General features: G+C 45.2%; 25 protein-coding genes across 52 annotated transcripts; 12 read left to right on the top strand and 13 right to left on the bottom strand.

Moving 5' to 3' along the window:
* Positions 1–18,721: 18,721 nt before the first annotated feature.
* LOC118502706 (matrix metalloproteinase-2-like) lies at positions 18,722–24,035 on the top strand. Its single transcript, XM_036035250.1, has 8 exons — positions 18,722–18,991; positions 19,063–19,215; positions 20,597–20,712; positions 22,132–22,293; positions 22,371–22,657; positions 22,728–23,369; positions 23,473–23,622; positions 23,773–24,035. Exons 1-8 carry the CDS (start codon positions 18,866–18,868, stop codon positions 23,883–23,885), a joined length of 1,749 nt encoding a protein of 582 aa, XP_035891143.1. The 5' UTR covers positions 18,722–18,865; the 3' UTR covers positions 23,886–24,035.
* A 485-nt stretch (positions 24,036–24,520) lies between these two features.
* LOC118502709 (probable dolichyl pyrophosphate Glc1Man9GlcNAc2 alpha-1,3-glucosyltransferase) lies at positions 24,521–26,393 on the top strand. The gene is made up of 3 exons (XM_036035253.1): positions 24,521–24,731; positions 24,796–25,459; positions 25,547–26,393. Exons 1-3 carry the CDS (start codon positions 24,673–24,675, stop codon positions 26,336–26,338), a joined length of 1,515 nt encoding a protein of 504 aa, XP_035891146.1. The 5' UTR covers positions 24,521–24,672; the 3' UTR covers positions 26,339–26,393.
* A 66-nt stretch (positions 26,394–26,459) lies between these two features.
* Positions 26,460–27,798, bottom strand: LOC118502741 (probable insulin-like peptide 7). The gene has a single exon (XM_036035306.1). It carries the CDS (start codon positions 27,163–27,165, stop codon positions 26,671–26,673), a length of 495 nt encoding a protein of 164 aa, XP_035891199.1. The 5' UTR covers positions 27,166–27,798; the 3' UTR covers positions 26,460–26,670.
* Positions 27,799–27,923: 125 nt separating this feature from the next.
* On the bottom strand, positions 27,924–30,804 carry LOC118502692 (glutamyl aminopeptidase-like). Its single transcript, XM_036035208.1, has one exon. It carries the CDS (start codon positions 30,798–30,800, stop codon positions 28,125–28,127), a length of 2,676 nt encoding a protein of 891 aa, XP_035891101.1. The 5' UTR covers positions 30,801–30,804; the 3' UTR covers positions 27,924–28,124.
* Positions 30,805–30,922: 118 nt separating this feature from the next.
* On the bottom strand, positions 30,923–35,431 carry LOC118502693 (putative mediator of RNA polymerase II transcription subunit 12). The gene is made up of 4 exons (XM_036035209.1): positions 34,926–35,431; positions 33,609–33,877; positions 33,310–33,535; positions 30,923–33,231 (listed from the first exon to the last, which is right to left on the bottom strand). The coding sequence occupies exons 2-4, from the start codon at positions 33,722–33,724 to the stop codon at positions 31,003–31,005; spliced, it is 2,571 nt and encodes an 856-aa protein (XP_035891102.1). The 5' UTR covers positions 33,725–33,877; positions 34,926–35,431; the 3' UTR covers positions 30,923–31,002.
* Positions 35,432–36,968: 1,537 nt separating this feature from the next.
* Positions 36,969–59,483, bottom strand: LOC118502678 (kinesin-like protein Klp98A). Of its 2 annotated transcripts, none has more exons than XM_036035182.1 (9): positions 59,389–59,483; positions 57,318–57,946; positions 41,244–43,335; positions 40,926–41,048; positions 40,632–40,754; positions 40,360–40,538; positions 39,002–40,293; positions 38,202–38,374; positions 36,969–38,127 (listed from the first exon to the last, which is right to left on the bottom strand). In XM_036035182.1, exons 2-9 carry the CDS (start codon positions 57,362–57,364, stop codon positions 37,885–37,887), a joined length of 4,272 nt encoding a protein of 1,423 aa, XP_035891075.1. In that variant the 5' UTR covers positions 57,365–57,946; positions 59,389–59,483; the 3' UTR covers positions 36,969–37,884. The 2 variants fall into 2 exon arrangements, with proteins under 2 accessions (XP_035891075.1, XP_035891076.1); XM_036035183.1 differs by lacking the exon at positions 59,389–59,483 and adding an exon at positions 59,090–59,163.
* Positions 59,484–60,218: 735 nt separating this feature from the next.
* On the top strand, positions 60,219–91,532 carry LOC118502676 (TBC1 domain family member 4). 9 transcript variants are annotated; one of them, XM_036035165.1, is made up of 11 exons: positions 60,219–60,363; positions 61,471–62,101; positions 66,863–66,960; positions 67,109–67,313; positions 83,732–84,289; positions 84,365–84,531; positions 84,852–85,070; positions 86,274–87,185; positions 87,253–87,845; positions 87,912–88,063; positions 88,140–91,532. In XM_036035165.1, exons 2-11 carry the CDS (start codon positions 61,982–61,984, stop codon positions 89,511–89,513), a joined length of 4,398 nt encoding a protein of 1,465 aa, XP_035891058.1. In that variant the 5' UTR covers positions 60,219–60,363; positions 61,471–61,981; the 3' UTR covers positions 89,514–91,532. The 9 variants fall into 9 exon arrangements, with proteins under 9 accessions (XP_035891058.1, XP_035891064.1, XP_035891059.1 ...); XM_036035166.1 differs by having other exon boundaries at positions 60,233–60,388; XM_036035167.1 differs by having other exon boundaries at positions 60,237–60,379.
* Positions 91,533–93,869: 2,337 nt separating this feature from the next.
* LOC118502704 (histone-arginine methyltransferase CARMER) lies at positions 93,870–100,956 on the bottom strand. Of its 3 annotated transcripts, XR_004905070.1 has the most exons (4): positions 99,544–100,955; positions 98,126–99,468; positions 95,937–96,151; positions 93,870–95,128 (listed from the first exon to the last, which is right to left on the bottom strand). XR_004905070.1 is itself a non-coding variant. In XM_036035248.1 (3 exons), the coding sequence occupies exons 2-3, from the start codon at positions 100,064–100,066 to the stop codon at positions 98,126–98,128; spliced, it is 1,866 nt and encodes a 621-aa protein (XP_035891141.1). In that variant the 5' UTR covers positions 100,067–100,658; positions 100,871–100,956; the 3' UTR covers positions 96,386–98,125. The 3 variants fall into 3 exon arrangements, 2 of the variants coding, with proteins under 2 accessions (XP_035891141.1, XP_035891139.1); XM_036035248.1 differs by lacking the exons at positions 93,870–95,128; positions 95,937–96,151 and having other exon boundaries at positions 96,386–99,468; positions 99,544–100,658; positions 100,871–100,956; XM_036035246.1 differs by lacking the exons at positions 93,870–95,128; positions 95,937–96,151 and having other exon boundaries at positions 96,386–99,468.
* A 135-nt stretch (positions 100,957–101,091) lies between these two features.
* On the top strand, positions 101,092–103,434 carry LOC118502712 (zinc finger protein 394-like). Its single transcript, XM_036035263.1, has 3 exons — positions 101,092–101,343; positions 101,419–101,537; positions 101,604–103,434. The coding sequence occupies exons 1-3, from the start codon at positions 101,221–101,223 to the stop codon at positions 102,769–102,771; spliced, it is 1,410 nt and encodes a 469-aa protein (XP_035891156.1). The 5' UTR covers positions 101,092–101,220; the 3' UTR covers positions 102,772–103,434.
* Positions 103,435–104,201: 767 nt separating this feature from the next.
* LOC118502671 (sodium leak channel non-selective protein) lies at positions 104,202–120,931 on the top strand. The gene is made up of 11 exons (XM_036035149.1): positions 104,202–105,131; positions 107,111–107,296; positions 107,385–108,854; positions 108,929–109,827; positions 109,902–110,952; positions 111,024–111,218; positions 111,320–111,537; positions 116,072–116,295; positions 116,433–116,706; positions 116,782–116,944; positions 118,319–120,931. Exons 1-11 carry the CDS (start codon positions 105,030–105,032, stop codon positions 119,195–119,197), a joined length of 5,661 nt encoding a protein of 1,886 aa, XP_035891042.1. The 5' UTR covers positions 104,202–105,029; the 3' UTR covers positions 119,198–120,931.
* LOC118502719 (zinc finger protein 70-like) lies at positions 119,324–122,296 on the bottom strand. Its single transcript, XM_036035274.1, has 2 exons — positions 122,045–122,296; positions 119,324–121,976 (listed from the first exon to the last, which is right to left on the bottom strand). The coding sequence occupies exons 1-2, from the start codon at positions 122,177–122,179 to the stop codon at positions 120,909–120,911; spliced, it is 1,203 nt and encodes a 400-aa protein (XP_035891167.1). The 5' UTR covers positions 122,180–122,296; the 3' UTR covers positions 119,324–120,908.
* Positions 122,297–122,373: 77 nt separating this feature from the next.
* Positions 122,374–123,162, top strand: LOC118502742 (UPF0587 protein CG4646). Its single transcript, XM_036035307.1, has 2 exons — positions 122,374–122,781; positions 122,862–123,162. Exons 1-2 carry the CDS (start codon positions 122,529–122,531, stop codon positions 123,098–123,100), a joined length of 492 nt encoding a protein of 163 aa, XP_035891200.1. The 5' UTR covers positions 122,374–122,528; the 3' UTR covers positions 123,101–123,162.
* Positions 123,163–123,760: 598 nt separating this feature from the next.
* Positions 123,761–129,021, top strand: LOC118502691 (protein pygopus-like). Its single transcript, XM_036035207.1, has 2 exons — positions 123,761–124,895; positions 124,969–129,021. Exons 1-2 carry the CDS (start codon positions 124,650–124,652, stop codon positions 127,429–127,431), a joined length of 2,709 nt encoding a protein of 902 aa, XP_035891100.1. The 5' UTR covers positions 123,761–124,649; the 3' UTR covers positions 127,432–129,021.
* A 574-nt stretch (positions 129,022–129,595) lies between these two features.
* Positions 129,596–132,899, bottom strand: LOC118502717 (N-alpha-acetyltransferase 30A-like). The gene is made up of 3 exons (XM_036035271.1): positions 132,412–132,899; positions 131,086–132,339; positions 129,596–131,020 (listed from the first exon to the last, which is right to left on the bottom strand). The coding sequence occupies exons 2-3, from the start codon at positions 132,166–132,168 to the stop codon at positions 130,856–130,858; spliced, it is 1,248 nt and encodes a 415-aa protein (XP_035891164.1). The 5' UTR covers positions 132,169–132,339; positions 132,412–132,899; the 3' UTR covers positions 129,596–130,855.
* Positions 132,900–133,286: 387 nt separating this feature from the next.
* Positions 133,287–290,061, top strand: LOC118502679 (maternal protein pumilio). 4 transcript variants are annotated; one of them, XM_036035186.1, is made up of 15 exons: positions 133,287–133,720; positions 135,595–135,638; positions 136,751–138,017; positions 146,494–146,843; positions 149,127–149,750; positions 158,703–158,932; positions 159,004–159,139; positions 159,220–159,344; positions 159,426–159,777; positions 159,870–159,959; positions 269,121–269,471; positions 275,716–275,926; positions 279,442–280,602; positions 280,672–280,840; positions 280,917–283,061. In XM_036035186.1, the coding sequence occupies exons 4-15, from the start codon at positions 146,670–146,672 to the stop codon at positions 281,458–281,460; spliced, it is 4,167 nt and encodes a 1,388-aa protein (XP_035891079.1). In that variant the 5' UTR covers positions 133,287–133,720; positions 135,595–135,638; positions 136,751–138,017; positions 146,494–146,669; the 3' UTR covers positions 281,461–283,061. The 4 variants fall into 4 exon arrangements, with proteins under 4 accessions (XP_035891079.1, XP_035891077.1, XP_035891080.1 ...); XM_036035184.1 differs by having other exon boundaries at positions 135,595–138,017; positions 280,917–290,061; XM_036035187.1 differs by having other exon boundaries at positions 135,595–138,017; positions 159,444–159,777.
* A 2,607-nt stretch (positions 290,062–292,668) lies between these two features.
* Positions 292,669–337,508, bottom strand: LOC118502669 (myosin-I heavy chain). 2 transcript variants are annotated; one of them, XM_036035141.1, is made up of 15 exons: positions 337,192–337,508; positions 335,988–336,755; positions 319,210–319,325; positions 315,006–315,068; positions 305,266–306,360; positions 304,014–305,182; positions 302,559–303,095; positions 301,176–302,478; positions 300,872–301,101; positions 299,262–299,439; positions 298,239–299,187; positions 297,622–298,128; positions 296,638–296,939; positions 296,119–296,562; positions 292,669–296,046 (listed from the first exon to the last, which is right to left on the bottom strand). In XM_036035141.1, exons 2-15 carry the CDS (start codon positions 336,010–336,012, stop codon positions 295,744–295,746), a joined length of 7,221 nt encoding a protein of 2,406 aa, XP_035891034.1. In that variant the 5' UTR covers positions 336,013–336,755; positions 337,192–337,508; the 3' UTR covers positions 292,669–295,743. The 2 variants fall into 2 exon arrangements, with proteins under 2 accessions (XP_035891034.1, XP_035891033.1); XM_036035140.1 differs by having other exon boundaries at positions 337,275–337,508.
* Positions 337,509–339,412: 1,904 nt separating this feature from the next.
* LOC118502751 (cytochrome c oxidase subunit NDUFA4) lies at positions 339,413–340,593 on the bottom strand. The gene is made up of 3 exons (XM_036035317.1): positions 340,393–340,593; positions 340,057–340,203; positions 339,413–339,854 (listed from the first exon to the last, which is right to left on the bottom strand). The coding sequence occupies exons 1-3, from the start codon at positions 340,432–340,434 to the stop codon at positions 339,792–339,794; spliced, it is 252 nt and encodes an 83-aa protein (XP_035891210.1). The 5' UTR covers positions 340,435–340,593; the 3' UTR covers positions 339,413–339,791.
* A 596-nt stretch (positions 340,594–341,189) lies between these two features.
* LOC118502716 (NAD(P)H-hydrate epimerase-like) lies at positions 341,190–350,204 on the top strand. 3 transcript variants are annotated; one of them, XM_036035267.1, is made up of 5 exons: positions 341,220–341,299; positions 341,365–341,412; positions 348,660–349,482; positions 349,550–349,903; positions 349,971–350,204. In XM_036035267.1, exons 3-5 carry the CDS (start codon positions 348,662–348,664, stop codon positions 350,074–350,076), a joined length of 1,281 nt encoding a protein of 426 aa, XP_035891160.1. In that variant the 5' UTR covers positions 341,220–341,299; positions 341,365–341,412; positions 348,660–348,661; the 3' UTR covers positions 350,077–350,204. The 3 variants fall into 3 exon arrangements, with proteins under 3 accessions (XP_035891163.1, XP_035891160.1, XP_035891162.1); XM_036035269.1 differs by lacking the exons at positions 341,220–341,299; positions 341,365–341,412 and adding an exon at positions 348,267–348,381; XM_036035270.1 differs by lacking the exons at positions 348,660–349,482; positions 349,550–349,903; positions 349,971–350,204 and adding an exon at positions 341,642–342,286 and having other exon boundaries at positions 341,190–341,299; positions 341,365–341,567.
* On the bottom strand, positions 342,230–346,666 carry LOC118502700 (kinesin-like protein KIF17). Its single transcript, XM_036035234.1, has 3 exons — positions 345,903–346,666; positions 344,380–344,529; positions 342,230–344,306 (listed from the first exon to the last, which is right to left on the bottom strand). The coding sequence occupies exons 1-3, from the start codon at positions 345,972–345,974 to the stop codon at positions 342,300–342,302; spliced, it is 2,229 nt and encodes a 742-aa protein (XP_035891127.1). The 5' UTR covers positions 345,975–346,666; the 3' UTR covers positions 342,230–342,299.
* Positions 350,205–350,287: 83 nt separating the features above from the next.
* Positions 350,288–352,166, top strand: LOC118502714 (ruvB-like helicase 1). 2 transcript variants are annotated; one of them, XM_036035264.1, is made up of 2 exons: positions 350,288–350,462; positions 350,542–352,166. In XM_036035264.1, exon 2 carries the CDS (start codon positions 350,675–350,677, stop codon positions 352,043–352,045), a length of 1,371 nt encoding a protein of 456 aa, XP_035891157.1. In that variant the 5' UTR covers positions 350,288–350,462; positions 350,542–350,674; the 3' UTR covers positions 352,046–352,166. The 2 variants fall into 2 exon arrangements, with proteins under 2 accessions (XP_035891157.1, XP_035891158.1); XM_036035265.1 differs by having other exon boundaries at positions 350,299–350,462; positions 350,545–352,166.
* LOC118502685 (glycine dehydrogenase (decarboxylating), mitochondrial) lies at positions 352,150–357,366 on the bottom strand. Its single transcript, XM_036035198.1, has 4 exons — positions 356,777–357,366; positions 356,616–356,694; positions 353,471–356,061; positions 352,150–352,349 (listed from the first exon to the last, which is right to left on the bottom strand). Exons 1-4 carry the CDS (start codon positions 357,017–357,019, stop codon positions 352,236–352,238), a joined length of 3,027 nt encoding a protein of 1,008 aa, XP_035891091.1. The 5' UTR covers positions 357,020–357,366; the 3' UTR covers positions 352,150–352,235.
* Positions 357,367–357,864: 498 nt separating this feature from the next.
* On the bottom strand, positions 357,865–385,242 carry LOC118502672. Of its 7 annotated transcripts, XM_036035153.1 has the most exons (7): positions 384,678–385,242; positions 383,247–384,053; positions 370,208–370,887; positions 364,224–364,423; positions 363,524–364,158; positions 363,263–363,463; positions 357,865–363,195 (listed from the first exon to the last, which is right to left on the bottom strand). In XM_036035153.1, exons 3-7 carry the CDS (start codon positions 370,362–370,364, stop codon positions 359,124–359,126), a joined length of 5,265 nt encoding a protein of 1,754 aa, XP_035891046.1. In that variant the 5' UTR covers positions 370,365–370,887; positions 383,247–384,053; positions 384,678–385,242; the 3' UTR covers positions 357,865–359,123. The 7 variants fall into 7 exon arrangements, with proteins under 7 accessions (XP_035891046.1, XP_035891044.1, XP_035891045.1 ...); XM_036035151.1 differs by having other exon boundaries at positions 383,247–385,242; XM_036035152.1 differs by having other exon boundaries at positions 370,208–370,786; positions 383,247–385,242.
* An 831-nt stretch (positions 385,243–386,073) lies between these two features.
* On the top strand, positions 386,074–386,935 carry LOC118502750 (UPF0691 protein C9orf116 homolog). Its single transcript, XM_036035316.1, has 3 exons — positions 386,074–386,347; positions 386,418–386,526; positions 386,595–386,935. The coding sequence occupies exons 1-3, from the start codon at positions 386,242–386,244 to the stop codon at positions 386,704–386,706; spliced, it is 327 nt and encodes a 108-aa protein (XP_035891209.1). The 5' UTR covers positions 386,074–386,241; the 3' UTR covers positions 386,707–386,935.
* A 1,136-nt stretch (positions 386,936–388,071) lies between these two features.
* On the bottom strand, positions 388,072–438,746 carry LOC118502666 (synapsin). Of its 2 annotated transcripts, XM_036035132.1 has the most exons (12): positions 438,231–438,746; positions 426,293–426,405; positions 425,590–426,016; positions 421,925–422,004; positions 419,730–420,094; positions 419,291–419,661; positions 417,052–417,156; positions 396,496–396,716; positions 396,323–396,419; positions 394,512–394,679; positions 394,168–394,441; positions 388,072–392,910 (listed from the first exon to the last, which is right to left on the bottom strand). In XM_036035132.1, the coding sequence occupies exons 5-12, from the start codon at positions 419,980–419,982 to the stop codon at positions 392,741–392,743; spliced, it is 1,659 nt and encodes a 552-aa protein (XP_035891025.1). In that variant the 5' UTR covers positions 419,983–420,094; positions 421,925–422,004; positions 425,590–426,016; positions 426,293–426,405; positions 438,231–438,746; the 3' UTR covers positions 388,072–392,740. The 2 variants fall into 2 exon arrangements, with proteins under 2 accessions (XP_035891025.1, XP_035891026.1); XM_036035133.1 differs by lacking the exons at positions 426,293–426,405; positions 438,231–438,746 and having other exon boundaries at positions 419,730–420,079; positions 425,590–425,657.
* Positions 399,546–417,024, top strand: LOC118502667 (tissue inhibitor of metalloproteinase). Of its 3 annotated transcripts, none has more exons than XM_036035137.1 (4): positions 399,546–400,178; positions 415,456–415,604; positions 415,980–416,065; positions 416,161–417,024. In XM_036035137.1, exons 2-4 carry the CDS (start codon positions 415,472–415,474, stop codon positions 416,572–416,574), a joined length of 633 nt encoding a protein of 210 aa, XP_035891030.1. In that variant the 5' UTR covers positions 399,546–400,178; positions 415,456–415,471; the 3' UTR covers positions 416,575–417,024. The 3 variants fall into 3 exon arrangements, with proteins under 3 accessions (XP_035891030.1, XP_035891029.1, XP_035891027.1); XM_036035136.1 differs by lacking the exon at positions 399,546–400,178 and adding an exon at positions 410,814–410,872; XM_036035134.1 differs by lacking the exon at positions 399,546–400,178 and adding an exon at positions 410,824–410,957.
* Positions 438,747–440,918: the final 2,172 nt, after the last annotated feature.

Here is a 440,918-nt window from a genome sequence, read left to right as displayed (position 1 = left end):
TCTTAAAATGCTTTCAAACGGCAGGCTTGTGTTTAAAAAGTCTATCCAATTCCTCTTAAGCAACTTACTGTTAGCAAAGAACTTAGCCAGGCTCCATAAATGTATGGAGATCTCTCTTCCTCTTTTTGGCCTAACGATCTCTTATAGGTCATGCCTGCTCTTTCTGGCTTACTATACTTAATGATACCTCGTACTTGGATAGTCATGCCTCATTATGAAGGAACAGTCCGGATGGAATTTGAACCCTGGTCCTGCCGTATCGGCGCCGTTGTCGCCTCTAACACTGGGGCGTCCCAAATGTATGGAGATATCATCAGCATTTTTATTTTGATTTTCTTTTCCTTTTTTTGCAGATACTTCTTTAGGCCCTTTAGGCTTTCTTATAGGCCCTGTATAGCCAAGCCTTCAAGATAATCTGATTCAACTAGAGAAGTTGAGTATTTGAGTACATTTGGGCAATGTCTGTTAATGATAATACCAATGATTCTTTAGCTTCAATGATTTATATAAATCGAGACGCAATAAGCAAAGATCTACTCTATCTCTATCTATGATATTAATATACATGACTCGCATCAAAACTGATTGACGATGATTTTGGAAAGCATGAAAATGTTAGAGAAGTTATGTGAAGAGAAATATTATTAAGGTGCTTTAAAAAAACATCATCAAAAAAAGTCATCGTCATCTTTTTGCCACTTCACCATTTCTGGACGTTCTTTTGTTCTTCACAGCTCCTCTTGCGGCTATTCACCCATTTCGCGAACTTCACAAAACTCATCCACCAGGCACCATAACCGGTTCGCAGTGCAAAACCGTACTTCAGCTGCCGGCAGTCGAAAAGCAGCTGATTTGCTCTTGTCCCCTCCCATTTAGCGCACACACGCGCATTCAACCAACTTCAAGCCCATTTTTGTACATTGCTGGGGAGACTCTTCCGAGCTCTTCTCGATGCGCCATTAGATCACAACTTCCTCCCATGCCGGCCGTGGGTGAGTGTTTTTTTTGGATGAGCTAAAACCGCTCAGTCAGCTTAAAATGCCCAAAAAATTTAATTTGAGGTCATTGTTATTATATTTCGCTTGTGGTTTTTGCTTGAAGAAATTTGCTTAACCCATTCAACCACGGATTTGGATTTGGTCTATTAAGTCGAGAGAAAGAGCGAAAGAGAGATTTGTGTCCATTGTGCTGTGTTCTTTTTTGGACAACTAATGAATACATTGAATCCATTCTAGCATACAATAGAGCTGACAGCATCCGGTAATTACACCATTCCTGGTGTACATAAAAATAACAGTTTTTGGAGTCATCAATGGATTCAAAGGGGGGTGGGGGGAGATTCAATATTTGAATAGATAAAACATCTTCCCCATCCCAAAACCGTCAACCACGCCAATCACGGACAGAATTGATATTGGACATCAGGGTAAACGTGCGTCTTTCGTTGGGGTTTAAGTACGTGCATAAATATTTTATCTCACCCATCTTGGTAAAGTAGACTACAGCAGAACAGGATGGCCCATACCCACCTCACAGAACATTGATGCATTAACTATAGCCCCTAGTCCCTCGGCGATGGTTTAACTTTACAGCGCCGTCAAAATTGAAGATCGGTAAACGACATCCAGCGATGGAAGGATGTATGCGGTGTCATCCTGAAGTGTCTTCAAAGCGACCCTTTTTTTCGGATGTACGTAAAAACCTTGCACCCGAAGAAAGCTCTGCGCAATCTGCCCCGGCGGATGGTCTAATAAGCGTCCCGGAACATGATACTTTCCTGACACCGCAAGGACGTCGGAGGCGTATTACGCGCGCATACGCTTTGCCCCGGGACGTTTGACGTTTATCGTGTCCCAGATGAATGGTGATGCGCCACGAGTCCCTCAGCCCTGTTTTACGAGCCACGGCAAACGTTAAACCCTCCACACCAGGATGGGATGGTGTGAGTTTTCCATCATGCTCCAACTCATTCCAGCCAAAAAAAGCCTTCCCCGGAGCTCGTTTGGACGTCTCGCTTTTAGTGAAATCGAATCCATCCATCTTCGTACGGCACAGCAAACTTAACGACACGGTTCGAACCCGGAGAACGCGCGCGATTCGAATTACAGCGTCGTCAGGTTGTCAACGGTGTTTATTTACGGCACTTTAACACAATCGAACCACCAACCAGCACCATTCCCAGCGCAGAAGGCATCAGCCAGCGGTGGCAACGTGGTGGAAGACAAACGGAACTGGAACTTGGAAAACTGGAAAAGCTTGTTGAATGACGTTCGAGAGGATGTACAACGGTTGCGATCCTGCGCGTACGCCACTCAGTCCCGCCGGTAAGGGCTTTCCGTGGTCTCACACAGATGTGTGTGGGTGTGTGTGTGCGAGCACTTGTTCTCCGGTACGGTTGAAAAAGGAAATTCGATAGGCCAAGGTGCGGACTCGGTTTCCGTCCCCATCGCCGGTGGGACGGGTCACGAACCCGAATGGGAAGAACATTTTATCAGCCCGACAACTCGAGCCACCAACCGGCTTTCATTCAACGCCAATAGAACTGTCCGCGACAAGACAGGCCAACACGATAGACATATTAATTATGATTTAGACGCACTATTACAGCCGTCGACGGAACGGAATCGCGCTGCGTTTGATGAATGATGACCACACGCACGGCGGCTGATGGAGTTAGCCGCGTACCAGGAATCTTCGTCGCCATCGCATCTGGTGGCCATACACTTCCCCCGCTTTGACTTCTCAAGTTTAGCGAGTTTAGCAAACCGCTTGCCCGTCTGGATGATGTGTTTATGATGAATGGAAATTAACTTTTCATCCTAACCACCTTCGACCCTTGGCCGGGTCCGGCTTGTTTCCCCTTTGGAGCGGTGGTCGGGGTGAGACTTGATTGATGCGAAGAAAACCGCCCGCACCGAGAACCCGAGGTCGCCAGGTCACCACTGAAAAACTCTTCAAGCTTGAATAAGCTTTCATTCTCTGTTTCCTCTTTTTAATCTTTATTCACGGGTCCTCCACACAAAAGCTTTACCAGCCACATTAGACCGCGTCAGTTCTGGACATGGGGCGAAATTCCTTTGCAGCCAAACCAAACGAACCGCTCGTTCGCCGTTTATTCTTGCCGAACTTTAAACGTTCGAACGAAATTCTGCGGTCAGTGCTGGAATGCGAAGCACCCACCAACACACACACACACATACACCGAAAACTTTGGCCCAAAATGGTCACGCATGGTCTTTTGGTACGCTGATGGCAACGCAACTGGTGGAACTGGGGGATTGGATCAGGATTTAGGACGAATGATTGCCTGAATACCTTTGTCGACCGTTCAAAGTGTTTTGGAGCAGTGCCGAATAGTTGGGGCCGACAAGTTTGAAGTTGAGGATTTTCCGGGGGGCGGGGGGGCGAACGGTATCCAGAGGGGTGAGCTGGATGGTACGCAATAACATGCACGTTTAGATTCGTAGAATTTTCGGACAGGGCGTAAGGCTAACAAATACTTCCTGAACCGGTGGAATGTGCTCTACGCAAATCGGGGACAGGTATCGATCTAGTGCTTTGATAGTGTGGGTGAACTGTGGATAAATATCTTGCTCTTCAAACTTTTTCGGTTCTTAATTTTAACCTCAAAAATGAGATATTAGGTTTGGGCAAAGGTGCTCTAACCTAGGAACCGAGAAGCAACAATGTCTAAGATTAGTTCCCAAGTCCGGCTATTGGGAATGATCATGCTTAAGGCCAGTTAAGAGCTAGATCAAGATTATTCCTAATGTAAGCTGATGAACAAAGTCATGATTTTAACGCCCCTTAGCCTTATACTATACATGTCGTAATACACTGCGTTGGAAAATGTTGTAACACGTCCCATGGCAAACTGTACTACGGGATTGCGTATCACAAAGCACCACGAACACCCCAGGCCAGTAAATGATTGGCCTTCGGATCCATAACATCAAAATCGCACCAAGAGCAATGCATTTACCATCGGTTTGCACCATTTGCCGGGCGCTCTTGGAGCCGAGAAGCAGACACAGAACTGAAGAGCTTCAGGGCGTCCATCACGCAGTAGTCGAAACCGATCGCACCAAATTGGCAGCCGACAAGCGCCCTCGAGCACCATCAACCATCGATCAAGAACCTTTTGCATGCCCAAACCCAACCCGTACTGCCAGTGTGCGGTGTGGTCATTATCGTAGGCACGCAATATCTCCAGAACTCGCGAGAACCTGGGGTTTTGCACTCGCGGAAAAGGGCATCGCAATCACGCGTTAAAAGCACGCTGGATTCGGCACGATGGATGTTTGCCCCCGGGATGGATGAAAGCGTTCCGTAATTACCACACACACACACACATTGGCGCAAACGAACCGGGGCGGAGGGGTTTTGAAGTTAACTTTTTAGCGCCAGCCATCGGGTACGGGTTTTTGGCACAGTGGTCCCGAGTGGTTTTTCGCTGCCTGCATTTGCTGATGCTGCACCGCAGTGAAGTTGAACTGTTCCATTGTGCGGTGGATGCTTTCTAGGGTTCGGTTCGATCAAGAGAGGCTGCACTCGTGCTGTTGGAATGCGCGCACACACGATGTATGATTATCAGCTGCATCACCAGCGGTGTGCAGTGTGCGAGCCGTTTTTTTCGAAAGCTTAAAATAAGAAGGGCGAACCTGAATGTTTGGTCTCTTCCAGGATCCAAACGCACCAACTTTAAACTGCGCGTTCTGGTGGATGTTGTTGGGTAAAATTATTAATTATGTTTAATTTATATTCTCGCGCAAACCGGTTTCAGCACACCGAGCCGGGCAGAATGCGATGCCGGTGAAACAATGCACAAATTGGTGGTTCCTTGCGTTCCTTGGTCGAATGGATCTTACGAGGGACCATTAACGTTGATGGTATGATTGAAGGGCCAGGGTTGCAGGTGACATCTTTCCGTTGGGCGTTTTTTTTTAATGCCAGGCGCTTTCTCCACTGCTTGGGGATAATTGGGGCTCGTTGTACAGCTGCCTGTGTCACACTTTTGGTATGTCGTCTAGAGCTGGCACGGAAAAAATGTAACTTTTTTGTAAATAAAGGTAAAGGGTCATCGCTCTAGATTTTTTTTTTCATAATTTTGCCACCAAACTATTCTTTAAAACGGGGTGACCTAATCCCATCCAGATCGCCTCAACATGCGTGGGACTGTCAATCCAGCTAGCTTCATGTCAAATCTAGTCACAGGAAGTTAGAAATTGCAGAGCCATACCTTTCGAGGTTGTAGTGTCAAAGAAGACTTCAAAACATCAGCAATAAACATATACGAACTTCATGACTCAAATGGAAAGGACTTTCTAGGGTTCTATCCAACAACTCCGGATTTTTTTACAAAATTCAAGAATTTTTACTCCATCCGATTAAAACAGAGATCCTACAAATAGCACATTAGCCATTTTCTGAATGAAACCAACATTCTTATCGCTAGTTGCAGACATCATACCTTCATCAGTAAATCTACTTCTTCCCTTTCCCTAACGACGGCTAAGGTCATGCCTACCACTTCTGGCTTACTGGACTTACTGATGCCACGTAGTTGGATAGGCAGTCCTCACTACGGGGGAACGGCCCGGATGGGTCCTGCCGTATGAAGACCGGCACCGTTGTCACCTCTTCCATTGGGCCGTCGCTCACAATCACCCATAACTCTTAATTTTAAGATGACAAACTCTTAATCGGAAGATGAAAAATATCTATTAATACATCAAAAGCTAACTGACTCGAAGATGTCAGCCAGACCGAACACTGTGTAATCGTCGTCGATTCATCTCAGCTCAACCTATAATTAAATTAAAAATGATGTGCCTTTAAGAGTTTGTAGCAAACCGTTTCTCAAATCCTTCTTAATATTCTCGAGTGTTTCAACATATTGACAGCAATATCAACCTTTTATGTTCGAGGCATTACCCGGCACTGGTTCATTGGATCGTATTTGAAAGCGTATCAACTTCGACATCATCCCGAACGACATTAGGTCTACTGCTTCACCCAGGTATCGACCCGCAAGCAGTCTTCCAGCTTAATTCTTTGTTGCAGCTTCAAGCATAATTCGATTACGATAAAGTAATCTCTCAACCGATTAAAGTTTGCTGCACATCATCATCCCAACTTTCCCCCTTTTTTACGGGCACCAAACACCCAGAGCCATCCAGCTTCAGTCTTTCAGTTCAGCGTGTGCGTGCGTGTGTGTGCGTAATCCTGCCAGCCTTGCCGCAGATTAATGATGAGCAGCAGCAGCGACGGCAGCATCATCATCATCATCACGGACAACATCAACTGCGTCCATAATGACCGGGCAGAAATGTGGTCTACCGCAAGACATAAGCCAGCGGAATAATCAGTCGCTTTGGGGCACCCAGCCGTGGTCCAATGGGGTCCGGGTCCCGAACTCCAGACCACTCCACCAGACTCGTACACGCGGCATGTTACACGGCGAATTAAAAGGTAATTCATCTTAACGTTCTGACGTACGTGAGCGCACACACATACGTGTTCGGTGTTCCCCGCACGGCACGTCCAGATACCCGGGAAACCACGGGAAGGTGTTCTTAGAACTCGTTTAAATGGCTTCTTAGACCCTAGAGAGAGAGAGAGAGAGAGAGAGGGAGAAAGAGAGCTGGCTGTAGGAGCCCAATGCCGTCCTGCTGCGATTAACTTTTGTAGAAGAATTCTATTCCTATTCACGACGACGCACGCACAGCCGTCGCTTCTACGTTCCAAAACAGCTGTCAGTGAACTTTTTCTCTGAAGCTGAAGACCCGCGAAAGGATTGCCGCTTAATGTATTCCGTGTCCGAGCGTTTCGGAAAAGCGTCCATACATTTTATGCCACCCTCGATCGCTCTCCTCCCTAATTAGATGCCACTGGGGGAGCCTTCGCTGGTTCGTTCACGCAATCGACTGCCAATCGTGTGCCATTAATCGATGCCTAAGCCTTTGATTGTCGGTGCGCGAACTTGCCGTCGAACAGAGCGTCGGGTAAACAGCCATTTTGTTCGTTTATTTTAAGTCTATTTAAAAAGCCTATCCTTCCTGCTGCGAAACGGGCTGCCTGAATGCCGATAATCTTTGATGCCAGGGGGAATTCTTGGTAAACGTTTATTATTCTAACGTGATGCCGAGCGGGCGAGCAAGCAAACGAGTTTGTGCCGTGCCCCGGAAGCTTATCATTTTGGCGAATTATTAGCAAAAGGATGATGAGTTTTTGTACTACCCTTTTTGGCCAATCATTTTGTCGAATCTTTTCTGCGTGTGTATTCATTAGTGATATAAAAAGTGATGAGTGTGATCTGCTTTACACCAAATGTCTACTTATTTTTAATATAATCAAGCTTAGCTCTAGAACCGTCTTCTCTGGGGCGTTAGGGAGGTCTACACTCAGCAGGGTTCAAATCACATTCAGACCGCTTACCCGTACGCCAGACCATCTATACAGCTACGAATTAAATCAATTAACAGAAAGCTAGAAATGGCAGACGGAGATCTTTCGAGGTTGTAGTGCCAAGGAAATAGAAGAATTTATCTAATTAACATTAAGAAACTAATAATCGATTTCTTGAATAGTTCAATAATAGCATTTTATCATGCAATTCTAAACCAAATTTTATGAAATCGGTAGTAAGTCGGTTCGTTGAAACTCATAACCTCAACACACCCCAAAAAGATTTCCCAAATCCCATGAATAAGTTCCACCAGTGGCGGATCAACCTAGGAGCGGAAGGGGCGGCCGCTCGGGGCCTCACCGGCCAGACAAATCCTGTTGTTTTCCACTAATATCACAATTTGAGGGGCTGCTATTCCGCTCGGTGCCTCCAAATATCTTGACCCACCACTGAGTTCCACGCAAAAAATAAAACGCATTTAAATAAAAATATAAGGTCCCTCAATTTTTGCCATAACGTACTTAATAATATTGCCATAACACAGTGGTGGATCAATCTAGGAGTGGAAGGGGAAATTCTGTTGTTTTCCTCTAGTGTAACAATCAGATGGTCCTCAACTGCCATTACGCTTCCGTTCAAATATCTTGACCCACCACTGGCATAACAGACTGTTGGCAACACGATTTGCATCATTCGAAGCTTGGAGCTCGATCTCGTTAGCTCTCATGAGAACGAGTTGGACCTAAAATTTGGATTTTTTTAAGGTTAGGTTTATTTAGAATGAATTTATTTATTTATTTATTTATAATTCCAGTATTACGGCATGACGCCGTATTGTCAACACCGCATGTGTTGATGATTACAAATTCACAAATATTAACAAGGCATTTCCTCCCTGTTATTCTGCCTTATCCCGGGCATGCTCGGTTGTCGGTGTGAGGAGATTGCAGTGTGGTTGTTCATGTCTATTGTGGAGGTTGTGTTGATGGTTTGGTCCGGGTCTATTGCTTTCTGTTGCTGTGTTGGTGGTAGTGTGGTGTGTGGAACGGAACATCCTTCCGTGTAGCGGATCTAGACTGTTACAAAAACAAAAAGAAAACAGTAATTGGGACATTACAAACATTTGCCTGCGTACAGTGTTCCTCAAACTGCCCAGCAGTGATAGCCCAAGCTCGATCAAGCCAGCACCGAACTCAGAAGCTATCGGCGAGTTCCATCCCGTAACAGCAGGGTCTCTGCTAATTACGGGGTTGAACCCGCCGACCACCTCCGAACCCAACGCCAGCCAGGCCGGGCTCGCCCCATCAAGGCTAGACAGAGATGAAGAACACTGTTACAGAAAATTCTGCCTCCCTTCTTACGACAGTGCCGACTTTGACCCCGGATGCTGTTGCTTTGTCAACGGATCACCCGTGGCCCTACAAAAAAAAAAAAAACACTTAACACTTACGACAAAGACAACACAACGAATAACAAAAAAGGAATCGCGGATATGGTTTGGTAGGATAATGGGGATGCGGAATCAAAGGATAAGGCCGTTGTCTCTGGCGAATTGGAAGATGAGCCTCATGTATGCGAGGTCTCTGGTCGCCAATACTTCTCTAATTTCTACACCCGGTCGTCTGCCGATGCTCTCGACTGCGCCCAACAAGGAGGGTCTTGCGGTTTCAAACTCCACGCAGGACCACAGAAGGTGATCCACATCGTGAAATCCGTCACCGCAGCCACACACCTTTGTCTGGGCCAGAGTTATACGCTGTAGATGAGCATTCAACGCGAAATGATTCGACATAAGTCGAGACATCATGCGTATGAACGCCCGGTCTACAGAGAGCACACCGAACCAAGGCCGCAGAGACACTTGCGGAGAGATCGAGAAAAGGAATCGCCCGAGATCATCCGCCTCCCACATGCTCTGCCAGCGAGACAGGAAAAGCTGCTGTGGTAGACGAAGAAACTCTCGGGCCGAGATCGGACGGTCGTAAAATGCGCCTTGTTGGACGCCTGTTTTGGCCAGTGAGTCTGCCTTCTCGTTGCCGGGAATTCCACAATGAGAAGGTACCCAAATTAGCGAAATCCTGAACGCCTTGTCGAACATGGAGCCAAGCAATTCTATGATTTTAATGACAAGAAAATCCTGGCTCTTAACAGCCTTCGGGGATCTTAGTGCTTCAATAGTGCTAAGGCTATCTGTAAAGATGAAGTACTGATCCGAAGGTCTCGCTGCTATAATCAATAGTGCGTACAAGATTGCGGCTAGTTCTGCGGTGTAGACACTACACGGCTCCCGCAATTTGAAAAATGCTTCGGCGGACTCACTAAAAACGCCGAAGCCGGTGCCTTCCTTAGAGGATGATAGAATGAATTTAGGTATTATAAAAATTTATATTAAATTTATAATAACTAAATTCATAAATACCTATCATAAATATTTATATTAAATTTAGTTATGATAAGGTAACAAACTTAAATTCTTACTTAAAAAACTAAAAATGTATGCAGCATCAGCAAAATTCTAATCGACTGGATGAAGTACATCATGTAAGTTTTTTTCATAATAAAAATTCATATTGTTTAACAAGCTTGTTCTGCTAGGAGAAACCTATGCAAAAATTTCTTCAAACACTGTTTATTACAAAATTTCGTAGAACTCACATAAACCTCGTAAGTCGTAAATAGAATTAGAAATGCATACGAGACCTATTTGCCAAGTATCAGTCAATGATGCAGAAATGAAGTGGATGATGATAACTACTTAAAACCAACTTCAATAATATCATGTTTATCAGTTTTTTTTTCATTTTTTTATTATTTTTATTACTATACGTCTTTCTAGCCGAGCAGAGAAATACAGAACATACAATTGGTGCTGTAAATTGGTTAGATCGTACGTAATACCTGGCTGGAAACCAGGATAGAAGTAAAGTTCCTGTAGGATATGTAACTAGAGCTTACTATACTTACTTACTCACTTACTTACTTACTTACTTACTTACTTAAGAGGCGCTACAACCGCTTTGCGGTCTTGGCCTGCTGCAACAATCCTCGATACCGCTCACGGTTTAGCGCCGTTGTCTGCCAATTCGTTATCGCGGCCGTTCTGGCGGACGCATCAACGCCATCACTCCATCTCAAGTTGGGCCTACCACGCCTCCTCTGTCCGTGTGGTTGGCCTAAAAGGACTTTACGGGCTGGGTCGTCCGGTGTCTTTCTCATGACGTGACTTTAACTGTTGATATTACATATCAATCTTCAGCCAGTCTTAGTGAAACAAGAACAATTAAAATCACTTATAAATATTATTAGTAAAAGGTATCAATATTTTTATAGATTCTGCCTTGAAGTTGTTCGCTACCACTACCACCATACCTTTGGACTGGATCCTTGATTGTTGAGCATTATTTTCTAAGCATAAATCTATCTTGTGACATTATGCTAAAATTGGTGGTAGCGACTTACCAGCATGATGCCGATATCAGATCCCATCCGGACCCCAAAGAAAGCAAGATATTGTAGATCAAGTCCTTTGAAGGGTATAGTGTCTATAGAAGTGTATAGGCTCTAATATTTAATGTAAGATAATTCTAAATGTTGTCAATACGGCGCCAAGCCGTCTAACTAGAAATAAATAAATAAATAAATAAATAATTCTAAATTTAGAAAATATAGAATATTAGGATTGCCAAATGTTGTACTCGATCGGATACAACCAATATTTTAGGAGCAAAAACTTAGGAACATTAAATGTTGTACGTTGGAACATAGACAATTAATATTTTCTTACCCATCGTTACAAGTCTTATACTTCCAAAGGTTTGATATTTTGAGATGCTTTTATACACTACAAGAAATCATCGTCACATGCTTTGATGTACTCTAGAGCAAGTGTCTTGGCGTACAATATTTCTGCAACTGCAAAAGTCAAATGACATTTGCAATTGTGTGCTAACTACAACAACGAAAAAAAAACCGCTATGTCAAAGAAAATTCCACTCCATCCTGTAAGAACAGCATGACTGAACTTTGCACGGTTCGCAACGATGCACTTTTCGTACCGAGAAATTGACTGTTGACTAAAAAGCTAACAATAAAAAGAGGACGAAAAACAAGCTTCCATTTCACGGCTATTGTTCTGGCCGAGGACTTGCTTTTCTCCAAACACGTAAATCGTAAACATTTACCGCACGCTAATGGCACACTTTTCCAGTTAACCTTAAAGGTTGCCATTTAAGTACTCCGAACACAGGGAAGTACCCTGCCCTACTCAGTCTCTCAGTTCCGCCATCCGGTTCCGCTTCACCAGGACAAATGTCAAATTGTCGTCTATTCCACTCCCGTCGATTCGTCGTCGCAGAGCGTGTAAAGTAAATGATAAAGATCCTTTTTTAAAGAACCAGACGAGCAGAAGCGGCAGCATTTCAAAGACAAACAATGGGGCGCGTCAAACGCGTGCAGCCCCAGACTTGAAATGCGCTCCCGAGAATCCAAGGGTGAGTTTTGAAGGGCGTACTGATGCCGAAAGTTTGTCAATGTGGTGCGCTTGTCATCTTAAGGCTGACGTAAGCGGTTTCGGAAATAAAGTGTCCCGGTTTTTCTTTTCGGCGGTGGAATCTTGAGTCTCGCCACCCCAGCAGGAAGTATACGCCCGATTGAATCTGCCATTTCCCGGTGGCTTTTGTCATTTTCCCCCAAGGTGACTGTCTATTTGGCTGTTTGTGAAGAAGTTAGAATGAGCTAAAGTTCGCATTCGACACTCGAAAATGGAATGCAAATGCGCTGCTCGCTGGAAAAATCGAAGGTTTACCATCTCAGCCTTACCTTCCATGGTATACCGCCGATGGGCCCCCAAGACTCCAAGGATGTAACCTGGGACCACTAAACAACCGAAGTGATCGTGGAGTTTCTATCGGCACTTTCGAAGCCGCCACGCAATCGGTGGCCCACATCCTTCGTTTCGGTTTTGCTTACACCAGCAGGCACACAGAAACCCACAGTCACAAATATAAAAATAAAAGGAATATCAACCCACCGGGAGCAATGAGAAAAGTTTTCAACTCTATTTCGGCGACTGAGGCCGGAAGCGAGCGCGCGCGCGAGATGTGCTAAATCGATGTCGGCTGCATACTCCCCTAAGGGGGAAGAACAACCGAAATATTCCGGTTCGACCGGTGTATGCTGTGGTTGGGTATACACCCGACAGCTATATTGCTTTCTTGGGATAGAACATATTCCAAGGATGGTTAAATTTAAAATTGGTATAATCTTTTACCTGATGCAAGCCAACCTAACCGGTTTTGCAATTAAAAATATTAATGCTAACGAAATTTCAATGTGGGTTTTTAATTACTTCATTCGAATATCGCAACGCAGGTTGGAATTTTTACATTTCTGAAGTGGTTTTTGCGATTTTTATAGCAAATGAAACCCAACCCGCTCATGAATTAAATCCTTTTCCGATGCTTTAAATAGCAAAACTACTGCAATTTTCAACATCAACGAAATTTTCAGTTGTCATAGAATATTTAGAGTTCGAACACTCGGATGCGGCTCATATACTTTATCACAAATTTACTGAGAAGGACAGGATCAAAAGGATTTTTGGTCCCATATTTTTTGAAGGACAATAGAACCACAACAACGAGCCCTACAAGATCCGTGACAATCTTCTGCTAAAAAGACTCGTCAGGCTCCTGTACGAGCAGGTGATGGCATGTGAATGACACCGATCTAACCAACAGCACCTAGAGGCTTTTAAGGTCGTCTCCATAGATAAAGGAAGGATACAGGGCTAGGTAGACCAAAGCTGAGTGAGTGTGAAGTATGTTTCAATTAGCGGTAGCGTTTGATTTTCCTATAACAGCAGTTACTACTCAGCAATTTATGTCTCCTTCCTTTGCAAAAGCAAATCTAGAATCTATAAGCAAAAACAAACTAACTGTTTATCTACTTATTTAACTTTATGTGGTCCAATAGTATTTATGTTTTTTCTTAATAGGTTTACAAGCAACTTCAATATAAAAAGAATTTTTTTAGGGTATTTAAAGACATTTAAAGGGTGCCTTTAAATAGAAAAAAAGAAAGCTCAAGGATCTCTTTTCAGCCAAATTGTTAGAACCAGGCCAGGTAAGATGTTGCCTTGGAAGTCCAAACCGTGTGAAGTAAATTCAGTTGCATAGTAGAAAAGCTCATAAGATTTCACTTCAAAAAGCCGTTGGGCAAAAAAAAAATAAAATCACATCTGCAGCCAGGACATAAGAACACCACAAGATCTGACTCATTAAACTTCCTGGAACCTTCAAACAATATTTCTGAACCAACCGTGCGAAATCCATAATGTATCGATCTGGTGGAAGCAGCTAAAGATCTTTTATTAAAAGCTATCTTGGTTCAGAGCTAGGGGGACTTTGCGGCTCAAAAACAGTTCACGGAGTAAAATAGGGTAATTCTCCTGGAACTCAAAGATTCTATTTGACAGATTAATTCTAATATTTATATCAACTTAAAACTCTTCTGATATTCTTCTTGGCCGGACGAGCTGCCTGGTGGTATCGATCATCTTATGGTATATTAGATTTATTGATATCACGCAATTCACCAGGTGTTACCTCACTACCATGGAAAGTATTTTTCGGGGTTGAAAAGTTGATTGAAAATAGTACAGTTTTCTAAGGGCGCTTTCCAGTGAAATGGAGAGTATAGTAACACGATAGAAACCCAGGAACAACATACAGTGAAGCGAGAAGAAAAGGAGTTGTGATTGTAAAGTATATTCACCCGTTTTAGGAGCTTCATTCGATTTTGGGTGGATCGCCGATACTCCAATCGAACGTATCGCGTTTGGCCAACATTCGTACCAAGAACACACAGGACATAGGACAATTTAGCTCTGCCATGAAACCTATCCGAATGCTTTCTTTGTCCCCGACGACGACCTGCATCATGTTGACGTAATTGTTGGCCGTAATTAAATTACGTCGGAGTCGATGTGACGCGAAGTTTCCCACAGCCCAGCAACCGTCGAGGAAGCAGCCGAAAGAAGCGTTGATAATTCTGCATACATTCCGGTGTACGGTGTTCTCACGAAAGCGCCCTACAGGTACAGGCTGAAAATGACCATCAAATGGATAAGCATTAACACCGCTGGTACATCGCGATAACAATAAAGCATGTTTTCTTTTATGTATCGTCCTGTTAAACAGCTCTTCTTTCTTCTCGAATGTAAAAGTGTCCCATGAGCTGAAGGTAGCTGAGCTCACCCAAAATTTGTAACCAAAGAGGGGCCTCTGAGATTTCTTTTTTTTCCCGCCCATTCCAATTTAGCATTTTCACCGCCAGAAACTGAAAGCGTGGAAAAATCGGTGGCCTCTTGCAACTCAGCACAACAACAAAAAAACAACCTTTCCCAAGGTGATTGGCCTTTGCATAATTCGGTGTCGATTGTCGTCACAACCGTCAAGCCCACCGCAAACGCCCGGACTCGCTTTAAACTGGCATTTTCACCGGGAAAATTCGGCTATTGAAGCGGTGAAAAAAAAACGGTGGTGGGAAATCGTAACACCATCTCGTTGGCGCCGCTTATCGTTGGACGGTGAGAAACTGTGCGTTCAATGTTTATTGTGAAGACGAAGCGGCACTCCGATTGTATGCCAATTGCTTCACTTTAAATGTAACAAAATAAGCAAAAAAAACATTACAATAAACTTCTGCTTCGCTTGCAATTACACGCAGCAGATAAGTGATGAGGTGCCAAAAGCTGCTGCTACCGTTAAATAAAGGTGAAAGAAAATTCGCCATTTGCGATGTGAAAACAAAGGAAAATGTGGTGGCACTTATCGGTAGTAGTTAATTGTGGCGAGAAAGGTAGGAACAGAGCAATGCCGTCATTGCTTCATTTAAGACGGCTCTTCATTTTTCACCTGTTTCCCTATTGACAGTGCCGGGAAATGTGTAGTGCGTTTGATCTTCCGCTACTGGAAAGTTGCATACTTACACGACGTTGCACTGGCGGAATGTAATTAGTACCCTTTTGCATTGTTTGTCTTTGGAAGCGAAGTCGTCCGAATGGCTTAATTATCTGAGAAGCTTTTATAGAACTCGGACTGCGTGTTTTCTTTGCATTACTTATTAGGGCTTATTTGGTCTAGTGGGAAAAAGTGGCCTAAACGTTTGCTTCTACCGTTTCCCAATAGATGTCACTGCAGCTAGTGCAGTTTAGTGATTGGCATAAATCAAATTTAAATGCTTGCTAACATTATCGAACTGTAAGTCAGTTTATCCTCGATGGAAAATCCTTGTTAGCCATACGGTCAAGCCGTCCTATTTGAATAAAAAAAATTGTTTTTCAATAGAACATATAGGAAGAACACAGTATCTTGAACTTAACTTAACCGCACAAGTCGTCATAAAAGTCCAAGCATACACTTTTTTGATTTCCGAGGAGTAGATCTTTGTAGAGACCCATGGGACCACCGATTGGGTACGGTCGGATTCTTACCAACTAAAACCTCCTCGAGCCTATCGCTAAACATTCCCAAACTACCAAAGGTGTGACATTGGATATGAATGGTATAGACGATTGTTACATGAACAATCTGGTGAGATTTGTCGGACTTCTTCGCTTCACGATCACCGTTGGTCACCGAAGATCTAATAAGACTTTTTCAACGGTAGTCTACTACCTATCGCGGCTGCATGTTCCTCTAGGAAGATCATTACCACCTTACAGTACATTATGAAGCCAGGATCACCAATAACGACAAGATTTTCCCGACTAACATCCTGCTGGGCTCCTGGACCGGTCTCTACTGTACCTCTTTCGATACGAATGCGTCCCTGCTGCAGCGGGTAAGGATCACCCTAATGATCTCTGCTATAGCGCACGGGTTATTTCGGCTAGAGCATATCAGAGGGATGATATTCAGCATAGACACTTCTTCTTCGAACTGAGTATTCATACGGCGTCTCACAGCGATGAAGCGAGATCACTCGAACATTACATGCTCAGGTGTCCCTCTTAACTCCGGGCATTCCGGACATTGTGCATTGTGTGGTGAAGAATTCAACTTCACCAAAATGACGAGATGGTATCTAGGTCGTCACTTCTAGGATAAGCAGACCATCCTTTCTGTCACAGTTTGATGGTTGCAGTCAGTGTCTCGGCACTGGATGTAGCACCAAGTGTCTTCTGCGATAGTGATGTGCAGCGGTATCATCCCTGGAACCACACAACAGGAGTCATGAGACACTATACGGAAACCCAAACAGACACTTATGTTAGCAAAACTGAACATTCATTATGTCGAGGCCATACTTTACAATTTGATGGGACCAACAGGAAGTCATATACTATGAGCTGCCGAACCCAATTAAAATTGTAGCATCTTAAGTATCTTAAGGCAATAATATTTTGAAGCAGTGATAAAATTTCAAAAATCCAATGAGATTTTAGATTACTAAGAATTCAAGGATAAAAGTTTGATTTCTCTTCACTGCATTAAATTATGATCGTTTACATAATTTGGGACCTCAGCCCAAACTTTAACATTTTCATATATATTGAACTCTATCGAGTTCTATCCGTTGTACCTTTGTCTTGGCCACAGGATGATTGGATAAGATTCTCCATTGCAGAAATAAATTACATGAGAGACTTTAATCACCCTTCTCAAATGATTACCTTCTATTTAATTCTCAGCTCTACTTAAACATAGCCAATCTTATTCAGATGTTGGGACAAAAGTCATCACAAATAACAACATTAGTGTTGAGTTATGCGCAAGTGAACAGATTGCCAACCGGTCATACTTAGAACTTCTTCACTCAAAACACCTGTCGCGACGGACGAAGTTTGGATTGAATAGAACATTCATAGTCCCAGTACTCACATACGCCTCTAAGACTTGGACTCTGTCTAAATTCTGACGATACCCTCTTAGTCTAGATTAGGAGGATTTTTGCCTTCGTATGTTTGGGAGGACAATGGATGAGTTGTTCCAGTGACGAGCTCTGTGAAATTTAAAATTATGTAGCACAGTGGAGCGGTGCAGCAAATTAGTCTCTCCAGGCTCTGATGAGCTGGTCACATCATGTGAATAGCCTTTAAAACCCTTTCAGGTCGTAGTCATACAGGCAGAAGCGGTGCAGTAGACCCGAACTGATATGGAGTGATGACATCGATACGTCCGCCAGAACGGCCGGGAAAATGGCTAGGCAGATGACGGCACTAGACCGTGAGCGGTTTCAAGAATTTTAGCAGAACACCAAGATAAATAAGTAAGTAATATTTTCCTGAACCTTCTTGGTTATTAAGGCGGATTCTCTTAGACTTGGGTCCCATCCGAAGATCTCGCTTTTTCATGAAGTATCTCGCGATGTTCAACCTTTTCTATCGGGGATACTGACCTCGGATTTGGATATAGAGGGGTATTTTGAAGAACTTTAATGTTATAATGGTTATCAGAGTTGGATAGCTTCATGGGACTAAAATGGTAAAAAATTAAAACCTTTATGCAAAAAAGGACTGTAACAAGCCGGTGGAGTGTAATTGTCCAGTGTCCAATTGAAAGCAAAAGTTGGCAACATTGTTAAACACGCAGGACGTAAATGGTATTAATTAATCATTCAAAAAGAAACGAACCAAAAAACTTATAAAAATCAATTTGCATTCCACCATCGCTCGATCGTCCAATCGTGCCGTAGCCTGAAGCGAATTTCAATTGCAATAAAACGCAACTGTCACTACAGCCGCATTCAGTCCGGCGGCTCAACCCATTCCCCAACATGCTGTATGGTGACACAAATTAACGAAACAAACAAAAGGCACACACGCACACACACACATGAGTTCCCTTGATGCAATTTTTGCAAATTTTGCTTCGAAACCGCCGCGGGAGAGACAATGAAAATAGTACGCGACCTCCCGGTGAGCCTCCGTAGCCCTCTGACCTTCGGTGGGAAGCGAAGAAGACAGCCGCCACAGCGTGCGAAGCATTAATCATTCATTTATTTACTTACTGATGCTAGTCGCTCTTTCTCTTCGGTTGCTGCCGATCGTAAGCAATAATTGGCTGTCGCTAATTGGATTTAGCGTCGACAGTGCGTCGGGTGACGACGCGCCGAACTCGAGCGTTGGGTTGCGATACGACTGATGATGGCGATGAGGGCGATGGGGAGAGCAATTGCATGTCATGTGCACAGAACGCTCATCTAGAGCCTCCGATGTGTGTGTGCCTAAGCATGAGAACAGCATCGGCTGGTGAAATGGACCAGCGAGATCGCGTCTTGATCGTGACAGTAATTAGCATCCAGCAGCCGGCTCGACAGTCTAATTATGCTGCTGGAAGGAACAGCATCGATAAGCACCACGCTGCTGCAGTCGGTTTAGTGTCCTGTGAAACGCGCCGTTTTAGGTCGGACCCTACTCAATTGTTCTGTGCTTAGAAGGGTGGGCGAAGAATCATGAAACCAATTCCTACGCCCAAGGTTCAATGCGCAAGGAATCTTGTAGCTTCCAGTATCGTTGTGCTGTGCTGTTGTCTGTGCTTAAGTGTGAATGGTGCACCGGCAGTCCCCACGAAAGAAATGGTGCGTAGTGGATAATCGTTTGATCATCAAATCGGTTTCGGTTCATTGCTTCTCTGGCACGTACTTCGTAGATCGATTTTATGCGACGATTTGGCTATCTGGAGAAGGGACCATCGCAAGCGGAAGCCCTGTACAGTGGTGAAGCGATCGTGGATGCTATCAATCACGTGCAGAAGTTTGGTGCTTTACCACAGACCGGTGTGCTAGATCGACGAACGATCGAGGTGAGCTAAAGACTTATACGTGTATGTGAAATAGGAAGAACGAATATTTAGACAATATTCTTGTAGAATGCTTTTTGGGCGGAGGATTCGAGCGCAATTGAATTCAGACACTAATTTTGCGTATTGGGTTATTTTATCATGTTCCAAGATTACTATATTTTTTAATAAATTCGTTAGAGCACTAGATACAAAATGAAGAAAAACTCCTCTTCCTGTTTGATTGTTTATACTTTATTATTATCGGCTAATGTCATATCCAGTGATTGACTTACTTAGATTTTGAAATTAATAATATTCCGATTAATGGGAAACATTACGGAAAAGAAAAAGAGACCCTTTAAAGAATCTTTCTTCTCCCCCACTCTCTCTTCATAGCCTAACGACCTCTTAGTTCAAGCCTACAATTTTGGTTTGATGACACTACGTACTTCAGGCGTCAGGCGTCTCCACAGAGGTCTGACATCAAGAGAGATAAAAAAATGTTCAAGATAGGAGGCCAATAATATACCGAGCCATAATTGAAGTCAATAATAAAATTAAAAATAAATAAGAAGCCAATAGTTTATTAAAAATTCAAATAGTGCGACATTTAAGGGCCCTCTATCCGTAGCCACACTTGCTTTATATTTAGGTTTTTCAGACTCATGACTCAGACTCCGATGGCCGATGCGGCAGTGGCGCTTTTTTAGCTTAAGCGGATCGGGTATCAAATCCCGTCCGGTCCCGCCTATCCGTACGCAGGATTGACTATCCAACTCCCTCTCTCGCTCTCTTCTTGGGCTAACGACCTCTAAGGTCATGCCTGCCATTTCTGGCTCGCTAGACTTAAGGATACCGTGACGTTGGACAGTCAGTACAGTCCTGACTCTTTAACTATGGGTTAATCAAGTGAAGGGAAGAACGTAGACCTGTAGAGGTTTTATGGCCAAATTATAATTATCGGAAGAAAACTTATAATAACTCTCCTAACAGATCAAGTTCAGTCGATAAGTTTTTGGCAAGATTTATAGTTAGCTTGGTGATCTACTCATACATGCCGCCCATGTAAGGATTACTTTACTTTATCTTTACAGTTTAATCTAGATAATAAATCTTTTCTATTAGAGGATAGTCTTATCAACATTTTTCCAACGTTAGTGATATAGCACCCTTCGACCACCCTGTTCAGCTATATTACATGAAAAAAGACAACTCTTGGATAAAATCAACATACACATACAAAAATATCCTTAAATAATGCTCCAATCAAATCCAATTTCTCTCACTCTCTCTCTTTCTCTCTCTCCCTCTCTACCCTACCACACACCCCGCACGGTGACGACGGCGCCTAACCTTCTGCACCTGTTCCGGTACGGTGTTCGATTACGGGACGGTTGTGCAGCTAATGTCAGCGCCCCGATGTGGCGTGGTCGACGTGATGCAGCACGATCAATCATTGCGCCACCGGCGGTACGTGATCGGTTCGGAGAGTTGGCGGAAGCGGCGCATAACATACTTGTAAGTAGCCAACAACAACAAAAAACCAGGTAAAAAAACAACCCTCGTCCGGACGCATGTAGCCAAAAAGTCCGTTGTCTCAGCTTAAAAGGCTCCAAACAAACTTTGAATTGATCTCCAAAAGCAAAATCCCATCCCTCCAAAGGATGAAAAACGAGCACAAAACAAAAAGACACCCCAACCAAATGCCCTACCTTAACCCCGATTCCGTACACACAATACGGCCCAAAACATACAATCCCTTCCCGGTTGTGAGGGGAGCGGGGAGGGGGAGGGGAGTTCCAGCCAGGGTGGCTTTTTATGGTGCGAGGTCGATTTTTCGTTGCTTCGCTTCCTCGTTGCGTACGCCGTCGTTCGATTTCCCGATCGCTTTCGTACCGTCCACCGATAATCTATGATCGATGATCGGTCAAAACGAGCGAGGTCGATCGGTGGTTTAACCCTTGGGTGCTTCAGGAGTTGTTTGTCCAAGAGATAGAAGGTCTTCAAAAATATATTCCCAGAGGTAGCTTTTTAAATTTTTACTTCAATAGTCCGGAACCTAAACAAACCAATAAAATCATACCAATCTTCGGTAAATTCCATAACCTCCAATCCAATCACCTGTTCCAATCGCTGGACTGAATCGAACAAAAACACACACACACTTTTATGGGCATACCGTTCCATTCACATGTGGACCGGCTGCTCCGACTGGATACTCCTGATCGGCCATTAGCTTTCGCTTCGATAGCCATTTTCGTTTAATTGGTACGGCCATTCATTATCCCGGCACCGAACAAACGCTGCACCGGGACCTCAACACGAGCCAAACGAGCCAATACAGCAGCACCACCAACAACGGCGACGAAGACGAAGAAAAAAACAGCCAAAACACCGTGCAAAAATGGAAAGGAAAACTTTCACTTTAATTGAAACTGATCATGCGTACGCCATCTTTGGAACTGTGCGCGAGGGGCCATGGTGAGCCGAGAACGGGGCTTGTGGTGCCAGAGCCGGTCACATCCCCCTCCTCTGGCGGACAGGTGCCATTTTAGACATTAGCATTTTCATCGATTCATCAACCGGTGAAGTTGATGGAGTTTTTCGCCGATCATCGGGCTCGGCGTTCTTCACATTCCACGCAGGGATTAGATAGTGTGGATGGAGCAGGGATTGCATATTATCCCGTGATCGTGACGCTGATTACGACCATTAAGCGACAGGAGACCACATCAAACCACATCCCCCCCCACACACACACACACACACACACAACTGTTGGGGGATGTTGATTCGTACCCTGCCAAATTCTTACTTTCATCTCCCGGGTGATCCCTCTGGCTAATGATCGCTGGTGTTCGGCCCTCGAAACCTTGTGCGCTGTAGGAGGTCCGCTTTTGAAAACCGTTTCCCCCTTTTTTTCTTCTCCACCACCAGCATTGCGAACTGGTCCAGCAAGGTTGGTGAGGACGCGGTGGCCAAGTTTATGGCCAAAGCGTTCGGCGAATGGAGCAAGTACAGCAAGTTGCGCTTTGTGCGCGTGTACGACCCGTCGGCGGACATTATAGTCGGGTTCGGGAGCGGACATCACGGGGACAAGTGAGTAGTGGGGTTGGTGGGCGCTGGCGGGAGTTTGAATATGATCGATTAATACATTCTGCTGCCAATCCGCTCAGCTATCCGTTCGATGGGCCGGGCAACGTGCTGGCCCATGCGTTCTATCCGTACGAGATGAATGCCTACGGAGGTGATGTACACTTCGACGAGGACGAAAACTGGAAGGAGAACTCGACGCACCTTAGCGAAGGGGTAGACTTTTACTCGGTCGCCATACACGAGCTGGGCCATTCGTTGGGGTTGGCCCATTCGCCGGTCTATTCTTCGCTGATGTTCCCGTACTACAAGGGCATTGAGCAGGGAACGCTCGATTACGATGACATCTTGGCGATGTATCAGCTGTACAGTACGTAGAACTTTTGGGCCGGAAACCGAACGAGGTGGGCCAGATATTACCCAAATTGCTTTTGTTCTAGTTCAAAACCCTCACATCACCGATGACCCGGATTGGATGTACACTACCGAGTCGGCGACAACGGTGGACGAGTTCTTCACCGTTACACCTGCCCCGAGACTGCCCGATTTGGACAGCGAACCACATCCCGGTCTACAGGAACCGGTCTACACCAGCACCACGACGACGCCCTCCACGACGGAAGTGTACGACATCCCGATCACCTTCGTCGGTGACTACGAAACCGTGGACGACCATATTAGCCGGCACCATTCGCAGTCACCGGTCGGTGTCACCACACCACACATGCCCGCGGACTACGTACCGGTGCCGGACATATGTAGCGGCAGTTTCGATGCGATCGGTCTTCTTCGGGGTGAAATATTCATCTTCAAGGGTGCCTATCTATGGCGGTTGACGGCGAAGTACCGTATCAAGGAGGGTTATCCCGTGCGCATTTGGCAGGTGTTTCGGGGATTCCCCAAAACCGTCACCCACATCGATGCCGTGTACGAGCGGTTGGACGATAATGCGATCGTACTGTTTTCCGGGCGCGTCTACTGGGTGTTCGATGCGCTCAACTTCCTGCACCCGGAAGTCCGACCACTGACGGACTATGGTCTACCGGAAGACTTGAAGCGCATCGATGCGGCGCTCGTTTGGCGTGAGTAGGATGGAAACCGGGCCGGATAAAGTGGTGATTTAATTGCATGTCTCTGTCTCCCTCTCTCTCCCTCTTCTTTGCTTTCACACGATCAAACTTTTAGCGAAAAACAATAAAACATACCTGTTTGCGGGTGATCATTTCTGGCGCTACAACGATACGGCGGCCGAGATGGACGAAGGCTATCCGTCATCCATGGACCGTTGGTTTGGCATACCGAAAAATATTGACGCTGCCACGGCAGTTGCGAGCGGTGAGTAGTTGTAGTTGGCGCTTAGCCGGAAACACTAGCCATAACCTTTCTAATCGTGCCATTACTTCCTGGTACTGCCACTGGTAACCTTGACATTCGGTGCACTATCGCTCGGTGCGCCGGGGCCACCATCTGCCATCTGCTTTGCAGGCAAGACATACTTCTTCAAGGGAAACTATTACTGGCTGTACAATAACGAGCGGGTACGGCCGGAACGTGGATACCCTCGGCGAACGGGAAATATATGGCTCGGATGCCGATAAGATGCGAAGTGATGCGTTACAGTCACCCTGAGGTCTGCAGATTACACTGGAGGACAGGGAAGGAAAAAAAGCCGCATGCAATAAGTAGCTTCATTTCTACCATAGTATTTAAATGCTTCCTTCTGCAACATAAAAATAATTAAAACAATAGTCAACGTGTTTTAATAATTCTCTACTGTGCTGAGATAAAATAGTAAATAAAAATCATCCCTGAAATTGGTATTGGCATTAGTTTTAACATATTTGTAGCTTAAATGAAAGATGTTTTGATGCAATCAGCTCCAACGATGAGGGGAAATACGAATTATCTTTTACGTTAGGTAGGCGAATCAATAATAAAACAAATCTCTCCTCTTCCAATTGCGCTTAAATTAACGGACCATAGTGCAAAATTCAAATATTTGGCGTTTCGAGCGTTTCAAGCGTTTGTCAATCGAATTTGAGAATCGAACAAATCGTATCATAAATCTAAACGAAATACAGTACAATTTATCGGATATTTTTTGCAGTATCAAATCGTAGAGTTTTCCAGCTTTAATAATACAAATATTCTCATTTTTTCTTGAAACAAAAATACATTTCGAAGTCAAAACAAACGAAACGCTCAGCCATAGTCCATTTCACTGAGCTGACGTAGCGTTTGACAGTTCCTCCTAGCGTTTGTTGTTGTTTTGAGGAGTTGGCAACTGCAACGAAACCGGTGTCGGTGATTAAATGTTCCCCATTCCAACGCATCGCATTATTAGTTCGTTATTATTAGGTTAAATACAGTAAAGAGTCGTTTACAATGTTTTGGCACATATTTTTACTCGTTTCCGGTGTAAAGCTGCTGTTTATCCCCGCCTAGTAAGCACAACCAACACAACCCTTCTTCGGTGACGAATAAACAAATGCATTTCTTTCCCAACAGCCGTTCCACAGACTTTGAGGTGCATCGAAACTGGCTAGCCATCACGCACAGCTTACCTCTCTCCCGCTGGTATTATGAGAAAACGAGCGAATGGACACTCGATTATCCACCATTCTTCGCGTACTTTGAATGGCTTCTGTCGCTGGTGGCTAAATCGTTCGATCCCCGCATGCTGGACGTAAAGAATCTCAATTACGCTTCCGAGCAGACGATTGTCTTCCAGCGGTTTTCCGTCATCGTAACCGACGTAATCTACGCACTGGGCGTTCGCCGCTGCCTGCGTGCATTAACCACAGGAACCCCAAATACAGCATCCCGCTCGATCCTTATCGGTGGTGCACTGCTCCTCGGCAATGCCGGTCTGCTCATGGTGGACCATATCCACTTCCAGTACAATGGATTCCTGTTCGGCGTATTGCTCCTTAGCATCGGTGCACTGATGGAAAATCGCCCCCTTCAGGCGGCCCTATTGTTTGCCGCGCTGCTAAACTTAAAACACATCTTCATGTACGTGGCCCCCGTTTATATGGTTTATTTGCTACGATTTTATTGCCTGCGCGATTTCACCATCGGACAAGCGGTGGGGCGATTAATCAAACTCGGCACCATCGTGCTGGGCATTTGTTTACTATCGTTCGGTCCATTCTACGAACACATTCCGCAGGTAAGGTACTCGATTACGGCTGCTTTAATTGCTTCACCGGTACTAATGTGAATTTATTACACGGACCCCCTCCCACCATTGTTGCAGGTCCTTTCCCGGCTGTTTCCCTTCACGCGTGGCCTCACGCATGCTTACTGGGCACCGAATTTTTGGGCGCTGTACAACACGGCCGATAAAGCGCTAGCTGTAGCGCTCGGGAAGGTGGCTAAAGGATCGAGCACCGGTGGGCTGGTGCAAACATTCGAGCACACCGTTCTGCCATCGATAACGCCCGCAGTAACATTCGCCCTGACGGGAGTGTTTATGGTTCCGATTCTTCTAAAGCTTTGGACACTGAAATCAACCGCCTCGCACGTCGCTCTCGGGCGTAGCTTCGTGCGAGCGATTGTCCTGTGCGGTTGCACTTCCTTCCTGTTCGGTTGGCATGTGCACGAGAAAGCCATCCTGATGGTGCTGATCCCACTGACGCTGCTCGCCATCGGCAACCAAAACGACGCGCGTTGGACCATTTTTCTTGGGGTCGTAGCACATTACTCACTGTTTCCGTTGTTGTTTAAACCCGAGCTGACGCTGGTAAAAATAAGTTTGCATGCAGTTTACACCGGCCTCAGTGTGGTGCTGCTAAAGCTGCTTCATCGTGGACAATTCTTTCGTACGGTGGAGTTCCTGTACTTGGCCGGATTCCCTGTGCTTTGTGCGTACGAAAACGTTGTCCACGATGCAATAGGACTGGGGGAACGATTGCCCTTTTTGCCGCTGCTCCTTACCAGTGTGTACTGTGCCGTTGGGGTATTGTACTTCTGGGTGTCCTACCAGCTGGCCTTCCTTCGTACGAACGGTGGTGAAACGAGTGTCACGGAGAAGAAAAAGACCAAATAATCATGAGCGTGTAGAAATAAAGCCAATGACTGATAAATGTACATGAACAACCGAACTCCATATGGTTTCTCAAACATTCAAAGAACAGGTAGTCCACAGGCGCGCGCCCAAAGTGCTTCCGTTTTTTAGGTAGTTGCGGATTCCTTTATTTCACATTATACATACAAAAACCAAAGTGCTGCTGCAATGCACAACCCCATTTATGCTGCGTCTTTTTACCGATGATCAAGAATACCGAGAAGAAAAAAAATACTCCCAGTCCTACCTCCACCATGCCATCCCCCACGTGACCACTTTCCGCGTAACCCGGGAACCATGTTGCAACGCACGCCTTACTTCCTTCGCCGGTACTGATTCAATCGCTTGTTCGATGGACAGTACTCGGCGTACTCCTCCCAGGTACACCCAGTACGTGTGCAACACTCGGCCGTAATCGAGCCGCCCGATCGTCGCTTCCCGTTGCGTCGGGTTCGCAGAAACGCGTAGGCCACTTCACGATCAATCGCCCACGGGAACTGGATGGCCGTATCCTCGAGCAGATTTTGTCCCGCCGACTGCGGACGCTTTTCCGTGCCCAGCCCGACCATGCTGTCATCCCCGCGGCCGCCACGCTTCGAAATCCGATAGATATCCTTCTCGCAGGCCCAATAAAGATGGCGTATCAGTTTCTCGCGGCACCGTGAATGGCTCTCCTGGTGCCAGACCTTTTCCCAGTCGGCCCGGGTCCGCTCGCTGAACGTAACCTCGAGCGCATCGTCCAGCCCGCCCGACGCACTAACGATTTCGGCAAACTCTAGCAGCACACACAGCGCCAACGGTAGCCACATCTTGGACCGGCGTGTTCCGGCCAGCTTGTCCCCTTTGTTACACTGGTTTCGTGGTAGACAAGCTGCAGGTACACCGGAACCTATTACACCAAACACCTAGCCAACATGCACTAGCCCGATCATCTCCTGGCTAGGCCAGGATTCTAGTTCCAAAATCCCAAAAGATGTTACCCAAATCACACACACACGCTAGACAGCCAGGATTCACTTTCGGCACGAGCTGCGGTTCACCGACGAATGAGGATGTCCACTGGCTAGCCGAACACTTTTTATACCGTACCCGAACACGATCCCCGTGGCAGATGCATCATGTCACTGCTTCCCAGAAAACAACAGGACGATGACGACAACGGGACGAAACACCGTCGACATCCACCGCATCCAATATGACCGTTTGACCATTGATATTGACTAATGTAATGATCATTCGCCAACATCATTCCCTTTTCTGGGGAAGGTGAGCTCGCCAGCAAATCTCCGTTCGCCGCAAACAATCACCGAGACACACATGTTGCACACAACACCCACACGGTCCGGGGTGTCGGTCGGGGGACAAATGTCGGTGTGACCTATGCCGGGACGAACCATACACACGGCTAATCGAAACGGTACACATAAATTGGTCGTTTGGAATTGGAGGTGGCGAACCGGAGCACGAAGTAGCAGAGAAATGTACAGTGACCACCAGGCAGAAAAACAATGGCCGCTCTGCCGTCGAGGATTTGGAGGACGAAAGCAACGCACTATGCCACGGGTACATTTTTGCCAACTTTCTTAAGTAACTTTATTATAATTCAAAATAGCAAGAAAACTTAACCTAACAAAAACGCGACGGTGACAAACATTTTCATCCCACTGTAATGGCGCCCAGCTCCATAAAACCTCCTACCTACAAAAGGACATCCTCCATACACACACACACACACGTTAAAGAACACCGGAACTCCCCCTTCATTAATTCATCGGCCTCCTTCTCGCACCACCGCTGGGTCGTCTTGCTTCCCGTAATAGCTGGCCATCCGTGATTCGGCCACAAATTCCCTTAGCTTCGGTACCTGCTTCATCCGCCAGCTGATAGTTGACGTCATGACGGTGTTCGCATGGGCCGGGAAGTTTACCCCCAGGACGGAAGCATTTTTGACAATCAGCTTCTGAACTTCCGCTGCCTCGCCCGGGTCAGTGACCTCGTGTATGATTATATTTAGCAGCTGCTGCAACCGTTGTCCATCGCGGCCCATCTCGACCGGGTCTACGGTGCCGAGGAAACGTACGATTGGGTGTAGCAAGTGTCCCGGGTAGGACTTAATCATGCTCTCCAGCACGGCCAATAGCTTGCCGAAGGGAAGGAGCTTGCTTTCGCTCACCCGTTCTAACGCTAGCAGGAGTGGTCCATTCGCTTGCCTTGGCTGACATTTTAAACGGGCGAATAACCGATCCCGTACGGCCTCATCGGGTGATAGTAAGCCTTCCACTATTTTCTCCACACTTAGCGGTGGACAAGCTGATCGTTGGCTGTTACCAGATGATCCAGATTTGCTCTCGCCGCGACCTGTGGAATCTCCTAACCGAGCCCACCAATCGAAGGCACGCTCAAGTGCTTGCGACTGGAAGAGAGACCGGGTAAAGGTTTCGGCCAGACCAAACATTTCCCCGACGAACCCAGCCACAAACCGATCAAACTGGTCCGACTGAAGGACCCGCTGCAAGAACCCGACGTTCTCTTCCGCCATCGCAATTAACCACGGGACGGGATTCGGGTTGGCCGCCAGCTCCTGCAGTATCTCGAGACATATCTCGTACCCGACCTGTCCGACACGCGCCAGCACGAACGCATCATCCACCAGCTTAGCCTGCACAACGGGCGGCAGCAAAGATAGAATGTCCACGATACTGTTCCAACCACGATCGTCGTACTCCACACGGTAGAAACCTATCTGCCGCGGGTTCACAATCAACACATCTTGCCAGTCCATCTCCAGCTGGACCACTAGCTCCTGATCACTTTCGCTCATCCAAAACGCTGGCCTGTACTCGAACTTTCCCGCACTACTGTTCGTGTAGTACGTGATGGGAATGTACCACCGTGAGACAGTGTCCCGGGTGGCCTCCTCCTCCTGCTGATACCGCTGCTGACGAAACCGTGCATGGGAACTGTTAAGCCGCTCGACCGCCACCACCGGATAGCCCGGTTTATCTGTCCAGCTGCGAAAGATTTGCTCCACCGTTGGACCTTCCGGTAGCTCCTGCCTGAAACTGCCATACAGATCATCCGGCGACACGATCCCATCTCGGTACGTCTCGAGGTATCGCCGGACTCCGCGCTTGAACTCCCGCTCGCCGATCGAACAGTTAATCATCCGCAGTATGCATCCCGCCTTGCTGTACGTGATCGTATCGAACAGCATCTCGATCCGTACCGAGTCAGCTGCCAGCGGTTCTACCGTGAGCGGATGGGCACCCTCGTACGCATCCGCCAACAGGGCGGGCCGCATGTGCCGTACGGCGAAAGATTCCTCCAGCGGCAGTAGCTCCGGGTACGCTTCACTTCCCAACAGTATCTCGAAGTACGTCGCAAACCCTTCGCTTAGCCACAGATAGGACCACCACGCCGGTCCAACCCGATTGCCGAACAGTTGATGGGCCGTTTCGTGAGCGATTGTCAGTACCGCCTGGGAACGCTGTAACCGATGAGCGTTTGCCGACAGCACCAGGAACTGTTCGTCGTACGATACCAGGCCCCAGTTCTCCATAGCGTTCCCGAACGCTGGTATAGCGGCGTGGTCTAGCTTCTTCAAGCCCAACTTCTGTCCGGTGTACTGTTCCAAGCTGGTTAGCAGCGTAGTTGCCGCCTGTAAGCTGTACTGTAACATTTTCTCATCTTTCGGTGGTGCGAGAACTCCAACCTTTACGCCGGAAGGACTCATGGCGTGCACGGAGGTAAAGTTGGCGACCAGAAACGATACCAGATACGTTTGCATTGGTGGTGTTCGCTCGAACCGTACCACCTTGTACCCATCCAGCAGCCAGGAGATCGTCTCGATCGGTGTATTAGAAGCAACCAGATAGCTAGCATTACTGACGATCGTTATCTGGAACGTACTCTTCAGCCCTGGTTCATCGAAACACGGAAACGCCATACGGGCGTAGCTCGGTTGGAAGTGTGTCGTAGCCACGACCATCGGGACTCGCTTATGACCACGGTACTGTGTGCGGTAAAATCCCATATGGTCCTCACCAAGCGTGTTGTTGAACTCAATCACTAGCTGGATCGTCTGATCGTGCACTCGATCCAACACTCGATCGGTACGTATGCGCAGCTGCTCACTAGCTTCATCCGTTTCGAGCAGCTGGTGAGGTATCGGCACACCATCCCGACATCGTCGCACCCTAATCGACCTCAGCGTATTGCCCAAGTTGTGCAGGACAATCTGATCCGTATCACGAACGATTGCGATCCGTATCGAAACATTTCCCCGGTAGCTGTAATCATTCAACCCAAGTCCGGTCACCTCCAGATGTAGATCGTAGTGTAACGGGAGCGTATCGTTCGGCAACCGGCCATCAGCCGTCACCACCGGAACGACCACCAAACACAGCACTAACCACCGCATGACTAAAACAACCCGGCACACCATCCGGCCATAATAAAGCCTCCCGCCGCAACAGCTTGTGCCGCAAAGTGCATTAAAGGTTGAAGTGGTTTATCTATGGCGCACGTTTTTAATTGAAAACTTGCTAGCGAGTATTAGGACATAGGCGAGACTCTACGGAACAATGCGCGAGACATAGAGTAGGTCTCGCGCATTGAACGTGCGATCAGCAAACAGTGTGCGCTTATCACTGGGAGGAGAAATCGAAATCACTCTCATCGTTCACGGTGCTTAGCGTTGGCACATCCGATCCCGGATCCCCTTCCTTCTTGGCCAGCCTCTGCTCATCGGTGGTCTGGGCCGGTGGTGAAACGTCGGTAGCTTTCTGCTCTTGTTTATCTTGCACCATCGTGGGCTCGATAACGGCCGCAGGCTCAACTGGCTTCTTTTGTTCCGCAACTAATTGAGTGTCGCCAGGAATACTGGCAGCAGTACTAGCTGGTGCTGGTTCCATGTGCTCGGGATTAGCAAGTGTCGATTGTTCGTACTGTCCATCGGGAGGATAGTACGCCGTTTGATCACCGTTCGGTTCTGTGGTCGTGGGATATTGTTCGGCTGGCTGCTCTTGCGGTTGCTCATACTGTCCTTCCACCTGTTGATTGGACTCATCCATGTAGTACTGCTGCTGCTGCTGCTGCTGCTGTGGATCTTGACTGTAGTACTGTGCGTCGTAAGCTTGCTGATCGTTGTAGTACTGCGCGTTCTCATCATACTGATACTGCTGGTTCGGGTCCGCCTGATATCCTTCCTGAGTCGCATAGGAGCTTGCCGTCGGATCGGTAGCTTCCTGGTACTGATACTGCGCTTGTTCACCGTCCGTCCCGTCGGCGTACTGTCCCTCCTGATTGGTCACGTACTGATAGGCTACCGATTGTTGCCCATCATGCTGTTGATATTCTACCGGTTGACCCATCGCATCATTATGATATCCTTGGTCTGAGGTGGTTTGAGCTGTTTGCATTTGTTCTGCAGATTGATCGGTTTGGTAGTAAGGATCGTTCGACTCTGTAGAATACATAGGATACTCAGTGTTTGGTGGATCACTTTCTGGAACAGCACTCTGCACGGCAGTTTGATCCTCGTTGGCGGGTTCTTCGATCTCAGTAGCTTCGTTCTGTATACCCTCTGCATACCCTTGCTCAGCTTGATCCGTTTCAGGGGACGGTGGCTTAGACGATACTCCAGGGAATGCTTTCGATCGTAACGCCTGTCGTGCAGTGGTCCAGTGTTGGTTTCTTCCTTCAAATTGCTGTATCGGTTGCTGCTGCTGCTCACTAGTCACTTCTGGAGTAAGAGCTGACTGCATTGCTTCACTCGAAGCACCATACTGTTGGTTGTTATATGGCGGGTCTTCTGATTGTACCGGGTTGTACACATTTTGGTCCATCTGAGGAGCTCCTTCAAGATAATTCAGATTGGCGTCAGATGGTTCGTACGTCACTTCATCATTTGTAATTTGCTCTTCTTGTGGGATTGCAGCGTGTAAATCACGTGGACTTTCCTTGTCAGGCTGATACTCTTCTACGTCGTAAGGAATCTTCGTTTCCTGAGCTACCACATTATCCTGGACCTTCGGATCAAATTGATCATCTTGCTTTTCCCTTTGATTGTAATGATATTCTTTGGAGTTAGTCGTAACATCTGTCACGCGATCATCTTCAAATGTTTCATCCACTGATGCTGCTTCGAAGCGTCGATCCTCTTTTTCTTCTTGAGCTTCTTGAGCATCCAGCTTCTTATCACTTTCCATCACCTCATCCAACTGTTGGATGTCGTCTTGTGCCTGCGCCTTTGTAGAATTCTTATTCTCAGCATCAGCAACCATCATGCTAAACTCCTGCAGCTTGCTCGCTAGTTCTCCGACCGGTTCATCCTCACTCATCGTTGCATCCTCAAGGTAAGCTCCACCAGTCTGTTTCACTTCAGCCACCTCAGCCACCGGCGAAGGAGCAACAATGCTAACCTTCGGTATCGGCTCCTTCAGTACCTCACTGTCAATATACCGGATAAAGTCTTCGTTTGACATTTCAAACTTGCTGGCCCTTGTACCACCCATCGGCGTTGAACTAGCCCCGTAGTTGATCGTTGCTATATCGTCCTGTAAGCTAGCGTTACTATTAAGCGCTCTTGAATATGGACGTTCTAAGGGAGCACCATGGGAAGGTGTCAATGCGAATGGTTTCTGCTGAGAGGCAAGATAGTTACTTAAAGCTGTCGGAGGTGGAATGGCACTAAGGCTGGCCGTTTGTTGATGCGTCAAATCGGTAAGATATTGAACGAATTCGGACCGCGGAGGACTCTGGGGAGGTGGTTTCGGAACCGGAACCGGTGGTGCGGTTAGCATCGGAACACTGTACGCTGGCAGGGCTTGGGATGCTGTCGACCAGGTACGCATCAGATACATCTCGTACTGAGTCTGTTATTGGGATGAATTGTGGAGTGTCTTCCATTAAAAATTGAACTTAGAATTAAATCACTAATGTCCAACAAATACCTTCAACATCTTCAGACGATCCGTTTTGGCCGCCAACGATGCCGCCTGCAAATCGATTTTGTTCAGCATCCGAAGAATGCTCTCGTTACGCTCGGCCCGTTGCCTTTCTGCCTCCATCTGGCGTCGTTGCCGTTGTCTCATTGCCCGCACGGCAGCCTTTTCGCAGTCCGCTCGTTCACGCATTAAATCCTCAAACTGTCGCTCCAGCTCGGCACGCTGTCGTTCACTAGCAGGAAATGATAGCGACGTATCAGATGCAGTGATGCACTGTATTATCATAAAGCCTTGCTGCTACCTACCATCGGCGTATGCGATTTTCCATCTCCTCAAACTCTCGCCGATAGCTGGCACGTGGATTATGATCGACAGTGAACAATGCTCCACCGTCGTCCGGTATTCCGGTGCTAGAATACATTGTCCAGGGACGGTTCGGCTTATCACTGTGTATTTGCCGTGCACGAGCAAAGAATGTAATGGCCAATCAATTTCAAATCACCGATGTTAGCAGTGCACGGCACAGCACCTCAGTCGCGTTAGTGCTAAACGTGGGAAGTAACAGGACCAGCTGCTGCGGTCGAAAAAGGACAGAAAAAAGAAAACCACTCACAATGTTAGAGAAAATCAATAACAGTTTTCCCCGAACCCTCGATGCCGATAAACAAAGTTATAAACAGGACACCACATTCGATGCCGCAAAACCGTCGTGGTCGTCGTCTGTTTGTGTAGTGTATGCAACGGACCAAACAATTGAACCGGAACGATGGAAACCGGGTGGGGGAGGCCCGGAAGGGTCGTTACGAAGTTCCGGACCAAACATAAAATGCAAGAATTTATCCTTGAAAAATGATAATTCGAAAGCAAAGGGGGAAAGGGCAAACAACACGCAACACCACTCTCGCTGAACGACGAGGACACGCATCCAACCCCCTCCACATAACTATCTACTGAGCTGGGCAAGTTCACCGGACCGAAGAACCGGTGAAGATGTTGTTGCCTTCGCGCGACAGGTCAGTCACGCAAACCATGACCCTATTATATGACCGACTGAAGCAGGACCTGGATGGAGCGATGGGAGCGGAAATCTATTTTCAGTCTTGGACTTTATTCAATTCGGGGCTCTTGTGTGTGTGTGTGTGTTTTTTCCCCGAGTAACGACGCCTCGTGTTGCCATTCACAGACTGTCCACATGTTCATGTACGCAGTCAATTGGGTTGTTGGGACAGTCTCTTGTTTGTGTTTGACTCACTCTTTTCTAGCAGAATCATATGAGCGTTCTTAAAGGTGGAAGGTTTTGGTGGATGTTTTGTCAATGAATTTCATCATAGATGTCATTAAAATACGTTAGTGACGTTTAATTTCAAAATGTCCTCAAGAAATCCTGGTAGCACGACACACGCGCTGTAAATCGTTTGTTCAATTCATAGCGCCTCAAGGTATGCAATATCTTTTTTTCAAATTCACCACAAATCTGATGCGAATACAATAGATTGCATACCCTGCAGGCGTACATAGCTAAATCACCATCAAACAAAGGGCAGCAAAGGATGCTCGTGATACAACTGAATCACAAGAAGAATAGAACCCCAATCGAGGATATAAATTGCACCAAATCCTACCTGTAGGATTGCTTTAAGCATCCAAAATCACTTGACCACTTTTCACAGTAACCTTCACTTAATGAATCACTTTCCAATCCAACCACACTGTTTCTGCACAGTTTTGCCGACGCCGACCTTACCTACTTCACTTCAATCACTAGAATGACAAAAAGGATTGACACTGAATCCGGTTGAGTAAGGATCCTGTCCCGGTGCACACCGTATGGCCTATATCGACTGACTACTGTCTACTGTGCTGTATCGCCCGAATGTCGTTTGCATGCGACCGTCCTGGTAGCTTTTTGGTCACGCATCGGTAACTTTCGTAACCCATGGCAACAAATGAAACAACCAGCATGTTTGTTAGATATCAGGAGCCCTGTGTTCGTGCCGGGGATGAGACATGCTCCTGGTACGTGAAATGCGTTGTGTCTGCTGATGCATCCAAAGGCAATGAAGTAAGTTTTTATTTCTTTCGAATGTTTTCCAAGTTTTGCCATTTTGTATTTGCTCTCAGGAGGTCGTAGCACAACTAAGTATCGCTGTTTACATTCAAACTGCTTCTGTTTGAGAGTTAAATCATTTCGTCCGTCCATCGCCGACAAATGTTTGGAGTGGAGAAGTAACGGAGGATCCTCTCGAAAGCAACATCATCTCCCTTGGGGCGTGCCATTCGGAGCAATGCAGAGCTGGTGGGAATGAAGCTATCACACTGCCATCTTCTTCAAGCTAGCTAATCCATTGTAGACTGCTATCTGTGCAACGACTGGAACAAGTCGTTCTTGTACTATAAGGGAGCAAAAATGTTGTAAACATACCGCAAGATTCAAGAATATGTTCCTTCTTGCGCTTGAGGATAGAATTCAAAATAGCAAGATCTTCACCGCCATTTTTTTAACCACTTGAAGCCTTGTACCAACACCATAATAAATGCTTTATCCCTTTCTTCCACTTCGAATGATCCACAAAACATTCCCTTTGTGCGTTTTATTGCTTTTCTTCGCATGATTTATTTGTAATTTCAATTTTTCTAGCTTTACTGGCCGAAATGTTGTTCCAGCATTACGCAAACCCATCAGTCAATCAGTTGTTTCTTCCTTTTTTTTGTTATTACACTTAAAGTTAACTTACTATCTCTTCTTTCTCTCCGGCGCGTCTTTCTCATCTGCATATTGCAAACTACAATACGGAGAGAAAAAGAGATCAGCTTTCGTTATATGGTGTTACAACTTTTTTATTTCATCAAACAATTTTCTTTTTTTTTTCTTCTAGCTCACATACAATCGTTATTTGATGTGTTTTTCTTTTGTTGTTGTTTCATCCTCCTAATTACATTGTTGTTGTTTTTGTTTAACGTTAAACTAATTGGCTGTTGTGGTTCGGGTTTCCTATTTCTTCAGCTAAACATCAACCATTTTTTTCTTCTCTTACATTTCTTATATTACAGGCCTCTGTTGTAAACAAGCTCCTGAGTTACTTAATTACTATGCTGCTATTCCGAAACGGTGTGAAGCAACGTTCAAAAAACAAATAGATATAACTTCAAAGAACCCAGCTAGAACCATGCCGGATGTGCCCGGGCAGCACACTGTCTCCGTTCTATTTGCCTGCGATACGTATCGTTCTGCCTATCAGGTGTTTAAAGCTAACGGTAGCCTTTTTTCTTTTTCCCTTTTTTTCATATAAAAAACACATTTCTTACACACTTAATAACTTGGAACTATACCGAAACGGCCATCAATGCACACAGGTTCAAACGAAAACACAGCGTAAATTTCGGAGCTGAAAAAATTTGTCCTAAACACAGTTGAAACAAGCACTCGATGATAGTACGGCCTGGGAACGGCTTGCCAGCCATGCTGTAACAGTGTGTAACAGGGAACAACTAGAACAACTTTGGAAAAGGGGGGGGGGGGGGGGGGTTAGCACTTCAACTAGAACAGCACGCAATGAGGGGATGAGAATAATCACAGTTAGTTACAATTGATGAACATTTCTGCCGGAACCGGAACACGGAAGTTTTACACACAGAGGGGTTGCACGCGTTGGTACGTGATGTCCTTTGATATGATGCGATTATGATTTGTGATGATCGTTTGTTGTGGGATTTTAGTAACAATAGTACGATTAATATGAGTTTCCACTCTCGGTCAAAAATAAGCAAACATTAGCTAAACTAGTGTTAGATACTTGATGACAGTTATATGCTTCAGATTGCTTTCTTTTTAATAACTAATGGCGCACTAAGGCTAAATGAGGCGGGTATTATTTACATGTATCCGTTCCCTTTCTCTGTTCCGTCTACCTTAGCCCCACTGTCTCGTTCTCTCTCTCTCTCTCTTTCTTTCCTTCTCTTCGCTCGATAAGCTTTCAACCAGGCAACAACTTTATCCACTGCACGATAAAGTCCGGTGAAGCTGGGCATCGGTGAGGACGGTATCCGTAGAAAGGGAAAATGGAAGCGGAAGTAACACCGTTTTTAACGTATCAGCACACACTTGCAACGTTGCAGGATGAGCTATTATTGTCATTGGTTTTTTTGTCATTTCTGCTTTGAGCCTATAACTGCCGAGTGCTGCTATTCGATTCGCGATTCGGGGGAGGGGGTAAGACACCTTGGATCGATTGGAAGGCCACAACAACAAAAAAAAACCCCTCTTATCGAAAGGAAGCAAAGGTAGCGACACAGAGAGTTAAAAATAATTACAGCACTACATTGCATAGAAACCAAACCGACCGACAGCCGATTGCACCACCGTAAAGGGGTTGATAATGGGCGTCAAACAGACGACAATTTCCTATCCGAACCTGATCTGCTTTGCTTCCTAGCTAGCGTAACCTATCCTAAGACATCCTTAAAAACAAACAACCTAACACGCTTGGGTCTAGAAATCCTAAAAGTCTTTTACATCACAAAAATAAAACGTCCCAGCTAAACGTAGCCGCTAGCTCTAGCAGCACTGGCCGACTCGCTCTACTATCCGGTACCATGTTTGCCCGTTTCGAACAGCCCCTTCTTGAAGAACGTGTGAAACTCGATGAGCGTTTGCTTGGTTAGCCCGGGCCGTCCTTCACCCTCGTAGATGGGACAGTGTGGAATTTTGGCACACACGACCAGCAGGCGGCGCAGGTACGTTTCCAGCTGACGGCGGCGCGTTTTCGCCACCGACTCCGTGTTGGATGCAAACAGTTCCCGCCGCGGGAACGGTATGGTTGCAATCTGCAATGCAAAGAGGGGGGGGGGGGTTAGAGAAACGAGCGCCAATCGCGTCCTGCACCGGGCGCACCGCTTACCTTATCACCGTACAGTTTCTTCATCGTTAGATGTAGCTCGCGAAAGCGGCTGTACCGTCGAAGCAATGTCCACCGCTCATCCGGTAGATTGATCTTCACCTCGTACTCGTAGTGGGTTTGTTTGCCGGCACCCCGTATAATGTACGTTGGTATGTTAATAACATGATCCGAACCTGCCAAACGCGATGACGAAAGGAGAAGGAAATTGGTATGCTTTCGTAGCGTTGTAACGGCTTGCTTGTTAAATGGTAACCCCATTTTTCATTACTGTAAAGGACTATTTCCACATCGAATGGGCATTTCGTTGCCGTGGCGTTATATTTCAACATTTCAACAGTCAGTCCTTCAAGTGATTGTGAGACCTGTTGAAATTCATAACCGCTACGATCTTTTCCTGACACAGCCTGAGAACTTGGCTGAGAAAACGATGGGAGCAAAGTCATTTATAATATAGGAACATCAAGAAATCACTATCATCGGCTACAATTACAATATCATCTGGTTACGTCAAGGTACTCAATGAAAGGTAATTGATTCTCCTGCCGTCTGAAGCCCTTCCAAAGCCATCAAGCCTTGTTTACCATTTTATGTAAAGAGTTTACAAAAAGGATCGATGCTTTTACATTATCAACTGCAAAACCCTGTGAAATATAAAGCCATAGCTTTTAGGCCAAAGCGTTACAGGCGATGGAAATCTTCACAGGACTGTTGAAATATCACTTCGCGGAAACGAAACGTCCATCCGGATGATGAAATAAGTCCCATACCGAGAAAGGAAATGGTCGTCACAGCAAACTTACGGTACGTTCCCTCCATGGACGGTAACGAGCGCGTAACGCTCGGCGCGTAAATGCTACCCTGATCCCGCGCACGCATATACCCCGGATAGATGCACGAATTGCCCACCCGGCTATCGTCGCTATCGGTGAAGCTTTCCGGGATATCTCGCATCGAATCGAGCTGCAGCTCCCCATCCGACAGGCAACTCTTCTCCACATCCTGTATCTTAATCTCCAGCTGCACGATACGCTTCTGCAGATCCTGCAGCTCCCCTATCTTCCCGTCCAGCATCTTCTTATCGCCGTTCGTTTCGAGAATTTTCATAATTTCCGCCTTCTTGCTGGCGATACTTTCCCGCAGATGATTCATTTCGCACAGTATCAGATTCGCGGTGGACGAGGTGATCGAGCTATTATCGATGGACGAACCACGCGACCGTTGCTCTTCCTCGTCGTCCTCATGCCGGCGGCGCCGCCCGTTTTCTTCCTCATCATCTTCCTCCTCCTCCTCCTCCTCCTCGTGGCTTCCGTCCGTCCCACTGCTAACACTGCTCACCCGCAGCGGATGGATCCCGTGACGGATGTCAAAAATTTCCGTACGCATGCTACTGCTTTTGCTGCCGTTGCTGTTACGGTTCCGATTCGGCAGCGACAGCCGATTCAACCGATTCGAGCCGGGCGTGCCTCCCGTCGATGACACGGTCGTTAGCGTGGTGCGTTCCTCGTCCGAATCGGACGATTGCTGGTTCGCTTTCAGCACCGCATTGCCATCCGTCACGATCACGGTCGTCGTTGTGGTGGGCATCGCTTTGCCACCGTACTTTGGGTTGGGCGTGGACGAGGTAGCTAGCAGAAGACAGTGATCGTCCGACTGAAAGAGCAACTTTGCCGTACCGTTAACCGCCGGTTCGCTCTGCCTGTCCACGCTGCCCGTTTCACTTTCGTTTTCATCCGCTCCCGTCTGCAGCGGGGCAGCCGTATCGGTGGCCTTGTTCGTTTCGAAGCTAACGCCACTGTCGCTCATACCACCCTGCAGCAGCGTACCAACACCGTTCGATGTGGCTTCCTCGTAATCTCGATCGCCCGGATCGGATTCGGTACCGTCCTCTGTCGAGCTGGGCGTCGGTATGAGCTGATTCAGCGAACTTAATGCGGGTGTGTTGAGTGCGGACACAAAGGAACAGTCCGAGTTGGCCGTGTGGAACGTGTCACACGTTTCCAGCGTTCCGCGATTAACGCCCAACAGCAGCAGATCGGTGCGTGCGTCCGGCCCTTCACCATCTCCGTTTGTGTGCGTAAGATTTAGCGTCATCCTAGAACCAACGACAGAACGGATGAGCAATTGAAAGGCTTAAACCGATTCCTTGGTAGCCACTTACGAAAGCTTCTTCTGTTGAATTTGTTCCAGCTCTTGCTGCGTTCGCTGTTGCAGCAAATCCCTGTTTTGCTGCTCCAGCTCCTGTATCTTTTGGTCCAGATCGGCAATCTTCTGCGTGCTCTCGGCCAACTGTTGCTCCTTCTCCGACAACTCCGTCTCGTACTTATTGATCTCCTCGCGCTGTAAAAGTAATGAGTAATATCACCAGAATTAGTAATGATATGACCCGGTGGGTCGTAACAGTTGCCCGTTATCGATTGTCAAAAGACTTACATTTCGCCGAACAAACTCCCGAATGTACTGCTGCGAATAGTTGTCCAGTGAGCGAGATATTTGAAGCAATATTTCCGAATAATCCTCCGTCTGGGGAGCATTTCGTATTAGCTCACTGCTTGCCTGTGGGACACCGAAATAGGAGATAGTTTTAACGTTTGAACATAAGAGCTCTCTCTCCACCGCTCCACGACAATGTTAGAGTACAAATAATTAAAGAAGGATATTGCAAGTTCAAAAGGAACTAAATACACTACACTAAAACGAAAGGAAAAAAAGCTAGCGTTTCTCTACCTCGTCCAGACGGCCACAGTCCTGCAGCTCTTGGAGCTCTTTCGCGACGTACTCATAGAAATCGCGCTTCTTCGTATCCAGCTGCGTTTGCAGGGCGGACAGCTGGCGCACTAGTATGTCCACCTGGACATATCACGGAGCACGAAACCATACCGATGTAAGGAAGCGATACACAACATAAAAAAGGAACAAATCGATGTAGAAAATAAATAAAACAAATGAAAATAAAATGAATTAAGAGCGAATAAATAACACAAGCACAACTAACCAAGGACCAATAAAATCTGCTTTTGAATCAACAAAAACCCCATCTCATACCTGTGTCTTCTCATTGCTTTTCTCCCACAGCACCATCTCCTTGCGTGCCATTAGCTCCCCGATCCGGCAGTCCAATATCGTCAACCGGTCGCGCTTGGTGCTTTCCAACCGGTCCAGCTCTTCGGTGCAGAGTCGTATCTTATGCTTGAACTGTTCGTGCATACGCGTACGCTCCAGATTAAGCTGCCGCAGCGCATTTTCGATCGTTTGCAGAATCTTGCGGTGCTCGTCCTGCAGCTCGGCATCCTCCCTGCTGGGTGTGTACTGCCGAAAGCGAAGGGCGCTCTGAGGCGAAGCCAACCCGCCGGCTGTTGCTGCACCGCCAAACAGGCTGAGCGAGGACCCACCACCAACACCGTCATCGTCGCTCAGAAAGCTGGCGCATAGGTTTTCGCGCGAGGCAGCAATTAACGAGAGGCGCGACAGATCGAGCCGAGACGATCGCTGCTGGTGACCGTTCTCTTGACGCATTTTAGCCGCCTCCGCCGGATTGTTGTAGCGAAACATGTTCGTCCGGCCGAGCAGCAGTATGTCACCCTGACTGATCGCCGTCGGTACCTCGATGATGCTCGCGTTCAACAGACAGGTCGCGTTCGGATTGGGATAAATCGTTGCATTTCCGTTCGAAATCACAATGCGACAATGTTCCGGCGCGATACCGATCCCGTTGAGCGAAATGTCCTGCGGATATGGCGCCTCATCCGTCCCGATCGTCGTTTCACCCTCCTTCAAGCTGTACAACGTTACGCCCGTACTGATATCATCGTGAATGCCGATCAGATGAGGCATCTCCGAGTCGAGCACCACACCTACGCCCGATTTGCGCAGCCCGAGGGAACGCTGCTCGCGTAAAATTGTTTGCGCCTCGCGCCACTTCTCCGCCCACTCCTCGGTCAGCACCTTCTCCTGGGCTTCCTTTTTGTGCAGATCTTCCAGCACCTTGAGCTGAGGCTCCAGCTCGGCCCCACTGTCGCTCGATAGCATCAGCTTTAGCTTGTAGATTTCGTCACGCAGCTCGCGTATCAACTTCACGTTCGGATCCTCGTTGATCGTCGGTTTGTTGATGATGTTCTTCGCCCGGTTGGCGTAGCGTAGCGTACTAAGCGTTTCGCTGTAGTTTACATCGGCCGGCGAGATAGCCGCGATCATGATCGTTTTACTGTTTCCACCTAAACTGTCCTTCAGAAGCCACGTTAGGATAGAGTCCCGGTACGGGATGTACAGCACCCGCTTGTTGTTGGTCGGATTGGTTTGTTCGGCCAGGGCGGAGATAACACTGCCCAGCGTCACCAGCGATTTGTTGATGTGGGCGCCCTCCTTCAACCGTTGCCCGGTCGCACCGGTTGCATTGGCCCGCTCGCTACCGGCCAAATCGACCAGATGGATCTTGGACACGGTTTCGCTCGGCAGATCGTTGAGGTAGCGTGCCTGGACGAAGGTGATGGTGAAGATCGCATGGCTTCGGCTGCTCGTATCGTTCATGTTTGTGCTCGCCGTCGTTCGCTGAATGTTGCCCTGGATCATACAGTTCTGTATCTCCGAGTAATCGGACACCGGATGCTGGGACAGGCTTTCCACGTACGGGCCAAGCGTGCGGTGCTCGCGCACGCGCAACCCGTGTCCGGCACTGCTCGGCCCAAGCAGATCCTTTACCCGCTCGTTGTAAATTTCCAGATAGGAACACTGCGTCTTGTAGCCTGTACCCTCCTCCTGGCCCAGTTTCATGCGGGCAAACAGTGACCGACATATCCGCGGGATCAGCCCTTGCGCTTCCGGTGTGCCCATCATCGTGAACGTTTTGCCACTGCCGGTCTGGCCGTACGCGAATACGCACGCATTGTAACCCTGGAAGGCGCAGTCCACGATCTCCGTACCGAGATCGTCGAAAACGGTTTCCTGATGCGTAAAGTGTGGATCGTGCTCGTCCACTGACCAGTACGAGTGATCGAACGTGAAGTCGTTGAACGGGTCCTGGGCGGCACGGGAGGCGAGATCGCCCCGTATGCCATTGCCGGTGCCATGTTTCGGTTTCAGCAAACGCGTCTTCTTGCCATCCATCTGCACGATGAGCTTTGCGCCGAGTTCATGCTCCCTGCGGAATGCGATAAGATAATATAACATTAAAAAATTGACATCTTTCAGATAGTTTATTTTAATAAATAATTTTAAGTATCTTCTTCTTCTTTGCTTCGACAACGTCAAGAGACTTTGGCCTAGCATTACAGGGTTTCTTCACTTGCTTTACTCGTTCTAGATAGTCAGTTCTGCGTTTGAGAAGACTAAAAAGATCATTGCCATACGATAAAAATTGGAGAAGGTGCTAAAGCACGAGTGATCTATAATTTCGATCAAGCTTTTCAGGCTCGTTAGAATGTTAATGTCCAGTATCATATACCGGGTTATGATACTGGTCATTGGGAGAGCTAGCGTGAGACATTGAGGCGCCAGGGAGACGCTGATATACATCTATGACATAGACCTAACTGGAGGTCTCCTATAAAGCAGAAGCATACCTCGCAAATCCTCGGGATGGAGAAAGACTAGGGAAAAAATCTAAATTGTGAAGATACTACCAGAAGCCCTACTTTCAAACAGGAAGTCGTCGACACCTATCTTGGGTCAAAAGTCAGCACCGACAACAACACAAATGACCTGTCCAAAATTGACGAAAATCTCTTTCTCGCGTTCGAAAGGAAGATGCTTTGAAGGCTTTATGGCCCCAAACGAGTTGAAGTACAATGACAAAGTCGCTACAAAGACTTCAATGATGTATAGTATGTAAAAGCAGGTCATATCATGAGAATAGGACTACAAGACTAAATCCTTGAAATATTACTTGCCATCCATATGGACACATGAGACGTGGTAGATTTCAAATGTAGTCATGTCGTTCAAATTCAAATTCAAATGTAGTCATGTCGATCATGTTCAAATTCAAATGTAGTCATGTCGATTAAGTGTCCACCAGAAAAGCAAAGATAACGGATTGGCAGCAATGACGTAGGCAGACCGTGGGCTCTCTAGAGATCTAACACATAAGGCAAAGACTGTAAAGAGGCTTCAGATCTGGTTAAGTAAGTTCGTCCCTTATATCGGTTCGATTAATTACATCATGCTCTTTCCATAAACAGACTTTCAATTTGAGTCCCGCAAAAAAAATCCATCCATAACTAGCAAAATTTGAGCAACCCAAGGGGCGTTGCTGATCTTTCACATCTATCAACAATTCAGCTGCGAGCCAACAAATCTCAACTCAGGCAGACAATTGAAAAGGGAGCAAAAAATCCATCCATCCTGCATTCAATCAGCACTCTAACGAAGCATGAGGGAGCGTAGCGTGATTTAGCGATAATTCATTACTGTATCATATTTCTTCTATTTTTTGCCGCAGCCCAAGCATGATTCACTTCCGCCGCCATTTGGGAAAGAAAAATACACACTTTCGACAGCCGAAAACCGCCCCTTGCGGGACTGATTGGAGTTGAAGGGAGAACCTCACCAATCATGCTCATAAGTCGAACACCGATAATGATGCTGCTGCGATTTCTGTTATTTTTACACTTTGGTTGATAATGGACAGCAGACAGTTGGGCAGCGTTGACCATTGCCGAACGAGGCTTGCTCAAACAGTGCTGATCTCATACATTCTTGGCGAGTAATGTATAGCTAATTAGGTGGACGAAATTGTTCCGGTTACGAACAACGAGCAGCAGATCATATTTTTCACTTAAATCTACACCTTCACATTTCCTTCAAGTAGCTTTTTCAATCAACTATCTTTGTTTGTTTCTCTCTTTACAATTGCGGATGACACATGAAATTCCAACTGTTGCTGCAGCCAACAGCAAAAAACCCGCTAAACTGCGATAAGCAAACAAATCGTCCGACTACCGAAAGCGAGTGACATAAGCGTTCGTTAATGGCGAAGGCCCACTATCAGGCTGAATTGGAGTTCGGAGGAGGCCATCCTGCCATCGATAAACGGCAACGAAAATTATTGAAATTATAACCAATAATCGGCAAACCCCGGAAGCGACGATGGCGTACCGCATCCGTTAAATGGGTGATTTTGCTAAACGCAAACGACGTTACGTTACGCCGTGGACGTAAGTTTGCAACTATATCCACCACCAACCATGCTTCCATCCATGCTGGCTCTGTCTATAGGGGTTGCACGGGGGAGACCAAAGCGAGTTGCATCATCGTCTGGCGGGGTCTTTTGCCGACTGTCGGTACGATTGTCCGAAAACCGCAACTCTCATTACCAGGCGGCTATGACCGGGGGGGTTCATATAATCCTCATAAAAATTGACCTATCGATAGTGCGCTAGGCAATGCCAATGCCCGGGAAAGATTGATTCATATTCCGAAAGTGAATGTGAAACTGAGAAGTATATTAATTAAGGAAGTTGATTGCTGTGTTAGCTCTGTGTACGTATGCTTATCTTTAAGCAAGGCTCATATATGTATAGCTATTAATAATAACAGTAAATCTTGATCCGAAATCGATTCAAAAAAGAGAAAGGAGATAATTTTTTAGCGATTTCTTATCCACAAGTTTTTTTCCTTTACAACTAAAATACAACCAAAATTTATCAAAGATTTGGTGATGCTGATTTTACTTAATTTTTAATCGAACTTCACAATACGTTCTAAAAATTGTATATCAATCAATTTACCAAGGATTTGAACAAGACCTCGAACCTTAAAGCTGAAGTAAGCTTTAATCATATAGCAAATATTAACTGTACGATTCAATACCCTACAGTCCTTAACATAAATATAACCTGTTAAACATTCAGAAAAACATTATGAGTTTGTAAAACAACTATGCTTAAATAAAATGTTTTTTGCTTTAGGAACAGTCTGGCTGAAGGACTGAATGAATGAAGTTATCAAACATATATCTAGTGTTCAAGCAACAGATTAATTTAAGCCCATTCCTAATCTTTATTCTTTATTTGTAAATCATAACAATTAAAATGCAGTTGATGTTATATCAATGCAAGACGTTCTCCTTCCAGTTACAGATTAAAGTTACGTTCGTGAGTAACACACGTACCCAATGTTCGCTAGCTGATGAAGACAAGGCAATAAACTAACATTGAGCAATGGCGGTTTGCGTCCAAGTGTTATATCATTTATTGTTCGCCAAATTGTACACGGTATATAATAGGTGACGAACATTATAAACATAAATGTTTTTTTTTTGCTCCTGCGATTGCGTTTAATGGACGACCGAGTGCGCTAGACAAGAATCACCGCGCTAAAAACGTAGCATATAATCCACCATGTTCCAGTTCCATGATTCCCTCCCTTCCAGCGCGATGAAACAGTAGTAGCTCTCCGGTTCCAATCTTTGCAGCACTCTGGTTGCAATACAATCGACGTTGCATAAAGTAATCGCAACAAAAGACGGACAGAAGCAAACAAAAAAAAGGGCGCATTGGAATCGAGAACGATCGAAGAATGGAAGCACGAGACCGGGGAACGGCTGGTACAGTACCACTCAACTGACCGACAAACCGAACGAAACAACGTTGACCAGCCGACCGGACGATGTTGGCAGAGGGAGGCACACCGAGCGAAAGAAAAAGAAAGCGTGCAAAAAACGTCCTCGCCAAGAGGTACACGATCGGACAAAGAAATTCAACACCGTCTGGTTTGTCGGTCACACTAAGCTATGGAGGAGGAGCAGAAGGAGGAGGCAGTAGTGACAAGAGGGTACCATCAACCGGTACGACACGCAGCCATTTCCTCCCCGACTTACAACAGTTTCGTACAGTATGCTGCCTCAAGTAACCGTTCCGGGAGCATAGTTGAAGCCTACTGTCTGCCACCATATTGCATTTCCGCATGTTGGGAAGGGAGCTTGGGGAAGTTAAGAAATCAGTGAACTGAAACCATTGGCCACAAGCCTCGGCCGGCCACCAGCGTTTCACCGGAGCCATGCTAGCCTACGTGCAACATTAATTATTGAAGAAAGGAGAAAAATTTTTTTTCACTCCCCGATCGTTACGGCGATTGATTCTCTGCCGGTACGATTGCACTATGAAATTTAAATCAACAACCACAGGGCACAGCAACAGGCTTTTGGTTGGTTCTGTTGGTTTACGATGTTTGTTGATCAAGGGTGATGCAATTGCAATAAAAGAAACTACACCTTGAAAGCGCGGATTGATTTAGACCTTAACTTAATTGTTGAATAAACGGTTCCGATTTAAAACATTGAGCGATTTTCTCGCTTCAGGTTTGCAGTTGACTTAATGTCTCTGTTTTGTTGCCTTTTCCTTGCTGATCACTACATTGTGTCTTGTGTGGGTAGTGAGCGCGAGTGCTACATTGAGGCCTCACCGCAATTAACCGAGGGCTCTAAGCGCATTCCTTTCTTTCAGAAACAAAGCCCCATACTCCTTAAGTTGCTCTGCCCTCACTAGGTTGGGATAGGCCCTTTTTTCACTGAGTAGCTCTATCCTTTAAACTAGTTTCGCATACACTTAAAAGCGCACTTTGACGCTCTGCTCTCACTCAGTAGTTTTGCCATCACTATCTAGGTCTGTTCTGAGAAACAGTTTTTTACCCACTTTAAAACCGTGTGCTCACTGAATAGCTCTGTGCTGTATCTTTACTGAGTAGTACTGAGTAGTAGGAGTTTACTGTCCTCACAAGGTTAGATAAGAGCTCAATAGGCTCAATCGTCACTGAGTAGCTCTGTTCTCACAGAGTAGCTCAACTTGCCCAAAGAATTTTGCCCAAAGTAAGAAGCTCTGTTTTCATTTTGATGCCTCACAATCAATAGGCAATTCTATATGGTTCTATCCTCAGTACGAAGTTTTTTGCTCACATTGAAACCCTACCCTCAGTAGGTAGCTGTGTCCTCACTGAATAGCACTGTCTTCACTATGTTGCACTGTCCTTACTATGTAGCTCTGGCCGTGCTTGGTTAGGTTTTCGTGCAATAGGCTCAATCGTCACTTGGTAGCTCTCCCCTTTAGAGTAGTTATTTGCCCACGCTAAGTAGCTCTGTTGTCGCTTTGATGCTCTACTCTCACTAGGTAGCTCTGTCCTCACTAGATAGCACTGCCCTCACTAGGTTAGGTTGAAGCGCAATAGGCTCTGTCCTTACAGAGTAGCAGTAGCTTTTAGAGTAGCTTCACCTAAAAGGAGAATCTCTGTTTTAACTCTGCACTGCCCTCACTATGTAGTTCTTTCCTCACTAAGTCCTCACTAGGTAACTTTGCCATATAAAGTAGCTCTACTTTCACTAGGTAGTATGAGATAATCTTCCAGCTCTTCGTCTTCAGTGAGCGCAGAGCTACCGCAAAGCCGTCTTAGATAAGTCAAAAGATTCAGTTGATATATTAGCACATTTTATATACAATTCAGTTTGGTGCACATTTGTGTTAAAATTGGTTGCAATTTCTCAGATTCTGATTAGCTGTCTATCATACAGATACTGCTTTTGTCAGCATATCAGCTGATTGATTTGACCTAAAATCGTCCGCAATTGCTACAATCGTTGATGTTTTTGCCTTATCAACCGAAAACTCCCGTCTGTACACTCCTGTAGGTACAGCTGTTGTAAGGCTCTATAAAACATTGAATTTAAGCTGGTCATTTTTGTAAAAAGATACTCTCAAGCGAATCATTTAAATCAGTCCTAGAAACATAAAAATAATCAACAAATTTAAATTCCTTTTCACTCGCTATCACCACAGTAATCAGCGGAGTTGAGGAGCGTCGGGTAGCCAAAGCCGAAGTAGTAGAAATAAAAGCTGCCTGCTAATCTCCTTTATTTGATCGTACATATTCACTGCACGGTTAAAATTCGCTTTCAACTCAGTTAGCTTCCCGCTTAACTGCCCAGTGTGCAGCGCCATTTGCCGTGCCTAGCGGTCTGTGTCTGTGTGGTGAAAAGTGAAAATTTATATTCATAAAAACAGCAGCACCAGCACGTTCATTTCATGACTCGTGCCACTGTTGCACCGCGCAACAATACATAGCTTATGCTCCGTTTCAGCCACGAAAGTTACAAATAAATGATTTACTTCCACATATTGTACTTCCAGCAGCGCGTTTCTAGGGGGAGAGGTGGCCAAAGGCAAGGAACGCAACACTACACATAAACGCCCACTAATCGGCCCCACCAGTTATGCTTCTCAAATGTTCACAAGCATGAAAGTGTTTTTTCGACTTGTTGGTTCCACAGCAGGCAAAAGGCTTTTGTTGAGACCGCCGCTAGGAAATAACGACCGTCCAAAAACAGTGATGTCCGTTTCCAATTTCGCGCCTTATCTTGTCAAAACTGTTTCACACTCGAGAGATGAGCTGCCGGCGGAAATAGATCTCCCCGCCCCTGGTTGGACAACCGATCGTCTCGCCGTGATGCTGGGTAGGTATGCTTATCGTTAGGAAAATAAACATTCCATCAGTACGGTAAACATTCAATCAAATTGCTTTACCGCTAAACGATGATAATTGGAAAGGTATAGGAATTCGATTATGTTCAAATTTTGATTTTCGCTCTGGTCTGGTGATTTATTTACGCACGCAACAAGCACTTGAGTTACCAAGGGGTGTAGCCATATTAGAAAGATTATCATTATTAATTGTTAAACCATTTTCATTTAACATTCATGTTTACATGTTCAATGACATGTTCATTGTAATTAATTCCAACAAGAACTAGAGCAATGGCTGACCACAGTACTGGATGAAATGAAAGAGTTTGAGCGAACCCCGTATGACTTCCAAAGTTAAAAACGTCATTGAATCGTTTAATTACATGATCACTCCCTACCATGCACATTCGAACGGGTCTGCTGTGAAAATTGGTCGAAATTTTGGTTTGAATACTAATTCCTAAATCCACTTGCCTAATTCCTAAAGGACTTGCAATATTCCTGTTTATTTGAAACAATCCTCTTAGAGATTCAACGAACTCATACTGCAAGACTTGCAGCAAAATCCTCGATGTTGCACACGTTCTAACGTCAGTCGGCCAACTCTCTGCTAGTCCAATAACTAGACCGATACGGTATCTTAAATACCGTACCATATGCTGCCTTAGTAGTTTGTCACATTGCGGCACCGACAACAACATTGATGTAAGTTTACCCACAAGAGTGTTTGTCGCCAACCCGTCATAATACAACCAGAAGAAATACTCTACTACAAATACTTGTCGCGACGGACGAAGCTGGAACTGTATAGAACACTTAGAGTCCCAGTACACACATACACCTCTGAGACATTGACTGCATTCAAAACTCACCCCTCCCTCTTGGCCGCATTCGAGGGAAAGATGCTCAGAAGGATGTTTGGTCTAGTTTGTGAAAAGGGATAATGGGGGAGACGTTACAAAGACTCTACGAGCTGTACGATGATCTCACCATCGCTGCTCGCGGTGGGCTGATCATGTCATGAGAATTGCACCGGACAACCCAGCCCATAAAATACTTTCAAGCCGTGGTCAAATGAACAAAGGAGGTGTGGCAGGCTAAAATTGGTGCTAAATCGATGTTATAAAGAATAAGTACGCTAGTGAATGATAACTGGGCAAAGGAACGACGATCTTCAAAAAGTAAAAGATCAAACCAACCGATTAACATGCTTAGTGCGCTGATTTTTATGACGATACGTACCGTAGTAAATGGTTCTGTTTCTTAAGCTTATTTCTATTTGACACTACAACCTCGAAAGGTCTTAGACAGCCATTTATGGCTTCTCTGACTTTATTGTACTCATAGCTGGCTCGATTCCAGTTCTGCGGACATGGAAGGGTGGACGTGGTGCGGGTGTGATTTGAAATCGTGTTAGCAACTAGATTTTGAGTTAGCACCATAAATAGTCATAAGTTTACAAATCTTTCGCTATAAAAAAGGGGGGTTATTAAATAAATCTTCTTCTTTTGCCTGACGATTTCTTAGGCCATGCCTGCCATTTCTGGAATACTAGAATTATTGTTACCGCATTTTTGGATAGACAGTCCTCACTATGGGGGAACTCCAAAAAGTCCAAGAAGAAAAATCAAACTTCCTTGTTTCACTCAAGTCTAGGGCTCATGTTTAACTTTTCATCGACTTTATTTCAAATCAAGCTACTCTTCCTTTTTACAGTACCATATGCTACATTCCCTAGACAGACCAAATGAATCAATGATTAACCAACATCATTAACGAAGATCAATCACCATTCAATGTCGATGGTTCATGGGTTTGAAAGAGAAAAAGAACCATCCGTTTACCAACGGAGTGAAATCGCAACCTTCAGCACAACACATCTCATTGCCAGACGAACACACATATACATACACGGGCAGGCATCGAAAACTCATCTTTCCGTTACAAACCGCCAATCGTCTTCGCGGGTGACCTGGTTTTCGGAAGATGCCGCTTACATGTAAAACTAACCTTGATCGGCACCGGTCCGTGTAGCCGGATGAACTTTGCACCGAAATTGTGCATGCGAAACGCATGGACAAAAAAAAACATTTCCGAACTCTACCTAACTAAACCCGTTACACTTCCAACCGTGGACGGACGGTTCGGGTGACGGTAATGACAAAAGCCCACCATCGAAACCACCTTCGCTTCTATCTAACTAACCGTTACGATGCCGGAAAGCAGGGAAATCAAAATTCAAATCCAAAGTCAGAAAGCAGAAAACGGAAGGAAATAGCACCTTGCTTCTTCGCCTTCAATATCACGTCCATCTTCTAGGTAACATGAAGCAAGAAGAAATAATCCAACGCCATCCAAACACCTGTGCCTGTTTAAAGCGAACGCAAACCGAACCGAATGCATAAATTATTGTGGCAATAGTTAATTATCGCAAAGCACCAATAATGCAATCCATCAAGTACGCTACACTTGCAGTCACATTTCATGCGATCATTTATTGGACCATTTTTTGTTTGGTGCAAAATTAATAAAACAGATTGCATTTGCAACCGCAACGGAACGCTGCCATCATGCACACGGTCCACTTCCGATGGCATTATGAAGGACTCAAAACAAAAAGTTAAAATCCTTTGCTGTGGTTTTTTTTGCCATCAAATGTGCATCTGACTGACGTGACCATTGCATTTGACATGAAACCGTATCCCTTGGCTGTGGTTTTGTCACGTCGAACGACGTCGGTTGTCGTACCGTTTGATGTGCCTCCGACGAAATATCCGACCCGATGGTGTCAAATGTATATCGCTGAGCTGCTTTTATTTAATGTCAGCAATCAAGCGATGTCTAACAGACAAAATCAACGTCCACTTTCGGTGTCGAAATTGTGACGACCCTTTGAGTCTTGGACACCAAACACATCCAAAGTGAAAGTCATGTTCGATCGAACCTAAGACCTTGTCGGGTGCCGGGGATCATTATGATCTGAACCGATCGGTTATTTCTTGCACCCCGGAAACGGTCAATGTAATGACAAGTTTTACACAAAACATTCTCACCACCGTGACACACGACAGTGCCAAGAAAGAAAGGAAACTCGACAATAATATCCGGAAATGGGCAACAATACGGAACTTTCTCATTCTGGGCGAGCGTATGCCGTGGTTCAAACAAGGAATCAACGCCGCCATACGTTGTTGGGTGGATAAGAATTATGAATAAATTTTGCCCCCCCCATCAAGACATCTAGGTTCCCCTTGTAGGATGGGAAAGTGTCAACGAACGTCTGAGCTCACGATGAGTCATCTTAGGAAAGCATCAAACAACCATTGATAGAGAAGCAGCACAGTGTTTGCTGTTGCTGTGTGTGTGTGTCTCTCTCTCTCTCCCTCGGACAGGCGACAAAAGACTCGTCCGAAGGGACAGAAATCTGAGCAATAGCTGAGAACTTGATAGGAAGTTGTTATCAGCATCGGTTTGTGAAGTCATCAGAAACGCAATACACCGAGTTGCGGCCAAGATGCTGGTAATGAAAGTTCTAAACTACCGGCCAAGAACATCTACGATTGCTGGAGGATTGATGTCTTGTTGGAGGATGCAACATGTCAAGAACGTTCCAGAATTCACAAGGAATGCTATCATTAGCTGCACATATTTGCAAGTTACGATTGTCTTAGCATCTCGAGCGTAACTAAGCGAGAAAAGACACTCCAAGGCATGAATTCTGTCCCTTGAAAGGGGGGACTTGCGTCAAACACTGTGCCATACTCATTGAAGGAAAGTGGTAAACGCTTGTCCGAAGTGTTGACCATTCATGTCCAGTTATTGTTCTTGGCGTACCTTTGCTCCCAAGCACGCGCAAGTTCACATTCATGGTTCGCAAATCAAGGCCAGCCGTAAATTGCATTAAGTCACAACAGCACCACGGAACCGAAATGCTTACTGCCGATACACCTGTTTTCTTGTTAAATGAGTTGCACGAAACCGGGTAAAGGAAGTAACCACTTTCTTAACTGTGTTTTGCCTCTGCGAAACTAGCATAGACACAGCAAGAGGAACCTTGCCCAGTTGTATAAGATGATTATACGCTGATAAGCTCGTACCACGCTGTCGTCTTACGAATGTCAACTATGTGGCACAACCTTCTCTGACGCACCGGATCCAAGCGAATGAGGTCATTTCGTTACTAAGTTTATAATGAAAATACTTGGACAGTTTAGAATGTTCGGTAAAATCGGTACGAGCTAGCAAAGAGATATTAAAGCAAATAATATTAAAGGCTTTCATTAGACTTCCATTTACCGGAAAACAAAGCAAACACCTGATTGCTATCGCTTTGTTTTAGTTACCAATGTTGGTAAACAACATTTCGATGCTAAGTGCTCACACAAAAAAAAAGCATAAACAACCGCCAACTCCATGGGAATTTTAACGTGAGAAATAGGTTGTCTAGTCTGGGCCTACGGTGGAGGAACAAGACGAACAACAATCGAAACCTCGTAAACCATTTTCGTTGGTCGAAAATGGCATCGAAAAACTCCCATCAACAAGGTGCCTTTTCTAAGCATCGTTCTATGCGCAGTGCATTTTGCAGTTTGCATGTGGAAGAACAATTAAATGGAACTGCGCCAGACACGGAGGGTTTATTTATGACCTTCAACTGTGTGCACAGGTGATGATTTAAGTACTCGTAAGCACCGCAAGCAGTATGCATTGTTGAAGAGGTTTCCGCAACGTTGGTACAGCTTGGTTGATGTTTAGCTTTATGTTTATCTTTTTATATCGCAATCGACTATCTGAAGCGTCTCAGCCTTCATTTACACCTAATACATTGGCTTGAAACTGAGGGTTATTTAAGTAAAAAAGTAGGTACAAATGACTTCCTTAAATAAATTACAATGCATACAGTATGTTCCAGTGTTCCATTCAGGTGTATCCAAAATTGTTCTTTTATATTTTGTAGTAATTGGAGTCCCCCACATATGTGAGCAATTTTTTTTTCTTGAAGATATCGTCCAACAGTTCGCACTCAGATGTCTTCAAAATTCTCCACTTTTACAGCATTTTTAATCATATTTCTAGAAATCTAGGTTAAATAGAACCAAGTCCTCTGCAAATATAAAACTCTGTTTGTCGGGATCCGGCATTCCTGTTCGGGTCTCCGTATCACATCCCGGATCTTAGAGGCAGATCGCTCTAAGACCACAGTTAACAAAAAATCCATGATTCTGTCCTCACTTCTGCCACCGTCTTGTCCGAAGACATTTTTGGACTTTTTTCCATAGGTATACTGTACTCTTGAACGATCGTTTCAGAATTATCAGTGCTCTAAAACCGGTTGATTGTCATTTTAACGAAGACATTCTTTCTTCCTTGGTACTGTAACCACGAGAGGCCAATTATTTCTGATTAAGTTGAGTTAGTTTTTCTCTTCGAGCTGACTACCTTGACTTAATATTACTTATAGCTGAATAATAAGTCGTGCATCATGATGATGTTTCTTGCACTAAGCGTTTCTTAGCTATCGAAAAGAAGGACGATCTCATCCACAGGATTCAATGTTCTGCTTCTAAGAACATTGGGCACTACAATCTCCAGAGCCTGCCTTTTTTGGCTTCATTGGATGGTAGCTGGATAGTCACTCTGACGAATGAGGAAACGATCAGGATAAGTTTAAATATCCGGTCCTACCGAAACTCGTATAATTTCCTGGAACTTTGCTGTGCCAAGATTTTATTGGAAGCAATCCTATGATTTGTATTCTCTGATTTACTAACAAGGATTTCAGCTAAATTGATTGATTATATTTATTATGCGATGTATAACATTTTGGGAACAATTTTCGAATCCTTGCAAGACCATGTGCACATGTTTACAGTAATACTCTGTATTACAGAGTAAAGAGTATGTACATAACTTATGACGTTACAAACCCAACAGAAGAAGCCCTGCTAGAATCGGTGCAAAATGCATAACGAAGCTCACCAGCGAAAAAAAGGGGCAAACAAACAAAAATACACGTGCCACCGGCTCTGCTGTTGAAAACATGGGCGAAAGCGTAAGCGTGTGCCCAGAGAGCCACCATGAGCCACACGCCTGACTTCCACAAATGAACAGAGGGGATCCTTCAACAATCAAACGGTGGAAACGCATGATCATCATCATCATCACGATTTTCGTGACCTACTGGCATGCCGACCAATCAAATTGGATGGGAGAAGCCAACTACGCCGGGCTGTCCTGTGGCTGCAATTTTCACGCCGTCATTAGATGATGCTCCTCCAATCAATAGAAAACTTCAAACTCGCGGCATAACTTTAAACGGCCGCACCGGTCCGCACACTATTGTACCACAACCTCCCAGCCAGTCAGCTCACCCTCCGCCTGCGTTTGCTGTTTGCGTTTGCGTTTTGCCGTGCCGTAATCCTATGTAATGGAATAATTTGGATAATTCCACCTGCTTTACGTATTGGGCTCGGGGTTTTTTTGGTGTTGCTCTCCTGCCACAAACTAGCATGGAAAATAGGCCACCGAAAACGAACTCCACACATCCACTCGACGAAGTCGTTTCATCTTTTGGGTTTTTTTTTGGGCCGTGTAATAAACATGTGACGCAACGCATATTTAAATGAAGTTGACCAAGTACCTTGAACTAATAATTATATGTAAAACATCAACCTTTCAAGACGTACGTCAACAAAATATCCGTGTGAGGAATTCTATATGATTGATAAGGGTTTAATTTTGTCTTTGAATCCTCTTTTGTTGCTTTTTAGTGTAGTTATGTCAAATAGAAAAATAGACTAACTTTGGCGGCGGTTAAAAATCAACGCTCAAGATATATTACTCCTTGCAACAATTGTGAGTACTTTGGTAAGTTCTTCGGGTGCCTGGACGTTCAGTTGTTGCATCACCTTGGGTACAGAATAATTGGACACAGTCCTTCTAAGCAGATCAGAACAAAAATAATGTTGGTCACTACTTGAAATTCTGCGACCAATATAGAAATTCTTTGATCATATTGATTCGGATTATCTCTTGGTTGACTTCGTTTCAGAATAGGACAAATAATTGTGTATGTAAATGTCCGATTTCTGCAGGATATTTTTCATCGGACAGATACCCTGTCCAATGTACCAGACAATATAACCTTCATCGTAAATATTGAAATGATGTTGTAATGATGCTGCAAGTGAGCATATATAGACCTCTGGCACTGCCCCACATTTTCCAACTTCTGAAGAGCTCAGATCTGAAACTCATAGTACGAATGAATCTTCAATTTTAGTTTCTCGACTATTATGACCATAAGTTGTCCGAATCAAATGATGATGCTGTAATATATTTTCCATACTTCAAGGACATAAATCAACACGAGGTATGGTTGGAGATGGGTTGCCATCCCGAATTGTAGGATTGACGGAATGCCTCGTAAGCAACCTCTTTGGCGAGAGATTCAAGAAGTGTATTATGGAACGATAATGTTGCGAAATGTGTGATAAAGCATTTAAAAGGCCTTAAATTCCATCTTTTTGCTTGCATTGCTCGTTGCATGTTTTTAACGACCTCGTCCTTTACAGATTACAGATATGCGATCGAAATTTATGTTTCTGTCTTCTACGTGTGGTAGGTCAAGTCCGTTACTATAAACACAACAAGCTCTCACACACACACTTACCTTTGATTGAAGGGACGAACCCGTACAGCAACCTTCAACGATGCCATGGTTGATTATCAAGACGGTTGCTTTACACACACGTTACAACACTGCGTCTGCCCCGCACTTTATAGCCACAACCTCGGAACCGAAGAGTTTCCTGCCGGATGGCCTTGCATGCGTGGTTTACAGTGCACCAAAAAGCACCGTACTATAAAATCTGTTCCGGAACACACTCCCAACCACCTTTTTAGCACAATTTCATTTGTTGTTGTCGGGCACTGCATCGAGTGTGCAGTGACATCTTTTCTGTCAGCCGGATCGCGATGATCTCACACACTCTCACACGCGCTCTCTACGCAAAACAAAGCAGCATGCAGCAATGCACTTGTGGGGTGATCCGTCATCACATGATGCAGCAGCTGGGACAGCCATAATTTCCACACCGAAACGGGGGGCCACCACACACAGTTTTCCACGACCACATTTTAAAGATTCACGTACAGTTTTTCACTTTTCACGTCGTCACTACAGAAGCATAAAACACACACGTACTTTGAAGAATACGCACACAGGTACACACACACTTACTGCACACACAGAATTAGGCTATAAACAGAATAGCGCTTGCTGAAGAAAAATAGAACACACTAGAACGAGAAAAACCCAATATGAAAATGTGCGCACCGGAACGCAAATGATTATCACACTTGGGGGATTCCATTGCGGCTAGATGGAACCATAAGCACTAACATTATGTTATTCCAACATCCCCCACTCAACAACCCTACCATTATGCACCTCGCACCCCCTTAAGCACACACGCAAACACACAGAGATACACATATGATGGGAAAGATTCTTGAAACAAAACCAAAAATCATCACACTTTTCAAGCGTTGTTTTTCTCCATTTTCAGTTGGATTTCTTAACTCTCTTCTGATGGGATCGGTGGAGCTTCTTAACCGCGGCGAATCACAATGTGAAAACAGGAAAATGTGAAGAAGATGCGAGCTCCCCTCTACACTACCTAGCACGATGCTACCGCCTGCTATGTTTTTTGTTTGTTCGTACGATAATGTTGTTGCTGCCTGCTGTTGCTGGCGATGATGATGATGATGATAATATAGGTGAGTAACAACAGAAGGTACGGCCAGCAGCCGATGGTTCTTCAATTGTACTCGCTCACTCAAGTACCACGGATTTTTTTTCCCCTATTTCCTCGTTCGCATTTTCACCGTGGTCAATTCGGGGGGAAAAACAGCGTCGTATATCCTACTGGAACTAGTTACTGGTTCATTATTTAGGCCGCGGAGCTACCGCCGCCCCGCAGAAAGGAGGACACGGAGAGCCTACAACGACTTTTGCCCAATATTTTCTTTTCTTTTCGCATACAGGCGTGCGCACACACGCACACTACTGGGACACACGACGCACTAGCACAGCTGTGTTGTTGTTTTGCGTGCTGGTCGCTTGTGCATTGTGGATGCCGTCACCATCTGGCCGAACTTGCGACTGCATCGGATCTCCATCGGACATGCAGCCATTCGCTTTCGCTTGCACGGGTCGCCTTTCCTGCATACTGGGGGAGGCCCGAAAAGCATTCCCTCTTTTATTTCGTTCCTTCGGTATGGTTTCGGTGTAAGCGTTTGGGTGCATATGTAGGCACGCACCAAAGAACGAGGTACCGAGTGGTAAACAGATACCAGCCACAACCGTTTCACTCGGCACGTACGGTGAGAAGGGAACCCTTTCCGATTCACAAGGCCAACATACACACACACGGAGCTTACAATCGCTTGCGAAGGGTGATAAACATTCGCTAATTTTGTCGCTATTCACTGGCAAGGTACCATAAACTGCTTGATGCACTGGATGGTATTTGCCCGTGGCTCCTAGACACCAAGTACAAAAAGGTTGAAAAATCTGCTTTTTTCCTTCACTGCAACTGACATCATCATCCAAACGGCCCCCGCAAAACTCACAAACGCTTCTCTTTTCACACAACCTCAACACGATATCGTAAAGTGAACGTTTTACAGGCGAATTTTACTTCTTTGCGAATCCCTTAATCTTAATGATAACGGTTTACCAATGCAATAAAATTATGCTAGTCCGCAGTAGCACCACCGACCATTGCGATAGAAAAACAACAATGAACTGAACCCCAAAACATCAAGGTCCGCTGACGAGCGGGTCTCGTGAAGCGAACCGTTTTTGACAGCTCCTGTCAACCAAACGGATTGACAGTTGATTGTCCGCGGGTGAGCAATAATTTTGCTGAATTTCGATTCAGGTGATTTTTATTTGTATTTATGTGTTTATGGGTTTTGTAAATCTTTTACCATTTTGATGATTTGTTTATAATTCCTGTAATCCATCGTATATGATTTGTATGCAGATTTGTAGAAGATTTTTTGCAGCCACTTTCCATGTTCATAACGCTACATACAAAAATCTCGCTGTAATTATCAAAAAGACTTTAATTTGTCAATGGACAAGAACTTAATGATTTATTGAACAACAATGCAGGAATATTATTCTAACCAGGATTTAGAAACACCTTTTGCAAATAAATAACTGTCGTATTCAAACAGCAACACGTAGTGTCCTCCAGCGGAAAAAAGGTAAAACACACAGCACAGCAAACGCATAGGGTGCTTCAAATAAATGCATCGAAATTAAAATGGAGGCCACGAACATATAAAGAATGCGATAAAAATACACTAATAAAGCCTCTTTAAGGCACTATTGAACTCATTCCTATCTTAATTATTTCATTGCAACAACAAAGTTTTGAAAACTCACCGCCCAAAACCAACCGCCAACGGTGGGCTTCAAGTTTCGAACCGACAGATAAAAACGTGGTCCCCCGCATAGCAGCATAGAAGAGCATAAAAGCCCCGAGCATAAACTTCGGTAGGCTCGGGTTTTGTTTTGCACACCGAAGCAGCGGAGAACACACACAACCCGCGAGGCGTCAACAACGGTAGCCAAATAGTCGCTGAAATACAATCGGCTGTGAAACCGTGTGAAAAGAAAAACCGTGTGTGTGTCCGGGAATAAGGTACCGACAAAGAAAGGTAGAAGGGGTTGGTGTTGCATTGCCCTCCACCAAGTGTAGTGAAATTCCGTTTAGCTCAGGTCTCCGACGAACGGAATTCGCAAAAGTGCATCGTCGCAGTCTGGAATAAGTGAGCAGATGAAAGAAAATCGCACTAATCGCATCGGGCAAAGTGTTGCGAGCCAGTGGTTGCTGTTACGGTGTGAACCTCCGTGCGCATTATTACGAATGGAGAAGAAAAAAAGAAACACACACACCCATACGCGCACGCCACCCCTCTAGGGTCGTTCTTCTACTGCTGGCTGCACAGAACGCACGAGAGGGATTGATTTTTCTTTACCCTTGTGAATGTGCTGAAAACTTCATCTTGCAGCCTTTCTTGTACCTCGCTGACGGCGTGACGGTCCGTGTGTCCGTCGGCCTCTGCTCCCTCGGTCCAGAACTATCATCTTCCGCTGTTACGTACGTGCGGTGTGCTGTAGGGCTAGAAAGAAGATTGCAAGTTTTTCAAGGGTGGCCGAGGAAAGCAAACATTTCCCTCAAGCTAATGCTGGCAGCGAAAGCGGGAAGGCTTTGGCAATTGCGTTTACCCTCGCTGCTGGAGCCATTGCGAAAACGCTGCTGCTGCTGCTGCTGCTGTAGCCCCTTTTTCTTTGATCGATTCGCTTACCACCTTGGAGGGTTGTTAAGGCGGAAATCAGCGGTACATCCACTTTTCTTTGGAAAAGCTTCACTTTGCAAGTGGAAAGGAATTCGCTTTCCCATTACAGCTTGAAAAATGTAAAACCAAACTTGATGCTTTTTAAATAACCAAAATCCATCATTATTTAGCTGCTCATCACCATCGTCGTCGCTACGGATGGTTGAAATATTAATGACGCCTACTTTGATCGTTAACGCGAGCCCACAGACAGGTGATTGTTTTGAATTTCAATTTTTTCAAAATTGAACACGATATTGCCTACATTCCGGCGCAGTTCGAATTCGTTCAATCATAATTTCATAAACACATTAGGAAGGATTACTGTTGTTGTTAGCATTTCTACGGCGTTCATTTGCATGTGATTTATCAAAATGTATGCTCATGTTAAAGTTAATGTATTATTGCAGTACAGTGTAGTGTAACAGTGCGTGCCAGCCAGTGAAGCGACACTATCCGTTGTGTTTTGCACGTGCTGTGTTAGTGAAGCAAAAGTGGCAAATATATAATATTTCACAAGTTTAAAGTGAGCGCAAGCGTGTAAAAGCATTGAAAAAGCAAAACGTAAATTTTGTGCATTATTATCACGTACTAGTGTTGTGCATTTACATCCACAGTACTGCAGTACGTATCGCTTTCGGAGTGTGTGCGGTACGAACCAGCTGTGAATGTAACTTTGTGTGGTAAAGAAGCGGCTCCAGCCATTTCCTTTCTCTCTCTGTCTCTACGCCGTGCTCGTGCCGTTTCGTCTCACGTTCTCTCTCGCTCTGGTAACGATCCTGCTGCAAAGGCTGCTTTGGCGGTTGCTGCTAGCTTCTGCGCCCCACAAACCAAACAGGCCATCCCAGCACAGGTTAAAAGCACGCACCCAGCAGCAACGGCCCCACAGTAAAGCTGGACCGGAACGCAACGGCCGCGACGATGAAGACTCGCCTGACGACGCTTACATGGCGTGGATCCGCATCGGTCGATCCACGGTTTTCGGCCGCAATGCTACCGTGGTCCATCGCCGACATTAGAAACCACGAAAGTTATGTAACGGTAAGTGAACCACCATTACCAACGGTCAACCTCTCCGGTGTGGTGGTGATGGACACACCATCACAGACACGGGGAAAAAAATCTCGACTGAACAAGACCAACCGACCACTCTGTTCACTCACTGTTCGCCGAAAGCTTTAAAACGTGAATCACATTCGGTGTCCTTCTCCCTGGACAGCAGTAGTATGCTGCATGGTAGTGCTAGGGGATTCATGCTAGGATTTTCAGTTTTGCCAACCCCCCAGGCAGCTTGGTCCCAATGGGGAGGAAATAAAACTACCCTCAAGCACACACACACCCTAAAACCGGAACACCGCCTTGGGTATGGCTTTGGGCAGTCACACACTCCAAACGGACCGAAAGCTCAGCCAACCGTCAACATCTGAACATCCTTGCCCCGTCATTGTCCGTTACAGAATCGTGCTCCCACATCGGGCGGTGCATACCATCAGGCGCAAACCCGTTTCTACCCATCGCTGACGTCCTTACCGTCGTGACGCCTAACCATCAACATCCGCAAATCCTTCACCCGATTTGAGCGTGGAAAATATCGATTTTCCATCGGAAATGCGTTCGCAACACGGGTACGCATTTTCGCGATTGAATTGTTTGACGGGTTTGTGCTCCCCCCCGTTGTGTGTGCGTGTGTGTGTGTACATTAGAAACAACAGTCGAAGATGGCGGAGTCAACCAAAAACCCATCCATCCGCCTAACGAGATTACGTTCTCATCAATTATTAACAAGTCAAACAGGTCCGCTAAATCCGCCTCGAATGGTAAGGTGGACGTGGATGTATAGAGCTCGGAGAAACTTTTCATTGGGGGAGAAAATTGGATGGAGGGATTTGTTTTTATGATAGTGCTGGTAAAGGATGTGTTGTGGTTATACGAGTGAAACGATTACTTTGGACATTTCACGACACGACATTTATCTGTGATGTGGGAACAATTTGGCATTTATGTCTATTCTTTGGTTGCTCTCTTTGGTTGGTGAAGAAGGAGTGCTTCAGGTTATTTACACCTCCCGTGAAGAATATTCTTCTACTGCTCTTTATTTGGGATCACAACCTTAAGAAGTCTTGGTCTGCCATTTCTCAGTCCTACAGAATATTTACCACAAGTTCTATCTAATGAACTTTAATACTTGTTGATAATGTTGATGATCTGCTCAGTCATTCCTCGTACGCCCAAGTACATTCGTTTGTTGGTTGGTTAGTTTACAAAGACCTTGAGACTTCATTCGTCATTTTTATCCATGTCACATCGATGAATAGTTGGTTTTAACCCTGATGGAAGTGCCTAAGATATAGCAACGCCCCTTCAAATCTAATTGATCTTACTTAATATGCTTCACACTAGTCTAAGCTAGTACTAGACTATTCATATTCCATATAAGAGGCATCTCTTTTGTAACATCTCCAGGACTTTAACATACGAGGAGAAAGTATTGTTGTACTTATAAAGCATCGCAAAAAAGGCTTGCGATTTCCGGTCTTAAAAACAAATCACAACACTTTGAGCTTTAAGTTATTGTTTTAATCACATCACAGGAAAAAAAAAACCCAATCCAACCCTATAAATATTCAACATCAAAGATTAAAAACCTCCATCCCCTACTTTACGTTAGTTTTCAAAGCAATTAATGTTGCTCTTTGTCAGCTCCGCAAGTCCCCCCCGGAGGGTGTGACATAAAAAAGTGCACGCAGACAATTATAAATTCGGTAAATAAAATTTGCATTAATTAAACACGCGGCGTAAACTGATTTATCAGTGCGGCACGCAGCATGTTGATTATGGCGTAGTAATTGTAAGCTTTACTACGACGTTTCCCAATATGCTTCGGCTTTGTCCCAAACCAAGCGTTACCAGATTGGCTTTGACTTTGTTTACTGTTCAAGTTTTGCCGACACTGATGTAAGTACGTTAACGGAAGGCAAAAGTTGCACAACTCGTTCTCAAGATGTAATTAGTGGTAAATCTTGTAGTTCCCGGTTGTGAGAAAGAAGGCCCACGATAGCCCAACGCATGTAATACACTTACACTTGGTAATGTGGTTAAGTGTCTGCCCGCTGAAAAGACAATCAGTAGTTGGTGACTTTTCTTGGCTAACGAAGTACGCCTAACATGATTAGACACTGGAAATGATCTCTGAGATACCGAAGCAGATCTGTTTTGAAGTACACAGAACGGACGACACAGAGCGATGCACATTTCTTTGCATACTCATCTTCTTACAAGCATGCATCGGCACGTAGAACTTAAAATGCATCTTCCTGATGGCCAAAATTTCCACTTTCAACGGAATAAACGTTTGGTGGAGGCTCTCTCGTCACCACTAAACAGAAGCGAAATTAATTACCGACAGGAAAGTGCTTTCATTTGCGTCAAATGCCATTAAAACTGTGAAAACACGTAATAAGATGAGGTATAAAGACTGCATGTAAAAACTTCAATTGAGAACGTCTATACATTAGTTTCAACGTGTAATGGAAGAACCTAACGTGTAATGGGGCGGCCCGGTAGTAGATGCGAGAGCGTCGCCGGTCTTCACTCGGCAGGACCGGGGCTCAAATCCTATCCAACTATGCGGAATCAATAAGTCTAGTAAGCCCGAAATGGCCGACATGACCTAAGAGAAGACGTCTAACGAAGAAAGAAAACCCATTATAATTCCTGACAGCATCAGGAGGTGCCCAAGAGATATCCGAGGTCAACTACTAGTTTTGAAGGTAAATTTGAAAAAAGTTGGTAAAAATGAACGTTGGAATAGGTCCTAGGCTTGAAGAATCCTTGAGGATATATAAAATGCTTTCGATTGGATACAAGAAATTCTTAATGCATCTAATAGCCTGATCGCGTAAAATCCAGATTTTTCAATTCCATTCCAACTTGTTTCACTTAGGACAATCCTCATCTCCAGCCCCGTGCCTGAGGCTATTTTAGTACAATACGTGCATTATAGAACGCTCTTCCGATGGATCAAAAAAATAAAAATCTGCTAGTTATGGCTTCTTTCCCCTACCAGAAGAAAAACTTTAGAAGGCATACGGGGCCTCCCAGCTCAGCTGCCTCCTAAACCCTTTCCTTTTTTTTTCTCTCGGTCTTGGCTGTTGCCACCCATCTATCTAGCACAGCTCTCGTTCCACTTTCAAGCGCGTTGCCTTTTGAAGTGAGTGGATTTATTGTCCTCGTGGGAGCCACCTATTTCAGAATGGGCCGTCACACCGAAAGCAATCCAAAAAGCTGTCCTGCCGAGAAGCTTCGTGATGGGATTTCACAGCGAGAAGGTTGAAGCCCGGCCGGAGGCTTTGCCTCGTCTCAGAGTACAACCCTCCGGACTTCCAATTAGTGCCGGAGGAGAGTTTTGTGCGTTGGTGTTGTTAAATTGGACCACGTCCGGATGTTGTCGCTTCTTCTGGCGCGTAATTCTGTCCACTTCCACCGGTGAGTGGTGCGAGGCTTTTTTCTGCATCATCTGAAGAAACTCCGAGCGGGCTTCCGGAATGGTACGAACGGGACCGAGCAAAAGACATTTTCCTCACTGTAAATGTCTTCGTTATCGACCGGTTAGTGCCGGGGTAACCGGGTGCATTACTGTCGAGCCACATTAAGTGATATCTTGCCGACTCCAAAAAGACTCCAACCAAACACACGCAAAAAGAGAAGCGAGAGCGATGATGACGTTGAATGAGGGAAGGGAGGGCTGTGCTTTGGAACAGTTATTTGAAGAGTGTCCCAAAAAATGAGACATCCCTTGGATACAACTTGCCCCTAACCTTTGACAGCTTAACTGCACCAGGCACACACTTTATCGTTGCTCGTATCCATAAAGTTTTCCGCCGGATTAGCTTCGACAGGCTGCCGTTTTGGATGGCTGGGATGAGCACACGTTTGCTTCTTTGCTGTAGATCTGGGAGGCGAAAAAGGAGGCCCAAGAGCACAAGAAGTAGGAGTTTTTCAGAGTCAGACACTTTAAATTAAACTTTTCACCGGGACATCCGGGTAGTGTACGGTGTACGCAATGGAACCAGGCCATGCCGAGAACTTTATGGACCATATACCTCCACCCGTTGTAAGGCTTCTCGTTATAAGCGCAAAAGGATATCCTGCGAGCTACTACAATATGGCTCAGGATTTGATGGAGTTTATTGTACAGATGTTAACAATTCCGTTGACATGTGTTTCGCAAATTAAAATATGATGTTCATAATTTATTGTAGGGTAAAATGAAAATTTTTGTAGGAAGGAGAGGGAGTGAGTGCTTGATGGGTTATCCGTTGTTTGAGGTGAGGCACGTAAAAGTATTCATTTGTTATATTAAAGCCTTAGGATTTAACAAGCAAAAAACTTGAAATCATTCAGAATGCTTTATTCAAATTGATAGCAAGACATCAGGAGATATAAAACGTTAAGCTTTAACCGACGAGCATCATAAGAATCCTTTGTACAACGGAGTTAAAGCTCTAACAGTCACCCAACTCCCAACGAAGCCACAAGGTTTTTCTCACTAAGAACTAAGGACCTACTCTACTGCACACTTCCACAACGGCTAGACCAAAACTGACGATCAAACCAATCATTTTCACACTCCCCCGGACATAGTTTGTTCGTTTCCGGTGATCCAGACGAGATTGTCCTTTGGGAGTTTATCATGATTTATCGTTTCCAGCACTGTTCGTACCGAACGCATACAATACGGTGATTCGATTTCATGTGCTCCGTACGCTTACCAATGTCTCGTTTCGGTCGGTGTTTTTCCAGCTATCGGTCGGTGTTGAGGATGGAGTGCTGGCAGCATACAACACGGACTTTGAGCTACAGTTTGAGCACAAGTTGAAGTACATTCTCGGATATTGCAGGTAAGAAGGAGAGGGAGGGCACACAGGCCATTTCCCCGGAGCTGGTGTTGAGAGAAATGAATGGCATGATAGCAATTTCTTTAATTTTTCTATTCCCTCTCTCTCTCTCTCTTCATTTTCCATTCTTTTTCTTACCTTTGCGCGGCAGAGTGATTGTGAAGCAGGAAAAGGGCAAAAAGAACTCGGACTTCCTGATACCGAAAGCGGCCAGCACACGACCACAGCCAATCACGATCGCCAATGACAGTGTGGCGGAAATCTTTGGGCCCGAGTTTGGGCTGGTGTATCTGCTGAAAAATCCACAGGATCCACTGCTGCACATACACTTTTACGAGTGCGAAAAGTATGAACAGGTAAGTGTTGTTGTCAAGACTAGTCACCATTCTCGGTTAGGTTACGTTGATTTGTCTATGTAGTAAAAGAGTCTTCCACTTCCCAAGTACATCAGTAAAACTATACCACCTTGCCCTACGCAAGGGCAATAAAAGAAGAGGTCAGTGTTTGGTTGCCCTGTTGCGCCCTTGCCCTTCACAAGGCTTTAAAACACGCACCGAACGCGAACCAAACATCAGTATTCCCGGGAAGGTCCCGGGCTTCAAATTTATCTACGCAAAGACACGCACATAAATACCACGGTTTTGATAGCCTCTGCCAGCCTTTTACCTGGTTTTAGGTAACCACGAAAGAGGGTGCGTTACCAGGGCTAGACCTATCGAACCCATGGCCGCCCGCAACACGTGCTTTCCCAACAATTATCATCGTTAACCGTGGTTATTTCAGGTGGAATGCAAAGCTTAACCGGTCAGGTGCTAATGATACATAGCGCACAACATTCTCGGGACGTGCAATGTTCATTAAGGTACTATTCGTATGTTAATTATCTCATTAGGTGAGCTTGTGAGCTGTCCCTCTCTCTCTCTCTCGCTCTCACCCTCGATGGGTGGAAGCTTGTTGAGCCGTCTGTCAGTACACCATAAACACCATATTGACCATGGTGTGAGATAATATAGCGTCCCTGCTGGTAAATTGCTTTATTAAGCGCTCGAAGTATCGAAAGGTCGCCACTGTGTACAGATCAATTTCGGCATCAGAAATCCTGGATCAGCCATTTTTCTTGTGGTTTACCATTCACCGCACGTTCGCCCTTTCCCTTTGTGTGTATTAAGAGTACACAAAGTGGTGTGGTAAAATCAACAGAGTCAAACATCTCCTGGGATGAGCTTTGAGCTTGCAGTTGCTTATTTGCTGGCCCCAATATTTAGAATGGCAGTCACGACAAAAAGGTGGATTATAAGCACGCCATATTGTTGATTATGGTTCATGCTATCGCCCACCAGAGGGCGTTCGCAATCAACAAAACGGCAGCAGGTAGATTGTTGTATCAACAGCAAGAAAGATTTGACTCAACAAAGTCAACAGTGCTGATGATGCTCCATTCGTCTTTCTTGGACGGAGAAAGACTTGTTTTTTTTTTTCTATCGTTCCGGTGATAATGAATAATGATCTACCGTTTACGAAATGGTGCTTCGAACAGCGACGGTCATCGAACGGCGACGGTGGGCCGTTTTTATCTATATCCCATTCCTCTTACCTTCCGAGTCTACAAAAGAAAAATCCACAGGCCTACTCCTGGGCCCAAATCACCAAAAATGCCAATCGGCACGAAATCCAGCTTTGCTTTGCGTGACTACCGTTTGACGTAGTCAACTTCAGTAGACTACACCACCGCCCTGAACGTTGCTTTCGTTTCTGCCCGGAGCTGGTAGTAAGCGAGACACCCTCAGTAAAACAGAGTGAACGAGACACAGCGACGAATGGCGAAGAGATGGAGCGATACGCTTTAGCCACAAACGCGCCTGAAGTGGTTCCACAGAACCGTGATTTGTGATATCGTGTGAAGCTTCTGACGGGGGGACGCCGACGGCGAGCTAATTCACCTCTGCGTGACTAGAACTTTTTCCCGTGTTTCCCGCGCCAGGTTCAAACCCAGTGACGGACGCTTTTCGGAGGGCTGACGGACGTTGGGATGTTTCGCAAAACTGGACAATAAAGCGGACGCTCAGTGCTCTGCGGGAGGTGCCATCGTTGCTGCTGTTGGTGAGTGAATGTCACTGTCCGAAGCAGCTGGTAACAAGTTAGCCAATGCCGGACACGCAGCAGCGGTGGTGAACAGATTGAAAACTATCCCGATTGTTCGCGACAATTGATGCCATAAAGTGGTGATGGCTTTCGTGCACCGAATGTATTGTGCCGACTGTGTCCTTGGAGATTGGGCATGGTGGGCCAACTTTAAAGCGGAACGAAATTACAGCATTACAGGTGTAATTGGAACATGGTCACCGCATGCAACAGCGCTGCTAACGATCTCTCTCCGGTCTATCGTTCATCAAATCTGTTGTGACCTTATTTCTTACGTACGCTGGTAGGAGTTGTGAGATTATGATCGAAAAAGAGAAATTATAAGCGCATTACAAATTTAAGGATTTAAGGAGATTAAGCAACAATTATAAATTATTTAGGCTACGAATGTGACATTCGTTAACCGAGATCATGGCAGTCTTTCGCAAGGCAGGACCTTCTCCATACTCAGGACTTACTATTTTCTAGCAAATAAAATCAAGGTATTCGACTCAAAAATACCTGTGGCGACGGAGGAAGCTGGGACTGCACATATAGTCCCATCTATAGTCCCAGTACTCCCATACTCCTCTGAGACATGAACTCTGTCAAAAACTAACGAAACCTTCTTAGCCGCGTTCGAGAGGAAGATGCTCAGAAGGATGTTTGGCCTAGTATGTGTGGAACCTACGAACTGTACGGTGATCTCAATATCGTGCAGCAAATAAGACACGCCATGCTCTGGTGGGCTGGTCATGTCATGAGAATGATACCGAACGACCCAGCCCGTAAAGTCTTTTTGGGCGGTGCTACATCGACAAGTTCAGATGGAGTGATGATGTTGATGCGTCCTCCAGTACAGACGGGTTTTTGGATAAGCAGACGACGATGCTAACAAGTTAGTAAGTAAATAAAATCAAGCCCAGTCCATCGGTTTTGCAAAGAAGGTTTGCTGACAAAGAAGAAAAAGAAAAGGAAACTCTTCCTAGATTATAGTGGCAAACAGAGAAAAGAAAATGAAGCCTAATATCCCGAGGTGCATGACCTCATTATTAAGCGAAGAAAAAATAAGATCGATCTCCGTCAGCTCATTCCCTTGATTCTTCCCACCAAAACACACGTGCTACGTTCGTTGCATTGTATTCTCACCATATTTTGTGTGTTCACTGCCATCTTCTCACGCAATTTCCCTCACGCCTACCAAGAAAACAGTTCGCTCCGTCTGACAGTAAGAAACAGTATGGCACGATACATACAACAACACGAGTAAACGTAGGCCGACCGCCACCGTTCCGAAGTTTCATCCATCGATCGTCGCCACTAGACACACACACATACAAGCGATTCCTGCAATACAACACGCAGTTAGCGCATGATGACGGTTGTGGGATGTCTGTGCCCCTATGGCCTCCCATGTGCATCGCACCTTTGTACGTGTGTGGTGTTGTGCCATTTCGTCATCGTCACAGGCACACACACACACACGCGGACAACAGAGGCGTATTTTGACAGCTGCTCAACGGTCGCGATCGTGTCCCATGTCGTCGACTGATCGTGTTGCGCTTCGGTACGCCTGACTTCCGGCTGAACGATACGAGTGAGTCGAAATTTTCCACCCGATCCTAACGCATTGAACGCGTGTCGTCGACGGTTCCCGAATCATTACGGTCGCGCAAGGTGTGGAAAAACAAGTGGCAAGCAAGCAAACAAAATACAAATCACCAACGTTCGAGTGCGAAGAACGCAACGTTCGAGAGTGTTCTTCGATTGGATTGGTTTCCGGCCACAGTTTGCCGTAAAGCGCTTGAATTGAGTGAAAAACAAGCTAATCGTTGTGCAGAGCGGAGTTTTTTCTCGAAAAGAAAGAAAACAAAGTTGCGACAACTTTCGACGACAGGAAGAAGTGTTATGATAATGAGCTACTAGCAGTCGGGTATCTGTCTCCGAATGCTTACGTTAACGAGGCTAAAAGCTAATCACACTAAGTGCGTTTTGGGGTGCATGGTGCTGGCTGTCGCCGTCCTTGAGAGTTGTTTTCTTTTTCGGGTGTCACCTGTTACGAAACCGGAATGTGTTGAGGTGTTGTTATACGGTCATGGTCCTTCCGGTCGGAATGCGGGTACACCAGCTCTGGTGAGCTGATTTCGCTCACTTAATCCTTGCAACCGTCCGGTGTAGGCTGTCGAGCATAATTTATACAGCTTATGTCTAGTGCCTTCATCGCTGTGACACGTTTTTTCGCTGAGATGTTAGCTTGTTAAGATAATTTACCACCACTAAAAACATAATCGCTTTCTAAATGTGTTTATTGTTTTGTTTTGCCGGTTATTTGAAAGACGTGTTCAAGTATTCTCTGCTAGGAGCAAATTATTCGTTCCTTCAACAACCCAAACAATGTAACGGCGGCGGCTCCAACCGTACTACAGCGTTGATCTTCGCTCGGTGGTTGTAGATGTGAGCGTTAGCTACGCTCGGTTGTGCGAGTGTCTATTTTTCGTTTCCCCTTTTTTCTTTCCCACGGTGCAGAGACTTATTTTTAAACAAAGTCAATTAAATCAGGCCAAACACTCCGCACCGTGGGCTGCCGACTTTGGTTCGTATTTACTGCACACGGTTGAAGCTGAGCTTGATATGTGATTTGACCTGCGTAGTTTTCTTTAAGGAAGGTTTGGTTTTGTGCTTCATTTAAATATTACTTCATTATTTCGTTTACTGATATTTGCAAGCGAATTTATTACAAGTATGCTTGGCATGGTACGTGACTTTATTGATTATTCGTTGGGTTTCACCGAACGCAGCAAATTTTGTTTACTTTCCCCCAAGAAACCAATCCATCACACTGCTCTGACATTATCTGACGAGCGAGAGCTAATTTGTCCAGGTTCTTTCAGTGAACTTGCTTCCAACATATTCCTGTAGAACGTTGTACGCCCATACAATACAGAACCAACTCTTAGTCTTAGTCAAGCAAGTTCGCTGTGCCAACCATTGCGCCAACATTCGCTTCAGGCGTCAGCCTTTGTTCAATCGACAAATTGTATGAAAGCTATCGTCCGTGCGCACCGTACAAAACCCCTCCCGCCGTAAGGGAAGCCGTAACAAATCAAGTGCAATAGAAACGCGACCCGAACCGGGGGTCGCCCGCCCGAAAACGATTGTGCACGGGGTAAACAAATCAATAAAATTGGCATCAGTGCGGCAGCGAGCAGAGCCGACCACCATCATCACGGTGGGTGGCTCGCAAGAAGCGCCCAGTGAAAGAGTGTTGCTCTTAATTGGAAGCAATTGGTGCTGATAGAGTTCCGGGACGGGTTTCCGTGGCGTTTGTGCGAAGCGTGTGTGTGTGTGCGGAGTGAATACACTTCACCTTACGAAGGTGTGTTTGTGTGGATGTGGTGGCGTCAGTTTGTCCCTTCTCGAAACAGCTGTTGAACCGGGTGCAAGAAGAAACACGACAAAGTAGAACAATGTTTACCCTGCCACTGTACAAGGACAACGTCATGGTCACCTCCTGGAGTGATGCTTCGTCCTACCGGATGAAGAAGAACGTAAGTAGCACTCGTGTGTGTTTTTGTGTGTGCTGTCACGTGTCACCTTACTGGGCGCCTCGATCGTCAGCCACCAGGCGCCTCCTTCACCAATCACCGGGCGCCTCCATCATCATCATCAACCACCAGGCGGCTCCATCAAAACACGGGTAGACAACATCTTTCCCCTTGCAAAGGTTAATGCTGATGGAAGCAGCAAATCGAACAAACTGATATTGGGAGGCCACAATCGATGAGCATAATAACGCTGCGGTACTACCCGCTGACTGCCATTCTGGGGGCAATAAAGCTCATCTGCCTGGGTCGGACGCAAACCACCCAACCGACGTTCACCATTTTCATACACATCTGCATTCTCCTTTCTTCTTCTCCCTCATCTCCCCCCTTCTAAGGCTACCTGTATCATTTCGTGAAACGTTTGGCTTCGTCCATTTCGCTATTATAGAACTCGGCTCCCTCTAATTCTTCGCCAAATTTTGGTTAGCAATTTTGGAAAGGTTTCCCAGTAGAGCGTTGCGAAGGTGGCAGCTAAAGCCGCTTCGAAAAAAAACGTGTATAATTTATTCATGACCAACGCTCGGTAACAGAAGCCTCGGGCGTGTGAAACCCGGTCCCTGATGTGTGTGTGTCTGTGGTTTTCTGCTTCCTTTTTCGCGCGTATGTGTGTGTGTTGAGGTTTTCCTTTTTTTCTATGCCTTTCTTATTATGTTACCTTTTCCCGTTGGGTAGCTTTAGCTGTTCATCGGTCGGCTATAATCGTGCCTTATCCCGACGTATGATAAAAAGAGATTGCTATCTCGCTTCTATTTAGTGATGCTGGTCGTACAACCGCAAGAAAACCGCTTGTTAAACTCGGCAAGTGTGTACATGCGTTGTGAGTGAGAGTTGAACACATTTGCAATGAGCGGTTTTGCGGGGCAGCAATCATGCATCTGGGCTCATGTTTATCGTAACCAATTTATCTTTCACCGGCAACGGCTTACTGCTGCCGGTAGGTCAGCATCAGCTGAGCACGAACTTTAGGCATCAAAATATTATTTCTACAGCCCACAGCACCGCACGAAGTGATGTGATTGACCCTGATGGGTTAATCAGTGACTTACCTGGAAAGTTAATGAATCCATCCATGGTATCCCAACGATGACGTGAAAGCCATTTCGTATTAAATATTATTTCGTTGGAAAACAAACGAACCAGTCGGGATCATAATGAAACGAATCACTCAACGATATTATTGAGCACTAATTGCTGATGCAATTAAATGCTGACGAAGCACCAAGAAAAATAGTTTCGCTATTTTCAGCCATTTTGGGGATACTCTACGCCCAGCAACAAATCTCTATGTTTAATAGGAGAATCTGTTTGCGAATCAGTTTTGTTCCATACAGCCAAATAAGCAATTGTGCAGGTTAGTTTATTGCCCCGAAACAATTTACGCTCTCTCTCGCTCTCCCTTAAGTCTTCAAGGTGGGTCACAGCACTTCAGCTAGACGGAAACCATCGTCTTCATTACGAGCTTGTCAGTCAAAATGTCAGCCCCGAAAAGGAATACCGGGAGGGGTAAAATTATCTCTACACCCAACCACGCCAAGTCGCCGTTTATGATTAAGCACTGGTGCTAATGGATTTGCACGAGTCTTGGAATGTCTTTATAATTTGCTGCTTTGGATAATGCTCCCGCCCGGGTACTGTTCATTCCTTTGATGGTTTTCTACCACGCAGCTCATACACTCTCCACTCACATCACTCTCTCTTTCGTGCTGGTGGTGTCGTTCACACATCACTGCACTCGTTTTCTTCCGAAGCAATTATGCTTCACAATATACGAAATTCCTGTCACCGGTATGGAGTGTGAAAGCAGCGAGCTGGAAATTCTCTTAATCCTAGGCTTTCGGTTGAAATGGACAATGTGGACGCATGTGGACGCCACATATAGGCACTTCGTGCGAATTACACGCAGACCAGTGCAGAGGTGTGTACTTGGTCGCCGCCGGGCAACAGACGAACAGGGACAAACGAACGAACGTACGGACCGTTGTTAGGGATTATCGCGTTCCACGACTACTCACCCGTCGATGGTGCCTAGTTGTCTCAGCACGAGTAGGAATACAGCAGACACGTTTCACACTATTACGCTAAAACGGTTAGCCCACCAACACATACACCAACACACACTATCGTAGGCAGAACTATCGTGCATAATGGCCGTACGCTCCTTTTTGCTATGTTGGAAGCGAGACAATTAATTCACAATTTTATTGCTTTCGTTACCTCATATGGTACTTGCTTGCATTTACAAAGTTTTATTGGAGTCATAACTTTTTCTTGTTTTGTAATTTGAAAATTATTTAAAAATGTTTAATAATAATATTTAAACTTGGAGATTAGCTTTATTTAAACATTTGCTTCAACTTTTCATTCTCTTCAAGAGACGAAAACGATTGAGCCTAAGATTGTGTGTACTGCAGAAACAGGTTCAGATGAGATTCGAAGTAACGTATCAATTATTAATGGTGGAGGTTCAGTGTGCTTTGAACACTTAGTTTAAAACTATGGGAGTTTCCTTTGAGGAACTTTGCGGAATTAAATTCAGGTCTAGGTCTTAGCCGCCCACTGTTCGGTGTCGTCGTCTCCATATCCAATATCCTGGCTTTTATGGCGGATGCGTTTACCACTTCACTCTATCTCTATTGCTTCCCTTTTCTGTTCGGCTCGGACGGCCTTAAAAATCTCTTAGAGCTGGGCTGTCCGGTGTTATACTCATGACATGACTAGCCCACCGGAGCCTGGAGAGTCTAGGTCGCTTGATGGTGATGAGGTCATTGTACATCTTATAGAGTTCGTCATAGAAGCAGCTTTTCTATTATACTTCCATCCCTCTGACCGATTTATAGTCCATGTCCAGTAGGTCCTGTACCCAAGGAGCTACTGAAGCGGTCGGATCGCCAAGGCGATAGAGCGAAGATCAAAGCTCATCCAGATCGAGTCGAGAATAAAGTCACCGAAAGCCAAAAACGTCATGCCTGGCACCTCTCGAGGTTATAATTCCAAGGAGGAAGAAGTATCTTGAGGCCTTAATATGATCGATTCATGTCTAAATATCTTTGTTGTTGTCGGTACTGCATTTTAACCCTCGATAGATGAACTTTTGGGAGACTTCATCTTGATAGGTCTTGAAAATCTATCGTTACATCAAATCATTTTAGGTTAAATTTGTTTGCGATCTCCTTATATTATACTTGTATGGCTTGTCTATGTTATAATTTGTTAGAACTATTTCTATTGCTTAGACCATTTTATCAACCCTTGCTTCTGAGTCTGAATGGGATTTTACACTTGGTCCTGCCGTGTGAAAGAACTCTCCGCAGGTCCTCGGAATTAGGGAATTCGAGAATCTTCGTTTCTTATCGTATTTAGCGTTTTCTTTTGGTATAAAATTACTTTCTATAAAATCTTTGAAGATAATATTATACATAGAAAAGCAATACGGTCAGGCTGTTCCGCATGATTAAATAAAAACCCTATCCAGGAAAAAGTTAAGAATTTAAAACATTTAAAACAACAATTTATGCCGTACAAACTTATCCCTAAGACAAGAGTATCTTGAAGATTATCTTTTAAAAAAAAATCCCAATAAGCGATAAGCTCTCTTTTATTGATTCTCGTTGACCATAAAAGCGTACAGCAAATAAACCTGTCAACGTTGCGCTTTTCTTATTTTTGCCTCTACGAGCACTTCGAATCGAATGGCTGTGTCCTCTCGCTCCATTGCATTAAGGAATCGTTTTGCTTTGGGGCATTACGGCAGTTTGGAAAACATTTCCGATCTAAAAATAATGATCTCACCTGCTCGGTATAAGCTTTCACATCCGTGCCTCTATCCGTGAAGTGTTTCGGTGCTTTTATCGGAACCACATCGGGCAGCACCGTTCTCATTCCGATCGCTTGCATTTCTCGAGTCGCAAATCTCGTTTTAATGGCTATCGAAGATAAGCGTGGAAGATCATATTTGACCCGCGGGAAATCGTTAGCAATGATAATAATTGTGTGAGGTGGGTCGGTTGGGTGGATCAGAATACACGGTGTGCCTGGAGCAGCTATTTAAACGGTGCTTTTTAAAACAAACTAGCAAAGTTGTTTAGCTTGGTATAACGATTCGATGGACTTCTGTGCTAAACTGCTAACTGCTTGTTATATGTTAATATCTACATCCTACACACACTCATTATTCCTACCTTTTAACTATAATAAAACTAAATGAAACTCCACCAAGCACGCACGCAACGATTATGCGAACTTAAACCCAGATTTATAATTATAAACCTTTCACGCCTTTTTCCCTCATAATGTTTTGAAGCTTGTAAAGAAATGATTTACATAAAACCGTCAAAATGAGCTACATTTGGTCAAATAAACCTTGCTACCTGTGATACTCATTTTTTTCCTCGATTAATAATTAAAAAGTTGCCATTAATTAATGGTGATTTTTTTCCTCGCAGTCGTATAAAAAGAGGCGAAAAATGTTGGCAAGTTCAGCATCGCTAGAAGATAATGGGAAAAGTTCAAAATCCTTCCGAAGTTTATCCCGCCTCTTCCAGATCCTGAGATCGATTTTGAATCTATTGAAAGCGTTGGTTTTTTTGGGGTGGAAATGGTTTAAAGCTACCGTGACACTTTTGTGAGGTGTTTATGTCTGGTCTGTATTGGATGGAAATAAAATAATAAAGTCTGCTGTTTAAAGCTTCAAGCTGGACATACTTTGTTCATGGATACCATAATATCCCAGCTCGGAAAAAAATCAGTTTTAATCCCTTATTTAATTTGGTCGTCAATTTGTCCCTTCCTAGCGTACTAGTCTCCAAAATTTACACCAACGTTACATTTCCCATATTACCGTCAAAAAATGACCTCATCGTTCTATACACTAATGTGACCCTTTTTCCAATAAGCTGACGGTGGTGCTCCATTAAAAGCGAATCTAAATTTCATTCCGTACCCTCACGGGCTCTACTCCAGACGGCAACGAGAACAGTTTTTTCTTTGCTTCTTAGGATTTTGCTTCCCCCATCATGTGTAATTTTACCACTCATCATAACGTCACCCGAGGACCAGTAATTGAGGTCATAGACGATGTTTGCGGAATGGGGAGGGCGCGTGGGAAAGCAAGCTAAAAACACTATTTACAGCACTTTGATCGACACCAGCGGTTAAACATACGGTGTCACGTGGGCAACGTGGTACAGCAGTAATCCTGGCAATATTAAATATTGACTGGCGGCCTGACCAATGCATTGCTGGCTCCAAATCTGCCCCCAAATTCGCCCGGATCTAACACATGTGCACTGCAGCTGGCATTGATCAAGCTATTAGGAACGGCACAACGCTCCAAACCGTTCTACTGGCAACGTTCTCATAATATCTCTCAGGCACACGGTGTCCCATCACACTTCCGGTGTGTGTGTGTCCTGCCCGCCCAGGACACGAACGTCCATTTGGCGAATGATGAAAGCTTCCAGAATTGAACCAGTGTCTATAAATAAACGGACCGATATACTTTTTTTCTGTTGCTGCCCTCTCGGGTTCTTTTGCTCCACAAATGGACCTTTACCTCCGCAAACGCTTGGTACCAAACTCCCGGTAATGGTAGTCTCGTGCATGATTGATTCTTTCGAGGGATGTAGGGATCGGGACGGGTGCGAGATGTGAAGGTGATTTCCTGAACGCAGAGCAAAATCCAGATGGAGCTGGTGGCTGGGACTGGGTTAAAAAGGTGGGAGCTTTCCAGTGTGTGTGTGTGTGCCTCCCATATGACGACACACAAGCAGGGAAATGGTAAATCGAATGAACGATATCAACACAAACCGGAATTTAATTTCGCATCAGCCGTACGAAATGGGTTATCCCCAACAAGCAAACAACAGTGTGGTGAGTAGTGTAAGCAACGCAAAGGATTGAACCACACGTGGACCGTGCCCGTGGCTGTTGGTGAACTGTGTGGTGGAAAAAGTTTGCCAAAGAGATATGATGGAAAGCAAATGAAGCCCAGGGTTTTTGGTGGAATTTGTTACCCTGTGGCGAAACTTTCAACCCTGTTTGTCCGACGTAAACGGACACCTAATCTTGAACCACCTTGCGTTTGTGGTTTCTTTTAAGATGCGAATGATCCGATTGTGGTTTTTTTGCTTTGTAGCTTGGAACCTCGGAAGGGAAGAATTAACAAGACCATGGTTGAAGTAAACGAAGATTTTAAAAAGTTTCTTCATTCCTTCATGCACTTTGTTGGGCAGCTGAGTACTGGCCGTAAGAACTCTTTGGTGAATAATGTTCAGGAACGGTAGGCTTGAATAGTAACCATGTCTCTTGGGGTTTAGAAAGGATTTGCTTCTTTCTTGTTGTTATGAAGTGGAGCTTGAGTGAAGTTTCAACTTAAGGAATTAAATAACTATTCAATAAACTTTGTTGACTACTACTTTACACCGCAAAGCTCTTTTAAACTCGTATCTCTCGTTATGTCCGTGTTTATGGACATGTTTGAAGGCCGTTATGTGGATACTAACTTTAAGGCAGTATTCCGGTTGAAATTTTGCTTGTGAAACTTGATCGACTGGGCTTGGAGAATTCTATCCTTTCTCAACTTATCAAGTTAGAATTCAGGATTTCTGTTCTATAATTGGCGTATTGAGTCACGTGCTTGCCATGTGTTTATGTTATTCTAAAAAAATTCTTCCTACGGAACTGCCTGGACTATCTCCGTGTAAGCGGGCTTGACAGCGACGGTTACACTAAGTCAACGAAGTCAGTATTAGCAGACCTCTTGAGGTTGAAGAGCCAAAGAAGAACTTCGCTTGCTGATAGTTTTCGTCCTCAAAATGTTCACGATTCCCCTCTGTTTAGAGTTGTTCAAATAGACTTTGCTTGTCCGCATAAATCCTTATCTTATTCGGTCGCTTCGTTACTTGCAATAGAATTCCTTGGAAATATTCATCATATGGCATCGACATTTCCTTCAAGAATCTCTAGACATAAAGCTCAAATTTAATGATAACATTCTCAGGAAATGTAACCTCACTTTGAGCCTTATCAATCATTTTACGTGATACGATTGCGATCCTGTATGTGAGGAGGTCACAGTACTGTAGATAGATGCAATCGGTCTTCGAATATGCTGGTGTAGTTTGCCACTCGTTAGATCCTTCCAGGTTACTCCAATATCTTATACTTATTATTCCTTAAAGCACCACACTGCTAACTCGCCATTTTCATTTCCAATGTTCCTTCTTCGTTTGTCCGTATGCCCAACACCCTTGATGCTCCCTGTCTCCGTGTTTTCTGCGTGGTAGTTAACTCCTCTATATCCCTAATAAGCGTACCTTTTACGGCTAGAATACTGATCATTTCCCTAGAGTGCTATTTGCATCCAACAATTCCTGGTACATTTTGGGCTTTCATGTCGTTCCCGTTTTTTAGCCTATTCTAATTTTAATTCTACCGTAATATAAATTCTAAAGCAACAATTTCAAGAAGGCAACACCATAGTTTTGTTAATCAATTCAATAAATAAAATCTTGGCTATCCATTCAAACGACTGCTAATATTCTTTAAACATGGACGATATACTCATTCATAGCATCCGCTCTATTGTCATAAACCCGCTTGCTGAACAACTTGCCACAAACATTATTTACAATTTGAAAGCGCCAGAAAAGAAATTTAACAAAATGTTCCAATTTTGTATCAAAATTGATAATACCACTCGCACGGCACGGCACCATATATGCCTCTCCACCATATGAAGCAATGGAAATTCAATTTGCTCTAATTAAATCACAAGCATCTCGCGCTCATCCTCGAGAGCACCTTGCCACACAAAACCCGCCCATTGTTGTTGGGCGATCCAATTTTCGCTCCATTTCTTCAACGGCTAAAGATTTTCTTTTGCACTTTTACACCACCTAGCTACCCACGGGCGCCTCTGACGGCTTCGAGCATATCGAGGTGTCACCTTTCCAGCAATAAAAGTACGGGAACGTTTAGCGGTTCCCACGACGCGGAACCATCGCAGGGCACATCCAGCTCTGCCAAGCGAGAGGCGACTTTAAACACGTCACCCTCGATTGTCGTTGGGTGTTACGAAAATAATCCCGCCAGAGTGTCGTACGACGATGTTTCGACCGGAGATGATGGTTCAGAACCGCACGCGCCACAGGGATAGTAGAAGGTACTTTTTTCTCCAGAAGCGGCAAGGATATTGCCACATCTTTTGGGCAGAGGTTTTACCTTCGTACCTTTGTTTTAGCAACCGTCACAAAGTGAAATCGTCTTATTGTCCGTAGTGAACGACCGGATGAGCGTTTTGGGAGAAAATCTATTTCGGTTTAAACACGTATGCGAATATGTACAAATCAGCAAGCAGAACGTGAGTTTTAGTGAACGCAAATTGGGCATATTATTTTTGGATTAATCATTCGTCACGTTTGACGGTGTCCTGGTTCGCGTTTTGTGATGGCAACGAATTTGCAAATGTTTGATTGTTTTTAATTAAGATATGTGCATTTGTATTATACACTGACTGGTTATATGGTAATATGGTCATTAGGATGACAAAATGGAAGCTATCTATCCTGGAACCTGGTTCGTTGTAGTTGGCTGGTTAAAACGGGCCTGCCAATCATGGTGGATGATCAATTGAAGTTCAACCCTTACAATGCTTTCGGTGATTGTGCCTATATTCCTGGTGCTTGGTTCATATATTTCTCATAACAGTGACTTCATTTCGAGACCTCGATGTTATGTTAGCTCCACTTTAATGTTAAAAATACTACACTGGATTCCTGAAGTATAAGTAAATATCTCTACAAGTCTACATGTGGATTGTCTGATAACTTTGTTCTCTACTGTTTATTTATTGGTCAGTATATCCCTCAGCAGAAACAATTCTTGATTTACGGCGCATCTCTAAACAACAGAAGTGCTAGCGATTCAACAAGACGGGCTTAGTCTAATAACAGTTTTTTTCCTGTTGCTACTGCTTCTTCAAAACGTCTTGCGCTACCATTTATTTAATTTTTTTGTCTTCATTGGGGCGCTAGGATGACCGAGGCGACAGCAGCGCTGGCCTTCACACGGCAGGATCGGGGTTTAAATTCAATCCAGACCGTCTCCCCAACAGCAGATGGTAGACTGAGACCTCTCGAGGTTGTAGTGCCAAGGGAGAGGTCTGCTTCGTTGTGCCCGAAGCAGAATATCCCAGAACCTGTAACGTGGCTGGTCCGGTACCGCTATCATATTTACACAAGACCTTGAAATCTCAATAAGATGGTTTCATCGCTCGAAAACCATAGACTGGAGGAACTACCTACTGTATCTTTGTTCTATATTCCAATAATAACATTGTGATCTGATCTGATTTTGTTTGATCAATATATCTTATTAATCTCAATAATGACCTTGAGAGGATAGAGGGATAGATTTTTTCATCAGTATCGTACAATATCTAGGGATAGCTCATATGACTCAAAAAAAAAAAGATCCAAACCAGGTTTAGATTCAGTGGCGAATTTGGAGGCCCTAAGCAGAATGAAAGTTGGAGGTTTCTAATACGTCGAATATGCTGATTGGACCATGGGTCAGAGTCAGAGGTAAAGCGGAGACATTATACGATTCCCTTATGGAGTTTGGGGCCCTCTAAATGATCGAAGTTTTCAGGACCTCATAACCAGTTTAAAGGAAGATACATTTGTGACGATAGGAACGGGGTCCCTTGATAAGTTCACCTATATTATGATACACACCTGGGTTAAGCGCTGTTTAGAGCTCGTATAACATACGGAAAAAACAGCAAAATCATATGGCGATCCAGCTACTCTCACCAAGACACAGACAAAAAGGAAACTAAATCAATTCCTATCTTCTTGGACAACAACATTTTACCCCCCGCCAAGTGTTGCTGACAGTGACTGTTGTTGTCTCCGCTCCTTCCGCTTTTCTGTCACAAGCCTACAGTAAACTGTTTGGCGCCCATACTAGCTGCCAAGATCGCACCATCAACCCACTTCCGTAGGAGGAAAGTAAACATCGCTAATGTGTAGCTTTGCCGCGGCAACTTACAATTACGTGTCATCATCATGATGTGCTTCCGTGCCGGTGGGCCAAAAATAAACACACAACAACACCTTGCCAATCGAATATGAACATCGATTTACTTGATCTGTGAGTGGAAGTGTGCGTTTGCGCGAGAGAGAGAGAAAGAAGTGAGCTAAAAGGCAGTCTGTATCGAATGCAAATAAACACCGAGATGAGGTGCTAAATGCGTTTGATTTACGACTAGAGTTCGTACGAATGTAAACACTGTCCCGAATTCTATCCAAACTCACGTGTCAGCAAATCGGTGCAACGCATCTCGACGCCCATTCATCGCTTCGATTCCCCCGAACAAAAGCCGCCTATGGCGTGTATGGAGTGCAAGCTGCACTACGATTCCCGTATTGTGTGCATGCTTCTTCTAACGTACACATACACAGCACACATACATTTAGGACACCTAATGCCTTACGACGACAGACGCTTTGCGCAGATGGACTTTATCCGCGAAGCGTGAAGTGAAGGGCGGCGTAGAGGCGTATAGGTTGGGAGGAAGCAGGGTGTACAGAAGTTGGTATGGAGCTGTATGGGGACGTTAATTAAACAGCAAACCTGTGTTTCGCAGTCAACAGTCAACATGTGCAGTATCGTTGCAGCGGTCCGACTGTAGTAACGATCGCCAACAGAGCAGTGCCTGGCGAACAATTTTATCAAATTTTTTAGAGTTGTTTAGGGGTGTTTTAGTTTTGGTGACATTCATCATTGTGTAAGTGTGTCAATTATCACAACAGAAACAAGTGTGCCGTTCGGTTAGACATCTCAGATCAGTAGAAGCTATAAAATACGAGTTTGGGGAAGGCATGAACCTGATCCGAATAATCTATTGAATAAGATCACGATATAAAGTACAGATGAGGTCACGTTAAGTCCAAGTACAAATCCAGAAAGATTAAGTCCACGAGTCATATAAGAGTCAGAAATACTTCGAAATTCAAATGAGGCTTGGTGCTCTTGTTTCGTTCCAGATGGCCGAACTGATGCAGCAGATGCGTGATCCGGCCACGATCGGGGGCGGCTCGGTTGGCAGCATACCGCAGAGCATCGTTTCCTCCAGCGCGAATCCAAACGATCTGCAGAAGGCCCTCCGCAACCAAGGCATCCATTCGACGCCCGCCTCCAACCTGAAGCTTGCGGAACAGATGCGTCACGCACAGCATGACAGTAGCCCCACAATAGCCTATCACCAGCCACAGCAAACCCAGCCGTCCCATCCTCACTCGCAGCAGCAGTACCAAAATGGGAGTACGAATCGTTTGGCCACCTCGAAAAGTTATTCCGGTGGTTTGAATAATTCGGCCGGCGGTGTGAACGGTGGCGCAACCGGTAACAGCAGTATCTCGTCCAGCCTATCCTCCCTGCCGGACATATCGGCCAACAATTCACAGTTCTTCGAGGTGCTGTACATCGGCAAGATCAAGGTGTCGCACAAGCGCGTCCCGATCACCTTCATCGATGATGCGCTGCCCAAGTTCAAGGCGTATGACGCGGAGAAGCTGCGCCAGCAGCAGGAATTAACGCGAAAGGTGAGTAGCGGGTCAATTTTATCACCTTTCGCGATCTTACTAACATCACGCATCAATCTCACGTTGTCTTAACAGCAAAGCACACCTGTCAGTGAGGAATCGTCTACGGAAGGTGAAGCAAGTCCCGGGCGCAATGAGTCCGAGACTAGAGGCACGGAGTCAACACCACCGGCACCGGACGATCCGCCCGAAGTCTTCCAGGGCCGCCGTGTCAGTACGTTCGATATTCCGACGAGGAAGATGTAAGTAGAGGGAAATTAAACATCGCCACGATCATGATCTCCGCTAGTGGAGTGGCTCGCTCATGATCAGGGTTGATTTGGGATCGTATAGTTAACGAGAGGTCACGGCAGATCATGGTCACTTCTACCCACGCGGGGTGGTACACACACGTGTGTGTGTGTTACAATGTGTGATGCAAGGCACAGAGTATTAGTATCCCTCAGTACTTCGCGGGACATACACACAAACACACTGATCAATTGCACATTCACCACCACACACGATAACTCATCCACCTTACCTAACCCATCCACATCGTCCAATTTACGTTCATCTCCAGTGAGAATGATACCGCGGGTGATAGCAATGCGTCCGGCAGTGGTAAAGAAGAACCGAAGCGGGTAGAGGAGAACTGTTCCGCAAACGTACAGCAAGGGCAGGAACAGCAGCAACCACACCAGCAGCAGCAGCAACAGCAGCCCCCATCGGCAGCAGCTCCCATTGCAGAGCGTGTAGTAGTCACCAAACAAACTAAGTCAGCATCACCCCAGGAGGAGGAGTAAGTGTGGCCCGACGTTGGTTTCACCGTTGGTTAGACATGTTTTCGATTAGCGCTTCCCGGAGCTACGGAGTTCCGAGTTCCGGTGCTTTGCATGTGTGAACCATATAAGGTAGTCCTCCTCGCTGAAGGGGCTGTGCGAAGAGGATGTGCTGTAAACAAAACTGCTTCTAGTGCTGCTGAATTACAAGTTATCTTCGTTAAACTTCATCAATGATTATGATTTACCAGTATTTACTGTGTTTCATGTCACATGTTCAGCTTTGATGTGCTGTGTCTTGTTTATTTACGTTTGCATGCCATCAGGTCTCGACCACTGCGTCCTTACTCCAACTAGCAGACATCCTGGTCATGTGTATCTCTCAATATCTATGTCTATCTTACCTTCGTCTTTCTTAGTTCTTCTGATTCCATTCCATTCCATTGATTCCAGATTCCAGAATTGTGGATATGTTGAGACTGTTGAGACTATTCTTCATAATTTATTTAGACAGCTGTTCTTTCTCCTAGGTATAAGATGCACCTCTGGATAAATTCTGAATCAGAGTTTGAAAGATTTTGCCTGTCACATAACACTGTAAAAGTCTAAACTCTTTATGTCGATCATTATTCAATTTTTTCATTATTCCCAAACTCATTGCTCAGGGATACAACTCATAGAACGAACCACTCTTTAATAACAGTCCCTCGACTGTTTTTACCTGGCATGATCACAAGGACGCCTTCGAGCCGTTGAATGAAAAAAAATCTTACTACAACCTCGACAGGGTTCGGCCTGCCATTTCAGCTCTCTGAGGCTTCATTTTACCCGTAAGAAAGTAGTCAGCCCTGCGTACGGGGAAGAGGTCTGGATGGGAATTGAACCCCGGTCGTGCCATATGACCGCACATCTTTTTAACAGCTTTTAAATTTACTTGTCAAATCGTTTAAATTGTTATTGTATCCAATGTTTATCATATCTCGTTCGTATTTTTAAATTAACACTCGTTTAAGATCCTGCGACACTAACCTAACATTTGTTTTAGTTACTAAAGTAAATGTTATCCTCACACTAGCACGACTCGTAGCAACAACTTTCAAATTGTATACACTATACTCAAATGTTTGCATGTTGATCCAAGCTTCTAGTCCATGAATGCCGCTTTTCAACGCACTAATCAATACTTTTTTATGTACTTCTTCACCCCCTTCTTCTGACCCCAGTGCCCCAGTTAAACGAGATCGTTCCGCTTCCATTGGATCGATACCGGTGGTCGAGCAGAACCGGACGATGGTATTCCTGATCGGCCAGTCCGATCTGCGTCTGATCAGCCCGGACCGTAAGCAGGTGCTGCTGCACAAAGCGTTCCGCGATGTAGCGAGCTGTGCCCATGGGCACAAAAATTCGGACCACTTCGGCATCATCTGCCGCGATATGAACAACGACGGGTACATCGGGTACGTGTTCAAATGCCAGTCGGAACAGGTGGCGGAAGATGTCGTATTTTCCATCTCGCAAGCCTTCACCGCATGTTCGGAGCAAACGAAGCAGAAGGAACGGGCAGCGGCACAGATATTCTCCTGCGAGCACTGCCCGATGCTGTGGTACCACAAGCTGTGCACCGATACCGAGGGCCAGAGCGACAAGAAGACACAGTACATGATTTTCAAGCGCATCGATACCACGCTCACCGACGACGAGCAGCGATTGCTGATGGAGAAGTATCGCGGGGCGGAAGAGGCGGCCGGCAGCAGCCTTGGGGAGCAGAACCAATTTCTGATGATGTTGCTGCGTGCGCACTGTGAGTCGAAGCAGCAGCGGCACGTGCACGATACGGTGGAGCATAGGACCGAATTTTTGAACCAGTATCTCGGCGGCAGTGGCATCTTTATGAAGGCGAAACGTTCGCTTACCAGCTCGTTCGATCATCTGCTGAAAAGGCGTACCAGCCGGGATGATTTTGTGGCCGGTAGTCTCAAGGATTCGAGCTCGACCGGTGAGCTGAAGGACGGTGGCTTTGAACCGGTAACGCGAGCGCGTGCCTCCACGATCGGATCAAGCCCGTCGATGGGACGGAAGAATTCGGACGCCGGCAATGGGACAACACCACAGCTCAAGTCACCGATGATGGATATGTAAGTGGAGCGAATCCGGCAGTCAGCACAAGAGTGTGTGTTTCTCAATTCTATCATCCTCTTTCAGCTTCATCAAGGTTGGCAACAGCCCCAGAGATCATGGCCATGCCGGATCCTGGCGGCAGGCGATGCTGCACCGCGTTGTAACACCGTCGAAAAATATGAAAAGTGGCCCAGAAGAGTACATGTCGCCACTGCGTGCGGCTGGCGCACCGGCTAAGAAGCGTACGCGGGAAGAGCTCCGGGAGCTGTGGCGCGTCGGCATCAAGCAAACAATCATCCTGAACCGCATGGAGAAGGAGAACGCCCATCTGCAGGCACGCCAGCACGAAATCAAATCGAACGAGATACGTCGCGTCAAGCTGGAGTACGACGAGATCGCGGTGTGCGATAAACGGGCGGCCGAGCAGTGGGACACGCTGCTGGACAATTGCGCTGCGTCGGTTGCAATCCCGACCAAACAGGCACTGCTGTACCAGGCGATGAAGAACGGTGTACCACGCTCGAAGCGGGGTGAAATCTGGATGTATCTGGCCGAGCAGCATGCGCATCGCTATCCGGCCCCGATCGATACGACCAACTTTCCGAACTTTAACACACCGTACCACGTGCTGCTGAAGAACCTGACCGAACATCAGCACGCCATCTTTATCGATTTAGGTTAGTGTGTGGTGAAGGCGTCGAAAGCGAATGGCCCTATTCATTGATGTAAATTGATGCTTGCAGGTCGTACATTCCCGGATCATAAGTACTACAAGGACGCACTCGGCGTCGGACAACTGTCACTGTTTAACCTGCTGAAGGCGTACTCCATTCTCGATCCGGAGCTAGGCTACTGTCAGGGACTGGGATTCATCTGTGCCGTCCTGTTGCTGCACGTGAGTACAGCAGCCAGTGTTTCCACTGTGCATGACTTCTTGCTTAATCTCACTTCCTCTTTTTTTTTCTCTCCAGCTCGAAGAAGCCGACGCATTCGAGCTGCTCAAGCACCTCATGTTCCGGCGGCAGATGCGCGCCAAATATCTGCCCGACATGAAACAGTTTCAGCTGCAGCTGTACCAACTGTCCCGGTTGCTGAAGGACCACATACCGGAGCTGTACGAGTGGTTCGATCAGCACGACATCTCGCCGACGCTGTACGCCGCCCCCTGGATACTGACCGTCTTCAGCTCCCACTTTCCGCTCGGGTTTGTGGTGCGCGTGTTCGATCTGCTGTTTCTCGAATCGTTCGACGTCATCTTTCGGTGTGCGATCGCGCTGCTGGAAGCGCACAAGGAACCGCTGCTGCAGCGTGACAACTTCGAGGACATTATGGATTACCTGAAGAACGTCATTCCCAAGATCGATGCCGAGGTGATGGAGAAGGTTTTTCGGAATGTGTTCCGGTCCGATTTCTCGCGTCAGCTGATCGAATCCCAGGTCGAATATAATGTGCTGCAGGAGGAGATGACGTCGCAGAACCATCACCGGGAAAGCTACAACCGGCTGAAGGAGGAATACCAGCAACTTAACGCGCAGCTTCAATTTTCCCAGTCGAACATGATGCAGCTCGAGAAGCAGCGCCTGTGCCAGCAGGACCAGATACAGTCGCTACAGACACAGGTGCAAACGCTGGAAAACACCGTCCACACGCTGGTGAGGTTTATCGAGCAAACGGTCGATGCACGGTCGGACGCTGTGCTGCCGAACGATGTGTGTCGCATTGTGCAGCAGGTACAGGAACTGCAGCAGCAGCAGCAGCAGCAGCAAAAGAAACGCTCACCAATATTTGTCGACCGTAAGATTGGCAAATCGATCTCGTTCAACAGCAACCTGGGCCTGGCGCTGAACGTGCTGGAGGAAGCGACCGAACCGGACGGTCCCGGAACGCCAACGAAGAAGAAGCAACCCTACTTCCAAAACTCCTTCACCCAGATCCGGCAGCAGCAGCAGCGGACCAGCCTGTGGCTGCACAAGCTCGACGAGTGTAACAGCACCACCAGCCCGGAGCATGGGGTCGGTAGCAGCGTGACGGGCAGCACCGGTGGCCTATCGTCGGCCAGCATGAAAGCACTGTCCGGCAACAGTGACGACAGTGGTATAGCGACCCCGATCAGTCCCCAGCTGCATGCACCCTCCACCACACCGATGGTGGCCGAAAGTCGACCGCTGGTACCGTTCGAGAACCATCCGCTCAGCAGCTGCGGTGATGTGGCCGTACAGTACAACGGTACGACGCAGCTAAAGTCGCTGAAACCACGCTCCCAATCGCGACACGGTTCCGTCTCCTCGATCGTGAGCGAAACGAGCACGGAGCCAAGGCCGCAAATAGCGACGGATCGAAGTTAACGGGCTTTTGGCGGACGGTGAACACCAATCGACTCGATCGGACATAACATCACGCGTAGCATAAGTAGCCGAACGGGAGGACGGATAGGGACGGATTCAGTGTGCTTTCACATACCAGGAAAGGCCACACATGCCAGTGCAACAGATGTGTTCAACGTGTTCTGATACGTTCTTCCATCACCCGGGAATGTTTCCGTCGTGCACTCAGCGCATCGCACACCGCACACCGGACAGCGCCAATACGCGGCTGAACCGCGTATCGTCTGGGCTCTCGTTCCGTAATCGTGATTAGTGCCTGCTTACTCCCTGGATGGAGCAGCAGCAGCAACTCTTTATAGAATCAAAAGCTATTCCTTCATCATGTGTGGAATGGAATTTCCTCGTTCGAATACCAGGGGATAAACATATTTATAGGCAAAGAAAATACGAAGAAAGAATGCGCAACATGGTGGAACATTGCGAACGCCATCTTGCTCGAGAAGGAGAGATCAGCTTCGCTCGGTTTATCTACGGCAGAGGAGATTAGAATAAGTGAAAGGACGGCAAACATTACTGCTATTGATCGCTTTTTGCAGCAAAACGGCAACGCCACTTCAAAATGGAGAACTCAAAACACAAAACTACAAAACTCAGAAACCAAACCCAACGCCAGTAAATGCTTCGTACAATTAGTGTGTGTGTGTAAGAGTGTGAACGTAGTAGTTTGTAGTGTTTAGTGTGAGTGTGTATGTGTGTGTAGCGATGATCTTAGGACCTTTACTGTGCAGCTATATAGCCTGACGACCCCTTGTTGTTGATATTTTATTTTTTAACCCAACTTTTTTGCGCTAGAATGCAACCAAATCTTGTCGAGTTCTTGGCAGCTGGATGTGCTGAGAGGCAATTGTACTTACTTAGAGGGTAGGGGAATAGTAGCTGCACCAAAGCTGTATATTTTGGTATCCAAGAATTTTGAGAATCCTAGCTTCCTAGCGACCGTTAAGTTTCTGAGGCAAGAACTGGCTGGACGCTTCTAGCAATCGATGTAGAATCCCTCCCAAAAAAAAAACAGGCAAAAGCAAAAATTCGCGAAAGACAACACCAAAAGAAACCTGCCACACCGTAACGCCATGTTATTCTTCTCAATATTGGTTCGCGTCCTGTGTGGTCCTTCGGCACGTCAACAACTCTTGTGGAGGCTTGTGAGTTGAACGGTTACAGTCAAGTCCAGGGAATACACACTATTCGAGTTATTCGAGGAAATGAATGATATAGTAGTTCAAAAAGCTTGGCACGCGGCCAATATAAGGTACTCACACACGGAGAGTCCCAACACTTGACTCTTGCACGCTTCCACATTTCGCTTACATTAGGAACCTGGGCACTGCTGGGCTGGATTTGGTCGCTCCAGGGATATATAATGTTGTAGGCTTAAGCTGTGTAAAAACCCAACTACTCGCGGTTGAAGCTAGACAACCGCCGTTTTTTTTTTTTTTGCCCCCCACTATCAGGTTCAGGTATTACTTATTACGTTTAGTATTGATTACAACACACGTTCACGAGCTTTTCGGAGGCCTTTCTATCGGTAATTTACGGCTCCGCCAAAGCCTTACTAAAGCGCGTTGCTAGTGTACATAAAGGTATCGTTTCGTTGAGAGCGACGAGAGCAGGGGAGTTCGTCTGTTGCTTTGCGTTTTGTTGTGTTGTTTAGTTGTTTAGTTGTTACACTTGCTAGTTTAACCATTTTGTTTCGTTGGCGTTTTTGCTTTCTTTTTGTTTTAGCTTTTTGCTCATTTTCGTACCAAGGGATAGGAGGACAACAAGAAATAGCTAATATATGTATACAGCTCACTATCTCTACTAGCGCTTCGGTGATACATTAACGGGCAGGCAAATGAGCAATGAGAAAATTTTACATAATATATGCATATGTATAACACCACTACCTACCACCATCACCACACACGGCTGCAAATAATTAAGCATCTAAGGTTATGACAAATCGCGAACAGGAAATAAAGCCCAATATATAGCTAAATAGCTGCTGGTCTAGCTGGTTGTTCTTTCGTTAGAATCGAGCTTATCGTTGTTCCGAAAGAAAGAAAAAATAATAATTGCCGGCCGAATGAAGCAAATTCGATCGGTGTCTCCAGTGTAACTTTAAAATAGCAGAGCGAGAAAATTTTGTTTTTAATACGCCTTGCCCAGCTCAGGGTTGAGCACGTCTATTAGACAAAGCCTGGTCGCCATTCGCTTCCAGGACACTCGGTCCATTCCGCTGTACTACTCCCACTATGGCTGCATTCGATCGCCGACTGGTTAGATTCCACCAGAGCATCTTCCTGGTGGAGCATGAGTCCGGCATCCTCATCACGTTCCCCAACCATTTCTAACGGATAGATCCTTTGCAGGATATAAGGACACTAGGGCGTAGCAAAGGGACCATCCATCGGGAACTGTCCGATTATCACCGGCTAAAACCACTCCGCACCTGCACCAATACTCCAAGATCGGCAACGTGGGTATAACATTTGAAGCAACGGTATAGATGTCTAAGAGACACGGGACAACCCTATTAGGGCATTGCTTTACAGTCACCAAGCTCCAGCTCTTTCTGAAGCTTACTAATGGATGGAGCTATAGCTGAGATTCATCGCAATGTTCATATGGCGTGTCCTCACTCATGACATTGCGACTCTCTGATAAGCTTCAAATCCACAAGGTGAGCCTGGAAAAAGGGGTTGTTCCTGTTTCCTTGACTGTTTTGTATGGAATTCAACCGCTCGAAAATTGTTTAACACACAACTGGACACAGTAGGAATGAGCACCATGCAAAGCAGCATCTTACTCCTGCTGCCTTGAACACGTAAAGGATACCACAATACACTTCATCAAGTTCACATTTTCCATCTGACTGCTGCAGTCCGGTTAATTGTCTTGACCGGTATTTTTGGCTCGACAACCTCGGAAGGTCCGCTGGATAATCAGTCCGGAGCGGTGCCGAGTGGCCGAGGCGACAGCGGCAAGACAAGGGTTCAAATTCCATCAGAGACAGCCTCCCCGTACGCAAGGCTGACTACCTTGCTTAGAGTAAAAACAAGTCACAGGAAGACAGCATTGGCAGGCCAAGACCTTTCGAGCTTGTAGTGTCAAGGAAGAAGAAGAAGCATAATCAGTCCTGCGTACGGACAGCCGGTCTGGGTGGGATTTAATCTTGACTAGCTCTGCTTATTTTAACTTAAAGTTATACTTAAGTTGCTGTTAAGCTCGGATCTCGCCTGCTGATTCCCGAGATCTTTGCCTGGTCTTTGCGCCGTTTCGGGGAAGTCGATTTGTACACAACGCAGTTGTTGACGGGACACGGTTTCTTCCACATGGATGATCTCACGTATTAATGGCATCGTCAAAGACCGTCCTCCGTAAGATAGTATGCAGTCGCTGAACCAGCGAAAACGCAACGCCCAGAGACTATTTGTTACGGGACTTTTGGACTACCGGATCGACTCCCCAAAACTACTCTTTGGGCTCAACTTTTACGTCCCAACCAGGCCGAGGATCACCGAACCCGTTATGGCGCATTTGACCTTTTTCGTATGTGCTGTGAACAAAACTGTATCAGTAATCGTCACCAACCGGACATGCCACGCGCTGTGCTTTTAAATTGTATTCGAACCGCCCGTCCTTATAACTGTTAAGTGTCTTTGCAATTAGGCTTCAAGGCATGGCCCGTTGAATTAGAATAACAATAAATGGTTGGTTGTAGCTTAAAGATCTGCCATCTCGAAATTCGATTGCAGGAGGTCCCATTTTTATTCCACCTAAGGCCAAGTTGCCTGATCCGCCAGTTATCGAATCTCTCCGAGGACCGTTCCCCTTGTAGCAAAGTCTTACTTTCCAGCTGTATGGTATTAGCAAGCCTAGACCCCAGAGCTTCTACCGACCCGGCTAGATAAACATAGCCCAAACTTAACGCAATATGTCCGATCAATGAAGTGGAATGAATGGAGCCACCGCAGAATTAAGTTTGGCAAACCGATTCAAAACACAAGTAAGCGCTTCATCGTGACCTCCTTAAAGCAGGGAGATGGAACTGGGCTCGTCGAGAACATTCATTCTAATCCTTATTAACTTGCAACAACAAAAGATCCGTATAGAAGGAGTCTTCGCGAAATATTGAGTCAGCCGAGCGAGCCCTCACATTAGCGGAATCTGTGGATTCACACAATAGTATTGGCCATTTCCAATTGATCGCATAGCGGTTCCTCCAACCCATATAGATCGTCGTCAGGCATTCATTTCTTTTAAATTTCAGAACCGTTTCTGTCTTTCGTTTTCGGATGCAATTCGAAGGAGTACACCTGGTTCACCATAACCTCATTTCCACGCCGTAACTGTCGTGTTTCGTGTTCTTGCACTGTTGTGATGATTGTGCGACAAACACTAGCAGATGTCGCAATGATGAGTAGAAGCGTGTACCGGTTTTGCGGTACGCCCTAAACGCCCTAATTTTTGAGCGGTAGTAAAACGTTTTGGTAGAGTCTCGAAAATGTTACTGTTCGAATTATCATCGGTAAGGACATGTTGCAGGAATTACTCCTGGTAGTAGGACAAACTAAAGAAACGTTCCGATTATGCCGCCCGGGTTGCAGTAAATTAGCTGTAATTCAATCGGTGGTTTTCCAATACCCAATTGTTCCTCGCTTCGGTCTCTTAATATGACTGACCTTAAGTGTTACCCTCTTCGCATATCCTTCGTCCCCTTACTAAACAAAGCGGATCTTTTGTGCGGATGAAATGGTTGCCGACTGACTCGTATTATTCTCACTCGTTAGCTTTCCCTTTTATCTTCCCTTCGATTCTTATTGCTTTCTCTTACACTCGTACTCCCTACTGAGGCGGATCCTTCGGGAGATTCTGTCCCATACTTCGGAGTGCCTAACCACCGGCAGTTAGACTGCCCGTTACAGTGATCACACCAGGAACTGAAATTGAAATGCAAAGAGCCTGCTGCCGTAAATGCATTTGTGTCATATCTAGCCTTCCTGCCCGAACCGCATTATGCACAGTTCTTCAGCTACTATTGCTCGCTCGCTACACTTACCCCCGGCCGACGCGTTCGCTCTACGACGTTCTCTACACTCTATTCCCGATAATTGGTAAAATTGCTTACTTTTAGTGCTTTAGTCTTTCCTCGTTATGCTCGGTATCGGTTTGGATGATTCGGCATTACGCATGGCCGTGCCACTGTGCGCTATGCGCCGGTTGCTGCCCTCCTGGCCTGGCCACTCTCCATTCGGGTTTCCCTTACTTATACTGGAAGATCTCTGTTGTTTCGTAACGAGCATGTAGCAAAAACAAAAAGTGGTGCGCTGTCCCCGCTCTACCGAGCCGTCCGTACGCAGCACCGGAATTGTAGATACAGTGGCGTCCGTTAAGCAGTGGCAACCCACTAGAGAGCGTTCCTTGCGAAAACAACACACGGTCGATGTATTAACAACAACCCTATTGTATTGGTTATTTGAGTGGTTGTGATTTGTTGTTTTAGTTGAGAACAGAGAAACGTGTCCTGGCGTGTCCTCCCGCTGGCATGGTTAGTAGTAGTACAACCCCGTGTAAACTGAACGTTAATCCAATACCTTAGCGTGAGAGAAAGAAAGAGAGACACACACAAAAACACAGGTAAGAGGTTAATTTAGAAATTTAGAATATGTCCTGACAACGTATGCATTAAAAAATAGTCTAATTGTACGCATGCTAAACAGATGATCAAGGTTCGAACATTCAACACACCTCAAGAGCTGGATGTGAGGTCCTTGGAGCCTCGATCATGTATAAGGCTCCGAATTCCATAAGGTGTGTCGCTCCAATAATATCTCCACCTAGCCTCTGATTGGGCATCCGAACCTCCGTAGTAACGACTAACTATCCAACAACGTGATATCATTAAGTCTAGTAAGCCAGAAATAGCAAGCATGACTTATAAAAGGTCGTAAGACCAAAGAAGACAGAGTCTCTGATCTGTGGTTGACTGTGGTTCGAACGTGTCTGGGACCTGTCCTTAATACGGGGGAACGTCCCAGGTGGGATGTCAGCCCCAGTCCTGTCATGTGAAGACCGGCGCCGTTATCGCATCTTCCACCAGTCCGCCCTGGGTCGTGATCGTCTAGTGGTTAGGACACTGCGTTGTGAAGAGTGCAAGAGCATCCGTCAAAGCAAATTGTGATGAATAACCTGGACAGGATGGGCAGTTGGATCGATACAGGAATCTCCTAACTGAACTCTATCGAAGGACCCTTATCCATTTGTTTAACTGCTTCTTGCATCCAGGAAGCCAATAAAGTTAACGGATGTAGTTACTTCTGCTTTGTATCAGAAATTAGTCTAATGATTTTTTTAATGCATACGTTAGGGGTATAGGAAACAAGCTGCTTGTTCTGTGCTTACTCCACTAGTTTTTCGGTGCCGAACGCTCGTTATGTCTCGTTGTCCAAAACCGTTTGTAAAGGATGATGATTTAGCTCTATGTTACGTAGATTAAGGTTTTTTTCTTCTTCTAGTCTTCTCCGACCGACCGGTGATTGTATCGCTCGTCCACAGGGCTTCGTTTCGTCTTTTGGTTAGACAAATATCTCACTCCTGCCCTGGGCACGAATGTACTCCTGAAACAGCGTGAACAGAGGCGTTAAGAGAGAAATTACTTTACCAGCGCATTGAAGCACTTTTCTAGCTACTCAACGGTTTACGAAGCACCAGCTGAATGGTTTTGACTACCAAATGCACTGAAAACGGAAATGAACTGAACAAAGAGCAAAAGCAAAACAGACACACACATATGCGAACGGAAGTTGTAATACGGAGAGAAATAAAACAAAAAAAGAAACAAACACAAGCGCTTAAATGCCATAACTTAAAATAACGTCTATTTCCTCGCGTTTTCGCGTTGAGAAGATTGGGAATTGCGCCGGGATTTGGTTTATTGTACGTCGTATAGGTAAAGGGAAAGCGAAAACCTTTCATTCCTACTTCATTCGTACGACGATCATTTTTGCTAGGTAATAAGTAGTAATTCTAATCATAGTAATAATGTTATTAAATGTAGCAATAATTATACTTAAAGTAAAACAAAAATGCCTCCATTTGCAGTTGCTTTGCTATAGTTTTTTTTTTGTCAAATTGGGAGTGTTTTTTTGAGAACTAAAGCAATACAAGTGCGATCGAAAAGCGCACGGATCGTTTTTTTCCCCTATCTTTAACTCGACCGCTCTTACCTCACTAGTGTCTTTAGCGAATACCTGACTGCAAAATTTTAAAACATAGCATAAAACGCATCGAACCTTTCTATTAATCTCACTAACTGGACAGCAACCACGGTGCAAACCTTCTTTTATTGGGAGTAACTGCGCCTTATCTAGGTCATGCGTGCCACGTATATTGTTTCTAAAGCTAATGCTAAAGCTAATGTTTCGCTGCGTAGCGCTGGATAATCTCCAAGTCGTCCATCCAGCTCAAACGCGATCAATATGTTCAATTGATATCGGAATGCTACAGGCAAGGCCCTTTTGTAACAACCAAAAGTAAAAAAAAAAGCTGCCCTACGCTACTACACGCTGGCTCGTACAACGCATTCACGACTAAGCTTATTGTCCCTCGTTCCTAACGGGTATGCACGCACGTGCGTACGCGCGCCTCAGTTTCACGGCTGGATGGAATCATTTGACAGGTATCTGTGGACACATTCGCACACACAGACATTACTAAAGCGGGAAGGTGCGGGACTAATTAATTAGAATAAAATATACAGCTTCTTGCAGAACACACAAAATAGTTAAAAAAGAAAAACGAAGCGTTAACCAACGTCCGGTGCTGATTTGAAATGATTTGGCGCTAATCTCAATTTGAATTAAAAGCAATGTTTGTGCGTTTACATAGTTTTGCAAACGCAGATAAAAAACAGAACACAAAATACTCTGTATCGGACACCTTAATATACTAAACACATTAAAATAGGACAAGGGCTTCTCTTGTAAAGCATCGTTCCATCGTGGGAAAGGGAAAAACCCCCCTAATTCCGTTTGATTAAGGGAAAGGGATAGGATCGTTTCATTTTGGCTATAGTAGGCTGTGTAGTTCAGGTGTAAATGTGAGAGCGGGTGCATGTGTATGGGTGTGTGTGTGTGTGTTTGTGTATGGATGAGAATGTTTGTTTGAGAAGGATGTTTACGTGGGCAAATCGTAGGCCACACACACAAACACACACAAACGAAACAAGCCGAACGAAACACTAAATTACAGCTAAAAGTAACGCGTTGCTAGGATTAAAATGATTGTTTCTTGCTGCTATATTATTATATTCACCTTACATTTGCTCACTCTTTCGCGTCCTTTTTTTCTTGACTCCACTCGTTTGACCGTTCAAGAAGCGTTACGAAACGTTACGAAGCGTTACTTTTATCTGTTTCGTTTGGACTGTTTTGATTGTGTATGTGTGTGTGTGCCCGAGGATCCTTAATTTGCGTTTCCTAGTACACGTGCCTGTCGCGATCATCGGTTGCCTACTGCGAGCGCAATGAAAATACAATCAAAGCAGCAATAGTAACACGGCTTCGTGTAAAACCCGATCGATCCCCCCGTACCTAGTAGAACTGATTGCCGTGAATCGGCTGACCCGGATGGTGATGATGACTGTTGAGGATGGGTTGAGCCGGCGAGGTGAACAGCGATGGTGAGATGGCGCCACCGATCAGCTGGTGCTGTGCGACGTTCTGCGTTGAGGTGGCCGCACACCCGATCGGTGGCGTCATTGCAAGCTGCTGAGCCGTTGTCGATTGTTGCTGCTGATGCTGTTGTTGCTGTTGCTGCTGCTGTTGCTGCTGTTGCTGCTGCTGTCTTCCAGTGCTCGAGATAAGTCCGGGATGAATGTTGGGCTGATTACCGCCACCGCCGTTCGCCCCGATTGCCATCAGGTTAGTGTTGATGATCGTCGATGACATGTCCACCTCACCCAACCCATTCACCGTAATACCGTTCACGAGGTTAACCGCATTGCGGGCGCCCTGCGCATCCAGCTGGCTCCAGAACGCTTCACTCGGCGAGGTTGTGTTGGAACCGGGCGGTGCCGGTACCGGTGCGCCAGTATACCGGAAGTAGGGATTTTTCAGATCGAGCGTGTTGGATGAGCTGATCATCGTACCCTCGAGCTTGAGGTCGATTTCCACGTCGTAGCTTTGGCGCTGGTTGGCCGCCAGCACCACCTTTCCCGACAGGACCTGTCCCTGCTTCACAAAGATGGGCGTCTGCAGGAGGCACCGCACCTGGTACCAGTGGGTCAGCGGTTCGGTCGGCGATGTCGATAGCCAAATTTGGGAGCACGTGCCGGCAAACTCGACATCGAACCAGAACGCCAGCCCGTGGCACGTGCCCGTCTCGAGGATGTGAAACTCGACGTCGATCTGGATGCGGTGCAGATCCTTCTCGTCCGCGGTTAGAAAATTCGTCGTGTGCCGGATCGATTTCGCCATGCAGATGCGTATGTCGAACGTGTCGACGATCGGCTGCCGGAAGTATTCCTTCATGGCGGCATCGCGCAACGCCACCAGATTCACCCCGTGGAACTCAGTCTGCATCCAGAAGTTGGCTTTGTTGTACTGCTCCATATACAGCGCTTCGTCGGTGAACGGGGCAACGTGCAGATCGCCCCTCGAGGGGTACATCTTGCCGTCCGGCTTCAGCCACTTCTTGCCGTGCAGATACGTTTCGAGCATGCGCTCGTTGTACAGCATGTAGCCCATCGGTTCGGAGATGATAACGTCCACATGTTCGGGCAGTTCGATCTCCTCTATCTTGCCGGCAATCACGATTATCTTATCGGTGAGATTGTTCGAGCTAACGAGCTGCTGAGCGTACTGGGCCATGTTGCTTGCCTCGACCGCGTAAACCTTCGCCGCACCGGCCTGGACGGCAAAGAAGGATAGAATACCTGCAACCAGAAAACGATCAAAATCAAACACGAATTAGCACGGTCACAACACGATTCCGTGTCCGTGCGGCTTACCGGACCCAGCGCCAACGTCCAGCACGACCTTGTTCTGGAAATCCTGCGCATTGTTGTAGATCGCCCGCTGGTACGTGCTCGTCCGCACAAAGTCCTGCATCATGTTCTGCTGCTGCGAGAGGTAGCCATAGAACTGGAAATACTGCGACGCGGACGAATCCTCCGTGCGGAGGTTAAATACTGAGTTCACCTTGCCGGACAGTTTGTGCAGCAGGCCGCGGAACTGTTGGCAGTCGGTCCGTGACGCGAACCGGAACAGTATCAGTTCGCCCCCGACGAGCAGCATGTGTGACGTGTGGCCCCGGCTAAGATGCGTCGTGCTAGCGCCGCTTACCAGGTACTCCTCCAGCTGCTTCGGTGGCGTGGCACTGCCTTCCTGCAGCAACCTCACTGCCATGCCCTGTGGATCGTAGCTGCAAACGACCGTCACCTTGTGGTCGTACTTGGGCACCAGCTTGTCGCCACCGTCGTTGTCGAGCACGAGTACGCTGCAACCCGGCAGCCGAGCCATTTGTTCACTCATCGCGTTTTTCTTTCTTGTTGTTGCTACTGCTGTCGGTTGCTTGGGGCTGTTACTTTTCACAGGTAGCAGCAAGCCTTGGCTTATTGTGGATCACTGATACCGGGAGAGGACACGTACCGCACACACAACTGCACTACCTAAAACGGTAATGCAACGGGGCAAAGCACAATGCGGCGAAAAGATACCGCCGCTGGGAAAGTGGTTCCGCCACACGCACGATATACGCCACGATAATGGCCACGGTCACGGTCACAATATGATGGCGCCGTCACACACACGTACACTCGCACAAACACACACACACACGCGCGCGCGGATGCGTCTCTTTCTCTGCCAATTTCGTGCAGGTTAATGGCCTGACCAGGGTTCACGGAGCACAAAGCGCCCGGGGGCCGTACGAAGGGCGAGAAAAAAAAAAACCGCACAGCAAAGCTCGACCAAGACTTGAACAACGGACTCGAGGCTCGAGGTTCTCTTTCTCTCTCTCTGACAGTCTCGGATGCACTGATTAAGGATGCAGCTCGCAAAAAGGTTTGCGTGGCGGTGGCGCTTGCGAAGGGATGCTGATGCTGCTGCTGCTGCTGCTGCTGACCTATCGTCAATTGAACTTAATAGATTAACGCTTCTTTCTCTTCTTCCCTGGCGGGCAGGTTATAGCATCCTATGGACAGCCAGCCACTATCAGAGAGATCACAACAAGCTGTGGCGTTTGTTGGCGCTTTTTCAACTCCACAACGAACCGTATCACTTAACCTGCCAGCGTTTGCAAGCAACAAATTGGGCTTTCTACTTGAATGCGCTTACTTTCTTAAGATATTCGTAAAATTATTCCCTTTGCCATGCACCCTGCAATAGCCACAAACGCACACACGCACGGTCACACGCCGTTTGGGTACCGTTTTTTCGTACAGATCACGCACACTCCTGCAGCTACGGCTTGTCAAACGTTTTACCGAATCTGACAGCTTGTCGGTTGTTTGTGCTGCATGGGCACGCGTTGTCTTGGCTGCTGCATGGACCGACGTGCCGCGGACAGCATAAATTGTTTACTGTGCAGTGTACTCACCACAAACATAAACAACCGCTCGTTTTCTCGTTAGCCAAGGGAAAATAACAATTAATTGCACGTGAAACGGCGATTTCTTCTCCACAAAATGCTTACTGTTTACTGTAGGATATGTTTGAGTTCTGCGCAGTTCAACGAAATGGTATCCCTGTTTGATAAATACAAAGGATTTTGCATACGTGATGCGTTGCTGGATTTGTTTCAAATTAAGGTACGAAAGGCGACCTTTTGCTGTGTTTGAACGAGTTTCTTAATACATCTTCTCCTCGATTATGCTTCGTTCTAGATTCTCCCCACGGAGATGATATCAACTATCTGCAAGAAATGTGTGGTAAAGGTGTGTACTGCTCGCGAGATCCGCGAAGAATTTATCGCACAGGATCGCAAATATCGACAAATGATCAGGTAGGATTGATTTGATTGATCACAATCGGATGTTTCAGCTGCTAAAGCAAGCACTTTCTTTTGTAGCACTTCAACCGAAGAAGAATCACCCTCTACGGAGCAGATAAACGTTACCGAACCTTCGCACGTTAATGCTGAACCCGCCGCCTCCGTTGAAAGCACTACCGACGAACGGGATGAGCGTGAGGATGCTACTAAAAAGGTCGAAACGCCAGACGATGTTACAGCGAAACACTCCATCACATTGGAAAATGGGGACAGTAATTCCATTATCTATTACGTGGATCAGTCAAACGAAACGGAACGACAGAACACATCATCGTCAGAGTATGAAGTGACAATGGCTCAAAGTCCCGGGAAGTGTCTGGTACGAGTCCATATTTCTAACTGCATGGAGGAAGGCGATAAAAACACTGAAGACGACAATGCCAGTGTTAAAGAATATTTTGAATATTCAGAGGTCGAACCTACGGACGAGAACAGTGGTGAGGACGAGCCGGTTGTACCTTGCGAGAGTACGTTTGTTTGCGAATGGTGTGAGTGCTTCTTTGATACAAAAGATGCGTACATGACGCACGCATGTCCGAACCAGACGGAAAGTATCCAGAAGGAATTTAAAGGCGAAAGCAGGATGGGACACTTTAAGGACAGCAGAAATAAGAGAGCACGCTTGAAAGATAAAAAGCAACCAGTTGTTGGTTTCGCAAGCAACATAATCTGCCCGCACTGTTCGGATGTGTTCGATGAGGAGAAACAGCTACTCGAGCACGGTAAGCTGAAACACCCCGAAGAGTTTGAAGCTATCGAATGCACCCAGTACGCGGAAGAGTTGGCTAAGCATGATGCACTGCACAAGCATGATGCAGTGCAACACCGAAAGAGCTACAGTTGTAGGTACTGCGGAAAGAAGCTGCGAAATTTGAATGCATTGCAAAGCCACGAAAATGTACACACCAAGCGGCAGACGTTCAGTTGCCCGGTGTGCAGCAAAATGTTTGCCCAGTACACCAGCATGTGGCGCCATATGCGGATCCATAACGATATTAAGGCGTACGAGTGTGATATCTGCCAGCAACGCTTTCGGCAGCGAACGGTGATGTTAGCGCACCGGCTGATACACACCGGCGAAAAACCGTACGTGTGCGAAGTTTGTGAAAAGAGCTTCCGAGATCGTAGCACACTGGCCCGGCATAGGCAGGTGCATACAAAGCCAAAAACGAAGAAAGAAAAGTAGGGCTGGCCATGAATTATGTATAGGTGTCATTGCCTCACAGCAGCTTCGTTTCATTCTAGTTTCATATAGAAATTTCTCTCTTCTTGCGCTAACGACCCCTTAAGCTCATGCCTACCATTTCTTGAATAAGTCCTCACTAAGAGGGAAAGGGCTGGATGGGATTTGAACTTCGGTCCCCGTGCATAATCGCAGACATTGAAAGTGAATAGGCTCGATCTCGAATGCGAGAAACCTCCCAACAATTTGAAACCAGGAACTCGACACTCGATTGGGGCCATCCGGTGGGTGAGAAATCCGTAGACCCAGACCACCTTCCCGTACGCAGGGCTGACTACACTAGCTATGGGTAAAATCAAGGCACAGATAGCCAGAGAGATCTTCACACGGAAGCTCCGGGGTTCAAGTCGCGTGTGGGCCGTTCCTTCATAGTGTGAGGGCTGACTATCCAACTATGCGGTATCAATAATTTAGTCTAGTAAGCCAGAAATGGCAGGCATGAGCGAGGAGGTTGTTAGGCAAAGAAGAAGAAGAGGAAAACCAGACCTGTGGTAGGCCGCGAGTCCTTGCGAGGTTGTTAATGCCCAAAGGTAGAAGAAGAAGTTACTTTAAAAATTGCGTACTTAAAAATGTCAATAAATTTAAGCGTTCTCTAACCGGATGGTATTTGGTCGTGCTGCTTAAAATTAATTTAACAAAAACAAAAACAAATTTCCCATTGGTTGGGACACACGGGATAAAGTCACGCGCTGGATAGGCTAGAACATTTCGATAGGAGAGGACATAGCTAGCTCCTTACTCTCGTGCAGACTGAAACCATAGTAACGGGACCATAGCAACCGTGTGCCTCTCCGATGCATCTCCAGCTGCGGGTTGCAAGTATGCTACACCTTTGTTTACACCAAAACAGCTGACCCTACACCCCCTGGTAAGGATCACAAAGTCTCCCGTGAGCAATCGAGTTTGTCCGCGTTCGTGAGGACATCGGACGTAAACAAACCTGTTGCATAAAAGTGAAGACGGTGGGAGTCACAACTCTCTTTCCCCACATTTACTCACCTTCTGTGTCCATCTCTTTCCATCTAATCGTGGAAAGGGCTACGCACTACGTATGCAAACAACATTCAACAGGTTGTATAAATTTCCAGCTTAATAAAGTACATCTCGTATCATGTTGAAGAATAGCTTTGTATTATCGTTCCAACACTTTATCTGAACGCTAGATAAAACAAAATGCAACAGAATCTCGGATCTACCGGAACACAGTTTTCCACCAGTGCCCACGTTTTGTAAATAATAAATTCCGCACAAGCGCACTAGACTTCCGCCATCGAGTTTTTCCAGACACGCTCCCCTTTCGGTTAGTTCCTCAGGGGTTTTCGCACGCATTTGCGCTCATCAAATCTCTCCGCCAAGCTGTGGATCTGGGAGCGTACTGGTAGATTCGTGTCAAGTGCACAGGCACCGTGTCAGTGCAGAATCTGGCATCGTCGAGAGTGCGTGTGCTAGGCCTAGGGTCGTTCTTCTCTTGCTTGTTGTTCTTGTTGTTATTGCTGTTACCTTGCCTGTGTTAGCATCTCTGTTGCAAGCTTATCGTTGTTTAAGATTCTTCCATTCCGGAAGAAATGTTTCCTTGAAGCCTTCCGCACTCAAATACGTTTGAAACGAAAGGTGACCGTTTTGTGAGCCAGTGAAAACCAAAAAGAGGTTGCGAAAGTGTCCCAACGATGTGAGATGGTGCTCGAATTCAAGATGGCAGCCATTGTTGCAAAAATCTTCATCAGCTTACGGATCGATAATAATGGTCCAGCGGAGCGTGTGAGATGTGCTTGAACGGTGCAACGAGATGAAAGCGGTTGTGAAAATGAAAATGTGTAAATTAATGAAAGAAATAATGTTTTTCAACACATAAAAGGTGTAAACGGTTATGGTGGTGATGGTGGAAGTGGGTGTGTTAGCCAGCTGTGGAAGCTGTACCACACACTAGTATGGTCGCCATCTTGAACTGAGTTTGGAGAAAAAAAATCCACCAAACCCCGCGAGTGGAAAAGATAAAAAGAGAGCGAAAGAGAGAGAGAGAGAGAGAGAGATAGAGGGAGAGAAAAAGAGAACAGAAGCAGCAGTTGATCGAGGTTACCTACTGAGCAGCAGTAATCGCAGCAACCACGACGACAACAGCAACGACGACGTCGGCGGCCGCGACGACCGCGGCAACGGGCCTTAGCGCGTCCGCGTCGAAGAAGAAAAAGAAAACCAGCAACATGTTGGGCCGGAAGCAGAGCATCAAGGGCGAACCGGTGCTGGCCGATTACGGGCCGGAAGAATCGCTCAACGAAAGTGCCGACATCGAATGGGTCAACAAGGTATCAGACTTATTTCCGCCCTTTCTCTCTCTCTTTCTAGCCCCATTCCGTGATTAGTGTTGACACGTGTGAACTGAGCACACGTGTACCCCCCTAGAACAAATCCCTTGATCCTTTCCGTCACATTGTACATTGTCACAGGGAGTTAAGCTGTATTTGGGGCAGTTATGGGATCTGTTTGTCGTGGTTGTATTTTGTTTTTATTTCGCAGCGTGTGTATGTTTGATGAGTTAAAACTAACTAAATGTTGTGTAGCTGTAATGTTGCATTGTGTGTGCGCGTGGTGTGTTGTTAATAATATGTATGTGTGTTTTTGTGTCTTTCTTTTGTATTATTATCCGTTGGTTTTTCTATTGCCCCACATTGTTTTGTGCGTTGTTGTGGACCACCATCATCATCATCGAGAATTCTAGCGTACTAGTGCCCTGCCGAGTTCCCCAAAAACCGTACCGTAGAAGACTGTGTACATGCCATACATCAACATCATTCGCATCATCTGATTCATCAATTAAAGCAATAGCAAACTAAATATTAAAAACTACAACTAAAAACTGACTACTCAAAAAAATCCCCATAAACTAATGCAGACCATGCGTAGTAGTGAAGGTATTTGTTTGTTGGAATTCACCTCCTTTTTCATTCCACTTTTCTTTTCATTTTTTCCTTGTCTTTTTTAACAAAAACAAAAAACATCTTCCATTTGCTTTTCTTTGCTGGCATGTTTGTGCTTTTGCGGCGACCGCTCGCCTTACGAAATGACGCCTTTCGCTAGCCATAAACAGTTGCTTCCGATTCGCATTCCACCCGGTCGAATCGATTAATCAGTTCGATTCGGGCACACCCAGTAAAATAATGTTCTCGCCTTGCCTATCGCGCGCTTACCGTAATCGAAGGTGCTTTCACCCTGCCGGTGGCGACTCGAGTCGAGTGTCACCAAGCACTTTGAATGGAATGGTTTCTGGGAAGGAGAGCGACCTGGACCACGTAACGGACCCAAACCCGGGTGGTATTTATAAACCGCGCTACCATTAATTAGGCCACCGGCGTTCCGATAGGCGTTCCGCTCCAGTAGCTGGGTGATAACCCGCGGGTGAAATGACCGTGGCGTTGAACTTTGTTGAAGGGTGTCTGGAATGGGCGGTGTTTTGCGTTAACGATGAGAAGTCGGTGGAGGCGCCCGGTGTTTTGAATTACAAAGTACTAGGCGCCTCCATCAGAGCTTGAATGTCATCCACGTGGCGTTGATCACATGTTTCGTTTCTTTTTTTTAACATTCACATACTTTAAAATTATTTTTGATTACTAAATTAAATAATTCCATTAGTTTTTTTTAAATATATTTTTAAATAGTCATGAAAGTTCTCTAAACAAGAAACGCATGATGCTTGAATGCTTCGATTACTATTCCTTCTTAATACAATTCATGCATGCTAATTAATGTGCTAACGATTATTCCTAATAACTCGTTATGATTGTACTGCTTCTTTGTCACGTCTTAACTTCACTTCATCCCTACACTTCAACGCAAGTACATTTTTCTTTTCTCGCCAAATAAAATACCCCAAGGAATGTAAATACGCATTGCACGGCCCCGTTTTTGGCACCGTGTCTTTGCATGCAAATAGTATACGAACCGGACTAAAAATACAACCCTTAAACCGAACGCACACAAACACATCGAAATGTAAAGCCAATTGGTCACTCGATCGAAGGCATGCTCGATGTTTGACGGCACCATAAACACATTGATGCATGATGGCATGGTATGAAGTCACCATAAATCCGTGCAAAATCAATACCCACCGCCTGCTACTACACCATTCGCCATTGGTTGGGCGAAAGGCCCAGCCGAACTCCCCACCCCCGCTATGGCTGCGAGAACTAATCCTTCCTGTTCTGTCTCAATTCGTTCCACAACTCGGCGCTGCGTGTGATTTGCCAACAAACGCACACACAACACAACACAAACAAAAACACAGCTATGGGTCCGCCGGTTGATGCGACTGTGTGCCTTGATATCGCTGACGTCCGTGTCGCTCAACACGCCCAAAACGTTCGAGCGCTATCCCTTCCTGCAGTACTGTACCTTCTGCTGTGACACGGTCGCCACGCTACTGTTCACGTCCGAAATGATAGCCAAGATCCATATCCGTGGAGCATTGCGGGTGAGTTCCCAAACGTTCGCCGGCTTCTTTGCCGCTTGCTGCTCACCATAACTCACGCTTCTTATCTCTTTTCTTCCCCTTGCAACAGGGCGAGGCACCCTACTTTAAGGACCATTGGTGCCAGTTCGATGCTTCGATGGTGCTGTTTCTGTGGCTCTCCGTCACGCTGCAGGTGTTCGAGATGCTTCGGCTGGTGCCCAAGTTTTCGTACCTCAGCACGGTACGGGCACCGCGACCGCTGATCATGATACGGTTTCTGCGCGTCTTCCTAAAGTTCTCCATGCCCAAGAGCCGCATCAATCAAATCTTCAAACGCTCCAGCCAACAGATCTACAACGTGACGCTGTTCTTTCTGTTCTTTATGTCGCTGTACGGTTTGCTCGGTGTGCAGTTTTTCGGCGAGCTCAAGAACCACTGCGTGCTGAACACGACCGAACCGAAGAGCTTAACGATCAACTCGCTCGCCATACCGGACACGTTCTGTTCGCTCGATCCGAACTCGGGCTACCAGTGTCCGATCGGTATGAAGTGCATGAAGATGGACTTTCTCACCAACTATGCGATGGGCTTCACCGGGTTCGAGGACATTGCGACCAGCATCTTCACCGTGTACCAGGCGGCATCGCAGGAGGGCTGGGTGTTTATCATGTACCGTGCGATCGATTCACTGCCGGCGTGGCGTGCCGCATTCTACTTCAGCACCATGATCTTCTTTCTCGCGTGGTTGGTGAAGAATGTTTTCATCGCCGTCATTACGGAAACGTTCAACGAGATTCGGGTGCAGTTCCAGCAGATGTGGGGTGTACGGGGCCACATTCAGAACAGTACGGCGTCGCAGATCATTACCGGTGACGATAGCGGTTGGAAGTTGGTAACGATCGACGACAACAAGCACGGTGGTATTGCGCCGGAAATATGCCACACCATCCTACGATCGCCCTACTTCCGGATGCTGGTCATGACGGTGATACTGGCGAACGGGATCGTGACGGCGACGATGCAGTTCAAGCACGACGGACGCCAACGGCACGTGTTTTACGAGAAGTACTACTACATCGAGGTTACGTTTACGCTGCTGCTGGATCTGGAGACGCTGTTCAAGATCTACTGTCTCGGGTGGCGCAGCTACTTCAAGCACTCGATACACAAGTTTGAGCTGCTGCTAGCGATTGGCACGACGCTACACATCATCCCGGCCCTTTATCTGAGCGGATTCACCTACTTCCAGGTGTTGCGAGTCGTGCGCCTGATCAAAGCGTCGCCCATGCTGGAGGGCTTTGTGTACAAAATCTTCGGCCCGGGCAAGAAGCTCGGTTCGCTGATCATCTTTACCATGTGCTTGCTGATCATCAGCTCAAGCATTTCGATGCAGCTGTTCTGCTTTCTGTGTGATTACACCAAGTTCGAAAGCTTCCCGGACGCGTTCATGTCCATGTTTCAGATCCTGACGCAGGAGGCGTGGGTCGAGGTGATGGACGAGACGATGATCAGGACGAGCAAAACGCTCACGCCGCTCGTTGCGGTGTACTTCATCCTGTACCACCTGTTCGTGACGCTGGTAAGTTGTAACGTCCTGCCTGTGTGGGCGTCCTCTTCGCAACCCATTGACACACCTACCTTCCTGTTCCGCAGATTGTGTTAAGCTTGTTCGTGGCCGTCATTCTGGACAATCTCGAGCTGGACGAAGACATCAAGAAGCTGAAGCAGCTCAAGTTCCGCGAGCAGAGTGCGGAGATCAAGGAAACGCTCCCGTTCCGGTTGCGGATCTTCGAAAAGTTTCCCGACTCACCGCAGATGGCGATCCTGCACAAGATCCCGAACGATTTCACCCTGCCGAAGGTGCGCGAATCGTTCATGAAGCAGTTTGTGCTCGAGATGGAACCGGAAGATCTGGAGGGCTACCAGCGACCCATGCCGGAGTGTTGGGATTCGCGGATCGCCTACAAAAAGCATCGCCCGATCAATGTGATGAACAAAACGGCCAAGGTGTGTATGGTGGGCAGTGATCTGCGCAAGCTCGCGATCACACACATCATCAACGATTCCAACAATCAGCGACTGATGTTGGGCGATTCATCGATGTTGCCGGTGGCGGGCACGAAGGCAGGACTGAAGCCTCAGGGCACGATCACGCAAACGAAACCATGGCGTGTCGATCAGAAGAAGTTTGGTTCACGATCGATCCGACGCTCGGTACGCAGTGGGTCAATTAAGCTGAAGCAGACGTACGAACATCTGATGGAGAACGGGGATATTGGTGCGGCCAGCCGAGTCACATCGTCCCGGGCCCGTCCACACGATCTGGACATAAAGATTCTCCAGGCTAAGCGGCAACAGGCGGAGATGCGTCGCAACCAGCGGGAGGAAGATCTGCGCGAAAATCACCCATTCTTCGATACGCCCCTGTTTGCGGTACCGCGGGAGAGTCGGTTTCGGAAGATTTGCCAGCGTATCGTGCACGGCCGGTATGATGCGCGGTTGAAGGATCCGCTCACCGGCAAGGAGCGCAAGGTGCAGTACAAAAGTCTTCAGTAAGTATCACCGATCCGCCATGATGGGTCGCCGATTAATCGCCATTATTTTCCCCCTTTTCTTCCTTCTGCAGCAACTTTCTTGGCCTCGTCACGTACCTCGACTGGGTAATGATCTTCGTAACGACCCTGTCCTGCATCTCGATGATGTTCGAAACGCCCCAGTACCGCGTGATGGAGCACGTCGCACTCCAGGTTGCCGAGTACACGTTCGTGATCTTCATGAGTCTCGAGCTGGCGCTCAAAATTCTTGCCGACGGTCTGTTCTTCACACCCAAAGCGTACATCAAAGACGTCGCCTCGGTGCTGGACGTGTTTATCTACATCGTGTCCACCACCTTTCTCATCTGGATGCCGCGCCAGGTGCCGAGCAACTCTTCCGCCCAACTGCTCATGATACTGCGCTGTCTGCGACCGCTGCGAATCTTCACACTGGTGCCGCATATGCGCAAGGTGGTGTACGAACTGTGCCGTGGCTTCAAGGAGATTCTGCTCGTATCGACACTGCTCATCCTGCTGATGTTTATCTTCGCCAGCTACGGTGTGCAGCTGTACGGTGGCCGGTTGGCCCGCTGTAACGATCCAACGATACTGAAGCGCGAAGACTGTGTCGGTGTGTTTATGAGGCGTGTGTTCGTGACCAAGATGAAGCTAACGCCCGGCGAGAATGAATCGTACCCATCGATGTTGGTACCGCGCGTTTGGGCTAATCCACGGCGGTTTAACTTTGACAATATCGGGGACGCCATGTTGGCACTGTTTGAGGTGCTGTCGTACAAGGGTTGGATCGATGTGCGGGATGTGTTGATTAAGGCGCTGGGCCCGGTACATGCGATCTACATCCACGTGTACATCTTTTTGGGCTGCATGATCGGGCTAACGCTGTTCGTCGGTGTAGTTATTGCGAACTATTCGGAGAACAAGGGTACCGCACTGCTAACCGTCGATCAGCGCCGTTGGTGTGATTTGAAGAAGCGGCTAAAGATCGCCCAACCGCTCCATTTGCCACCCCGACCGGATGGCCGTAAGTTCCGTGCGTTCGTGTACGACATTACGCAGCACATTGCGTTCAAGCGGTGCATCGCCGTGGTGGTGCTGGTGAACAGTATGCTGCTGTCAATTACCGTAAGTTGGTTGCAAGCGATTAGCGAGCTTGATCGATTCTCATTCCACCAACGATGTCCTCCTCTTTCTAGTGGACTAAAGATGAAATACACACCGAGCGGCTGGTAATCGTCAGCACCTTTCTCACGTTCGTGTTCGTCATCGAGGTCGTCATGAAGAATATCGCCTTTACACCGCGCGGCTACTGGCAGTCGAGACGGAACCGGTACGATCTGCTAGTCACCGTGGCGGGCGTCGTCTGGATCTTTCTGCAAACCACACTGCGAGTAAGTTAAGGCAGCTCACGCCCTCATGAACCGAAGCGATATTAATCCAAAACCCTTCCAACAAACATTTCTTCTGCTCCCCGACGACGAAACGTCAACAGAGCGATTTATCATATTTCATTGGTTTTATGGTTGTCATATTGCGATTTTTCACAATAACTGGCAAGCATACGACCTTGAAAATGTTAATGCTTACCGTCGGTGTGTCGGTGTGCAAATCGTTCTTCATCATCTTCGGCATGTTTTTGCTGGTGTTCTTCTACGCCCTCGCCGGTACGATACTGTTCGGCACGGTCAAGTACGGCGAAGGCATCGGACGGTAAGTACACGCGCGCCGCATTCTGTATCTTCTCCCGGGACGGGGCCAGTTGTGTTCCGTAGAATCGTGCGTGTGTGTGTGTGTCTCCCCCTTCTTCCCCCATGCTACCTTGTGCTTCCCTTAATCCTATCACCGGATCTCGTTCCTTTCGGGAAGGAGTGCGGGATAATAGGGATGGTGGTGGAGCATTAGCGTTATTTGCCGAGTTAGTGACGGCTTGTTCCAGATTCCCCACCTTCCCCATCTCACCTTACACCTCTGGTGGCCGCTTTGTTAAAAGTATTTTGTTTTCTTAAGTTTGAAAGGTCCTTACAAATTCGGTTCCCCCTCGTGAAAGTCCTCGTCCCTCTAAACAGATCCTCAACTAAATTAGAGACAAAAACAAAACCGACTAAACCGGCCAACCGATGGCCTCCGGTACTAAATTCCATGTATCGTCTTTGTCGTCTAGTATTATCACAATTATCGCCCATCATTTGTCGTCCATTTTACACCACATCAAACAATGTTCCCGCCACCATGTTGTGTCCTTAATATCCCCGAACGTAAGCTTGCCGCACACTGAGCAAACCGGGTACGGGTTCCGGTTGGCGCCGAACCGGGAACCGAAGCAGAACTGAATTCCCTCAAGCTGCTGCTTCCAACTGCTTCCACCGACCAATGCTGAACGATAGCGCAAGGGAACTGTCCTAGGCACTTTTTCTGCGGGAACGGTGGGTGTAAGCTATGCCCTAGCTCCACTCCCCCCCAACATACGGAGTCCTGGTCGTCGAACGGCGTGTTGGTTTTGATTTTGGTGCAGCTTTCCTTACTCACCGTCCGTCCGTGCAAGGACAGCTCCCTTCGCTTGCCCGGTGATCGAGATTCAGGCACAAAATTTGTTCTTTTGGCGCATCACCCCACATGATCCGATGGAAAAGCTGGTTTTGAGTAACAGGAAACGGAATCAGAAGCAGGAGAATAACATCACCGGAAGAAGACATTGTAAGACCTGCTCGTTCAGCATTTGCCGGCTATTGGGCAGTGCGGTTTTGTTTCTAGCTAGTGCGGCCAGCTAACGTTGGACGATCACCGATCTTGGTTCACTGACTTGGTTGCCTTCGCGTATTGGATCATCCCACGATCACGTTCGCTCATCCATGTGTGTGTGTGTTTGTTTGTGTTTCTTTGGTTACGGTCCACAATGTTACAGTGTTTTGTTTTGCGCAATTCGTACCACATAATGCTTTACATCGAGGGAATCCAAGACTCCCGCGGAGAGGAGGGGGGGTTCGATGGATCCTTCTTGTATTATACTACCGACAGCAAAGCAGGGTCCGTAAAGTACTTCAAACAAGCGAGAAAAACAAACAAATCCCGATGACGTTAAGGTGATAGTATAAATGGTGAAGAGACTATGAATGACTCTCGAAGTCTCTGCTAACTGCTAACCAACTAACCCTAGCACACATCAGTATTGTAGTCGACGACAGTGTATATCCGAGAATAGCGCATTACCCTTCCAGCTTTCAAACGTGTCTAGCAGATTTCTCGAACTTCCTGTTTAGAGCTTTCCGCTTGTTTAGATAGATTACACGATCGTGCTCGGCCATCTTGGTCCGGGTGGTTCAAGTGGTCCCAATGTTCAAGGTAAATGTCGAACTGCTGTAAGTGCTTCCGACCGATATTTGTGTCCTGTTTTTTTTCCTAATATGTTACCTACTACTACTACTACATCTTGAATGCTCTATCTTTTCTCCCTGAACTTCTGTTTTACCTCTCTCTCTCTCTCTCTCTCTCTCTCTCTCTCTCTCTCACTCTCTGTCTGTCTTTGTTCTAATCTTGTGAGTTTTTCTTCATTTTGGTTTGTTCATGTGTCCAAGCAACAAAAAACACCTTATCGTGCAATCGCTCTCGTCGCTCTGTGGTGTATTGCGTCCACTCTCAGTTCTATTACTATCAGCATTTTTATCCCCATTTCTTTGTCCCTAGTTGTTGTGCTGTGCAGGTGCAGTAGTAGTTCGATGTTGTTTCTTGTTTGCCGCTATTCCATGATTCCAATTCTTCACGCCAGCTCGGTAATCCTTGGCGCGACTATCCTGATTACGGAAAGTCTGTCCTCACTATGAATCTTCTTTGGATGTTATGTCTATAATAAAGAGACGAATGAAGTCAAATGACCCAAAGCCTTAGCTATTGGAAATGTAACGCCAACAGAGAGTGATCACTAGTACTATCCAATGATTCGTTTTGCTATGCTAGAACGATGAAATTCTTGGAAGGATCGACGTTATTGGATTATATGATCTTTTATCAATATATCAATATATATTCTGAATATGTCAGCTTATCTTTCTTTTTTAATTAAAATATCATTTTCTCTTTCTTGGTACTACAACCTCGTAAGTTCTCGGCCTACTATATCTGGCTTTCCTTTACTTGATTTTCCCATATTTGTATAGACAGTCAAGGGCATTCCGGTGGCAGCGGCGACAGCGACGCCGGTCTTCACAAGGCAGAACCGAGGTTCAAATTTCATCGCCACGCAGGGCTGACTACCCTGCTCCGGGTAAATTCAAGTCCCAGAAAGCTAGAAATGACAGTCTCAGACCTCTCGAGGTTGGAGTAACTATGAAGAAGAAGAAGGATAATGAGTCCACATCACTTCGAACAGGCAGTCACTGAAAGGCATTTGGAGATCCCCGGTACTACCGTGTGATGACCGGCGCCGGTATCGCCTCGATGATCGGGGTCGGCCATATTTGGGATAACTTGTATATTCTGATTTGACAATACGGCATCTGTCCGTAATAATCAATAAATAAATAAATGCCCAATTACTTCTGGAGAACAGCCTGTAAAGCCATCAGAGACTGATCAGAAAGCCCGGGGACCATAGCATTGTACGCTTTGAATGAACCCAGGTTTCGGAGATCCCATCCATACGGCGTAAAAGACCATGGACGAGATAAACATATATATTGTGGCAAAAGAACCACAGTAGAATTTAGTCGGCTCTTTATGGCTTCTTTGACTTGACTTTCTTTTTTTTCTCAATAGATCATAAGGACAAATTAAGATTTTACAAAATTCAAAGCTTTTATGTTCTGAGCAATCGATAATTTAACAGAATGAGCGGCTTGGAAGAGTCTGGTGAGTAGACTTTGATAGAAAAGACTCCCAACTCCCTTCTCCAGCGATCAATCGAGTTTTCAAGATGTCAAGACGTATGATCAACCTCTTCATTGATCGATTATAGCGTGCCATACCTGAAATGGCCCAGGCTTTAGAGAAATCGCCCATCCGGTACAGAAGACCCTAGACTGATTGGTATCAAAATTTGATACCTCTTGATCGATCGATGGCCCAGAAATCAGCAATACTTTCTGTACATCTCTATACACAAAAAAAAAACCTTAAAGATCGCCCTGAAGAAACGGGCTCGTGATGGTCTACAAGCCTGAAATATGTTTTTAAGCTCAGTTCCACATTTGCAGAACCACGTCTCAAATCAGTCGACAAGGACACAACATCACATCATTTTCAGTAATCTTTTATACCATTTACTTATCTACCGACGTGTGTAGTTCTAGGACCGTTGAATTCATATTTCGATGCCATTCGCTTTCATTGTACTCAACGCAACAGACAGCTCTGTGCTTTTCGTATGCTTTAAACTGCCGACACACCCGACATCCCAACCCAACAACAGCAGCAGCTCATTGTTCATCTGGCACTGATCTTCATCGATTAGCGAGTGTCGTATCCTCCCAGTTTCTTCCAGTTTTCTAGCTGTCTAGCCTATACAACCGTACTGTACCCGATTTTCATTTATCTTCTTTTGCCGTAGAGTTCTGTCCTTATTTGAATATAGCTCTCCTGGTTAGAACATGTAGCATATCCTCTGTCTATGTCTATCCTTCCGTAGCTTGCTTTTGGTAGAACTGGCACGAAGTATACTATGTCTCTATCCGGTTTGTTCGCCCATTTGCATTCGTGCGTGTATTAGTAAATCGAACCAAAAAAACAAACCCCATTTTATAAAAAAACTAAAGTGTGTTCCATCATTAACTAAAACTTTGAACTCCTTCTTGCTACCGTTCTTCTTATTGGCTTTACTTTGCTCCTCTTCTTATCCACTGTCAATAGTTTGTAGTGTTTGGTTATGCCCAATTTGTACTAATTTGTCTACCTTTTCTTCTCTTCTCCCGTTCGTCACCAAACAAAAAAAACACCACGTGGTCCTGCTCCAACTCATTCTCATAACGCGTGCTCGCGTTCGCTCTGTGTGTCTCGCTCGATATGCATTTCGTCCATTTTGTTCTCATCTCTGTTTGTTTTCCTTGCTTAATGTATTTACATACCACGATTGCTCACGATTTGCTCACCTTCACACGCACACACCTCCATTGCCTCCGCACACGTGCGCACCGCCTCGCATTTCCCCATGCACACCACCGATCACCGGTCCAAACAACACTTCCCTGGCACTTTCGCGACATTCGCCTGTTCCTGTTCTCTTTTCCCACCCCGCTCGATCTGACCGTCAATGCAGCCGGGCCAATTTCGGTTCACCGGTGACCGGCGTGGCGATGCTGTTCCGCATCGTCACCGGTGAGGATTGGAACAAGATCATGCATGACTGCATGGTACAGCCACCGTACTGTACGCCGGCCGCCAACTATTGGGAGACGGACTGTGGCAACTTCACCGCCAGCCTGATCTACTTCTGCACCTTCTACGTCATCATCACGTACATCGTGCTGAACCTGCTTGTCGGTAATGTGTCACGCTGTGTGGTGCTAGCTGTGTCGGAAAGGAGAGGGCACGAACCACAAACCCCTTTTCGCACCCACTTGCCTGATGCTAATACTGTTTCCTGTTTTTTTCTTGTATGGCGCATCACCATCCGGTAGCTATTATCATGGAGAACTTTTCCCTGTTCTACTCGAACGAGGAGGACGCGCTGCTATCGTACGCCGACATACGCAACTTCCAGAACACGTGGAACATTGTGGACATACATCAGCGCGGTGTGATACCGGTGCGGCGTGTGAAGTTTATACTGCGCCTGCTAAAGGGCCGGCTGGAGTGTGACCCGCAGAAGGATCGGCTGCTGTTCAAGTACATGTGCTACGAGCTGGACAAGCTGCACAATGGCGAGGACGTTACGTTCCATGACGTTATAAAGCAAGTGTCGATGCGTGCAGTTCGTCCACGGCCAAGCTCGATATAAATGTATGTTATGTTTAACTCTATTTACAGCATGCTTTCGTATCGGTCGGTCGATATACGGAAAGCTTTACAGCTGGAGGAACTGTTGGCACGGGAGGAGTTTGAGTACATCATCGAGGAGGAGGTGGCCAAGCAGACGATTCGCACCTGGCTGGAAGGCTGTTTGAAAAAGATACGGGCAAACAATGTGGCGGTAAGTGGCATCAGCTAGCTCGATCTTCGACATTGGAGATCAAGAGGGTCTTCAACATTATATGCCTTCAAGAGAAGGATGAATACGTTTAATGGAGATCAGGTTTCAATCACCCTTAGCTATTAACCGGGCAAGGAAGAAAATCCTGGACGACATAGACATTGCAGTGTGAAAGCCGTAAACGTGGTTGTCAAAAATGAGCAACCAAGCTAAAATGGCTGCTGATTGTCTGTAATATTTGGAAAGATCCAAGCAGTGTCACGTAGGGAAAAGAATGATCTTCTGGTCAGGCTACAAGCCTACAACAAAAGAGAAAGAGATGACATTTCTGAATAGAATTTCTCTTTCTTAAACTTCCTATTCGTTTAACGTTTCTCATGAGAACTTTATAGGAAAACCTTCATCAGAGGATCATCCTGCATTATTTGGTGTATCAACGAAAGATCACCAAGTTTTGCTTCAGTGATTTCTCGGTGTATATTAACCTATTAGGAGTGGAGTTGCTTATTGAGCTCAAACCTTGACGTTAAGGTAACATCTTTCGAAATTTTTCTTTTTTGTAAATACCAATCAATCCAGAACATGGCGCAGCATACATTCATTTTAAAATTAGATCTGTGTGGTAGACTCAAACGTCTACGACATATACTTTTAACGTTTCATACTTCATAACGTTTTATACTTTTCCAAGGGCTTCAAACAGTATGGAGTTGGTGTTCCAGATTTTAATAACTACTGTCTTGAACTGGTCCAATGTTCCGTTTTCTAATCTCTCTATGAAGAGTTTACCAGTGTGGTGGACTTTCTAATCAACACCGACGTTGCTCTATTCATCCGACGGAAGGATATTGAATTCAGGAATGTCAGTGAGTTTAACCACGTGATAAGGGGTCTGCCTCAAGGGCTTAACCCATTTTCAAGAATCCTTATCATCTGAAGCATCGCCTGTAAAGTGTCCTCTCATTGTCTAAGGTACTTAGCCGTTCATGGGATCAGGTCTACCTGGTTTTAAGTGATCTTGACTTCCGATTGTGGGGTTTTATCTACTAAAAACCTTATCGTATTTGGGGGCTTTACCGACCAACAAGACTCTTCTTGTGAGGTACATTGTCTACCAAGAGACATTATAGTCCAAAGGACCTCACCGATCACAGACCACATTCGAGGTTAAATTACCAAGTAGTAGTATGCTGATGATCTGATGGCTCATTATCAATAAAGTCGTGATGCCTCATTGATAAATTGTTGTACATGGTTCTATGAACATAGGAGTCAAGGAATATCAGATTTCGCCATTTTTGGTTTGGTTTACTAAAGTCTATTTTTAAATCCATACGTTACACTAATCTGTCCATGATCTTTTCTTTCTTCCAGAAACAACAAAACTCTCTCATCGCTGGACTACGCGCAACGAACGATCAGAAACAGCAGCAGCAACAGCAACAGCAACAGCAGCAGCAACAGCAACAGCAGCAGCAGCAACAACAACAACAGCAACAGCAACAACCTGGACCCACCAGAAGCACCCAACAGGCGCAACAACTCCAGCAACAACTCCCAGCCTCCCAGCAGCAACAACCCACCCAACAGCAGCAAGCCACCCAAACGCAATCCCAGGTAACGTCCCCGCTTCAATCCTCCACCACCTCCCAAGCCGCCTCATCAGTTACCAGCCCTGGCCAGCTGTCGAAGCAACCGGAAGAATCACCGACCGGCGGTAAGGACGGGACCAGCCTCGAACTACCCGACACCGATCAAACGGCGAAAGACATCGAAAATAATGCGAAAAACCGAAAGAAAACGGCCACCGTACTGAACCGTTCCGATTCGACCGGTTCCAGCAGTGGGCGCAAATTTCTCGCACCCACCCTATCCGATCCGCAGGCCAAAAATGAAAAGGATCGTTACATGAGCAAGAAGAAGCAGCAACGAGCACCACCGTCGATCAATGTGGGCGGTGGTGCCGTTGGTAAGGGGTCGCATCTGAGCGAGATCGGGACGCACAGTCTGCATTTGCACTATCACCACGGTAGCTTTAGCCATGGGTACGGTGGTGAACATTCGCCCCATTCGCAGCCGCTTCACCATCACCATTCGCACCAGCAGCAGCTGCACTATCAGCAGGCCCAGCAACAGCAGCAGCAGGCGAACATGAGCAAATTTGGTCACGCACATACCAACATGATCTACGAGGTGCACGACTGGTGGCAGGAGCAGGTGCTAAGCACGCACAGCGAGGAGGAGGACAATTGAGGAGAGTGAAGGCTAGTTGGATGTTGTTGGATGTAAGCGATCGCCATACTAAATTGCCAGTATTAGCGCTCGTTTGTCGGGCACCACCGGACATGTTTTGCTAGATATACCGTGAGTCACGGAATGTTTTTTACTTTTTTAGCTTCATTTTTACTCGATATTGAATGTATTGTTATCGTTGATGGGCCGAGGGCGCGTAGAGTGTGAGGTACTTGTTAGGTAGAGTGTTTACTAAGCAAGCGCGTTGTAATATTGCCGGGTGTGGCAGGAAAAAAGGAGCGAAAATGTATGTTTATGTTATCCCTCTATGTTTGTTACGGACAAAATTCTCAAAATGGCGCCGAAGGCTGGAACAGGCCTTTCGAATTCAGTCTCCGGAAGTTAGATACCACGCGCCGTGTTATAATAGACTTCAAGGTTTTCATGGACTCCAATGTGCCCTGATCAAACGTATTGAGGTTCAGACTGCTGTGGGAATGAATTAGGTAGGACAGATCTTTGGACCAAATCTTCATTTTCTCCCTAAGCCATCCTGTTGTGGGATACTGTTTTGAAGTTCATAATAGTTGGTCCGCAGCCAGGGAAGCACTTGATCCTTAAATATCCCAATAGGCACCTTCGGAATTCAGTTTAACATCAGCGACAATGATAACTGTCGTCATTTTTAAAACACTGTACGCCTCCTCTAAGCCGGACTGACTATCCAGCTACTTGTGGCTAGCTTGTAGTGCCAAGGCAGATAAGAGAAGGCCATCTCTAAGCTTAAACTTCTCGAGAACATCCTAAACTCTACCTGTCCAGGCTGTGAGGCAATTACTGGCAGTTTTTCCACACTGAGTACAGGGTTATAAGTTCAAAGAAAGGTATTTCTTTGAAGGAGATATCGAGTGAAGTACGAAGTCTCCGATTTCCGTTTCTCACGAGTTGGCGTTAGGAAAGTTATATTCGTTTATTTATAGAGCCTACGGGTCTCCGAGACCTCATTCGCCTCTCGTAGGAAAGTTAACACTCTCGCACTTCCTTTCCTGTCGCACCCATCTAGAGCAATAAGCACAGTATTTGATGTAGGCAAGAATGAATGCAGAACGAGACTGTTTGTTAATGGGACGTGAGAGACGCCAAAGTTATGTAGTAAATGGAGTAGAAAAAGGATTGCAAATCTTCCGATGCGTGCGGCCATGTGCCGACTTTCGCCAACAACGCTGTTAACGTTAAGCGCGCCAAACCATGGCGACTGGAGTTTGGATGTGGATGCTTTTTGTTATGCCTGTTTACGATACGTTAAGTTTGCACAGTCAACCCCCTTATAACGTGTGGTTTCCTACTAATCGCGAGAAATTTTAAATAAGTGATTGGCATTTCCGGCAGCCAAGAGGCGAGCCCTGTTCCAAAGATTCTTGTCTTCCGAGTAACCTGAGTCTTCTGAAGAGGCCCGATCATTTGATTAGTCCTCCCGGTCTTATTGCGCCTCACACGTTAGTTCCAAATGCTTTTTCGTGTAAGCAGATTTGTTGTCCTAGCGTCCTCAAATGAAATTCGTTATACGAGGGTTGACTGTATCTGTTAGGCGAAGGTACTTACGTCGGTAGGAGCGTCAATGTGTGTACTACTTACCTCCGTAGTTCTCCCGTGGTGTCCGCGTAGAACAAAATGCCAAATTGCATTCGTTAGTGATAATAAATCTACTTGGAGCGATACGATGCCCGATATTTTAGCATGAAACCATACACTTTACGCTGCTTCTTTTATTCGTACACTTCGAATCCGTGTCACCGGGAGACGATTTGATGGTCGGTCGCTGTTCGGTGCTTTCGCGCTTCGTCGGGTGTAGACACAGATGCTTCTTTATCTCGCCTGCTTGTCGAAACGATCGGTCACATCGATCACACTTGAACGGTTTTTCGCCGGTGTGAATCATCAGATGGCGGGTAAGATTTTTCTTCGCGGTAAACCTTTTATCACATATTTCGCACACGTGCTGGGCGATGGGATGCTTGGGCGACGACGAGCTGGATTTGGTGATGTGTTGCTTCTTTTGCGCCGTACTACGCCGCCCGGACGTTCGTTGTTTGCTGGCGGGCCCTTTCCCCTTGGTTGCTTCCATCCGTTTCAGCTTAAAGCGATGTATCTTCCGTTCGTGGGTTAAACTGTTAACGCGCGTCGGAAAGCGTAGCGTGCAGATGCGACACTTGAACGGACGTTCGTTTGCGTCGTGGTAGGAGATGTGTTTGCTTGCTTCGCGGACCGTTTTAAACACCAGCCCATCGCATTCCAGACAGGTGTAGGGTACATCGTCAAAGTGGCTCGGTAGATGGTGGATAAATTGTATCTGGCTTTCGAATATTACTCCACAAAAGTAGCATTTGTTTTGTGGCAGCTGAGTGGGTTGAGCAACAGCAGCGAGTGATGTCGGACTGCTGTGTGCTGGCTCATCTTTTGCGTCCAAGTAAAGGTCCGCAGGGGTACCATCGTTTGTTACCTCGTCGATGGACGCTTGGGATGGAGAAGGTGCTGCTGCTTTACTACTTTCCTGTGTTGCAATCTCGTGGACAACGGAGGAACCTTCACCGGGCGTGCCTGTACTGTCCGCATTGCCGACAGAAAATACATCATACACTAACTCTTCCACAAAGGAGGGATCGCTGGAGGGCGGGTCATTTGGTTGTAATTCGTGCAGCTTGCGATCATTTTCTACGAACAGCTGCTTGATCTTGTGTACCGTATTTATACGGTTTACACACTCCAAACATAGCGAACGAAGGCGATCCTCTTCCAATACCTGTTCCGGAGCAGTAGAAAGCATCGGTATAAACAGTAATGTGCTTCCAGATTCAAGATCCAACCCACCTTTATGGCAAACAGCTCCTCGATCAGCTGCGACAGAACTTTACCCTGGAAGGTATCGAAGATGGAAAAAACAAGCGAATCGGACGGAGGACTATTCAGGCACAGTCGGCAGCAGGTTGACGCTAGGAAAGCCATAACTTTGAGTTGAGTTTTTCACAATTGCTTGGAACCATCAGCGGTATCGGTATTGTATATAAACAAATTGGCGGTGTAAGCAGCAGCTCCCTTCAGTAACGTATAGCGAGTAAACAGCAATGGCGATCGCTCAACTATGCCTAATAAACGCAAACCAGCCTGTCAAATGCAATATTTTCAAAACATGCCATTGGATAAAAGTTAAAAGAAATAAACAAAATACTCTACAGAGTAGCCGGTCGTGTACACTGGGAGATAATCTATTGCCGCTCTTTTCCGTTTTCACCGCTTCGCATTAGTGTAGAAGGAGACTTAAACCAACTCTGCACTCGTAAAGCTTCCGGCGAACATGGGCAAAATCGGTTTGCAGATAAAGGCGACGCTGGAAAACATCGAGGAGCTGAAAACAAACCATCCAAACTACGCGTTTTTCCTGAAAATCAAATGCACCAACTGTGGTGAATTGTCGGACAAGTGGCACGATCTGACCGAGAGCGACCACGTCAACGAGGATTCACGCAATCCGAAAGGATTCAACTTTTACATGAAATGTCGCATGTGTTCCCGAGAAAACAGTATCGACATTATCGAAGGTTCCAATGGTAAAACACGCGCGGAATCTACAAGATCATCCAGAAGATGCCATAATGTCCCACACTTTATCATCTGCTTTTCGTTGCAGCTAGCTACACCGAGCAGGATTCGGGCAAAAAGAAGACGATCGTTATGTTCGACTGCCGTGGTGTGGAACCGACCGAATTCAGTCCACGGTCGGGGTGGATTGCCAAGGCGACGGAAAATGGACCGACGTTTGAGGATATAGATTTGTCGGACGACGATTGGGTGGAGTACGATCAGAAAAATAACAATTCGGTCGGTGTGTATGAGTTTGAGTCGGATTTCATAAAGCTGAAAAAGTGAGCTAGTTCTGTTGGATAGGTTTCCATTCTGGGCAATAAATGATACGTGCGGTTTACAATGTGGCTATGTTCTATTATGTGATATTCGGAACTTTATAATTTATTTTTGTATAGTTATGAATATTGTTTTTCATCAAATAAAGCGGAAAATGCACAGAGAAGCGATAGTAGAAGGTCCTCCTACATGGTCATATATCACGCTGGCAAATATCCCGAGCTGGAGTAGCCTACTGTGCAATAAGATGAAAACAGAGCGTTGTTTACACGCACTAGTTCTATCCTTCAAAAGTTGTTCGCAAACACAATGGCTGAGACAACGGTCTGATTAAGGTTTATTTTTAATATGTTTATACCAAAGTTTTTGTCCTTAATTTTTATTTGATGCAACAAAAACTTTTTCTTGTGATATTGTTCAGCTCTAGGTATTTTTAGGAGTAAAAAACTCAGAAAACATCTAGTTCGGACTTTTCAAACTTCGTTGTTTTACTGCATTTTCATAGGAATCATGTGTAAACGTCCATAAAATTTTAATATTTTAGCTAAATGATTTTAAAAATGATCAGTTTTTGCATATTTAATTCAAATTAAGCTTTTATTCTACAACTTTTCATCGTCAGCTGTCATCGTAAACAATCGCGACGCCAACCCACAGTGGTGCAGTGGACGCCGTGGTGCTTAATCGAAGCTGTCAATCAGCAAATCACCAACATTACCTAGGGCCAACACAAAAAAGCAGCAGCAGCAGCATCAATAATAGGCGACAACCTGCAGCCGTGGTACGCAACCAGGAATATATTCGATCTCGTTGCGCCGCACGACAGTGCCCTAGCGGCCACTCGACCGCTTCGTGGCCAACGTTCGCTCGCCAAAAGAGCCACACAGCCACAGCGCACCGTGTGTGCGTGTGTGTTGCTCGGGGTATAGAAGGCGTACGAGCGAGGGGTAGTGCAAACAGTGTGAAGTGCGCGCGCGGTACCCGTGGACCCCGTACGAAAGTTCCGTAATTCCGCGATTCCGGTCGTTCCGTGCTTTCCGGCCGTCAACAGACGAGTCGATTGTACGCCAAGATCCAGCACCCATCAGTGTGAGTTGGTAGAGCGCGAAAGTGTGTCCCGTTTGTGTGTGGTAGCAGAAGTTGTTTACCTTCGCCACAACGCACAAGTCCGCGCTGTTCCGGAAAAAAGTGTGTGTTTGAGAGAGTGTGTACCGCGTGGGTTTACGTGTTTTGTTGTTCCGATCCGATCGTCCTGTGGCCAGTGCGAAAAGATCCCGCGAAAAAGGTGACACCAACGCGAGGGTGGTGTTTTCCGTGCGCGTCTGGCAACGTTTTATTTTGATCCAAGTGATCTGTGCTTTCGATACCTGTCATTCGAAGTTTGTGCGCGGGTGCCTCGGTCAAAGAACGTTTTGCAGTATGGTGCGGTGAAGGGTTGGATGCACCCGGATTTGCAGACACAAAAGGTAGTCTTTTGTAGTTTACGGCCGCCGCCAGTTTGAATTCCTCGCCGCGTGCCCTCAGATGGTCATACCCTGAGTGCCGGGGGAGTGGAATGCTGTACGATTATCAACCGCAGCCTTATCAGCAGCAGCACCTGCCGCAAGGAGGAGGAGGACGACGAGGAGGGCGAGGAGGAAGAGCAGGCACAGGACTTGGCGGTGGTACCGGAACCTCTGCCGTGATGCCGAAGAAGGACTCAAAATCCGATGAAGGCGGCCGCAAGAACAAGATGAGTCAGGCGGCTGCCGCCAAACTGGAGCAACAACAGCAACAGCAGCAGCAACAACAGCAACAACAGGTAAGCAAAGTTTACGCAAAGTTGCTAAGTAACGATCCAAGTAACCGTTGCCACCCGCCATTCTCTATTGTAGGACGACGGAACGGGCATGAAAGGGGGCGGTCCCGGTACGGGCCGACCCGGTTCCGTCGGGCCGGGAGGTATGAAGCCGTCCGACGGTTGCAGTATTAATGCTGGCGGTGGTCCAGGCCCGAACAGCGGAGTCATGGATGCGTTAGGCAAAGCGGGCGGCGGTGGTGGTGGTCCCGTGATGGGAGGCGGTGGCGGTCCGCTCGATGGTGTCGGTGTTCATCCGATGGATGGCAAGATGAATCCGGGCCTGGCCGGTATGATGGCGGGCAACAAACCGTCGAACAAGCTGGAGTACACGCAGCAGCAGAGCCAGATATTCGTGTTCTCGACCGCGCTCGCCAACAAGGGCGCCGAGGCGGTGCTGAGCGGGCAGTTCAACTCGATCATCGCATATCACTGTGCCCAGATGCAGAAACAGAACCGGCTCGGTGGCCCCGGTCCGGACGAGATGAGCGGGAACAGTGTGGGGCCGGGCGCGATGTCCCCCTGGATGGATCACGGGCACGGGCACGGTTCACCGGATCACCATCCGATGGGACCGCGGGGTATGGGAGGACCACCGGGAGGAGGCCCCCCAGACGGGATGAAAAAGTCAGCCACTATCCATCACACGGCCAACGCGGGATCCTGTCTGGAGAACGACGGTTCTATGCCGATGTTTGGAGGGGGAGGAGGTGGTGGTGGTGGCGGCCCAGATGGTCATATGCCACCGCACATGCGCATGGGACCTGGTGGCGGTCCGCTCGATCCATCAATGGTGGTGATGGGGAAGAAATCGGCCACTATTCACCACACGCCGAACGCTTGCATGGATCAGGATGGTAGCGGATTGCCGATGTACCCGTCCGATGGACACGGTGGGCCACACATGCGCATGAACCCGGACGGTATGTCGAAACCGTCCACGATCCATCACACGCCCAGCTCGTGCATGGAGGGCGACGGTGGTGGCGATCCGACGGTAGGAGGCCACCCGGGCGTTAAGATGGAGAATCCTTCCCCGGTAGGGTCGCACATTTCGCCCAGCGGTGGTGGCGGCGGTGGTGTGCCCGGTGGCGGTCCGGGTGGTGGACATGGAGGCGGTGGTCCCGGCAGCATGGGTCCAGGAGGCGCCGGAGGAGTGGGAGGCGGCGGACCGGGCGGAAGTCATTCGAGTTCGACGATTATCGACCAGATGAACTCGCTGGTGGCATCGCTCCCGCTAATGAAGGGTGGCAATGTGCTGTCGCAATCGCGCGGCCATCCCCAACCGTCGCTGCAGGGTGTGAAGGTGCCGGACGAAAACTTAACGCCCCAGCAGCGGCAACACCGCGAACAGCAGCTCGCCACACTGCGCCAGATGCAGAAAATGTTCTTTCCCGAGCAGAGAGGGATGGGTATGGATCCGCACGGTATGGGCATGAGGCCACAGTTCCGTGGGCCCGCTGCCGGCATGCCGCCGGACTTTGGTGGTCCGCCGAATCGGCCGCTCAATCCTGCCTTCATGAACACTCCGCTCGGTAGTGGGGGCGGTGGCGGCCCCGGGATGGGTGGCCCGGTGGTGGATGGAGGACCGGGCCCGGGCGTACCCGGCATGATCAACGAGCAGATACCGCCGATGCAATACAACAAACCGAACATGATGAACCCGGGCATGTACGGTGGCGGTGGTATGGGCGGTGGTGGTGGAGGCGGCGGCCCAATGGGAGGTCCGATGGGAGGTGGCCCGATGGGTGGACCCGGTGGACCGATGGGAGGTGGCCCGATGGGCGGTGGCCCGATGGGTGGCCCGATGAATCGTATGTACAAAGCAGACCCCGACCCAATCTTCCCGCCCATGACGGAGATGGGTGGGTACGGGGGTGGTGGAGGAGTAGGTGGTGGCGGTGTGATGAACAATCATCCCGGTCCCGGTATGTATAATCCCGGCATGCAGCAACGAATGGGTATGCCACCGGGCGGCGGAGGCGGTCCCGGGCCGGGCGGTGGTCCGATGGGCGGTGTGCCCGGTGGGGGCCACATGATGGGCGGCGGACCGAAGATGGGTGGAGGACCGGATCCGTCGATGCTCGGTGGGCCCGGCGGTGGTCCCATTCCGCAGTCACCCCTGATGGATGATGACCTCGGCCAGAAGGGCTCAATGCAGCAGCAGCAGCAGCAACAGCAAATGATGCTTCCCGCAAATCCACCTCTTCCGCAGCAACCGGGAACACCGACGGGCAGTAATGGTGGGCCCATGTCGGTCGGCATGAACCCGGGCCTCAACCCGAACGGTGCCAACGGGACCGTGAACAATAATGGCAAAACGAAAGAACCTTCCGTTTCGCCGGAACAGCAGCAACAGCAAGGTGGGCCTGGCTCGAACCAGCAACAGCAGCAGGGACCCGGCAGTCAACAGGGGCCATTGACACCACAAACGCCCCAGGGCGGGCAGCAAACGCCCGGGCAACCGCTCACCCCACAGACATCGATGGCTGGTTCGTAGAGCAGCCCCAATTCCCAACCCGGAACAGCAACACCACCACCATCACCATCCCCAATAGAACCTGTGGAATGTTTGTTTTTTTGTTTGCCTGAATGAAAGATAAGAAGAGAGAGAGAGAGAGAGAGAGAGAGAGAGAGAGAAAGAGAAAAGTTAGGGAAGTAGCAAAACGTATTGCCAAGCGTTTTCTTCTGCTGGTGCCCTTAAAAGCGCCTCCTTCCCTTGGTTTTGTTTTTTGTAAGGATATATATACACACACACAAACACTCATAGTCCCACACAAACACACACACATACGAGCAACAAATCTGCCTTATCAAATACCGATGAATACGAGCAAGAAAAAAAAACGGAAAAGAAAAAAAGAAACAAGCTAAAAGGATACGAAAAGTTAAGAGAAAAACGATACAAATAGGGGAAGAAAAAATGGCACAGGAGGAAGCACATTTGCTGCTGCAGGATAGAGAAAATTGAGATAGGATAAGGAAAAAGTGTAAATGTGCTCAGCAGCAATTAGCGGACTGGACGAGCGAACACGCGTCGCAAATCGCTAAAACTGCAGGGAGGAACAGAAAGGACTAAGGCCACGAACATCCCCTCCCGTGGTTCTGTTCACTAAGTTCTGGTGCTCGGTTGTGTTGTGTAGTATGTTTCTTATTCGTCCCATTTCCATTGTCCAGGTCCGCTACAGTTTAGTTCAGGCGGGGCAAATATCCTCCTCAAGGTACACTTGCGCCATTATTTGCGAGCATTTTTTTTCTACCTCTTAACTCTCCAGGAATTAGGTCGATTTTCATTGCTGGACTAGTCTTTCCGTTTTTCTTTTAGTTCATTTAATTTTTTTTCTCCTCGTCAAAGTAACTGTTTAACCTCCTCATTAGTCGAGAATTTCTTGTACACAACCACCAACAACGAATGCCTCTGTAAAGGGTTCGAGCCAGGATGAAATATGACTGACCTTCTTCTTAACCGTATGCCACTAGCAGCGCATGAACTCTTGTCCATGGCAAGCGATCAGGCAGGCATCGAAGTTGCTTTTCTTATCAGCCGGGTGCCGTGTTTATATAGACAAATTGCGCAAACTGAAAGTCAACAAAACCGATTGTGTTAATGTGTAAAACCGATAGCAATACTAAATATAAAATATAACACACGACGTCACGACGACCATCATCGAGCAGCAGTGCGCCGTTTCTTTTACTGATTCTCCCCTTTTCGATTTCCTTCTTTTTAAGACTATTGCATTTTTCTCCTTCTCTTCCTTCTTCTCCTTTTACTTCTCGTCCCCTTTTTGCCACAAATCCCTTCCTCTTTTTATTCGGTGGTTAGCAGTCAGTAAAGTCGGGGGTGTGCAGCAAAGCGAATTCTGTGTATCGTATAAAAGAAAATCAACCCATTGGAAAGTGGTAAAATGGAAAAGAACTTAACAAAAAATCCAATCACAAAACACACACACACACACACAACAGTACGATGAAATGGAAAAATAACAGCAACAACAAAAAAGCCCAGATCGAAACGGAATGATTTAGCGAATAAGTATTAACAAAGAAGATCTTTAAAGTGTTGATGAATAAAAGAAGAAACAAAACAGTGTAATAAGCTTTTGTTTTCACAATCGCATATCGTGATGCGATGATCGCGGGTCGATATTGCCAACGAAGTGAATTAAATCAGAGTGAATGAGTTAGAAGGACAATGGAGGAGCCGCTACAATGACGAGCTCTACGGGCTGTACGATGATCTCACTATCGTACAGCGCATTAGACTCGCCAGGCTCCGGTGGGCTGGTCACGTCATGAGAATGACACCGGACGACCCAGCCCGTAAAGTCCTTTTAGGCCGTCCACACGGACAGAGGAGGCGTGGTAGAGATGGCGTGAGATTGAGATGGAGTGATGGCGTTGATGCGTCCGGCAGAACGGCCGAGATAACGGATTGGCAGACGACGGCGCTGAACCGTGAGCGGTATCGAGGACTGTTGCAGCAGGCCAAGACCGAAAACCGGTTGTAGCGCCTGATAAGAAGAAGATGGAATGAGTTAGAACAGTGAGTTAAATCTTACACTTACTCTTTAAGAGTTAAATCTCGACGAATGATTTAACTCTCTGTGTCGACTAGCCACCAACCCACTACTTTTATTACCAACCTCGTGGACGGAGATATATTCTCTTTTTTCTGTATTTTGTATGCTTTATTTACTCGTCCCGTATTTACAAAATCGGTTGCACAAACTGTTTTGTTTTCGGTTTTGTTTATTTTTTGTTTTGCTATCAATTGTTGCGCACACCCTTTGCTTACCCCAAGAAACAAGTCCGTCCGCTTCGAACATTTCAAAACTCCCACTTTAGTATGCTACGCATTCCCATTAGTATCCTTTCTAACCAAACCAGCAGGCAGATTGAAATCTGTGAATCCTGTACATTTTACCATTGAACCCGAGCGTTTTCCGTGAACCGACAACGTCGATCCACGTTGGACACTTAACACTTGGAAGAACACGATACACCGCGCCAAAAACCGATCACTCAAGCACGCGCACACACACACAGACACACTAGATGGACAAATACTAGATATATTATATTACAAAACAAAGATTACACAACTGTGCCGTGTCCCTGCTGGCTACAGCGTTTCGAAAATAAATTATTTGTGCTGCGTTTGGTTCACAGTTTTCGTTAGGGAAGTTTCGCACCACTACACGCAAAGGACAAACGGATGGCGCTGTTATTTACTACACTGTGCAGTGTTCAGTCAGTAGTAGTGTAAATAGAACAATCCACATCCTTTGATCGTTGCCACGCAATATGCATGCATTTTTGGGGGGATGATCGACACACACACACATACACACATGTTTTAAAATCGGTCGTGTGGGATTGAGAGTCGACTCGACTCGGGACCGTTGCGAAGAACCGGAATTTGAACTGATCGCGTCCTACTCTGTTTTCCATAAATAATGTAACTGTTTGGTATAGCAATCCGAATCCGAAGGTTAGGAAACCGATCGAAATGACTGATTTGGGTCCAATCGTATTGCATCCGGTTTAGGAAATCTAGCCTGACCGACCTGACCGAAATTATCAACATTCAAAAATATCAAGCGCCTAAACGAGCAAAACAAATCCGTGAGTATCCGTGTTGCGGGGGGGGTGATTTTCGCCCTGTTTTCTCAGTGTGGCCCATTTGTTCGACAATATAGGTCCCTTTCCTTTTGAACTTGGAAGTTAAGAAATAAATCCCTTTTCCTTCGTAGGTTCTTTTTTTTACGGACCTGTCTTCGATCGTGCATAGCCTGCTTAGCTCGCCTACTGCTAACCTACTCTCAAGAGTTTGCCTGATCCTTTCCGCCACTTCCGATCGCTTCGCGGGAAGGTTGGTGGTGGTGGTGGTGTGCTGGTCAAGGATACAGGGTGCGGTGCATTCATCTAAACCAAAGCTTAAGCCGTAACGCATCGACACCGTTTAGGTAATAGTGAAAGAGCCGTTTGTCACGCACGAAGCCTAAATTTTCGTACAACCGCAGTGCCGGTTGGTTCGTAATTTCCGTCTCGAGCACCACCTCGTCGGCGTTATCTTCTAGCATAGCCTACAAACAAATCACAGTGAAGTGTTAGCTAAATTCGATCGGAAAAAATGACTCCTCCTACTCACCTGTATCGCTTTCTGTACGAGCGTGGTACCGATTTTTAGCTTACGGTAATCTTTGTCCACCGCCAGCATCGCTATGTAGCCGCGGCGCGTCTCCTGCCGGTGTATGTCCAGCTTGCAGACGATCGCCCCGACGCACGTATCCTGGTGCAGCGCGAGAAAGCACAGCTTTGGCCAATTGTGTATGAAGTAACGATAGGTGTAGATCGAGTACGGTTCCGACAGATCCTTCTGAATCAGGGCCATTATCGCCGGCATCTGGCGTTCCGATTCGTACACCTGGTAAGTGATTTCCATCGGTGTCAGGGCCGGTTTGCTTTCCACTGCCGCCGCCAGTGCGGCATCGGTTGCAGGCGGCTCTTCCGGCACGTTCTGGCCATCGGTTGACTCGTTCTTTTCGCTAGTAGCTCCCACACCCAGCAAGGCAGTAGTTGTAGACGTTGTTGGCTGAGATTTGCCTTCATCTTCTTCATTCTCGTCTGTACAGGTTGTGTTAGCTGGCAGCGGACCCTTTTTCGTTTGCCTACTGCGATGCTTTTTCTTACCGGACTTTCTTTCTACGGTGCTAGCTATGTCTTCCCCGGCCGGCTGTTCCGTATCGCCAGTATCCGCACCATGATTCGGCAAACCATTATGCGTTAAGCCGTTACGGCCGAGTTGAACACACTGCTCCAGCTTCTTGCTGATTGCATCTACGGACGACGGGTCTGGTGCTGGCTTCTCCGGTAGCCCGTTACTATGACTACTGCTGGTACTATGTTTACTGCTATTACTATTACAATTACTATTTACAGTCACCGCGCTCTGTTCCACCTGCTTCGCTAGCACAGCCTCTGGTGGCGGCTTCATCGTCGCCGTGTCGAACGCGCCGGAGATAGTCATATTCGTTTCGCCCGTCATCTCCGACTCGGTCTGACTATTTTTAGCTTTATTTTTCCTCTTAGCCTTTTTGCGCTTTCCGGCACCGCCACCCGCTACCGCGGCCGCGGCGCTTTCTTCCGCCGGCGTTGCGTTTCCATTGGTGAGCTGCTTACCGTTTGTTGTTCCCGTTTCCTGCGGACGATCGTCCGGACCGATAACATCCATTCGGATGGAGGCGGGTTTTGCGCGTGAGATTGGTGATGGTGGTAGTACTGCTGCTGCTGGTTTGTCTTCTGCCGGAAGGCAAAATCCAACGATCGACGACGTGTGCAAGGAAAGCTTTCAGAGGGTATTTGATTTCGAGGGAAATGGAAAATTCACTGGTGGCCGCACACTCTGTGTGAGTAGAGAGAAGGTTGATTTGTCACTCAAAGGCGTTTCTGTCGATTTGTTTGACGGTGGCCGTACCTGTGAGCCCCCACTGCACAAGTGTGTCTGTCGATCCGCGATCTATCATACGGTTTTCGTAATCAATATCATTTTTCTCCTTCCTGGCCTTTTCCAATCGAGGGAGTTGAACCCGTGTCTCGTTCGATAGGACGGGATTGTCCGGTGGGAGTGGACCACAATGGACTGGGACTGTTCTCGTGTTCGTACGAAAGGTCCCGGCCAAGGGCAGCTGTTCAGCACGGACCTTCCCTCAAGGTTAGCGGTGCGATGCGATAAAAGACGGCACGGATCCAAATACTGGTGCACTTTTCCTCCGGACGACTTCTTGTGTGTGCAGTCTTTCCTTTTTTTCTCTTTATTTTGCTACTACCACAACCCAGTGCTGTTGCAGCTCCCCACTACTGCTGCGCTTCCCTCTCGCTCTTGCACGTATTCTTTCGCAAGCAACTGTCAACATGACCGAAAGTCAAGTGCACGCTTCTATTATGTAAGATCGGAAGGCTTTGCTTGTGTAATGGGGGTTATCCGTGCTGAGTTGGAAACGTTGGGGAACGGAGTTGTTACGGTCAATAATGTACTAAGAACAGACACATTGAATGCAATCGCAAGGTAAGTCAAGGTTCGAATATGGTGTTCGTTTGTGCATGGCGTGTTGATAAAAACAGATGCTTCGTGAAATCGGGAACACAATTTGGTTCGCACTATATTAAGAAGCCTCCACGCACGCAAATAAATAAAAAATACCGCTAATTAAGAACACCAAACTGTTGTTTTCCCTGTTTCGCTAGCTGTCAAAACGCTCCTAACTTTGATGTATAAACCTTGTGCATCTTTCTCGCTGCTCAGCTGACTCTCTCAACAAAACTCGCACCAAGAGCAAACGCGAGCGAGACAGAGAGAAAACCGGGTCTGCTGGTGCTACACACACAAACGCCGACAAGAACAAGACGACGGCGACGACGACGACGGTGAAGCTAAAACGCCAGAACCTCCAATATCTTGTCGGATACAGAAGAACCGGACCGCATTAGACTCCACTGGGACGGCGTTTTTTACTATCGGTGAACGTACGTGTGAACGAAGCGAACGCGCGTGTTTTGTGTGTCCAGGCGCCGCGGAACCACATCCGGCCTAGTATACCGCGTTCTAGCATCCAGTGGTGGTGATTGCCCGGAGTTTGGCCAATCGCCGGAGGTAGTGCGGCATTCCGTGAGATACTAGAAGACGTCCCCAGGGCGGACAAGGAAGTGACAAATACCGCATCCTGCATAAAGCCACCAGTGTGGATGTTCCATACAGTGAACCGGAAAGCGTCTGGCTGCATAGTGTAAGTTACGATAAACGTCCGTTTTATGTTTGCGTATGTGTCTGGGGCTGGTAGTATGCATGCAAGGCGTGCGCGAGTGGGTGTATGCAAGTGTGTGTGTGTGGCGGAGCGATTCTGTGCATCAACCATGATGAGACGTTCCGTGCGTGCATAATGCGAATGCTGCTGCAGACAATGATGCACTTGTTGGGTGCAAGGGGTGTGGGGGTAACGGTGGTGATGGACAGGGCAATGTAGATGAAGTTATGCATTGCCTTTTTTCTGTTTATTCTCGGCTGTTCTGGATCAGGAGCAGCAACCCTTGAACCCTTGGCAAGCCTTCCTAAAGAAGCCTCCTTCGACTAGTTTTCTTTCAGTTTTTCATAATGCTCTTCTACGACGGGAGTTCTTTCTGGGAGGCAGCAGCCGGGACCGAAAACTCGATCCGGTCGGCGCTGCGGTTTTAGGTTCTTCCGATATTGGGTGTGCAGCGGCGCCGTTTCGGGTCGGTGGACGGCTTTGAAGGGGTGAGAAAGAAAGAGAGCGAACGAGAGCGCGATAGAAAAGATTCCGCAAAATGCGCGAGAGCAACGGCGCGCGCTCTCTCTCGCTCTATCTCTCTGATTGTTCCGTTCACGGGATATTCTTATGCGCCCTTCCTGGTCGCGGCGGCCAGAGTACGGCCAGTGTCAGAAGTATTCAGCGCGTCTCACCGTGTGCACGGAAGAAAACCGAGTGTGTGTGTACATATAGTTTTTAGTAGACGGGCCATTTGAAATGCTCTGGATGGCGGCAGGCAAGTACACTAGATGCTCCTCTTTCCGTGTGCGTGTGTATGTATCTGGGTTTTGTGCGTAAAAAGCAGCAGCAGCGCTTCTCCCTTCGGTGCGATGTGTGTTTTGTCCGTTTTTTTTGCGAAAAAACAAATGGCGTAACAAAGGCTTCCCGTGCTCCCCCGGGTGCACAGGTTTTCGGTGTGTGTCAGCTTTTCCGAGCTTTAAGCGAAAAATCAGCATAAGTACATCGTTCCACAGTTTCTGTGCGTTCTGCTACTGCTGCTGCCACTACTACTGGCTGGTCGACCATTGCTGCTTCGCCTTTTTTTTGTCTTCTTCTCACGGGGTGAATGGTCGTGTGTCCGGTTGAAGCACGTTCAGGCAAAGTTTGGTTCAATTCCTTGGAAAATGTCGCACCGCACACCGGTTGTGGGGGAACGAATTGAGGAAAGGTCCCGTTTTTTCTCTAAAGGACAATGCGTTTTTTGACCATCTTTTTTTTCACCCCATCCAATCGGAGTATCTTTATTCTAGGTAGAGAGGTGTTGGTGTGTTTGTTCCGGTCGCAGCGCAGCGCACCATTCTTACTCACCGCGGTGAGCACAACCACACACATACAAAGACACGCGTAGTTGCTGGCGCTGCTGCTGCTACTGCTGCTGGCTGTCAGAATATGAAGGAAATATGGAACGGCGATGTTTTGTTATAGGTCGATAGACAATCGAGCTAGTTTCTGAAGCGCTTTTAGTTGAATTGTATAAAAATATAAGCTATCTTTTCGTACTCCGCCTGTTAATGGGAGACAACACCTACAATCTGCATGCTGACAGATGTACATTGATGGTGGGAATGGTTTGCTTCCAGAAGTTATTCTCAGTGCGCTTTAGATTCTTCCTCCCGTTGGTACCGTTCTTCTTCGTTCAGCAAGTGCTCCCATTCAGAGTCTCAGCAGCCTTTTTTTATCACATTGCAGGCGCTTGAATGGATATTCTGTGCCCTCGGTTGTTGCTATTGGATACGAGAAGCATTCGGCAGAACTGTTCTCCAGTGGCAAATGTCATCTTACCTTTCACCACTGCACTTGCTCGCTTTTATCTTCTTTCTCATTCTCCATTGCAGGCTTGAACCCGTGCATTTCCAACCCGTGTACAGTTAGTGATAAAGTGAGCAACAAAATTATCCAGTAAATAGTGCATTCATCAACCGAGCAAACCATCAGCAATACCAACACCTTCCACAGTACGAATCAGTGCGTCGATCATTGCGTTCTGGATCTCTTTGCGTCGTGTTTTTCTTGTGGCGTGAATCAAAATCAGCAATTACCGGTTAACTTTTCCACTCCGAATTCATCATCTTCATCACCACCCGTCTTTGTCTCTAGACGGCCACATTTTTTCCGTTTCGTTGCTGTATACGTGTATGTGTATGTATAAAAGTGTAAAAAAAGCTGAAGAAAACCAAGCAGACTTTGACCGTGTGTGAATCAAAACTTTGTGTATAAAGAAAAAAGGTGGACGAGAAAAGGAACATTTTGTGACAATTACGAAAGTTTTCCGTGTAAAAATATTGAACATTGTGCAGTTGTGTAGTGCGTGTACGTGTGTTTGTGCGTGTATGTGTACATATACTTGAAGGCAAGGATCAAGATTTTCCTTCCGATGGATGCGTACGTTTAGTACGAATAGAACTAGAGCGAGCGAGATAGAAAGAGATAGAGAAAGAGATCACACACAATCATCAGCAACGTTCGAAGACACAAAAATAGCGCCCAATAGCGCCAATATTTGCTAGAGAAAAGCGTGCAAAAGTGTCGCGTGCATTTTTTGCAGACTGCGAAAAAAACATCATTTCGCATGCGGTTCTGGAAAATCGCTCGCATATTATCGGAGACCAACACCGTAGGAGCAACGCGCTAGGTGAGAAGCGTTTCTCATCACGGGTGAGATTTTTGTTGCTCACGGTGCCTCGTGTGGTGAACTGGTTGTTCGCCGGCAGCGCATACACAGCATTTCGGCTGGGCTGCTAGCATTGTTGTTGTCGTTCCAGTGCGTGTGCGTCTGGTTGCGCAAATAATTGCAACAAGAACCGGCCACCCGGTACGCTACGGCTACGGGGTCATCATCAGTTTGACTCAAGCGGGCTTCACTTTACCCGGCCAGTTCGTCTGTGCGTGTGTGTACATAGCAATAGAGAAACGATAGTTTTTCGGCTGCGAGGCTTTTCTACCCAATTTTCTACCCCATTGTTGTACCGTCGTACCGCGTCGTACCACCAGGCTAGAGATCACTGCATTTTCGAGTCAAGTGAACCGAATTCTGGGTTCCCCGATTCCCGATCCTATCAACCCATTGGAGCATGCGTCGTTGTGTGGTGCGTGAATAGAATCCGTGTGAAGGTGGTGTAGTGAGCATTATATGCTGCGTTCGCGAGTGTAGTGTGAGAAATAAGGAAGCTGCCAAAAGGCAAACATCAAAAAGGTGTATAATAAAAGTGTAACGTGCGTGTGTGTGTGTATGTTTGGAAAAGCTGTAGCTGCACATGTGTGGTTGTGTGTATGTGCGCGTCGAGATAAAGTTCAATTGAATGATTGCAATTGCCCGTGGCCGCGTGTTTGCGAATTGATCACCGCAAAGGAAGAAAATATAAGCAGAACGGTGTGTTGTGTTATCATCAACTCCGTTTGATCGTGCCAGCCAGTGTTGTGTGTGTTCGTATCGTGTCGGTGCAATTTTATGAATGGTGTTGCAGCAAGCGTTGTGTGCCGTTGATAATTGAAAAAATCCACTTAAACGAGTGGCGCTCTTCGGGTGTGTGTGGACGACGCGCGCGCGATCTAGAAAAGTTGCAGTGCGTATTGCAGTGTGGCTTGTGTAGGTGTGTGCGTACCGCTCGATCGATGCAATTGTTGTCCAACAAGAAGTCTCCTGCAAAGCACGTTGTTTAAAGCACGGCTCGTGTTGTGAAAAATCGTGATTCGTTTGTAGTGAAAACCGCATAACAAATCGATTCAGGTCCTGACGGACGAAGCCAACAACAACACAACAACAGGCTTATTGCATTCCGAGCGGTGTTGCCAGTGTGCTGGTTTTGAGCATTGCTGAAACACACATCAAAGCAGGCGCGTATCTTCCTCTGTGTGTGCGTGTGTTGCCGCGATATTGCACGACGAACGGCGGCGACTGTTAGCCATCAATCTAGAAGGCCTAGACACACACGCATACCAACGCGGGCTCCTGGGGGTTGGTCGGACTCACGGCTCAACAAACAACGGCGCGGGTCCCCAAAAAACCGCAGCGAACGCGCCCCAAGCGCAGTGTGTGTGCGCGCGAGAGAGAGAGAAAGAGCGAGGGAGTTGTTTTCAAACAAAAACCACACATTTCTCAGCGAGCATCGAGATTCGTACGGCGCCCGTGCTGCGGCTCATCTTTCCCCGTTGCGTTTGTTTTCGGTGTGTGCGTGCGTGAAGCAACTCGCAACCCAACAACGTCTTGGATCGGCAGCGAATCCTCTAGTGCGGAACGGTGAACTTTGAATATCTGAAGGTATGTACATAATATGTGCTGGGTTTTGGGAGAATATGTTCCGATGCTTTTACCTCCCGAATAGGTTGATTGGTGGAAAAAGTAGATGACCCTTTATTTGAAACACATTTACTAGTATCGACTTTTCTTCTATGTTGTAACGCCAATCGACGTTTCGCACGTCGAAGTTGTAATCGTAATTTGTTCATAGTAGAACTCTTACTTCTCTTCGAGTTCTTTCTCTTAACTCCTCTGAAAGCTATAGAAAAAAATGATTTGAAAAAATAATCATGATTGTCCAACCCTAGGCTAAAAAATTCGTCTTCGAATTTAACTCACAAGGATTAACAAAGTTCTATGTATTCGCGCGTTTTCACTTAGTAGCCATTTAAAGTCAGTCTACAGTCAAATCTACAAAAATACAGACACCGTTTTCTGGGTGATCTTACGAAAGAAAGCTGTACCAAGGGTTTCACGAACTACTGCTCCCCCTTTTTGACCAAAGAATTATTTTAAAAGTCCTCTGGTTTTCAATAATTCTATTAGCTGCTCTTGATAAGAGTGTGGAGTCTCTTCCGTAGGAGACTCAACTACCGTAAACGTAGTTTAGGTGGTCACTCCGAACGTTATCTACTGCTAAGACTTGATCGATTTCGGTTTTGAATATGTTATAAAAAGAAATCTCATTTTGTTCAGGATTTGTTCAGGATTCACTATTCGTACTCTGATCCCTGGGTCCCAAGGTGCAAAAGGAAACACTCACCTGGTTTCAACGGGGGGGTATGATTATCTCTTCTTCTTTTTTGGATTTACAATTTCTGATGACTTGATTTTGCTCGTAGCAAAGACAGTCAGACCTGCGAATGGGGGGACAGTTCTGATGGGATTTGAACCTCAGTTAGATGGTCGTTAAATATTCTGGAATTACTTGATAGCCGAGACAATCGGTCCTTGCTACAGGAGTTCAGTTTAGCCTATGGTTATGTTGACCATATAAAGGCTTGCTAAACTAATTTCCAACTCCATGCAACAACTCTTGTATTATCCAGCGAAATGCATTGTTTCATCAAATACGTTTAATGTTAATTGTCCTTGCGATCATCTTGTTCTAAACACCAGCCTACGATTCACCCTGAAAACGTATACATTGTATTGGAGAATAAGCTTTGCATAATACACGTTCATATCTGGTGTGTTCGGATTAGCAAATCGTTTAATATTTTATGGAAGCGGCGAACACTCCTAGCACACGCTCCTTGGTCTAGGGCAAATATTATCTGGTAAATACATCGGAAACGACGACAGTTTTTAAATATGCACAATCGTGTGGCAGTCTTTTACCCTCGCACGCTAACGCAAATATGTGTGGGCCTTTTTTGTGCAATTGGCACGATCGCTAATAATAATGTGCTAACACACTTGCCAGTCGCGTCCCGTGTGCCCCGCGCGTCACAGTTGCTGATGCTGATGATGATATTGGTTTTTGCATGCTTGATTGAGTTGAAACGAAGATAAGCAATTTCACGTTACCCAGTGTCACTCGGGCTCAGCACATTGCATTTAAGTCCGGGCACTGCAAGTGTGAAACTGACACGAAATTGCTCGACATACACGCCAAAGCCGAATTGTCAACGGGAGGAGCAGGAACATTTGAATAGATTGCACAATAATTAGAATTCTAGCCATGGGATGTAATTGAAGGCTGTAACATTAAAGTCTGGACAATGAAACTGTGAACAACACGCACAAGCTTTGAATTACAATTCGGGAACGGTTTCTCGTTAGCTTGAATTTCATTTAAAGTTTTAAACAAATCACCTCCACAAACCAAGCACCATTCTGCCATTATAAAGCCACAACATTATCATGATAGCCGTGGGAATGCATCCTTTGGGAATTTTGATCGTACACCGGCGGTCGCCTAGCCCTTTTTCCGCTGTCCGAGATGCATTTAGGATTATTTATGACACGTTGTTAAACCCCCGTTGGGGTACGGAATGGTGTTGGGAGTTTGGTAAAAACATTCTACCCAAATAGCTTGCTCTCACTCTGCCGGGTTTGATGATGTGTTTATTCGATTATCTGCGTCTGTTGGCACATGGGGTACTGCTTTGCATTAACGCACACGCCGCGCACTGCAACGTGGTGTTGCGGTGAAAGAGTTGAATGGGACTGTGGGGATATTATAGATTGTCCGGAAGTAAGCATGATTTACACGTGTGTTGGTTTTTGTCGGAGCGAACCATTCAGTATGAAGCCACAGTGGAACATCGCCGTCGGTCTGTCTATATGTTGGCAGTCAATGATGGGTTCATCATTTGTTGGATTCAGTTGAAGTAGTTTAAAATGCATTCTGTAATGCAACAGGAAGATTAAATTCCTGAAAATCACTTAAAATGTTACTAACTCATACAGTCATACAGTCTAACGCTCTGTCATCTGACACATCAACGCCAAAACTGCATAACAGTTTGGGGCTATCAAGCCACTCCTGTGAGCGGCATTTATAAGTCTTTATAAGCTAGGACATACGCTTAAGCATATGCAGGTCTAACTATCCAGCTCCGGACTCGGCATTGCATTGCTGGAAAGTTAGTTGCTTCTCGTAGTTGTATTGCTAAAGAATAAAAAACAGTAGCTGAAACGTTAGGTGACTTACTCATGACATGACTAGGGTACTGTTGAGACTATTTTGCAATACAATATCTAAGAAATTGGAGGAGATCTTAAAAAATCTGTCACAGGATCAGTTTATGGTCAGAGTTCATGTGTTAGAGACGTATGTGATCAGTAGGACGATAAATGCTCCATACAGCTCCATCTATAGCCATCACGACGTGTGTTGTGAGTAAAGATTTTCCTTAGATTGTTGTATGACTTGTTGGCAGCCAGCTTTCTCTAGCTTCTCTTCTTCTTCTTCTTCTTCTTTGACCTAGCAACCTCTTAGGTCATGCCTGCCATTTCTGGCTTACTAGAAACCACGTAGCTGGATAGTCAATCCTCACTACGGGGGAACGGTCCGGATGAGATTTGAACCCCGGCTGAAGACCGGCGCCGTTGTCGCTGCCAGCAGCTGACCGCCCAAGCTTCTCAACATCTCCTTTGTAGTAGTTGCTAACTTTCGCCCTATAGGTTTTCGGATGGGGCGGTCTGGTGGCCGAGGCGATTACGGCGACAGTCTTCACACGGCAGGGCCGGGGTTCAGATCCCATCCAGACCGCCTCCCCGTACGCAGGGCAAACTACTTTGCAATGGGTGAAAACCAAGCACCGAAAGCCAGAAATGGCAGGCTGAGACCTCTCGAGGTTGTAGTGCCAAGGAAGAAGAAGGTTTTCAGAGAACTTGAATATGCGATCATCTATCTTTAAACATCTCTGCATTAACCAGTGTTTGACAGATGTTTTGCTATTGGTATTATCACTATTTTGGAGTTTGCCTCGTTGATCTATATCTCGAGATTTTGTGTTACTAGTTTTATCCTTTGTTGAGCTTCAGCTTCATAAAGGAACCAAAAAAACTGTGATGCCTATGTTATCAGTGTATGCCAGGACTTGGATTGACTTAAAGAAGATCGACCCCGAAGATTCCACCTCCGAAATCTCGATTGGTACTCTCTACCATCAAATTGAAGAGTAGAAACGCAAGCAAACCTGTCTCCGAGGTGCAGGCCGTTGCTATTGAGTCCGATCCTGAAGCCTCAGTCACAATTTCGTGTGAATTTCATATACAACTGATGCACTGCCATTTTCATCACCTAATATTTCTTAGGTGCCTGGGATGCCCCCCCAGTTCTTATTGCATGTATAAATATCACCTTGAGAATCTCTTCCACTTCCAAATTTCATTCCAAAAGCGATAGAGATTCGAAACATTCCCGCAAGCATATTCCCTTTCCGGGTAGTCAACGTGCTGTGGTATCGGTGCGCTATGTTTGTTATTGCTTATTATTGCTTCACGTCCTCGCTGTGACTGCGTTTGACATTTCTCGTTGCGCTGTCAATGTCCTGTCATGATGGGGGATAGCACGATTTGATGGTGCGTTGCAAATCACTGCCTCCCAGATCGACGGAAACGATCCCCTACATACCGTGGTATGGGGAGTTTGGGTGTATGGGAGGCAGATTGAACCACGGTGAATGCATGCGAAATTCCATGTTCCTGAAGCGTCTGGATGTGTTTGCTTGCTTGCGGGTCAATGATTGTGGGTGGACGTGGTTTGTGCGCTTCGTTATGTTCTCGTCGGAATGGAATGGAGCAAGAAGAATAACAAAACCGCCCGAAGAAAAAAACAACTTCTCGCATTTTGGGTTGACGTCTCTATTGAAGCTGTATGACAGTTGCCGGCATAAGAACACCGGTGTGTGTGTGTGTAGAGCTCTTTGGCAAGCGCTGAGCAACAAGAAGAAATACTAATGTCGAGAGAGAAAGTGAATCCAGCCGGCTTCACACTTGAATTGGCGCCCGTTCGAGTGAGGAAGATACACACCCCAATGGCTTAACTTCCCTTCTTTGGCACACACTAAGTCACACACACACACGCGCGCATAGGCTCGTGCGGAGTGGCTTCGCCCGTTCGTTCACCTGTGCGGCGAATGTGCTGCCTCGGGCCCCCGGGCGGTGTGGAGAAGCATAAAAAGAAACAACATCAGAAATCCGCGTAGCATTAAATTTGCCTATCGCGTTCTCGCGTTCGTCGTTCGCTGCTGTGCCTTGCGCCTTTCGGTAAGAATGTCTTTTTTCTCCTTGCCGTTGTTCATTTGTTGTCTTTTCTTGCGCTGCTTCACCACATTCTAAGGCGCATTCCCTTTAGCTTCACCAGCCAATCTGTTTGAGTGTATGGCTCGCTCTGTACGGTGTGGTTCTCCACCGCCATCATCATCGTATCACGGTAGATTCTTCCATCGATCCGCGAGAAGCAATGACCGTACGGTGCGGGCACCGATTGGCGTGCGTGTGTGTGGTTGCTTTTATGAGTCTCTTTTTGTTGCTACGGTTGGGAGTACTAAATTTGAAACTTCCTCGGTTCAATCTGTATTCTCCATCACGAGGCAGTTTGGCTGGGTTCTCTGCACCTGAGCTGCGGGATTTTTTTTGGTTGTTGGTACGAATGCCAAATTGGATCAGAATCACGCCTGCCAGCAGCAGCAGTAGCAGTAGCAGCAGCCGCACGCCTTGATTTTTTCCTTAATCCATCATCTGCATCGCGCGATTCTCCTCTTGTGGCTGCCTCTTGGATTGGAAGCAAGTTTGACGATGATTTGGTTCGATATTTTCCATTTCCGAAACACGTGGAGTCGGATGCGCCACACATGAAATACCACGATGGATGGATCGGTTGTTTTCTTGCTTTATGTTGTATGTTGTTTCCCTTTCATTTCGCACAGTTCTTCCTCGTAAACCAAACTAGTCTGCTTGTTGGTTTTGGTCTTGCGGCTTCCGAAGTTTGGTCAAGTGTTTCCTTTCGTTGCACTGTTGCTTTTCATGTTGGTGTGGAGCACGAGCAAATATTCGTTCGTTGTTGGTTTCACTTATTTGTGTTGGACGTACGTTCTTTAATGAACTTTACTTTTCGAAAGAGCAAGTTTTTACTTTCAGTTTTTTTTAATTCTTTTCTGCCATAAATGACTACAATGCACTTTGTGGTGGGAAAGTTAGAATTACGGTTATGCATAAGCAACCGATTCACTACCGGGTTATTGAGTACTTTTTGAACTTGATTATAGTATTTCAATTTTTTTCTTAACCGTTGGTTACTCATTTTAACCCAAAAGTAATGAGAACTCAGTTGAGACTATTTCGTTTTGATTGGCTCGTATCTATCAAATTTGTAATGATAAATATTGCCATGTTCGTTGGAAGCTGTATAATATTAGCTAGGTAGCTATATAGTCCAGTTGAAACGTTTTTTAAACGTAGTTTTCGTTTCGTAAAGATTTGATTTTGTTTTACAATGATTTTAGTATGATTTTATGAGTGCAAACACTTTGTTTAGTTGTACATTGTACTCCGCTATTTAACGTACAACAAAACATAATAGCCTAAGACATTCCTCTTATATATGACAACTCGTCGTCTGTTAAGTATTGCCTACCAAGCGACCTAGTAGTTAAAGAAGAATTGGTTTTCGTGGGACAAGAGATCGTGTAGTCCAAGTATCCTCATCTACCAAGAGACCTTGTTGTCGAATGTAGCCGTCTTCATCGTACAATGGCCTTTTTCGTCTAGGAGATTGTACAAGAGGCTTAAAAGTATCTAAAGCGTAAGCAAAGAGACACTTTCAAAGTTATTCTCCTCGAATAGGTCTCCTCGAATTATTTGCTGCTGCTGGATCACTAGCCAACTTGTATAATATCTAATTTGTAAACCTGACCTAGACAAAATTCTTCGAGCCATCTGGACAGAGGCGAATAGTTGCCTGTTTTACACCTAGTAGATCCACCATAGAATGGCAAATCGTCCCAAAATTCCCAATATTTCTATCAATATTTTCTCGCGGAAAGGCCTTTGCCGGTCCCTAATTTAAAGTACTGGTAGTATAGTACAATTGATGATCGCTAATTGTGATGAAATATATTAAATGCACTTCAACTTATTTATGTTAGGTTCATATACCATCAGATTCTTATTTTAATCCTTATCATATTGCTGTGTCACATCGAACCTGACCCCATGTTATCATAAATTTAACGAGGTTCAAACTGAGGACTCAAGTGTCATTCTTTCTAACTCTAAATCTAAACTTTAAGCCAAGTTGGTTTAGTTTAAGTTAACAAAAACAATAACTTGGCTAGGTTAGTCGTGTAGCAGCGCCGATATTTTAAAACGAGAACAGGTTTCGATTCCAATTCAAATAGTCGTCTGTACGCAGGACTGATTATCCTTCTATATCACGTCAAGGAATTCAGTGCAACTGCGTGCACGAATCAAGCTGAATGATCCGGTTAATTATCTCTGAGAGTTAATGCACTGGAGATGTCTACTGCATCATTACCAAATATTATACATTGTAGAGCATTTGACTCGAGTAACCCATAATGTACTCACTCATTCAACAATACGACAAGGCTGCCTCTTTTGCAAAAAAAAACACTCGACATAGCTAATAAAATAATTGTTGTATTTAGCACATTTAATAACCGTTAAACACCATAATAAGCGTCATAATAAAATAACAAAATATATTTTCACTTTCATTCGTGCAATGACCTAGGTCACCCAGCAGCAGCAGCACCCTATAAATAAATGAGTTCCATAGAATGGTGCTTCTATTCTGAGAATTTCCATTCCTGAAATTCTGACCTGAACTCTGTATCGAACGTACCGAGTTTCAATTCTGAGAACTAGAATGTCATTCACAACTGCACAGCGGTTTGCAAATTCATTCATCAAATTGAATGTACCTGCTTGCGGTCATGTCTATGACCATAAATGAAAGATGTGTTAAGTTAAAATTCTACGTAATGAATGTGAAATATGTATTGTAGCATGTGAAATAGGCAATAATGTTAAATAGGACTTACTTATCTACCTAACGAGCATTACTGTAATCCTTCAAGTTCAAAAGGTCACGCTTAAAATGGCGTCAGAATAGGGTTGTATTACCTTTTTAATGTGTGTTCCATATAATCCTACTGCAGATACCTGTGCTTGTACGCCTTAGGCCAACAATTGCCAGCCTAATGCACCTAACATAATCATTGCTTCCGAGCTGGTACTTGCACTGACCTATAACTTGTTTGTCCAGTAGGTGCCATTTAAGAATCGGTACACAACTAATAGTGTCCTTCTGTCGTACCTTCACCCAACCTTTTTCTTCCGCACTTTACCTTGCACTGCACCACACGACCCCCGCCGCTTGAGTGCGACTTGATCCTCTTGTACGGAAATGGTCTTTTTGCAGCGGGAGGGAAATATCTCCTTCCGGAAGGTTCAGTCTCCATTTCCTTCGTACAAAGAAAAGCTGTAAAACACACTGCATAGAGCAACATCTGTGCTAGCCAGTAATGTACACAACGACGACAGGATTTAGGATGCATTATGTTATGCACTTTGTGCAACCGAGTTCTTTATGTCTTTTCCTACTGCGTTGTGGTGTGTAGTTGGTGAGTGTGTGTGTGTTGCGACTGTCAGTTGACCTGGTGGCTGTTGCTAGGAATGCCTCCATCTGAAGAGTCCTTGAGGCAAGCATCCGCAGATTGCATAAGTTATTGTGTACGTTATTCAGTTGCTTTGGTCCTTCGTGGATATGTTCCGTTTTGTGTAATTCCCATACATTATATTCTCTTGTACGAAGTTGATACGCAAGTAAATGTGTTTCGAAAGGTGCCTGAGAGGACCTGACGTTATCCTGGGTCTTCTGCGTCTCCTGTAAGATATCGAGCCATTCACGCTTCATTTTCATTCAACCTTGGGTTTTGTAGCATTCAGATAATATTCATACACCACTCATTAATGTAATGGCTTTCGTCTTTTTTTTTTATTCCTCCCCCCACAATAGCTCCCCGAACGCATTACTGTCGATAGAGAGACAAAGAGAGAGAGAGAGAGAGCGGGCAGTTAGTAGGAGCGACATACGCAACAGCGCACAGTAAAAGGGCATCGGCCAAGACGACGACGACAGTCGACGGGACAGCGACAACGGCTACGATCGTACCGGAAGCGGTTGCCGCCAGTATGAAGCTGCTGGGTGGTCACGACGATGGAGGCGGACGAAATGCGGCCCCGATCCGTACGCAGGACGATGCCGCCGTCGGTTACGTGTTTCAGCGGCATCCGAACGATACCGAGTTCCACCAGTTCGCACAGAAGCAGTCCCGGTGGGCTTCCGGGGATGACACCATTATCGATGTGAGTATCGCTACCAATTCTGCTAGGGTATTTGGACCGCCATTCCATTAAGGATGGCGGAAGCCATGTGTGTGTGCATGTGTATGTGGTTGGCACGTAAATGCTTTCGCCTGTATATTACAACATTGAACGTATCGAGGTGTATGTCTTTATGTATGCAAGGATTTTATGTATACCTATATGAACATGTTGGGGCGCTCCGGTGGCCGAGGAGATAGCGTTACCGGTCTTCACACGGCTGGACCGGGGTTCAAACCCCATCCAGACCGCCTCCCCGTACGCAGGGCTGACTACTTTGCTGAGGGTACAATAATGTCTCAGAAAGCTAGAAATGGCAGGTCGAGACCTCTTGAGGTTGTAGTGCCAAGGAAGAAGAAGATATTAAAATGTTTGTTTGGAATAGAACCAAATATTGAAGAACTTGGTAGTCTCTACAGATGATTCGAAAACATTGCCGAACGTTATTTTTTCATAGTTTTAAAAACAAGAGCTATGGTATATCATTATTCTGAGGAACAATTCCTTGGCGGGTAAAATCGTCAAGATAATATTAGCAAAAATATGCTCTATAAAGACACGCGAGGACTACAGTTGATTCTGCCCAGGATAACAAGGAAAACTTAGGAATAACATTTGATTCTTATACACTTACCCTCGGCACTTTCTAAGTTAAATATGAATTTGTTGTGACGTTTGTAGGCAGCTATTTTTCGGTTCTGTCAATGGAGAAACATCAACCTTTTAAATTAGTTGCTATCCAGGAAAATCTGAACAAATTCTTCTGAACCTTATCTCGAAAAGAGTCGGGAATATGTGCAACAGGTTCCAGTGCTTCTTCTTGTTCTTTCTTGGCTTAACGACCTTTTAACTTCCCCATAGTGAGGACTGACTCTACCCACTATAGATGATACGCATCTAACATCAGGAAACTAATTTGATTACGGAAATGTTTTTGCACCTTGGAATGCTGAATCTTTGGCTGTCCCCATGTGGTTTTGAGTCCGTTTAGTCTTAGCGTAGTACCAAAAACTTACAATGCTACTTGCATTTAATTTTTTATGGATCTGAACCATTGAATCATTGCTTTTATAGAATCAGGGCGTTTAACTTAAAAAATAGATATCGATCTATATACAACATAGTTTAAAGCATTTGATCAGCACCTTGCCATTCGTGCGGCTGATTACTTGGACTTGGACAAGAATGTCCTAAATCGTCGCCAGGGTTGTAGAGAGAAATGAGACTAAGACTTTTGACATCTCGTGTTCAAAAATTGTTTATTAATTTTTATGTGGTTCTACTATAATTTAACTAACACTATCAATTACTTCGAGGCACAATCCCACCCAAACTTTGGTGGATTTATGTTCCTTTTGCACTCTAGTCATGTCTGTGGTGAGCTGAGCTAAACTCCCAAAGCGAACAAAACTGTTTGCGTGCTGCTGTGCAACTTGCTCATAGCCGCAGTGCTTAGACAAAAAAAAAAAAATAACTGGGAGAACTTAATTCATGCTTTTATTCCTACTTTTCCAACAAAATGGCCGTTAATTTGTGGCCCCACTGTTGTTGTGGCGAGTGCATAGCGCTACAAAGAGGTAGAATAGGGGAGCTCTTTTTTCTCTAGCTCCCGATTCGATTGAGACTCAACTTTTGGGCTTTTGTGTCTAAACCGACACAAGATGGACGTAGCAGGGTGATTTAACGGTCCCGTGGCATGCAAATTAAGGAGAGTGAGAGTACAGCGTTATCCTGTGTGTCGGAGGGATGTGGGAAAGAACAGTATAATCGTGAGCGAGCGAGAGAGAGAGAGAGAGAGAGAGAGCGGCGATAAAGCTGCTGATGTTCAGTTTTTGTTAACGACATGCAAGACATGTCTTTCACCGGTAGTAGAAATAGCGCACGGCTGCAGGTGCTGCTGCAGCGCACATGCAAATACAGCTTTTTCGTGCATTCCATAAAAATTTCTCCCATTGGCGGTTTTTATCCAGACAGAACTATTTTCGTCGTATTATTTTTGAACGCGTCTGTTTGCGTGCGTTTTTTTTTGTATACATACAAATGTGGTAGTGGTCCTCGATGATATGCCGGTGCTCTGTTTCTGTCAACGGATAAAATCGAGACGATTTCAAATAAATAGATACATGGGAACGATAACATAAAAAGAACTAAAATCTCCGCAAAAGTAGATATGTAGAGTTGTTAATTAATTAAAAAATCACCAAAAAGGTTGTCTAAATTTTAATGCATTTATTAAAACTTTATTTCTCTTCTTTCTGTTTTTAGAATCAAGACAAGTGGAAGTATAACCCCGCGATACCGAATAACGCCCCCGGTGGTCTGCTGCCACCGCCGATCGTATCTGGCGTAAAGCAACAGCAGCAGCAAGTAGCCCAACAGCAGCAGCAGCAACAGCAGCAATCGCTACAACAGCAGCCACCCATGCAGCTGCCCCATCAGCCGCACCAGCATCAGGTGCAGCAGCAAGTTCAGCAGCAGCAGCAACAAGCGCAACAGGCGCAACAGCAGCAACAACAACAGGCACATCAGCAACTACAGCAGCAGCAACAGCAGCAGCAACAGATGCAACATCAGCAGCATCAACAGCAACAGCAGATGCCGATGATTAACCATCCATCCCAAATGGCTAACCATCTAAACCATCAGAACCATCTGAACCAGACGATGCTGAATCATGCGACGATGAACAGCGGTGGCCTGCCGACGATGCAGATGGCCATGCAGGGTGGCATGTACGATCACATCCATCCGCCGAACGTGAATGTGAATGGGGTTGGTGTGCCGAAACCACCCGGACCGGAGCAGCAGCTCGTGTATCTGAGCGGCGGTCAGCAGTACGGGACGGTTCTGGCACCCCAGAGCCAGTACATTCCGCGGAATAACTCAGCGGTACGTAGCAAATAACTCAATAGACTCAATTCCTACCGAATCGTGCATGCAAGAAGCATTTTCCAACAATATTGTCACACTGTCGTGAGCTCTTTCTGGGTCTTGAAGATCTGTTGCTTCTCCTTCTTGTCTATAGAATGATCGGATGAGGTCCTCCGATAGAGGATTGACGATAACATTATATTGATCGCTGTTGGGATCAGCTGGGACCTCCTCGATCGCTTCGTTTTAGACATGGATCACTTTTGTATAGCAGTGGCCATTTTGTCCAGAATTTTACGATTTTTCGCTATTTGGACAAATTCTTTGGTCCTACGACCTTTTTGGTCATACCTGTCATTTCTGGCTTACTAGACTTATTGCTGGGGCGGTCCGATGGTCGAGGTGACAACCGCGCCGTTGGCAGGACCGGATTCAAATCTCATCAAGACCGCCTCCCCGTACTCAGGACTGACTCTGCAGATATGGGTGAAACCTAGTCACAGAGAACCAGCAATGGCAGGCCAAGACCTTTCGAGGATGTAGTGCCAAGGAAGAAGACGAAGACTTACTGATACCATATAGTTAGAGAGTCAGTCCTCACTTTTGGAGAACGGCCCGGATGGAATTTACAAGATGAATGCTACTGGGCACGAAAAGCTCGACTCTCATCATCAGTCTCTGCTACATTTTAAGAGTCGGAAAATACTGTCAAGTTGTCACAATCTGCCCCCTTTTAGACTTTTTTGTATCTCTTCAAAAGAGAAAAGATGTTGGAAAACTCTGAGACCGCATCAGGTCTTACCGAATCGATCATCAGGATTTGCCATACTATCTTCAACGTTTTGTTTTGTCGAAGCATAAGCCTCAAAATGCGAACAAAATTATAGTTGCTTCAAATCCACTACTATCACTGTAAAATTTGGTCTCCACATAAAGGAGCTATTACAAAAAGGGAGATAAATAGTTGTGTGTTGGTCACTGCGACACATAGCCCTCGCAGGGAAAATCCTTAAAATTAGTCTTTCTAAATGCATCCACATACCACCATCGTTTCGGGGGCATCTTTTTTCATAGTGACTGTCTTAAAAAACCCTAATGAATCTTGAAAGCTGTTTGTGGGAAACGTTATAATCGTAAACGAAGAGACGAGGGCATTAAAATTTCGCAAAAAGCAATCAAAATGGTGCTCGGCGTTACTGTTCCCACGCACGATAAAAAGCTGCCTGCTGCCCGTGCGGTCGAAGATTGTTCTAATGGTTTTCGTTTACTCTCCCAGAACGGAATGGAGCTCTGGTTGTGGAGTTTAAAGCTGCTGAAGGCATAATTTAAACACAAGTGGGGTAGCCATTTTATCAACGCCCTTAATGAATGACTTCATTACATCAATCCTGCAGGCATTAGGCAGAAGTGTATCAGATGGGAATGGTGTTTTATTTTAATTTGAGACGCACGAATGTTTAGTATGTGGTTGCATTTGTTCCTCAAAGGATTCAGTACATAAAAGGGGAGCCCTTGCGTTTGTGTGTGAGTGTGCCGATTGGCGTATCTGCGGTACCTTCACTTCTTCACGCGCTGCTGGTAAAACGAACGCATTGTCAGGATACGTACCAGCTCCGGCTTCGACGTGTTCATATTGACCCTTCGACTTGTGTGTGTGTGTGTGTGTGTGTGTAGCCAGCCAGCAGCACATTCAACTCACCGGTGAAAATCCGATCGATTCCCGATTTGTCGCGCGGGTCCTGAGGGATGGTGGCGGGAAAGCAAGAGAGAGAAGGGCGCGCAAAGAAGCGCATAGTGACAGTATAATAATTCAATTAATGCTGACACCAAAAGCTACTACTCCACCACACTGATCTTCCACCCTCCCCCATATCTCTCGGACCGTGCTGCTCGTGTGTGAGTGTGTGTGAGGGTGCTCTAACGAAATGAGGCCATGCTGTTCTGCGTTTTATGCTGCTCGATTGGGTCGGGGCGGGCTTTTGAGGGGGATGCACCATCATATCCTACCAAGGTTTGCATGCTGTGCAAAAAGTGGTGGGAGAGAAGGTTCCGATGTTGGGACGAATGCGCAACGTGAACCGGAAATGAGGAAAGCAGCAGCAGGAAGAGAGAATGAGCAAAAAAGCACCTTGTACATGAGTGTGCAAAATAATCTATGTCAACTCTGGCGCAATTTATCGTCGTCCTTTTTGCTGCCGGCGCAGGCTGATGCTGCCTGTTGGTGAAGTAGTGTGGAAATGTTTGCTTTGTTGTGGGTGAATAACAGAGAGATAGAGGGATAGAGAGAGAGAGAGAGAGAGAGAAAGTGAGAGGTCCGATGGATTGGGTCTGAAATCGGAAACAGATTTATTTAAGCTTCGTTCTTTCAAGTATTATTGATGAAGCCGTTTTGTTTGTGTCGTGTCCCGCTGTTCAATGACTGGGATGCTGGTTCGGAATAATATGCAGTGAGGTTGTTCCACAAGCAAAAAGGGGGCAAAACGGTGTTTTCAAACTGTGCTGTGTTTTGCTGCATTATTTACCACGATTTGCCTATGAACAGGCAGTTGAAAGATCAACAGAAGCTTTCGATAGTAAAGAGATAAATTGCACTTCAGCAGCAGAAAATCAAGAATGTGGGGAAGTTCAAAATATCGTAGAATTCCTTCAAAATGTTTATGTTCTAATTGGGATTTAAAAACCCAAAGAAAAAGGACAACGAAACGATCGCTGGCACACCCGCCAATCTGTGCGTTGTCACGTTGCGGTGCTAAGCTTTAGAAGAAGAAGAGAAGATAAATCGGTCAAGGATTTATCTAATTTGGACGCAAATCCTGCTCCTCTGGTTCCAACCGAAATGATCGTTTAATTGCTTAAGCTTGCAAAATACACGTTCTCTTCTATGCTTGTTTTGTGTAGCATCCAATCGTTCTACTTTGCTGGAAATTCGCCCCAAATTCCGAACTCCCACCGTTTTTTTGTAGGGTTCTTTGCTTTTAACTCAAATCATCATCAGAGCCGATGCTTCTTGGTGCCTGGGAGATAGGCATCCAAAACACAAAAGAACCTCCAACAACACACAAGTGGTTCAAAAATCTGAAGCAATCTGAGGTAAAACAAAAAATCCGCTCAAAAAATCACAACCAACAAAAAGCTAAAGACCGACCGGCATCATGTATCCGGGTTTTTGCACCAAACGGCTGGCAAACCCCTAACGAGGACAATGACAGTGTCCGGGGTGTCGCGCGCGCGTCCGTCCGCATTTTGGTTGATTGTGGAACGCGCCAGCGAAAACGGAGGAACGCGTTGAAGCGTAACGATTTTTCTTTTTCGCATGGATCTCTCGCGGACCCGTGCGGACCAGCCGGGTACACGGAAGAAGCTATATCATGCTTCTGCTTTCCGCGTTGTGAAAATTTGATTTAGGCAGCTATGGTATTGATCCAATTAAGTTTTACTACAAAAATATGCTTTATTTTCTAGTTCGCTTTTGCGTGATGATGTATGGAATTTCTTAACCATCTATGGATGTTGGAAGGTGGATCTAACCGATGAGCAGGAGAAGAAATTTTTCTTAAAGGTGATAAGACGTTTGTGTGCGTGCTTGAATGATGTGCTTATGGGGTTGTGGAGAAGTAAAGGGCAATATTCCTGACGGTCAACCTCGTTACCCACATTTTAATTGATGTAATGAAATGAAAATCTGGGAAATGCTGAACCTTTCTTGTGTATAGAAGTGTTGTTATAAACACTAATTTAAGCAAGACAGAACGTCTTGATCAGGGTTATAATGGAATTGGTGCATCAGATATTCCGCTTAACTTTGTCATGATTTTCTCTGGAACGTCTTTGGCAACATATTCGACTGACCAAATAACTGCGAAATAGAATAAAATCAAGGGCTGCTGTGGTAAAATAAATCTTTTAACTCTTTTTATCGAAAGACAATATACATAATAAGCCCAAGAAATTGGGCCAGTCCGGTTGCCTAGGCAACACCAGCGTCGGTCTTCAAGAGGTAGGACCGGGGTTCAAATCCCACCTGGACCGTTCCGCCAGTTGGGGACTGACTATCCAACTATTCGGTTTCAATAAGTCTAGTAAGCCAGAAATGGCAGGCATGATCTAAGAGGTCGTTAGGCCAAGAAAGAAGAAGAAAGAGCCCATGAAAAGTGCAAGTGTCACAACACTCTGTACCTTTCAGGATTATTATACTGTGGATGAGTTCCGAATGCATGCAGACTATTTAAATAACCCTACTTTGTACTGATTTTTTTTGGACGGATTCAGAAATTTCTCTTTTTGCGTAAGGGATCTAGCTCTATCTGGCTCAAAGATTTTCTCACAAATTGGTCGGTTGCATGGGACAGGTATTTTGTTGAGGATGCATAGATAAGACATTAAGCACAAGCTTACTTCTTTATGCCTTATTTGATATAGTTAATTCTGGAGCTGGAGGGGAACTGTCAAACAAGTTTCTTGGTTATCTAAAGATATCCTCGGAACATATGGCTAAAGCTGCAGGTCCTCAAATATGGAGGTTTTTGTGATTACAAACCCCACGAGGTAGTTCAGGAAGGCCCAGGAAGCTGGATTCTTGTACCGAATCGTGGACACCTCGATAAAAGAAGAAGGAAAAGAAAGCTATCCTCTTAATCTCAGGTGTTTATACACGGTACCTATAAGACTGATAACTGGGCTATATATCTACACCAGATTAACACAAAAATAATAAATCAAAAATAAGCTTTTATGAGCCAGGTGAAAAAGTATACCAGATTGGTGGCAATGGAAGTTCAGAATTGCAAGCGTACAGAAATAAGGCCGCATCATCTCCTTCAAAAGAAAAGCACCTTCCACTGCAAAAAGCCGACTCGCTCTGCCCCGACGTGTGTGAGCCTGTGATTGTGCAACAGCAGTAGCAGCAGCAAACATGGCCGTTTGGAGAAGCGTGCCGTCGTCGCCATCCTCATTGGAAAACCGTGAAAATGACAGCTCTGGCGGCCGTCTTTTTAATGTACCTTCGTGTAGACCTCGTCTCGTGTACGGCGCTAAAAGTTCTTTCCCCCCGTTGTCGTGTGTGGACGGCGTGTGGTGCGTGTGTGCGCCTTGCTCGCCAGGTGCGCTTGTTGGGTGCAGGTGGCGGGTGTGGTGTGATGGAAGCTGCAAACACACCCCGGCCGCATGAGAGGATGCGGCGTGCGAATGTACGGGCTGGTGCTATTTGCTGCTGTAGCTCGCTGACCGGTATGGAGAGACTTCTACTGTAGCGCAGTAGTGTACACTCTTTGACAAAAGGTTTTTGGCTTCGGCCAGCTCCAGTCAAGGCCGGACAAACTCGCGCGCTGCCGGGTGCTCCAAAAGACTCGGATACGCGTACGCGGGTACGAGTGAAACAGCACCACAAAACACCGATCCCCGCATTATTGGTGTGAGCGAAAGACGCAGCGAGCAAACTGTGTAATGCTTCGAGAGAGTCGCCTCAGCTCGAATGAGAAAATGGACGTGAGATAGAGCGTGAGACAGCGTGAACAAAATGGTTCACCCTCGGTGTACCGGGTGAGCCGGTTCATCATCCTCATCCTCATCATTACACCACTACCAAACGTCGTGGTCGTTGTATTTCCACTTCCCGGCGTTAGTTAAGCGATCGGTTTGGTAATGAAGCGCGCCTTAACCGATTGCCGATTGCATGTTCTTCCTTCTGTTGTTCTATGCTAGAGCCGGTTGATTGTACACCTATCTGCCAACAATTGCTAAAGATGGTGGATATCGACGCCATGTTGCTTCTCTCGTTTTGAAGTTCAGTTCGGCCGTCAAACCATCTACTGGTATAATGATTTTGAAGTTAATCATCAAGAACAATTCACCAAGAAAGCTTATTGTATGAGCTAAATTTAACACGTGGTCTTAAATTATGTATCCAATCTACCTATCGACCACTTCCTCTCATTCGCACCGTACCCATGCAAGACATCGTTAAGAGTTGTATTTGTTTAGCGTACTCCTTCCAATCATCACCGGCACACAGCACACAACGTCTAGAAGTCGCTTTTCGTGTCATTTCCCAATATTATGATACCACCTCAGACCAAGAAAACGCGCGAGGCGTTCGTGACGTTCGTGACTAATTTGAAGCTGCTCGTCGCTGTGCTACCTGCAGATCTCACTATCATCTTCCCCCACAGGTTGAAGGTCTATCGCTGTTTATTATTTTTCCAACAAAATTCGAGCCAGCTTAACGGGGAGGGTTAACCTTCCCAAAAGAGCCCCGGCAACCCTATCCAGTTGACTGGTAAAGGATCAATGTGCCTGCTATTACCGTCACCTGCGCGTGCCATCCGGATAGCCGAAGAAGATGAATTGTTAATGCGTTACAGGGGTCTCTTAACCTTCCTGGTAGGGGGAGAACGAATGGCTTGAGATTTTCATCCATTCTCACGCAACCAACCCCTCCACTCCTTACTTCACGATGTTCCACACCTTCCAATCGATATGTGTGTTTGTGTGTCCTCTTTTGCTCAGACATCGGCGAGTTTTGTACTGCGAGTCCTTGCATTGTCTAAGCAGAGCACCGAGCCGCAGGATCGAGTTATCAGATCTCTCCAGGCCAAACAAGACGATATCAACCATTTTGCATTTTAGATGCGATATCCTAATTGAGTAAAATCGATAATTTTGGGGCCAGACTCGAAGTATGGGCTGAAAATACGGTGTAGCCGGCTACCGATGTGAATGATAAAACGTGCAAACAACGAAAACACGTGTAATAAGGCACAAAACGTCATTAGGGATGTCCCACAGTATGACAGGTGCTGGGAAATGTGAGAAATGTCAGGCGGGGGCGGTATTTGAAAGATTGGAAATGCTAATTTGGATAATGTAATTTGTGTTTCGTTCTCCCTGGGTTGGGTAGGGCAGAAGATTGGAATTCTAGGCTGAACGTGATTGTGACAGTTGATATCAGTAAGACTGTAGCAGATTTACATCGAATGTTTAAATATCTAAATAGGAATTGTAATTCTAATGTATCTCTATCTCCAAACACCTCTATTAGGTGGAGCGGTCAGTAAAGTCTGCTTAATTGACCCAGGTCGGGTTCGCTTATTTAAGAAAATAACGATCGTGACATTTTTGTGTCTACCGTGGCTAGAGAAGATCTTTCGCGCTCCGTTTACACAAATACATCGACCAACGGCACATAACATGTCGTGCGCGCGATGAGGGCTCGCGTTCTGAAAGTGCCGAGTCCATGGTAAAGACCTTCGCGGGGTTTTTATTAGTTTGTTCCTCTCACCCACACCGAATGCAAGCTGCTATGTGCAGCAATGCAATGATGCCGCGAGCTGCTTGTGGTCGTCGTGGTCGTCGTCTGTTGTTGCACCGTCCGGAGAAGGTTGCAGCGTGCCCGCAAGCAGCAATCTCTTCCCTTCTCGAATCGAAACATCAGAGGTCTCAAAACCAGGAGGGAGCATAGGGAAAACAGGAGGGTCGGGTCTCTGTTTTGTACTACAAGGAAAGTAAAAATGGCGGCTTGGTGTACTTCACTATGCGCCTTGGGCGAGAGTTCTTAATAGAAGTCTGAAGGATAGTTTCTTCTTCGTGGCAGAAGCCTGCACGCTTCTGCCATAGTACATCATCATGGCACAGATTGTTCCATAAGAAGAAAACACTATCCGACAGTGAAACAGAGCCTGGTTTATGCTGTTGTTAACAAAAAACCGGTTAACGTACAATCTCCCTTAACTGTGCACTCTACGCTGGTCGTCGCTGTTGGCAGCTCACCAAACAAGGGAAGTGCAAGACGAGTGCAATGTTTGGTGTGACGATCCGACTGTACTTGGTGGATAGCGGACAGGCAGACAACATGACGGGGGGGGGGGGGGGGGGGGGACAGATTGTTGCGTACGAATGAAAGTATATGTGTGGTGCTTGCGCCGAGCGTCTCGACTATGCGCTGAACTTGAACTCGTTGTTACTTATAGTCACCGCGCAAATGACCCACCATGGACACGACGCTGCCGCCCTGTCTCGCTCTCATGCGCGCTCTTGTGGTGTAAGGGGCAGTTGTGTGGATATCTTCTTTGCTGAAGCGAAGTTTTTGAAGGCGACGCGCGCTGTGTGTTATACTGAAGAGTCTCATATGGTAAGCCCCAATTTCTAGCTTGCTTGACCCTGGTGTAATTGCAATTACTTCAGTTTTGAACAATTAATCCGGACTCACACATCTGTGCATATGCTTTCTTTTTGTCTGATTTAAGGAATTTATATTAAATTTTCCGATGAGAAAACGATATCAGAAATATGTTTCCTACTGTGATTGCTCAATGTAGAGAAGAGTTAGTATGATATGCAAATAGAGTAACAGCAGATATTGCAGAGCTCTACGCCACCCTGAAGAATTACCTTTTTCTTCGTCCATTTTCCATTGTATGAGCACATCAGTTTGACGTATGTAAGATGGAGTCTGCTGCCTCGATTGCACTGTAATGAGTAATTGCAAAACTCTGGGCAATTATCCTTTCGAATCGATACGCACCTATTTCGGCGTATGTTTGGGGAGGCTTAAGCCTCGAAGAATCGACATTAAATGCGTTCTCCATCCAAGCGCGAGGGGATGGTATTCAGTGTTGCAGAAGTAAGGTGGGGGTGGGGCAATAAATTGATTTCGCGCAAAGATGAACACGATGCGGTTCGTCGCATTCAAAATGGGTGGATTTTTGTTTTGGATTCCGCTGGTGCTGCTGCCTGTTGCTGATTTGCACATGGTGATGTGAAAATTGTTCAACGAGCTCAAATTAATTCTGCTTGTTTACATGTGATCGGGTGGCGAGTTGGAGTGTAGTGTGATGATTCAATGTTTATATAGCATATCAGCCCTTCAAAAACTTTAATTATGCTCAAATCGGTTTGATATCTGTTAATGATGTCGGTATAAATTACAACAAATTAAAACGATTTCGATTTTGTTTTATTCTCTTATCTCCGTAGATCAACACGTCAACGGCGAAGAAGCTGTGGGAAAAGGGTGGCACCAATGATGTTAAGGTGGCTGCCGCAGCAACTGGTCCATTGCCACCGTTACAGCTGCACGGTACTACCGACCATCAGGTATGGCGCGATTCCACCTGGTCGTCCCAGGGTGACGCCATCTTGGCCCCGCGCCGCATTTTCCAACACGCGCCAGAGACAAATCCGACGGGTTCGACCGGAATTTTGAGGTAAGTTTTGACTTCAGTATCACTTTTGTGAGCACCCATTTTAATGGTATATTTTCGTCTGTATGTTTTAGCCCTCGCGACTCGACGGGAGGATTGGGCGTAAAGATGGTGGAGTACGTGCTGGGAGGTTCTCCGACAAACAAGGAAAGTCCACTCGCCAGCTTGGACGCTCGCTTCAAGGGATTGAAGTTTGATGATGGAGACAAGGTGAGGCCAATCTTTTGCTGGTAGTGTGCCGTAACGCCATGATCTTAACACTTGAATGCTTGTTTTGTACATCGTTTTAGGCATCCGATGATAAGGACAAAGCAAACTCACCGTTTGAAACGAACGGTGTGAAGAAAGAGGAGGTCGTGCCCGGCACAAACGGTGTCGTGATGGTGAACGGTATCGACGACGACAAGGGATTCAAGTAAGTATTTCCATATGGCGCTTGGATGGACGAAAAGAATTTGCGCGCCCGATTAGCACAACGAACCATAATCCTCGATAGTCACCTTTCGTTCCAAAGCCGTACGCCGGGTTCGCGCCAGCCGTCCCCAGCCGAAGAACAGTTGCCCCGTCCAAACATGCTTGATCCGACGGGCGTACATGGATCCGGCTTTCCGCAGCATCCGTCGCTGCACAACATGCTCGGTTCTGCGGCACCCGGTGGTAACGACGTAACGCAACAGGCGGCCGCCGCAGCTCTTGGCTCCTATCATCCGCAGATGATTAATCAGATGGGCCAGATGGGACAGCTCGGACAGATGAACCCGATGAATCAGTTGAACCAGCTCAATCAACTGAACCAGATGCAGAGCCACGTGATGAATGGTGTTGGGGGCATACCGCAGATTGCACAGGTACCGTTAATTGCATATGCCACTTCCACCGATTGGTGATCTGTCTTTTGATCAATTAATATTGACATTGGATTAATATTGTATCATTTTAGAGCCCGATGGTGAACCAGCACGGACAGGGTCCGAATCAAATCGACTCGCCGGCGAATCTTTTGCAGCAACCGCATAACTACGAACTACAGGTATGTTTCGGATTTTATCGACACTAAATTTCAATCAATGGGGATTTGTAATGTAATTCAATTTGAAAAAGAATCGGCAATGTTTGATATATTGACAGAGCCGTGCACAGAATTCATATATGATAATATGAGCATTTGTCTTGTAAGCAGCGCTATTTTCCTCTGATCAAGGAATTTCGCTTCATATAGTTTTACCATATGATTGTAGGATATAAAAAACTCAATCTGTAGGGCAAAAGTTTCAAAACAATGACCATATGGCAGGAAGCATTGTGATTGTTTACTGGTAATGCGCACGCGTACTGTAGAAGGGCATGCAGTTGTTTGCGTAACCTGACACATAGATGGCGCTAGTGTCGCGAAGATGATTTGTTCTTGTGTAATGAAGGGATTTGATTTTTCGGTTGAATTCGGTTGAAATGGCTGAATGTTCGTTACTGATTTTGTATTATAATATTTATTTCACTATATATAAGCTTTTATATTGATTTATTCCTGTTCTATGGTGTTTTTCCAACCACACCATGACAATATTCACATTTGTTTGTCCTGGGTATATGCAATTGTTACGTTGCAACATAATGTTAAGTTTCAAACTCAAACCGTAAAATTACTATTGCTTTTAATGTAACGAATGATTATATTGTGTCCATGAGCTCTACCATGAACAGGGCACGAATTATTTTGATTTAAGTCGTGTCACAGAGTATGTTTTAACAGATAGATATAAATATCGAAAGAGAAAACAATTTACTTAGATTCGACTCAATTGACGATTAGACTATCGATTAAGCAATGTAACTAATTTTGCATACCGTATGCAAGCTTGACCAGCTATCCTGCTTAGATTTTTCTGTTTTCGCTGATATGGCTCACCAAGCCCGTCGACGATCATGGACCCAAACTTCAAAAGGAAGTCACTGAAATGAAGTCGATGGTGAAATGAATGTCGGCGAATGTTTCACTTACTGAATTGCAGTTCACATTTCTCCGGGTCTTTCTCATATCTTTTAAAATAAGTCATGCAATGGGTGAGAAAATTGCAGTAGCTCTTATCGTTTGGACCTTCACACTTATCCCCCAGCGGTTAACAGCTTTCTTATGTACTGTTTTGCCAGTATAGTGTGGTGGTTCTGCCACGATTGTTTGTCATCCAAACCCTCTATCGCCTAGCGCTAGCGCATTTGTCAAGCTTTTCTACCCCGAACAAAATGTCCTGGACAATATCGTTGATTTCCCCTGACCGTGGGCTATATTGCGCCAATCAATAAATTTCTTATCCCGCCCGACTTTTTATATCCCCGCCACGTACTGAGTTAGCCGGCCGCATATAGCGAACCCAAGTCTCGATGGACCGTGCAACCGGCAATGGTTTCGAATGACAAGGGTTCAAGGTTTAACTGGGGCTGTCGGCGATTTTTTTTTCTTCCATTACCCGAATTGAATGGTCCACTTTCTTCGTGGTGTCTCGTTAAGCGACATGTAGTGCGCCGTAGTTTGTTAGGAAAGCTTCGTTGTCCCCCGATTGGAGAAATGGTTTAAGGATACATTAAGCTGAAAACAAGAAAGGTTTATTTGGTACACATGTTTGGCGCGCGTGTGTGTGTGCTGGTCAGCTGCTTCTACGACAATGTGAAAGGGTTAAGAAACCGGAAGTGGATGGCATACAATGGGGTGGTAGGGTGGCGGTCAGACGGTCAGTCAACAGAGTTTTTCGTTTTCTCTACTGTCGCTACTACCCACCACATTGTACATAAATTGTGTGTGTGTGTGGGGAGAAAGCGACCCGTTTTGCAATATGGCCGTAATATGCGTTCCGTTGACACACATAGCGTAGCAGTTCCTTTGCGCCCTCACTAGTGTGGGTGTGACACTGCTCCATTTGTGGAAGGTGGTTAGTTTTGTTTAGCACAGGCAAAAATCGTTACGGCACGCTATAAATGTGCGGTCATTTTTTTAAGCGGAACAGTGCTCTCGATACAAGGGACTTTGTGAGTAGGCGTAAAACTGTCGTTTGGGGACCCCGGATACAGATGTATTCAGCAGACCCATTCCATTGTTGATAGCGTGTGCAGCTATCAATTTGGTGACATCAACAGAGGCAGCAGCTTCAAGCCGTGCATAGTGCGCTTCGTCCAGTCGACTATCTGATTATGATAATCTGAAGAAGCTTTTCTGGAGTGTCCGCCGGACACGGTGGTAACTATCTTTGGCTGAAACAATGCCAAACATCAGTCAGCTCTGAGACGGACAATTGTAAGAAGCAAAAAAATAATAAAACATATGACAACGAAATTTGTTCCTTTCGAGAGAGGATAACAAAAAATGGTCTCTTCTAGTGAACCCACATTTTGTCGTAAGACCTTTGCATTCTTCTCCCCATCAATCACGATTAGATGCACTTAGTTAGTCAAATTGTACGCTGTACGATTTGATTATGGAAATGTCCTGTTGTCGCACCTCCCTTCGTGGGGTGGTAGGACGTGTCGGTCCTGTTGGTAAATAATGTTCAAAATGTACTGGTCATGGTCAAAGTTCTGAGTGCGGTGCAATTGTAACTAGAGCATTCGACATTTAGAAAAGCACGTTGGGTTTTCTCTTTGTTTTTTTTTTTATTCTTCAATTATTTCACTTCGGATTCAAAACTGGTTACAAAACATTAAGGATTTACGTGGTTGTGCAAATTTTGTCCTCTTCAACGTTGGCGATACGAATGTCCATAACGATGGCTTTTTACAATACGCAGAATTGGATAACATAATTCATCCGTAGATGGTGTCCCATCACAAAATCTGTTTCATTCGGGTGGTTTCGCAAAGTAGAATTCAATTGATGAGTCATCTCTTCAGCAACACAAAATAGCTGCTGTCTTTGGAAGCAACAAGGGGGATGGCTCTGTGCAGCAGTAGCAACAATATACCTTCTCTCGGGAGCAGCACAGGAATGATGAGGTCCAATCAATCCATTTTCATTTGAAGACTTAAGGACAAATAGGACGCGTTGGAGACGTGGTGGGACATTCGGCAAGGCCACTCAGCTGGCGTTGATTCTACCAGCATGTGAGAGGAGGATTGTCTCTTCCCTCTCATCGGCTACGGTGTCGGTGGAGCCAAGGAAGATTGATTGTAGAATAGAATTTGATACCCAGGTCGAGAATAATGCGTCCAGTCCAGTGATGGATCATTACAGGCCAACTCAGCAGTGTAATGACGTAATAGTGTTTATTTAGGACAGTACGCTGGGAGAGAAAGAGCTTTCGCGTGGATATCGAATCCCCTTGCTCTGAGGATTAATTTTTGATATTGGATATAATATTTTTGAAGAATAATCCTACGACATGGACGAACAGATTACATTTAACAGCTAAAAGAACATTAAGGAAAATTGAGCGGCGTATGACTAAAATGGGACCAGGATGAAAGCATTTAAAAGCTTCTCAAAATTGGACTAATTTAATTAAAAGTTATTCGTACAGTCCGAAGCAAAGCAACCAACTCCGCGTGGCCATATGTGTGAATTAGGCAGGAGTGAAATGTATCATTAATCAAAGACCATGCATGCTCGTAGTCACGAGGTACGCTACACTCTATAACGCTCTTTGCAATCGATCGTCGATTGCGTGCTTCCAGTGTGAATCATTTGTTTTAGGAACGGAAAGTGGTATTCCGCGTTAGAATTGAAAGTGTTGTAGTGAAAGCTGTTTTGTTTTTTATTGTATCATTGTGTGTGCATACGGGGAGGATACATCGGTGTTTCCACTCCATTAGGAGCAGAAGAGAAATGCTAATGATGATGATATTTACGACACTTTTCGATCGATCCGTCGCAATATTGTGCGCCTTTTGTTTTAGTAGGGGCGGGCGATGCAGACATAGTACAGACAGACTACGATAATGACTTTATCAAACATATTCGAAAATGTTTTTAGTAATCTATTTGAAAATATTGAACTTTTTGGATTTATTTAATATTGTTGTATTAATATTTTTAATATTGTATTAACATACACTTATAAAATATTAAGCTTTAAGACACTTCCTGAGATCGGAATACGAGTTAGTTGGGTTGATTCTGTTTTGAAAACAGTGGACTAACAAGCAAGGGACGGTTTGAGGTGATTAACGCCTCACTGAGTTGGACAACATAATAGCGTCGGGCAATCAGTTTGCTGCCACACCCTAGCCAAATGACATTCCGTCCCGAAAACCCGTATGCGCTTCTGGTACCGTGTGCTATGCCGCATCATGCACGTTACCACGTCCGAGCTTCTCCACGTTCCAGCTCGAATACAAAACCCCGGCTGCAATGGGGAGGGGTGGTATATGTGGGTTACGCTTCAAACGAAAACGACCAGGCGCCTCCGTCGTTACCGGCCATTCGAATGCAACTCACATACACTCACACACTTACGCACGCACCTTTAATCTCGGGAAAGGGTAGGAGTACCACCACCAACCAACCAACCCATTTATCTAACCCTTCGCACACTGTGCCGGGCGCGTGACGTTCGTGTTTGTGTGGATATTTCCGGAAAAAGCGCTTTAGTCATGGGTTTGGCTGGCATGGGACTGGCCTGCAGGGTAGAGATGGCAAAGATCATGTGAAGCATACTGGGTCACTTTGAGTAAAACACACCATTACGATCGTTAATTGTGCACTGACTGGCCGAGTATGCTTGCTCGGGTAAAAGTTTTTTATTTCATTTTAAGCATTGACTCTAATTTACACGATGGGTGGCAACATGCTGGCGGTGGAAATGTTTTTCATTAGGCGAATAAAGTTTTTACGAAACAATTAGCTTTTTGACCGCTCTACATTTGTGTGAGCATGGGATTTCAATTAATCTTGTTCAGGTAAAACCAAAAAATGCGGCCAGGAGCTCGATCGATTAAAAAAAAAATCCAAGCTTTTTTTTATTAGACCTACAGTTAACATTAAGCTGCCTATTCATCGAAAAATAAGTATAAAATTTCACTCAGCAGAATCTGTAGAAAAAGAATGCTGAAGTTATTTCAATATTGATATTCAAGATTTTTCTTGCGATGGTTGTAATTCCTTGAGATAGATCCAACCATTTCCTATTTCAGATTAAGAGCAGCTGTGGTCAATACTGTCGCAATTCTGGTCATCTAACAGCGCCGAAAGATCCTTATATTGCAGCAGCAATCAATGAGCAAACAAAGACTTTATTGTTTGGTCGCCTTATGGTTGTGAAACTTAACTCCAGGCAGGGTCTCTGTTGCGTCCAGTAATTTTTTTTTTTGGGAAAACCTTTGGAGGGATTAGAGGATATTCAAAGGGAGGTATTAAACGATCTTATCCAGACATATCAGTATCCTGGACGGGGTATAAACTTATCGTCAAGAGCTGGAATAAATCTGATCTAGCTGTCATAAAGACTCTTAGAATCAGAAATCAATATTTTTGTAGAATGATTCTAGAACTTAGAATTCAAGTAAAGTGAGGTTAATCAAATAGATCTTTTGTAGGTTTATTTTCTTCGCCATTCAGAGTTGGTCTATTTTTTGCAGTTACAAACGTTACATGCAATCCAATAAGAGATCACGAATCCTTTTCTTTTGTTTGCGTGATCTAATTACACCAGAACAGAAAGTAATAATGCTGAAGCTATAAATGTAATTTCGCGTTTTTTGTCATTACATTCCTACCATGGTGCCTAATTAAACTTAGTGGATATTGATTACATTTTTCAAGTGTTTGCACCCGGTTCTACAAAAGTCCACATTTCCAAAACGTAATGCAATGTCACGGAAAGAGAGAGAAGTACAACAAAACCAATAAACCGTTTGTTGAAATTGATTGATTGACATTCGTTCGTTCGTTCGTTCGTTCGTTCGTTGGAGGGACATCGCGCAATAGTGGAAGCAGTACATCATCGAAGGGTTTTCATTCGGTGGTTTGCATTTGTTGCTCCCATCGCGCGTCCGAGTATTTCTCCTACACGAAAACCATGGGCGACGGGGACCGGGGGGAAAAGGCAGGCAACTACACATTCCAGCGCACGGAGAACCGTCGCGTCTAGTGACTGTCAGTTTCAGACCTGCACAGGTACCATCACACGGTACGACACAGAACCTTGTGCCGGGAATCGATCAACGAATGCCCGCATGCCGCACATATTGTGTCCGTTTTCTAAATGGCTCGTAAACGGGTCATGTGATGTGTGGTTGCACACAGGATTGCCAGGATCAAGACGTAGTGAGGGGGTCAATTGGGAGAGAAGAGGCATACCGAGCAGAGTGATCGAAGAAGGCACCTGTGTGTATTACCCAAAAAAAAAGGAGGAACTCTTGGACTCGTTGGGAATGTAAGTGGATCCGGGACCCCTCTGACCCAATCGATTGGGCCCATATATGTATGTTAATGCATGCCATTGGCACCGAGCTTTCGATGATGGTTAAGAAGACTCCATCCAGCAGGGCTCCGTCGTGATATAGGCGAGCGCTTTTTTTTCTGTCTTTTTTACTGGAATAAATGCGTGGCACGTGGAGTTACTATACAGTGGGGGGACACGTGTGTATGTCTATATGAAATCAAGTGCTGTGTACCTTGAAGTGTTTGCCTTCTATCGTTCGAACGTCGAAAGTGAGCGTATTCTGTTGCTTTTACCACTCGACCAACAAACAGCAACAAAGCGCAGGCTAGAAATCTGCTCCACAGATGATGCGTGTTTGGAAGGATGATGGTAGTTTTATAGATAGTCGAATCGGTTTGAATCGTACCCTCTGCAAAAGTAGGGAAACTTAACCTGCTGGTGAGGAAAGCGTTTAGGAGGGGGGAGGTATGTCACTCTGCCACCGAACATTTGGACCGTTGGAGTGGTTGTATGTGAAGAACCCCGTTTGCTAGCCATCGTATGAATATGTATGAATAATGCTTTACTTTTCCCCGTTGCGTTTTTATTTTAAGGTTCGATTTTTGCATTTTGGTTTGCGTTTTTTTGTGACCTTTACTGTTGGCTTTGTTTTAGGGATAGCAACATCGTATTTTGTAGGGTTTATTTTACACAGTTAGCAGAAAAACACTGGATATGACATAGTAGGGCATATTTAAAATTAGTAAATTTTCGCTTTTTCTTAATATTACCTGTTGAACGATCATTGCCTAACTTATAACTCAATATCATCAGGGGCGTTATTGGTTCATACGATAGAAAAATATATTATAGGGATATTTGGAAATTTCCGCCATGACTCTTCAACCTGGAAAACTTGATGACGAGACATTGAGTACCTTTTTCCTTCGAATAAATACGAAGATCGGATCAGGATTTTTATCATCTTTTTGGCTAATGATCCAGATCTAATGAAACTCGTGAAAGAGGGCATGGCGAGGAAGTCAAAAATTGGATTGAGTTTGCAAATTGGAATCACTGTTAGATTGAACTCCTGTTATTTGTCCGAATTCCGGATGAAATAGCTTTTTTGGTTGTGCTAATGCTTAACCCAGTGAAAAAAGTACACAATACTATGGATGCAGGTTGCCCTCTATCTGTCAAATTTCAAAGCAGTAAAATACCTTAAGTCTAACCTGAAGTAAGCATTTCAGAAAATCAAGGCAAAAACATAAGGCTAGAAACAAGCCTGTAATTTTTCAACTCTTACATTTAGACCCGGTAAATGTTCCAGATTAACATTATTGTGGATATTAACTTCACATGTTCTCAAATGTTTACTGCATATTGAAATCGCTCGAAGCTGTCGCAGTTTTCGTTCAAAAGGCCTTCAAATTTGACACGTAAAACTGACGAAGGTGTTTAACAACAGCTTGAGCACGGCAACACACAGCTTGAGTTAATCGTTTCGTGCCCTTAGCCATTTAAACACACACACGTATGTGTGATCGGCATCCTGAACGAGGTCCAGTTTGTAATTTAGGACGCACCGTTCGTTGGCGTTTTGCTCTTTTACCATTGACACATTCTACAGAGTAAATACGAATGTTCATCCGAGGTGAGAACGCTTCGTGTTCTTTTTTGGTTCACTACAAACATACCTTCAAATAATCATCGCAGGGTACAACTACCCACTGGTGGCCACTGTGGTCGGCCAGACTTTTCCTTTTTTTCGGGACAACGCCCCAGAAGCGAATGGTGGCGTGGTGGAAGTTTTAACGAGAATCGTGATTCAATTCCCAGCCCATGCGATGGGTATACGCGCGCGGCTAAGCAAGATATCATCTCTCGCTCTCAGTTGTTCCCCGGGTATGTGTTCGCGGCAAAAGTGTCCTGTGGTGTCGCTGAAGCACAGACAGGAAAACATTTACCTTGTGGATGTGTGCTTGGTCGATGCTCGGAGAAACACGCCCGTACACAGCACAACACATCCACACACCGTTAAGCACGGCTGGCAAATTGTGTAAATTAATTTCCGGATAAAGGCGATCCCAGGGTCCGCGTGCGTCCGGACGGAATATCCCAACGCCCAAGACACGTGCTTTCCGTTGCGGTGTCGGTTGGGACAGGTAAACCACAGGACGAACGCGTGAAGCACTACTGTTTTCGGGAGATCCCCAGTCCAGAAAGCACGTGCACATTATTGCACATTGGCGTAACTTTTGGTTCGGAATCGGACCGTTGTGTTTTATCACACAATTCAGGCTGTGCTGGACTCACTATTTGCCTGTTAATATTGCCACGAGTCTCCTACCCGAGTGAGAAATCGCTTCAGCTATGAATATGCAGTTAAAATGGTGCAATAATTACGACGATAACGCTTGGGCGAAGGAATTGTTCCGCTTTAAATGGTCGAGCAGCAGCTCATTTTGCAGCGCAAGAGTGATTACACACATCCATAAGTACACACATATACAAACCCAGTCCAGGGGATAAGATTGACGGGTTTTGCCAACCGAACGGATATAATCGGCTGCAATCGACTGTAATGAACAACATTTTATACGAGTCATTCGGATTTAATTACAGCACAAGCAACCAGGCGCCTCCATTCCACGGCTTCGTCCCGGGGCATCCTTCGCGCGTGCTTTACGTATTGCACAGTTTGTTTCCAGTGAATCGGTGAAAATGGATACTTGGCATAGAGTATTGGTGTGGTTCGGTGCAATGCTGCACAACACCATCACCACCGGTGGGAGCGAAATATTGGAGAATTGCACGTCTCTCTCTGTGTCGTTGTTGAACGAGGTCATCCTGCTTCTTGAAGCTTTTCCGCGAACTCATCATCAAAAGCGATGGATTCAGATGGTGCACAAGCAGGTGATAGGAGGCGGTCAGGGTTTTGCATCCCGTTTGCTATCGATTCGGAAGATTCGGTGGCTTATGTTGGGTACTCAAGGGTGATTTTAACATTGGCAACAGGCAAGGATAACAGCATCATCGCTTACATCATCCACAAAAGCGTCTTGCGTATCTACGTTGCGCTTGTAATGCAAGCTTTCAATGTGGCCTGATGCGAGATACTGTTCATCACATCATATTCTGGAGTTGCATAAATGTGCATGTTAATATTTGCAATTAAATGTGTTACGAACGTCGTACAGTAATTGTGATGTTCGGTGGCCACGATAATTGTCTACTATTAGTCAACGATTACGCATTGGCTGTTGTAATTGTTCGTTTTGATTTCATTTTTGTATTGCGCCGTGCTGAAAGCCAACCAAACCAACCAACAGGAAATTGCCATTTATTGCCCACCCCTGGCAGAAGAGACGGAGTGGGACTGCGTTTGACGTGGCACACATGGCTCCACGGTAACGGTTGCGATGGATGTGATTGTCAGTTATTAGAAAACTTGATGGAAATCCACCGTTCAAGTCTTATGGGTGCTACTATCCTTCACACATACCGCATCCTGGCATCCTTCTCAAACCGATTAACCCAGTCTTTTCACTGTTTGTGTGTGCGTGTGTGGTTTCATCATCCTGGTAGCTGGAAGACAGAAGTGTGCTCCGCAAATCCTTTGCACATTGATGTGCGGTGTACGCGTTGGTTTGGGTGCTAGCAGTCATCCGCTGCTTATTCGATACATCTACAGTGGTGGATAAAACAGTAAGACCAGCTAATTTTATTGTACGTAATATGACGTATATATATATTTTTTATTAATAAGCTCGTCTTGCCTAGAATAGTTTTATTAATGTCCTCGACGGAGCTCTTGTGCAACTCTGAACACATTGTAATTACGCCACAAGCTACACTGCAAGGTCTACTAACAGCACTAACTTACGTTAAGTACTAATATATCTTCACTGCAATATGTTTTCACTCTCACTGTTCATCTTCACTGCAAATTATATTCAAATTTTGTTTTTCCAGCATTGAGAGTAAACTATTTTTCGCTGAAGAATCTTCTTCTTCTTCCTTGGCACTACAACTTCGAGAGGTCTCGGCCAGCCATTTATAGCTTTCTGTGATTTGATTTAACCCGGAATAGGCTTGTCAGAGCCCTTCGTATGGGGAGGCAGTCTGGGTGGGATTTAAAACCGGTGTGCAGACCGGTGCCGTTATCGCCTCGATCACCGAGCCGCCCCAAAATGAAGAATCTATTTTTTTTTTGGTAAGGATACTAGATTTTTTAGCTAGTATTTGCAGTATATTCGTCTGTATGGGATTCCTACATAGGGATTCCAATTCGCCAAGGACGAACCTAGTATTGGTTTCTAAATAGTTTGAACAAATCAGCTTATTTTTTATCTAGTAAAACTAGGATATCATTGGAATAAAGGAGACATGTCTTCTGTTCTTCTTCTTCTTGGGCATTGCAACTTTGAAATATCTCGGCCTGTCGTTTCTGGCTTCCTAACTTGATTTTATCCGTAGCCGGAATATTCCTGAGAGATTTTTTCCTAATCCTGGGATAGTCCTGAGATTCGTAAGACAATTATTTCAGATTATACTTGACTTCGACCGTGCGACTATGATACGTAAATGAAATTCAAGTTTTGAAGAAACATATGCTAATTTGATAGCTATTTGCTCCCTAAACGTTTGATCATTTCTCTGTCTATGGTGATATTTAGAATTTCTATGTGCCCAAAATTCTGGACTTTCTTATTACCCAAATTACCTGTTTGTGATATGTCGTAATTCAAAATTTAGCTAATACTTCTTCCATATTTTGAAGATCTTAATATTTGGAATGCCTTTTAATAAAAATAAGTATCGATAACATTAGTTCAAAAATGGAAAGTCAGAGTTGATCGTAATGTTATGTCATACACTGTTAATATCGCTGTAGTGTACGATAAATCCTTTCCGACAATACTGATGTAACCCGTGCTGTGAGAGCCACATGCAATGTGTGTAGAAAAATGCAATATTTGATTGCTGTGCGGCAAAGTGTTTATGGCCATACTAGATACCCCAACCGCCGAAGCAGTGCATCGCAATCAATTTCTAACGAAAAAAGTCGTTTTTTCTCCACCCATTTTCGATGGTGTTGTTTCGACTATAAATTGAGGTGAAAAAGATTCCTGAACGGGAGTGGGCAAGTTTAGTGGTGGAATATCCAGCAAGACATGACCTGAGCCAGTGTTAATGTAAACGTGTAATGGAGAAACACCAGAAATCACGAAATACCAACACAAAAGCACCCCAATCCTTGGGAGCGGAAGCTTTACTATACAAAAAAAAGGGAAAATAAATCAATATCAGCGTTGATGCGCGGGACACTCACTCACGAAAACATGTGCAGCCCTCGTGCATTTCCTCCCCCACGTGATGATGATGATGATGATGAGCAACATCATGCAACAGTTTGCTTTCCATGCTGTGATGGGGGTTTCAAGTTCTTCTCCCTTTTTTGGTTGTTCGCCTTTTTTCCCCTGTGTTACCCTGTGGTATGAAAAGGTGAAAGAAATTTTATTCCATTTTCCTATACTCTCCCCCCAAGCGAACTATTGGGGATGGGCCGAAACTATTCTCTAGCCCAAGCAGCAGCAACCAACATCCTGGTAGCCGGTGAGCAAAAAATAAAAAGGGGGTCAGAAATAATAAAACCTATCATTCGCGCGCCACCAATGCGCCCGCGAACACACACACACGAGGGTTCAGGACAAGCGCAAGCTGTATTTTTAATGAATAACGCCATTCAAACTGGCGCAACGTGGTGTGGGTTGGGTGGGGCCTGGTGTGTGTGTGTACACTGCTCGATAGAAACAGTTGGCACTTGTGGATGCAATAATTGCAGCTGCATCACATGTCAGCAGACGACTACCGAGCCTTTGCCTGCGCTTCGGGTGGTTGGGCATTGTGCGATTGATTAAAAACTGACTGACTTCTTTGCACCGCTCGCAGCCTTTCCTTTCGCGCGGGGGAACTACGGAACGAGGACACTCGGTTTCCCTGCGGCTCGATGCAAAAAAAGAGTGTGTGTAACCCTTGTGAGTGTAATTCCACACATACAATCATCAGCCACTCCCTCGAGAGGGTAGATAGTAACATTTTTATTGGTTGGCTTTTTTTCTTCGCGACTGATTGCCCATCGCATCGCGGTTTAGTAGTAGCGCGCGAAAAAAAATCCTCCATGACTCGGTATATTTATCCTACTTCTCTCGAAAAGCTCCATTAATGCATACACCATTAAAAGTGCATCGTGGTGTGTGTGTTATCGTTTTTTCCCCGAGTTCGAAAGGCTCTTGTGCCCGTACCAATAACTGTTGTTGTCCGTTGATGACGCAAGTAATTAAGGCAGGATTATTTGTTTGTTCATGTGTCGATTGTTGTGTGTGTGTGCATTATTGAACGATTCGTAGCCACGCGGCTGATGACGGATGCTTTCGGGTGCTTACGAAGCAATTGTGAGCAATTGATTGGTTCACATAATGAGAAAATTCAGCCTTGGGTGTTGGTTTTTGTGTGTCCCCGGCATTTTCTGATGCGGACTTTGTTGCGTTCGAAATTTCTATTAGGAACAATTTGTCATCTGTGCGACAGTTTTGGGAGCCCGACGAACGGTTTGAATGATGATAGATGAATTGCTCTTGTTTTGGGTGAATTAATTAAGCTTTAAAGCTGTACATTTGCTGTTTAAAGGTGTTAAATAATTATTATCTATCAGCACCCACACACTCAAACCAGAGAGTCGTACAAGAAGGAGGTCACGACCTTCGGCAATGAAACTTGACAGCATTACTACGCCGATACAACATTGTAATGCTACTTCCAGGAGTGCGCTACCTGTGTCAGGTGAAAAACAACGGTAGAAGTCATGCGCTTGAACGTACAATTGCTGCCGCCCTTTCCATTTATTTTGCACACATGAATTGCGCTGTTATTATCCTTGCACATGTTTGCTGCATATGTGTGCTGTCCGTGTTTCCGGTTCCGGCAAGATCCAAACAATTTCCCCGGTCACCCCAACGAAGAGCAGACAGGCAGGTTGGGAATATGACATAAATGATTCATGTTTTACCTATCGCGCACGGTGCCGTAGTTTCATTTGCAGCCAGAAAGTTTTGTGCCCGCTGTAAAGCTTCGCGCCGTGAATGACTTTAATCAAAGCGAAATAAATTCCCTTGCAGTAAACAACCCCGTTTGTCGGGGGGGAGGGGATGTGCAGAATAGATTATGGGTGTTCGGTTCAAAAAGTAAGCATCACGTCAAAACACGCAATCGTGGCAAAAAGAACTGTGGCGTCCTACCAAATGCCAATCTGTTTTGTAGTAGTATTGCAAATTGTATCGTACGCGTTCGTTAGTGTCTGGTTGGCTGAGGGGTTACCGGTTGCATCCTTGCATCATTTGCAACATTGATGCAGTGATGGGTCGAGGGTTTGGGTTTGGGAGTGGGGCATAACCCGGAATATCCTACCCAGGTCGGTGAGAATGTGTCAATAGAAGGAAATGTATTATTTACGCAGTTTTTGAAGCAAGAAGGCAGTACTATGTATGATGGAGAACGTAATAACATAGTTCGAAAAGCACAATCGTGTACAATTTCAAAGGCATTGCTTTGCGCCTATGAGTAGGCAATCTGCAAATCCTGTGTTGTAAATATGTTGTTAGTGGAGTCTAGGATGACTTCAGCTGGAAAACTAATATTCAAGGCCAACTTCTGTGAAAATATTCGAGGCCTCTAAAGGAGTTCGGGATCCTCTGAATACTCGACGCTCTCAGGACCACATGGCCTGATATGTTCGGGCTCCCTAAACTTATGGCTGCAAGCACCTGCTTTGCTAATACTAAGATCCGCCTTTTTCTGTTAGAGCTCCTAAAGCCTTCGTAACTGTGGGATGGTCTGGTAGCATAGACGGTAATAACCGTGCCATATTTTACTACAGTAGAGCCGCACATCGAATCTCACTTAGACTGTCTTTCACACTATGAGGACTGAGTATTTGGCTTCGGTGATGGAAGTCAAAGGATAGGATGTTCAGAAATGGCACGTCAAGACTCATCGAGTTTGTTGTTCTTTTTTGCTTTTATTCAAGCAAATTTCTCTTATAAGCTTAAGCTTAGTTTTTATTTAATATAATTGGTTATTTGAACTTTTTTGGCATCTAGCCGTGTAATGGATGTTTTTAATCACACAGAGGTTCAAATAAGTAGTGGAATATTGCATGTCTGCCATGAAACTTATTAATCATATAATGGAACATTTGGGAACTCATTTTCGCTCTAAGTTAAAGCTCTCCAAATGTATCTAATAAGGCGTGGTCATGTAAACAAACGAATTGATGACATTTTGCAGTCATACAGTTTGACTGTTTTCATGGACCAAACACTCGACAGAACATCAACAGAATCTATGCAAGAACGTTTGCAAGATTAAATTGTATAGGTGGAAAATACCACAACCTAATTGCAATATTCCTCTATTAATTTTAAATATTTTCCTCAGTGATTAAAACTATCCTTAATGTAGATCAAGACTCTGTTTTAGAATACCTTATAAACATCAAGGGCAATAGAAACAATTAAACAAATAATTAATTCTCAGCAATGCAGAAAACACATGCTAACCAAAATCAAAAAGGTCAAACTATAGAAAACTTTTCATGTTCAATGCCACACCCTCCCCCCCCCCGCCTCCCCTTCCCACTCCTTCAAACAAACCGAACTTGCAACGCAAACTTGAACGAAGAATGTGCCAATATCGAAGTATACGACAGCAATAGATATTGAATCGCTCTTTTCCCACTTAGCCTATCGCATTACAAACGGTTCAATACAATTTGAATGCATTGCAAAAGCTTCGGTTACGACATTTTAAAGCTTTAGTAAACTAAAACAAACCCAAATATCAAAAGAAGAAGCGGAAGTTGTTCGTACAGCAGCAGCAGTAGAAGCCAGCCGGTTGGGAAAAGTTTTTCCTTCCTTCGCGAACACACGGAAGTGTTGGTAGTGTAGGATCGGAAAAAGTTTTTCTTTATCTTGTTTTCTTTTCCTCTTATTTGTTTTCCTCTTTCTCAACCCCTAACCAGCGAGCCTGGTGGAAAAATCACTTTTGCTCTGAATAACTTCCTTCCTGTCACGGTTCGAACGTTGATCGAGTACGACACGTGTCCGGTGAATGTAAAATGGTTGTAAAACCTGATGCTTTAACCTTTCGCTGGGAGTATGCACGGTAAAGAGAAGTGCGAAATGGAAGCTGTACAATGGCAATACGACCCACGAGCGTCAAGTGCACGTGATCGTGGTTGGATTTAAATCGTAAGAACGCTGATGATTGTTACCAACTAACGCAAGTAGTTGAGGGTAGCTTAAGAGTGATGGAGTAGGAGCTTTGTAAATTAAAAGTTTTAGTTAAGATATCCAACATTCCTGCTCCCGGTAGCACACTATTCTGACCCTATTTTAACCAACTCGCTATTGAAAAGAATGGTGCAACCAGCACAAAAGCATAACTTATTACTAGCATGAATGAGGCTCTTCTGGCAAACATTTAAATGAGTTAAAATGTTTAAACAGCTTCAAAGACAGCATAAAGAAGCAGTACAGCAGTGGCGCTTCCCAGTTGCCATGGGTGTAACCCACTTCGCACCTTTCTTTTTTGTTTATGTGAGAATAAAACAGAAAGCTCCACCGTCCTTACCCACCCATTTTATGGCACCATCAACAGCGACACTTTGGTGGTTGTCTCGAAGCGAAGAAGAAGGATCTCCTATGTGGGATATTGCGTGTGTCTATTTCGTTATCTCTCCCTCTCTTTCTCTCTTTGTTGGTCCAGAACTTTGAAAGAACATTTGTGCAACAGCTTGAAGCTATGAAATGCTGCGAAAAACCGCGTTAACGATTAAAGAAAGTACAAGTTCTTTCTTAGTGCCCTTATTGCTCTTTGCCCACTTTGACACAATGAGGGATAATGATGACACGGGAAGGCCGATGCTTTGCGGCCGTACTGTGACGATGAGAGGACGTTAGCCCCCAGCTGAATGCCCTACGATGGGGGGAGCACTTTGTATGAGTAGTTGTTTCAATTAGAAAAGTTTTTCGTACTAACGAGACTTGCGTGCAAAAGGGAGGGTTGCGTCTGGGAAAGATGTTAGAAAGAATGGTTTTAGAATTTTCGTCCTTTACGGAGTGTTAAATAAGGGGTTTTTGTTTAGAAATAAAATTTAAAAAACATAGACTTAGAACTCTCACACTGAGAGATACCAGGGGTTTGAATCATAAAGTGGAACTTTTGAATCACAAGTGGAATATTGTAATCCCGGTGTAGAAAGTTGCACTTATGCAGTGGAACATTGCATTTAATTAGGAGAAATTTACGGGTAAAATCAAGTAAGACAGAGATGACAGGCCAAGATATTTCGAGGTTGTAGTATCGAAGAAGAAACTACAACACACTGTAAAGTTTCACACTAGAGTTGCAAATTCCCCTTACCTGTTTGCAAAATTCCATTGTATGATTGCAAATTTCCACTACAGGATTGCAGTGTTCCCCTTTTTATGTTTATTTGCCTAAGCAAACAATTAGACAAGAGTTAAAGTTAACAATGAGTAATAATAAGTATGGTTATGGTTGTATTGTTTATACTATGCGAGAACTATGTCCTTCTATTGGAACAATGACGTAAACCTTGTCCGGACCCTAATTGTGTCCACCCGTCCATGCAGGATCGATTTAGTATTGGGACAACACCCCCCCAATGAAATAAATCCGTTGTTCATTTTCTAAACGGAGAAAAAAAAGGTTACTATCTTTTGAGGGTGTTGTTTATCTAGCGGCACAGTTCTTCTCCTAGTTCTCTGCGCGTGCCCCCCAACCGTATCGCACATATCTTTTGACGTTGAACCAAGTACCGAACCCATCTTCTCCGGCAACCGAAGAACTGTTGCGCGTCTGGAACCATCGGACCCGGGCAATGGTTTATAGCCGGCATTAAATTAATTAGTTAGATGGCTCGAAATTAGTTTGTTTTCCGTGGTGGGTGTAGCACACCACACTCAGTTGTCCCTTCTACTTTCGTCCCTCCGCCTTTCCGAGTCGAAGCATTTGATATCCGATGTGGCTCCTCGGTTGTGCTTATTCGGTGTAAAGGTAAGCTACGAGCCAAACCTTTTTCACCTCGACGCAAAGTAATAGTGTGTGAATCCCGAAGGTTGAAGCGCCCCAAAGCGAAGGAGTATGACAATTTGGAGCTGTTGAAATCTAACCTCGTGTTGTTGTTCCTCGTTGACAAATAGAATGGGTATAATTTTGTGGTGCAAAAGTAGAAGCCACGACAGGGTTATGGTACTGTGTTGATACTGTGGGATCGATGCGTTGAACGCGGTAGGCAACCGACACTATCCTTTATGAATGGAAAATGATCCCAATAAAACAGAGCCTGGCTGGCTGCCTTGCCCTTGTGGAGCAAGGAGTGTGGCGGTGGGGTTTCGGAAAGGCCAAACGAATGGATGGGCTAATGTGTATGAACCGTGGCACACGTGTCAACACCTGGCTTACGACAACCAATATTCGAAGCGAAGGCATTTCGGACCTTCAATGTGGATGTGGTATGCGAGATTTATATCAAAAAGGAGGGTGCGTTTTCCCCGTTCTCCCGAAAAGGTGTGTTGCAAAATTTACTTCTATTTATCTTGTCTTTGGAGGTATGGGATATTGAAGGAAATATCGGAGCCGAGGGAGGCTATTGGAAAGGAAGCAAAAATGTCTTTAATAGCATCCGTAACAAGGTATCGCGCGCGCGTGGATTCATTTTTATCGCTCTGCTCTGCGCCACAACATCCGATTCCAGCGCAGTTTTGGTTTTTTGTGCGAAGGCGACAGAAATATATTTCATGTCTGAAGGGTCCGGCATTGGCATATTATCACCAAAAAAAAAAAGGAAAGAAAAAGAAAGGATAAACGATGTCTTTCCTGACCGTGATGTGTATCGGTGTCGTGTGTTGGAATATGGTGCAAGATAATAAAAGTTTCATATGAAACACATAAAAACGGAGAGCCTAAAGGGTCTCGTAATTGACAGCACCGATTACGCTAGAGACGATGACAAAAAAAACCGTGGTGCCTTTTCCTGTGGGGATAATGTTTTGGTTTCGGAACATATGGTAGACGTTGAGCATCGATTTTCTGTCGGCGATTTTGGTACAAATCATCTCTCTTGTCGAGGCTTAAAATTGATATTTTTACCCGTGTTTTGGATGAAGACTATCGAGCAACTTGTTTTTAGAGTTTCAAATTTAATCACTTACCAACTACAAGCATTTCATAAGCTCTTTTTGAGGCCTTGGCGATCAGTTGATCCTATAACTTGACCATAGAAAAATAGCTTAGAATATCCTATAAGTCGTTTATGACAGGAGTTGGAAGCCTTTTTCATCAACGAGACGAGCTCTCACCGTCGCAGAATTTTGTTCGCAGATAGATATTACTTTGCAACCTTCAGTTCTTCATTAAGAGTGATTGTCTGCTGATCAGACATTATATGCAATATACATAGTTTTTTTTTTTGTAACAATGGCGATCATGTACAGGATCTTCTACAGGATCTTCAGGAATAACTTTCAAGAACTTCAAGGTGTTTTGACAGTTGGGTCCAAGGTTTAGAACTTTAAAGTTCCCAGGTCCACGGCTATTCCTCATCAGTAGTTGCTACATTTTACTCTAGGACTTGGCGGGTGACCAGGATGTGAGCACCATCACCTGCTCCGTAACTTCTACTTTAAGCGACGTTATTAAAGTGCACCACGAACATGACCATGCTGCCCATCGGGGGTGCTCAGAAGCGTAATAATCTTTGATTATGTTTCACACCTCCGTAAAATGTTGCTTTCGCTTGTTGTTCCTATAAACATAATTAATGTAGGCAAATTTTGCCCAAGGCTTCTTCACTTGTTTGTGGTCCTGGAGATAAAAAAAGAGTGCGCTGTTTATTGACTTTGCCCGGAGGGCAAACTATTCAACCCTATCCCTAGTGCCTCTGTTTGTGTTTCTTGGTGTGGGAGTTGGGTTTAAGTTTTTACGAACCGGACCGCATGTATCTGCATTTGACGACCAGCTCAATCCTTTTAATACTTTCGATTGTGTGCCCTTCGGGCTAAAGAATGAAAACCTATGCCCTTGAACTGTTAAGCATTATCCGCTTGAAAGAGCATTCAAACGTTTCTCAAAATCGATCGTGCAATGTAAACGAATGAAAATTGTTGTATGTCAATCAACTACTACCTACAACTATCACAAATTCGTTTAGTGTGAAATGCAAACAATTAATAGTGTTTGAAAGCTCATCACAAACTACTCTCCGATAAATTAATCGATCGTCACATCGATTGTGTTGTATTTGTGTGGGTAGTATTTTTCGGACAAACCTCGCCAAAGCAACAGCCATCACCCCAAATTCGATAACCAAATGCAAAGTTTCGGTGTTGACGCGGTGCATTAATTAAATTTGCTCAATTTTCTCGATGCACGGTTCTGGCAGTGTGTGTGAGCACACTGGTGGATCGAACCATAGTCCTGTGCTTTAGTTGATTAGAAATTCGTTGAAAAATGGGCAAAGTTTGTTCTTCATTGTAACATAATCACATTTGTGCACATGATTAAGTTACGCTAGATGTAAATTGTTTTTGTAATCAATTAATTACGCTTCGAAACACCCTAAACTGGTATCGTTTGTAGTATGATATTTGAATAATTTAAATTAATTTGCTATGCCGAGCAAGTTTCGTTTGCAAAAGCAGTGATGGGGCCTATTAACAACCGATTTTCACGTTCGCTTGTTACAATGTGAGACCCTGTTGAACTCCATCTCACATGACTTTTTCTTCCGTTTATCAAACGTGGCATGATTTCCTGAATAACTTGGGCCATCCAAAGGGATAAAAAAGCTTTTAGTCCTTTAAGCACACGTACGCTTCCAGTCACGTTTTGTTGTAATAAAAATAGAAAAGAAAAGCACGTCCCATGCAATTCCAGTAGGAAATTCTTAGAATTAAAGTTAGGGTTGGTCGTGTTACACTTTCTGAATGGAAATGGTTCCGTTTTCGCCTGTGCGCCGACCAGCCGACTACACAATCCCTGTCTGCACGGCAGTTCGATGTGGCCGCGACCGCTCTCAATCAACTCAATCCTCTCCTGGCACGCACTTCACTTTGTGTAGCTTAATTGAATAAAGTGCAATTTCTTCTTAACCTGTTGCAGTACACACATACACGGCAATGTGTTAGATTGGCCACGGACGAGCAGTTTTGTAGGAGAAAGCCGTGCGTTTAGAGTTGATGAACTTTGTTCCTCGTACAGCTTGTTGGAGTGTGATTTGATTTTGTTTTTCATTCTTTTTTTATTATTAAAATACTTTGAATCTTCGGCAAAAATAGAGACTTCCAAGAAAGAACTTTATGTACACCATGTCACCGGAATGTGACTTCGTGTCTAACGCAATTTCGATTAGGAGAACGCTCCGTTTGACTATTTCCCAAACTTCATATGAAACCAACCACCGCTTCTATTGCACTGTTGGTATGAGTTTCGCATTTACCGAGTGCATGGAAAATGCAATAAGCCTTTTCCCTTCGCCCAATGCACTTGGGTGGCACACGGGTGTCATGTTGGTGGTGCATTGCTAAAGGTGTCAATTTTCGATGCTCTCTTTCATAAAGTGCATCAGCCTTGGGATCGATAAAGAACAGGTAGAAAGGGAAGATTTGACAGTAGTCGTGGTAGTAGTACATCACGTCAGTTTGCATTTATGGGAGGGCCCTGTGACACATGTGTGTGAGCACCAAGTCAACACTGATCGAGCCTCCAGGCAATTGGTGATGGTGGTGCTGGTGCACTGGTTTGGAAGTAAACATGGCTCAAATGTCAATGTAATGGAGATACATTTTTATGACATTCCTCCCGCCTTTGCATGCATTATGGGTGCATTCTATTAGAGGTGAAGTGTGTATATGTAATCATATGTACCTTAGTTGTTGCCACTTTATAAGTTTTTCGATTGTCATATTTTCAATCGAAAGTATTATGTCTTGGCATTCATGTCTAGGTTCTAAAAGTTGTAAGAAATAATTGTATAGTGGCCCGTGTAACAGGTAATGGGGATTACTATAAAAATAGTTATAAAAACCAGCACGGCAGGACCGGGTTTTAAATCCCATCCCGACAGTCTCCCTGTAAGAGATAACTGACTAGAAATGGCGCTCAGCTAGTAGATGCGATAGCGGCGTCAATCTTCATAGGACCAGGGGTGAATGTAGAACTAATGTAGTAGGGGTGAATTTAGCAACCCCGGCAGTGGCCGTTCTCCCATAGTGAGGACTGAACTCCGGTCCTGCCGTGTAAAGATCGGCTCCGTTTTCACTCGACCGTTCCAACATCCAGTATTGTAGGACTCTTCAAATGTTGTAGCAATGTTTTGAGGATTCTCCTACAACCTCGAAGATCTCGGCCTGTCATGTCTGGCTTTCATTGACTGGATTTACTCATAGCTGGGAGGTATCTCCAGAGTACAGAAGGATCCTGATTGAGGATAGAAAGACTGTACTGTCTCATAGCTTTAAGCTTAGGTCTAGATGGTTGAAGTATCCGTCTAAAAGGTGATTCTGGAATATCTGGACAAGATGGATATTGTTATACGCATCTCGCTGTCCTTGACTGCGACAAAGTCGTCCATATGACGATCCCTCAGACTGAGCAGTTGATGGCGCTTATGACAAATATCTTTGGACGTCGTCGATCAACGAGACTTCCATATCAGCTATCAATAGCAATTTTTGGGCAAACCTCTCACGTAGGGTCTACCAAATTGTCTAACACGAGGTAGCAAATGTATAAAATTGGTCTATTATAATAAATGGTTATTGAATACATAGACATCATAATTAAAAGTAACTGTAACAATTAATCAACTCAGCCTATTGTTCTAATTACTAATGTTTTCTCTCTCTCTTTCTCCTTCTCATTTTAGGTAAGTACATTTTCAGATCCCTTTACCCTTTATCATCGGCTCATATTTGGTTGGGCTGCATCGACGGTACTTTCGACAACAGAAAAAGCTCAACTACAACACACAAAGGCCAACCGCATTTACGTAACCAAAGTAAGTGGTTTTATGCATCAATTAATGTTTACCATTCGGTGACATATACCAGCGCACTACTACTAGCCCAGTTTGCCCGAACCCCCACCCCCCTTGGACAAATGGGTAATGGACAAACAGTGTTCAAAATCAATTGATTGATGATGTTCCTTGTGCTGCGGGCGCGTTCGGTTTTTTGGGAAGTGTGGCTGGTGATGGTGGCTTTCATTATTGAAACGTGCACGATCACGTGTTTCTTTTGATCGAGGAATTATCATCAGTCTGTGAGAGCAATGGTACCGTCAGGATGACTTTTGCTGACCAATGTATTCTTGAGTCGGGAAATTATGTAACATTGGGGGGTTTGTCCTAAAATTGATTGTCCTTAGCAGGAAGCAGGAAGTACTGCATGTTCTGTGAGCTAGTATTCTAGTTGTGAATCTAGAGTGGTGTGTTCTACTATCCGGTATGTTCAGTTGACATTTAAGCCTTGAATATCTCGCTGGAAGGAGACACTCACACAAAAATCTAATATGGCGCAGAATGGGCATCTAGTTTATAATGTGATTGTTCTTACACAAAGTAGCACGAAAGATGATATACCTATAAGCGTTCGGCGATGGTCCTTCACACGTTCTTGTTCTTTTTTTTTCGTTCTGTCCCTGATGTAGTGACAATAACTAGGGAGCGGTTGGGGCGTCGAAAATCGATTCTTATCCTTTCCCGACGACCCGGTTACACAAAGTTGCTACGTCTGCTGGATAAAGCAAAGGTGTACCTACGTTACCCACCCATCCGTGGCCCGGCCGAGAATAGGATGAGAATGTGTTCCGTTCCGTTCCGTTCCTTGTCCCTTCTTAATGGTATTCCAATGATAGCCGCTGGCTTTTATTTCACTGCCGCGTGTGTAGGTGCCTCAACATTCCTCACTGTTCCCCTCTAAATCCTCTGATCGAGAGGTGCCGATGGTGTAATATTTGGCGAGAACTCGTCCTTTCCTTTCCCCTATTGGCATTCGCTGTTGCGCCACTAAAACCTCCTTTTCGCACGGATGAATGATTTTCTCCGCCTTCAATCCGTTCGATGATGCGAGAAACGATAGACTTCGATGGGTGTTCTACATGCGAGCATAGAGGTAAATTCTGAAATATGGAGCTTTCACGACAATAGGTGGCCAAAGATCGAAGGGTAGATGACGGAGATGATGGTATGCGTGTTCCGTGTGTGTGTGTTGTGCGAGAACTTTTTCTGATTCCTCTGGGTTGATGAAGAAAATCCCAACGCAAAGCTTGCCTTTGCCCTAGCAACTGTTCCCAATGTTGCACGCCACTCTATAGCATTATAATTGCATTCGTGCGAGGCCTTCTTCTTGGCTCCAAAGCATCATATGTGTGGGTAGTAGATGCGCAAGGAAGCTAGTTGAAAAACTTTAAAATCACTTCGTGGAAACGCGATGGTCGCGAGTGTGTGTTCCGTCCGGTGGTCTCCATTTCGAAACGGAAACGGTTCATTAAATTTGCTTACGATGACGTATATCTTCGTGCAAGTCACAGTACGGATTGTCCCGAGATATATCCTCGGAAAAGGTGATGTAACGTATTGATCTTTTAAGGATAGAAAGGATACTATCACCATCACCCAGACTTTTGGTATACGAGATGAATCAAGCTGAAGTTGCAGTTGAAGAAACTGGAGTTTGCCAGAGTAAGCATATCTTAAAGTGAGCCGATCAAATTATTCTAGTGATTGATCATTGATGGCTTTCTCCAATTGTATTATTCCTTGCTACCCATTCTTCAAGGTCTTTCGGTTGACGTTAATCCAGACAACAGAAAGCCTTCCAAATAAGGCTCAAAAACTACTACCGCTCCTGGGCAAGGCAGCGGGCACACGCAGAGATTACTAAATTATTCCATGTGTGTTGGCAAGAATTGATTGATGAGCACAGGCGGCACACATACACAGTCAGAAAAAAACGAACTCAACCGCCGTGCCCCTTCTGTCAACATGTTTCAGTGTGGTGAGTCAGTATGGGAAAAGAAGAAGTTTAGAAGCTTGACTTGGTGTGGCGGAGTTAAACGCAAGTAAAACAAATAGTCGCCCCCAAAATCGCCCACATTTCCACCCGACTCACATACACACATATGTATGTACACACACACACACTTTCCCATAGTGAGAAATGACGATAATAAAGCACACCCGATGCACGCGTTCATAGCCATCAGCATTCGGCGCAATGGCGGCGCAGAGATGGATTCATTAGATAAATTAAAATTCATCAAACAAGTGACAGTTGCTGTATGGTGCTCCACCCGCTCGTTTTCGTCTTTTGCAGTTGAAGGAGGAAAATAAAAATACAAACATACAGCCAAATATCCTAATGTTGATGATCGTGAGCTGTTAGAGACTCGCACACCAACAACATTCACAACCGCTCCTAAATGTTCGCGTGTTGAGATGGATTTGATAAATTGATCTTTTCCCTGTGTGGCCGGATGGTGGAATGAAATTGCATTTTTTGTTTGCAAAATTTTCTTTTCTTTTGGCAATTAGTAATATATGTTTCAACACTTTTACACCTTGAGGGACGGTACGAGCTTTTTCGTTATAATACCCCACATAGATGTCTTAATGCCATTAAGTTGAAATCACTGGCAAGTTCAGCTTGGAATATTCAGCTTGGAGCTCGACATAAACATACGCCCATTACTGTACCACCATATGGAAAAGCATAACCCGCGTCAATGCATGACACGAACAACACGCCGCAGTAAATAATGAGAAAACTGTGAGAATGAGACGCAGAGTGTCAGCATAAAAATCGCGCTTCTCACGACTCGCTCTCTCTCGCTATATGAGCATAGAAAATATGTTCGCTCTCCCGAAAACTGACAGGTGAACGAGATAGCACCATCCACAACATACCGATGCGTAACCACAACCTGACAATGCGTAGACAGACAGAGCGAGATGGAGAGAGCGAGACAACGAAAACTCTCTGAGAGCGAGAGAGCGAATGTTTGTGGCAGGGCTGTCAAACGTGCAGAAGACCGGCGAGCGCCTGGTTCGGCAAGCCAACGCAATTCATTCACTTCATTCCGTTGTCGTGGAACGTTTGGCTGGTCGTTTGCGTTTTGGTTGCTCCGCACGGAAGTAGTACGGAGAAAGAGCTGTGCGTGTGTGTGGCTTTACTTCGCGAGTGCAATCGCAGTTGCACTTTCGCGCGTTTCCTTCATCAATCTTGCGGGTACGTCGGGAACCTAAGATAGCTGTGCGGTTCAAACCCGGTTTTCCCAAGACCTTCTCCACCGGTGCGAGCCTTAATTTAACCCCTTGAAGTGAACTCGCTTTGTTGTGTGCCCGTATGCGAGGTTAAAAAACTGCAGATATTTTCCAACTAATGTTATGTGGTTGTAATATCTTAAGTTGTGCGTCGGAGAAACAGCGAACGAGTTCTCGGGTGTGTGTGTGTGTGCAATTGAAGGAGTATTGCTGTACTATTATTGCTCCGATAATCATCATCAACATTTAAATGTGCCTTTTGTGTGTTTCACCGTCTTTCGGTTTGGTGTCCTCGATGCTCGATACACCGACAAAAGTGGTGCTTGGTGAACTATCCAGTACCAAACGCTCTGTCCTCGCGCGTGTTTTACTATCATCGATTGCGTGTCCTTTGCCGAAAATAGGAGAAAAAAAACCCAAAAAGCGGGGCGCGTGTGTTGCGAAAAAGTAGGTGTGTGCCATATGCTGCTACCTACCAGCAACTACAGGAAGTAAAGCTATTTCTAATGGTACCCGTGTGTCCTTTAGGTCACACTTGAACCAAGCAGTGTTTTGACGTTATTGGTGGTGGTACCAACGTCTCAGTACAATATCTCGAATGGTTGCAATAGCACCTGTCTGCCGAGTGCCTTCGGTGTGCGTGTAGTGCTGCAGAAGAAAACATTGAATCGGTCAATGAAAGTTGGTGAAGAAAACCTTCCGGATACATTTGTCGGCAACATCAACGGAAACAAATTTGGTTTGGCCTTTCCTTCCTTTGTTGACATCCACAAAAATAATCAGGCAGGAAGAAGCGAAACTTCCGGCAGAGTGAAAGATCCAAAGAGTGGTGGCCTTTGCAGTAATGGAGCGTCATTGCGAGTATGCAATAATCGTTGATCGATCAAATTGATTTCTCTGGTGCTCGAGTGGTGATGTTCTATAGATGTGTCTTCAAAAATAGTCGATTAAGCAGGTTAAACGGGTGCAGAAGTGTCATTTTTGTGTACGAGGAATTAATGTGCAAATCTATTTTATTGCAGAGCTTTCAATTTGAATGTGGATAACATGAATCCTATAGTGTGATTTAAATCCAAACAGTTTAAGCTGGTTTCAGTGTGTTGTGTGAGTAGTTTATCTCCTTGTGAGAGTGTGTGTATAGGGTTTAAGGTTATAGAAGTTTAAACAAATGCTGAGCTCTGTGATCTCAGCAAAGCATTTATAGTCAACTACTGGGTGAGAGAGCGAGTTAAATTGCGTCAAAGTTCCTTATAGAAAACTTGTTTGTTAGTGTGTTAAGTTAAGTGTGTTACCAAATTTTAAGATCCGTAAGTGCCCTCACACCCATCATTATATCTCCGGAAAGAGAGGGAGAGGGTCATATTCCCACCCGAATTGTATACACATCCATCCCCCTGTGGCAAGTAAGCTTTAACAAACGCGTTGGATCAGTTTGGTTGTGTGTTGAAGTTTGAGTGATTTTCCAAATTTCGCGTGTGGCTCAAGCTGGAAACTCCCAAGCCCCTAAAGTTGTCCGGGGTGAGAAAATCAAATCACGATGTGCCCCACCTGAAAAACGAGTGTCTGTGTTGATCCCTCGCTTCCTGTAACGGGAGGCTGCTAAAGCCTCAACAACCGGATGCAGCTACGGGTAGAGAGGAAATCGAACCGAGAAGTTCATCGAACGGGGCGAAAACACAACCCCCGCCGGTGAAGAAACCCACTCACAGATGATCTGGCTAATCGGAAGCGCATTGGAAAGGCAGTGAATTTGGTGGTTCTTTTCGTGCTCTTCTTAATCACGTGAAAACTTCGTTGACGGGGAGACGTCTTCTTCGCCGATAGGACTAGAACGGGCCGGAACGGAAATAATACCACCCGAAGCAAAAAATAGGTGATTATTGATTTATATGTGAAACCAGACCAGACCAGATGGTTGTTACTCCAGAAGAACTGAGACACGGATCTGATCATATGGTCATCTATAGCGCCCCTCTGAGTGTTGGGTGGCGTTGGAAGACTTTGCTGATCTATCATTTCTGTGTTCTTCTGGAAGCCACTGCTGGCATGAACTACTTCTGCGGTAATCGTGATGCCTTCTCAATTTGTTTGTGAATGTACGTTAAACGTTGTGAGCTTTAAGAGTCCCCAGTAAGATGACGTTGTGACGTTGGACGTTTAGAGAAGTGATTACGTTAAATTTTTCCCTCTCGATAACTATCTACCAAGAGATATGAAGGGTTGTTATGCCACATCTTCTCTCGGGGTTTTTGTTTTGTTGATTGCCAGAGCTAGAACATATCGGAACACTCTTGACCGGTTCCTGTAAAAAGCTTGCACTCCCGAACGAGCAAGCAAACTTGTTGATCATCATCATCTTCAATTTCGCCCTGTTGTTACGCTCTTTTCCCATTCGCTGGTGTTTCTTCACAGTCGGATAATTCGATGCAGTAATTGGTACAAGATCCTGGTTTGCAGACTACTTTTTTTTCTACCCATCGCCTCGTCTATTCCTATTGCGCCGCTCGGTTGGTGGATCACGAAGAAGTAGACCACGCGATCGTACAGCGGAGAAAATGTTTCCCTATGTTAAGTTTGTTGCTTACATACGCTGTGGAGAATCCACACACCCCTGGAGAATGGGGTGGATGAGCTTGAGCAGAAAAGCGCCAAGATTTCTCTCTCGCTCTCTCACACTTGCTACTTACGCTTGGTGTAAATCTTGGGGAAGCTCTCGCGAGAAATAGCGTGGAAACGCGAGGCAAAGAAATAGAGAAGAATAAAGCACGGCTGGAAAAGAACGCGTAAAAAGTTCATTGAATCTAACAGTAAAACGAGGCCTCTTAGAACCGGGGGGGGGGGGGGGGGGGGAGGAAGGGGTTGGACGACCGCGCTTGGACGCGCCACGGTAGTAGGCACCGAACAGCTTCGTCTTCGGCTAACTCGGACGTTGCGGTCATCTTTTTCGCTGTTGGTAGAGCCTGCACGTTTCTAAGTGTTTGAAGCACCCCGCACGGCTTAAGAAGGGAGGTGTATTCTGAGGTGTATGCGTCGGAAGAGAGGGCCTAGCTTTATATTCATCTTATGCGCGGTAATTCAATCAGTTACCTTCTGTGAGTGATGTTGTCGGTGTGTGTGTGCGTACCAGGTCTTTGAAGGTGGCTGAATTCTTCCGCCACGGATTTACTCCACACACAGCACCATTCTACTAGTAGCAGCTCCACAATTTCTCCTCATTCACACCGTTCGCTCGACGTTCCAACCTCGTTTCCTTGGGACTATTGAAGATTGATCCTCAAATTACGTGCAGTTGGCGGCGGCGGGTCTTCTACAGAAGGCACCGGACTTTGAAGACGTTGATGTTTTGCTTCACGCATAGCGTGCGCTTGTTTGTTGCGTGGCGATTGTACTGATTGTGTGCGTGTTGGTTTGGTCTGCGTGTGTGTGTGTCGGTTCTGTACTTTCTCGTTGGACCACTTGTGGAGCACTCGTCGTTCGGCCACTTCTGTCTACTGCGTACGCATGTCTGCAGCTAGGCCGGAATTTGATTTGTAGGCAATTTTTCTCTCCGGTGGTGCTGTGTGCGCTTGGTTGTGCAAGAAGAAATCAACCACTAGAACGATTCAGTCACTCGGAACAAGAACATGGTACCAGGTGCTGCTTAAGCTTGAGTTGTCTAGCATAGAAATGAAGTGTTGGGCTCTTGGGCTATTCCTTCGTTTCATCATTTTAGACAGTTTTTTTAATTAATTATTTTGCATTAGTTTGCGAGGCACTTCAGGAGATTAATCTAGAATGAAAAAAGCTTCTGTTGAATATTTTTTGGAACATATCGTCGTGGAAACATGCAACTATTTTGGATCTCTAGTTACTAATAAAGCTCCAATTGCAAGATAAATTGTCTACTTGGGTATACATTTTCAAGTTTGGAGATCTTATATCTTCCAAATACTGTTCCTACCGGGGGCCTTCGACATCCTCAACTGGTTGGCCTGCTATTTCTGGATAGTCAATCCTGCGTTTAAAGCTTATGTTTAGCCCTCTTTTTGTACATATATCTGTATATCTCATTTGCGCCCATGGACCCCAACGCCACCTAAGTAAGCCCTTTCTCTTATTATCATTTTTTTGCCATCGGCTTGGAGGTGTTCATTAATTTGTTTTACGTCTACCGAAGCAAGTGCTTTTGGTCACGGTCTAGTCGGGAGCCTTCCAGCCGTGTCCCCACTCACTGTGCGATATCCCTCTTGGAGCTATGTAATATAAAGCATTTACTCCACAGTGAGCATATATCCCACCCAACCTTTTTCTTCTGAAACATTCCTGGGAGGTTCCTCCATTTTATTCGCTTAAGGTGACTGACTGAGTAAAAATCTTTGACGATCTTTACAGAACGCCAATAATATTTCGGCCCCTGTGCTACCAAATACATCCTAATACTCTCACGGTTTACTTCCCATGTTTTGAACACACTTCACTGCCAATTGTGGACTTTTGTTATCCGCAATCTTTCCAGAAAGGTGGCGAGCAAAGGAAAAGGTATCAATCTGTTTTTTAATTGGAATTTATTACTCATGAAACACGTTCATGGCGCATGTTATACGCTGGAAGTTATTGGGTTCTTAAGGAAACAGGCTAATGTCCCGTTGCAGACGTTGGATGGTGAGTTGAGGAGGTGCTTTCTAACGGATTTTACTCGACAAATAGATTCCGGTCCGGGTGACTGTGGCGTGAAGATGCTGTCACACAACTTGCGCTCAGTCAACCTCAGCTGCCTTCGGATGATACGGTTGTGGATAACTACAACCCCAGCCATTTTCTCGGGCAGTAGCTTTGTCTGGGATAATCCATTTTTCCCGGTTCGCGGTGGGGACGAGACGCGAGACTTTCTTGCGTATTCTTTACTCCCGGTCCAAGGTTAATAACCTCCCCTTTACCTTTGCCAGAGCTTTGGTAAAGATTATGATTGGTTGCTGGCTCGCAGGAAGTGTTGTGGTGGATCGCTCCCTTTTCTTGTCCCGCGTTTCGTTCTTGTTGGGCTGAGTTTGCTGTTTTTTTTTTTGCTAACATTGCACAAAACATTGCTCGGCACACTATTAAGCGCTGGTTCATCATATTTTACTCGTTGCTTTTCTCCAACGTTTTTTGTTCAACCCAACCGCCTCGGTGTTGTGGCGGTGTGGTTTTTCAGTCGCGGGTAATCTTTTATGCGCCGGAAAACCATCAACCGTTCATTGCCTGCCGGCAATGGGACCGTTTCGCCGTTCTTGATGATGCCACGTGTTTATGGTGTTTATCAGCAGTTAGTGGGGCGTTTCTGTGTGTTGGTGTCTTGAGATCAATATGAACACAGTTAATTATTTTGTTTAATTTCTAATTCTTGGAAGCGTGTTCCAATTAGTGTTCATCGTGCACAACTCCGGTTGCTAGTGTGAACTGGAGTTATTAGTGTTTTAAAATAATTTCCCTAGCTTCCGACACAGTGTTTCGTGGAAACCATCGCATCTGTGCGAACTAGTTTCCGCAAACAAGTGATTGCTCAATCAGGCACATAATTCTGTGCTACGAAAATGATTCAATTAATTCCAGCGTTGTTATTTCCGAGCGAAATCGCTGTAATTCTTTGTTTGGAGAGCATACTAATGTGAGCATATTATGAGTGCACTGTGTGCAAATATGTATGCAAAATGTACCGAGTAATGCAAGACAAACAGTATGGCTATTCTCGTAAATAAAAAAACATGTAGTATCTGGGTTAACGTTGTAATTGCCGGATAAAATCAATATCTACTCTAGCGCTGTTTGTTTTGCGTTAGCTAGATTTACTCGATTATTTATCCAACTATGCGTAGTGAGGATGCATAAGAATTCGGAATAATATTTAGATTAATTGGTAAGACACAAGCTAAATCCCAACTTCAACAGACGAAACTAAGCCCGATCGTACCAGACATGCAACAAATGTCATTGCGTATCGAAAAGAAAACAATTTCCTCGAGCAGCATGGATTAACTTCCTCCCGTTACCGATGCGGACGCTTTCCAGGAGGGGGGAAATATTCGGGAAACTTTCGTCAACCCAATCAACCGAAACTAATGACAAGTTGTCAACGGACCAAATGAATAACCGAAAGAAAACACGGTCGATAGAACACCATGCGGAAATCTATAGCGCTATACGTCTCTTATTGGGTGAAAGCGTACCAAAAACATGACCATTCGTTACGGTATAATGGTGAAAATTGGACAAACGTTCGTAACGCTTGTCCAATTGTCCCCGCAAGCAAGAGTTAGTTTTCTGAGGTCGCATAAACCATTAACGATACTTTCCACAACCGTACCTAACATAGTTTTCGATTCTCGCAGGGCTATTGTTTGGATACGAAAAAAATACGCCGGGAAAATGGTGGCGGAATTTGTGTAATAACCGGTCAGGTGTTAAATACTGTTCATCTGACAGCTTTCATTCCAATTGTGGACAGCAAAGCTATAGTGTGCACTTTATATTAGTTTTGAAAACAAATCAATTAAAGTCCACAGGCACTGGGGACACGAACGGGATTATTTCAAAGTGATCTCAATTTTCGCTGGTCCAGCAGCTGTTGATTATACTATACAAGCCTGATGATATCTGCAAGCGATAGGGGCGCGGTCGTCGACATGTGTTTTATGCTGGTGAGTGGTGAATGGCCACCAATTGTAACCGGTCGACCACAATTTTCAAGCGTCATCAATTTATAGTCCCGACCCTCGCGTGCTTCCCTTCCGGTGACATTCCACCGTCCACAATAGCTGAGGGACGTACAGAGACGGTGACGATTGTTTGTGAGCTTTGACACATGGATCAAGCAATCCAAGTGTAGCTCAGGAAAAGGGTAAAATTGTGTCCCACTTTCGTACATAAAATTGTATTACATTTCCCCAACAGTGTCCGTACCGTAATTTGTTTACTTACTCTTTAGGGATGCGAAACGGACTGTGTGACCTAGATATTCATTTCACCTAGATTCACACTAGTCGAGATCTTGTTGAGAAGAATAATTTTCTGGCGCTTGTTTTTCTATGTAAAAATTGTAAAAGCATTGCACAGCGATATCTCCGTGGGGTGATTTCGGCTAAATTGAAACATTTTTGGTGACGTCGTCCCAACAGCAGTTTGGCGGACACGCACACCCTTCCTTGTCGAGGTTCTGTTGTGTATGGGTAGGCATACATTTATTGAATTGATGATGCACAATTGCTTAGTCAAACAGCAGTCTGCTGCCGCCACAACCAGTGAGTGGTAGTAAGTACGGTCGATCGGTCACAACATTTCGAATGCCTTAAAATGATTCCGCCTTATGAAAGCACCAGTATTCATAGTACGAGAGAGTTGGTTTAAATATTCTAACGGATAAGGAAGTGTGCGTATCTTGATCATCAAATGCGGCATAAGCACCAACAAACAGAAGAGGGCAAAACTCATAAATATTATGCTTACAGAAAAGAAAGGTTCAAGTGTTAGTTAGCTGACGTTTTGCTGTGCTTCAAGCATATTATTAGGACCATGTGCTAGCCAGAAAAGAAACGCCATTGTTAGGCCGTCAGAGAAAGACAGAGAGACGCACGAATCTGAGCTTGTGAGTGTAGTCGAGAAAGGAAGAGACACATACAACAAAAAACTGTCAAATAATCAATTTATTAAGCCCACTTGTTTCAATTCAACTGTCGCGCGATGTCGGCTAGAGCCCATGAAGTCTCTCGCGTGCATGAATCGCGGAGATATACAGCTATCGCGGTTGGTATGTGCTCCGTAAGCAAACGCTCCGCAGACTGGTGTCGGTTGATTGTAACCAAGTTGCTTTAGATTGCACAACAATCGAGTCGCTCGTTCTTTGGGTCTTTGGGGTTTGTTGGAGTATTATGTCTAAACTTGGTAGAAATGTTTTTCCAATTTAGAGATGGGAATAGGATTCTCTGAGCGTGTTCGTCTTGACATACGCTCACTGGTGCGAGAATAGTCAAGATAATTTTAAATGTTTCTTTTTCATTAAAAACTGTGACATGACGTCTAATGTAAAATAAGAGACACTTGGACAACATCCCTTAACTTAGTTTTCTCGCGAGCTTTTCCAAGCTCTACGCCTTCAAGTTCACTTCATTTACCACAAATCCACTTGTGAGCGGTGGTGACTTTTTTTTCTTATTTAATTTAATCATCCATTCCTGTGAGTTTAAAACGTTCGGATTGCATTTTATTCCATCTGACACGCACACTGAACTGCGTGTGTGCGCACTAGACTGCACACCGGATATTTCATCTACAGCTGGTGCAGCCAAACGGAGGTGCATTCGTATTCGACTGCGAGAGATGGCATAATGTGAAAGCATTACAAATGGTGGAAGTGAAATCGTCGTTGCACTCGATTCTTTCCATACTTTGCGCCTCTTGCTACCCGTCCCATCCACCTTTGGGTTGGGTGCCTTCTTTGTTACACACTGATTTGCTACCCTCCCACATGGAACGAAGTCAGCCATATCGAATCGGGGGTTGGCTCGGCTGGACGAGCCGATGCACTTGTTTTAATGCATTTACTCTTCACCTGAAAACAGAATTGTTCAAGGGAAAAAAAAGATAGTGAGAGAGAGAGACAGAGGCCCTTTTTTGCAAGGAGGTTCGGTTCAGTGGTCAGCTCTGCTGCTGGTGCTGGTTGCATTTTCCTTCGACTTGTGGCGGATCGGAACGTTTGCAATTGCATTAGAAAAGTGCTTATGGCGAAGGTGCAGAGCTAGTGAGCGAGTGAAGAGTGGAGAAGTTTGCCTGATGATGATGATGCATTGTCTTGCATTTCCATGATTTCGTGTACTGTTTACTGTTTTAACTTTATGTTTACTTTTCATTGCCTACGGTGCAGTAAGGTAGGGAAGCTAGCTAGATCTGTAACTGGGCAGTGCAATTTTTATGTTCTGTACGGTCTGAATAAAGCAGAGGCTTGTGCTGGATCTAGATCTAAAAAAAAGAAACATGAAACTAAAATTAAGTAGAAGTGGCTCAAGATAATGGGCACTTTGTTGACTTCAAGTAAAATTAATTTTAGATAAGTGAGGAGAAAACAAATGCTCTTCTAGGGGTTTTATTTATTTGTTGAGTATTACGGTCCGATGCCGTATTGTCTCTTCCAGGGGTTTTATAACACATTTAAAGTGCTAGTCCTCACAGACGTCTCTTAGACATAGACTATGTCCAAAACTGATGACTTACTCTTAGTTACGAGTTTGAAAGGAATATATTCAGAATGTTATTTTATAGAGGTTTTTGAAGCTTCGGAGTCCTGAGCTAGTCATGTTACGAGACTCTTCAGGCTCCGAAATCCTGAGCGGGTCATGTCAAGAGACTCGTCAGGTTTTGGACTACTGAGTTGGTCATGATATGAGCACGAAGCTGAGCTGGACACGTAATCAGGCTTCTGAGTCCTCAGATGGACATGTCATGAGACACGTTAAGCTCCGGAGTACCTAGTTGGTTATGTCACAAGACCTGTCAGGCTCCAGAGTCGTGACCGGGTAATGTCAAGAGGCTCGTCTGTGTCCAGAGTACTGAGTTGGTTATCTCACAACATCCGCTAGGGTCCTGAATCTTGAGATGGTCAGGTCACGATACTCATCAGGCTTCTGAGACCTGAGCTGGTCATGGCACCAGACTTGTCAGTCTCTGGAACTCTGAGCTGGTCATGTCACGAGACCTATCAGACTCCGGAACTCTCATATCTGGTCATGTCACAAGAATTGCCAGCCTTCGGAATTCCAAGCAAATTTCTTTTGGGCCGTCCACATGACCTGTGGAGGAGTTTTAGGCCCAAACTGTGATGAACTGATTGCGTTGATATCGCTGCCATAAAGAAAAGGATGTTGCGATGACCTCAGCAGCATACTTTAAAGCCTTTTTTGAGCGTCTGATATGTTAGTAAGCATCAGGTGTATCAGAACTTGATAAAGCAATACGAATGGGCTAGAAATCCGCTCAAGAAATTAATATTAAGACAGGAACAAAACTATCAATTGCACAAAAAATACTATAAAGATTCTTGAAGAAAATATCCACCAACAATCTCGCTTTATTATCACTATCGACTTTTGTAAACTAAGCTTCTTATAACATTATCGTCCAACAAACTTGCTGCTCAATACTTTGTTACGCTCTAATGATGCGATTTCATGCTTTGCCGCTATCTTACGCTGTATTGAGTTTTGTTTCCCCTTTCCATGCTTTGGGTGTAGTTTTGCTTTCCATCTTACACTGCTGAAAGAACATGATGGACGGGGTCTCATTGAAGCGTGCTGATTATTATATTTATGCTTCGGCTTTGGGAGAAAATAATTGGCGGCAAGGAACGGGAGCCGGTGGTTTTCACAAGAATCAATAGACGGTGCTTCGGGTGTACTTCACAAAGCAGACTGATAATGGGAGTAATATTATAGTTTGGTCCATTCCCTGACCGACCGGCCAGGTGAGATGAGTAGTAGCATCATTTTGGTTGTACATTCAATCACGTAGCCTTAAAGGTTCGGGAGGAAAAACAACCATCGCCAGAATGATGATGATGATGGTAGAAAATCGGAGATAAGCACAAGTAACACTACTACTATCTCCACGGCGAAGAAAGCACTTGAACCAGAGTCAGTTAATGTATCTATGCAAGGAAACATAAAATGTTGTAACGGAAGAATACAGGTGTGTGTGTGTACTTCTGATCGATCTCGTGTCTCGTGCCCATTGTTGGGGGAAGTTTCAGTTATGGTTACAAATCTGCACCAGTACCAAGTGATTTCGGATATTGGATCGAGGAAATTGGAACGTGAACAAGTACAACACACAGCACCAGCCCCCCTTACATTCGGCTGTTGCTGTGCAAAGGATACGTGAAAGCTTTGTGTGAACTTTTCATCCTTCGCAAAGCGTGTGCTTCTTCTCACAGCAACTTGTGTGTATAGATGCTGGCAGGCAATGCTGTCTACTCGCCAGGGGATTTTTTTTCCACCAAACGTAAAAGGACGGAAGACTAAAGCAGTGGTTTTATTTTAGATCGATCTCATTGTTCCAGTACTTGCTTTTGAGTGTTGCTAGGTTTGATTGTTCCTTTACTCGTGGTTAAAGCCGTGAGTGTTGGATTTGGTTTCCCTTACCTAGCTGAGAGTGGGTTTGTGTTGGAGTTTTGTAGTCTCTCCATCATCAACATGGTGTTGTGTTTAAACCCCTCGTCACATTGTTACTTATAACACTCGCTTGTTCGTACTGAGAGTTGAAAGAACGAGTGTAGTAATATCTAACGAAAGCTCTCCTCTTTTGATTCCATTCTTATTCCTGAAGACCTGTGTCTGCACCCAATGTAGTCTTAAATAGGAGTAAACATTATAATGGAGCTAAAGGAAAATGGAGGCAACCGCAATTAATGAGGGCATAACACCGTTCGAAAGCGCTCCATTCATTAATTCCAAAATACATTGTTGGCAAGCAGAAGAAACAACCTCCACAGTTCCACGAAAGCTACGAAACAGTGGTTTCGTTGGAACCATATTAAATACTACTTGGAATCGAATGCAGCAGCTAGAAGTAGGACATAGAAAATGGAGGTAGTTTTCTTTTTTGTTGGTGGTAAATTAATATTTCCAAGGAGCCAGGAATGGTAGGAATATTTAAATAATGAACAATGGTAGTTGAATACAAATGTAACGATCCTTTCGATCCGATTATGCATAGAAATATTATCAGAAATTCAGCTAGAAAGGGGTGTGTTTGGTCTAGCAGGGCTGGATCGATACATGTTACCAATTCATCCACCCTTAGTACCACACCTTCTGAGTGCCCGAAATCTTGATTAGTTTCAGCCGGTGGTGTGGATTTTATCGCCACGTTCTTGGTGTGCGGTGGTTAAGCTCACTAATCGGATGTTCTAAATCAAGTTAAAGGACATTAGGCGGTTGGATTCGAAGAATGGTTTAAGGGAGTACTAACAAAAAAATGAAGTGAGCAAGTAAATCAATCCATTGCCTTTTAAATGTCCTTCGTATTTTGATGGTATGTGCAGTATTCGGGAGAAAAAAAAGGACCGAAAAAAGGATCCGGCATGGTTATAAGTGGTCGATTGGGTTTCATCACGCCCCTCGAATGTTTTTGTACTGAGGAAAACCTCGATCCTTTCGGACCGGACTTGATGAATAAGTTAACAGGAGTCACAATTCGCTGTTGGTGGTTGGGCTGCTGGATTTATTTCCCTAAACGAGAGAAAATACTTAGAAATACAGGAAGGAGACATTATTCCGAAAGGACATAAAACACTCTACACCCACACTGTTTCGCAGAGCCTTGAGTTCCAAGAGGAGCAAGGAAATAGTTTTCCATGGTGAGTGTGTCTCGTAATGACATGAATATCGGGCCATAATACCTCTGTTAGCTTCGCCACTTACGATGGTTTAGCACTGCTGTTGCCTAGCCCGATTTAGATTAGCTTCATTCCGATCGGTGTAAGCCTTTGATTTGATTGAAGTTACTGGCTCCTATTAATAGCCGATGGAAAAGCAATCGTAATCAGAAACAACTACCTTCCCTTTCACTACTTTGCATAAGACGTGTTTTCCGTGTCCGGGGATGTGCTTAGAAACGGAAGAAAGTGCAGCTCACCGGGGAAGGTCTCTCCGGGCGGTATGATAGGAAGAACCCGCCCGAGGTTCTATGGAAAAGGAAATTTAGGACGTACTTTGGGCCGAACATAAATACAGCGCAGTCAAGCAAGCACCGCCATCATCTTTGATTACTTTGATTATGATGATGATGCGTGGGTGGGTGGATGTGCGGGGGGAATCCATCCAGCGCGCAATCACTGCTGGCGATTGATTAAGTTCTATTTGTTGCCGCCCGCCTTTCGTGATGAGCGCCGCCCGGGACCTTTGATTTTCATTTATAGTATATCGTCCGTCTGGTTGTTTTCTTCGAATAATCAGTTGGCTTGTAGGGTATAATTGAAGACAGCTTGTTTTGAGGTTAAAACTGTAATAATTCGTTGCCTTCGGATGAGGTAACACGTCAATTTAGTTGAATTATCATCATATTTTGTTATGCAGTTAATACAATCATCGGCTTAGAGAGACACTCCAGTACGTTGGACTTTGCAATCGAGAACAATTGCTGGAGACATCTCAGCTCTGAGTTCAGCATCTGAGCAGGAATTCTACCAGCATGTGAGCGTGGGTGTCTGTTGGAGCGATTCTTAATCGAGCGTGACATTGCTTCTCGGACAGTATTCCATCTGAGTAGCCATGAGTATGGCTACAGATCTGTCGTAAATTTTTTCCTCTTTTTTCTGTGCTATTGAAATGCAGTTTGATTTGAATGATATTTTTAATGCAATTGCACCCACAGTCAGATGGCTTTGTTGTGTTGGTTCAGTTTGCTTCACCCTGCATTAGATAACATTCGATGACGATGATGATGATGCTAATGCACGTTGGAATCTATTTGTATCCGTCCCCATCGACCAGTGTGTTAAGAGGTTGCGTTATGGAAGCGTTGGTGATCTGGTAGTCGATAGGGTAACTGCATCGGTTTTTCAGTCAGTGTCCGATGAGCAGAGGATCGGGTATCGAATCCCATCTGGAATATTCACAGGTAGCAAGAAGTGAACTCTACGACTAACGTCTCTGAGTCTTGATATCTTCCTCTTCTTGACTTATCGACCGCCCAAATCATGCCGTCATCTAATGACTTACTAGGCTTATTGGTACTATGTAGTTGGATAGTGAGTCCTCACTACGGAGCAACAGTTCAAATGGGAATTGAATCCCGGTTCCGGACCTCAAGTTTTGATTTTTAAGTCTAAGTAACTCTTATAAGGTGGTTCAAAATTTTAGCAGGACCTAGCAGGTCGTTAGGTCAACGAGAGAAGAAGTATCCGGATCGAGTGCGTGGTTCTTCGTCAGAATGTTATTTTTTTCCGGGTTGATTTGTTTTACTAACCCAAATTACTTCAGTCAAACCTTTCTTCTTACTCAATAATTTGAGAACGCTGATTGTCTGAAGCATGCTTTAAGTAGCATAGCGTAACAAGTGCCCTGAAACTGTTCAAAAGGGTATCAAGCCATGGGCAATTGTGTTTCTTAGGAGAGATGTTGCGTTACTAATCAGAAAAATGACATAAAAATAACATACCTTCAAACATATTAAATTTCCATTTGAAGAATCTACTTCCCATGAAGTAGCACCGAGCAGCAGTAAGGCCACCAAGAGAAAAGGTGGAAAATTCATCACCAACGACAAACCTTCACACCCAATCACACCATCCTTCTTGCGTTGTGCCTAATGAGATGAGCATCAAACTCCGGCCTATTTTTTCTCTTCTTCAGCTTCAACCATCATTTTTCCTCGTTGGGAACTGGGACGTCTGCCAGTGGAAGTAAAACACATCGTAAATCTTTTTTCCCCCCTTGCCCGCGATGGGTTCGTCGAATGTCAAGCGTTGAACAGGCGATAAAACTGTCATTAAGTCAATGTGCTTGCAATCCTTGTTCTGGCGTTCGCGCGACCTTGCTAGAAAGTAATGTTTTTTTCCTTTCTTTTTTTTTTCTTCCTTCTCTGGGTATTGGAGTTTCTGGAGTTTTTTTGCTTCCTCATTTTTATGATGTTTGATAAAACACACTTCCGGTGGTGGGGTGCTGAAGTATGTATTGTGCGGAAAATTTGTATCGGAATGCACAGAAGCACAAAAGTTAAATGGCCACCCATTTCCCACGACTGTCAAAAGCGCAAAGCCACACTCCCCCCCCATAATGACGTTGATGATGTAGATCATAAATCATATGCTAGTTTGTAGCAACACGCTATGTGATGCGCGCGCTTTATGTTGTGGTTGTACCTGTGTTATGGCGTCGTATGTGTTAAATTAATTTTCCAAACGAGAAGTATCTTTTTCATAGCTGTCATTGATAGTTTTCCCTGTACTGTACACTAATCAAATTTATTAACTAGAATGGCCTATAGATCCTGAAGTCCGTCTTAAAAGGATCTCTATAAAATATGGTTAATGAAGTAGATATTATCTCGTAACAGTACACAAAAGCAAACCCCTAAAATCCCCAATTAAATCCGATTCAAAATGATCGAAAAGTCTCTTCATTAATGCATGATTCCGCACACACGTTAAACTTTGTGGTTGAGTTTTTTTTTTTTGCTGTGTTGCTCCATTTCTAATTCTCACTCGCTCCCAAAGCTCAATATTTAATTTGAGCATCCCATTTACGGTCACGTTCGATTTCTTCATCGATCCGGCTGTGTTTATATTTGATCTCGCTTTAAGCGTGATTCTCGAATGTGATAACAAAAGCGACCGGCGACCGAAGAGACAGATGACACAAACCCAACGGACCCACTCGGTCCGGGCGCGATAAAGGGAAAACTTTTTGCCGAGTGATTATTCCGCTCAATGGCGGCTACCACGACACCTCGACGTGCGTTGATAAAAGCTCCCCCTGCTCCCGTGTGATGATGGTGGTGGCAAACGCGAAAAAGATGCTTATCGATTCGGTTTTGTTTCGGATCGGTTCAATAATGGAGGAAACTGATGTCTTCTATTCCTGGTGTGTTGGGCAGACACCATCACGCACACGTAGCAGAGTATTATTTAAATCCATGTGTGTGTGCGCACGTGTAGATGCGAGAGACTTTTCTCATCAAATGGTGAATGGAAAATGGTAAAGTTTTTCACCCCACCCCAAAAAAGCAGCTTGGATGGAAAATGTGATGAGAAATTTTCATCGTAATATGTTTATTCTTCGGATGAACTTTGGCCATTGAGTGTGGACGCGCCCGCTCGCTTGGTGCAGTCTTTGACTGCGGTTTGTTTGCTCACGGCGTTTTTTTGTTTTGTTTTCGTTTCACTCCTCCAGAGAAAATGGCGGTTGCTCTGGGTTGCTCCTTTCGCAGCGGAAAGTAATTTCTAAGTCGCATTCATTTTATACGAGGATTGCAATTTTCTTATTATGAGCTGCTATTTGCAGTTGGTGAAAGTGTATCGGTGGGGGGGGGGGGGGGGGGGGGGGAGAGTATACAACAAATCTGATGTCTGTAAAATTGCTCTCTATTAGTTAGATCGCCCTATGCAGCTCAGTCTCAGAGTTGTCGACCCTCAGGTCAGGGTTAAGTTCTAGAGTTTGAAATTATTGTGGAAAGGGAATCAGTGACATTGCGAAACCAAGCAGCACCCAAGAAAAGAGGATCAAATTTTATTGGGAATCTACTTCCATAATTCCCCAAGCTTTTTTTATAAAATCCTTAAAATACCTCTTCTTCAAAAGTTTTTCTCCGATTCAAAGACCCGATTGGAATATGTTTATGAAGTGCACATAAAACAGAGATGATTACGTGAACCTATGTTACGGAGCAAGTGTTCAGTCACGGGCACATCGTTCACCCACGAAACCCGCACGTGTAAAGGATTATTTGATTCTCTTTCAATTGATTCGCCGCGGAAAGAAAACAAGTGATCATGCGAAGAAACGAAATTAGGTCCGGGTCGGTCTGTCTGTATCTCTGTCTGATCCTCAAACCTTTTTCCCGGATATTGCTTGCCGTCATCCTCACTTCGCTATATCATACCATTTTATTTGTACTTCGAATATCCGTAGAGCTTGAATATTTGCGAAGAGAGCTTTATAATTATTGAATCCACTAAAGTAGGGGTTTTCTTTCACACCCCCCCAAAAAATAGTGAATAAAAATAAAATTTTATTCCCACCACGCAAAAAAAAAACCAGAAGAAGGGCATCCAAATTTCTTGCACCATTTCGCTAAAACGTTACCATCCCCATACATATCCAATCAATAGAATTTGCGTGCCTTTCACACGTTTTCGCATTTGAAGCCGCCAGCCGCGCTGTGTACTCTTACTCTTTTGTGATGTTAAGTAAGGTAAAAAAGGGTCCAATCCTGTGGAGAAGGTACTGTACTGTGGTTTGCTGTTGCTGTGGTGGCTAAAGCAATTTGTGTGGTGTGCGCCACACCGTGGTAGCCGGTGGACGGTGAAATACTTGGTCGCCTCGGACTTGCCCAATCTTCGACCGGTCTGCCGACCGAGCGCCCGCACACGTTAGAACAAAAGTGGAAACACTCAGACTTCATCTTTTACTTTCATTATCCCTCATTCGTGCACTGCTTTTTTCGGGTGTGTGTGTGAGGGATTTAGTTTTAGTATTTTGTTTTTGTGCTCCTCTGTATGCAGAGTTCCTTTTTTTGTTCGTTGGGGTACGTCGTACCATGGCACATTTCCACGAAAACGCCTGAGTCATTTACTAGTAGCAGCGTGAGGATTTCTGGTATGAGCAGCGAGGCAAGGTCATCGGGGGTGGACTTTGAAGCTAAAAGAAAGGCCCAGAAAATGATGACGGTCCAACGAGGAGCAAATGAAAATTGCGTTTGTAATAAGGTGGCAGAGCATGGCGGCAGGTGTGGCCGAATTGTGCTGAAAGGGCACCGCCGAATTCTTCTGTGTGCTCTGTGAGCGTTCCCCATCCATGTTTAGGGTACCTACGCGTACGTTGGTTCTGACAGAAGCAGTTGTAAAGTTGCCCACCCCTAGTGTTTCCATTTTAGCCGCCGTCTGTGGCGTTGCTGCTAACGATGTTGCTGATTCGATAATTAAATAGTGACGCAATGGCGTTGATTTAGCTGAAATTATGAAACGATAATGAAGATAAATCAAGTCTGTGAGCGGACCGAACAAAAGAAAGCACGTAGATAGTAGTCGTTTGTTCTTTCGCGTGGCATTAAATTTGGAAGATAATTTATCATATTAGTTTACCAAACGCATCTCAGGACGCGACATCGCCATTTTCGTCTCCATAATGGCAGAGTATCTTGTTTAATTTTCTTAAAAGTCCATTACTGTGGTAAGAGTGTTCAAAGTTGTGCTTCAAAAGCAAGTGACACTAATTGTTAAAAATAGGTTCTCTATTTGTGGGTCATTATTTTTGGATTACAACGATCCATTTGATGCAACCGCCAGAGCGCCAATTACATTAACCACAATAAAAGCTTCCCGGACACTGGCCGGTTCAAGTTTGATGGTAAAATGGACTCCTCGACTAAGTTCCTGCCGATCTGAGTGTTTCTTTTTTTTGCTGTATTGTACTTCAGTAAAAGCTTTCACTGGGAGGAAAAAGCGGGAACACATTTCTCCTGCTAGTCTCCCTCACTCTGTTCTAGAATAGCCTCAGTTATGGTGCCTTGGAACTTACCATCGTCATCTCCCCACTCATACACGGCTCGTCAAATCCGACTCGGTTTCGGTGGTTTATTTGTTCGAGCTGAATTCTCTCGCATCCGCATCTCGCCAGTAGACTCTGCCTTAATTTTTTTGTCTCCATTTTTGCAGTCCTTTTCGCGTGGGTACTTCTGGCAGGGTATGAATGCAAAAACAAAAACCACAATGGAGTTAAACTTCTCCCTGATACCCTGATTGCTCGGTACGTGAAAGTGACGGGTAAATGGCAGTCGCATCATCTATCCCGCTGCAGCATACACCGTAACGATTTTGCTGTGGCTGCTGCTCTCCGACAATCCTTAACGAGCCAGTCTCACAGCTGTATGAAGTCTGAAGTTGCAACAAGGGGACGACTAAATAAAAAATTACAGGACAGATTTCTGTTTTTAGTCGCATTGTTTTAGCGTTGGCTAGGAGTACGAGAACGGACGACGGGTTTTGCTGTTCCACGAGAGAGGGACCAACCATCGGAACGGATAATCGCAATCCAGAGTCTCTGTGTAAGCCACCGTAGGCATGTCAGTGTTTCAGTGTCAGTATGTGAGGCTACAGTGAAAACGGGAGATGTTCTTTTATTGCCAGCGCAGCTTTTAAGAGGGGTCCTGTTAGTCCTTTCTGCTCTCCAACAGGAGCACAGGTACAGGTGGAGATTGTTGGATTTTTGCTGTAAATGATGAGCCTACCACACAGAGCCGCCTAAAATGAAAATTTATCTGAGCCCGGTCCTCAAATTTATTGCTGCAATTCGTGTTTTGCATTCAGCATCGGGGCGTTGATCATGTGCCGGGGATATTACATGTTTCGTGATTTGATATTTAAGAGATGTTGCAACTATTCAAGAGCTTTAAGAGCTTTAAGAGGTATTTTCTTCAACAATACATGGTTGTTGTGGGGCTTTCGACGTTAAAACATTGTTTCACCCAAAATACCCAAACTAGTATTCTTTGTGGCGTATGTTTGACATTTATACCAATCGCCGTGCCCCCAACACGCTCCCGATCAAAGTGTATTGGGCAGATGAAAAAGGGAACACATACCCGAAAGCATCCTTGTTACTACGGCTCCCGACACACATAGTCCAGTGAAGGTTTTTGTGTATCCTTCGGGGAATACTGTTGAACGGCTGAATAAAAGATTGTGTACGATTTGGATGAATAAATAAAACACGCAGTAAGGACTCTCCGAAGCATATTATTCGCGTTGGGATCCTGCTGCTGCTACTACTGCTACCACTACTACTACCAGGGAAAAGCGAAAAAATGTGGCAAATCTCTATCGCCATTTTGAAATCGTTGGCCCAACGTCTTTTAGCGCTCCCGCTGGATGTCTGACCGATGGTCCTGGTGGAATATGCAGTCAGCCATCACCCTTCCTACATACCGTTCGGGGACCATTCAGCAGTATTCTATTTGTTTGTTTACCTACCGTGTGGGAAGAAGCGTTAAGTTTTGGAGGAGGTTTTTCCTCTTCCGAATCCTTCTTTGCCTCTTTTCTTGCAGATATGTGTGTATTGGTTGGACCCCAAGTTTACCTTTCACTTTACATCGTAATGCGCCCCAAAACATGGAGCATGTTCTTCAAATACAAACACAGCTTGAACGGTCGCAAGCAACCGGAAATAGTTTTCAACGCTCTCGCAACAGTTTCTGTCGTTTCTTGGGGGAGGAAAGAAAGAAAAATGAAGTTACACGATTTCACGATTTCTCAACTATATACACAATATCAATCAAACTTTGTCTGCGAAGCTGACGGCTGAGGTGCATTTCGAGCCCCATTCCTGACACATTCCTGCAACACAAAGCGCACACAAACATCAGTGTCGCGTTTAAAGTAAGCTTTAACTGGCTGGCTTAGTTTTGTTTTTGTTATAGTAAGCATTTGAAGCTAGTAGTACAGATTTTGCTGATTTTTTGCTTGCAAAGAAGAGCGATGGATGCAATTTTTCGCGTTTTGTTTATGGCGCGAAGAAGCTCTCGACGGCAATGCCCACTCGCGGTGCACACCTACGTTCGTGATTGGAGTTGTTGTCATGCCTACAGTGGTGGACAATTGAATAGGTTTGCCTATTTTTATAATTACGATAAAGTGAGGTTATGGTGCAGATAGTGGCGGATCAAGCCACTTAGAGGCCCTTTAGCCAAATTAAAGTTGGAAGGTCCTCACGGATCGAATCTGCTGACTGTTCTAGGATCACAGGCCAAGCAGAAATATACGAGGAGTTATGGAGTTCCCTTATGGATTCCGGAATTTGGAATAATGCACTCAAAAATGATCAAGGTTTCTAGGATTCCAGTGGGATTTAAATAACGGGCCTCTGAAAACCTAAGGGCACAAAAGCTCCAGTCTCGTTATCGTATGCTATGATCCGTTCCTAGGTACAGATATTCAAGGAATCGACCAGGAAATCTTTATGATACTATGTTGAAGATCTTGGAAAAATGAGGATATCTTTGCATCGGTCAAGATATAAATTCTGATCCGCTTTTAACGATGTTGATGTAAGCATATTTAAGAACCCAGGAAATTGCGATGGAAAGTTCAGAAAATTCTGATGCCTTTACCATATGTTGGAAGCCGAGTTATAGCCTCAAAAAAATGGACATCAGGTTGATCCTATACTAATGTCCCTTGGTGTACATTCACCTGCAACAACGGTGCCCATTTTTCTGCTGAGCTATATGTTGGCCTATGGCCCACACCCGAAAAGGGAAGCTCTCTGTGCACTCACACACCTACTACTACTACTACCACCTCTGATGGTGCTGCATTGGAAAAGTGTATACAAACCCCCCCAACCATTCTTGGACAACAAATGACGACGAAGCAGTAGCAGAGAGGGTGTGTTTTTGGACGTTCGTGTCTATCTATCTTTTCTTTATTCCATTTCGATCGTGTCGTGATCGGTGGGCCGCCGGGTCGCATCACCGGGTGGACCCGAAGCCAAGCAAAAGCATAAAAATTGATTTATTGCAATTGTTGCAACGAAGCGCACACAGCAACAGCAAGAGTAAGAGAGAGAGAGAGCAACTCGGGGTTTTTCCTCTTCGGATTCCTAAAGCAAAATTAGTTTTCCACCCTGTTTTTTGTTTCCAAAGGCGCATTTCCACCTTGGCTCTTCGTTAGCGTATGCGGTCTTTACATACTTTGTAGAAAGGCTTTAAAAATAAGCACCCTTTACCACACCTCCGCAACACAAACCACCACACGGGCGTATGAGCTTTCCGATGGATTTGTAAGCTGTTTTTCCCTCCATCTTTTAATGGATGTTTTTGGATTGCTCGTGTGTGTGTGTGTGTGTGTGTACATCTTCCTGGGTGGGTTGGAGTTTTTCCAATTCTTCTTTCCAAGCGTCATCAGTTCCGGGCGGGGTTTTTCCGGCTTGAGCGCGATAAAATCATTTCCATGTCCTGCGATTTGTTTCATGCCGCTGTACCATAAGAAAAATCACATATTAACAAATATTATTGCAAACATTATCATCCTCCCTTTCTGGGGGAAGGGGGTGGTAGGTGGGACAGGGATGGAAAGGTAGATGAACCGGTGGTATTACTACTACGCAGCAGCACCAGTGTTTGTTTATTTTCGCACATATGAGCAGCCGTGAAAAGCGACCCTTTGGGCTTATTGTGGGTTATTGTGGTTATCCACGTGTTGTGTGTGTGTGTGTTTTCCCTCAACGCTTACAACCCCCGTAATGTTATGCTTTTGTATGGGCGATATGGTGGTTTAGGCTGTAGCACTTTTATGGGAAAACAAAAACCTGAAGATATTGATCGATTTGGCACGGCTTTACTCTTGATCCACGTTGGAATTCTGTACCTCATTCCCAAGTTCTGAGTGAAATAATTGATGCTAATGTGAATGTAGCGGCATCGTGTGCTGCTGGTGGATTCTTTCACAGGATCTTGCGCATCGTTAGGACTTGTAACGTGTAAACTGTCCTCTTTATGCTCTCTCTCTCTTACCCTTACAACCAACCGCGTCACTAATACAATCGGTTCACAGACAGAGAGAGCGAGAGAGAGAGTGAGACTCACCACCATTGGCTACTTCCTTATTTGGGACGACTTTTGGGTGAACTGTTGGCAGGCACGCCACGTACCACGCGTTTACACCGGAAGTGGCGCAACATTTTACACCGTTTCGCACAATTACGTAACGAGCATTAGAGAGCCCGGTTTCGAAACTGGCTACTGTCTTCTCGGAGCTTTGAGCTGCTACCACCTACGCCTTGCTTTGTTTGCGGTGACGACAAACAATGGCGTCTCTAACCCGGTCGAGGATAGAATTTTGATGGGTATTACTGCTCAGCAAGGAAACCGTTTCCAAAAAGGCGTCTTAGATTTCGGAGTCTTTTTTGGGTTGAAAATTTCTTTCCGGTTTGGGCGATATCGCCAGAAGCCCCCCCCCCCACACTGATCCTACCACACACATTAATGGAGGGAGAAAGAATTTGCATCTACTTACCACTTTTTTTTTGGGAAGTATATTCAAAATAAAAAAAATCACTTCTTGCTCCAAATTCGCGCTTCGTGTGACCTTTCCTGCCCACTGCCGACTAAAAGAAGACATAAAAGCAGAGCATCTTGGAGGAATTTTCCATCATAACCCTTGGTCTTGGTGTTGGCGACCAGTTTAACCGAGGGGCGATGGTTATTGGAGGAGGATTTCTGTTAAGGTTGGAGTAAATCGGGCGTGAAAATACTGGTCCACCACCATCTGGATCTCCGTCTCAGTCCCCGAAACGCTCACAAGCTACCGTGCGGTTTGTGTGGAAAAGCTTCCTTCCGTTCGGTCCTTTTTTGGCGCAGGACATTTTTCCCCTGCTGCGAAGGATATAAAACCAACGCGCGCGGGGGGTGTCTCTTTCGCGGCTTAAATTGTGTGCCTCAAAACAAAACGTTTTATGATGTGCCCCCCGGACGGTCGCCCGCACTCCGTGTGTAGTAGGATTTTATAATACAGTCATTTTGCGATGAATGGGATGAGAGCAAGACGGTGGAAGAAGCGATGCGCGCCCCAGCGTGGAGTTCTTGTTGGAGCAGACAATCCCCGGGTCCCATTCCACAGTGCGACGACAGTCTGACAAACGGTTAAGATGGATGAATTCGAAACGGAAACCTTTTCGGTGTCTTTCGAGCCTCCGAACCGTTCACCGGCAGTGGGACTGGTTGAGGACGGAAGGGTTTTTCGTGGAACAATGTTGGAACGTGAAATTTTTGACATTTTTTGAGTGTTAAACATAGCGCAAAATCCTTTCCCAGTGGGAGCTGGGGATTCGGCGCCGATGGTTCCTCGCCGAAGAGAAGAAGACCCACACATGTCACATCCACTCATGAATGACGTGTGCTCACGGTGAAGTTGTTTTTTCGGATTTTTTGTGTGTTGTAACGTTGTAAAACAAGCGAGATTGCTAATGAGTTTGTTTTATATATTGGTATATGTTATGTTGGCCGTTAACGACACCGACTGAGTGAGTGGTTAGTGTTTGTTGGTGGGTACATGACACTAGGAATATATCGTAATGTACCAATAGCTATTCTCCAACTCTGTGGCCAATTCCGTCTTTTTTTTTTCTTTCGAGATAGCCATTGAAAGGCATTTTATTGAAAAGATTTTCATTTCCCCAGCTATTCTTGGGTAGATCCATAAATCCCTGCACTATATTTTCCAAATCCAGAAGTCAAGTTATCAACGACTGCAAAATGGAAGTAAAAATATCCACGAAAAGCTGCGGAAAAGAACGGAATGTTGTAACGCTTAGTTGGCATTTTTCAGTCGACAATTTGCTGTTTGATGAAGGTTTGACAGTTTGTTAGAACGAAGGGTTGTGACTTCTATCTTGCTTGTATCCTTCTACGTCGGCCGTAGTTTAGAACCAAGTTAGGGATAAATTTAAACGTAACGATAGCGTTCAATAAAAAATCTTTTTATACTAAAGAAGAGATGTGAGAATCCTAACATTTGTGGCTGGATAAACCTTCACTTGATCACCAGAACTCCTTATTGTAGCTAAAATTGTAAAAATTTTGCATACTGTAACTCCTCTAAGCAGAGGGTCCGTATCGCCTTGATTACGGCGCTGGTCTTCAACATCCAGATCAGCTCTCTGTAACCGGCTTCTCGAGGTAGTAGTGCCAAAGAGAAAGAACTCTGGTAAGCAGGATTGATTAACCAACTGCTTCAGATATCCATGTTAAAGATGTCATTAGAATGGCAGGCTCAGTCCTTCAGAGCCTGCAGTGTCATAGGCAAAAGATATTACAACTCCGACTTTGAAAAATTAAACGTTCTAAGAATCCTCAGAATAATTTAAAGTTTTCACAGAAAAATAGTTGTTTCCAAACTGCTTTTTCGTATTGCAACTTCAACTTCGATTGTTTTGCATCTGAAACAACATCGTTAAACTACGTGTTGTCGTATGTAACATGCGTTATACTTTGGTCACTTAGTCGGATGACCTATTGACGACAGCATTTGACAATTTTCGTCGACATCATCATCATGCTCCTCCATTATTGGTCGATCGTCGATGCTCAAGGAGAGAGAGCTACCAACTACAATGAGCTGCAAGAAGTGAGGTCAAAACACAAAAAAACCGTTCTTAGCGTGATCGCTAAAAGAAGCGGCCGCCTATACTTCTAAATATAAGCCGCCCAGCCCTGTACAGCAGTGCGTCCGTCCATCCGGTAAACCGGGTGTGTGTGTATTTATTTTTCCTCATTTTTTGCTTGCCGTTGTGTCCTCGTTTAGCTCGCACACTCGCTCCATGTGGACGCGAAATGGAGGCAAGCGCATTTTTCGCCTTATGCCACATTTGTTGTCGTCGCCGTCGTCATCGACGACTATTTCTGTTATTGTGTCCGCCCATCATGGGCCGTCGTCCGGTCCGGGGAAGTTTTAGTTGTCGAACCTACTAAATGACGATATTTTTTCGATGTATTTCTTGTTTTTCCATTTTGTTTTTACTCTCTTTCTCTCTCTCTCGGGCCACGCACTAATTTTTTCCACCATCTAATAGGTAGTGCTCGGAGGTCATCCCTGGTACGGTTTAGCAGCGAAAAAGGGGACCGGTCGTGCATAAATCCCAGGTTCGGCGTATTTTTCCACCTCTATCACTAAGGTTTTCTTTCGAGGGGTTTTCCACAACATCACCCAGGCCGCGGGTAACCTTTTCTGTCAATATTTTCCTCGGCTTTTCTCTCAGCCGTCATTTCACCCTGACACGCACATTCAACAGCGCACCGCGGGAAATGAGTGACATGTTCGATATTTTCGTCCAAAACCGTCGGTTCGGCTGGTTGGCCCGAGTCAAAATCTGTGCTCTAGTACTCTGACGAAACGGCTAACGTTCGTCTGTTTTTTGTTCCTCCTCACTCACGTGAGAAGATCCAAGGCGGAGTTTTGTAACGAAACAAATTTCCTGCTTTTAGAAGCAGATTTCCCCCCCACACACATGCTGCATACTTTTGCATAGATCAGTATTTATCAGATGCACAAGATGTGGCAGAAGGTTGGGTTTGTGTTTTGCTGGCGGTCAAATGCAATTTTTCCAATAATCGTGCTTCGCATACAGTGTTAGAGGTGGGCGGTTTTATGTGTTGGAAAACTGTGTGTTCGTCTGGAATGGCGGAGGAGTTGTGCTCCTCAAAGGGAAGAAAAAGAATCCGAAACGAGACGCTTAGACGGGCGCCACAGCTTTGAGTTTTGCGTTTCGTCCCATGTCCTGGCTGCTGCTGTGGAGCTCATTTGGTCGATCGATCGATTGACGTAAGTGGACGACGCGGTTGACGACGACGACGACGACGACCATAATGTCTCTAAGTGTAGTGAAGAGCAAGAGTCAACACTGTACAGCGGGAGGAGCAGTAGATCATGAAGAGGTTGGGCACGGCGGTATGTGCGTGTATGTGATGCTATGTCGAAAGGAATTCCCGGAAGACACTTCTTGAGCACGCACCGACCATGAATAGCATCTGTTTCGTCGGCTTTTTTCTGTAATCTGACGTCCTTTAACGTCAAAATCGATGAACAAACTCTGGCGCTTAAAGTAATCTGCTTTACTGTACAGCCGGCTATTTATCATGATGCTGAATATGCATTACAGTGAGAGATTAGGATTTAAAACTGCAGTTTACTGTTTTCCCAACATATGTTTAAGCTCCCACACGAAATGGGATTAGCTCTAAGGGTCTCATCGAACCTTGTTAAAAATCGTTTAGCCCAATTTCGTATCACAATTAAATTACATTTTAATTGACATTTAAATGAGCTTTAAATATAATTACTGTATGCATGATGCTGGTGATACGAATTCCTCCCGGAACCCTTGAAGATTCCTCGGGAAATTAATTCTAATCCTCGTCTCCTGACTCGGTGTCTGTTTGTGTGCATGTGGAGCAAATGTATGTTCAATAAGCTTCATACACTATCGCCAAGCCTTCCCATGGGAGGATGTAAGAGGGTTTTACAAATCAGACAACCAGGGACTCACTATCTCTCCCGCTCCCTCACTCATTATTCATCCAAACCGCGACGCTTTTCTAACGCTTTTATGGAAACTTCGATCACAGCCGCCCGCTAGTGGCGTGGTACACGGGTTAATTATGCAACACGCTGCGTAAGTCCCATTAAGCTTTGTTATTTCATTTAAAGCACTGCGTGGGGGATTATCCCACTCATCACCGCGGCATTAATGAGTGATCGACCTGGGCGGACCGACCTGTGCCTAGTGGAACCTGTGCCTGGTGGATGATTGTAGCCACTCGCAAGGATACAACATTAAGCTATGTTCTGTGTTGTGAAGGCATAGCTCACCAGTCGATGAATGGTGACCGCGCGCGTACCCCGTGGCGGCTCGTTTCGTTCTTCGTATTTTTCTCTCTAACCACCTTGTGCCGCTTACTGTGTATAGGTACAATCTTCGGTGTGTGTGTGTGTGTTGTCTTTTGTCTGGAACAGAATTTCAATTATAAATTTTAATGAAGTCGTCTGCAGAAGAAAAGAAACCACTTCCCGATGAATCAATGGCAGGCCGTGTCTCCACGTGTGCTTGGCTGGCTGGCTGGCTGGCTGGCTTGCTGGTGGGCTTCGGAGGCTAGTGTTTTACTTTGTTTGCACTGAGAAAGGCTAGAGAAGAGGCATTTTCTGATAGACGTGCACCTCCCATACTCCACGCCTACACTGATCGCCATAAGTTGAAGTTGAACCGGGGGGACATTGAAAGGACGTGGAGCACACTCTCAGAATACAGCTAGCAGGGATCCTGCACGGATAAACTTTGCATCTGTGTAAAGAATGGCTTCGAAGCCGCACAAGAGTCACGCCGCATTCATATCTGGTGGCGGTGGATGAACTTCATCAACGATTCATGAGACAAAACTATGCAAACAGCAAGCAACTCTCCGCTCCTTCTCCCGGTCCCGGTCCAACTCCATCAGCCATCGTTCAAGTCTCAACTGGCCACTCCAGATTACGCAGCTTGTCTGGTGGTGCGTCCTTTTCGATGGTGCTGTGATTCCAATTACATAGGGTAAAAAAAATAGAGCATGCTGAAAGAAGGCGATTCTAGCGAAGAAACTGGAGAATTGCTTTCTCCAGATTTTCGTGTCGTAAGACTCGGTTGGATACGCTCCATCAGCTAAGGGATGTAGAATGAGTTTGAATAAATTATGATCTTTTTTAGCTCTTATGATCATCTCGTTTTGGTTCTTAAGTTCTGTCAAACTAAAACATTGACGCCATTCCTTCATTCAGTTAACATTCAGGACTCATCGGACAGTAATGTTTAAAGTATGGGAACTTGTACTTGGAATTAAAGCCTCCAAGCTCCAAGAACATTTCTTCCATAATCTTTTAACCAGGTGTTCAATTTACTGTTTGCAGTTTGATGCTGCTATGTTGTGACAATTTCTGTCCTACCGGTAATAAAGCACACGGCAACATCCTGTAGGAAGATGGTTCACGAATGATAAGCGTCATATATTGTAGGAATGGTTCTATTTTTACCCTCTGTCCGGACGCCTTCTATCTGTGGTCCCTTAGTGTGTTTGGTTGTGAAAAGCATCCAGTTTATCCTTGTGCAGGCATTACTAGCTACCTATCTTTACCTAGCAGCTAGCTGGCTTGTGGCCAACACCGTATCGCATCGTTGCCCCTTTTTTGGGGGAGTACACAAGATGCAAGTTTTGTTTTGATTCTATTCTTACGCCGCACGGAGCGGAAAAAGGATATTGTGTCGCTGTCTGCTGTCGAAAATACCTCCCGGCTTAGTGGCGTGCAGTGTTGGAGTTGCACCACAACTCCACTGCTACTGTTTGCGGTTAAATACAAAACGTACACAAAGTGGTGTACTCTTTTAACCTCTCCGGGCGGGTTTTGCTGATGCAGAAGTTGTTGTGTACATCGAGCACTTGAAGGATGATGTCCATTTTCATCGCCCTTTTTTGTACCCAACCACCGTCCCAACGCTAGTTTCATTTTTATCGCACGAGCTCTCCTCTGTGTCACAAACATTGATGTGCATGCTGTGTGCGCATCCGAGGATCATCAGAGACAACCGCAGCAAATAGCAGCAGTACGTCTGCTTCAAGTTTGCTAAAAATATTACATCTCAAGCTCCATGGTACCACATCCTGTGCTTCACCTCAGCATATCCTTCCGCAATGGTTTTGGTTGTCCCAGTGCCTTGCAAGTGGGGGAAGTCTTACATTGGATTCTCCTAGTATATTTTAAGGCACTAGATCTCTATCCCCAGATATGTGGGGCGTCCTGTGTCGCTACGCTCATCGTCCGTAAAACCACGATAAGGCGAGTAGAAATCAAGCAAATTATTTCCGAAACAATGTCAACCGGATGAAAAGCTTTTTCCGTCCACACACCATCACCATCACAACTTTTTCCCGGTGTGGGTGGGTGGGTGTTCGCGTTTTCCCGTGCTTTACTTTCGGCCAGAATCCACAGAGATCCACGCGACTATTTTAGGTCATGCATTAGAGTCACATAAAGCGAAAGCGGCAGCGTACAGAGAGATGCGGGTGCCGAATGTAAATGATTCGTCTGCCGCCTCATAATGCATTCAGGCTGTGTCAAATTAAACATGTGAGATGAGTTGAGGCTTTGCATAAATTATAGGACGGTTGGTGCTCCACACGCTCCTTCCGGCTTCTCAGGGCTCTGATGTACTACGCCTGGTGACTTGACGTATAAGCGTACATATTTACCTTTCACTCCTTGGCAAAGCGGCTAGCCAACATCACTATCACGCACAAACACACATCCGTGGACATGGCGCGGCACAAAGCATTTAGTGTGCGCGGTGCCGTAGTGGTGAAAATTTGATGACGTACCAGGCGCCTCCATTTCGGCAGCGGAAGTTTAGTGTGCCCCGGTCCGGATGGTTGTGTGAAATTTTCCCAAAACTACGCACTGCTTATTACAATAAAGATTTAATTTATTGCACATTACGCTCAATCTAGTGAGCAATGTGCGCTGGGCGGGAATCGTGAAATAAATTGCTTTTCGCCTGAAGCCTCAACGAACGTACCCGTCTGGCAGTGGGGGATATACCAATTTTCTCGGCAACCCGCAAAGGTATGATGCGATCAATTCCTTTTTAATTAATTCAATGTGGTTGGCAGCGCGCAGTCATCGGAACAATTATGAAAACGGAATTAGTATGAGCAACACTAGAACATGTAGAACTTGAATAGAATATTGTGGTGTATTGATCTAATCGAATTAATATTTGTTTTTGCTACTGAATTACCGGCACCACATACTTTATCAACAAGGAATTATTAACATTTTACGCTAATGCTTTTGGAAACAAAATTTTCCTTCCTCGGAATTGGCCATCGTTGTTGTTCATGTTTCGGTTGATGGCCCATTTTTTTCCTGAGCAATAACGCCTTGATATGCCTTTCGGCACCTATCATCACGATGTTTATCTTACGCTTATCGTTCGCAGCGATGATGGAAAAGTAAATGAATGTTTTGACTAGACCAATTTACCTTAAACAAAACAAAAACCACGCGTTCGACAACACCACTATCGCACAGTCGGAGTCGGAGTCGTTCCCTAATGGACGAATCCACTTTGCTTTCCGCACACCCAACGAAAAGATGGACGTCATTTTCCGGTGCTGGTTGGGCTCGTCGTTTGATAGCGCAGGCTGCCGCTACAGTCCACAGTTTCACCGTACAAGGTGTGGAACTGGGCTTCCGAACTAGCTTGGTTCGCTTTATGATCAGCCGTATAATGGCACTGAAGGTAGGGCGCGATAAAGCTATTACGGTAGGAAATGAGAGTAGCAAAACCAAACCAGCTTTAAAGGACACGAAAGGTTCGAGCTTTTATTAAAGTTCTAATACAACCAGGGTAATATTACGTTGATAATTATAACTCACCAAAATGTTGTGTTGTCGGTGATTCTTGGACTAGGTGGAAGATAGCGAAACAAAACGGAGATAGTTGAGCTTCATCCACCATATTCGGCTTCCTGTTAACTTGTCAACGGAATGGTACGAATTCCCGTTTCGCGTATTGCATGACATGGCATCGCGATAGTTGTGTGTGTCCTCCGGGAATTAAACTCCACCGCTGCTATGAATTGTTCATTACGGTCGATTCCGCGTCGCTACATCTGTTGGGACGTTGGAAAACTACCAGTTATCACACTGGAATTATCATCATCCAGCGCATGTGTTTCCGGGATTTCAGGGACAAAGGTTCGCTTAGTTTTCTCGATTTAATGAGAGGATATATATTCCAGCTAAAAAAAAACAAACCGACATGCTATCATCATCCTTCACATGATAAGGTAATGTTTTGCACGTTTCCTTCTTTCGTTCCCCGATAAAAGTATGTGTGTGTGTCAGCTTGTACTGGAGAAAGCATAATCAGGAAAGCGAACCGGACGTTATAAACGTGTACCGTGCGTCGCAGGCTCGCCGTCGTTGTCAATACATGATAGTGGGATATCGCCAATCTTTCCGACAAGCTTATCCGATAGCCCATTTAGCCCGGAGAGATAAGGCGTTGGGAAAGGCACAGGGAAATGGCAATAATGATAAAAAAATGTACAAAAGCAAAAGAGAGCCCAAGCAAACAAAACATCACCACCAGGGCACACAAATAAAACTAGATTCTTGATGTTTTGCCGAGGTATGGTGGTCACAAATGATAAGCTCGTACTAAGCTTACCGGGATATTCCACAGGATTAGGACTAAGCTCGGTGGAATTGCTGTGCTTCTGTTGCACGATCGTTTCTTTGCTTCCGGTTTGCTGTTTGCCTTTCCATTTTCAGTCCATGTACCAGGAGGTCGGGTGGGACATTTTTGTGCCTGGGAAATCAATTTTCGCGAAAAAGAGGGGGAAAAAAAGATAGAATCTAGTTGAGCTGGTGGGTAACAAATGGGAAGAGATTTTTCATGCAAATCATATCGTTCACTGATAATGACCTTAGTATCTTAACGTAACATGCTATTTGCCCACTATGGTTTCCTGAATTCGAATTCTAGGAACAGGGAAAACACCTTACTGTCTCGGAGTACCATTCCAGGACATTAAAGCGAGAATGCGGTTATCCTGGAAGTTACTTCCGTTTTTTTGTACGGAACAGAGACTTCTAATGCTTTACAAGCCCGTCTGCTCAACAAGTTTTCGGAGTGTATGAATTCTCCGCACTCCGACCATTATTCCGGCACAGTGTGAGCAACTAGTATACCTTTGTCAGGGAAGTGAAGTGAAAAGCACAATAATAGCGCTTCTTCTTTCGAACGCAGTTTTGCGGCTCCCGGTCGGTACGTTTTGATAATCTACCGTTTTTCCAGGGTGGCTTTCCTTGCCTACAGTCTAGACGGTTTACCGCACGAGCAAAGGAAAACTTTTGACTCCCTGAGTATAGGAGGCCGGTCGCTAGATTTTCTGCCTTGCTTGATACTTGTGTGCGAAAATGAAAGTGAAATCTTTTCGTGAAAGAGACTCTTTTCCTCGGCAGTACATTATGTGGTTGGGCTATCCATTCTGAATTGCGTCTCGTTTTTTGTGCTTAAGGAAGATAATTGGCTTCTCAGTTGCACTACGATTCTTGACATTCAGTCTTTAATTGACTTGGAACGAGTCCAAGTTGATAAAACTGAACAAAAAAGGGTGAAGGTCCAGTGGATGATGCTAGATTTGTAGATTGCTTTCACAAATCGTGGAATTGGACGGTAATACTGATGATAGCTTATTTGGAAACACTTTAATCGTGTAATTACCAAAAATCATTGTTTGGTGTGAAAAATTAATGTTTGGTGGGGGAGGCGGTCTGGATGGGATTTGATCCACGGTCCTACCTAAAGACCTTTTTCAAGGTTTTGAAGCCTTTAAACCGATAGCCTCTCACCAGTCTCTAATAACTTTGCAACACATTGTACGGGAAAGTCGGTATGCAGTTCGAATTTAAATACAGTTTTGAAGGTTACCACCGAAAGGAATAACAAAAAACGAAGGTAAACTATGTTTCTGATGGTGTTCTCACTAGTTGCACTCGTGTTTTTCTGCTCGGTTACGTTAGCGTTCACCTACATGAGCAATTGGAAATCTGATACGTTTTCCAAACTCACCTACTTACCGACACATTGTTACACCGATATTTGAACCACGAGCTTGCCCTTCGTGTGTTGGTGTGCTAGTGCCGGAAATGAACACAATTTGCACCCCAATCTAAATCAGAGCGTAAAATTGCACCCCAGCGACCAGACTGACTTATTGTATTTGAAGCAAACGTGGGTCTTATTAGTCAAGGGTTTGGTAGTCACTCAAGGGTGGCTAATGTGGATCAGAATGATTCTACTGGCAGGTAGCATAAATTTGACTATCTTACTTAATGAAATATGTTTTACTTCATTGCATTTTTCGGGGGATTTTTTTTCGGAATGCATCGTCCACAGGTTTGAGATAAGGAAGGTGTTATCGGTCTTCGTCTCATGAGACGATAAGCTATGTAAATTTAGAGAAATGCGTGGCATTTTTTTATTTGTAACATGCCTTACGTGCTTTGTTTACTGGTACAAATTGTGGGGATGTACAAAAGCAAATCTAAACATCCGGTTGGTTGCTTTAGGCATTGCTACGATCGCTTGGAATGCCTCGTTGCTGTCCAGTGGCAGTGAGTTGGTTCGAGCAGTCTTTATCTTACACTCTCGTACCGCTTCATGAAAAGCCGCCGAGATCAGTGTTTTCATGCGTGTGTGTGTTTCATCTTTAAAGATTTTCCCCCCTTTTTTCCCTGTCGTATTTGAAAGACTTCATTTGTTTCGCGTGAGCCGGCCGGGCCCGGTTGGTACCATCGAAATCTTCGCATCCAGATGTGAATGGGTTTCACGGTGCGAGCATTTCGTTTTTCTGACACGCAACGTTAACTATTTCGATGATGATCAAATCTAGTGTGGCCAATGAATAGAAAGCAGCGCCTGGTGAACACGTTTTCTTTTTAAAAAGCCTTGCTGTGAAGGCTTGAAATTTGTACGGGTTTTTACACAGGTGATCTCCGGAAAATATACAGACAAAAATGGCATTATTTACCGGAGGCACCCAACCGGAACATTTCTTAAAATGAACGCGAGATTGTTAAAATTAATTTAATCTCTGTGGAATGCAATTAAACGGTTGAGGTTGTCGAGAGCATAGAGTTCATGGAAAGGCTCTCACCAGATTAACATATGCTTGTTTTTGCGCAGTGAAAGCTTTTAATGTCGATAACGAAACAGGGGATTTTGATGTCTGAACAACGAGGACTACGTTCGGAGTTGTGATTGAATCACTATAAATCTATCCAAGTATGAGGACTATAGATTGAGACATCATCTTCTACTCTCTTGGCTTGACCTCTTGGGTCATGCCTGCCATTTCTGAAATATTAGACTTTTTGATGCCGCATAGTTGGATAGTCAGCCTTACCTAGGGAGACATTCCCAGATGGTATTTGAACCTCGGTCCTACCGTGTGAAGACCGGCATCTTTGTCGCATCTACCACCGGGCCGCCCCGGCATCAAGAAATTCTTGTGCCATCAAGGAATTTAGCTTTCAGCTAAATCTGTAAGCAATTGAAATAGTATATCATAGAATCATAATAGTCTAGCAAAAGAATCATTGGAAATCCTCCGGAATGTATCATGTAGGGTCCTGTGTTTGACTGCATCAAAATAGCCTGAACTTGAACTTTGAGCTTCAGGAGTCTGAAATTTTGTGTCTTGAGGTTTTCAAAGTTTGAAGTTCCGAGAGGACTCATCTCTAGTCGCAACATCTTCGGCCTAACCGTATGAACTTGCTGTGATGACTTGTTACATTGTTTTCTTACCTGTATGTACTGGATTGTTTTGAAAGCAAATTTTGCTACAGAATCCAACAAAGTGTCTATTTTTCGTTTACCGAGGCATACATATTTAGCTAACGAATCAAAACAAGACCTAATCAACGTACACCACAGCGGTTCGGAACAATTTTCCGCTTCACGTTGTGAACACATGGAATAAATCCACCATCATTAGCCCGCCGGTTGGGCCGGGTCAGGCCTAGGCGTATCTTCTTCTGCTGACGTGTGTTAGTTTATCCTAGGTTTGCTGTTGTAAGCTTGCTGCTCCCGTACGTCTTAGAACCAACCTGTAAGCAACACCTCTCCACACACACGGCGTACGGTTAATATTTTCCTCTGAGCCCTCTGCCCGAGTAATGGTATTCGTTGTGTCCAGTTCAGTGGTCTTCTTTGGAGTCGGTCTATTCCTCCCGATCTGCAACTCGAACATCGAACATCATCATCTCCCCGGTGTGGTACGGTGCAATTATGTTGAAAATTATCGGTACCATCCCCACCCGATTCTTGCTACATCCCCGAACCGTGCCAAGCGGCAACAACAACCGGTTTTTCCTAGAAGCTTCTTGGCACGGTTCCAGCAATGTCTGGGACAGCGAAGCAGTTTTGTTGTTGGTTGCGTTCGTGTTTGGTTCCTCACGGTTTTCTCGTTCGCCGGGCTCCGGTATGGAGAGGAAGTATGTTGGATGATTTTCGATCTACCTGCCCTGGTGGCAGCACCCTATCATCGTCGTCGGTTTTCGTGAGCAGTAGAAAATCTAGTTGGCCAGCGCTGTAACATTCCACCGAACCGAGAACGAATCGCGTTAGAGCTTGTCCCAGTGTGTGGTAGTGGTGGTGGAGCTCAGGTATATCTAATCACAGTCTTTACGCGGCACTGGATCGTGGTACTGAACTAGCCATCGGGAAAGGTCCAATGAACCTTCCCTACTGGAAGCCGGTAAATAGTCCCGATAGTCACGAGAAGACACGGCGACTTTCCAGGTACGGAGGAGTGTCTTCTACTTTTCTATCTTGGTTCTGTTTTTTTTTTTGGTTCAAATTGAACTCGTCTTAAGGGTGAAGCAGACGCGTCTTGTAGTTTGTGACGGCGTCACGGTGCTGGATGTAGCTACAACGTTAAAGATTAATTCCCTCTATTTTTGCGGTTAGTTCGTAACAAAAAAATGGCGAAACTGGTAAATAAAAAATATCAGGTATACCTCCAACAGGTCGGGAAGACATGATTCAATCAGCATCAAATCACTCGTTTTGGTTGGAAATTCCGTTGTGTGGTACAGAGCAAACCTGATGCTCTCTTATTAGGAGCATTAAATAAGAAGGAAACAGAATACGAGAACTAGAGTTTATAGATCGAGTTATCTGAAATACGTAGACAACTCCCAACTAAGTCAGAACCTATCCAACATAAACGCAATCGAGTTCCAAATGACATGCTTTAGGTCGGTATCGAGTCTCATGGAGAAAGAGTGTTTTGAGAAAGAGATTTGTGCTTGGTAAAAGCATACTAAAAAAAGTGCAGTGAAAGCTTCGAATGCTGCCAACATTTGGTGCGGGCAGGCGAAAGCAGCCGGCTCCTCCAAATTACTAACTGCCATGTTCGTTCGACTCAGCGGGCTGAAACCATGCGTTACTAACAAGCGGCAATAGCGGAACTCTTCACATTTTCCACCCTCGGGAAGTGTTTCTCTCTCTCTAGTTCCACCACAGCTTTCAGACTCAAAATGGACGATTCGGAGAGCGAATCGTGGTGCTTCAATGATTCGTGATAGGGAGATTGTAGATGTTAGTTCCACGTCTGAAATGTGTATCTCAGGGGAGTTAATATCCAGGACTCTCTTAATATCCGGGATATAAAACTAAAGTTGTAAAAAAATTGTTGAGAAATATCTAACGCTCACAGTACATTCAAAAACAAATGAAGAAGGCAAATGCATCCTTACCGGAAGTATATAGCACTCCGACAGTTGATGCAGCGTTGCTTAATACCTAAAAATAATTTTATTTCAGTTGCATTGCCCATGCTTCGTTTCGCGGTATCATCAGCTGCATTCCTAACTGACACATGCTACGCACCGGCTTGCATCATAGTGGAGATACACAGTAATAGACTTGTGCGGCATGTACCTGATAATAGCGACAACCGACCGACATTCGGAACCACCAGACACAACACGGTTCAATAATTGATTCAGCATTTCATGTGTTTCATGAGCAAATTGTCAGCACCGACTTCTTATCAGCAATCAAACCACCCCGATAAGCAACAGAAAGAGACCACTCGTTAAAAGGGAACAAACCTCCCAGAATCGTGATAGACGGATACGGAGGGAAGAATGCATCAGTGAGAGAAACATGTACACCACCCGGGCAAAAGAAACGGCTAGGAAATATTGAAGTTCGTGCAGAACATTGGAACCGGGCACTGATTTGATTGCTGCTTCTGCTTCTTGTGGTGATGTAACTGAAAGGGAAGTAAAACACACGACCGCCCTTTAACACACATCTCCACGTCATTCAAGTATCCAATCGGAAGAAGTCGTGTTGTACTACTGCTGATAAGCGCCCTCCGGCGGTTCAAAGAGCTTGTTGAGAAGGGAACGACCGTTCGGGCAACGGGAAGAGCAGCTTGTCCCAGTTTACGATAAAGAACAGTGCGGCCCAAACACACATCGAAGTCTACCCCCAGTGCTGCTCGGTGTATCGCAAGTTGCGGAACGAAAAAGTGAACCTCCGCCGCGTGTAAGGTTTCGTATAGAGTAACAGGAAGAAGCAGAATTGTGCGAGAGTTCTACGGCGTTTACAAGCGATCGTGTTGAACAAATGTGAATGTGAGTTTATTGTTTCAAATCTACACCAGTGTGGCCTCCCGGATGCGTCTATAAACGCAATTCGAAACTGGAAAGTTTCCAAAACAAAAAATCGGATCTCCCCCAGATCCAGATACATGAAAAGAAGTTATATTTTTATCCCACCTATATCATTGCGAAAGAGCTCCTCCATTCCAGAGGTTATTTATGTAAGCAAAGGAAGAAAGATATAGCGTAACAGGGCCGTGATCTATATTTGTTTGATTGGCCTTCAAGTACGTACGGAAGAGGAGTGAACAGGAGACAGTTTGCGAACGGATTGCAACGCCCCAGCAATTCGGCGAAGCGACAAAAACCTACAAATCCCAACAGACTTTGTAAGTGCGCCTGGTGACATCGCCGACAGAAGGAGGAAGTTTGCAGCAGGACCAGGCCGGTGTGTTGGCGCGGTTGTTACGCTTGTTAACACAGCAGCACAACTGCACAGCAGCAGGACATCATCGTAATCGTTACACACTCCTAGAGATAATCGGTTTCGGTCGGTCGGTCGGCAGCGGGCGGTCGGGATAGGCTGGAGCCGCACAAAAGCTTTCACCAGATTTTGTAATCTATATGCAAAGTGCCGATAACAGAAGCAGCAGCAGCAGCATCTGATTCAAGCCTTGCGCGGGTGGAGAATTAAGCAGAGTCAACCATTATTTTGTTATAGCTTGCGAACCTCCGGAGGCAGTAACGTCCGGTAAAATTGGCAAAACTCTTCCCCCTCCTGTGGGGACCATCGCTGCACAGGACACGAAGCAAGGTAACGCCCCTAGGTCGTCCTGATCTGAGGGCCTCCGTGAAGCGCGATAACGAATACAGTGAGGCAGGGTGCACTGAAGTTGGTAGATATAGTGTGTGGCGTAAAGGTGTGTTCCGGTGTGCTTGTGTAACTTCCGAAGAAGAACCAGAAGAAGCAGAGGAGAAGTCGTCCGGACATTGCCAGACGGTTGAACATATTTTGCGATTACAGTCAGTCGGGAAGGGCGCGAGAGACGGGACGGAACTACCGAAGGGCGCGTACAACAGAGTCGCGGAGTTCGAAAACATTGAACAAAGTTGGTCGACCAGAGTGGAGAACACTTCCAGAAGGATACATCGATAAGAAGCGGAGCATAGGAAGTGTTCCGCGAGCAAGCGAAAACCCGTGTACCACTTTTGTCGTGAGGAGAGTCGGAGAAGACTGCCACTACTACTTGGTCGCGGATGCTGGTGGAACGGCTACGAAGCAGCAGCAGCAGCAGCATGAAGAGCACAAACTAATAAAAGATAATGAACGAAAAAATAATCACTACCAACGGTCCCGACGGCAGAGTCCCATTGGCAGCCCGCAACGGAACGACCACTTTACCAGGACCATCATCATCACCCCAACTCGTTCCCGCTGTCGGCCATTGACGGGACGCAGGGAAAGGACGCTGCCCCACTTCCACTGAGCGCACCCTCCTAATGTCTTTGTCAACGTGCTGAAAACGGGGAGGAGTCCATCCGAGGTGAGGTGTTCGAGGATTCAGAGCGACCAGATATTCCCCGGTCCTCTCCTGTGCGGGCGTTTGAGCGGCTCGCAACGCAAATGTCTCGCTCCCGTCGAGTGTTTTAACAAGATTGCAAATTCCCGTCACACGCTTCGTTAGAGGTGTATCTTAACGCCCGTCAGAGTTTAACGCTCAGCAAAAAGTAAGCTTCACGAGGAAGTGTAAGCGTCCGTGTGAAACCAACCGGAAGCAGTATAAAAATCATCCACCGTATTTAGGGAACAACGACGACGATGTGTATAGTCGTGTAATAGCCTCTATAATCCTTCGAAACGGCGAACTAACCAGCGTTATAGTTGTTATCCCTCGGTTTTGATTGGGTGACAACACAGCGTCACCGACCGGGGACCCATCGCCACCATCGACAAAACGTCAAGTTTGGTCCGACAGTGGAACTGAGAAAGAGGAAGAAGAAGAAGAATACTTCATAACGCCGAAAGGACGTGTTAAAAACGGTGCACCACCCAAAAGTGTTAGTGCTGGCAAGCTGTGTGCGCTTTTGTCGATAAAATAGTCGTAAAAAGTTGAAGAAAATATCAACGGCGAGGCGCGCCTTACACCAGGAGCTCGACCGTCACCGCGAGTGTGAGTCGGTGTGAGTGTGTCTGTGTGTGTGTGTGTGTGGGGTGCAGGAAGTTGGGTGTCGTTTCGTTGCGTCCCCATTTTGACGGCACTTGTCACATCGTGTGGTTGTCGGCTGTGTCTACTTCCGTTTTGGAGCACGACACTAGCTCCACAAGACACTAACAGCGCGCCTGTGAGCACGAAGAAGCGGCATGGTATTATGGTCCTTAGGGGAAGGAAAGTTTTGCTCGTGTGGAATAATAGTGTGAATGTTCTGTCGTCGGAAGGAATAAAGTGGTGAGCACTCGGGGGAGGGCACGATAATACGCCCATCCACGTCACATCGTGTGCATATTTGATAATTGCTGTTGATGAGTTTAGAGTGGTATCTATAGATATATTGATGTTAATATTTGCCGTTTGCTGGCTCAAGGTGGGGTTTTAAGAAGGTGCACATCGTAGATTTAAAGTGTTAATGTAAGTGTGTGTGTGTGCGCGTCTGTGTGTCTATAGTGTGTTGTTGCTAATTCGTTGATGTTTTATCACAACCCGATTGTCGGTTTCTTCCTTCCATCCCATTTAATATAGTGCGTTGAATCTTAGTTGAGGTTCTCGTTACCCGAAGTGATCACAAAGATACAAGGAATATCAAATTTGTTGTTAGTGTTACCTGGAAGAAGCATCAGTGTTATTGTGTGTGTGAGTGGAGTTAGTGGAATTATTCGGTTTCCGGTACGAGCACACACAGAGGCCGGCTTATACTAGAGAGAGTGTTGGGGCGCAGTAGTATTAGCCGTCGGCAACGTCGCTCGATCGTACGATGGTAGTACTGGAAGGTGGTACGATGGGGACATCATTGCTGGGCGGCCCTTACGCCCAAGGTGCCCCGGCACTTAAGATGATGCAGAAGCGTTACGTTGGATTGCACCAGTGGCTCAGTCCGATGTGCGCCACCAAGGATCTCAAGGAGCATCTAGTAAGTGTTGTCGTTTATCGTGGGGATTGTGCTTTCGAATGGATAGAATAGTACTTAACGGGTGCGCATTCGTGTCTAAAATGTCTTGGATAGTTGCGGTTACTCCTAACGCATATACTGTTTTGATGAGTTTGATGAGAATTTCTGAATAAGAAGACTTTAATGGTTTTGACTCAGAGGAGACCTAGAATTAAAGTTTGAGACTTACCTTTGTAGGATATCCTTTTGGAGTAGGAATGAAGCTATCATTCCCTAGATAGCCTAGAGGACCCACCATGGCTATCAGAAAGTTATTCCTTAGACCTTGGACTCGGTTGTCAGTAAAAAGTTCTCAACTTTACCTTCCCATATCTCCAATCAACTCTTGCTTTGTTACTCAAGATCAAGATAATACACACAGCATATTTGCAACATATTGTCTTTCATCTTCAAAGCATATCGATTGCTTTTTTCTTCCTTTTGCTGTGGGGCATTGGGACTCCTCCGGTAGTAGTGCATCTTGAACGATAGGAATAGCTATTCCTGTAGCCATTATTTGTATCACTAACCACACGTACTTCGGCACAGAAAAAAACACCAACTCTGGGGTAAACTGGAAGCTCTTCAATCATCTTATCTAATGGAACCCGTCCCGTGTAGTGTGTGTCCTTCTACCGTGCACCTTCCATGGGTGAGATCAATTATTTCGAGTGGTTCCCGGAGGTTTGTGTGTGTGTGTGTACTACTATCACCTGTCCCCGTATCTGGAACAACGCTGTGTATGCCACAGCTTCGTGCCACGATAAACAAACACGCCAGGTGCACGCTCCTCTGCAATCGCCGCTCAATGAACTACTACGCCTGGTGCCTCCTGCTTTACGTCACCCGCAGCAACCTCCGCCTGCAATTACTTAAAATCCGACAGCGTGGAGTAATTGAATGACTTTCGATAGGGATCGGAATGGCGCGTCTCTTTAGCCAAGACCGACCGACCACTGGCTGTCGTCTTTGTTGGCAAACAAGTGTTAGCCAAGGTAGAGGAGGTGTTGGAAAGACGCGGTTTTCTCTCTCTCTCTCCCTTACACGACTAATTAAACATGGTTGAGCCAATTTCGTACAGTAAGGTGTGTTCCGGAAGGGAAAACGTCATGTTTTGAAGGCGATCCAATCGGCTGGCAGAGTGATGCACCCGTGTCCAACGAAACGTCCCATTATCAAAAAATAAACACGAAACGTGTGAGAACCCACTTCATCGATAATGGATCAATGTGTGAACGGTTCCAGCTCGCGTTTGAAAGACTTATCAGTGCGCTCTCGGGTTGAGTTGTGACTGGTCGGTTCTCCCCAGGCGTGATAGCTTTCGTCATGCATTTACCGCCAACTCTGGTGGGTCAAAATCAATATTTCTTGGGTGATGGTTTAACCGAATAAATGTCATTTTCCACTTTGCAAGCAGACGATTCTGCTGCAAAATCACGAATAATATTTCACCATTTGCGTGTGTTCACTTCCGATTACATTTCGGATTGGCTGGGACGTCCTCCCCCGGTAACTCCGATTCGTTGGAAATTTAAACTGTGTGCTTTAGTGGTGCAGCACGGATAATCTTCCGTGCGGCTCCGCTTGCCGCCGTTCGGTCGGTGGGGATGGAGAAAATAAATTACATTTCTCAGCGAATCATGGTGTGTGTGTGTGGGTCTGTCCGTGCCACCGGTGCCACAGTGGTTCTTCACCAGAAAGCACCATCTGTTTGTTCGTCTGTAACTGTGGCTAGTTCTTAGCCGTAAACCGGACAGTGGAGACTGCTGAAGCCTCTAGAGAGAAAGAGAGAGAGAGAGAGAGAGAGAGAGAGAAGGAGAGAGCTAGCTAGCTAGCTAAAATGCGAATAATGCAATAAAATCTTCTATGAAACGGAACACCCCATTGCTCAACTATCAAACCATCTTCTTGGTTCGGTACGTCTCTCTATCTTTTCTATTTCGCGTTTTCTAGCTCAAACGAACTGTAGCAGTACGCGTCTGTGCCATCGTAACATGATGGAATTATGTTAGAGAAATGATATCAAATTGCAGCCAGCCAGCAGCAGCAGTGGCAACTGTTGGCAGCGGGAGAGTATGCGGAATATGGTGGCAACTCTTTTAAAGTGTGTACTTTGGATAATTCCAACACTTTGTTGGCGGTCAGCCCAGACCACCGGACGCGAAATTGGATAGCGTGAAGGAGTTTCGGTTGGAACGGACATTAATCACAGCATTCTTCGTTCGTTTCGATTAGCAGAGGTTGATCCTCTTCGCTAATGGCAGAGGAAGTACTTCCTCCACTGTAAAGGATGGTTGAAGTGAAGTACATTTGTTAGCTGATGGTTTATTTTCAATTTGGAGTTTGAAGTCCTTCGCTTAGAAACTATAATGCAGTTTTCTTTATTTTTGTGAAGAAATATATTTTTTATTATGTCAATTGAGACACATTAGGGTCATGAGTTAGGGCACTTAAATTAGGCTGTGATCTTTTCAGTTTTTATTATCTTATCTCCTGCCCAGTCCTGACGTTGAAGAACTTCCTTTTTTATTTTCATTCCAGCGAGTTCTCTCGCTCTAGGAATAGGATAATAGGAAGTCTTTATCGTCTTAAATTTTTAATACCCAAACATTTGCTTGACAAGCACATTTATTGCAAAAAAGGCAAAGCAAAAACAAAACCCAAAGGCACCTCATTTATGATACCCAATATTCACATTCACTTAGCATGTGCCAGAGAGTCAAGAGTACATTTGGATCCTTTATCCTCGCGGTGGCCTGCTTTGCGTATGTGGTGCAAAATGGGCAAAACCCCCGGTTCGAACCACCAAAGTGTAATAAAATACGACCCGAAAAAAGAGCCATCAAATCAAACGACTTTTCGTCTCCTGCCCGGGTGTGTCCCAGCTCCGGATGGCTTTGTTTTTATAACCTCGCCAACCATCATTCCGTCAGCTAGAGTATACTACTGCATGGTTAGGACGGTTTAGGAGGACAATTGCGGCTGGTCCTAGACGCGTCCTAGTCACATTTCAAACGGTTTATATCGATGTATACTTACTTTAGTACTCTGCAATAGTAGGCACAAGAGTGCTGGTGCTATGGAGTTTCCTCGAAAAAATGCGCACAAGAAGGATTGATTTTTATGTCGCCACATATGACTGGCACACAGGGTCCTCTTCCTCATGCATATATCAAGTATACCGATGACACTCCACCCCGGTGTCGGTCGTCAGTATGCACGCACACGCAATGTTTCGTTGAACCTATGATAATGGTGGTCCCAACCGAAATGATGACACTTTCGATGCACACAATAATAATAACGATAGTCTCGTACAGTACGGAGAATCAAAGGCAGTGGAGTTGTTTCCTTCCAAAGTCGTCGTCTAGTTGGTGGTTTTTCATTTTGGTTTTTGCTTTCCAAAATGGCGTGGTGTCGTCGTCGTCTGAAGTTCTCGATGCTGCAGTTTTATTATCGCGCGTCACTAGCCTGGCAACGAGCTGTAGGTTAACACTATTACTGTACACATATGACAAACAAAATGTGTAACAGAACGGTAAGAAGAAGAACTCAGGAAATTATGCTTCGGGTGACAGGAGGAGAGGCCCTGAGAATCGGACCGGATGAAGCACCAAAGTATCAAACAAACAAACCGTGAACGGCGAACAAACAAACCCCGATATTCATATCGCTCAGCTATTCTGTCGCCGATGTTAGTTGCGAGAGGGGAATAAAAACAGTAAAGGGGCGTTATGGTATGTCACCACAAAGCTCGCGATAACTTGCATATGCATGCTTGGACCACGTACATGTGCTGCATGCGCACATACGCACAGCACAAAAAAAAACCCCAATCGTTACTGAAGGATATTTAAAGCGGAGTCCAAAGACTCTGGATCGAACCAAATTCCGGTCCACAATTCGATCCTTCGTGTGTTTGTTGTCCAGAAGCAGCAAACTATTGATAGGTCGTCGCGTACATCGTTCGGTGTAACCATGTCACCATGCGGACAACCTCGAGCGTGTAGAGTTTGCAGCAGCGAACCTCTCATCTGATTACCATTTTCGATTCTAGCTTTCGAGCAGCATCGAGACTTTGCTTTGTCTGCGTTTATTGCGTTTTCCGGTGAACTGGCTGGACTGGCTGGTCGCTAGTCCGTTGGAAGATGTTATGATATCCAATCTTTATGGTTGTGCCAGAGGGGTTCTTCTTGTTTTCTTTTAAAGCTGTATTCATTATCTTTTTTGTGCTGACGCGAGCAAAATATCATTTCTTTAACTTAGACATGATTTTCGACTAGTCGCTCAAGTGCTAGAACACAGTCTTCACGGTTAAGTGTCAGTTGGCTAAGAATGTAAACTAAGAGATATTATTTTATCACAAAGCTTGTAACATTTTCTACAAATTAGAAATAGCCTGAATATCCCCATCGAAAGCCACTGTCGTCGTTATCACATTGCCTGTTTGCCATGCAGCCTGCACTGTTCTGTGCCTCATTCTGATATGCGATAATTAACCTCAAAAAGAATGTGTGCTTTATCGGGTATGTACCGCCTTCTTTTAGCCTATGTTCCCTGCAGTTATTGGAATGTATTCTATGTGCGTAATGTGGCAGCGTATCTTCCAGCGCACTTATCGCGCACTGTGGAACACCCCACAACACATGTTTTACAAAAAGGCGTTCTGTGCAAAATGTCCTCCAGACCAACTCCGCCTTACGCTCTCTGCTGGTAAACGCACGATAAGCGCACCCTCAGCAGGAAGGGCAAGCAAAACATCAACACAATCTCCTTGACTCATGTACGCTCATGTTTATCAACAAAGCTGTATTGAATTTTAAATTCTTACTTTATGGAGAATAGTTTACATAGCATTGATGAGATATCTTTTTGTTGCTGAAATTATAGGTTGAAGTTGAAGACATAAAAAGCTGAATACGTTTTTCAGGCAGTTAGTCTGAAACCTCTTTTGGATGCAAAATTTAAAATGACTTTGTCATTAAACGATGATCATGCAATTAAATGGAGTCAAATCCACATCCGAATCCGAACTTCATTACACGTTGCTAACGAATACAACACGCGCTCCATTCTGCGCTTGAGCACTGTGTGTGTGTGTGTTGTGTATTGGGTGGGGATAAGTTTAATTGTATCAAGCATCACTACCAGAGATGCATTACTCGCACACAGCACAAACTTTGTCTTGCTGCTGTACATTTTGGGCAGCACCATTTTCCCGGCTTGAAGTTTAAAATGAATCCCACTGCGAAAAGCGGAAACTCACACAGACACTCACAGCATTGAAGATAAAGTCATTAAAACACTGGTTGAGTTTAATGTCAGGAAACGGCTCCATTTTGCCGAATGTCTACTTTTAGCAACATTGAAACTTACGGCGGTCTCTTCACGTCCACGTGATGTACGAAGAGAGAAACTCGAGAGGAAGGGTTCGGGAAATCGATTCCTTAAAAGTTCCTGACGGTGTCAATGCACAACAAAGTTTGTCTGCAATCTTGTGCTTCAGGTTAGAAAAAAAAGGATGTAAAAATTTGCTTGCTAAAAGTTTGATGAGCGAACTTTTTGTTGGACACATCTTTGAACCTTTTTTTCCCCCTTTCACTCAAGGATATTGTCCAGTATCCCGTCTTCCCGTGAGGTTCTTGATTATTTTTTCCTGCTTGTCATCGTGTCAAGATGTGATGGAGGGAACATCAATATGCCTTGTAAGAACTATTTTCTGGCAAATAATATGCATTATGTTGCACAAGCACGTGTTTCGATTATTGCTGGGGGGAAAGGTAGGACTTGGGGAAAGTTGTTAACATCTTTTGCATACAAAATGTGTCTCGTTTGTATGCAGGGTTAAGTGAGCAGTTTTTTGTACTAGACATTTATACCAAATGATGTAGAGAATTGAAGTCTCTCTTAGAATTTCCTTGAGCGATGAGCTGTGAAAGGCTTATTTGTTGGTAAAGCCAACCTTCAAGAACATCCCCATTAGCTTAGACCTGTAGGCTACCGAGAACTGCTTTCGAGGAAAGAAGCCTCAAAAATGTCTTAACTATTTTGGAAAAGTGCCGTAAACTCAGATCCAATTTTCTACAGCTTCTTCCATGAATACCACCCGAAGCAGGGGCCATTGCAATCCTTACAAAACTTCTTCCCTCTACTGGTGTTGTGTAATCGTTTCATTGATCTTGTTACAACCGAACAACGCATCGCAGGAGCGGGTTCGCATACATACTGCTCTCGGAATAAGGATTCTTACCCAGCTCACCACCATTGGCTGGAATTTGAAATACGCGCGCGTGTGCTTCCCAGCCAGAAGAAGCTGGAAGAGTAGTATCAACCTGCAATCCATCGTTGGGATCTCCGTGCCGACGCACGTTTTTGCTGCTATCCAGGAATGTTTACCGGATAAAGTGTTGCCGGATAGGGAACGGAGAGGGTGCACGTATTGTGTGCGGAAGAGTAATAGAATTTGCCCTCCCGTTTTGTATTGCTGCCTCCCTGTTCCACCACGTCCGGGAGATGGGCCTTATTTCCTGAATCGGATTGTTGTTTGAAAAATAGTTTCTCGTGACTCGTGACCAAGGAAAGCTGTGCTGCACTTCTCGTGCAAAGAATGTCACCATTCTCGTGCGGGATTCTAGGCGTCTGTATTGATTCTTGGTTTGTGTTTAGACCTTCAAAATTGTTTTGCCTAACTTTACGAAGCCAATTCTAGTATTTTAATATTAAAACTTATATTATGGGTGAAAGACTGGATCCCTGACATTTGAAGTTTGCATCAGTCGTCACTAATTTTAGCACACAGAAAAAGTTATAGCTCAACTCCACAAAACATTTGCCTGATTCGTGCTACTGCGTGAACGTAACGTCCATTATCATCTGAGGTGGTGGCGTAGTTGCGGCGTGTTTGTATTATCACTTAGAACATGGCCAGGGAGCACTGAACCTGTCTGCTAGAGTTTAGGTAAGCTTCTTGAGGAGCAATGACAGTGTGCTCCGTACTATTGGGCGTAGTGGACGTCCAGCTGTGTTTGTTGATTTGGATGTTTTCTCGGACTGTGTGTATATCTTGTAAGGTGAAGAAGCGTGATGCGTGTGCTCTCTGCCCACATGGTGTAATTTTTACGATAAACAAATCGGAATCGATGTGTTTTCTTGATTGTTTTGAACAAATTCAAGGCAAAGATTGCGATACTATTTACGTAAGCGCTTACGAAAACGATACACATACAATTTTTATGTAAAAAAGTATGAGAACAAACACGATTTAAATCAAATTCGTTAAAGGTTGTTCTCTCTTTTTTGTCAATAATTCTTGCCAATCAATATTCCTTCTTAAATAAAACGCGAAAAAACACCTCTTGGCCAGACGAGCTCGAGCAACATAAAAGAAAAAAGTATAACAAAAATATCGTTGTGAAGATGGTGGTAAAACACATTGCCACGTGTTGTTTGATCTTGGTGGTGTGTGCAATTCTCCCACCACCCCCCAAACGCACCACTACCACAGTACAGTCCGGAAGTAATCGGCAGACCGAAGATGTGACATCGAAAAGATCAAATGGCGTTTGAAGTTGGCTTTCACCTCCCCTATCCCCTTGTTTGATGATGTGTCATCACGTTGCGGTACTTCGCAAGCGAACGCGAAGGTGCTTTCGGTGTTGTCGTTTGGAATTTGCAAAGTAATGTATTTTCGGTAGAAGCCGCGCTGCCACTTAGAGGAAAACAAAAAAGGAATACAAAAAAAAAACACTTTTATTGGTGAAAGATGTGAAGAGGAGAAGCTTTCGTTTTATTGCATATTTTTGTCAAAACGTTTATTTACATTGCCCGTTTATGGTGCTTTGATGATAAAATTAAGAGTTTCCATGAAAAATTGGGGGTCTCTTTGTGTGTGTGTGTTTCCCCGTGTACAGCATAGAAATAACATTTGAATCAATCAGTTTAAGCTGTGTTTTATTCCTTTTTCTCTGTTCCGTTCGCGCTATGCAATTCAATAATTGCTTCGTAATCTGTACGATCTATTATTTAAAAGTTTCGTGTAAGATTATTTTCTTTTTTATGTTACGCTTAAAAAACTTACTCGAAAACACGTTTATATTTAGACATACAGTGGCTGACAAAATTATAAGGCTATTCCAATATTTTAGTCTAAAAATTTGTAAAAATACCTATTGTTTTTTTTCAGAAATTAACGAAGCTTTGCACTTGGATAAAAAATCTGAAAATAGTCACGGCGTCATCGGCGATGTAAAAATATTTGGTATTTGATAGGTGGTCTTACGTTATTGTCTCACACCTTTTTTCTCATAGTACTGGCAAACAGCGATTCAAAGCCTTTTTTATATAATATCCTTGATATTACTGGATATTACTACGTTTTGCCAACTAAGTTTTATAAAAACCAAACTAAGTCGATTCGTTGAATGTCAGATCCGTAACCTAACTTTAAGTGTATTAAAAAAATATATGCACCTATTGTAATGCCCACCACTGTAAGTGATTTGATTTCATTTTGGCTCAGTATGTAGCCATTTTTTCTTTTCACTGTCTCTGTTGAACAATTAAAACAAAGAAAAAAAAAACCTCGGATAAGAGAATCACAGTAACCGCCATTATCTGGTGCCATTATGCGTGTATAATGGAGTGATGAATTACTTTTGCATCATAATTCGTTTCGGCCTCGCGCTTGTGTGCGTTTGAGAAGCCAGGTGTTTCCGCATTCACCATGAGGAAACGCATCGGACGGTAACACCGTTTTTCCTTGGTGTGATGTAAATATCGGTTGTCCGTTCAGCGTTATGGAATTTTTAGAATTAATGTGAAGTTTATTATATATATATATCTCTGTCGACCACGTTATTAGAGCTTGCAACTGCTGAGTAATATGAAGCAGTTTTTATCATCATTCAGTTGCAGTGACATTTTGATCTCCCGTTGTTGCTTCTTTGTTTCGGGGTCTCCTGTGAGCTGGGTAGCTGAGCTTGTTAGTAACTTCGTCGGTTGACATTTGAGTTTTGTCGAGGGCGCTCTCATATGCGCTCTCAAACACATAGAGGTCGTTTAATGCCACATTTCCACCGGTTGGGAGAAAACAAAACAACTTTGTGACGAAGAGAGACAATCAGAAGCGCATCAGAAGAACTGCACACTACAACGAAGTTGCAACAACATTCAAAAAGCACAAACCTCTTCTACCTCTACCATTTGCTTCATAACTCCGATGACGGTGTGTGTGTGTGTATCATGTGTTCTAGCATAAATGTGCATGCAAAAGACCAGTACAAATATGGCTTGATTATGTTACGGGGCAATGGTCTCGGAATCGGTAACTCAGAAGGGTAGAACGAAACATTACCGCCTGCCAGAGAACGGCTGTGTCATCTTCCGACGAGCACACACACACACGTCATCGTGTGCTTGTTCGTCCCTAGTGTTGTTCAGGCGCCGGCCACAGCAAGAAGGAAAATGTCATTATATGGTACTAATGTAATATTAACACGTATTAAAAGTTGTAGACGCCAGCGACATTCTGGTAGCGGGGTAGAACACAGAAGACGGCAGACAGAACAGAGCGTGTGGTGTGGTGGTAACTTTCCATCGTGAACAACTTTCGTCACAATGGCTCTTCATAGACATTGAGACAAGAAGGAGAGCGAATGAAAGACATGGTTTGGAGGTTCATTTCCGGTGTGCGAAGGAAACAGAGTTGGTTCAATGTCGGTAGACTAACGCCTGCCTATAAGAGAGTCACAATATTTTACGGGGTGACATACAAAGAAATCTGACCCAAGAGCGTGTAGGGTTAAAGCATTGATGTTAGGTAAACTTTGCGAACCAAATCAAATTATCAAGCATATTTGAAGGTTGATGCTGTGTGTTGCTCTTTACGTCACTGTAGTAATCGTATACACTTTGATGTTTGGTGGTCGTAGCAAGAGTCGCTCTGTCTCACCATCCCAACAACGCCATGGTGTTTCGCACTAAAAACCATTCCCCGGAAGTAAAGAATAGCCAGCTGGCTAGCTATAATGGAAAAGTTTAAACCAGAAATGCTGGTACAGCATTTTTTATGGGCAGGAAATTTAATTATCGATCTCTCTGTGTCTGGAATGAGGTGGGAACTTTGGGAAGATCATCGATATCATGATGAATCGGGGGTGTTCTTGGTATCTTGGTCCAGATTTTCTGTTGCTTCAACAAACTCTACATCCCGGAAGAGCTTAAAATAGAAATCAGAGAATCATTAATACCTATTTTAATATGGGTTACCGTTAAAACATTCTATCAAGCGTAGAAAAACTTGTTGCATTGTTCTAGTTCTTCTCACTAATAAAGTTCGTACGACACCACGTGGTTCAGTGCTCGTATGAGGAGGGTTCCCGTGTGGAGCAGGAAACGACCGGATAGGCCTCAAAACATTGTGCTCCGGCAATTTAATAAAAAGAATCCTATTAGTAGCAATTTTTGCATTGTAATTGCGCCCAGCAGTATGAAAGCTGTTGGTATGCTTTCACCCGGGAAAGCCATTTTCTTGCTAGCACGGCGCCCCCCTTTTGTGTGTAGTACGCTTGTCGAAAAGTGAACCCTATTGTTCTGTTAAGAATCGTTCCCTATCAACTCATTTGCTAAAAATTATTTTCTTTTTTCTTTCTTTTAGGTAAGTTCCACAAGATGAACCAGCAGTGCGGGGTCGTTAAAGGTGGTAGTAGTAAGTACGTACGTTGGGCGGTATCCTCTAGTGACGAAATCGGCCACCGTATATGGTGTGGGTAGGGTAAGAAGCACAATTTAAGAATGTGCCAGAAATGAATTCAATACAGCGCGGCACCTTCAACTGTGCTGACGAGAGAGAGAGAGAGAGAGAGAGAGAGAGAGAGAGAGAGAGAGAGAGATGTTCCACCATATTCTTATGACCTCGCCGTTCGTGATGCGTGCTTGGAACTCTAGCTGATGAAACCGGGAAAAGAAATGTCTTGATCTTTTGTTTCCAACTTTTCACGCCAAGTCGTCGTCCTATTCAGCAGCAGCAGCAGGTGCTATAATTGAGTTGGTAAAGTATGCGAGCGAGTGAGGGTTTTACCAACACTCTTAGTGTACATAGTTGGCATAATTGTATTTCCTTACCTGTTTTAACTTATGGCACTCAATTTCTAGGCATTCCTTCACGCTAATGTGCCTGAAGAGAGTTGTTAGAATGGACGCTATTGGTGTATAGGGTGAAGCCTTGATTCCTGTCATAAATTGATCTATTGACCCGGTCGGTGGTACACTGACTCATCTAGTCGCTTTATATTTTTCCAACCAACCTATTGCAAACACGATAATCACAGGGAATGACGCAATTTGTGTTCACACTGTAAATCCACATCGTGTGTGTTGAGGTTAAGGCGATCCTTGCTGACGATGCCGCACAACACAATGGTGTGATGAGTTTCTGCTCGGTGTTGCGGATCACTTTTAAATAGAAATTCAAACGTCCAGCGTAAGACCAGCAGGAAATTTGTGTTTTTCTACCCTCCAACAATGTGTGTGTGTGTCTCTCTTTTTCTACCATCAAGGCACACGTGACGGACGGCTGGGACACCTACTGTTGGCGGACTGCTGGTACCCGACTTTATCCTTTCCATATGGTATGCCGGTGACTGCTACCCACTGACACACCGGCACCGGCCGTGTTGTCACAATCTCCGTACTCTCGTCCTTCCAGGTTCTCCTACCGCTTGCTGTGGACAGGACAGAGGAGTGGCCCTCAAGGATAACGATAATGGCTCGGGTGTGTGTAATAATGAAATGCCGCAACCCGGCTAGTGCCCGGTCGGCTCCTTCCCACCCTTACGCTTCCTAAGCTCATTGTGTTGGAGTTCGAGCTTTTTCTAGCGGAGTGGCAGGAGTGGTGATACTATTCACACCCAGTCGTTATTTTATTTTTTTCCTTATCCCCTCCCCATCTACTACCCTTCTCCTCGCAGTATAGTAAACAGACATCAGCATGGTGTGTGTGTCCTATCTCTGTCGATTGGCGCCATGTTATGGGTTGTATTTTATTTTTTTGCCCCGTGTATCCTTTGCGCGATTCCTTGACTGTCATCGTGGTCCCCCCACACATACATTCCACTGATGCCTCACACTCGTGTGTGTGTATATGTAGTGGTCACCGAGAAGTGGTGAGCAAGACAGCCAGCCAGAGCCGTCCTCCGGGGTCGATTAGCGATGGTGTGTGTCCTTGGCATGTCCACAGCGCTTCGTCGTCGGATGGTGCCTTTTAGCGGGAAAAACCGTTCCATGGTTGCTTTCCACTTTCTATCTGACGCTATCGGTTCGGTTCACATTATTTATTTATTTGTCCATTTTTTACATTGACTGATGGTTGAGAAAAAAAAGGCTGCACACGAGCATTAGATAGCGAGGCAAGCAGCAGTCGGAAGTGGTAATGGTGGAGGAGGAGTAAGCAATAACATTAGGACGTAATCGAACGGCAATTGAGAAATTTTCCGATAGAACTGTACTATCAAGGGAAACCGTGGTGGGAAGGGTCGAATCTTTGTGGAGATGGTTTTTGAAGGCTTGAGATGTGAGGAGTTCTAGTATCATTAAGGGTTTTTCGGAAGAATGTTTTCTGCTTGTTGTTGTCCAGGGACAAAAAAGAAAAGCGATTAAGTGACCACAGCCAAGCTCTCGAAACACACACGATGAAGTGCTTTTTGATTGATTTCGTTCCGAACATTATTTGCCGAACGTTCTCTACTTTGCTCCACAAAAAAACTTTGCTCTAAGTAGAGTTAGAGCAATGTGAAAATGTAACTGTATATACCTTTTAATGGACAGTAAAGGATTTCAATTGATACTGTTGTTGATCAGATGACGGGGCTAGCTCTCTTCTCGGAGCAAGCGCAATATTACTGCTGAATACTATTTCCTAAGCCTGCTTTATGATTCCGCTTACACATTTCATCCATTTCCGGACGAACGGCACCGTCGCCCTAGCCGTCAACAAAGCGGACCATGGAATCGGGGGATCGTTAAGTTAATGGATATTTAAGCAAATATTGCTCATAAACATTCGTCCTGGTGTTGGTGCCCTGGATATTTTCGGTCTGGATATTGAAAGGCAGCTATCGGGCAGCGGGCCAACACTCGTATCACTTTTTAACACGGACAAAAACTCACCCATCATCGATGTCCTTGCTTTTGGGTTGGAGTTTCTGTCGGTAGTCTCTGTTAGCTTTTGGAGGATAGAAATTTAATCTCACTTATAAAGTCTGGACGCAAAATATCGATTATTAGAATAATTCTTTGTCCAGGAAATTACGTGTGAGGAATACAAAAACCAGAGGAGAGGACCAAGTACTTCGAATGTCTTCAAAAATGGGATACTTCGATAGGACAAGTCGCAAAAACCTCAACTCAATTTTGCAGACTATTAGAATCCCGAAAGCTTAAGGCTGTATCTGTAAAACATTGAAGCAATCATCAAACCAAATCCCGGAAAAGCACAGTTGACCTAAACATTCGGACCGCGTATTGCGTACAAAGCTTCCCAATCGAGGCCTCACTATCTCCCGAAGCTGTTAATCGGGCAGCTTCATTTGTTGTGCTTCGGGTGGCGCACATTTGTATTACACGTAGAAATTGATGGAAGCAAATTTGTGTATGCAGATTTGATTTGCCGTCGTCGCAAAAAAACAAAAACGATGCCAAACGCCCGAAACCTTGGAACGAGAGCGGTACGCAAAACTTTCATCTGGCGAATGTAAAATAGGACAAAACTGTAACGATATGGATATGATGGTGCTTTTTTTTTGGAGGGGATTGTGGTGTGCTGGTTGTGTGTGTGTGTCTACAAGCCCTAGAAAAGTCGTTGAAAAAAAAGCTATGAATATTTTACCGCTTCTCACCACCTCCTCACACACACATCCACATGGGTCCTCCCTTTTTGCCTTGTGCGAGATGAAAAGCTGTGGTGATGGGCTTGCATTTCTCTCCGACGTACGCTTCGATAACGTCGACGATGGGTTTAGCTTTTCGCTTTACCGTGTTTCTCGTTCTCTCTCTATCTCTCCTCCTGTGATGGCTGACGGGTTGTGGACAGAATCGCTACTTGCCCATCCCCCCACCTTTCACGAGCTTAGGTTTTTGCATAAGTAGATGCATTGTAAATCGCTTGTTAACGCAAATGCTTGTTTTGTTCCACTTACACGGCTGTGTACCCGTCGTATCTGCATCTGTTTGATTCTGGCGCTTGAAGATTCAGATTGGATTTTCGGGAAGGATTTGAAGTCGTGGACCCGGGAGACCGCATATTTGTCTGTGCAATGTGCTGTGTTTTTCTAGTGCGTGTTTTTGATTGGCTTTTGCTCAGCTTTTCATACATCTTTCTCTAGATGCATGGTCTGTTAATATTCGAAGAACTTAAGCTCCAAATGGTGTGGCGGTTCTGCTTCTTGCAGGTGTAAAGCTGTTGCAAACAAAGCAAACTGATCATGTTCCGGTTCTTCGTTACGACTCGGTTGACTGAACTAACTCCCCAACCAGCTCTCTCCGGCAGAGCATCAGGGTGTTACAAATACTTGTGCCTCAGTTTAGGAAGGGCACAGAATTCTAACGGGTTTTGCGCGAGTTGCCCGGGGAGTGTTTCTACCTTTCCTGTCTTGTTTTCAGGCTTTTCCTCCACTCCCTTCATTCCTATATACACTTTACTAACTATCTTGAAGAGGATTTAAGGTTTGCCCACGACCGCCAACGATCCCCCGGCGTGCTGGCATTAGCTTCTCCTCCATCGGTGTTGTCGGGTATAGGGGGGAGAGATGATGGTGCTATTAGACCGGGTCGTCCCACCCCAATACAGGTAATGATGGCGCAATCTAAAGTACAGTTATTTTTATGCAGTCCGTTATTATGAAACGCTTCTCTCGCTCTCGTTAAGGTCACAAACGAGTGTAAAACTCGACGTTAGCCGGGGGGAAGGGATGATGGGGTACCGAAGAAATGCATCGAAGTTGGGCGAAGGAAACCAGAAAGGTGGCTACGGTTAAAGTTGGGAAGCAAACTTATTTGGAGGAGATGTTGGGGGAAGTGACACGAAAATGTTTACAGTTTGGTGTGTTGTGTGAGGTATGTATGTGTGTGCATCATTAGCGTGTCCTGAAGATGATAACACCAACCAACCTAACTACCGGGGCCAGGTTCAGGACACTCTCGACACATAGTTACTTGCACCACCGTGGAGCGCATGACAGTGTGGTGGTGAGTTTGCTGAACGGTTATAACCGTAGCTTGTACCTGTGGCGTCGTCGTGTAACCTAAGGGCGAAATTCTCCCGCATAAAAAGAGCCTTTGCTGAGCTGGGCACCACAGAAAAAAAGCTCATTTAAATTGAAGCAATCATTAACCGCAATACAACGGTGCATTTGTGTGGCTGAATGATGGATAGATGGGCCGAAGGGAGAGGGCTGGTTGCGTCCAGGAAAAGGCTGAACCGGCATCCAACCATGGTGTTGAAAAATGTGTCGGAGTCTAGAGCACACTCACTCGGCGGTCGGTTGGTTGGTGTCCTCAATTTCGTTTCCTGCTACTTCTTTCCCGTTTGCGTTTTACCTTCACCAGCAAAGCAGTGCAACAACTCTCTGTTGGTTTGAATTTTTCTCCACCGAGAAGAAGGAAGTCGTGTTCCGCCCGCTTGGCACTATTTTCTCCTCCCGAAAGCTTTCCTCGTGGGCTCTGTTCGATCTTAGTTTGGCCCGTTTAACGTAGTTAGTTTTTTTTCCTCCAAATGCGCTCTGTGGTGCATCTTCTCTTAAACGAAGCTTCCAATGATTGTAGCCCTCTGGTCGTAGTAATGTGGCGCAACTTCTCCCCGGTAAGGGCGAAAGACGCAGAACACACCGAGCGTAGTTGATTATTTCCATTAGTTTGGGAGGCTTGGAGGGGTTCCGGGAGGAACCCATGCAGAGGAAGCAAACTTAAACATTATTTGAAAAACTGGTTTTCGAGCTCCAGTTTGCTCCAGTGAGGGTAATGTTGATGGTTTGTGCCTCCACTGGAACAGCTTTTTGCATCATCTTTTAAACGCGGCGGAAGTTTATGTTTGTGTGCCTCAAATTCAGGTTCTTCTTCAGTTAGCCGGTTGTGCGATAATTAAATGCGGTGCGAGGAAATCGTTAAAATTTACAAAAAATTTTTCCAGCACCCTGAGGTTTAACTGTTCAGTAAATTATTGAGCAAGTGTGGAGGCTTCTAATTGCTAACTGTGTGTGTGCACACCTTATTTTGAGTTCTTACTATAATTTCAAATTTATTGCCCATTGAAACCCGTCTCGTCTAATTACCAGAAGTTGGGATAAAGTGAAGCAAGTCTTGTCTTTCTCGGAGATTCTGGTCAACTCGCAAAATTGATATAATTACTCTTAATCGTAAGAAATCCTACAAAACAAAACCTATATCTGCAACTACCTCTTTTGTGTGCAGCTTGCGATTTGGACCAGCGTGTCCTCCTTTCAACTTTGCTACATTTAACTTCGTCACAAACAACAAAGTTTGACTGACCGCAACCCGGGCGACTCTTCAGATCTCTTCTGCGGCATTCTCTTTCTCGGTGCTTTCGTGAGGGACTTTCAAGTTGCGTGTTCTTAAGCTGTGTGGATCTTTTCTTGTTCGAGCCCACTCGATCGTGCATCGTGTTTGAGAGAGTTTCGGAATCGAGAGAAAGATCGAACCTAACCGCGAACCGTGCGATTCCGAGTACCGTTACGTTGACCCGATTATATAATGATGGTGGAACGATCATGGTGGAGGAGTCGCAGGTTCTTGTTGGAGAGTGGGCTAGGGGTTTATGCGGAGTGCGGATACATTCGATGGTACGTCTCAGGTCCCTACTACATAAGGCATGATCGCGAGAGACAGAGTTACTTCAGCACGGCAAGAGTTCGTTAACATCGGCTGTGTGGCTTTGTGTGTGTGCGTATTATGTAGAGAAGATGTTAAAAATGGAAGTCAAGTTCAGACCTCGTTTCCATGCGAATGTATATCGAAGCTTACGGTGTGTGTGGCTCTCAGTGACGTACTTCGAATGTTTTTCTTCAAGACATGAACTTCAAATTTCTAAACTGTTAAGGATTTTGCATAACAATGAAATGCGATACGATCACGATAACTTACTGACAGTAAGCTTAGGATGATGAATTGAAGCAACTGTTTCTACCGCACAAGTTAACTCCAAAAGAATCAAACTATACATAGCATTAGCCTCCTATAGTGGCTTCCACAACCACCACCGTTTCCATGCCTTTCGTTGTTGGGACACCTGATTGACCTGATTTCCGGTCGGATCGTTGATCTGATGGAAGTTGGTGTGGACCAAGAGTGGAATCATGAGAGAGAGAGAGAAACAGAGAAGCTGTACGCATTTATTTATTTATTTATTTGTTTCTTTTTTGCTGTGCGGTCAGTTTGGTGTCGGAAATTTGGACTTTCTCTTAGGATTCCCATTTTTGGGGGCATATAAACACACACACATACACTTGTTGTTTTTCCCTTGTTTTCTTCGATATGTGTGCCGTGCTTGACTCGTTCACTGTTTTTTTTTCTTCTCCCCATTGGCAAGGTTCCGTTAGACTACCAATCCTCATTCGAATGCTCTTTAAGGCTTTTTATATGCTCCGGTCTCTATATGACTTTAACAGCTGTGTTGAGGAAGGAAGGAATAGTACGAGAGAAGCAACTAGATAAGGCAAGATATTGAAGCTGGAATGTCCAACAATAGGTCAGACAGGTAGTTTGTGGAGAAGCAATAATCAAATAAAAGTAAAACGCGACAACACTAAGCTCTAGTTCAGGGAAGAAAACTTCAAAACGGTGTCAATGGGTTTGGGTTTTCCAAAAGAAGTTGAAGGTCTCATTAAAATCTATCGAATGAAAGTCCTTCTTATAGCGATGCTATTTTGGAATTCTTGTTATCACTGACCGAGAAGGATGTGATTTTTCGCACCAGAACCAGACACGATCGTATTCTGAAACACTGTTTTTAAAAATGTGTTTTCACTGTTGCGATTGGTACAGCATCCGGTGCAGAGCGAGTAAAACCGTGTTGGAAGCAACACACATATTCATCATATCTGGTCGATTGTTTATTATTGGTGCCACCCGGTCGGTCGGTCGATCGTACAGTTCGATTCCCCATGTTTTCATGCAAGATCTAGTAAAAATTTGGGCGATGGTTTTTAGGACACAGCGAACGATAGAACGGTTGGTGTGATGTGCTCCCAATGCTGAGGGAGCGTCTTCAAACACGACTCTAGTCTCATCATGTTGACGCTTTCCTTCGTCAGGCTATGGTCTAATGTCTCCGAATGTTGGCGCTGGTAGCGATGTGACTTGCGATCATGAGAATGTTTGTCTTGACCAAACATTTCTCCCGCACCATTTCCGGTGCGATGATGCGCTGTTGGGTGTGCGGTGTATTTTTGCAGACTTTCTGTATGACGTACTACAAATTAAAGGAGTGATTTATTTTAGGATTTCAATTTTCTTTGTATTTTTAAAGATTTTTGAGAAGATTTTTGTACGATTGGTAAGAGATGTGAGAGATTTTTTGGAATAGTGTTACAATATTAAGCAGACCTTCTCATATACCTCTCCAAGGTATTTAGTTTTGTAGTGCATAATTTAATTCTCCTTGTTTACGCCATATCTTCAACGCGGCAAACGGTGGAACCCCCTCGGACCAACGGAAGAACAAATTACTCAACAACCAATTTCTGCATTACACGCTCATCAATCCCGAAACCTTTACCGATCCGACCAAAGTCCTACCCCCCCGGGGTGCGTAGATCCGCGTGCGCTGATGGAGATGAACTAAACGCGTGTCGAAAGAAATGTAATTTAATCTCTACCGTTTAGCATCTTCGTACCAGCCTCCACAGGAGAAGGCATGTTTCTCGTTTTGCCGATGATCTGATCTCTAGTGGTGTAAATGTTTTCGGGTGTGGAAATTTTCTTCCCCCCGCCATTCACGTCCTGTGCCTGGTGGTGGTTAGTGTTCTGGACCTGTTTGCTTTCTTTTTTTGTGTTGGTTTTACTCTTCCGATTGCTTCATGGTGTGCAAAAAAAAACAAATTTTCGAAAAGAGATCGGACGTACCACGACGCTCCGATAGTCGGCCGGAGGAACCGGGCCGGCTGTGACTGATCGAAAATCCGTTTTATATTCCCGTTGGCATCCCGCACTCTAGCTATTTGTTTAGAATGGTGAGAAAAATGGCTTTCAATATTTTTCATCTTCTTGGTGCATCTACATTCCAAGTTGAAGATTACGCTTCGGGAACGGTAGAACTCTGGGGATGAGGTGTCTTGTCCATTAGGACGAGTTATTTGGAAGAACGGACGAGAAAAAAACGGACGGAAGTCGGTTTTCCGAGGTAACAAAGTTAGTCATTTTTGTTATTCATTTTCCATAAAAAAACGTGCTAAAATATGACTATGACGAACAGCACCTCGATCTTAATCGGATTGGTTTTGGATTGTGGAATTGTTTTGATTGTTTGCTCCCATAGGGATTGCATCCAATCAAAAACGGAATATTGGAATGGCAGTTTTCGAAGGAGGTGATTTGAAGTATTTTCATCTTCAAATTCTTCGTTTATTCCTCGCCAGCTACCGAATAGCGATAAAGTTATCTTGCCTCTCTTCAGCTCAAAGTCTTGGGATTGCTTGTCCACTGCTTCCACGGTATAATGAGGCAAACAGTCGTCTACCAAAACTTCAATTCCTAGAGGTAAACAAAACGAAAAAACCTCCCGTTTTAAGTGTGGAGCAGAGTCTCCAGGAAACTTGGGAAATTTTGTCCCCTCCATCCGGCATCATCAAGATGGGTTAGTCACCTCAGGAAGAGGTGAAAAGATGCGTTGGAACTACAAATTTGTCAAACAGACAACTACCTCCGTTAGTCATTTTAAAAAACTTAAACAAACACACACGCGAGAAAGAAGGAAACGGGAACCGACAATCTTTTTGTCACCGGTGTGTCTCTCGCGGGGGGTTGACCAAGTTTGTGTTGATGATGATCGTTAGGTGGCTCAGCCATTATGATGAGGCTTATGAGAAAGTGCAAACATCGGCAAAGAAATGACCTCTCACGTAGAGAGAGATCGTATCATCCGGCAACGGCTGTCGGGTGCAGGTGAGATTGGTGGATGGCCAGCATGGACCTTCTCCAGTTCTTCCGCCACGAGAAGACGCAAAAAAGGGGCCTAACATTTGTCTAATGGATGGTATGCAAGGTTTGCCAGAAGTTGAAGACATGGGGGAAAAAAACCCTCCAAAAGCGAGCGCGCGCCCACCCAACCCGACTCCCGGAAAAACTCAAGAAGGATATCCTTTTCTTTAATGGGATTTTTGTTTTTTGCGGGACGTTTCGCTTGGTCAGGCTAGTATTTTTTTCCTCCTCTTCTTGTGGACGTTGACGATGTTTAGCTTGTGGCTTCGGAGTGTTGTTTCTCACGGCTAACCCGCTTCTCTCGCTACCGGATGAGTGGCGCAAATCATTTATCTTATTATCTAATTTCAAATATCCGTCACGTTTCTTCATCCGGGGTTCTTCCGGTAAAAGGTTGGTTTTGCTGTGGTGGTGGTGACTCCACGGTGACGAATTGTTGACCAACGAAGAATGAATCTGTGTGGTGTCTGCGTCGGGTTGCTCACCCCTTTTTCCATCAGCGTCCTGAAGACTTTTAACATTTTCCTGTCGCCGTGTCCTCAAATAGCCACCTAACGACATCCTTCTACCGGGGAGCTTTCCTTGGTGACTAAAAGAAAAAAAGAAATGCCATTTTTCCGGTTTGGGTTTAGACGGAAAAATATGGTCCCCGTTGCTGCTAGCTTCACGCTACATGCATTAGAGCATGTCCGCGTTCGGGGTTCGGTCCGATGGTCAGTCCTCGCCCAAAGCTATTGCTTTATCCTTTCGTCTCCATCTGTCACGATGCCTTTTAAACTGTTTGAATGTGAAATCTTTCCATTAAATCTTGCCCGAAAGCACAAACCTCTCCTCCGCGTACGACCAGAACATGTGCTTCAAACCGATCACAAACAACAAACATATCGTTTCCTGGCGAAAGAAAAGGGCTCAACACAAAACATTTCTCTGAAGAGTGAGAGATGTGGAGCCGGTGATCGTTTCGAGTTTTGTTTCTCTAAATGTTTTTTCAAGCTATTGGACTTCTCATATACAGTCTCGGTCTCGGTCTAGAACTCTTGGTTATCCTCTTTTCGCTTGCAGCTTCCCATTTTGAAATGGACATTTTTAAATCGTCCGCTGACCTTGCTCTGGGTGGGATTGTTTTCGCTAGGTCCAAGCTCAAGTCCTGACCACAAAAGGAAAACCACCTTCTCAACCCACTGTTAACGCCCGCCATCAGCAACGCGGGTTGTGTGAAATATGGGTTTTCAACCGTTCTGTTCCGGACTTTACCGGGCGGGGAGTTATGCTCGGTTGCTTCTCGATCCTTTCGAGCTGGTAAGATGGAAGATATGTTTTTAAGATTTCTGCAACCCGGTCGGGCACACAAACGTCCCCTCTTTCTAAGGGCTGCTTTTTCTCCCCAGCCCTAACAATTTTCTACTGAAGCTCAAGAAGGTAATACGTGTTTTGCGGTCGGTGTTTGTTTTGGATTTGTGGGTGTGTGTGTGTGTGTGTGCCTTTTATTTTTCCAACGTGTATTGCTCAGAAGAAAATCAGCTTCTTGGTAAATATTGTTGAGTAAAGCTTTGCTCTGTTCTGTGAAGAAAGCACACAAAACCCGGGCAACAAGCAGCAGCAGCATTAGCAACAGTGCTTTTTGAAATATTCTTTCACTTGAGATTGGGAAAAACGATAGAACAAGGCGGAAAATCCTTTTTTTAAAAAGGTTTCATGGATGATATTTAACTGTTGATTACAATAATTTTCTTCTGTGTTAATTTGTCGGTCTGTTTGCTTACCAGCCAATCATTGCTGATTGAACACACTCCGGTATGCCATTCAAATTTCAAACCCGAAATCATTTTCATCATTTCCATCCGCGTCACATCGGCGCGGTCGGCATCGGTACACAGCAACACACACACCTGGCCAAAACACCTGGCGCGACGAACGGCGTCGTGATTTCGGGCGTGTTGTTTTTCCTGCAACACGTAGGAAAATCCTGTCTCAACAACGCATTAGACCGTGTCCCGCGGCTGTTACCCGTTCGCGCGCACATAATTTGCCATATTTTCTGCCGCGCCGCGAAGACGATGGAATAATTTGGAATTTTACGATCGCTCATAAATTATTTTCAATCGTTCATCGCCCGTTCGCACAAACGGGGTGTTTTCCCGTGCCTCACATCCCTCTTTTCCTGCAGCCGCGGAAGTGTATTGCCACGGTGGCCCACTTACGGCGATTTTACAAGACTTCGAGTCATCGTCCATATCGTGTCGTGTATACTAATCGATCGAAGTAAATCCGTGCCAGAAACACACAAAAAAAAAAAATAGAGCCACAGTTTATCAGCTGTGTGGTGGTTAGGAAACAGAAAATCGGAGGGAAAACAGAATTTGCTTTTCCGATGGTAATTTTCAAACAACACGCACATCCACTAAAGCTATAACTAAGTTTGGCGATGGAAAAAGGACGGTCCAGAGAGAGTGAGAGTTTTGGGCACCAAAGTTTGAAGAGCTATTTCACTTCGCGCTAGCGCCATTGGATGCAGCAGTGACACGGTGCGATGAAAATGGTGGAAAACTTCCCACCATACAAGAGAGAAGCAAGCGATTGAGTGAGACACCCGCCCGGCGTGGAATCGGATTTGAAAGCCGCTTTTTCAATCGCAGAAACTCTGAAGGAACGTTGTAACTGCGATGGAGTAAACGAGTGAGAGTGAGAGCGACCAGGAGACCTGGAGAAGGCCGATGAATTTTGGCTAAAGATATTTTCCATTTTCTCTACTTTTTAACTGGGCCTTTTTTTGGTGCGAACCCCAGCCCCAATGTACAAAATGTCAAAAGCACTCGCAGCATTGCAAACACAGGCTTTTAACGATCGCGATAGCAAATAATGGGCAGAATAGAACGATTTTCCGCGAATGTTGCTCCCTTTTTGGATTAGCGCTATCGGTTTGCTAGAAGGCGCGCCTCAAAAATGTTTACCCTCGTAAGAGAATAAAATAAAATAGAGGGAAAATGTAGAGAAACCCTTAAGTATTCGAGGAGAATTTTTAAGTAATTCGACCGGCTCCATTTTTATGTAAAAATTTGGAACGGCCAATCAATGCTTGGGGGACGCGCTAAGGTACCAAGAAATGTTAACATGGAAATGAAAAGAAGTTTATGGAAAATGTCATTTCTGGATGAAATGCAGATGAATAGTGGTTAAAGAATTCTTAGGAGTTTGTATTGAGTAGTTCCTGGAATGTATTCTAAAAGTTAAAGAAAACTGTACTTCTTTTTCTCCAGTCTAAATGCAATTTCATTGGTATCCTCAGGATTCTTTGTGGGAATCCTGCTGCAAGTTGGAATCCTAGGGATTATTCTTGGGAATGCCTCTACAAGAATCTCTACTTACTTACTTATAGGGCGCTACAACTGCTTCGCGGTCTTGACCTACTGCAACAATCTTCGATACACCGCCCAAGGTTAGCTCTGTCGTCCGTCAATCCATTATCCCGGCCGTATTGAAGGACGCATCCACACCGTCACTTCATCTTAATTTCGGACTGACGCGCCTTCTTTGTCCATGTGGACGGCCTAAACAGACTTTACGGGCTGGAACATCAGGCCACCGGAGCCTGGCGAGTCTAATTCACTGTATGATAGTGAGAAAATATCGTACAACTCGTAGAGTACGTCACTGTAGCGACTCCTCCATTATCCTTCCACACATACGGGGCCAAAAATCTTTCTTGGCAGCATTCTCTTGAACGCGGCGAAGAGGGTCTCGTTTGATTTGGACATAGTCTATGTCTTAGAGGCGTATGTGAATATTGGGGTCTGGAAATGTTCTATAATGTCCCAGCTACGTCCGACGTGAAAGGTATTTAGAGTGAAGAAGTTTCCTGAGAATGTAGTATGACTACCAGAATCCACCCTCTTCAATATTTTTAAGGATTATTCCAGGAAAAAAAAACCATTAATGACCACAACTATTTCACGGCATTTAGAGACCTACAACTCCTGTCCACATGTCCTGTAAATCAGTAACATTTAGAAGCCTTTATCGAATTATTCAACTAAATACTTTGAAGAAGATACCATTTTGTATTCGTTCCAACCATTCCAACCACCATTTCATTAAGAGCCAGTTAATATAATTTAGACGGGATGAGATTGCGCGTAACATTAGTTTTCAAGTGCCGGCGATCCCTCCAACGTTTAATAATACCTGCAAAATGAGACGGTGATTGCCTTCCACGCGACCTGTCAAAATTAATGCAATCAAATCGCCGCCGGTCGTCCATTTGCACCGCAAGTGCTTGTGCCATGTTCTTTCTTTCTTCGTCCACGTTCAGCCTTGCTTTGTACAATGAAGCCATAGAGGCCAGCAGCTGAATGAAGAATATAAACTCTCAGAGTTAGAGGATCCAGTTTCCAGTTTTTAAACTTTGTTGCTACCAGGGCATCAGTAACTTGTTGCTTTCAGCCTTCGTTCGGTGCTGTTGACGGCATCAGTGGATGATTAAATTTTGTGCTTCCCTCCCGTCCAACGACAATGCGAAGAAGCAATTTCAGGATTTTCCTCGTGAGGAAACACATCAACTCCCGATGAAAAGTGGCAGCAAAAAGGCGATTGTACGCGCGTGTGTGTTTGTCTGCGCACGAGATCAGCGTGGAAAATGTATTGAATCTAATGAGTATTGATTTTCTGCGCTTTCCTGTGGGAACGGGTGAACGGAAAGCAGCATTTCTTTGCCAGCAAACCTGCAAACGATCGGAAGTCGCGCTTTTCCTCGTTCATTACGTACCAGCTAGCTTCAAGGGAGGATATTATGTACCGAGTTCCTCGAGATTCCGTGAGACACATACACTCACACTCGTGCACAATGACGTTGAAAATTGAAAACCGATTACGTTGAAGTTCATTAACTGAAAAGGCGCATTAACTTGTGTTACATTTCGCTGGTGGTTGAAGGACGTATCCTTAAGCCGGCAAATACGCCGGGTTGAAATGGGAGACATAATTCGCTCGAGGACTGCGACGCGCCGTTCGCTTTATTGAGCAATAAATTCGTGCAACAGGAGATTCTTTTATTGACATTTTAAACTGAGCCTCTAGACTTTTGGAGCGTGCACAGGGAGAACATGGGGAGGTAGACGGGTCCTGAGGGTATGTTAAACCTGGGTGAACATTTTATACATTCATGGAAAATGGCACACCCGGCACAACAGCTGCAGACTATGGAGGAGGAGGAGTCCTTCAAACCATTCAGTGTGAAGCCAACCCTTTTCTAGTTGAAAAGCTGGTGCTAATGTGTTTTACCGAAGAACGTGCCGAGATTTGTTGGAGAGTATCCCTTTGTCCTGAACCCGATAGGTTTTTTGGGCTTTAAGCAGCACTCCGAGACAAAGTTCGACCTGTAAGAGCGGAGACCATGGTACATTATTTATGTATAAAGTATCGAGCCGTGTACCCTTGGAAGGACATCCAGCCAGGCGGCACCAGGCCTTCGCCGTTAATTTAGATCTTCTCTCTTAACCTCTATCAATCTTAATAAAATTCGATCGAAATGGTTTTTGTCAAAGTTCGACCATGTGAATAAAACGGTTTGACTCCACCGTTAGGCACGCTCAAAATAACAGCCTAACGAATGCTGTACCTGTCCCAATATTCACCGCCTCTATTTCGGCCGCCTGTGTCCTTATCGTGGCCGCACATCGTTAGCACGTCCAGTGTGGATTGTTTCCTTGCAGCACAATGTATGCCGCGCTGGCTGTGCTGCTTATCAATGTTTGACATTTGATGATTCGTTGTCACCAGCGAGCGCTCAACACTGTTGACTGTTGACAGTTTTTCGTCAGTGACCAATTCTTCAGTATTTTGTAGAATGTCGTTTGTCCCCCGGTTGTCGATGGTCCATGCCTCACCCGGCTGCAATATTTTGTTGTCGACCGTCAGCACCCACTCGAAGGATAATGGGATGAGCCTTGTGTGACAGACACCGTTGACATCTTGTACCGGGCGTTCGCCTTTTTTTTGGAGGACATCGTGTGTTTTTTTTTTCATGATGCTCTCAATGTTGGCGCTATTGCGTCAAACGTTGGCTGTGATGACGCTGGTTTGGAATGTTGTGCATACTTTTCTTAGTACTCGCTTCCGAAAATCCACTACTCATCTGCTCATCTCCACACGACGGGGGATGAGAGGTACTGCAAACTATTTTTAAATTACTAACCGTTCCTTCTGTCCTTCGAGCGATAAAGCGAGAGAAGTCAAAGAATTGCTGGACTTGAAGATTGGAACTATGCTTTCGAAGTTACTTCGTCTGTATTTCCTTTGCTGTGTCCCCTCGGGCGGCAACAGAGCTTTGTCTCTTTGAAATGGTATGCACATTTTTGATAAATGAAACTGTTATTTCTGTCCAACGATCCTAGCCTCCGGGGCTTGAACCTCTCCGGCCAGTACTGTCATTTTCGCTCGGAAAGAAAGAGGTTTTTTGCCGCACAACAACGTGAACCAACCTATTTTTGGACAGCTTTAATCGGAACGGGACGACAGCCCCGCACGTTAAGGTTTGTTTTCAGTGCTAAAATAGAAGTAGTTTTGGGAACGTTGTTCAAGAAAACGTGACAAATGTAAGCAAACGATTGCGAAGGCAGTGGAAACAAACAATGCTGGGAGTTTCTTAAATTTCTTCCAGCAGTTTGTTATGACTTATAGCCTACATCTCATCGGAAAATTCTCATGCAATGGAAGATGCTGTTTGTAATTCGATCACACCGCACACAAACGATCTTTACTTGTTTACAATTATTGCGCGAGTCAGCGCGGGATGTATGTCCCAGTATCGGAGTTTACGTCCATCGATCAATTTCTTTGCGAGAACCCGTGATGTACAACTCTAGCGGTGTTGGTGTACCGAATGAAACGACGGATTAGACGTAATGTGTTGGATAAAGGGAAGATTCTACGAGCGTGACGAACACGTGGTACGTACAACCGTGCTAAACCTGGAAGATTAACTGTAACATAGTGTTCGCTTAACTTGTATGTTTACAATATGTCAGAAACAGTGAACCAATTCCATGTAACACATGAATTAATTGTGTAAAACATGGCAGCTCCCCAAAGCGTTGCCGTGAACGGTCTCATACGCATCATCACCACCATCGCCAGCACCAGCAGTAGAAGTCCTCAAACATTTTTGGATATATTCTCATCCCATGCTCCAGGGATGCTCGGTATTTCACCAACTCATCGTACGAGCGATAATGTAAATGAGGCGTTACGGTGAAAACTCCTATTATGTGAAAAGTTGGTCGTCCTTCTTGGGCGCGAAAACTCAACAACTTCACACACACACACACACTCACACACGCACCCGGCATATTTGAGCAACGGGGGAAAACACTTTCAAAGTTTTGGGATAATTATCGATATAATGAATCTTGTCTGCCCTTGGAATTTGATCCATTTTGAATGGTTTGCCTGACAGAAATGGTTCCCTGTTTTTTTTTTTTGTACATCGTTCGGGCATCTCTCAGTGTGATGAGAGCCCTTCCTGTAGTAGTACTGTACTACAATCTCTGCTGCGAAATCCGTATTTTACGCCAGGGATTAACAATTTCAGGGAAATTAATTAACAAACAAGTACCCTTATTATTGCGCATTTGGTTGTTTTCGTTATCGATGATTCGAGGAACCAGGTCCACGCTGCGCCCTCCAAGAATCTAATAGCTTTAAGAGATTAGTGCGTGCTGGCTGCCATTTAATGAGGAAAGGTATTAAAATCATCAAAAAAGATTACTCTGGTGAACTTCGTTGATAAGGTGGTCAAAAAAAATATCTTCAAGGACTGGAGATTTACCTTTTTGGAGAGCTCGTGTACCCTCGTGCGCTATTTGTAATTATCACCTAATAACGTCACGTATCAACAAACTTCAACTTCAACCATCTTCAGCATAAATAAGCGCGTAGCGAAGGGTAAATGTTTGCCTAACCCAAGTGTCAATTACTTTTCGGAAGTCAATTCCCTTTTGCTTTCCTAGTATCTCGCGATATTCCATCATGTTGTATCAGACTGTGGGCTTTTTCTTACCTCTTTAAACTGTCAGCCAAAGTGATGTTGGAATGTTTCGTCTGCAAAAGTTGCACGGTGCTTAGAAAATTTACTTTAAATATCTTTATCTTGCTTTTTTTTACTGGGCGTGTCATTCTTCTTTCCATAAACCCTCAGGCAACTCCTGTTTGGTGCCTTGAATATCTGCAAATTCTTCATTCAATAAAGCGCTACGCAGCTTCCGCAGACATAGCAGACATTTTCTGTTGTAAAACATTCTTTAATCTCGGCATAATTTTGTGGAACGTAATGATACCGAGTGCGGGGCTTTTTTGTTCCCCATAATGGATGTTGCGCTTGGTACTCTCCGGTCCTCCAGTCCCGCCTAATGCTTCTCCACCAGAAACAAAGCGTAACACAAGTGACGCATTTAGTTTGATTACTTCCCGATGATGGATTGAATGTCTATGGCTGACAACGCTTCATCCATTCCTGAAGCTCTTGGAAGTGTTGTTTTGTTGTGGAGACGAATGGAATTTACAGGATTTCGAAGCGTTTGGAATATTTTCTGAATTATCAAATTGCGGAACTTATTGGGAGGTATTCTAGAGCTCATTTCTACCTAACCAAATGATTTGAAAATGGTTTTTACAGATGCGATAACTACCGACTTCGCCATCCATTTGCATCAGAATTCGATCAGCCCGAAAAGCGGCTATGTTTTGGAGGTTATGGTCGACCGCGTTACTTGAAAAACACCATCCATTTTCATCACCCTACAGAAGACACACGTGTGTTAGTTTTCGTTTATAAATATTTATTGATCCATTTGTGTGTGTGTGCGGATGTTGCTTCCACGCTTCGTTCTGGATCTTTCTTCGAACGCATCAACCTATCAGTGGCAGTTGTAAGGACGCACCCTTTGGGACCAAAGTTTATCGCTTCAGGTGATCTCATAAATCAGTTTATCACTGCGGCGTTTAATCGAGCCTGCATGGGCAGTCAATACAACATTTATTGGTTTTGATCGAATTTTGTTGTTCCCGAGAGGAATTGATTTCTCGATGAGGAACTCCACCATTAACTACCAAGATGTCGAAGATGTCTCTCTGTAGAGAGTCCCGGTGGCAACAGGTGATTGTGAATGGTTAGTTTCTTAACATCAGTACTTCTAGCTCATCAAAATAGAAATATAAGGAAATCGCTGTGGCATTAGTGGAAACGAGAAGTAATTTCTGCGTCATCGTCAAGAAACGGTAGTTTTGCAATTCTATTTAAGATGTCCACGAATCTCAATGAATGTATACGACATCAGTCTTGGTAGGTTAGAGCTGCGGTAGCTATAGCACTAGGTGGCGGGCCAGATCCACCAGTATGTCTCTAGCCGAAGTCTCCACGTTCGCTGGGTATCATGCCACGGGTAAAAGAGGAAGTATGATTGGAATTTATATTTTCCTGCTTACCTGGCTCCCGTCGGCGCAAATATTCCTATTCCATATCGTACCCGACGGTGGTCAACGGTTTCTAGTCGTCGTGAGAGACAAATCTTCTGGACGACCCCCAGGAGGTGTAGTAATGGACGTTGGTGTATTGTACCATCGGCGACGCCTGTGTACGGTGCGAAACGCCATGGCGGTTGGTGGTGATGGTGGTCATTTGAGCATAATTAAAATTCTCCCCGTGGCAGTAAAGTGTCACCTAGCTATTTATCCTGCTCTTTCGCTTTCCCTTGTCTTGGGGTCTCGCTGACGTCGCAACAGTGGTAAGCAAGAATTTTCTTAATGTACAACCACACCACGTGTATATGATGGTGGCGCACAGTTGTTCTTGTTGGTGCTGTTGGTGTTGTTATTACATTTTAATGAATCTTGAAAAACAAACACGACACTTGAAAGAGTAATTTTAAACCCGTACCAGCAAATTCTGCGTGGCACACAGCATCGGTATCCCCGATTTGGCATCCTTTTTTCCCCTGTTTTAAATATAGCTTTGCCTCATAAATGTGGTCGTATCGAGTTACGTCATTAAGAAATGGCAGAAGGCTGTGTTTGTATGGTGTGTGTAGCCTCCATGGTAGCAAGTGGTGGCCAATATCGATACTTCCTTCGTCGGTTTATATTCCAAATAATACTACCCCAAAACAGTGTGACCTATTGAATCCATACGTAGACAGGCGCATGGTTAATAGTATCGTTTGCTGTAAATAATTTCCACGTCTTCTTCTCACGTGGCACTGTGGGAGGAATGTTAGCAATCGGGGTAAGCAATGCCCGCAAAGCTCCAAAATACTTATCATTAATCTTACCGCTAACGTGCGCCCTTGCAGTCCTTCCGCCCTTCAAGTGCGCTAAACTTGCCAGTTTTATCGCTCACTCTTGATGAATGTGCTATGGACGAATATAAAACACTAGCTTCATTATTCATACACACGCCACATAATAGGTGCGCACACCACCACCCGAGGGCCTTATGGACGAAAGTACCCCACCAATCTTGGGGCGTCAGTTTTGATGGTCCGGTTTTGATAACAAAAAAACCACTACACAACAAACATAGTTTCGTTTTTTAGGGTTAGGTTATAATCCCGCTCCAAAATCTTTAGAGCCCCGGCCTTATAGGCAGGTGAAATGGTTCTCCGGCGGTATTCCAGTATCAAGAGTCTTGGGTTTTGGGAGTTTTACAAAGCAAGGTGAAGAATGGAATGGGATTGTCTGGTGGTCTGCGCTGGTCACCACACCAATGGTGTGGTACTTTGCCTAAAAATAAAAATGCACCCATAAATCGGTAAACCAGTGATTGGGTGTCCGCACACAGGCACCAGGCGGCACACACACTCATCCATCGGTCCTATTCGGCGAATCCTTCGAAAAGGTATATTCCGGTACTTTCGGTAAAAGGTGAAATCTTTTATTGATGTTTTTTACCTCAATTTACGACTGCTCCAGGTGTTGCTAGCTGGTTAGGTAAGGTACCTGGGACGAAAGATGTCCAGCTCACTTCAGGTGGTGCTCGATTTAATAAGCCTCCTCCCCAAAAACATCCCGAGGACACGACGAAGAAACAGCAGCGCTCGGTCGTACCCTTCGGCACGTCCTTTTATTTTGTTTGGAGCCGGCTGTGCGTTAATAAATCCCTTCCTCATTAAATTCATTTCCTCACGCCCAATATCTCAGCGATGGATGGCGCGCAACATTGATTTGGTCCGTTGCTTCTTAATGGCGATCTAAAAATGTTTCCGTTGTGAAAAAGCCCTCTATACACTCTCTCTCACTCGAGCTCGTATCCGCATCCGCATGAAGATGGAAGGAAAATGAGCCAAGAGAAATGTGTGCCCTTTTTGCCTGGTGTTGCTGCTCATGTAATGTACGGCAGTGTAGGGCTTTTTACGGGTACACAGAATCGTCCAATTTGTATGCGAGTTTTTCTGCGTGTGTTTGTGTGTGTGTGCGTGCTTTACCGATCGATCAATATCTGGAAAAATCATTCAAATTCGATTTAGTAGCACTCACCTCGCTTCCTTCCCACACACCAGCGTGTACTGCATTAATGAACGTGGCGTCGCACGTTGGGAAGGATAATCCAACGCCGAACTTTGTGAAGCATTGGAGGGATTTATATATATTCAAAATCACTCACCACTCTGCATGCTCGCCGTCCCTCCTTCCACTTGCTGGTTAGGATTTTGTTGGTCTATTCAGAATTTGAATGTCCTAATCGATGTTCTATTCAAATAATCGAATCGGGCGCCACACAAACAACGCAAGGATTATAATCTAGAGAGAGAGAGAGAGTGAGAGAAAAAAGAAAAGCAAACGCATGCAGCAACACGCGACTGCTAAAGAGAAGAAAAATCTCTCGAAGAAAATGGAATAAAGAAAGCACATCAAGGCCCACCTCTTGGCCGAAGAATTCTGAGATTAAGCATTTTATGTGTGCTGTTGCTGTGGGCCGTATGCCGTGCCTGCTACTTTGCATTGGAGGATCATTAAGATCGGACGGGATTATTCTGCCATTTAATATGTGCATATTTAGGTCCCTGCTACTGCTGCTACTTCGTCAAGACGCCTATGGTTCTTTTAACGGCCCCCTGATATGGTGCCCAACCGAGGATGGATGTTGGATTTTGGTCCTTTATGGGGGCATGCTGCCCGGTGAGAGTTACTTGCACCATTACACCATTAATGTGTAGTTCGGTAGTGAGGGTGATAATGAAGACGATTAAAATTCCAAAGGTTCGATGGCGTAATAATTAATCTTGGTGGTGTCGTTTATTAGAAAAAATAGTGGATTAATTTTACATCCAACTAAAAGATTGAGATATTGATGTTGATTTAGTTAAAAAAAAATGCTTCCAGTCTATAGAGGTTAGTATAGTTCTTAACTTTCTTTTAAACAAGTGGCTAAGAAGATGCGACACCCTGCGATATTGACATTAGACATTAGGCGCCGCGAAAAGGTCTAAAAGACACCAAGTTGAGCTTCGTCTAATTAAATAAACATCATCCTTCTCGAATCTCTCGCTTCGAAGGATATTACGGCTTATGGCCTTCGGACGATTAAGTAAGTACACAACACCACCCGCATGATGAATATTGAATAGAAATATTCGCCCGCGGTTTGATATTTGAACAAGTACCCGGGAGCAAGAACCCGAGCACGAAAAAAAAAACATCTAATGCGTGGGCATTGACAAGAAGATCCCACCTAAGGTGCAAGCCGTGGAGCACAACACCTGTCGACGTCATTGGAGGTGTACGCGGATGCCAGGATGTGTTTCGGATCTGTGTGCATTATCCATCACGAAACAACTCACTGTACATGATGCCCGTTGTCGTTGTCCTCCGTGTCCTACCTATATCCTCGGGGTATTTCTTTCATGTTTTTATGTCATCAGCGACGACGCCATTTTTTTGTTGTGCGAAACAGCGCTCGACTGCTACTCGCTCCGGATGTGGGCTTCCCATTAATCCGATTTATTAGCTTCTTGATCCTTAAACTTTGATTGCTTTTTTGTTTGGAGTTGGCTGTCTGGTTCGCTGCCGAGCTTGAATTTTCGTTAGACATAACCTTAGAATGAAATCAGTACTGGAATAATTATAATTCTATAAAGTAATTGCACACGAAAGAGTTTATTAAAAGACAGAATTACAGCTTCGGTATCAGTAGTTTGATACGATTCTACGAAACGTAGAATATTGACTGATGACGTCGTCTAGGTTAAAAATAAGCTCAGGAAACGATGGAAGCGATCGAATGTGGTCGACCCACGACCCGTCTGGTTGGTCATCGGGATTTGAAATTCAGTAGCTTTTCGATGAAGCTTTGAATTATTTATCAACTACCAGAAATCGATGTTTTGTTAGTGTAGAGTTCACGAAACAGAGCTCCTTTTATTCGATTTGATGTCACGATTGGAAATATACTTCAAACACTCACCAGGATGATGTCCGAGGAACGCTCGCTAATCTCTCTTTTATTGAGTTCGGGAAATCAAATAAACCCAATTTAATTTTGGATTTGGATTTTTAAGAAAACAATTTCTCTCAACTTCGCAACTTCAGATCTTCCTTACTTTGTTTGCGTACTTTGTCTGCAAGAGAACGCCCATCTAACGCTCGTTTCAAAAATGGTTCTGACTTTCAGAATTTCGACCTGCATATGTACACCGCAACGATGCATAATTTACTCTGCCCATCTATTTGTGTGGCACCACCGAGGTGATCCCGTTATGTGTGGTTCTCACGATTTTTATGTTCCACTTTGGTGCTCCTCCCCCCATCCCCCCCAAAGTATGTCCCCAATTTTGTCCCGAGAGTATGTACAACTTCGCCGCCATCGTCATGCTGTGCTTCAAACACACCTGGAAGAGCTTTTTCCTACCCTCACATTCGGTTGTTGTTGTGCAGCTGGCTGCAGCCGGTCATCGACCCTCTGCTCGCACCGAGAGAGCTTGCTATATATGTGTACGGCACACCGAAAGATGCAACCGACGAAATGTGTGTTACAAAAGACGAAGCTCGAATTAAAAGACGAATGTAATATTACAGAGGCCGCCAGTCTTTCTTCTTCTCTAACCAAAAATGGAGGCAAACTATCTCTCTCTCCTCGTCGGCTTTGGTTTTCCTGTTTCGGTCGGGGTTTCCGCATTCTCACCAATGCCACAGGTGTGTTTGTGTGCGTGCACTGTTTTGATGATGTTGTGCCGACTTCGTCGGAGAAAGGTTGAAAAGAGATTTCCCCAAAACACAACAACCGTTATTCCCTTCCCTTTGGTGGTGGTGGTTGGCATCAACGAGGGGAGGGGGTGAAAAGTAGATCCGGCGGGTAGGGAAGTCAATTTACCACCGATCGGGTTACATATTTGCTTCTCTCCTCCGGCAATATCGCCTGCAATCGGGAATGTATATCATCAAACGCTTCGCGTTACACACTGTCCTTCCTTGCCTTTTGTGTGCCATTTTCGCATGCTTTTCCTGCCCTGCACTTTTCGGCTTTGGTTCGTTCTGCCACGGGTTTGGGTGCGCTCTTTATGCATTGTGTCTACCTACCCCCTTTTTGCATTGCTTCTCGATGCACACTTCTCTAACGTTCTCGCTTCTCGGGTTGTTTATCGCATCTCTTCCTCCGGCCGTTCGCTTTTGTGGCGGAAGCTTTTCGTGTCCACGCGACCACGAACACAGTCCGCTCCTCCTCTCTGGCATGTTACCGTTGCATCAATTTTGTTGCACTTCTTGGTTTTGGTGTGGCGTGACGATCGGCAGCGTTGTGCAATTGATTGGCCTAGTGTGTGCGATCGACACAAGCGGGGGTCTGCACTGCTTTCTGAGAGCTCGGTCTCGGTAATTATATACCGTTTGCTCACTACCACATAACGGCAATTGAAGTTGGGCGAAGATTGAAAATTGTTTGACCGAAACCTCCCGGGGTGTAGGAGCTCCACATTTGTCGCCGAGGACCGTGTGACTTCAAATTTTGGGTATGTTCCTTGTGAGAAGCAAATGCACAGATTGCTGGAAGATGTCGTCCACTAGTGATAATAATCAATAATGAGTATGGTCGGTCCTGTTATTTTGTGCGTAGTTTCTTGGAGATAAAATGAGAAATAAGTGAATGGAAAAATAATTTATGCCGAAAATGATAAACCACGCGGGCGTATTTTTTTTAAATACTTTGTTAAATTCCATTTTCTATAATTATTTTTATTTAAAAAAAACCCTCATTACTCTCAGAGTTCCCTAACTCTCCATTTAACTCCAGTTTTTCTCGAATTATTTTAACAATGTTAATAAATTTGAATCATTAAATGCGATTAGCCCTAATTTCATACATGTTTAAGCATTGCGGCACTAAATGTCAATCTTATTATCCACCAGCTTTATCAAAGTGGAATTGATTACGATTGGTATTGTAGTTTGCCCAAATGATTGATTGATTAGATAATAATGCTACTGGCAGGCCGGCCCGCTAGGACGAGCTCCATGCTGTGCTGTGGTTTAAAACGGACTCCGATGGTCCGAAATAAATCATGCTGCATCCTTCTCCTTCGGCGATGAAACTGGAAAATTCAAATCTCCTCGGGTGGTTTTGGGTCGTTCAAACGTTTAGAATGCCCAATAACCATCCTGTGTGCGTGCTCTGTGTGTGTGTGTTACTTGCTTTCGATCATCCTCCCTCATATGTCAACCGTCTGTCAGCGACGATTATCGGCAATCGGATTACGTACACAGCGGCTCCTAATCGCGCTTAGTCATCGTCTCTCGATAACTGTCAATCGCACGATTCCGTTCCGTGATCAAGAAAAAAAAACGGAGGAGGATGATCAATAAATGGTGGCCCGTGGCGTTTAGCCATCACCAAGAGTCTCCAGGAATCCTGGGCGAAAAGAAACCGGAAAATCCTCGCATTTATGTAAGCCGCCGCCACTGCCGAAATGCGTAAAAGTCTCGTCGCTCTGCAAAATGACGGTGATGATAGGCAAAGGCTTGTCGGTGTCCTTGCCCTAGCAGCTGGTTTTATTTTGCCCTTCGTTATCATTTCCGTATAAGGGGCGTATCGGGGGGGATTCTTCGCCTCTTTTTTTCGTGCTATTGATATCATCACAACCACCAAAGAATACCCAGCCAGGCCACCCCCGGTCGGTCGATCGGTTCAGTCGTGTGTCCCAGATGTTGGTAGCAGAGACTTACGCAAAACCGAATTCCTCTGCTAGGTTTCCATCATCGTTCTTAGAGCTATGGGCCACCAATGCTGTATAGCAGGGTGGGGTCCCTTTTCCAGCGTTCCCTGCAAGTGACAGCGGGCCCGGTCGATGCTGACGCTAAACGATTATGATGGTATTTTATATTATGCAATTGAGGCGTATCCTTCACCATTTCTGCCGGTGGAATCCTTATCGTGTGCCGGGGCAAAGAAATTCCTCCACCAAGTACTTTCCGGAGGTGTACGCTTGTACCTTTTTCTTTCTGTGGAGCACTCCCAGTCAATAAGAAAGAGGGACCAAGAAAACTCTATTGAATGTTTAGTGTAACCACGATCAGAATGGAGATAGAACGCAAAGGGAGGAACATTAGAAAACACGTTACACGACATTGAATAGTGGGTTGAGCTCGTTTCGAAATATTTATCATTGCGATAGAGGATTTATAGCATCCGTTGTGAGCCATCTCGTCTCGTACTTTTCCCACTGATGTACTGATGTTTGCAAAGATACCGTTTATTAATAGATGCGCCGGAACTGGAGACTTTCGCAAAGAGAAATTATCTGAGGTCTGGCAGGCCATTTTTGCGGTTCCATCATTGTAAACACATCTTCTGATGTTGATCCAGCTTAGAGATATTATAGATATTAAAATCTACCTGTGTACCCACGCGTTTGCTCCTTAGAAAGCAGAGTTCTCGTGAATGTTTCATCATTCATCTGCTTTAATCAATTTTCAGACAATTCTTTGCCAGATATCCCAAGATGTAGCATTAACAAACGTGTTTTGCTGGTGTGTTTATGCGAAACGTGTTATGCTGCCTTCCATATGCAAGAACCCAGACGAGTTCTTCTGTATAGGTCCAGAGAAGATAGGATGCGTAAGTGCGTGATGTTACCTAACTTAGTCTTCACCTTTTTCGTTCCTCCAAGGTCGTCTGAAGCTGGTGTGGAAGATGATCCGTATTTTACTGTTTGTTGCCGAAGGTCATGAAAATTGTCGAAAATTGCCAGATACGCACAACAAGATTTGTTTTTGTAGAATAAATACCCTAGGAAATCGCGATTCCTAATGAAGATTTTTTAACACTGGTCGAATTTTGCACAAGTTTTGGATAGATGATGAGCTATTAGATTTTATTATAAAAAATCTGAATTGATATCTTAGGGCATGAATTGTGTAATTTACTCGGATATATGCCTTTAACCGAGTGACCTAAACGGCTTATATTCCAGTCGTAATTAAGCGGACAATCTAGCCTTTCCGGTTCAAATCTTGGCAAAATATGCGTCGAATGTGCATCCTGAATCTTCACGTTGGAGCTTTGATCCCTTTTTCAAAATGCCACTTCACGAAACGCTTATCTCTAAGCACCGAACATCGAGCACTGTGGAAATTATGATTTCCTCCATGCGCGAAGGATGCTACCTCCGTTAGCACTAGCGTGATCGCGTCTGCCATTTTAAATTTTCCATCGCCATCAAGCACACCACGTATCGTACGAGAGGAGGAACAGTCGTCTAGCCATTCACCGGAAACATCCAGGGATGCCATTACCGAACGAAACCGCACATTCAACGTACGACGACGTATCGGTGTGTTCTAAGCCAGTGCTCTGTGCGTTCGATAATGTTTGCACGGAAAAGGATGGCATAATGGACGCACTATTACCACGAACCGAACGTCGAATTTTTCGGTCGAAACGGCTTGCCACTAACTGGCCACTTGAAATAAAGCACCCGGTAATACCCGGGGGATTAAAGACGACTTATGCTACCGGTTTCGACAGTTCGGTGGTTAAAAGCTGCAATCTTCACTAATCCTGGAAGTGCCATCTCCTGCAGCTTCTGTTCGATTCGAGTGCCTTTTTTTTGTAGATAGTGAGATGCATTCTGTGGTAGAATTTTGCTGATTCTAGGAATCGAGCATCCGACAAAGCTTATCCAGAAGCTATTGTTAATCAAGGTTTTGGGATTAAAATCTCCGTGAGTGCAACTACGAATGGGATATTTGGGTAAGAGAAGTAGTCAGTTTAAAGTAGCTTCAATTGGATTGTTTTTAAACCAAACCTTATAATATTAACGGTTAATGCTGTGTGGTGCCGTCTTCAGTTGCGCAATCTTCAATAAAGATTCGTTTCTGCCATTTTTTTTCAAGTCCCTATCTGAGGAGAGATCCTGCCTTTATACGGGAGGGCCTAACCGTTTATTGTTTTAAAGCTCAATCAATGTCGATAATTGTATGCAATATTTAACGGCCGGAGTCTTCAGCTCCTCGCTAGAGCCGAACGTCAAAAAGGGAGTGGATATATTGTGCCCACCGAAACTGCGAAAAAAGGCGACGTGCCAAAAGTTATCCTCATAAACCCATCATGACATCATCATCGTCATCGCGGCCTTTCGCAGTTTCCCTTTCACTGCTGCCCACGTTTACGCTCCACAGGTGTGTCTCCTGCCCGTGGTAATGGGCCGCATCAAACGGCGACATCGAGAAGCGACCCACACAGATGCGTTATGAAGACATTTTCCAGAGAAAGTTAATTTTTAAACTCCCTTTTTTGTAGTGCCAGGATGCGATAGGTTGATCTTCAAGATGTAAGATGCTGATTAAACATTTTTGGGGTAGGTTTTTTTTGTTACCTTCTGCAGTTGGTTGGCAGCCGTTCACCAGACGCGCACAGCGAGATGGAATGTTCGATGAATCCATTCGGACCATTAGTGGATATTGGGTTGTGTGGTGTTAGTGCATTTTATTGGATGATTTTTATGCGTTTCGCTCATTCTCTGCAATAGTGCGATTTGCGCACTATACATTGTGTCGCCGGAAGACGACCTCCTGACGATGGTGTGATAATGCTGACACCACCCTGCCATGAAATCATTCGTCTTGATAAAACGCCAAAAGAAAAGAACTGTCATGACCGGAGGAGAGTGCTACGAAGTATAAGGGAATGTTTCACGGTAGATATCAGGCAGCAGGAGCAGCATATTGTCACCATATCTTGAAGTTTTCACTCTAATCCACCCATATTCCAACCAGAGCCTAACCACAGCAAAGCAATTTTCGCAGAATAAGTTAGACACTCTCTCTCAAGGTCCCGGTATCAAAAAACGAAAAGAAGGAAAGAAAGCCACCACCCCGATGATTTGATTGTTGATGCTTAGCACAGCAACCACAAGCAAACGGGATCCAACGACCCACCTCAAACATTGATTTGATTTCCACCCAGCAACTGCAACGTTGCCCTCAACAATGTATCCTTTTTGTCCCTTTCACGACGATTCCGCTCGTTAGTCCTCGTGTTTGGCATTTGATTGCAGTAGCATATCTGATCCGGACGTGTGCATGGAACTGGAAATAATGTAGAGCTCACACAAGAGAAAAACACATTCACTCCTACAGCAAACACATGTGTATGTGTCAAAGTTCCTCATGTGACCTGCGTATGCAGAGCCTTATCAAGCAAAGGGACGTCTTCGTCTTCTTGCGATATCACACTTCAGAGCTTTAACTTCGCCAGTTTGGGAGGCTATCTAGAGTAAAGCAAATCTGCTTGCAAAAGTTGGCATACTGTAGTTTGTTTTGGATGTTTTGAATATCCTGTCTAATCCCAGCCATTAGACGTTGGAAAATCTCTTGATCTTGATAAGGAATGTCTAGATTCTGATCAGAATTAAAATTGATCCTAATCAAGACTTAGTAAAGCCCTCTCTTACCTAGCCTTCCGAGACTTCAATGTTTAAAAAAATATCATTCCAGAAATTCTTGAAGTCATGCTGGTTAATTATTTATTTAAAACACGCTGATTTACTGGTTTATTGCCGTGGACTGTTTGCTCTTGGAGTCGAGTAATTGCAACATTTTTGGGCCAAGTTAAAGGTAAACATTGTTGATGAGACTGTCCGCTGTTGTGCGCCAACCGCAACACCGGGAATGTCCTCGATTCGCGCAAATAAACTCATTATTAAGTGAAATTAATTGATCGATATCGCAACATATAATCCCTCGTGTGTGTGATGGAAAAAGATACATATTTGGTAGAGAGAGAAAGAGCGAGAGAGGGCGAAAAATCCGACACCGGATGTGTATGAGAAAGTGATAGGGGGAATCCAACTTCGGACGCCTATAATTAAGAGCTTTCGGGGGTGAATGCAACGGGAGTCTCTCATGTGTCGCCGTCGCCCCCCCTGTTGGCTTCTCACCTTTCAACGCTTGGTTTTTGACTGGGCGTGTGTGTTAATTTCATGTGCATCTCATCACACCAAAAACAATCTCCGAGCTAACCAGGAATGTGCGTATGCAGGGGTATGATTGCACTTCCGCGCTCGAATTGATTACATTTCTGCGGCAGTACCACCATTACTAAATCACTTGTTGGTTATGGATCATTTCACAATGGCGAGTGGGGTTTTGGTCAATTCCCGAGCTGTGGAAGCCCTGCAGTAGTAGCTGGTAGCTAGCGCAATCAACCTGACCGCCAGAATGCAATTGCACAAACATGTATGTAAACGAGAGTTTTCGGTTAAGCTAATTAACCCACACGAATCACTTCCATGGTTGTGATCCAGGTGCGAGAAGTACGCAGAAAATCCAATGTCAAAAGCGATCAAACGGAAACGATCCTATACACAAGGCAATTCCCGGTGGAAACGCTTTCCAGTAAATAGATCAAACTTTGCCATAGTTATTACTACATCGCGAAGACCATTTGCCTTCCACGACCTGTCACTGTGGTTTAATTTGTTTGACCTGTTCGCCGGGTTTCGCTCTCCGAAGTTACCGGACTACTGCGATTTCTCCGTAACCCGTCGAAGCGCCTTTTCCCGAATCGATAGCTAATTAGTGTGTCGAATGGTTTACACCCGATGCCCACTCGATGATAGATTCGCGACAGGGATAATGCTCTGCCCGGCCTGAAGTTGACCTACTGTACACAGAATCTCGGAACGGGGAACCTGGCCCCTGGTGGTGTCTCTTTTCATTCGGTGAAAAACGTCACCGGCCAGCCAGTATACCCAGCAATGGACAGCTTTGCGGCTTACGATTTTGTTTGATTATGTCAAAATCCCAGTTGACAGAAGGGAGGACCTTTCATTACGGGGGAACCAATCAGAATCTCTTTTCACCGAAAATCCAAGGCCTCGCTGAAGAGGCTTCTTCAGTTTCACAGTGCATAAAGCTTGACATCTGTGGAACTCGAAACGGACAGCATAACAATGCTGCTGGTTTGGCTTTGTTTTCCGCAACAGTGGTGTCCTGTCAACTATCCGTTACCCGCTGTTGTGACATACCGACCATTTTCCCACAAATGTATCCTATATTCCTTGCCGCCGAATCGTCTAGCATATCTCCACCATTTTGTTTTTTGCCTGATGCTTTATTTAATGTCCATTTACTAGGACCTTCTTATGTCCTTCCAATTCTGGCATATCATTGTTTGTTTGGAGTAGGAGGAAAAAAGAGAGACTAGTTTTGTTGTGAAAATTAGCGTCCAGCATTTGGGGGGGGGGGGGGGGGAGGGAGGCCAACCGAGATAACAAAACAGCCTCATCAACTACAGCCCGGCTGACCATTGCCCTGGTTCGTTAACAATGGGGATAGGTTGCCGGGCGAATCATCGGTGTGTTGCCAGTGTCGTTCATAAATTTTTCCAACCCACTCAAACAAATGGGAAAACCAAGGGAAGAGCTTCCCGCTCGCCGACGTTGGCGATATGAGAGGTTCGAGGTCGTTCCGGGGAGGGGAGAGGTTTGTTTTTCTGCCAGCCATGGTTAGTTTTGGTATCGCTGGCTCGTAATTCTATCGGAACCGGAGCGCACCAAGCGCGATCCTTCCACTCACTCTCTCTCGGTTTGTGGTTAGACTTATCAGGACTCTGGAAGTTGGGAAGCTTGTTGGGACGGGGGGGTATTTCATTCTATTTTCTTCTTCGCTTAATATTTTCCCTTTTTTGCGTCCTTTTTTTACAAATATTGCTAATGGAAACACAAACTTTTTTTGCGCTTCAACCATTGCTCCTGCTTTCGGAAGGGTTTCGTAAGGAAGACCTGAAGACGTCAGGGTGTAATGTGGCGGTACGCGGATGGGTTAAGCGAAAAACTACTAGCAAAACGTCCGTGTGGCTATTTCCTTTTTCCCAATGTTGAGATAAGTCGGAAAACAAACTTACGTAAAAAGGGATTAAACAAGCAGTTTCCGCTGCCTGAGACAGAAAAACATCACCCAGCAGCTGCTCATGGTCCGCTTCTCCCGAAAAGATGATAAATTAACCATTTGTGTTCAAATCAAATTGTGTGTGTGTGTGTGTTTTTCTATCCCCCGTTTTCCGTTCTCGTTTTTTTCTCTGAAAGTTTTTGGGGGGTTTAGACAAAAAAGAAAGTATAATCATAGTTTTATGGTGTATAGCATCAAATATTTATGTTGGCCGTTTTTCTTTCTTCTCACTTGCAGCAACTTTTCCGCTCGAATCCAGGACTGACGGCAGCGAACTCGGCCGTCCCAGGTGCACCGAACGGTCAGCCACTGCCCCAGTCGGCCCTCTCGCTTTCGGCCGCCCAACAGCAGCAGTTCCTGCAGCACAATGCGGCGTACGCAGCTCAGCAAGCGCCCCCGTACGTCATCAACCCGGGACAGGATCCGTCCCAGTACATGGGAGCCCTCATAGCGGCCGGTGTACCGCAGTACTATGCACCGGCACCGTGGAGCGTGTATCCGGCCAATCTGGCCATTCCGCAGCAGCAGACGCAACCTAGGCGGCCGCTTACCCCTTCGCAACAGGGTGCCGAAAATCAGCCTTACCAGGTAAGCGGTGGTTTCTTGGAAGGAACGGCTAGAGCAACGGTTTCCAACTGGTGGAAACCAGTGAGTGAGACCTCAATTAGGTTAAATTAAGTTCGATAGCGTACAAAACCTATACCCTTTTCATGTTGATCCTTTAATGCAAGTTCTGCCTACAACAGTTAGAAGGACCTTCGTATCTTTGTTTTATATGTAAATTCTTGGCACACGAGCATCGATTTATCTCTATTAACTTTTGCATTAATTTAGCTTAATTAAAAAGTATTTTCAAGAATCTATCCTCAAGAAAACATCAAGACGCAAAGCAACTTTCAATCGAAAACTAGCAACGGACGTTCTCTGACAAACGAAAAGACATTTCATTATCTTAAAGTATGTAGTTATTGGCGGACCTAAATCTTAATCTCAATTCTACTACAAAAATTGAGCAATAACCGAAGATAATCTGAGATTCGTTATGGGATTTTTTTTGCGCTCACTACTTCACATCAGGAACCTCGCTTACACCAAAAACCCGAAGATCGAGATAGAGTTGTGGAAGCGGGAGGATCGTTAATAAAGCAAAATGGGAACGATGAACTTTTCGGTCGGACAGCATCACACCCCCCCCCCCCCCCTCCCGCGCCAACAAGACAACCCTCTTAAAAACATCCCCCTATTGGTAAAAAGAATTTTTGCCCGGTAAAGTTTAGTTCGGGGGCTTCCCGAGCTGTGCCTGCCCCCTGTCTTCCGCGAATATTTGACAGGTCAGGGCGGCGGCGTCACAGCATCACACCGCAATGGGTAAAATAATTACAACTTAGTAATTGGATTAAGTCTACCGAGCGACCGACGCCCACCACCGACCTCCAGAATCGGTGGTCCTGATGGGCAGGTTCGATGTGGTTTTCCAAGCTTTTCATCTGTTCGCCAATTTTTTTCCCCCGTGGTGAATAGTCGGTGCGCTCTCTCGCTCTCTGTGTCCTCATTCCAACTTTGCTATAACTTCCGGTGTGAGTCAGTGCGGCGGAGCTTATTTTCATCTTGGCCAAAAAATTCTATCAACACTTCCACGAATATGTATTTCTGAACGATGTTTAATTACGATCGTGATGAAGTTTCACTTGCTGTTCACCAACCAACCAGCAGAAGTGTGTTCTATGAATTTTTTGAGTACTGATTGGATATTTGAAATTTGACAGCTCTGTGAATCCTGAGCATTAGTGCTTTATTAAGTTTTCAACATCAATAGGAACGATGTTTGTTTAACTTTACACACTAAGTAGCTGAGATTCGCTTCCGGTGTTGAGTTCGCGCAACGGTGCATTGCATCAGGTACAACAACATCTCGCCGGATGCCGACGGCACCGACTTGATGTACAATCTTAGTTTGCGAAACTTGCATTTCGAGTTCCTTCCTTCCTTCCTTCCTGCTGCGCTCTGCAACATTGGCAGCGATTTCTTCATGCCCCCATTCACTCAAGCATTATTCCCTGCTGACTGGTGCTCCGTACACCGACTCGAACTTCCAAACCTTCTGCTGCTGCTGACGGGCTTGCGTACCCATTTTTACTGCAACCGCACGATCCGGGTTGAAGAAGTTAGCTGGTGTATTTATTAATGAATAGTTTACGCCAACCCTAACGTGATTATGCTGCTGCACCTGCAAAAGGTAAATCTCGTCCCAACCTCTCCGGAAAGTCAATCTGTTCGCCCAGCCAACCGTGCTCTAAAGCGAGCGAAATGAGTCCTCCACCCTGTTCGCCTAGTAGCTGCAGCTAATTGGTATTAATGATTCATTAACACAATACCACCCGCCCTGAACGGAATCGGGTTGTTGTAGATGCAAACACACAGCGCAACCACTAGCCTCTGGCCGGATCCTCGTGTTTGGAAGATTGTGTGTGAAAACTCACTCCCAGACGCAAGTCTCTGCACGCGAGCATTAATAAAGTAACACGTCGTCGTCTCCAGAGCTGTCTCGCTCCGTCGAACTCTATTACTCGGCAACCCGGGTCTGGTCACTCCCCGCAGGAAGTCTCCATCCCTTCCCGAGCTAGCCGGTTGCAGTCTGCAGCGAAAAATTACCCTGACCGTACACGACATTAAAAGCGGAGCCGTCCACACCGCCACGTACACACATAATCCATGGGTCATGCTTTTGGGGGACGGAGCGTCGTCGTCACGGTCATTCACCATGCGCGCGGACTGGGCAAGAAGTTGTACATAATGTCCCGAACACCGCCCGGTGAAGGTCGGGAAAACTTTCGTCCACCGGATGATTTAATTTGCTTAAAGGAAAATGGTTGGTCAGCTTCTGTTTTATTTAGTTGAGGACTTTTGAAGTTGAGCAAGATTATTCCAGTCTAAACCAATCATCCAATCCAATGAATATCTAGCCGCTGGAGCGGTTTGAAAAGAAAGCTGGAACTAGTTTTCGTTGGAGAAGTATCTCTATCGAAAGAAAAGCCGGTTTTTGGTCATCACGTCATCACGGTCACGAACTCTCTTGCAACGGCGATGGTGTAATGGTCGTGTCATCGAGTTGTGTGGAGTTTACCAAGTTACAGAGGTAGTAGAGTGGAAGAGAGTTGGTGCAGCGAAACGTAAAGACGACAACCATTATGTATCATCCCGTGACCCTGGTCTGGTCGGGCTATCTCTGCACGGCGATGGTCATGGTCAGGAATTTGCTTCAACGCCGCTTTCTTTCTTCCCCTTTTTGTGCTTATTATTAGCCATTTTTCTTTCGGAGTTTTCTCCTCAATCCCAAGGGGGTGGAGATCGGGAGGCGGGAAGTTCAACGCAGTTCAACTTGCTGAAGTTGAAGTGTGATGATTATTCATTGACACATTTTCCACCCGAAAAAAAACCCGCATGTGCACAACCCCTATTGGGAGGGTAGTTATACAGTGAAAGCGTGTCAAAATAGTGTGTCCCGGTCACGTCACTGCTGTGCGCTACAAGTACCTTTTTGTTGCTCTATTACCGTGACTCTGGACATTGGTATTGGACCATGGCAAATCTGCTCTCGTACTCCAAAATGTTCGCCATAGTGTTCTTGGTTGTCCTGTTCACAGCGCCAGGGACCAGGGTGGGTCATTCACCAGCTAAATCGATGACGTTTTGCGTCGCATGTCGCAGCGCTAGACGAACCCAATAAATGACCGGCCAGAGAAAATTCCAAAAAAAAAGTTGCTTGCTGGCTGCCAGCCTGCGTGTTAACTTGATATTGGTGGCTGTCCGTAATGTACCGGCGACGCTGTACACACACTCTCGCCCTGCGCTCTCCTAGCTGTCTCCTCCTAGGGATTGTTGTAATTTAATTCTTATTGGCAAATCCATCAACGCCGGCGGGGACAAATTAAAAGTGAAAGCGCGACGCAAAAGCGCGCCCTGCCAACGTTTTGCCGGTGCCCTGCGGGCCTGACGAGGGTCATAGATCGTCACCTTAAATGCTAAACGCACCGAAAACACATATTCTCAGAAACGGTAGCGCACCCGCACATTCTTGACCGGATTATTTTTGACTGCTGGCGCTTTTGGATGTTAGACTCTGGTACGGTATGCTGGATATTATTGCTGTCATCAATTAACATACTAGGAGTTGCCTGGGGAGATGAGGGAAATATGGTGGCTTCGAGGCGGTAGTCGATCGATCGAACCGTCCGTTGAGTATTTCTTCTGCTGCTACTGTAGTAATTCCCCGCACATCAACACCTGATGTCCTGCGGTTGATGGCGCACAAATGCCATAAAACCTAATCTAGCGAAAGTAGTAAGTGAGGTGTGTAACTGGTTCACCCGCGATTTTCACCTGGGTGTGTTTCGTGATAGTGGGCCACCTATTACACAGACCTTGTCCGAGAGGAAAAACTTGTTCCCTGTTCAAACCACTCTCTCTCTTTCTAGTTCACTGGGACTCGACTTATGGCCGGTGAACAAGCCCAGTGTTGGGATGATAGTTGTAGTTCTCTTGAAGGTTGGAAATCAAACCTGCCGACCAGGTTGAACTCCTCTAACATACCGGTTTTTTTTTTTGCACACCTTGTTACAGTTTTGGACAGAGTTATACAAGTTCGTTATGACATTACTTTCCAAAATGATGTCCTATTGAGAGTCTGTAAAATAAATGAAGTCCCCGCTTGAGTCATAATTACCTCCAGATATCGATTTCTGTTTCGATCGCGATAGAGTTGGCAACGGTCTTGTGCACGACTCTTCTTAATTCTATTACACTTTGTTGTGACGATAAATTTTATGTCCGGACCCAAAGATATGGGAGCGTCCCGAAAGGCGGAATCCTCTGAGAAGAGTGGAGGGGCAGCAAGTTCATTATAATTTTACGTTACATTTTATCCGATAGCCCGCACCGCCCTTGCTCACTCAACAGCTCTCTCCCTGTTACGGTTGTGTCATCGTATCCTTCGGTACTTCGTGCATAAGCCGAGATTCCACTGCAACAATGGTTGGTTCATTATCACCCGCGACGGACTACGCCTGGTAATTGCAATTTCGCTAGCAATTCGCGTGCAATCAGCGATCTTTTCTGTGGTGCGCTTTAAAGAGAAAAAAAAAGCTAGCGACGCGAATAGAACCGCGGATTTTTCCCGTTCGTTCTTTCAGTCTGCCGAGTGCCGGGAATGAAAGAATGAAGCGAAGGAATGGAATGTTACTCTTCACCCTTCGTCAGGATACCGGAAACCGTCGTCCCGTCCGTTTTCCTGGTATCGTGTAAGTCAATTACCATATCGGGTGCAGAAGCCCCGGGCCTAGACAAGATCGTCGAAAGAGCCGATGATACAACACTCGCGCGGCTCTGTGTATATCTTCACTACTACTCTATGACCCCTTTTCACCTGACTTCAGCTCAAGTGCTCAGGGGTTTCTTTTTTTCTTTCTCGTATTTGTATATATGGAAAAATCTATCACACAGCCACAGTCGGGTGGCAGCCGGGATTGGGATTTGGTTCGCGTGTCGACTTTAATGAACCCGACCACCGAACCCTTACCCCAAGTCCTCCTATCCAATCCTAAATTGCTGGATCCAAGACCACCTCTCGCCTGCAAGCACTAGACATTCTCGAGAGCGCGTGCCCGAAGACCTGCCGTGCTAGGTGGCCGGAGGAAACCTCGGGTCCTGCATATTGATATATAGATAGTGGCTTCCTTTTTTCATGCTTCCAAAAACGAAAAAAATCATGCAAGATTCTAACACACACACACACACACACACCCAACCATGAGCATTAGAACCACCCCTTTTGATGGCGAGGATCATGAAACATTAATTTTCTCATTTTTAGATCGAATGGATTTGGAAGGGAGGGAGGAGGGCCCAGGGTGTGTTGGGCTCTGGGTACCAGGATAATTATTACCTCTGAAAAAAGGTTACCACCTTTTTTTTTCTTTTCTTTCCCCCCGGACAAGATTACACAAATTGACGACGCTATTGTTAGTTTTCGCTACATCAGCTTACACTCGCTCAAATAAACAAAGTTGCCTTTGCTCGATTGATGTTTTTTTTCGGTGGATAGAGATGAATAGCTAACGGCGGACGTAAAATCGATAACAAGTTCTTATTGTTAATGTTTGACCATTTGCGCGTTGATTAGTGTTCTTTCGTCACGCGTGCGGAAGGGTTCTCCGAATAACAGAACCCGAATTTTGTAATTTATTTAAATATTTCGTGTCAGTACTAGACTATCTTTAATGTTATTTTATTATGAAAAAAATCCAAGTTTTTGTTTTTTGTATGTTGTTTTATTTTTTCTATCTAATTCATTTATATACTTTAGTAAGTCATGTATATATCATTCGTAAATATTCAATTATAGCGATCGTTTTTATATCCTACTTTGTCTGTGAATTAAGATCAGCATGACAGTAACGTCGACCAACGCAAAATAATGTGAAACGCTGCTAGTTATATTTACTATATCTAATATAACACATATATCTCTCTATATATAATACCGAATTGTACATTTTTCCTATTCTTTTTCTCTCTCTCTTTTCTCTCTTTCCTTCATGCATTTTTTTTTGTTTCTTTTTATCGCCGTGTTACATCGTGTTGTGTATGATAAAAATCCCTTATGTGACAACCCCTATCGCGTGTATCTGTGTGCGTCTTTATTGTGTGTACAAACGTCATCAAACAAAAATCCCTGCAACCGACGACACGACGCCAAAACTAAAAACCAACAATGCCACTACTCTACCCTGTATAAAACCAAACGATCGCTCCAACCTACGATCGGCTTCTGCAGGTGATATCGGCCTATTACGACCAGAGCGGTTCGCTGGTGATGGGACCACGCACCGGAACGCCGATGCGGCTCGTCAGTCCGGCCCCGCCGGTTCTGGTGCCGCCGGGTGCGGCCGGTCCACGGGCACCCCAGGCGCCCCCGATCTATCCTCCGCAGCCACAGACCGCCCAGCAGAACGTCTACTCGGCCCAGAACGGATCCAACGTAGGAGGTATGTACATAGCTGAAGACCCATTCATCCCCCATATCACCGGGGGATGTAATACGTTTACGGTTTCGAGTTGTAAATTTCAATTTTAAACTGTTGAGCAGTCGACTTTTTCTCAATGCAATAAGTGAGATAACGAAAAAGGAATCGTTTGCGATGTAAATATGTTAAATAGGACATTTTCAAGATGGAAATGCAGAATCAAAAAATCGAACAGGCTCCGGATAGCCATATGTGTAATATTGTTGTATGGATGTATATTTTGTAACTGCATACTTTCTACTACAAACATTAGCAAATAACGTTTCGCATTGTAATATCGACTGTTAATGTGTTAATGTTTCTCTCTGTGCTTGGATTAATTTTCCATTTTACTGTTTTCTGTTAACTTGTCTTCAATTTTGCATTACTAAAGATCAATATCATGACCACACCACCGTAATATTTTCCTACCGATCGCTAATGTAGGTCAGTAATGGAAGAAAGCATAGTGAACCTCTCTCTCTCTCGGTCAGCTCACAGAAAACACACAATATCCCACTCCAGGAAAAAGCTGGGGAAAGCAGACACTTGCGATGTGGCTGCTGCTGCAGGTATGAGCCTTAACTTGCCACAGAGCAACTCGGGTCACAAAATCGCTTTCCATCAGCTGTGGAACGTTGCCTTACCTGCTTGCCACTCGCTTTCCCGTGTGTGGCAAAAGAAAATATGCGCCCGAGAATGATGAAGATCAAGTTTCTCCCGGTTCAAATTTTCCGTCAATCAGGTTTGATTGGTTGAGCGCGCCTCTATCACCCTCTCACGGTCATTAGACGATGCTCAGCCTGCGGGCCTGCTACACTACGATCCATGGATGGATCAGCGAGTGAAGATTGCTCTTGAACATGTCGTACCCCCGGAGATAGGAGCTGGTTTGCTGTGGTACAGATAGATAGCAGCGCAGATCGAATTGCATACATTCGCGTGGTGGTGGTGTAATTTAAAATAATCGGAATTATATCTCCACTACCTTCTCAAGAGTTGAATGTCTGATACAGTTGGCGATCGTTATATCGCGTCATTATCGCGGTCGTGTCGTGGGGAGACAACCGAGCGAAAAGAGATAGTTTGTTGTGAAGCTTAAAGATCTGTCTACTACTGACAGGTACCATTGTCACACCGACTTGCTCACCGACTGGGCCAGCATATTAAACCGATTATTACTGAGATTTGGAGCATTTTCTCCTACGCCTTTCTTTTGTAGTTCGCCATGACGCCATAGTGAAGTTCATAGGGTAAGAGGGGTATCGCATTAATTGTATTTCATTATGCTGTACGAATGTTGTTTTACATCAAAATAAGATAGGTGATCTTAAAAACGATGAGTCCTAGAGCGTCCTAAAGGGTACGCTGAGGTTGGGTAATGATAATGTAGACAAGGTGATCTGTCATCCGGCATGACACGATTAATGGTTGAAGCTTTCGCGAAAGGGGGGAAATTTTCACTTACAGCTTAATGCTTTTTTTTTCTTTATAACGCGCACCGCCTAGTGTGTTGGAACGGTAGGAGATTAATTTCTCGCCCTGATTTTCTCTGCTTTCTCTCGGAAATCGTGTTACTTGCGCTTGACGAGAAAAAGTGTTCGGTGGAAATTGAATCGATTCGTAGCTCAGTTGAAGTTACGCTAGATGTGTATGTCACAAGAACGCCATACAAGTTATGTAAAATGATAAAAGCTTCCAAACTCACTAACCTCACTTTTTTGCTGTGGTTAAACTAATTTGCGTTACATCAAACCGTTGCTGTATTGATCTTTGTGGTTTCATTTGTTCTTTAGCTAGAAAAAAAGGCGCACGAAAGGCATCGAGCTGGAAAAATCTTTACCAACGCTTACCTGATTACACAAATCTTGCACCGAGCGTGTTTGGTTTTCGCCTTAACAGGCTCTCCGTCGCGTTCGTTTGAGCATGAAAATTTCCCAGCAAATCACCCCGAAGGGGCTCGACAATTTTCCCGACACTATTCCTTATTACCAAACTGTCACTGTCAATTGTCTCTGCTCTCGTTCACTCTCTCGCTCTGTCTCTCTTCTTGACGGGCTTGTGAATGGGATTTTGTGCTCGTTTCCTTTGCTGAGTGACAGCCTTTTCTTTCCGGCTTTCGGTACCACAAGAAGGTGTGACGGTTGCTGGTAGAAGCGCACATTGGTCGCGCTTGTTGTCGATTGCATAAAATCGATTAACGGTTCGTTCGATTCGTTCGGTTTCGAGGCACTGTGCTGCTGCAACCTTCCAGTGTTGAAACTCGGGAAATGGAAAGCATATTGTGTGTGTGTGTGTATGTGTGTGTGTGGACTCTCAGGCACACGAGGAAACCACCCTACAGGTAATTATCGTGACGAAACGTCTCGCCCACGATTGACCACAACCCTAATCTATTCCGGTTGCTGTAAGAGGAAAGCCTTTATTTTCCTTATGTCTAATGTCTGGTTATGTCTGCGTACCGGTTCCAACATTTTGGCAGCACAGACTACGTTCCGGAAGGCAGGCTGCTGATTTGTTGAAAAGCAAGAAATAATTGATCCGATTCTTCCGTGAATGGGAGAGAACGTTAGGGAGTAATTAATTTAGGTTAATCAGGATTTACTTCAGCTGTATTTTATACAGGCGTGGATTGTATTGTTTCGATACAAGTACCTCAATATAGACCCAATAGAACATGAGAACAAGGAAATTCTTTAAGCATTCACTTACTACAGGCCTTACTTAGGTCTGCATGAGAATCGTCGCCGACATCTTGAGCTTTGTCCAGAAAGGCCGATAGAGTCCAACTCTACATGTCCAACTGATCGCGCACTAGGTCCAGAAATGTACTAGATCGTCTCGAAAACCCTGCATTGGTAGTCGATCCTGTAGTGGTCGACGCGATTACTCACCTTGGATAAAACCACGATCACTCACTATGGGCATCAGTCATTACCAACATTGGGCAATAATTGTGGTAATATATCTTAAATTTCAAATTCTTATTATGATAAAAGGATTATTAGAATAAATTTCAACAATTGTTGATTAATGTGCTGGTTATACGTGAGGTTGGAAAGGATATGTTTTAATCCTTCATTTATTTAAGCTCCATAACTTTAACTCAGATGATATTGGGCAACCACTGACTTTGCGTTGTGGAACACCTACAGAGACAGCAGAGAGACTAAGCAGAGAGTGAGAGCGCAGTCTCTTTCAGTATCCTTAGATACTATTACAGTGCTAACGTGTGGCATTAGCTGAAAATGAGTAGTTCGTTGCCCAGTACGATCAGCTTGAAGCGAAGAGAGTACGAGTAGTGTTAGTGTTCCACGTAGCGTTATCACCGTATGGAGTGCAACAACAGGATAGAAGGAGCAATATTCCTCTTCTTCTTATCTAAATTAATCAAATAAAACGTAAATTTAAATATGCTTGTTACGCTTGCTGGCAAACCATGTTCCGGCTACTAATCACAACCATTTGCCCTTATCGTTTGCTCTGTTCGAAACCAGGACTCGGTGCCTTGAACACATCATCCCTGACCACGCGTCGGGATTCGTTTGATCGCAACACATCGGCCTTCAGTCCCTCGCTGGACTACACCTCGGGTGCCTCGACCAACACGATGGCGATGAATGCGGCTGCCGTCGCTGCCACTGCTGCCGCCCGCAAGTGGCCTGTCGGTGCCGGCAACTACAGTGGGCTCGGTACGGTAGCGGCGGCTTCGGGTAGCCCGCTAGGGCCGTCACTCACACCACCACCCGTGTCCGGACTCGGTGCCCTTGTGACGAGCCGTGCGCCGGGCGCTGAGACCAAATTCCGACAGGTAAATCCTGGCCTGGTGCCCGGTATCTCGACTGCCAATGCTGCCATGTTTGGATCGAACAATTGTGCCGCGCAGGCCATACTGTCGCGGCTGTCGAGTGCCGTGGCACGGCCGACTGTTGCTCCTGCAGCTGCGCCCGCCGTTCCGGGGGCCGCCCCAGGGCTTGACCGTCCGCCGGGTCGATCCCGCCTGCTAGAAGACTTCCGTAACCAGCGCTACCCGAACCTGCAGCTGCGCGATCTCACCAATCACATTGTGGAGTTCTCGCAGGATCAGCACGGATCGCGCTTCATCCAGCAGAAGCTGGAGCGTGCGATCAGCGTGGAGAAGCAGCTGGTGTTTAACGAAATACTGGGCGCCGCGTACAGCCTGATGACGGACGTGTTTGGCAACTACGTCATCCAGAAGTTCTTCGAGTTTGGTTCACCGGAGCAAAAGCAGGCACTTGCCCAGCAGGTGAAGGGCCACGTACTACCGCTAGCGCTGCAGATGTACGGCTGTCGCGTGATACAGAAGGCACTGGAAAGCATTCCGGCGGAACAGCAGCAGGAGATTGTGCGCGAACTGGACGGGCATGTGCTGAAGTGCGTGAAGGATCAGAACGGTAATCACGTGGTGCAGAAGTGCATCGAGTGCGTCGATCCGGTCGCGCTACAGTTCATCATCGACGCATTCCGCAACCAGGTGTACTCGCTCAGTACACATCCGTACGGATGTCGGGTGATTCAGCGGATACTGGAACACTGTACGCCCGAGCAGACGGCACCCATTCTGGCCGAACTGCACGCCAACACGGAGCAGCTGATCCAGGATCAGTACGGCAACTACGTCATCCAGCACGTGTTGGGTAGGTAGCTAACGCGGGGATTCAATTTAACTGCAACATTAACGTCCTCTTTTTTCCTACCATTTCCAGAGCATGGAAAGCCGGAAGATAAGTCTGCACTGATTTCTAGCGTGCGCGGAAAGGTGCTGACACTCTCGCAGCATAAGTTCGCCTCGAACGTGGTGGAAAAGTGTGTTACGCATGCTACACGGGCCGAGCGCGCGCTTCTGATCGAAGAAGTGTGCTCATTTAATGATGCGTAAGTAACTATTTTCCTAGCAGAAGTTGGACCGCGTTTTCACCTATTTTCCCCCCCACCCCATTTATTTTTCCAGCGGACTGCACGTCATGATGAAGGATCAGTACGCGAATTACGTGGTACAGAAGATGATTGACGTGTCCGAGCCGACGCAACGGAAGGTGCTGCTGCACAAGATACGGCCCCACATGAACTCGCTGAAAAAGTATACCTACGGGAAGCACATAATCGCCAAGTTGGACAAATTTTCGCTCAAGACCCCCAACGCACTGGCGGGTGGTGGTGCCGGTGGAGCTGGAAACGCGGTTGCTGGCGGTGCCGCCGGTGCAAATGGTACAGCCGGCGCCGTGGCGGGTAACGGTGCCAATGGAAGCAATGGCACCGTCAACGGTACCACCGGCGAGCTCACTGCCAATGGTCCGACGAACGGAACCGGCGTTAACAGTGTTGCCGGGAACGGCAACAACAACAACGGCACGGGTGTAGTAACACCAACGGCTGGCGCTGCCGGAGCTGGTAGCCCGGCCGGTGGCGGTGTACCGGCAAACAGTGGTGCCGGAAGTAACGGCACCAGCGCTGTTCTACGCCCGATCGGACCTCCAACCAACGGAGTAATGTAATGTAGCGTGAAGGAAAGCAGTAAGGACTACGGTACAATGTAAATAGGTATTTGTTTGCTATTTTCGAATATTTAGCAGTGCAGACAACACACACACACCCTCAGCAAGAGCCTCTTCAGCATAATAGGGCCAATTTTTCGGGCCGCTTTTTTGTATAAGGCTTATGGATATGCGGTGAACGATTACAGAAAAGGAAGAGAAAAAGGAAAATCTCCCTATGCGAAATTATATTCGCCTGCGAAGGAAGAAAAAGGCTCTCGCGGCTAGCGATCGATCGTGAAGCTTCATAGGCGCTAGGCGCAATGTTTATATTTGTTAACTCTATATTTTTTTGTTTGCGTCACCCATATACCGATAGATTTGTTTCTGTGTGTTTTGTGTACATTTTTATCCCCTGTGTACGGTGTGTTCGATCTCATTCAATTCTATAGCAAATGAAGCGAAACGATAACAACAGAGAGAAATTAATTCGGCGATCGATCGGCCCTAATGATCGCCTCTGTGTGAAAGGGAAATATTACAAACAGCATAACAGCGCATCTACGAATGGTTTAAGATTAATGGCCTTAATGCCTGTAATGGTGTGAGTAGGCAACATTCATTTTGCACTATTACGAAATGATTTAAACATATTTATGTTAGGAGGAAAAGCAAATCGTGTGCAAATGAGTAGTAGTGTGGAGAGAGTCGCTCCTCGTTTCTCGTCACTTACACATGCGAATACGGATCGTGTCGCATTCGTAACCGACCGAACCACGGTCGGACTTTAAATGTTTGTCCTTTTTATATTAATGTGAGTTGTGTTTTTTGTGGCTAGCAGGAAAAGTCCTTGAACATACAAAAGAAAAAACAATGCGTAAAATGTAGCGCAAAGTGTAAGCGCGCGATCGTGGTTTTTTGTAGGGTAATAAGTGTACACACAAGCGTAAACGTAATATTTATAACATACACACGCGCACACCCACACACTCGCGATTTAACTAGTGATCAAACGGATGGAGGATGGTATGGTAGGAAAGCGTGTGGTGGCCCCATGTGTACACCAACTACGGAGCTTACTATTTGTTGTGGTGGTGGTGGTGTAAGTGTTTCGCTAAAATTAACGAATAAAAAGCGATCCAGTCGCGAAGGTCGCAGCCACAAAGAACAGAGCTGCAGCCGGAGACCGGGATGAGACTAACCGACTCCGTGATCGTGTTGTGGAACGAGCAGCAGTAGCAGCAGAACCTTTTTTGTCTCCTACAAAGCTATGAAGAGTTAAGATCGGTCCGACACATTTTCCCCCAAAAGTCGGACTAATGTTTCTGATACTCACGCACGAGAATGAAAAAAAATCCGCTTTCCACTCTGTGTGCGTGTCGGAGAAGGAGCGACCAGAAGGAAAAACCGCGTGGAAAGGATTTAACAATTTAAACAGCAGTGTTTATAGCAGTTTTGAAGTACACACTCGATTCGTGCGGGAACAGTAAATAAACAGTAGTTTAATGTAGCGATTTAGCGCGAGAGCGAGCCGCAGTGTATCGTTTTAGTTTTTAATTAATTACTAGGAAGAAGCTGGCATAGGGATCATTTTTTCGAAGAAAATTAAGGGAAAAAACACACACACACAGTCTCTTGCATACCCCATATAGCAGCAGCAGCAGCAGCACATCCACATACCGGGGCGTGAATGGTTTTTTCAAATTGAAATCCTGCAAATGGTCAGAGCAAAGGAAAGCAAACGGAAGGAATTCTGTGCTGGCTAATCTCTTGATGGGGCTATATATGGTGTGGATGTTGTTCTATAGGACTGCGTTTTAGTGTATTGGCACCTGGATTGGCGTGTGTTAGAATTAATGTTAATAATCCAGTTTTTATGTAAGAATCAGCAGCAGCAGCAACAGCATCATAGCAGAAGGACGCAGCGAGCGAACCGTTTACTGCCAACCCCTGCGTTTGCGGCATCCCCGGCGTAGTATTTATACGGATGCGTTTTTCCTGGTGAGGTGAGGATGTTTGGTTTAGTCCATGTCCAAGTAGGGGTTTATATACAATATTTAGTAGCGCTTCGAGGATAGCGATGATAGGCAGCACCTCAATTTCATTTACGAGCTCCTTCATCCGTTTTCTCAACTCATCATACCACACTGTAGTTGCTGTCGTTAGACAGCTCTTGTCAAATCCTAAACCTACTTGAAATGTATCAATTAACGCAACAAACGTAGGCTCGTAAGCTGCTAATAATTTAATCTTTCTTTTCTTAAGACACACACACAATAGAACATTCGATCGATCCATAGATTTGAGCATGAGCAAACCAGCTGCAACATACGCGTATATATATAACATATAATTGAATATGTAAATGTTGCAATCGTATGTATCGTTCGGAACCGGAAGCAGAAGACGGGTTCACATTAATAACCGTCAGTAGATCAATGCTTCACCCGTGGTTAGTGTTATGTGTGTGTGTGTTTTCCGATCGTGGTTTCTCCTTATGGGGTTTTATTAGGAGGCATCAACACACACGCACGCACACTACGAATGAACTTTTGATCGTAAACCCACTACTACTACTGCGTACTACTTTTCATGATTCATCAACAGCGCGTAGTCCTAGTTCTCTTCGTTTGTAGTGGTACACAATTAACGACTAACGAATAACACGTAAAATCGAAACTCTCATGATGCAGCTCATCTGCATTCTGTTCGCATAGACTAGACTATAGATGGCCGTGGGGTTTAAAGGAAACCGGATTTTTGCAAGACTGGAGTTTGAAAATTTTAACCGAATTTGAACGATAAAGTGAAGCGATGAAGGAATAGTTTTCTTTATAAAATGCTGAACCGATTGCAAATGCATCGATAGCCGAACGAGTTTAGTTGGCACTCGAAACTACCCTCATTTATGTGCACGAAATGTAACCCCAGTTTAGATACATAACAGAGCACGTTCAGGGGCAAAATGTAAATGTGTGTCTCCCAACGGACACCGTTTTTTTAATGGAAACGCTTTAATTTAATTTTCATCAACCACTGCTGTCGTATAAAGTTAGAAAATTATGCATTTGTTTGGTCGACAAAATCAATCCCATATGGTTAATAGCAGAATTTTAGGGTCATTTTTAGGCCTGCCTGACTTAGCGGGGGGGTTTTCATCCTCTGCGGTGGGGTTTAAATGTGTGCGTAGTGTTATGTAAAATCTCTAATTAAACATTTAATGAGCACAGCAGTAGAAGCGACCGTGCTCCGTACTCGCGCCAGACAGGTTTTTTTTTGGGTGTTTTGCTTTATAAATGCAAACCTATAAATACCTATACATACGCATAAACACACACACATATATATATTAATATTTGTACTATGTTTAATGAATTATGACAGGATTGCAAACAATACTGCGTGTGGCGTGGGCTTATAGCAATTGTGTCTCTCACGATCATCATATAAATATCGATATAAATACTAATAATATAAATATTCCTCATAATGGATAGAGACTTTCTTAGTGAACAATTTTTCTAGACTTTAATATAAAAGCAAAAACCCGTGTTTGTGAGAAGAAGAAGGAAAAAAATGAAACAAAAATAAAACACAGTAAACAGTAAAATGGGGGAAGTTAAAATGTTACGAAACCATTAAATATGAATAGAAAGATGGAAAGAGAATAATCCCATTTCTAAAGAGAGAAAAAAAATGGAATACGAAATATGTGAGCTACAGAAGGTGGAAAATGAAAGGAAATTGCTACAGCTACGATATCGAACAACCTAATTAGAGCGGGAGGTTAGGAATGAAAACTTCCGACACGGTTTTTCTTTTTATTTTGCCCCTCTCCCATTATTATACATAATTAGAGACAGCAGCTTCTAAGTTGTGTGTATGTGCAAACTGTGTTTTAGTGAGACGCAACCGTAAAAGTGGAACAAAATCATCCGGCAATTCAGCAAAAACAAAAGCCAGTTGTGTATAGCGCTGTACAAAATTTACATAGTTATTTTATACTACTTATAAAACCACCCCCGTTTCGATACACACCAAGGGACACTACACATTCTCGATAGCGGCGAATAGACAGAACGGACAGAGTCAAATTTAAATCTCTTCTTATCTCATCATCAAGGCAAACATTATCAAACCCGTTATCCAACAAAAAAAAAAACCCAATAGACGAAAACTGATCTCTCTCATGCAAGTAACGGGGTGCGAGCAGCGGTAGCACCTCGAAGAAAAATTTTAAACCAGAATTTACCCAGAACAGTTGACGCTGAGACACCTACGGGCGGTGTGGTTTAACACAGAAAAACAAAAAACGCATTTTTGAATAGTGTTTGATTGTACATTAGAGTTCTTAGATACAAATGAACAAACAAAAAACAACAACCAAGCTGTAGAAAATCCTTCGTATAAATATTATACTACTTATAATAATAATGTGTATGCAAACATAGGAGCCGTTGGAACGTGGAGTGGAAGCAAAATAGAAAGATTATTTTTTATGTGTGTGAGGGCCGGTCACCGATGCGCCCTCGCGCGTTTGTGTGTGAGTGAGTGACTTAATGCAAAGTGTCCTGTGTGTGTGTGCTACTTGAAAATAGTGAAACAGCAGCAGCATTAAATGCAGTGCCCCGGAAAATAAGGGACAGCAAAAAAAAGACCTCACAAAACTGATAAAGTGTATGCTAGTGTGTGTGTGTGTGCGTGCGCTTGTATGTATAATAATCTGTACAAACCACCAAGAAGAAAAAAAAACACGCAACGACTGCAGAAAATAGTGAAGAAAATCGAAACACCATAATACATCAATCACACCACAGTAACAGCAGAAGCAGCTACTAAACAGCGCTTAAAAAGCGATCAGGGCGAAACATAGTGGTCAATGTAAATACATCAATATTACATCCGTGCATCCAGTGAAAGACATGCCACGATGATGCACATCAGAAACACTCGAATCCTCACAATAGCTAAAATGGGATATGGAAGCTAAGCTCCTTAAAGAGCGATGAATATGTGTAGAAGAAGAAAAACGAACACCACCTTTAAACATCCTCCTTGAAAATGATGATCACCTTTAAACACATTCGCTCGCGTACGCACACACGCACGCACGCACACGCACGAACTGAAGTTGTAATCACGTGTAAAATTATGCTGTAAAATAGCGGAAAAAAGGGACTGACAAGTGTGTGTATGTGTACATTAACAGCACCGGAGCACCGCGGGATGGGAGCTTGTTTGATCGCGATCACGACCAGGTAGCGTACACGGTCTCAGGTTAGATTTGTTTTCTCTATAATGAGGTGAGGGTGACACAGGATATGACGAGAAGGGGATTGGCACGGTACAAGCTCACTGCCATCCTGTTGCTTATCGTGGCCGCGAGCTTAACGCGTTGGTGGAAGGTGGAAGGTAGAAATGGCTGAAGAACTATAGCGATGCAAAAGCGGATAGGTGAGAAGGGAAAATGGAATAGAGAGGGGGCGGGGGAGGGGGGGCAACAGGAATAGAGGGACCTTGTAAAAAGAAGAAGAAAACGAAAGGATGTATTTTTTTTTTGGTTAAAAAATGCAAACAAATAGCAAGATCGAATTTAAGATCAAATGTGCAGGAAGGATGTGAGATCTCCCTCAAAACAGCGTGATCTTAGTGATCGTTCTTTTTTTCTTTGGACGCAAAAATCGCAATCTCACACGACGCTGGTGGACGACACATTGTTCCGGATTGTTTTATAGTTGTAAATTTCATGGCGGACACTTGTGTATAGATGCTAGAGAGAGAGAGAAAGAAGGAACCAGCAACAAAATCTAACTCGGGATAAGCCTGTTTTTTTCGGGAACACTTCGGATATACTTTGGATGGACAGCATACGAAACTAAATCGTTTCATCTGGACTAGAAAATTCTGCGACAACAACGACACAAATGAGGCATACAGCTACGCTCCGATAGGTACGCATGAACGGATAAAGTAAATTCAAATTATCAGCTTCCAAACCAGATCCCCGATCCCAAATTATATGATCCTCGGAAAAACAAACGTGTGATATGTACAGTGCTACTAATGTAACATAACATTGAGGAAAACTCTCAAGAAAACAAACAAATAACAAACGAGGAACAGCAAGAAACGTTATCATTTGATCTTCAAGTCCAGCTTCTCAGCGCTCTCTCTCTGTCTAATCTTAGCCTCCAGCTTCCTTATCAGGGATAATTAATTTTCCTTTTTGCAATAGAAAATTCGTGTACTGTCGTGTGTGTGTTTATGTATGCCCATTGGGGTGTGTCGTTGTGCTCTCGCTCTATGTGTGTGTTTGTGTAAAGAAAGTCGCACCCTAACATGTGACAAAATTGTGTATAAATTGTTTTTAACTGTACAAACAAACAAAACGCGGGGGGAAAGCGAATACACACGCACACACACATGCTACAAAGGCAAGAAAAATGAGTTTGAAGATCACGGGAGCTCTCGAGGACAGAAGTCCGTCTCCGTTTAACTGTCACAACCGTACCGAACCGAAGCTGATCAATCCCGCGACCATCCGACAAGCTAAACTCTATTCTGTAAATTAACGAACGAACGAACGAGGAACAAAAAGTTTGTATGAAATTACCCCAGCAACAATTGAACTGTGATTTTTTTGCTATACTGTACACCAACACATGCTTACATGGTGTTTCCCCCGTTTTCCCCTTTGCCTTTCTGACCTCTCCGGCCCTGCTAAAACCTTTTTCCACCTTCGAAATCCTTCCACAAGCAACACATCATCACGCTGGATGTTGGATTTTGAGCATTTGGGCCAAGCAAGGAGCGTATTCGGGGGGAAGTTTTAAAAGTGTGTAACATGTGTGTAACAACCTTGTGTAAAATTTGCTGCTCTAGCTCTCTCCCTCCGCCAGGGGCAAGGAATGCTAGCGCTATCTTGTAAAGTGTACATTTTCAGCATAAATTTAAATTATTTTCCTTTATCCTTACGATCCTTGCCCACAGGGACCTTGCTTGAGTTTGCTGAACCCCGAATATTTCGAGACGGGAGTCAACTTTCAAGTCCACCTTTTTGACAGCAAAACTTTACTTTTTCTTCTTTTCATTGTACGTTTCGATCGAAGTTTGTTGCAAAAAAAAACGAAACTCTTTGTACATTAAACTTTCTACTCAGTGCAAACGAACAAAAAAAAAAAACGATAATAGAAACCGTAAAACATTCGTCAAACGGGCGTGTCTCGTACATCTCAAATGTTCCGATCAGAACGCGGAATATCCCCAAATCAGCAAGTGTACTTCTCATAGAGCTAGAGCACGAAGAGGCAAAAGAATGGCATGGAAAGCGAGCGGGAGAGAGAGAAAGAGAAGAGACAACCAACAAGAAACAAAGAGGCAAGTAAAACTAGCTAAAAATTTAAAAACAAAGTTTGATAAAAATTGCAACCAACAATGAACAAAGCAAAAGCGGGAAACCAGCACATAAGCACAAGAAGTGAAACGAAAAGGAAGCGTACGGAAGAATGGGGGAAAAGTTGTAGAAAAAACAAATTTAGCTTGAGTAAAACCCCAAAAACTAGGAAACAAAATCCAATGTCCCAATAAAACAACTAGCAAAACACAAACACATACGAAGGAAGGTGGTAAATGGTGAAACAAACAGACAGAAAAGAGGTCAACAGCAAAATGCAAATGTAAAATGGAAGAAGAGAACAAAAAACAAACACACACGCGCAATGTATAATTCACAATTTGCTGCAATACTCTCTAAGAAATTGAACACGAATGGCCGCACACTCCCACCAACGTTGTGTATTGGTTTGGAAGGACATTTGTCTAATACAGTTATTTGCTGCCCATACAGAGGATGGCACATTATGATTAATTTTCTTTTCTTTTGCCTCATTTTATATGTATAAGTTAAACAATTTTTTTTGAGTAAATAGTAATTATATGTTTTATAAGATTTTTTTTTGCCTGTAACTTATCCTCATACACATACACATACATAATTATATTTTTTGTCTCTTTTCAATCAAAAGTTGATCAAGTATCGATTTTTAGTTCATTAAGTTTTGTATTAAATTGATAAACAAGTGGTGTTACACACTTCACTGTCCAATTCCTTTGGAAATCAAGATCCTCTAGTGTATGTTTGTGTTGAAATGGTGTGTTTGTGTGAGTGTGAATGTGCAAGTTAAATTATGGTTTGGTTAAAACCGACGAAACCCTATAGCAGCGTCCTAAGGCGTAGATACAGCAAAATGGATTGGAAAAACAAAAGAAATAAGTAACCTTTTTCGGTTACAACAAACGAATTAGAAAGCAACAAAATTGAAAACTTCAAATTTTTAAGAAAAACCACACACAGAAACACACCTGCCACAGCCACAGCAACAACATTCAGAGTGTATAACAGCAGCAGTGAAAACAACAGGAAGGCGCGGCTAAGAGAGCAACAAACAAAAAACCGCTGATGGAGCAGCAAAACAGGAGCACACACTCACACACGGCTATAAATAATTAAAAAAAAAACAACAAACACATATAAATATAAAAGTAATATTAATTTGAACATAACTATAAATATTATGATACTATCAAACAAATAAATTTTCTGTAACATTGAAGAAATAATAATATCTGGGTGTTGGTGTCGTTTTCTATGTTCCTGCTACTAGCCTTGGATAATATCACACCGATATACAAGGGCCCTTTAAACTACAGACCAAAGCCAGTGTAATAGATTTAGTATAACAATTTAAAATATTTTTAAACAATATAGGACTTTTCAATCCTTTTTCTGTTGGCAAGACTTAATGCCAGGCTACATGATGCGAGATGTCAAAAAGATTTCGCTAAAAAGGGGGAGATTTGCGAAATCTTTCCGTCAAATTCATCTCGGTTCATCTACTCGCGTTGTTTAGAGCATATCATGCTGTCTCTCTATTCAACCGAAAACTACCATGGCAACGCATGGAAAGTGACAGAGAGGGCTAGAGAGAAGCGAAATCGTTCCGAGATTTCAGCTCGAGGAGGCAAAATCTTTTTGACGGATAGATTTCGCATAACCCCCCCCCCCCCCCCCCCCTTTTTAGCGAAATATTTTTGACATCTTGTATCATGTAGCCTGGCTTTTATACCTTCAGGGAGGACTTCGTTCGTCGACATTTGACTGCCGAGAACGCTTCCATAGTATCGACCCTTAAAAATCATGCCTGTTTCCATCCAAACCAACCGGCAGAATGAATATCTTAATGATGGCTCAATCGTTGTTTTGAAGCGGAAGTTTTGAATCGAAGGAAAAGTCAGTGACTATTGTGTGATGGCGAGTGAATGTATCTCGGCGAATTGAAGCTCGTGCTTCAATCTAAAATACTGTCTAAAAATACTGTCAACTGTTAATTGTGACTAATTGTAACATGAACAGCATAGTGCTAATGTTTGAGGCGAAATTTTTGTAACAATTCGTTTATCTTGTACAGGATATTCGTCAATATTTATACGCTCTGATGCTGTGATCCTTGGATCAATGCTTCTCAACGATTGAGCCATCATGTTTACTACAAATAATGGCGGTTCGGTGGTCGAGGCGATAACGGCGCCGGTCTTCACACGGCAGGTCCGGGGTTCAAATTCCATCCAGACTGCCTGACCACTTTGTTATGGGTAGAATCAATTAACAGAAAGCCAGAAATGGCAGGCCGAGACCTCTCGAGGTTAAGGTGCCAAGGAAGAAGAAGAAGTTTACTACAGAATATCTATTTCTAAATAAGCTTAACTAAGGGCAGAGAGCACAATCAATTTTCTGTTGCTAGTCCAACTCTTCAAAGATGTCTTGTCTGTTTTGTCCTTGAAGAGTTTGTTTGGGTGTCCTTAGCAGCCGATACTGCTGCTGTTGATGTCAGTAGAGCAAACCATTCATACAGTAGAAGATACCGAGGAATATTGACAGCCAACGTTTTCTCCTCTGCGATTTTTCGACTATACTTGTCAAATTTCATCCATAACGTTGTCAATCCAGAAAGAGTTTCTACAGTCCAGTGCAATCTGGGAATAATTTACCTTCAGTGGTTACTAAAGCGACGTATCTTTCTGAAGTAAACTAAAAAGAAATCTTCTTATGTCTTATGCTAAAAGCTCAAGAGATGTTTATAATACAAATCCTAGTGCCGGTAAGAAATTAGTGACGAGGCACGACAAATGCATCGCCTGGATCAAATAAAGTCGGTCCTGTCGGTCCAGAGATCAATTGAAGCTAGTATTTGTGGTGGAAAAGAAAATAAAATGCAATATGATTTTAGAATCACTGTATCACTTTTAAAGCAAAATTCAATGCTTGCTGTGATATTGCAACACTTACACGTTTCTTAAGTAATTATTTTCGCTGTTGCTGTATTTCGCTGGTCTGTCGTACAATGGTCGCCTACTTCTTTTTTGCCATCTACTAGGCTGTGACAAAGCTTTTGGAGCAAGTATCAGTCTAGTAGATAAACCAAAAAAAATATTACTAGATAGTGCTAGCTGGAGCGGCCCCCGGTAGTCTAGGCGACAGAGGCGCCGGTCTTCACATGGCAGGACCGGGGTTCACATCCCATCCGGAAGTGCCTTCCGGTACGTAGAGCTGACTACTTTGCTTCAGGTGCAATCAAGTCGCAGGAAGCCAGAAATGGCAGGCCGAGACCTTTCGAGGTGGTAGTGCCAAGGAAAAATAAATGCTCTAGCTGCAGAGAAGAGAATTGCCCAGTGGCAGCACTTAATTGTCGCCATAGTTGGTATCGGATTTGGAAGAAGGCAGTCGTTCTGAAAAGACCGCAAATTTCATCGTGACCTCTGCAAACCCCTCGTTCCACACGTTAAAAAGGTGTTCAAGCGTTTAGTCTTTGCAAGCGTGCTATTTTCTCTATAAGTAGAACTGATTATCTTTTACAAGATATGACAAGAATTTTTTTTCTCGCTAGTGAGCTGTGTGCAGGCTCGTTGACTGTTTAGAATAGAATCTAGAACGGAGTTTTGACTGATTGGACCAGACCGATAAAAAGACTAAAGAGAGAAATGTAAATGAGATCATCAAAATACTTACTTGGTACCCTAACTGATTACCTTAAAAAACAATCTACGTGTTTGGTGTTGATGGTTTTAATGTAAGTAGTCAATCACTTGCCGCACATTCAGTGTCTCCTAGAAGAGAAAGCAGGTCAAATCCTTTTTTCGAATGTACATCACAGTAATTTCTGCAACCCATTGTTTGAATGCGGAACGATTACCAATATACTTTATTTCTGCTTTAATGGATTGGATAACATTATATAGGGTCTGCATATGCCACCCACCGGGTACATAATACGCGGTAGAACCCTCTGCCCGGGGCGGGGGGTTTTATTTGATATTTACCGATTAATATCTCAACGTGGTGGCACTCTTGTTCGGTACGAGCATTCCCGAAGCGCGTCTTGTTACGCGACGACTCATCTAGCAACCGAAACCGGGGTAGAGAGAAAAAGGGCTTTTGTGTTTCGCGGTATTGTTTTGGGCAAGCAGTTTCGATGCAGTAGATATAACTTACATAAAACGTTCGTAATAGTAAAAAAAATCATATTGCAACATTAGAAGAGGAGGAGGACCCCTCGAAGACTCTTCGGTTCCCGGTAGTCAAACGTGTGGCCTTTCTCATGTACCAGTACAAAAAAGGGGGAAAAAGAGTGGTAGAGAGTATTGCGTAAAAGAAAATCAGTCGTACTTTCCCACCTGTGACTAGTAGTCGATAGATTATTTGTGCTTCACATCGTATCATTCACAGTGCATTGGCGCAGTATTTATTCCTTCCACGCCAGCACGTTCGTCCGCCTTTACTGTTTGATCTCGTACCGCTTCGTCCTGTCGTGCTGTTACCTTTCGCATAATGTCTACTTTTAGAGTCTTGCTGCTGCACGAATCGTACTACAAAATTTGTTAATAACAGTTCGCTCTCTCACGCACACGCACTCCTGATGATACTTTAAGACTTTTCCTTTTGTTTTGACTACTTTTATACGTTATTCACTTTTTTCACTCTGTTTTGTACAATTTACCTTAGCTACTTTAACGGGTTTTCGGTTTCCTTTGTTTTTTCGTCGTTCTGCTAAATGGCCAAAGATGGCAATCGTGAGAAGGATAAAGATCGTGTATTTTAAGATCCTAAAAAGTTTCACACTTACAAATAGTGGTGAAACACGCGTTAAAACAACCCAAAAAGGAAAGGGTACTTAGAAATAGCGTAAAAGGATTGCTTCGAAATAAGTTAAAAAAAAGGTTTCGCAGCGAAATCTACTTAGCACGAGCAGCTTTCAAAATGGTGTCTGCAAAAGTGGGCTTTTTACTTATCCGACAGACCGACAGGCCTGTTTTTTGGTTGGGGATTGTATGTATATAAATAAGGATAAGAGTTGTGAATTCAGATGTAAGCACGCACGAGGAACTCCACAACAGTCCTGCTGTTGGAGCTGTTCTGAAGACTAATGGCGTCAGTGCAACGGTTACGATGGCCATGGTAGACTAAGGGGGATACTTTGTCTTTCGCACCCATTACCACAGGATTTGATAGGCAAGAAAATTCGAAAACGATACATCCTGAGCAATGGATCAAATTGCTGGTTGTTTTAACCTCAGCTACGATAATAATTACTGATAAGTCCTGCTTCAGAAAATTCGTATTGTTTAATTGCAAATCTGTTGAAGATTGCGAGATTGTAGGATGTCCTTCGCTCACAGTTTATCACGGTCCAAGGATTTCTCAATTCTGAAGAAGTATCCAAAACTTGATATCGCCCAAAGACATAAGAAAATATTGATTTTGAGTGAAGAAAGTTCACTAAATTCTGCCCAATGGCCTGGAGTAAGATGGAGGTCAATGTCACACGTCCAATCGGAATTTGAAGACAAGGAATCCTGGCAGATTGTATCCCTTTAGCTTATTATACTTGACACACGTGGTAGGTTCTTCTGCCATCTTAAGTATATTGTTGATAAAAGTTCTTGTCTGCAGGGGTCTCAATTTTTTGCATGTTTTTTTTTTGTCATCTTGTCTTCCTTTTCGATGTCCTTATCGTAATACCTACATGAGCAGAACTGTTGTGGTGTTTCACGTGCGCATTCCAACATCCAGTTCCCTAACAAAGTTGATTAAATAGCTCTCCGCTGTAAAGCTCCTACAGCGCTTGTACACTTAACCTAACAGCTTAACACTAAAAACTTGTTTCCTCAAGCACACAACGCACACACACACACACGCGTAGGGAGTGGGTTCATTGGTTGTTGCATAGTAAAAATGGTAAATTAGATAGAAAAGCCACTTACAACAGCACTCACACACACACGTGTGCGCTAAAGTTGTGGCAGGGAAGTTTTAGAGAAAGAAAATACAATATTTGTAAATAATGGCCTGAGTCCCACAGTTTTCTCTGTCTGGCATGTTTGTACACTTACACACACGCACACGCACACTTCCACATCTGGAGAAGAGAGTAGAGATTAGAAGGAGGAGAAAAAAAACTACCCATCAAAATGAAGCTCTGATGAAGAGAAATAGATCTACACACTAAATGTACACTAAAGTAAGCCTAAATCACAAAATATTACAAATATTACTCATACAAGAAACCCCCAAAACAATGTGCAGGTTCTGTTGGTTTAAATCGGGGCAGTGAAAGTATTCCGCCACATCATTTGCCACACTCTGCTGCTTTTGCTTTACTGAAGGGGATTTTGGGGAGCAAAGAAGCGAACCGTACCGTATAAACGCTCCTAGTAAACTCGGTTGCGATCCTATACCGTTCGAGCACCTAAACCTAAACTAAACAACGCGGCGCAACTAGGCAATGCACTAAATTTCCTAAACATCTTTATCGTAACCCTCTTTTGCCTAGGGGAGGTTGTTCTGTTATCTCATTAACAATAAGCAACGATTCTCTGTGTCTGTGTTTTCGTTAAATATATTGTTTTTTCGGTTTTTGTTTTTTGGTTTATCGCTATCGTTCTATTCCCAGGGGAAGCCCAAGGCGTTATAGAAGCGCAAACGTCTTGTCTCGTCGATCTCGCGGATCACGCAATAAGAATACGCAAAGGAATTAAAAAAAAAATCAACCGCATGATCTTTTCCTTCTCGCCGCCTAACTGCACACGAACGGTGGACTAGAGCTAAGCAATCGACGTTGAGATCATTCACCAGTAGTAGTTTGATTACGTTTCCTATTTTGTTCCAACTTTGATTCTTCGTTTCCCGCCATCTAACAATAAGTCTGTGTTTGCTTTAGTGCCTGCGGATGGTTGGGGCCTGGTGGCAATCTAGCTTGGCTGAGGTGCCACCAGTGCAGCACTGGACTGACGCAACAACATCGACGGTGGTCGTTGGCCACCCTTGCGTAGATCCGTGCCAGTAGTAGTTCCACCAGCAGCCGGAACACCCTGCACCGGAAGATGTTGGTGGGGTGGCGGAAGTGGTTGGTTGTGCGGTGGCACCTGTGGTGCGGGCGGTGGCGGTTGATTAGCACCGGACGATTGATTTTCCTTTTGCGTGTCGTCCACGTGCGTTTGCTGCCGCTGGAGCACTTCCATGTACTCGCGGATAAGGTTTGCGATTTGGAAAGCCTACGGGGAAAAAGAGGGAGCGCGAAACGTGTTAGACCGCAACATCATCCGGGTGTCCGGGATAACACTAACCTGTGCCGTGGTAAGGATAACCTTCGACTGTTTCTTATCCGACCCGGTAATGATCATCAGACAGTTCATGTTGGGCGAGAACGACAGTATCGACTGGTAGTCGTACGTGCAGAGCGTGTTGCGTGACCGATGCTCGAGCAGATGCAGTCCCTTCTGGTCCACCGCCAGCCAAAGCATCCGCGGCCAGTTGGAGGTGAACGATTGCATCACGTCGAAGATGGTGGCCTTGTGGAGGGGCCAGCTTTGGATGAGATTCAGGAAGGATTTCTTCGCCTCGGCCGGCGTTGTGCCGCGCAGACTCTGGTGATGCATCGCAACACTGTCGCGCGGGATGTTCGGTACGAAGCGGGGCGGCAGACAGTGGGCTGCGATCGGTCGATAGTCCTGCACGATGTCCGAGCTGTCGCCCAGCTCAAGTTGTCCTTGTAGAGCAGTTAACATAATCTGTGAAAGCGTGAATGGCAAGAAGTTAGTTAATCGCTCAGTCAACCGAGCACGACTAAGTCCTAATACACTTACAGCCTCCATTTCCGTGATGGGAAAACGTTCGGTACGCAAACCGTGTAGCACCTGGTGATAGAGCAATTCCTTTTCGACGGGATCGTCCAGGTTCATGTACTGATCGCAGAACAGATGCTTCTTGAACAGAAACAGATGATGCTGCCGGCGGCAGGCAGGCGGTAAGTTGGAGCTCTGATTCTGCTGCACTGCCTGCGCGGCCGCAGTACGATACTTTTCCCACTTGGACATCACGTCAGCAACCTTTTCGTCCGGCAGTAAGCTTCGTTCCGATGCACCCAGCACTTCGTAGATAGCGTAACCTGTACCGCAAAATGCCCCGGACCGGCGATAAATGAGCGATTAGTATAGCGCAAGCGATCACACAGCACCTCAGTTAGTTCCAACAAAATCAGTGACATGGTCCACTACCTGAAGATTAACTAATTTCGAAGAATTTTCCCCGGTAAATGAGTTCTGAAGTATGTTGAGATGTAGCTCACCAACTTTGAACTCATCTTGGAACTTGGGAGTTTCAGTCTCACCAAGGTTTCCCTCAGGATCAGCTCAAAATAGAACTAAGCAGCTTATAAAGTTCCTCAACTCTACTTAAAACTTGAAAGGATCTTGCTCTTACACAGTTTTTGCTTTATGGCAAATTAATAATTGATAACATTGGGGAGGTGACTCCTCTCAGTATTCTCTATCTCAGGCTCAGGCCTCTCTAACCTATCTCTAATCTTCATTGCACATCTTCATAACCATCTGTATTACTATTCTTTTTGGAAATCCAATTATAGTCGCAAGCAAAAACAAACATAATCAGTCGTCTTAGGAGACCCGATTCAATAGCGCACGTCTGCAAATTCTTTATATCTAGGTCCGATCACACCTCAATTTAAGAATGATATGGCATATCAAGCTCCATGTAGGCCGTCACACAAATCAAAACTCTACAAACAAACACACACACAAGCACATTGCTTCCCCGGTCTTCCCACTTACCCAGTGCATTTTCCTGTAGTCCGATCTTCTTCTTCACGATTTCCATCACCTCTCGAGATGTCGAGCTCGGGTGGAACTCGACCGAATGGTACTGTCCGTCCATGAAGTGGAACCGGGCATAGATCGGCCGCCGGTTGATCGTGCAGATGATCTCCTCCCGCGACGGTGGCCACTGGCGGCGCCGGGTACCCTGCGTTTTGAAGAAACATTTCTCCGCAAAGCGTGCATACTTGCCCTCCTCGGTGATGAAATCGCTAGCGCAACGTTTCAGATGGCCTAGCAGATACTTGCGCACCACCTTCTGCGGTGGCAGGATGACGCTACAGGCAAGGGAGAGGAGCGCCCAGTGGCGCAGGTTCACGCGCGAGTTGGGGTCGGGATGGTCGGTCGTTTGCTTGATCAGCTGCAGATACAGTTCGTTCAGCAGTGACTCCTTGCGCATGCACCGATCCATGATCGATTGTATGAGCGTGATGTGTTCGTCCTCTGCGCGCTGAACTGTTTCTCCTGTGTGGTGGGGCAACGCGACCAGGCAGGGATGGATGAGAGAAGGGGGGAGGAAATTGTTAGCGTACTGTCGATGCGATTGGTGAAGGTGGTCTTTCTCTGTCACTTACCATTTTGTCCAAGACCGGCGTATGTTAGAATCGAATTAAAGACCTGCAGCATCGCTTGCTCCTCTTGATCGGGCAGCTTGCTAAGGCTTTGTGGCAGTGCCTGTCGGCTGAATGCCCAGTAAGCGTGCGGGAATCCTTTGTACGTTTCGCCATGATCGTGCATCGGACTGCCGTGCTCGGCCCGTAACTTCTCCAGCCGATGTTTCGACAGCCGGCGCAAAGTGTTCCTCAGGAAACCTCCACTCGGGTCCTGAGGTTTGCGCAGAATTTCCGCATCGACCAGATGTCTCCGGCAGACAACCAGATTGTGGTGCAACCGGACACGGTCCTCGTTCGTGATGCCTTTGCTCTTCTTCGGCGGTACCTCGTTCTCCGTGATCCAGTTCGACAGGGCCGGATAGTACGACACGATCAGCGAGCCGATTTCGTTCTTCTGCGCCGTCTCAAACACGAAGCACCGCTGCTGGTCGGTGCTGGTGCTTGTGTGGCGGTTCAGACTGATCGTGATGAAGCTGTCGCTCGGATCGAGCATGATCGATTCTACCTCCGCGTACCGGAACTCGTACAGCACGAACTTGTCGTCCGGCTTGATCAGTATGATACCCTCACAGTTCACGCCGAGTATGAGACTGTTGCCATAGCTCCAATAGCCACGGTAGGACACGGCGAACATCGTGGTGCCGTACAGTGGGTACTGCATGACACACGACAGGTACAGCACCTTCGCCGTTAGCTCCGTGCGTCCTGAACCGTACTGTCGATGAGCTTGGGCCAGTATCGGCACCCAGAACTGTTCCTCGCGGGTTTTCGAGATGCGCTCCGGCAGATAGCTCGGCACGTCCGAATAGTACTCCGGTTTCGGCTGGTTCGACGGATCGCCCAGCGCGACCTGGGCCTGTAAGCCGGCGAGCTGCAGCGCAACCTTCTCCGACACGGGGAAATCGTCGCACTAAAATAGAAGCAAAAGCAGAGCCGGGATTAGTAGCGAATGACGCGCGGAAAATGCTGGCTGCGCCTACCAACCTTCACTACACTGTACACGGCCTGTGCGTACAGCATGTTCACCTCGACCGGATCCTGCGAGAGCTCCCGGGTGCTCTTGAACAGGCGCTTCTTGAACACAAACCGATTCTCGCCCGAACCCAGCGTGGTTGTGTTCTTGCGCAACGTCGAGCTGGACGCGTGAATCTTCGTCTGCTTGCTGTACACATTGAAGGTTAAAAACAGAACAAGAGAAAAACCAATCGTCAGTAACAAATGTTCCCCACTCTGCGTTGCACCGTGTACCGGGGGTCCCTACAGCAAGACAGGCCTGTCCACGTAGTCACGACGTTCACTGTCGTACGATAGCTTTTCGCGTTTTTGGTCATTTGCCCAGCGTCACGTGGTGGTGTTTGTGTTCTTTTTTTTCTATTTCGTCAGGTGGTGTAGTACTTGGGCAGTTTTGTGCTCATCAGTTCCTCGGGCAGTTTCAGATACAGTACGATCCGGTACGCCCGCCGGTTCACTTTTTTCACTATGTTCGTCAGCCGACTGTCCCGGTCTCGTCCACTGGCATTCGGGGGTTTGATATTGTGTGTGCGTGTTACAATGCAAGGACACGTGCGTTTTTAGCGACAGGGATAGGGCAACCGTGTTGTTGTTGCCGCATCGAATTTGTTGCCGATGAAAGAGTGAAGAAGAAGAAGAAGCATAGTCCGTGGTACATTATTGGATCGTGGTATGGGGGGAAAAGAAGGGAATTTCGATAAGCTTCAGCTATGTACAGAACTTGTCCAGCTTTATCCAGTGTTACCACTACTGCAAACCGGCACGGCACACACACGAAACACACGGCGAGGCGAATGAGTTAGGGAGATGATGAGCGAATCCTTTTATGAGGTCCCTTCCGCCATGACAGCTCTACTCGATGGATATTTACATATGAGGCGCTAGAGGCTAATGAAGGGCTTTTTGTACAATTCACTTCAACTGGCATATCTATTCATTAGATATCGGGTCCAACTTTAACGGACTCAGAAAATGAGTCATGAGACATGAGTCATCCAAAGCATGTGCGACTCCAACACGTAGGTGTGATAGAACTTGTCACACTGTCGGGTCGCAGTCGCATATGCTTCGGTGGACATTTTAAACCTACTCTACTCGATCTTAATATTAGCTGGCACTAAGTGGACCATATTGGAAAATACTGTTTCCTATCGAAAGTATCTTCCATTTCAGTATACTAGTTCAGAAAATTGATCAAAATTATTGGAATACACACGATCCTAGTAAAACATGGCAACAAATATTCACAGCTCGAAAACAAACGTCAAACGAAATCTCACATGTTGTCCAATACCGTCGCAGACTCACTCACTTTGTTAATCCACCAATCCTTTTTGTCTGTAACTCCAAGTTTTTCTGCGTTCTCGCGTATTGTTAGTAGTGTTCCGGATGTCAATCGACCCACCGAGTCGTCCATGGTTTAGTCATTGTGTGTGTCAGCGTAGGTTAGAGTGGGACGTGTCAGTGTGTTCAGTGCGTCCGCAAGAATCTGTCCCAATGTAATACTAGTCCGCCTCAAGTCACACCAAGCACGCGAAAATCAGAAAACGCAATCAAAAGAGGAAAAAACCACTACTACTTACGCTTCCCAGGCAGCGATAATGTCGTACAGATAGTCGTGCGACTTCACGTGCTCCTCACCATCCGGACGGGACTGATAGATCGCCCAGCCCTCAATATTGCACAGGCCAAGCTTTTCTGCCAGCTTCGCCACGGCATCGCTTGCCGTATCGGTCGGATGTACGTCGATCGCTTTGGTGCGTCCATCGAGGAAGAAGAATCGGCACACAATCGTACCGAGTCGTCGCATTGCCTGCAAGCAATTGAGAACGGTTAGAGCAAAACCGCACGGTTTGACAGTTGACGCGAGCTCTCCACTCCACTTACGGCCACTTCCACACTCGACGGAGGATACTGACGGCACCGAACCTTGGTGTTTTTGCAATTATCCAAACACCACTGCACGTACTGGCGCAGTTTGCCCTCGAGCGATTCGAGATTCTTCTTCAGGAAGCTCACAAAGTACCGGAACAGCAGTTTGCTCGGCTGGAAGGCGACGATCGTCAAGCACAGCAGCAACCAAACGCGATCGGTCCAATCGACACTGGGATTGTTCGTGGCCTGGCGCATACACTGGACGAAGATTTCATCGCGCAGCTCCTCCCGCTCGATGCCCTGCCCGATAATGAACTGGATGACCTGCAGTTCGCGCTCACTGTTCAGCTCACCCCGGATGTATTTGCACAGGTCGCGGAAAATGTTACACGCGATTGTGACATTTTCCGGATCGTACATGTGTATGTGGGACGAAGGGATCGTTGTGCCGCGGTAGTACGTGATCATCTCGTACTTCGGCACCATGTCGACCGATTTGCGGCCTTTGCGCGTGAGCGTCGCCATGATCGTACCCTCCGGCGACCGTTCGTGGGTGTTGTAGTAGCTTTCGGCAAACTCGAGAATGTCGTAGTACACATCGTCCCGTAGCAATTCCTTCTCGCGCTCGGTAATGTCCATCTGTTGCATCTCCTGTAGCTTCTTCTCGACGCGATACTTGCGCCGTTGTTCGCGTTCCGCGAACGGATGGCCACCACCAGTGGAGGAAGCCCGCGAGCTTGGCCGGCTGTGTTTCGGCGAGGATGGACTCATGGGACCGTTCGAGCCGGTACGTTGGATCGGACTTGCCGATCGTATGACGGCCGGACTCTTGGGGCGTAGCTTGTGACCAGCGGACCCGTTCTCCAGATGCACGTAAGCGTGACTAGGTGCGGCATGTGCATGCGGTGGTGGCTGTGGTGGAGCTTCCGGTTGTGACGGATGTGTGGTTGGGGCTGATTGAGCCGGACCATGATGCACTGGTGGAGGAGGTTGGTGAGCGTGTGGCGGTGGTACCGGTTGCTGATGGGCATGTACCGGTGGTGGAGGCGCTACGGCTGGATGATGTGCAGGTGGTGCAGCACCTGCTGCTACCTGCGACTGATGCTGCGGAATCGGAGGTACCTTTTCGTGTGCATCTAGTGGTGGCGGTGGCAGTTCCTTCAGGTGTATAACGGCTTCATAGATCGGTTCCTCATGGCGACGTATGTGGTGCAGCGTTGCCGGATGATGTGGCTGGGCAGCTGGAAGTGTGTGGTTATTGTTTTCGATTGGTGGCGGTGGTGGTGGCATCGTCGGCTCTGGCAGTGATGGGATCCTGGGGGAAAATCAAAAGAATCAGCAGACATATTAGTACACCGCGAAGGAACTTCCCCACTCTCTCTCTCTCTTTCTTACCCGCCCATCGGTTTCGGTGTCGTCGGCTTATTGTTGTTAATATTGTTATTGTTATTATTGGTGTGGTTGCTGCTGCTAATCGCACCGGTCCCGTTCACCAGTGGAGCCGCACCCTTGAGTGTGGAGGTCGCCGACACATTATTGTTGCGCTCGCTCGTCAACCCTTCAATCTCCTGCTGTATGACCGATTCCAGCTCCACGTCCAGATCCTCCACCAGGTTGTCCATCTTCTCGCCGATCTCGTCGATGATCGCGTTCGAGTTCGCGTTCGGCTGTACCTCGCTGAGGAAGGCAAACAGATTGTCCAGATCAACCGAATCGTTGCTCTGCAGGCTTGCGGATCCGGCCCCTTTGATACCGCCGGCCGAAATCGAGCCGGAACCACCCTTGCCACCATCCGCACCACCGGCGGCGGCTCCATTCTGGGCGGATTGCGCGTGGCGACTGTTATTGTTTGCGACATGCTGTTGTGAGTGCAGTTTCGAGTTGATCTGTTCAGCCATTTGCGACAGAGCGAGAATTTCTTCTTTCGCAACCCTGCAGGAAGATAGAGTGTTTAGCGCATTAGCGTTGGGAGCGAGGCGTGATTGTTAGAGACACGGCTGTGTGCGAGTTTCCTATGCCCGCTGGCACGCGGAGTAGAACGGACAGACAGACAGACAGACGGACACGCAGCAACTACATCTAGGTGTGCACATGCGCCTATATGCTAGCTACCGGCGCGGTCTTCTACACTAGGCAAGCGTTCATCAGAGCAATGGAAAGCGCACAAACACGAACACAGCGGAACAGTACAGACACTACATGTTAAGGGCCGCCGACGACGGCCCACTCACCCGTTTCCGTGCCCACCATGTCCGGTACTACATATTAGCATGCTTATACGAATGTACGAAAATCAAAACACAGGGATTTGTTGGTCGGTTTGTTTGAGCTCGGTTTCAGTGTACAGGATTAGTGAGTTGGCGTAAACGATGGACCGATTAGAGTATGTGGGGAAGGTTTGGAAAGCAGGGGGGGTAAGGTAGGCAGGATACGGTATCGGGTTGATCGTAGACGTACTAACCCATTACGGCGGTAGTGACAATCGAGAGGGAAATTAAAAGTATCACCAAGGTAAGGTTTGCAAAGCTGGAAATAATGGTATCAAAAATGGGACAAAAATGGGACATTTGTAAAGATAGTATAGATGACAAGAGAGAGATAAAAAGAGAGATAGGCAGAAGTATGCCTTACATTCTAAAGAGATTCGATTGAAGTCATGCTGGATTAGGTAGGCATTAGCTAGTAAAAAAATCAATACAGTTTGTCCAAGACGATCAAAGACCCACAACCCACGATGGTACCAACTACACGATGACAGCAAATAACCCGACCACTACTACTTCTACTACGACTACTGATTACTGTAAGATCACGAAATGGGACCACCCCCAGCCATGCCCAAGAACAGACCTTTCGCTTTCCTCCAGTGCCTTCCGGTCGGCTTCCGCCTGGGCCGCTTCCCGCTCCCGCCGCTCCGCTTCCAACCGTTCCCGCTTGCGCATCTCCTCATCAACGCGCCGCATCTCCCGCAGTGCCGTCGCAACTTCACGCGCAAACACACCTCGCAGATGGCTCTGGATGACGATTGCAGCTCGTCGCTTCTTCAAGAACTCGATCCTCAGCTTCCAGCCCTTGTACGCGTGCTGTATCTTAAGGGCCGCCGAACGAATCCGCCTATACTGACGCTGCTGGCTGAAGCGCTTCCAATTACGCTGTATGATCAGTGCCTTCGAGTTGATCACCTGCTTGCGGGCGTCCTCGAGCGGTTCGTGCACCACACTGCGCAGGAACACCTTCGTACGGCCCATCTGCCACTCGGTCGTGGGCACGTTCAGCTCGCGTATCACAGCCAACGCCTGATCCTGGCTGGACATGTTGCGGAACCGTTTCGTCAGACACTGGTACTTCTGCACGAAATCGTCGAACGTCAGATGCACCGGGAAGCCTTCCCGCCGTATACGAATAATGTCCAGCATGCCGAGATATCGGAGCTGATCCAGCACAAGCTGATCGTCGTAATCGTTCGGCAGTTTGTCGGAGTTTGGTTTGATACACCGGACGTACCATGGGTTGGTGCTCTGCAGGACATCCACCAGCGCTTGCAGTTGCTGCCGGAAGGTATCGCTAACCGTCAGCTTACCCTTGGACGTACCGCGCGATACAGTGCTGGTGGCAGACGAAGCCGACTGCACGTGCTGGATCGAGAGCAAATCCTGGAAGGACGCAATCTCCTGCACGAACGTGTTCGCACTGCGGCTCATATGATCGAACAGAACGTCCTGCTGCACGTCACGATTTTTGTCGACGAATCCCTTCACCGTGTAGCTAACGCAACCGGCGTAATGGCGAATGCCAAACTCCGACTCCCAGTGGCGACGGTCCTGACCCTTGACGTAGCTACCGTGCGATTCGAACTCGCCGTGCAGATTGGTGAGGTACGCCGTGTCTGACCCCTTTGGCATATGGCACTGTTCCGTCAGCAGCTTGAGAATGCAGCGCGGTGGCTTCTCGATCAGCTCCAGACATAGCGTGTTATCGGTGAACTGAATGTGCGAGAACTTGATCTCCTCTTGACGGTACTGGAAAGGGGAAAGAGAAGCGCAGAGAGGGAAGAGGTGAGAACTCGCAATACACAGAGCATACAGATAACAGCAACACTTACAATCTCCTGTTCCAGCGCAAACACGTAGTGGTTGAAGAATTTGTGCAGCTTCTCGTTCGTGTAGTTGATGCACAGCTGCTCGAACGAATTCGTGTTAAAGTTCTCGAACCCAAAGATGTCCAACACGCCCAAAAACCGGGACGCATCCTGGCCCGGATTGATGCACGTGTTGATATGGCTAATTAACCAGGCGAAGGTTCGCGAGTACAGCGCTTTCGCCATCGCGTGCCGATTCTCGCCCGCTTCCTGCAGCTTCAGCGGAATCTCCGTAATGTTTCCGCGCACATTGATCTGTCGCTTCAGCAACACCTGCACGAGGTCCGTCTCCTGCAGCCCCAACAGTTGGGCAACGATTTTCACAATCTCATCATCCTCCGGTGCCAGCTCGCACCGCTCCCCATCAACGTCGGCAAAGTTCAGATTGCCCAACCACATTATGGCACTCAGCACCCGGAATATGCCGTCGATCAGTGGTTGCGAGATCTGCAGCACATTGAACGCCAACCGTAACGCTTCAAACCGCTTCGATTCGGTGGCAATCTCCAGCGCGGATTGATCCGTGCCCGCATCGCCCGTACCACCGGACGCGTTCAGATACCGGTAGAAGGATGCATCACGCAGATGAAGGGCGGCCGCCAGCTCTTTGTTCGTGGTGCCCTCGGCAACCAGCTGATACAGCACGTGATAGTTCCGTTCGCCCGGACTCTGGAACGTGATGCGCGACTGCTCGAGCAGATAGTCCTGGATGATGCAGCCCTTGATGCACCACTTCGAGTCGAAGCACACCTGCATAAACTTGCCAAACCGGGAGCTGTTGTCGTTGCGGATGGTTTTCGCATTGCCGAACGCCTCCAGGATGGTGTTCGCTTCCAGGATCTGCTGCTGCACCCAGGTCGATACGTCGCACGTGACCGAGCACAGATATTGCAGGATGAATTTGGTGGTTTCCGTTTTGCCGGCGCCCGATTCGCCGGATATGACACACGACTGGTTCGTGTTGTTGTCGCGTATGTTGCGATAGGCGGCTTCCGCCATCGCAAAGACGTGCGGGTCGAGCAGGCCCAGCTTTTGGCCATGATATTTGGCAACATATTCCTGCAAGGAAGGGAAGGCAAAAAGCAAAAGTCCATTAGTGTTATCACTTCACGGTCTACAATGACAGAACGGTGTGTGTGTGTGTGTCCTCTTTTAGTGACAAATCCTTCTCGTCATATTAATGGCGGGTGTGAGTGAGAGTGCCTGCACTGCACTTCAGGCTGGACGACAGTAGGTCAACGAGGTAACGAGAGTGTAAAGTATTAATGCAATGACCTACATACCGGACAAAATGGCTCGCCTGCCACCTTGCCGATGTTGCGCAACGCTTAGAAGGGAGTGACGGAAGAAATCTCATTTACCGCCCGGAAGTTGCCGCCGGCGATGAGGTAAGTGTGGAAGGATATTAACAGCCGTTTTGGAGGCAAGTGTTAAGGCGGTGGTAGCATATGACAGGGCAGACATGTTTGACCCCAATTTGTTGCGCATTAGTGCATGTTGAAGTAGACTGTAGACTTCAATTTCTTGCTCAAACTCTCCAGAGTAATAGCTCTTGCCTGTTCTTACAAGGCGCTGATGCCAGCTATATGTTAAAGTTAGTGATTCACACACATAAAGCTGTCAGCTTTTGATAACCAATTTTAGTTTTGCTTGTTAAAATCTGGTTCACATGTGTTGTCCATTCGTATAAACATGCTCCGCATATTTTTCAGACTCTCCTTTCTTGTAACCCTTCATTGTGTGTCTTCAAGATAGGAGTATTGGAGTTTAATTTAAAATTCAAATGAACGCATTAAAAGAAATGACCATTATTTTAATAAAGCATTCATTGGTGCTTTAAAAGATACTTTCAAACCAACTTTGAAAGGCTTGCTTCAAAAACGTAAGACCCTGGCCATAAAAAATCTTTCTACAGCAAAGCGAGCCCACCTGGACAACACATGCGAGTTGTGACAGGGAACGACGGGCTTTTCCGAACGCACAAGACCGTGCGCTACGCATCGTTGATCCTGAACCCCAATTTCCCACAATTAGCATGCGAAGGAGGACGCTCTTGGTTGGTGTTGACTTAGCCTACGGGACGCTATCGTAGCAAAACCCAACCATTCGGACAGGATTTCCCCTTTGTTGATTATGACAGCTGAGTTGTTGTTCTTTGCCTGTTCTTTGCTTCTTCAAGAAGACCCTGAGAATGTTTATGATGACTCAAAACAAAAGCAATTCTCATTAGCAGCTATCAAAGAACGAAGCCAAAAAAAGAGAAGGTGAGGGATAGAACTGTGACTCCACCGGACATCATTAGGGCTCAAGGTCTTTGTCTGTAAGGGTAAAACAAATCCCCGTGCGAGCTCTACATTAGCGATGCGTAAGCACTACTCAAACATAAGATTTCACTTCCTATCTTCCCGACATGCTGCTACAGAGAAGCCCCCCGCAACAGAAGCGGCAAACAATCCGCGGATAGCAAATGAGTGATGTTATCAGGGCGGCAAATGAACATCTCGCAATGATAGTTTTTGGGTTTTTGGCTATTTAGCACAAACACAGTGCGACGTGAAGGGAAAAAGGTGTTACGGTACTGGGCCATTTCTACCTCGAAAAGGGAACACCTAGTACGGAGGGAAATCTTTTTGGTTTTGCAAATTTCGAACCTCAAATGCTCCCGGTCTTAGTCCAGTGTGTTCAGCGTTGGCAGGTTGCCATTGATAGATTGATTGGTGAGATTGGTGTTGTGCTCTTTTCCGCTGCTTGAAGTGTACATCCCGAGTTGTTTCTACCGATCGATCTTCATCCACAGGGCGGATGCGTTGATAAGCGAAAAAGTGTAAACAGTTGCGAGCCACGAGATCCACTGCAAACCCTGTGGCAGTGGCTCAGTTTGAGATCCAAGAGGAGAGAGCGAGAACTCGCCAAGCGCAGTATCGCCTCAATAAAAAGCCCACCTTAATAACGCTAGCCGATTGTAATCAATTAACTCTTTCTTTACGGCGTTGGTAGACGGCGTGAGCCAACCACAAACCAAGCGCCAAGAAGTGGAATACCGTGGTCTCATGCCGAAATCGTGCCACGAGATGTCTCGAACATCGGATAGCGAACAGTGAGGCGGCTTTGGCACTTTGGCCTGTGGTGTCCGTGAAACTGGCGGCCAGTGAGCTTGAGGACATGGATGGAAGGGAGATGCTACAGAAAAAAATTGCACTATTTTAGCGAGTCAATTAATCAATCAAACAATCGAAACGCTGCGCTGGCGTGTGCATTCGAATGTCCGGCCTGTGGCACATTCTTCGGTGGAGTTGTTGGTTTTTCCAAATTCGCTTCTTCTCGCTTATCGCCATTATTTTCGCAATAAACTTCCGGTCGTAAAGGATACCGTGCCGGGTGAGCCGTTGAAATGATTTATGATTGTTGAAGTTGCGAAACGAGTTACGGGAATATGGAGACGTAATCTGTCACATTACAGGGGGAAGATCGGTTGGTCTGAGTGTCTTTTGAAGCTTTTGAAGACATGGCAAGTTTATTTGAAGTCGAATGATACACAAATGACTGGAGATTAAGAAACTTCCGGCACGAGCAGGAGATACTGTCTAAAGCAAGTACCTACTTTCACGAATGTCAGTGCATAGAGTCCAACCAGCCTATTGCAGACGAGAGATTCCTATTCTGACCTCATTAAGCATGCCGGCTGTGTTGCGTACCGGAGATATCCGAAGTCCCACAGAACGGAAAGAACCTTCTTCCTACGTGACTATCGTAGCCAAAGAGCCAACCACAGGCCATACCTGTTACATTTTGGACACGCCAGTAACAAATATGACGACACCAATCATCCTATCCAATCCATCCATTCATCGTACACTGGTCACTCGATGAAACGGAAGCACACCAATCCGGCGATTGCCTTATGCGTAAGGTTTTAGGGCCGTGAACGCATGATCACATCGGCCACTTTGGGCGGTGGAGTGCCATGTTCCGCCACACGCTTCGATGTTTCCTAACCTGGGTGGGGAAGTGGGCGCTTATCCGCCACCGGATAATACAATAAAGCTTTATTGAGCATATGATTTTAGCAATTTAGTCTTCGACAATCGACAGTCAAGCGCGGCATCAATTAGCGCCGCCATCAATAACCTTTCGCGCGGTCACCAATGTCGGGTGTGGGAGTGGTGCGCTGTAACTGTAATCATAATACACGTAACAGTGTAAATCATGTGTGTGTGAAGCACGCACCATAATGTGTGACAGATGATTGCCGATTTAGTGAGCATAAAGCAGCGATAGTACAATTGGAAGTATGGTTTCTTCTGGGAAGAGAATTAAAAAAGTTCTCAATGGCTGTAATAGGCCGGTGATGCATGCAAACCTAAACAGTTTGATGAAGTGAATCCTCAGTTTTAAAGTGGCTCCATCAAATGTCTCTTGATAAAAGCTTTTGGGTACTACAAGTCATGAGATGGACTTCACACACTTCACACTTAACTTCAAGTTATCCTGTTGTTAAGGCAACGTTTGTGAGACACGATTTCTCTATATTCTACAGGGTTTGATTAAGAATCTTCCTGGAATAACCTTAAAGTTTATACTTGTTTTCAGAGTTAAAATGATTGAAAACTATTGACCGGGTCTACTTCATTGTCTCTTCAATTCTAACATCAGAGGGTCTCAATGTTCCACACTTCTGTTGCTTAGTGGACATTTCTTCGTAGTCCCAAAGTTAAGGTCTTCAGGCCGTTCCACAAGAATAAGGAAGGTTAAAGTCTTCATTAAATTGATAATTCATCTTTATCTAGTTATATTAATATTCCTTGAATTCACTTTTTTCGACAGAAACGATAGTAATAGGGATATTTAATAGTTGAACCCTTCTCGATGCAGTCAAAATATTTGAATTACGAATATCAATCAAGAATTCCGAATATCGAGCACTAGGTTTAGGGGACTTAATAGCTTCAAGTTGGTATGGATTGAGGATCACAGATGATCTAAAGATTCGAATAAAAAGTATTGGGCGACAGTAGCTGTCAATATTAGTGAGGTCTGATTATGCAACTACGAGGTATCATTAAGTCTAGTAAGCCTGAAATGGCAGGCATGACCTAAGAGGTCGTTAGACCAAGAATAGAGAGAACTGCCAATATCGCTAATTAATAGAAAATGGAATGTATCAAGTGGACGCTTCTCAGAGCAGTAAAATTATTTGATCGGTGAATATCAGGACTTAGAGGCTTAGGATGAGAAGGCTTAATAGCTTCATTTTGGTAACGGTTGCGACACGAAGTATAGTCACCAAGCCAAGTGAAGTTCTATCGGACAGCATTCTTAACACTTCAATAATGCTCGCATTATTATCTCTTTCCTTTGAGGATCACAGTAAAGAATTTTGAGCTCTCAAAAGATTCGTTTTGGGGTGGTCCGGTGGCCAAGGCGTCAGCGGTGCTGGTCTTCACACGGCAGGACAGGGGTTCAAATCCCATCCAGACCGCCTCTCCGTACGTAGGGCTGAATACCTTACTACGGGTAACATCAAGTAACAGAAAACCATAAATGACAGGCCGGGACCTCTAGAGGTTGTAGTTCCAAGGAAGAAGAAGAAAGATTCGAATAAAAGATTAAAGAACGACAGTGTTTTGCTCATAAGCAGTTGAGAGCAAAGCTGCTAAAATGAGTTTTTACCCAAACACCAAACTTGGTGTTCTACCTCAATTTTCGGCTATACAAGTCTTGAAGATTATGAACCTAGATATCGTGCAATGTTATAGGGTTGAAGGATTCTATCGATCACTAGGGAACACGAGTCAAGTACAAATGAAACACTGAGTTGTAAGAGTGTCGCTCAGGCGTTAAAAGCAAATAGCTGTCTCACCGTTCTCCATGTACGACCAATGACACTTTGAAGTAGCTAGAGTAGCTAGAAGAGCATGCCCTACCTGAGTAACACTTAAGTTGAATGAATTGTAAAAAAAACACGTTAATCACACGTCGGATAATCAATCTAAGCGGTGCTCGATTTGTGCTAAAGCCCTACATCCTTTGATGGGCGGAACAGAACGCGCTGAACCGGCTTATGCCACCGTTCAAAGCCCATGTGTCAATCAGTCAGGGGTAATTGCATCCCTGCACTTTGCATGCAAACTGTCGATCGATGCATCGTGGGAAATTCTGTCACTTACCGGTTGGGGCAACCATGGCCAACGGGCGCGATGTTTGCTTTTCCTCGGGCATTCTTATCCGGTTCAGTAATTAAAGGCTGCGTTTGCAACGCAACGCAAAAGTGTGTTACAACACACAGCATGGGCCTCTCTAGAGGTCTAATCTTCAAAGTCCGTGGGAAACAACCGGTGAGTTTAGAAACGTTGCGGCAATTAGCCTCAGGTAAGAACGACATGATCATGCTTACCTGTGATTACCAGGCGATCTTTGAGAAGTTTGGTGGGAAACCCCTATTGGAAGGATATTTCCCATTCCCATATGCAAAACTTCGTAGACGTTTACATAAACATTTGAAAGTTATTTTATATTGATGGGACACCAGTAACGAGCCAATCAACTATATTGACACATTATCATAACGAGTCAAGAACCGGATATTGGAGGAGTTCCAAAAAACTGGTCTAAACGCTCGTTCGCACTCTCAACAACGCTCGAGATCATTTTTGGAGGCCTCTGGCATACTGGCGGTAATTTGATAGAAAGTAAAACCAGCCAGAAAAACGAAAGTTTAATCCTCTACTCGAGCATCAGGTTTATCAGGTCTGAACAATGGACGCTCAACCTGGATCCCTCGCACTCCCGTATCCGGATAGCCACCTTAAGGGAAGCACCTCATTTACACTACTCGCTCGCGTGTGTGTGTGTGTGTTTTATTGTAGGTAATTTTGCACAAAACACACAACTCATAAGATAACGCAAAAACGTGCCAAAAAAAAAGAGATTTCACCCTGCCCAAATCAGGGTGCCCGATCATCACTGGGCTTCACAGGGGAGTTTTCTATTCGTGCAAATACTTGTACTTCACACACCAAACAACCTCCTGGACATGGGCGAAACAGAGGAGGAGCAGCAGCAGCAGCAAACGGCGGAAGAAGCGGCGGGGATCATAATCATCGATAACTACGGTAATGAGGCAAGTCAGCTAGCTTCGGTACCGATAACGGTGTTCGGAGCGCATGAAAGCGTGCCTGTTTTGTGCCTCAATTATGCGCGATAGCATTATTCGGCTGTTGGAACGATGTTACCGCCACTGACTCGGCAAAGCAGAAGAAACCAAGCCGATCTCGTCTTGGTCATCGTCGTCGTCGATCGATTGAAGTTCGAGTTGCAACTTTGCAATGTCGGAATTCAACCACATCCCAATCACCTTCTCGAGGTCTTACCTACTTCCAGCGTGCAAGGAGAGAGTAAGAGAGCTCGAGATGCTCGAATGGAAAACCAAATATATTTACGTAATTACTGATTCCTTCAAGCGAACCACAACACTTCACACTCTTTTTTTTTTGGGAGTCCAGAGACCCAAACCTCACCTCACCATCTTTCGATGGTCACCAAACCGTGGTCGGGTGAAGATTCCCGACGACGAAGATCTCCCCAACACGCGCACTGCACTTTTTCTTGCCGATGGGAAACGGGCTCGGTTCATGCACCAGATAGTTCACGGGACCCGCATTTCTGGCGCGTACGGTGAGAAAAAGAGTACACGACGATGAGCTATGGACCAACGCATGCTGTTTTCACTCGCTGGCCTCCGGGCTGGCCGGCAGGCCAAAAAGTCAGTATCAAAAAGAGCGCGTCGAATCTGGGTCACAACACCGAAGCAGATGCTGCCGGCATGGTAGGCCATCATCCGAAAGCGTGGTTACTGTTGGGGAGGTGTGTTCGGACACTATCTAAGCCTCGCGTGTTGAAGTTGAAACTCCAAAACAGCAAAAATAAAATCCAGAAAATATGGCCACTCTCCAGGGAAGAAGAAAAACTTCGGAAAAGTGTACCGATTAATCTCTTCATTCCCGCTGCTTTTTGGGAAGGGGGGAGGACTCCCCAAGCTGCGGACACGAAAACATTGAGGAGGGTAAAAGTGAAAATCTAGGCTTTAACAAACGTCCGAGGCCCGGTGACCGGTGAGGTGTGCGGTGGTGAGGTCGTGGTCTAAAACCGGAGAAATGCGTTGTTATGTTTATGTAGGCGTGTATTAATGGAGTTTTCCTCCCCAACTTTGCTCCACCGCCAGGAAGAGGTTGCATAAACTGGTGTTGGTCCGGCTTTTCCCCCCTCCCATCCAGTAATCTAAGCCTTTTCTTATGAAATCTTTTTAGAACATCAAAAGCAGATGCTGCTCCCGTTTTGCTGTTGCTGCAGCTGCATCCGTAGAGCGAAGGCGGCTCAGTCTAGGAACGGCCAGTAAGTTTTTCGACGGGGAGTCGTCGCTTCTGTCTGAGGTCTCCACAAGAGGAGGAGCAGCAGTAGCGTTGGAGACGGATGAGACGCATGTGGGAAGTTGTGAACAGTAGTGTCTTAATCGTTTTCGGTACGGTCTTTGGCTGAAGATGGAGATCATAAAAATTGAATGATGAACTTAATTCATCCGCCGCAACCGCTTTAGGGTTACTTTAGATACAGAGAGCAGTAAGCGTAATAGGAGATTACGACGCTGTGCGTTGCTCGCAAAGTGTTTTGAGGTTAGTTTATTACTGTGTCTATCTCTTTCTTTACTGTCAAACTGAGGAATCCATTTTGTTTCGGAAACTTGTGTGTGCTCTGCAAGAGAACGTCCAACAATTATTATCGTACAAGCAGTCACTAATAATAATTGCATTTTCTTGTGTGATGGTAAACGGTTCAGTGGTTCCGCGAAACCCGGACCGACCCGAAAGATGAGATAAGCCCGAAAGATTTGGAATTGTTTTCCGAGCGTGACATTTCAGAAATGTCATCCGGCCGGCTGATGGCTCTCACGCCCGAGATTTCTACGGTCAGAAGGTCAGCCAACGGTTCAAAGACCTTTCTTCCCGAGGTTGATGAATTTATCGACCGGCGACCGGACAGGAAACAGAACGAAGACAACACAAACGACAAATTCACTCCTCGTGTCAGTGTGTCGTAAACATTTTGTGCTTCAAATTCCAACGTGCGCACGCTAGCCCGGTACGGCAATGCAGCGCATCTTCTAAATTTGTACCGCGTTGGATAAAGGTTCTTTATTTCTGGACGGTTTGTCGAAGCGTCGCTCGACTCAATCCAGCCTTAAATGAACTTCAGACCCAAGCCAGGCGAATGAAACGTAACGAAGTCGAGCAGCAGTAGTGTGAGCCTGTGTGTCTCTCCCGTCACGCTCATAACAATCATCGTTTATGATCGTTGATCGTTGCACTCGATGAAACGGTTTTCAGTGACGCCGGTTTATGCTTCTTCGCGCGTGCAGCATAGGAAGGAACGGTTGCATAACGCCAGGAACAGACCGTCTGGCCTCCCATGGGAATGACACGCAGAGCATGATTTTCCATCGCTGCGCATCAAAAACAGGAGAGAGAAGCAGCACATAGGTGGGAAGCAAATTTATTGCCACCGAAGTATAAATCACTTTGGTTTAATGGTTCACCACCTCACAGCTCACCTCCCGGAGCCCTTGAACAGAGCGTGTTGGCCACCGTTGTGTAGTGGTATTTATTGCACAGGACATACCGAAGGCTAAAGGGACCCCCTCATGCACTTACCTGAGTGTAGCAGTCGATCTCTTTGTACGGGTTGACGGCGATCAGTATCGATCCGGTGTACGTCTGCAGTTGTGGAAAGAATCTTTTGGTTAAGGAAAATTAAGCTGCGAGAGCGTATTGGAAGGTAAAACGGAATGTATATAGGGACAGATAATCTTGTATGGGGTTTCTCCCGTTTCTTTTTTGGATCTCGAATTTCTCAACCGATCGTATTAGAAGCATTGCGACGCACCAATAACATAAACCAGAAGCATTACCGAGCAGACTGGCAGCGACGGTAGATGGTGATCGACAGGGAAACTAATTTGTCACTTGGAAATTGATATAACGAAGTCGAACTCGGGGTGGTGGGGAAATAGATTGAGACTAATCTTAATGGTAACATTCTTTGTCTTGTGGTGGAGACGTATCTTAAGTAGGTTAGCAGACGTGACACGTGCGAGACTGGTATCCATGTCTTAGGAGCTCCAGTACACTGATTTAAGATATGTAAAATACGGGATGGATGACTGAATACGATCAGCATTTTAGGCGAACAAAGAAAACTGATGGATACAACGCCTTGAATTCACATTTGGACACTTTGATGTGTCCAAACACAGTTTTTCTACATTTCTTGGATGTAACAGTGTTATAGTAATTTTTTGGGATTTGTCAAGTTCTTGTGATGAACTAAAATATTTAGAACAGTTTCAGGACTCTGATTTCCTGGTAGAACTGGATTCTGTTACACTTCCTAGACAACTTTCCAAGATGTTCAAGATGAAGGAAAATAGTCTCATGTAGAACTGTTCAAACAGACTAAGTTCAACCATAATAGGACTGAAAAATCTAGTCCAAAAATCCTTCCGATACCTTCTACTTTATCTTAAAAGATGTCGAAAAAATGCAACAAAGTCCAATTCTATCTTCAAACATGAACCATAATCTTGAACAGTGTCCAAACATGGTTCAAACTGTGCAAGTTCACCTCGAACCTCTTATAAACGACATTGTAGCATGTCTTCCGTTTAACTAAAAGACCTGCGTTGTCATGTCAGCCATAAATAGACTTCCTAGACTTAATGATACTACGATGTTGGACAGACAGTCATCATTAAGAGGGATTTTGGTAGGTAATGATGCTTTAAAATGCTACCGATCCTTGGTTGGTTGGGTATTTTACGGGGTCTTTGAGACATTAGACTTAGACTCATCTACAAAGCGATACTAATCGATGTTTTGTGGTCTTAAAAATAATAACTTTAGTCCTTGTTTGGAACATCATTGGCCATCAAACTAATACATCTGTTTTTTTCTCGACTGGTTTAAAACATATAAATCAAATAAACTAATAACATGGAGAATTGGTAACTAAGCCCTTAGCGAATCCATAACCAGTATTTACTATCCAGACAGTAAGTCAAGGCAGCCAGTAATGTCAGACGTAGACCTCTTGAAGTTGACGAGGCAAAGAAGAAGAACTTATATTGGAGTAATTTCTTGTATCTTTTTAGGATGACATATCTTCAACATTTCGAGGGTTTCAAGATGACATATATTCCAGGGCGGCCTGAAGATAGAGACGACAACGGCGCCGATCTTCATACAGCAGGACCGGAGTTCGAATTTCATCCGGACCGTTCCCCCATAGTGAGGACTGACTATTCAGTTACTTGGTATCATTAAGTCTTCTTCTCCTTGGAGAAGTGGTCCGGATGGTTTTTGAACCCAGGTCCTGCCGTGTGAAGATCGGCACCGTTATCGCCTCGGCCTCCCGACCTCCCCATTTAGTCTAGTAAGCCAGAAATGGCAGGCATGACCTCGTTGGGTGTTCGTTGGGCCAAAAACGAGAGAAAGAGATAGAGAGAGAGATGTTCAAGGTGTTATGGAAACAGTTGCACTTGCTCGAATATTTTCATATTACAGATTCAAGAATAGGAATTTTACAGCCATTTATAAAGTACAACAGCTTCCTGTTCTATCTGAAAATTTTTCAACTTCAACTATTGAAAATTTTAAAAATAAATGATTAGCGTCGAATGTATAGAAAACATATTAAAACACAGCTTCATAAATATAAGTTGTCCAATTCTTCCTAAATGTTTTCAATCACAAAGGACCAAACAACAACTAAAAATGTCTCACATCAACAGGCAGCTGTTTTCCAAAAAATTTGATACATTTCTTGTTTTGTCTTATATTGTGACATGGCCTGTAAGCCATCTGCTTCTAAAGATTTGAAGCAATCTCGTTGATCGTTTCCTTATTTCTGATCATACAAACCCCCATTAGTTAAACAATCTATTTGCAAAACAAATGTGATTTTAAACCACATTACCATCCTTTAAAGCCAGCAATTAAAAATGAGTCTTTAATTGACTCAATGCATATGCTCAATGATATTAAAAAAAATGCTTCATCAAACGATCGCTGTGCGTTGTGCACTTACTCAACATTGTTTATTCATTTCCTGTTATCTCCCTGCTTTTCTGCTGTACCATCATGCCGATCAAAAGCCCGGAGGTGAAGGAATGCGGGCCCATATCTTTCCCGCTTGTCACACCAGCCGACACATGTGGAGTACGTGAGTGGGCCACACTCTCGGATCGAGCCGATCGTGGCAACCCACCAATTAATGCTGGATTTAAAGTTTGGGGCGTAAATTAGTGTCGCGTGGGCCACGGGAAAGCCTGCCACAGCCAGTCAGTGGCAGCTGGGTGGGTGGCGTTGGTGGTGTTTTATTTGACAGAGGGATATTAAACCCGTGCCCGGTTTTATTGTTTAGCTGGTGCTGTCTGTTTATGCTGCTTTATCAACCCCAAATGCAGGGCACGTGCTTTCGGTTATGTTGCATTAAGCCAAGTCAGCAAGTGTACGACAAATTAAATCAGCCACTTTAAGCGTGAACTGTGAACACACCACTGGAAGACGATGAGTCAACCACTTTTCAGATGAAATAGTGTCCAAGTGAAGACCAAACAAAACCTCTCGCCAGTAGGCTTATCACTCCACGTGCTGCAGATTGCCTGGTTGGAATTCCCAGCAGGCTTTTAACGGTATCCAACCGCATTTCCAAAGCTCGTTGCTGATCTGCTGAATCACGACGGCACGGGAGCATGATGATTCATCCGGTCCAGGCCATCGTCGTGATGCTGGGATCGCTTAACACGATCGCAAGGTGTACAATAAAAGTTGATTGACGACCGCATTGGTCTCAGTTTGCGCACGGTATAGTTCACGGTCGAATGAATAGCCACCGCTCGTGAATGATGCACGGCATAAGAGCGCAATGACCTACTCGTCAGTCAGTCTCGCATTCTGGAGCCGGAAAATTTAATACCCAAAAAAGGTTTAGTGAGGCTTTCACACTTAATCGATTTCCAAGTAAATGTTGTCAATAAACGCGAGGGACTCGAGTTTAGATTCCGCTGCGATGATTCATCAAGTGAAAAAAAGGCCTTCAGATCTGCAGAATCCGTGTTTCCCACCTTGAAATGCAGTGTGCGCATTCCTTCCATCTTCGTCAAGGAATTTGAAGAACGGGGGGAAAAGCACGGAAAGAGCAGAGCAGAAGCCGTTCTTTCCAGCCACCGTTTTACATACTCCAGCCAGACAGAAGAGCTCGCCGGCAGCACAGTCTTCGCTGGAGGAGTATCATGTAGCCGTACGGCAGGAAGGAAGGAGAAACCTCGAAACCGAAACCGCAGCCAAAGCATGCGTAAAATGTGTTTTATGTTTATTACACCATCGCAAGTGGCCGGTCGGTAGCATGCAGTCAGGCAGTCAGGCTTCAACTGTCAGTGAGGCTTGAAAACATCGAAACACGGACACCAAACACCCCAAAAACAATTAGAAACGGTCGTATTTGTTTTCAAATTATAAACCACCGGCGCATCGGGGATTATTTTTATGGGAGAAAAAAGGGATTCCCGCCGTCCCGGGAGCCTCACGCCCCTGTCCGGCGTAGTTGGGGATGGGGCCCTACAACAAGTTTGACGAATTACTTCACCACCGACAAACGTTTCATTATGACGATTGCCCTAGAGGAGATTTGTCTGTGCCTTTTTGGATGTCTCTTTGATGGTCTAAGAATTGAAGACGAAAATGGCGGACAAGAATTTTCGAATCAGTGATGATTAATCTCCCGAGGTATTGGGAGATTCAAGAAATCTCCTGGAGGATGCGCCAGACTATGACAGATGATGGTTTTGTAAAAGGATACGTAAATTTGGTCCCGCTCGTAGCGCACTTTCAGGTTACGGTTGATGCCATTCTCGTCAATATCCGATATGCAGGTCATATCCGGGACGCCCTTGTCCGGTGTGGAACCGATGCGACCTGAAGAGAGAAAGGAAGGAAAGAAGCATTAGTTTTAGGCAACGTAATCACGTAATAAATTGGAATGAGAAACTGTCCAACAGTAAATGAGCCGTAAGCGGTACCCCGAAACCCGAACAGTCTGATGCCAGGTGACAAAAGCCTGCTGCAAAACAATCTGCGCGTGTTATGCGATCTGTCAACGAATAGCGTAATAAGCTTAGGCTGATGATAGGTTCGCTCGACCGAGCTGCAGAACTTGGGCGAGTACATGGCATCGACCTCGCACGTGGCAGTAATACCATCACCGCCCATGCTGTTTTCGCCTTGGACTTCGATGCACTGGACCGAGTGTGGTCCGCTTGAGGTACGCTTCTTTCTGCACATTGTACCGCACACAACAGGGGGTTTGCGGTTGTACAACGCAAAGAGAACATCGTCGGCCAGTTATTCCTGCCGTCATGCTCCACCGGTTGTTGCCCAGTCGATGCTTACCTCTACCAACCTCAAACTCTTAAGGTTCTCTGGGCGTGATGGGTTTTTTGCTGGTTTTGTTTTGCAACATCAGGAAACCAGTTCCGATGCCCAGCAGTTCTACCCCGGTTCTATTCCTATCGTTCGTCCAGCCGATAGTGCATCTTCCTGCCGGTTGTTCAAAGACCTACCGGTTTAGAAGACGACGCAGTCGACGTCAGGGCCGAAAGCCTGTGGAAGCCAGCTGTACGTGTCTGTGTGCCCGTCCCGAAGCCGGTTCCATTTCATTTTTGCCTTTTCTTGCGCTAGGTCTTGATATAAATAGCATCGCACACAGGCGTGCTGGCGATTCATCCGAAACATGAATGGAAGCAGCAACAAGATCAGCCAGCAAAAACAGTATGTCTGTGGTTGGGAAGGGCAGGGAATTCCTTCTATTTTGTTTCTCCACGTTTTCTCCAAGAGCGGGCAGCTAGAACCAAGAGGCTAGCAGTAGAGCCCACCCCGATGCCATCACACACCGCGCACTTGCTGCTGTGCTGTGCTCTGTTCAATCATTCGAGACAAAAGGAGTACTGTGGGCCTCGGTGATTTTGCCACCCCCAAAAACGGTAAGGCGGAAGTACTTTACAAGCCTATGGGCCGCCGGAGGCAGGCAGTTGGTTTGCAAATGAAAAGCAGCCCGCCTAGCCGTGCGGAGGACACCTGTCGTCTAGACATGACAGATTGAGTTTTTGTTTAGTGATCTGCGCCTCGGCAGCGAAATGGAGTGCAGCGTTCGCGTTATTAAACCTAGCATTGCAGACAATACTGCAGGGAGTGAATTATTTGTTTGGTATGGGGTTTGGTTCTGTTGAATGTGGTTTAATGTTTTCATGAAGTCTCTCACGAGTTTTTCTTGAGCAAAAGTTAAATATTACATTATTAACAGTCAGTATACCCTTCTAAGAAATGAGATATTCTGCAGAATACGACCTGAAATCTAAATAGTTTTCAAAGTTCTGTATGTTTTTGTAATCCTTCTACCGAAGGTCTGTGGATGAATTGTGCTGCATAGATTCTATGGTCCTTTCATTGATGTGAAGGAGCTAGCTAGTGAGGACTTTTAAACTTCTTTAGTAATCCTCACGAGATATAAATGAGTCACGTATATCTTGCTGACCGATTTTTGGATGAAAAAGTTCGTTTGGGCCAGAAGATGCTACATACTACACTCAGTATATTTACTGAGAAAATGATCAAAACCCATAATAGCGCTCGAGATATTAAAACAAGCGATACAGACATTACTGAAGCAAGAGAATTCTTTTAGGTTGGGTCCAGAGTTCTGTACGTAGATTAAAATTTGGAGAAGTTTCTGACAAGTTATTTTTGAGCTTGAGCTAGATTACTTCTTTAAGTTTCAGTCTTTTTTTACTTCAGAACGAAATTTTCTTCAGAATAATACCTGGAATCGTAACAGTATTCGATCCCGCGTTCAGATGCCTAAGACTCTAAGATCTCCTATCGAAGTTCTTCGGGTGACTTGAGCTAAGAAGATTTTCTGAACCTTAGATTGCCCCTAAAGTAGCTAGCAAATGAGGACACCTAAATTTCTGTAGTATCCCTCACGAGATATGATTGAGTCACGTAGACCTCCTTGCTGATCGTGGTATTCCTGCTGCTTGCTTCACTCAGTATAGTTACTGAGATAATGCTCGAAATCCCATGAGAAAGTCCTACGCAAAATGATTCATGATGGATAAATAATCTAGAGTTGGAGCATTAAAGCAAAGACCCATGTTTTTGAGGGATTAATTGTTCCTGTGATAGCGTCATTGGTTCTTTGGCGTTGATCTGCCTATTTAATTCTCCATAACTTACCAAGTAATATAGGTGCTCTTATCGCAACTACAGATTAAAGCGTTACACCTTTCGTTCGGCGCACTATATAAGGAGTTCCAAAACTCAAAGGGCGTGCTGAAGAAACACACTAACGAGACTCTCATTAATCCATATTGTAACCGTGTACACACGCGGCCGTAGCCGCGAGAGAACAAAGGATCATTTAATAACCTTTCGATATGCCTCCAGATACTGCTCTTAAAAAGGCACCGAACATTTATCAGCCCCGTTCTTTGTCGGTTCCTTGGCGCAGCTGTAGCACTGGGTCAAAGACAAGATAAAATTATCAAAGCAGTCAAGCTTTGTTTCGGTTTTGCCCAGTTCTGTAACGGTTATTCGGGGTACAGCTGACCTCAATCCGGTCTCGAGGAAAAAAAAAACGCGTGATTCGGCGTCCGTTTGATTATCGCCCAAATGCCCAAACGACGTCCGTGACATGCGACCTGATTGCTTGTTGGAGACCCTGCCCAAAATCAAGACGTCGAGAAGCTGTCGAAGGCGGACAAGCGAGAGAGAGAGAGAGAGAGAGAGCGAGATCGTTCCAGCAATATGGACGAAAGACGCTTTTCGTCTCGGAGGGCTCGCTTTTGTTCCGCTCTTTCGTCCGTGGAACTTCGCCGCAGGGAGCGCAAGAAGGCGCGTGCTAACCGATAAACAAGACACGAACATGCCGCTGCCGCTGGTGCGTCTGACGGACAGCAACAAACCACAAACGGCTCAATATCACCCGTACTCGGTGAGCGGGTATCTTGACTGTATTTTTTTGCCGTCCCGGCTTGACTGAATGGTCGAAAATGAAAGCGTGATTGATACAGCGTCTTAAGCAATGCTGCCCAGAACAACGCGTCAAAGGCCGCTCCCCGTGACTGCCGTCGAATAGCGGCGAGGAGTGTTTTCGGTGACGTGAGTAGTGTTTCAATTTTGGCGCAAAACGTTCGCCAACAGCTGAAATCCTGAAAGCTGGGTTGGGCAACTCCAAAGACCCGTGGATGGTTGAGTCCATCCTTGATCTTGGAACCAAGCGCTCAGGCGGCACTTGAGGTTTTCCTTTCAGCAAATTAAAATACAACCAACGCCTTCCGAACGGTAGCCGACCGGGCCGAGAATAACGCGAGAACGTCGCGTTTCGATTAAGCCAGGAAGGCACGCCTGAAGGATGGAAACATTGTGGCAATGTGTTCTTTGTCCAGGGTAGCCGGCCTGCAGGTCGCATATATCACTCAGCAAGATCGCTACACGGTTCGAGACATGACAACCGGGCGCACGAGGCGGCTGCCCCTTACTAATAATGCTCAGTCAGCGAACCGAGCGAGCGACAGACCACCGATACATGAAACCGCAAATAAGTAACATTCGATTGCTTTCTTCACACCGAGCCTCACGCACACGACGGGCTTTGTAACGTGCGAAGCGAATATTATCCTGCGTCGACGGTAATTCATCGCCAACCGTGGCCAACCGTGTCTGCTGCCTGCTCCTGGCCATGTGTACTTCAATTGCTAGGGGGCGAGAATTAGATAACTGCGTCCGCAGCGGATACCGAGACGTGTCAATCACTGGTAACTACGGTCTCCAGCTGGACGGTAATTTATGGTCATGATTCTCAGGCACAACGAGGCACTCTGGAGCTCTCTGTACAGGGAGCAGAAACTCAGGCTCAAGACTGTGTAGTGGCGGTACGAGAACGCTTGCCCGTATGGGTTCGTTCGATTGGACCGATAAGAATCGCCAAGTTCTGACCAGGAGGTCCTAAGATGTTGCAAAAATCTGGATTTTGGAAGTTTTTTTGCTTTGACCACAGACCCCACCAGAACAGCCATCTGCACGGTATAATGACAGGCGCCGTGGCGAGCTGAAACGAGCCACCCGTTGCTATCGGGGGTCGGAAATTAATTGGCCCGTAATCAGCATGGGTGCATGCATATGTCACCCGCCCGCCAGCTTACGGCCCAGGGCCCAGGTTTGCGATTAGATTCAATTACGTGACATAAATTGATACAAACTGTTCCATAAACAGTCACTGGCGGGCGTCCGTTTGCTACGGTGGCCACCCGTTGGCTGGCTGTGGTCGGATCATTTTTGGACAAACCAAGCCATGGAGCCATGGAGCTATGGAGGTCTGATAAACGAGGTACAACGGTTTGTGCGTTCGACTTCCAAGACACACGACCAACGGTCCAACGGCAAGAAAAATGAGCCCATGGACAAAATGTGACCGTTCTGGCGAAAGGTGCTGACACCTGGAGCGACAGGAGCTCGAGCGTGGAGGTATAATTTAGAACGCAAAATATGGTACGATCGATACAAATGATACGCCACCGGTACGCACAGGATTTATGAAGGGAACGCATGCAAACGCATGGACATATGATATAAAATAAGATTTAAAATTTAGTACAGCTCCAGCTGACAAAATGTGATGGAAACGGTCAACAGCACCATGATGGCATTCTTAGCCTTCCTCTTGATGGCTCGTTTAACATTGAATGGCAATCAATCAGCGCAATCGGGCGCAATTGCCATAATAATAATAATAATCGTGAAGGGATCGTCGCTGTAACGTCAATGGACGGGTGATCGATCTCTGTTCCAGCGAGCTTTCATCGGTTATTGGATGCACTCCATCAAGTCTCGTACATCACAGACGTTGTCAAGCATAACTTACAAATTTCTACTGAATGCGATAAGGTGCAGTGGTCGGCAAAGTGTCGGTGGTTCATTAACTCGCTACGGTTAATCTTTAGTTATCATGCGATCAAGTACAAGATTGCGACCGAGAATCTCTAACATGAATAATTTAAAGTTGAAATATAAAAAAGTGAAAACGAGCGACATTTCTGGTGATCTTTTGAGGGTCAATATTAATAATACTGCGTCGATCTCGCGTGGATGTCGTATGGCACCTTTTCCGGTAACAGAGGTCTCCTAGGAATCTCCAGTTTACCTTCTCCCTTCTTCTTCTCCAATTTCTATTTTTACCTTCTCCAATTTCCATTTTAAGGCTTCAGATTCGATTGTGGTCTTACGATCGGAATGTGACACCAATGCTTTTCCTATCTTGCACGTCTTTAGATTCGAATGGCCGTTGAATCAATTATGCTAGAAAAAGGCTTAGGCTCTTGTAAAAATCGTATGCGATCATCGGTCAAAGTTCTCTGTCTAGATACCTGACGATCATTTTAGTAGGTCAAGATCTTCGACTCCAAACAGAGTATAGAATGGATCTTCAACAAGAAATGATCTATATAAGGACAACATTTAGTTAAAGGACAGAAAAACTATTTGACATTTAGTTAGTGCAAGCACATTCAGACCTCTGATCTAGTCGGCAAGTGTTTGCATCACGACTTCAAACCTGACATGACTAGATACCTGCCGATCGTCTTAGTAGGTCAGGATCTTCGACTTCGACGAGAGTATAGAATGGACCTTCAATAAGGAATGATCTACATTAGGACAGATTTTAGATAAAAATTGAGGACATTCGAACTAAATGCGTAAATCATATTTTGCATACTCATTTAGACACCTGATTTAGTTTCTACGAGTGTATGCATCAGAACTTGAAGACAATAGTACTACCTCCCTTATCCACACAATCGTTGGAACAATAGCGAGTAATACCAACTTCCATTTCCATGACTGCCCACCCCTGAGTATGGAAGCGGATCGTGCCAAGAGACTAGCTAACCGGACGCTTATCGCAGCCATAAATTAGGAATCTGATCAAACTGTCCGCATCGGCGATGGTGGGTAATTATTATCCACGCCGCAATCCGACGAACGGACGATTAGCGTTTGCGTGTCTGCATACTTTCCTCATCGCTACAATTCATCTCCAGTGAGAAACGGCGTTAGTACATTGTAGTGCACGTCATGCAACGTCGGTGGTGGGGGTTGAGTAGAAATCATCGTTCTACTGATGAAGCAGAATAAATTAGAGCGAACTACACACAGCCGAGTGAAGTTTTAAGCTGCATAATTTCACAATCATAATGGCGGACTGGCAATCCCAGTTCCGCATCACGCCATGCCGTCTTAGAACGGAGATTGTTTGTGTTGTTATCTTACAACCTTGTAACTCCAGCTGACAACCGGTCCCCGAGCAGATGGTGCCTGGCCGATTACGTCTATACCAACTGCTCAGCGGCTCTGCGTCCTGAGACATTGCGGACCGATCAGTCGGAAGCAATGGTGTGTGTTTCGGTTACAAAATATATTGAAACCCGCGCTAATGGAATGACGGAAGAGAATATGGCCCCGAGGGTCGTTTGTGACTGTTGTCGATCGGAGAGACCTTTACCCGCAATCGTTTAGCATCTTGATGAACCTGTTTGTTCTGCCGCTGGAGACGGAAAGCGTCCATCATAGCCTTGATGTGCAAACAAACAACTAAGATACCAAGCTAACGTACAAGCGCCATTTGCCCGTGAACTTTACATATCAGGATTTCTGGACAACTGGGTAGAAAGCTATCCGACGATGGAAAGGTGCATACAATGTTGTCTACTTCCGGATTAAAGCACGGCTGGGCCCTAAACGCATTCCTACACTCTATCCTTTCGTTGTAAGGCTTTGTCGATGACTAATCGACACCCTGCAGAGCCCGTGTGCGGTTCGAAATGGCAAGCCCCTTTTTCTGATTATCCTTTCACCACGGGAGCTAGTGGCGCACATAGGTAAGGGAAAGAGGCCGGGCTGTTTTGTACCAGACCTAGAACTTTGACAGGAGAATGAGCATGGTTAGGCTTTGAGTCGTTCAAGGCATATTATTCTGGAGACTTTCTGGCTTTTTGTAAAGAATTCCTACCTCTCCATTAACTAACTATGCTAATAGACGTTCAATTCTGAACTAGATATGATAACTCAATCATCATGGGCGGGATGTGAATCCAAAAAAAAATCATAACAACCAAGAATGTGTTTACCATATGGTGGAAATGTTGTTTCCAGCCACAGTTTTTGTACGACACCCATCGTCACAACCTCAAGCATCTGCAAGCGATTGTCCTCTTGGTTGTTGAAAAGTTCATTTCGCTCCACACACCACATAACGCCACCAATCGCACAAACGAAGCTACGGCCCATGGATTCCCATTTCTTGTGCTCTTATTTGCTCCGCCGTTTTCCACCACCGGCCACCCGCAATGCCCGCGTTTAAAGATGGTCACCGAGTTCCAGGTCTCCCCAAACCGAACAACAAAACTGTTTCCCATGTTTACTCAGCACGACTTGCGCGAATGCGATGAGTCAGCGGGGAGATGTACGCTGGCGTTTCGTGTCTTTCCAGACTATTACGCGACCGCGGAGTGAATGTGAGGTGTCACACATAATTTACGTAAGCAGGGGTTTGTCCAGTGCAGGTCGCCGGGTAGTTCCGGGACGAGGTTTCACTGAGAATGGGAAGGTTTTTCGTTTGACATTCGGAGGTTCGCGCCCCGTATGCATACGCGTGAGCTCGCTCAGGTGAGGGAAGGCATTCAATATTTAGGCCACCAGCAGCAAGCGAAACACTCGGTGATTTGTTTCGATGAGGCGGTGATTTTTAAATTAAGCAATTTCTACTCTTTTCGGATCCCATCGTTTTGCGTACGCCGGTATGAGTCGTTTCGGTGGCTTCGGTGCGTTAATTAGTTTCGACGGGTAAATCACTGTTCCGATGCGAATTCCGGTCCACGAAGGGGGATGGCATAGGAATGAAGGAATGGATCGCTAATTGATTGCAAATGTGTTTTTGTATGTGTGTAGTGTTGTGGGGTAATGAAAGAGGAAACAATATTTAGCCGATGTACTAGTTACCATGATTAGATAGTGGGGAAGTGAGAGACATGAAAAAGCCTCGCGCCGTGAACCTTCGCTCATCATCACTAAACGAACCACAACGAAAGCTGGCTTGGTTGGTTCATTGGCTGTGGAATAATTTAATTTTGAACAATATTTATTCATTTTTTATTGTACGACATTTTTTTGCTACATCTTTTTGCTTGCTTATTTATCAAGCTGCATTATGGAAGTTAATTAGATCGTTTAGTTTTCCAATGGCGATTAATGTAGTGATCTGATTGGGCTTATCTAAAACGTCTAATTTGTTTGACAGTACGACGATTTGGACCTCCTCTTATATTATCCAACCTCTTATATTATCCACGAACCTCTACTGAAGATCTGATGAGATCTGATTTGATCTAAATATGATCTAAAAAATTGATGCTCCACCTTCATGAAGTCTATCTTGATAGAGACATTGTTGGTGTGAGGTCCTCTTATGCATCAGAAACTTAGCCTAAAATAATGACGACTCCTCCTGCTGTCCTGCTTAAGAATAATGCTTTACCGAGAAGCTATGTACAAATAGGTAATCGCATCTCTGAAGTCTTCCAAAATATAACCTATCTGAGCTGCTGACCCTGAGTCAGCACCGACGACAACTTCGATGACGAGAAGAGCGCAAAGATGATAGTTGGCAACCGATCATACTTTAGTCTGATGAAAATCTCCACAGATAAAGCAAGGACCACGTATAAAACGTTTTCCATTTCACCCAGTATTTATATACTCCTCTGAACGATGGGCTATGTCCAGAACGGATGGAAATCCTCTTGTTCGGAATTATTGGTCCAGATATATGGAAGGAAAATATAGGAGCTGCTACAATGGAATTTATATTGTGCAGTGAACTAGACTCGCCAGGCTCTGGTAGGCTGTCCATGTCATGATCATGGTACCAGACAACTCAGTCCGTTCCTTGAGAACTGAGCAGGTATGTTAGGCATAAATTGATTCGCGGCAATGTTGTTGATCCTTTGCCCAGATATATTTTTGGCAAATTTCGTCCCTAGTCCTTGAGTTATTCTGAGGGCCTCTGCAGCAGATCAAAATAAGTGCTGTAGGTCCTTTGCCAAAATGATATCTGGAATATCCCCTACGTGTCAATAATTTTTAGATAATCGACCTATTTTTAATAGCTTGAGGCCAGAAAAACCCTTATAGTTCTATGTTACGAATTATGATCTTCTTCAGACTGGTTCAATTAATCCTTCAATCATTTCAACTTAAGACATCGATAGATCTCGCACTCTCCAGCCACCACCAAATACTGCTTTCTCTTTACCCAGGTACATGCCCTACCTAACACACGCTAGCCCGATGTCCACAAAACATCGGACAAAAAGCCAATCTGTTCACCGACACGATCCCTTCCAATTAGGGACAAATTTAACCATACTTCATAAATCACGCGTTGACGGGGGCGCGCGCCTTTTTGCAATCACCCACTGCGCCATCAGGTAAACAGAAACAAAAAACCGAACGCAAGCCATCATAAAGTGTGGCCTCGTACGGGTGTTGCGCAGGCTCAAGTCTCTATCGGGCGTGGTCTCGCCAGAACCGGGAATCGAATCCGGTGAAGGGTACTACCACTACTGCGAGCGGACACACACAAATTTTGACTCGTTAAAAGTAATTAAAAATGTTTCTCCCGTTGCGCTCGTGGTGGTGGGTTTGACCCTTCCTACGTCCTAGTTCTTAATTCGATTCTTTCGAGCCTTTCGCTGTGCGGCATTAGACCGAGGCACCGAAGGCAACGTGTTGCTGATAAAACACCGCCACCACTGCAGCTCCGGTGGAATGCATTCACTAACAGGCCCGATTGGCTTCCATTCCGTTTGATCGGGGCAGTTGGGGCGTTAAGCCGGTAGGTTTGCTGAAGCTGAGAAATCTGACAACTTCTTATCTAGTTACAACTCCCACACCGTAGTACCGCAACTGCGTGGAGAGCCGTGTGTGGGAGAATCGAATGCAACCAACCAACCAGTTGCTACTACTGCTGCTGCCGCTGGTGCATTGATTACCGAGACCGGGGATGGTGGCCGAACGGCGGACGGGATTGGTAAAATGTTTGCCGGGCGTAATTAACGCTACGGTTTTGTCGTTAAATCGTGTTTAACCTGCTTTCGCGGTGCACGATCAGGCCGGCCAGCCAGTCACCTTACCGTTCCTGCTTTAATATCGCTGCGAGATTTAGATTTCGATGCAGTGTGCGTTTGAAGAGAACTGTTTTAATATTTCAATTATTGAGCCTGTTCCTACGGGCAGGTTGCGGGTTGGTTGGTGCTATAATTTACGGCTTCATTACCGGTACACACAGGTATCGACACTTGACGCCTTGACAGTGCGTTAAAATCTCACCAATCAGATCTGGTCTGCCCGCTATTGTTTCTCGCTAAGGAGCCGTTCGTAAACGGAATGGTCCTTAAACTAACCGGCTGCTCGTTTAGAGCTAGAACCAGCCTCAATCAGGGCCCCAATTAATTATGCCATAAATTTATCTCGTATCACGTGGCCCGCAGACAGACGGTCTGCGCATGTGGTACTACTCCGGCGGTTCTCCGAGATGAATCCGGACGGAAGTACTTCGATCTTTCCGTGTTTCGTGTCGGGCGGAGAAATGGTTTGATCACGATTCGACCTCATCAGCAAATCGGGACTTCCATGTTTTGTTCCCTCCATTCGGGGTGGCATAATAACGTAGGTCGGTTGACAGTGGTACCGGCTCCATATCGGGTCATCGTGGTAGACCTCGGGCTGGGTCCGGGGTGAAAATAACACTGTCAGAGGACAAACGTACAAATGTACATGGCTGCAACATTGTAGCCGTACTATGGAGAAGGGGTCAAACAGAAACAAACTCCAAGCACCCAGGTGAACATAAAAACGTGCCGTTTGTTAGGGAAAAAAAACTGTACCATAATCGCTAACCAGCCCTATGTTCGGCCAGCCACTCAGCAGGGTGGGTACTCGGTAAGTACTCGGTAAGGATGAAAAAAAGAAACATTGGCCGAGGTATATCCACACAGGGAGACATTGGCACCAGGCCGACCACCATTGGGAATTTTCAAACAGTGTGGTCACTTGTGCGGTAGGACCCACGGTTTGCTAAGCGCTGCTGTCAATCCTATAAATCATGGTTGAACAATTGTTCGGCACGATGCGATGGAATGCTATGGTCTGTGGTCCTTATATCTCCCATGTTATGATAGCAGCCCATAACTTTTATAACCCTGTCACACAGCGACCGGCACAGAACGGCACTTGTCCATAATTCCCGTGTCGCACGGTGGTCTAACCAATAAAGGAAACTTCTTATTGGCACACATAAATTCTTTACGCGATCAGTTAGGAAGAAAAGCTGGCAAAATGTATGCCCAATTAACCGCACGATCGACCATTATCGTTCGAGAGCTAGATGTTTGTTATCTATTTGAGCCGATTGGTGGTCGCGTGCACTGGTAGCGGCCAGCGTGAGTTATGGTGCTCGAAGCCTATACTATTGGCAGTTGTAGTTTGCTGTTGTAATAATTGAAAGGGTGATAACGCTGCACCGGCGTCCTTGGCTGCAATGGGATGCAAAGGGTCAAAGCTCTCGCCACTCACTGTTCCACGATCGGGAGGGACTTTTTATGCTGCAGTGCATGTAGTGCACACTCTTATCACATGATGCAACGTGTTTTTGTCTGGTTTGATCCCAACGACAACACTGCTGCAGTGTAGACTACTTGACTAGATACGGTGCTGATTATGAGTCAGACACATGGGAAATCAGAGTCCTCGGAGATGTGGAGCGTATCGTCACTAATTTATGGATTTTATAGGTCCACAATCAAGAGCGAATCAGACAAGGCGTTCGTTTTTGTATCGATTCCAACCAGGGAGCGTTACTTGATGAGTCACTGGAATTTCCAGAATATCCGTATCTTGGAATCTCCGTAATCTTGGGTATCTTGGGTATCTTGGGGCGGTCCGGTGGCCGAGGCGACAGCGGCGCCGGTCTTCACACGGCAGGGCCGGGGTTCATATCCCATCCAGACCGCCTCCCCGTACGCAGGGCTTGACTACTTTACTACGGGTAAAACCAAATCACAGAAAGCCAGAAATTGCAGGCCAGGATCTCTCGAGGTTGTAGTGCCAAACAGGAAGAAGAAGAAACCCACTATCTGAGGACCTTATCTAACTAATTAGTGGTCATGATAGAGTAGCAATAAAGCGACAAGTCTTAGCAAGAGAAATTGCTGAAAACAGGCAAACATATATTTTTACGACTGTCATGGTCTAAGTCCTAGCTTATTACCGCAGTGTTACCAGGGAAGGCGTGGCAATTCTTTTGTAGATTTTTTTTAGATTCTTTCTTGCTTACAGGATTCGATCAAACTTTAATCCTTTGCGCTATCTGAAGAAGCTTTACTCCAGAGTTTTTTTTTACAATATTTTCTGTAGTTTAGTGTTATGCAACGCTGCATCGTCTAGAGCTCATATACACCATTCCTTTTGGATGAAAGTTGTTTCGTGTTGTGATTCCTCCCGTGTTGACATTCGATCAACACTTCAGTAATCGTTTTTACCCGTCCCAACCATATGTTCGGCTCGGGTTCGGGTTCCAATATAGAAGATGATAGGCAGAAAACCGTGACCCATACATAACCATCTGTCTGCAGCTGCACACGCATGCACCGTGCAGCACTTTTACTGTTGTCGCACCACCTGTCAGCCTTCACCTCTCACACTCTCCGGAGCCCCCTTGACCACCATCATGTCCGGCAGCTATCCTTATTCGGGCATTATCTAGACCTTTTAAACTCATTCTTACATCGCACCCTGCTGATGAGGGTGGCTGTGAAAGAGATTTTAAGTCTTCTTGTCTGCTCATATTAAAAATTATTCACATCATCCTACACACCGAACACGGATCAAAATTGTTTACACGCTGTCTTTTTTTCCAAAGAGATGATTAAGCGAAACAGAGGGATGATGAAAAGCGGATTTCGAATTTTAATCCACCCGCATGGATCCTTTTCTTCTTCCACCAGACAACCATCCTCCAGTAGTGGTGGTGGTGTTGGTGATGATGAGGAATCAATGTTTATTTGTATTCATACATGTAAACACACACACATACACCGAGATAGAGAGAGAGTGTGTGTGTGTGCTGCTGGTTGCTTTGTTGTGCTCTCCTTTTTGAAACGGTTTGACAGCTGCCAAACCTGGTCTTCCCATATCGCGTGCATGCGCACGTGCGCTTTACCATTGCAATGGCACGTGTTTGTATGCGTGTTGGTAGAGACTTTCCTACACCCAAAAGGACCAAACTGCATATTGGTGTGTGTGTGTTGGTGATGAAAATAATAAATTTTCCAGCTGCTACTTTGCTTCCAAACAGAAAAGACACGCTCGGGCACCACTCTGGTGCTGGCTGGTGCGCATATGGAGATGGATTTTAAAAATCCTTTCCTCTCAATGCCGATGTCTAGTTGCTTATTTGTTCTCGCTGCGCTACGAGCATCAAGTACGAGCAAACGAGATTTGATTGGGCTCGACAGGAAGAAAGTTGAAGAATCATTCAACCACATTGCACATCGCTGCACTTTGCACGCAAATTTATTGTTTCCGGTGTGGCCGCATGTTTATTTGCCCACCCGAGGTACTGTTTCTCGGCGGTCAGTTCTTTGGTGCAATCATCGTCTGGTGATGAAGCGAGCGAGTGCACGCACTGTTTTATTATTACAAACAATCCGTTTGCCTCAAAGTGCTAAAGAAGAAGAGGATGCACATACACGAGGAAGTTGAACAGTTCTTTCTACCAAGCATTGAAACGTTATTGACACGAAAGGGTCTACAGAACCCTCCCCCTCATACGCTTTCGTCGTCCCGGAAGTAGAGGAAGCGCTACCAAAGTCATTTAAATACATATATTAAACCTTTATGCTCCTTTTTATGCTCCCTTGCTTCATCGACCCAAAGTGTGTAGTGTTTCTCGCTCTGGAAACAACGGGGTACAATCTCCCAGAGGGTCTGGCCATGTTTTGGGTTTTTTTTGTTTTGTGTGCCCTTTTTTGTTGAGTGGATGTGGCCAAAAGGATGTGTTTAATTCAATTTTTGATGCGTTACGAGTCTCCCTCACTGTGCTCGTAACGAAGGTGCGTTACACACTGATACCACTTCCTGTAGACACCAAATTTTACATATTAATGCATTTTATAAATACTTCTGCACATCATTTTGTTTGTTGTTTTCTTTTAGTGAAACAAATATTTTTATGCTATAATTTTATTCGATGAGTGCGAATTATTGCTAGACAACATTTTGGTTTGAAGTAGGTAACTTAAACTATCTCAAAATAATATTAGAAACAGTTTAAAATGGAAGACCTAGTCAAGAACGATTGACAACTATCAGAAAGACGATGTATTGAGAAGATATTCATATGAATGTACTAGAAATAAAAAAAAACAATAACGTTTATATAAATCAACAGAAAACAAAGCCTATGAAGTTTTACAGGCAACAAAAATTTGTTTAAGTGACCAAAAATTATATTCAAATCGTTCAATATTAAAATATTCAATCCCTTGCTTTTGTAAAGATTAGAATGATTCTATGTCAATTGAAGATGATCCTTTTTTATGTAAAAAAATTTTCTCTCTATGAACACTCAAAGTAATATTGAAGGTTAACAGCCAGATCCTGAGAAACCTCTAAAAGGCCTCTCTAAAAATAAGGTCGGAGTTTGATAATACAGTCCATATAACTGGCCTTTATAAGTTGAAAACAATTTAAGCAATCTACATCTCATGGTTGGTATATGTAATGTTGCATTTTGTTTTAAACTTGTGGACACTTGTTTCATAACCTGATAAACACTATCAGACAAAGTGACAGTTAAGTTGTGACATATTGCCTAAAATCTGACCCAAAACAAACTGACTAAAAGCATTTCAGATAATTTTTAAACTTGCTTAACCATTTTTCTGTTGGGCGGATCAGCAGTCGAGGGGGATGAGGCTCAGTCTCTCAAGCGGCAGGTACGGGTATAGAATCTCATCAGAATCTCCATATGCAAAGGACTGCCTTTCGAGCTACGGCTAAGCTAAGTCAAGGAAGTCAAAAACAGCAGGCCTAATCCTCTCGAGGTTGTACAGCCAAAGAAGAAACATGGCTGTTGGATCAGAATTTGGTGGATATCCAACGCTGATGGACCAGACCTTCGTAACTAAAACCATAACAACAATTTTGTTGCGTTTAAAAGTGCAATATAACTGAGTTTTGAAAGCTCTATTCTTTAATTTTGGTTTACTATCTTGGTTGAATAGGTGGATATGTGTGCAGCTATAGAATACAGTAAGAATTGTGTTAATCACAAATGCCGTCTAGTTGAGCTGTGGATCATAATATTACGGCTGTAAATATACATTAAAAGCCACTTGTTTTCAAGGTGATAACAAAAGTTCTGCCCAGTCTAAACCATTTAAGAATCACAACTCCATTATGAACTCACCCATAATTACGGGCATTCGGTTACTCTATTTCCTGGCCTAATCATTTTTATTGTTTCCATTTGTTCCCCAAAAACCACTCAGTTGACGATAGTCAATTTCGGCAGCGCAAAGTTATGGTCGCACAAATTAATTGATGATTATTTTCGGTTCCCTTTTTTTGTCTTTGTACTCTAGACGTTTTTGCTACCGGAGTTCCCAACACTCTTGAGCCATCTTGAGGAACGCCTTGAGGTTCCTAAACAAGCACAGGTTTATAGAATTGTTTTCCACAATGCTCAACCAAAAAAAAAGGAACCTTCTCCCACATCCCACCCCAAGGTCAATTTAATCAAATCCGCGATGATATACCGCCCCTGGATACGGTCCGTAGCAACTCCAGAACGGTGATCAACCCAACCGTAACAACCTCGGCCAACGTTTCGCTCTCGAAATAGTGCGAATGGTTGTGTTATGTCCGTGCCGGGCTGCGAAAATCGGTGTCGATAGGATCTTTTGGGGGGTGAGAAAACCCAGAAGAACGCGAACCGTTCGAGCCCAACCCTCGGTTTTCTTCGCCAGGTCTCCCCACGTGGCGGTGACGTACGGTGGGAACGAGATAACAACACACCTGAGCCATGACTTCACCAGTGCGCCCCCGGGTGAAGGTGAAAAGGAGAGCAAGGCAACTCCATCGACAACAAAAACACCAAGGGGACGAAGTTGGCAAGGAAAATACAATTTAAAGGTGTATATGTGTGCCTGGACACGGACCCAACGACTTTCGGGTGCGATGGGTGTGTATTTTATTTTGGTTTTATCTTGCATACTTTAGCCTAATGTTTGAGGTGTCCACGGCTTTTTTCGCTTATGGACGATTTTTATCATTTAAGCGTCCTCTTTGGAGTCATTTATTCGGTGCTGATGTCCAAAATTTAATTATTTTGAGTTAGGTTTTCCACCTTGAATCTTGGGGATGTTTGTGCATAATGCGAGTAGAACTACGAGCAGCAAAACCTACCTTCGAGAAACACTGGCACGGCCATTTTTGCTGATTATATGTGCGTGTATTGCAGACAGGAAGTAGGCATCGATTTTCCCGCAGCTGAGAGCGGGGGGTCCGGGGGGGAGGGAGAGTGTTGGTAGAATTTTCCTCCCTGGCAGAGGTTTCTACTGCCAGAGTCCTGAAAAATGCACTATTGTTTTTCTTTCAAATAGACACTTGGACCTTGGGTCGTGGCCTGGGCAGGCTAGACCGTGATGACAAACCCCGTATGTGTGCTCTCTGGTGTTGGTAAACTGGCCCGGATCCTTTCGCTCTAGGATACAGCATACACACGCACACACTAGGTGGCGTTGGGTGACGGTGAAAAACGATCTTCCCCACTGGGAAACAGCTTTATTCACACACACACAGACACGCGCTCCTATCGCGTGCTATCGTGCACACGTACGCACACAAACACACATTTTCGGTGAGCAGAGCAGTAGCGCAGCGCACGACACCCTCTTCACATCTAAACCAATGGGCACCGCGGACCAAGCCCTACTTTCGATGCAGCAGAAAAGGACTCTTTGGCACGGGGTGGAATTTTCACCAGGCACTCGCGGGACCACGACGGCTCACATTACACATGCCGTGCATGAATTGATACACTCAGCATAAAATCACTTTTAACTTTTATTGCACTGTTGCTGCTTCTGGATGCAAAACGAACCGAAAACACACACACTCACACACACACACAACTATCCTTTTTGCACACTCTTTCACGCTTGCTGCTCGTTGCTGGAAAATACACGGGCGTAAAGGCGTTATTAACTTCGACACTCGGTTGGTTGCTACAGAAAAAAAAGCGGAATCACTACGCTTTCTTCGATTTCCTTATCAAATGGCAAACTTCCGCTGTCGCAAGCTCTCTCAGGCGCATTTCCTGCCTTTTGGGTTGGGTGGACTTGTCAACCCGATTTCTTTGCTTGCGTTTTCTTGGTGCAGACGGCCAGGCAGCGAAGAATCCAGGCGCAACTGTACGCCCTGTAGAGACAATGCGAAAACCCGTATGCGAAGAATGTCACCTTCGGCTGGGAATCACGCGGGCGTCGTCGCAAGGCTCATCTTCGCCCCAATGTCCAATGACGATGGGGTGCGGTTTTTGCCAAATGCCAATCTGCCTACTGTCACTATCTTTGGTTGCTGTTTGTTTGTGGAACAATTGCACTTCTACCTCTGCCCGTGGAGGATTTTTGGGTGATTTTTAAAGAACAGCAAACCACTCAATCCCTTACGAACTAAGATAACTAAACGCACCGAAAGATCTAACACACTAAATTGCACCCGAAAGACGTGTTTTTTTTTTTTGGGTTTGTTTCAAGTGCTCGCTGAAGAAGGCCTTAGAAGCAAAGCGTGCGGTTTATGTAGACTGTTGCCGGAACAACGTACGCACGCACGTCCGCACGCTTCGAAGGGTCACAGAAAACACAAACAGAGAAGAGAAAAATCGCTCCCTATACGCGACGGCCGTTGAACGGTGCGCATGCGGCACGATTCGCGGTACGAAAGAAGGGAGAACTGAGCAGAGAGAGAGCGAGCGAGAGAACGAGGCTATCAGCATGGATAGCCGTTGTTTCGCATATGCGATCTGTGTGTAGCGTGCGGTGTAAAGGCGGCTTAACATATGCTGCCCCTCTCTTCTTGGTGCGCTCAAGAGAGAGAGAGAGAGAGAGAGAGAGAGAGCGTTCGTTGTTTGGAAGAGAAACGCGTGAGCTTAGGCAGTGGTCGTAGCGATAATTTTGTGTCGCGTGTCCGTGTGATATCATTTTGTGGTGGTTTTTCGATTTAATTTTTACTCGCAACAGATCAAATGTGTAGCAATACTAAATTCGAATGTAATTAGTCCATATTATCTTCCATATCTTCCAGACCAAGGAGAAGATAGAAAGTGCAATATGCAAGTGTAGCCAGCGCATGCGTAATTTATTTTGGAACTTCTTAAAAAAAAATTAATCGACCCAAGAATTCCCCGTTGAAGTATAAGAACGTTGACAAATGTAGGTTCTCATTAAATTCGTTCCAAACTAAATGGACGAGCTCATCAATTGGATGATCACGTTATGAGAATGATACAGCATGGCTTAGCTTTTGCTATCATTTTAAGAGCTCCATATGTTCCTAGAAGGTGTAAGATGCCAAAACAGAGACGACTCCGGGGTAGAGTAGATGCGTCCAGTCGATAAATCACACGATTTCGCAAGCTCGTACAGCTAGTCGAGAACGTGACTTGTGCAGATAAGCTGTAGAGTTTGATAAGCGTACTAGTTAAGAACACCTCTTCAAGTGCCGCTAATAGTATCGTAACTCTATTCTTCGGTTCGATTTGATTCTATATCTCTTTACCTGAGGTCGACAGGTTTGCTAATTGCGTGTTAATTAATTACTTATCTTGCGCTACACGGTCTTGAGTACCTGAAGAAGTCCTCGATATCCCTGCCTTTCTGGAGAAAGTATCAACGCTATCACTTCAGCGGAATTTGGACTTGGAATCCCCGCAGTCAGGGGGATGAAGCCGTAGCGGTATAAGTCTCCACACGACGGGTATCAAATCCCATCCGTACCGTTGCAAGGACTGATTACCTGGCTACGTACCATTAACAAGTATAGTAAGGCAGAATGAGGAGAATCGTGTCCTAGCAGATCGTAAAGCCAAGAAGAAGAGGATGTGAATAGCCTGAAGGACTTTTCGGGCTGGATGGTCCGATCCCATTCTCATCACATGATCAGCCCATTAGAAGTCAGATCAGCGTACAGCTTTTTGAGCTCATCTTTGTTTCAGCTCCTTTACTATCGAAATAATTCGAAACGTTTCACGTCAAAAACTCTGCTGAGCCAGGATTTATGAATGGGAATATTAATTTTCTATACGGTTCCAGCTTCGACCGGCGCGAAAGGCGTTTTTAAATGCGGAAGCTTCCTCGGATTGCAGGTGCACCCATGGTCGAGTAATATATTTTGCATGAGAAGATCCAAAATCCAGTCATGTTATTAAGCCTCATACGAGATCATACCGATCATAATTGCATTTTGAATTCTAACTATTGCTTCTTAGCTGGATGATCGCTAGTCCTTTTTTGGGACCAGTCGTTATCAAATTCAAGGTATGATGAACAAAACTCTACGATATGCATTTGTCCCGTTCTCTTCTCGAGGATGATTTTCTAAATGATCATATTATAACGTATCTCGAATGATCGTAAAGTATTATTTAAACAGTCCCAGCAGCTTCCGATGGCATGTAAAAATCCTTAGACATGTACAAAGTGTTTTTAACCAGTTTATCATCCGGCCATGATTATCGAAGATGAATGTGTCGTTTTTTACGCCTCTGTACACGGTGCAAATCGGCGTCCGGTTGCTGCCGGAAATAGATTGGTAACGTCATAACACCTTCGTTTGGGGTTTTCAAAATCAGCAGATTTTATTTGCCGCGCAATTTGTTCCGGTTACCACACACACACCGAGATTGGACCATTATGTACAAACAAGAAGTTGCTAATGCCAACCAAACTAGAACAAGCACCAATTTCTCCTTTCGTTCGGCAGAATGTTTTCTTTTGTGTTCCTCTGATGTTCCAATCCAACAAAAATGGGTCGAATTATTCTGCTATGAGTCTTTCCAGCGGCTGCTCATAGCGCTACATCTGCACTACTAAAAGAGGGGAACGGACCCAGGCTCTGTTTGCGGCCAGCTATTATTGATGCTAAGGGATGAGTGGTTTTCGTCCCCGTAATTCTAGCCGGTCAGCCTCTCTAATGCTGACGGTGTTTACTTTATTCGCTGTACTTCGGGGCCGGGCTGCTAATGTTGGAGTAATCCCTGACCGGAGAGTAGAACTGCAATAAAAAAAGGGGGGAAACGACGACGGTTCAGTACCGTTTGTTTACAACCGTGTGCAACACAATCGTGGTCCGCGGTGCTCTAAATATATATCTATATACGGTTATTCCAACGAAAATAGCTGCCCCTAGCGGTCAGGGTCGGACGGGACATTCGAATGCACCGGGTGAATTTATATAATGCCACGGTTGACGATACCTTGTGCTGCTTGGTTCTGTATTCCTCCCACGGCTCCGGGTTGTTCTTGCGGCTCCAGGTGACTTCGGGGCTACGCAGAGCCAGGCGCAGGGTGTAGAAGACGGCTCCAGCCGAGCCCATCGCAATACAGACGTACAGCGGGATCAGCTGTGGATGATGAAAAAAACGAGGGGAAAACGGAATATGTTAGAGCTTAGCTGCACAAGTGACTCGAAGGATGGGTCGATTTTTCTCCACCTAGGGCCCTTCCAACAACAATACTGTGACGTAACCACACAAAATGGACAAAATGGCTTGGAAATCGGGCTTTGTGCGCATTACGCCCTGCATACATACCGCTGGGTTCTTCTTCAAACTGGCCATCGTCAGTCCCTGCATCTTGGAAAGATTTTATTTTTCGGGTTTTCGCGCAGAAGAAAAAACTTTGAGAGACACAGAATCTATGTCCGACACACACTCGCTGCGAAAAATGGAACTTCTGATCGGGTCAAAGGAAAAAAAAGATCCGTACGTCAAGCAGCTCTCCCCAGACGTTTGACAGAAAAATAGTTTTGAATTGGTTCGATAGAGGGACAGACGCCAGGTGGTGTTCTACAAGCTGGTTAAAGGTGGCATTATTATTTTTCGATTGCCTTTCTGTTAAATAATTCGTCTTATCTTAATTGGTTTCTTATCGTGATTTATTTTTCGCAACACGAGCGCACCCCAAAACCGGTTCGATGCATTTTGCACAGATTCGAAGGGGTCCGCAAGTTATCAGTGAGGAAGATTAGCGAAAATATTCGCAATGAGAGATAACAAACACAAAGCGCACGGTGCATATCGAATTATCGCGAGGATGATGGATTGTTTTTTTTTGTTTCATTTTGCGGAAAAGTTTCTTTTTATTAGGTGGACGAAAACAAAACAAAACCGATGCTTTAAAATATTGTGGATTTGGAATTAATTTGCTATGGGAATTGTAATATATGAGAAGAATGAGCAAAACAGTTTGCAAAATTGGAGAACCAAAACATTACACTGTTTTGTCCTTTTAAAGTAATCAATTGCTCAAAAAAGCATGAAAATGAGTTATTTTTAAAAAATCCTACCCAACCGTCGTTTGGATTTGAATTGTTTGACATTCCATCCGATTATCCGGGCATTGCTGGCCGATGGGAAACAAACTGTCAAACGATGTAAACATTGCGGCGTAATGTTGTTGGCAGTGATAAAACAGAACTTTGCCCTGTTTTCGAGGATCGTAAGGAAATTTCGTACCTTTTTCGGTATTTTATAGCTTTCCTAACATTTATCTTACATTTCTAGTACGCGACGAGCATCTCCAGCAAAAGTCTCCTACACCCGCTCACCAAGGTACAGTGTCGCAATATGAGATATCTTAACCAGCAGGAAGCGATCAGCGTCGATGAGGAACTGTTCAACGAGTACAAATTTAGCGTTGATCAGCTGATGGAATTGGCGGGCCTTAGTTGTGCCCATGCCATAGCCGATGCGTACCCTCCCAATAGGTATGGCAAGGAACGTCGCTTTACGGTTTGCTCTTCCGATTTTACAAAATGCCCCACGGTTGATTGCATTACAGTTTGCGCACGAACAAGGTGCTAATCTGTTGCGGACCGGGCAATAACGGGGGCGATGGATTGGTAGCGGCCCGGCATCTTTCGTTGATGAGCTACGACCCATTCGTGTACTATCCGAAACGGACCGACAAAACGGATCTGTTTAAAAATCTGCAACATCAGGCAGAGCGTATGGGAATCACGGTCACAGCGGACTGTCCTGTCGCCGCACGGGTTGAAGCGGAATACGGTCTGATCGTGGATGCACTGTTTGGCTTTAGCTTTAAACCACCGGTGCGTGATGCGTTCAAACCAATCATGGAGCTTCTGCACGGCACTAAGCTACCGATCGTGAGCGTAGACATACCGAGCGGATGGGATGTAGAGCAGGGCCCACAGTCGGACTGTGACATTAAACCCGACTGTCTCATTTCGTTGACGGCACCGAAGCTGTGTGCTAAACATTTGTCCAACGCTTCCAAGCACTACCTTGGCGGACGCTTTGTACCGGCAAAGCTGGAGGAAAAGTACTCGATGGCTTTGCCCCAGTACAACGGTCGTGATCTTTTCGTTCGACTGAATTGAAGGCTAACGTTGGAGGGGTTTTACGTTAGCAAAATATATTCAATAAATCTACAATTTAACAATTCTTTTCAAAATCTCGTAAATACACACAACACATCATTTCTGAAACGATCGCCACCCACTTTTGTACACCAGTTCGGCGGCACGCCGCGGTCTAAAGTACGTCATCGCGACGTCCTCAATCTTCGGGAACGGATTGCTGTTGGTGCTTTTGCTCAAAAAATCACTTTTGTGACGTGGTTGATGCTCGTCCGTTGCCATTGCTTGGCTGTCGCGCTGAAAATCCGGCAATTTGGCAAGTATCATCGTGGAGCTACGCTCCAGCCGACCCGGTGCAGTGAGGGACGTTTGACTTTCGCGACCATTAAGCTTCCCAGGCGAGGTGACGTCCGGGGGAGGTTGGGGTGGTGGAGGTGTTTCGGCCGGTGGTAAGCGCAATCGGAGTAGCGTATCGTCCGGTAGCCGCCACTTGCGCAAATCATCGCTCCACTCGGACTCTTTCTCCAGGCACTCCAAGTTCCAGTATCGACCATCCTTCCGAAGGACCGGCATCGCCTTCTGGAACACCGCTTCGTAGAATAGAACCTTCTTCTCTAGCAGTCTTATCGTTGCAAGGTAATCGTCCCGTTCGCGCTGAAACTCGCCCTGAATATCGGACACTTCCTGCTCGAAGAACTTGGTGCGCTTCCGTAGCGCACGTATCTGCTCGTACCGTACCTTGAGCTCCTGCTGAATGTCGGAGCAATGGCCCTGTAGTAGGTCCCGATCGGCCGTTTGCTCGATTCGGCCGAGTGCTTGCGCCAGTGCGTTGATTCTTTTCTCCGAGGCAAGCTTGTTGCGGTAGCGCTTCTCCTTCAGCTGAATGTCGTTCGCTCGTTCGCCCCCGATAAGTGCATCCTTGATCTGTTTGATGCGATCGTAGATTTCTTTCCGATCTCGGTTAGCTAGCTGGTGGCCGGTGGTGGGCAGGTCCTTCTCCCCATCAGATAGCTTCTTCGCCGTGAGAAGCTGCATCTGCTGCTCGTAGTACGCTTTTATCTTCTCGATATCCTTCACCAGCTCCTGCTTGGCGATCTTCTGCTGTTCGTACTCCCGGCGCAGATGCATCACCTCCTGATCGTACTGCGTTTTGAGCGCTTGCTTTTCCACATCCAAGTTCCCCGATTCCTGGTGGCCGTTCATTTCCACCGGTCGATTTTCGCCTCCTTGCAGCAACTCCTTGAGGCGCATAATTTCCTGCTGATACTCCCGCAGCATCGTATCCTTCGGGTCCTCGTTGACGCGCGGCTTGTTGGCAATGCTCTTCGCCCGGCTGGCGTACCGCAGTGTAGACAGCGTTTCGTCGTAATTGTAGTCGGCCGGCGAAATGCATGCAATCATGAGCGTTTTAGTGTTTCCGCCCAGCGAGTCCTGCAGCAGCCTGGTAAGCTTCGAGTCACGGTACGGAATGTGTCTCGTCTTCCCATCGACCAGGGCCGATATCACATTACCAAGCGCCGATAGGGAAAGATTGATTTTCGTTGCCTCCTTCAGCCGTTCACCCGTGGCGCCGGTTTTGCTCTGCCGCTCGGAACCGGCCAAATCGACCAAATTCAGTTTGCCACGCTTGATCGCCACTCCATCCCCCTCCACACTGGTAGACATCTGCTCCAGACTGATGCTGAAGATCGAGTGCGATCGGGAACTTTCGATGTTCATAAGTGTTGCTCCGACCATACGATTCTTGGCGCCCAGCTCCAACAGCTCAATGCATTCCTTCATCCCGTGTACCGTGTGTAGGGAAAGGTTTTGGACGGCCACACCTTCCCCCGGCACTTCCTTGATTTGTAACGAACCGGCCGCTTGGTTTTGCGGTTGCAGCAGGTCACGTATGGTTTCGTTGTAGATCTCCAGATAGCTAACCAGCACCAGATAGCGCATCTCGCTCGCCAACGAGATGGCTTCGAAGATGTGCTCGAACGATCGGGGTATAATGCCGATATTGTTCGCATTGTTCGGATCCGCCGCCGAGAGATTGTACGTGGTTCCCTGCATTGTGTGCGATTTCCCGCAACCCGTCTGTCCGTAGGCGAAGATCGTCGCATTATAGCCCTCGAGGACGCTCTGTAGGACGATAATAATACAAGCAACTTTAATAAAAAAATCCATACTTTCTAATATGCCTCAAGTTGCTTACCTCCACCAAAGAGTAACAGATGTCACTATAGATGTTTTCTGTGGTCGCCGCATACCCGTACGCATTATCAAATTGAAACGATTTTTGCGGTGCATTCGCGTCGTTTGGATTGTCCAGATTTACCAGTGCATTGTCGATCTGAATTACGCTCTGAAAAGGGAAGGCAGTAAAACCATTATAGTGAGTGGCGTATGAAGTAGCTATTTTTATTTAAGAAGAGTTGAGATACAAGACTCAACTCCAGGTAGGTCCATGCTCATTGAGAGGGAAGAGCCAGAAAATTGAGAAGAGCTATCTAGAAACAAATCTACCGAATGAGGGCAGAATTATTTAGTGAGTCCTGAGCTTCCTAACGAGAACTACCTAGTGAGATCAATATGCAGACCTTCAAAGTTGGAGCAGAGAAATCTAACAGAGACAGGACTTGCTAGCGAGTGCATAGCTTTAAAGTGAGGACAAAGCTACTGCAACTCCTCATAGTGAGGGTAGAGCTAGGAGCGATCCGGTAGCTAAAGCAATAGCGATACAGACCACCTTCCCGTACGCAAGACTGACTATCTAGTTACGGGTAAAATTAAGTAAAAAAGGCAGAGCAACGCTGTTAGGACCAAAATAACTGGTATGGACAGAGCTATCTAGCAGGCGCAAAGCTACTCCTAGTAAGAGTAGAATTGCTTAGTGAAGATGTGAATTGCCTAGTGAAGAAAAAGGCAGAGCAACGCTGTTAAGACAAAAATAACTGGTATGGACAGAGCTATCCAGCAGGCGCATAGCTACTCGTAGGAAGAGTAAAATTGCCTAGTGAAGATAGAATTTCAAAGCTAGTTCAGACTTTCCTAGTGAGGTCAGAACTTTCTCTTGAGGACAGAGTTATACAGTGAGGGCTGTGTTATTTAGTGAGTGAGTGAGATCTTGTGATTGCAGAGTTACTTAATGAGAGGAGAAGGTAGATCTTTAAAGTGGGAGCAGAGTAAACTAATGGGGACAGTACTTGCCAGTATTTTTAAAATATTTTTAAAATGAGTACAAAGCTGCATTCTCAATGGAAATCCTCATAGGGAGGTCATCACAACTCTATTAGAAAATAACGACTTAGTAAGGGTAGAGTTACATAGTTAGGGTGGAGTAGCTTAGTGAGGGCAGAGCAACTCTGTTACCACAAAGCTATGTACTAAGTGCAGAGCCTAGTGAGAGTAGAGTTGTCTAGTGAGGGTAGAAATTCCGACAAAGTGCAGAGACTTCTTGTGAGGACAGAGCTTCTTAGTGAGGGCTATCTAGTGAGATCGGAGGCTAAAAGTAAATACAGAGGTTCTGAGAAGGAGCAGAGCTAATAAGTGGGGACACTATTTGCCAGCGTATACTATCCACATTCAGTGAGCAACTTTGCTAGGACAACGCTATCAAAGTGCTTAACAATTGCTTTGTGAGCTCCTGCTACTACTTCCTGAGCTATTTTATTACCCATCCCCAATTAAAATAGGAAGCCTTCCTGGAACAAATCCAAATGCAGCTCGTTCGCTTACCTTACAGTTTGATTGCTGTTCACGCTTGTTCATTGGCCGGCATCGTACCACCACCTTTACGTTTTCTGCCATGTTTTCGCTTGCTCGGTAGTAGATACCTGTCGTGTCGGGTATTGGCTAAAGTTCGATCCGCCTTGCCTTGTTGCTGGTCAGTGAATTATTGAGCAGGCATCATATTTGGCTCCGTTTGACCAATGCGAGCAGTAGCAGCAAAAGGTTACATACGGTTCGCCGATCGTTAGTGGCCGTCCGTTCGTGGCTTCATTCGTTCAATCGTCCATAATAACGCGACCGATTGTATGCTGCACGCCATTTCCGCTTTTCATTGCGTGTCAAATATCCTCAGGGTTTTTTTTTTGTAAATGATTTTACTTTTTACACTTAAAACTGTTTTTTTTTTGTTAAAAAATCCCGATGTGTCTTTGCTGTACCGACCGTCGGTCAGATGATAGACGAACGATGATTATACACTGCGGGAACTAACATATGTGGACTAGAAAGTGCAGCGCTTCGCGGTGTCGCGTGCCTGGCGAAATGGGTCTACTTGGTCACTAGAATTCCACTGCTTCCCACCTGAACATGGAAACTTGGTCACAGTACGCAGTTTTTGTTATCACACACTTTATACACTCCTCGTCCAGGTCCAGGACCTTTGTTCGTACTGGGCAGTGTTGTAACCAGCAAATATTTGCTCACTACAGTTAACTCAAATAAACATTTTCCCCTTTTTGCTTGATAGATAGAAATCCATTATAGATATAGGTCAAGGTGAGTCGAATGTTCTACCAGCGGAAGTACAAAAACAGTTCAGATAGGATACACACATGATAAAACAGAGAGCGGGAGAAAAATCGAAACACATTCGTAGGCGATTATCGTACACCGGTTGTGGTCGGTAGAAAGTGCTCCTGGACTGGTTTTAATGATCAATCATTAAAACTCAATCCATCTGACGACCGGTCACGCGACTTTAGACGCAAAACGGTGTGGACTTTTCGATGACTAAGTATGGTTTGCCATTGACCTTGAACCACCCAAAAGGTACGCAAGCAAATATGTGACTGTGCTGGACATTCGCAAACGATTCAAGTTTTCCAGTGAAGGACCGCTTTAACATCCGCTACCGGAACCGGGCTGTTCTTGTGCGCTTATCATCGTCTTTCCACGCCAGCCCAGACCCAGAACGTTCGAATGCAGATGCCTCAGGACTGATAGTATGCATACGGGAATTGTTATGGGATTGTAAATTATAAATCAAGCCCACGATGATGATCAGTCATTATTATTTCCTGCTATCCATGCGGGGGCCAAACGGCCGATACTCGAACGGCGAGCGGGACCGCGAACCGCGTGCGGGGTTTGTTATGGTGTCCTCGTCACCAACGCGACACTACTTCACACAGTTGGGAGCAACTTAAATATTTTGAATTTTAACAACAACTCGAAACCTGATATTGTTCACACTGTAACACACACGTGGTGAAGCTACTGTTCGTTTTTTTTTTGCTACAGAAGAGATGTAAATTAGCCGAATGTTTTCCACCAGTTCATTGAACCTTAAAAGATCAACAGTTTGGTGTGAAAGGATTTCCACCTCCGTTATATACGCACTCTCGGGTTCATTAATTCCCGGTCGAAGGTATATAGACTATTGATACCGAGCGAACGCACGTGTCCGGCGAGCGAGTATCCGCGCCAACGTGCCTTGGTCAACTGAGCTGAAGTGATGTGTGGGTCCTCGTCATCACCAGGAGAACACTTTCCGTTTCAGGCAGCTAGGTAGGTGCGCATGTCTTGCGTTGCTGGAATGTTGGAGAAGGTGTGTGTGTGGTTCGACAAGACATTGTGATACATAACCGCTGGATTCGTGCCGACCGTGGCGCACATTGCCCAACACGTGTTCGCGCCGTTGTCCTGGTAGCCGCGGTCGATTTCTAGTGTGTGGCATACAGTATAATGTTTATGTTTTTGTTTGTATGGCGGTTATACTCCCATGCACTTGTGGGCTATTACAAGGTGACGATCGTTAAGTGTCATTTAACCTTCATTTTTTAGGATCGTTTAAAGATTGCAATATGCAGTAGGACACTAAAAAAACGTTTCTTGGCTTAACGACCTGCTAGGTCACGGCGACCTAGCGTGGCGTCGCCGTTGAGTAGTCAGTCTTTACTACGCGGGGACAGCCCGGAAAAAAAATCTTTGATGTACACTTATTTCTAAAGGTAGCAAATAGTCAAGACCTTCCAATGAGATATAGTTGATCATGATCTTTCGGTACGACTTCAGCAAGAATTCGGAACCATCATAACCACCCTGTAGGTTCATCAACTTTGGACTCGACGAATCGTTTGTTTATCTCGTGCGCCCACGGGAGATTCCGTAGCGCACGAAGCGGCATGCTGACAGTAGGAGTTTTTGGGCAGCAGCGTACAGTCGAGTTGTGAAATTGGAAACCATCGCTGAAGCAGCAGACATAAGTGTACGAATTTAAAGTTGGGATACTAGGAGATCTTTTACTATTATTCTCGGATCTCCACGCCTGCTGATCGTAGTGAAGTAGTTGTTATAGCAAGAGGAGAATCTTTCTGCTGAGATCCAAGTAGCTGCGGATTGTTTTTAGGCTGCGTTGCTATGGCAGATATTCGTAGCTGGTGCTAGGCGTTGCGCAGATACCGGCAGCACCAGTCTTAGTTTTGCGCTTAGCAATGATTTGCATTATTGAGGTCTTAACTGTTTCTCTCTTTTTTTTATTTCTAGAAATGAATATGTCACGAAGGCTCGATGTAATTATCTTTGGAGCTAGCGGCTTCACCGGCAAGTATGCTGTGCTGGAAAGCATCAAACTGTTGTCCAACATGAAGTGGGGCGTTGCGGGTCGCAACCAAAACAAGCTACAGGAAATACTGAAGGAGGTGGGCGATAAGGCCAAAACGGATCTATCGCACGTACCGATCGTGCTGGCCGATGTAAGCAATCAGGATTCGCTGCTAAATATGGCCCGCGATTGCCGGGTGGTGGTGAACTGTTGCGGCCCATACCGGTTGTACGGTGAGCCGGTCCTTAAGGCATGCCTAGCCGAACGTACGCATCACGTCGATGTGAGCGGTGAACCACAGTTCTTGGAAGGAATGCAGCTCAAGTACCACGAAGCGGCTAAGGAGAAAGGAATTTATCTAATATCCGCCTGCGGGTTCGACAGCATTCCGGCCGACATGGGTACGGTGTTTTTGGAGCAACAGTTTGACGGGGTCGTTAATTCGGTGGAGAGCTACATCGTGTCGAAGCAGACGGGACGCCGTGAGCTGGGCGCTATCCATTATGGCACGTGGGCATCGGCGGTCCACGCTGTTGCCAATATGAACGAGGTGGGAGAAATTCGTCGGAAGTTGTTTGCAAAGAAAATGCCCGACGTTAAGCCGAAGCTGGCGGAACGGCCGGTTCTTCATCGGTCGGACAATGGGAACAAGTGGTCGCTACCGTTCCAGGGTGCGGATCGGTCGTGTGTTGCCCGTACGCAACGGTTTTTCTACGAAACGGAAAACAAGCGGCCGCTTCAGATGAGGGCGTACATATCGTTCGGGTAAGAGTTCAGCTTAGGTTAATTTGAGTATTGAGGGATGTTAAAATTTATGTCTCCTTTTTTGTAGAGGACTTGCTGAAGTGCTGGCCGTATCATTTGTCGGCGCTATCTTTTGGTTGATGGTGAAAACCAATTTCGGTAGACAGCTGCTGCTGAACCATCCACGCCTGTTTTCCTTGGGCATGGTGTCTCATGAGGGTCCGAGCGATGAGGCGATGAACAACACCCAGTTTGCGCTTTACTTTGAGGGTAAAGGATGGGAGGAAAAGCTTGCCAGTCCTGAGGATAAGTATACGACTCCTCCGAACAAAGTTATTCGTACAAAGGTTGCCGGAACAAATCCGGGGTACGGGGCTACCTGTGTTGCACTGGTGCTGTGCGCCCGTACAATCCTGGACGAGGCCGACAAGATGCCGGGAAAGTAAGGTTTTGCTTTTTATTTTTATTAATTGATTTAAGTATAATGATTTTCTGGTTTTCATTTCCAGTGGCGGCTACCTAACGCCCGGTGCAGCATTCGCAAAGACGAATTTAATCAACGAGCTGTGCAAGAACGGTTTCACGTTCGAAGTGCTGTCGACAGCAAAGCTGTGAAAACGCTCTAGTAAGCAACATAGGCACAAAGGGGCAAATTAAGGGCAATGTAAGCATTTAAGACAACATATTACCTCTCTTAGTGGGTTTTCAATGGTGAAAAATAAATAAAGAATAGTTTGGTGTTACTTTCGCTGTACAAAGGACTTTTACTCCAAACACTTATCAATCAAGCACATCGGCCGCTGCCGCTGTTCATCTGCGACATGAACTGTCAAACGGGGCGAATGTCAAATTTGTTTACAATCGATTTACCGCGCGGTTTGCTGTGGCGGAGTGATTTTTCTGCAATTTTTACTAGAAAAACGTGTTTTGTGGAGTGTAGATAATCTTTATACTGGTAGGAACATTGTTCCGCAAACATTTGTTGTGTGGATTTGTTGTTTGTAAGTATTTTTGCCTCGCTTTATCGTAACTGTTTGTGGTGCACTGTGTTCAACTCTCGATTATAAACGCTACTTGCAGCAGCACGCGCCCGCAAAGCTCCAAGGATACCGAAACGGGCGAACGTGTGTTTACCGGCAGTAAACACAGGAAAGGAACGCAATCAGAGTAGTCTTGCTTTTCGCGAACCAGTACATCCAGCCGTTGCTACAAAATGAAGATTGAGGAGGTTAAAAGTACGGTTAAAACCCAGCGCATTGCCGCCCACAGCCACGTGAAGGGACTGGGGCTGGACGAGAATGGTGTTCCGCTGCAGATGGCATCAGGGCTGGTCGGCCAGAAGGATGCCCGTGAAGCGGCCGGCGTTGTGGTAGATCTGATCAAATCGAAGAAAATGTCCGGCAGAGCGTTGCTGCTCGCTGGACCACCCGGCACCGGCAAAACGGCTATTGCGCTCGCGATTGCACAGGAGCTCGGCAACAAGGTACCGTTCTGTCCGATGGTCGGTTCGGAAGTGTTTAGCAGTGAGATCAAAAAAACGGAAGTGCTGATGGAAAACTTCCGCCGCTCGATTGGGCTGCGTATACGCGAAACGAAGGAAGTGTACGAGGGGGAGGTAACCGAGCTGACACCGGTCGAGACGGAAAACCCGATGGGTGGGTACGGTAAGACGATTAGCAACGTGGTGATCGGGTTGAAGACGGCGAAAGGAACGAAGCAGCTGAAGCTCGACCCGAGCATCTACGAAACGTTGCAGCGCGAAAAGGTCGAAGTCGGTGACGTCATTTACATCGAAGCAAACAGTGGCGCGGTGAAGCGGCAAGGACGCAGCGACAACTTTGCCACCGAGTTCGATCTGGAGACGGAGGAGTACGTGCCACTGCCGAAGGGTGAGGTGCACAAGAAGAAGGAGGTGGTGCAGGATGTGACACTGCACGATCTGGATGCGGCCAACGCACGACCGCAGGGCGGTCAGGATGTGCTGTCGATCGTGGGCCAGATGATGAAACCGAAGAAGACGGAAATCACGGACAAGCTGCGCACGGAAATCAACAAAGTGGTGAACAAGTACATCGATCAGGGAATTGCCGAGCTGGTGCCGGGCGTGCTGTTCATCGACGAGGTGCACATGCTCGATCTGGAGTGCTTCACGTACTTGCACAAATCGCTCGAATCGGCCATCGCACCGATTGTGATCTTTGCCACGAATCGGGGCCGTTGTGTGATACGCGGTACGGACGATATCGTTTCGCCGCACGGCATTCCGTTGGATTTGTTGGACCGTTTACTGATCGTCCGTACGTCACCGTACAACATGGGCGAGATGGAACAAATCATACGGCTGCGAGCCCAAACCGAGGGACTGAATGTGGAGGATGCGGCCATCCAGGCGTTGAGCGAAATCGGGTCGAACACGACGCTCCGGTACGCGGTGCAGCTGCTAACGCCGGCCAACCAAACGAGCAAGGTGAATGGGCGCACGCAGATCACCAAAGACGATATTATGGATGTGCATTCGCTGTTTTTGGATGCGAAGCGATCGGCCAAGTATTTGCAGGAGGAAAACACCAAGTACATGCTGTAAGAGCGTAGCGGGGAATCCATCTCCACAAAATAACTCTTTTCCACACTTACATACACAAATACACTGATCAGATTATTGTCAAGCATAAATAAAACAACAAAGCGTTCCGTACAAATTTAAATAAGTTTAATGCGTTTGCGTTTAACAGAGAGTCAGGCAGATTGAAGAATGTTCGATTTGGAGTCGATTTTTACTCGTAATCCGGTACCATTGGAGGGCAGGTGCAGACCAGATGCTTGTCGCCGTACAGATCATCGATGCGTCCAACCGTGGGCCAGATTTTCGTTTCCGGTTTCACGAACGGCTGTAAAGAGGGTGAATGATAGATTAGAACTGAAAACAACACATACCCGCAATATATGAACTACATATACTATAAAAGATCGCTATTGCCTAAAATATTTATTCTAAGCACATGGGAGAGTTTGGGCGAAATGAAAGTTGGGAGCCTTTATCAGCACGGGGCTTGAGATTACAGAGATGCGAGATTGCGAGGATATGCGATGTATCCTTTGGAATATTTGCATATCGAATCGGGTAACGTTCGGCGAGGCCCTTCATATTGAAGAACCCTTACATGAAGTCTTTTGAACAAGTCCCCTTACGCGAGGACCCTTCTCACACCAGGCCCTGTACATAGTGGCGGATCAACCTAATAGTGGATGCAGCAACCGCTCGGGGCCTCGTCGATGAAGGAAATCCTGTTGGTTTTACTCAAAAATGAGTCACAATCGGAGAGGCCTTAACTGCCATCCCGCTCGGGCCTCCAAAGACCTTGATCCGTCACTGCCTGTAAATGATGCCCCGGACTCGAAGCAGCCGTCGGGACCGGGTAAGTCTGATACTGAGCAAACCAGGTAAATGTGCACTATAAATGTGACTAACGTATAACATGTATACGATCAAGGATATGCTAAGGCTCTCTGTTTGTACTCTTGTGCGATCTATCTTGAATAATGCGAATTGGTCTGCTCTTGCTGGCCTCCTTTGACTTGATTTAATTCGGAGCTGGTTCTGCGTACGGCTACTACGTTTTATAATACGATCGCCACAACTCAACTCTCACTGGTTATGCAGATACCAGATCCAGATCTACGTGTCTTATCAAATCAGGGAAGCAACTTGACGGGATAAGACTGCTTGAAGATGTAGCGCCAACGAAGTATGGTGCCTGATCAGTTCGTCACATAGAGCATCCGTATCGAACGAATCGAGGAGGCTCGAGGAGAGCATTCTTCGTCCATTTCTGAGCCGAAGCTGCTCAAGTAATCACTCAAAACGACCGGATAGCAGGGTTTGTGAAAACTATCTTTGCTATGATGGGCGCGCCACTCCCAAGTAATCTCAGCAGCGATCAATTAGTTTTTCTTCTGGAGGACCTAACACAATCACTTTTTTACTGAAATGAACTTTAGCTTTACTTACCGCCGGGAACGCTCCCAGTTCGCGGGGATACGGTCGGTTCCATTCGGACGAGATGGTTTGCTTCTGCGTGTGTGGTGCCATCTTGAGCGGATTCACCCGCACGTCCAATCGTCCCTCCTCGATTTCGTGAATCTCCTTCCGGATCGATATCATCGCCTCACAGAACCGATCCAGCTCTTCCTTATCCTCGGATTCGGTCGGTTCGACCATCAGCGTGCCGGACACTGGCCACGACATGGTCGGTGCGTGGAACCCATAGTCCATCAATCGTTTCGCAATGTCGACCGCCTCCACGTTGGCCGTCTTCTTAAAGTCTCGCACATCGATGATGAACTCGTGCGCCACCAGCCCCGTCTTCGGATCGGTGTAGAGCGTTTTGTAGTGGTTTTCGAGCCGCTTGGACATGTAGTTTGCGTTCAGGATGGCAACCTGCGTTGCTCGGCGCAGCCCACGGCCACCCATCAGCTTGATGTACGACCAGGAGATGGGCAGAATGGCGGACGAACCGTACGGTGCGGCACTGACCACACCGAAGCTGTTACCGTCCATATCCGGATGCGGATCGATGACGGGATGGGTCGGAAGGAACGGTGCCAGATGGGACTTTACGCCGATCGGACCCATGCCCGGGCCACCTCCGCCGTGCGGAATGCAGAACGTTTTGTGCAGGTTCAGATGGGAGACGTCACTGCCGAAGTCACCCGGCCGGCACAATCCAACCTGGGCGTTCATGTTCGCACCGTCCAGATACACCTGGCCACCGTGCTTGTGCACCAGCTCGCACACCTCCACCACATTGTCCTCAAAGATGCCGTTCGTCGAGGGGTACGTGAGCATCAGGCAGGACAGGTGGTCCGAGTGCTGCTCCACCTTTTCCTTCAGGTGCTCCATATCGATCACACCGGTCGCACTGTTCACGCGGATCGCTTCCACCTTCATGCCGGCCATCTGAGCCGAGGCCGGATTCGTACCGTGCGCACTGACCGGGATCAGACAGATCGTGCGCTGCTTTTCGCCGCGCGACTCGTGGTAGCTGCGGATGGCTCGCAGCCCAGCGTACTCACCCTGGGCGCCACTGTTCGGCTGGAACGATATCTTATCGTACCCGGTAATCTCGCACAGATCCTTCTCCAGCTCGGCAAACATCTGCATGTAGCCTTGGGCCTGTTCGCGCGGCGCAAACGGATGGATCTCGGTGAACTTCGGGAACGAGCAGGGAATCATTTCGGTCGTCGAGTTCAGCTTCATCGTGCACGAGCCGAGCGGAATCATCGAGTGGACGAGCGAGATGTCCTTGTTCTCGAGCTGCTTCATGTACCGCACCATGCGCGATTCGCTGTGGTGCTTGTTGAAGATCGGATGCGTCAGGAAGGGCGAAGTTCGCTTGAACTGTGTGTTGTGAATAGTGCGACCGGTGGCCTGCGGATCGGCCACGGAACTATCGATGTCCGGGCAGCCGAACACCCACAGCAGATCGGCAATGTCGGACGTCTTGACCGTTTCGTCCATCGAAACGCCAATCGAACCGTCCTCGAAGTAGCGCAGATTGATCTTCTTCTCCTCCGCCCGGGCCTTGATCTCGGCCGTCGTCATACCGTTCGGGACCACGTGCAGCGTGTCGAAGAACGCCTTGTTGAGCTGCTGATGGCCTGCCTTCTCGATGCCGGCATTTAGCGCTAGCGCACAGTTGTGCACCCGGTTAGCAATGTTCTTGAGACCCTCGGGCCCGTGGTAGATCGCGTACATGGCGGCCATGTTGGCGAGCAGTGCTTGCGCCGTGCAGATATTGCTCGTCGCCTTGTCTCGTCGGATGTGCTGCTCGCGGGTTTGAAGTGCCAGCCGGTACGCATCCTCACCGTCCATATCGCGCGTCACACCGATCATACGGCCGGGAATCAGTCGGGTTAGTTTCTGGCGGCAGGCAAAGAATGCTGCATGAGGACCTCCGTACCCGAGCGGAACGCCTAACCGTTGGGCGGACCCGATGGCAATATCCGCTCCAAACTCTGCCGGTGGACGTAGCAGTGTGAGAGCGAGCAGATCCGTGGCCACCACCACGAGCGTTCCATTCTTCTTGCAGTCCTTCGATACCTGCTCAAAGTCCTGCACATCTCCGAAGGTGTCTGGGTACTGCATCAGCACGCCCGAGATCTCGTGATCTCCAAAGTCGATCTCCTTCACCGACCCAAACACCACCTCAATGCCGAACGCTTCCAGGCGCGTCTTCACAACGGCCACAGTTTGTGGGTGCAGTTTGCGCGACAGGAACACCTTGCGCCGTTTGTTGTGACGGAAGCAAAGGCTCATCGCTTCGGCCGCTGCCGTACCTTCGTCGAGCAGCGATGCATTGGCGATCTCCAGCCCGGTCAGATCGGTTACGAGCGTCTGGAAGTTGAGCAACGATTCTAACCGACCCTGACTGATCTCGGGCTGGTACGGTGTGTACTGTGTCGTCCAGCCAGGGTTTTCGAAGATGTTTCGCAGTATCGGGTGCGGTACGAGACAGTTGTGGTAGCCCATGCCGATGTACGAGCGCCAGACCTCATTCTTGTTGGAGATTTGCTGGATCCGCTCGATCAGTTCGTGTTCGTCTGGATGGGGAAAAAGGGAGTAACAAAAGGACGGGCCGATTACAAACAATTGATCAACAAGCCCAAGCCAGGAGCGCAACTACAGGGTATGTTGGTACTCCCGCCACTGATAAGCAGTTATCGCGGCTCGATTGACCTAGGCATGCGTACCGTACCCCGCCGGGTCATTCGGTTAGCGTGTAGCGTGTTATCAACAGAGGGTTCGGCGCGTACGAAGCGAAAGGATTCAGCGACACGTCGCAAAAACATTACCAACACGTCATCGTTGCCATAGTGATGGAGTGGTCGGAGCGCTCTACGCTTTCGCTTTTCATGAAGGCGAAGGCGAGGAAAAAAACACTCGGAAAGACCTTGAGCGCACAAACTGCGAGTCAGCAACTCGCGGGGGCCATCCACTGTTGTTGTGGATGATCGTGCGGGGTTATCGGGTGAGGCCACTACAACCACTCACGCACGTCCGAATCCGCCCCGAAGGAGGCGCGGTTGCACGCGTGTTGACATACGGTACGAAGTTGTGAAATTGAGACCCAGCCAGATCGCCCAATTATACTCACTCATAGGATCCTCGATGTTGAGTATCCGCTTGAACTTGATCGCGTTCGGGACGGCTTTCTCGGACAGTTCATCCAGCGACTAGGTGAAGTGAAGTGTAGTGTTGTTAAGAAAGGGAATTACAAAACCACACGCACACACGTGCCCACTGGCTGATAATCACCTTGAAGCCGATCGAGTTCAGCATGGTAACGACGTCAGTTTTGCGCGGCCCGATGTGGCGCGAGGCAAAGTCCGGCTTGTTGGGAAACAGCTCCTCCACCGTAGCCAGATAGCGCTGGAGCTGCAGATTACCCTGCAGGGAGACGGCCAACCGCGGCGCTAGGGACATCGCATCGTAGCGCGTCAGGCCGGTGCGGCAGAGGCTCTGCAGCTGCCGCTTGCTCAGCATCATTGTACGTTGCATTGTGGATCGATGTGAAGAACAACTCTTAGATATTTGTGACCTTTGATCAACAAATCATCGCCACACACACACCAGGATCACACAAGAAGTTGTTGGGTAGATGATTGTATCACTGTTTGAACACTGGTCACCCACTTGGAGGCTCGTTTTGAATAGCTTTGGCTTTGCTTTATCTTCTCATTACACCATCACCAAGTTATACACCTCACGTCTTCTTCAGACAAACCCAGCAAGACACCCAAGGTACCCGGAAAAGCACCCTCCAGAACCACGATCGAACGAACTGAGCACGTATCCGCGATCGAACCGTAGTTTATATACAGCCGATCGTCTTATCAGCGAAGAGTCCGGGCCGAGTGGCGCACGATCACCACAAACGATCAGCTCCGAATGTGACGCCCCGGGACTCCAGGATGCTGCGACGCCGCAGGCGATTAACGCTTCAAGAATGCTTTTATTTTGATTACCAATAGAATTTCGGCACAGAATTGCGGTTGTCTTCTTGGTTAATGGGGGAAAGACGATAAGAGCGCCCAATCATCCCCACGGTGGATGATGGATGACGTATCGTTGGGGGCATAGTAGGCTACGCGTAATCACGTGACTTCGTTCCCTCCCGACTCCTGGGACAGCTCCAGGGAATTCCAGAAGCACTGGAAGGAGTTGCTGCGTGACTGTTTGGGGGTCGACTCATTCTTGATGGGTTATCTCCCATCTCTGTGAGGTACCCACTGTCCCGGATGAAGGTCCAGGGCGATAGACATATGTTCGGATGAGGTCTTGAAGCGCAATCCTTGATAAGGAGGAGTACCGTAGGGTAGGAAAAAATGAACAGAGCTCACTACTTCATCAGTTTTGTGTTTGTGTGTATATTTGTCTCTAGTGGTACGATTCCCGTTCGCAATGAATGGCGATGCCGTGTAGCATGCTGATGCTGCATCAGTAGTAACCGTTACGCCCTCGAATGCACACCAGGCGCAGAACAGGCCCTTCGTTTATTATCAATCTAATAATTTCTGGTTTGGTTCGCGTCTGATTCTGCTGCTGCTGCTGCTGCTGCTGCTGCTGCTAGTTGCATTTTAGCGCTCATACACATCGCTGCTCTCTCCGTTTGATTTTCTTTCTCAGTAATATCAAATGTAACCCGATAACTTTACAATAAATCGTTAATATAGTACAATCAACAGGCAAACATTGTTTTGTGAGCCCTAATAATAACCGAGTTCGCGGGCTAATATGAATGGTGCATCTCGCATGAATGGTAACAATATTGGGAACCTGTATATGATCGAACGTGATGCGCTGAGATAGAGATAGAGAGCGAGAGCGAGAGATAGATAGAAAGAGAGAGAGAGTAAGAGAAGGGAGTTTTGGGGTTTAAGTATACAGGGAGTCGCGTATGACTAACGAACCAACGAACGCTTATAGTGAAAGTGGACTAAATGAAAGTGTAACGCCATCCCCTGTCCAATTACTTAATACTCGCACATTGACAGTAAGTGTACTACCAGTAGCTACTTCCCTTTTTGCTGTGATTGCGTTGTAATTTAATTGGTTTTCCTGCTAAGAGACCTTCCCTCTCTCTCCTGTGTCGTCGGAATCAGCTTTCAGCAGTTCCTTAATACCGCGTATGGTCCGCTCGGAGGACTCGGCGGACTGCGCAATCTCTAAACCCACAACCATTCTTATCTAATGTAGATAGAGGAAAGTAGTAGAGTAGCGGAACTAGCTTGCTCGCAATTCCAAGCCGGCCAATACTTTCGGTAGCGCTAGGCAGGCAGGATAGGATAAAGTCTTCATCTGCTTGAAATACGTGCGGGGTTTTATCACTGCTAATTCGTACCCTACTGCATCTTCGTTGACTTCGTTTGGTAATACTAAGGTGAGGTGCCGTGAGAGGAATTGAACCGGGGTTATCCTGCTATGGTTAGTGTATGGAACGGGTGCCTTAAGTTCGGTGTGCTCGCCCGCAATGGAAATCGTACCGTCGTCGTTGCCTGTACAATGAGTTATCACAGAAATTGTGGGTCAAACATGAGAGGATCCGCGCACGCGTGCGACAGTGAGAGCAAACCTAGCGAAATACGGGGCACAGGGTCTAGCGTTAGTGTAGCGACTTTTTGTTCGGTGACGCCGCCAGCCCGAGATTAAGCGCACCGTCCTGCTTAAAGTCCAGGCTGCTGTACTTGGTGGGCGATGGCGAGAGGGCGCTGCTGATCGGGAAGCTGGCCGCAATGGCCGATATCTTCTCGTAGTCGAACCGCATCATGATGTTCTCGCAGCTCTTGATGTGCGAATGTTCCGTGTCGTGGTAGGTGGAGCTGCGCAGTGGGCCGGTGTAGCGGCCAATGTTTACCGACGTGGTTGGTGACAGGGCGGGCGGTTGGGTTGGATGGTAGGGTGGTGAGTTTTCGGCCGAGCGGGTCGTTCGTCCCGATGCCACCGGGGTGGCAGGTTTTAACGATTCCAGGTAGGCCTTGGTGATGATGGGGGATGAGGGTGATTTGTCAAACTTCACCAGCCCTGGTGCAGTGTCACGCTGGAGATGCAGCGTGTACCGATCGTGCGACGTGCTCTTGAGCGTCGTCGGTCGTACGTTTGGCTCGGGGAGCTTCCGGGAGGGAGAGGCTAGTCGTGGTGTCAGTGGAGGCGAATGGCTGTAGTACGAGGCGTACGTGTACGTTTTGGGTGATTCGCGATCGAGCGACTGATTGTCGGACGAGTAATCGCTGCTGTGGTCCTTGCGGGACCGCTGGCTGGCACTTTTGTCCGCCTCGCGATCACTCTTGTCCTTGCGCCGACGGGGAGAGTATTCTTTCCGCTTGCGTGGACGACTCGGCCGATTGCAGGACGTTGGGCGACAGCGCGACTCGTGATGGGTGGTAGAATAGTCGTGCACCATCACGAGCGGTGGTTCCGCCGTACAGTTGCGGGTCGGGCTCGTCCGTCCTCCATCGAACTGTTTGAGCGATTTCTCCAAATTGTCAATCGTATCGTTGATCCGGTCCGATTGAATGTCCGACTCGTAGTCACAGTACCCGTCGATCGTTTTGATCGAATTCTCAATCGACGAAAGCGTGGCGAGCATGTTCGCGTTCGATCGCTTCAGGTAGTCGATCGTCTTGATCGTCGTGATGTAATCGTCGCCCAGCTTTATCTTCCCATCCTCGATGCTCTTGATGATCTCGTCCGTCTTGGAGCTTTTCACCTCGTCCGGTATGTGGATCGTGCGCAGTATCTCCTCCTTCACGTGCCTTATAATCACCGCCTCCTCCGGATCCCGGCCCGAGAAGTCCTCGCTGCGTATCGATTCACAGGATCGGCTCAGCGCCCGTTCGCTGCTATTTTCCGGCTTCAGCAGCTCGTCGATCTCGTGCCGACTTTTGCGCTTTTCCGCCGTACTCTCGGCGGACGCTTTAAACCGTGCCAGCTGTTCGTCCGTCTTCTTGATCAACTCTTCCGTCTTCATGCTGAGCGGCTTCAGATCGGTATGGTCGGTGTCGGGGAGTTTAAAGCGGGTGGGGGATTTGCGTGCCAGTAGGCGCGAAATTTGCTCTTCCGATTTCTTCAACACCTCTTCCGTTTTACTCGATGCTACCGTTGTTGATAGTGGGGCGGGCGCTAGCGTGTTCTCGCCCAGCTTCATGTCGATCAGCGACAGGCGCTTCTCCAGCTTGTCTATCATCTTTTTGTCGTGTGTGCGAAAGCGCGCTAGTTGTTCCTCCGTTTTCTTGATCAATTCCTCCGTTTTGGATGAGACCGCCCTCGTGTCGATGGCGTTAAAGCTTAGATTTAGCGGTGGTTGTGGTGGCGCCGGACATGGTTCCGGGTCTTTCACTACAGCCGCAGATTGTTGGGGTGGAGCTGGAGGAGAAGACGGTTCGGCGACTTGCTCACGGGCGGGTTCCGTAACCTTTTCCTCCTCCGGTGTGATAATCTCCCGGAAGTTGTCCTTCCGCACGTAGTACGTTGGCTCTGGCGGGGCGAACCGTGCCAACTGTTCTTCGGTGCGTTGGATCAGGAGATCCGTCTTGGATTTAATACTTTCAGCAGGGTTCGTACCCTCGGTGAGAATGGTGGCGGGATCAGCGTCAAACTTCAGTCGGTAAGGAGATAGGAGCGGTTTGTCCACGTCGGACTTTTCCAACATCTCGTTCACCGTGTGAGATATCTTCAGATCGAGCGAGTCTTCGTCCATCTGCAAACTCGGCAGCTGCTCGATCGTTTTGATGAGCATTTCCGTTTCGTCCTGCTTGATCAGCTGATCCGTCCGCTGGTCGTCCTGGTCGCGCGTTTTGCGCACTATCCTACCGAGTATGAGCGAGTTCTCTTTGATGATCTCCAACATTTTATCACTCTTGAGCGGATTCGTATCGACCGCCACCAATCCCTCCGAGGCGGATCGTTTCGAGATGTCTTCGGGCGGTAGATCCTCACCCTTGATCGGATCGTCCATCGAGAAAGATTTCTCCTTCAGGAACTTCACCCGATTGGCAAGGTACCGTTCAATGTCCTCAGGGCTTTCGTGCGCATCTTCCTGGGGCGTTGGAGTGTTGAGTGCATCGGCTATTTGATACTTTGGCTGTTTGGTCGATTCTCGGTCGACTACCGAGGCAAGATCTACGCTCGGTGGAAGTAGTGGGCTATCGTGCTGTAGCGTGCTCTTGATCGGCAGTTCCAGCACAAAGGACGATGACATTGACGATCGGTTCGATACGTTGGTAAAGCTATAGTTGTCCAGTTTCGAGGTGGCATCGCTTCGATCGAGCACACTCTCGGCGGTGGTGGTCACGAGCGATTCGCTTACTCGCCGTTCCTTAATCACGTTCAGATCAAGCTTGCTGGGTCGTTCCGCCGCATTGATGCGCTCGAACAGCTCGTTCGTTACGCCTTCGTCGCTTACTTTGAACGATTCTGGGTCGGCGTCGGCGCGTGCCACTTCCACCATAGGCGTGGAGCTTTTGGTATCCTCGACGGTGACGGTGTTGTCGGTCGGAATGTTTGCCAGATAGTCCGAATAGTCCCTCAGCGAGGATGGCGTCTTGAGTGGACTGATCGTGGACATACTAACGTACTTGCTGATGTCGGGTATGGGCGACAGCTGACTCGTACTCGTGATGGCAATCGAGAGAGACTTATCCTCCAACACAGCTGTTGGAGACAGTTTTTGTGTTTGCTCCAACGAAACGCCATCGGACGCAGGACTTAGCAGCTCGCTAACTATCTGTAGATCGCCCTCAGACGCACGGCTAAGTTCGCCTTCTTCGTCGTCTCCGTACGACGAGGGTTCCTCCTTGATGTCGGTCAGCTCACTATCGCTCGGCACGATCACAACCAGTTTCGCGTCTTCGTCAGGCACTTCCCGGATGATGGACTCGGGCGTTATTCGTCGCTTCATCGGTGATGCTTCCAGCGAGGAAGCGCTAAGCGGTTGATTGTCGTCATCGCACAGGGACGTACTGGTGCTGGATTCCGCGTCCGATTCCTCACTGTAGGACGATGATTCACTGCGACGTTTCAGAGCTCCGGTGCGTGCCCCGGACGATCCGTCCCCTCCGCTGCTGCCCGTTTCCGAAAGATTGCTAATGGCCGACGAGGCGCTGGCCGATTTCTTAAGCTTGGGCGAACTGTCCGGCTTGGGACCATCGTCATGCTTCTTTACCGCATCCTTCGGCAGATCCTTCCACTTGAGGCTGTTGCGGCGTTGCTTCGTTTCGTCCATATCCTTCCAGTGGAGGGTTTCGACCGGTTTGGGCGATTTTGGACCGCCGCCGGACTGTTTGCTGGATTGTTTGGAGGATTTCGTCGACCGGACGGGCGGTACGGCACCTGGCGGCGGTCCAAGCCGTTTGCCTTTGGCACTGAGCAGAGCATTTTTGCCGACGAGCAGCTGGTTTACCTGAAGTGTGCCCGCGTTGGGCGATGGATTGGCGGGTTGACGGGCGACGGCCGCCGTTAGGATGATATGTGCCTGCCGCTGTCGTTCGCGCAGCTTGTCGTACTGTTTCTTCAGCAGCGAGATGTCCAGATTCATCTTTTCCTTGCCTTCGGCACGGGCAAAGTTGGGAGGGATGCCTAAGGATGCTCGCCGACCGGACCGTAAACCCCAGGCGGTTGCCGTCACCGCTAGCCGTGAGTCTTCGTCCGATTCTCCCTCGTCGTCGGAGTAGAAAATCCTGCAAAGGAATGGAAGAAGTATTAATGACCTTTTTGGGAATCTTTGGGGGGAGCATCTTCACATACTTCAGGTTGGAAGTGTCCTTTAGCTGGGTAATACTGTTGAGGTGCTTTTCCCGTAGTTTCTGCAGGTCGGTTATTGGTCCAATGTCAACCACACGCTGTATCAGAGCGTTCGAGTCCACCAGGCTGCCGTTGACAAGCTCCGACGAAAGGGCTCCCATTTTGCAGTAAAAATCATCGGCCGTCTTAGTGGCGAGAATTTTGCTGCAATGTACGATAGACCTTCAGAAGCGCTCTTAGATGATTTACCTGTACTTGAGTTACCTTTCCAGAATTCCCCATATCGCTAACGCGGTTCGGAGCAGCACGTCGCTGCCCTCGATCAGTATGAGGTCCCAGACGCGCAGCACCAGCGGTATTGGCAGGCAGGTGCAGAACAGCGTCAGAAACCATTGCATCGTGAACACATTCGTCAGCGGTGGCTCGAAGGCACCCTCCGGCCCCTGGAGCTTCTGCAGGTGGCGGGCCAGCTTCGGTAGCCGCGTGCCCAGCAGATCGCGAAACACAGCCATATCGGCCTGCAGTCCACCGAGCGATCCGCAGAAGTAGCCGGCCGGCAGTAAACCCTCGATCAGCAGTATCATCACCTTGATCGAGTCTGATTCACTCTTGTCCATAACCTGCAGTATCAGCGCACCGAGCATGTTGAATCCCTGGCAGTAGCCCACCTCCGGGTTGAAGCGCGAGTAGCCAAGCAGCACACGCTTCAGCTTGCCCTGATTGATCGTCCCGGACGGGCCGGAGCAGAGGCTCGATCCGGTCCGGTGCAGGTCCTTCACAATCTGTATGCCCAGCTCCTCGTCGTCTTCGTCCGACTGCTCGCTAAGACATTTGGCCGACTCTTCCTCCCAGTTGATGGATCGCGTCTTCAGATACCGATCGGCCAAAGCCATCCAGAGCTGGAAAATTACGGGCGAAATAAGTCCATGGGAGATCAAGCAGGAATAGGTGAAGTTGTAGTTACCTTTCGCCGAAATTCCGATGGCATCCCGCCGGGCAGGCGGGCCACCATCTTCATCGCGTGCAGCCATTGGTTGAAGTCGGACTGCGTGTCCGGGACGCCCATCTTTTTGCTGATGTTGTAGTCGGAGGTCGAGGCCGACGGGGGTGGCGGTGGAGGTGGTGGTGGTGGTGATAAAGCATTGAACCGCATTTCTTCCGATTCTGTAACGGGTTTTAGTTGGAAATTATATGTGACTTGAAGGAACAATAGTTTAGTTTTGTTTTTGGATAAGAAACGCCTGAATGTATGCAATCGTTCTTTAATTTTTGAGAAATATTGGGATAAAGTAGAAATTCTTTGTACTGGCCAGTCAGCGATTCAAAAACCTCTCCAAGAAATTGATTGATAATCTACTCATAAACACATTGCATACTTTCAGGCGCCTACACCATAACGCAGGATTGAACTGTCAACGGGATAGAAAAGCTTAAATAGAAAGTTATTTAAATTTTTGTTTCGTGTAAATTGTGTGCATTAAACTAAATAATTCTAAGTATAGTAAAGAATCCAAAACTTGCATAAAGTTCTATAGAATGGATAAAACTCGTGCAGAGAACCAACAAGAAAGGCATATAATGATCGTTGAACAATGTTGCTCCAGCTACACAAAGCAATTAATCTAAACAAAACTTTTGCAAAAATATTGCTGGAAAATTGATAACATTAGCACAATGGGCAAAGAACTATAAATAACCGGTTACCAAGTTTTTCGCTGTCCCGATGGAGCAGCCACGAGAGCGAAAAGCTGGTTTGAATATAAAATGAAACAAACTTCTTTTTCCCACCGTTTGGGTCCTTCATCACCACATGCCGGTGACGAATCTACCATTTTGCCACTCAACCACCATAAGCACCTAATTTTTCACCCGTCAGGCACGGACAAATTGATCGTCCGAGCCGAGAGGTCAGCGAGTGTCTTCTTCGGTGGAAATTAGTTTCCGCGAAGATTACTTCCCCTAGGCTGCTGTTGAAGGATGCGGAACGATGGGAATTAAATTTATGTTTGCTGTTTGCCACCACCCAGCTCGAGCAGACGCTGCTGCTCCAAGCACCGTCGACTTTAATCCACGTTTCCATTACATCGGGGGAGGGAGATTCTTTTTAATGATCACTAAACTGGCGAGGAAAAATCTTCAGATTTCGCCGAGATTAAACTATTGGCACGATAAACAATCTGCAAAAGCAGAAGCAAACGAGCAGCGGACGGCTGACGGTACCGCCGAAGCTGGATTAAAAGCTTTCCGGCAAATAACGACGTGCTGTGTCGATTGTTCAAACGATGGATGATAATCGGATCGGTTTGTCGGAAATCCGGACGTGTCGTGTCTCGAGAGCGGGAGAAAGTAAACAAAAATAAAAATACACCCCCCCCCACTTTCACCCGGCACTCGGTCTCCCCCCCCCCATCCTATCACAGTAGCAGTTTTTCGACGATTTTTGCGCTACATTTTCCAATGCCACCTGTTGCCGGTGCCATTCCACCGTTTTTTTATGCATGCGAAACTGATGAAGAAATAAAAAGTCCCTTTCTCCATTATTCGAAGCTCCGCGGAAATGGACGGAAAGTAAATGGTGGCTTGGGCAACGGAAGCAAAATCTCGCTGTGAAGTCAAAAGGTACAACAAATTGAGATTAATGCTTTGCAGTCCGTTAAGTAGTTAAGCAGTCAGGGGTATTTTTTTCTCTTGCCAAGGACAAACTCATTAAGATCGCGTGAAGTTGGAAACTGGTCCAACGTAAAAATAGCGATATCATGGTTGACTAAAATGCCGTCAGCCGGACGCCAGACGGATAATCTCCGGACGCTTTCACACCTTTCGGGAGTTTTCGCAGCCGTATTTAGTTTTTGGGAGTTTATTTTAAAGCAAAAGCGTAATTTGAGTATTTATTGCTTTTATCACCAACACAAGTTGGATTCTATTTCGAGCCACGTCGACGAATCGGTGAGGATGCAAATTGAATTTTAACTCATCGTGGTTGAGACTTTGAGTACAGGGTGTTCAATCAGTTCGAATACAGCTTTTTATCCTTGTGTGGGCGCATAATGTATAAACATTCTGTAATTTTTTGTTTGTTTACGGTGCACGTTGAAAGTGTATCGCATTGTCGTAAAAAAGTTGTTTCATTCTGTCAATCATGCTCATTATTTCAACCCCGTCACTCTTATCCCTATCAAGAACCTATCAAGTCCCGAACAAACGGCAATCCAGCCCCAATCGAAACCCAATTAAATACCATTGGAATCCCAATCGATTTTCAATGGAATCCAGATGTAATTCCAATCGAATCACAACCGAATCTCAATCGAGGCCCAATCGAATCCCAAACAAATCCTAATCGAGTTCTAATTGAATCCCAATCGAATCCCAAACGATTTTCAATGGAATCCAAATGGAATCCCAATCGAATCCCAATTGAATCTCAATCGAATCCTAGTCGAATCCCAATCCGATCCCTATCGAATCCCAACCTTACCTAATCCTTATCGAGTCCTTGTCGAATCTCAATCGAATCCTATTCGGATTCGAACCTAATTGGGTCGGATTCGAAACGGATGTGATTTGAATCGGATTTGGATCCCAATCGAAACTGAACGGATTTGAATCCTTCATTTAGGATCCAATTCGGGTCATACCTGTCTAGGGATTGGATTATTGATTCTTATAAATCCCGAATCTTTCAGCAATAGTCGGTGCCTTGAGACGGGCACGGTCAAGCATCATGTGAGATCTGGGTGACCGCATTTGGCATGGACGCAGGCAGCTATCAAGGTGGTGAAGGGAGTGGGAAATTAGACTTATTTTCTCGATAGAACTCCCAACTCTCCGGACATCAACCCTCTGGTCTTTTATGTATGGTCGTACATGCCATCCAAGCAGAGCGAACATGAGGTAAGCACTGGGGAACAATTCAGGAAGCTAATTTCAAAGTTTTCAATATGTCTTAAAAGATCTCAATAGATATTGAGACAAATATTTAAAGTGTATTTGAACTTATTAAACACCCTGTAGAGTAGTCAGCCGCTCAATGACGAAAGAAGACCTTGAGAGAAGCGCCTTAAACATGAAACTCTAGCTCAACTTACGACCGACGTCACCCTTACAGGTAGTTTGACAGGCACCCCGCAAAATATTCATTTCCATCCGATTAACTATTCATTTTCGGCTACCGTTTCGGTGCACGTTCCCGTTGGGTGGCCCGGTTTGGTATGCCTGTCAATAATGGCGAACGACGAAAATAGACACTCGAACACCGATTGTTGTAGTGGTTGGAAGAGAGTTTGCTTTCACCATTTTTTTAGGGGGGAAGGGCTTTTTGTACTCACGTCTTCTAGGCCAGATAAGCGAGATACACGTTTGACGCAACGGTAAAAGGGCCAGCGACAGAAAAAGGGTTAAAGGATGTGTTGGAAAATTGATACGACGTATCAACTGAAACTTGAACTGATAACGAGTTCCCAGCTAACGCTGACATTAGTGAGAGGGAGAGCATGTGAACACGTGGCTCATCGAGTCGAGGACGGAAGCAACTAGTTCATTTGTTGCACGCTAACCCGGCTGAGCTGCTGATGAGGACCGTGAGGAGCACAGCTTCAGGCCCACCGTGTTCCACAAAGAAACACCGAAAAGGGAAACGTGTGTTTGCTAGGCTGGTCTGAAGTGCCTAGCGCCCGGACAATGCCGACAAGCTACTTTTCCGGGTCTGTGGTTCCGAGCGGTCAAGTAGCGCGTGTATTGCACAATGGACCTCCAGCCACACCCTGGTTCCTGGTGGTCTTCTCTGCGCTTATCCATCTTCATGTTTCCTAATTTACTCGGCTTCGAAGTTCATAAAAGCGAGCCACCGTCAGCGGGCCGGCAGCTGGCTTGTCGGGAGTGCGAAAGCAAAATAAGCATAACCTTGTAGTGTTGGGTTTATGTTGCTCTTTTTGCTTTACTTTCTAACGTACAGGTCAACCGCTGGAAGCAATGTACAGTGCTTTCGTGCACGGGTGCTCCATGAGTCAGTGTGCGTTCAGCTGGGAGGAGGTTTTCTTTTTTCCAAACTGCGTACAAAGTGTATTGTTAAAAAGCTAGATTGTATGGGCTTTTCCGCTTCCGTCGCTGTAGCAAACCTATGAGCGGTGGTTGCTTTTTTGTGTTGAAACGAAACAAAAAGTTCAATAACAGGCCGGGTCCGTAGTGTGAACTCTCGAATGGGGAGAAATTTCCCGATGAAGGAAACTAACGTGAAAACACGAGCTAAAACATCTGTTTTTATTAGGATTGGTGTTGGAGCGGGTTTTGATTTTTTTGCTAGGTTAGTGATGTATACTGAATGAGACACATTTTATTTATTTATTATGATGGAAGTTTAGGAAAAAATCCTTGCTTTTGATAAGCGTACAGTAAGTCGTATGAAAAGGATCCAGATAAATAAAGGGTATAAATGACTTTAGGTAAATCATCAGGGTCAGGGTGTTTTCATTTATGCTTGAAGAAAGCTTTCAGAGAAAATTTGGCTTTTGAGAAGAGGAAAGGGCATTGGAGAATCCCAACATATGACTGAGCTGATTTTTAACGAAAGATGAATTAAAAAAATCTAACAAATTTAGTTTTGAAATATCTTATAAGCTGATTTTGAAAGCGCAAGCGAAACATTTTGAAAGTTGAGTACGGTTGTTTGTATGGAATGAAAAAAAAAAAAAAGATTGTGATGACGTTGTGATTTTTTATTAAAAAGTATTCAAACAAATGTTTTTTTATTGCTTTTGTAAGGCATCTCCGTAGCTATTGATTTTTTAGGGCATTTTAATGAGATTTAAGGAATAGCTGTAGTGAAGTACTGGGCGCCTCCAGCACCAAATGTAACTTCCGCGAAAAGCTAGTATATTTTGCAGATGGATGAAGCGGCGTAATATTTGTGAAAAGAGAATAAATAAGTAAGCTTAATACAAAACAAAGAAATGGGTTTGATGATTTCTAATGTTTAAAAGAATATTATTTTATCTTCCCAAGCGTGGTCACGTTCGTTGTAATGTAATTAAATAAAATGTTCAAAACTAATTTCTTCTTTTTATTGCTTCGGCAAAAAAATTAAGCTGCCACTAACTAAAATATAAATAACATAAAAAATAGCTTAATAATCTTTTAGCCTATCTAAACATCTTAGTAAACTATACAGCATAATTATATGACAGCCTTTTTATATTTTCAGTCTGCTACAAATGGACGAACTTCTAGCCAAAAGGTTATTTTTCTATCTCTATGAAGGTATTAAACTCCTTCACTAGAACTATTAAACGTCCACGCAAATAAAACTTCAGCTAAAGTATCGAAACCGAGTAATGAGAAAATAACTTTAAAATAAAAAGGCATTCAAGCATGAACTCGAACTGATTTCATTTTATCTAAACTGTTTTCACACACTTCACACGAATCAATCAGCATTTAAAGCAAGCACAATTCCTCGTACACGCCCGATTCGCCTTCTCATCATACACAATTGCAGTAAATTTATGTACCATACCCGATCATGCCACAGATTATCGTCGGGTGGACGGACCGGGTGATAAAATGCGCATCATAAACAACACATGCTACGCAGAACAATGTAACTTTTTTTAAAACCCGCTTATGAATCAATGAACACGACTTCCGGTACGGTGGGTTTTTGTTTGGTCTGACATGTCCTTCACATTCCGCCGCATTCCATGTCGCCATCAGAGCCAATCTGTTTCAACCGTGTTTCCGTACCCGTACGCTGCGTGGTGGCTATTGATTCATAAAACAAACTCATGCAATAAAAGCGGCCGGCAACGGCTCGGACCCGCCAACGGAAAGCAGCGCCTACGGAACAACCGGGGCCAACGGTGAAGGTCGTCACCGGTTCAGCTGAATGTGCGGGTCCTCCACTCACACTCACACAAACGAGCGCGTGGACCACATCCGGTTTGGCATGTGTACCTTGATAGCAGCTGACGATCGGGCCAGTGTTGGAAGCGGTTGGGGTGGTAGTTGTTGTGTTGGTGGTGGTGGTGGTGGTGCCCGCAGCTGAGGAACCGCCGATCCCCGCCGATCCGCCGACGGTGAGGTTCTTAATCGAGCTGAAGAGAAAACTCATGTCAAGAGGTTGACGGCCGGTTCGGGGAAGTGGACCGTTGCTGTTGGTGTGGAGGACTGCCCGCTCGGTGCGGAACTACTTGGCACTGGTGGTTTGTGGTGTCGGTGGAGTTGGTAGTGGTGCCGTGACTCCCTTCGGCTGTTGCGTGAGAATGACGATTGGTCCTTAGCTGTGGAGCACCATCATAAATCATGGCGCTCGTAAATTCCATGCTACACCATCCAGCGGCGGCCGGTGGACGGTGGAAATTGCGCTACACTCGTACACACGCAGACACACACACAAGAAACACACACGCACAAATATATCCACAAAACACGCGTCGTGTAGGTCAGCCGTCGATTTCTTGGACGACTGTCTTGAATGATGCTCCACTCGAAGCACCAGCTAAAAGCGGCCGAACGTGCCGAACGGAGCGGTTGCTAAAGTTCGTATCGAAAGCAATGTAATGAGTCGATGAGACGACGGTCAAGACAAACTGGCTCACTTCTTCCGAAAGCGTGCCCACCCAACCGACAGATTGCTATGGGGAAATTCGGTTGCTTTATCAGAAGTAATTCGGAACCGTTTGCATTAAGCGCACGGCAGGATCGATTTGTCGTAAAACGCATGAAGCATAAATGCACGTTTGGATGGATCCCCCGGTCGGAAGGATGATGATGATGATTATGATCGGTAATGGGGATGAGGATATGATACGGTGCGCGATTGAAATAGGATTCGGTAAAGTGGTAATTTAATTTTCGTTTATGAGCAATCGATGGCACAATATGACGCGATAAATCTAGGACTATCCTGTATGGTATTGGATACGCTGTGCGGAGGATGTTTCATTTCACATAAAACCCGATACATGATAAAGTGTTCCAAATGAAGAAAGACCTGAGATATGCAGCAAAATCATGATCGAAAATCATCTATCAGCAGATTGCACATTTATCTGTTGTTGCATTACTTATGAAAAGTTTAGGTTGGTATAATTTTTTGTAAAAAAGAGTCTGATAAAAAATTTGTCCAGAATACATAAGAATGCTCTGCTTACGCTTTAGAACAAAATTTATGGAGGTTTGTAATAAAATTCCTAATGATTTTGTACTAAATCCGTTACAGGTTAGTTGACTATACAATATCAAACGCATCTATTCAAAATCGCTGGAATATCCATCCAAAGGACAATCATTCAAATCAAGTCAAGGAAGCCAGTAATGGCAAGCCAAGAAACCTTATGATTGTCTCTGCAGACAATCAAATGTTCTATATTATCTATCAGTTTCCTTGATACAATACAGTCATAGTAGCTAATTTAACTTAACCACTGATAATTTTTGTTTATTTTTTTGAAATCCTAGACCATTGACGGGTAGTTAAAAAATTACGAAAGCAAGGCTAAGATTCATGTGGTCCTTGCCTCTAAACAATTTTAAACAAGAGTGAAGTACTGGGCGCCTCCAGCAATGTGATTAATGGGATCTATGATGATTTCAGCTATAAAATCTTAAATTTTTTTAGCTTTAAATCTAAAAGCTCAAGGAAATAAACGCATAAATTTGTTTAACTGTCTTAAATACATATAGAAGTGATATAATTCTTTAATCGATCATTTCATAGTAATCTTTTGAATTCATTTCGCTCTAGATGCTCTAATCAATGACATAAGCTTTCCTTGGGGGGTGGAAAAATAACCAAAACAAACGATTTTCGAACATTTGCACGAATGAAATTTGTATTCTTTTGCTCATAAAGAATAATAATGCTCTTGACGCTGGATAGTTTTTGCAATCAGTTTGTATCGAAGCATTTTAGCCGCAAAACTTCAAGATACATACAAACAAAAATGGCTTTGGTGGAAGATACCAATATTCGAGTAAGATACAACTTCATTGGAGAAAAATACAAAGAAGAAATTATTATAAAAAAATAAAATATTATGCTTTAAAACATGCTGAGTTCAAAAGCATTGTAAAAACTATAAAAGTCATCCTTAAAACATTCTATGTTCAATTTTGATTTTTTATTGGTCGATCAAAAAGATCGAATGATTATTTATGCACAACTGTAGAGAAGGAAACTATCTTGTGGAAAAAAAACACGAAAGGACAAGTGTCAACTCCCATTAGAACCTATCTAATCGTACGCTGCATTAACGATACAGGCTGCCCGCAAACGAACCATCAAGGGGACCAGAAATGGCAGACCAACGGCCTCTTAAGGTTTTAGAGCATAAGAAAAGATTCTGCAACTACTCTTAAAACTCAACAAGCTAAGGTAAGAACTGTTTTTTTTTAACAACCAGAACGGCCTAGACTTATTGCTAAGGTTTGAATTTGATCAAAATAAATATTTTTTACTGTAAAAAATCATTTTCCTACTCAAGGAATAATTTTTTAATAAATTTTTAAGTAGTACAGTCGCTCAATTATGCACCTCAGAATGCGTTTAATATGTCCCGTAGAGGACATGTAGGGGACGTAATGATCCTGTAACGTAAACTAAATAAATTAATAAAATTCATATTTTTCCATTTTTAACAGCTTTCGTCGTTAGGTGCATTGATATCAGATAAGAGAAAACACCTGCTGAAAGAGAAAAAGACTTCAACGCCTTACTCTGGTTTCCATTCACTACTCCTGCATAAATTAACCTTAACATGATTAATATTAAAAACGGGCTATGCATGTTTGGACATTGATTATGTATTTTTTCCCGATATACTACTCTATTTAAGGGCTACGGGTGAACTATTCCTTAGCAACTGTTCCGTAGGTTTACAGCACATCAAAGATGTTGATGACATCAGCTTGTTCATCATATGAAAAACCAACGTCGTCCTTCAGGGAATGAAACATGTCGTAAACAATGTATATTTACTTAGCTCTAACATTTGCCAAGGTGAGTTTTGCTGCAATATGGTTTAGAGCTGTACAATTTTAGTAGCTGGAGAGAGGTTCAGGCAATATTTCTTAAAATTTAATTTCCAGTATTATATTTTGCGACTAATCAAATCCCTCTTCCACTTAAAACAAACAGTGTTGTGAAGTATGTTAACTTTCATATGATCAATTAATTTTCATAACAACAGTCAACAACATTTTGAGGTAAAAATATGATTAAAATTTAAGCTGCCGGTGGTTCACATTCCTCATACAACCTTGCCCTTCCAAGACGATCAAAGCGAACAACCGAAGGTTACTTTCACCTTTTTGGGGTATTACATTTCACAAATTTTCTTTAACCCTCCCTCCACCGGATTTCCTCCCGATCCCCTTTTTCCCGGGATCTCAAGGTTTCCCTTTCGTCCACTCGAATCAGTTCTAGTGCTTCCTTCCCCGTATCACCTATGCTCACGTGCACTGTGACTGGTCGAAATTTGGTGATAAGAAAAATAGAAACCGTTACGAATCGTGAACATGTTATTTGAGTTGGTTTTGTGTTGAAGTTGGGTGTTTTTCGTCAAACCTAATGTCAAACCGCAAAGAATCCGGTGAGTTGGGGGGAAAAAAAGTTAGACCAGCTCAAATACACAAGCCAACGGCGTACGGTAACAGCGAGCGTAGGTAACAGCTGCCATTTACATTCCCACAAAATGGAAAAGACGAAGCACGACGACGACGAGCGGGCGGATGATGGCCAGTTACACTAGCGACTGCAAAAGACATCCTTCCGGCGCACTGTTTGTGCGAGGCAGTGGAGTGTGAGTCGGTTCGGTTCGGTTCGGTAGTCGGTTCGTTATTTTTCCTTTGCTTTATCCTAGTTACACCATCCGGTGTGCGTCGCCATTTACACCCACTCGGGCGAATGTGGTTCTTCCGAAAGGCAATTTTGATCATGATGGAAAACATAATTTCTCTCCAAGGAGCCATTTTTTCGCTCCTCTTTTTTTTGCCTCTGCTTGGGCGTGAGTGTGTGTGTGTGGGGGTTTGCATTTTTTTTTATTCCATAATCGAACGTAAGCCACAATGTGAAGGATGTTGCGCTTTACCGTGCCCGCTCTCCGGCTCGTTACGTGCAATGTAAAATTACAAAACCCACACACATTCAGATTGATGGCGATGCTTCCACGGTACAATGTGTGTGTTTGTGTGTGATGCATAAGCGAAAGGTTGTTGTTTGTTTCTGCAAGTGGCGTTTACATGCTTCTTTACAATCGGATAATGGCAACCGGGTGGGTGTATTGTTTTCCGAAGAAATACGAATGCTTAAGAGAGGGACTCACATTTGATTGTTGCTCGTGCGTAAACAATCGTGATGGAGGGGTAAAATGATACAGTGAAAGGTTTTACGTAAGGAATTTTACAATTTCCAATTGCCATACGGGCTAAGAAAAGCATCACATGCAAGATCGTTACTACTAGCGTTGCACAGACAATGGGAGTATTATTGCAAGGAAAAGAGTAAAAGATTGTCTGTAAAACAAGGGTAAACAAGGGTGCATATAGAGGCCAAAACCTAAAAACGAGACAAAACTCATTTCCTTAAGCTGAAATTGCCTACTTATAGAGGATCGTTCTACTAACATTTTTTCTGGAAATCATCGTCAACTTGAATAGAAACCTTTCTATACGTTTAATTGTCTATGCTTGCATTCTTTTTCGTGTAAATTGTTGAAAGGAATTCTTAAAAATTACAATTCGTAGATAATACTTTTCCCGTGTCAATTGTACTCATGGAGGCGCCCAGTTGCGCACTAGATCGCATAATATAATCAAATATCATAATATCAGTGAAAAGTTAATTTTGCCTTTATGCTCAAAGTAACCGATGCTCTTTTTATTCTTAAATGCTTAAATACAGATAGTATCTCTCACCGATGGAGGCGCCCAGTGGCGTACTAGTGTACTAGACATACTACTACTTTTTCATTCGGGTCTAAATCACAGTCAATATTTTGTTTCTTCATAGAACATGAAAGCTTGTACTGAAAGAAACATTTTTACCTACAGCAAACACAGTAAACGATACCTTTTTTGTACCAAAGTACTCAAATATTACTCCACCGATGGAGGCGCCCGGTAGCGCACTAAAATCAACGAAGGAAAATATGAATAACTATTCGAATGAGTCTAAACCACTATTAAGATTTTTTTTTTTAATATAACATGAATGGCGGAATAATGGCAGAACGGTTCAAGTGGGATTTGAATCCCGGTCCTGCCGTGCGAAAATCGATACCGTAGCCGCATCTACCCCCGGCCCGCCCTAAAAGAATCACCCAGAGCAAATGATGCTTAATTGTCTTGAAATATTTAATGAGAGCTAGTACTTTTCACCTACAGGGGCGCCCCGTGGTGCACTTGCGTACTAGAAATAGTTATAATTATAAGTACGATTCAAAACCACAATCATATTTTTTTTCTTTACAAGATATTTGAAGAGATTGAAAGGATTATTTTTCCTAAACATCGAAAGCAAACGGTACCTTGTTGGTACCCGTGTACTTAAATAGCGGTCCGGTGTTAGAGGCGAAAGCTGCGCCGGTCTTCACTTGGCACAACCGAGGTCCAAATTCCATCCAGACCGATTCCCTTTACATAAATCTAAATACTTTGCTATTGTTAAAATTTAGTCACAGAATGCTGGAAATGGCAGGCTGAGACCTCTCGAAGTTGTAGTGTCAAGGAAGAGGAAGTACTTAAATAGAGTTAAGGCTCTCCTTCCTTTGGGGCGTCCGATAGCGCACTAAATTCATCGAAGGAAGTTTAGAATAATTTGTCTAGTCTTTACTCATAATATCATATCCTCATATCATAAGATATTGCTAGAGTAATCAAATATAAACGCATACTTTCTTTTACACAAAAATCATCCGAAAATAAATTAAAAAATAAGGTTTGCGAACATTAAAAAAAACTATAATAATAATGAAAACAAGGTAAAAAAAAATTATCTAAAAAAGGAATAATTTAACCCACGGATTGCTCAAACCATGCTCCGTAGTGCGTACTCCCTTTTTCAAATCATTATATGCAAGAAACAACACCGCGCCACTCGCACAAGCTCAACTAAATTGTATTTCTCGGTACTCAGTTTCATGTGAACAACCCACGCCGGTCCGATAATTAACCAATATGTGTTTGAACTCCGTGTCCCGCACAGACGTCATACCGAAAAACTTTTTCTTAGGAAGGACATGCCGGAGCATGGAATCTCGATTGAATGGTTGTGGTCGTAAAGGACTTGGTTTGTTGTTTGTTTTTTGCTGTTGTTTGGAACATGCTATCGCCTCCGGGTATGGTATCCGGTGGAATCGAGCGTGTGTTTTTTTTTGCTGCAATAAAACTTGATGAGAGAGTAGGCAAATTCTTGAAGAGTTAAACGAGTAACCATTTCGAAGTTATACTATTTAACTTTTACAATCGTTCATACTAAAGTGGACTTCAACAAAAATATTGGTATGATTTTAAGAGGCATAAATTGAATTTTATTTTGAATATGCAGGTTAAATGCTTCAAAATCGAGCAAACGAATGGCGTACTTTCGAGCTACGTACTGACACAGAAATCCCATCAGTGTTATTTCTCGTACAAGAACCTCACTCAATTAACCACAGAGAAGCCAGCGGTGATTGAAGTGATGGAAAATTACATTTTCCGAATATAGCAATAATAGTCTGGGGGTGCGCTTGTTTTTGATCACCAAATCAAATCAAGTATCGGAAATTAAAATTTAATTACGGTAAAGGCGAAGAATTTCTACAAAATTACTTTCTTATTGCTTTTAAAGAGGGCTTTCAAATAAGCGGTTTTAAATAAATCAATAAAGAATAGAATTTAACCACAATAAATTGAATAATAATGTCCTTTTCTGTCCCTGGCAATTTATCATCCAGTAGATAATCTACACTCATTACTTTTCTTCGATTTTTTGACCCCATTGTGTTCTCAATTTGTTCACCCCGAGTCTGTAAATCAATAATTTACTTTCGATTATCGTAGATTATTTCGATTTCGATCACTTAACCGACGGCCCCGATCCATTAGACACATTTTAGGCGGTAGACTATACAGTTAATGGGCTTGTAAGTTTATCGTGCCTGCATGTTGGCTTGTATTGCCCACACAGTAGTCACACAGTAGTCGCTTAAGCTTTTGGCTGCCACTTGCCCATGCATTAACGCACGGGATGGGAAAATTAATGGAAAGGGACGAGAAGGATGGCAAACGGAAGGAAGGTGAAGTATTTTCATGTGGATGAATATTTAACGAGTGGAAAGGTCACGTTCGAGAGCGAAACCGTGCTTGACTCCTTGGTTTAACGTAACCCCGAGGAAGTGGTGGAAAATCAACAGCTTTATCAACCGTGTGGGGGAAAATTTTCCCCAAGAAGTGGATGGAAATCGTGGTGGGAGGGAACTGTCATTCCATTCCAGCGCACAGAGCGGCGTTGATCGGAAAATGTGACCGAGGGAAAAAAGGTAATTAAACATCCTCCTGACGACAAGCGCGTGTAAAGCGGATGCTTTATCGAGAATTGCATTCGCCTCCGGTGCTACTTGGAGGAGATTCGTTAGCATACTGTTATTCGATGGGAAGCTTCCGGCTAGACTGTTGCGATGTTAATGCCAATATGTTTCAAAGCTAAACAACGAGACTGGAAAAGCCACAAGGAGAGAGAGAGATAGAATGCAAGAGCAATGGACCTAAGAAACAGCTCTGGGTTCGTTGGCACCTTCCATCCCGAGGCCGATTCAATACTGCTTCACCGAGCATTTGCTTCGCCTGCCTTCCGGTTCCGGTTGGATTTGTGTCGCTCCCGGTAGTTAAATTCTATTTCTAGCGAGAAAATGCCATCCTCTCACGCTATCTGTAATCGATGCGGTGAATTCAATTAAAAACGATACCACACCACACTCATACAGGTGCAATTGCTGGTGCTGCTGCTCCATGGTGATTGAAATTGAGCGGAAATCATTGTAGGAGGTAGATCTGCTGCGTTGGTTGGAGGTTGGGGCAATATGAAGCTGGATGAAGGTGGAACGCTAGCAGGAAGGATATTGCACAGGGAAATTAGAATTCCACGACGAGTGGTGTCGCACCAATGCACTGGAACGTGGATCGAAGGTGTTGTGCAGGTGATTTTGTTTGTTTTATGCAACTTAGGGCTACTCTTAAAATCTTACTTAAAATATCAATTTAAAATGAACAGACATGACCTGAATAGACGTGTCAAATATGCATGTAGAAAGGCTGAAGGCTTAGAGAATCTTTAAACATTCTCATAAACCCTTAAACTGTTGTCAAATTTTGCCTCCAAAGCAAAAATTTTCGACATGATCTCACAGCCTCCAATTTTTTTTAATTTTTTTTCCTAGATGACAAGATAAATTATTTGAATCGACAACTAAATAATTTTCCTGGTTTGGTACTGTTGAGGTGAAGCTTTACAATTATTGTTATTTAATTTTTAATTTCAAATAAATGTGTGATCACGATGTGAAAAACATTGTCTAAATTAAGGAGCCGCCAGAGAGCCAGTAAATAGAATAGGGCCACTAAATGTTGTAAGCATGTTAAAGTGAGGTTTTGGCTCGAAAAGCCAACTAATCGACTTAGTTCTGTAGTAGTGTAGAATTTTCACTGATCTCGATCGGGAAGGTACTTTTGCTATTTGTGCTGGTTTAGTCAAACTTGTGTTGCTCACTTGGCTTTCAGATAGGTACTGTGTACTCATTGTCCGTTTACAATTCATTCGTCTGAGTTCATTCTATAATTCGTCATAATTCATGGAAGGTTCCTTACGATGCTATAAAATTCAAAACCCTAAACCCTAATTATTGCACGAAACGCCTAACCATAAATTCATCACCACCACCCTAAAATTAAATTGATGATGATGACTGACTGATTTCTCCTGATTCGACTGATCCCAGGGCAGGCATAATCATCTTTTTCTTTTTTGTCACTACAGCCTTGCTAGGCCTTCCGTTTCTGGCTTTCCGTGATTTTACTCGTAGTAAGGTAGTCAGTTTTGCTCCCGGGGAGGCGGTCTGGATGGGATTTGAGCCCCTGTCCTGCCGTGTGAGGGCCGGCAGAGCAATCACCTCGGCCTCTGTTACTATTGCTATTTCGTCTCCTTATTGACAGGACGTTAGGGTTGCCAAGATTATCAATATTACTTGAAGATCTTAAGAGATTGAGGTTATCATCACAACTGACTTATCCATCACCACTCACAAATTATCATGCCCGGGGTGCAAATTTTCATATTTGAAATTGAATATAAATATTAAAATTGAAGCTTTAAACTTATTCGGGCTGTCAAAAAATTGGTGCGTTTGAGTTTATAAATGATGAGGTTCATCTCAAGTAATTATTTTGCGGCTATTATCATATGCCGGCTAGCAATACGGATAGGCCGTTCCTTATGAAAAAAAGTCAAATGCCGGCTATCTAAAGGTTTACTACACTTACTGATATGTGGCGGTCCGGTGACCGTGGCGACAGCGGTGCCGGTCTTCACATGATAGGACCGGGGTTCTAATCCCATCTGAACTGCCTCTTCGTACGCAAGAGCTACAGGTTAAACCAAATCACGGAGAGCCAGCAATGGCAGGCCTAAACTTTTCAAGGTTGAAGAGCTAAATAAGAAAAAGACAAATCTTTTATAAATACAATTATTGCAGATTTCAGATACGGTAGATTACTCTACTTCAGATAGAAGCTCATAAATCCACTCGTTGATATCAGTGGAACTGGCCTCTGAAAATAATCGTTCAGAGGCATATAGCCACAAGGAGGTCCATGCAGCGATATAAAGTGCAATGCTGGTCCTGTAGACTTAATGCAGAAGTTCTAATAAATTCTTTACAGCGAAAGCTGTTTAACCATTGAGCTGTTGACATTCAGTGTATTAAAAATAGGAAATACTAAGTCAACGTCGATAGATCACAAAATCGTGGACACTAAGTCCTAGAAAAAATCCTCCAAACAATGAGTTGGGGGTAAAGTTCTCCCGCAACATCCAATCGTCAATGGGTTAAGGTGTCATTAATAAACGGTGCAGTACGTGTCAGTCACCTAATTCAGTCGACCATGCACATGGCTTCCGTTGTGGGTCAGTGCGGACATGATGTACCGGACACGTTCTCAATTTTCCAACGTCGGCAACACTTTCACATCACTGCAGTCAATTAGAGAGAGAGAGAGAGAGAGAGAGAGTGAGTGAGAAAAAAAGCGTCAGCGGTACCACGTTTACCAGCCGATCGAAATCAGACACAGGTCACGATCGGGTCAGCATCGGGTTTGTTACCGGACGGATCAAAAAGGTGCTCTGTTCGCTCCGCCAAACCCAAACAGAAAGCACCCAATGCAACCGACTGCATCATCATGCAGTTTGCACGTCCCTTTTTTCGGGCTTTTATCGCGCTGTGTGCGCTTTGACGCTTCCGCTTTTGACGTTCGGACTTTCGTTCCGTGCCCGATCTGCCGGGCATGGTATGGGATGGTAAATAATTGCAAGCAGCGCGATAGTGTTCCGGGGTTCATTCGTCGCCCAAGCGCTCGTGTGGACAATCCCTGGGTGAATCATCTGGGTCGCCGTTTCGTACGGGCCAACGGGTAGACAATGAGGCAGACATGCCATGGTATGCCATGTTGTCTAGGCTGCTGCTGGCCACCGCCAATAATGGAGGAAGCACCCCGGTTTTGTAGCTGTGCCGAGTAGAGAGTATTGATTTTTTCATGATCTTCTCGGTCATGCCGCAGTTCGGTGCTCGTTCGTTGGCCGCAACGGGCTTTGCTGGCGTTTCGAGTGCTACTCTCAAGATGCGGCAGAATTTATCCGACTCAGTACGCTACAACCAGCAGCTATTAGATTAAAAAATGCTTCTTTTTCGGGTCGTTTACAGGTAAGATAATGGCGGCGCTCGGGCGTTTTGCTGAAGCGCACATTGTTGTCCGCTTTTGGTTGGGGCGAAGGAAGAAACTGTTATTAATTGCCTTGTGCTACACGATTATCCTTCTAATTTAATGCTCATAGTAAAGTCACAGGTGGGAACGCTGCGGTGAACATCGGGCGTAATGAGCTTGCTGACGGAGGCTGGGTGTTGTGTTTCAATTTTAAACATGAAAGCAGCGTGAACACCGAACTGAACACCCAATTTGCTACACATAAAGGGGTGATTTTAAGGTAAAAGGTTATATTGAAGACGTAATTTTTTTATGTAACCTTCAGTCCAGGCTTAGACGTACAGAATATTACATTAGAGTATTGGAGTTTTGGGTGAGTTTCAGAGTGAGACATTGATGATGATGGCAGAAAGCCATCTCAGCACATAACTAAAGGGAAATTCTTGATGTCATACATCTTCGACAGTATCGGACATGCCTTCACGCATCTCCCTCTATTCATCCCGTAAGAGCTCAACGTAAGTCTAGACATGACACGATTGAATGCGTGACCTAGCGAAAGCCATTGAAGCTAGGAATGTGAAGCTATTTATGATGAGAAGGCATACAGAATTCTCTCTAGTTCTATCAAATTCTTTCCAAGTGCTATGAAAATCTGTATTGGGATGCGAGGATATTCGTGACTCCTCTAAAAAACTCAATGCTTCTTCACATGATAGCTTTTCCTATTCATTCTCTAGGATTCTGCTTTATAAGACTCATGTCCAATAGCAATGGCAGCAAATAGTCAACAGTCTGCTAAATAAATTGAGAATTATTGTCTTGGCTTGTAAACCACCTAAATGGCTTCCTCCATAAATAATATCAAGGTGATACATTGATTACTAATGTGACGGGTCGAATCCTATCCAGACTATCTCTACGTACGTAGCGCTGACTACTTTGCTTTGGGTGAAATCAAGTTACAGAAAGCTAGAAATGGCAGTGGCCGGTCGCATTTATTCGCTACAATTCTTATTCCAAATCACTTTTTCTAGGTTTAAGGACACTTAAATTTAAGCATTTAATGTTACATTTGATGTTTTGTGCATTTAAAACTGTGCAGGCAATGTTTAAAGCTTAGACGATTGCTGAAATTCGATGTATTCCTTCGTAGTTTAATGTAATGTATGTTCCAAAGTGGATAGGATAGCTGTTCCCCAAATTCTATTCAAATTGCATATACTCGAACCAAATATCGACAAACTCCTGTTCGTCTAATTTAATGATTTGAAAATAGATGTGGACATCTGAAGTTTTTATGTACAGATATAGATTAAATGATATAGTAGAATGGTAATGCATATCTTCCAAGATTCATTATCTTTGTAAAGGAAACCTCCTCCAATAAGGGAACATCTCCTGTTCCAGCAGTCCTCCTCTATCAAGAGCCTCCAGTGCTCTTCCAAGGGACTGCATCTACTAAGAGACCTCAGCAACCATGGGGCCTTGTCTTCAAAGGAACCTCGCAGTACATGGTCCACGTCATTTTCTTCTTTTGGGCCTAACGAGCTCTTAGGTCATGACTGCCATTTCTGGCTTTCTAGACTTATTGATACCGCAAACTTGGATAGTCGGTCCTCACATTGGGGGAACAGCTCAGACGGGATTTTTCAAGACCGGCGCCGCTGTCACATTTACCACCGGGCCGCCCCTCATCTGCCAATAAGTTTTGCCAAATGCATCGTCAAGTCTAGACCCCTTGAGATTTTTGAGCGATCTTAATTTGCCTGAGGTGTGAACACACCACATTTTAATTATACTGAAAACATTTAGAATTAAGAACAAATTAAGTACCAAAAGAGATATCAAGTAGAACACACATACATCTTCAAACCTCCGTACGAAACTCCGTCCTCCGAATGCGAACACACCTTGAGGACAGTGATACATGAATTGGCTTCAATAACATTGATAATGTGCATGGTAAATGCGTGCGTGAGTGCGTGGGGTGCTGCAATGATACTCGCGTGACATGTGGTGTGATAAATACTACTACCATTCATAATCGTTGCTGGCACGTTGGCTCCGCTTCGGTACGACCTTTACTGCGAGCGTCTCGCCTATCGGGATGTTGACGATGACAAAACTTTCGCCGTGTCACAAGACCCGTGACAAACGACGATGATGGTGATGACAATGGCGACGATGAAAAAGGATGAACTTATCCGCCGTTGATGAAGATGAATGTACTGCACGCGATGTGAATAGGCAATTGAATGCAACAATCGGATGTTGGGCACACTGCACTCGATCTAGCGACGGGAGATCGCACAACCGCGTCGCAGTAACACACCGGGATAGCACATCATCACCGTCGCTCAGCTCAACCGATTTATCGCCGATAAAGGAACACCTCGTAAGGATGGCGTGTTGCTGGTAGGTCGTTGCACGGGAGACGGATGCGTGCTGTGGCCGTTCGTTGTGCCGGAAACACTTTGCAAACACACACACACACTTACACACACTTGCTTCGCTTTTCTCGATCTCTCTCTCTCTCTCTCTTTCGCATGACATCCGTCCTTATGCACCGTCCACAAAATCATAGTAAGCGGTGGTTCTACTCGCTTCACGGACTCGGCACAAACACACTGACACCATTCTTTCGATGCAACTTACGGAAGAGGACTGCACTGGACAAACTGGACGGACTGGTGTCTGCTTCTTCTTCTGCTTTTCGTTCACTGCTGCTCCTCCGTGGATATCAACCCATGGTTTGAGCCTTTGAAGGATTCTCCACCATTCACACTTTATTTTGGCTTTCTTGCTTCTCTCATCATCACCATCCGAATATAACACTTAAAAGCTAGTATTTCACAGCATTATGGAACCACGTAAAGCCACGCACAGGCAAACAGGCAGTAAAGGGAAAACCTTTTATTCTGCCTATAGCCACAGACCACCACACTATTTGACAACAGACTGCTCCAGTAGAATGCTCCGCGACTTTTTTTGGGCGAGAATGGCGAGAGAACGTGAGCAACAAAAGAGCGAAAGTGTTCTGTTTATCACCAACACACACACGCACGCAGTCACACACCACTACAAATGCTCGGTTTGTTAGTGAGGAGTTCTAAGCGCGACTACACGACGCGAACCACGGCTGCTGAAAGTGACCACGTTGCTCGCTAATGGAGACGCCCGACAGGCTGGTAAGCGATGGACTTTCTTGCGGCGCACTTCTTCATTGGCACGCCAACCACATCCAGCACGCTCTAAACCTACTCCGGAACCTACTTCGGTACTTTGTGGTAGGACTTGATACGCTAGTGAGACCTTTCTGGTGGGGCCTGAGACACAGTTGGGGCGATGGGATGTTGGGAGAAGTCGCACTTTTCTTTACAGTTTTCCCATCGGATTAGAATTGTAATAGTTTTTTTTTGTTTCGGGGTTCACACTTCCTTCCCTTTACACCTGAATTTTTACCTACCGAGCGAAAGGGGGAGGGCAGAGCTCCCGATCGATAAAACCGATTTCTTGTGAAGTTAAAAGCCAAATTTTTGAACACTGCTCACCACCACCACACAGCTGAACTTGGCTAACTTTGGTTTGAGAGCACTTTGGTGTTTGCATATCCGTTCAATTCCATGGAAATTGTTAGCAGCAAACTTCGGTCCGAACGAAGAAGCTTGCGACAGGAGGAACCACACGGTATGGGGCTAGTTATGTAGCATTGGTGGCAGAAAAGGTTCTCGGACCAAGAACCGTGACGATGCTGTTCTTTCGATATCCCGATTGCTTGGAGAACACTTAGCTACACTATGTCTTCACAATTCCTTTTCCCAAACCCAAAACTCAGGACCACCTTTTCTTGGGTTACAACAGCACGCACGGACCCCGTTTGCAGCAACACACTCGATGCATCTGCGCGACCAAAGAAGTGACACACACTGAAAACGGGGAATTCCTTCTTTGTGGGCTGTGCGGTTGCTTCTCACGTGTCAGCCAGTCGGTGGGTGAGGGATGAGCAAACATTTTCTCACCACTCCTGTTCGCTATCATATGTTCTTCGCTTGCTTTTCCTATACGACTACGACGCGAGTTGCATGTGTTTGCCCGGTCATGCGCACGAGCTTCCATGCTATGAGTAACGTTTTTGTATGGGAATTGATAAGAGACAGCACACAGACTGGACTGTATCGTGATAAGTTGGCAGCGTGGTGACGGTGTGTTGGTGAGCGAACGATTTGACAGCTTGTCATATGATTGCCGTATAGTATCCATCACCCACCCAGGATGGAGGCCAGAAAGGGAGCTCGTAAATTTCGAGGCTCCGGCCTTGTTTTGGCCTGCAAAGCGTGGAAAATGTGTCACGCGACCGAGACGGAAATAGTGGCGGAAAGCGTTTGTCCTACAATAGAAGAGAGGTCCAAACAGGGTGTCTAGACGATTATTTTGGAAATTGGAATATAAGCGAAATATTTAAGAAATTGGGAAAACTTGGTAAAAATAGTTAAAAAAAATGGTGTTAGCTCAAACTGGCTGAATTTTGAACAGGAAATTTTGAAGAAAATTTAAATACTTATCAAATTTGCACAATAATACAATCATTACAATAAAAAATAATACATTGAATTGGTTTGGTACATTGGTTGAAGTTTACATAAATCATAAAGTTTTTCAAAATAGATTTGAATAATCCAGAAGATATTGAAAGATCCTCAAAATTGAGAAAAATTCTAAAATGTTCACGAAAATTCCAAACCCTCTTTATCTCTACCTATCTACGCTTCGCCTCAAACTTTTCCGGTAAATCGGTCCATAAGAAAGCCGTTGCCAGGGAACGGTGTAGCACCACTTGCTATTGTTTTATCAAACCTCAGTAAACAATGTGCGGTTGTACGGATACGAAACGGGCCCCAGTTTGGAAGTTTTGTCAACAAACGCTCCGTCAGCAGGAGCATATAAAACAGGACGGCTTGCTGGTGTTCTGGTTCAGTTAATTACTAATTTTGCGTGCAGTAGCTCGGTAGCTCCAGTCGCCAGTCAATTGAATGTGGTGGGAAATGGATAGTGAAAATCAGAAGATTAGCGAGCAAGCGCTCAATACGGCGGATATCTACAAGGGTCTTTCGCTGCCGAAGCGTATTGATAGTCCGTGTAAGGCGAATGTGATGAAATTGGCTTTAAAAATGGTGTGTGAAGAATATTTTCCCTGTTTAATTTGCAGATCAATTCACCGGGTATGGATCACAGCAGGAAGGGCGTAATCCGATCTATCGTACCTCAAACGCTGACTACGGCTACTATCCACCCTGTCCGCATACTGTACCCCACAAGTAAGTAATAGCGCTACCGAGAATTGTATTGGAATCTCACAAAATGCTTCTCTTCTCCCCGCTTAAAGATACTTTCCAAAGTCCCATAAATTTACTGGCCATCTTTATCAGTGCGGTATGTTCCGTAATTATTCACTGAACACTGCCGTGGATCGTCCGTATTGTAAATTCAACGAATAGTGTTCCGGAAGGATCCGGATGATGATGAGATTCCCTTTTTGCTTATACCATTTTTTGGAGAATATCTGCCATGGATTGAGAAGTGTTCCAAGAGCATAGGAATGTGTGTGGATTTTGGCTTGACGAAATTAACAGCAATTCATTCTCGAGTCGATAAATACGCTTTATAAACATTTTGAACAGGCAAGAACTATTGCACATTAATAAATTGTTCACAATTTCACACAAATTCTTGCTGTGTAAGGTGTGTTTGAGGACAGTCATCCGAAAGCTGTTGGGTGATTAAAATAAGTTGGCTGTTGGGTCCGATAAATACTCTCATGCATGATAGGGACAACACTAACATGTAAGGTATCTTTCCTTTATTAATGAATCCTTGCAGTGGTCGGAACGAGGCGCAATTAAAGAGACCTTCCCGCCCGAGGTCTCCAAAGACCTTGAACCACCACTGAATTCTTGGTAATTGAGACCATTTGTGATAAGACATATCTCAGTTCGGTTGTTCGTCATCCCTTCAGTAAGGAAGCGCAACAGACTCGAGAAACATGGAATTGTTATGATAGAAATGATTTATAAGACTCGTACAAATTCATGGTTATGATATAGATTGTAAGATACTGTTGTAGTTGAAAATTTCTAACAAACAGATAATCATCTTTGCAAATATGGGGACAGCAATTCTACGTCAAAATAAATTGTAAAAATTAACACGCTCTAGGGAGAACTATCTGGAAACGTCCAGAAAAAAAATACGTACGTCAATCTATTTCCAAATAGGGCGATTCGTTATCCGTTTTGTGCGTGCCCGATGAAACGTTACGAATTGTGGTCCTTTGTTCAAGTCTTGCCTACATGTGCAACTACTGGAAGGCCGGTAGCTAACAATTTATTTATTTTCCACAAAGGTTTTAAACCTTTTCATTGCTACAGACACATAATTATCGCATGATGTAAGCGGAACAATCGATCCAAACTGATTTTAGCTATTTTAAACATTAAATTCGTAAGCCTCTGTGTAAAAGATTAAATCGCCTAACAATACTATAAGCGCCATCTACATGTGAATTTGCGAAGCTTGCACGCTAACCGCCAGCAGACTTGCATGCTGTCAAATTGATTTTGAATGCAAGTAACGTTAAATCCTTCGTTTTAAAATGTGAATAATTTAAAGTAGAGCATTTTTACGTTTCTTCATTACAGTTTTTATCGAAAAACACTTTCAATTAACTATCTTACCTTTTTGTCATCTTTCCAAGTGTCGCTTTAAATTCCTTCTTACTCTCGCTCCACGACAATCGGATGGAGTTCCTCTTCATAAAAGCAATACACCAACACCACAATAATTTTGCACATTTTTTGTATTCCTTTATTTTCGTAACTTCCATTTCGGTATTTGCTTGGTTTGGTTGTTTTAGCTATAATATATTTAATTTTACTTTCATTTTGGGTTTTACGGTTATCCTTGCCTAAACGACTATGCACCACCGTATGCGGTAGGAGTATTTATGTGGTTTATGATGTGGGGCGGGCGAGTGGGTTTGTGGTGGTTTTGTGGTTGAAATGTGGTTGGCTCTGTGATTTTCCCATATGTTATTCGGTACCGGTTACTAATAACGTAATCAACATCGATCCTGTAGCTGCTAAGGTGTCACAACTGTTCTAGAAACATTGCACGACTACATAAGTCTCATATTTTTGTTTGGTTTAGTTTGGGTTTTTGCTGGTAGCCCAGTGCTGCTGAATCGGTGTGTGTGTTTGTGTGTATATTATGTTTAGCCTGCGTTCACTCTTCAGTATTCAGAATAATTTCAGTAATAATTAGATTTCGCCCCATCGCCCAAACGAAAGTGGTTTAGCTTATACACGCACATGCATTTTAGCAAGAACACGCTCTGTCCGCGTTAGTACATGCTTGTAGTTGTGTATTGTAACAGTAACATTTGGTTGAAATACATATATACGATTGTTACGTTTCAGCGGTTTAGTACGGTAACATAGATACACTGGGGGATGCAACTCAGTAGAGCAAATGATCCATATTTTGGCGATACAATTATAGTAATACTTCAGTAAGTCAATAACTGCCAAGAAGCTCCTCCTGCTTGCTTTTGCAGATTTTCCACCAACACCTGGTAACACAACATCATTCCTTTTTGTTCAGTTTCGTTGTCTATTTGCATAATTCTAACATCCGCTTTCGAATCGGGTTTTGCGTAAGTGATCTGTCTGCATCAGCATAGGGGAATTGGGCAATTGATTGGTTTGTAACGAGTTTGAAACAACAACACTATTACATTGATATTCTTTGCGACATGCTTCATTTTACCTACGATTATCTATACGATAATATCATCAACTGCTGCTTCCTTGCGCCTACTACCACCGCACAGGTATTAGCACAGTTCGGCGTTCAACATTGGATAAGTTTTGTTTTTATTATATTAAATGCATTGTGTGTAAATCGAGAACACTTGCACACGGGATTCACTGTTCTTTGGTGCTCTATTGCCATGGGTTTTGAGATGCGTGGACATAAGATTTTTAAGGGTTCTGAGTTACTTAAGGAGAACGCAAATAAACTACACAAACTTACAATATCCGTTGCTGTTTAAATTCAAAAAACGAATTTAATACTTTAAGGAACAAAATAAGTGAGTTTGGAGTCATTTGAAGAACTGCCTAGAAGAGTGATAGAGCGCGTCGCGAACATCGAACCAAATACGAACGGGGGAATTGTCAATAAGTTTTCTTTTGCTTTTTTGCGCGTAATTATCATGGCCGGCAATCATCAATAATTAAAGTTTTCGATTACAGATGTAGAATATGCACGTTGCTGATTAATGTGTTGTCATTCGCATTCTCAGTCCTCGCCGGTCCTCATGAGCCACACTTAACTCCTCTCCTGTCCGTTTTTTGTGTGTGTTATCTCTCTGTCTCTCCCTCCTTCTCTCTATTGTAGAATTCTGTAAATATCAACTAGTCATATCTTAATAATATATTGTCTTCATATGATATATTTAATGTACTGATGAGATGGTTGTATCCTGCGCGCCATTTTCCATCGTTCGGACGATCGTGACACCATCCTTGGGTGTAGTGCAATTGTGTTTGAGGTGTGTGGATGTTTCTGTGTCTGTATTTTCCCTTCAGCCGACGACCGATTGTGGGAACGATTTTGTAATTGTAATTATTATTAATCTAACAACATTCATTCATCAAACATGGGAGATTAGGAGTATAACGGCTGAGGGGGGATATTACACACTCACACACACACACACACGCATACGCATAGCCCTGAATCCTGAATCTTGGGCATAAGTCAACTTGATATTTTTGATGCCTTATTTGGGTGTGTCTGTGTGTGTGTGAGTGCGTTAAATCGTATTGCAATACATAGTACTTTTGAGAGAAGTTTTTGTTTAAGTAGCACTAGCAGTAGTAGGTAGGAGTCTTATAGCAATTAAACTCAAAAAAACCATGCAGTTCGTTGAGGGTTTTTGGCATCTGCTTGGTGCCTCAGAATCGCCAAAACAAAAAGGACGAAGGAAATTGTGAGCCGGAAGTGAGCGATCTAACCGTGCGCTTCTGTTGTGTGCCAGCTACTAACGATAATGCCATACTCCGAACGTCTAATCAATCTGCTGAGTGTGTGTGTGCATACATACATAACATCCACCGTCCTCTACACGTCTAAGCAGTGGTGGCGTGTGCTCTATATGGCTCATTCCGGCTGCAAAAGCAATACGTCTAATCAGTCGTAGTATTACAGTGGGTAGCTGTAGTGAAGAAACTCATGACGTCCAGGGTACTACTTCAACAACAAAAAGTCAGCAGAAGTGCGTGATATGCATGGGCCACATATATAGGGTAGCAGAACCAATACAGCGTAATACTTTTGCGGTCGTTAATTGATTGCTTACACTCTAGCTCTCTCTCTCTCTCGCTCTTCTCCGGTCTCGTAATGGTGTCGGTGGTGAGATGTAATAGATAGCATTTGCCTTAATCTTGCACCTTAGTAAGGGTCCTTTGAGTCCTTCGAGCTCTCCCGTTTATCTTTTTTTGTGCGATGCCTCCAAACTAAGGTTCGACCTCCATGAGAGCTTCTTAGACATTAGTGAATATCGCTTAGAGTTTAATTTGTCCTGCCATTATTGCTCCGTCCGTCCGTCGTGTCATCGTGTCATTCCACCGGGACGTTGAAGTTTCCTCCAAAGTTCCCCCTTTCCTTAATCTGTTGCGACCCACCAAACCGATGTTCGATAATCCATATCCTTCGTCCCTGCTCGTTGCGTAAGATGATGGTTCCATCTGTTTGCATTCTTCATCGGCTTGTTTGAAACCAGGAAACGTCAGAGGCAAATTTAGTGACTTCTCCTCGATACACTTTGAGGTGCTCGTGAGCAGTCGCAGGTCTGCGTATTTTTCGTGTGAGTGTGTGTTTGGATGTTAGTGTATAGTGTCCTTTATGTCCGCGTATTATGTGGTATTACATTTAGAAAGCTTATCAGATAACATTACCGCCTAACAAGCAATCGAGATCGACAACGAACCTTTGTGGAGAGCGGATGAATCAAGGGGCCTGAAACCCCCTCATACAGAAGGACCTGGGAAGGAGGTGGGGAGAGAGTTGTCCAGATGGACAGCCCAGTCCGGGGAGTACTTGTTGGAAATAGCGAACAGCGAACAAGAAGCAGAATTGAAGAAGGATGCCAACGTTAAGATGCCAAGTAGTTTACTTTAAATCGAACTCCTCCTCGTCGTCTACCCGCGGGGTAGATCTTGTCCAGGGTTTGCTGGCGCTCACACTCGAACGATCGGACGCCACGGACATGCTCTTGGTTAGTACGCTCGGATCCTTCCTGCCGTACACAAACTCCGAATCGGACGTAGTGCTACTGAAGCTCGTGCTGTCCCGACTACCGTACGACCCATACCGGGCTGCCGTAGTTGCGGGACTACTGGCCGCCGGTGAGAATGGAGCCGGACCGGTGATGGGCGGTGTTGCCGGTCCTGTCACCGCACTGGTACCGAAGATGAGTTCCGCATCCGTCAGTGACTCGGTGCGCTGCCGGAACTCACCGCGACTACCGGCCCGATCGAAGCGCTTGTTGTAGAAATCAGGTCCACGATCTCCGAAGATGATTTCGGCATCGGACGAGGCGCGCTTGGTGCGGCCAAACTCCTGCTTCTTCTGCTCACTGCTCAAGGTCGGTGCAACGCTGGACGGGGTCGAGAAGCCGGTGCTGGTGGCGCTCGAATATCCCGACGAGCCGGACACGGACGAGAACGTGCCGACGGAGAAGGACGAAACGGAGGAGGACGAGAAGGCGGAAGTGGAGGAAGCGGTCGTTGCTGCTGCTGCTGCTGCTGCTGCTGCTGAGGTGCTGGTGGTGGCGGGCAGGGTGACCGGCGATGGGACGGCGGCTGCACCGAGACCTCCACCGGCGGGTGCCTGGAAGCGCCCGGTTAGCGATGGTTGTTCCCTGATACCTTGCTGTATAGTGTAACGATCGGTGTCGTCGTTGGTTGTGATCTTACTGCTAGTTGTGTTGCTGGCCAGACTGCTGGTGATGCTGCTGTCGCTGCCACTGCCACTGCTGGTGCCGCGCCCCGCACCGGCGATCCGGTCCTTGTCGAAGGGATTGATGCGCTCGCTCAGCGTCGGATCGTACGCCGGGCGCTTCGGTTCCGCGGAGTTCGTGCTGGAACTTTGGCCACTGCTGCTGGATGCGCTGGTACCATCCAAAGAAGAAACATTGACTTTATTTACACTGCTGCCGGTGACTGCGGCCGTGTTGCTGGTGGTGATGATGGTTGTGCTGCTGCTGCCGCCGACCGTGCTGCTGCTGTACGGTGGTTGCCCGGGAGCACCATTGCACAGGATGGGCTTCGGCTCGGTCGGTTCGGTCGGCCGAACGATCACGCTGTCGATGGAGCTTTCGCGTGTGCTCAAGATGCTACCGGTGGCGCTGCCGGCAGTGCTGCTGATGTCATTTGATCCGCGGGTCTGTTTCTTCTTCTTAGCCAAATCCTACATGTCACCGAAGATGCCGGCAAACGTTTTGCGGAGATTTTTCATCGTATCCTCCGCGTCCTCGACCACCGACGGGGCGCCGGTTGCGTTCGCCGGTGGAGCCTTGCCGGCAGCGGAACGGGCGGCCGAAGCGGACGATATGCCCGACACACTGCTCGATTGGGATGCTGTTGGTGGAGAAAGACAGGAACGAAGAAAGAGGTTAATGAATGTTAGTAAACTTACAACATTCTTGATGAGCTTCAAGCACCAAGAGTTTGTTAAAATTAATAAAATGCATGGAGTGAGCAAATGAAGTTTCCTAGAGATATTAATATAAATATGATAATTAGCAGCAATTCCCTTGATTGGACCTGCACGAAGTCTCCGATGCATAACGTCGATGAAAACATTTGAAGTAGCCTGATCGCGTTGCGTAATAGTAGCTTCGATATTAGCATTTCATATCCGGGTTTAGGTTCGTTAATACCTGTCTGCCCATTATATTTAATGAGGCTAATGAATATTTAGAAAGTATTTTGAAGCACAACAGTCGTGATACAAATTAATCAAAGTCAGAATTATCCTCTTTTGATTCTAAAAAAAATTATTCACTCGGATAACCTAGTATGAGATTGCAGTTTTACATTATATGAACAATCTCTTACGGAGAAAAATTACGTAGACTAGTTTTAAAGATTTTTTATGAAAATGCTCAAAGTCCTGCGGTCCATAGTTGGTTGTACAACATATTTTAGCTTCAGACAAAATGTAAGAGCTGTTCCAAATGATTTGAAGCATATATGCTTCCCAAGAGTCGCAGAACTGAGATGGAATATTGGTACCTAATTAGAAATTTAGAAAACCCTGCATCACAAAGTTGTACTTATTAAAGCACATCGTAAAGACCATTTATAATTGCTTCAAGGAGATCAACATCTTGTAGAGAAAGGCGTTTAGGCTGGATCGGTTGAGCAAAAAGCAGGCTTTATCGCTTAGTAGATTTATTGTTATAAAACTTTGATTCAGTCGTCGGCGCATACATATAAGCAAGGAAGGATATCCGGAATGGAAATTGGAAGATGGAAATTGCTATTTAAAACTCATCGTCCAGGTTTGAGGTAATACAGTCAATGTGGCTATCATTGAAAACAAGGAGCTTCTAAAATATCGTAAGAGCGCCGCCGATCGAAGTCCAATAAAGATCTGCAGCGAGAAATTTAAATTTTTGACTAAGCCGCTATTGGACCTTCTTCAATTTTCTTGACCTAAACTGATCGCCAGGCCTTAGAAAAAAAAAACATTTCTTTATAAGAAAGTCAAGACTAACGCATGATGTAGTAGCCGTAGGCCCACTCAAATCAGGAATGTAGCAATTCCAGCAAAATTCAATCCTACAATGATGTTATGGGCTACAAAGTTTAGTCGCGCCATTTATTACTTACCTTGCGAATCGCGCCGTCCCACAGAGTTCAGAGTGGGTGCCCTTTCGGACGGTTGCTCCGGTGGCTCACCCGACTGGCTGCTAAAACTACCGTGACGCCCGATCGACCCGACACCGGGTGTGGTACGTTCCGGAATCGGCGGTGGACCACCGCCGACCGGTACCGGGCGCGTACCGATCGGAACCGGCGGTGCATCCTCCGTTGGGCTAGTGCCACGCGACGAGATCGAACTACGCGAAACGGCCTTCGTCATCATGGACGGTCGGCAAACATTCTAAACGATTCGGGAAGGATAGTTTAGTAACGCACGGTTCGATAAGAAATTGCTTCTTCCGTATGCGTACCTGCATGCGTCCGACGACGAGATCCGCAATCTGGCGGCGATCCTCTTCCTGGCTGTCGCCCATCAGCGGGAACGTCGAGTCGGCGGCGCTGATGATAAACTCTTTGCCCTCCTTCGAGACGATCACCGCCACACCGCACACCTCCATACCACCGAACAGCTCGGACACCTGAGATAGAGAAGGTCGGAAGTGATCAGTCAGTTGGTGCGTTGGTGTCGCCGACATTTGCATACTCAGAATCTCAGAATGATTTAGAATCTCGCCACCTCGTAGAGAGGGTGCCCAATTCCCAGTATAAAGGGGAGCACATTAATTGAAGACACTCGAATTAGTCAGCGCGGTCTTAGCGTTAGAATAATGGCCCATTCCGATTACCATTCGACATTCCTTAGTCATAACAGTACCACACACACACTCACTCACATCCGGTTTTGCTACGCTGGAAGTGATTCTCGATTTAAACCCACTCGATTCGGTTTCGCGGATCCAGATTGGACCCGTATCAGGGCACAGTTTTGTTTTTCTGCCGACCGCGCAAACGTCATTGATTGACTCATTTAACTCCTCCATCTGGAGCCGCGGGTCGCATTAAGAATTTGTGCACGCACGTGCCGTTGGCGCTTGACATCTGGTAGCGTCAGGGGTTGAGATCATCACCATTCGCCAATGCCGCTGTGCCAATGTGTGGCGGACTCGAATCTGACGCGCCCTTCAGGCGTGGTGTGCGGTTGCGGTTAGCGATTGACGAGTTGATTTAATTATAGAGTATTGTACTCATCGCGCACGGGATTCGTTGTAAAGTGGAGTCAGATTGTGATCGCGGTAGGAAACGCGCCTACACTGTGAAAGGAATGCTTTGCTGCCCGATACCAGAAGCGGAAGATGTTAAGCAGGGGGGAGTTGAGCGATGTCTGCAAAGTTCAGAAGAGTCGGGGGATTTGTGTCGTACCGTCTGGTATGGCTGTGACACAGCTCATCTTCTACATGCCGGAATGTCCACTGCTAAGCGCTAGCTTTGACTCTTATTGGTGTGGAATAAGTGTCTGTGTTCTGGACGGTGCGTGACTGTATGATGTAATCCTATTTTGGAGTTGAAGCACATATTTTTTTGAAGAGACCTACCCTAAACTACGAGCAATTTACTGACCCACAGTTCAACATCTTGCAAAAGATTACCAGTACTCACAAAACTACCAAGAGCACTCAACTTTGGCACTCGTTCCAACCAGCAGATTGTTTGTTTACGGACCGGATCACGACCACATTGGAATGCTGGCTGCGTGCGCACCGCCCGCCACAACCTGGATGGAAATGTACTTTTCGTGTTCCGCTCTGGGCCACTTTCGGAAAGGGTCGCGTGTGTGTACCGTCCGATATCGCCCTAAAAGGACATTCTTTTGCACCGAACCGGCCGCGAATTGATCGTATCCCTTCCCGAACCTTAGCGTTATCTCTTGAGGAGTCGTTCGCTGGAAACCAGACCAATTCGAGGTCGTTTTGCAAGTATCACGCACCCAGCGTGATATGTCTCCGCCGTCCAGGGACCCCGGTGCATGATGATGATGTCAATAAATCATTTCAGACGATCGGCGACAAACGCAACGTTTAATGCCGTCAAGATTAGGCGCAATAAATAATCCGCGGTTCAAAGAGGGCCGCTGAGCTCAAACTGCACCGTACGAACGAGACCATGGTGCAAGGTGCGTGGAAGAAGAGAGCATTGGTCCTCGCGATAGATATTCGTGGACACGTCACACATGATCGTGCACGAATGTCTTAAGCTGGTAGAACTGGTGCTGCACAGTACTTACCTCATCGACCCAGGTTTTGTACTTCTCCGTCATCGGGATCTGCTCGAGCATTGCCGAGCCCTGGTTCGTCTTCCAGTTGCCGGAAATGGATTTTCTCCTGTGGGAAGTGGGATGAGAAAGCAGGGGAGTGGTTAGCGGTGATCATGGTGCTGACCCGTGGCATCCGAACTTACATGAACGCCTTGTAGGTGCTACCGATCTTCTGGATGTGAACGTCAAACTTGGCGTCGATGTACGGCTCCAGGCTACAGTAGGACCCGTTGTCGGACAGGCCGGTACCGCACAGCAGGCCCGCCGCATCTTGAAGCGCTCCGGGGTTGTCGAGCTTGGCGGTAGCTTTGCCACCGTGACAGTGGCCTGCCTTCAGCACGCATGGGAACCGTGTCCAGGTGAACTGCAAGAAAGTGGAAGGTGGATAGAAGGTTGGGTAAGCGTATTGTCACGAAGTTGATGAATGGATGAATGGAGTGTGTGGAGTACATGGGGTGACCCATTCATTGTATCTGAAGAGGAGATCCTACACGATCTGTTTTGCCTCAAGATGAATGTAGAGTGTTGTGCAAGATGGCACGATTTGGATGGAAAATTTGACGCAACATACGGTTGCTCTTGAGACGAACTTTGGCAAAATGTTGTAGGTAAATATCGCCCGAGAGTGGAACTCAGGAATAATGAGACTAAGGCCTTAATAATTTGGTAGATTTCTTCGAAATTATCCAACCAACTTACTAGGCCGTTGTTCCTAATAAACACAATCCCAGTTTTGCTATTAACTCTGATTCTGGAACCAGTCAATATAGATACGAGTTTTGGTGTTTGATCATTAGCAAGTGGCTCATAATAGATAATTCCTTTCCAGTCCCACCAAATAACCAGGAGAACCTTACTGGGCGATATCGATTTCTGTCTCCTGGATTAAGGCTTTGCTATATTAAGGCTTAAGGTATTCCATTACAATTTGTTTGTATTAGTTAGAGAAGTGGTCTCAAACGTCAAACTTTTAGATTAATCTTACTTGGCGAAAACAGACGATGCCTTTGCTTATGAATTTCTCTTAGGTTAACAATCTTTCATCGAACATTAGCTTCCCAATCGGAATTAGCAATAAACGTTGCGATCATCCCATAATGTAGCAAAGATCATAGCGCTAAAGTTCGGTGCACGTGTCACATCGCACTCAAGGCCCGAGAACGTTTGAATAATTCACCGTAAAACGAACCACACCACCGCAAGCCATTCGTGGTCGGCATCGTCCACCTCATCGTCACCGCCATCATCATCATCACCATCGTTTGTCGCAGTCGTCTGGCAAAAATTAATTATGCCTAGCGTCTGATGCGCCGCCCGTACGGAACGCGGCCATTACGGCCAAGTGCAACACTCCATGCGTCCGGATCGTCCGGGTTGATCGACCACCGCGCAAGTAACCTGGCACCGGGCCAAGAAGGAAATCCGGACAGTTTTCCATCGGTTGATCGCGTGGTTCCGGATTTTGGCCGATCGGGCACCAACACGCTTGAACACCGATACTTGTGTTAGCCGTAGGGCGATAACAGGAAATTTCCCTTATTTTTAACTCGACGAGTAAAACGCTAAGATCCGGGTCGATACGTCATCCGGGTTAGGTGTTGGCGGCTGATGTTTGTACACGAATTGGTCTAATTATTTGTTTGATTGTGAGTTGATGCTGTTGAAATGTTGTGAAACAGAAAGCACTCAAGATGCATCGTCCCTTTATTTGCGGTTTAATTCCACGAAAAACGTTTTAATTAGACCCGTCCGCGAGCATTTGTTTTGCTGCGGTGTATCAAGCGATTTGATTAAATGTTGATAGTGGCTATTAATAAACGATGCATTTCAAGATGCACCAGTTGCATGAGGTTTAGTCATCAGACTCGTGCTTTTCAAATTATTTATTGACGCGCAAATGCAACGCTAATTACTCTGGGCGTTTTGTTTTCGGAGCGCTTCTGGAAGGGTTTATGTTTGCTTTTGCAATAAGGGATGGGATCATTATTATTGTTTTGAAATAAAATGCTGCTCACAAAAGAACAATTTTAATTGGAATTTACTATAAAATTTAATATATGTTTGCTAAGCCTTTAATACTAAAAATATTAATATTAATATATTAAGTTGGTAAATGATCAATAAGCGATATAAAAAACCAAAAAATTATATCCCTACAACCAATTTAGGTATATTTGTTTAAGTAAATTACAACATGCTGTAATAAATATTACACGTTCTTTGCAGAGAGCTGTGAGCTATTTGGCTCTGTTCATGAGTCGGATTAACTACTCATGAAAGATAGCGAGCTACACCAATAGGAGAGCGTCTATTCGGTACCGATCGAGTGTTTTACCGACCGAGAAGAGTTCTAGAAGGTTTGAATTATATGGTTATGTTTAAGTGGAAAACCCTAAGGATTTGATGATTTAATTTTTAAAGCATTTAAAGCATTATTATTTACAGCATATAGTTATTCCAACGAATATTTTTCATTTTGGTTATTATTTTTATCTGTTCGTTTAATGAAAGTTTTTCGTTTGAAGTGGTGTTCATTAACGTAGAAATTTTTTGTGGTTGAGTTTTTTTTTTATTTCATGAAGGCCGGCCTGGCCATATTGCTTAATGTGGTAGAGTGTTGATATTATTAGAACGGTAATATTTGTGGGAGTTGATTGGATCTTTCAAGTAGAAATTCAATATTTTTTTAACAGATTTTTTGAAATGCCATAATCAGGACAGCCTTTCATTAAAGTACATAAGTTTTTAACTATAATAATATTTAACACGTGTCGTAGATGATAATTTTTTTTTTTTTGACTATGGTGCAATACTTCTCTTCATGTGGTTCTAAAACCTCAAGAAGGCTTGGCCTTACTTCTTCTTCTCTGGCACTAATAACTTCGAAAGGTGTCACCCTTCCAGTTCTGGCTTTTTGTGACTTGATTTTACACTGTAACTGAATGGTCAATTCTGTGTACAGGAAATTGGGTTTTCGAATGAGATTTGAACCCTCGACCACCGGACCGACCCCACCGCCCGGACCGTCTAGACCTCGCCCATTCACTGATACAATAGTTTCTTTTAAAATATTTTGCTCCTTCCGAAACGTGCTAAAAAATTGTAAAATAATTGTACAACAATTTTCGATTCGAGGCGATCATGCTCACGTACCGATTGATGTAGAATAACCTCACGCATTTGTGAATGGGCTGAGCATGCTACGAGCGAAAGAGAGCGAGAGAGAAACGCATCTCAGCCAAACGTTCGCTCGCGAGTAAACCGGGGCCAGGCACGCGCACATTTCTTCAAAAGACCGTGCAGGTATCGTTCACGATCGCAGAACACGATCAGAAAGCAACGGACTAGCAAGCGAGCTGGTTGTGAATACGACGACACGCGCATTGCGATTGCGTAAAACCATCCGCATCCGGCGGAAAGTTGTATCTTGTGAATCTTGTGTGGGTGGATAGCGCACCGTGTACGACGTGGTGTGTGAGAAATTGTTGCGAAGAAAAGCCATTTTTGTGGTTCCAACACAGCGCGGCTCGCAAAACTACGACGCAGTGAAGGTTTGCTCTGTAGTTGTTGCAAAACGAAAAAGGCAATTGTTGCTTGAAATCAAGCAAAGTAAGTTCGAACAAGTGCTCCTGTGATACAGCGTGGTGAGCAAATTCAAACAGCAAGTGTTAGTGTGCGTCGCAGCAGGCGGCGAGAAAAATTCGCAGCAGAAATTCGCCAAACAAAAACGAAGAACGTCAAGGACGATTTCCGGCCACTTCTAGGCAGAAGCGAACGCGTCAACGCACGTGTCTTGCAGCATTTCTTTTTTGTAGAAATCAAATCGGTAAGTGTTTACACAATTGTAGCCTGACATGAAACGGATTTTCCTCGAAATCAAACCCTTCCCCCACCTCCCCGTGTCGGAAAGGGATGACGGAGCATGGGGATGGATTTTAAAAATAACGCGTGAAATAGGGCGCGATTTCTTGAACCTCGATCCACTTGGGAGAGGGATTAATTTGATGAATCATAATAATTAGTGCACCTCAAGCGCACCGACCAAACGGAGCATGCGGACACTAGGAGTTGGTGGTGTCTCTACCGTGATCTCAAGTGTTTCGTCATGATTTGTTGTTTTTGCCTTTTTCGAAGTTGCATTGCTACGTGCGGCGTCGCACTTCTCAAGATCCCCTATTGTTATTGTTGTTTCGAATGGGTTTATTTTGTGCCGAGCGACAAGTGTGTGTGCGCAAATTTATGGATGAAAATGTACGGACCGGACTCTCCTGTTCCTGCGCTAATGTGGCGGGTGAAATGTTTCTTTCACACCACTCACCCCACACTGAACGATCTGAACGGTGTTTTGGGGGGTTGCAACGAAGAGGGTTGTTGGAAGTCTGGAGGTTGCTTACATTTCGGTTTTATTAATGGTCTTTGGTTGGAGCGTTTCGGTGCTTCAGTCCAGTATGGAAGTCGGGATGGGAGACCTCGGCGGATAAATCTCACAGGGACGACGACGCCAACGCTATTCTTGGGGGCCTTGGGCGTGAAGCAGGGGACGAAAGCCCCGGGACAGGAATGGCCATAGAAAAAAAACAATACAGCGTTAATCAATCACACCCAACTGCTGCAGCTGATTATCGTCGATGAGGTTGTTTGGGTCGTCGGTAAAGTACACGCTTCAACGTATCACCTTTCGCGTTTCCAAGAAACTACCGATGCTGAGTGAGATGTTTTTTTAACCGTTTTTTGTCACCCCGTTGCTCCAGTTTCTTCGGTCGCTTCAAGATTGTCTAAAGCTGGGCTAGTCATCTGCACCTGCTGAGACTCGCTCAGTTTTTATTGTTAGCTGGCTTCTTCGTACGGTCTCGAAACATTTAACTGTATCGCGCAACGGATTACGTAGTAAAAAATCGTAAATGTTTGACAGCGGCAATAAGATGCTGTGGCAGAGTTTAATCCTGCTTGCATTATTCCTATGATTTCTTGCACTGATGCGTGCATATGCCACTTATGCCAAGAATTTATTTCGTAAAGCATTGAACTACGATACGCTCACGTTGCTTGAACTTCAGCAGACACCTACCACACTAATTTAAGGCTGACGCAATGGTGTGCCACATCGTGTTCCCTTCGTGTGTACACGGAAGATAATTCTCGCCAAAGATAACGCCACACCGCGCAAACAGTCTACAGGGAAGACAACGCACGACTCCTAGCGATGGGGCTAAATAGCTACGTGAAACGGTCTTAGTTATTAGTTGCAGAGTTTATGCTTCATCGGAATGTCGTGGTGTGGATGCCGAGTGCTCAGGAATATTGGCTTTTATCTTACTATTTTTTCGCGGAGTTCCAGCGCAAGTGCGTTACCCGACCAACCGTTCCAAAATAGTTCCTCTTCGCCATTTGGTTTAGAGAACCGATGTTCAGCTTGAATGGGTCTCCAGAGGGAGGGAATTTGCATAATCGTTTCGGACCGTCGCGAGTGCGTGTGTAGAAATCTCGTTCGACGAACCCCACGACGGTGCGAAACGGGAGGCATCAAATGAGTAATCCACTTGAGCTGAAGAAAAAAAAAGCATAAATTCGCTTCCTCAGCGCTACTTCAAACACTTGTGATAGTTGCAACATTGGCGTACTTGGAAAGTGGAACACAGGAGCTGGAAACGTATTCTTGAAGACGTAGTTTCTCTCTCTCGCGCTCTCTTCTGGAGCACGACCTTGGTGTTGGAGAACCATTCCATTTGGTTAAATTTCGCAACGCAAAATTGTGCATCACCAACATTGCCTTTTTGTGTGGCACAATGTTATCGATTGTCTTATTGTGATGTCGCCAGATGGATGTGATTGGAGCTGTTAAAAGCAAACTATCCGACGATGAATAATACACTGGCTCGCATCAGGGATATCGGGTGCTTGAAGTATGCGGTCGTGATCGATGACCATTGGGTAAGGTCAGGGTAACTAATAAGGGTGACGATGGCTTGTGGCAGACAACACCCAAACTGGCTCAACCTTGTCCGCATGACTCTCGCCTGCCATAAAACGAGCATTGCCTCCTCAAAGACCTCGAAGCGGTTAGGTGAAGGAGTCACAGTCTTGCTCATACAGTCCAACCAACCAGCAGATCAGATGCCCGTGTGCCCTATGCTGTTGACATCCACAAGATGCTGGCGATATGCTCTTTGCTTCAACAACCGCTCTTAATCGTGTGTCGATGTGGTGGTGCTGTGGAAGCCGAGCGAAATCGACCGGATTAACCGTACGAAAATTGCTGATCACGTCCCTCAGTCTGTGCTGTGCCCCCGGGGAGGTCATAACAACAGGGAGGTCGTTCATAGCCGGCCGTTGGCAGATGCCTATTTCTCGGAACTACTCGCCCTCTCACAATAGGGCGTTGTGTAGAGTGCTGTCATGGCCGTGAACGTGATCTGGTTAATGTTGCGCACCACATTACACTGGACCTGGAGACTCGGCAGAAAAAAAAGCCTGGAGATGATTCGGCCCCAAAGCATCGTTTGGCGGTTTCGAAAAGCTATTCACCGTGTTATTAGCTCCGTTCAATCGATCAGAAAACGTGGCTGCCAGTGGCCAGTGTTGTTTATTTTTCCACCTGAATCAACCTTTCCCCTATCGTGTGCCGATCCCGATCGCCCTAAGGTGATGGAAAGAGCAACTCCGTTCCCTGTTCGATACTATGCAAATCGTAAACCGGTAAACTTTGCAGCAACACAAAGGACCATCGATCTTCTGCAGTCCATCAACAGGTGCTCTAATATTTTACGATCGCCTGCGCCTAGTGCTATAACCCGCCGAAGAAGAAAAACCGCCACAAGGGCCAATATTGATTTAAGTCCTGGTGGACGTACGTCCGTGGCGATCGTGAAGGCGAGATCTTTGCTGGCGATGCGGTTTCGAGTGTTTACTAAACAAAATTCCCCACCCGTTCGAGCGCAACTTCAAGTCCTGAGCTGCTGGCGAGTTCCTGATGGTGGCCTCTAGACCGGGACCTGGGTGGATGATTTTGTTTTTGCCATTTAAATAGTGCAATCTGGACTAGTGAGGGTTTCGTGTGATGTATTGCTACACACGCTCGGCTCTAAACACGCAAACATGCAACGGTGATGTGTGCGGTTGCGGTAAGGTAAAGGTTTGTACCGAATTCCCCAGGGGCACCAGCGCTCTGTGGATGGGAAAATAAATACACGGTGCACTTTATTGATGTTGCGCGTGTTCCGTGCATCGATTGCTAAACGGTCGTGTTTGATTTTACAGTAGCAAGGCAAAAACTTCAACAAATACATACACACTTTCGCCTAATGAACTGTTGCGTGATAATAAGTTGCAAAGATGGCGTGTTTGCACGCCGCGAAATTGGAAGCACTGCATCGAAGGCTTCAACAGTGCACTTGTGTTGCAGTAAAAAAGGATTTATGTTATCCCCACTGAGGTTTACAAACAATCAAACACTGTAACCCGTGTGTTCTGATGGCACGTTTTTCGGAACGTCTTCAGGTCGGGATTCCTGAGCAGCAGCACGTCGGTTTCGATTTCACGTTGGGACTCACCATTCGTCTTATGTTTAGAATAGCGACGCTTCGCCGGCTGCCAGCTCGCACCATTAATTTATCCGAAAAATCTGCGCAATCGATCCACGCCGAAGGGAGCGCAGATGCGATTCGGGGCCACACCGATGTGTTGAACATTTTTTAAATTCCTCAGGCCACCGTCGACCGACACAAGAAATTAAACTCGATCGGTCGATGTTTTTTTTCGGTTGTTTTGCGTCACCATGCATCGCAACCATTGGGCGAAGAAAAAGGGAAGAAAAGATAAACTTCCTGCCAAAAGAGGGATGGCGTTTTTGGCTGGTTGGCTGGTGTTTGAATTCACGCCGCAGAACAACCCATCTGGTGAGGCGTGTGCGATCAAATGCTCGTTTGGTGTGTTTTGGCCACTGTTTATTCTTACGGTTTACTCTTGTGACAGGGGTCGAACATCAAACGATTTGTGATGCTCCAATTCTTGAAGCCTTGGTGGAGAGGAAGTTCTTGTTTTACTGTTGTCCCGTTTGTTTCCTGTACTTCGTTGCATTGCTCGCTGCATTTCTGGTCGTCGACAGATAAATCAGTTGCATTTCGGGACCCGGGTTTTCAGGACCCGTGCCATATGTGTGCTAGCGTCGGCTTTTCGCTTTTACGTGTTGGCGACAAGCTGTTTGTCTTGCAAGAAGCTATACCTTCAATCGGGACCTCGTGCCTCGCCATGCATAAGGAGCATAGAAAGGGAAAATAAACAAACCCAGTTTTCGTTTTGCGAATGTGTAGAGGGCTTTCGCTGATCGATTGGTGTATCCGGTTGTGTGACTTACTTATCAACGGTCCGACGGCCCATAGTCCATAGGGTTTTCTGCATATGCACACTGACATATCGCACACAGTCGTGGGTTCGCCCTGTCACCTTTTGCAAGTGTTGAATGTGTTTCGCCCCGTTTTAGGGTGGGTCGGTCCAGAAACAATTTCTGCAACAACTTCATGGGATTGCTGCCAGCTGGTCCCGTGGCCAACGTAGGGTTGAGTGTTGTTCATTTCAATTCGTTTAGCTTGTTATCACCTTCTCCCTGAATGTGTGTCTTTCAACGCCCTCGTCGCGGTTGTAAGCGAAAGTACATGTATTCCCACCGGAGGACGAACGTTGCGAAGGGAGCCTTCAGTGAAGGTGTTTGAGAACTCCGAGCACAATCGTCCGGTAAAAGGGGTTTTCTTCCCCACACACGCAAACGGCCCAAACAAGCGAATTCTGGTGAATGGCGAATCACTGTGTGCCACTTAGACAGAGCGAGCAGGTCACGCGCGCGAAAACTCGTCAGCAAAACCCCGGTAAAGAGATTGTCTGTCTATGTGTGTCTGAATTGCCACCCTCCGCCTGAACGTGTTTCGGATGGAAAATGGAAAGTTTTGGTAAGCTGAGCATGCAATGTGAGTAGCCCTCCCTCAGAGAGACTGTGCCAACATTGTTTCGCTCGGAACTCACCGAGACGACCGAATGAACCGGGGCCGGTCCTCCAATATCGCAGGTGTGGTAGAAGGTTCCGCAGTTTGCTACTTTATGATAATGTGTCTGTGTGTTTGTGTGTGTGTGTGTGTGTGTGTGTGTGTGTGTGTGTGTGTGTGTGTGTGTGTGTGAGTAGCGTCCATCGTGCCCTTCTCCAGCGAGGAAATTGTGCTCGCTTTTTTCGATGCCCTTTTGCTTGCATGTACAACGTAACTGCACAGCTGCATTTGATGCAAAATGATCGCCGCACACTTGGCCGGCAAAATGGCGTCAGGTTTCCCCGGAAGTGGAAATACAGAAATATGCATCCCCGGGCCGGTGTGGTGTGAGCATCATCACCTGGCAGTTGGAGGGTGTCCCGTGTCCCGGGTGCGATACTTGAAATGATTTATCGCACACGATCGGGCCGAACAGTGCCAAACACATGTTTGCGTAACGAGGACCGAGGGAATTGTGCGATGATGATGATGATTCTGGATGATTTCCGAGCTGCCTGGCCCGCACACGGACCTGGGTTTTGTTATTGCGTGAGCAGAATAAATGATATGGCAGCAAACAACACAGCAAGTGGGTGGGTGGGTTTGCCGTTTACCCGGTCAATTGGGTCAAGAAAACTCGTACGGTAAACGGCCATTGCCCGTGGAGATGCAAAAAGGAGGAGTTGAAACTTTTAAACAAACCAGCTCAAAGTGTCATACCAGAAATGGGAAATCGCGATGGGAAAATAGCTTTCAAGTTTGAACGGGGTTTTCTTTTATCCTGATCGTAAAGTATTAAGTGGTCAGATGGAAATCTGCAGTTTTTTTCAGTGACATTGCACTGGGATGCAGCAGTTCTAGGAAGTTTTGTCAGCAACAACATTTTAATATTCTTTTCTAATAGCTGCACGTAGAATAGTTTGATAAAGCCGTTGTGCAATTTTAAATATTTTTTTTAAACTGAAATTTTCATTTCTTGAACTTGGGAAAATTTCGATGAACTTGTCACACAAAGTCGAGCGATAAATTGTTTCTTTATTTTGTCCTGGAGGTAGTTGCATTAGTTCTGATGTTTAAAGTTTGGCTTGCTTGTTTGAATAAAGAGCTTTCCAAGCTCTGCAGCAGACCGAGACTTTTCGAGGTAGTAGTAAACTTGTTATAATGAATACAAAAAAAGTTGATGGCCATCATATAATCCAATATCTGAACCCGAGCCTTCTTGACGCGTCTTTTGCAAAGTTTATTCCTTAACCAAAAAGTCATTGAAGACGGCCAAAATGACTCTTAATAGAGCACTGTCGTCTGGTGCCATTCTCACGACATTACCAACCAGCAGGAGTCCAACTAGAAGCTGGATTAGAATTAGATATCTGGATATGTCTTTTGCAGGGTTAAATTTGTAACAGTGGCGGCCCGGTGGCCGACCCGACAGTCGCACTGGTCTACAGTTCAAATCCCATTAGCATCGACTTCCCGTACGCAGGACTGACTATCAAGCTATGGGTAACAGTAAGTTACGGAGAGCGGGCAATGGCAGGCCGAGACTACTCGAGGGTGAAGCGCCAAAGAAGAAGTGAAGATATTTAGCGAGTTCATCGTACATCACATAGAGCTTCTCGTTTGCTGCTCCATCCAAAAATATTTTCACAAATCTTTATCTAGCACACAGTCAAGAGGAATTCGTCAATTTGGCAAAATCCATGTCTCACAGTAGTATTTGACTACCGAAATTTCTTTTTCTTCCTCCTGCTTGACCTAGCAACTTTTAAAGTAATGCCTGCTATTTTTGGCTTACTAGATTTATTGATAGTTAGTTGTGATAGATAAGATTAGTTAAATTGATAGCATAGTTGGAAGCGACTTCCTGTCGTTTGAAGACCAGAGTATGTACCACAAGGCAACCCTTATTTGAACTATAAAATAACTACAAGCACTGCAACTTTAACCTTTAAGATCAATACCAGCTTCACTTGTTGTTTCAGATATTTTGAGAGGATAGCTTTCTTGGAGCTGTAGTATGATTGGTTGGGAGCCAGTGCAATTGCAGAAATTTGTTACCGATGCTGACTATTGATTCCAGAAAGGTGAAGTTTTGAATAACTTTAAAAGTACGATGACCTATTTATGTCAGTAAGATGATCCTCCATTCTTGAGTTTCAGATGGTATTCACTGGCTCCATCCTCCAAATCAAGAAAACCTGATGAAAACGAAACAAAAAACTACATTGCCCAAGGCACTTGTAGGCTCTTGTTCAGATATTCTACCACTAGGAGTAACTTAATGCGTGACTTTTCAACTAGTTGGCAATATTGTTCCACACGATTTTGTCCATCCTAACATCTGGCTTGTTTTTTTTTTCAAAATGTGTGGATGCAAGTAACAGAGAATGTTTTCCTGTCGCATCAAGGAGAGTCAAACATGATTAACATTTGGAAATTTCATGCTTAAAGACCTGATTTATCAGTTTCATGCAATGTAATGGCCTCAAGTCCATATAGTACATCAACGTATTTTGTTTTGATTTGTGGATGGTATTACATTTTGCCCAGCTTTATCTCGCGTCCTCTGCTACAAACCGAGAACGAGTTTCACTTGAATGTCATCATCAGCAGCGCGATCGGGGCGAAGGGGCGTTGATGTATTTCGGAGTACGCTCCATGCTAACAAGACTGCATTACGGTAAGGTTTGCCGATTACCGGTTCGAGTGAAACAAAACGGTTCACCATGACAGAAACGAATTTCTGCTCCTATCCGAAACCTCCCATACACAGCGGCCTGTAACAGATTGCAGCTGATTTATGTGGCCCGCAGACACACACTCGCCGGCCCCGGACCGGATTTTGCTGATCGCGCGCGCGCTCTCCCGCATTATCTTATCGCGCACCGTTTGGGGGCCCAGTTGACTGCCAGCCCGAGTTAAGGTAAACGATCGCAAATGATCCGACGCGTTATGCACGTCCACAAATCATCATCGGACGGTGCGGTGTTCCGGTACGGTGATCGTGCCGATCTGGAGATGCTGATTAATCGGCCTCATCAAAAATGCAACGAGGAAGAAGTGCTGAGCTTCCAGCGCTCGAATTGATGATCGAATCAGAGCAATTGAGCAGTTGTTCAGCCGTGACGCTTGCTGATGCTGGTGGTAATCGATGTGAGGGTGACGCATTTTTGCTGTGGCTCATTGGCGCCGTTCACAGTCGCGCGGGGCCCTTTGAATGCCTCTCTGTACGTGTGTGTATTTGGTAATTTTAACTTGCAGTAAAACTTCTCACCGGCATGTTTTACGCCCGATACATGACAAGATATGGTTATTTTTCTTTTAAATATCGCCTCATCTTGGTGCGCTGCTACGACGACGACGACGCAAGCAAGCGCATCTTTGGTCGGTGTCAATTAGCATAAATTAGTCGTAAAAGTTAGTGTTCGTGTACGTGTCTGTCGTCGGGGCCTGGGGTCGCGGGCCGCCCATAACCACGTGGACCCCTTGCGCTCCGAGTGCATTCGAGAAAAATGCAGTCGTGCCACGAGGCGGAGAAAAAAAGTCATCGTGAGCGGTCGAATCGGATCGATCCGTGTACTGTACCGTTTTGGATCGGTTGGGCCTGGGAAGATTTACTACTGTTTGATGGGTCTACGAGAGAATTGCTTCTGAAGCTGATCGAACAACAATAGCTAACTGATCAGATACGCGAGAATACAGCGGAGATAAAAACTGCCGCGGAAGACCGCTTAAAGCGAACATGGGTTTAATCTGCTTCAATCTTGCTTCTCCTGGAGGTAGAAGATCGAACGGTCGGTAGTTCGCTCTGTAGCACACCGACAAATGGTGCCGCTTGGTCCAAGGTGGCCCTACCTTCTGGAAAGCATCATGTGGAGCAGTAGTGTGGTCGAGGTGACTTCACTACGGTGAGACTTTCGATTTCATACTGTGCCGTTAATGACAGCATCCACACATGTGAGAGTCGGCGCGACGGGAGTCAAAAGGAATAAAACTTGAACAGAAAAAAAACCCGAAGTGATCGGGATTTAAAAGGGCGTAAAGCAATTTAACTCGGTGCGCGAAGTGAATGGCGTCTTTTAAAATGCGATGATTACAGGTATTATGCGAGCGCGAGCGTGTAATGTTTTCTTCCTGACGATGCGTTTAACCGGGGCACATAATTTGTGCAGATTCGCTATGGTGAAAAGAGGTTTCCGAGTGGTTCCGAATCTGGCTTTTGCAAACGCCACTTTCTTAGCGAACCCGTTTATACTTCAACAGTTGAGTAAACAAGAAGCAGCCATTTCTGGATCGGCGGATGTCCTTGAGGTTGGTAGACGAGTGCATATGATCGTTTCTTGTTTTGGAATGGTATTTCTGCAGTTAAGAAAACTGCAGTTCAGCACAGACTAAAATGTGTGTTGACTCAGTCTGTTGGTAAAGTGACCTTGCAAGTATTCAAATAATCTGGAGTTGAGATGATTATCAATGTCATTTTCTTCTGTCTGGTGAGTTATGCAAGAGATTCGAATATGAACTCTTTTTGTGCGCTATATCCGTACAGAGTTTTTGGGCCTTAAAGGCCATGCAGGAGCATTTATTTTGGGATATTGAAGAAACCTTATTAAATTATAACTTTGACTTTAAAATCAGTGAAGTAATAGCGCCTGGACGACAATATGCTCGGCTCCAGAATATACCCTAATCCCGAACCCAAAACCAGCATAGTTACAAAACTACAGAGAAAGTGCAACTAGCAACTTTCACCAAGAATATCTTTCAAATTTGTAGTCATGGGAAGGAGACTATTGGAAAGAAAAGACTTCATGTACAAGGTCACACCCCGTACTCCATTTCGAAAATGTCAGGCTCAATGAGGTAAAAAAATTAAAAGCCTGTTCCAAGCATGCATGAGAGCTCCTTGAACATACAAGCCAGAGTTTGCACCTAGTGATTATCGTACCTTCCATTCCTTTTTGGAAGACATAATTTTGAACTCAAAAACAAGGCTCGACAACACCAACACCGACTTTAAGTACATTGTTGTAAAGACCAGTAGCACACTCAGATGTGACTTCATTCGTCTCTTTCAAGTAGCAGACGGCTGAACTCTTATCTGCTTATTAAACAGATCCTTGAATCATTTATCCAATTAACGACCACTGCGCAACTCGTTCTCCTTCTCTCATTGCGATCGCACATTGTAAATCTATTTAGATGATCTACTATCGTTAAACAGTACAACTTAGCGATCAATTTATTTGATCGCTCGTTCCGCTTACTCGTTACAAAGCTTGATAACACATTGTGCAATTTATCACACGCAGTAAAGAAGTAATTAGATACGTTACCTCAACATCGTGTGTTGTTTGATTTTATAAACCTCACTATAATTAAAATATCCTTTCGGACTCGCTTTAAGTGTCCACGCAACATGCCACCGCAATCGCCGTTATTACTCCGGACCGATTTACGACCCAATGAGAAACAATGCCGCTTCCAGTAGTCCGGTCGGCCGGTCTAGGTAGGGAACCCCAGCCCGGGTCCGGGACCTGTTATTTGCAAATGAGGCTCTCCCCATCAACATCAAAGCTAAAAGCTAGCCCACGGTCAGTAATTATTGGAATCAATTACAACTCGTTCGGTGTGCACCCTCCGGTTTGTGGAGTCAGGGAGCCGGTGTTGGTCAATCAAGCTGAGGTACCTCAGCTCGGAGGTCCATACTTTGAATGATGAATTTATGTGACAGTTTGTAACTTCTTCTTGTGGCGTTGGGACGATGAGGACGGCGATTTTTCCATGATGAACATATGTACAATTACAGTCGGCTGCGGGTACATGGCCCCATTGAGGGTACAATTTATAGCTCGCGATGTTGCATCGCTAATATAATCAGTGTCTTTATAAACCATTCGTATGACTGATATCGTCCAAGACTTGGGTGTCGTTGGCGCTGCACATCTCGGCGCGTGTTTAATCAGGAGCAACCGGTTAACATCCCTGTTGACCTACAAAGTACCCAGCCGGAGATATTACAAGGACGAGAAGTAGAGAAAGGCGAGAGAGAGAGAGAGTGTGTGTCGGCTCAACAAATCAACATCGTTGCGTCATCGGCCCTCGGGGATGGAGAAGAAAGGCTTCAGGCGATGGGACAAAGGTAAACAAACCATTAGCAGCACCCATCAGTGTCGCGTAATGGGTCTGCTCTTACTCCACGACCGCGGATGAAATGGAATTGCACTCTTCTTTAACTGCAATCCGATGCAATTGGTGGTGCACAGACGATGGTGTGCTGTACCGCGACGAGTCCAGCGAAGATCAAGGCTGCACTAAACGCGCGTACATACCGTGCACTTCTCAGTTTCACATACTCCAAATACCAGACTTTGTGAATGTATCTGTGTGTGTGTGTGTATGGAGACCTGGCTGATGTCAAGAGCTAAGTCTGCTTTTATATGATAGTGCCCGTCACAGTGCGGATCGGGGTGTGTTTCTGTGTCCACCTCGGCGGCCCGTTGGTTCACTGTCAAAACAAAACCACCGAGAAATATGACTCAATTAAGCTATTTTTAAACTCCGATACCGGGTGCGATAGAGAAGCGCGGTTTGTTTGAAAATTCTAGGACACACCGAGTCGGGAAATATGTGAGTGAGGCACACATACAGTGCGCGCCCATTGACAGTAGAAGTAGTGGTGGTAGTAGTATCGCACTAGGCAGCCAAATACCAGTCCGCCATAAAGTACGCGTGCGTTTGCTGACAGCTGTCACATTCGCGCCATCTTTCGCTCTCTATCGTTGGCAGTCTTCTCTAGGCTGAATGATGATGCGCCTGCTGATGATGCGCTTTTCTGCTGCAATAGCCACACACACACACACGAACACCCCCATCACGGTTTGTTTTGAAACAAAATACAAGCAAAAAGGAAAACAAAAACACATATCAGATCCGCGGCCACTGTGTGTCTCGCAAAAGGGGGAAAGCATCAAATACCGATCTGTGATCACGGTTGCTGGTCCTCTGGTACGTTGCACCCTTCGCTAGAGATACATTTTGAACACCTTTTCACATAACCCTTTCACAAAAACGGGGGGTTCTTTTTTTCTGACAGCTGCGCTAAACACTGACAAATACAGTCCCGGTTTGAACTCCTACTGTTGTGTCCCTACCGTGTGCTAATAGCGGGGACATTTTTCTTTTCCCACACACCGAAAGAGGTCTCCGGTTCCGAAGGGTACCAAGCACCTTCACACATGTCCGATCGGTCGGTTAGGGTGCTAAATGGTGGTGAGATAACATTTTTTACTCCTCCTCCTCCTCCTAGTCTCTAATATCTTTGTCACATGAACCCAGCCTCACACACCTCACACGAAGGTCGCTCTCGTTATGTCCGACTTCCGAACGAGGCACATGAAGCACCGGGAAACATGGTGCAGGGAAGAGATTTATGAAAAAAAAGCAAGATGAATGCATCAAACCCGTTGGCCGTTAATCTTCCGGGAGATGTTTAGCGACTAGTCGGTGGCTCAACCAGAAGGCTAGCAGCAAGTGCCGCTTCGCTAGCAGAGCAACTTCCACGTTACCTTGAAGCGGGACGGCATTTCGCTTTCGGTATGCAACCAGACCAGACGGGGCCGAATGAATCACTGTGCTTGTGGGTGATTTATGGCAAGCGGACAGAGAAGTAGACTTCGACTCTCGGTGTTCTATCCGTCGATCTGGGGAGGGTGCTGGAACAGGCGAGCGATTATGAAAGCGAATGAAGTAAAATCCGATCGATGCGCTCTTCCAAGGGACGGCATATCTGGTCGAGAATGGGAACTGGAACTTTCTCATGTTGTAGCTAATCGGTACCGATTGGTAGATTGTCACGCACGACACACAACGCATGTTAGGTTTGAGGTTAAATTATGACTTGCCATTGTGCAGTTCACTCACAGAAGTTAACATTGGACGACGTTTGCATTAGACGAATCCTTCCACCTGTGGTGAGCGCTCTAATGCGTTTGAATGTTTCATGAGATGTAATGTGCTTAAGACCCGGTGTGGAGAGAGAGAGAGAGAGAGAGAGAGAGAGAGAGAGAGAGAGAGAGAGAGAGAGGGAACGAGTGCTTGGTTAACGCATTAGCTTCTTGGAGCTCGGTCCGATGTTTGCACACCCAAGGGTGGTCATTAGGGCAATTTTGTGGGCTCGCTTTTTTATGTCTACACCGTATCGATCGATAATTGTGTCAGAACGTTGGGTGTCCATAGTGACATGGACGATTTCTTGCCACTAGTCTTTTAAGTGCCTGTTTTTCCTTCTTTAACAAGAATTCTTGTCTGAGATACAGAAAAAAGACATAACTTTTCAATTTTCGCTCATTTGCCTACTGATGTCTACTGATGACTTGAGGCTACATCACAGAGGGATAGGACATGGCACTCAAATGACATGTCTGTATTTTCCCCCCTCACATTGCTAATACTCCTAGACTGCCAATTATTATTAATTACGTATACCTGCCGTCACCCGAACTCTCCGGACTTTGTCTAATGAAACGCAATGGTAATTGAACCGTCCGACCCGGACTTCTTCCAGCCTTAAGGTTTCTTTCCACCAGCAAGTGACCGGAGCTGGCGCTTGTAGTGTAAGGTCCGCTGGCGCCTCCAAATATGGTTGCACGTAACGCTGATCAGTGATTTCAATTAGTAGCACGATAAGTAACGAGTGCTACGTAACAACCGTGCCAAGAGGTGTTGCTGCCGAGCGACATAAAATGGTGTGAACGCGCCTGACAATCCTCACAATTGATTAAGCTTTAAATGACGGATTACACGGTACCGTCTGACAGGAGCATGCAACGTGCTGCACTCCACCGTACGGACCCCTGGCTGCATAAGCGTTTGTCAAGGTTGTTCCGTTTTGGCACAGATTTTGTTGACCAACCCTTGTGGCTTGTACCGGATATAGTGGTGCTCACAGGGTTAAACCGTTCCAAGAATTTTGGTACGATTGCTTGTGCATTTCGCCCTCCGAATATTTCGGAACACAGTTTCCTAGCAGAGCGCGCCTTTGGCGGTTCGTTGAAGGCCGGTACAACATTGAACGTTTGCCGGGAGTATATTTTTAGCCGATGACATCGTTGCCGTGTTCGAGACGTGTTTGCGGTGTGGAAGCATTGTGGTGGCGAAAGTACAAGTTTTAGCAGGAATTTTGTTTATTCTTCGGACGACTCTCTTCTTGCGAGATGCGACAACTCCAGCCAGTAAAGCGGATATGATTTATAGCCGAAACTCAAATCCGCAATGTATCAATAGTTTGATGGGGATTTGTCGTTGTTCTTTCCACGTTGTTTTACGAGTGGTTCATCCTTGGTTGGTGGTAAAGAATGGAAGAATTGATGGTACACCTGACTTTGTCATAAATAAGAAAGTTTATCGTTTGGTAGTTTCGCAGATGCGGGGTTTCTTGCAGCGTTTACCACATCAATTTTGCAGGTCCTCAGTTCTTGGTGTCATGTCAATTTCCCAAACGGGTTGTGATTGGGGTGAACAAGAAAAATAAAGACATACGTCACCTGCAGAGTCTAGTCTCTCGGACGATCAGACTATACGAATGGTAATTAAATGGACAATTGTTTTACGATTGGATGGGTCAGTGTCTCTCTGAGCGCGTGCTGTACACGCTTGTTGGAATAATTGGTTGCTGAAGCAGATATGATCGAGATCTTCGCTGTGCAGATGAACTGCCTGCGTTACGTGCGATGAATACTAAATGCTTCACAAACAAACACCATCCACAATTCGATCCGCTGTTTATCGTTTAACGGCAACGGTTGGCGGTCTCTTTGGAAGTACTCCCAAGAAACCAGAACACAAAAAAGGAAATCCCCAGAAGCACCGACGTCGAACGTTGTTTAAAAATTCGTTTCCGCTCTACACATGTTCCACCGTGAGTAGGGAGTGACCTTTAAAACACGCTGTCAACGGTGCGATAGGATTATGAGATTTTAATTTTCGTCCCAACTTCAGAAAATTTTTACCGCTTCTCTAGTACTTTACGGAAAAGGATCAATCAAATCCGTCTCGTTTGCTAAATCTTCTCCCTTTCTTTGCTCTTTCCAGTGAAAATCAGACCACAATGAAGGCTAATCGTTCGTTACCGATGCTGGCAGTGGTGGCCCTCGGTCTGCTGACGGTATTGCTTCCCACGACAGAATCCTGCAGTTGCTATCAACAGCATCCCCAGACGGCCTTCTGCGACTCACAATACGGTAAGTTATTAATGTGGCAAAGGTTAGGCCCTTCGAGTCCCGCTTTGTTGAAGTCCACATCCTGACCCGAGGTCCGGTCTTGGTCCGCTTGTAAGCTATAGCTTATGGCGCATCTTAAATTGGTCGTAAAATGGACGAGGTTCCTTTAATGTCTCACTCAAACTAGTAAGCTGACATTGTCGCACACACTTGCTCATCGGCAACAGTTGTGCGAAAATATAAATTATGATCTCATCGTGTGTGCGCTTTTAAGACTCGTGATTAAAAGCTTACAGAGCCAGAGCCATTAGGGGACTTTGTGCATGATGAAGTTTTTACACCAACAAAATCGGGATTAAAAAATTAACTCTTCAATTTTATTTTATTTTTCTGTAGTGATCATTGCACAAGTGCTTCGCCGTACCGCGTCCAACGATCGCGCGCTGGATGCGTACAAGATTGCTATCAAGAAAGAGTACAAGGTAGGGTAGCGTGCAACGTTGCACACGAGCGAGATGAGCTTGCATGCGACTCTGTTTGAATCTGAATCTAATGCTGATCTCCATTCCAACGGCAGATGAGTGACGAGGCTCGACAACAACTGCGCCACGGTAAACTCTACACACACGCGATGGGTTCGATGTGTGGCATCAAGCTGGAACCGAACAAGCTGTACGCGATCGCATCCAACAGTGCACAGGTCGGTTTGTGTGACTTCGTTCGCCCGTACTCGGAACTGTCGATCGTGGAAAAGCGTGGACTTGCCGGGATCTATCGTAAAGGCTGCAAGTGCAAGATTGACGTGTGCACTCGCCCCAAATGCACTCAGAAAGTTGGATCCTGCAGCTGGTCACCGTATAGTACCTGCGAAACGAGCAACAGTTCGTGCGTGCCGACCGGTATTGTTAACGAGGACGGAACACCGATCAAGTGCCACTGGCGTCGATCACTACGGTACATGCAGTGTTTGGCTAAGAATGGTGGCAAGTAATAGCGAGGACACCGAGACGCACGGAACTTACACGAAAAAACCCAAGTATGGAGCGCACACTTACGAGCAGAATGCTTCCCGAGCGTCAGATGAGCTAGATTGTTGTTATAAACCGTTTATATATTCTGTTTTTGTTCTCGAGCGCGCCCCCTTTCGACTGAACCGATCAGTTGGGACGTTTATTTGAACAGTCGGAAAGGTTTCCTATCTATATATATATTTATCAAAACAGTTTACAGTTAGGGAAGCATGCATACTTTCGTTAAGTACAAATTATGATTAGCCACAGTGTGTGTAAATGTAAAGCGCACACACAGGACGAATGAGTAAACAGCAGGACGAGGAATGCTGCGTACAACCAGGACACGCGTGTGGACACCTTGTCGGAGAATACCATGAGGTGATGATGATATTTGCATGAATAAATTATTGGCTTATAATTAGTGTAAAGTGGCTGCGCGTGTGCTTTTCACTTACCATGTCTTTCGGGTTCGGGAAGAACGTCTGCTCGACCAGTGGGAACGCATCGCGACCGAGACGGCGCTGAAGTTGCAGCAGATGAGCGAATACCCACGGTTTGTCCTGACGATTCGAATGTGAGAAAATAGTACAAGAAACGCATTAGCTGTACTTCGCTGAACCGGGGCAAGTAATTTGTACATATTGAACAGGTTAAACACCATACAATACAGTTAAACAAGCGGAAACACAGAACAGTGCGTCCCTCCATACTACTGGACGGACAGGCGTAAGCTGGGTCACGACAGTAAGCGGATTACAAGCCAATTTTTTGGTTTTGGTTGGTGTTTTTCTGAAGCAACAATGGCGGTGTTGGAATTGGTTGGTGCTGGTTGGTGGTGGTTGGTGGTGGTGGTGGTTGGTGGTTATTTAAAAGCCTGAGGCTACCAAGCAAAAGCCAATCGTTATATAGCACTTGGACAATTGTTCGGTTGCTTTAGAATTTTAAACTAGGCGTGAGCGTGCGGGGTATTTTTGCTTTCGGAATGGCAGGTGCCTTTTTGGAGCAAGAATAAGCAAGGGGAATAGTTATGGGAAATTCTTAAAACAGAGCTGCGGGGTATCCTCAATTTTTTGTTTGGAAAAGAGCAGTTGTTTCGTCTTTGCAAGTGAAATTTCTAAGATCTGATTTGGAGTTAATGGGAATATGTTTATTAAAGTCAAGAAGTAGAAGAGTAGTAGTTCGAAGCTATATTTGCTTTTTGTTCTAAGTAATTTTTCAGTGATATCATTTTGAAAGCCAACTTTCTTTGTTCAATGATGACAAAAGCAGTGAACCATGCCATGAACGTTGGCTGATAGCGATGTGTGAAAGCCAGAGGAGATTCTCGCTGGGATCTGAATGGTTTTTATGAGGTCTCGAAAACCCGAATGGCTGTTTTTATGTCTGGTTGAATGAACTATTTTATGTTCAGTACTTCACAGTTAAATCAAACCATAAAAAATAGGTCAAATCAATCGGAGCTATCTCAAGATTATTCAATACAATCGAATGGAAGTACTTTTGATTGCTTTAAAAGTTTTATCAGTTCTGGAACTATTGATTTCAGAATCCAGAATTGTACCTATAGGTGTCAGTTATTTACATGAAAAAGATGTAGCGAACAACATTAGATAATCACCAATTTTCATAGCCAATATGTTCAATATTGTTCTATGGGCCTTTAGCGATTAACCCTCCACATTATCCCAAACAACTCAACTTCCTTCCCAAGATAAGGTATTTTAAAAGACAGACAAATTAAGGATATTTTTCAAACGTTGCCCTTGCGTCTTACCGATTTTATCAATTTTTTATCAGTTTTTGTGTTTTGGCGGATCTAGGCAAACAAAATCTTCCAAACATATGAATTCGTGTTGATAAGCCATTGCCAAATCAGCCAAAGAATTGCATTTGAGGTATTGTTGTTAAAAACAGTGTGGTACTTGAGTTAAAAAGTTGAAGAATTGGAGACAGTTATGAATATATTTTACACAGACATAACGTCCTCTGGTCCGAGATCGTACCTCAATTTTGGATCCAATTCGTCTCAGCATCCGTCAAAACCGTTGAAAAAGACCCTGCATAAGATCATATTTCGTAACCAAAGCCCTCAAGCCAAAGCCCTCAGCAAATAATTTTGTCTGTTTAATCATCAAGTAGAGGACTTTTTCCAGCCATTTGCTAGCTGGAGCCGGAATAAAAGCTGATCGTAAAGGCTTGAGAAGAGCCGAAATTATGTGAATATTTATTTTTATGACCGTGCTGGCCAAGTTCCCTACAAGCTTCCAAAGGGCCGCTCTAGAAGGGCTGGTAGCATTTTTGAAGAGAGTGTGACGTAGACATCTGGCTAAATTGAAGTCATTTAGTCACTCTGCCCAAGTTACTCCGTTTCAGACGAAAAAAAAAATCACTTGCAAACACGAGTAGTTCTAGTCAAATTTCTTATTAGCATTATGACACAAATTCCAGTTAAACCGATGCAATCGTTCGCGACAGAAATGAAACACATTTAAGCACATCTTCACAATTAAATTTTGAGCTAAGCACAGCAATTCTGATCATTAGACTTAAGACAAAACCGATTAGACCGAAAAGGCCACATCACATATACCCGCCCAAAGCGTTAGCAAGCAAACAATGAAAGCACAAAGCAGTTCTGATCCTTCATTAGCGAAAAAACACAGCAAAACATCCAATTTCCTGAATCACGCTTACCTGGAACTGGTACAGCGAGTGCAGCGAGTTGATGCTCGGCACACCGCCATACTTCAACCCGAGCAGCGTCGACCGATAGTCCTTCGAGCCATCGCGCGGCGGCTGACGCACCAGTATAAAGTCCGGACGGAACGGTTTCGCCTGCTTCGAACCGCCCCGGTTGCAGCCAACCATCGGTCCCGAGTCGGCGCTGGCCGTCAGCATAATCTCACGAAACTCGGCCTGCTCGACACGAATATCGTAGTCGCTGTGCAGCCGTTTGCCGCGGAAATACTTCGACCAGTCCGTGTTCTGATCGTCGACGACGAGCAGCGTGAAGCACTTGTCCCGATTGAACGGCTGAACCCGGCTAGCAGTCGAAACGGCCGCTCCTGCGGGGAAAACAATCGTGGAAAATGGGTGCCATACCGAAGCGAATGCGACGCCCTTTCGCACTTACCTATAATGGACGCACCCTGATCGCGGGCCGCCCCGGTTAAGCTTTGTACGCGCTGCAGCAAACTTTCACGCGATTTGGCCGGGCTCGAGGGTGCGCTCGTGCCACGCTGGGCCGGACCCTTGCCAAAGCTTAGCGACAGCTCCGGACCACCGGTCGGTGGTGCGGAACCGGGCGGTACGGGACCGCCCGGCGATACCGAACCGGCCGTACCGGGGGCCGGCGGTGGCGGAATGTTCGGCGGACCGCCGGGCATCGGTTGCTGCTGAAGCGGGGGCTGTGGGCGAGCTGCGGGTGGCAGGTCTTTCGGATCGACATCCTCGCACTCGGAAGACAGGTCTCCCGAGCTGAATCTGCCAATGAAATCACTAAATCAGCAAAACGGCGGAAACGGACCATCATGCAGGAGCAGGTCGCGACAGAGCAAAACAGAGCGCAAAAAACGGGTGTGGGAGAGGTGCGAATAGTGGGAACGCATCGAAAACCGAATGGGATGAATACATTGAAAAAAGAGAGAAATTTGGAAAAGGAAACACACAAGAACAATAAAATAAAGTGAACAAAGAAGAAAGTGAATAAGTACAAATTGGAGAAAAAAGAAGAAAGTCAAACAAAAGTATAACAACAGAATAAATTTGGAAAAGGAGACGGTCAAGGAAAATATATGTTTTATAAAAGAAATGAAAAGAAAATTAAGATGAAAAAACGAATATTAAATAAAGCAAAAGCATGAATTTCAAAAAGAGAACACACAATAAGAAGATCGAATCGAATTGAATAACAAGAAAATAATAAAGGAATAGAGGAATTAAAAAAGGGCAACACAGAAAACAAGTAATTTTAGTTGAAGAAAGAAAAAGAAAACAATAGAGAAAAAGAGGATCAAATTAGCCCAAGTTGAATAACACAAGTCGAAACGAAACGAAAACATCATGTAAAAACATACAAATAGAAAAATAGAGCAGTATGATAAAAGTAGATAGGAGAAAGGCATTCAGGAAAATTCAGTCAAAACACAGACACACAAGATATGTACACAATCACAGTCAAAGAAACACAAGTGGGCATCGAAAATGTAGTCGAAACAGCGTAATTGGAAGTCGAAAAGGAGCACATTTACAGCAAAAATGTAATGGCATGAAGAGTTTAAGGAAAAATTGTCAATAACCAGAGAGACAGAGAGTAGGACAAAGAGAGCGAGGAAGAGAGAGAGAAATGGCATGTAAAAAAGAGAGGGAAATTACATATTTGTGGACGCAAGCATACCAGGTCAGGTGGTGCGTGTGTGTGGTTTGGTGGATCGTTCGCATGGTGGGCACATTGAGTCAAGAAGATAAAAAAGAAAAGAAAACAACATCATCAAAGCAGAGTGAGAAACAGAGAGAGAGAGAAAGAATGATAAAAGAGAGAGAGAGAAAGAGAGAGGGAGAGAAAGAATAGGTTTACAACATTAGTATACGACGGATCTTCTTCATGGTTTCGCTCCACTGCCACTGGGTAAAGAGAAGGCATGTAAGTGTGTATGGCGCACGCTTCGTTTCACTACTTCGCGTGTGTTCCGTCGCTCCAACACCAACTTGAGCTAGTGTGGTTTAAGGTGGCTTTTAAGCAGTTAGTTTGGGTGTGCATTGAAGTGTAATGTTGTTATGCTTCTTCCCGTGTACTAGAATTGTGTGATGTGGGAACGAAGTTCAATGTGTTAACCAGGAACAAGAAAATGAGCAAGGAAATATGATCGGGAAAGAAAGATGGTCCTAAGAAGCATGATGATGGGGGGGCTTCGGGGGATGTCGGGGATGAAAAACCGAACGTCCAGAGCTTGTCCAGAGCCAACGCCAATGCGCTTGCGAGTACTAACGTCCGGACAGTTGTTTGTATCTGGACGTTCGTTAATTTTGCTCGTTAAATTTTGCTAAAGCAACCGATGCCATTAGTGTTTGTGTTAAACGTGACGCCGAATGAGAACGAATACAATTTCGATGCGTGTTTGAACGTTACAAAAACAAAAGAAGATTAATAGGAGCACTCTAAGATGCGGAAACTAAGTGATGAAAAGCGTTTGCTTTCCCTGATGGAAAATGGGTTGTGGGGTGGTGGGATATGTAAATACAAGTGGGGCGCCTGGAGCCATGTGAGAAGAGAGCGTGAGGGGAAAAGCAAATGTAATGGAAAAATCGGTCCGCAACGCGGGTACTTACCGGCGCTTCAGGAAATTAACATTGCTGGTAAAGCTACTCTTGAAACTTGCGAAAGACAGTGTGCCGGCTTGTGGATCCTGCTGTAAAACCCGTCCCGAACGATGATGATGTTGGATGGATGAACGGAGACAGAGAGAGAGAGAGAGAGAGAGAGAGAACGAGTTGAGGGACAGAAAAGATGGATTAAATTGACGATGAACCGTTGTAGTAGTAGTAGTTGTGGTGATAGAAAAACGTGTGTTGGGAGTTGGCTGGTACGAGAGAAAAAAAAAAAACGAAAACCAAGTGCACGGACTCTCGCATCACAGGACGGACGGTGTGTTGTGCTTGGGAAAAAGGCCCCACCGAGGGCACCCCGAGAAACCCGGCGAAAGAAAAGCAAACGGAAAACTATGTTAAATGGAGCTGCCACAGCTATGCTTTGAACGAGGTGTTTTACTTTGGGTGAAAGTTTCTACATTTCTTGTCTCGTTTTTTTTTATTTGCTTCACGAGAAATAGGGAACCGGTCACATTGAAATGGGGAAGTTTTAATGTAAGCTTATGAGATGGGTGAGTGTAAATCAAAAAAGAAGGTGAGCAGCGGATAAAACTTTTGCTAATACTAATAAGCAATCGGGAAGTTAAAGGGGTAAAGCTTTGCAAAAGAAGTTTTGCTGGTCGTTGAGGTTGTGAAATTATCTAATAAGGGTTAGTAGCTTCATTGCTTCGTTTTACAATTCGCTGGTTCTTTTAAGTGGCAAGATTGATGTCGTAAGATATCATTCTTACTATCACTTCATGTAATTTACAATCAGCTGATTTCAGCAGCAGTTCCTGGGTTAGAATCCGTCAAGTATTCTTTTCAAGTTCTGAAGATGTATCGTGAGTTGCCTTGCATTTAAATCAGATTTAAGCTCGTATTATTGTACTGTACGTGTTATTAGATATTTTAACATTACATTGTTTGAAGTTTGATATGAACAGCTAGCTACAGCTTCTAAAATTGAAGTAATCTACAAAATAATGATAAAGACCTCATTAGGGATTAAGGGATAGGGGTCCATTTAAGAAGTTCGTGTTGTGAAGCTCTCAAGGCTATCTTTACTATTTTATTTTATTTTACAATCAATTTTGTTGCCTTTCAATATCATGTCAAGTTTATCTATTAAAAGGTGGAAATAATCCAGTAAGAGTGTGGTTTGAATCACAAATTTAAGCAATATTACACCGATAGTATGCTTTTGTTTGATTTCGTGTTTCAGCTCAAAGATCTTATAGATTGTTTCTAAGGCTGTCTGGCTGAAAGTTAGATGAATTTCTCTAAATTTGTTGGGCTTTCTACTAGCTGTTAAGTGTCTAATATGAAAGAATATGAATTTTATGTGTCTATGGGTCAACAACTAAAGAATTATTGGCCTTGCACTTCTGCTCTCCTAGACCTGGGATTTTTAATGCAGTATAATAAACTCTTATAGAACTTTCTATTTTCTGGGCTACTGTGTGAGTTTTGAAATCGAGTTTTATCAACTCTCAGGTTCATAATAACAATAATTTCCAAGTGAAAATAAAACATTTAAAATAATCCGGAAATCAACTTTAGTTGATCAACGTTTGAATTCAATGCGATGCGCACGACAAAAACTGCAGTAGCCTGGCCTGGCACGATAGGCTTAATCCCAATATTCGTCATAATCCTGACTTAAAACGACTCTTGCAATTGATGTACAGTAAGCTCTTTTGTAACATTAAAGAGAATTCGCTGCTTTTGGGCTCATCTACTATTCAAGACTTCTCAAAATTTCTGATTCTGATCAATATTCTGTCAAATAGCCTGTAGTTCAAATTCTGTTATAAACTAATCGCATGAGATACTATTTACTGTTATACTTCCAACATGAAATTGCATACTTTCAGGCGCATAAAAAATGGCGGAATCACGCTCATGAGACCGACATTCTAAGTTATTCAACCTAGTTTTTATGCAAGAATCTCTTAGAATGAATAGCTCATTGCCTTGCTAAATTCATTGAAATTGAAAGCAAAAAGTTTAAAATATAAAATTATATCCAGTATTAAATCCGCCTTGGTTAATTGGTTAACTACCTAACGACGCTCTGTTTAAATAAATGATATACATTTGAAGGTGTCGTTATCTATATCAATTATTTGCAAACAATGGTTTCAGGTAATCCTAAATGGTTTGATTTATATCGTTAAATCTGTTAAGTAACTGAAATTAAATCGATGTCCCACAAACACAAAAGCGTAAAAGTTTTTAATGGCATCAGGCAAAGCGTTGCTAAGAATTGCTAATGTCATCGTTCTTATTAATTGCCATTTGCATTTAATGTTTGTTTATCATTATTTCATGCCTATCCATGGTTTATGCATATAACGACTCACTTTCAAAACCGCATATCATTTGTAAACTCATACAAAAGCCAAACGAAGACTGAGACAGGGAAAAGAAGAAAACCTCCCATAAGCTTGCGTTAGTATTTACAGTGAGTGAGAAAGTTTTCCTTGCACACAAACAAGACCCCCCTCACCACACACACACAAACGCACATTTGAAATGCATAACGAATTGAAGCCGTTTGCACACAGATTCATTCCACACTGGTTTTATGTGATTCGATCGTGTGTTTGCATTCAGCGTTGGTTGCCGGTTGATTTCTGGCAAAGCCCTCCGACGCGAAAGAAAGAAAAATACGGACAAAACTTTGCCGTATCGTGTTGCCGTAGGTTAGAAGTTTCATTATTGAATCATCACAAGCATTTTTTGCAAACGTGTGTATGTGTGTGTGTGTGTGTGTGTGAGAGCGGGAGGTTTTTACAAGTCGGTTGGCGATGTGCCCGATGATTAGAGGAAGAAGAGAAAAACAGCTCCTCTCCATGGTAAGAGAGGAAAACAACAAAAAACCGCCAGCAAAGAGGAGATAAATAAGCAACCGAAACGGAAGCAGTTGATGTAGCGAATTTGTTCTTCGTACAGGAAACCGCTCCCCGTTTGCTGCGGAAGGATGTGTACCGCAAGACACAAAACGGATAGAGCGTGCCGGGTTTTGTTTCGGTGTTTGCTTTTTTTTTCTCTTTCACGAAAGAAAAGTTTCACTCTAATGTGCACGGCTAAACGACCAGCGAGTGAGGAATATGAAATTGTATCAAAAGATTGAATAGAATCCTTTTGAGTAATGGGCTAAAAAGGATTCTATTTCATTTTCTAAAAAGGATTGGTTGATGGTTGTGAAATCAAAATAATTACACGTAGAGCCAGAAAACGGGCTTTCATTCAAATAGGAATAAAAAGAAGCCGAATAAAACAAAGCACCAACTAAAAAGAATACATAAAACTTCCCCATAACATCAACCTCAATGGAGGCGCCCGGTGTTTCTCGGTGTTGATTATGTTATTCGACAAAGTTAGACCGGTTAGGCCGGCATTCGGACGCTGGACGGATGTGTGATGGGAAAACTCGTACGAGCAAACTATTTCAAGCGTACGGAAGGATAGTTCGGTTACGGTGATGGTTGAAGCGAAATTATAGCCCACAGGAACGGAGGATCGTTCGAATCGGGCGGACGGACGGCAGCAAGCGAGAAAGGAAAAGCAATAAAGCGAGAGATACGGGAGCGAGAGTGAGAGAGAAGGGTTGATAGAGTTTCGATGCAAACAATTATTACCTTTGGCGGGGCGCAGATTCGCCCGCACCCAGCGTCAGATATGGCGCTAATATTGAACGGAACGGAACGAAAGTGAAGACAACTACGCTACGCACCCGAGTGGCGGCTTTAGCTGACTTCCGGGCCTCTGTCTGTGTCTGTGTGACTTCTACGTGAGAGCCCGGCTGGCTAGCTGTGAGCGATTACGCGTGTGTGTGTTTTTCTGGCCACGAGTATTACTTGATGTCGTGTTTATAGAGCCGGCGGCCCGTATGGGATGCTGCTGATGGCCCTGCTGATGGAAATGTCGTTGACACTTTGTCGTCGCGTTAGATGGCGAGCGTTTTTTTTTGTTCACCGAGCACCAACGACAGTACTCTTGTGCGCTAAGACTGATGAATGGTGTACTGATGGCACGTTACGAGGGAATGATGATGGTGACACACTACTAAACCACCAGGCCAGCAAATCGAATGACCCGATTCAGGCCCCGCATCGGTATGGTGCGAAGGAACGCGATAAATGGCAAGCACCCAATGGTGTGGAATGATGGTGGGGATAATCCGTGAGGTAAAGAAAAAAGAGAAAAACAACACATTACTAATGGAAAGACATAAGTGATGCAGGCAGAAGTTTCGAAAACCGGGCGAGACACAAGGTCAGTTCGAGGAATTCGAGGGTTGGGAAATCTTGTGAAAGCAAAGGCGACTCGACAATGTCTTACCTGAAGGACAAATTAGCTACCTTACGATTTCTTAGGATTCGCGTCGCTTGTCTGTGCTCTTTAGCTCCAAGGGTCTGCAAGGGTCTCCAAGGGACTTTACTTCGCTCTGTAATCTGAAAGAAAAGGCAAAAGCAAGCTGCATGTAAGCAAATGAAATGGACCGAAAACTTCAAACAGCTGAAAGAAATCTCTTTAAACAGGCAGACTCTGAAGTCGCTTTTCACTTTTTGTAATATGTAAGGACGAATGAAGAACAAAGCAAACTATTCTTAACATTTCTTGGAGACGCGACTGTCTCTTTGCTTTGCGCCAAGTCTGCCGCGAATGGAGGCTGGTTACAAACGATTCCAGGGTGTCCCTTCTGAGTAGAGTTTGTTTGTGTTTTCCCTTTGCACGGTACGAGGTTTTTCATTTCCGGGAAAATCCAACCTCAGTGTGCACCTCATCGCCCACCGAACCTGGGTCTAATTTTGTTTCAAATCCGACAGGCGGCAATAACCGGCGGCGACTGGACTGTGTGAGAATGGTAATGAAAAATTCATTAGCTTCAGAATCTAGGCCCCCGGAGGCCGAATGTCGTCCGAATGTCGTCCGCTGGATTTTACGATAAAAGAACGGGGCCGGATGTTATGTTCGGTATGTCGTGCCCGGAAATGTAGCTTGCCATCGGTAAGAAGGATACGCGCTCAGCCACTAGAGCTGCAGAAGTCTGGTTGGTTGTTGTCGTGTCGCGAAATTTGTAGTGGCGGAACTGACCTTTCGAATGGGCGCGTTTGGGGAAACAGAAAGCGTGTCGCATGCAACGTTACGAGATTAATTAAAACGGGGCTGATTATGGTGTAATCGTCGACTGGTTGGGAAGGGTTTGTTAGAAGAGATGGGAAAGTTTGCGTCAATCGAAGTATGAAAGATTATTTTCTTCTAAAATAATTCTTTAAAATTTGTGTTAAAATTTTGTAAACAAAATATTTTATCTTATTTTAAACATGATTTAAAACTGCACGAAAAAGCATCGAAGAACTCTGGTTGAATGTCTTCAGGACATATCCATACAAAGTATATCATGAAAGCCATCCTTAGACGTGCTTGAGGTGCATCCCTTTCAGCTGAACTTCTTCAGATGCCGCACATGAGTGGAGCCACCTCAACAAGGAGGGGAAACTTTTCTCGAGTACCCTCGAAGGCCTACTTCAAACAGACCAGTCAAATGGTATGGGGCCTAACGTTTTCCCGGACAAGAATTTAAGCATGACTTTAAGCCAGAGTATGTTACGATCTACCTACAGCAGTAGCAGCTAGGCATAAATATCATTTAAGCATGAACATTACATTATCGCTGCCCTCAATTCAGTGAAGCGAACAGTACACCGAACCAGTTTTTGCGTTCTCAAAACACGTCCGACAGAGGGGATAATTCAATTTCAATTTCGATTCGCTTCATTCGGGAAGAAAACGTCATCTTCGTCGGTGGCCTACACTAACACACACTCATACCGATTCAGGATTCAGTGCACCGACCACCACCCGCTGTGCGGTAACCGTTTTGGTGTGGCCAAAGGATGATGGATGCCATCCCGGTGAATCAATCTGGGACACAGCGGGACAGTGAGTGATTCTATTTATTGCCATGTTTTGTGCTTTCGGCGGTAAGCTTACTGCATGGCGGATGGAGGCATGGTGTTTGTTGACTGAATGGTTATGAATTTATAATTAAATAAGGCGTCAAATGGGTTCCGAAAGGAAAGAACGAGATAAAAAATTGCTGAAGTCTTTCGTAATTGATATTGATTATTGGAAGAAATTATTTGAAAATAAATGACTGTTTGCGCCGATATTTAGGCAATCCGCATTACATGAGTTTAGAGGATAGTCCATAGTGAGGTCTAATGACGACTAAAGCTAGTTGTTATATGCTTCTTTATTGCGTTTGGAGACCTTTTACTATTATCGATAGATCTCAAAAAGCAAAAATTTAGTGTAATAAAATAAATGCTTTATAACATTTAGTTCATAATCAATTTTTTATCCCAATTTCGTTCCCTGGGACTTTTCATCATCAATTCCTTTTGAATGGAATGTTCGTTGCAGAGCTTAGATAATTCAACCTTATTTTATTTTCACTCATTTGTATCTGATAAATGATTGTTCAAAGTTTGGAATCGCATCACCACAATATTTCAGTTGATTGAGTTATTCTAGATTATTTACATATCAGTTCTGGGCTTCCCTGAGCATCAAACTAGTTCCACTGTTTCTCTTTTCCATCAATTTGTTATATTTCTTGCTGATTACAACGTGCTGCTGTATGCTGACGATGTAAAAGTGTAAAGGCTTGGTGTCGACATAATCTATTGTCAATTTTTGGCTAAAAATGTCAAGTAATGTCATCTATTCCATCTGTCCAGAATTAGTTGACTACAAAATTAACAATTTTTTTTTTACGTACCGAATGTGTGTTGCGATTTAGGAACCCTTCTTGGCAAAATGCTCAGCTTTAGACCTCACATAGCTAATATAATTAATCGCGCTAACCAGATGCTAGCCATTATCCATAGAATAACCAAAGAGCTTCGCGATCCCGTTTTTCTGTTCGCTAACTCGATCAGGCGTAGAATATGCTAGTTTCGTTTGATGTTCATCAGCCCAGGCCTGGATCAGCTTATAAAAACAATCCGGCAAAAGGCTATGCGAAATGAAATTTTACTTTTTACATGGAAAGCATCTACTGCGACGACGATCTACAGCACAGTGTCCGTGTGGGGCTTGGTTGATAAGCAGCGAAACAGATACTCCAGCACTCCTTAGCTCTGTGTTCCACCGTCTGGGAGTTTAAGACCACGAGATATAATTCTTTATAGGACTCTATAGAACAATGATAGGACACTAGGATCCCTCAAGTGTTACACGTAAAATTCTTAACGAAACCTTCTCCATGTACGAATTTCTTATGTCACAGTCCATGTTTCGGAAGCGTCTACGTCCATAATTGTTAAAATTTGTCTCGTCAGCAAATAGCATTCTCATGCTGGAATGTGTTACAGATGAATTTTTAAAATATATGAAACATGAAGTATTAAAAGGTTGGTCGGGGTGGCCCGGGGCCCGATGCTTCCCATCGCCTGTCCGTATACAGGACTGACTATCCAGCTGAGGGTAAAATTAAGCCACAGAATGCCAGATTGACATGGCAGACCGAGTACTTTCTCCCTTAACGTATGAACTTGAAATATCTGCATATTATGTCAAAATAAAAAAAAAAAAAATTACTCAAAAGTTCTTATAATCCAAGGAATGAAAAAAAAAACATTTTGGAGTATTTTAAACATCAATATTTATGCTCGCTTAATTTTATTTATAATCATCTAACAGCATCATCCTTGCGCTGTCCCAGACGACACCTAATATTTGTTCGCTGCGCAGTATAAAATCGATAAAGCGCTAATAAAACATCCAATCAAACGATGGCGCAACGCGAAACGCCAAACGGAACACATAAATAAAGCCTTACACAGTGCAGGATAGAATCGATATTAGCTTTATTGGATCAACTCGTTCAAGGTTGCCGCCCAAAGCGTAGTTTATCGTTCTTTGCGCTTGGATTTTATTACTTTCACAGCAGAGCAATATGCTTTCAACACTGAACCACCGTGGGATAAATGCAAACAGAAGCCGGCGAAGAAGAAGTTCATCAGCAAATGAGCTGTTCAGTTCGATTCGAGGTTAAGCCTTTGCTATCTATTTTAACGCAAGCGATATCGTTCTGAAATTATATCCATCCGGGTTTTAGATGAAGCGAGCTCTACAGGTATCTCCCGTCTGCCTTCCTGCCTGTCGAAAGAAAGTTTGTTTACTCGAATCGCTCCCCAAGCAAGCCGTCACACGATACGACCCAAACCGGTGACATTCATTCCCGGTGAACGATAGTCACTTTCAATTAGGATCGAGCGGCCAACGGATCTTGCGGCAGATAAACCTTCAGAGCCGTGCATGATTTGTGGCGGTAAACGGGGAGGTTGGATGAGATGGAGGAATGAAGGCAAACCATTCAATTTCGTTCACTTATTTCCCAGTGGACGATTTGAAGCGTACGCTACACTGGAAGCCATTGCTGTGCCTCGGATTTGGCCAAACTTTTGCAATTGAAGCGATGGCGTAGACGGACGACACCGTTGCGTTGGTGGAAAAGGTGTTTTGTGTCGTTATCAGTAAAGGACAACAACATCGAGGTATGGCTTAACGCTTTTGCTACGATGTAGGTGGCTCACTCCGAGAAGACTTTCATTTCGTGGAACGATTGGATGAGGCGTTAAAAGTACTTTTGGTCTGATGAAAACTTTAAAGTTGAATTGAAATTAAAAGCGTTAGTGGGTGGGATGTTAGACGATGTCTTAATTCGTCCATGATTATTTTGCAGCATGTTAATCTGTCCCCATTAACTGTTTTGCAGCATGTTAATGGGGCGGTCCGGTGGCCGAGGCGACAGCGGCGCCGGTCTTCACACGGCAGGGCCGGGGTTCAAATCCCATCCAGACCGCCTCCCCGTACGAAAGGCTGACTACTTTTCTACGGGTAAAATTAAGTCACAGAAAGCCAGCAATGGCAGGCCGAGACCTCTCGAGGTTGTAGTGCCACAGAAGAAGAAGAAGAATCTGTCAAGTGATAATTTTGGGAAAAAATTTCCGAATGACTTATGTAAAAATACTGGCATTTATCCGCCTACAATGCAAGTCAGTTTTATATATTTATTTGAAGATAAAATTAATATTTTTTTTTGATTGAATTAATAAGTTTCTCATAGAATCAATAGCAAGCCTGCATTAACAATTCACTCAAGCATTTTTAGACCCTCTAAATGTTGCTGTCTAGCAGTGCTGTATGTAAACCTAGGAATTCCGGCTAAAAGCATATCCGACTTGTAACAATGACAATGATCAATGATGATGATGTCAGGTGAAGATTGATGGAAAACTCTCAGGGCCTTTTTTAACATAAGCTTGCATTAGGGATGGGGTCCATGAGCTTGGGCTTCGGGTTCATCTCCTGGAGGGGCCAGAGGCGATAACGGTGCCGGTCTTCACATGGCAGGTCCGGGGTTTAAATCTCATCCAGACTACCTCCCTGTACACAGAGTTGACTACTTTGCTACGGGTAGAAATAAGACACTGAAAGCCAGAAATGGCAGGCCGAGACCTCTAGCGGTTGTAGTGCCAAGGAAGAGCAAGAAGAATATCTAGGCATACGCTGATGACATAGACATCATAGGTTTGAGGCTATCATATGTAGCAGAATCATACATAAGGATCGAGTGAGCGGCACTAAACCTCGGGTTGGAGAGTAACGAGGCGAAAACCAAAATGATGGTGGCTCCACCAGCTCCCCCTGCTAACAAACACTGATTTACGCAGGGTTGATGTACACAGGGTGACCACACTTTCAAAACAGGTGACCACTAAAATCGTTCAAAACATCACCTATCTGGGGTGAAACGTCAGCTCCGACAACAACATCGATGTTGAGTCATACGCAAGGGTGCTAGTTGCCAACCGGTCATACTACAGCCTGAGGAAACTTCTCCATTCAAAATACCTCGGACTCAATCCAAAACTGTCGAAATCAGGAGGAGTTTTGGCTCCTTTTGGGTGGACGAATAAGGAAGGAGCCGATAAAATAACGAGATTTACGAACTGTACGGTGATCTCACCTTGGTGCAGCGAATTATACATGGCAGGGTCATGAGAGCAGGACATGCCATGACAATGACACCGGACGACCCAGCCTTCAAGCCTGATAAGTTCTAATTGAGATTGGATAATTGAGTTCTAACGGCCTGGGATGGCTGTATCGAGAAATAAAAAGTTTATTCTTATCTACATTTCAATAAAGGTCTTGGAATGTTTGAGAACATAAAAAGGAACATTTTAACATACTGTGCTTCCCATCGATATACAATTGCTTCCTGGAATTATACCAAGGTCAATCCTGATTTGGATCCCACGGAAAAAAACTTGGTAACTTGGGAAATGTTTAACAGGAAAGTCCTCAGCAACGTACAACAAAACCCTCGATAGAACAGCTTCTCTGAGTTAAGAGTCCATTAAAAAGAGCCTGTTGATTCTCACCGAATCCTCATCGAAATATCGAGTTGACATAATTCGTCAAAATTGCGTTTCAAAAGCTCAATGCTTCATCTTTTCCACTCCATGTTAAACCACGACAGAGTCTAGAAGACCATTGACAATGAACAAGGTCCGAATCGATAACCTCTTTGACACTAGACCACCTATTCTTCTTCTTGAGCATTATAATCTTATGAGGTCTTATTCTGCGATTACCTGGCTTCTAGGGTTCCATGACCTTATTTACCCTTAAACGTCATTAAAAAAGGCAGTGGAAAAGAGGTTAGGTTGAAATATTTCAATATCCATTTTTCACTAAATAATTGTCTTCGAAACTACATCAAAGCTCCAATCAACTGTCTACTTATTATTGAACACTGCTCTTGTCAACAGAAAAATTCTAATTGGAATTCTTGCCATCGATTTTTTCATGCTCCTCGCATCCGTCTATGCCTTCTTCACCGACAAAATGCCACCCGTTGATGGTCGTGTGGGCCCCCGATCAATGGGCGCCTCATAGTCTACGCAGTTGAAGAACAAAAAACCCCTGCACGACCATCCAAGAAAAGGATATCGGTCGATGGCGTCGCTACAGTCGAGCACAGCAACACATAAGTGACACAATTCACACGCCTACGGGAACAGAAGCAATTGTGCGTCACCAAACCAAACCATCGTTTGAAGTCAAGTTTTGTGAACCGCACAGCACTGGGGTGGCATTAAAAGAGAAAGCACAGGACACGGCACCACTTGAAGCGTAGAAGATGTGGGAGCGATTTCAAGTGCTGTGTGTTGTGTGTGAGTTGAGCCACCGTTCCGGGTGGTGTTGGAAAGCTTGTCTCAATCCTCTCTATTTCACTGAAAGATTCGCTTAACTTTTCGTGTACCGCGCTGGTTGTAACTTTGTACGCAGTTCGGGAAAATGGTCCAAAGCTGGGTAGTGTCAGAAGGTTGAAGTTTGATAAATTTTTGATCAGCTTTCATCGTGTTTTTGATTGGCAAGAGATGGGAAAGAACCACCGGCTAACGAGTGCTGGTGGGCTAGTGTCACAAAATGGATGTTTTACCGATCGATTCGATTGATTCTTGGTTCGGCATTCACATACCACAGGACTCGTCAAGGCGAGGCCATAGGGCGATCGTTATAATGTCGCCTCCCCCCTTTTGTAATGTTAGATAATGGCCGATGAATCAATAAAAAAGCGACTACAAGACAGACAGACAGACAGACAGAAGCATTTATCTGAATTGATTGTTGGTTATTTTGAGGAGCGGGCATGATTATATTTTATTGTCTTCAAATACCAACAAAAAAGGCCTCCTGATGTAGCTGCAATCTGCAGCACAATTCCTACAGACATTAACGCTTGTAAGCCAGAGAAACATTGAAACACCGTCACGCTTCAGTATCAATGCGTTTTAAAGTCACGGACCGAATCGGAACGGATTTGACGTAAGGAATACGGATACGTAACATTTCTGCACAGCTTTAGTCTGCCCGGGTTAAGCCGCTTTGATTGTGATTTCTGCTTGTGCCATTTCGATGGGGTAGAACAAGCAAATAGGATACGCTGTTCGCAGAACAATAAATGCGCTCTAGAATGTTACCCCTTTTTATGTGGTTGTCTGCGGGAACGTTCCCTGGCTGCTGGTCCAAAGTCTCCACAGCGAAAGAAAACCCCCGCGGATGGCAAAGCCGGTTCTGCTTTTGTTTTACACTTTGCAGTACAAGGTAGCAGGGTAAACAGGGGTCGGTTTGCGAGTCTGCGGCTTTTTTGTGTTGGTTTTGTTTTAAAACGCTTACCATAAATTGCTATTTTATTGCGGTTGATGCGTGTAAGTGTCTGTTCTCTTTCGCTGGATACACGTTTGTGGTTTACTTAGCAAAAATCATTAAAATATCTTCATCGTGACCACAATGTTCCGTAGCATTAGTTTCTAATCATTTATTTGCACCCCGAAAAAACCGACAGCAAAAGATGACTTTGTGACATAAGATTTCTAGATGACAGCATGAAATAACGATCCAAATATGATATTCACTTTGTCACCCTTGATGCGGTAAATTTGCTTTGGCTTATTGTTTTCTTACTCCTCTAGCGCTGCCATCCAACATATTTATCTTGTCACGATGATAAATGAATAAAGTGGGCCTTGGAATATGGTATGGCAACATTGCGCCGTGTAACTGATTGATGGTAAAAAGGGCGGTATTTATTGATTGCCGTGGCGAGCCGAGCTTTGGTGTAAATAGATTACCACGAGAAACATTACACCGTTGATTCATATTTCCCGGAATTTTCATGGTAACACTCGAGCAGGTCGGTCGGTTTGTTTGAACCCGGAGTGGGAATGTTTTTATTTTTCCCGGTTGAATTTGCGTCACGTGTGGAGAGTTTTTTTTGTTTGTTTTGTTTTATCCCTACAGTCAATATTTGTGGCTGGAAGGGTTGTGAGTAATTACAACACTCGTTAAGCGATTGCATACTTTCAGGCGATTTTCCAAGACCGTGCCCTGAGAGACCCGTCATTTCGTGTGGAAGCATTTAAGCTCTTTGTTTGCATACGCTTGGGCTAAAATGCATGCTAAAGACATGTATGTTGTACTGAATCGTGAATACGTTGGGGAAGGGCTGATGTGTCATATATATTTGAAAGAATGGTGCTATACGTTCTTTGGCCTCTTGGGCTCTTGGTCTTACTTCTCACAAATTTCACGAGGCACAAAATGCTGAAGGAAACCTGCAAATGTCTACCGTGTAGAAATCCCATGCCATCTAATTCTCAAGACGACTTCAACAGCTAGTAAACGTTTTCCGAATGGTGGACCTTGCTCATCCACAGTCACGTGCGTGTTAAAACAGTCTTCAGGGATTCCACAATGGGGAAAGATGATTTGCGCTCGTGTGTTTCAACATACGTCTAACATGTATTATCTAACGTGTTAAGGCCTGCACTCTTTAGGCCATCCATCTGTATGCTACACATCTCATGGCCAATAACTTCATATTTTTCATCAGCACTCGTTTGGTACAATTTGGCATGTGATAAGGCACTCCATCATATGAGAGTGTTTTGATCTTTAAAGCAGTTGGCCTCCGCCCAGGAAAATGACTGGCGCTTCAAAATCTCAATATCAACTATAAATTGTTTCAACACAAGTTTTAACAAAAACATGCTGCATTCTTCCCTAATTATTCTCCGTATAGATTTTGCTGATATATTGGCAGCCTTGGGAGGTCTCCTACTGGATTGGAATGTATTGAATTACGAACAATTTTCGCGGGAATCAATTTTAGCAGCTTTGACATACGGACACCGGTTATCGGATCTCTTTTCTGTGGATTTCGATCTTTAGGAGCCTCTCGTAGACACTTTTCGATTGGATAAATTGTAGCTAAATGATAACAACCTGATATCCTTGGATGTGTTCCTGGCTGCTCGCTTACTCATCAACATTTCTCTGGTATTAATTCATACAATTCTCGGTCTTTTCGGAGTGGTCCGGTGGCTGAGTCGTTAGCGAAGCCGATCTTCACAAGTAAGGACCGGAGATCAAATCTCATCTCGAGAAAACATTAAGAAAAGGAATAAATAATAAGAAATAAGAAGGATGGTGCAAGCACTGGATGTTACTGGTTTTGGTTCTCTGTTAGAATTCAATGAACTTTATTTCAATTAACTTCAAAGGTAAGATTAAAAAAATATAACCCTTGGAGTTTTGACAGCTTTAAATATTTTATTGATTCGAATCTTCTGTAGTTAAAATATGTAACTCATTATTTGAATTGAAGATCAAATGACAGCTTTTTATGCTCATCAATTTATGTAGGCACATGTAATGTCAACTCCTTCATCACGATTAACTTTACGATAACGCCAAACATAAAAATATGGAAGGCCACATCCAACCTCCTAGCTCTGTTTGCACAACAAAACGCAATATGAACCGCTCCGCCACTCCAGAGTTTATGGCACAATTTAGGCTTCCTGCGTGTGCAAACCATCGCCATGTGAATACGATAAAGATTCACTAGTTAGGGATGATTTACTGCTGGCTGCGCTTGCCTCTATCTATCATCCGGCCAAGATTGAATCAGATCAGGGCAACTGGAATATTTTTTGCTGTCGACAACTTCACAATTCTTCTCCCCCAAGAACGCGGTACTTGAGATCCAATTTCAACAACTTTCTATAACGCAAACCAAACCGAAAACCGAAAAAAAGTTAGACGGCTAACCATATCGTTTACATCCCCACCGCAGACCATTTTCATTTGCAGACACACACACAAAGTCTCGTCGTCTCGACTCCCTCTCCACGAGTCCTTCGTTCTACTAGGGATGAGCCAGGAGTCGTCCTTTTGCCGAGTAGCCGTACGACCTGCATCGTTCCAGCGCGGTAGGTGTTACGTAAGTGTCGGCATTTTGCCGTACACGTGAGGCTTTTGCCCCATTGCGAGAGTGTGTTGGTATTCGCTGTGGGGCAGGATATACTTGATCCAGTTAGCATACTTGTCGCCTACCGTTTTACACCCAATGTGCTCTCGAGAACGCCGGATTTTTTTTTCGGGTGGGATTCCTCAGTTTGGATTGTCCCTTCTCCCATTCTGAGCTCCCGACAAACCCAGTTAGGGGTTTTAATGTTGAAGCTGCGGGGTGCGATTTAGCTCTATGAAAATCAAACAGAATCGAAGTTGTGGGAGAGAGATATTCTAGCGTTCGGTCTGTTCCGCCTCGAGAACGGCAGCTATAAGCTATAATCCCATTTTCCCCAATGCAAACATCGAGAGAATCGGAGATCTGCGATTCCCATTGGCAAAGAGAGAACGAACCGCGAGAAGTAGGAGAGAGAGAGAGAGAGAGAGAGAGTAAAAGGGATGTGCGATAAGGGTAGTTCCGGAGGTGGAAGAGGATAATTTGGTACTTAGAACTTTGCACAGCGATTTTTTGTCTGTTCTTGCTCCAATATTAACAGGCTTATCCAACTTTTTAACCTGTGTGTTTATCCCGATTGTTACGGTGAGGCGACCAATATAAAATCAATAACTTGATGAAAAAAGAAAGAAAAAATAAAGACGTCCTCTTTCTTCTGCTAAGGGAAATCCTATCGCTTTTCTTCCGTTATAATTTCACGGCGTAAAACAACATGTGAGCTAGCCTTGCCCCATTACGCCTGAAAGTAGGCAAACAAAAGTGAACCTCCCGGAGGCATTCCCACACACTCGGCGCGACGAGAATGAGGGAAACCCAATCGGAAATAAAAGAAAACTGCCCGTTCATCAAAAACCCGAAATCAGGTCATCCAGTGAGGCGCCAGCGAAGCTTTTCCGGCATTCCGGAGTCGACAAACTTTTGTTCCGTTTCGCATCCGCCGTTACCTTGTGCGAAAAAGGGATCAAAACAGGAAGCCCCAGGTGAAAGTTGGAGAAGTATGGGAGGGGGAAACGGAAGGGTGGCCAGTTTTCCCCGCACAAGCGTGCGTGCGTGTAACGCGTGTAGTTCGGCGTCTGAATGGGGCAGGTTTTTCAATGGAAATTTGAATGAAAAATTACTTCCTGTTACGCCACGCGTGCACGCGTGCAGCTTTTGTTTTTTCCCTTTTTTTTCGTGTGTGTGTGTGAGAACAATATAATTTTCCCTCCCCGGGCGCCGACATCGAAGGAAAATCGTGTCCTCTTGATGGTTAAATCAACCGCTCAACGGGGTTTGGAGGCATTAACGAACTTTTCACATGGGTCACATGGGCCTCGGCGCTCATGGGGTTGTTGGTCGTTGGGGACACACACACTCTCAAACATACGCACACACACACACTCCTACCTGCGTTTGTAGTTAGAGTTGAAGCTTTTCTTTTATCGTTGTCGCTCTTCTACACGCCAGTCAACTGGCTTAACTGGTTCGATGTTCCTCGGAAAAAGCCTTATATGACGTTACTGGGAGAAAATGTGTTGTGAATCGATGGGAAGGATTTTTCCAAACCGAGGATGCACCTGAGGGAGGCCAGCACAAACTTTCACATCAAATAACACGGTTTCACCAAAAGGGACCACAACCTTTTCACACCTGCAACGAAAGCAGAGCACAAGCACAAATGTGGTGGAAATGATTTTTCACTGACAGACAGAGCTAGTGCGCGAACAAACGCACACACACGCACACACGCACAACTACACCCGACACCACGACACACTGGGGGAGGAAAACGTTTTTCTCCGACACTGTACGATACGAGAATGAAACTCTGGCTGGCGGTGCACGCGCCTTCGTCACTGATCCTTTCAGAGGAGGATAACGACGAACGTTCGTAGTAGTAGTAGCGGTCGTCGTGGTCGTCGTCGTCGGTTTCACACACAAAATACTACCACAGAAGCGGGCCGATTGTACACACGCGCTCAACACCTACAACGTCGGCGATGACCGAAAGAAGAGCAAATCGGGAGCTGGAAAAATGCTTGGAGAGAAAGCTACCGGATTTACACGAACGCTTTACGGTGTGTGGATGTCATCCGAATAGCTTTCAGATGGAAGCACACGCTGTGACACATTAAACTTTACAATTTATCTTTCACATACAAAGGCTTTTATATGTCACACGTCTTCTTATTACCACACAAAATAGGAAAATTTACTCACAAATAGTAGAAATAGGTAATGACACGGCTTGCTTAACGCACAACTTGTTTACACGAGCTGCAAAGACGTTCTGATCAACTTGCACCGAGTTGCGAGTAAGCTTCCTCCCTGCAGGTTGCGGAAGCGATTTGACATCCAGAATATCCCCATCCCGACGCTAATGCGCATGTACACTCCCGCTACTCGTTGGGAGTTTATCGATTTGCTGGAAGAAGAGAGCAATACATCCATATGGGTGGTTGGCCCGTAGCATTAACACACCCCAAATGCAAGTGCTTCTCCGGGTGCTGGTAGGATGCATTGGTGAACATGATATGTTTAGCAGTTATGATGAAAAACGTTATGGATCAAAAATAAAGTTGCATAAAAAAAATTTCATATGTTTTGTACTGTTGAGATGTTTAAAATAATTGAGAGCGCAAAACAGGGCATAAAACTAGAATTTAAAACAGTTAAAATAATACAGAAGCTTTTCTCCAGCTTATTCAAATTAAAATAAGTTGTCAACAGTTGCAGCTCGCGTTGCTCGGTGCTATAAAACTGAGCGCAAGTCGACGAAAACCAGCTCCGCCATAAACAGCATTCTCATTCAGGGTTGAGCAACCTTTTATGATTGGAGCAAAAATAAGCTGAGGTCTGCCCAAAAAAAGAAAAAAAAGTATTAAAACCTGACTTCAATCCGGCTCAAATGTGTTTGCTTTCAAATCAAAAATGTAAACAATTCCTTGTTAATTTAAAGCAAAAACATGTTTACTCTATTTTTTTAAATCCATGTCAAGTCTTGCACTTACGCCTTCCTGCTTATTGTAATGCTTTTATTATTAAGAATTTCACTAAAAAATCTTCATTCACTTAGTATTAGCAGTGTACATTTATTTCGGTGTTTATTTCTATAATTACAATAGTTGACGATAATCAATTTAAAGAGAGCTCCTCACTACTTAATATAAAAGTTTGGCAGTACCATTTGATCTATTTGCACTTTTTTCTATTTTACTGGGAGTACAAAATCTTTCTAACTTATTAGTTTTGATTTGTTAATTTATTATGTAAGCTTAAGGAACGTTTTCCATTTTCACATTATTTTTGACCATGATTGTTTAGGTTTTAAAAATTGCTTTTTAAATGAAGTGGAAATTTAATAAATTTCAATTTACATTTTTTATTAAAGAAATAGACTTGCAAAAGGGTATTATAAAATTATATTAAAGTATTCAACTATATATTAAGAATCTTAATTTTACTATATTGCTAGCTGCTTAGGGCTGCAATCTTTTTAATAGAGCTTTAATTATTTTGAGTATTCTTCTATTTTATTTGTATACATGACTTTCTATCCTGCTTATGTACCTATTTTATTTGTTTATTCTCTCTGCTTTCGACTTAACCAACCACATAGACTAATAATTAATGTACTACAACGTAATACTGTACTAGCCGTAATAGTTTGAAATAAATAAACGAAAAATAGTAAGCTAATGGTATATAAAAGACAATGCTTTATGATGTTTGACATGAGGATAAACTTTATGAATAATTAGAGTAATTTATACATAAAAAAAAACAAGATAAGAGTAGATTTACAAGCATGAAAATGAAAGCCATGAACGGAAGCCAGCAAGAAAGGAATTTAAAACAAGAATAAAAAAATAGTATTTGAAAATATTTATTTAAATTCCATTGCCACTATCAGTTCATATATCTTTCTACTATGTATAGAACTCAATAAAATAATGTGTAATGTAATGTATAATGTGGATAATGTATAAACACATAAAAATAAAACCATTTTCAAATTTAACGTTAATGCTGTTTTTTTGGAAGCTACTGTACGTGGCGGGAGTAGCATAAAATGTTGATGATGATGAATGTGTG

The sequence above is a fragment of the Anopheles stephensi genome, chromosome 2 (genome assembly GCF_013141755.1).
Source record: "Anopheles stephensi strain Indian chromosome 2, UCI_ANSTEP_V1.0, whole genome shotgun sequence".
NCBI lineage: Eukaryota > Metazoa > Arthropoda > Insecta > Diptera > Culicidae > Anopheles > Anopheles stephensi.
Note: the sequence above shows the minus strand (reverse complement) of the source record. Positions and strands in the feature narration are given on the sequence as shown.

Bases quoted from the DNA above. Each gene is read 5' to 3' on its own strand.
- LOC118502706 (XM_036035250.1), top strand. From the start codon at position 18,866: ATGAAACCAATTCCTACGCCCAAGGTTCAATGCGCAAGGAATCTTGTA. The intron at 18,992-19,062 runs GTGCGTAGTGGA...CGTACTTCGTAG, and splicing joins CAGTCCCCACGAAAGAAATG to ATCGATTTTATGCGACGATT. The intron at 19,216-20,596 runs GTGAGCTAAAGA...ACGGTTGTGCAG, and splicing joins TAGATCGACGAACGATCGAG to CTAATGTCAGCGCCCCGATG.
- LOC118502709 (XM_036035253.1), top strand. From the start codon at position 24,673: ATGTTTTGGCACATATTTTTACTCGTTTCCGGTGTAAAGCTGCTGTTT. The intron at 24,732-24,795 runs GTAAGCACAACC...CTTTCCCAACAG, and splicing joins CTGCTGTTTATCCCCGCCTA to CCGTTCCACAGACTTTGAGG. The intron at 25,460-25,546 runs GTAAGGTACTCG...CCATTGTTGCAG, and splicing joins TCTACGAACACATTCCGCAG to GTCCTTTCCCGGCTGTTTCC.
- LOC118502741 (XM_036035306.1), bottom strand. From the start codon at position 27,165: ATGTGGCTACCGTTGGCGCTGTGTGTGCTGCTAGAGTTTGCCGAAATC.
- LOC118502692 (XM_036035208.1), bottom strand. From the start codon at position 30,800: ATGGTGTGCCGGGTTGTTTTAGTCATGCGGTGGTTAGTGCTGTGTTTG.
- LOC118502693 (XM_036035209.1), bottom strand. From the start codon at position 33,724: ATGTATTCTAGCACCGGAATACCGGACGACGGTGGAGCATTGTTCACT. The intron at 33,536-33,608 runs GTAGGTAGCAGC...ATTTCCTGCTAG, and splicing joins GAAAATCGCATACGCCGATG to TGAACGACAGCGTGCCGAGC. The intron at 33,232-33,309 runs GTATTTGTTGGA...TCCCAATAACAG, and splicing joins ATCGTCTGAAGATGTTGAAG to ACTCAGTACGAGATGTATCT.
- LOC118502678 (XM_036035182.1), bottom strand. From the start codon at position 57,364: ATGGCATCGTTGAAGGTTGCTGTACGGGTTCGTCCCTTCAATCAAAG. The intron at 41,049-41,243 runs GTATGAGATGGG...TGATATGTCCAG, and splicing joins AAAGCAATGAGAAGACACAG to GTGGACATACTAGTGCGCCA. The intron at 40,294-40,359 runs GTAAGTGGCTAC...CGTTGGTTCTAG, and splicing joins ATTCAACAGAAGAAGCTTTC to GATGACGCTAAATCTTACGC.
- LOC118502676 (XM_036035165.1), top strand. From the start codon at position 61,982: ATGAAGACTCGCCTGACGACGCTTACATGGCGTGGATCCGCATCGGTC. The intron at 62,102-66,862 runs GTAAGTGAACCA...GTGTTTTTCCAG, and splicing joins ACCACGAAAGTTATGTAACG to CTATCGGTCGGTGTTGAGGA. The intron at 87,846-87,911 runs GTTAGTGTGTGG...TGATGCTTGCAG, and splicing joins CGCCATCTTTATCGATTTAG to GTCGTACATTCCCGGATCAT.
- LOC118502704 (XM_036035248.1), bottom strand. From the start codon at position 100,066: ATGAGTGAACAAATGGCTCGGCTGCCGGGTTGCAGCGTACTCGTGCTC. The intron at 99,469-99,543 runs GTAAGCCGCACG...TTCTGGTTGCAG, and splicing joins GGACGTTGGCGCTGGGTCCG to GTATTCTATCCTTCTTTGCC.
- LOC118502712 (XM_036035263.1), top strand. From the start codon at position 101,221: ATGCTTACTGTTTACTGTAGGATATGTTTGAGTTCTGCGCAGTTCAAC. The intron at 101,344-101,418 runs GTACGAAAGGCG...GCTTCGTTCTAG, and splicing joins TGGATTTGTTTCAAATTAAG to ATTCTCCCCACGGAGATGAT. The intron at 101,538-101,603 runs GTAGGATTGATT...TTTCTTTTGTAG, and splicing joins AAATATCGACAAATGATCAG to CACTTCAACCGAAGAAGAAT.
- LOC118502671 (XM_036035149.1), top strand. From the start codon at position 105,030: ATGTTGGGCCGGAAGCAGAGCATCAAGGGCGAACCGGTGCTGGCCGAT. The intron at 107,297-107,384 runs GTGAGTTCCCAA...CCCTTGCAACAG, and splicing joins ATATCCGTGGAGCATTGCGG to GGCGAGGCACCCTACTTTAA. The intron at 116,707-116,781 runs GCAAGTGTCGAT...CTCTATTTACAG, and splicing joins ACGTTCCATGACGTTATAAA to CATGCTTTCGTATCGGTCGG.
- LOC118502719 (XM_036035274.1), bottom strand. From the start codon at position 122,179: ATGGCTTTCCTAGCGTCAACCTGCTGCCGACTGTGCCTGAATAGTCCT. The intron at 121,977-122,044 runs GTGGGTTGGATC...GCTCCGGAACAG, and splicing joins AGGAGCTGTTTGCCATAAAG to GTATTGGAAGAGGATCGCCT.
- LOC118502742 (XM_036035307.1), top strand. From the start codon at position 122,529: ATGGGCAAAATCGGTTTGCAGATAAAGGCGACGCTGGAAAACATCGAG. The intron at 122,782-122,861 runs GTAAAACACGCG...TTTTCGTTGCAG, and splicing joins CATTATCGAAGGTTCCAATG to CTAGCTACACCGAGCAGGAT.
- LOC118502691 (XM_036035207.1), top strand. From the start codon at position 124,650: ATGCTGTACGATTATCAACCGCAGCCTTATCAGCAGCAGCACCTGCCG. The intron at 124,896-124,968 runs GTAAGCAAAGTT...TCTCTATTGTAG, and splicing joins AGCAACAACAGCAACAACAG to GACGACGGAACGGGCATGAA.
- LOC118502717 (XM_036035271.1), bottom strand. From the start codon at position 132,168: ATGGATGTTATCGGTCCGGACGATCGTCCGCAGGAAACGGGAACAACA. The intron at 131,021-131,085 runs GTGAGTAGGAGG...ATTTGTTTGTAG, and splicing joins TCGTACAGAAAGCGATACAG to GCTATGCTAGAAGATAACGC.
- LOC118502679 (XM_036035184.1), top strand. From the start codon at position 146,670: ATGAAGCTGCTGGGTGGTCACGACGATGGAGGCGGACGAAATGCGGCC. The intron at 149,751-158,702 runs GTACGTAGCAAA...TTATCTCCGTAG, and splicing joins TTCCGCGGAATAACTCAGCG to ATCAACACGTCAACGGCGAA. The intron at 280,603-280,671 runs GTAGGTAGCTAA...TACCATTTCCAG, and splicing joins CGTCATCCAGCACGTGTTGG to AGCATGGAAAGCCGGAAGAT.
- LOC118502669 (XM_036035141.1), bottom strand. From the start codon at position 336,012: ATGGCCGTGCCAGTGTTTCTCGAAG. The intron at 303,096-304,013 runs GTCTGTTCTTGG...ATCTTCCTGCAG, and splicing joins GCACTGGAGGAAAGCGAAAG to GGTTGCGAAAGAAGAAATTC. The intron at 296,940-297,621 runs GTAAGTGGGAAG...TTTGCGGTACAG, and splicing joins ACTACAGGAAAATGCACTGG to GTTACGCTATCTACGAAGTG.
- LOC118502751 (XM_036035317.1), bottom strand. From the start codon at position 340,434: ATGCAGGGACTGACGATGGCCAGTTTGAAGAAGAACCCAGCG. The intron at 340,204-340,392 runs GTATGTATGCAG...CATCATCCACAG, and splicing joins GTTTGAAGAAGAACCCAGCG to CTGATCCCGCTGTACGTCTG. The intron at 339,855-340,056 runs GTATCGTCAACC...TTTTTATTGCAG, and splicing joins ACAGAACCAAGCAGCACAAG to TTCTACTCTCCGGTCAGGGA.
- LOC118502700 (XM_036035234.1), bottom strand. From the start codon at position 345,974: ATGGCAGAAAACGTAAAGGTGGTGGTACGATGCCGGCCAATGAACAAG. The intron at 344,530-345,902 runs GTAAGCGAACGA...TTCCCTTTTCAG, and splicing joins AACAGCAATCAAACTGTAAG to AGCGTAATTCAGATCGACAA. The intron at 344,307-344,379 runs GTAAGCAACTTG...ATCGTCCTACAG, and splicing joins TCTGTTACTCTTTGGTGGAG to AGCGTCCTCGAGGGCTATAA.
- LOC118502716 (XM_036035267.1), top strand. From the start codon at position 348,662: ATGAATATGTCACGAAGGCTCGATGTAATTATCTTTGGAGCTAGCGGC. The intron at 349,483-349,549 runs GTAAGAGTTCAG...CCTTTTTTGTAG, and splicing joins AGGGCGTACATATCGTTCGG to AGGACTTGCTGAAGTGCTGG. The intron at 349,904-349,970 runs GTAAGGTTTTGC...TTTCATTTCCAG, and splicing joins GCCGACAAGATGCCGGGAAA to TGGCGGCTACCTAACGCCCG.
- LOC118502714 (XM_036035264.1), top strand. From the start codon at position 350,675: ATGAAGATTGAGGAGGTTAAAAGTACGGTTAAAACCCAGCGCATTGCC.
- LOC118502685 (XM_036035198.1), bottom strand. From the start codon at position 357,019: ATGCAACGTACAATGATGCTGAGCAAGCGGCAGCTGCAGAGCCTCTGC. The intron at 356,695-356,776 runs GTGATTATCAGC...CACTTCACCTAG, and splicing joins TGAACTCGATCGGCTTCAAG to TCGCTGGATGAACTGTCCGA. The intron at 352,350-353,470 runs GTAAGTAAAGCT...CCCTCTTTACAG, and splicing joins AACTGGGAGCGTTCCCGGCG to CCGTTCGTGAAACCGGAAAC.
- LOC118502672 (XM_036035151.1), bottom strand. From the start codon at position 370,364: ATGAGTTTTCTCTTCAGCTCGATTAAGAACCTCACCGTCGGCGGATCG. The intron at 364,159-364,223 runs GTAACTACAACT...GTAATTTTCCAG, and splicing joins CATCGGAATTTCGGCGAAAG to CTCTGGATGGCTTTGGCCGA. The intron at 363,464-363,523 runs GTAACTCAAGTA...CGTACATTGCAG, and splicing joins ATATGGGGAATTCTGGAAAG to CAAAATTCTCGCCACTAAGA.
- LOC118502750 (XM_036035316.1), top strand. From the start codon at position 386,242: ATGTGGTGGGAAATGGATAGTGAAAATCAGAAGATTAGCGAGCAAGCG. The intron at 386,348-386,417 runs GTAAGGCGAATG...TTTAATTTGCAG, and splicing joins GAAGCGTATTGATAGTCCGT to ATCAATTCACCGGGTATGGA. The intron at 386,527-386,594 runs GTAAGTAATAGC...CCCCGCTTAAAG, and splicing joins CCGCATACTGTACCCCACAA to ATACTTTCCAAAGTCCCATA.
- LOC118502667 (XM_036035134.1), top strand. From the start codon at position 410,839: ATGCCGCTTCCAGTAGTCCGGTCGGCCGGTCTAGGTAGGGAACCCCAG. The intron at 410,958-415,455 runs GTCAGTAATTAT...TGCTCTTTCCAG, and splicing joins AAGCTAAAAGCTAGCCCACG to TGAAAATCAGACCACAATGA. The intron at 416,066-416,160 runs GTAGGGTAGCGT...TTCCAACGGCAG, and splicing joins CTATCAAGAAAGAGTACAAG to ATGAGTGACGAGGCTCGACA.
- LOC118502666 (XM_036035132.1), bottom strand. From the start codon at position 419,982: ATGCCCGGCGGTCCGCCGAACATTCCGCCACCGCCGGCCCCCGGTACG. The intron at 396,717-417,051 runs GTAAGTGAAAAG...ACTTTCTTGCAG, and splicing joins TCCCGAACCCGAAAGACATG to TTCACCTGGACACGGTTCCC. The intron at 394,680-396,322 runs GTAAGTACTGTG...TCTCTATCTCAG, and splicing joins ACAAAACCTGGGTCGATGAG to GTGTCCGAGCTGTTCGGTGG.